This window comes from Schistocerca piceifrons, chromosome 2 (assembly GCF_021461385.2).
Source record: "Schistocerca piceifrons isolate TAMUIC-IGC-003096 chromosome 2, iqSchPice1.1, whole genome shotgun sequence".
Classification (NCBI taxonomy): domain Eukaryota; kingdom Metazoa; phylum Arthropoda; class Insecta; order Orthoptera; family Acrididae; genus Schistocerca; species Schistocerca piceifrons.
The window spans coordinates 82,234,752-82,811,467 of NC_060139.1; the positions used below are offsets into that span (position 1 = coordinate 82,234,752).

The window sequence follows — 576,716 nt, forward strand, 5'->3', positions numbered from 1 at the left end:
CAAACACTGGTTTTATGCCCAGATCCATGTTTCTCCGTTGTCCCTAGGTATGATATATTTGCTAGTAGTCATTTTCTAGGTCACATCTTATAATGACACACGAATTTTGCAGTATAAATCCATACAGGACGGTTGTCACAGTATAAAGAGTTTTTCTTTTAATCTTTCAGTCAAACATATAGCTGACGTGACTATATCGAGGGCAGTCACTGGTTATACATAAAAAGTAGTTGGTTGGCTACATTCACAAATATGACCTAGTAATAGTTTGAAATAATTTTTTCGAACCATTTAGTAGAACATGATGAATTACAGTATGGAATTCACCATTCGTTTTCTTCACGAATAACGGTAACAGCTTACGATAGTTTCACCATAAAACACATGTACAGTAAAACATACGTACAGTAGACTTTTAAAACATAATCATAATTCATAGCCCCGAGGCGTAAACGGTTAAGTGAAGAAATTCAATCGTGTGTTGATTTGTAGGCATTTTTCCGCCGCTGATCTGACGTAGTAAGGATACTTTGGTGTTTCTATATCAGATTATTGAACACAAATCGAGTAACCATCATTAAAAGTTCAGCGTATTTCGTTTGTTCTGTACGTAGTTGCACATAATGAGCCGTTCGCCTTTCATTAACCGCGTAACTGTATCTTGTTATTCAGTTTCTTTAATATTCCAGTTTCTTCCGTTGATCATGCCTATTCTGTCCCATTTGTTTTGTAATACCTCTAATTCTTTTCTGTCGACTTAATTTTTTTTTCCTGTCTTGTAATGTGTAAGATGTCACTCTTCTAAGGAATCTCAGCTAAGCACACTCAGTCCCTTCTCTCCACTGTTTAGTACGCTTCAAATAATTTTACTTTGTGACGCGTGGTTTGCGGTAACGCAGAAACACACCGTGCGAGGAGATTTAAAGGGAAGCTACTAGAACGAGGTGCCCTTTCGCCCCTGCACCCTGCGCAGCGTCGTCCACTGCTCTACGCAAAAAGGGCAACTTACTGCAGAAATAGTTTCACGGCTCTTCCAATTCCCGTCAATAGTCAGACCGCTGGTGACATCGGTTTATTCGCTACTGCACGGAACGCTAACGAATTACATATAGAGTGACAGTTATTGAACTACATGAAAAAAAACGTAAATTAATTACAAACTATGGCGTGCACACACACGTTATTCATCATGTAAACGTCACTACAGATATTTGGATTTAGGTTATGACATGTTAGATATGGCTACCATCATTGACGATGATATGGCGCAGACGAATAGCGAAATTCTGCATGACCCACTGAAGTGTCGGAACACCGCTGCTGTTGATGACCTCCTGAATGGCTGTTTTCAGCTCAGCAGTGGTTTTGGGGTTATTGCTGTACACCTTGTCTTTAATATAGCGCCACAAAAAAGGAGGGCATGCGTTCAGATCCGGAGAATATGGCCCCAATCAAGATCCATGGCAGTGGCCTCTGAGTAATCCAGAGCCGGAACGAGGTCCCCAAAGTGCTCCTCAAGACATCAAACAATCTCTTGCTTCGATGTGGTCGAGCTCCATCTTGCGTGAACCACGTCTTGTCGAAATCGGTCACTTTGGATGATGGCGATGAAATCATCTTTCAAAACCTTTCAAAACCGTGCCATCAAGGAACATCGCACCGATTATTCCCTGACTGGACATTGCACACCACACAGTCACCCTTCGAGGGTGAAGAGACTGCTCGATCGCGAAATGCCGATTCTCAGTCTCTCAAATGCGCCAATTTTGCAAATTAACGAATCCATCCAAATGAAATTGGACTTCGTCGCTAAACCAAACCGTAAAGCGCATACTAATGTCCATCAGGCCCCGCGGCCAACCGTGCCGTTTGAATGTTGTAGCTTAAACCGTTCAGAAGTTATGATGAAAGAAAAAATGTTGGAATGTGTGTGAAATCTTATGGGACTTAACTGCTAAGGTCATCAGTCCCTAAGCTTACACACTACTTAACCTAAATTATCCCAAGGACAAACACACACACCCATGCCTGAGGGAGGACTCGAATCCCCGCCGGGACCAACCGCACAGTCCATGACTGCAGCGCCTGAGATGATGATTTTATGATGATTTTATTTCATATAGTTCAATAACAGTCACACTATAAATGGAAGTAGCATTTGTAGAGAATTCACAGCACGTCCTCAGTGTGCTCTACGCTACAGTACGGATATCTAATCAAAAGTCTGAACACTTCCAGCAGTGCAAATCTGAGTTCCAGTTTCCTTGTAATGTGAAAGACCAGATGTTTCCACTATTTGCTTATTTCCTACGTATCAATGTAAATTTTTATTTTTATTTTGTGTATGAGCCCGGAATCAAGAGGGACTTTCTTATATGTAAGCTTAGCAGGGTTAGACAGCATTCTCAGAGTTAAAAAAAAAATAGACGACAAACAAACTGCTTATACAAATAAATAAGAGGGTTTATTTTAAAATAGTTTACTGACTGAAATAAAAACTGTGAATTAGGATAATGACGTCCTACTGGGATAATTTCAAGTTAATGATGTTGTTTCTACGTTCCTATTTTTTTTTTTTTTTACATTCGTATGCATATTACATTTATAAAATTTGAGTACTATCTCCTTTTTAATTTAACTGTTACAGAAAAAGCTATAATCATCTACATCTTTCATTACCGAATGGCTTGACGCTACTAACCACAACGACAGAGATTTGGGTATACTGACTGAAATCCTCGGCGGTTACAACGGATGTTGACACTTAACACAGCATGCATCTTCCTTGCTTCTTTTTTTCACATTTACGATTTCGGTTGGAAATAAAAAAAATTCCCTGTCGGAAACCACACATTATAGTAAGGTGGGAGGTACATACCAAAATCGCCAGCCGGGTAGCCGACCGGTTCTAAGCGCTACAGTCTGGAGCTGCGCGAGCGCTACGGTCGCAGGTTCGAATCCTGCCTCGGGCATGGATGTGTGTGATGTCCTTAGGTTAGTTAGGTTGAAGTAGTTCTAAGTTGTAGGGAACTGATGACCTCAGCAGTTAAGTCCCATATTGCTCAGAGCCATTTGAACCATTTGAACATACCCCTGTCGATGGCCGCTATCGACAAGGGATCTCAAGTTGATCCCGTATTTCTACATTTCCGGAAAGCCTTTGACACCGTTCCTCACAAGCGACTTCTAATCAAGCTGCGGGCCTATGGGGTATCGTCTCAGTTGTGCGATTGCATTCGTGATTTCCTGTCAGGAAGATCGCAGTTCGCAGTAATAGACGGCAAATCATCGAGTAAAACTGAAGTGATATCAGGTGTTCCCCAGGGAAGCGTCCTGGGACCTCTGCTGTTCCTGATCTATATAAATGACCTGGGTGACAATCTGAGCAGTTCTCTTAGGTTGTTCGGAGATGATGCTGTAATTTACCGTCTAGTAAGGTCATCCGAAGACCAGTATCAGTTGCAAAGCGATTTAGAAAAGATTGCTGTATGGTGTGGCAGGTGGCAGTTGACGCTAAATAACGAAATGTGTGAGGTGATCCACATGAGTTCCAAAAGAAATCCGTTGGAATTCGATTACTCGATAAACAGTACAATTCTCAAGGCTGTCAATTCAACTAAGCACCTGGGTGCAAAAATTACGAACAACTTCAGTTGGAAAGACCACATAAATAACATTGTGGGAAAGGCGAGCCAAAGGTTGCGTTTGATTGGCAGGACACTTAGAAGATGCGACAAGTCCACTAAAGAGACAGCTTACACTACACTCGTTCGTCCTCTGTTAGAATATTGCTGCGCGGTGTGGAATTCTTACCAGGTGGGATTGACGGAGGACATCGAAAGGGTGCAAAAAAGGGCAGCTCGTTTTGTATTATCACGTAATAGGTGAGAGAGTGTGGCAGATATGATACGCGAGTTGGGGTGGAAGTCATTAAAGCAAAGACGTTTTTCGTCGCGGCGAGATCTATTTACGAAATTTCAGTCACCAACTATCTCTTCCGAATGCGAAAATATTTTGTTGAGCCCAACCTACATAGGTAGGAATGACCATCAAAATAAAATAAGAGAAATCAGAGCTCGAACAGAAAGGTTTAGGTGTTCGTTTTTCCCGCGCACTGTTCGGGAGTGGAATGGTAGGGAGATAGTATGATTGTGGTTCGATGAACCCTCTGCCAAGCACTTAAATGTGAATTGCAGAGTAATCATGTAGATGTAGATGTAGATGTACACAAATATATATGGTGTTCCTGGAGGCAACAGTTACTGTCTTATTATACGGGACGTATTGTCTTAGTCAATTCATTTGAGTAGGTATTCGACAGACTACTTAAGTCCGCGGCAAACTCAGAACTAAATGCTGGTGGAAACCGACTTGCAGTGTTTACACTTTGGCTAAAGGATCTCCTTGTTGCTAGTGACTCAGATACTCGTAAGTGCATTTTATAGAGTGTTATTAAATTTGGAATAAATGCGTATTACTTCCTGAAAAATATAACAGTATTTTGTAAAACTGAATTTATATACAACTGAATTTACAAACAACTTGCCGGTCGGAGTGGCCGAGTGGTTCAAGGCGCTACAGTCTGGAACCGTGCAACCGCTACGGTCGCAGGTTCGAATCTTGCCTCGGGCATGGATGTGTGTGATGTCCTTAGCTTAGTTAGGTTTAAGTAGTTCTAAGTTCTAGGGGACTGATGACCTCAGATGTTAAGTCCCATATTGCTCAGAGCCATTTGAACCATTTTTATAAACAACTTCAACTGCAAAGGGTTCTATTTTTTTCTCAGACGGATTTCAAATGTTGTTACCCGCGAAGGCCGGCAAGGCGCGTTATCAGTGACGTAATTTGTGACAAGATGTTTGGCGTCCACTGGAGTACGGTTCAAGGTCGGTAAACAAGCCCGCCTCCGGCGCTATGGACCTTCCCCATTGAGCGGTTGTGTTGTTGAGCAGTTAACGTCTGCCCTCGCCCTGGCGCCACGACACGTAATCTCGCACTTATCACATGCGTGCGAGGACGCTGGCGCGCCGCGTACACGCACTTCGTGACGACTCGGCCGCACTGGCGGTGTCGTCCCAGCACAAGGCTGCGCCAACTTCTGCCAGTTTGCGGGACAATCGTTTTTGTACCTATTTCGTTTCCCACGAATGTCGAGCTTGATGGGCGACCGAAGAAAAAAACAATGAACACCAAATTCTACGAATCTTCGATGAAATGATCGTATAACATTTATCGGTCGGGATATCCCCTTCGGGGTTCGGCCGCCGTATTGCAAGTCTATTTAGTTGACGCCACTTCGGCGACTTGCTTATCAGTGATGATGAAGGACACACGGCACCCAGTCCTCTGCCGGGAATCGAACCCGGGCCGCCTTGCGTGGTAGGCGGTGACGCTACCGCTGCACTACGGAGGCGGACATCTTCGATGGAAGTTGCTGTTTAAGCGCTCCACAGGTACGGGGTGCTGCGCTTTCGCTAACAGTTTTGTACTTACGCTCCGTTTACGTTGGTGAGTGAGTTACTGCATCATAAAGTATCTAGCATATGAATAAGTGTAGCGTGGTTATCCATAGATTAAGTGTAAAGCTGCAACTGCTGAGGTCCGGAGTTCGTTTCCTGGCTGGCCCCAATACTTATTTTCTGACAAACTCTCTGGTGGCACTTCCTGTGGGTGAAAAAAGCGTAAAGCTGCAACCGCTGAGGTCCAGAGTTCGTTTCCTGGCTGGTCCCAATACTTATTTTCTGACAAGTCTCTGGTGGCACTTCCTGTGTGTCAAAAATTCCAATTTCTACGGTACTTTGAATTTCAATAAACTGACCTTCTCAAACTATCAGCAGAATCGACAAAACGCTGAAACGGAAGCGTGTTCTTTGGAGCTAATGTGAAGTCCTTCAGAGCAGTTCACTAAGAGAGAAAAAAAGAAACGGAGAGAGAAGTGGAAGTATAAATTCTTAAGATGAGAGTCATCTTTATCCGATTACTACAATATGTCGCCGAACACAGAAGCAGACTGCAATTTGGCATGTGGGACAAACTTTCAAATCAAATGGCTCTGAGCTCTATGGAACTTAACTTCTAAGGTCATCGGTCCCCTAGAACTTAGAACTATTTAAACCTAACTAACCTGAGGACATCACACACATCCATGCCCGAGGCAGGATTCGAACCTGCGACCGTAGCGGTCGCACGGTTCCAGACTGTAGCGCCTAGAACCGCTCGGCCACTCCGGCCGGCTGGACAAACATTACAGCAATATAATGTACATTTAGTGTAATTTTGGCGCGATGCAAATTTTAGACAGAACCAAACGGAGAAAGAGTAAACTGAAAATCGAGAAGGAACAGAAACAAACATCACGTACAGCGAATGAATGAATTACTATCTTTCTTGACAATGGAATCACGACTGTAGCTTTCTGATTTAATGGCATAAAACTTCCACAACTGACTTATTTACTATAATCACTTCATACGAACCATCAAAAATACGTAATTACATATTTCTGGAAATAAAATCTCAATAGTGTTGGCCGTATGTATCACTCAACAGTTAAGTTAAAAAGAAAAATTTTAAAAAAATCTAGTAATCACACTGTTTCATGCATTAACATACATACAGTTGCATGAAGACACAAAATTTGGAATAACGACTATTAGTAGACATCACGTGCATACGTTCACGTACCTCCCTTGTCATATGAATAAAACAAACTCGCTTTATTACTAACATTGCAAAACAATGGAGAAACGACGAAAACAGCTGCAACTACAAGGTTGTTGTATTAGTTTCAACAACAAATACAGTTTCAGAACACATTTCGAGAGCTTCCTTATTTAATTTTGCACCTAAAGATATCGTAAATAGCCCTGCACACGTTTCACCTATCAACGAGGAGAGTAAAGAATTTGTATCATCAAAATTGTTTTGTCCACTACGTTTACCATTCTGACAGAGGGTTACCAGAGGAGAACAGTCGGTTCCGTTTACTGCAAATAAAGATTTCTGCTACTACCTTCTTTTGACAGACTTACTAGCTTGGCGTTACTGCGTCTGCAGCAGCTCTGTGCTGACGCACGAGTTGCGCCTGTCAGTAGCAGACGTACAGTTCAGTGTGGACTACGGGCCTTGGTGAACCTTGGGAAGTTTTGCATTGCTTGGTACCAATGTGGACGGAAATAAATAAATCATCGGACCATTCGGGCAATCGAAATTTAACTTTGGCAGTCACAGGCTGACACTGTCTTTCATTTTTATTTTTCTATAATTCTTTTGATCTACGGAAAAGCAACCATTTTATACGATACAAAAATAAAGCAGATAGTGTCGAGCTAAACACAAATCAAAATGTAAAGTAAAGATGATTCATACAAAACACATCGAGATAAATGCTGAGAGATAGAGATCCGTTGACTCGCGTATCAGGAAGCACTCATTTCAAGTGACAGTTTCTGTCGGTTCGTAGAACATTGATCTTTCGTCCTGTACACACACAAAAGTAGTAAAAATTTTGAACTATTGCACTGCATTCCCATTTAGTTCGCATTAGAATTAGTTAAGGCATAATTAGCTGTCTAACAGTCTAGCACATCAATAGATGTGGCATGGTAACTCCATGATTAAGTATAAAACTGCAATTCCAAAGATTGTTAGTTCGATGCCCGATTGGCAGTAAAACCGTCTTTCTGGCACTTAACTTTGTCGCTAGAAGCACTTTGTGGGTGTGAAATATACGAATTCCTTAGACAGTTCTGGCAATTTTTCTTTAAACTAAAAATGCCAAATTCCACCGCCACTGGGAATTCACAGTAAATTTTTGGTGTCTGTATTGTTGGCTGAACAAGTCGGATCAGACGATTGAGGAACGCTTGCAGCAGGACCATTCCAAGTAAATCAGTTTGATGTTTGAGCCAGCTTTCGGATTAAGAACGGTTTTACATACAGATTTAACAGGCTAAATATTTTAATGTAGCCGTAGACAGTTCATCCAAATTCGTTGGAAACAGGTGTGCTGTTTAGGCATAATTAAGCTCCGGAGAAGAGCAGACCTTTCCTATGCATTTCTGTCCAATAGCACATGAAATTACCAGCATAGATTAACCGGGGTTATCATTACAAGTTAAGTTTTCTACCACACTTTTATTTCTCTTAGAGATTATAATTAAATAACTTCCCAAAGTGAAAAATGTGGCCTTCTGAAAATGCGGTTCTATACGGTTTCATTACCCTAAGGAATGCAAGTGAAATGTTGAAGTTGATGATAACAGTCTACACGCTCGCTGTATATGCGTGAAATAAGCAAAAATATGACTCCGAGATATAATATTAATTCCTTGTCTTATGAGTAATTGAAAAAGGATGTTAGGCGTTCCACTCTTATCTGTTTACCACTTAAGCTATTTTCTGTTTTCCATTAGTTGCGTTCATACTTTCCTTTGAGCGTGCTCGTATTAACGTAGTTTTACGTAATATCAAGTGCCCCCGTCCCCTCCTAGTAAAAAAAGAGTGTCAAAAAATATTAAAAATGAGGATTTCTATTGTACGTGAAATCTCCTTGTGTAACAAGGAGCTCTCTTTCTCTCTCTCTCTCGCTCTCGCTCTCTCTCGATCGCTCTACACACACACACACACACACACACACACACACACACACACAAACATACGGAAGCGCGAGATTCTCATTCATATTCTAACATCTGCCGCACACGGAAGGAGTTCTGTTTCTTAACATACTGTTATAATGGTATGTACAGCAGGCAAGTGGAAATTGCCATTAGACTTTCGACAACTGACAAAGAAAGCACGTTCAGTCACACTTCACAACATATTCGCCGTAAGACGATGACTAAGTTAGTTTCTCGTACTTAAGATAAATTTACAATTAACTACAGCAGGAAAAAAAGTAACGATTCTGACAATGTTATAGGTTTTAATGACGACGACGGTTGCAAAAATGTTTCAATATTTTTAACAGATGACCAGGCCAAGACCTTAACTGTTGTAAACTAATTAAACAAACAGTATTTAAAGTGGTGTACGGAACTAAAACACCGCAACATACCAGTTCAATTCCGGCAACAAACATTAACGCACAAAAAACAATATGTTTCTTAAAGCAAAAGTGACGAGTTTGTGTAACCTGAAGCCTCAGAAGTCACATCATATGTTAGAAAAATTCTGGTAAGCAAAATGGAGGCAACAGTCCAACCAGTAGATTTGTAATCTGGCACACGCCCGTTTTTGTTAACTTATTTTTCACCCCAAACTAAGACATTTACCTACAGCTCTTTTTCTAATTTTTTATTTTCTAAATAACTATATTTTATGAACCCTGCGCATTAGTGAAGCAGTTCTCAGAAATTATAACAGGCCTGCACGCATTTTGGGCGAACTTCAACGCAGAATATGAGGCAAATAATAAAAAAATATTGGCCACTGAAAAGTAATGGCGCGCAAATTACGTCATTTTTTGGAATAGTGGATCAGTCCAAAAATGACTGATCCTAATTTATTTCGGTCTTCTACAAATAAGTTTCTTCTACTTTTTTCTTATTTTTCATCATAAGTCGATATAAACATCGAGATGGTCATTTATACTAGTTTCCATACGGGCACTCGGCAATTTCGTAAAAGATAAACGCTTTGTTTATTTATTTATTTTACTTATCCAGTAAAATCTTTTATATAATACGTACAATGTATGGCTGACGCTGGGCGATATTTTAAAGTATACTAATATTATACAATTAGTCTAGTATGTTACCTACGTACGCAAAAACACTGTAGAAACAACACTTTAACAAAAAGGGTTTGACACCTTTGTTGGATACATTTAGTTGATTAGTGCTCTTCATAATTTATGGCAGCTCATTGTATGCTACTATGTGGTAATCACCTTTTAAACACAGTGTTCTGCTGGAACAGTTAACGTGAATATTTTTTCTTAACCTACTATGGTACTCATGAACAGCAGTGTTTTCTGATAAAGGCGTTTTCCTTCTTCGTCATACTTTTCCTTATAAACTGCTCAATTTCTAAAATATAAATGTAGGATAGAGGAAGAATATTTAAATCTCTAAAAAAGAAGGCTTTTATGAATTTCTATTGTTTGTTTCGTTTTATTATTTTAGTTATTCTCTTTTCCTTCCTGAATGTTGTTAAGTTATGAGGAGAATGACCCGAAAATTACAACGCCCTGTCTTAACAGTGATACAATTTTTACTTTTCGTGACTTGCATTGCTGCACAGCACTCTGATTACATATGTTAGAGTTGTAAGTTTAAGGAAGATATGTGAGAGTTCCATTTCAGATTTTTTTGCGTGCAAAGGCCTAGATAGAAACTTTCTCTCAGTGGTATTTTGAATAACCTGGTTATTCACGTGAATTTATGGCTTTTCTGTGTTTTTATTTTGTTCGGTCTGAAAGAGTAAAGTAACAGTATTTTGTGGGTTTGAGATGAGCCTGTTTCTGTGGAACCACTGGGGAGCTTCATCTGCAATGACACCCGCTGTCGTGGTAAGATCAGCTCAGTTTTTTTCTTCAAAAAGTAGACTGGTATCATCTGCAAATAGTATTGCGCCTGCAATGTTTACACATGAGGGCAGGTCATTAATGTTCACTAGAAAAGGAAATGGTCCTAAGACAGAGTCCTGAGGTACACTGCGTGACACTTGGGATGGCTCTGAAACGCAGTTCTGTGCTGTGCTACCTCCGTAATACGATATCGATTACTTCAGTAAGATTTCAACCACTCATTTTCACACCTCGCACAACCAAATTTTTTAGGGGAACTGAATGGTCTTTAACAACAAAAGCCGTTGTCAAATCTAATAAAATACCTGTGATTTTGGAGTGTTTGTCAACTGCATTGAAGATGTTGACAAGATTGAAAGTAGCAGTCTCGGTGGAATGTTGTGCTCCGAAATCTTGTTGGCATACTGGTAATATATTATTCTGACAGAGTAAAAGACGTAAGGTTATCAACAAAGAACGACGTCACCTTGGAGCAAAGTTTCATTAAGTTTCTTATGTATCATCTTCAACCAGCATTTAGCCTAAACATTACGAACAGAAAAACTATTGAAATTTTGCTACAAAGCAACGCTGTTGCTCCTCTGATAATAGCAGAAAATCTCATCTGCAAAGTTTGTCGCCCAAGCCTGTATTGTGATACAGCCGCGTTTCACTTCAGGTGAGGTGCAAGGCAACTTACATGACGGTGCTGTGCAACAGAGAGGGGTCCACCTTTGCATTGGACATTATTACTAGCTGGTGTATGTTCTTAAATCTACCAGTTAAGCACACAAGATGTGGTGTGCAATTGCTAAGTGATTTGAGCGTATTACTGACACAATGAACAGGGATTGTTTACAGCACAATTAATTATTATCAAGTATACTTTATTTAATGTCTAACTTGCTATTCCCAGGCCAGTCGGACAACGTAATTTAAAAGTCTGAAGTAAATATAGGTCACACCTAACAGATGTGAATGTCACGTGGCACTGATGCACCCTTCAATTACAAGAGAAATTAGAAATAAAAGAAATGACCAAGAAGGATAGAATACACAGAATCAAGAAAGCAAAGTGTCTTCGATAAATAATGAGGCCGAAGAATCTGGTACACACTCATCTCAAGGTCACTGGTAGCCCGTGGTTGACTGCTAAAATATCATTACTATCACGAGGACTGTATTTCAGTATTAGGAGAAATTTTCCACGTATTTTGGCGATAGAGGTTACTGAAGTCAGTCACTAATTTGAAGCTGATTTCTATGTTACTTCACTTCATCGGTTTATGCTTCTTCGAAAGGAGTACACGAAATTCAGTAGTACACTAAAATCTGTTCTTAATGTTTTATTCTGTCGCTTCTTTGCGGCTACGTCAGGTTTTCCCACTGATTATATTGCAAACTTATTAGTAGGATTCATTTTTAATACTTCGGAATTGTTATTACGCATGAAGTGTAGAGCTTAGAAATCCACATGTACTGGAGCTTTGAAACAGAGGTTTCGGTCAGTTTTCTACAGTTATTGACATAAAATGCGTCGTTAGGGCTAGTACAGTTACATTATTTGCATTTTAGATAGGTGAAAAAATCATGGTCAAACAGCCTGTACTCAACCGTTATTGAAAATTCACTTCGTTGAATAGACACACACCATGGGTAACGACGATGAAGCCGTGAGACAGAACTGTTCCAGAGGCAGTTCATGTGACAGACTTCTTCCTCTACGTTCATGTCAAAATCGTAGTTAACAACGTTTTAGTCATCAATCGCCTGGACGTTTTTAATAGAATCACCGCAGCTGCTAAAAGTGTGCGACAAGATCGTGGAATTCCAGAACGCGTAGGCCAGTCGGTAATGTTTTGTTAGCGGTACCGCTGGTTCTGATCATGAGGCTGTTGTTTTTTCTTACGGATACTCTGTTGTGTACCTTAATGAACAGGAACAGTTATTGCTCATTACTACAATTTGCCTGTTTTGCAGAAGTTTCGTCGTATTACTCACCCAGTTTGTTTCCACTCTTTTATTATTATCTGTTACTTTGCAACTGATACTGTAGTTTGCCAGAATGTAAAGAGTAGCTCATTGATACTAAGCTGAACTTACATGTTCTGTAGAAGCTACATATCTAACTACGTAAGGAACCGAAATCACGTGTTATAGACACGCTTAGACACTTGTTCAACGATATTTGCACTAGGTGTAATTGCTGATTTTGATAATGAAAGCATTAGAAAATTGGCTCACATTCCGTTCTACCATTCACTGAGGTCTCGAGGAATAATGTTGTATTCGTCCTCGAAATTTAAGTAGGCAACTGTTAAAAAAGTCTGGGTTACTAACACGTATCTCACAATGAGCTTTAAGTAGTGAACTGTTCAAAAACTTACGCATACTAACAACGAACTTCACAACACATTTACTCCCCTATGAGATTTGGTACGAGGAAATAAGCAAAGTTTGAAAACAATAATAAATAAGCATAAAAATAATAATAAATAAACATATCGCTAGTCGCCACTATCCTCAACTAAAATTAACTCTTGCAGAGAAAAAAGCTAAACATGCAGCCACCTCCCATCTGAATTAAAGGCTCTAGCAGATAATGGAGGTCTTAGAAGAAATTAAAATCATTTCTCCACAACATATGCCTTCTACTCCATGCATGAAGTTCTGAGTAGATAGCATATATTTGGCTCGGTTGGATTTATCAAATTTTATTCTAAATTAACAACCATATCTTACGTGAATGTCTTCTTCTTCTTCTTCTTCGGCTGCTGCTGCTGCTGAGAAGTTGGACATCAAGTGACTTGTCGAGAATTTTATGGACGGAACAAGCAATAAACGAAACTGTACTAAACTAGGAGCCATTGCAGACGTAAAACGTTTTACTAATATCCGTGCGCACACACACACACACACACTGAAAGTTTGTCAGTGGAGTTCGTGTATATCTGAAAGCAGGAATGCAAAATAAATTAAATTTTGAAGTCAAATTAGCTACTGATCGTAGTATTTCCTCTCGTATATGACGTCTAGTACTGTCATGAAATTTAAAATTTAAAAGAAATCAACCGATAGATCTATTGCAGGCGGTCCGGAAGATCACGATATCAAAAATCGTGGCTGTCGTCTCAACAGACGGCTAAATTAACGTCTTCCGCTTGAATTGCGCGTAAGAACGATAAAGAAAGGTGAACGGACGCTAGTATCTTCGTCAACAATATGACTGCGTTTTGCAGCCATAGCGCAGCTGCTGTGTGTTGTGTTGTCTTCATCGTCACAGAGGTTCTCGGCTGGCATCGTAGAATCAGACGTAGGAACCGCGCGCCTTCCGACGGCAGAGGGTGCGGGATTCGGCGCAGAACTGTACCGGCCGCGGCGGGGGGTCCGACCGGGGGTTGGAACAGCCGCGCCGCGGGCTCTGGCGCGCTGCACGGAACCTGCTTGCCGCCACCACTGCTGCACACAACACAGGCGAAACTAAACGGTTGGTACATCTACGAGAGTAAAGGACACTAACCATCTGTGCGATAAAAACTACCTCGACATTACTTCAAGTTTAAAAACCACGGAAACACGAGCTGTGCAAATCGGTCCGGAATTGAACTGACAACCCTGTACCTGTGTTCCTCATCACTGCAATATTCGCTTTGAAACAACAGAGAGACATACGAGCACTGTGTGTCACGTATAATTTGTCTGACGTTGAACTGGGAGAAGGATGGAAGATTACAATTTGAGGTCTTGTCGACAACGACGTCCTTGGAGACGGGGCACAGGCTTGGATTAGGGAGAGAAGGGAAAAGAAGTCGGCCGTGCCTTATTAAAGAAACCATTCCGGCATTTGTCTTATTTGTTTTAGGGAAATCAAATCTAAGAATGGATGGCCAGGTGTGGATCTGAACCGTCGTCCTCCGAATGTGAGTCCAATGCTCCAGCGTTCGGTACACCTGCAGTAAGGAATACTAGTGACAAACAGGCTAGACACCCCTGACCTAGCCATCCTAGAAACGTACGAATCGTAGCTCCGGCTGTCTGTATTATCCTTACTATTATTTTGAGAACCTGAGAGAAATTACCATTAGGTACCGTTCAAAGGAATATCGGAAGATTAGCAAAGTGAATGGGAGGAAACAGCCGGATACACAGCCAAGAATATATCAATAATTCACCCGTCGGTCCGCTAGTCCACGAAATTCCAAACACGTTAAATGTCTAGACACCTAGCTTCTCTAATAGCCAGACTCAAATTTAATCCAGATGTTTCCATGAAGATCATCGTCGTCTGTGTAGAGGCAACTTTCTATTCTGCACGAATGATCTTTGCTTTGGGTGCCCCAGGCTGTAAGGTAATGCTGAAATCCTTTCACATCATCTTGTGAAGCTTGTTCACCTGTTGTCAACCTGAGTGACGGCTTTGTTAGCAAAACAACATCTTTTTTTTTAACGTGACGTACAGATTCATTGTTGCGCAAATCATAAATGTGAGCAAGCAAACAAACAAATATTGTAACATTTACGATCTATTATTACCCGTGTCTTTCGCGTAAGAATAAGCTGACTATATGGTGTAAGCTAAAGGCTAATTAATAAAATTAAAAATAAAATTGTGTTAACTAAAGTGGCCGTAGCACCAGCAGATGAATCCAACAGAGAAATGTCATCTTCACCAATTAAAGGGAAAGAAACATAAAAACATACTTTCGTAAACGATAAATTGGGGCCACATTGAGACACCACAGCATGCCTGTTTATTTAAGTGTGTAACGTTCTCTAAGTTACGAGATGTCGTTTAATAAAAATAGCGCTAGTCAGTCACGAAAAAGCAATAGGAAATCCAGTCTCAGTGAAAAGAATCGGTCTAAAAGGTTTCTATTTGTGAGCACTTTGCTTATGATTGACTATCTGTTCTTGATTAGGAATGGAGGCCAAAACAACCGTAGTGTTTGCAACAGTTTTGTCTTTCACATAATGATGGGGCAGCAAAACACAGCCATCTTTGCGTTAAATCTGTACAACTTTACAAGGCAGCTGTTAGTTTTTACTTATTTTTACACAATTCAAACAGTACGCATTATTGTCTCTCTTCCTTAATTTCCGGATGTGCAATAATGCTTTCCCATGTTTTTTGCAGCTTCCGAATTTTGCAATTATGTCGTCCCTGCATCCAATAGTGCCTATAAAATGGCAATAAAAATACATCTTCCAAGAAAAATATTAGTTATCAGGTCCTTGGACGTAAATTGATGTCCTTTACTTGAAGTGAACTTTGCATTTATCTTTCATAACAATTCGGCCTATTGCTTTGGAAAATAGGAAGATAGAATGAAAGATGTTCAGTGCCTAACGTTCTCTCAACTCGATTAAAACTTGCAGTTCTGACATATGTATTGTCAATAAAAACCGAAACACAACAGTTGAAGAACGTCTATCCATAAAATTATACTAAAGCTGTGTATTTTAAGGGAGATAGCATATAAGACACTATTATAAGAGTTTTAAATTGTTCTTACGGTTTTTCTATAAAACGTGAGGCAAACTGCTGCCCACATTTGTGGCGATGAGACGGTAACAGACAACCAACAATAACAATTTTTTTTTTTATCTTCTCTGTGCTTTTCGTTAGCAAATATGGTGCTACTATCCTACATAAATCTATATCTCCGTTATACTTTGCAGGCCAGGTAATGGTGTGCGACGGATGGTACTTTGTGTATCACTGTCCCATCTTTACTGCACTGAGTTGCAGTTCTCCCTCTAACGAGCTTGACGTCGACGCGACGTTGTATTGATCCCCCCTTCCCTACTAATTACCTTAGTCTGTCTCCGAACTACCACAGCTTCAAAAAGAAAAACCAGCGATAGATACATAACGCCTATAAAAAAAGTTCTTATGTGTTGCACCTTAAGCGAATCAATTAATTAAGTTTCTTCAACAATGTATCACCCTCTTTGGCCATTCATTGACAAGATAGAACACTTAACTCGTTTTTACGTCGAGGTATATGTGTTAAGACGAAACATACAGTGTAATGCGAAGGACTGAAGCAACACCATGGGAGAAAACAAATTCGTCATGTTACTTGAAATTTAATGATTTTTCGGCGAGGAAACTTTCAGCTAACTACCGAAGAACAGGATCTTCGGGACCTGATGTTAATGGAAGCGTCACAAGAAACAGTCTTTGTTAGAGCTCATAATGAACTGGGATACTTAAGAAACTTGCGACTTTCTTTCAATCACGGAAGTTAAGGAAGCTGCGATGACGTAAGATTGTTTACAGATAAGATCAAAGACAATTTCGTCGGCGTTATAGGCAACAGGAGGAGACGCCCGCTCGGGATCAGCGGCGGCGAAGTTCCGCCGTTCGCCTTCCGTTTATCAGAGCGCATGAAAAGCGTGGGAGTGGGCCAGCGTTCCCGCGGAGGCGGGCCGCGCATGCGCACTCGCTCGCGCCGTTGTCCCGCGTCGTAAACACTTCCAACTTACCGCCGCTTTCCCTAAAACGATGTGCAGAAATAGCCCGCTTATGCCACAGTGCGAAAGAAAATATCACTACGAGTCCGCCTGGGTATCGGCCGGCTGTCAATCCATAATCCTGTTTATCGAGCTCTTCATATTTTTTTCCCTCCCGCGCCGCTGTGCGCTTATCGATGTCGCAGTTCTGCACCGGCGGTATTGTCTCAGAACTGACAGAAACTTGGTCGAATTGCCGAGCTATAACTGCCTATTTCGCCTTCTAAGATGCGCCTCCCACACCGAACTTCATACGACTTTCGAACCGTGCAGTTGGCTCTGAGCTGAGAAAATAAAGATGGAGTACCTTAACATGCGGAGTTGTCGTGAGGTTTAAAAAATACGGAATCCTAGAAAGTCGGAAAGTTTTCATATTATTCACTAGTGACTGCTCTTGGATTTATAATAGTATTCTTTTGCTACATATAATATATTCACTCCTCTCAAAAGCCGTAACCCGTGATGATAAAACGTGTCAATCTTGCCGCAATGTGCACTAACTGAAAACTGAGAAAGAACAATGAGAAACAACGCATCAAAATTAACAACTGAGTTGCCATCCATGTTGAAATTGAATTCTTGCTTGATATTTTGAAGAAACAAACGTCTACATTAAAATTTTAAAATCCTCAAAACTGTTCCCATCTCTATTTGCAAGTGCCATAAAGTTAAAATCAAAATACGTGCTGTTCACATCCATGCATGTCATACTAAACCTGAGAACAAAAACCATAGTGTTATGTAGTGCTTCACTTTTCCTACTCCTCGAACGAGATTAGCGTGTCCGACGTACGTCAAAGGAGAACCGGCATAAATTTAAAAGTAAAAATTACGACGTAGATAAAAGTGGAAATGATAAGGATTTTTAAAATATTCCGTTGATTCTGTCCTGCTTCGCTTGCATTCAAACCTGTTCCTTTTTTAATTTTCAAAGAATTTACAGTTGTTATTTAGCGAATTTCATAAAAGCAGTAAAACATATTTAAAACAAATTACAGGATTTGTTTGTGGTAAAGAAATTAATAATGTTTCATAAGTCTTTCTCGTGCTTCGCAGACGTACGTATTCAAGTCAGCAGAGAGTGACTTGTGTTACGTCAGTACTAACACTAGGCCTGTTTATATGAAATTCTTAATTTCAGAACTGCCAGTTCCTGTAATCGGGTAAAGCGAAATGTAAACTAATATTTTCAATCGGTTAGGAAAATACACGCGTTAAGCACTTGGCAGGCTTACATAATTGTTTTCACAAATGTACTATCGCCACTAAAATATAGTTTTCATCCTTTGTTCCAGGAGTCTCGTAGCATTTTTTACAAAGTCAGAGAAGTAAAACAAGTCATAAACACAACGCATCATAAAACTATGCAATTTATTTCAACAAAAAAGACAAAAATAATGTTGGTAACCTCCTAATTTCCATATATTTACAATTATCTAGAAAGTTATCTTCGACCAACATTTTACGATCTCTGGATAAACAGTTTCAATGAATCAGTGTATGTACTAGAAACACGATCGTAAACTGTTGAAGGTTAATCTCCCTATTAATACTTTTCTCGTACTATAATGGATAAAGAACAAAAAATAAATATGCTTATGAACTAATTCTCCTTAATTCTCTCTCATCGGATTCAAATACAGTAGACTGTGTACAGCAACATAAAATAAACCTAAATAAAAACTTTGCAAATAAAGACTGCGTCAGAGATCTCTGCACTACACTAATCACTAAGCGCGTGCACTAATAACATCTTTGACTGGCAAGAAACAATTACGATTCGTGGCGTGGGTGTACCGTGTACCGTGGCAGAGTTCTAGGTAAAATGTAAGTAAATTTATGAGCCGTCTGTCGTAAGCATTTTACAACGTTTCAGAATTATTTGCTTCAATTTGCTTTTCATTTACCGTAGTCTGCACTACTACTAGGAATTAGAGAGTTCGTTTTCTAATAACATAGTGTATACTAAACGAAGAAAAGATAATTTGTAATTTTAATACGAAGAAATACTTCACAACTGTGATATGGGAACAAAAGACTTAAAAAGTGGCGGATGGGCCATTAATTGTTATTTTACTGTACTGTACACACAGGTGGTCACAAAAGATATAATTATCGCGTATATCCTTTTCAGTTCTCCTCTTGTTCCCCTCGACATCATTTAGTGGAGACATACATTCATAAAAGAAACGGGGAACCAATGTAAATTTCAGTGGGTACAAAATAAGCAAGTACTTAAATCATTCAACACTTCCTGCGTTTTGGAATCCACGGTAAGAAAGTGTAGCTGGAGTGCAACGGGAGGCGATTACTTCCGGACTAAAGGCAGTAATTTTGCACAGAGACTTTTATTTCTGTATATACTCTGTCCATCTTTATTTTAAGTCAGGTTTTGATCTTGAAAGGTTATAATAATACTTTCTAAGACATAACACCTGTAACAAAGCATCTTATACCTTTACTGCTCATTTATTTGCAAGTTACTATTACAGCACTTATTTAATTATTTTTTTTAAATTTTTGACTGCGGTCATGCTTTAACAGCTGGTTCGGGTACCCTGCATCTAAGAAAAATCAGAAGCTCGAAAGCTACACAATCTGTATACATCTTTTTCAGTGGCTGTAGTAAGCGTAGATTTCAGACACTCACTTCTCTCTAGGATAAAATCTCAATCATTCTATGCATTCTGCAGCTCCTTCCTGATCTATTCCACAGATATTTCTCTGTCCTGTTATTATCTTGCTAGTATCTCTTATGGTGCTGTGTGTATATTATTCTCGCTCATACTACGTCTTCTTTTGACGCTGCTCGCGGCTTCTGTAATAATTCCTTTTTCCACCGAAGAGCTCCTCAAGCTCCTCGATAGCATTTTTTTCCCTCTCGATCAGCATTCAAATATCTAGTACCATCTCTTCCAACACGTTTCTTTTACTGCTTCGGGCAGCTCACAGTGCCCTGAGGAGACAGGAAACACAAAATTCAAACGGATATCTTTCTTCCACCAGTTCTTAGACAGGTGCGGGAGACGCGATGTCATTTCTCGGACTGCATACCAATATCTTTACAGTTCCTGTTTTTCTTTCACGTTACTCTTAATGTTGCGATGTATCTATTTTATCTCTTTAGTTGTGGATCATTTGCGAGAAGTCACAGAGTGAAATTTCTCCTTAGTACTATATGCAAGTTGGTAATTGTGTGTAGTTACCCTTGAAATCAGTTATAGAGAATATTTGACTACTTCAGGTGGTCTCTTTGTTAAAATTAATCATAGATTCTATGGAAAAATCATAACTTTCTCCTTGAATTTCGAGAACAGATCGATATTCTCAGCTCCACCCTTATTTCAGAAATCGTCATCACCTTCGTCCAGTATTGTCTCAAGCTGTATCTGAAACTTAAATGTCTATCCCATTTTGATGGTACAGCAGTATTAGGACAAAGCGAAGAAAATTTCCTTTTCACACAATCTTGAGACATTGCTCAACAAGTCTTCTTCATGGTAACTCCTGTGTACAGGTTGAACAACAGAGACGACAAATGACGATATTGCTGAGTAACCTAACTTTTCGAGTACGAGTCACTTCGTGCAGGAGCTCTTACATTTTCGTCAAGACACACGCAGCTCGCCGATTTAAGAACGAGGGATGACAGTCATTTTGTAATGAACAGAACGAGAGTACATCACTGTTGCGGTCTTCATTCCGAAGACTAGTTTGATGCCGCGCTCCAGGCTGGTCTATTCTGTTTACAGTCCGCTTTTCGCCTCCGTTCAAACCTACATTTCAGAAAAAAAAATTCGTAATGCAACTATATTCGATGTTAACAAACTTTTTTTTTCAGTAATGCTTGTGTGGCTGTTGTTAGTCTACATTTTATATCATTTCTACTTTGAACATAATCGCTTATTTTTCTGCCCAAATAGCAAAACTCATCTGCTTCTCTCAACATCTCATTTTTTAATAAAATTTCCCCAATCACCTAATTTAATTCGATTACACCTCGCTGTTTTTTATCTTTTGACCGCTTTGCAAGACACCACCCGCTCTGTTCAAATTATCTTCCAAGTCTTTTGCCGCCTTTTCCACTAATTGCCGTCGACAAAACTCAAAGTTTTAATTTCTTCCACCTGACCTCTCATTCAGTTTCTAAATTTCTCCTTACTTTCAATCATAGTTATTACGTTTGAAAATAGTGTACTGAATGCAGTGTGTTTCATGTGGATATTTATATGAAAGAGGCGGGGCAAACGCATGGCCCGATTCCACTTGTCGGCTTTGACCAGTGATGTCCTGTATGACGTCATATGTTTACGATGCAAAAGACGTAAGCGGCCTGTTACTAAATGCTATCTATGTTGTCTTGATAACAGGTGTAAAAGATGTTGTTTATCCCGGATGTGTCGTGATTTGCGAGGGTATGGCTAGGCAGGAACCTAAGAGCACAGCTTTAATTGCAGCGTACGAAACAATTGCTGATTATAGTATAATCTTGGTTCCCTTGCTGTTTTTCTGAATGTGACGTCATGGAGACGGATGTATTTGAAAGGGATTGTTTCCGTAGGCGGCTTGTTAGCATTGGCGGCTCTTGTGGTGAGTGTTTGGGTTTGTGATTTGGTTTGTAGTAATTGTTCAGTTGAATGTGACCCACTTCTTGGTAGTTATTGGTTATTTATTCGTGTTTGATTTTTGAGTTTTAGTTTTCGTTCCCGATGTGCTGGTTTTTTAGATTGAATGTTGTGTGTTTGTCGGTTGTTTGTTTGGAGTTTTGGCTTGGAGATTTGTTTGAATACTTTGTTGTTTGCAGTACGGTTTGTGTGTGTGTGTGTGTGTGTGTGTGTGTGTGTGTGTGTGCCAGCCTTGATTAATCTGGAGTTGTCTATGTGGCTGGTAAATACGTTTGTATGATCTTTCTTATGGATTGTGCGATTGTAGTTTATTTTATGGAAGGGAAATTTCTTTGAATTGATGGTTTTCAAATTTTTGTTTGATTAGTTTTATGTGGGGGAGTGGGGCGGGGGTGATTGGTATCGATGTCAGCAAAAAAATGGTTCAAATGGCTCTGAGGACTATGGGACTCAACTTCTTAGGCCATCAGTCCCCTAGAACCCAGAACTACTTAAACCTAACTAACCTACGGATATTACACACATCCAAGCCCAAGGCAGGATTCGAACCTGCGACCGTAGCGATCTCGCGGTTCCACACTGTAGCGCCTAGAACCGCTCGGCCACCTCGGCCGGCTCGATGTCTGCATCTGAGCTATATATGTCAATTAAAAATTGCTGTGTTCGTTTTTGTGGTTTTGTGAAGTGTCTGTTGTCGCTGTCTTCGTTGGAGCTATAAAGGTCAAGCGAAATACTCGATTCCAATAGTGTGATAACTTTACTTTTTTGTTCGCGTTGTTTTTGATTATGTGGTTGTCCTGAAATGATGTTAGTCTTACTATATAGTATTTTCTGCCCGTCCCCGCCCAAAAACCCCTAATAACGCTGTTGTTCTGTTAGTTTCATTACATTAGGTGACTGAAATATTCCGCGCGAATCCTATGTTTGTTTGCGGCCATATTGTCTAGCTCGTGGTCGCCATATTGAAGCACGTAAACGGCTTGTTATCACATATTACCTGTGGTTGCTGGCTGGCTCTGAGCACTATGGGACTTAACATCTGTGGTCATCAGTCCCCTAGAACTACTTAAACCTAACTAACCTAAGGACAACGCACACATCCATGCCCGAGGCAGGATTCGAACCTGCGACCGTAGCGGTCACGCGGTTCCAGACTGAAGCGCCTAGAATCGCACGGCCACACCGGCCGGTTCCTGTAGTTGGCTTCGTAACTGTTGCAAACTATTCCGTTTATTTCGAATATGATGTCAGTGTCAAAGCAGACGGGTGGAATCGCGCCGTGCGCTAATCCCAACGGGGCTACTCATTAGTTCCAGGGCGACTTGGCTAATGCTGGAGACGCGTGAAAATTCTTTCTGTCGAACTTACTCCAGTTGAATGACTCTTTCACTGCGCGGAGGAGTGTACAAGCAGAGATTAAGACCGCGCACTAGAACTAGTCGGCATAAATTGATCCCTGACAGTTGCAACGCGCTGGGCGCGGCAGCTTCGCGTACCTACCTCAACCAATAAAATATCGCGACCTTGTGAACATCTATGGAACGATTGTTGTCACAGCTCTGTAGACGACTGTTGTTTTCGCCTGCAGCCTTTGGTACTTTTTAGTTGAAAGCTGGCAACAGTGCTGCCAGCACGCTGTCTCGACCATGGATCCGGATACTTCCTTATCGGAGGGCAATGTTCTTCGCAGCTGAGCTATCCGAACAAGTTGACTGTCGCACTCTAGAGTCAAGGCACTGCTCCCAGAAGGAAAATATCTAGGTTCGTCTCCAGCGCACAGTTTTAATTTAGCAGAAATATGGCAGTGTTATGAAGACCAACGAACACAGTTTTACGAAGAGTCACTCTGCTGTGTAACTGTGTGAGTACTGCCTACATGTTTGTGTACGTAGTTCGAGGTGCCCAGGGTGAGCAAATGTCGAAACCCGACCGCTCCGTCCGCTGACTCTGTGGTGTGTGACATGAATGCAGACCTGCCTAGCACCTTGACGTGCAGGCGGTCGTGATTGAACGCTTCCACTGTGTAAATTGATTTACGAAGCGGCTGGAGTCTTCCTGGAGACAGCTGACATACAGAGTCAACAGTAAGCTCGCTGTTCGGCGTGTGCGCCTCCGCAGGCCTTCCGGAAAGCGGCGCGCGGCGAACAGCTGCCGAGCGGATAATTAGTTTCCGGGACTCTCGCGACACTTTTCGCCTCGCGGAGTGCGCTAGAGGTAAAGTGTATCGATCTCGAGGAAGGGGTTAAAGATGAACTATAAAATCGACGCAAGCTGTTTAACATGGAAGCAAGCAGGTAGCAGTAATTTACCGTGGAAGTTGCAGAAAATGGCCATTGGAAGGAACCTACAGAGAAGGATAAAGAAGGAGCTCTGAAATCCACACCGTACAATGGAGGACAATTATTCGTTCAAGTTACCCACATTTTCTGTATTCACAACTATATGATATCTCTACAAATTTCAATAAGAAGCATAATTTGATACCCGAATTCTGAACAAAACTTTTAGTCTCATTGGCGTCTGAATCACTTTTATTCGTCTCAGTGTCACAACAAAAAACAAAATGAGACAATTCTCTGTGCTGTGCGTTTTGCCAGACTGAAAATATCTTCAGAGAGAATATGAAGTAAATGTGTTGCCTTACGATCCTTCCACTGTATAAGATGAAAGATTTCATGTCACGAGCCATACTTACTCTTTTAAACATGTCAGTATGTTGATTTCGTATGGTAAGCTTTTTATTAATGGTAAAACGTGGTTAGCGGAATGGATAAGTTTAATGATCGTGCAAAACGTAAAATCTCTCTTTCCAAGCATATACCCCGACTTGCAGGGTCTGCTGGTTAATCGCATGTAGTATGTTAATTTTAAGGGGTGGCCGAATGCCCTTCCTGTCGCCACCCCTTACCCCCCAGGAAGGAATTAGTGTACCCCAACTGGAATTAGTGTACCCCAACTGTCTGTGTCTAGTGTAATCCATGGAAGAGTACGAATGTGTTCAGATGTCTGCGAGCCATGTAACTGTGGCGGAGCGTGGGGACCAGCCCGGTATTCATCTAGCGGGATGTGGAAAACCGCCTAAAAACCACATCCAGGCTGGCCGGCACACTGGCCCTCGTCGTTAGTCCGCTGGGCGTTTTCGATCCGGGGCCGGTGCGCCTACCCGCGTCCAGGAAGCAGCGCGTTAGCGCTCTCGGTTACCCTGGCGTGTGTTCGTGCAAAACGTGAACTAGCCCATTCAAAACTTTTCCAATTTGTGGTTTATCTATGGCTTCTGTCAATAACATCTGTCTATATATACAAAGTGAAAACACAAATTTAATTTTAAATTTTAATCTACTTTATATTGAGACGATATGTAAATGTATTTAGTTGTTACATATACCGTATGTAAGGTTGCTAATTTTTCGGTTAAAGACACTGAGTCTTGAATGTATCTTTATGGCAAAAAATAGGTAACTTCTTAACTATCGTGACACTGAAGCAACTAATTTCTTTCTACGGAAACGATATTCAAGAGAGATTAAAGATAACCTTAACGATGTAATGCAGATCACGTTGCTATGAAAATTTTGTCGAAAGGAAATGCTTTTAATGTGAAGGCCAAGACTACCGATTTGGCGTATCCCCTCCCCCGCTCCCCCCCCCCCCTCTCGTCTTCAGAACCAATCAGATGCCGTTGCAGGAAGTGCATTGATCCTTTAAACACAAACGTTGTTCTAACATCTCTTCATTTAGGAATGTCGTATTTTTAACCAGACATAAAAATACTCGCTTTCTCGCGTCTAGAACGCCCTTAACATTGTTTTTTCAAGTTATTTCATACCTGTAGCAGCATATTAGATGAAATTGTTACCGAGACAACTAACATTCTATGATAATATATGTGGCGCATGACTCAGAACTTCCAAACAAACTACATCCCATGTTTCTAATACTATTCTATTTATGCCAGGCTCTTGATTACCTTTGCATGTTCCGAAAAGTACTGAAAACGTACAGACTAATCTTTGTGCGTTACCAGATAAAGCAAATAAATTAATAATTCTCAGTGGCTGTGAGAATGCCATTCACTATGTCACGAACACCAGCGGAATATTCTCGAAGGGTCAATCTCTCCACTGAAAACTGGCGTTAGCAGAGCCCGTTTTTGCTCGCAAGATGTAGTACAAATTTTCAGAATTCAAACACCACCTGCTGTTATGCTTGTAGGCCGCTAAATTTTTCAGAAACAACTATCCTAAAGAGATTGTAGAGAATCTATTCAACAAGATTTATTTTCCCTAACCTTTAAGCAGAACTGAAGAACCTAAGTGTCAACGGGAAGTCTCCATATCTAAGTTGAAAGGTTTCCTTGTGGCAGAATCCATCTACAATGGACAGCACCTGCTCGGAGTAACTGATAACTTTTCTCTACAGTGTGTTATTTATTCGCGTGCTCTCGTACTACTTTTTTCATATTTTATTAATTCTTTTGTTTATAAATTTTCCAGTCAGCGTTCTGTAAAGTATGTACCGAATCGTTCCATTACCAAGTGGTTTGATACTGTTCCACGGAACTTAGTAAATAAATAAGTGTATGAATAAAAATTTTTCCGGAACACAGTAAAGGTGAACATTTCACGGACAGATGATGGCATCTAGTCGCTAGTAAAAAACGACTTTGGCAATAAAAGTGACATATTAGGAAATGAAATAAAAAGAATGGGGGAGAAATGCAATCTGTTACTTTAAAACATATCTGGATAAAATTCCTACGTCAAGACTGCAGATTTTCTTTACTGATCACCGGTTTCGGCTCATTACCGAGCCATCTTCAGATCAATCTAAATGATGTTCAGTGTGTGACACTCATTACACATCGTTGCATTTTTTAGAGGTAAGTCACATTAGTTAAGTAAAAAATGCTAAAGTGAAAATCTTAGTTGGTTATGTAAATTGACGGCGTTAATCACTACTCAGTTCTTACATTGCCCCACATGTGTACAAGCGATCGACAGCAATGGTAGTTGCATCGCCTCAGAGCAGTCATCTGACAGCTGTCGCACGGACACTTCCTCGTTAATGATATGAAATATCAGAAATGATATCTTGTTCAGCCGGCCGCGGTGGTCTAGCGGTTCTAGGCGCTCAATCCGGAACCGCGCGACTGCTACAGTCGCAGGTTCGAATCCTGCCTCGGGCATGGGTGTGTGTGATGTCCTTAGGTTAGTTAGGTTTAAGTAGTTCTGTTCTAGGGGACTGATGACCACATATGTTAAGTCCCATAGTGCTCAGAGCCATTTGAACCATATCTTGTTTACATCCATTCGTCGGCGATACAACTGAAACCTCCCCTTAGAAAAATTTTATGAATGACAGTGCTGGTAGACCCCTTAGGTTATTTGATTTTCAAACAGCTGAGCAAAACTGAACTACTCAGACATTTCTCTCTTTACTTATTCTGATCAACAGTACACTGACACACAATATTTTTAGCGCAACGCAATCTGACTTTCAACAATCCCTACAAAAGAGTGGCCCTGATTAACAATAACCTATACCTTTCATGAATCACTTACCTCACAAGAATCTTCGTTACTCGAACTACTGCAATACAGCGAGCGCCAATACTGCCAGCTTAATAAAAGATTCTAACTACTGAAGGCACTAACTACAGATAGACGTAGTTAGCAAATGAAAGATTTTGATAGAGAACAAACAACATATCATGACATCCAGTCTTACAAATTTCGTTTTTCTGACGGACACACGCCTAGATCGTCCGCTCTCAAAACTCTGCCATCTCTCTTCCCACATCCACCACTGCTGACGGTTCACCTCCAACTGCGCAACGCTACGCGCTGTTCACATCCAACTGCCCAACGCTACAATAGCAAATATTTCAACAATGCCAACCAGCCACAGACTGCACACAGCACAGTCAGTGATTTTCATACAGAGCGCTACGTGGTGTTACCAACATAAAACCTAAACAGCCCACTTACACAACTATCATTGCTGTCGATCGTTTTGTACATATGTGAGGCAAAATTGGCACTCTAACATTGCCAGTTTACATAACCAACTAAGATTCTCACGTTAGGATATTTTTTAACTAGGGCTACTTAGCTCTAAAGAATACGACAATGTATAATGAGTCTCTCATACGTTGAACAACATATTTGATTCATCTGACAATGGCTCGGTAATGAAAAGGTGTGTGAATTCCTAAGGGACCCAACTGCTGAGGTCGTAGGTCGTTAGACTTACACACTACTTACACTAACATAAACTAACTTATGCCAAGAACAACTCACACACCCATGCCCGAGGGAGGACTCGAACCTCCGGCGGGAGGGGCCGCACAATCCGTGACACTGTGCCTCAAACCGCGCGGCCGCTCCGAGCAGCGCTCGGTAATGAGCCCAGACCGGCAATAAGTAAAGGAAATGTGCGATCTTGACGTAGGATTTTTATCCACACATGTCTTAAAAACAATGAGTCGCTTTGCAAGGTCAATTTCCAATACAAACACATTATCGGCTACGGATCCGCCAGTAAAATATTCCTTAAAATGTGGTGGACAGTGTCGTAATAAGTACAATAGGCGATTCTGTTTATCTTGAAATTTTGAAGTTGCTAACACCTTTGTGTCTTATGTATTTGCAAAAGGTATTGTCAGTTTCGTTAAGTACTTGTTTAGATAGTGTTTTAATTTTCCTGAATAATAAAATGAACATGCGCATAACTTTGAAGTTAGTAAAATAGAGAAACGAAACATCGATGTAAATACAAATGGAACCCAGTCGGACTGAACATCGAAAAGCGTAAATACGGAAGTACGAAACGTTAAAAAAGAGACAGTAAACATAATCCAGAATACGATTGTAAAAAAACATGAAATTGAAGTAACTGATTATGTGGACGAAAGAGTAACAGCAGCAGCACAGAGGAAGACCTATACTACCACAGCCTCGGAGTTTCGGCGGAACTGGGGATACGGAGTGCTGGTTTAGGTGGTAAGCTCCTATGGGACCAAACTGCTGAAGTCATCTGTCCCTAGGCTTACACACTACTTAATCAAACTTTAACTTACGTTAAGCACAACGCACACACACACCTATGCCCGAGGGAGGACTCGAACCTCCGACGGGGGCGCCGCGCGAACCGTGGTAAGGCGCCTTCACCGTGCGCCTGCTCCGCGCGGTCGCCGTTTTAGGCACAGTATAACAGAAGCGATCGTGTGGCAACAGCTGCCCATGGCAGGAGTCTCGGCTCGAACTCTGGCCGTGTCGGCGACCTTGTGCGGTGGGCTCGAGGTTCCGGTTTCATATCTCGCAGAATCGATAGTGGCCACCGGGGTTCCCCGCGTCGCGGCCTTCGCCGCCCACCGCCGGCGCAAGAAGCAGCTTCCGAGGACACACTCTCCCCTGATTGCACGCGAGCTGGCCCGTGTCGCCACCGCGCCGGCCGGTCTTCTCTTGAAGCAATTAATGCACCGCCTCCGCCATCTTTTTCCTCTGGACACTTGAACTCTAGAGTACTTTCTTCGCCATTCTAAGAAATACTTTCGAAACGTGAAGTTAACCTGAATGCCACTTGGTTTTCTTGTTGGACGTGTCTCACTCTTATTTTACCCAAGCACAAACAAAGACGCCAGACAGCTGTAGGCATTAAAAACCTGTTGCATTTACAGCTGGATTGGATTTCTAGTTATAGAATGATGTTTAATTCTGATAATATTCCTCTCTATGTGCGAAAGGGCTCAGCGGAGTTGCATTCTGCGCAGCGGGAGGCCGGGTAGTACCGGACAAAGGACTCTATAGAGTGTAGTATCAGTTACTATTTTAAAAGTATATTTGCGTAAATTTTTGCTCAAGTAATTATCCGTTGACCAAGAAGTTTGTAAATATAATAAAACGTAGATGCGAATCCGTCGCCTTGCGCTTGTTTCACAATGTCAGATATTCTCTCTTTACTGCATTCCTTGCTCTTCTGGTCTGAGCTTTCGTACAAGAAGGACTCAAATTTCGGCTTCCCCCATAGTGGCAAATACTACTCGGTGATTAAAGTGCAGCTACTTACGAAGGATCAGTGTGGGCTCTCATTGTCGTACGGCAGTGAAACTTGATAAATATGCAAATGCACTAACGCGGAACCGATTTACTCTGGTAAAAAGTAGTTTCGATTTTTCCCACCAGATGGAAATCTGACGCTGCAGAGTATCTAGTCGGTCTCTCCGATGCTCATATTGAACAAACTGTGTAAGTGGCGGTTAACAATAAAATCAACATTATAACTTTCTCAATTGTCTGACCTTTTTCTGGCTAGGTCCCGTTCCTAACCCGTTACACATGGAAACATTTTTATACGTCTTTCTTGCATTCACAGCGCCAAGTTTGTGCCTGGTGGTCAAAAATGGAACTAACTGTTTTCCTGTGTAAAGCTGTTCCACATTCATGCATTAGAATATCTATCAACTTCCGCTGCCATATGTTAATTACTGTCCACAATGGACTTCTGTGAGTAGCTGCAGGCAGTCGTACACATACAGATGAAAAAGTATGTAGCGATGCTGACTCAGATAACAAGTCACTATTTCATGGTATCCTCGCGATATTTTGGTTCCAAGCAACTGCGAGATTCTAAGTAAATAGTCCTCACTGATTAACTTGACTATTATAAGGACTGTGCCTGTGAAACACGGTTTGAGTAAGTAATTATAACACTAGGAATACTTATTTTCATTACTCACTGCTTTCAATATTCGTTGGAATTACTACTGTTATTACTGTCACTACTACATTTATGTCCTGTGTTCGTGGGGCTCGATGGAGGAACAAGACCACTCACGTGATCTTGAATTTAAACTATTAGTTACGTATAACTTATGACCCCTACACAATTTAGTTCTTGTGGCACGACAAGTCTCGTTGTGACCAACTCAATTCCATCAAAAACCGCTATTTTAGAGTCTTTATAAATTTCTGCGGAAGTTCTTGGCATTAACAATGGCTACCCATAGTAATAACAATGGAAATGTCGAACTGTCACAGAGGTACGTTCTGGCGGTATCGGACAAAGCAATCTCGGGCTGTGTCGTACAAAAGAGATAGCATAAAAGCTTAAATACTTACGAATTTTTTCTTTAAAAGGCAAAGCTGGAGAAATCATGACAGAAACAGAATGAAAGTAACGTGATGGAGCTGTAAAAAAAGTCAGTGATAATGAGGGAAGCGAGTAAAAAATACTGCATTGATTTGAAAGGGTACATTGAGGGGAAAATAAAGATGTGCCCATGCAGACTGTTTTAGAAAATTGTAATCTTTTCCGAGAACGTTCCGTGATAAACAGAAAACAGTATCGTATGATCATGTTAAAAGTTTAGACAGTCAGCTCGTGCCTATGAGTTAATTCGCGTTCTTAAATCTAGTGTGCAAAAATGCAGAACAAATGAAAATGAAGTATTTGTTCAATAAGACAAAAATAAAAGCAGATAAGGACTTTTGCTATGATTTTGTGAGACGACATAAAGATTAAAGGTTGGGGACACATGAACCCACTAATTTGTAGCAAGCGGCAGTTTGAAGCAAGGAACAACCTGACAGACTCAAAGCACAAGTTCATGTTCATAATCATTTGCGATATAATTAAAACTTTTTCCTAAAAAATGTCTTATTTGCATATTACAGTTTCACGTCCGATACAACCCTCTAAAAATTTAAACGACCAAAATGCAAAAGTTGGAAAAAATAATAAATCAACAAACGTATGTTCTTATGGTTCCGAGTTTTACAATTCTGTTAAATAATGTATCATAGTATTCTTTATTATAGACATTCCGATACAGCCTTCAACAAATATTATAATCTAGAAAAAGCTTACCAGCCCGGTTCTACCACCAACATGGGCGGGGTAAAGTAAGAAATTAGTGTTACAGGATCGGCGAATAACCAAGTGGAAATAGGAATTAGTTGTGTTATTGTTGACAGAATAGAATCACCCTGTCGTGAGCCTGAAGTGATTTATATCGCGCAAAACGTGATTCGGGAGTGTTCAGATCAAGAACTATCCCCGATTCTCGCAAATATGTGTCGTATGTTTCAGCCACTGCGCAATCTTGGTGAGTGAAGTGTCTAACATCTCACTACGTCTCAGTTTCATTCCGAACTCGCACTCTTGGCTTTGGAGTAACGAGATGTTGATGACACAGTATATAAAATGTAGAAGTTGTGACAAAACAGAATGGCTATTCATCGCGCCCAAGAGATACCCGACACTATATAATTTTTGTTCTATCATAATCCTTACAATTAATACTTCACGAAATCTGTTTGAAAAACTTATAACAAAAAGCATATGAAACATAGAAGACCCTGAAATTGCTCATGAGAGAGTACGAATCGCGCTTTAGCGGGATAATATTGTATGAACATAACATGGAATAGGTGTTTGCCTTGTTAAACTGTAGGCAGATAATATCGCTTAATGCAGAAAAATAAGGAACTTTTGATCTCCTCACTTACCTTTCCACGTCCAAAGTAAATGCACCATTGGGTACTCTCTGGAAACTGAGACAATCGAAACTGTTTCTTCGGCAGATATCAGTTTCGGAGAAACAAAACTAGCATTCTCTCTCTCTCTCTCTCTCTCTCTCTCTCACACACACACACACACACACACACACACACACACACACACACGGTTGACAAACAGTTCTTTATAGTTCACACACAGATGAAATTTCTTTGCATTAATATTTCAGACGGAAAAGAATCCGAAGAGTTTTTCGTAGGTGAATTGATCATTGGTCATTGGGGCACTTGGGAGAGATACTTAAACATAAGTTAACAGAATAAAATTGAGAGCTGTAAAATAATGAGAATAACTGTCGAACTGAGATACTAACTTTTCCTATATCCATTTCAGTTTCGACCGATTTAACACCAAACTCATATCTTTCCATCTTGGACTATTTATTCTTTTCATATTACCATCACTGCCGTACATAGGTTCGTTGACAACCGGATTTTACATATTCTAATCTTTGAATGACGTTAAAATTTCTTCTGAACCTTTCATTGTCAAGCAACTATTTCTAGCTGCGTTAAGTCCATGCTCTAGTAAGCCCTTTACTCATTTTGTAAGAATTCTCCATGTACCTTCAACCTACTCTGTTAACTCTAGTAGCTCTTCACTTCATTTTTTATCTGATTACTTAATTTTTAACAATCTTCTACAGCGCCACAGTTCAGTTGCTTCGCGTTTTTCTGCTTTAGTCTTCTGATGATTCACATTTCATTTCCATACAATAGTGTGTTCGGAGCTAAGATTTTATAATTTCTGATCTTGTTTCTGTGTCAGTATTCGAGACTTCGTTTGTTGAACAAAGTTTTCTCGGTCAGCGTCAGCCTACTTTTAATATTCAACTTGCTTCAACTAATCTCCCTGCGTACGCAATGGAATTGTTTCACTCTTACGCGGTACCTGTTCATCCTTTGTTATTAGCAAATCCCAGCTCTCAATTGTGCTGTTCTACTTCGCTTTCACTTTTCTTAATTATTTCAACCAGGTCACCCCCTCTATGTTGCATATCCATTCCATCCACTTTGTTCCTCTTTGTCTCATCTATTTTTCAGTAAAAGGCCTACGTCTGTTGCAATACTCTACCAGTTTTAATAAGTATACCTCATGTATAACTTTTAGTCTTGTCTAATCTCTATTGTACTGTTTACGTCACTTGAACTTTGTGTTGTCATGTGCATTTTCCGCAGCCTTTTCAGAGACAAATTAAATAAATATTCTCCTCTAATCTTTTCTTGTTTCCCTCGTTAGTCGTTTCCCACTTGTCAGTATTTCTGTTACTTTCAGTATTGGTAGATTTTAATAAGGTAACATTTACACAGGTCGTTCTTCACATTAATTGTCGTAGTAAAAGACTCCTCCGTAAAACAAAAAAACCTTCGTCCAAAGTGTTTTCCTCATGCACTCAAACATTTTTAAGACAAACTACGTGTGGAGAAAAAGGGTGAAAATAATTACATGCTACCATTTTAGAACATCTTAAGAATTCTATACGGAACTCACAGTCTAATAAAAATTGAATAAAACTTATTATTCAGTAGTAGGTGGCACTACATTTTCGTATTTAGATGAATCACCTGAGATTTTCGTGCTGTGACAGAATGAGAGGATTTTATGGAGTTGATTTTGACGAATAATGAAACTAAATTGCATACCACATCTGATAACTAATGTCATAAATTGAAATAAAACAATATTAAATCATTGTACAAAACTTATAATTCACGCCGAAGAAGTGTGGCAACCATTATCCGAATCGGAGGAGGACCACTTCATGTAGAAATTTTACTTTCAGGGATGCCTACTAATGCTGCTAGTATATCGTGTACAGAAATAAACGGCGAAGACGCGAGAACATCTTAAGAATTCTATACGGAACTCACAGTCTAATAAAAATTGAATAAAACTTATTATTCAGTAGTAGGTGGCACTACATTTTCGTATTTAGATGAATCACCTGAGATTTTCGTGCTGTGACAGAATGAGAGGATTTTATGGAGTTGATTTTGACGAATAATGAAACTAAATTGCATACCACATCTGATAACTAATGTCATAAATTGAAATAAAACAATATTAAATCATTGTACAAAACTTATAATTCACGCCGAAGAAGTGTGGCAACCATTATCCGAATCGGAGGAGGACCACTTCATGTAGAAATTTTACTTTCAGGGAAGCCTACTAATGCTGCTAGTATATCGTGTACAGAAATAAACGGCGAAGACGCGAGAACATCTTAAGAATTCTATACGGAACTCACAGTCTAATAAAAATTGAATAAAACTTATTATTCAGTAGTAGGTGGCACTACATTTTCGTATTTAGATGAATCACCTGAGATTTTCGTGCTGTGACAGAATGAGAGGATTTTATGGAGATGATTTTGACGAATAATGAAACTAAATTGCATACCACATCTGATAACTAATGCCATAAATTGAAATAAAACAATATTAAATCATTGTACAAAACTTATAATTCACGCCGAAGAAGTGTGGCAACCATTATCCGAATCGGAGGAGGACCACTTCATGTAGAAATTTTACTTTCAGGGAAGCCTACTAATGCTGCTAGTATATCGTGTACAGAAATAAACGGCGAAGACGCGAGAACATCTTAAGAATTCTATACGGAACTCACAGTCTAATAAAAATTGAATAAAACTTATTATTCAGTAGTAGGTGGCACTACATTTTCGTATTTAGATGAATCACCTGAGATTTTCGTGCTGTGACAGAATGAGAGGATTTTATGGAGATGATTTTGACGAATAATGAAACTAAATTGCATACCACATCTGATAACTAATGCCATAAATTGAAATAAAACAATATTAAATCATTGTACAAAACTTATAATTCACGCCGAAGAAGTGTGGCAACCATTATCCGAATCGGAGGAGGACCACTTCATGTAGAAATTTTACTTTCAGGGAAGCCTACTAATGCTGCTAGTATATCGTGTACAGAAATAAACGGCGAAGACGCGAGAACGGAAACTACTGCAGCTCTTCCGATGGAATGCTTTGGCATGTTCAACCCACAATTCAGATGTCGTGATTTCGGGAAATTAGTGCGTACATGGATGGAAACAATTTTATGCACGACTATGAGATTCAAGGGTGGTTGTTAAGTGGATGGGAGAGTTGGTGGGAGACTTTTACGACGAAGGAACACAGTTACACATATCCAGACACGCAAAATGTCTAACAATCGGTGTAGGCTAGTAACTCTCAGCGTGAACTTCCGTTCTTTAATAGTAAAATGCAGTGCCATTCTGTAAAGTACAATGAAAGCTATTGATTTTTTGGACTTTCGAGAGTCTTCGTCGGGGAGACGAGCCTTCCCGATGCTCCGAAGAAGACTGTCATTAGTCGCTTTAAATGTTGGGTCTCTGTTTTTTGTTAGTGTTATCAACCGAGAAAATGTAACAACTTCAGTTCGTGCTCTTTATTATGGCTTATTAATTTTTGCAATAGTCTCTCATGCTCGCCCGATACCGTCTTTCCTCTTCTTCTGTCCATGTGATTCCTGACTTATTTTTTCGGCCCTGACAGCCTTCTAAACTTAGTATGTTATTCTTAAAAATGTTTATTTATCTTACTTCCAATTCTCTGATGTTGTTCCTTTCAAGATGGTTCAAATTGCTCTGAGTACTATGGGACTTAACATCTGAGGTCATAAGTCCCCTAGACTTAGAACTACTTAAATCTAACTAACCTAAGGACAACACTCACATCCATGCCCGAGGCAGGATTCAAACCTGCGACCGTAGCGGTCGCGCGGTTCCAGACTGAAGCGCTTAGAGCCGCTCGGCCACAATGGCCGGTGTTGCTATCAAGTTCTTTTCTTATTTCAGTAATCAATGCTGTATTTTATTTATTTCTCCAGATATACAGTCCTACTTGTTTCGTTAACCTGTTGTCATTCGTTTAGTAGAGATGTTCAAAGAAGGTTAATCCTTGTTCTTTCATGACCTAAGTTATTTTCTATCTATGTCGTGGGTCTCGTGATTACTGCTCTCAACCATCTGTACCATGTATTGCACCCATTTTTTTATTAACCCATCTTTCAAATACCTTTATTCTGCCCAGCTTATAATTCATTGTTACGCATTCACGTGCATATAAACATGCTAGTCTTACCGCTGTGATAAGGTGTTATAGCTCTGTAGTTCTATAAACGCATCTTCTGTTCTAGATATTTTTAGTTAAACAAACTGCCCTTTCCACAGTACTACCTCTTACATGATTTCTCCGATCTGTTTTACCTATTTTATCCTTTTCTGTTTCTACGTATTTTTGTGCTTTTTTGTATCCGTAATAAAATTTGTTTGGTGCTATTTTCAGCTGAAAATCTAAGACTAGTTCTGTTGGCTATTCTTTCCAGTAGATTTATTTAAATAACTGCATTTGTCAGATTTACTGAAAGTGTTGCAAAATCATCTACACCAGCAATTCCATTTGATTTCCTTCCTAGAAAAATTGGTTCAACTTCGTGTTTTTGTTGAGCCCCAAATTCCAGTTTCTTACAATTGTTTCTAAAACACAGCCAGGCAGTAAAGGTGATAAGTTGCCCCTTGTCTTGTACCAATTCTGTTTCAAATGCTTCGGATATTTCTCCCATAAATATCACTTAAGGTGTTGTATATGTTAGAGTGTTTGTCTAATTTTGAATTAACACTGATTTCTCTAACGATATTTTTTTCTTCTATTTACAGAATCAAATGCTTTCTTGAAAATAATAAATGATACTGTTTCAGGTTTACCGGCTAACATTCTATGGCGCATTATTATTTTTAAGTTAATGCGAGAACTTAGTTCTTCGCAAAAGCTTTTGTGTTTCGTTTCTTTACTTTTGTACGCCCCTCGTACCAAGCCGTGTTCTCTCTCGGTCGGCTGCGGCGCAGTAAGCAGCACCATAGACGGAGATGTGGAGGTACTGTGACGTGGGAACAGGGAGAGCGTAGTAGCTTTTAGCTTTTAATGAGACTCGATCTGCTAGCGATTAGGGCCGCGCCGTGAGGACAGAAGGAGGTCGCCTGCGCCGGAGCAAGTCGGTCGGCCCGCGTTAAAGCGACGCAGCGCCCGCCGCCGCACAAGAAAGCCGCCGGCTGCACTTGTGACCTCGATAGGCTTAGGCGCTGCTGGTCGCGATCAACAGAAAGATCAGCCCGACTCGCCTCACCCAGTCGGACCTGAATTGAGCCGTCGCTTACGCAAGCCGCTTTACAAACGCTACAGTCGGTCAACCGCTGTGGCCTCCGCGAACAGTGAATAGGCTACCGTTCGACAACTGCTGCTCCATCACGAAAACACATTGCACTGACTCGACAAAAGTCATGGGATAACGATACGCACATATACAGTTGGCGGCAGTATCGCGTAAAGGTGTAAGAGGACAGTACGCTGGAGTAAGTGTCATTTGTACTCAGGTGGCTCAAGTGAAAAGGTTTCTGACGTGATTATGGCCGCACGACGGGAAATTACAGACTTTGAACCCGGAGTGGTAGTTGGGCTAGACGCATGCGACATTCTATTTCGGATGGTAAGGAAATGCGATGATCCGAGGTCCATAGTGTCAAGAACATGCCGAAAATACCATTCCGATGTCCATAGTGTCAAGAGCGCTCCGAGAATACCAAATTTCGGGTCACCACGGACAACGTAGTGGCCGACAGCCTTCACTTAACGACCGAGAGCAGCGGCGTTTACGTAGAGCTTTCAGGGCTTTCAGACCAGCAACACTACGTGAAATAACCGCAGGAATCAGTGGGGGACGTACGACGAATTTATTCGTTACGACAGGAAATTTGGCGTTAATGAGCTATGGCAGCACACGTCCGACGCGAGTGCCTTTGCTAACTGCACGACGTCGCCTGCAGCGCCTCTCGTGGGCTCGTGAACGTATGACGATTGGCAGAACATTGGCCTGATGAGATGAGTTCCGATTTCAGTTGGTATGAGCTGATGGTAGGGTTCAAGTGCGTCGCAGACCACACCGAGCCTTGGATCCAAGTTGTGATCAAGGCACTGTGCAAGCTGGTGGTTGCTCCATAATGGTGTTGGCTGTGTTTACGTGGAATGGACTGGGTCTAGCTGAAACGATCAATGACGCCGGTCGAAAGAAGGTCCTACACAATATTAGGAGGTATCCCATGAAACTCTCATTTCTACTCCTTTTGGTATATTCCTGGAAATAGCCACATATTTCATTAATTTTCTTCTTTGTTTTCGTGTTGTGGCTTCATTCACCTTTACGGAGGTAACCTAAAGGTCAGTAAGCACTGCTGGTTTGTTTTTTTTTGTTTATTTTTGCCATCGTTATCTTTCTTATAGCCTACACTTCTCCTGTTTTTCTCAGGTTCTCCCCTACCCACCGAGTGCTTCGTATCTGGGCAATAATGTACCGCTTGGAATTCTTTTCATCTTGACATACCTTCAATGCCTCACTGATTCTTATAACCTGGTTCTCAAGGAATCTCATGCGTTATTACTATCCTTCTCTGTTCTCGAAATGGGGCAGACGGCGAGTGTATATTGCTCTTTAGGGAGGTGTCATACCGATCACTGCGTGAGCACTTACGTCTATTTCCCTTAGTTGACTAGACTGTAAACCTATATTTCAATTATGTTTTCCATTGACTAATCTACAAAATTCTTGAAATGTGGATAGGAAGGCAGTTTTCGAGATTCTGTTCATTTTGCTTGCTTTTTTACCTTAGGGGTTCATAGAATTGAATTGACAATGACGACCTCCCAAGTTTTTTCCTGTTTTGGAGATTACTAATCAGATATTAACTGGATTATGTATCTACGTTGCTGTCAAATCAGAGTGCATTATAATCAATGCAGCTAGTAGCCTCGCGATACTTCCGATAGTTGCAATTTTCTTTTGCCCATATCCAAATGTTAACTTCTCTAAAAAGTGTACGTAATACAGTACTTTAATATATTGCAGTTGTCAGCCTCTTTTATGTTTTTACTGTTGAAAAATGGTATATACACAACAACCATTTATGTCGCCTACTATTTTAGTGTCCTTGGTTATTTCCAAACAAGAAAACCTACCTTTGCGTTGAATAATATGCGGCCCATGTGTACGTAGTCCTCTATCCAAGGCGGTCTCGATATTAGAGTAAAATATCATTCAACAAGTCTGTGCTTATTCACTGTGAAGAACATGCGGCAATCTGAAGGTATCATACGAATCTCAAGAAGAACATACTCTACCACAACCGTTCAGATTATACTTGTGAGTGCAAGAACACGATTTTGTTTTATAGAACAAACACTGTAATATTGCCCATTGTGATACCATACAAAAACCTGCGAGTTCCTTGAAAGTAAACATTTCATTACCACAATAAAAACAGTATCAATCTTAAAACAATTACATTGTTTCTGTGTTGAAAAATCTGCTGTTTGTCATACATCAGCCATTGTGAGTTCTCATTTCTTAAAGGAAATGAGACACAAAATTCACAGTAGTTGCTTTAACACGTAGCTTTTTAAAAAACCTTCATCAGTTCGTTATTCTTGTAGTACCCTCCCCCCCCCCCCCCCCCCCCGACAGTAGTATTTTTTTCACGGGGTTTAATGAAAGTAGAGTTACTTCCTGTGTTTCGTGTGCAGGTTTTAGATTTGATTTTAGTAACGTGTGACATTCATTTATAGTACTTTTCATGTTACCTTTCAGACTGCTGACCTAAGGTCATACAGTGTGGAAGAGTCGTTTATCAGCATAAAAGATGTCCATCTGGACTATGTGAACGTATTAAAATAATTCCCTCCAACAAAAATGACATTATTGAGTTTGACACAGATATAAAACAACCGAACAACTGAAATTACCTTTTGTACTTTGTGTTCACAGAAATATAGCGGCCCTTGCTTCAGCAAAAATATGCCAGGAAAAAACAATTCATGGATATTTTAGACTCTTACACAAGTAATACGATCTAATACTTGCCGTCTGCATTAAAATATGGAAAAACCTAGACGCTAATTTCTGACCAACTTATGTTGGTATCTTGTAATCTTAGCTAGTATATACCACAACTGAAACGTTAAACATAAAAGAAACGTATTTATAAGATTTTGTTGGTATTTCATTTTGGACAGGTAACTCGCCTGCTGAGATTAGCCTCGCTTTTCAGAATATGTCTCATTATGCAGATAACAGTTAATTTACCAGACTTGTTTAATTACAATAACTGTTTCACTGAATTTAGTTAAAAGTTCGAGGACCGTATAATCACGAATAGGAGGAACACTATGTGCGACAGCCATTATTATTATTAGAAAAAGTTTTACTGTTAATTGCTTTTCCCGTCGCTTCATATATATAAATACTAAGGACAAAATTGTGGCTGTGTAATGTAGAACTTCTACAATCTTGTGCTTTTTATTTGTAAATTATTAGTACCATACTACTAGTCTTGTAGACTTAAGGGGTGAGCAAGTGGGAGTAACTAAAGGAGACTTTAACAGTTAAGTTATTCATTACTCCCGTTTGTCTGAGGTCCCGTCACCGAAAGTTGTGGATTGTTGCAGAATGTTTGTGTGTGTGGGTAGAATAAATTGTGTGACTCATTACAGGCCGAGAAATACAGCAAGGAATTTCCCACCGTCGCCTGAGAAATAATTTATTTGCAAACTAAGTGTGATTTTCGTTTTTACTACATATTTTCGGTACTCCATAAACCAAGTTCAAAATGGTTCAAATGGCTCTGAGCAAAATGGTTCAAATGGCTCTGAGCACTATGGGACTTAACATCTATGGTCATCAGTCCCCTAGAACTTAGAACTACTTAAACCTAACTAAACTAAGGACATCACACACATCCATGCCCGAGGCGGGATTCGAACCTGCGACCGTAACGGTCACGCGGTTCCAGACTGAAGCGCCTAGAACCGCACGGCCACACCGGCCGGCACAAACCAAGTCATTATGATGTAATACCTAGTATTTCTCCGACAGATTTGCGTTGTGGATGTATCTCGTGCATTTATACACCGTAGCAATAATTGAAAACTAATTCAGAGTGAGACATATTGGTGTTAGTCGTGCCACTAGTTGATTTAAAGTCACATGTCTCCTCGTGATCACCGGTCATTCAGTCAACTATCTTCAGTAGAAATTTTGCCAGAGTACGAATAGAAGCTAGAAACGCTACTCATCTGTGGAGAAAGTGTTTTTATTTTTATTTCAGTTTATTGGCTTGCGGTTCGTGCCCGTTCAGCTATCTCAATAATGGAAAGACGATAGGACAGTGTATTGGAGACGATTTTCTTGTCGGTTAGATGATACGGATGTAAGGACAACACAACATCTAGCCCCTGAGCGGGAATTGAAACCTGTCCCCTTCGGTTACCAATCTGCCGGGCTGAGCGCGCAAGTATCGAGGTGTGCGAGAAAATAACTTAGGAGAGCAGTAACGTCCGGTGTGCATTTCCCTTGTGCTTCCACATGTTTGCTGTCAACTCCTGTAGGTGGGACGAGTTGCGTTACCCCGGGTACCTGCACTGCGTATGGGAGAGTCGGATTTATGCTACGTTTTTAAGGACGTCGTGGTTACGTGAATGGCCCCCTGCGATACGTTTTTGAACAGGCCTCGAGGAGAAGGATTACCGAATAAAAAATACAGGACGCTATTTAAAGAAGACGTACAGGATCTTCGCCATGAGGAAACTTATAGGGAAGGCAGTAATGCTGATTAACGTCCCCATTGTAGCTAAACATTTGCGCAGTATATTTTTTTAAATTTTGTTTCTGTATAAAAAAATGTTCTGAATGGTCAATATAAACGAGACAGGGATGTAAAGCAGGTATTTTTATTGACGACTGAGGACAGTGTACTGAACAACATTTAGTTATTATGTACTTCATTTGCAGATTAACAATTATACCTTTTACAAGTGGTATGTTTCTAGGTTGGTTAGCACCCCCTAGTATATGTGCCAAGAGTAAATCATAAATGTTTATTTTCCCCTAGGTAGCAGGGCAAGTGTTGAGGTATTGTCGCATGGATGCAAAATGGCTAGTGTATACTGACAGATGTCGGCCGGGGTGGCCGAGAGGTTCTGTGCGCTACAGTCTGGAACCGCGTGACCGCTACGGTCGCAGGTTCAAATCCTGCCTCGGGCATGGATGTGTGTGATATCATTAGGTTAGTTAGGCTTAAGTACTTCTAAGTTCTAGGGAACTGATGACCTCAGTAGTGCTCCCATAGTGCTCAGAGCCATTTGAACCATTTTTATACTGATAGACGTAATCCACTTCATGGTGAAGTTACAAACATGCAGAAAACATCGGGTAGTAAAGTTAGTGACGCGTTTGTGGGAAGACTGTTCGACACAAATAAAAAAAATCAACACACTGATGTGTGTACATATTTAGGTATTATATACAAAAGTATATGCACTTATACCTGTTACCTCGCGACATGGAAACCACAGTGAAAATCCGATAAAGCTTTGCACAGATGTCTTGGTCTGCACCTCTACTACGTCCGTCGATTGCGTCACGTCGCTCTTTTCATGTCTGTTCGCACATGGAGCACGTAAAGATGCCAAGCATGAGGGCCTAGTGAGGGATTTCGCTTGATGTCATTCAGCCCACATAACGCGTCAAGATTTTCGTTCTTCGTGACAATTCTCGGCCGCACTCTGCACGGGAAAAGATGATGCTCCTGCATCGTTTTCGGTGGGAGGTGTTTTATCACACACAATACAGCCCGTAATTGGCTCCGGCTGAGTTTCATCTATGGTCACTTGAACCGTTGGCTATGAAGACAACTAGATGTAGACCAGCGCAGAGAATTGGTGGAATGTACAGACGGCTGCATTCTATGACGACGGTATTGGAAAGTTGGTACAACGCTGCGACAACGTCTAAGTCCGAGCGGCGACTATGTAGAGAAGTAGGTGGAAGGTGGAGCTAACTGTCACAAATAAAATATTTTTGATTTTCACAGTTGTTTCCACTTCGCGACCGACCGGATCTTACTTTTCGAATGTTGTTGTTGTTGTGGTATACAGTCCTGAGACTGGTTTGATGCAGCTCTCCATGCTACTGTATCCTGCGCAAGCCTCTTCATCTCCCAGTACCTACTGCAGCCTACATCCTTCTGAATGTGCTTAGTGTATTCATCTCTTGGTCTCCCTCTAAGATTTTTACCCTCTACGCTGCCCTCCAGTACTAAATTGATGATCCCTTGATGCCTCAGAACATATCCTACCAACCGATTCCTTCTTCTGGTCAAGTTGTGCCACAAACTCCTCTTCTCCGCAATTCTATTCAATACCTCCTCAGTAGTTATATAATCTACCCATCTAATCTTCAGCATTCTTCTGTACCACTACATTTCGAAAGCTTCTATTCTCTTCTTGTCTAAACTATTTATCGTCCATGTTTCACTTCCATACATGGCTACACTCCATACAAATACTTTCAGAAACGACTTCCTGACACTTAAATCAATACTCGATGTTAACAAATTTCTCTTCTTCAGAAACGCTTTCCTTGCCATTGCCAGTTTACATTTTATATCCTCTCTACTTCGACCATCATCAGTTATTTTGCTCCCCAAATAGCAAAACTCCTTTACTACTTTAAGTGTCTCATTTCCTAATCTAATTCCCTCAGCGTCACCCGACTTAATTTGACTACATTCCATTATCCTCGTTTTGCTTTTGTTGATGTTCATCATATACCTTCTTTTCAAGACACTGTCCATTCCGTTCAACTGCTCGTCCAAGTCCTTTGCTGTCTCTGACAGAATTACAATGTCATCGGCGAACCTCAAAGTTTTTATTTCTTCTCCATGGATTTTAATACCTACTCCGAACTTTTCTTTTGTTTCCTTTACTGCTTGCTCAATATACAGATTGAACAGCATCGGGGAGAGGCTACAGCCCTGTCTCACTCCCTTCCGAACCATTGCTTCCCCTTCATGTCCGTCGACTCTTATAACTGCCATCTGCTTCCTGTACAAATTGTAAATAGCCTTTCGCTCCCTGTATTTTACCCCTGCCACCTTCAGAATTTGAAAGAGAGTATTCCAGTCAACATTGTCAGAAGCTTTCTCTAAGTCTACAAATGCTAGAAACCTAGGTTTGCCTTTCCTTAATCTTTCTTCTAAGATAAGTCGTAGGGTCAGTATTGCCTCACGTGTTCCAACATTTCTACGGAATCCAGACTGATCTTCCCCGAGGTCGGCTTCTAACAGTTTTTCCATTCGTCTGTAAAGAATTCGCGTTAGTATTTTGCAGCTGTGACTTATTAAACTGATAGTTCGGTAATTTTCACATTTCTCAGCACCTGCTTTCTTTGGGATTGGAATTATTACATTCTTCTTATAGTCTGAGGGTATTTCTCCTGTCTCCTATATCTTGCTCACCAGATGTGTAGAATTTTGTCAGGACTGGCTCTCCCAAGGCTGTCAGTAGTTCTAATGGAATGTTGTCTACTCCCGGGGCCTTGTTTCGACTTTTCGAATAGTACTCGTATTTGTCGTGGCTCACGTGTACCTATTTCCTATAAGAAAGAAGGAATAATGCAGTGGGTTAAAAATCAGGACGGTCTTACTGGGGAAGGGTGGCTGACCCAGTTTCACTGACAGTTACTTAGTTGGTTGCCTCCTCCGCGGTTTCGCAGTTGGAGAGCACCAGGCTGCAACATTCCAGAGCTGCCCCGTGTGTACGGCGGCGAGGCTACGAGCGGGCGGCGTAATTTTGGGCAGCGGCTGAGGCTGAGGCAGCTGTAGAGGCGCAGCCTAACGGGACCCGCCTCTGGCCGCGCATTTCCTTCCCACATCCCAGCAGCTGTTCTCAGCCCTCCAGCGCTTCTCTCTCCCTCCTTCATGGGAAAACTGAACAGTGCGGAAAAGGTTGCGTTAATTTTTACTTCTCTGGCACGGTATTAATGGCTCTGGATTCTGGTAGAGGAATGTATATGAAGGAGTGAAGCTAAATATCAAAAAGTACTTCTTCTGTCTTATTCCCACTTTCCATATTTCCCTGCACAGCGAAAATAAAATGTGTGTGTGTGTGTGTATCTTTGTGTGTGTGTTAGCTTTCGAGTTATGGAGCATTTTTCGTATGTTCGATCCATGGAGCATCGTTCCTGTATGTGATATGCATTGTCTGGATAACCACAAACTGAAAATAAATGCAAACAAGACTGAAATAATAGAGACATATAAATCGAACAAAGATGTACGGTTAAACAGTACGAAGGGAAATCAAGTACTGATGGAAGTAAATAAATATTTCTAATTGAGAAATACAATAACAGAGGACAACAAAAGTTTAACGGATATTAAAAGAAGCATTCATAATACTAAACAAGCATTCAAAAATAGGAGTAATTTTCTAACAAGGAACCACCTGTGTATAGAAAAAGAAATTCTTCAAGACCTTAGTTTGGAAATCTTTAAGCTATGGTTGTTGTGAAGGGTGCAACTCTGGAGAAAAAGATAAAAAAAAATTGAGCAATAAAGTTGTGGAAATGGAAAAGAGCCACAAACATATCCTAATGAACAAACGCTAAAAGAAATTATAGACAAAATAACATTGATTAAATGATGCAGAAAAGGAAAATTGAATTAACTGGATAACTAATTCAACATAGTATCTTCATACCAAGGAAAAATCTTGGAAAAAATGTACACAGGCCAAGGACATCCATATTCAAAAGTGTTATCAGTGCCATGAACTGCAACGACTACAAACAAAAGTTACACATGGTGAGGAACAGAGATGGATGGTTACATCGACAAACTCTTATCTTTAGTGTCTGAAGATGATGATGATTTCCTGGTTGCAGTGTAAGAATTTTCTACCGCTAGAAGAAGGAGACCTTTATTCTAAAATCTACACATACTACATGTTTTTAACTGATGATACGTATTAAAAGTTACAATGCCTATCACAAATTACCCAGTAATTTTTTATAGTACATGAATATCAGCATAAAGATGACAGTCTGAATTATTGTGTAACACAAGCGTATGAATGAACAGAGCATCGTAAAAAAAGAGAACATTGCGAAACATATATGAACAAATTCTGTAAAAAAAGGCCTAATTGTATGATGCTTTTATATTAAATGCGTGCATTGTACTAAAAAACGCAGAAATATTTTAGAGTACGTGGTAGATACAGGCCTATACTGCGCCCTATACATATTTTATAATTGTGTCCTCATCTGACAATCTTATACCATGCTACCACATTAATCAGCATAACATTTATCAGCACATGATGGAGAATAATCCATAATATCACTACGTAGACTTACCCTATTTCTTACTGTCCTCATTGTACATCAAACAATCTTTGGACTAAAAAAGTGTCGAAAAACGTAAAAATTCACGCAATTGCATTATTGTATGTTCCAGGCCTCTATTAAACGAAAAAAAAGAAATGTTGTCAACCTGTACCTTCTCTAAACGCTTCTTAGATGAATAATAAAATGAGAAAAAACGTGATGACTGCTGATTTCCTAAGGAAACTCTCACAAACAAAGGATTTTCTTTTCGCTGGTTGTTTGTCGATCGTCTTTTCAACAGATTTATACTGCTTTCTGAGACTACAGAAGCAATGTTTTAATTGCAAATTTCGCTGTAGTGAACCTTGCTCTTCGGCGCGAACAATCTATTCATCAATCTGAAAATATGGACATTTCATGAAGTTCTTTATTTCCATTCCTCACAATCAAATAAAATCACATAGTACTTAAGAGTCTACTTAAAATAAAAAGATTTAAAATAAGATCGGGAATAGGCATTTAGCGAAATAAATCTTAATTTCCTTAATATTCAACTTTTAATAGGTCAGTCAAATTAATTTTACACGTACAGTGAAATGCCTGAACGTGTCCTCTGTTGACAAAATAGTGTTAATATATGCATCTATCGAAGGACTCTTCTACCGACTCTTCTTGCAGAAAACGCAATTTGGATCGCTTTAAATCATGTCGCGGCTCTTGCTGAGTGCTACGTTTCTTATAATATGCTGTGTTTGATATTATCCATGTTGTAATTTCACGCTGTAATTTAACATGTTTGGAGCATGACACCATCGATTAGATATTTTCCACCTAATGTCACGACTAAAGATTCTGTGTGTGTTGACAGTATCTTCGTTTCTGGTTCAAGTGGTTCAAATGGCTCTGAGCACTATGGGACTTAACTTCTGAGGTCATCAGTCCCCTACAAATTAGAGCTACTTAATCCTAACTAACCTAAGGACATCACACACATCCATGCCCGAGGCAGGATTCGAACCTGAGACCGTAGCGGTCGCGCGGTTCCAGACTGAAGCGCCTAGAACCGCTCGGCCAATTCGGCCGGCTCCTTTCTGGTATTTGGTTTCTTACACACTAATGTCTTGCGGGTGCTAGGCAGTTGTCTCCTGACGATGACCTAATAAGCCAAAAATGGGCTCGAAATAAACAAATATTAGTAGAACAAACGACATTAAATACTGTGGAAGTGCTTCTGCACTTCTGTGTCGGCCGAATAGGTCTATTTTTACCTTTACTTGCAGTGTGTAATGACTCTTGTTTCCCTGACAAAAAAGTAAGATGCAGAACTTGCTTCACTATTAGAGTCCTGACTTTCGTGTAGGGTGACTGGCAACTGGCGATTACAGTGAGTCATATTGCTTCGCGAACGCCAGTGCAGCTTTCCGCCACTCAGAAATTGATTTCACTTCACAGAATAAGGCTCGTAGCATGTCTGCCTCACAGAAAACAGAGCTTTATCTTTTTTAAATTGCTGTCTTAGGAATTCACAATAACAGATACTTCGATAAACCGAAATCTTTTATGCACATATCGTTTCTAAACGGGGTGATGTCAGTGAGGAATAAAGTGCACGCTGGAGACTTTATGTGATTCTCGCGATGAAAAGATTTTGGGCTGCACAAAGTTCACATAGCTTCAAGTTCGCCCGGTTTGTGAAGCTGTGTGTGTGTGTGTGTGTGTGTGTGTGTGTGTGTGTGTATGTGTGTGCGCGCTTGTCAGAAGGAGAGAGAGTGGGAGGCAGGGAGGGAGGGTGAGAGGGAGAATGTGAAGGAGGGAGCGTCTACTGTTTACAAGCAGCGTTTACAATTTTTTTACACCTTCAGGTCAAGACCACTCCGCAGCTGCGCCGAAGCTCAGCGACCCCGATAGCGCCGCTTTGGCGGAGGCGCGTGCGTTATTTACGAAAGCGCCGCCGCTGCCTTACGAAACGGCAGCGCAGAGACCCGTTGTCCACTTTATGCAGCAGCGGCGGCTAATTCTGGGAGCATTGTCAGGCCTTCCGGTGCATTTCCATCGCCGGTCGCTATCGGCGCCGCTGCACCGCTGCGTCTGCCGTAATGATGTGACGTCAACAGCGCATTAGGGGCCGCGACGCAACGACGCAGTGCCTCCCGGGCGGAAAGAAAAAAATACCTCCAGCCGCCGAGAGGTTTCTGTTGTTTTCTCTACAGCTAGCGTATTTACGTAGCACGCGTGACGTTTCGGAACGGAGTCAGTTTTAGAACTCGATGATTCTCACCCAACTTCCACCGGTTAATTGCTTCCACAAACAAGTATCTGACTCATTACTTCACTCCCTGTCACTTGTCATTAATTTTGCTCTACAGCAACACGTTTCGCTGATTGCTAAATGTTTTCCTCTCCCAGAACTATATTACACTGGCATTTATCGACAGAAACAGTTTTCTCAGGGCTGATTAGCAATTCTAATGATAAGAATAAGAACGTACCAGATGTTTTATTTATTTATGTAAGAAAACGTAAATTCAACTTGTCAGCTAAGCGTACGCCAACGCCTCTGGACTATTTCCGTGTGATTAAGGCAGAATCCATCAAGACTGGAATATGTCTTCTGGTGGTGCATCCGCACTGTTATCTTGTTTCTGAGCTTACGGGCGACATCTCATTTGGGTGAAAGTCGCGAGCTCTATCTTCTTTTCTCGTGTTTTCTACTGAAAATCTCGTGCTTGTACTCTTGTTAACTTTACTATTAGAGATCGCCTAAACTTTATTTTTGTTTTATTGGTCCTGTGCGCAACAAATAACTTACTTGGTCTTTCTGCTGCCACTGCTTGATTTGCTGCATTCCATTATTTAAGAAAAACATAAAAAAACCTATTATTCATGCTGAGTGCAATGCATGTTGTGTATGGCGGCTCCTGCTGTTGCTGCGGCTGCTGCTGCTTACTACAACTACATATAATTCAAGAGAAAGGGTTTGGTCAAATCTAAACTCGATAAATGATAACCCAAACAAGTAATTCCTTTTTTCAAAAACTATATTCTGAAAGCGTTTCTTTCTCATTCAATTAACAAAACGCTAGAAGCTCTTTGAACAATCGCTTCGTATGTAAATCTGCCTCCAGTGGCATTAAAGCAATATTACAAATTAATCAAACTCTTGAGACAGACTGAAACACTTCTCAATTAAATACATAGTGAAACAATTCCCTAACAATTACAAAAGAAATCAGTGACAAAAATCAATACTTAATCTATTCGCCTATCAATGGTTTCCCTTAAGAATTCAACTCCTATCATTATCAAACTTACCGTCTGCTGCTACGCACATACACAAACCCTTTCCTTTAAATTAATAAACGCGCTGCAAATTATAAAAAATATCAACTCAATACTAAATCTTGTGTCGCTGCTGGCGGACACGGCAGCTCGGCGACGACCTCTCGCCCAACACACGTGCGCACCACAGCAGGCGGGCTTCTACACCGACTTCCAAACTGCCATTAATTAATCCGTGCGCTGCGAAGCGCGACAACAATATCTTAGATTCCAGAGCTTGTGTATGCGCGCTGTAGCCAACCTTTAAATCCTAAGAGAGTATTGCCAACTCTCATGGGTTACTGTTCGGAAGAACAGCAACATTAAAACGGTAGCAGTTTACTATGCACAAGAGGCATTCTGTGATTTTTCATATCGAAATCGAATAATTGAATGCTTCATTTGAAAAAAACAATCTTCTCTTTAGCGTCGTTTTACGTTCTTGGGATAACTTTGGTGGCTTTCTTAGCTTTTCATCGCCATTCTTCGCTGCCACACCCATTTCATTATATCTGTACCAACACACATCGATCGCCTTCAGCAGTTTTTTTTCTAATTTATTTGGCCTACTTTTGAACCAGGGAATGTTCAGTACATGGCTACTTTTTATGTTCCAGATACCTTGGTCAAATGAAACAATCCGTTCGCACTGTAACTCAATTAAACCTACAAAGTCTTTTCATGTCCAACGATGTCTTTTCGTGTGCTGGAGTAGTTCCTTCTCGTCTGTCGATAATCAGAGATATGTCAGTGATTTTGTTAGAATGTAAAAAGATGGCTGAGATCCTGAGCAGAAAATTATTTCACATATGGCCTTTGTTGACTGAGGTTACCTTAGAGGGCAAAAAGGCAAAATGCTTGTCCGCACTTTTTAACCCACTCAAGATTAAAATTTATTTTGCACATATTTGAAAAATAAAAGATCAAAAACTCTCTTCTTTTGTGATAAATAATTCACGTTCTCTACCAAAACAAGTTTAAGCTGATCGATTTTGAAAATCAGTGCGTCCCATTAAACACCCGAGATCCATGTTTTCAAGTGAACGTGGAATTTTCAGAGTGAAATTTTTAATTTTAAAATGCTTTCATCAGGTTGACAATTGTAGAGAAAAGTATAACAAATCAGTACCACAACACATTTATTCTCCTCACAATGAAAAACATGAAATATCGCACACAATTTTTCAGCATAACGTTTGAAGCGAGCTTTAACGTGCCACATACCAAGGTTTTCTACATTCTACGAAGTTTTTTGGGGAATATACGTCCCACTACATAAAAAATTATGTACAAACAAGCAGAATTACTCTGTTGTGCAGTACTGTTTCGAGACAGTATCTATGATGTGTAAGAAAATACACATAGTTGTTTCATACATGACTGGAATGGAGGAAATGGTGATTTAATCTAATTTTCGTGAAACAGACGCATTATGCCACCTGTAAACACACGCTGCCCCGTTTGATCGCTCACAGCGTTGTGTGATCCATCTCGTGGTCCGTAGTATTTTTCTCCAAGTTCCGAAAGTACCTCCCTGCAAGACAGCAATAGACAGATATGGAATATAAACGTCCCGACGCTCAAAGCTGCATATTACTTTCGAGGACATATGTGTCCCATCAACCGCGAAGGGGTTAATTCTTACAGCTGTACTACACTACGCTAATGATAGCGCAAGCTCTATTTATCACTTAATTTCGAAAGGGTGCGCGAGGAGGCAGAAATGCTAAGTGTAGACCTTGCGATTTAAAGTACAACTGTTTCCCAATATCCAAGGTCATAAAAACGTTAAGCAACTAAAACTGTAAATATACTGTGGAGAGCGTAATTTCTCTCACGAACAATTATTTATAATACAGCAAGAAGCACTTGGATGATTTAACAATGTTCCATAGCAATCCGCATGGTTTTTTATCAGCAGCACGCGTGAAAACACATCATTTCCGAAAGCGTAAAAGCAGTAACTTTTTTTTTTTTTTTGTACATCACACCTCAAACAAACAATGTAATATTGCAATTACAAATACGACAGGCTGCGTATTTCGCTTCTTTGTGAGGTCCAGATTTTTAACTAAATTCGCCTTCCGTAGCCTTGGCGTGTTCATTGTTATATAGTGGAAACTGATTCGCGCAGGAAGAACTCTCCCTCATTACTGCACAGCCGCTTGCGAAATTTCTGCATTGCATTTTCGATGCTTAACTGAGGCCTAAAGGCTTAGTCGAACACATACTGCGAAAAATTGTCGAAAACGTGTTATCAAGCAAGATCTCCACGAATCCGGTTGTTAATTTTGTCGAAATAGTCGTAACGACTTCGTGTACTGCTTTGTCCATCTGCAGAACGCAACTACTTATAAAAGACAATGTTAATGGCCGAAACGACGGAAATTTTAGGTAGTAGCATGTTATGTCTTCGTTATTCACCAGAAGATGAAATATTTATGAAACTTGCTCGTATAGGAGCTTGTGGTAAGTAAATTGTTCCATTTGTCTTCTTCTCAGATAAAATTCATTGATATAGGCCGTTGTTAGTGAATATGGTTTATTTAGAGATGTGGGATAAAAGATACACACGTAAGTTGCTCCATTCTGGAAATGTAGACTTCTTGGAGGCCTTTGACTACTACGATATACAATAATAAAGTAAACACTGTTTTCTATTTTTCAACAACAGGTTGTAATTTAACCTCACAGCCAAAAAAATTCATATTCAATTACTTTTCTGTATTACTCAGAGCACAAGTGCTGAGCTTCGCGTTGCGATAACAGCAGAGCAAGTTTTTTGCATGTCCTGCTTTCTATCAGGAATTCTCTGAATTTCAGAAATAGTAAAAAATATCACATTGAGTTGCCAGTGAAGATACTGAGACAATAGTAAATGCTTCTCAACACCTTTACTGTTCTAGTATAAAAAGTATAGCAATCACTAACCGCGAATTTGCTTTGAACTTGAAGTGCATTACTAAGCATGGTCCTACTGAGGATGGCATGTCACTGCCCTTCTCTGGCCAGTAAGTTAACTTAAAATCAGTCTAGCATATCCTGAAATCAAAACCTTGACGTAATTTGGCATGTTTAACGCATACAGTGGACTGACATATCTACTGCAATTGTTCTGTCACTATATTGTTGATTATGAACAGTATAAATATTCTTAACATATTTTATATGCATTTTCACGAGTATTTGCAGTTTCACTGTTACTCATATTTTTATTCTGCCAGTTACTGTTGCCGACATGTACAGTTATACTTATTTTGTATCTCACTGTGAAACAGAATTCGAGCGAACGGGGCTAACGTTGAAGCTCAAGAGAAAAAAAGAAGGGTAAAATAATTTGGTACACAATCAATCAAAACATAAAAAGACATGTTCAACTAGTATTGGAGCTACTTATAGGACGGCACCATGAAATACACTGGCATTGATATTGGTGTCAGTGAAATTAGTCATTCCTATAGAGAATATGGCAGAAACGAAAGTTTCTAGATGGTCATTTTAGTAATAAAAAATAAAATTACGAAATACGTTACACGTTTCACATTTAAAGTTTAGAACTTGATTTTGAGGAAGTACGATCATCCCGTAGTAGAATCGCTAAATATGGTTTACGCTTTGAAGAGGAAAACTGCCTATGCAATTGTAGACAGTATAAGCTACAGACGAAATGCATGAGCAGTAATACTTTCAAAATAACGCAATATTGCGTAGAAAAAGAGAGAGACAGAGAGAGAGAATGAGAGAGATAGTCAGCCAAAGCTCACTGCGTTTTTATAGCTCTTCCGTGGATCAAATCAAGTGATTTGTACTTAGTGCGTAATGAAACAAATGGAATAAATTTCAATGAATCCTGCTCGGATAGACATCCTAGCGTTGCAACTCGCGACTAACATTGCGAAAAAAATCTGATACGTCTTTAAAACTAAATAAGAGTCTATTAAAATTACCTGTGCACGTTCTGGAAAGCTCGTTTTTGTAGCTTCGTCGGAGGCCTGTATACACAATATGACTTTAATACGTGCTCGAGAGACATGTTGTCATAAACTGTAATTTTTTGTAGTCTCTGTTTACACGTCAAAAACAACTTTAAGTGAATGCATTCCCTACTTTTCTGTTCTTATTACTTAGAATGACGGGTCTTCAGTACTGGTTGTCACATTTGTGCTGGTTCCTTGGTAAAGAGAGGGTAAGGAAAAGATGTTGATGCAAATATCTGTTGAGAACAACGTTTCTGTTTATGTAGTGCAATATTAAATTTCAATCGTTTACTTCAGATCACTGAGCATGCTTCAGAAATAAATTAAACTAAATACGTAAGCGTAAGATGGCACAATACACAAAGCTAATTCGGTACCATTAAAGAGTATAGGCGGAGTTGTTTCCCGAAAGTTATCACTGATCTATTTTCGGTATGATATGAGGATGACTTGCGACTGTTATTCCCTTGGTTACTTTAAAGTTTTATTTAGCTTTTACGTCTTACGTTACTACACCCACAATAAAATTCGCTCTTCTTGTAATTGTTTATTTCTTGCTCTCCAGTGTAGACAAACACACACAAATCTAAAATCTTTTATGTGTGGAACGATTCATAAGCAAAAGAGTTATTAATGTATAACACCGAAGAAATGCCGGTAAACGAAGGCTGAGTCACGAAAATGGTCAGAAAGGTGCAGGGCTTTCATATAGCTGGTGGTTCAGAAGCTCGTATGTTGACGTAGTACAACTTATCTGTGCGGACTCTCATACAGCGAAAATTGCACCTCCTCTGTTCGCACGAGGTATAACAGCCAGTCCGCATTACGTACATTTTCTACTAGTGAGGAATCTCAATCTGCGACCGTTATATCGCATCCAATCGATGAAAAATGTGCCTACTCAGGCAGCTTTTTTTCACTTTAGAAAAGAATTCCGTCCCTTTCTGCGCATTTCTATAAAAACCACTTCAGGCTGCTGGCCTTATTATCCAGATGATTGATTTTTAATTTTTTTTTGTTACTTCTGATCATAAAGTGCGAATTCTCGCACAAAAATGCAGGAACTTTATTTAAGTCAGCATAATAATTTCTGCACGCAATGTAATGCGTGATGCTAAACGTAACAGATACAGCCGCCGTTGCCTAAGATAACAAACGAAACAGCGCTTGTGTTTGCAGTATAAAATTTGATTAATTTGTTTTAACGCCCTTGGTTCATATTCCTTATTACTGCACTGCTGGTGCTGCTTCTTTTCACGGCTACGGCTGATTTATTTACTCTTGTGACTCAGCACGGTGCACTTATGTTTATACAACAGATCTCTGCATGTGACTGACCTGCCTCAAGAACTAAATGACTTGTCCAAATCAAAGAGTTGTCTTCAAACTGCGGTAGAATCATACGTATATCCTGAAACTGAAGCTACGGTCGCAGAAACAACATACAAAGCGAGTTTATCGCACCGTCTGAGACGCAGATAAGAAACAATAGGCTAAACAAAATCTACTAATGCTTCGGTTTTGTCATCTTTCCGAGATACTTTATTATTATTCAGTATTTACCAGATGAGGTTGAAAAATTCAATCAAGGGCAGAGAATATGCGTGTCACTCCAATCATAACCATTGTTGGAAGATACAGGTAGAGAAGAAAAACAAGTGCCAAGACCAGAGGCCAGAAGTAAATAACTTCATGCTCTGGCTATGGGTAACTGACGAATTTCTTTAAGTAGATTGCAAGCGAGTCTTTCAGTGGAATCTGTCTGGAGCTCACAGGATTTCTTCTCTTACCAAAAGCGTAAATTTTTTCTCTTCGTACCACAGGACTGAACAGCACCGAGCCCCACTGTGATCGACGTCCACCTTGCGGTGCAAGCAAAACAACAATGACAGTGCCTTCGGCCTCGCGTAACGAAGCTGCCTGAGGCGAGGTGTGCGTAGCGGTTCTCGTACAGGAAGATCCCGGGGCGTTAGTGGCCCGCTCTGCAGGTGCGGCCGTTGCGACGATGATAAATGAACTTGTTTGCTCGAGCCTCGAACGGCGGCGGCCGCTACAGGAGAAAGCTTTGCTACAGTTCAACACTTACCGTCTCTTTTGCACTGCACTAATATGTCAAGAAAGATGTCGATGCCATCTCAGCAGAATCGAAACATTCACGGGCCTTGGTGAGCGGTTGTGAATATTCCCTGTTTGCATTAATCTACTCAAATCTGACGCCAGAAGGATTAATTCTGCCGTTTAAATTGCAGCAGGCCTAGTTTCTCAACTGTCACTCACGTTTCGCCATATAACTGTGGAATGCGATGTTAAATTTGCCAGTCGTATACTGATCTCTCCTTGCTTGACGCTTCACGATCAATGTGCTGTAACTTATTTGTTAAAAATCAGAAACTGAGCACTGTGGTGTCATCCAAACAGAAGAATCTCAATGAAAAATTTTTTCTTACCGAAACATTGTTACTGTATTACCTAACGTTAATTTCCATCTGAAAATTTCTGTTTTAACTTCATATAATACGGTTTTGTACCTTATTATTGTTGTCTTTGAAAATAATTGAGCGTGTACGAGGGCGACATTCAATGTTCTGTGAACATTGTAAGTTTTAAAGTAAAGCTGTTTGTCAGTCCGTCTTCTATGATGGAGAAACAACATCCATTCCATAAATATAACTTTCCTAACGTACAATCTCAGCAGCGAAGGGCTAATATCTATAATGTTATCCATATCTATAATAAAGGCACAAAATCTATCGTTTCTGTCTTGACACGTCAGAAATATTTTTATGTATCAGTTGTAGAGCTGAAAAATCTGACGTCATTCCGTTTTTACCTGACGCCGCTAACTGCTCAACTTTTAAACGAGTTCTTCTTATGCCTCTGCACTAAGTTTACTTTTAATGTGTCACCTGCACCATATTTACATGAAATGTATGAACCTCGTTTTACTGGATTATCTTTTATTTACTGAATATGGGTTATCACTTGTTCTATAGAAATATAGAACAATGAATATGTAAATAACAACAAGACACATTCCTTACCGTTACTGAGTTCTAGAATTATTGCCGGCCGGGGTGGCCGAGCGGTTCTAGGCGCTACCGTCTGGAACCGCGCGACCGCTACGGTCGCAGGTTCGAATCCTGCCTCGGGCATGGATGTGTGTGATGTCCTTAGGTTAGTTAGGTTTAAGTAGTTCTAAGTTCTAGGGGACTGATGACCTCAGACGTTAAGTCCCATAGTGCTCAGAGTCATTTGAACCCTTTTTTCTATAATTATTGCACTGTACGTCTTCGTTACAGCCAGTATTTCAGTAGTACTACCCGAAATTCTTGCCAATGAGTTCACCGATGGGAAGTTGATAGAATAAATTTAATGCTTGTACATGTCGATATTGCTGTAATTAAGCCACTTGTCATGTTGCGTATGTTTTTAAAAGGAAATTCCAGACGTGTCCTTTGGGTTTTAATATTACGGAAGGATGTGTGACTCTGTCAAGCAAAAAATTATTTCCCTTATAATCCCCCTCTCATACTGCGTGTTGTAAATATTCAGCCTCGTCTGTCAATAAACAGTGGTCACGATCCCGTGCATTAGGACTCTGTGCAGCACTGACGTCATAAGTACTCAGCATCCTGTCACTGACGAAGGGTGGTGCTTGTAGAATGTATTAGGCAAATCACATTCCATTGTTGTTATATACATCCAAGCGAGGATCTAAAAAGGGGGAGGTAGAGGTTTACGGTATCAAGTTCCAGATTTCTTAACAATCTTTCCGAGAATGAAGCAACGTGTCTCGTCAGTGCCAGCGAATTATACATACGTATTAGAAGCTACGATTACCAGAAAATGCTTTCCAGTTGTTTGCGTGAGACGTGACCACGTGAATGGGCTTCCAGCCTGGCGGCTAACGTTCCAGTCAGGTACAGGCGCACATTCACATGCTGACTGTATCTGCTGCTTACGACATGACTCACGGGTCCGCAGGTAATACCGGCAAACCGTAGGAAGCTGGGCAAGAATTTGGCGCGTTGCCCCACTGCAGACTGGGAACGAAAGTGGGAACATACTGAGCAGATTCACAGATATGTGAGAGGCTCGAAGACTTCTTAAGTAGAAGAACCCAGTACGTTGTCCTCGACGGCGAGTGTTCATCAGAGAGTAGACTATCGTCAGGAGTGACCTAGGTAAGTGTAATAGGGCCGCTATTAGTGATCTGACGGACAGTGTGAGCAGCAATCTGTGGCTATTTGCTGATGACGCTCTGGTGTACGGGAGTGTGTCGACGTTGAGTAACTGTAGGAATGTACAAGACGACTGAGACAAAATTTATAGTTTGTGTAGTAGTTATAAATGTAGAAAAATGTAAGTCAATGCAGTTGTTGTTGTGGTCTTCAGTGCAGAGACTGTTTTGATGCAGCTCTCCGTGCTACTTTATCCTGTGCAAGCTTCTTCATTTCCAAGTAACTACTGCACTCTACATCCTTCTGAATCTGCATGGTGTATTCATCTCTTGGTCTCTCTCTACGATTTTTACCCTCCACACTGCCCTCCAATACTAAATTGGTGATCCCTTGATGCCTCAGAACATGTCCTACCAACCGATCCCTTCTTCTAGACAAGTTGAGCCACAAATCCCTCTTCTCCCCAATACTTTTCAGTACTTCCTCATTAGTTACATGGTCTACCTATCTAACCATCAACATTCTTCTGTAGCACCACATTTCGAAAGATTCTATTCTCTTCTTATCTAAACTATTTATTGCCCACGTTTCACATCCATACATGGCTACATTCCATACAAGTTCTTTGAGGAAAGACTTCCTGACACTTAAATCTGTACTCGATGTTAACAAATTTCACTTCTTCAGAAACGCTTTTCTTGCCATTGCCAGTCTACATTTTATATCCTCCATACCGTCCGCGGCTCGTGGGCTTGCGGTAGCGTTCTCGCTTCCCGCTTGGGGTCCCGGGTTCGATTCCCGACGGGGTCAGGGATTTTCTCTGCCTCGAGATGACTCGGTGTTGTGTGTCTTTCATTATCATTTCATCCTCATTCACTCGCGAGTCGCCGTAATGGCATTAAAGAACTTGTGGAGCGGCGGCCGAACCGCCCCGCGAGGGGTCTCCCGGCCACCAATGCCATGCGCTCATTATTATTATTATTGTTCGACCATCATCAGTTATTTTGCTCCCCAAATAGCAAAACTCATCTACTACTTTAAGTTCTTCATTTCGTAATCCAATTCCCTCAGCATCACCTGATTTACTTAGACTACATTCCATTGTCCTCGTTTTGCTTTTGTTGATGTTCATCTTATAGCCTCCTTTCAAGACACTGTCCATTCCGTTCAACTGCTCTCCAGGCCCTTTGCTGTCTCTGACAGAATTACAATGTCATCGGCAAACCTCAAAGCTTTTATTTCTTCTCCATGAATTTTAATTCCTACTCCAAATTTTAATGCAGATGAGTCGTAAAAACAATTTGGTAATGTTCGAATACAGTTTTAGTAATGTTCTGGTAGACATAGTCATGTCGATTAAATATCTAGGCGTAACGTTGCACACCGATAAGAAATGGAATGAGCATGTACGAACTGTAGTAGGGAAATCGAATGGTCGACTTCGGTCTACTGGGAGGATGGGGGGGGGGGGGGGGGCTGCAAAGAGACAGGAGCATACTGCGATATCCTCCAAACTCTGGATCCATGCCTGTATATACCCATACTGAGGTGATCCTTAAGCGTGCACATGTCACGAAACAAGAATACATAGTAGCCTACCTATTTCCCAAAAAAAAGAGGGAAATATGCTCATGTTACTTTCACAGATGTTCTGAAATTGTCTCATTTGTGTTAAATAAATCAAAAGATGTTAAACATATTTTCATTTAAGTGGTAATAATTAACTTGTCACAAAACATGTAAGGATGTTATGTAGAGAGACGCATATGCTACACATCATCAAAGAGAAAAACACTTTACAGCACTTATTTACATTGACTTCATTACTGCACTGAAAACGTACAGAACTAACGTATACACACCAGACAATTCTACTAAGAATTCATGAATGGAGTAGAAGGAGTTGGGTGCCGTTATATCCATTAGGCTGCTCGTGCGCCAAACATTAACAGTTGTTAAACTTCTTATGAGTGCTGCAAGTTATTGAAAATGTGTGCTCTAAATAATGGACACTCTTCTGGACGAAAGCAAGTGACTCAATCTTTATGAAGATTATTCTTATTTCTAGTATTGATTAATTGAACAGAGCTGTTGGGCTGAAACACAACTACGTTAATTATAACAAGTTTTGCTAAGGAATTAATATTTTAGGAAACAATAGTTGGCATCCCCAGTTTCTTAAGCATGCTTCTGCTGGATGTTGTTGAGTTCAGACCAGAAATTACTTACCTTTAGAATAATCACTGGTAGCTTAGTATAGGACTCTTTCCTATTTACACACCGAGCGAGGTGGCGCAGTGGTTAGCACACAGGACTCGCATTCGGGAGGACGACGGTTCAATCCCGTCTCCGGCCATCCTGATTTAGGTTTTCCGTGATTTCCCTAAATCGTTTCAGGCAAATGCCGGGATGGTTCCTTTGAAAGGGCACGGCCGATTTCCTTCCCAATCCTTCCCTAACCCGAGCTTGCGCTCCGTCTCTAATGACCTCGTTGTCGACGGGACGTTAAACACTAACCACCACCACCACCACCACCACCTATTTACACATATATTTTTTACCGTCAAAGAGGTACTATTCGAACCATTTTCAGGAATTTTCTGTTACCTCGTAGTACAATAATACTTAAAAGGTTGTGATTTTCGTAGTCAGATGCTTTTAACAGATCACAGAAAACACCAACAGAGTGTAATTTGTTGTGCAACTAATTATGTATATCTGTGCTGCACGAGGTGTGGTTGCTAAACAAAGGAACTTTGCTGTAAAACATTTTATTTCAAAAACATACATTTTTATTTATTGTCTCCCTCATTATGCTCCCCTCCTCTATCCTTACAATATTCCATGGGAATTTTGCATTGATCTTTGATGGAAACAGTGCTGGAAGTCTTCCTCTGTGAACTTCTTGATGATGCGTGCTGCTTTTTCTTTCACTACTTGGACAGAAATCTTGTTATGGAGCTATAATGAACGAATAAGGTGGATAGTTTGACACTGGGACGCTGTACTTTGCAAGAAACCTCTTAACAGCCAATGCGTTATAAGCCGTCTTGGTGCAGAACCATGACTTGGTCTTCCACAGTAAAGGTCGATTTTTTTCTTGTTTTCTCAAGGAGTTGATCAAGAACCTCATGGTAGTAATGTTGGCTAATAATTTGACCTTCAGGAACAGAGTGAAGATGCACAATTCCAAGAAAATAAAAAAAACCAATCATCATTGGTTTGAATCTTGATTTGTTCATTCGAGCTTTTTTTACTCTCGGTGAAGTTGGACCCTTCCAGTGCATGGATTGGCGCTTAGTTTCTGGATAATAAGTGAAAAACCAAGATTCTCACATCTTGTCACTCTTTCCAAGAAATTATGGTTATTTTCAGTGGTATTCAAAGTGTCAGTACAAACTTTTTCGCGAGCTCATGTTTGTTCTATCGTAAGATTTTTCAGCAGCAGTTTCGCACACAATTTTCTCACGTTATACTGATTATGTATAATTTTGCCTTACGCATTCTTTGTCAATTCTTAGTATTTCAGCAATCGATCGAATACTCACCTTACGGTCAAATCGAATCAGATTACCTGCTTTTTCGATATTTTCATCCATTTTTTATGGTGAGGGCATTTCGGGCGTGAGTCATCTTCAACGTCTTCGCGGCCATCTTGAAAACATAATATTAGATAACATTATTGGGAAAGAGTGATCTGTCAGTTAAGTGAAATAATTAAAAAAAGGCTCGATCTCACAGTCAGTTCTTAAAAATATGACCGGTTTCGGCCTCTAGCAGGTTTGCGACTGGGGTCAACACTGCTGTTCCAGGCGTCATCATCTTCAACTGGATGGTGTATTATCTGAAGGTGGCCTACTACTAGAGGCCGAAACCGATCATTGCTGTGTGATCGGGACTTTGTTTTACTAATTTTAGATTTTGGAAACGCATGAACCACTCATAAGCTCGGTTACATGGCAAATAGTCTTGCCATACATTTCTTTTAATAAAAGATAGCTTTCAGTAGCAGTTTTTGGTTCAAATGGCTCTGAGCACTATGGGACTTAACATCTTAGGTCATCAGTCCCCTAGAACTTAGAACTAGTTAAACCTAACTAACCTAAGGACATCACACACAGCCATGCCCGAGGCAGGATTCGAACCTGCGACCGTAGCAGTCGCGCGGTTCCGGACTGCGCGCCTAGAACCGCGAGACCACCGCGGCCGGCGGTAGCAGTTTTTGTTCGTTGCTCTATTATTACACTTTTCATTTTTCCAGGAAAACAAAATAACAGTTCCTACACAAGCGAAGGCCAAGGCTACACTGACCACACTGATTTGTCTACAGGCGCCAGAGATGCCACATGCGACTGAAAAGACTTCCCGATCCACAGCTATTGGTCGTTCAACTTGGGCGCATGCGTACTTACTCTGTGACAGCATCAGTCCCGTTATTTTATAGCCACACCTCGTGTATGTAAATAGCGATGTAAACGACGGTTCTTGTAAGTTTCCTTACTGCTTTACGCTGGTTGGTGCGGAGGCTTTCTTGGAAAAGCTATGGAATAACCGCGACAGGTGATAGGGATGGACCGTAGCCGGGCGTGTGGGTGTCGGGGCTTATCGGCTGCCCCGCATGCCGCTGCCGCGCCCTGCAGCCGTGTCCCGGGTCCCGCGTTTGTTTGTGCAGCTGCGGCGAGCCGTCGGGACCTGCGGCAAGTGCGTCCTCTGCAGCCGCTGGCCCGCCCACTACAGTTGCGGCCCTCCCACCCACCGAGCCACGCGTCCTGTTCCGAACACATCGTCAAGGAGCAGCAGCTTCAGGGATGCTGAGCTAGTCAGTATGTAAGGAAAGGGACGCAGCTGCACGAGGTGTAGACGTACAGGTTCAATTACCGCCTCAAAAAAATAATGTTTACCTGTCGGTTGCAAATACGTGTCTGCAGCCGTGGTGCACACTGAAATCCTAGCATCACAAGAACGGTAGGTGGCTGCTAGAGCAGCCAAAACAAAATGGTACAGTCCACTGATATACGGCAGCGGCTGTTTTGTACCACACACGCTTCAGTTGTGACCAAACAAGTGTGAAGTCGAAGAACGAAGTGGCAGACTATTTCTCTGTGAAGAGCTAGGAATCGCTTGAGAAGTGAAGGTCCCGGTTGTAAGACGTGTATATTTCTATTGTCTATTGTCAAACCACAATTTATGAAAGATGTTTATATTTTATTAATAGGATTAAGTAGGAATAATTAATATTTGTCATCCAGAATGAGATTTTCACTCTGCAGCGGAGTGTGCGCTGATATGAAACTTCCTGGCAGATTAAAACTGTGTGCCCGACCGAGACTCGAACTCGGGACCTTTGCCTTCCGCGGGCAAGTGCTCTACCATCTGAGCTACCGAAGCACGAACGCCCGGTACTCACAGCTTTACTTCTGCCAGTACCTCGCCTCCTACCTTCCAAACTTTACAGAAGCTCTCCTGCCCGCGAAAGGCAAAGGTCCCGAGTTCGAGTCTCGGTCGGGCACACAGTTTTAATCTGCCAGGAAGTTTCAATATTTGTCATGTTGGAAATAATTGTGGTAGCAGGGAATGTCTACACCAAAGTATTGTTGGCAAGAGAGACCGCAAATTGATACAATTTTAAAAAGGGTGGGAGAGACCGCGTATGGATACATTTTAAGAAAAGAGCGGGAAAGACCGCGCATTGATACATTTTGTTATAGTAGCAGGGATTGTCTGCACCAGAGAGCATTGTTGGCAGGAGAGACCGCACTTTAGCGTTCGTAGGAAGTCAGTAGTAAGCGAGATGTGAAGCGAGTTGGTAGCAGGTCTGAAGCGAGAGGTTCAGAGGAGCAGTGTGCCTGCCAGCCACCAGCTATGATTTACAAGAGATTATAAACGGATGTACAGAGACATCAACTAACTGTTATCATAAGAGGAACTAATATTATTGAATTCTTTGCGAAACTCAAGACTACTGAAGGTATGTTTGCGCAATGCTAATCGTAAGATTATTGTATGAAGTAAGTCCCATTTGAACGTTTGTAAGATCATTTCATTACCAACAGTAAATATTTGAAGCGTTTTTAGAATATAATTAATTTTTGCCAGCAATGTTGCATTACTGATTATAATCCATCCCAAAAACCATCAACGTAGAACTTTGCAAAAATTTTATTGTTGTCAAGAAAATGTGTAAGTATGAATTACTTAACTTCAGTCAAATTGATTAAAGAATAACGTCAACTTTGCTATTAAAGAATAACGTCAGCTTTGGTAATAAACACAGCCATTTATTATGACAGCCCACCTGCAGCTAATAGAGTATAGTAAAACAGAGTAAGTATATTCATGTCGCAGTTCGATGTAGCAGTCAGATGGCGATCCAGTAACAGTAAAAAAGGTAAGGAACAGTTTTGGGTTATTGCAAATAACGACTGAGAGCCAGGACGACGACACATTCTATGTTTCGTCGAAATAATCAGAAAATCACTTTTAATAAGCAGCAATTAAATTTTTATGCGAAGATTGAGAAAGAGAATAAATTTCAAAGGGAAGATTTCATTTGTTATTATTAAGCAAGAGATAGAAATCCTAAGGAAAGGTTTCACAGCTTATTGTAGAAGGGAAGGTTGTGTAGTAACAAAAAGGGATATACTGGAGACGGGAAGGTTTCACGGTGCTCGAAAATCAACGTACGACAGTCAAGGCGATACTGAAAAAACTGGCCAGGTCAGAGTAATACTCGCGCTCTGGTTGTTCCGTACGCGATTACGTACACTGCGGGGAATAAATTTAGAGCACCTGCAAAGACGACGTCGAATTTGATCCCGTGACGGCAAATGCCACTTGGGGATAATAGATGTATTGACTGTGGTTTCAACGTCGTCCGCCAACAGATAGCGTAGTGGCACAGCTGCCGGAGAGCCATTTGTATGTGCCCTTTAAGGGAAGTTTTACTATCTTTTGGTTCACAAAAACGGATTTTTTTAAAAAAAATTGCGGTTTTTGATCCATAATAGTGTTTAGAATCCACCCCTGAAACGGTTTTTCCGGCTACGGAGGGCAATGTTGGATATTGGCGATTGAACAAAGTTTTTTTTTTTTTCTTTTTTGGCGGGCGAGTTGTTGTACTGCTGCTTGGGAGGAAACACACAAAATTCAAATGAAAGTTTGAACGCGTGTATTTGGAAGTTAGCCCCCAAGCATTTGCATTCTGGTGCAAAGACTGGAGATTGCGACTTTCCTGGCAGTGAGCAGCTTTAACGAAGGCTATTCAGCAATTCTGAAGACCATGACAACGGTGGACGTCACCCTGGGACTCTATTCGACGCAGTTCGCCAAGCATTCGGACGACCACCGGATTCATGCGGCCGAAAACCGCTTGTCACCGGCCGTGCGAGCGGCTCTGGAGCAGCGCAGGATGGCCCAGATCGAGCAGAACGCTCACTATGAGGAAGACGAAGGACTAGTTTATGGACCCGGAATAGCAGATTGCACGTACGTTGCATAATATTGCATTTATATCTAGTCAAAACTTCAAACACGTTTTTGTCGAAATGACGTTTCTTTATCGCGCGGTATGGTAACTTCAAATCTACTGAACCGATTGGCATGATTTTTTGTTTCCAATGAAGCTAACTAAATTGTCTACTAGTTGTACCACTTTTATTCCGATCCAGCAATTATAAATATTTTTACTTGACCGACGAATTCGAAAAATCGATGAACAACCCCTATTTTTTTCAAATGGCCCCCATTTTGTTTCCTATGGTCCAAATAACGTACGCGAGGTTTAACTCCTAAAGAATCTTATATATGTCGCTAACGTCAACTCAATTTTGATTTCAGACTAGCCAGCTTACTTGTGACATACCGTGCGTGGAGTTCTACAGTGAAATTTTGTTTCATTCCGACGGCACTTCCGCCTTTGCTCTTCGACATTTCGGTCGAAAAAATTCCAGTTTGTAGAGGAAATATCAATAAGCTTTTTGACCAAATTTGACATTGATCTCTATAACACATTCCGAGAAAAAAAAATTCTCAAAGAACATGCTTTTTTCGGGCCAAAGATAGTAAATCTCCCCTTAATAAATGGTTCAAATGGCTCTGAGCACTATGGGACTCAACTTCTGAGGTCATTAATCCCCTAGAACTTAGAACTAGTTAAACCTAACTAACCTAAGGACATTACACACATCCATGCCCGAGTCAGGATTCGAAGCTGCGACCGTAGCGGTCTCGCGCTTCCAGACTGCAGCGCGTAGAACCGCACGGCCACTTCGGCCGGCCGCCCCTTAATAGGGAATGCTCACAGCCACAAGGCTCAGTGTGTCGCAGACGTGTGAGACGATTAACCATGCAACGGAGACGCACTCGTGCTTCCTACAGCCAAATGAGCGAGCTGGAAAGGTGCCAAGTTGTGGTCTTCAGAGGGGCGGGATGGTCTTACCGGAGACTCGCCACACAAGCTGGACGTCCCGTGTCAGTTGCGCAACGATGCTGCTGGGGTCAAGTGAACATTCACATACCCGTAGACAAGGTTCTAGACGTCCACGCAACACAGACTCTCGCCAGGATTGTCGTATTGTAACGGTAGCAGTGGCAGATCGTACAGCTACCACAGCGCAGATAAGAGAGTTTGTGAGCCCAGACATATCAACACGAACTGTCGAGAGCCGGTTATTAGCAATGAGACTACAAGCACGCACACCTGTAGTCCGTGTTCTATTCACGCCACTGCATCTACGTGCTTGACTCTACTGGTGCCGTCAGAGGATCACTTGGGAGGTGAAATGCCGCGCTCTGGTCTTCAGCGATGAAGCAGATTCTGCCTGAAACTTCCAGGCAGATTAAAACTGTGTGGCCGACCGAGACTCGAACTCAGGACCTTTGCCTTTCGCGGGCAACTGCTCTACCAACTGAGCTACCCAAGCACGACTCACGCCCCGTCCTCACACGCTTAATTCCGCCAGTACCTCGTCTCCTACCTTCCAAACTTTACAGAAGCTCTCCATACCATTTCATTCCAGATTCTGCCTGCACGCAAGTGATTGTCGTTTACATGTACGAAGTATACCTTGTGAGTGCTCTCTCGTAAGACTGCATTCGTCCAGGAAACACTGACCCTTGTGGTGTGGGGCGCTACAGCTCTTGTTCAATCTCGGTGTTCCTGGAGCGAACGCTAACCAACGCTCGGTACATGTAAAACCTTGTTAGACCCGTTCTTTTGCCGTTCTTGCAACAAGATGGTGATGTGTTGTTCCAGCAGTATACTGTTCGCCCACACACTGCCCGTGAAACTCAACGTGGTCTGCAGGCCGTATGGTAACTCCCTTGGTCAGCACGATCTCCGGACTTGTCTCCAATCGAGCACTTGTGGGATATGATGGGATGAGAAATGACTCTTGCGACTCGCCAACTAACAATTCTTACAGAACTACGTGAACAGACCGAGGAAGCATGGCATAACGTATCCCACGACAATATTCGCCAGCAGTACGATCGACTGGATGCCCGCGTGGTTTGAGGCGCAATGTCACGGATTGCGCAGGCATAGATGTGTCTGTTGTCCTTAGCGTAAATTAGTTTAAGTAATGTGTAGGTCTCGGGACCGATGACATCAGCAGTTTGGTCCATTAGGAATTCACCCACATTTCTGACTGGATGTCAGAATCAGCGCCTGCATTCCCGCCTGTTCAGGCTACACCGGAAACTAGTGTGGGTGTTTCAGCGTGGGTCGATAGGGGTAGCTCAGAACCGCTTGTGCTGTTGATCTGTAAATTTTTCCAGCAATGTGTACAGACGAGTCATCCATCCCTGGGATCGAGACTCTTGATGATTTTTGCCTGTTCTCGACATTGGTACTGGCAAGACATTCCGGGAATTTCCTAAGGCTGTCGAGTATGTTTTAATTATGAGGTCATATGGTAAATGACAAAAGAAATGTTTTTTAGTGTGATTATTACAAATGAACAATTTTCTGATTTTTTTCCTTTACATGCACTGTGAAACCTCACTTTCTTCCAAATTTCATTGTTCTATGCAACGGGAAGCACTCTATGGGTTTCGATGAGTGAGTTTGCACTGAAACATGTGACACAAATGGCAATATCTCTGGATTACTCTGACCTATAAGATTATATTTATTACACCGCCGAGGAACCACATACTTTATTATGTGACATAAATCTCAACTTGATATGTCTTCCTGTTCCTGAGAAAAGGGGTCTTAACAGACGGACAATCAGACAGATAGTCGGATAAAAAATAACAAAAATTTTTTTCGCATGATATAATTATAGATTAACAATTTTCAGATTTTTTCCTTCACTTATAGCGAGAAACATTGCTTCTTGCCAACTTTTGTAATTCTAGGTCAGTGGGAAGTACGGTATAGGTTTTGACGAGTGAGTTTGCGAGTATTGGGATGTGTGACATAAAAACCTCTTCATTGCATTGATTCAGAAGCTTACATTTCTTACACGCCACTGGACCACAGACCTTGGTGTGCGACATAAATTCCAACTTGGCACGTCTAACCATTTCTGAGGAAAAGGGGTCTCAATAGACAGTCGGTCGGACAGACAATCGGATAACGAGTGCCAAAAAAATTGTTTTTCACGTGATAGTTACAAATGAACAATTTTTCTGATTTTTTCCTTTACTTCTACTTTGAAACCTTCCTCTTCCAAATTTCATGATTCTAGGTCAGCGGGAATTACGCCTATAGGTCTTAATGAGTGAGTTTGAATCAAAATATGTGACATAAATGACGGTATCTCTTGATGGCTTCTACTTGGAAGCTTCAATTTCTTACTCTGCCGAGGGACCATAGACCTTAGTATGTGAGATAAATTTCAGATTGATACGTTACCCGTTCCTCACAGAAAGGGTTCTTGGTAGTCGGACAGGCAGACATACGGACAACAAACTAGTGCTATAACGGTTCCGTTTTTACCAGCTGAGGTACGGAACACTAAAAAGTAAAATTCAATCAAGAATGAGTTTTCTACATCTTGCACTACATTTTCACACGAAGAAGGTCGCCGTCCGCCGGATTCCACAACTGCTCTCACACATTCAGTATGTCGGTCGAACCGTGCCGGCAGCGGAAATATTGTAACTGTATGGGCCAATCCAGATGACTTCTGTAGCCGCTTAATCTCCAGGGTCAAGTGCTGTGGCCTCTAAAGAAAAAAGCAAATCAGGTTATAGAAACAGAGGGATTCAGCACCGCCTAACAAAGGCGAACATTCCAGCCATCTTAGGGCAAGGTGATGCTGAGAGTTTTTTGGGACTGCCATGGTATGTTGCTGATGGACTACGCTCGTAAAGGGCAAACCATCACAGGGGCACGTACCGGAATCTCCTGACGAAGTTAAGGGAAGCTGTCAAGACGAATCGTTGTGGGCATCCGTCAGTGAGTGTAGTTTTTGCTCCAGAACAACGCCCCAGCTCATTCTGCATCGCTCGTAGTCAGATAGGTTACTTCTTTTCAAATTTTGCTTCACCTCTCGTAGTATTTTGACATGGCACATGTTTCCTCGGATGAAGAAAACACTGCGTGGTGGGCATTTCCGGAATGTTTTCCAGGTGGATCACGTGAACACCAAAAATAGCAACTATCTCAAGATCTCCACCAACTCATCCATCGTTGGGAAAACATTTCCGCACTTATGATTGAAATTAAGTTCCATTGTCTCATCGTTTTCGATGTGATTCTTTATGACCGCCCTCGTATGCCACGTTTAAAAAAGACCTCACACCACTAAAATATTGAGCAAAATAATAATCGTGCTGAATGTATTTGTATACACTGAAAGGGTACAGTACCGCCCAACACTGAAAATAGGTACGAAATTCTTGTCAGAACAACACATTTTTTGTGTAAAAGTAACTCAATTTCAATTAATACAGCGAAGCCGGATACCAGTGTGGGAAAGAATGACAATTTATTTATTTAATTGATCACATGTGCACTCCCTCAAAATAAATCCCTACATCCAGTTTGGTGAGATCTGTGAAAGGAATGAATGTATGGTCGTCTGCTAACCACAGATAGTGAATCGGAATATATGATCATCTTTGAGTCGATCCTTTGGCTACCTTTGGTGAGACCAAAGAGATGGAAGTTACCAGAGCTTTGAGCGTCTGAAATGTGGCTGACCAATAAGGTAGCAAGGTGCTTCTCCCACTTCGAGAGAGGTGCGAGAGAATCGAGAATACGGCCATGTTTCAGCACTCTGCCGCTGAACCTTCTGCTGTAAAGACCTGTTTTTTTGTTGTGCTCCGGAATGAAAGAGTGGAGGCATGGTATGGATGTGGAATATTTAAGGGTAGTTAGAATTAATAATTTCTCTTTCACAGGACCTTTTGTGGGGAAAATTACAAAGTGAGGCAGGTAAATTTAAGGGGATTGTAGTAAACCAACGGTCACAAAGAGCCCACGTGTAGATATAAGTTGAGATACTTCCGTGAGCTTAAGCTGAAATATTTAAGAATTAATAGCGTGTGTACAATAAGCTGGAATATTTAAGAATTAATAGCGTGTGTACAATAAGCTGAAATATTTAAGAAATAGCGTGTGTATCATAAGTTGAAGTATTTAAGAAATATCATTCCGTGTGACGCTGAATTTAAACTCTGAGAGAGAATCAAGGTGAGTCGGCCGTTTTTCCAGCAACGCCACATGGCTTGCATTGCACAGGAAGACGTGCGTTTATCTCCAGAGTTCACATTAGGGAAGTAGAAATTACAAAGTGGGGCAGTGTCGTGTGAAACTGGGATAAATATTGATTGAAGTGGGAAAGCGGAAAGTGATGAAGTTGTAACCGTTCTTTATGTAATATTTCATATTGTTGTGTTGTGTATGTCTTGTAATTTGGGTATGTGTGTTTTGCATGGGAGTAGCAAGGTAGTTTCGAAAGATTTGTGGGTATGCCTGTTCCTTCTGTATCGCTCGATCTGGAGGAAAGTTTCGTGAGGATTATTGTGAGAGGCGAAGTGTGAGGTATAATAAAAGATCCACCATCCGATCCAGGGAGTGCACTGTTGCGGTAAATAGATTACGAGACCATAGTATAGAGATTCACTAACGTAAAGCCATGCCCACTGGGCGGAATTTCTCATGTGATTTTGTTGTAGGTTGTAGAATTTGTGTGTTTAGGAATAAATCAAATAGTGAAAAGAAAGAGATTGGTGGCCTTTTTCATTAAATTGTATGTTATCGTAATGTCCCGAATTTATATAAATGCCGTTAAATCAAAGACAAAAGGTAAATGTGGTATTGCCAGTGCGTAGTGTACAGTCAGAGTTCTATAAATCACTGATAGTCAGATGCGTGTTTCCGTTGCGTATTATTCATACAGGAGGATAATTTGTAACTAAATAGTAAGATACGAGAATTCATGTTGCTCGATAAATTAAGGAAGATTCCACTCGCTTGGCAAACCACACATCTTGCAGGCCTGACTGCTTGATGCCACAGTATGAGAAAGGCAAGTGGGTGCCTCTCATAATTTCGACCCTGCCAGGATAAATTTTGCAAGGATATTTTGTTGTCAGGATGATTTGGCCAGGATATATTTTGCCAGGATATTTTTTTTCCAGGATATTTTGCCAGGATATTTTGCGGTTAGGGTTTGCTGTTAAGATTATTTTTATGGAATGTATTTTGATAGCACTAAGAAGTAAAATTTTTTTGTTTTGTTTGCAATTTCCCTCTGGATTGGTGAGGATCTTTTATTTTTTTATGAAATTAATTGCTATATCGTCCAAGGCTGGAAGATCGTTGTATAATTCTTTTTGCGCAATGTCCGTAGTAACTAGATGGCAGTCGAAAAGTGTAGTCACCATGGAGAATAGCGATTCTGCGGTGAACGTAGCACTGCAGCAGGAAGTAGCTGTTGACCATGGGTTAACGAGCGAGAAAGACAAACACTCGGAAGGGGTTGAATTGTCCAGTGAACCGCAGCTGGGTGATCCTTTATGCGGCGGGCTTTGTTCACAATCGGGGGCTTTTCCCGACGACGCGGGCGAGCCGGGACTAGGTCAGGTATGCAGTGAAAGTGCAGCTACCCTTAGTGAAGCTACGGTTTCACAGGCGAACGAGGTGAGCGCGTCGAAAGTAGCAAATGACAATGTGCTACTGCAGTTTTTACAGAGGATGGATAGAGACAATAAGGAGAGAGATAGGGAGAATAAGGAAAGATTGGAAGCGATGGACAGGGATAATAGGGAAAGATTGCAAGCGATGGATAAAGATAATAAGGAAAGATTGGAGGCAATGGATAAGGGAAATAAAGAGGCAATGCGGAAGCTACTCTCAGTTATTGATGAGCGTCTGTCCGCAGTTAATAATCGGTTAGACGAGGGGGAGAAGAATCTGGGTGTTCTGAAGCAAGTATGTGACGCCGTGAAAGAAAAAGCCAGTAATTTGAAGGGACGAATAAGTGCAATAGAGAGCGATATTACAGAACGTAGGGACGTGTTTCCGGATGAGCTAATCAAAGAGATAGTGGAGGACTTACTTGCAGATAAACAAGGGGCATTAGACAGCGTGGAAGCTCAAGTCACCCGGCAGGAAGTGGCGCTAAATAAATACAGGGATGAAGTTGCGGAGGTAGTGGTCAGAATGAATACAATTACTGCAGATGTAGAAAAGGTCAGTATAAGAGGCGAGACAGGCTCTGACAGTACGCGGCGAGGGGCTTATGCCGAGCTGGAAGAGACACAATCACTATTACAGTTTAAAGAGGCGCAATTAGAAATAAATAGGAAACATAGGGAAGAACTAGCACAGTTGCAATTAGCATGCAGTAGCGGAGGTGACACACCACCAGATAGATTGCAGAGGGAGAGTGAGATAAATTCAAAAAAAGAAAACAGGCAGAAAGAGGAAGACGAACTCAGAGAGTCAGGAGAACGGTTGTGTCGGATAAAACAGGTGGCAAACCCAACTGGGTATAGCCCAAGGTCGGAAAACATAAATGCGGAAGAAGAATGTAGGAGGCACTTCGTGTCGGTACAAAAGTTCACTTGCTTTCCGGATCCTGATAACTATCAACATCCATGTCTGTGGCTGTCTCAGTTTCAAGATTCATTACCTGAATCGTGGGGACCGCTCCTCAAAATGAAGTTTGTGTGTAACCATTTGAGGGACGAGGCTAGAGAAAAAATGCAGGAAGTTATTAAAGACTGTAGCAGCTACAAGATATTTTGTGACAAGTTTTTAAATGACTTCTGGCCGAAAAGTAAGCAGGACCAGGTTAAGCAAAGCATTTTGATGATGCCAAATTGTAACGAAGGTAGTATAAGAGATCCAGTGGCGTGCTATCAGGAAATGCTGAGACGAAATAGGTATTTGGATGTGCCATACCAACCTGGGGAGCTCATTAGGATCTGTATAACGAAGTTGCCAGTGAGATTGCGCAGAGATATAGTGATAGCAGGCAGAGGCTTGAACGATTCTGCGTCATTTCAGCACTTCTTACAGGAACTGGGTAATGAGAGAAACATTGTGAACGGCGACATGACTCATAGGTCAGACAGAGTTGAGGATAGGAACGGTAGAAACTATCAGAATGACAGGAGAGCATGGGATCAGAGGAATGACGGAGATGGAAGATGGCGAGGAAATAGGGGGCAGAATTCATGGGGATATCGACCAGCAAACCGGGAAGATAGAAGATGGGACAGAGATGGAAGAAGGGAAAATGAAAATGATGGGCGAAGAGAGGATAGGCAATTATTGGGTTCACGACAGGACAATCATTGTCACAATGACGGAGGGACAAGAAGGTGACTACTTGATAGACGGGTACAAACCAGGACTATTAATGATGTAAATATTAGGTATATCGATTACGGAAAACTAAGGGAGAATCTGTTAGAGGAGGTAGGAGATGTGGGGAGTGAAGTCCACCCAATAATTAGCGTAGAAATAAATAATATAATCGTACCTTGTGTCATCGACACAGGCAGTGTAATGAGTGTTTTGAGGGAAGATGTGTTCAAGTGTTGTAGCCTTACGAAACCATGGCCAACGTTGCCATTGCAAAGGACAACAGTGAGAGGGGCAATTACAGGAAAGGGAATTGAGGTGAAGTTACAAGCGCAGGTAGACTTCGTGTGCCAGGCGAAGAGGTTTAGTACAGTGTTCATGATTGTGTCATCTCTAACTGTTGAAGGGATATTAGGGGTTAATTTTTTGAACCAATATAAAGCAGTCGTTAACATGAGAAATGGTTCGATGGAGTTGAAACGAGATTCGGAGGAAATTACATTAAGATTCGACGATTGCTTACATGGTAAAGATAACGCACACTTAGCATTATGTCTGGCGGTAAAGTCCGGTAAACAGGCACAGAATACGGGGTTCGAACAAGAGAAGAAGGAAATTCATAAATGTTTGGAGGAGGAGATCAGGGAGAAAATCTGGCATTTACGAGGGACCACGGTCTACGGGGAATTGCAGAAAATTTTATACGAGAATAGAAAGGTATTTAAACATGCTGCGGGTACAATAAGAAATTTTGTGTATAGATTCAAGGTCAAGCCACATAAACAGTTTAGGGCCCAAGTGTACCCGATACCTGTTGTGTACAAAGAAAGAGTGGAAGCTGAGATCGAAAGCATGCTACAACAAGGGATTATCGAACCAGCATCCAGTCCGTACAACAGTCCTTTAGTTTGTGTTGAAAAAAAGGATGGGTCAATTAGATTAGTTTTGGACGCAAGAAGGATTAATAAGATAATAGAGCCAGAGACAGATCGGCCGCTGACACTTGACGAATTGCTACAAAAGTTCCACGGGATCAGAGTTCTCAGCTCAGTTGATTTGAGAATGAGTTTCTGGCAGGTGGAGTTAGACAGGGGGTGTAGAAAATACACTGCTTTCTTGTGCTACGGGAAATCGTATCAGTTCCGGAAACTACCATTTGGGTTAAATGTATCATCCGCGGCATTTATCAGAGCGCTAAATACTGTCATTCCTAATGAAATAAAAGATAAGGTAACACAGTACGTGGATGATGTCCTGATAGCCGAAAGAAACTGGGAAGACCACAATAGAACGTTAGGCATATTGCTCGGTGCACTGGAGAGACATGGGGTGACCGTGAATTTGGGAAAGTCAGAATTTGGACGAAAAGAAATCGAGTTTCTAGGTCACATTGTGACACCAGAGGGAATAAGACCAAATCCAGGCAAACTCGAAGCAATCAGAGATTTTCCGGTGCCAAGAACAAAACGTCAGCTACGGGGTTATTTAGGATTAATCAATTTTTACAGGAGGTTCATTAAGATTGGGGGTGCAGCGACACCCAGACTATGTCAGCTGACTGGAAAGAAAACGGTATGGAATTGGGACCCTGTTGCGCAGGAAGAGTATGAGGCGTTAAAGAAGGCACTGCTATCGGCACCTCTTCTCGGGCATCCAGACCTAGGGAAAGAGTTTTGTATGGCCACGGACAGTTCCCGTAGTGGACTTGGGGTAACATTGTTCCAAGAGCAAGAGCAAGGAGGAGAAGTAATACAACAACCTATTGCATTTGCGAGCCGAGTGCTTAGCAAAGCTGAGAGAAATTACACGGTAACTGAGCTTGAAGCTTTGGCAATAGTATGGGGTTTTAGTAAGTTTAGATACTATTTGTATGGAAGGCATACTAAAATCTATACTGACCACAAGTCACTACAGTTTCTGATGTCGGCCAAACTTAACCATAGACGACTCGCTAGGTGGGCACTCTATTTACAGGAGTTTCAGTTTTCGGTCATGTATATTCCTGGGCCACAGAATATAGTGGCAGATGCGTTGTCAAGGAATCCAGTAGGTCACGGTCAATGCTTTGATGAGGAGGTAAACGAGAACAGATATGATATATTGTATATGCAGGGCGTGCCGTTCGAGAAATACATAGGGACGGTACTCACAAATATCGCGAAAGAGCAGGATAAAGACGCGTCATGGAGAATGGTGAAGGACAGAGTTACAGCGAACTTAGATGCCAATATAGCACGTTTTTATACAATTCAGAACGGGGTCCTTTTCTACCGTAGAAATCCGAACACACAGGACTGGGTGTTGTGTATACCAAATGAAATAGTCAACAAGCTGATCTGGTACACTCACCTAAGTTACGGGCATTACGGGGCAAGGAAATGCTGTAAGAAGTTAAGGGAATCAGTTTATTTCATTAGTATGGAGAGGAGGATCAAGAACGTGCTTGGTAGTTGCAAATTGTGCCAGAAGGCAAAATCGTTAACTATCTCATGCAAAGCACCGCTTTTTCCGATAGTGCCAGGTAGATTGAGGGAATTCGGAGCAACAGATTTGTTTGGCCCGCTACCTAAGTCAGTGCAGGGATATAGATATGTTTTAGTAGCAGTGGAATTGGTGTCAAAGTATGTGACTTTTACCGCCTTGAAACGTGCGACGGGAAGGACAGTGGCAGCAGCGATCGTTAAAAACTTTTTACGAGAAGTAGGAACTGTAGAAAAGTTCATAGCTGACAATGGACCGCAATATAGATCCAGACAATGGCTAACCACACTGAAGAGAAGAAGGATAAAACCGGTGTTCATATCCCGATACCATGCTGCAAGTAACCCCAGTGAAAGAGTGGTAAAAGAACTGGGAAAATTGTGTAAGATCTATTGCCATAGGCAACACAGAAGTTGGAGTATTTTTCTCAAAGATTTTCAGGACATCCTCAATGAGCTACCACATGGAGCAACTGGATTATCACCAATTACGGTACTAAAGAATGAACCACCACCAGATCGAGTCAGGGAGCTGGTAGATTTTCCGCGATCAGGAAAGCAGAGGCACACAGAAATTGTCAAGGTTGCGATAGAGCCTATTAAGAAAGCAGCTAAGGATAGGCAGGAGAAGCAGAAAGGAAAGATCCGTAAGATCGAATTGGCAGTAGGAGACAAGGTTCTAATTAAAACTCATCGATTATCAAAGAAGCACAGATTCCTAACTAGCAAATTCTTTACTGTGTATAGTGGACCATTCAGAGTGAGGCGGATTGTCCAGGAAAATGCTGTACTGATTGAGACGATCAAGGGAAAACAGTCTCGTGGGCTTCATCACATTTCTAACATCAAATTATGGAAAAGTTAAGGATAGATCTAAAGTAGGCAATTTATGGTAGATAGTCAGTGTATTTATTTGTGGTGTGTAACGTTGTGCAGGGTCAAATCGAACATAAGAATTTTCAGGCGGGATGTCAGGAAGTATGACGGAATAGACTGGTCAAATGAGTCACGAACAGGAGTCGACAGAGTGGTGTATGTACGTATTTTTTGTCGTATGAATAAGGATCAAGCAGAAACGACGTGATGATTTATGAGGGAATAAAGATGGTAGATAGAGAAGCGACGTGATAAATAGTAGTGGATAAAGGTGATAGGTAAGGGAAGAAGCGACGTGAAGCAGTGTGATTAATAAATAGAGATTCGACGTGATGAAACAGTGGTAAATAAAGGTGAGTAGAATTGAATAATGTGGAGATGTCTTAGATGTATGTTACAGAGAGACCTGTGTATGCTGCAATAGAGATTGATGCGAATGGCGAAGGAAGACCAGGAAATGATGGAGTAATGGACGGACGGAGAGCCGAAATACGAATGAAGAGATGAGGACAACTGCACAATGTGAAAGGACATAAAGGGAGTATGAGATCCAGATGGTGAACGTTGTGGAACACTGACGTAAGATGTAATATAAGTGTAAGATCTAATTCTTAGCATAACATTTGCGATTTGGCAAAAATAATATTTATTGTTGTTGTTGTTGAAGCCTGGTACCAGGATAACTAATCAAAACGGTACCAAGAATGTGTACAGTTATTTTGCAGGTTGAATAATTTGTGTATTTTTGTTTCTTAGATGAAATGTCGCAATTCTAAGTTGATATTTAGCATGAAGTGAATGCGGAGGTAAGCCGATGGAGAGAAGTGCCAGAGTGAAAGGACGAATTCGGAGACTGGAAAGCTATCTCCGGAACAGCTTCATGTGTTATGTGGTTGAGTATAAGGGAGCAAAGGTATGGTATGTTGTCGTGAGTGTGGTGGTGTTATAAGTATAAGGGAGCAAAGGTATGGTATGTTGTCGTGAGTGTGGTGGTGTTAAGGTTAGCCGACTTCTAGACCTATTCTGTTAGTGTATCTATGGATTGAATGAGAGGGAAAATGTGATGTCTGGTGAGTGAGAGTCGTAGGGAAGTGTGATCAATGCGCACACTCCTGTAAAGGGGATGCTACCGTTCTGTAACTACAACATTATTATGTATTGTTTGATTGGGATGAACCTCGATGGCAGGTCAGGATTTGACATCATGTAGATGGTTCATACATGTCCTAGAAATGTTGTTATATATAATAAAATGTAAAATGTATAAAGAGATACTAATTTCAGTCTGTCACAAACACAAAGGTGCATTGTATGTTGTAGATTTAGAGTCACCAGTTTCTAAAATGTTTATTGTGTTAGGATGTTAAAGTAGTTTAATATTTAATAACCTGTGGTAGGTAATTGTGAGCTGTATAGATTATTTCTTATTTTTTTTGTTAGAACACTTTCAAGTGGTATTAATTTCAATCTGTCACAAGCACAAAGGTGCATTGTATGTTGTAGATTTAGAGTCACCAGTTTCTAAAATGTTTATTGTGTTAGGATGTTAAAGTAGTTTAATATTTAATAACCTGTGGTAGGTAATTGTGAGCTGTATAGATTATTTCTTATTTTTTTTGTTAGAACACTTTCAAGGGGTATTAATTTCAGTGTGTCACAAGCACAAAAGTTCATTGTATATTGTAGTTTTAGGATAAAGTTTCTAATATTTTCACTGTGATAGGATGTTAGAGTAGCCTACTATTTGATATTGTAATTATGAGCTGTATAGATTGTTTATTATTCCTTTTGTTTTTTTTTACACTTTCATGTTTTGTATGAGGGACGACAGGTACAATGAATAGAACGAGTGTGGGCTGTCTATAGAAAAGAGATAAATGTTGATGTTGTATGTGTAGAAAACTAGGGTGTATAATTTTAATGTAAGAATTTCCTTTTGTCTGTAATGTTGCGAGATGCAAGGAAGGCTAACTGATTGGGTGTCGTAACGCCCATACCGCTAGCGGGCCGAGCTGACGATGCCATGGCGACAGGCGACAGAGCCGCGGCACTCACCACTCCACTGTCGGACGGGGTACACTCCACGCGCCCGCTACAGCAGGTCAACGGCCTGGGGCGACACGCACGTACCACTGGCCATTCATGAGTTCCGCCACCCTTACGACTGGGGAAGGTATCCCGCGGAGGCAACAGCGGGTGGTTTCTTCTGCTCAACGGCGCGCGCAGCGGCGCTACTGCAGAATGGACGAGGCGCGGCAGAGCCCGGCGAGCATTTTTTTTACCAGCAGCTAATAACTAGTACTGGACTGTGGAGCCGTGAAACAAGATGACTGCGACTTTCCATAATGTGGAAAGTGAAGGACTGGTGTTTCCACGTTGTGAGTGGTGGAAAAGATTTTGTCTTTAGCAGACAGGACGATCGTTTTGTTTTGTCTTGACCACTGAATGGTGGGATCCATAAACTTTTGGCAGTGACTTGTTAAGTGTGCTTTGTGAATTGCATGTGGGACACTTGGTATACTTAGAGGACAGTTGTCGTTTGGTGAACAATTATTGTATGAAGGCAAGAAACTAGAGTGGGACATTGACATTTGCGTCTGTAGTAGGAGACATTTCTTGAACTGGTGCGGGAATAAGTGCTGTTTGTTGAAACTTACGACTTTTAATTACACCATGAACTGAAGGGACAGAACCGTGGGTAATAGTAGTTGTAGGGCCATTTTTTTTTTGGACGAACAGATTCGTGTGGATGGTACTCTGACAGTGACTATGACATTTGTGTTTAATGTGAGATACAGTTTACTGTTCAGTGCGTGTTCAAAATGCCGATTTGAGTGACTCAAAGACTTTCGTCCGGGTAACCATGGGAGAGCTTTGACACCGAGACAGTGGTTCTAGGAAAACTATCAGCAACTTTTTGACCCCAAGAAAATCACAGAATGAAAGGTTTCCGTGTGACTCGCAAGATAGGGAATAATGTATTTGTAATTGTGTAAATGTTTTTTTTATGTGTTTCATTCCTGAAGGGACAGCAAGTGTAATTGTATTTCATCAACATTTGTGTTTAGAATAGTTAGTGTTTGTTTTTTGTCTGTTCTGGGTTATCAAGTTCACGTAGCAGGTTTATTAGAATATTTGGTACAATGATGCTCTAATTATAAGCCAGTGGCGTAATACTAACGTAGCGGTTCATGTAGCATTGATCAGTAAGATTGTCACAGGGGACAAGAGTTTGCATTGCACAACAAATATCGGAATTAACTGAGGTATTTTGATGTCGTCCATAGTAATAATCTTGTTGGTGTTTTGACTGAAGCCACTTATTTTTATTATCACAGTGGTGACATTTCACATTAAAGTGTAACGAAGGCTAGTCGAAATGCAAGTTCTTGTCGTCTATATGTGTGACAACAGAGAAAGTATTTTTTATTTGTTTTAGAATTATTGAAATTTGGATTACTCATAAAAATAACGAAGATCCCAGTAACTAAAGCAAAATTTTATCTCAAGATTATTTTTTCATTTCTATGATGTGATGTTTTATTTGTCATGTAGATTGTTGTAAATTTGTATGTGTACGTTACTCCGGATTGTGGAGAGTACAATAATGCAACAACTGCCAATTTGGTAAAGTAACAACATTTGGTCGTCAATTTGAGGTCGCCAGGGGCTAAGGTCTCCTCCTGGTTACTTTGATGATTTGCTACGTTTGTTCTAATACAGTTTTCTTAAAAAAATGTTCGGAACTACCCTCGCATTGCAAGGATAGTACCGTGCCATTTTTTTCTGCATGGGTAGCCGGTGGTGAAAGGGTACAGTACCGCCCAACACTGAAAATAGGTACGAAATTCTTGTCAGAACAACACATTTTTTGTGTAAAAGTAACTCAATTTCAATTAATACAGCGAAGCCGGATACCAGTGTGGGAAAGAATGACAATTTATTTATTTAATTGATCACATGTGCACTCCCTCAAAATAAATCCCTACATCCAGTTTGGTGAGATCTGTGAAAGGAATGAATGTATGGTCGTCTGCTAACCACAGATAGTGAATCGGAATATATGATCATCTTTGAGTCGATCCTTTGGCTACCTTTGGTGAGACCAAAGAGATGGAAGTTACCAGAGCTTTGAGCGTCTGAAATGTGGCTGACCAATAAGGTAGCAAGGTGCTTCTCCCACTTCGAGAGAGGTGCGAGAGAATCGAGAATACGGCCATGTTTCAGCACTCTGCCGCTGAACCTTCTGCTGTAAAGACCTGTTTTTTTGTTGTGCTCCGGAATGAAAGAGTGGAGGCATGGTATGGATGTGGAATATTTAAGGGTAGTTAGAATTAATAATTTCTCTTTCACAGGACCTTTTGTGGGGAAAATTACAAAGTGAGGCAGGTAAATTTAAGGGGATTGTAGTAAACCAACGGTCACAAAGAGCCCACGTGTAGATATAAGTTGAGATACTTCCGTGAGCTTAAGCTGAAATATTTAAGAATTAATAGCGTGTGTACAATAAGCTGGAATATTTAAGAATTAATAGCGTGTGTACAATAAGCTGAAATATTTAAGAAATAGCGTGTGTATCATAAGTTGAAGTATTTAAGAAATATCATTCCGTGTGACGCTGAATTTAAACTCTGAGAGAGAATCAAGGTGAGTCGGCCGTTTTTCCAGCAACGCCACATGGCTTGCATTGCACAGGAAGACGTGCGTTTATCTCCAGAGTTCACATTAGGGAAGTAGAAATTACAAAGTGGGGCAGTGTCGTGTGAAACTGGGATAAATATTGATTGAAGTGGGAAAGCGGAAAGTGATGAAGTTGTAACCGTTCTTTATGTAATATTTCATATTGTTGTGTTGTGTATGTCTTGTAATTTGGGTATGTGTGTTTTGCATGGGAGTAGCAAGGTAGTTTCGAAAGATTTGTGGGTATGCCTGTTCCTTCTGTATCGCTCGATCTGGAGGAAAGTTTCGTGAGGATTATTGTGAGAGGCGAAGTGTGAGGTATAATAAAAGATCCACCATCCGATCCAGGGAGTGCACTGTTGCGGTAAATAGATTACGAGACCATAGTATAGAGATTCACTAACGTAAAGCCATGCCCACTGGGCGGAATTTCTCATGTGATTTTGTTGTAGGTTGTAGAATTTGTGTGTTTAGGAATAAATCAAATAGTGAAAAGAAAGAGATTGGTGGCCTTTTTCATTAAATTGTATGTTATCGTAATGTCCCGAATTTATATAAATGCCGTTAAATCAAAGACAAAAGGTAAATGTGGTATTGCCAGTGCGTAGTGTACAGTCAGAGTTCTATAAATCACTGATAGTCAGATGCGTGTTTCCGTTGCGTATTATTCATACAGGAGGATAATTTGTAACTAAATAGTAAGATACGAGAATTCATGTTGCTCGATAAATTAAGGAAGATTCCACTCGCTTGGCAAACCACACATCTTGCAGGCCTGACTGCTTGATGCCACAGTATGAGAAAGGCAAGTGGGTGCCTCTCAACACAGTCAATAAATATGGACGTCCTCATTGTCAGATAATAATTAGCAGCTTTCCACACCGTTATGCTGTTAAACTGCAGTTTACCTACTGGACTACTTCAAAATTATCTATATATTTCGCGATGTAATCAGAGTTCGAAAATGGCTTGAGCACTATGGGACTTAACTTCTGAGGTATTCAGTCCCCTGGAACTTAGAACTACTTAAACCTGACTAACCTAAGGACATCACATTCATCCATGCCCGAAGCAGGATTCGAACCTGCGTTCGTAGCGGTCACGCGGTTCCAGACTGTAGCGCCTAGAACCGCTCGGCCACTCCGGCCGGCAGTAATCAGAGTATCGTCCAGTTCGAGCAGAATATTGTTTACATTTGCTTTTGACATTTTTACACTGTTTGATAGAAGATTCATTTTCAAATGCATCTTACTGATTGGAGGGGTTCGTACTACTTGGGTACTTTGCAACTGTTTGAAAAATTGTGAAATCATTCAGTAAAATATTGCAATGTTGCAAAGTTGACATTCCTGTGTTGTGGTAGCCTATTTGTGATACATTTAATCTAATTCATACAAAAATTTATATACTGTGCGATGCTGAAATTGTTGCAATATTATTCACAGAATCACGAAAGGCGAATGTCGGGATTGCTCCTTAGAAAGACACCCCTGATTTCCTTACCTGTTCTTTCTAGTCCCAGCGTGCGCTGTGTCTATAATGATCTCGTCGTCGACGGGATGTTAAACCGTTCATTTCTGCACCATTGCGGGTTGTAGTATTCAACCCTGTAAACGATTAGTTCACTGAAACGACCGTTTCCACTCGGGCTGTTCATTTGCAATAAGCACTTTATTCCTTACTGCTTATCAGTTTTCAACCCTAGGTCATTGACAATTGCATACACGTTATAGACACATCATTATAATGGAATGTATGCACGTCAGAAATAACATCATCATGACGTGTTCGTCAGTATACGCTTTAGTTAAAAATGCAGCAAGAGACTGAAGAGCAGTCCACACACGTGTGACGTGAGCGGACCGTGAGGCGTTATGACTAAAGGTTTGCTGTAGAAGGTATGACAGGGATGTGGTACAATGTACGTTACGTACAAAGTTGAAAATCAACTTTTCCGTAAATAGATATGATATGACGCAAATGAACGCAAGAGCAATTTTTTTAAAAATTAAAGTCAGAACCATTGTTATCCTATGCGTTTTTACTTTTAAAGTATCATTACGAGTGTGACATCGTCTAAAATTTTCAGTGGAAAAGCTAGGATAAATTAAATCAAAATTTCTTTTCGATATTGATGGAGGTGATATATAAACTAGCTATATATCACCCTCAGGGAAATATTTTAACATCCAGATTGCGGATTGCCAAAATAAATGTACTTAACAGAAGTGTGAAACCCCCTACTGAAGCTAATAAACTTACTGATAACAACCTCCTACATGTAACGGAGATCTAGTGACACTTCTATAACCTTACAAAAAAGCATTAAAATGTAAGTCAACGAATTACACCAGGAGTAGAAGTCTGAAACCGAAATATGCTTGCAATAATTTCACGTGTGTTGTTTGAGACCGATAAACAATATTTTATTCAAAATAATCTCCATTGCTATGTATACATTTCTCCCACCTTTCTGGTAGGCAATTAATGCCACGCCAAAAAAAAAAAAGAAGAATCTTCTTTTGCAGCGAGTCATTTTCGTATATTTTCACACGAATTGAAGCGTTGTTCAGCGAGAGCGTGTCCCAGTGATGCAAATAAATGATAATCTGGCGGAGCCAACCAAGTCTGGAGAATAAGCCGCGTGCCCTACTATTTCCCAGCTCAACGCCTTGATCGTTTCCCTGGTCCGTTTTGCTGTGTATGACGGGGCGTCATTATGGAGCAATATGACTTTGTGTTGCCTTTTTCCATATTCCGGTCGTTTTTCGACTAATGCTCAATTTAAATCGATCATTTGCTGTTGGTAGCCATCAATGTCAACGGTTTCATCATGTTTTAGCAGCTCCTAATAGATGACACCCTTCTGATCCCACCAAACACAGAGCATTGTCTTCTTTTCTAGAACGGTTTGGCCTTGCAGTGGATGTCGATGGTCTGCCTGGATTCACCCATGATTTACGACGCTTAGGATAATCAAAATACCGGGTGATCAAAAAAGTCAATAGAAATTTGAAAACTGAATAAATCACGGAATAATGTAGATAGAGAGGTACAAATTGACACACACGCTTCGAATGACATGGGGTTTTATTGGAACCAAAAAAATTGCAAAGGTTCGAAAAATGTCCGGCAGATGGCGTCTCATCTCATCAGAATAGCAATAATTAGCATAACAAAGTAAGACAAAGCAAACATCATGTTCTTTACAGGATATGCTCAATATGTCCACCATTATTCCTCAACAATAGCTGTAGTCGAGGAATAATGTTGTGAACAGCAATGTAAAGCATGTCCGGAGTTATGGTGAGGCATTGGCGTCGGATGTTGTCTTTCAGCATCCCTAGAGATGTCGGTCGATCACGATACACTTGCGACTTCAGGTAACCCCAAAGCCAATAATCGCACGGACCGAGGTCTGGGGACCTGGCAGGCCAAGCATGACGAAAGTGGCGGCTGAGAACACGATCATCACCAAACGACGCGCGCAAGAAGTCTTTCACGCGTCTAGCAATATGGGGTGGAGCGCCATCCTGCATAAACATCGTACGTTCCATCAGGTGTTTATCAGCCAGGCTAGGGATGATGCGGTTCTGTAACATATCGGCGTACCTCTCACCCATCACGGTAGCAGTTACGTTTTGCTGTCCAGCGCCATCTGCGGACATTTTGTGAACATTGTTTTTTTTCTTTGTTTTTTCGTTCTAACAAAACCCCATGTCATTCCAATCATGTGTGTCAATTTTTACCCCTCTATCTACATTATTCTTTGGTTTACTAAGTTTTCAAATTTATACTGACTTTTTGAACACCGGATATATTCATTTTTCATCACTTGTGCCTATTCGATGGAGAAACAAGTTTCTTTTGTATCTGGCGAGCAGCATTTCACAACTGGTCTTTCGATTTGCTTGTTGTCTTTCATTCAGCTCATGCGGAATCGATTTTGCCCATTTTCTAAACCTTTCCCATAGCGTTCAACCGAAGATGGTTCAAATGGCTCTGAGCACTATGGGACTTGACACCTGAGGTCATCAGCCCCCTAGAACTTAGAACTACGTAACCCTAACTAACCTAAGAACATCACACACATCCATGTCCGAGGCAGGATTCGAACCTGCGACCGTTGCGGACTGAAGCGCCTTGAACCGCTCGGCCACCACGGCCTCAACCGAAGAGAAACGGCATTCTGTGTAACATTCAACATCTTCAGCCAATAAGGCCTGCAATTTGATGTCTTCCAACTTTTTCGGTGGTTTCCCGCGCTCGTCGTTCCTCACGTCAAAATCGCCACTTTTGAATTTTTGAACCACTGGAAACACCGTATTTTCCTAAGAGCATGTTCGCCGAAAGCTTCGACAAGCATTCGATGCGATTCTGAGGCAGTTTTCTTCAAATGATAACGGAAAATCGATGCTGTCTGCAAATCGTAGTTCGTAGGCACAAAACTTGCCATGTTTACGGGTTTGAAACAGATACCGACGTATGTAACTTGGGTTACTGCGTGTTGACATTCGTCGTCAGCCGTTACAGAAAGCAGATGGCGCTGCAGACGCGGTCCCACGGGACCTACACTGACGGCTAGCACCATCTATAGGGAAATTCTACACCTGTTACAGTCGATGATGAGTGAAATAAGAGATCTATTTCGGAGGAAAAATTGACATCGCCTTTGAACAAGCTTCACATACTGCAAAGCATTTCCTACTCAAAGCTCCAAACTCTCAATTCTGTCTACTTCTTTTGATAGAAATTCATCATTATTCCGCATTTTATATTCCTTTCATATCAAATTATTAGAGTGCAGTGTCCGCGTGCTTAGCTGGATGGTAACGTGCTTGCCTCCCATGCAGCGGGCCCAGGTTCGATTCCCGGCCGGGTTGGAGATTTTCTCCACTCGTAGACTGGGTGTTGTGCTGTCCTTATCACCGGCACGCAAGTCACCCAATGTGGCGTCGACTGCGTAAGACTTGCACTCGGCGTCCGAACTTCACACCGGATGGGGCCTCCCGGCCAGCTATGCCACACGATCATTTCATTTCATTACAGTGCAGTGAACAATAAAACCGTGAATACCACGACAAATTCGTTAATTCATATAATAACCCAACAGTTAACGAGCAAGAGCACAAGTATAGGCCTCGCACGTTGCTATCCGTAAATTACCAAGTGGTCTTCCTCACATGAGGCTGGGAGCAACTATTACATTACAAGAGTAATATTTGCTTGTCTGTCCTTCACACATCGACACTGCCACCTTGCCGTACGCCTATTGTTATGCGCCGTGTAAATTGCATATGGATGAAATGCTCATTCGAGTGATGCAGTATGCTAATCTAAGCATAATGTCTTTGATTATTTACTGAATGCCTCCCACTGGCAAGTGCTTGATCTAGCATGCTCTATTGTAGGCTTCACAATGCGACCTAGCTTCTTCACAAAGCGGTACACGGAGCTGAAGGACGCGGCGCACGAGTCTAGCATCTTGTCTAGGACTAGGCTAGAACAGGTTCAGTCGAGGTCGGTTCACTCGTAACCTGCTTTAGCCTCCAGCAGAAAAATACCGAACTGCCCTAAGCGAGATCCGTGACTGGTGAGCTAAGCAGGGTCGCAGGAGGCCAGATGCCCTGAAGATAGCGAACAATACTAACATTATTCAGAACTATGGAACGTTGTGGGTAGAGCAAGCCAAAGACTGCGATTCATTGGCAGAACACCTAGAAGGTGCAACAGGTCTACTAAAGAGACTGCTTACACCATGCTTGTCCCCCCTATTATGGAGTATTGCTGTGGGGTGTGGGATCCGCATCAGGTGGGAACGACGGATGACATCGAAAAAGTACAAAGAAGGGCAGCTCGTTTTGTATTATCGCGAAATAGGGGAGATAGTGTCACAGACATGATCGTGAATTTGAGCGGCAGTCATTAAAACAAAGGCGTTTCTCTTTGCGACGGGATCTTCTCATGTAATTTCAATGATCAGTTTTCTCCTAGGATTGCAAAAACATTCTGTTGCGACCTACCTACATAGGGAGAAATGATCATCACGATAAAATAAGAGAAATCAGGGCTCGCACAGAAAAATTTAAGTGCTCGTTTTTCCCGCGTGCCGTCCGAGAGTGGAACGATAGAGAGCCAGCTTGAAGGTGGTTCATTGAACCCTCTTCCAGGCACTTTATTATGAAAAGCAGAGTAATCACGTAGATGTAGATACCAGTGTGCGTGTGTGTGTGTGTGTGTGTGTGTGTGTGTGTGTGTGTGTGTATGTGTCGGTGTCTGTGTGGGGGTGGGTGGGTGTGAAAATCTCGTCCGTTTGCCCTGTATGCAAATGACAGTCGACTTCCGTGAGGGATATGATGTGAGATTTCTCTAGGAGGATCTTTGGAGAAGATATATAAACAGACTTAGGATACCTGATGAGGTGATATTTTCATATAAGATCGCTGCTTTTAAGGATTGTCATTTCGTAATTTATTTTACAATGACACACTTAGGGTAGCTTTAAGCTTTTAAAGCCCGAACCTGGAGGCGACATACTGTATTTGGTCGTTCAGTAGATTACATTAAAAAAAAGAAATTTGTGTCTCAAAGATTTGCAAACATTTTTAAACAACTACTTTATATTGCACTTTTTGTGAAGAGCTTTGTGGGCAACACGGTCAATTTTCAAAGTGCAAGTCTTTCGAGATTTTCGTAAGTAGCAACATGAGATGCTTGGCGTTCCATATTAGTCGCTGAGAGACTGGCAGATCTCTAAAGGATTTCTGACAGAATTGTCCACCAGGTTTGTCGGAACCAGATAATTAATAACCCAGTCACAGCTCTCCAGCAGGTATAACAAGGAATCCATGGATGACCCATGAAATGCTCGATCTTACGGATAGAAGAAGAATGAAGCAGGAATACAGCTGTATAGTTTGCTTTGGAATGAAATAAGCTGGAATTGCAAACCAACTAAATTAGAATAAACGGGAGAAATATGTGAAGATATTGAAAAATTCATGACTGTAGGGAAAAGCGAGACAGTGGTACAGGAAGATTGGAAATAACATCGGAGAAGTGAACTTTAAAGTGTTAAATTACGATGTACGGATGGAAAACATGTACTAAAGGCAAAGGAAATGGCAGACAAATGGCCAGGATAAATCAAAGAAGGCCAGTACGACAGAGAGAAACTACACAAATTGTGATATAGGAGGAGGAGGAGGAGAAGAATGTTGATGTGGAAGAAATATGTGAGCCATTAATGCATTCAGAGTTTGTCAGAGATCTGAAAACTCTGAACTTAAAAAGTTAGCAGGAGCCTATGAGATGGCTTCGATCTTATTAAAATCTGTGGGAAGTGTAGGAACGAGGTTATTTGCATCAGTATGACTTTGCATCAAATTTGCAGAAATGCACTATGATCAGATTACCACAGACGGTATTTGTGGATAAATATGAAAACCGTTGGAAAATTTGTATAGTAAGTCACGCTTGTAGATTGCTGACAGAATAATACGCATAAGAAAAGAAAAGAAATTTGAACGAGCAAACAGGGCGAAAATCTCTTCTGTTTCTGGAAAGGAAGACGTACCGAAGGATCAGTGGCTTACAGTGCACTTCATTAGTGATGGAAGGCAACTCGACATTCCTTCCCCACCCTTCCTTAATCCATCTCTAATGACCTAGTTGACGACGAAACGTTAAACACTAATCTGCCTCGAAGTGTTCGTATGGAGCACGGCACTGTGTGGAAACGTTGAGTCGGAAATCTGGATGAGAATAAACTGAGAACATTTGAAGTGTGGTGCAACCGAAGTTGTTCAGTAAGGATAGATGGTGGAGCAATGAATGAAAATTTGTGTCAAGACCGAGACTTGAACTCTGGCCTCCTACTTTCTAATAAACAGTAATTCATTAGTGCATCTTCTATCCTTATCGAAGATAAGGTTGATACTCAGTATATCTCCAGGAAAATGTAATTACATCAGATCCACAGTAGTTGTTCAAAATTCTAAATGAAGTTCTAAAAAGAGTAGATTAGGCAAGAAAGTTCCCGTAGTTTCTTATTAGAGGAAGGGACGTCTCCTATAGCCACTGCATCCAGGGGTAGCTCTGAAAGATGGAGAAGTGGAGAAAAATACTAGCGACAGAAAAGATTGTAATATGCAAAACCGTACGTAGATGATGGTGTGTATAAGAGCTACACAGAGATGAGTAGAACGGCACAAGATACGTGGAAAAGAACGACTGACCAAACCACTCGAGGAAAACGACGACAGACCACCACTCGAAAATTTGACTTAAAAGTATTACATACTAGGTAAAGAAATAGATCATTCACGTGCCGTATTCTTCCGTAAATCTAAATATCATTGAACTATCAATTGCATAAGAAAATGAAAGTATGTAAGGGAATTTTTTTAAAAAGAGTGTTTCGCTACAACAGCCACTTGTTAGAATTGTTCCCACAATTAAAGAACGTTACACCAGAGAAGAAAAAAATTCTTTTGTGAAGCAACGTGGTTAATAGAAAGAGGAACATAGTCAAAGGTGAGTGCCTAAAAACCAGTCTTAGGTTTGTCGACCGACTTTCTCCTATCCTGGCAGATTTTTAAGTGAAAAGCACAACAATGAACAGTGCAAGAAGAAATGAAAGTTACCTAACTACTAGAAATGAGTAAACGATTTAGCTATTTGTTAACTCCGTTTTGGTGTTAAAACGTGTCTTCCCGTATTTCCTTTGACACTTTCCTAGTGTCCTTTTCGATTAATTAAAATTTAAGAAACCTTTGATAATAATATCGTCAGAAATTTCGACGGCGGGTAGCAAGTTCTCTGAGATGAAACCCTTCAAAAATTACTGCATTACAAAAATGAAAAATTGTGTCGGGCCTTTCTTAACACTATCGTGTCTTCTTAATAGAATTTTGGTTCATGGCATTAGTGCGCTCCTTTTTAATAACTCTATGTATTCCGAGCAGTAACTGCTCACACATAAGGATTCGAAAGAATAACCAGTGCCGCAGTATTTCTTGTTTCCTTTGCGGTGTTGTGCTAGCATATTGCAGTTCGCTGGCACTACCGTCCGAATGGAGCCACCTGACCGCATCTCTCCCGTGGCTGAGCCGACGCACGCGGAAAATGAAAAAGATTACGGGCAGACTGCTGCACGCTCACCGGCCACCGATAAAACGTCAAACGAACGACGCAGCATTCCACGGTGCGCGCGGAGCGGAGGATTCGGCAAGTCCCCGTTCTAAGACGTGGCTCGACCCCCTCCGAGTGGCCGCAGAACTAATCCGGTTTAATTTTTGCCGGCAGCGGTGGCGTCGGCGCAGGTGTTGGTTGCCCCAGACCTGCCCTCCTCTCCCGGCTATTACTTCGGAGCTGGCGGCCGCCTTCCCATTATTAATTCGTCCATCGATAAGCGGCCGAGCGCTCTGAATAACTGCGTGCCGTCGCGACTAACAGACGGATAATAAGCGTTAGGCACGATGAGGACTTGGGGGTGAGGTAATTATATGTGCGAGATAATCAATTACTAATTTCATCGTCATCACCTCGTGCGTGACCAAACTGCCCTTTAGGTTTACAGTTAATTCCGAAACATATCCAACAGGAATAGTGTCACAGTTTTTCCTGCAGTGGAAAGCAGGAGAAATGGTCTGCTTGTCCTAACCTTCCAAGTTAATTAAGTTGAATCAAATTTGCGTCGTACGTTTGTTAATGTGTTCTACCCGTCTTTTAGTCGCGAGATGGCACATTGTCAAATGCCAAGAACCACGATTTATGTTTCCACTGTTTGCGAATCATTGTAGGCAAAAGCCCACGCAATTCCTTCAAAAGTGATGCGACCTGTTTTCCTTACTACTGGTGTCCAATGACCTCGATGAAGACTTCAAGTCCATTTTTAATTTTCCTTGCTTCCTTCCTTTACTGGATATTTTCTTGTCACCAAGAATCAGAAAACAGCTTCTTTATCCATCGTTCCGTAATTCATCTGTTTGTGTGTGCCGCAACGCCAGTTTCGTAATAGATCCCACGACGTTATCAACTTATACTTTTCTCTTCCATTTATTTGTCTTCCAGTACAATGTCTTTACTTTCAGCATGATTCTTTTCACTCTTCGGTGGATGACTCTCAAATGATGAAATTCATCGAAGTGTGTGCCTAGTACGCAAATGTCCTTAACCTTTTACGATATGATGTAATGTTCGGGGAAATGCAAGTACTGCAAAACAATGATTTAAAATTTATGAATTAGCATTATGGAGGAATATCTTATAATTTGTGAGGTAATTCTCCATGTGAAAATAATCGGAAAAAGTCCTATGAATACGTGTCCGATTTACGATCATTACGGAACTGGAGGGGATTGAAGATTACACAAACCCATGAATAAAGATGAAGACAAGTGTGAATATTACGTACCGAAATGTTGTGTAGGCGCTGTGGTGGACCTAACGATGGTGGGACAGATGACTGATCCATCCTTCTAGAGGTGTTCTAAAAGTCCTCCGCCCACCTCATTGCACTTGTTAAAGCGTTGGAGAGTGTGTTGTGTTGCACATCGAACATCATCCCAGAGGGCTTTAATGCGGGCAACAGCGTCGGTGATACGAGCGAAAAGTTCCTTACGTGAATACACCTTCGTAGCATACACATCCCCCTTTAACAAGTACCATACGTCGAAGTCTAATGGGGTTTGGTTGGATGATCTGGCACACCAATTACTGGATCCGCCACGGCCAATCCACCGTTGAAGAAAGGTGTTATTCAGATACTGGGATACTTGTCTGCTACAGTGAATCGTTGACCCATCATGTTGCGGCTACATTTGCCGTCGTTACTCTAATGTCTCGTTACTCTAATGTCACGTCTTCCAAAAGTGCAGGTGGGTCGTCTATCAGGAAATGTGTGTGTGTGCTGCGGCTGTCGTGAGATTTGGCAGGAACACAGGTCCCATCACCAGGCCATCAATCATACTACACCAGACGTTCACAGTGACTCTTTTGTAAACCGGCGTCGCCGATTCTGTAAAGGCTTCGTCGCGTCTGCTGTGGAGGCCGAGCTGCCACTGTTGTTACGATAGGCCGAGCTTGTGAGTTCGTGAAATGGCTTCAGGTGCTGTACACCGCTAAGACAATTTCTCCCTGCCACTATTACACAGCTATGCCCCAGCGTCAGGTAACAGGGTAGGTGAACGAAGGTTTTCAACACTATAACAGATTAGTACCAAAGTCACACAAATGAGTTGAAAAGGTTTACTTGTGAAACTTCCTGGCAGATTAAAACTGTGCGCCGGACCGAGATACAGTTTTGATCTACCAGGAAGTTTCATATCAGCGCACACTCCGCTGCAGAGTGAAAATTTCATTCAGGTTTACTTATCTTCGTGACTTGTTGAATGATGAAGTCTGCAACGCTGCATGTGATATAACAAAAAAAAGGCTCTCAGTGGCTGAGTGCAAATAATCGTAAGTCAGCCCTGGACGAGTAGCTTTCTGTCCGTTGTCATCCGGCCATTGGCGGATTGTACTCGGCCGCAAACTGGCTGAGGATAATTCGATATCTATCCTCAAGGCTCCCCGTGGTGCTGGTGGAACTCGCGCAAGTGGCGAATCTCTATGGCACTGACACCGGCTCGCATCTGTGTCTTGTTCGGACAACACAGCAGAATCTAACTTCAACTTCAAATCTTGTTTCCCTAGTGTTACGTAGGTTCTCCATCGCACCTGTATGAGAACTGCAGTGTTCGTGATACAACTGAGTGTAAATATAACCTCATCTGTAAATAAAGTGTACTGCACGACGTTTCTGTGTACAGCCAGCCATTCCCAAAATTATACTGTATTTATTGAATCACCTGGACGCAGATGTCGCACGAGCTGCACGTGCATTGGGTACAAGCGCGCGGAGTGTAACATGCCCCACACTCACGTTTGTGGAATATCGAGCTGACGGCTAATGTGCCATATAGAGAGAAGTAAACAGATGAAAATAATGGACTCCCATAAGGCTCTGTCCTTGCGCCCCTTCTTTTCAGCCTGTACATCGCTGACATGCCTGCAACCACATCGCGCAAATTTGGTTATGCTGACGACTGGGCTCTGGCGACAGTCCACAGAAATATAGAAACTGCTGAAGATATCCTTACGAGTGACGTAGGGATTCTCAGCGAGTACTTTAGAAAGTGGAGGCTACAACCTAGTGCTACCAAGATGGAAGTATCTGCCTTCCATTTGAACAATAAAATGGCCAGCAGAGAACTACATGTACATCTAGACGGGAAAATACTAAATCACAACAAACACCCAAAGTACCCAAGATAGGACACTAACATTCAAAGAACACCTGACGAGAACTGCAGCGAAACTTAAAACACGCAACAACATATTGCAGAAGCTCTGTGGCACCACTTGGGGCTCCACAGCATCTACCTTAAGAACATCCGCACTTGGCTTGATGTATCCAGTGGCAGAATACTGTGCCCCAGTGTGGCTCAACAGCAAACACACACACATGGTAGATAGGCAACTTAATCCAACAATGCGTATTATATCAGGCACAATCAGGCCAACTCCTACAGTGTGGCTGCCCGTTCTCAGTAACATAGCCCCTCCTAACCTGCGCCGAGAACACGCTCTTGTCAGAGAATTTCAAAAAATCATGACCAACCCTCAATTACAAATCCATGAAGATACTCACGACATCCAAGGAAACCCACTCCGGTCCAGGCATCCTCCACTAAAGACCGCACAGGCGCTGCACCAAACCAACTTTAAAATAAATGGCCGATGGAAAGAGAAATGGGAGAGCAGAACAGCAGTAAACTGCCACAGTATGCCATGCATCTTTAGTAAACCAAAAGAATTTGATTGCCCTCACAAAGTTTGGTCAACTCTTAATCGCATCAGAACCAGCTGTGAGAGATGCGCCGACTCCTTACACAGATGGGGTAAACTTCCTTCGGCCGCTTGCGACTGTGGCGCAGAGAGACACGATCAAACACATCGTGCAAGAATGCCCACTAAGGGCATATGAGGGTGACCCACAGGATTTGCTAATGGCGACACAAGAGCAATCGATTATGTATTATCTAAGTTGGACGTTTGTTTTTGATTGCTCTTCTGTGAGTGTAAATTTACAATTAGTGGTGTCCTTATATACAAACTGTTATTTATTGTTCTGTTTATACATAAGTGATTTTTTTAAAAATCGTGTTGTTTCTGTAATTTTACTGTGATGTTATGAGCCATACGCTAAATAAATAAATAAATAGTAGTGTCTTCCCTTTCCTCAACTGACTTGACAGCCTCACGTTCTGATGTTACACGAACACTAGACCACTTTGAGCTGTTACCTTGGAGCGACGTCACAGTGTTGGAGAACCCTCACATCTATTGTAGGATGGATCAGCCATCTGTCCCATTATAATTCTGCCCACCACAGCGCCAACACAGCATTTCAGTTAATAGTATTCACACTTGTCTTCATACTCATTCATGGCTAAGTGTAGTCTTCAACTGGCTTGAAAATCGAACACATACTCGTAGAATTTCTTCGGTTTGTATTCACATGCAGAATTGCCTCGCAATTATGTGACATTCGTCCTGAATTACCCTGTATATTAATCAGAGCTTTTTCAACATTTTCAGCTAACAAGGAGAGGCCGCCAATTGTGAAATTCAGATTCGATTCATACTGCGCATAATAAAAGCTCATGGCCAGAGGTGTAATGTGGCAAAGGACCAAGATGCACTTCTCAGCCGTTGTCGAGAAAATCGACAGTTAAAAGAAACCGTTGCGATGAAATACTCTCTACGATTAATAATTTTCTACAGGGTTGTGGTGCAGCGGTAAGCGCTCGGGTTCATCTACATCTACATCTATACTCCGCGAGCCACCTTACGGTGTGTGGCGGAGGGTACTTATTGTACCACTATCTGATCCCCCCTTCCCTGTTCCATTCACGAATTGTGCGTGGGAAGAACGACTGCTTGTAAGTCTCCGTATTTGCTCTAATTTCTCGGATCTTTTCGTTGTGATCATTACGCGAGATATATGTGGGCGGTAGTAATATGTTGCCCATCTCTTCCCGGAATGTGCTCTCTCGTAATTTCGATAATAAACCTCTCCGTATTGCGTAACGCCTTTCTTGAAGTGTCCGCCACTGGAGCTTGTTCAGCATCTCCGTAACGCTCTCGCGCTGACTAAATGTCCCCATGACGAATCGCGCTGCTTTTCGCTGGATCATGTCTATCTCTTCTATTAATCCAACCTGGTAAGGGTCCCATACTGATGAGCAATACTCAAGAATCGGACGAACAAGCGTTTTGTAAGCTACTTCTTTCGTCGATGAGTCACATTTTCTTAGAATTCTTCCTATGAATCTCAACCTGGCGCCTGCTTTTCCCACTATTTGTTTTATGTGATCATTCCACTTCAGATCGCTCCGGATAGTAACTCCTAAGTATTTTACGGTCGTTACCGCTTCCAATGATTTACCACCTATGGCATAATCGTACTGGAATGTATTTCTGCCCCTATGTATGCGCATTATATTCGTAATGCGAAGGTCGCCGGTTCGAATCTCGCCCCATGCAAACTTTTTTTTTTAGTATTTGTTTTTTGTAATTGATATATATAATTCCCGGCAATCAGTTGCAACAATTATGCATATAATAAGTTGTTGAAAGTCGTTTGTCGTGGAAAAACTGGCGACTTCGAACATCATTATGTTTTCCGCAAACAAAGTTGTATTTCACAAATGTTATTAATTGTCTTCATAATGTTAACCACGTATAGTTAACGGAAGACGTAGAAACGATATTCCGAAACGAATACGTATAGCGTAAGTCAAACGTTCGAATTAGAATAGAAACCCCATGAACACAAATTTGCTGTGGCAGGTATGAAATATAAACTCCGTTACTCGCTCGTTACACTTGAAGGACAGATGTTGAATGGGCCGAAACGAGCCGCCGCATAACAGCGTAGTTGCCTGCTAACTTCGAAAGAAGGTAGATGCGGTCCCTAGCGCAACTTGTAACATAGTCGAAAATCAGTGCGGACGGGAGAGCTTTGGTACACCCTGTTAAACAAACGGAAAAATGGAGGCGGTACAATTGGAGAGCGATCCTTCTTCACCAACATGCATAAGCAATATATATATATATATATATATATATATATATATTTGAATTACAAAAAACTAATAATAAAAAAAGATCCGGCGACCTTCAGATTACGAACCCGAGCGCTTACCGCTGCGCCAGGACGCTCTGGAAAATTATTAATCGAAGAGAGTATTTCACCGCAACGGTTTCCTTTAACTGTCGATTTTCTCGACAACGGCTGAGAAGTGCGTCTTGGTGCTTTGCCACATTACTCCTCTGGCCATGAGCTTTTATTATGCGCAGTACGAATCGAATCTGAATTCCACAATTGGCGGCCTCCCCTTGTAAGTTTACGATCATGAACCTAGAAGTGGAAATAACTTTTATAGAGAAGCACATAGCAAACAACAGAAAAATAATCTTCACTACATTGCCTTTAAAAATAAAGAACACAAAAACATTAGGTAATTTAAGGAACAGTTGCAAAACATGCTTATAGCGAATCGTTTGTATAGTTTTTAGAAAAATTATTCAAAATGACACAGATCTGCCACTTTGTTCAAGAATAATGCAATGTGTTTTATTACGTCTTTAAGTTAAGAAGGTTTATGCTACAGCTGTTTTGATTGTTCCAGGCAGTCGAGCACCGAGAAAGGTGTTGAACTAAGCTTGGCGAAGAGCAGTAATAATTGCGTGAATGAATTTAAGTATGTGAAGTGGTATGGGTGGAGTTTTTGGAGCTACGTCAGTGTTTTGTGTATGTATGGTGGGACGGGGGGATGAGATACGAATTAAAATATAAGATTTTCATTGTACTTCCACATAATTACGAGTAAGACATAAATTTCTTTCCATGATATATTTACAACTTTCTGTATACGTATTTCTAAGTGATCTGCGCAAATCAATGTATAAAAAGATTAAAGGATCAATAAATAACATTACTATCTTAGAAGTGAACTAGTGTAGTCATTAACACACTGAATTCTTATTTAAGAAGAGTGGAATTCAAGTCTTAGTCCAAGCATCCTAATCTATGATTTCTGGTTTCCTTTGTAACTTACGGTGAATACTGGGATTAGAGTTATTCTGTAAGCTAACACTCCAACCTTGAAGACATCGATGTCGACGAGACGTAAAATCCTTGCTTCATTTCATGAAATTATACTGTCAGTTAACAGGATTCAAACTTAGAAACTTGGCATAAAGCTACACAGGAAAAATTAGGTAACATTCAACAGACTCTAATCGAGATGCATGTCCTCATGCATTCGTAGCAGGCAGGTTTGCTGCCGCGTTTATTTAATACTGCGAGTAAAACATGAATGGGATTAACTTGTGCAAGTCTCAGTTGTGTCAAATATTACTGTGGAGAGAGGCAGATATTGTATTAAGGGGGAATGTTACCCACAGGGAGTAAAAAATTCGATTTTAGAAAGATATATGTTGGGAATTGATGTAGTCCAGACTCATGTGACTTGTAATGCTAATTCCTAAGATATGAATTGTAAGATCTTTTGTTATAAAATTTACGCTCTGTGACTTGTACATAAAGAGTTGACTTAGACTGATAATATCTACCTGCTACTGTCATTCACGGCATTAAAATTTGGTGCCGAAACCAGGGAAGATTTCTACAACTTCTGTTGTGACTCCACGATTTTTGAACGCAATTCGCTCGTCCGTACCACAAGGGGTTCACTGTAGCTATTTCCCACGCCAGCCAATAAACTCTTCCGACGACGACAGTCTACATACATAGCTAACCGTAAGTTTAACTGAGCTATCAAACCACAGATTTTGTAGTGCAATTTGTAAGTGCAGCTGACTCCATTATTCTTGGTGTATACTGTAATTATAGCTGCTCGGTTGGCGCTGTAAGGTATTGTCAGATCTAACACTACGACTGTAAATTGTTTATGAGTGGTGCTGCCATCTGTTAGTTGTTGTTGAATTTGGGTCCTACCATGGTCCGCTCAGACAATTGCAATCACCTCACGATGTGACACAGAAAACACTGATAGCAACAATCAGTTACAGTGCCTGAGACGAATACCAGCGAGAGCCAAAGCTAACACTACACGTATTTTGAATGAAGTACACAACTTGAACGAGAAAAACCCCGCTGAAGATTATGATTATATTGAATATGGATTACAAGAATTATTGTGTACGTTAATAAGCCTTGATAACAAAACACACAATCTTCTCCATGATGCTGATTACGATGTTGACGCGTCCAAATGCAGGCAAGCACTCTATTTTATGCTTTTCATGGGGAATAGAAGGGAAATTGATGAATTCCGTCTCTCACATTGTCCTCAATGATGAACAGCCGGCTACGACATTTCAGCTATCACCATCTAATATTAGGCTGCTCACCATATATAAGCGAGCGAGAGCCGCGCAGAGGCTCATTCGCGCTGCTGCTGCTGCTGCACAGGCAACTGCATTGAACGCCGCCACGATGCCTTACAGGAGAATTCGTCGCCGTTCTAAACAGACAGTGTATAAAACCATCGAGAACATCGAGTTCACCACAACAGCTGGAGACAAGAAGAACCGCATACCAGTTAAGAGTGATGTTGCTGCTGCACTTGTCGACGGACCTTGTGTTTTCTGTGGTTGTAGACTTAATTTTAGTATTGACATTAACGATACATTCGGTCATGGTAATGGTTGGCTCACTGTAGCCATTGTACGTGGAGGTACAGGAGTTCCTAACGTACCTGGACTTGAAAGCTTTGTTGATAGATATATTATTGCCTATCGCACCTACCATATGGCAGAACTTGCTAATAAGGACTTTGGTAAATCTGCTTATATGTGTTTCGGGACGGTTTTCTCAACTTATCACCAATACCGTAGACTTACAGATCTGTGTCGTGTGTGTTCCCTATGTGCCTATGCTATTACCGCCAGTTTTGTGTAGTGCCACGGTGTTTGGCATCAAATTCTGCAATTATCCTTAATTTATGAGCATCAGTGTACATTTCCACTCGACCTGACACACAGTCCATTCTTGCTTTCGGTAATGCTGAAAGGGCACGCTCCTGCACATGAGTCTGCATTTTCCGTTGCCATACATATAAGAGCCAACAATGTTTTGGTGGATGACTTCACATTTGGCGTTGACTATAGCAAAGAAGCTATCGCTACGTATCGTCAGTTAACAGCTCTCATGAAGTTATTGCACTTTCAATTAGCGAATTTTGCCAGTACCTCAGATCAGTTACAAAACACACGGCGAGAGACTGCTACAGATATTCAAGTTTTAGACGTACTCGTATTTTGGAACACGGCAATGGACAGCTTCTACATTGGCACAGATGATGTCACAGAAAAATTACCTATCAGATCTAGTACCAAAAGGGAACTATTACACACTGTAGTTATATTTTACGACCAACTAGGATCTTTCTCTCCTGTGTTTATCATGCCGGAACTATTATTCCAAGAAACTTGGTGTGGGTGACTTGACGGAAATGAATTGCTGCTTAATGACCTCGCAGCACAGTGGAATACTTGGGTGTCCACTTTACCTTCATTGTCTTGAATTCGGAACGAGCGTAGAGGAGAACTCTCTGCATCCGCACAGTTTTACACAGAAACACATCAATTCACTTAACCTCTGCAAGATACTCATGCAGATACCTCGTTACTCACGCAATGCTGTGGACGGACGCTACAGTGGCCGTAGTCTCGATGCACAGTGACGCTGATCGACGGAAGACTTCCATCTGTAATAGAGTGACTGGATACATTGTTCTGGACATGAAAACCCAGTGGATCATCTAACACGGTGAGTTATTGGCTGTCAAATCCGATCTGCGCATGTCTGATGAAAGGACCATCATGGCTTGCACACCCAGAGAAATGTTGCCCATCTGGCACTCCAGATATGCGTTATAGCCTTCCGGAAGAGAGTGTAGACATTTCCAAATCAATATCTACTGGAGACTAATTCGTACAATCGGCTGGACCCTTCAGTTCACACGTAAGATACGTCACAAAGATTAATTTGATGGAGAGTTGAAAGCAGTCGACCTCGTGAACGCAAGCAGTTACTCCATTAAAAGAGTCTAGCGCCAATGTTTCATGCGGGAAATCCGCATATTCCAGAATGGTAAACCAATCTAAAATTGCACTCTTTCTTCCATTCACTGAAGATGGATTCCTTCGTCTGGGAGGTATATTCCTATTTGCAGACCTCACAAGTGAACAATGACATCCAGTACTCCTTGATGGGTCACATCATTTCACGAGACTCCCCGCTGACCACCTCAGGTATCAATCACTTCCTCGCCAAAAACGAAATCATTTGGAAGTTCGCGGCACCACGGGCGTCTTGGTGGGGAGAATAGTGGGTGAAGGAAAGCAGACAGCACGCCCTGTCACCCCCTACCCCCAGGTTGGGGACGATATTGGGAATTGATGTACTCAAGATATTTGTATTTGTGACTGGTAATGCTGAATCCTAGGATACATGTTGAATCCTAAGATATATGCTGAATCCTAAGATATGACCTGTTGTAAACACTTCTGTTATACACGTTTTGTAACTGGTAAGTAAGGAGTTGTGGTAGGCTGCAAATCACTGCCTGCTACTGTTATTCATGACAATATCGATTTAATATCTCTGTATTACGTTTGAAATGTGTGAAAAATTCGTAAAACCATAAATTTTTATAAATCTTCCTTTTTTCTAGGAAGCTGCACACGCAGTACCACCTTCCCTCCTCAGATGCCATGCGAAGGTGTTCTGCGTATGTTGTGTTTGCTGTAAATATACAGGGCTATTACAAATGACTGAAGCGATTTCATAAATTCACTGTAGCTCCATTCATTGACATATGGTCACAACACACTACAGATACGTAGAAAAACTCATAAAGTTTTGTTCGGCTGAAGCCGCACTTCAGGTTTCTGCCGCCAGAGCGCTCGAGAGCGCAGTGAGACAAAATGGCGACAGGAGCCGAGAAAGCGTATGTCGTGCTTGAAATGCACTCACAACAGTCAGTCATAACAGTGCAACGACACTTCAGGACGAAGTTCAACAAAGATCCACCAACTGCTAACTCCATTCGGCGATGGTATGCGCAGTTTAAAGCTTCTGGATGCCTCTGTAAGGGGAAATCAACGGGTCGGCCTGCAGTGGGCGAAGAAACGGTTGAACGCGTGCGGGCAAGTTTCACGCGTAGCCCGCGGAAGTCGACGAATAAAGCAAACAGGGAGCTAAACGTACCACAGCCGACGGTTTGGAAAATCTTACGGGAAAGGCTAAAGCAGAAGCCTTACCGTTTACAATTGCTACAAGCCCTGACACCCGATTACAAAGTCAAACGCTTTGAATTTTCGGCGCGGTTGCAACAGCTCATGGAAGAGGATACGTTCAGTGCGAAACTTGTTTTCAGTGATGAAGCAACATTTTTTCTTAATGGTGAAGTGAACAGACACAATGTGCGAATCTGGGCGGTAGAGAATCCTCACACATTCGTGCAGCAAATTCGCAATTCACCAAAAGTTAACGTGTTTTGTGCAATCTCACGGTTTAAAGTTTACGGCCCCTTTTTCTTCTGCGAAAAAAACGTTACAGGACATGTGTATCTGGACATGCTGGAAAATTGGCTCATGCCACAACTGGAGACCGACAGCGCCGACTTCATCTTTCAACAGGATGGTGCTCCACCGCACTTCCATCATGATGTTGGGCATTTCTTAAACAGGAGATTGGAAAACCGATGGATCGGTCGTGGTGGAGATCATGATCAGCAATTCATGTCATGGCCTACACGCTCTCCCGACTTAACCCCATGCGATTTCTTTCTGTGGGGTTATGTGAAAGATCCAGTGTTTAAACCTCCTCCACCAAGAAACGTGCCAGAACTGCGAGCTCGCCTCAACGATGCTTTCGAACTCATTGATGGGGACATGCTGCGCCGAGTGTGGGAGGAAGTTGATTATCGGCTTGATGTCTGCCGAATCACTAAAGGGGCACATATCGAACATTTGTGAATGCCTAAAAAAACTTTTTGAGTTTTTGTATGTGTGTGCAAAGCATTGTGAAAATATCTCAAATAATAAAGTTATTGTAGAGCTGTGAAATCGCTTCAATCATTTGTAATAACCCTATATAAGTTCTCTGGTACGTATCATCTGTGGAAGTCTCCTTTTTTGCCGAATGATACTCAAAAGGTCCAGTAGGAATCGTGTGTTTTTTTCTACAGTTGAAAGTCGGTCGCGGAAATATTAATCTCCTTGCGTGGTAAAACTCAACCTAATAATAAAAATTTCGGTAACATAGATTCTTTGTGTATCCAAAACGTAATTTTGTAGCATTAAACTGCTCAGTTCAGATGTACAAGTATATCATGTCGTAGTATAAAGTAACTCCACACAGCTACACTACGTGATCAAAAGTATCCGGATATCCCCAAAAACATATGTTTTCATATTAGGTGCACTGTGCTGCCACCTACTGCCAGGTACTCCATATCAGCGACTCAGTAGTCATTAGACATCGTGAGAGAGCAGGATGGGGCGTTCCGCGGAACTCACGGAGTTCGAACGTGGTCAGGTGACTGTTTGTCACTTGTGTCATACGTCTGTACGCGAGATTTCCACAGTCCTAAACATTCCTAGGTCCACTGTTTCCGATGTGATAGTGAAGTGTAAACGTGAAGGGACACGTACAGCACAAAAGCATACAGGCCGATCTCGTCTGTTGACTGACAGAGACCGCCGACAGTTGAAGAGGGTCGTAATGTGTAGTAGGCAGACATCTAACCAGGCCATTACACAGGAATTCCGGACTGCATCAGGATCCACTGCAAATACTATGACAGTTAGGCGGGAGGTGAGAAAACTTGGATTTCATGGTTTAGCGGCTGCTCATAAGCCACACATCACGCCGGTAAATGCCAAACGACGCCTCGCTTAGTGTAAGGAGCGTAAACATTGAACAATTGAACAGTGGAAAAACGTTGTGTGGGGTGACGAATCACGGTACACAATGTGGCGATCGGATGACAGTGTGTGGTGTGGCGAATGCCAGGTGAACGTCATTTGGCATCATGTGTAGTGCCAACAGTAAAATTCGAAGGCTGTGGTGTTATGGTGTGGTCGTATTTTTCACGGAGGGGGTTCGCACCCCACGTTGTTTTGCGTAGCACTATCGTAGCACAGGCCTACCTTGATGTTTTAAGCACCTTATTGCTTCCCACTGCCGGCCGCGGTGGTCTAGCGGTTCTAGCCGCTCAGTCCGGAGCCGCGCGACTGCTACGGTCGCAGGTTCGAATCCTGCCTCGGGCATGGATGTGTGTGATGTCCTTAGGTTAGTTAGGTTTAAGTAGTTCTAAGTTCTAGGGGACTGCTGACCATAGATGTTAAGTCCCATAGTGCTCAGAGCCATTTGAACCATTGCTTCCCACTGTTGAACAGCAATTCGGGGTTGGTGGTTGCATCTTTCAACACGATTGACCACCTGTTCATAACTCACGGCTTGTGGCGGAGTGGTTACACGCAATAACATCACTGTAATGCAGAGAGTCCTGACCTGAATCCTACAAAACACCTTTGGGTTGTTTTGGAACGCCGACTTCGTACCAGGCTTCAGTGCAGCACTCCGTGGAGAACGGGCTGCCATTCCTCAAGAAATCTTCCAGCGTCTGACTGAACATATGCCTGAGAGAGTGGAACCTGTCATCAAGGCTAAGGGAGGGTCAACATCCTATTGAACTCCAGCGTTACCGATGGACGGCGCCCCGAACTTGTAAGTCAATTTCAGCCAGGTGTCCGGATACTTTTGATCACATAGTGTATGTATCATGCTGATCTGTATTTCAATTAAGGCAGCATAGTTAGTTTTTGCTACTCCGACACCCAGGTCACCGATCGACGAAAGATTCAAAAGGCAGAAGTATAACTGCTGAGATGGGGAAAGGAGAGGAGGACCTAACGAAGAGTGAAGGTAGGTGAGGAAGAGGGCCTACGGATCTGGTGGTTATTAGAGGCAGTCTAGTATAAACGTGAGTGAAGTACAAACAAAACTTTTAAGTCCGGGTTTCTCAGCTTCCAGTTGTCCAGCACTTAGCTAGACTGTTCTCAGCAACTGAAAGACATAAGGAGCTCGAGATTTCTGAGGTGATTTATGCAGTTACGGAACCACTTTTATGAATAGTTATGATAGTGGTGATTCGTTTGTAGATAAAACTTAATGATAAACTTCGGTACATTTCTGCGTTCAGAATTCAAACTCCCACAAAAATAATTTGTCTCGTTGTATCTTAGCAGTTCCTCGCATCTTTTGAGATGTGTAGACTTAGTTACAACACTCAAACAAAACAACTTGAGCAGTATCTCCAGCGTTGTATTGTCTCAAGGAACTATTTTTTAAAGTTGGTGTACGAGCGTCAGCTACAAATGCCGCTTCTCTGAATTTTCTCAAAAGTGTTCTTCGAAAAGAACGTCGCCTTCCCTCCAAGGATTCCCATTTGAGTTCCCGAAGCACTCCGTAACACTTATGCATTGTCGAACCTACCTATAACGAACCTAGCAACCCACCTCTGAATTGTTTCCAGTCTTCCTTTAATCCGACCTGGTAAAGGTCCCGAACACTCGAGCAGTGCTCATCTGTAAAGGAAATGCATAGGTCGCACCAGCGTCCTCTATGCAGTCTCCTTTACAGATGAACCACACTTCCTACTCATAAACCGTACTCGACCATTCGCCTTCCCAACCAAAGTCCTCATATACTTCTTCTATTTCATATCGCTTTGCAGCGTTACGCCCAGATATTTAAACGACCTTTAACAAAACGTAAATCACTAGTTATATCGAATGGTTACAGCTAGTCGGTGTGGACTGGCGTGTAGAGAGAGAAATCTGGGTGGACAACTTAACTGCCACACCACCAACACGCAATTAGACGACTGACGAGCGTAACATAAGGGTCCCAGAGTAACGCACGGACGGTAAATGATTGATAAATGGAAGAAAAAATAGAAAATTTGAAGGATTTGAAGGACACTGACGATGGCAAGGGGAAACATTCTCGGTCTGGCAGTGTAAGTCTGTGTTTTTAGGTCAAAATGCACTTAGTATTCGACGTAGTCTTCTTTGAGAGATTCCATCCTTGAAATGCGTTTCAGTAAGCTCTCCAAACTGCCGACCAACCGCTATCATAAAAAAAATGGTTCAAATGGCTCTGAGCACTATGGGACTTCTGAGGTCATCAGTCACCTAGAACTTAGAACTACTTAAACCTAACTAAGCTAAGGACATCACACACATCCATGGCCGAGGCAGGATTCGAACCTGCGACCGTAGCGGTCGCGCAGTTCCAGAGTGTAGCGCCTAGAACCACTCCGCCACCCCGGCCGGTCCCGCTGTCATAACCTCTTCTTTGTAGTCAAAAGGTTTTCAGACCACATATTTCCTTATATATGGTAATATGTAGTTGTCTGACGCTGTAAAATTTGGTGGCATTGACAAAGGTTCGTAGTTTAAAACCATCAGTTTCTCTATGCCAAAATGTCTTTATGTGTAGTCACATGGTTCCTCATGATGCAAGAGAATTTTTTCTTTCGCAATATAGTCCGCTTCGCTTACACATTTTCTTCTATTTGGACAAGAACTATTGTATATTCACCAATCGATAAGAAGAATCCCATTTACACCGCAGAAAACACTGGTCATAACATTCCGGTAGATGAAATCGACTCCAGCTTTTTTGTGGGTGGTAAAGGGGTTCCAAGGTCGCTTTGACATATAGTTGCTGTCGTGAAAGAGTGTAGCAACATTTTATCCAAAATTACAAACTGCCGCTCAAAATAGGATAGATTAATTTTAAAACATTACTGAGAAATTCTTTTCCCATTTCTTGTTGGTCAGTATTCAGTAACTGGAACATCAACCTTCCGCAAAGCTTTTCTCATTGCTACTCATTCTTCTGATACGCATACAGCTCAGCCGATTCTTACATTTGCTATCAACGATTGTTCAATACCACGCCGCGCACTTTCTCGGCGTTTTCATCTCTGACTAAAACACAGGAACGTCGCTCATGCGGATCGTCATCAGGAAAAGTTCGACCACGTTTGTCTTCAGTGAACCATTTCTTGACTATTAGAATGGTAATAGATATCAACCAACAATGGACGAATTTTCGTTAGTGATGAACTATTCAATACAAAGAATTTCTGATGGTGCTGTACTTCCGGCTCATCTATTTGGACGAGGCCAACAAGAAAAGACTACTTTTAAAATCTCTGTAAAACGAATTACTCTGCTGCAGAAATCGTCTTCACTTACATTAATATTCGACATTCAACACAAGAAAACTACTCCATTTCTGTGACAGGCTGAGAAATTTTCACCTTTCCTGCTACATTGCTAGGAGAAGATGATTCGTAATGAACAACTACAAAGCACTCGTTACGTTATTTGCAGTTTTATATTGAACTTCAATAAAACCCGGGGGAAATTTCGGCGCAAATTATCACACATGATGAAAATACTTCTGTGACGAAATAACAACACAAAAATCGCTTTGGGTTCTAACTAAGCACATTTTCGCAAAGCAAACAGCGCTACCTGGGAAGAGAATGCCTGAGAGCGTCTGAGCAATTGATGTTGCAGGATGTGTGCTGGCAGCCGGCATTCGCAAGCGATAGCATCTACGTCTTGTCACTCCTCTCAGCGGGCATTCCATGATGCTATGCTGATTCACAGCTGCGATGCATGCGTGTCCTGCGGAGGCTGAAAGCACTGAAATGAAACAGTTACGTACTGTGTCAGCCGAGGCGTGCAGACTTCCAGCAGCCCTTGAGAGACTGTACTGTGCGTAACGAATAAGTAGCTGCGTTGTGCAACCGGTAATTCCAAGCTGCATGCACACGGCGTACTTCGTATGATCATTGACCAAAACGCTGCAAGAGCACGCCATGCATTCTCAAGTAGCTCTAAGCGACCGGCAGACGTGATTAGAATAACTTTGGAGAGGCGCAAGCCGGACGTCTTATAAAAGGCTTGCAGTTCCAGCAGGAGTCGGGCAGTCTGAAACCAATACAATCCAAGTTCTCGTGTTAGTCACAAGAAAGCAAGTAAAATAGAGAACGATGTCGAAAGTCTACGAAAAATGTTAGTGGAATACTGCGCGAAAAACAGATGAAAAGAAGAGGAAATTATCATAGACGTGAAGGGAGTGAAGGAAAATGGATATGGAGGATATGTGAACAATATACCAAGGGAAAAGAAGATAAGCAAAGCGTTCGAAATGTGCTGTTGCAGAAGGCTGGTGAAAATTAAGTTGATTGATAGAATGTTTCATTAATTTATTTAAATGAGCTGATTAGGGCCATCAGGTCCTCTCCAACATGGGACCAGGGTTTCACACATACAACACCTTTCTTACATCATAGCTTCCTAAGCAATAAAAATTTCCATGTGACAAATAGTTTTAAAATGATTTGAATGTCTGAAGCAATGTGTGTAAATAATGAGATTTTCACTCTGCAGCGGAGTGTGCGCTGATATGAAACTTCCTGGCAGATTAAAACTGTGTGCCGGACCGAGACTCGAACTCGGGACCTTTGCCTTTCGCGGGAAAGTGCTCTACCAGCTGAGCTACCCAAGCATGACTCACGCCCCGTTCTCACAGCTTTACTTCTGCCAGTATCTCGTCCCATACCTTCCAAACTTTACAGAAGCTCTCCTGCGAAAGTTGCACTCCGCTGCAGAGTGAAAATCTCCTTCTGGAAACATCCCCCAGGCTGTGGCTAAGCCATGTCTCCGCGGTATCCTTTCTTTCAGGAGTGCTAGTTCTGCAAGTGTCGCAGGAGAGCTTCTGTAAAGTCTGGAAGGTAGGAGACGAGATACTGGCAGAAGTAAAGCTGTGAGGACGGGGCGTGAGTCGTGCTTGGGTAGCTCAGCTGGTAGAGCACTTGCGCGCGAAAGGCAAAGGTCCCGAGTTCGAGTCTCGGTCCGGCACACAGTTTTAATCTGCCAGGAAGTTTCATGTGTAAATAATACTGACTATGAACTAATAAAGTAAATGCTGGCAGTAATTGTAGGACTGCATCTACTGCCGCTAGTAGTGATAATAGTAATAATAATAATAATGATAGTGTCAGATTTTTTAGGGTTTATAGGTGCACAATAAAGATGTTTTCTGATATAGAGTTCTGAGGAAAGGAAATTTAAGGAGACTGTACCATCTAACAATACTGGGAAAAGAGGAAGGTCTGGTTGGGAAGAAGGATGTACAAGAGTAATGAGTGTGTAAAGGACAATGGTTATCTTTATTGTTGGTTTAGTAGATACGTCAGTAACTGTCTTCTGACGATGGAGGTGTTATTCAGTTCTCTAATACAAGGCGGGAGTTTATTCCAGAGTCGGATTCCTGCTACTGAGGACTTCGAGAAAGTGGCTGAAAGATGGAGTGGGACAGAAAGTGTTTTGTTGTGATGAGAACCGGTGTTCCTGCCATGTCGTTCAGATGTTGGCGTTAAGGTCGAGCGGGGATATGAGAGGCAGTGTTCGATGATAAGACAGTAGAGAAGATAGAGGGTATGGAAATCTCTGCACCTGTCTGCACGAGGCTAGGACAGCTGTGTGTAAAGTGTTGAAGTATGATCGAAGAGTCGAACTCCACAGATATAACGAACACAGGCATTCATAGTAAGCTCCAGGCGCCGTGGTCTTTCCTGAGAAAGGACGTGCAGAATAACATCGCTGTAATCAATAATTCAAAGTATAAGTGTTTGTACAAGTTTCGTTTTCAGGTCAAGAGGGAACAGCTCTTTATATTTGTGCAAAGCATGAAGAGATATGATGCTTTCTTCCACACTGCAGTTATGTGCTCAGTCAAAATCAGATTTTCATCTATTATTGCTCCCAGACTCCTTGCTGAGAGAGATAAGTGCTATTTGTCCCATTTGGGGTTAAAGATGGTAGGGATTCCCAATATTTCGGGTTAATGAGGCTAGAATGACCAACCAGTACTGCTTAGGTTTCGGATGGATTGAGCTTTAAACCTATACCTTGCACCCATTTTGATAGGGTACACAGGTCGATATTTAGATTTTCGATAGCTGTCTTCAGGTTTATTGGTTTTGCACTTAGATACTCTGTGTACATATGATATTTGCAGGAGGACAAAACTCATGACACATTATTTGCGTTCAATTAAAGAGTATAGGACCAAGTAACGATCCCTGGAGGATGCCTCATACTACCTGCCTCCATTGTGCCTTTATGGTGCAGGACATGACGCATTGCAGGCGAGACGTCGGGTGTGAGCGAACCTATTGCACTGCACTTGGCGAGAAATTTAGGCTGCTAAGTTTGGCAAGTAAAATGTCGAAGGCAACATTAAACTTTTTTGCTCAAGAGCGGATACTGACATTATGGGACGGCACCTCGGACGGCATGTGAACCGATCTTATCTTGGTAAACTACATAATTAGTACGTTACGAACTGCCAATAGACTGGCTATAGTAAGGGCGAGAAAGCTGGCCGTTGGACATCGAATGCTGATCGTTAAAAATCTGCACATTTCGAGACACTTCGTGTCGACTGTTCTCTGTTTCAGACTACTGCTGCCCTCAGCGACCCCAAAGTTGTGACATTGTAATTACCTCGCCAAATGTTGTAATGTTGTCTGCGTGAGCGGATGATTTATTGATTAATAACGGTAAGTGCAAAATGGCTAAGCAGGAACGGGTAGAGGAAAAATGTAAGGATGTAGAGGCGCATATCACTAGGGGTAAGATAGATACTGCCTACAGGAAAATTAAAGAGACTTTTGGAGAAAAGAATGAACATCAAGAGCTGAGATGGAAACCCAGTTATAAGCAAAGAAGGGAAAGCAGAAAGGTGGAAGGAGTATATAGAGGGTCTATACAAGGGCGATGTTCTTGAGGACAATATTATAGATATGGTAGATAATGTAGATGAAGATGAAATGGGAGATATGATACTGCGTGAAGAGTTTGACAGAGCACTGAAAGATCTAAGCCGAAACAAGGCCCCGGGAGTAGACAACATTCCATTAGAACTACTAATAGCCTTGGGAGAGTCAGCCGTGACAAATCTCTATCATCTGGTGAGCAAGATGTATGAGACAGGCGAAATACCCTCAGACTTCAAGAAGAATATAATAATTCCAATCCCAAAGAAAGCAGGTGCTGACAGATGTGAAAATTACTATCAGTTTAATAAGTCACAGCTGCAAAATACTAACACGAATTCTTTACAGACGAATGGAAAAACTGGTAGAAGCCGACCTCGGGGAAGATCAGTTTGGATTCTGTGGAAATGTTGGAACACGTGAGGCAATACTGACCTTACGACTTATCTTAGAAAATAGATTAAGAAAAGACAAACCTATGTTTCTAGCATTTGTAGACTTAGAGAAAGATTTTCACAATCTTGACTGGAATACTCTCTTTCAAATTCTGAAGGTGGCAGGGGTAAAATACAGGGAGTGAAAGGCTATTTACAGTTTGTACACAAACCAATTGGCAGTTATAAGAGTCGCGGGGCATGAAAGGGAAGCAGTCGTTGGGAAGGGAGTGAGACAGGGTTGTAGCCTATGCCCGATGTTATTCAATCCGTATATTGAGCAAGCAGTAAAGGAAACAAAAGAAGAATTCGGAGTAGGAATTAAAATCCATGGAGAATGAATAAAAACTTTGAGGTTCACCGATGACATTGTAATTCTGTCAGGTACAGCAAAGAACTTGGAAGAGCAGTTGAACGGAATGGACAGTGTCTTAAAAGGAGGATATAAGATGAACATCAACAAAAGCAAAATGAGGATAATGGAATGTAGTCGAATTAAATCGGATGACGCTGAGGGAATTAGATTAGGAAATGAGACGCTTAAAGTAGTAAATGAGTTTTGCTATTTGGGGAGCAAAATAACGTATGATGGTCGAAGTAGAGAGGATATAAAATGTAGACTGTCAATGGCAAGGAAAGCATTTCTGAAGAAGAGAAACTTGTTAACATCGAGTATAGATTTAAGTGTCAGGAAGTCGTTTCTGAAAGTATTTGTATGGAGTGTATTCATGTATGGAAGTGAAACAAGGACGATAAATAGTTTGGACAAGATGAGAACAGAAGCGTTCGAAATGTGGTGCTACAGAAGATTGCTGAAGATTAGATGGGTAGGTCACATAACTAATGAGGAGGTATTGAATAGGATTGGGGAGACGTTTGTGGGATTACGAATTTAGTTTTTGAGGGCAGCGTGGAGGGTAAAAATCGTAGAGGGACACCAAGAGATGAATACACTAAACAGATTCAGAAGGATGTAGGCTGGAGTAGGTACTGGGAGATGAAGAAGATTGCACAGGATAGAGTAGCATGGAGAGCTGCATCAAACCAGTCTTTGGACTGAAGACCACAACAACAACAACAACAACAATTTTCTTATATTTAAATGCATTATGACACATGATCGCAACTGTTTACCAAATGTTTTGAATGTTAATTTTGTTCTACTCAGTGCACTTTATTAGAACAGCCTTAATTATAATTTCATATTTCTTGCTAGAAATATGCACTGCATTTGGAGATGTTTGTCTCTGTAATGAACTCCCATGTCAAAATTTGTATCATGACAGATGATAGGACGAGTCAGTACTAGAAGACAAATTGCAAAACACTCCCTCTCTCACATTCTCAAACCCCACAGTTGCCGCGCTACTTACCCCTCTGCTTGTGAAGTAAGCGACCAACTTTACTTAGCTCACGGCGGAATTCACCAATCTCAGTTAAAATTACCCACATCTTAAGATATTGATGTGCCTGGAAGTATTTTCGTTTGTTACTGAGAAAAAAATACGGCTGAGAACCGTGAGCCTCACCAATACTTGGTTTGGCCGCATGCCGTCCGCGGGTCGCAGTGTGGCCTACATTGTACTTAGAAAATGAGTGTGGGAGGAAAGCAGAGGACATGTCTGCAGCAAGGTAACTGACCAACTTCAGGGGAACAACTGCCTGTAAATGTTTGTGACATGTTTGTGGCATTTCGGGGGAAGGTAACAGATAACACGTTCCGCAACAGGAGATCTGTCACTTTCTCCCCTTGTACTGTTGCCCTTGTGTTCTTATAATCGTTTTTTCCTCCGTTCTTTTAGTAGTACCCACGTACACGTCTCCACAACTACATGGTCTCCTGTAAATCCTTTAGAAGGGGAGAAATTGACACATCAGCTGTTGCGGAACTTGTTCTGCAGCTAGGAGACCACCGGATTCGATTTGACAAGACTCCGCTATCGGCAGCCTCATGCGGATGCTATGAAAGTCTGTACAGAAAGGCCATAGAGATTACTAGGACCCGGAGTTTAATGACAAGTCGTATTTTTTCCTGAACTTTAGGGTTAATTTTACAACAATTTATGCACGAATCAGATATTATAGTGAAGAAAAATTTGTTTTTATTGCACATATAAAGTTATATTTACAGCGTTTTTTAGTAATAGGTCATATTTCAGCTTTTGCCAAAAAATGCATTGTCGTATCTTTTTTGTCGTATCTTTAAGGACACAAGAATAACAACATTAACGTGTTACCCACATCACAATATTTCAGATGATATTGTCACACATAAACATAAGAATTACCACAAAGCCTTACTCATCTGGACTATAGTAGATAAGCAACATAACACAGTAATCTGTTCAATGACGTGAGACATTGTTGCGTGGGCTCGGCGAAACGCTAAGCCAACAGAGGCGAGTTCCTACAAAATAAGCATTGCACACAGTGTCATGCTGTTCAGTTTGAATACAAACTCAATCTTGTTCAACTTGCTGGAAGTAAAGAGCCGCAACAGCATAAAGTATCGAGGTTTTGTTCGTGATTTTTGAGGGAAATTCTTCAGCACTGACGAGGAAATATTACTTTGTAGCCGGCCGGATTGTCCGAGCGGTTCTAGGCTCTACAGTCTGGAACCGCGCAATCGCTACGGCCGCAGGTTCGAATCCTGCCTCGGGCATGGATGTGTATGATGTACTTAGGTTAGTTTGGTTTAAGTAGTTCTAAGTTCTAGGGGACTGATGTCCTCAGCAGGTAAGTCCCATAGTGCTCAGAGGAATTTGAACCATTACTTTGTAAACAATGTGAAGTAAAAGTTGGTGCAGAAAAGCGCTTTAATGGGCGACAGCACTGTAATGGCGCCAAACAGTGTTTGTGCGAAGGGAAGTGCTGAAAATGACAGTACACAAACTCCGTTATTTGAGCAGACGGCTCCTTCTTCAACATTGCAATTATTCTTCAAGAATTTGTCTGAGAGGATGATGTCTTGCAACATCCCATTGGAGAAGCTGAAGAATCTACGCTTCATACAGTTCGTGGAGAAGTACACAACACGTCCAGTTCCAGATGAATCTACACTGAAAAAACTGTTCATTCATGTACTACGAGGAGGTGCGAATTAGAGGTGCTGAACAAAATTTCTGAGTGTCCATAGATGAAACTGCTGATGTGGGTGGGTGTTATTTTGTTGTATGGTGCTCTAAATGTTGATTGGCTTGGAGAAATGTTGCCGGTCGTCGTGGCCGAGTGGTTCTAGGCGCTTTAGTCTGGAACCGCGCGACCGCAACGGTCGCAGGTTCGAATCCTGCCTCGGGCATGGATGTGTGTGATTTCCTTAGGTTCATTAGGTTTAAGTAGTTCTAAGTTCTAGGGGCCTGATGACCTCAGATATTAAGTCCCATAGTGCTCAGAGCCATTTGAACCATTTTTGGATAAATGATACTCCTAACGAGTAAAGCTTCCCAGAAAGTACATAACTGGACAATTGCCATTTTGTTGGACAACTCTACGAAACTACTGCGGCTGGATGATGTGAACAGAGATTACATTTTGCTGTTAGTAACAGATGGTGCTTCTTACATGGCTAAAGGAGCTAAGGGGCTTCAGAATCTTCACGCCAGTATGGCGTACGTTCTTGCCTTGCACATTCGTTACACAGAGTTGCAGAAGAGGTGTGAACAAATTACCCTGCTGTGGGAAATTAATTTCCTGTGCCAAGAAAATCTACGTGAAAGCTCCGCTGCGGGTGCTGACATTCAAGGAGCAAACACCTCCACTGCCCTTCCCCCCTCAGCCTGTTCTTATACGATATGGTTCTTAGCTTAATGCTGGCTGAGTATTGCTGCACCAGCTACACGAAAATGAAGACAGTCTGTGAAAGAGGTCTTTACAGATACCTTGTCTGGAAGCTTGGCATACGTTAACGCCACTTTTCAGTGGTGTCAAAACCCATCACACGACTGGAAGCTGCTGGTACTCAACTGTGTGACGCCCTTGATATTGTGCTACGTCTTCTAAACAACGCATTTCCATCGTATAATTAAAAATATTGTCAGTGAACTGACAAAAAAAGATTTACTGACATTTCTGTCTAAGGGAAATAGATTTACTTCGTGGGACAGTGGTTGCAGATCAGTTCTGTCTACAATTTTCGTTGTGAAAGTCAATAGCAAAAAATTTATACTCATCTTAATTCTCTTGCAGTTGTTATTGCTCCTTGTCCTGAAATAAAACGATGTATGATGTCGGTGCAATAGGCCAAGTTTTGTCTCGAATAAGAACAATATTCAAAACTGTTCTTGGCATTAATGTCCTGGGGTAATCCTTTCATTAAACAATATGGTCAATAATGTTGTACTGTTGAGTTCTCAAAATAATGTAAACAGGTATACTTCGAAAATTATTCAATAAAATACTTTTTAAAGCACCATTTTTATATTTTTGACACACCTGAAAGAACACATCTCGACTGGTCATATATTGCATGCATCGATAATACTTTTTACATACAAGTCACACGTATACAAAGGAGACAGTTACAATTTCGTCTCGCCACATCCGTCCAACTTCAACACGCAAAACAGACTTCCTACCGACTCCACTGCCATATTACGACTCTACTACATTCAAACTTCAGAGACTAACATAACCAAAGATACATAAACCAAAGATACAAATGTTGTATATCGGTAGTTCACAGATCATAATTTCACTGAAACGATGTTTATGTAGAAGTTATTGTTAAAATCATAAGTACAATTTTTGTAAAATATAAATTGTTATGTAATTAATGAAAATACCTTTTTTTTAAAAAATACTCTTAACAATTTGTTTTTGCTGAAATCAAAATGAGCTGCTAATACCTCGTACAGTATGCAAGACAGTTTGCCTGTGATAATTCAAGATTTCAGATAACTGTTAAGAATATGTAAATAGAGATTTTCGAATATAAAGACATAATGTAAAATAATAATTGAAACATACATTAAAGTTCACCATGACAAGGAAGTTCACCATGCTACAGCTAATAAATACCACAAGAAAAAAAAAGTGTATTGAGTTGTACATTAGACACAGCTGTGACAGTATCACTGTAGCACAGGAATTACACTTGTCTGGGATATTTCAGTGTTCAGAGTGGTTTGAGTGGAGCTTGTGGTCATGTGGCTGACAAAATGATGGAAGAAACAGCAAAGTGCTCAGCGGAATCCAGTCTTTCTGGGAACGCCACGTTTGAAGACAATGAACCAAAGCTGGCCTGACCTTGACGCCTTCAATACTGCTCCTGTGATGTGGAGAGGATCTTTTCCAGGTTGTCTTCAGCGACTACCGTAGATGATTGGAAACGGTAAAACCTGAAAATGGACCTTATGATCCAATGCATCTCTGCAGAACTGAAGATTGGCTGGATATATTAATCAGTTTGGAATACTTTAAACAAGTGGACTGCAGTACTGAAAACATGGTTTTATTGTCTGGATAGGTGTTATTGTTTTCATTGTACTTCGTGTTTTTTTTCAGTCACATGCAGACATTTCAAAAATAAGAGCAAGTTGGTTTCAAACACAGCAAAAAGTTAAGTACTATATTCAGATTTTCTTCAGAAGTGAATTTTATGTGACATGGTACATAAAAAATTAACAAAAATGTTTTTAAATATACTTATATAAAATCATATTTTTCTTTTTAAGGTCATATTTACAGACGTTTTAGGCATAGGCTAAATGCTTGCATATTTCGCTGTTTTTTAGGTCATTAAAATCCAGGCCGTAGAGATTACTAAACACCTAATAATTTTAACACGTGGTGGCCGAGAAACTAAACGGTATCTTGATTGCGGTGCTGAAGAAGATGTACAGCACAGTTCCACCAGGGGGAGACAGCAATAACGGACAGCGGCAACCGACAACGGGCAACTCCGCTCGAGTTTCCAAAAGCATGTGATGTCACGCGTCTGCGTGGGATCACGTAGAAACGGAATTTTACTTCATTACGTAGCGAGCCACGGCGTGTTTCGGAGCTTAGAAGAAACTACAAGCCCCCTTGAAGATGTCATCCTAAGAAGGGGATGAAATCTTCGGTTTCGACGATAAAGTCGTCCGACCACGAAAGTGACATTTGCAGCCGTGAAAGTTGACAGCTTGTCACAAGTCGTGTGTATACTGAAATACAAGTGGAAACTTGCTACGAACCTCTTTGGCCAGGCAAATAAATTCAGTTGCCAGTACTACAATCGCGAATCAGGAAGGGCACCCATACCCTCATGAATCACTAAATGCCGTATCGGCAGCATATTGGCGAGGCATTCATGTTCATGGATGACAATTCGCGCCCACATCACGCACATCTTGTGAATGACTTCCTTCAGGATACTGATATCGCTGGACTAGAGTGGCCAGCATGTTCTCCAGACATGAACCCTATCGAAAACGCCTGGGATAGATTGGAAAGGGCTGTTTACGGATGATGTGACCCACCAACAACTCTGAGGGATCCACGCCGAATCGCTGTTGAGGAGTGAGACAGTCTGGACCAAAAGTGCCTTTATGAACTTGTTGACAGTATGCCACGACGAATACAGGCACGCATCAATGCAAGAGGACGTGCTGCTGGGTTTAGAGGTACCAGTGAATACAGCAATCTGGACCACCACTTCTGAAGGTCTCGCTGCATGGTGCTACAACACGCAATGTGTGGTTTTCATTAGCAATAAAAAGGGCGGAAATGATGTTTATGTTGATCTCTACTCCAATTTTCTGTACGAGTTCCGAAACTCTTGGAACTGAGGTAATGCAAAACTTTTTTTGATTTGTGTGCACTGTACTATCCACAAAGCTTAGCTTATTCTGTCATTTTACTTTAACTCAAAGCGTTATGTTAACTCTGTACAGTTAAAACAGTCACTGATCAATGTTGCCTAAAGTCAAAATAAATAAATAAAAAACTGGTCTATCAATACAATGTGTGAAATCTGCATTGTACATAACATGTAACATTCAGTAATACATGTAACTTGTTTCTGACGATGAAAAGGTATTAATTATTATTCTCTTATTGAACTCGTGGAAATGAGAGCAACCTAATGCAAGTGTTGGATTCAGTTTCATTGTGGTACGTTCGTATCTGAGATTTTAATGTTTCCTACAAATGGTGTCTTCTTCAAAGAATAATTTATTTTAGATTATTTGTACATAATCCAAGGTTTGCACTGTTTTCAAGGAAGATCTAAATTGAATTAACCATTATAAAGTAAGAAGGAACTGATAAAAATCTTTCACACTATAACGGAATAATCTTCATCCACCACGCATGCTGGTGACAGTAACTAACCAAGTTTAAACAACGAGTGCACATGTTTTAAAACAGTGACACACACACACACACATTGCTGCAAAAATGTGTTTTGAGTTCCGCACCAAAAGGAAAGCATTAACAGGTTGTACTAGTTACGTCTACCCCGGACAATGGTTCAAATGGCTCTGAGCACTATGGGACTCAACATCTGTGGTCATCAGTCCCCTAGAACTTAGAACTACTTAAACCTAACTAACCTAAGGACATCACACACATCCATGCCCGAGGCAGGATTAGAACCTGCGACCGTAGCGGTCACGCGGTTCCAGACTGACGCGCCTAGAACCGCACGGCCACACCGGCCGGCCCGGACAATGGAATCGTAGAATTAACGACTTCATAATGCATAGAAATAGGTGTGAATGTCACTGAACCGTCAGTTTAATAAGTCGTGGTTGCAGAATATTTAAATGAATTAATTCGAGAAGAATGGAAACAGTGGTAGAAGCCGATCTAAGAGGTCACTTTGGGTTTCGGAGAAATGTAATACATTAACATGTACACCCACAGTCAACAAATGACTATCACAGTGCATGATAGAGGGTATTTCTCCTTGTACCATTTATTAGGGCTAATTTTCATTCCGTTAATGTATGGAGGGCGGGAAGAATAACTGTTCAAACGTCTCTGTGCACGCTGTAATTAGACTAATCCTATTGTTGCAGTTCCTACTGTAGCGATACACAGGGTTCTACATATTGTAGAACATTTGTAGATACATCACTTAAGTTGCTTCTTAAAACTTCGTAAGTAAGCTTTCTCGGAATAATTTAAATCTATCGTCAAGCGCCTGTCAGTTTAGTTTCACAGCACTTCCGTCACATTCTCCCATGGGCCAAACAATCCAGTGACCATTCGTCCTAACATTCGTTGTACACGTTCAGTACCTCCTATTAGTCCTATTCGGTACAGGTCCCACACGCTTGAATATTCTAGAATGTGTCTTTCGCTCGGGTTTTTGTAAGCAATCCTTTGTAGAATGATTACGTTTCCCTTGTGTCCTACGGATGGAGTGAAGTCTACCACCTTATTTACCTATGATGGAGACCAAGTAATCTCTCTATTTCGTACCCCACAAATTGTTACACCCAACTTTATGTGAGAGTAGATCGATTCCAGTTGTCATTCGCTCATACTGTAGTCGCAGGATACTTTCATTTTGTGACGTGGCCATTTCTAGATTTCTGAACATTGAACGCAAGTTCCCAATACTCACCCCACTTTAAAATCGTTTCAAGATCGACTGAATATTTGTGCAGCCTTTACCAGGCAGAACTTTATTATACAAAACTGCACCGTTTACGAAAAGTATGAGGTTACTATTACAAGGGGTTGCTCGAAAATAATGTCTCCGAAATTCTTATGTGACAACTCTTGAAGCATTTTAAATCAAGCAAATACTCTTAACATTCTACATCATAATTCTCCATGCCTGCATGTTTATTTCTCAGCAAAGTCACCTCGGCGACGAACACATTTCTCCCAATGAGAGACTGGTATGTTGATACCGTCGCTGTAGAATGTTTGACTTTGCTGATGGAGCCACAACCTCACCTCCGTTTTCCCCGCTTCATCGCTATCAAAGTGAAGTCCTCGAAGGTGCTCTTTATGTTTTGGAAACAGATGAAAATCGGATGGGGCAAAGTTGGGACGATCTAAGACAGTGAAGCCAAGGCGTCGGAATGCTGCAGATGCCGTAGCGCTCGTGTGTGCTCTGACATCGTCTTGCTGAAGAGATTGTGCTCTGCATGTGGACTAACTCATCTACGGTTAGAAACTCGATTACAGTTGCAAATTACGTCAGCGAAGTGGAGTAATGTGGATGACATGTAACAACTCAACCGATATTGAGAACGGATAAAAAATTCGGAGGCATTTCTTTTCAGCACGCTCTCGTAATATTGCCTGCAAGATCATTAATAAACAGCGTGAACGTCAAGAGCCTCCATACACTTCTTTGGGGCGCATCCGAAGTTACTTTTACGTATGCCGATGACTCAGTCTCGTCCTCCCTACCAAAGAAATCCTCAAGCCCGTTCCAAATTTCGCTTGTAGTGTATGAAAATATAAGCACGAATCAATTGCAAACCGGAATTTTTGTTTCACGAATCTTTGCGTAAACGGAGAGGTTCGCGACCCCTGCTCTTCCTTGCTTTCGTTTCCTGTGAGCTCCCTCCACATCTAGAGAGCTGTCGTTCCGTTTGATAAGTCAGAATCGCAATGTCAGAACAATACGTACTGTCATCTGTTAGGAAACGAGTAACAGCAAGTTTCTCACAACATTGTACATAAAATCGTCAAGAATTCTGAAAAGGCTTGCGCCACAAATCTCTCTCCTGTGCCAATGTGCCAGCCTCTTCATCTCAGGGTTGCACTTGCAACCTACGTCCTCAGTTATTTGCTGGATGAGATCTGATATCGGTCTTCCTCTACAGTTTTTGCCCGCTACGGCTCCCTCTAATACCATGGAAATTACTCCCCGACGTCTCAACAGATGTCCTAACATCCTGTCCCTTCTTCTCATCAGTGTTTTAAATATACTCCTTTCATCGCTTACTCTCCGGAGAACCTCCTCATTCCGTATCGTATTAGTCGACGTAATTTTCAACATTCTTCTGTAGCACTACATCTCGAACGCTGCGGTTCTTTTCTTTTCCAGTTTTGCCACAGTCCATGTTTCACTATCATAGAATGCTGTTCTCCGATGGTACATTCTCAGAAATTTCTTCCTCAAATTAAGGCCTATCTTTGATACTAGTAGACTTCTCTTGGCCAGGAATGCTCTTTTTGCCAGTGGTAGTCTGCTTTTTATGTCCTCCTTGCTCCGTCCGTCATGGGTTATTTTGCTGCCTAGGTAGGAAACTTCCTTAACTTCATCTACTTCGTGATCATCAATACTGATGTTTGGTTTCTCGGCGTTCTCATTTCTGCTACTTCTGATTACTTCGTCTTTCTTCGATTTAATCTCAGTCCCATATTCTATACCCATTACATAGTTAATTCCATTTAACACATCCCGTAAACCTTCTCCACTTTCACTGGTGATAACAATGTCAACTGCGAATCTTATCATTGATCTCCTTTCACCTGCAATTTTAATTCCATCCTTGAACCTTTCTTTTATTACCGTCAACGCTTCTTCAGTGTATGGATTGAACAATAGGGGCGAAAGACTACATCCCTCTCTTACACCCTTTTTAATCCGAGAACTCCGTTCTTGGTCTTCCAGTCTTATTATTCCCTCTTGGCTCTTGTGCATTTTGTACATTACCAGTTTCTTCCTATAGCTTACTCCTATTTTTCTCAGAATTTCGAACATCTCACATCATTTCACATTGTCGAACGCTTTTTGCAGTTCGACAAATCCTATGAACAAGTCTTCATTTTTCCTTAGTCATGCTTCCATTGTCAACCACAGCGTCAGAACTGCCTCTCTGGTGCGTTTACCTCTCTACAACTTGGAATTATTGCCCTGTGATTTTTAATTTCTTTGGTCCACTAAAGGAAGCGGTCGGAGTACACACATTTGACGACGAAGACGCTGTCGAAGTGTTCGTGAGCAGCTGGCTGCTGTAACAGTCACATTCATTTTACGAAAACGGGATCAAGGAACTACCTATTCGCTGTGGAAAATGTTTTTGCTGTCCAGGAGGCTGTAGAGAAAAATAATTCGTGGGTATGATTTTTTCTGAACCTTAAACAAACTTACAAAAAAAACGGGATTGTATTTGATTCAGCAGTGTACACTACTGGCCATTAAAATTGCTACACCACGAAGATGACGTGCTACAGACGCGAAATTTAACCGACGGGAAGAAGATGCTGTGATACGCAAATGATTAGCTTCTCAGAGCATTCACACAAGGTTGGCGTCGGTGGCGACACCTACAACGTGCTGACATCACGAAAGTTTCCAACCGATTTCTCATACACAAACAGCAGTTGACCGGCGTTTCCTGGTGAAACGTCGTTGTGATGCCTCGTGTTACGACGAGAAATGCGTACCATCACGTTTCCGACTTTGATAAAGGTCGGATTGTAGCCTATCGCGATTGCGGTAAATCGTATCACGACATTGCTGCTCGCATTGGTCGAGATCCAATGACTGTTAGCAGAATACGGAATCGGAGGGTTCAGGAGGGTAATACGGAACGGCATGCTGGATCCCAACGGCCTCGTATCACTAGCAGTCGAGATGACAGGCATCTTATCCGAATGGCTGTAACGGATCGTGCAGCCACGTCTCGATCCCTGAGTCAACAGATGGGGACGTTTGCAAGACAACAACCATCTGCACGAACAGTTCGACGACGTTTGCAGCAGCATGGACTATCAGCGCGTAGTCCGTGGCTGCGGTTACAAATAAATGGTTCAAATGGCTCTGAGCACTATGGGACTCAACTGCTGAGGTCAAAAGTCCCCTAGAACCTAGAACTACTTAAACCTGACTAACCTAAGGACAACATTCACATCCATGCCCGAGGCAGGATTCGAACCTGCGACCGTAGCGGTCGCGCGGTTCCAGACTGTAGCGCCAGAACCGCTCGGCCACCAGCGGCCGGCGCTGCGGCTACCCTTGACGCTGCATCACAGACGGGAGCGCCTGCGATGGTGTACTCAACGACGAACCTAGGTGCACGAATGGCAAAACGTCATTTTTTCGGATGAATCCGTGTCTGGCGATATCGCGGTGAAAAAAAAATGGCTCTGAGCACTATGAGACTTAACATCTGAGATCATCACTCCCCTAGAACTTAGAACTACTTAAATCTAACTAACCTAAGGACATCACACACATCCATGCCCGAGGCAGGATTCGAACCTGCGACCGTAGTAGTCGTGCGGTTCCAGACTGAAGCGCCTAGAACCGCTCGGCCACAACGGCCGGCCTATCGTGGTGAACGCAGATTGGAAGCGTGTATTCGTCATCGCAATACTGGTGTATCACCCGGCGTGATGGTATGGGGTTCCGTTGGTTACACGTCTCGGTCACCTCTTGTTCGCATTGACGGCACTTTGAACAGTGGACGTTACATTTCAGATGTGTTACGACGCGTGGCTCTACCCTTCATTCGGTCCCTGCGAAACCCCATAATGCACGACCGCATGTTGCAGGTCCTGTACGGGCCTTTCTGGTTACAGAAAATGTTCGACTGCTGCCCTGGCCAGCACATTCTCCAGATCTCTCACCAATTGAAAACGTCTGGTCAATGGTGGCCGAGCAACTGGCTCGTCACAATACGCCAGTCACTGCTCTTGGTTAACTGTGGTATCGCGTTGAAGTTGCATGGGCAGCTGTACCTGTACACGCCATCAAAGCTCTGTTTGACTCAATGCCCAGGCGTATCAAGGCCGTTATTACGGCAAGAGGTGGTTGTTCTGGGTACTGATTTCGCAGGATCTGTGCACCCAAATTGCCTGAAAATGTAATCACATGTCAGTTCCAGTATAATCTATTTGTCCAATGAATACCCGTATATCACCTGCTTTTCTTCTTTGTGTAGCAATTTTAATGACCAGTAGTGAATATTCTCGCGATGTTGTGGTTTCGAGTATTACTGCTGCCCATAACTGACTGAGGGTCGCCGATAGATTGGTAGGTACACAAGGGCAGCAGGAGGTGGCGCCGTTTCCCCAGAAGCTCTGGCAGCGCAGCACAGCACAGCAGGGCCCCCAGGCCGGGCTGAGATTCCAGGCGACGCGGCGCGCGCTCGGAGCCATCCCCTTGAAGAAGAGAATTCTCTCTGCGGGAGGCGGCTGGGGTGAGCCGAGGGCCGAGGGCCGCCGGGTCGCTCCTTGGCTCGCCGCGCCGCCGTCGATAACCTCTGCACAGCCGCCGCAGCTCTCGAGGCTCCCCGACACAGGCCGGGGCCGCCCCATCTGCAAATAACAGCGCGCAACAGCTCTCTGCCCGCCAGTGTTCCCTGGCTCGTCACGCAACATCAGCTGTCATTTCACACTGTTTTACTAAGGTGAAGTTAACGCGGCAGAAGTGTTTGGATGTGTGGTATACTCCTTATGACGATTTTCTATAGCTAACTTCTCCACTATTAATATCGGAATTTAAAATGGCTTTGGAAGACTTAGGCAACGGTCTTGCCGCAGTGGATACACCCCGTACTGAAGTTAAGCGCTGTCGGGCTTGGCCGGCACTTGGATGGGTGACCATCCGGGCCGCCATGAGTTGTCGCCATTTTTCGGGGTGCACTCAGCCTCGTGGTGCCAACTGAGGAGCTACTCGACCGAATAGTAGCGGCTCCGGTCAAAGAAAACCATCGTAACGACCGGGAGAGCGGTGTGCTGACCACATGCCCCTCCTACTTGCATCCTCAGCTGAGTATGACTCGGCGGTCGGATGGTCCCGATGGGCCACTTGTGGCCTTACGACGGAGTGCTTTGGAAGATTTAAGATCTAATAAGGCAGACTGGGTAGAAAACATTGCATCAGAATTTCTAAAGTCATTGGGGAAAGTGGCAACAAAACGACTATTCACGTTGATGGACAGAATGCATGAGTCTGACGATATATCACCTGACTTTTTGAAACCTTAATCCGCATAGTTCCGAAGATTGTAAGAGCCGACAAGTGCGACACTTATCGCACTATCAGCTTAACAGCTCATGCATCCAAGATGCTTACAAGAACAGTATATGGAAGAATGGAAAACGAAACTGAGGCTGTGTCAGATGACGATCAGTTTGGCTTTAGGGAAGGTAAAGGCATCGGAGAGGCAATTATGTCGTTGCAGTTGATAATAGAGGCAGAACTAAAGGGAAGCCGAGACACGTTCTTGGCATTTCTCGAACTGGAAAAAGCGTTCGACGACATATAATGGTGCAAGATATTCAAAACTCTGAAAAGATAGGTTGAGCTAAAGGGAAGGGCGGTTAGTATACAATATGTACAAGAGCCAAGAGGGAAGGATATGAGTGGAAGACCAAAAAACGAAGTGCTCGGATTAAAAAGGGTGTAAGACGGGGATGTAATCCTTCGCCCTACTGTTCAGTCAAAAACACGATGAAGCGATGATCGAAATAAAACAAAGGTTCAAGAGCGGAATTAAAAATCAAGGTGAGAGGATCTCAGTGATAAGATTCGCAGATGGCATTGCTATCCTCAGTGAAAGTTAAGAACAATTACATGATCTGCTGAATGGAATGAACAGTCTAATGAGTATAGAATACGGATCGAGAGAAAACCGAAGAAAGACGAAAAGTAATGAGAAGTAGCAAAAATGAGAACAGCGAGAAACTAAACATCAGAACTGGCGATCACGAAGTAGATGAAGTTAAGGAATTCCGCTACCTAGGTAGCAAAATAACCCATGACGAATGGAGCAAGGAGGACGCAAAAAGCAGACTATCGCTGGCAAAAAAGGGCATCGGTGACCAAGACAAGTCTAATAGTATCAAATATAGGCCTTAATTTGAGGAACAAATTTCTGAGAATGTACATTTGGAACACAGCACTGTGTGGTAGTGAATCGGAGATTTTCTCCTCTCAGGGACTGATCGTTGTGTTGTCCAAATCATCCTCATTTCATCCCTATCGACGCGCAAGTCGCCGAAGTGGTGTCAGATCGAAAGACTAGCACCGGGCCAACGGTCTATCCGACGGGAGGCCCTAGTCACACGACATTTAATTTGTCCGCCCCCGGTAGCTGAAAACAAAAAAACAAAAAAAAATGTGGTCAGCGCGGTGAGCTTAGAGGGTAAAAACCCCACGACAGAGAGTGGGCCGGCCGCTGTGGCCGAGTGGATCTAGGCGCTTCAGTCCGGAACCGCGCTGCTGCTACGGTCGCAGATTCGAATCCTGCCTCGGGCATGGATGTGTGTGATGTCCTTAGGTTAGTTACGTTTAAGTAGTTCTAAGTAGGGGACTGATGACCTCAGACGTTAAGTCCCATAGTGCTTAGAGCCATTTGAACAGAGAGTGGAATACATTCAGCAAATAATTGAGGACGTAGGTTGTAAGTGCCACTTTGAGATGATGAGGTTGGCACAGGAGAGGAAATTGTGGTGGTCCACATCAAACCAGTCAGAAGAGTGATGACTAAAAAAAAAATGACTGCTAGATGACATGTCACACCGCTTTGAAGTTCCAGGCAGCTGCTACGAGGTGTCAGTAGAGTGCTACAAGTGCGTTTTTGCAACTTGAATTGGAAAAAGGACTTCATGAGATGATGAAGTAACAAGTCTGAGCAAGTTGGGGGTTTGTGAAACCCCAACACACCACTCTCCTTCCAAGAGAAGAAAAAGTCAAGATACCTGTTTCATTGCATTTTTGTGCATATTTTGCATAAGATATGATATTTGATCGTACAGTTAGTAGCATATATTGTTGTATATTATTTGTTATGGGCCAGAGGGGGACGGAGTGCGAGCATTGGCGTATCACATACATATGAGGGGGCCAGTTTATTCCAATGACGAAGATGAGGAGGATGCTGTTATTCTCAGTGATCATGACACACCAGCAGAGCAGGAATTACATTGAAACGATGAAGATAAGGGCAGTGGTAGTTATTACCAGCGAAAAGGTGGAACAACTAAATGGAGAAAAGACTTTTCAGGATGTAATGTCAGAACAAGGTCGCTTCATCTTTCACGTATCATAAGATCTGATTACATATATTTTTCATTCCAATTTATCAGTACTTAGGAGATCCTCTGGATGTGGAACATGTCAGAAAACAAGAATACACAATAAATATTTAAAGGATAAGAACAGATATGCTAATATACCTTCTGTACATCCCATATGAAATGGCTCTTGTGGATATGGAATCGGTGAAAAAGGAAAAAAAAGTCTAGAGAAAATTTACATTTATAATGATACAAAACTTTTCACCAAATATTAAATGACCATTGCAGTTATGAGCTTATGACAATTTTTAGACAATTGTAGCCACGATCATTAGATATAACTAAAATGAAATAAAAATCTTTTACAGCACTTATTTACAGTGATTGTATTTCTACACATAGTTTGCACAGAAGTCAGATTGTATGTAATGTTGAAGAGAAATTAGAACTTATGACATAATTTTAGTGACTGGCGTGTGACTAATTATTAATAAATAATATTCTGTTTCAATATTGTCACTCTATATTAATAATATATAATAATATGGACCCATAGTAATAACTTAAAGTTGGTTAAACCACTAATTTCAATATTAAAATATTCAGAATCTGTAAGAAAGTATATAGTGTGTACTACGACTCACACACCATTTGCATTAGAATACAAGACCATACCACTGCGAGGTTAAGGGGGGACATTCATGAGAAGCATGCACTACTTTAAAAGATGCACGAAATCCACAATTTTGGAGATACAACAATGATTTTTTGTACCGCGCTTGACATTAATTTAACAGAGTTTGCTATTGCGTCCCATGTATTGTATATATTTCATTTTTAACGGACTTAAAAAATTTCATTTTCAAAAAATAATTGTGTACCTTTTTCCACAAACAAATTTTTCTTTGTTTAATCTCTTTGCATATAGTAAGCTTCTCTCAAGGGATGTTTTAAATGTATCGAATAGGAAAATTTTAATATTTTTAAATTATAAGTCTGTAAGTATAACTTAAAGTTCATGCAATATTCCAGGCAATTATCCCTATACCTCAGCTTACACTTAGACTTGAGACAACATTTATTGGGGTTATGGAAATAAGTGAACAAAAATTCTTAATTTTATCCTTCATAGATTCTGAGAATAATGTAAATAAACTTTAAAAAACATAATCTTCGAGAAGCGCATTTTAAAGTTCAGCCTGACGTTTTTTCTTATGTCACCTCTTCAGAAGGCCCCGTGCTGAGGGTCCTCTTTTGTCTCTTCTGGGTTCTTGTTTCATGCCTTCTTTTCTTTACCAGGTCTTCAACTGATTTTCAGCTGCAGAGAAGCGCTGTAAATCTAATTTCTCAAGACGTCTTGAGTGAAATTTCTAGCCGATTCTCTCTAATATCTTCATCTCCCCTACATTTCGTCATACGTCATAAGCTGCAATTCTGTAACTGTACCAGCTGAAAATGTGGGTCTGGGGCACCGTTTCCATATGAATGAATTTAGTGACTCATAAGGATTCTGGATTTTTTTATTAACACACAGTTTTAGAAGTCCAGGATCGGTCAGAAACCTCTTAGTGGGTTTGACAACATCCAGAATACAATTTGTAAGTCTCTCCTTGTGATTGTAGGGGTTGTTATCCCTCTGAGCCTGTAGATATTGAAATGCTGCTTCAAAATATGGGCGTTACAGGAAGATCAAGTTACACATTTAATTGTTTTTCAGGCACTTCGGATGCGATTTCATCACTGAAATCTCGGGAACTTATTTTCCATGTGTTCTACTGATATATAAAAAAAGAATTGAAAATTAACATTTTCGGTGCCTGCACCTGGGGCATATCCTTTAACACTATTACATCTATTTTGGGCTGATATTCAGTGTGGTAGTGAAACATGAACTGTGGGAGAACAGGAACAGAAGAGAATCGAAGCTTTTGAGATGTGGTGCTGCAGAAGAATGTTGACAAATAGGTGGAGTGAGAACGTTCTCCGCGGAATCGACTGACAAGAAAAAGGGACAGGTTGATAGGATGACTGTTAAGACGTCAGGGGATAACTTTCATGATACTGAAGAGAGACGTGAAGGGCAAAAGCTGTATAGGAAGACGGAGACTGGAATACTGTATATCCAGCAAAAAAAGTAAAAGCAAAAGCGATTACCCTCACTTAAAAATGCGTCGATGTATCGTAGCGTGGTACCAACTTTCCAATACCCTCGCCACTTCACTACGCAGGTCTGCTGCTCGTTGTCTGTGCCAAAATGCTGTCCTCATAGCCAGCGATTCGTGTGATTGAAGAGATGAAAATCGAAGGGACCAAATCTGAGCTGCAAGCTGCAAGGAGCGTCTTCGTTGCACCTGCAATATGCGGCCGAGAATCGTCATGAAGAAGCAAATGCATGACAGTTACATTACGTCGGCTGCGAAAACAGCTCCTCAGCAGGACTTCACGCTTGGCGGGAAACACTATTTTCTAGGCATCTTCAGGTGCTCACCGTGCATTCAGAAATGAAAAGCCTGACATGCGATAGACGGACATTCTAAGACATTGCACAACACATCTGCACAGAGCTTCACTGGATTTTCATTGTGGTTTTAATTTCGTCATCAATCGGAAGCAGAAAAAAGTTAGCTTTATAATGTCAAACAAAACAAATCTGTTTTCCGCTAGAGTTATACAATTTGTTCTATTGTAATGGCACATTCTGAGCCAATGCATCCTCAAATTCAGTAGTAACTATGCACATACCCATTGTGTTCAATAGAACACTGTAGAGCATGATCTCAAAACTTGAATCAGGTGGTGTTAAAAAAACCATTCATCCGTCTCGAGTACAATACATCTTCGATATAACTGAAGATAGAAATTTGGAGTGAACTTTAGCATAGGCATACGACAACATTTTTAATTCTCTATAGAATCATACGATTTTACAAGATTATATTTTTTACATGCGCCACTACCTTGAGGCTCTTTTGACAGTTACGTTTAGGATCAAAGTTTTCATATACTTTTCAGAGAAGATGAAAGTGCCCTCCACTGAAAGCAGGACGAGCATTTAGATAATAGACAAACTCATCCCATATTTTTGCGAGCGTGTCTGAAGTTATTGCAATTAACTGCTTTTCCTATGCATATTTGCAGTTTACTCAGAGTCGTTTAGATGGGCAGGCGCACACTTGGAGTCTTTAACAAACACCACAAAAACGAGTGTCATTCCACGATATGAGGCTTCTTTAAAGGCCAGTGGTGCAATGCGAGTTCCTTACGCCAGTTAGAGCTGAACAATCGTTGAAGCAACTCACTGTTAAGAAACGCTCTTACATGCAGGCGCCACTGCGGTGTTGCTCCGTCCGGTTTAAAATGAAATTTTCGGCATATTCTGTCAAGTGTGGAAAAAATCCAGATCTCCTGCATGTGTTTTCTTCCTTATTCCCGTATCAGGTGAAAAAAAACAAACATACAACATCTCTACCAATAAGAATTCACTGAAGTGACGACAGCCCGAGTTTTAGACGCTCTCAGAGCTTACAATAAAACAGACCTGCCTGCATGTTGCTGCCAGCTGGTCCACGTCAGTGATGCTGCGACCTGTAAACGCAGCTGCCTTACCTCAACTGTCAAGTTTTGACATTGCGCTCCCAGTGCTGATGCATGTTCAGCCTTTGGACGAGATTCTGTGCCTGGGAAGAGGTTGGACGGCCAGAAAATAAGTACCCAACGGAGTTGGTAAAATAGACTACGTTACTGAGGCCGTGTGTCCTCCAGTTAAATTGACGTACATCAGTAAAAATTTCAAATTAAACGTACACGTGCACCGCACCAGAATTCAAGTAGCCATCACAGAAGGCACTAATTGAAATTAATCGTCTCCATATCGTAACTCTTAACGAACTAGGGACCACAGTGGGATATCAATAAAACATGTTACTATGTCTCAAAAATGAGATCGACAGGAAGTGCAAAATGGCTAAGCAGGGATGGCTAGAGGACAAATGTAATCTCACTAGGGGTAAGATAGATACTGCCTACAGGAAAATTAAAGAGACTTTTGGAGAAAAGAGAACCACTTGTATGAATATCAAGAGCTCAGAGGGAAACCCAGTTCTCAGCAAAGAAGAGAAAACAGAAAGGTGGAAGGAGTATATAGAGGTTCTGTACAAGGGTGATGTACTTGAGGACAATATTATGGAAGTGGAAGAGGATGTAGATGAAGATGAAATGGGAGATATGATACTGCGTGAAGAGTTTGACAGAGCACTGAAAGACCTGAGTCGAAACAAGGCCCCGGGAGTAGACAACATTCCATTAGAACTACTGATAGCCTTGGGAGAGCCAACCCTGACAAAACTCTACCATATGGTGAACAAGGTGTATGAGACAGGCGAAATACCCTCAGACTTCAAGAAGAATATAATAATTCCAATCCCAAAGAAAGCAGGTGTTGACAGATGTGAAAATTACCGAACTAACAGTTTAATAAGCCACGGCTGCAAAATACTAACACGAATTCCTTACAGACGAATGGAAAAACTGGTAGAAGCCGACCTCGGGGAGGGTCAATTTGGATCCCGTAGAAATGTTGGAACGCCTGAGGCAATACTGACCCTACGACTTACCTTAGAAAATAGATTAAGGAAAGGCAAACCTAAGTTTCCAGCATTTGTAGACTTAGAGAAAGCTTTTGACAATGTTGACTGTAATACTCTCTTTCAAATTCTGAAGGTGGCAGGGGTAAAATACAGGGAGTGAAAGGTTATTTACTGTTTGTACAGAAACCAGATGGCAGTTATAAGAGTCGAGGGGCATGAAAGAGAAGCAGTGGTTGGGAAGGGAGTGAGACAGGTTTGTAGTCTCTCCCCGATGTTATTCAATCTGTATATTGAGGAAGCAGTAAAGGAAACAAAAGAAAAATTCGGAGTAGAAATGAAAATCAATGGAGAAGATATAAAAACTTTGGGGTTCGCCGTTGACATTGTAATTATGTCAGAGACAGCAAAGGACCTGGAAGAGCAGCTGAACGGAATGGACAGTGTGTTGAAAGGAGGATATATGATGAACATCAACAAAAGCAAAACTAATATAATGGAATGTAATCGAATTAAATCGGGTGATGCTGAGGGAATTAGATTAGGAAATCAGACGCTTAAAGTAGTAAATGAGTTTTACTATTTGGGGAGAAAAATAACTGATGATGGTCGAAGTAGAGAGGATATAAAATGTAGGCTGGCAACGCAAGGAAAGCGTTTCTGAAGAAGAGAAACTTGTTAACATTGAGTATAGATGTAAGTGCCAGGAAGTCGTTTCTGAAAGTATTTGTATGGAGTGTAGCCATGTATGGAAGTGAACACATGGATGATAAATAGTTTGGACAAGAAGAGAATATAAGCTTTCGAAATGTGGTGTTACAGAAGAATGCTGGAGATTAGATGGGTAGATCACATAACTAATGTGGAGGTACTGAATAGAGTTAGGGAGAAGAGAAATTTGTGGCACACCTTGATTAGAAGAAGGGATCGGTTGGTGGGACATGTTCTGTGGCAACAAGGGATCACCAATTTAGTATTGGAGGGCAGCGTGGAGGGTAAAAATCGTAGAGAGAGACCAAGAGATGAATACATTAAGCAGATTCAGAAGAATGTAGGTTGCAGTAGGTACTGGGAGATGAAGAAGCTTGCACAGGATAGAGTAGCATGGAGAGCTGCATCAAACCAGTCTCTGGGCTAAAGACCACAACAACAGCAACTTGTGGGGCTTTATACATGAAACGCCAAGGATAGTTCCGGTTCTGCTTCACACCGTGCCACACAAGATTCTCCACGAGGATTTTGTTTCTACACTCAATCGCGACAAGAAGGCCATTTTCAGTTATCCACCACAACAATGTGCATACACACAGTAAGGTAACGAGAATACCCCTCCTTACCAGTACCAGATAGAGATATGTCGAAGTAACATGACACAAACTTTGTTAATTTAATCTAACCACATTTAAACCTGTAATTATCGTCACAGTTCAAAATATAACTTTTCAACACAAATAAAACTTTTCATGGTTATACTTTACAAACATCAGATGAACTAATGATTAAGCTCATTGGCCGCTGAAGTGGAGCTGATGACAGCTACATGGTCTGTACTTAACGATCACTCGCACACGCAGCACACACGAATAACGTTTACAAAACGTGGCCCAGCTTTTGTAAACATTATTCGTGTGTGCTGCGTGTGTAATTAAGATGATGAGGTTGAAAGTGACGTCCATTGACTGGAATAGCACTCACATAGTGTATATTGAAACGTGTATTAAGCTTGCGTTCGAAAACATAAACGCACGAATATTTCGTCAGGCAGAACTACACAGCTCGTAAGTACACTAACCTGCAAGTTTACTAATATTTATAAAAACCATCTCATGAGCAATTAGATTTTGTAAAAGAAGTAAATCTTTCGTAAAAATACCATTACCAATATGACAACAAAAATATTTCTTTTCTTTCCCAGTGCAGCAAACGAATAACATAAACAAAACTAGGTCCAACTAAGAATGCTTGTAATCTGCCATCTGAAGATGGATTTGTAAAGAAAAATCCGAAACCGGTCATGATCTGAAGATAATAAACCTTTTTAAACCATACATGTGGCTGGTAGCTGTTTTTTATATAAATTATAAACCTTAAGTACAACAGCCACGTTTCTTAACATGTCGACTTTCGACAAAATAGCGTCAAGTTATTACATTATATTGGGTTCGGAAATGAGTGGCCGGCCGAAGTGGCCGAGCGGTTCTAGGCGCTACACTCTGAAACTACGCGATCGCTACGGTCGCAGGTTCGAATCCTGCCTCGGGCATGGATGTGTGTGATGTCCTTAGGTTAGTTAGGTTTACGTAGTTCTAAGTTCTAGGGGACTGATGACCTTAGAAGTTAAGTCCCATAGTGCTTAGAGCCATTTTTTGAAATGAGTGTTGACGGGGTAACACTACTCACTGCCAGTCTCACAGTGTATGCAGAGCGTAAAAGCCGGTTGTTTACGTATAACAAAAGCACGATAATGTCTTATGGCAAAACAGTGATAGGTGTCATGTATAATTTTGGTGCCTGTATCGATTGTGATCGAGCAGTGATGTTGTAAAGCTGTATCACAGAATTTAAGTTAGTATCTCTGATGTGCACAAGGGTGCAGTGGAGCAGACTATGTTAAGCTTTAGTAGAGTGAGGAGGCTAACAATGTTAAGCTGTGTTAGAGTGAGGAAGCAATGGCATTATTATGTTTCAAATTTAATGTTTCAATTTATTCAATCAACATGATTATATCAAGATTGTAACGGAAATTGATATGTGAAGGAGCAACTCTAATGGAACGTCGAAGGTAAATATTATAATGATGTTACTTTTTTTCACTATTACTGCATCATCGGATTGACTTGGTTATTGTACTGACAGATGCTAGATTTGAGAGGTAGGAAAGTTATTGTTTGGATGTTAAGAAGTTCATTAAATTTAAAATCTGTCGTGAGCACTTTTTTACATTATACAAAAAACATAGTGTTGTCATTTATGCACGTATTTCATTTTTTTACCAACCTTTCTCTTAAAAATTTTAATGGATCATGGAACCAAGTGTGTTCGTAAAACAGATTTGCAATTAACAGAGAACTCATTGCACCTCTCGAGTGTCTCTGTGTACATACAGTAATTTGCAGAGCAGTAATGCAATGCGTTATCCAGATTTGTGCAAAATTGAGGTAAGGACAAAATATTTTGATTTTTTTAAATTTATTCAATCAGGACCAACTTATGTTATTCCCCAGTTACTCTAGGTTTCATGTCGCAGTTCATCATTCAGGCAGTTTATACTGTTCACAATTCTTGCAGTCACATTGATAACTTTTACTGTATGAAACACTTCCCTTTTTATTATGACAATTAATCATTATTACAGTGCAACTTTGCTTTCATATTACGACAGTACAAGTTTAATTGTGACAGTTCATTTATTATTACGGCTCAGAACTTACAACCAGAAACAGTACTTAAGTGATATTTTTAATTATTTAAAAGAGAAATGTCTCTATACACTATTTTTTATTATTTTAAAGAGAGCTTCAACGGTACCAAATACTTCATAGTACACAGTTTTCATTAACAGTAAAAAATAATATACCTCACTCTCCTATTTCTTCACTGTTTGTAACTGTATAACAATACTTTTGTAATAATCATCTTCTATGCAGCAACAACAACATGCAGTGTTGCACCATCCCACTGTCATAAACTGTAAATCACCATTCACGATAATTTTACAATAAAATAAATTTGTTTGATACAATATTACTTGTTTTATTATTGCACAGGAGAAAGACGTTATAATAATAACCGTAAATCACTTATCCACACATGTTTGTTTTATTGCACTGTTGTTTTCGTTCAAGATAATGGGTTTTAAATTAAGGAGAAATATTTTAAAAACTTACTCATGCTCTTTCAACTTACTCCATAATTTTCTTCCATGTAGTGCCTTACGAAAATTTCGATTTTATAACGCCGATTCATTCTATGGATGGTTTCACTCGGGATATTATCGTTAAGATGGATGTCTATATTAGATAATACGTAATGTGTTTCCTTCATACGATCAGCTGTTGCTGATTTAGCGGAATTGGCAGCGCTGATTTAGTGGAGTTGGCAGCATGGTAAGCACTGCTAAGTTTAGTCTAAACCTACTCTAATAGAACTTACACCAGGAATTTTGCATTCAACAGAAGAACTTTGTACATCCATGTGTAAATAAAATTTTACTGAAGCAGCATTTGTGTGATATATTTGAAAATTCATAATACATCACGCATTCGGATATTCACTCGTAGAAGCAACGAAACAAATCAACCTCTACGATAATATGAAGGGCTTATTTCAATAGTGGTACAAGTCCATCACCTCCACTTTTCTGCCTATAATGCTTCTGAAATTAATGATCCAAACAAGCAGAAAGAAAGGTTCATCTCTAGCAAGAAGCCGTATGCTTGAATATTTCTGGTATCTCAACTGCAGATTTTTCAGCGCTCATTTAGCTTTAGGAGTCTGTATCTCAAAATGAACAAAAATGGACTTGTACCACTATTGAAATAAGCCCTTCATATGTTACTGTGTAACCGTGTAAGTTGCGTCAGCGTGCCTACATTCCATTTCATTTTCGAAGGAGGGAATATTAAGAACGTTACTTTGGCGACCAGGTCATCAGAGATTGAAGACATGTTCTGATTGGATGGGGAAGGAAATCACCCGTGTCCTTTTCAGATGAACCATACCAGCACTTGCCTTAATAGAGCAAGGGCAATCCCAAAAGAAGACTAATCTTGATGACTCGACGTGAATTTGAATCTCGTTCCTTGGGAATACAGCGCCTTAATCAGTGCGCCATCTCTCTCGATTCAAACGGATTGCATCAAAGGTCGGTGTAAATGTACGGACTTTCCTGGCTGAGAAAGTCTAAGGTTATATCTTTATGCTTAGTCTTCGTGAAAACATGTCCTTATGAATTCGTCATACAATGCAACTAATCGTATACGACACTTAATCAAGTGAATGTGCAGCTAACTGGTTATTATGGTGAATCTTTCTCCCACTTTGCGAAAATGATACCATAAATGACTCTTTGAGAATAGGGAGAATTCAGAGACAAGAGCGTCACTTTGCGACAGCTCAAATCCAGAGAATCCATGTAGAGATGACAGTCCTCGGAAACAGTGAACTTTTCCAGTAGTGGGAAGCTTACGCAAAGAATTTCATGAGGCAACATACAAATGTAACACGAAGAGAAACAGAAATTTTTAAGTAGATGGGACTGAAAAAAGCGTAACTATAGCGTGGATTTGAATGTAACTGTGCATCGTCTCTGAACATAACCATCGCCTGAAACAGGACGTTAAAGTCATTAAGAATTTATACTCAGTTACACACTCACGACTTGAATTGTCAATTTTATTGGAATGTCAGGTGCCGAATAATGAACTTTCCACATGAAGTTAAGTTCACTAACATAAGAACGTAATGGAGTTTTCCACCATTGTCACAAAAGCTCCCGAGACTCATGATTGCTACAAGTGAAATACTGCCAGGTTACGAGATTACAGAAATCTGAATTCAATATAATAAATATAGTTGAAGAAAGGAGACAAGTCTAAGAGTCAAAGAAAAAATGTGAGCATTCACAGATAATAATGCACCTCTGAGTGGAACTAAACCTGTATTGTTTGGTAATTCCTTGTCAGACTAAAAGGCCAAATAATTGGAAGCCCTGATTCTCTAACACTAAAGATGTACAAACAGCGGAGGGGAAGGTTCTCAGGACAGAGGAAAGCTTCCAGTACCCCCATGCGAGAAGAGGAAGGAAGATAGGTTCGAAGTCCATTCGACGAAGAAGTCATCAGAGACGCTCCAGTAGGACAGAATTCGACAAGATATCCTTCACGGCCATTTCCAACAACTCGATGCCATGCTGAATAACTGTTGGCATAAGGGCCTAGGTGGATGGACGCGTTATTGAATTGATTAATTTGTGAGGCTCTGTCTCTTGAATAAATCATCCAGATTTCTGAAATTTTAATCATTTGTTTATCTGTACATGTATATCAGATCAAGCGATTTCTGTCCCATTCGGATAATTCTTTCGTGGGCCGTCATTTTTCTGACTTTCAGGAATGACACGCTGTGATCTGTTTGCTACAAACTTTTCAGTCCCACAACAAAGCTGATTTGGTATTCCGTACGTCCGTATTTTGTTCATTGGGTGACAGTGCGGAACTGTACCGACACCCTTCCGGAAGTCAAGGAACACGGCATTTACCTGGATGAAGGTATCTACTACCTTCTAGCTCTCGTGGTCGAAAGAACGAGCTGCGTTTCACACAATCGTCGTTTGTGGTATATATGTTTATTCCTACAGATCAGTATTTTCAGTCTTCAGAACCGTCAAGACATGTGGGCATAAAACATTCTCGATAATTGTACAACTGATGTCAGCGATACAGGTCTATAGCTGTATCTGCCTGTTTGACGAATCTTTTTGAAAAAGAGAATGTAGTGTCTTGCCACTGCGCGACCTCGCTCAGTATCGTGCCAAGAAAAAGACTGTCGGGTTAACACCATTTATCTATGTGTACATCAAACGCAAAATATAAAAATCCGCCAAAAAGATAATATTAAATAAACGTGTGTGTGTGTGTGTGTGTGTGTGTGTGTGTGTGAGACGAGTAAGAAAATGGTTCAAATGGCTCTGAGCACTATGGGACTCAACTGCTGAGGTCATTAGTCCCCTAGAACTTAGAACTAGTTAAACCTAACTAACCTAAGGACATCACAAACATCCATGCCCGAGGCAGGATTCGAACCTGCGACCGTAGCGGTCTTGCGGTTCCAGACTGCAGCGCCTTTAACCGCACGGCCACTTCGGCCGGCTGAGACGAGTACTACGTACTTCTGCGCTGCTGAGAAATGCTGACAAAGATGACGTCTTGCTATCGAGTCCCACGACGATAGTCCTCCCACATAATAGTCGGGGCAGCCATGTTTCTATGCAGAATACTCGCTCTAGTATACCACCCAAGGCGCCTCGCTGCTCCACGAAGTTGTTCTGGCGGCGAGCCACCGCTCTGCCCACGTGACCGTCCTGTTTCGATTACACAGCACTGTGGATGGTGTGGTTTTCTTGAATCGATAGCGGAGTGGGCACTTAGCAAAACGGAATGCCATCGCGTCTAATTACACGAAGCTGACTGCTTTCTTTGTCTGACGTCCATTCATACTGCAAGCATCTGCTTGATGTGTCCCTCATGTTCCCAGTTCTCACCTCAGATATTTCTGAGATGATGCGTTCAGGCAAGGCTGAAGTGTACTTAGTGCCCGTGACAATAATTCATCAGACATTGTTCCTTTATCGAGATGTCAAGAGATTAAAAATTGCTTCAAGTTCATAAATAATTTCAATCAGCACCTTTGAAATACATTCAATATTTTAGGAATCTTTTAATACCTTAAAAACCATTTAATAGGTTAACTGTTTACTTGTGTTATCGGATGAACGTCTTCGTTACATATAAGGGGCGATCAACAAGTTTCCGTTCGAAGACCGTTAGGTTCACATTCGGCATGCCAGTCATGCAAAATCGCAGTGAGCGTTGAAGCAATCATCCCACCGAAGCAGCAGCACCCCTTGTTGCAGTTTTCCCGGCCATTTCGGCACAATTTCAGGCCATAAATTCTCCAGCGTTGCGCAATACCGTTCTCCAGTGACGAAGATACCAGATTCCTTGGAATCAATAAGCGTTGGACGCTGGTAATCATATAACAGGGTGAGTATCACCTTTCCTGCAGATGGCTGGCTCTTGACTTTCTTAGGACGACGGGACGATGAATGACAACACTACATCGTCGAAGTTTTCGTCTCCGGTTCCCAGTAGCGGCACCAGCTTTAGTCGCCTGCAACAATGTGCTCAAGGAACTTGTTGCCGTCAACATTGAAACGCATCAGATGGTTCAGGCAAACTGCCATGCGATTTCCTTTTTGTTCCACATTCAGAGACTGGGGTATCCACGGGGTGCAGACCTTACGGTAACCTGACTCCCGCAAGATAACGTGTTGCACTCACCGAAGGTGATGTCGAGTGATGTCTGTCATACGACCACACCGCCGCCTGAGACATCGATCCGCCGGATGCGATTCTCTCGATAAACGGAACAGAAGAACGGCTGTGCTAGCCAAAGAGTACACAACCAGTCTCAGTACTTAATGCACGCCGCCTGGCGCTCCTAGGCTACTTCTTGTGCAGCAGGAGAGTAGTGCAGTTGTGCCAGTCTACAGTTCGTAGCCGCGCTCAGTGGTCAGCCAGCGCCGATGTTAGTCTTCGTCTGCAGCTCAGTCATTGCTGCCATCAAGTCTTTGTGGCTCCGTTCCAAGTTAGTCTTCAAATCCACCGGATTCGACATTCAAGATTACGAGAGATTAATTCGTCACTGCAAGATTTTTGACTTGTAAATTATGTCATTCTGCAGACGCTTAGTCTAGTCGCGTCTCCTATTATTATCAGCCAACTGATCATGGACTACAGCAAAGTTAAGTAATAAATACTTTCTTATTTTGTACCCTTGCTAATTAATTGTGTTTTCCTGTTGTAACTACCAAGCAGTCTTGGCATAGTAGAACCTACGTTTCCACCTCCTTGGCTACCTCATATTTGCCACCTCCTGTTGATGGACAACAGAGTCGCGCTACATTGCATATACGCATCGCAGCAACACCCTCAAACGGATACTCTTTGATTGTTCCTTATATTTTCGAGTCTGGTGGCTCAGTGCAGTAGTTTAGAACAACAATCTAAAGATTCGGCATCTGATCCTAGCTTATCCTAAATTTTTTGTAAAGCAACTGTCGCTTCTAATGAAGCTGTGACGGTTCATTTCCGTCCCCAGTACGCCCGGATTTGAACACCCGGTGAGCGAGACCAGCGTGACTCGCGCGTGCCAATGCAGTAATGAACACTGCGGCACGAAGTGCTGAGGTTGCGCTTCGCGGACTGGACGACCAACGCTGCACTCCCGACAACAGAAGAACTTTCCCGTGGACCGATCAACTTTGCCATAGTGATCGAAAGAGGACGTCTTTGCGGCCATACCTGACCATTCGCAGGGTTCTGACGGCGAGTTGGCCCGTATATTGAGTGCACAGAGCACTTGCTATTACGAAGCTACTACCTGTATCGAGAGAAAATTGTTCTTGCGTGACTTGGATGCTGTTTCACTGTAACATTCTAACTAATAGAAAGGCATTGCTTTCCATGTTTTGTGATTTACGAGAAAATGAAATTAGAACATTTTTGTAACGCAACTCGTGAGACCGGTGTTGGTGGCCGATCTTTAGTGATTAGTCTAACAAAGCTTTATCTGTTGTTTAAAGCGTCTCTTGGTGTTTTTAGTATATTAGCACTTGCTACGGCGCTCTGTTTTCTTAGTTCATTTCTTGTCGTCTGTGTTGATTTAATATTCTCGAGGCCCAGTCCGGCACTGTAGCAGAAACGCTTCACTGGCAGTTAGAGTACCCAGCGGCAAAATGTCGAATCGTCGGAGTACGCTAGAGTCAGGCACGGTTGTTCGGACCACTGAAGACATGCAACCGTGTGCGCCGCTGTGAACCATGGCCTTTTAAGAGTTTCACCCGAAAGCCAGTTGAGATGGACCTGGTGCACTGACAGCAGCAATACCAGTCGGATTTGAAACCGAGCCCCATTGACATGCCATGGCACACGTGCTTGGTTCCTGTCGGTTAGGATAATTTTACGAACAATATTCTTACACCGTATTACGTAACTGCGTATAGTAAAACACTCCTTTCAGACACTGAGAATACTCCGCGTTGATACAGCAACTAACTGGGCAGTTTCATTCATTGTGTGCACATGGGCACGTCCAAACACACTAACTCCTTTCTACCCTTCTATCATGTCTCCACGTTGATCCACCTCAATGCGTTGACAGCACACAATAGACTAATTCATATCCACTAGTTCACTGCCATGGCTTACGTCAGCCATGGAGAAACGCATGGTCGTATAGTACCTGCTCCTGACTATCTACAATGCTTCAAAACAACGAGTGAGATCTTTTTAGGAGGTGACAGCCTAAGACAAAACAAAGAAAAGACGCACCTCGAAGGAATAATACGAATGGTAGATGTGATGCACATGTACAGACAAACAAATGATTTCAATTACAGAAAAAGTGGATGATTTATTGAAGAGAAAGAGCTTTACAAAATGAGCAAGTCTATGCCGCGTTAGTCCACCTCTGCCCCAATACAGCCGGCCGAAGTGGCCGAGCGGTTCTAGGCGCTACAGTTTGGAACCGCGCGACCGCTGCGGTCGCAGGTTCGAATCCTGCCTCGGGCATGGATGTGTGTGATGTCCTTAGGTTAGTTAGTTTTAAGTAGATCTAAGTTCTAGGGGACTGATGACCTCAGAAGTTAAGTCCCATAGTGCTCAGAGCCATTTGAACAATTTTTGCCCTAATACAAGCAGTTTTTCGCTTTGCGATGTGCTCGTACCACACAGAGCTGATGTTTTAAGGAAGTAGTTTTCTCGTTTTACTGTTCGATAACATAGTATATCGTAGAGAAACCGGGAAGAAGGATGTATGTCACGAGCTTGAAATATTGTATTACGTTGGAATATTAACAGCACTGGATATCCTCCTAAGGGATATTGTGCCAAATTCTGTCCAACTGGCAACTTAATCGGCAAAATACGCGAAAGAACTTGCCCCCCCCCCCTTCAACAGCCGTGTACCGCAGTACCGCAAGTCTCTAGAGGAACGGAAGTTTCCAAATGATTGGAAAAGAGCACAGGTAGTTCCAGTTTTCAAGAAGGGTCGTCGAGCAGATGCGCAAAACTATAGGCCTATATCTCTGACGTCGATCTGTTGTAGAATTTCTGGATGTCATTTCTGGAAACCCAGAATCTACTCTGTAGGAATCCACATGGACTCCGGAAATAGCGATCGTATAAGACCCAACTCGCTTTATTAGTTCATGAGACCCAGAAAATATTAGATACAAGGCTCCCAGGTAGATGGCATTTTCCTTGACTTCCGGAAGGCGTTCGATACAGTTCCGCAATGTCACCTGATAAACAAAGTAAGAGCCTACGGAGTGTCAGACCAGCTGTGTGGTTGGATTGAAGAGTTTTTAGCAAACAGAACACAGCATGTTGTTCTCAATGGAGAGACGTCTACAGACGTTAAAATAACCTCTGCGTGCCGCAGGGATGTGTTATGGGACCATTGCTTTTCGCAATATATATAAATGACCTAGTAGATAGTGTCGGAAGTTCCATGCGGCTTTTCGCGGATGATGCTGTAGTATACAGAGAAGTTGCAGCATTAGAAAATTGCAGCGAAATGCAGGAAGATCTGCAGCGGATAAGCACTTGGTGCAGGGAGTGGCAACTGACCCTTAACATAGACAAATGTAATGTATTGTCAGTCCATAGAAAGAAGGATCCTTTATTGTACGATTATATGATAGCGGGATAAACAGTGGTAGCAGTTACTTCTGTAAAATATCTGGGAGTATGCGTACGGAACGATTTGAAGTGGAATGATCATATAAAATTAATTGTTGGTAAGGTGGGTTCCAGGTTAAGATTCATTGGGAGAGTCCTTAGAAAATGTTGTCCATCAACAAAGGAGGTGGCTTACAAAACACTCGTCCGACCTGTACTTGCGTATTGCTCATCAGTGTGGGATCCGAACCAGGTCGGGTTGACAGAGGAGATAGAGAAGATCCAAAGAAGACCGGCGCGTTTCGTCACAGGGTTAATTTGGGAAGCGTGATAGCGTTACGGAAATGTTTAGCAAACTGAAGTGGCAGACTCTGCAAGAGAGGCGCTCTGCATCCCGGTGTAGCTTGCTGTCCAGGTTTAGAGAGGGTGCGTTTCTGGATGAGGTATCGAATATATAGCTTCCCCCTACTTATACCTCCGGAGGAGAACACGAATGTAAAATTAGAGAGATTCGAGCGCGCACGGAGGCTTTCCGGCAGTCGTTCTTCCCGCGAACCATACGCGACTGGAGATAGTGAGAGTGGCATGTAAAGTGCCCTCCGCCACACACCGTTGGGTGGCTTGCGGAGGATAAATGTAGATGTAGAAAACCCCAAGTTGGTTGGAGGCCTCCACCCATAATGCTCGAAACGTTCGCTGTCGGTGAGGTATCCGGCGACCTTGCTGGCCAAGGTAAGATTTGGCAAGCACGAACGCAAGCAGTAGACACTCTCGCCATGTGCGAAAGGGCATCATCTTGCTGAAATGCAAGCCCAGGATGGCTTGCCGTGAAGGGCAACAAAACGGAGCCTAGAATATCGTGGACGTACCACTGTGCCGTAAAGGTGCCACGGATGACAACCAAAGGGGTCCTTCTATGAAAGGAAATGGCACCCCAGACTGTAGCTCCTGGTTGTCGGACAGTATGGCGGACAACAGATAGGTTGGTGTCCCGGTACTGTCTGGGGAGTCTCCGGACACTGGCTGCATTCAATGAGATTTCAGGCCGAAGTCTTGGAGTGTATTGTGTCCGTTCAGTTTCCAGCCAGTGGGCACCACAAACATCAGTAGGACGCAGCCATCAATAGGCATCACCCTAGTATGCCCTGGGTAATAGAGCAGTGCGAGATGCGCCAGAGAGGTTGACAGAGAAGCTCCCGGCGGCAGCGCGGCGTTGTTGAGCTTGCGTAATTGGTGGCCCCCGGCGCAGCTACAGCAGGTGCCGTTGTAACGACCGGCGCGGCGCTGCACTGGCTGCGACGGCGTTCCGTCTCGCCGCGGCCGGCGGAGCAGCCGGCGCGTCGTAATAAGGCGTCGTTTGGGGCGGTGACGCGGCGCTTTCCACGTGGGCGGGCCCGCCCCCGCCCCCGCAGGTGATTCAGCGCGCGTGGCCAGCGCCACTGTGCGTGGCCCTAGCAGGCCACGCCGGAGAGCTGCTGATGGAGCAACAGTTTTACGTCGAAGGCAGAAAACTACTGTTGTTCCGAACGTCTTCAGTCACTTAATGAAATCGGAACGATGTACACTACTGGCCATTAAAATTGCTACACCAAGAAGAAATGCAGATGATAAACAGGTATTCATTGGACAAATATATTATACTAGGGCTGACATGTGATTACATTTTCACGCAATTTGGGTGCATAGATACTGAGAAATCAGTACCCAGAACAACCACCTCTGGCCGTAATAATGGCCTTGATACGCCTGTGCATTGAGCTTGCATGGCGTGTACAGGTACAGCTGCCCATGCACCTTCAACGCGATACCACAGTTCATCAAGGGTAGTGACTGGCATATTGTGACGAGCCACTTGCTCGGCCACCATTGACCAGACGTTTTCAATTGGTGAGAGATCTGGAGAATAAGCTAGCCAGGGCAGCAGTCGAACATTTTCTGTACACAGAAAGGCCCGTACACGACCTGCAGCTTGGGGTCATGCATTATCCTGCTGAAATGTAGGGGTTCGCAGGGATCGAATGAAGGGTAGAGTCACGGGTCGTAACACATCTGAAATGTAACGTCCACTGTTCAAAGTGCCGTCAATGAGAACAAGAGGTGGCCGAGACGTGCAACCAATGGCACCCCCATACCACCACGCCGGGTGATAGGTCAGTATGGCGATGACGAATACACGCTTCCAATGTGCGTTCACCGCAATGTCGCCAAACACGGATGCGACCATCATGATGCTGTAAAAAGAACCTGGATTCATCCGAAAAAATGCCGGCTAGGGTAGCCGAGCGGTTGTAGGCGCTACAGTCTGGAACCGCGCGACCGCTACGGTCGCAGGTTCGAATCCTGCCTCGGGCATGGATGTGTGTAATGTCCTTAGGTTAGTTAGGTTTAAGTAGTTCTAAGTTCTAGGGGACTGATGACCTTAGAAGTTAAGTCCCATAGTGCTCAGAGTCATTTGAACGATCCGAAAAAAGATGTTTTGGCATTCGTGCACCCAGGTTCGTCGTCGAGTACACCATCTCAGGCCCTCCTGTCTGTGATGCAGCGTCAAGGGTAACCGCAGCCATGGTCTCCGAGCTGATACTCCATGCTGCTGCAAAACTCGTCGAACTGTTCGTGCAGATGGTTGTTGTGTTGCAAACGTCCCTATCTGTTGACTCAGCGATCGAGACGTGGCTGCACGGTCCGTTACAGCCACGCGGATAAGAAACCTGTCATCTCGACTTTTAGTGATATGAGGCCGTTGGGATCCAGCACGGCGTTCCGAATTACCCTCCTGAACCCACCGATTCCATATTCTGCTAACAGTCATTGGATCTCGACCAACGCGAGCAGCGATGTCGCGATACGATAAACCGCAATCGCGATAGGCTACAATCCGACCTTTATCAAAGTCGGAAACGTGATGGTACGCATTTCTCGTCCTTACACGAGGCATCACAACAACGTTTCACCAGGCAACGCCGGTCAACTACTGTTTGTGTATGAGAAATCGGTTGGAAACTGTCCTCATGTCAGAACGTTGTAGGTGTCGCCACCGGCGCTAACCTTGTGTGAATGCTCTGAAAAGCAAATCATTTCTATGTCACAGCATCTTCTTCCTGTCGGTTAAATTTCGCGTCTCTAGCACGTCCTATTCGTGGTGTAGCTATTTTAATGGCCAGTAGTGTAGTCACTTGAGATATTCCCTGATAGGTTGTACATCTAGATCTACATGATTATCATGCAGTTCCCAATTAAGTGCCTGGCAAAGTGATTATCGATCGATCTGCTGGCTATTTCTCTACCGTTCCACTATCGAACAGTGCTCGGGAAAAACGAGCTCTTAAATCTTTCTGTGCGAGCTCTGATTTCTCTACCATGATGATTACTGCCCCCTGTGTAGGAGGGCGCCAACAGAATATTTTCGTAGTCGGAAGAGACAGTTCGTGTGGCATCACTTATCAGCCACACGGCCCACTCGCACTTCGTTACGTGGCGCCACGCAGTCGCCACCTAGTCACTGCCCCGACGCCATCCTTCTTACTTCAGGCAACCTCGTCCTTTTTCCATTATTTGAAATGAGTCTCCGCTCGCTTGGAGAGAAACAAGTTGCTGTGTTACCTTCTTCACTAATCATTTCTGCTCTTGAATCTTCCTGGCAGATCAAAACTGTGTGCCGGACCGAGACTCGAACTCGGGACCTTTGCCTTTTCCGGGCAAGTGCTCTACCAACTGAGCTACCCAAGCACGACTCACGCCCCGTCCTCACAGCTTTTACTTCTGCCAGTATCTCGTCTTCTACGAGTTCGAGTCTGCTGGCCGCGGTGGCCGAGCGGTTCTAGGCGCTACGGTCGCAGGTTCGAATCCTGCCTCGGCCATGGATGTGTATAATGTCCTTAGGTTAGTTAGGTTTAAGTAGTTCTAAGTTCTAGGAGACTGATGACCTCAGAAGTTAAGTCCCATAGTGCTCAGAGCCATTTGAACCATTTAGTTCGAGTCTCGGTCCGGCACACAGTTTTAATCTGCCAGGAAGTTTCATATCAGCGCACACTCCGCTGCAGAGTGAAAACCTCATTCTGGAAACATCCCCTAGGCTGTGGCTAAGTCATGTCTCCGCAATATCCTTTCTTTCAGGAGTGCTAGTTCTACAAGGTTCGCAGGAGAGCTCCTGTAAAGTTTGGAAGGTAGGAGACGAGATACTGGCAGAAGTAAAAGCTGTGAGGACGGGGCGTGAGTCGTGCTTGGGTAACTCAGTTGGTAGAGCACTTGCCCGCGAAAGGCAAAGGTCCCGAGTTCAAGTCTCGGTCCGGCACACAGTTTTAATTTGCCAGGAAGTTTCATATCAGCGCACACTCCGCTGCAGAGTGAAAATCTCATTCTGGATTTCTGCTCTTGTCCAGCTTTACTACCAGAACAGTTGCCGCACCACTCTTCGCCCCCCTCTCGTCACCAGTACGAAGTCGTACACAACTGTTGGCGATGGTACTTCATGAGAAGATTCTGCCGCAACGAAAATCGTCTTTGGTTTAATGATTCACATATAATGTACGTTACACTTTCTCCTCTATTTCGCGATAATATAAAATGAGCTACCCTTGTTTGAACCTTTTCAATGTCCTCTGTCAGTCACATCCGATGCTTATCCCACACCCCACAGCAATACTCCGGAAGAGGGCGGACAAGCGTAGTGCAAGCAGTCTCTTTAATTGACGTGCTACATTTCCTAGGTGTTCTGCCAATAAATCCCAGTCTTTGGTTTGCTTTCTCTGCAACATTACCCATGTGATCGTTCCAATTTAAGTTACTCGTAACTGCAATCTCCAAGTATTTAGCTGAATTTATGGTCTTTAGATTTGCGTGATTTATGGTGTAACCGAAATTTAGCAGATTTCCTTTAGTACTCATGCGGATGACTTCAAATTTTCATGATTTAGAGTCGGCTGCCACTTTTCGAACCATACAGATATCTTGTGTAAATCATTTTGCAAATGGGTTTTAGCATCTAATGCCTTTACAAGACAGTACATGACAGCATCATCTGGGAATGATCTAAGAGGTCTCCTCAAATAGTCTTCTACGTCCTTCATTTAGAGCAGTAACATCAGAGGGCCTGTAGCACTTCATTGGGAATGGTGGAGATTACTTTTGTTTTTCTCCCTTACTTTGTGTTAATTACTACGAACTGACATTTCTGATAGGAACTCACGAATGGAGTCATACAACCGAGGCAGTACTCCATAGAAGACTGCTGTGAGAAACGGTGTCACAAGCCTTCTGGAAATCTAACAATATGAATCAAAACTTAATAGTTAGTACTGGACACTTGCGCTGGGGTAACAACTCGGCTGTTTCAGTTTGGACATGACTACGCTTCCAATCACGAAAGCCTGACCACCGCTAAATGGCGTGATTAACAAAAGAGAAGTAATTCGGATGACTCAGATGTCCAATCTCAATGGGATTAGGCAATCACTGTAAAAAAAACCAGTTTATAACAAGACCAAATCACTCTATAATATCTTCAAGACTAGTCTAGAAAATACCGGGGAATCGGAATAAAATGTCTGCGAATATCTGTCGCAATTTAGCAAGAGAGTCTTCCAAGGAGGATTAGCACTGTTAGCTGCGAACAGTTCTCGTACGTCATGCACCAAAGGAAATACCCTTAAGCAACCCCTCAGAGTTGGTCTCTGTTTTGCAAGAAGGCTTAATCTAGCACATTAATGACCGATTGAATAATGAACAACACGGAAATAGAGGATCGTGCTATTCTATGAACAATAGAGTAATCAGTAATTATATAAAGAGAGCAACAAACAAAGTAACAAATGTTTCTCGGAAATAAAATTTGTTGCTCTCTACAGCTTATTAAGTATTGTCCCTTGATGACATGCTAAAACCGCGGCCATGAGTCGCCACGAACACGGATTGCTGATTTTCAGGGTACTGTTCTTTTGTTTGAGCCATGCAAGTACGCATGACGGACAGATCAACGAAGCAATTCCAAAGCTTGAGGCCGTTCGTGAGACACGATCTGATGACTCAACTAGACGATACCTACCAATCTTAGCAAGGATCCGGTACGGGTTCCAGATCCGGTTCACGGAAACGTGCTACGATTCTAAATATTTTCTCACAATCCTTTTGACAACATTGCCATCTTCGTCAGGAAAACTTTTAAAAAATCGCCGTAAACGCTGCAGTGAATACGGTTCTAAGAGCAACAAATAGCGAAATATATGTGCAGTAGTCTGATCAGACTTCTCAGCTGGAATCGCTGACGTGTCCTTGGAGAATGCTGTAACTGGAACAAATCGGCGTACAGCCGTTCATTAGTAACACAAGGAAAGGAAGAGCCAGTTTCGCTCAACCGTAAATGTGACTACTAAGTGGAGTGCTTTACTAAAGCGCTCCTAGGATGTTAAAATGTCCTGTAACATTTCTAGCTGTTGCAGCCAGGACTCTTTTATTGCCATTCAAGCCTTTTATGTGATAGAGTAGGCCACTAGCGTCACACGGAAGTACCGATCAGTCTTTGCCACCAAAGAAAGTTGTAGGTCAGCACACGACACTACAGTTTGGTGACCTACAGCTTTTAGCTGACTTGGATCCGGCGGAAAAAATTACTCCTTGATTGGAAACCAGGGTACGGTTTGCAAGAAAAAATTATTAACTTTAATACTCAAACGAGAATTTTTAAACAGTAAAAAATCTGTAAATAGTCTTAATTGGTTTGTCGCCGGATGACGTTGTGTAAATTCCACAACACTTCCTCGGAGCAACTGTCCGACATTTTCAGGTGGCTTAACCTTGCTGGTGGCTAGGTACGACTGACGGTATCCGCATGTGGACGCCCCGTATATACACTACTGGCCATTAAAATTGCTACACCACGAAGATGACGTGCTACAGACGCGAAATTTAACCGACAGGAAGAAGATGCTATGATATGCAAATGATTAGCTTTTCAGAGCATTCACACAAGGTTGACGCCGGTGGCGACACCTACAACGTGCTGACATGACGAAAGTTTCCAACCGATTTCTCAAACACAAACAGCAAGTGACAGGCGTTGCCTGGTGAAACGTTGTTCTGATGCCTCGTGTAAGGACGAGAAATGCGTACCATCACGTTTCCGACTTTGAAAAAGGTCGGATTGTAGCCTATTGCGATGGCGGTTTATCGTATCGCGACATTGCTGCCCGAGTTGGTCGAGATCCAATGACTGTTAGCATAATACGGAATCGGTGGGTTCAGGAGGGTAATACGGAACGCCGTCCTGGATTCCAACAGCCTCGTATCACTAGCAGTGGAGATGACAGGCATCTTATCCGAATGGCTGTAACGGATCGTGCAGCCACGTCTCGATCCCTGAGTCAACAACCATCTGCAAGAACAGTTCGACGACGTTTGCAGCAGCATGGACTATCAGCTCGGAGACCATGGCTGCGGTTACCCTCGACGCTGCATCACAGACAGGAGCGCCTGCGACGGTGTACTCAACGACGAACCTGGGTGCACGAATGGCAAAACGTCATTTTTTCGGATGAATCCAGGTTCTATTTACAGCATCATGATGGTCGCATCCGTATTTGGCGACATTGCGGTGAACGCACATTGGAAGCGTGTATTCGTCATCGCTATACTGGCGTATCACCCGGCGTGATGGTATGGGGTGCCATTGGTTACACGTCTCGGTCACCTCTTGTTCGCAGTGACGGCACTTTGAACAGTGGACGTTACATCAGGTGTGTTACGACCTGTGGCTCTACCCTTCATTCGATCCCGGCGGAACCCTACATTTCAGCAGGATAATGCACGACCGCATGTTGCAGGTCCTGTATGAGCAACTGGCTCGTCACAATACGCCTGTCACTACTCTTGATGAACTGTGGTATCGTGTTGAAGCTGCATGGGCAGCTGTCACTGTACACGCCATCCAAGCTCTGTTTGACTCAATGCCCAGGCGTATCAAGGCCGTTATTACGGCCAGAGGTGGTTGTTCTGGGTATTGATTTCTCAGGATCTATGCACCCAAATTGCGTGAATGGCTCTGAGCACTATGAGACTTAACAGCTGAGGTCATCAGTCCCCAGAACTTAGAACTACTTAAACTTAACTAACCTAAGGACTTCACACACATCCATGCCCGAGGCAGGATTCGAACCTGCGACCGTAGCGGCCACGCGGTTCCACACTGAAGCGCCTAGAACCGCACGGCCACACTGGTCGGCAATTGCGTGAAAATGTAATCACATGTCAGTTCTAGTATAATATATTTGTCCAACGAACTTCTTGGTGTAGCAATTTTAATGCCCAGTAGTGTAGCACACGCGCGCGAAGAATGCGCAGGCGCGGAAATCACGCATGCGCAATGATTTGCAAATAGATGGTGCCATACTCAAACGCCCTCTGCCGAAAATTGCGGAGCGGGCCTCCTGCGCTTGCACTATGCTCTATATTTACTAACAGTGCAGCCAGACGTTACTCACTAAGAAACCGTACTAGACCAATGTTACGATGAGCCTCTTATCGAAAAGTCTTGATTTTCTCGTCGTGATATCAACTGAGCAGAGCTTGGAACCCTGCATTGGCTACTATTAAATTGAATCAGCAGCTCTTCATTTGTTATTCAGTCTACCCAACTTATCATCAGCATTCTTCTATAGCACCACATTTCAAAAGCTTCTATTCTCTTCTTGTCTGAACTGGATATCGACTACGCTTCACTTCCATAGGAGGTTGTACTCCAGACAAGTATCTTCAGAAAAGACTTTCTAACACTTAAACTGGTAGTCGACGTTAACAAATTCCTCTTTTTCAGAAATGCTTTTCTTGATATTGCTAGTCTGCATTTTGCAACCTCTCCACTTCGATCATCGGCAGTTATTTTAATACACAAATAGCAAAACTCGTCTACTTCTTTTAGTGTCTCATTTCCTAATCTAATTCCCTCAGCATAGCCTGATTCAATTCGTATACATTCCATCACCGTCGTTTTACTTTTGTTAATGTTCATCTTACAATATCTTTGCAAGCCAATATCCGTTCCATTCAACGATTCTTCCAAATCCTTTGCCTTCTGTCGGAATACGCTGATGGTAATAGCTCCATATTTCGCAACCATATACAACCTCTTGCTCGACGAAAGATCCATATCTAAAGACTGAAAGTTTCACGCTGACACGCAAGAAAGGAACTGGAAGCAATCCGCTGAATTATAGACCCATATCACTGACATAAATTAGCAGTAAGATTTTGGAACATATACTATGCTCGAACATTATGAAATACCTCGAAGAAAATCGTATATTGACACAAACTCAGCGCAGATTCAGAAACCTTATTATTCACACGAAGTAATGAGTGCTACTGACAGGACATCACAAGTGGATTCCATACTTCTAGACTTCCAGAACACTTTTGATACCGTTTCTCAAAAGCAGCATCTAATCGAACTGCGTGCCTATGGAATATCGATTCAGTTGTGCGACTGGATTCGAAATTTCCTGTCAGGAAGGTCACGGTTCGTAGTAATTGACTTTAAGCCATCGAGTGGAACAAAAGTGATATCTGAGTTTCGTCACAGAAGTGTTGTAGGCCTTCGGCTATTCTTGATCTATATAAGAGGTTTAGAAGACAATATGAGCGGCTCTCTTAGGTTGGTTGGAGATGATGCTGTCGTTGAGCATCTAATAAAGTCATGAAAAAATCAAAACTAGTTGAAAAATGATTTATGCAAGAGATCTGTAAGGTGCAAGAAGTGGCAATTAACCCTGAACAATATAAAGTATGAGATTCTGCACATAACTAGCGAAAAGAGTCTATTAAAATTTGGTTACACGATAAATCACAGAAATTTATAGGTTGTCGATTTAATTAAATACGTAGGGATTACAATTACGAATAATTAAAGTTGGAATCACCATAAATAAAATGTTATGGGAAAGGCGAACCAAAGACTGGGGTTTATTGCCGGAACACTTATTGTAAGGAGATGAAACAAGTCTATTAAAGAGAGTGCGTACACTACGCTTGTCCGTCCTCTAATGGAGTATTACTGCCCGGTGCGGGACCCCTACCAGATAGGACTGAAGGAAGGCATCGAAAATGTTCCAAGAGCGGTAGTTCGTTTCGTATTATCGCAAAACAGGTGAAAGAGTGTCACCGATACGCAATCATTAAAACAGAGGTGATTTCGTTGCGGCGAGATTTTTTCACGGAACTTCAATCACCAACTTTCTCCTCGGAATGTGAAACCATTTTGTTGACTCCCACGTACATAGGGAGAAATGACAATCGTGATATAAAAGAAATCAGAGTTCTTGGGGAAATATATAGGTGTTCGTTTTTCCCACGTGCTATTCAAGAGTGCAACAGTCTAGCAACTCTACCAAGTTATTGGGTGAAAATTGCAGAGAGGTCATGTAGATGTGAATTTATTAGGGGTCAGTAATGAGGACTGCTTCTTCTGTTGCTAAACTTCTTGACTGGTGCGTCAAAACTTTGGGTCATACGAGTTGGGTGCCAAGAAGCTTGATGATGACATAGAAAACAGCGTGCGCCATCGTACAGGTATGGCTGAAACGCTACAGCTCACTCTGTACTCTTCGCATACTCCCCACAGCCAAATATGTGCGACGGTCGTTACTAATCCAATGGCCCTACAAAACATTCTCTTCCCTTGTTAACAGTTACCGCTGTTTTGTTACAGCTGGATCATCTACGATACACAGTGACCATGACGTCACACATGTAGTACGATGCTGGAAAATACGAATATACTGTAATAGACGGAGTTCATCTCTACCAGTGTAGACTGAGGGGAAACACATCAGAACAGATGACTTTTTTGGTTGGCTTAAGCAGCATCGTGCATATGTAATCCACAGTGCAGCAGACAATGACGAAATGTAATACAGACATCAGACTCCCTGTTGCGCTATGTCACCAATGCCGCGTATTTCATGTGTATATCCTCATGGCACACTTTGGCGTCAACGAGGCACCGAGGCTTCCTCTGGAAGAGAAGAACTTAAAAAGCGTCTCTACAGCCTATTGTATACAAGGGCAGTGAAGACGATGCTACGCAGCCCAGGCATGTGCTATCGGTTTGTATTTACCACCGTTAACGCTCTACATCCTACTTTGAATGTTCTGAAAGTTTCGCGCCAATTTAGATATTATCACTCCATTTTCTACAAACATCTGAGTATTTCCTTTGGTTTTTTCATCTGATATCAGCGCGTCACAGATCAATTAGTATTATCATACATGAATATTTTGTTTTCCGGTTCAGTGGAATAAAAATGTGATATAATAGAGACAGCTTTGCAGAAGTAAATTTAGGAGTAAAGAAAATATGAAAGAGAAACGTAGAAGAAAATCGTATATCTGTGGAAGATAGTTTTGTACCCCTCAACGTAATACATAAAGAATCCTCTAACTTTGAATGTTAAGCAGCTGCAGGTGGAAAATTCAAGTGAAAATTCCCATAAACGAAATAAAAACAGACGCAAAGCTATAAGTGCAAGTTCAAGCTGCAAGTACTATGAGGGACTGTCGAAAGGACGTAAGAAATCATATTCTTCTAAATGATGGAAACCATCCTACCGTTTCTTACAACTGAGCAAGGGTTCATACAGTTAACTTCTTCACTAAAGATTTCAGCAGTTGATAAATATTATCATCAGCTGCGTTTGCAAAGGAACATAAAATGTACTCGCTGTCTATTAATATCTCTGTTTTTAACATTCTTTCTTAAAGTTTATGTTTCAGAACGGATTGTGTGTGTCGGTCTGAAGATCTACGTCGTTTGCGAAGGTATTTGCTAGGAAATCTTGCCAACAAGTCCCTTGTCTCTAACAATATTCTCTCACATAACTGAGAATGTTTGTTTAGCATTTCAATTGAAAAGACCCAATGAACTTACGTATTCATAATACAGTTCGCGCTTCCTGTAGGCTACATCGCGTTTTCAAACACAGGTAACAGGAAATAATATTTTTCAATTACACTGCCTTGTCTGAAACCAAACTTCTTTAGTCTTTAACAATCTCTGTATTTGCTGTTTCTACGAAAAGTTGAGCGTTTCAGTGTTTCCAGTTGCCCCACCAATTTTTCGACAAATGGTGCACAGGCTTGCCTTACTCCAGAGTCCTGTGTATACAGCAGTACAATAAAAATTGCATTCAGTAATGTGTGTATCGTTTCGAAAACTACCACAAAGTAAATACTAATACAAATCGCCTAAAGTTATTTTTTGTGGAAGGGCTGCATTTTCCCGAGATTCTCAGAACGTGGGAAAGTTTCGGAGTTGTGTCGTCCTCGTTTTGGAAGCAGCCTGCCCTCTGCAGCTCGGCGCCCGTGTCGGCTGTGCAGAGGCGTGGCTGCGTGGCTTATCGTCTGCGGCGGACTCTTCTGCAGGAGGAAAGCAGCGAAGGCTTAGCAGCTGCCGACCAACTCCCACTTTCTGACTTGAAAACCAATTACGGTTTATTGACCAGCTACTGCGGGCGGTAGTCTCAGTACTGACGCAGTGTGGTATCCAGAGCACGAGAGTTCTCGAGCAAGCTGTTATATCGTCGTGCCACACAAGCATTGTATTTCGACAACAGTCTGGTGGTCTTCAATCTGACGACTGTACAAGCCTCTTCATCGCTGAACACCTACTGCAACCAGCATCGACCTGAATCTGCTTACTGTATTCATCCATCTGCAATTTTTATTCTCCCTCGCCCCCACCCCGCCACTCCTCCTTCCGTTACCAAACTGTTCCTTGATGCCTCAGTGCCTCAGGAGATGTTCTATCAACCAATCCCTTCATCTAATGAAGTTGTGGCACAAAATTTCTTTTTTCCCCAGGTCGATTCAGCACCTCTTCGTTTGTTACTCGATCTACCCAACTGACCTTCAGCATTCTTCTATAGCACCACATTTCATAATCTTCTGTACTCTTCCGGTCTGAATTGGCAGTCGTCCACATTTCACTTCCGCAGAAGGCTACACTCCAGACGAATACCTTCAGAAAAGACGTCCCAGCACTTAAATTTTTGTTTGATGTTAACAGCTTCCTCTCTTTCACAAACTCCTTTCTTGCTATAGTAAGTCCGCATTTTATATTCTATCTTCTTCGTCCCTCGTCAGTTATTTTGTTGCCCAAATAGCACAGCTCATCTACCATTTTTAGTTTGTCTATCATCTTTAGTGTTTCACTTCCTAGTATAATTTTCTCAATATCGCCAGATTTAATTCAACTACGTTTCATTACCTTTGTTTATCTTTATTTGATCTTCACCTTGTACCTCTTCAAGAGAGTATCCACTCCGTTCAGTCTGCTCTTCCAGGTTCATTGCCATCTCTGACCGGATTACTATGTCGTCGGTAAATTATTTTAATTCCTTCTCCGTGAACATTAATTCCCTTCCCAAATTTCTCCTTGGTTTCCTTTACTGCTTGCTCAATCTACACATTGGGTAATATCGGGGTATAAGCTACAACTCTGTCTCACTCTCTTCTCAACAAGCTTCCCTTACATGTCATTCAACTATTACAATTGCAGTGCGTTTTCTGTACATATTGTTGACAACTCTTGTTACCTTAAGAATTTCAAAGAGTGTATTCCAGTCAGCATTGTCAAAAGCTTTCTCTAAATCTTGGAATCCTATTGAAACTTCCCCTTCAAAACTTATGAATGACTGTGCTGGTAAACTTCTACGTTATTTGATTTTCAAACAGCTGAGCAGAACTGAACATATGGCTCTGACCACTATGGGACTTAACAGCTGAGGTCATCAGTCCCCTAGAACTTAGAACTAGTGAAACCTAACTAACCTAAGGACATCACACACATCCATGCCCGAGGCAGGATTCGAACCTGCGACCGTAGCGGTCTCGCGGTTCCAGACTGAGGCGCCTAGAACCGCACGGCCACACCGGCCAGCAACTGAACATACTCAGACATTTCTCTCTTTACTTATTTTGACCATCACTAAACTGACACACAAAATTTTTAGCGCAACGCAATCTGACTTTCAATAATCCCTACAAAAGAATGGACCTGACTAACAATAACCTATACCTTTCATGAATCACTTACCTCACAAAGATCTTCGTTACTCGAACTACTGCAATACAGTGAGCGCCAATACTGCCAGCTAAATAAATGATTCTAACTACTGAAGGCACTAACTACTGATAGGCATATTTAGCAAATGAAAGATTTTGATAGAGAACAAACAATGTATTTACCTTAGTAATGTTCAAAAGTCATCATATATACCTCTTTCAATTCATGACATCCATCTTTACAGATTTCGTTTTTCTGGCGGACACACGTCCAGATCGTTCGCTTATAATAACTTCTCAAAACTTTGGCTCTCTCCACATCCACCACTGCTGGCGGCTCACCTCCAACTGCGCAACGCTACGAGCTGTTCCCATCCAACTGCCCAACACTACAATAGCTAATATTCCAACAATGACAACCAGCCACAGAATGCACACTTCACAGTCAGTGATTTTCATACAGAGCGCTACGTGGCGTTACCAACATAAAAGCCTAAACAGCCTACTTACACTATAAACGCAAGTTTTACTTTCTTTCTCGTGTTCTTACACTTTTCCGGAACCACGCTAATCTTCCCCAGGGTTCGCTTGTGACAGTTTTTCCACTCTACTGTAATTACATAATTCGTGTTAGTATTTTGCAACAATAACTTATTACAGTGATAGCTCCGTAAGTACGCACGAGAAAATTGAGGAAATGACACATTACATATAGAAGTGAGTTCTAACTGTTTTCGCGAAACATACATACTCTTCACGTAAGTTTTCTTGCACAAATATATTCACCACATCTGTGCCATCAGCAGTGGGTTCTTATTTTTAGAACTTCAATTTTTTTATAAAATGGCTGCTTAAAAAATCAAGTTACATTGCACTGATGAATGTAACAGTAAAGTCGGCCGAAGTGGCTATTCCTTTGGCGTTAGCGGACAAGTATGAACAAACAAAATGAAGATTGTACTGCGCCTACAAATCCTTGACATCTGCCTACTGTTGCCTGTTCCGTATGTTGACAACGTAACGGGAACCTGACGTTACCGCTTGCAACACGTGCATTTAGGTATAATTTTATTCTAGTTTTATCAGTACATGTAAGGAGTGTTCAAATAAAAAGGTAAGAAACGCCGTAACAACCAAACCGGCTGAAACTTACATATGCCGGTTTGGGATAACGTAGTGAGACATCCAAGGACGCGGATGTAATGTCCGGCGTGCATGTGCACCTGTGCGGGCACACGACGCAGGAGAGAAGCCGACAGTTGTGTGTTCCGTCCATTTGGCGCAAGATTGCGTGTGATGACATTATGGCCTTCACATTGCAAACTTCGTCGATTAAAGAGCAGCGAGGTGTTATCAGGTTTCTTACTACAGAAGGGGCTAAACCGGCCGTTATTCATCGTCGGTTGGAGGCCATATGTGGTGGAGACTGCATGTCCGACAAGCCAATGAGAGAGTGAAGGCTAGGAGTGTTTGAGCGATGACCTGAGATCAGGGCAGGCAAACACGGTGATCATGGCGGAACTCGTTGACAAGTTGAACGGACTGGTAAGAAGCGATCGGCGTGTCCCAATGCGAATGTTGGTAGTGATGGTGGAGGCCAGTGTTGGAACAGTGAAACTTTTGTGCCAACACCTTGGGTTACCGAAAGGCGTACGCGGAATGACTTCCGAAGAAACTCAGCAAACCGCAAAAAGAACTGCGTATGGGGCTAGCACTGAAACACCTCTTCCGGTATCATTAAGATACCGCTTTCCTGGAGCGGATCGTCACTGGTGACGAAAGCTGGTGCCACCACTTCGAACCAGAGACAAAGCGGGATAACATGCGGTGGGAGCATGCGTCGCGATCTCCACCTACAAAATTCAAAGCTGTGCCCTCAGCAGGCAAGGTAGTGCTCTCTGTCTTTTACGACGTCCGAGGGCCGATACTCGTTGAATTCCTCGAGCGCGGAAAAACCATTAACAGTGACGTGTAGTGTGAGGCACTCCGTAGCCTACACAAGTCCATCAAGAGCAAACGGCCTGTGCTGCTTACGGAGGAAGTAATTCTGCTCCACGATAACGCGCAACCACACGTCTCCGAGGTCACACAAAGTGTAACGGCTAAGCTCGTGTGACCAGCCAGAGCATCCGCCCTACGGCCAGGACATGTCGCCTTGCGACTTCCATTTGCTTCGTCCGTGAAAAAAAAAAAAAAACCTTCAAGGGAAGCGCTTCAACTCGGACGACGAACTGAAATACACAGTGGAGTGGTGGCTCCTATCACAGACGCACGAATTCTGGGAACAGGAAATGATTCGGCTTATTAGTCAGCAGCGTAGTTCTGCTCAGGTCTATGGTGATTGCTTTTGAATAAACACTTAAATTATACTCACATTGTTGTTTCATAACTTTTCTTTTGAACATCCCTTAAACATAATTATGTGGCAGGTTTTACTGATTGTATAACGATTCTTGGCCTCTCATTTTTTTTATCTATAGACACACAAATGTTGACTAGGGCTGGTTGAAAACAGTAATTACATTCTGATACGATTTGCAAAACACAATTTTTTTTTTACCTAAGTTTTCTTTACCAAACACTTTCAGGACATCTGCGCTGTCATACATATATGATCAAAAGTATCCGGACCCCCGGCCCCTCCCCCGCAAAAAACATACGTTTTTCATATTAGGTGCATTGTGCTGCCACCTACTGCCAGGCACTCCATATCAGCGGCCTCAGTAGTCACTAGACATCGTGAGAGAGAAGAATGCGGTTCTCCGCGGAACTCACGGACTTCGAACGTGGTCAGGTGATTGGGCGTCACTTACGTCACACGTCTGAACGCGAGATTTCCACACTCCTAAACATCCCTAGGTCCACTGTTTCCGATGTGATAGTAAAGTGCAAACGTGAAGGGACACGTACAGCACAAAAGCGTACAGGCCGACCTCGTCTGTTGACTGACAGAGACCGCCGACAGTTGAAGAGGGTCGTAATGTGTAATATCCAGACATCTATCCAGATCATCACACAGGAATTCTAAACTGCATCAGGATCCACTGCAGGTACTATGACAGTTAGGTGGGAGGTGAGAAATCTTGGATTTCTTGGTCGAGCGGCTGCTCATAAGCCACACACCACGCCTGTAAATGCCAAACGACGCCTCGCTTGTTGTAACGAGCGTAAGGATTGGACGATTGAACAATGAAAAAACTTTGTGTGGAATGACGTATCACGGTACACAAATTGGCGATACGATGGCAGGGTGTGGGTATGGCGAATATCCGGTGAAATTCGTCTGCCAGCATGTGTAGCGCCAATAGTAAAATTCAGAGGCGGTGATGTTATGGTGTGGTCGTGTTTTTCATGGAGGGGGCTTGCACCTCTTGTTGTTTTGCGTGGCACTATGACAGCACACGCCTACATTGATGTTTCAAGCACCTTCTTGCTTCCCACTGTTGAAGAGCAATCGGGGATGGCGATTGCGTCTTTCAACACGATCGAGCACCTGTTCATAATGCACGGCCTGTGGCGGAGTGGTTACACGACAATAACGTCCCTGTAATGGACTGGCCTGCAGAGAGTTCTGGCCTGAATCCTGCTGAACACTTTTGGGAAGTTTTGGAACGCCGACTTCGTGCCAGGCCTCACCGACCGACATCGATACCTCTTCTCAGTGCAGCATTCCGTGAAGAATGGGCTGCCATTCCCCACGAAACCTTCCAGCACCTTATTGAACATATGCCTGCGAGAGTGCAAGCTCTCATAAAGGGTAAGGGTGGCCCAACACCATATTGAATTCCAGCATTACCGATGGAGGGCGCCACGAACTTGTAAGTCATTTTGAGCCAGGTGTTCGCATACTTATGATCACATAGTGTATAAAGAGTCGTCAAGCGAATTTTCTCTAGTGTTTCGGCGGACATTTGCAATTTCCTTTTTTTACAATGTGCAGCTGGATTCTGCCCAATCAAATAATGCTCATCATGTGTCGCCGGAAGAGTCGGTTTTTTCCCATTACAAACAAATGTATTTTTATAGTGGTGTTTCAGGTGCCTCTTCGATATAGCGGTGCAAAATTAGTCTGCTGCGATGTATTTGTATTCCAACAGCGACTCCACAGGGCTGCTACATAGCGGTGGCAGTCTTCTCAGGCCAGAGCGGTGCTCTGGCTGCTGGAGTACCAGTTATTCTTCGTGTTTTACTGTCCCTATTAATACACATCGATAAAACGAATATCGCCCTAGTCTAATTTGGAAGCGCTCTATTGAATGGCCACGTAAAATTCCGCCTTAAAAACAATTTTGTTTGTAATAGGAAACGAACCGAGGCTTTCAGATGACACTGGGCGTCGTACTAAAGACGTGATGAGGTGTATTTGTCTGAGCTGAGTCCAAGTACCTACTGCAAAAACGAAACTGAAAATACCTGCCGGAACACCACAGAAAATGCGCCTGACGACTCTTATGAGGGACAATGACAATGACAGAGAGTCACAGTAACTGGAGTTTACAAAAAGACCTACCGACCGTCGTTCTGCCTGTGCACCGTTCGGGAATGGAATTGTAAAGGGGGGAAACGACGATTTCCTGCCAAATACCCACCACCACACGCTATTAAGTAGGTTTCGAAGTACAGATGTAAATTTATTGTTGCACAAAATTATCACATCGTTGTTGCAATTTGCATTGCTCGTATAAACAGCGTGCAGTCAATTTCCTGTTCAACAACAGCAGACTATGGATCTAAAAGAGAAAGTGAGTGGGTAACTGAGACAGTCAAATGTGGCGACTGACATGGAGGTATCTGTCAGCCTGCAGTCAACTTCCTGTTCGACAACAGCACGACTATGGTCCCAACAGAGAGAGTGAGTGGATAACTGAGACAGACAAATGTGGCTACTGACATCGAGGTATCTGTGAAATGAACTGTGTAAAGAGGGATGTAGAAACCTAAATTTCCTTTCTTTAGAAGAAGGTCGATAATACTGAGGTGGTTAAAAGTTTATCACACTGTTGTGTGGCAATTATTTCTAACAACTGGCTAGATATACCCGTGGCTCAATGAGAACGCCATGGGCTAAGACGCGCTCCTCTGGTTGGTATTTGCCGTTCTGCCTCAAGGGATAGCCCACACCTGCTGCAAGGTGACGTCAACCACAGGAATAAAAACGTTTGATGGACATAGTATTTACGAGGCAACCACAGCGCGATAAATAAATGCGTCTTGTCTCAGGAAGGGAGCATCTACGCATCTCTTACAACTACACCTGGGTGAACCCCAATATAACTTGCAAATCGCTAGCAGACGTAATTTTGATTGTATTAGAAGTTGAAAGCAAATATCATCTGTCAAATTCGTGAAATGAATGCATTTGATTAAGTCTGGTGTGGGAAAATGTATCTTCAGGTAGGCGAGGAGAATCAGATTTGTCCGTGAAGAACTATCTCTGGACAGGGCCACGGAGATTACGTTCTTGACGTCGATGTACGTGTCAATGCGCAAACTGATGAGCTCATCCGTCAAGATACCAGCGCTAGACCACATTGTAATCGTTTCGTATAAGAATATTTTTAACAGCAAACAGTTCAGCGTATGGAGATATCAGCTCGATTTTTCCCCCGAGATCCCAAAGAGAATATCCTAGACGGTCTCAAGAAGCATTTTACTGTTAGGAGTCTTCCTTTCAAAACTAGTGTCACTCTGAAAACTGCCTTCCTAGAAAAGTACTGTTCATTCCCTACGACTCTCATGAACACTATCATTAATAATACCGCACAGTGGGGAATATACACGATGGTTCTCTTACTGACGTTGCAAAACCTCCGAAGCGACGTAGATGACGCTGCAGCCAGACCCTACCCTGGCTCGAGAATACTTGCGACGAGGCGTAAATAAGACACAAACATAATTTCAGATAGAACACGTGTGGCAGCGTAACATAAGGAACATGACAGTAACAGAGCACTATTACTGCTACCACCAATACTATAGAGGGTGATTGTCAGTAACGTTTAAAAACACCCGAGGTGTCGTAGATGTAATACATTTTATTTTATTTACCGGTCTCACTCAAATGGCTCTGAGCACTATGGGACTCAACATCTGAGGTCATCAATCCCCTAGAACTTAGAACTACTTAAACCTAACCAACCTAAGGACGTCGCACACATTCATGCCCGAGGCAGGATTCGAACCTGCGACCGTAGTGGTCGCGCGGTTCGAGACGGAAGCGCGTAGAACCGCTCGACCTGTAATATTTCCGGCTTAGTCAGCCATCATATTAGGCTCCAAGAAGCTGTTCCCAGAGCTGTGTAAATGCAAGAAGTATGTAGATGACGAAATGTAGTGTGAAGTACGTGTGACAGATGTTAGATTCGGTACTATTCCCGTGAGAAAGACCGCCTGCATAATGATACTGCTCTGTGATTGGCTGCCGTGTTCGGAGCAAGGGCGCTAAAACGTTAAAGTATAGTTATTATTATTAGTTAAACTATTCATTGTAATGACTCCACTTTTTAATATAAATATCTATCAATCAAAAACAAAAGACTGACGAAATTGCAGACGAAGCACTTCGCAAGCGTTCGGTTCATGGTTTTTATGGTATGGCGCGCGAAGTGTTTCGGGCTGTTCGTCACTCTGGATTAGGCAGTTGAGAAGAACAGACATGTTGTCTGTCGTAGGATGTGTTTCCAATTTTTATTTAAGTTCCTGGCAGTCGAGATGTACAGTCATGCTGTCTGTGGCAGGATGTGTTTGCCAGTATCCTGTATTAAAAGATTCACTCCGGTAGTCATGAGGCACAGACACGTGCCACAAATAGTGTAAAGATACATTTTCGTAAACATTGTGTTTGATCACGTACTTTGCTGCATCAGAAGGTGTTGTACTAATATCATGTAGTCTTCTCGTGCGGCTATATTAAAATACGTAAGTGGCATCCCAAAGAAGTGATACATTATTTCAGAACAGAACCTCGCTAGAAGGCAGTTTCAACCTCAGATACAGAACCTACGAGCTGTGTGCTGTTTTCTGCGCTGGGGACGTCAACTTGAAGACAGCAGGTTAGTGAACTATAACAGAACCTTCGTATTCCACACAGTGCAGTGCAAAACAACTAGGTGCCTCACGTGTACTGCATGCACAGAACAAATGTGCTCAGTGACACGTCATCTGCAGTAATGCAGAGGAGGTAAAGGAGGATGATCATTATTAACACCAACAATCAATTCATTCTTCCTTTCTTGCCGTAGGACACAACGGCCGGCTGTCACCGCTGGTTTATTGCGGAGTACAGTATAACAAGAAACTACCGTATTGCGTCACATGTAAATGAGTGTAAACTTCCGAATTGTGTCGTTACCATTGGGTGAACTCTATTTTACTTATTAAATAATGTCTGTTAAAATGAAAGAAAGAAAGGGAACGAAAGGAAAGAAACACAACATAAGAACAGCTTTTACTTGGTTACAGCGACGACAATAATTTTGTAGCGCCTATTTTTACAACAGATCACATTTACAAAAGGTGTTCGTAATTTGCACTGTTGATTCGGAAGCAAGTATTGCATCGCCCAGTCATCCCTTCATGCCCCTAAGCCCAACCGCTGCATGTGTGGCGAGGTATGTCATCTGGTGACGTCACGTGTTCAACGTTTCTCATCCAATTTTGGGGTATTTCCCGACATTTTTGACCCCATGTGTCTTGTATTGGATGACTCGTCTCAGCGTCATCTACGACGTTTCAGGGGTTTTTAAACGTTAAGCCGTCGGCACACGAACGTTGAGCGAGCCGACTTTCTGACGTCGTAGCGTAGAATAGCACGTTCGGGAGTCTTTCCGAACGTGCAGAGCAATATCTGGTATGTCAGACATTCTGAGTGTGCGTCTGAGCGTTGACCAATGAGATGGCACAACGCCAACTACGTCACACGCACGCCGTCTCCCTTCAGTACAGAGTTGTGAGGCGCCATATTGGCATTCATTTCAAGCCTATATGTATATATGCCGTTTCTGAGCACCATCAAAGTGAGACTCGGTGGAAAACCCGTTGTTAACTGTGTGATTCGTTCCAATAAAATAATGAGAAACATCATATTCGTGGCAAAAGAATTATTCTTACTTGCGTAGTAGGCTGTTTGAAGGCAGCGACACACTGAAGACCCACACAAAACGCATTGTTCTTGGTGCAATATGTTATAATTAAATTTCAATTAATAACATAATTATCTACGATTAACGTTTTTAGCAAGGGTTAACATAATATAACTATATTTCAAACGTGAGTTGTTTGGATTAGCGTAATGAGTAGCGTCACCGTTCACTCATGAATTCATATTGGGGGCAGAGGTTCGCGTTCAAATCCTACCAAATTTTTTTTTCCTAGCATTCGCGTTTTTATTAGGTTCTGATACTTTATGATTAGTTTAATATATGCTATAATATTTGATGTTATGTAAATATAAGTTCACCTTTTTTGAGGGGTGACTTTGTTCGATTTGCTTAATTTACAGGACAGCTTGCGCTACTTGTATAAAGATATTTTGCTGCTTTTTTTTTTACGCTTCGTAATTCACATGTTGCAAAGATTCTGCTACTAGGTAGGAACAGTGATCAAGTAAGACTGGCCTTGGGGTTTTTATAAAACGTGGGAATGATGAAATGATGTTTATCTGATGCGGAGAAGTATTCCAAATTTGTACCGCACGGTTTGTAATGGAACTTTCCTTTTCGTGGACGATGGAGGAAATGTGCGTTTTAATAGAGCTAACGTGAGAATTTTACGCGCGCCCGTTGAGTAAACAGTGTGATTTACGAACTAGAAACATCCCTCAACTGCCGCTGGAGTGCGTTGCGATCGCATATACTTTTGTGTTGGCAGAAGAGCCAACACCGTGTTACTAGTGGAGGCCGAAATGCACGCGTTTTAGCTCACGCAGGCTAGTGTGAGGAGGGAAGAACTGTACTGACGTGAGGTCTGGAACATGACAAGGAACTAGAATTCAGAAAGCGGACGTAATTAGTTTGATACTTAACTTTAATCCATTAATGAACGTCGCTCTTGTCGGTACATGATTCACAATATTATCTGTTCAGAATACATTCTATGAAGAATATGTCGCCTTGCTAGGTCGAACCAAATGACGTAGCTGACTGTCGTCTCTGCAAATGAGAGCGTATGCAGGCAGTGAACCATCGCTAGCAAAGTACAACTGGGGCGAGTGCTAGGGAGTCTCTCTAGACTAGACCTGCCGTGTGGCGGCGCTCGGTCTGCAATCACTGATAGTGGCGACTCGCGGGTCCGACGTTTATTAACGGACCGCGGGCGATTTAAAGGCTACCACATAGCAAGTGTGGTGTCTGGCGATGACACCACATATACCACGTTGGGGCCCTCATACCGTATGCACAATTCGCATCGTTCCTGAGCGTTCAGCAGCACGTTGAACTTGGCACGCTCAACGTTAACGTTCGACAGCACGGACCGTGTGCCGACGGCTTTAATAAGAATCACTCTGGTAACAGTAACGTGCTCTGTTACTTGTGGTACCCAAACTGACACTTTCATTGTGTTAGCCGCCAAACGTTCGAGCTGAAATTACGTGTGTGTTTTATTTACGCGTTGTCGCGAGTGCCAGCGGCACGGCCTGGCCGCAGTCGGCAGGCTCGCTTCCCTTCCCTTCCCTTCAGCCCGCAGCAGCCGGCAACCGGTTCCGGCGCTCGCTCGCTTCCCGCTTGGCGCCGTTCCAGAACCGCTACAAAACTGTTCCCTGCGCCACTGCGCCGACTGACCCGCTTCTCGGCTTCCTCCGTCAGGTGCCTGACGTAATTAACGATGCCTCTACCGCGACCGTATTAGTCATCTATCACCTCGTGACGGGGAACTCCGCCGAGCGCACCTTCTTGGCGCTTGTCAGGCCTACAAGGGTGCGACCAGTGTGTGGCACTTTGCTCAGTTCCTGCCCGCACCAAGTGAGATGAGTGCGTTGATCTACAGGTACTGAGTTCAGCTCCCAATCCGGCCATTCTCACTTTTAGTTCCCATGTGTTTCCCATATCATCTAAATCAGGGGTCTCCAAACTACGGCCCGCGGGCCGAAACCGGCCCGCGAGGGCCGGCAAACCGGCCCGCGTTAGCTGGCCGGACATCCCCGGTATCCGGCCCGCCAAATATTCGAGGTGGTACCTATACTGCCAACAATTGAGTTTCGAGGCCTCTCGCGACCAATACACAGCGATATTGGCTCTGCTACTCGCTACAAGACTACATGATTAAACTTATTGTTGCGCCGCTTGAAATAACAATGCGTTGACATACTGTACCTCTGTTGCGTCTTGCAGTAATAGTGTTGCTAACAATGATTTTGAGATTTCGTTAACTTTGCAGGACGCTTTCGTGAAGAATGTCGGTGAAATTCGCCAGAATAAAATACGCCAGAATTTCGGTCAGGTACATCCACCAATCAAAATTATGTAATTAAATAAAAATCGTAGTTCGTTTAGTGCTAGCTATTCCCACAACCTTAGATTTTTGCCATTTCATCTTTCCTTTAGCATTACATTACGGTGATCATGGAATGCTAGGGTGCTTTAATCCCACTAGGTAGATCTTGGCCCTTATGACTTCGTGGAGCAGTCAATGTGGCCCGCAGACTAAAAAGTTTGGAGACCCCTGATCTAAATGATGGAACCATTTTAACCGCTGTAGGCTGTCAGTTTTATCCCTTTAACGCACCGTGCATATAGATTACATTACTGGCCAGTTTCTGCTAAGGTCATTATCAAATGTCTGCAATACAGTACCAAAGTACGAGGCGTGTTTTTTAAATAAGTGCCGTTTTGAAATTTAAAAAAGACTTGCTAAGATATCTCAATAATTTTATTTTTACATGAAACCCTGTACCTTAATCTACTTTCCGTCAGTATTGAGGCACTTGTCATAACGTTGTACCAGTTTTTGAATACTCTCCTCATAGAAGTCTGCCGCCTGACTTGTTAACCACTGCATCACCACTGTTTTGACTTCTACATCTACATTTATACTCCGCAAGCCACCCAACGGTGTGTGACGGAGGGCACTTTACGTGCCACTGTCGTTACCTCCCTTTCCTGTTCCAGTCGCGTATGGTTCACGGGAAAAACGACTGCCGGAAAGCCTCCGTGCGCGCTCGAATCTATCTAATTTTACATTCGTGATCTCCTCGGGAGGTACAAGTAGGGGGAAGCAATATATTCGATATTTCATCCAGAAACGCACCCTCTCGAAACCTGGACAGCCAGCTACACCGCGATGCAGAGCGCCTCTCTTGCAGAGTCTGCCACTGGAGTTTGCTAACATCTCCGTAACGCTATCACGCTTACCAAATAACCCTGTGACGAAACGCGCCGCTCTTCTTTGGATCTTCTCTATCACCTCCGTCAACCCGACCTGGAACGGATCCCACACGGATGAGCAATACTAAAGTATAGATCGAACGAGTGTTTTGTAAGCTACCTCCTTTGTTGATGGACTACATTTTCTAAGGACTCTCCCAATGGACCTTGAAGACGCTGACCCTCCAGCTGTTTCTTCAAGTGCAGGAACAGACGGTAGTCACTGGGCGCAAGATCGGGGCTGTACGGAGGATGATCTAGAGTTTCCCATCGAAAAGATGTGATGAGATCTTTGGTCTGATTCGCCACATGGGTACGGGCATTGTCTTGCAGCAAAACGATGCCCTTGCTCTACTTCCATTCTGGTGTGACGTAGGCCACCCATGTTTCATCGCCCGTAACAATTTGGCTTAAGAAATCATCAGCGTCGTCGTGGTACCGCTCAAGGAAAGTCAGTGCACTGTCTAAACGTTTGGTTTTGTGCACATCCGCACCTCAACATTTTCGGTACCCCATGTGCGCAAAATTTTCGGTAATTCAAGTGCTAGGTCACAATGCCATACAAAACACTACGAGAAACATTAGGAAAGTCATTCCGCAAGGCGGAGATCGTAAAGCGTCTGTTCTCTCACCTTATTGTCCACTTCCTGCACCAAACTTTCATTAACGACCGAAGGACGCCCACTCCGTTGTTCATCATGCACATTTGTGCGACCATGTTTAAATGCTCTCACCCACTTTCTTACCATTCCATTACTCATAATGTTTTCTCCGTAAACTGCACAGATCTCACGATGAAAATCGATCGCTTTTAGGCGTTTAGCACTAAGAAATCTTATAACAGCCCGTACTTCACAGTCGGCGGGACTCTCGATTATCGGAGGCATCTTAAACACTCAGTACACAACATAAACAAGGAAGAATCAGACTGTAATGGCGTCAGTGCGTAGATTAAGGTACTGGCTTTCATGTAAAAATAAAATTATTGAGATATCTTAGTACGTTTTTTTTAAATTTCAAAACGGTACTTACTTAAAAAACACGCCTCGTACAGCAAAAACGTACGACTTTTTGATGGATAACATTGCGCTTGCATACTACAGCTGTGATTCAAGTTACTTACATGATACTGGTGATGTGTGTGTCACATTTCAAAATATTTGTTGGGTATTATGTGGGGACAGACACGTTCCCACACATACACACGTCGAATGTTACAGGTATAGTCTTGCGCATACCTATCACCTTACAAGGACCACTTTCGCATCACGTCATGAAGGCAAATACTTACTAACAGGCAGCTTACTGTCCCTTGTACTTTCGTTTAGCAGCGTAACGTGCACTTTTACGCACACATACGCACATATAACTGTTACAAATCGCTAGAAACATGTATCACCCAAACAGCAGGCCAAGACCGGTCGTTTTGCACAGACAATGTTGTCGCCACAGGGAACTACAGTCTTATGATGAATGGGGAAAAGTACACGGTATGTGCCGAAGTGGCCGCGCGGTTCTGGCGCTGCAATCTGGAACCGCGAGACCGCTACGGTCGCAGGTTCGAATCCTGCCTCGGGCATGGATGTGTGTGATGTCCTTAGGTTAGTTAGGTTTAACTAGTTCTAAGTTCTAGGGGACTAATGACCTCAGCAGTTGAGTCCCATAGTGCTCAGAGCCATTTGAACCATTTACACGGTATGTTGCTAAACTAAAGTGCAACATAACACGCAACAAACGTTTTGAAATGGGACACACACCTCACCAATATCACGTAATTTAAACAACAACTGTAATACGCAAGTGTAACGTTATCCACTAATACGTCGTACCTATTTACTGTACTTTTGGGTATCATATTTCTGACACCTGATGATGGTCTAAGGTCGAAACTGACCAGTAATGTAATTTATATGCTCGGTGCGTTAAAGGAATAAAACCGATAGTCTATGGTGGTTAAAATGTTTCCATCATTGAGACATTACATTGAAGCTGTAGACCTGTACACGAATAAATTATTCCCCATAAGATCTTCATCTTTTATACTCTGCCGTCCTCAGTTCCATGTAATGTTACGGTATGTCGATGATTTTTACTTTTGGACCTTCTAATTACAACCCAGTTTTCATGCCATACGCGTTTCGCCTTTATGCTGTAAAAGGCATCTTCAGTGGCGTACGGCACGAAAATTGTTTCATTCAGTTGTTATTAGACGGTTCAAAAGTAAAAATTATCATCATACCGTAATATTCCCCATATACTTTCAGATTAATCAAGAGTTTCCTTAAACAAGACCAAAGCCAATTATTTTGATCATCTTGCCCAAACCCTGTTTAAACTGTGTTTCTGACGTAACCGACACTGAGGGAACGTCCTGTGTTTCGTATAAAACTTACTGATGCAACTCCTGAAATTTTAGCAGTGTGAACGTATTCTCTAGAAAAAGGCTACGCTTCCTTTGGAAACAAACAGCGCTGCATAAACGGGCACCGTAAACTTTTTGTACTGATTGTAGCTTACCTCATATCATGTGGCTAACTTATTTTGTTTTTAAATTCAATCTTCGGTTCTAGGCGCTTCAGTCCGGAACCACAAAGCTGCTACGGTGGCAGGTTCGAATCTTGCCTCGGGCATGGATGTGTGTGATGTCCTTAGGTTTAAGTAGTTCTAAGTCTAGGGGACTGTTGACCTCAGATGTTAAGTCCCATAGTGCTCAGACGCATTTGAACCATTTGAATCTTCGGTAGACATTTGGAGAGTTGCTCTTCTCCCCTGTTACTTCTACATCCAGCATTTCATGTTGGTTTCTACCATCGTAGACTGTCAGCGTCCGGAAATCACTGGCTCCATGTTGAAGCGAGCTAACAACTAGTATGTGTGCCAGAAATCAGGAAACAAAGCTCACTTGACTGTGTATGTGGTCTAGGTACCCCGTTCAGAGGGACAAGAGCCAGGGGGAACTCAGCGTTTTATACTGGCCCTCCTGATAATATCGTTCGAGGTGCTGTCTTCCACTGAAACTGAATATTAGACGGTGAGACTCACTTCACCTGTTGAGAAACTTGCTGTGTTCTGAGTTATGGAAAGGAAAACAAAAAATGGTAGGAGTCTATTAACCTTCGGCAGTTCAAACGTACGACTAATAATGGCAGCAAGAGACGAGAAGTAACACCATGTGCACTCAATGCGTATGCCTCAGGACCTCATTCAATAGGCTGAGGAAGCTATTCTGGCAATCCAGTGGGGGAGCAGGGTACAACCAACTGCAGATTGTGGCGTATATTGAAACAAACGACGCCAGTCTTCTGGCCTCCGAGGTCACACTTGATCGTTCCAGCGACTTGTAAACATGACTTGTAAACGCCGATCTTGCTCACGTAGTTTCAATACAGCTCACAGTCTGTAGCATTATCTCCAGGCAGTGATTCCCTTGATTCTGATTTAGGTGGAAGGCTTGAACCAGAGACAGCAGAGGTTCTGTGACAAACTAGGCTGCGATTTCCTGGACTTCCGCCATAGGGATGAGAACTGTACGGTACCCATAATGGATCAGGTATGTACTACAGATCAGAGACTGCTACCCACGTAGCTGTGTGTGGAGGGTACACAAGATTTTTTTCTAGAGTAAACGGCTCTCCATCCAGTCTAGATAACGATAGTCCAGACCCAGACCATCAATGTAAGATCCAGATAAATTACCCCTTCCCCCCTCCCCCCCACCTCATAGGCTACAATACCAAAATCCTACTAGTTAACTGAGACCATTCGTAACAAAATGTAAGAGTCTGAAGCGCACCTAAAAGCACTTAAGCTGGTATGATACTAGATACAGAAAGTTGGTTAAAACCCGAAAGTGACATCAGAGATATATTTGGGGAAAATTTAAGCGTATATCGAAATGATAGACTAATGGGAAATGGAGGTGGTGTATTTGTCGCACTAACAAGACACTGAGGTCAGCAAAGACAGAAATTCAAGTAGCTTATGAGATTGTTTGGGCAAGACTCAGTATCAGGGGCGCGCGTACCGGATCCTTCTTTCGACCACCAAACTTATTCCCTGATATAACCGGAAACATTACACAATACTTCAGTTCGTCAGTATGTTCGTTCCCGAACCATAATGAAATATTTGGAGGAGATTTAAATCACCCAACAATGAACTAAATGCGGTCTCTGAAAATTACCTGGAACATATAATTAGGTGTAGTAGGGCAATGGCGGTGTTCGGAAGTTGCAGACTTCAGGGGTGAAGTATATATTCTGGGTCAATGATCCTATCAAACCTTAACCTATAGTTCTGCTTCATGTCATCCCTTAACATATTGTGCATCTACAACTCTTTATATCACATGGATATCAAATTAATCATGCAAATTAGTTAAATTGATCGATTAATTACTCTCGTCCCCTGATGTTGTCATGGGTTTTTCCCAGCCGGCATGTGGCCCTCCCCTCCTCCCCCCTACCTTATTGGTTCTACGCAATTTTTGAATTTCCCACCAAATTCTGAAGTTCCATTTTTTCTTGGTGTTTTCACAGAGGAGTGGTGGGGGAAAAGGGTACGTGCTGGCTGGAGAAAACCCATTATGTCATCAGGGAGTAGGGGTAATTAATTGATCAATTTAATTAATTTGATATCAGTTTGATATACAGTGGCATAGAAGCACAAAAGATTAGTGGCTGACATGAAGCAGAACAATAGGTTAAGGCATGACGTCATCATTGCCCCTGAACATATGCTTGCATCTGATGTAGGCAACCCACAATGTGGGGTGACACTGCCATTGACCTACTACTACTGGAAACCCTACTCGTGACTGAAATAATCTGAATCTAACGGCAACAAATAAACCAGACTTCTTTGAGAATGTCCACATAAAACCTGGAATCTTAGCCGTGCACAGCTCGCGTTTACCCCATTTATTGACTGTCATCTTTTATTACGGTACTGCCTCCTCGTTTTCGTATTCCATTTACTGGCGTCACTAACTCCCTGCCTTACTTGCCCGTAGCGGCAGCAGCAGCGCGTTTCGATAAGTGCACTGTCGTACCATCTCTGGAGTAACCGATAGTATTTCCGGGTCGTCGTGTGTCTGGCAGTCAGTTGAAGAGAGACCAGCAGTGCAGTCGGGACGCAGCAGCAGTGAGTCGGGGACGGAGCGCCGGTCAGGCGCCGACAGCCAGTGCTCACCGACCGCTGGCGACACACATGAACTGTCCGACGGAGGGAGATTGGAGCAGGACGGCCGTTGGTTGGTCGTTCGGTTGGTCGTCTCATCGGCCTATGTATATTTGGTCCTTTCACCCTTTACGGGCCTGGGCAGTTGGTCAGTTGGCGAGGAGCAGCGAGGAAGTCTCCGTGGCGTGTGTCTGGCCGGGGCCTGGCGGGGTCCACGGACGGTCGAAGTGTGAGGGGCTGTTCCCATTGCTGCGAGGTGCGTGGCTCACCGATTACTTAATCTACCAGCCAGCCCCAACTGATCAAATTGTGTCGTTTAAATTAGTTATCATGTCGCTTGGTCCGTTGACGGTCGGTCGGTTGGGATGTCATCGGATCGTGAATGGTTGGTCCGACTGCCTGTCTCACCTAAGTGAGCGTTAGTGTTTGAATTCCAGGCAAAACTCGAACACCTGAGCGTCCTTGGGAGTACTGCCTTTCTTTTTTTTTTTTTTTTTGTTGTTCTTCTTGCTTGTACTTGTATGGCTTCTAGCCGATTTTTTTAAAAAATTAAGGTGTTTTGCCCATAAGGCATAAGATTCTTTAGGCCTTCAGCCTAACTTAAGGAACTCTTTCACATAAGGCCTTTGACATTTTAAATTTTTTTCATGTTGTTCAATTTTAAGTGTTGGGCCTTCAGCCAATTTTCAGTTTGAGTTGTTTTTCTCTTAAGACCTTCAGCCTAAATTAAAGAATTGTTTCACATAAGGCCTTTGGTATTTAAAAAAAATAATGTTATGGTGTTTTAAGTGTTAGGCCTTCAGCCGATTTGAATTTAACTTGTTTGCTCTTGAAGTGTCTGATTCTTTGGGCCTTCAGCCTAAGTAAAGAACTGTTGTAGACAAGGCTTGCCTTTTAAATTTCTGATTATGCTTGCATTTTAAAATATCGGCCTTCAGCCATTTTTAAATTAAAGTGGCTTTCAGTCGGTAATTAAGTCCCAAAGATTAAAGCTGTGTGTTTAAAAAAAATTTTTTTCGGGTCTCTTGTAATGTTTGATCAAATAATAAAGTTGTATGTTCGTGTGTAACTGACAGCCCCTTATGTTAGCCCCTTTCCACAATTTCAACTAACTGTTCCGTCCTGCGGGTTTAGCAGGGCGTCTCACTGGTAGCAGGGCGTGGTTTATGCTTGTGCTTGGGTCAAATGGTTCTGAGCACTATGGGACTTAACTTCTGAGGTCATCAGTGCCCTAGAACTTAGAACTACTTAAACCTAACTAACCTAAGATCATCACACACATCCATGCCCGAGGCAGGTTTCGAACCTGCGACCGTAGCGGTGGCGCGGTTCCAGACTGCAGCGCCTAGAACCGCTTGGCCACTCCGGCCGGCGCTTCTGCTTGCCATTCAGTATAAGTGACAATGAGGCAGTTTCCCTAACAATGATTGCAAAAATATAAAGAAGAACTGAAAGAAGTAGAAAGATTTACATATTAAGTAAACTAGATAAAAGGGTAATACTGCCATGTCTCAATGAAGAACTTCAAACTTTTAGCTCAGGACAGGAGCAAGTAGAGGATTGCGAATCGAGTTTAAAAGAATTGCTGATTATACACTGGATAAATATAGGGGTTGGACAAAAAGATGGAAACATGGCGAGAAATGGATACTTGAACATAACTGGACATGATAGTCAAGCCTGCAGTTACCAGTGGTGCATTTGAACACGAACGTAATCTGAGCAATGCCCTCAATACATTGCCGTTGTCAGTCGTGGTCAAGACAGCCTTCTGTGTCGTTGTGAGTGCAACATGTCGGAACTAAGTGAATTTGAACGTGGGGCTCGTATGACGGATTCTTCCGTAACCTACGTAGCCGAAGTGTGCGGTGTTTCAAGGCGCACGTTATGGACGATTTCTTATTTTTCGTGACATATGGTCATTTAAGAAGATCATCACAAAAAATAAGAGGACGACAGCTTTGAAAGTCACTGCAGAACTGAATGTCGCACTCACGAACCCAATCAGCACCAAAACAACGATTATGGAACTCCAGTAAGTAGGAACTCGCAGGGCGAGCCTAAACTTCAAAACCACTCATCTGTCATGCTCATGGCCGTGAACGTGGTGCCGAAGCAATAAAACCTGGACTGTGTATTACTAGAAAAAAGTCATTTGCTTGAATGAGTATTATTTCACATTGTTTCCAACTTCTGACCGGATTTACGTCCCAGGAGTGAAACGTGCCGAGAGTTCGGCGATGACTCGGGCAGCCACATCGTGGTATTAATGGTCTCCGTAGTTACTCTGCAAGATCGCATTAGTGATAAGGATTATGCTACCATTTTGGCCGGTATGTTCCATCCCATGGTATAATGTTTGTTTGCAAACACTGATGCTGTGTTCAAGACGACAGGGCCCCTGCTCACAGAGTTCGAATAATACGGGACTGGTTTTGTGAGCACGAGGGTGAATTATCGCAACTCCCCTCGTCACCAAAGTTATCAGATCTCTGTATCTTTGATTCTCTGTGGTACACTTTGGAGAGAAGGGTGTGTGATGCCTATCCACCTTCATTATCGTTGGTACATCCATAGTTGAAATGGTCAGTGGGACGTCAGCTGGTATAAATTTATACTAAAAATGAAGAAATTCCTCCAGCTGTATTTAAGGTGTCGATTTTATTTTGCAACTATATTCAACGTTGTAACAACGTCATCTTCAAGCCCATACACTTGTTGACGTCAACTGCGTAAGGCTGATACTAGAAGTCAGTGGTGAGATACGGACATTCTACGTGTCGAAGATGGTTAGTAACTAGCCCATACACTTGTTGTAGTCAACTGCGTGTGGCTGATACAAGAAGTCAGTGGTGAGATATGTATGTACTCTGTGGGGAAGGTGGTTAGTAACTAGCTAATACACTTCTTGATGGCAACTACATGCAGCTGATACTAGAAGTCAGTGGTGAGATACGGACGGGCTCCGTGGGGAAGGTGGTTAGCAACTAGCCCATACACTCGTTGACGTCAACTGCGTGCGGCTGATACTAGAAGTCAGTGGTGAGATACGGACATTCTCTGTGTCGACGATGGTTAGTAACTAGCCCATACACTTGTTGTAGTCAATTGCGTGTGGCTGATACTAGAGGTCAGTGGTGAGATATGTATATGCTCCGTGGGGAAGGTGGTTAGTATCTAGCTAATACACTTCTTGATGGCAACTGCATGCAGCTGATACTAGAAGTCAGTGGTGAGATACGGACGTGCTCCGTGGGGAAGGTGGTTAGCAACTAGCCCATACACTCGTTGACGTCAATTGCGTGCGGCTGATACTAGAAGTCAGTGGTGAGATACGGACATTCTCCGTGTCGAAGATGGTTAGTAACTAGCCCATACACTTGTTGTAGTCAACTGCGTGTGGCTGATACTAGAAGTCAGTGGTGAGATATGTATGTGCTCCGTGGGGAAGGTGGTTAGTAACTAGCTAATACACTTCTTGATGGCAACTGCATGCAGCTGATACTAGAAGTCAGTGGTGAGATACGGACGTGCTCCGTGGGGAAGGTGGTTAGCAACTAGCCCATACACTCATTGACGTCAACTGCGTGCGGCTGATACTAGAAGTCAGTGGTGAGATACGGACATTCTCCGTGTCGAAGATGGTTAGTAACTAGCCCATACACTTGTTGTAGTCAACTGCGTGTGGCTGATACTAGAAGTCAGTGGTGAGATATGTATGTGCTCCATGGGGAAGGTGGTTAGTCACTAGCTAATACACTTCTTGATGGCAACTGCATGCAGCTGATACTAGAAGTCAGTGGTGAGATACGGACGTGCTCCGTGGGGAAGGTGGTTAGCAAACTAGCCCATACACTCGTTGACGTCAACTGCGTGCGGCTGATACTAGAAGTCGGTGGTGAGATACGGACATTCTCCGTGTCGAAGATGGTTAGTAACTAGCCCATACACTTGTTGTAGTCAACTGCGTGTGGCTGATACTAGAAGTCAATGGTGAGATATGTATGTGCTCCGTGGGGAAGGTGGTTAGTAACTAGCTAATACACTTCTTGATGGCAACTGCACGCAGCTGATACTAGAAGTCAGTGGTGAGATACGCACGTGCTCCGTGGGGGAGGTGGTTAGCAACTAGCCCATACACTCGTTGACGTCAACTGCGTGCGGCTGATACTAGAAGTCAGTAGTGAGATACGGACGTGCTCCATGTGGAAGGTGGTTAGTAACTAGTCCATACACTTGTTGACGTCAACTGTGTGCGGCTGATACTAGAAGTCAGTGGTGAGATACGGACGTGCTCCGTGGGGAAGGTGGTTAGCAACTAGCCCATACACTCGTTGACGTCAACTGCGAGCGGCTGATACTAGAAGTCAGTAGTGAGATACGGACGTGCTCCATGTGGAAGGTGGTTAGTAACTAGTCCATACACTTGTTGTAGTCAACTGCGTGTGGCTGATACTAGAAGTCAGTGGTGAGATATGTATGTGCTCCGTGGGGAAGGTGGTTAGTAACTAGCTAATACACTTCTTGATGGCAACTGCATGCAGCTGATACTAGAAGTCAGTGGTGAGATACGGACGTGCTCCGTGGGGAAGGTGGTTAGCAACTAGCCCATACACTCGTTGACGTCAACTGCGTGCGGCTGATACTAGAAGTCAGTACTGAGATACGGACGTGCTCCATGTGGAAGGTGGTTAGTAACTAGTCCATACACTTGTTGACGTCAACTGTGTGCGGCTGATACTAGAAGTCAGTGGTGAGATACGGACGTGCTCCGTGGGGAAGGTGGTTAGCAACTAGCCCATATACACTCGTTGACGACAACTGCGTGCGGCTGATACTAGAAGTCAGTGGTGAGATACGGACATTCTCCGTGTTGAAGATGGTTAGTAACTAGCCCATACACTTGTTGTAGTCTACTGCGTGTGGCTGATACTAGAAGTCAGTGGTGAGATATGTATGTGCTCTGTGGGGAAGGTGGTTAGTAACTAGCTAATACACTTCTTGATGGCAACTGCATGCAGCTGATACTAGAAGTCAGTGGTGAGATACGGACGTGCTCCATGTGGAAGGTGGTTAGTAACAAGTCCATACACTTGTTGACGTCAACTGTGTGCGGCTGATACTAGAAGTCAGTGGTGAGATACGGACGTGCTCCGTGGGGAAGGTGGTTAGCAACTAGCCCATACACTCGTTGACGTCAACTGCGTGCGGCTGATACTAGAAGTCAGTGGTGAGATCGGACATTCTCCGTGTCGAAGATGGTTAATAACTAGCCCATACACTTGTTGTAGTCAACTGCGTGTGGCTGATACTAGAAGTCAGTGGTGAGATATGTATATGCTCCGTGGGGAAGAAGGTTAGTAACTAGCTAATACACCTCTTGATGGTAACTGCATGCAGCTGATACTACACTCCTGGAAATGAAAAAAAGAACACATTGACACCAGTGTGTCAGACCCACCATACTTGCTCCGGACACTGCGAGAGGGCTGTACAAGCAATGATCACACGCACGGCACAGCGGACACACCAGGAACCGCGGTGCTGGCCGTCGAATGGCGCTAGCTGCGCAGCATTTGTGCACCGCCGCCGTCAGTGTCAGCCAGTTTCCCGTGGCACACGGAGCTCCATCGCAGTCTTTAACACTGGTAGCATGCCGCGACAGCGTGGACGTGAACCGTATGTGCAGTTGACGGACCTTGAGCGAGGGCGTATAGTGGGCATGCGGGAGGCCGGGTGGACGTACCGCCGAATTGCTCAACACGTGGGGCGTGAGGTCTCCACAGTACATCGATGTTGTCGCCAGTGGTCGGCGGAAGGTGCACGTGCCCGTCGACCTGGGACCGGACTGCAGCGACGCACGGATGCACGCCAAGACCGTAGGATCCTACGCAGTGCCGTAGGGGACCGCACCGCCACTTCCCAGCAAATTAGGGACACTGTTGCTCCTGGGGTATCGGCGAGGACCATTCGCAACCGTCTCCATGAAGCTGGGCTACGGTCCCGCACACCGTTAGGCCGTCTTCCGCTCACGCCCCAACATCGTGCAGCCCGCCTCCAGTGGTGTCGCGACAGGCGTGAATGGAGGGACGAATGGAGACGTGTCTTCTTCAGCGATGAGAGTCGCTTCTGCCTTGGTGCCAATGATGGTCGTATGCGTGTTTGGCGCCGTGCAGGTGAGCGCCACAATCAGGACTGCATACGACCGAGGCACACAGGGCCAACACCCGGCATCATGGTGTGGGGAGCGATCTCCTACACTGGCCGTACACCACTGGTGATCGTCAAGGGGACACTGAATAGTGCACGGTACATCCAAACCGTCATCGAACCCATCGTTCTACCATTCCTAGACCGGCAAGGGAACTTGCTGTTCCAACAGGACAATGCACGTCCGCATGTATCCCGTGCCACCCAACGTGCTCTAGAAGGAGTAAGTCAACTACCCTGGCCAGCAAGATCTCCGGATCTGTCCCCCATTGAGTATGTTTGGGACTGGATGAAGCGTCGTCTCACGCGGTCTGCACGTCCAGCACGAATGCTGGTCCAACTGAGGCGCCAGGTGGAAATGGCATGGCAAGCCGTTGTACAGCACTACATCCAGCATCTCTACGATCGTCTCCATGGGAGAATAGCAGCCAGCATTGCTGCGAAAGGTGGATATACACTGTACTAGTGCCGACATTGTGCATGCTCTGTTGCCTGTGTCTATGTGCCTGTGGTTCTGTCAGTGTGATCATGTTATGTATCTGACCCCAGGAATGTGTCGATAAAGTTTCCCCTTCCTGGGACAATGAATTCACGGTGTTCTTATTTCAATTTCCAGGAGTGTAGAAGTCAGTGGTGAGATACGGACGTGCTCCGTGGGGAACGTGGTTAGCAACTAGCCCATACACTCGTTTACGTCAACTGCGTGCGGCTGATACTGGAAGTCAGTGGTGAGATACGGACATTCTCCGTGTCGAAGATGGTTAGTAACTAGCCCATACACTTGTTGTAGTCAACTGCGTGTGGCTGATACTAGAAGTCAGTGGTGAGATATGTATGTGCTCCGTGGGGAAGGTGGTTAGTAACTAGCTAATACACGTCTTGATGGCAACTGCATGCAGCTGATACTAGAAGTCAGTGGTGAGATACGGACGTGCTCCATGGGGAAGGTGGTTAGCAACTAGCCCATACACTCGTTGACGTCAACTGCGTGCGGCTGATACTAGAAGTCAGTGGTGAGATACGGACATTCTCCGTGTCGAAGATGGTTAGTAACTAGCCCATACACCTGTTGTAGTCAACTGCGTGTGGCTGATACTAGAAGTCAGTGGTGAGATATGTATGTGCTCCGTGGTGAAGGTGGTTAGTAACTAGCTAATACACTTCTTGATGGCAACTGCATGCAGCTGATACTAGAAGTCAGTGGTGAGATACGGACGTGCTCCGTGGGGAAGGTGGTTAGCAACTAGCCCATACACTCTTTGACGTCAATTGCGTGCGGCTGATACTAGAAGTCAGTGGTGAGATACGGACATTCTCCGCGTCGAAGATGGTTAGTAACTAGCCCATACACTTGTTGTAGTCAACTGCGTGTGGCTTATACTAGAAGTCAGTGGTGAGATATGTATGTGCTACGTGGGGAAGGTGGTTAGTAACTAGCTAATACACTTCTTGATGGCAACTGCATGCAGCTGATACTAGAAGTCAGTGGTAAGATACGGACGTGCTCCGTGGGGAAGGTGGTTAGCAACTAGCCCATACACTCGTTGACGTCAACTGTGTGCGGCTGATACTAGAAGTCAGTGGTGAGATACGGACATTCTCCGTGTCGAAGATGGTTAGTAACTAGCCCATACACTTGTTGTAGTCAACTGCGTGTGGCTGATACTAGAAGTCAGTGGTGAGATATGTATGTGCTCCGTGGGGAAGGTGGTTAGTAACTAGCTAATACACTTCTTGATGGCAACTGCATGCAGCTAATACTAGAAGTCAGTGGTGAGATACGGACGTGCTCCATGTGGAAGGTGGTTAGTAACTAGTCCATACACTTGTTGACGTCAACTGTGTGCGGCTGGCACTAGAAGTCAGTGGTGAGATACGGACGTGCTCCGTGGGGAAGGTGGTTAGCAACTAGCCCATACACTCGTTGACGTCAACTGCGTGCGGCTGATACTAGAAGTCAGTGGTGAGATACGGACATTCTCCGTGTCGAAGATGGTTAATAACTAGCCCATACACTTGTTGTGGTCAACTGCGTGTGGCTGATACTAGAAGTCAGTGGTGAGATATGTATATGCTCCGTGGGGAAGAAGGTTAGTAACTAGCTAATACACCTCTTGATGGTAACTGCATGCAGCTGATACTACACTCCTGGAAATGAAAAAAAGAACACATTGACACCAGTGTGTCAGACCCACCATACTTGCTCCGGACACTGCGAGAGGGCTGTACAAGCAATGATCACACGCACGGCACAGCGGACACACCAGGAACCGCGGTGCTGGCCGTCGAATGGCGCTAGCTGCGCAGCATTTGTGCACCGCCGCCGTCAGTATCAGCCAGTTTCCCGTGGCACACGGAGCTCCATCGCAGTCTTTAACACTGGTAGCATGCCGCGACAGCGTGGACGTGAACCGTATGTGCAGTTGACGGACTTTGAGCGAGGGCGTATAGTGGGCATGCGGGAGGCCGGGTGGACGTACCGCCGAATTGCTCAACACGTGGGGCGTGAGGTCTCCACAGTACATCGATGTTGTCGCCAGTGGTCGGCGGAAGGTGCACGTGCCCGTCGACCTGGGACCGGACTGCAGCGACGCACGGATGCACGCCAAGACCGTAGGATCCTACGCAGTGCCGTAGGGGACCGCACCGCCACTTCCCAGCAAATTAGGGACACTGTTGCTCCTGGGGTATCGGCGAGGACCATTCGCAACCGTCTCCATGAAGCTGGGCTACGGTCCCGCACACCGTTAGGCCGTCTTCCGCTCACGCCCCAACATCGTGCAGCCCGCCTCCAGTGGTGTCGCGACAGGCGTGAATGGAGGGACGAATGGAGACGTGTCTTCTTCAGCGATGAGAGTCGCTTCTGCCTTGGTGCCAATGATGGTCGTATGCGTGTTTGGCGCCGTGCAGGTGAGCGCCACAATCAGGACTGCATACGACCGAGGCACACAGGGCCAACACCCGGCATCATGGTGTGGGGAGCGATCTCCTACACTGGCCGTACACCACTGGTGATCGTCAAGGGGACACTGAATAGTGCACGGTACATCCAAACCGTCATCGAACCCATCGTTCTACCATTCCTAGACCGGCAAGGGAACTTGCTGTTCCAACAGGACAATGCACGTCCGCATGTATCCCGTGCCACCCAACGTGCTCTAGAAGGAGTAAGTCAACTACCCTGGCCAGCAAGATCTCCGGATCTGTCCCCCATTGAGTATGTTTGGGACTGGATGAAGCGTCGTCTCACGCGGTCTGCACGTCCAGCACGAATGCTGGTCCAACTGAGGCGCCAGGTGGAAATGGCATGGCAAGCCGTTGTACAGCACTACATCCAGCATCTCTACGATCGTCTCCATGGGAGAATAGCAGCCTGCATTGCTGCGAAAGGTGGATATACACTGTACTAGTGCCGACATTGTGCATGCTCTGTTGCCTGTGGTTCTGTCAGTGTGATCATGTTATGTATCTGACCCCAGGAATGTGTCGATAAAGTTTCCCCTTCCTGGGACAATGAATTCACGGTGTTCTTATTTCAATTTCCAGGAGTGTAGAAGTCAGTGGTGAGATACGGACGTGCTCCGTGGGGAACGTGGTTAGCAACTAGCCCATACACTCGTTTACGTCAACTGCGTGCGGCTGATACTGGAAGTCAGTGGTGAGATACGGACATTCTCCGTGTCGAAGATGGTTAGTAACTAGCCCATACACTTGTTGTAGTCAACTGCGTGTGGCTGATACTAGAAGTCAGTGGTGAGATATGTATGTGCTCCATGGGGAAGGTGGTTAGTAACTAGCTAATACACGTCCTGATGGCAACTGCATGCAGCTGATACTAGAAGTCAGTGGTGAGATACGGACGTGCTCCATGGGGAAGGTGGTTAGCAACTAGCCCATACACTCGTTGACGTCAACTGCGTGCGGCTGATACTAGAAGTCAGTGGTGAGATACGGACATTCTCCGTGTCGAAGATGGTTAGTAACTAGCCCATACACCTGTTGTAGTCAACTGCGTGTGGCTGATACTAGAAGTCAGTGGTGAGATATGTATGTGCTCCGTGGTGAAGGTGGTTAGTAACTAGCTAATACACTTCTTGATGGCAACTGCATGCAGCTGATACTAGAAGTCAGTGGTGAGATACGGACGTGCTCCGTGGGGAAGGTGGTTAGCAACTACCCCATACACTCTTTGACGTCAATTGCGTGCGGCTGATACTAGAAGTCAGTGGTGAGATACGGACATTCTCCGCGTCGAAGATGGTTAGTAACTAGCCCATACACTTGTTGTAGTCAACTGCGTGTGGCTGATACTAGAAGTCAGTGGTGAGATATGTATGTGCTCCGTGGGGAAGGTGGTTAGTAACTAGCTAATACACTTCTTGATGGCAACTGCATGCAGCTGATACTAGAAGTCAGTGGTAAGATACGGACGTGCTCCGTGGGGAAGGTGGTTAGCAACTAGCCCATACACTCGTTGACGTCAACTGCGTGCGGCTGATACTAGAAGTCAGTGGTGAGATACGGACATTCTCCGTGTAGAAGATGGTTAGTAACTAGCCCATACACTTGTTGTAGTCAACTGCGTGTGGCTGATACTAGAAGTCAGTGGTGAGATATGTATGTGCTCCGTGGGGAAGGTGGTTAGTAACTAGCTAATACACTTCTTGATGGCAACTGCATGCAGCTGATACTAGAAGTCAGTGGTGAGATACGGACGTGCTCCGTGGGGAAGGTGGTTAGCAACTAGCCCATACACTCGTTGACGTCAACTGCGTGCGGCTGATACTAGAAGTCGGTGGTGAGATACGGACATTCTCCGTGTCGAAGATGGTTAGTAACTAGCCCATACACTTGTTGTAGTCAACTGCATGTGGCTGATACTAGAAGTCAGTGGTGAGATATGTATGTGCTCCGTGGGGAAGGTGGTTAGTAACTAGCTAATACACTTCTTGATGGCAACTGCATGCAGCTGATACTAGAAGTCAGTGATGAGATACGGACGTGCTCCGTGGGGGAGGTGGTTAGCAACTAGCCCATACACTCGTTGACGACAACTGCGTGCGGCTGATACTAGAAGTCAGTAGTGAGATACGGGTGTGCTCCATGTGGAAGGTGGTTAGTAACTAGTCCATACACATGTTGACGTCAACTGTGTGCGGCTGATACTAGAAGTCAGTGGTGAGATACGGACGTGCTCCGTGGGGAAGGTGGTTAGCAACTAGTCCATACACTCGTTGACGTCAACTGCGTGCGGCTGATACTAGAAGTTAGTGGTGAGATGCGGACATTCTCCGTGTCGAAGATAGTTAATAACTAGCCCATACACTTGTTGTAGTCAACTGCGTGTGGCTGATACTAGAAGTCAGTGGTGAGATATGTATTTGCTCCGTGGGGAAGGTGGTTAGTAACTAGCTAATACACTTCTTGATGGCAACTGCATGCAGCTGATACTAGAAGTCACTGGTGAGATACGGACGTGCTCCGTGGGGAAGGTGGTTAGCAACGAGCCCATACACTCGTTGACGTCAACTGCGTGCGGCTGATACTAGAAGTCAGTAGTGAGTTACGGACGTGCTCCATGTGGAAGGTGGTTAGTAACTAGTCCATACACTTGTTGACGTTAACTGTGTGCGGCTGATACTAGAAGTCAGTGGTGAGATACGGACGTGCTCCTTGGGGAAGGTGGTTAGCAACTAGCCCATACACTCGTTGACGTCAACTGCGTGCGGCTGATACTAGAAGTCAGCGGTGAGATACGGAGATTCTCCGTGTCGAAGATGGTTAGTAACTAGCCCATACACTTGTTGTAGTCAACTGCATGTGGCTGATACTTAAGTCAGTGGTGAGATATGTATGTGCTCCGTGGGGAAGGTGGTTAGTAACTAGCTAATACACTTCTTGATGGCAACTGCATGCAGCTGATACTAGAAGTCAGTGGTGAGATACGGACGTGCTCCGTGGGGAACGTGGTTAGCAACTAGCCCATACACTCGTTGACGTCAACTGCGTGCGGCTGATACTAGAAGTCAGTGGTGAGATACGGACATTCTCCGTGTCAAAGATGGTTAGTAACTAGCCCATACACTTGTTGTAGTCAACTGCGTGTGGCTGATACTAGAAGTCAGTGGTGAGATATGTATGTGCTCCGTGGGGAAGGTGATTAGTAACTAGCTAATACACTTCTTGATGGCAACTGTATGCAGCTGATACTAGAAGTCAGTGGTGAGATAGGGACGTGCTCTGTGGGTAAGGTGGTTAGCAACTAGCCCATACACTCGTTGACGTCAACTGCGTGCGGCTGATACTAGAAGTCAGTAGTGAGATACGGACGTGCTCCATGAGGAAGGTGGTTAGCAACTAGCCCATACACTCGTTGACGTCAACTGCGTGCGGCTGATACTAGAAGTCAGTGGTGAGATACGGACATTCTCCGTGTCGAAGATGGTTAATAACTAGCCCATACACTTGTTGTAGTCAACTGCGTGTGGCTGATACTAGAAGTCAGTGGTGAGATATGTATGTGCTCCGTGGGGAAGGTGGTTAGTTACTAGCTAATACACTTCTTGATGGCAACTGCATGCGGCTGATACTAGAAGTCAGTGGTGAGATACGGACGTGCTCCGTGGGGAAGGTGGTTAGCAACGAGCCCATACACTCGTTGACGTCAACTGCGTGCGGCTGATACTAGAAGTCAGTAGTGAGTTACGGACGTGCTCCATGTGGAAGGTGGTTAGTAACTAGTCCATACACTTGTTGACGTTAACTGTGTGCGGCTGATACTAGAAGTCAGTGGTGAGATACGGACGTGCTCCGTGGGGAAGGTGGTTAGCAACTAGCCCATACACTCGTTGACGTCAACTGCGTGCGGCTGATACTAGAAGTCAGTGGTGAGATACGGACATTCTCCGTGTCGAAGATGGTTAGTAACTAGCCCATACACTTGTTGTAGTCAACTGCGTGTGGCTGATACTAGAAGTCAGTGGTGAGTTATGTATGTGCTCCGTGGGGAAGGTGGATAGTAACTAGCTAATACACTTCTTGATGGCAACTGCATGCAGCTGAACCTAGAAGTCAGTGGTGAGATACGGACGTGCTCCGTGGGAAAGGTGGTTAGCAACTAGCCCATACACTCGTTGACGTCAACTGCGTGCGGCTGATACTAGAAGTCAGTAGTGAGATACGGATGTGCTCCGTGGGGAAGGTGGTTAGCAACGAGCCCATACACTCGTTGACGACAACTGCGTGCGGCTGATACTAGAAGTCAGTAGTGAGATACGGGTGTGCTCCATGTGGAAGGTGGTTAGTAACTAGTCCATACACTTGTTGACGTCAACTGTGTGCGGCTGATACTAGAAGTCAGTGGTGAGATACGGACGTGCTCCGTGGGGAAGGTGGTTAGCAACTAGCCCATACACTCGTTGACGTCAACTGCGTGCAGCTGATACTAGAAGTTAGTGGTGAGATACGGACATTCTCCGTGTCGAAGATAGTTAATAACTAGCCCATACACTTGTTGTAGTCAACTGCGTGTGGCTGATACTAGAAGTCAGTGGTGAGATATGTATGTGCTCCGTGGGGAAGGTGGTTAGTAACTAGCTAATACACTTCTTGATGGCAACTGCATGCAGCTGATACTAGAAGTCACTGGTGAGATACGGACGTGCTCCGTGGGGAAGGTGGTTAGCAACGAGCCCATACACTCGTTGACGTCAATTGCGTGCGGCTGATACTAGAAGTCAGTAGTGAGTTACGGACGTGCTCCATGTGGAAGGTGGTTAGTAACTAGTCCATACACTTGTTGACGTTAACTGTGTGCGGCTGATACTAGAAGTTAGTGGTGAGATACGGACGTGCTCCGTGGGGAAGGTGGTTAGCAACTAGCCCATACACTCGTTGACGTCAACTGCGTGCGGCTGATACTAGAAGTCAGTGGTGAGATACGGACATTCTCCGTGTCGAAGATGGTTAGTAACTAGCCCATACACTTGTTGTAGTCAACTGCATGTGGCTGATACTTAAGTCAGTGGTGAGATATGTATGTGCTCCGTGGGGAAGGTGGTTAGTAACTAGCTAATACACTTCTTGATGGCAACTGCATGCAGCTGATACTAGAAGTCAGTGGTGAGATACGGACGTGCTCCGTGGGGAACGTGGTTAGCAACTAGCCCATACACTCGTTGACGTCAACTGCGTGCGGCTGATACTAGAAGTCAGGGGTGAGATACGGACATTCTCCGTGTCAAAGATGGTTAGTAACTAGCCCATACACTTGTTGTAGTCAACTGCGTGTGGCTGATACTAGAAGTCAGTGGTGAGATATGTATGTGCTCCGTGGGGAAGGTGATTAGTAACTAGCTAATACACTTCTTGATGGCAACTGTATGCAGCTGATACTAGAAGTCAGTGGTGAGATACGGACGTGATCTGTGGGGAAGGTGGTTAGCAACTAGCCCATACACTCGTTGACGTCAACTGCGTGCGGCTGATACTAGAAGTCAGTAGTGAGATACAGACGTGCTCCATGTGGAAGGTTGTTAGTAACTAGTCCATACACTTGTTGACGTCAACTGTGTGCGGCTGATACTAGAAGTCAGTGGTGAGATACGGACGTGCTCCGTGGGGAAGGTGGTTAGCAACTAGCCCATACACTCGTTGACGTCAACTGCGTGCGGCTGATACTAGAAGTCAGTGGTGAGATACGGACATTCTCCGTGTCGAAGATGGTTAATAACTAGCCCATACACTTGTTCTAGTCAACTGCGTGTGGCTGATACTAGAAGTCAGTGGTGAGATATGTATGTGCTCCGTGGGGAAGGTGGTTAGTAACTAGCTAATACACTTCTTGATGGCAACTGCATGCAGCTGATACTAGAAGTCAGTGGTGAGATACGGACGTGCTCCGTGGGGAAGGTGGTTAGCAACGAGCCCATACACTCGTTGACGTCAACTGCGTGCGGCTGATACTAGAAGTCAGTATTGAGTTACGGACGTGCTCCATGTGGAAGGTGGTTAGTAACTAGTCCATACACTTGTTGACGTTAACTGTGTGCGGCTGATACTAGAAGTCAGTGGTGAGATACGGACGTGCTCTGTGGGGAAGGTGGTTAGCAACTAGCCCATACACTCGTTGACGTCAACTGCGTGCGGCTGATACTAGAAGTCAGTGGTGAGATACGGACATTCTCCGTGTCGAAGATCGTTAGTAACTAGCCCATAGACTTGTTGTAGTCAACTGCGTGTGGCTGATACTAGAAGTCAGTGGTGAGATATGTATGTGCTCCGTGGGGAAGGTGGATAGTAACTAGCTAATACACTTCTTGATTGCAACTGCATGCAGCTGATACTAGAAGTCAGTGGTGAGATACGGACGTGCTCCGTGGGAAAGGTGGTTAGCAACTAGCCCATACACTCGTTGACGTCAACTGCGTGCGGCTGATACTAGAAGTCAGTAGTGAGATACGGATGTGCTCCATGTGGAAGGTTGTTAGTAACTAGTCCATACACTTGTTGACGTCAACTGTGTGTGGCTGATACTAGAAGTCAGTGGTGAGATACGGACGTGCTCCGTGGGGAAGGTGGTTAGCAACGAGCCCATACACTCGTTGACGTCAGCTGCGTGCGGCTGATACTAGAAGTCAGTGGTGAGATACGGACATTCTCCATGTCGAAGATGGTTAGTAACTAGCCCATACACTTGTTGTAGTCAACTGCGTGTGGCTGATACTAGAAGTCAGTGGTGAAATATGTATGTGCTCCGTGGGGAAGGTGATTAGTAACTAGCTAATACACTTCTTGATGGCAACTGCATGCAGCCGATACTAGAAGTCAGTGGTGAGATACGGACGTGCTCCGTGGGGAAGGTGGTTAGCAACTAGCCCATACACTCGTTGACGTCAACTGCGTGCGGCTGATACTAGAAGTCAGTAGTGCGTTACGGACATGCTCCATGTGGAAGGTGGTTAGTAACTAGTCCATACACTTGTTGACGTTAACTGTGTGCGGCTGATACAAGGTCAGTGGTGAGATACGGACCTGCTCCGTGGGGACGGTGGTTACCCTCTAGCCCATACACTTGTTGACGTCAACTGCGTGCGGCTGATACTAGAAGTCAGTGGTGAGATACGGACATTCTCCGTGTCGAAGATGGTTAGTAACTAGCCCATACACTTGTTGTAGTCAACTGCGTGTGGCTGATACTTAAGTCAGTGGTGAGATATGTATGTGCTCCGTGGGGAAGGTGGTTAGTAACTAGCTAATACACTTCTTGATGGCAACTGCATGCAGCTGATACTAGAAGTCAGTGGTGAGATACGGACGTGCTCCGTGGGGAACGTGGTTAGCAACTAGCCCATACACTCGTTGACGTCAACTGCGTGCAGCTGATACTAGAAGTCAGTGGTGAGATACGGACGTTCTCCGTGTCGAAGATTGTTAGTAACTAGCACATACACTTGTTGTAGTCAACTGCGTGTGGCTGATACTAGAAGTCAGTGGTGAGATATGTATGTGCTCCGTGGGGAAGGTGATTAGTAACTAGTTAATACACTTCTTGATGGCAACTGCATGCAGCTGATACTAGAAGTCAGTGGTGAGATACGGACGTGCTCCGTGGGGAAGGTGGTTAGCAACTAGCCCATACACTCGTTGACGTCAACTGAGTGCGGCTGATACTAGAAGTCAGTAGTGAGATACGGACGTGCTCCATGTGGAAGCTGGTTAGTAACTAGTCCATACACTTGTTGACGTCAACTGTGTGCGGCTGATACTAGAAGTCAGTGGTGAGATACGGACGTGCTCCGTGGGGAAGGTGGTTAGCAACTAGCTCATACACTCGTTGACGTCAACTGGGTGCGGCTGATACTAGAAGGCAGTGGTGATATACGGACATTCTCTGTGTGGAAGATGGTTAGTAACTAGCCCATACACTTGTTGTAGTCAACTGCGTGTTGCTGATACTTAAGTCAGTGGTGAGATATGTATGTGCTCCGTGGGGAAGGTGGTTAGTAACTAGCTAATACACTTCTTGATGGCAACTGCATGCAGCTGATACTAGAAGTCAGTGGTGAGATACGGACGTGCTCCGTGGGGAACGTGGTTAGCAACTAGCCCATACACTCGTTGACGTCAACTGCGTGCAGCTGATACTAGAAGTCAGTGGTGAGATACGGACATTCTCCGTGTCGAAGATGGTTAGTAACTAGCCCATACACTTGTTGTAGTCAACTGCGTGTGGTTGATACTAGAAGTCAGTGGTGAGATATGTATGTGCTCCGTGGGGAAGGTGATTAGTAACTAGCTAATACACTTCTTGATGGCAACTGCATGTAGCTGATACTAGAAGTCAGTGGTGAGATACGGACATGCTCCGTGGGGAAGGCGGTTAGCAACTAGCCCATACACTCGTTGACGTCAACTGCGTGCGGCTGATACTAGAAGTCAGTAGTGAGATACGGACGTGCTCCATGTGGAAGGTGGTTAGTAACTAGTCCATACACTTGTTGACATCAACTGTGTGCGGCTGATACTAGAAGTTAGTGGTGAGATACGGACGTGCTCCGTGGGGAAGGTGGTTAGCAGCTAGCTCATACACTCGTTGACGTCAACTGCGTGTGGCTGATACTAGAAGGCAGTGGTGATATACGGACATTCTCTGTGTCGAAGATGGTTAGTAACTAGCCCATACACTTGTTGTAGTCAACTGCGTGTGGCTGATACTAGAAGTCAGTGGTGAGATATGTATTTGCTCCGTGGGGAAGGTGGTTAGTAACTAGCTAATACACCTCTTGATGGCAACTGCATGCAGTTGATACTAGATGTCAGTGGTGAGATACGGACGTGCTTCGTGGAGAAGGTGGTTAGCAACTAGCCCATACACTCGTTGACGTCAACTGCATGCGGCTGATACTAGAAGTCAGTAGTGAGATACGGACGTGCTCCATGTGGAAGTTGGTTAGTAACTAGTCCATACACTTGTTGACGTCAACTGTGTGCGGCTGATACTAGAAGTCAGTGGTGAGATACGGACGTGCTCCGTGGGGAACGTGGTTAGCAACTAGCCCATACACTCGTTGACGTCAACTGCGTGCGGCTGATACTAGAAGTCAGTGGTGAGATACGGACATTCTCCGTGTCGAAGATGGTTAGTAACTAGCCCATACACTTGTTGTAGTCAACTGCGTGTGGCTGATACTAGAAGTCAGTGGTGAGATATGTATGTGCTCCGTGGGGAAGGTGGTTAGTAACTAGCTAATACACTTCTTGATGGCAACTGCATGCAGCTGATACTAGAAGTCAGTGGTGAGATACGGACGTGCTCCGTGGGGAAGGTGGTTAGCAACTAGCCCATACACTCGTTGACGTCAACTGCGTGCGGCTGATACTAGAAGTCAGTAGTGAGATACGGACGTGCTCCATGTGGAAGGTGGTTAGTTACTAGTCCATACACTTGTTGACGTCAACTGTGTGCGGCTGATACTAGAAGTCAGTGGTGAGATACGGACGTTGGGGAAGATCAATTTGGTTTCCGGAAAATGTAGGAACACACGCGGCAATACTGACCCTAGGACTTACCTTTGAAGACAGGTTAAGGAAACGCATAGTTACATTTATAGCTTTTGTAGTTTTTGAGGAAGCTTCTGACAATGTCGGCTGTGGTACACTCTTTGAAATTCTGAACAAGGGTAAATTAAAGGGAACGAAAGGTTATATCCAGCTTGTACGGAAGCCTTACGGCAATTATAAGAGCCGAGGGGAACGAAAAGGAAGCAGTGGTTGAGAAAGAAATGAGGCATCGCTGTAGCCTATCCCTGGTGTCATTCAATAAGTAAATTAAGCAAGCAAGAATAATTTAGAGAAGGAATTGAAATTCAACGAGAGTAAGAAAAAACGTTGAGTTTCGCCGACGACATTGTAATTCTGTCAGCGGGAGCAGAGGACCTGGAAGAGCAGTTGAACGGACTGGACACTGTCTTGAAATGGAGGATATAAGACGAACATCAACAAAAGCAAAGTAGGAGTATTGGAATGTAGTCGTATAAAATTTGGTGAAGGTGAGGGAATTAGTTTAGGAAATCGGATGCATAAAGAATTTTTGGGCAGTAAAATGATTGATGACAGCCGAAGCAGAGAGAATTTATTCGTAAAATGTATGTCAATGGCAAGAAAAGCGTTTATGAAGAAAAGAAATTTGTTAACATGGAATATATGAGAAGATTCAAGTGTACGGAAGTTTTTACTTGAGGTATTTGTCTGGAATGTAGCCATGTATGGAAGCGAAACATGGACGATAAAGAGTTCAAACAGCGTGCTGCAGAGGAATGCTGAAGATTAGATGGGTAGACTATGTAACCCCTGAGGACGTACAGAACAGTATTGGGATGAAAAGAAATTTGTGACGTAACTTGACTAAAAGAAGGGTTCGATTGATAGGACACATTCTGAGACATCAATGGATCACAGTTTAGTACTGAAGGGAAGCTGGGGTATAAATTGTAAAGGTAGACCAAGATGATGAATGCAGTAAGCACATTCAAAAGGATGTAGGTTGCAGTAGTGATTTGGAGTTAAGGAGGCTTGCACAGGATACAGTAGGAAAGTTGAATCAAACCAGTCTTCGGACTGAAGACCGCAATACCAACATCACCAGTCAGTTACAAAACTACCAAACGCTAGAAGCTTGCGTCAGTTTTGGGGAATGATATTCTACCAAATCGTACATACGGAAACTTGTAGCTCAGAGCAGCACATGATGATTACCCTGCAAAATGAACGATGTTGATCACGTGTTTGCTAATGGTGAGTGTCTGTTTCTCCGTCTTCCATCCCTCTTCTTTATCTCCGGCAACAGCTCTCTTCATAGTGATGTTCCGAACTGGTAAAACGCCACACATAAGCTTTCTGAGGCATTTGTCTACTATAAAGCTGCAACAAGGAAACGACTCGTACGGAAGCTGTAAGAAACGAGAGCAAAAGCATGCGGCAAACTCTTTTGATGTCGAATCTGAATTCCCTCTTCAGATTTTCTGTCCTTTATAGGGCTTGAATTTTTCTTCCTATTCAGTTTCATATTTCTTCTTTCACTCATTTACACACCGGTGTCGAATTACATTCTGGTAGTATGGCAGCTGCTGCAGTTATCTTTTCCAGAATCTGCACCTCATATTCTATTTCTAGCGTTCTCTAGGTGCCTCCTGCATACTCTTGTTCTTTCCTGTAAAACATTCCGTGTTCGTATTTGTGACCTAGCGACGAGCTATTTCGGTGGTGAAGTTTTGTAGCAGCCCGTTTAACGTACTACAGCATTTGTTCGTTAGGAATTATCTTTCAGCTTCTCTTCGGCTTTGCTAGGTCTGACCTCACACCTCTTCCTCTATTTGTTTCTCTTGTGTTGCAACTGTCAGCAGTTGGATCGTTTTTATTATTATCGGTGTCAGTGTTCCATCGCACGAGGTGTGCGCTTGTCTAGCTTCAACTTGAGAACTAGCTCACATAGTCAGTTACGGGCGAACATAGATTTTGACGTGGGATTCGAGGCACGTCACATCTTGAACTTTTCTTTTTACTTTCAGGAATAATTTCCCACAGGTTATAACATGTCGTGTGAGTTAAAAATGTTAGAAATGACCATGGACCAAAATGCAGTTTTATCGGAAGTCGAACAACTGCTGTCGAAACGAGAGTAACATGCTACTGAAGACTTAAATCGATAGTTATTACACTTCAGCACGTAACTCAGACGCAGCTTTTTAATATTCCCTCACACAATTTGACCTATCGTAACACATTTTATGTCTGTCTCCACAGAACATTATTCAAAATTTCTGTCTTAAGATTCACTACAGTGTTAAATTAACAAAAGTTACGTTCTGCGATACTCAAGAGTAGCACAAGACGTATGTTACGTTGTTGCAACGCAGCCCACGCACTTACCTCGAAGTACGCGGTAATTGTTACCTTCAGTTGTTTAAAATGCCGTCTGTGCATCTCTTCTCGCTACACTGGTAATGGCAGCTAATGTTGCAGCTTGCTTAATACTGGAACCGAGTACGATGTACACTGTGGCATTCACGCCGCTGGAGAGCTGTCTATCAAGGTAAGGTGGTTATTAAATAAGCGCCTGGGGTACGGTGTCGTTGCATAATGCCCCCACCTGCTTCGCATGGCGCGTACTCTTTGAGCTACAGTTTTCCATTCTGGTACTAATTATGACCATGGAACTGGTTCTCTCCAGCATGGACAGCAAGCTATCAACCAGCAAGCTGCTTGTATCGTGGTTCCCAGTATCAGATACGGTCGCTGATGCAATGTGACTGGTATGCCCGGTGAAGCATGGAACCTAACCGTGTGTTAACTCGAGGGGAAAAAATGGCAATAACTGTGTAGTACGCTATTTCGATTCATTCATGTAGGTAAAGCTATTAGAACAGCCGAAAGAGAAATCGGAGTTCAGTCGCGTCTCGAGCGTTTTTACTGTGACAGCGATCTCACTCTTAGATGAAAATTAACTCGAATTGTTAGTCTTACAACATTTTGGTAATATTTTAATGATTTTCTTACGACGTCTAGCCTTCCCCATATTTGCGCTGAATGTTATATTATATGAATGCAGGTTTTGCTAAAAAATTTTACTTTACACTATTTACTCTTATTCAGACTAAGTCTTTCGGTTTCTAGATTAATTTCTGGCACAACGCCCTTCTTACAGTGCCTGGCATTTAATATTTTTAAAAATTCTGCTGTTCTCTTCAACAGACATTTCATCACGGAAAAACTGAAAACACTGAAGCGGGAAACTCTTGAAGATAGACGCAAATCATCCCGTGAAAACCTACTTACCAAGTTTTAAGAACCAACTTTAAGTGAGGAATCTATCAATATACTACAACGCCATTCGTATCGCTTCCATAGGGATCACAGATACGAGATTAGAACCTGTTCAGCGGTGTTTAACCAATCCTTCTTTCCTCGTTCCGTACGTGAATGGAACGGGAACACTCCCTAACAATTACGCAATGGGAAATACACTTTGTCATCCACTTCAGAGTGATTTGCAAAGTGTAGATGCACATTAATAACTGTCGTTAAATTCATCCAATAAGAGCTCTATGTTCTTCAGCAACATTTCAGGACATAGGAGGAGCGACTGTTAAGGGGGGTAGGACGTCAAACGAGCAGAATTGGAGCATAAGAGTCACCACAAGACATTTTAATTTCTACTGTCTATACTTTTACAACTAAATTCATAAAACTTTGTCACCATGACCAGGAAGGATTGAGGACTCACACTCATCGCAGTGTAAGTTCAAAAACGCAGCAAAATACCTTTTTTTACATGTGAAATTTCATCATTTTTTTACTTATTACTGACTGCGTTTGTTGTTATAGGTACACTATTCTTCCTAAGTAATAGAGATTCTTCGATGAATTTTTCATAGCATACAAACAGTAGTTACAGGTGTATGAAATTCTAGAATTTTCCAAAGCTATTAAAATATTGTGGAAAAAATTGAGAAAATTAACTATAAAACTTGAGTTTTTATTAAACATGATGTTTAAAATGTAACAGTTCATTCGTTTTCTCATAAATTAAATAACTTCTAGAGTTTAATACACCTGTAACTATGGTTTGTACGCTGTGCAAAAGTCATCGAAGAATCTCTCTTACTTAGGAAGAAAAGTGTACCTATAGCAACAAATGCAGCCAGTAGTAAGTGAAAAGATGATGGAATTTCACATGTAAAAAAAATATGTTTTGTTACGTTTTTGAGCTTCCACTGCTATGAGTATGAATCCTGAATCCTTCCCGGTCAAGCTGTTAAAGTTTTATAAATTCATTTGTAAAAGTATAGACAGTGGAATTTAAAATGTCCTGTGGTGCCTCTCCTGCTCCAAGTCGGCCCGTTTGACGTCCTACCCCCCTTAAAACTGAGTTTTTATAAACTGCCGAAAGTCGCACTTTTATTTTTTATTTAGCGGCTTCACACTTCCACTGGACAAGTATACCATCAGAATATAGACTGTAAAAGATATAAATTGAGGTAATATAGAAAACTTACATTGATGTTACGTAAAGTACATACTCTATTTCGAGTATGTTGACTTACGTTTAAAGTTGGCTGATAACATTAAAGAGTGCGCTTAAAATCAACTTTCAGCTCTAAAGAATAAACTGCTGTACTACAGGACTTAAACTTACTTTTGAAGTACAGTAGTAAATGGAAGAATCAATACGCAAAGAAGTGGGATACGGAAGTACTAAGGAATGACGAGATACGTTTGAAGTTCTCTAACGCTATAGATACAGCAATAAGAAATAGCGCAGTAGGCAGTACGGTTGAAGAGGAATGGACATCTCTAAAAAGGGCCATCACAGAAGTTGGGAAGGAAAACATAGGTACAAAGAAGGTAGCTGCGAAGAAACCATGGGTAACAGAAGAAATACTTCAGTTGATTGATGAAAGGAGGAAGTACAAACATGTTCCGGGAAAATCAGGAATACAGAAATACAAGTCGCTGAGGAATGAAATAAATAGGAAGTGTAGCGAAGCTAAGACGAAATGGCTGCAGGAAAAATGTGAAGACATCGAAAAAGATATGATTGTCGGAAGGACAGACTCAGCATACAGGAAATTCAAAACAACCTTTGGTGACATTAAAAGCAACGGTGGTAACATTAAGAGTGCAACGGGAATTCCATTGTTAAATGCAGAGGAGAGAGCAGATAGGTGGAAAGAATACACTGAAAGCCTCTATGAGGGTGAAGATTTGTCTGATGTGATAGAAGAAGAAACAGAAGTCGATTTAGAAGAGATAGGGGATCCAGTATTAGAATCGGAATTTAAAAGAGCTTTGGAGGACTTACGGTCAAATAAGGCAGAAGGGATAGATAACATTCCATCAGAATTTCTAAAATCATTGGGGGAAGTGGCAACAAAACGACTATTCACGTTGGTGTGTAGAATATATGAGTCTGGTGATATACCATCTGACTTTCGGAAAAGCATCATCCACACAATTCCGGAGACGGCAAGAGCTGACAAGTGCGAGAATTATCGCACAATCAGCTTAACAGCTCATGCATCGAAGCTGCTTACAAGAATATTATACAGAAGAATGGAAAAGAAAATTGAGAATGCGCTAGGTGACGATCAGTTTGGCTTTAGGAAAAGTAAAGGGACGAGAGAGGTAATTCTGACGTTACGGCTAATAATGGAAGCAAGGCTAAAGAAAAATCAAGACACTTTCATAGGATTTGTCGACCTGGAAAAAGCGTTCGACAATATAAAATGGTGCAAGCTGTTCGAGATTCTGAAAAAAGTAGGGGTAAGCTATAGGGAGAGACGGGTCATATACAATATGTACAACAACCAAGGGGGAATAATAAGAGTGGACGATCTAGAACGAAGTGCTCGTATTAAGAAGGGTGTAAGACAAGGCTGTAGCCTCTCGCCTCTACTCTTCAATCTGTACATCGAGGAAGCAATGATGGAAATAAAAGAAAGGTTCAGGAGTGGAATTAAAATACAAGGTGAAAGGATATCAATGATACGATTCGCTGATGACATTGCTATCCTGAGTGAAAGTGAAGAAGAATTAAATGATCTGCTGAACGGAATGAACAGTCTAATGAGTACACAGTATGGTTTGAGAGTAAATCGGAGAAAGACGAAGGTAATGAAAAGTAGTAGAAATGAGAACAGCGAGAAACTTAACATCAGGATTGATGATCACGAAGTCAATGAAGTTAAGGAATTCTGCTACCTAGGCAGTAAAATAATCAATGACGGACGGAGCAAGGAGGACATCAAAAGCAGACTCGCTATGGCAAAAAAGGCATTTCTGGCCAAGAGAAGTCTACTAATATCAAATACCGGCCTTAATTTGAGGAAGAAATTTCTGAGGATGTACGTCTGGAGTACAGCATTGTATGGTAGTGAAACATGGACTGTGGGAAAACCGGAACAGAAGAGAATCGAAGCATTTGAAATATGGTGCTATAGACGAATGTTGAAAATTAGAATTAGGTGGACTGATAAGGTAAGGAATGAGGAGGTTCTACGCAGAATCGGAGAGGAAAGGAATATGTGGAAAACACTGATAAGTAGAAGGGACAGGATGATAGGACATCTGCTAAGACATGAGGGAATGACTTCCATGGTACTAGAGGGAGCTGTAGAGGGCAAAAACTGTAGAGGAAGACAGAGATTGGAATACGTCAAGCAAATAATTGAGGACGTAGGTTGCAAGTGCTACTCTGAGATGAAGAGGTTAGCACAGGAAAGGAATTCGTGGCGGGCCGCATCAAACCAAAAAAAAAAAAAAAAGTTCTTGTAACGTCCGTGGTATAGTGTATCCAAAGATAATTTACATCTGCGGAAAGCAAAGCAAAATTTGCATTTAGTCGATTCTTTTATGGGCATGTGTATAAACATCTCATATCCGTACATAACTGCTTATCTTTCAAAAAATGCTGGTACATTTGCAAAAATTTCTTTCAAAATGCATTATAATAAAATACGAAAAATGTCTTCACAAAAGTGCATTCAAAACTACAGTTTTTAAAAATATTTCCGATAGAACAGAAGAGAAGATTAAGCAGTTAATTTCGTTTTCTGTAGTTGCCAATTAACTTTGGATACAGTACGTCTTGGTCCTTATAAGTCGATTTCATCTTCGGCGCCGCTAATGTCATCATTTATGACCGTACTTTAAACTTGAATTTAAGTAAGACAAATTCAAACGCAAGTTACCATACTGGAAGTGGGATGAGTACTTTACGTAATGTCAATGTAAGTTTTTCGTATTATCTCAATTTGTTTCTTTTACAGTGTATATTCTTATGATGCTCTTGTTCATCTGAAGAGTGAAACCGGTAAATAAAAAGTAAAAGTGTGACTTGGGGCTGTTTTCAAAAACTTTGATATGCGATGTGAACCGCTCTCCTCCTGAATACGACTGTAGTGTCTTAACCGCTACGTCATGTCGCTCTGTGAATTTAAGAAGGATTTTGTCCTGGTCGCATAACTGTGGCAAGGACTGGATTAAGTCCGTGTGCCAAAATAAATTACATTTGGTTCTCCGGCAAAACTGTGCTGTTTCTTGCAATATGCAGGTAAAGCTAGTCACTTCAGTTTCAGTCATTCAATACGCAAGCAGTTTAGTACTAAAATGCAGATCAAAGATTACATGATCCATAAATAGAATTTGCCGCTACTCTCAAGTCTAGACATCCAGCTGACTATTTATATTGCTTTCTTCCGATCACTTTAGCATCAGATTAACAGAATAATTTACGAAAATTCTGAGATTGCAACTAATGTTATCTGCCAAGTCATTAACACAGAAGGTGCACAAGAGTGGTGACTACCTTGATTTCACCAGCCAAAACCTAACGTACCCTCCTCAATCCTCAGCAGCTACGACAAAAGAACACAGAGAGACAAGTAAAGGAAATTTGCCAGCGCTATTTAATTCTTCCCTGGTTTTTGTTCTGCGAGCAGTTGGGATCGTAACGGGACATTCGAATTTCTCTTACTTGAGTTTGGAGAAGGAAGTACTTTAAGCAATTTGCGAACTACGAAAATGAAACAAGACTGAGTGACACGGCAATCGCTGTCACATTACCATTTGTATCACTGCACAAACGCGAAAGCAAATGAAAATCTGTGGGACGTTCATCTGAGCTTCATGGGAGACACGTTCCGAGAAACGAGAGTTTTTGCTTGAGCAAAGAACAATTACTGCAGCAGGGATGCTCTAGCAGAACAATTACTGACTATAATTAGGCGTTGGTATTATACCTGAAACTCCATAAATATTTCTCCAAGCTCAAGTGTTGTGCGTAAAACTACTTCTTGCATTAGTGACGGTAATATCGTGTACACTCTAAGACAGAAAAAACGACGCAACACGAAGCAATTATCCGAATGGGAAGAAAATCCACAGATGTGATTTACATGTACAGACAGACAAATGATTACAGTTTCAGAAAAATTGGATGATATATTTAACTGCTTCCCAAACTGAGCAATCAATAGCGCGTTGGTCAACCTCTGGCCCTTAAACAAACTATTATTCGGCTTGGCATTGATTGATAGACTTGTTGGACGTTCTTCTGCGGTATATCGTGCCAAATTCTGTCCAGTTGGCGCATTGTTGTTGTTGTTGTGGTCTTCAGTCCTGCGACTGGTTTGATGCAGCTCCCCATGCTACTCTATCCTGTGCAAGCTTCTTCATCTCCCAGTACTTACTGCAACCTACTCCTTCTGAATCTGCTTAGTGTATTCATCTCTTGGTCTCCCTCTACGATTTTTACCCTCCACGTTGCCCTCCAATGCTAAATTTGTGATCCCCTGATGCCTTAGAACATGTCCTACGAACCGGTCTCTTCTTCTTGTCAAGTTGTGCCACAAACTTCTCTTCTCCCCAATTCTGTTCAATACCTCCTCATTAGTTATGTGATCTACCTACCTAATCTTCAGCATTCTTCTGTAGCACCACATTTCGAAAGCTTCTATTCTCTTCTTGTCCAAACTATTTATCGTCCATATTTCACTTCCATACATGGCTACACTCCATACAAATACTTTCAGAAGCGACTTCCTGACTCTTAAATCTATACTCGATGTTAACAAATTTCTCTTCTTCAGAAACGCTTTCCTTGTCATTGCCAGTCTACATTTTATATCCTCTCTACTTCGACCATCACCAGTTATTTTGCTCCCCAAATAGCAAAACTTCTTTACTACTTTAAGTGTCTCATTTCCTAATCTAATTCCCTCTGCATCACCCCACTTAATTCGACTACATTCCATTATCCTCGTTTTGCTTTTGTTGATGTTCATCTTATATCCTCCTTTCAAGACACTCTCCAGTCCGTTCAACTGCTCTTCCAAGTCCTTTGCTGTCTCTGACAGAATTACAATGTCATCGGTGAACCTCAAAGCTTTTATTTCTTCTCCATGGATTTTAATTCCTACTCATAATTTTTCTTTTGTTTCCTTTTTTGCTTGCTCAATATACAGATTGAATAACATCGGGAAGAGGCTATAACCGTGTCTCACTCCCTTCCCAACCACTGCTTCCCTTTCATGCCCCTCGACTCTTATAACTGCCATCTGGTTTCTGCGCAAATTGTAAATAGCCTATCGCTCCCTGTATTTTACCCCTGCCACCTCTACAATTTGAAAGAGACTATTCCAATCAACATTGTCAAAAACTTTCTCTAAGTTGGCGCATTAGTGCGTCAAAATCCCGAGATGGTTCGACTGCCCTGCCCATAGTGCATCAAACGTTCTCTGCTGGCGAGAGACAGCGGCACATCGACCATATCCTACGCCCCGTTTTGGAGTCCTTCATGGCAAGCCATCCTGGGCTTAGCTTCAGCAAAAAATTGCACGCCCTCACACGGCGTGAGTTTCGGCTGGTTGTCTTCGTACTTGCCAAAATCTAACTTAGCCAGCAAGGTCGCCGGATCTCTCCACAATCCAGAAAGTTTCGAAAAGGGCTCTCCAGGCATCTCGGGATTTTGACTACCTAACGGGCAAAATGGACAGAATTTGGCACGGTCCCTCATCCAACAACTCTATCAATCAATGCCAAGACAAATAATTGCTTGCACAAGGGCCAGAGTTGGACTGTCGTGTTACTGTCTTGCTCAATCTGTGAAGCCCTCTCTCTCTCTCTCTCTCTCTCTCTCTCTCTCTCTATATATATATATATATATATATATATATATATATATATATATATCGAAAAAGTTATACAATTTTTCTGAAATTGTAATCATGTACATCACATCGACCGATTTCCGTCCCACTGGGATAATTTCTTCGTGGTGCGTCGCTTTTTTTTCCCTTAGGGTTTATTACGCTGCAAGCAAATACTCAGTTTTAAATAAAAAACGGCATTCTGTTTTGCGAGCTATTCTACCAAGTGTCATTTGTATCTACAAATTATTACGCTACGATCATTAGTGCAGTTCGCTGCCAGCGAGGAACCATAGCATTTCTCTGATGAAATCTTTCAGAAAACAGACGTAACACACTAAGTATAGTAAATGTTGCTAAAAGCCACCACAGTTGTATTTCATCTACATCTACGTCATACTCTGCAAACTACCAAAAGATGTGCGGCGGAAGGCACTCCTAGTACCACTACCGGATCCGCCCTTAGCCTGTTCTACTCGCGAATGGGACTTGGTAAGAATGATTTCATGTGCATTTATTATGCCACAAACGGTCCTAAACTTCTTCAGGAGCACCGAATGTCACCAAACGACTTAAGTAATTTTACGAAGTGGCAGAAATGTGTTGTTATCGTGACTCAAAAGTCACATCGCGACGCATAACACTGGAAGACACATTCGAGAAGACAGTGAGCACACTGAAACACCTCACGTACCGCCTGACACAAGCACAGCCGTGAATACATGCAGGGAACATGCTGCTCTATAATGAATGCACTGTGTGCTCATAATCTTGGCAAAGCGAGTAATGGTCAGGTATGCAATGAGGTGACAAAAGTCATAGGATTCCTCCTAATACACTACTGGCCATTAAAATTGCTACACCACGAAGATGTGCTACATACGTGAAATTTAACCGACAGGAAGAAGATGCTGTGATATGCAAATGATTAGGTTTTCAGAGCATTCACACAAGGTTGGCGCCGGTGGCGACACATACAACGTGCTGTCATGAGAAACGTTTCCAACCGATTTCTCATACACAAACAGCAGTTGACCGGAGTTGCCTTGTGAAACGTTGTTGTTGTAATGCCTCGTGGAAGGAGGAGAAATGCGTACCATCACGTTTCCGACTTTGATAAAGATCGGATTGTAGCCTATCGAGATTGCGGTTTATCGTATCGCGACATTGCTGCTCGCGTTGGTCGAGATCCAATGACTCTTAGCAGAATATGGAATCGCTGGGTTCGGGAGGGTAATACGAAATGCCGTACTGGATCCCAACGGCCTTGTATCACTAGCAGTCGAGATGACAGGCATCTTATCCGCATGGCTGTAACGGATCGTGCAGCCACGTCTCGATCCCTGAGTAAACAGATGAGGACGTTTGCAAGACAACAACCATTTGCACGAACAGTTCGACGACGTTTGCAGCAGCATGGACTATCAGCTCGGAGACCATGGCTGCGGTTATCCTTGACGCTACATCATAGACAGGAGCGCCTGCGACGGTGTACTCAACGACGAACCTGGGTGCATGAATGGCAAAACGTCATTTTTTCGGATGAATCCAGGTTCTGTTTACAGCATAATGATCGTCGCATCCGTGTTTGGCGACATCGCGGGGAACGCACATTGGAAGCTTGTATTCGTCATCGCCATACTGGCGTGTCACCCGGCGTGATGGTATGACGTGCCACTGGTTACACGTGTCGGTCACCTCTTGTTCGCTTTCACGGCACTTTGAATACTGGACGTTACATTTCAGATGTGTTACGACCCGTGGCTCTACCCTTCGTTCGATTCCTGCGAAACCCTACATTTCAGCAGGATAATGTACGACCGCATGTTGCAGGTCCTGTATGGGCCTTTCTGGATACAGAAAATGTTCGACTGCTTACCTGGCCAGCACGTTCTCCAGATCTCTCACCAATTGAAAACGTCTGGTCAATCGTGGCCGAGCAACTGGCTCGTCACAATACGCCAGTCACTACTCTTGATGAACTGTGGTATCGTGTTGAAGCAATATGGGCAGCTGTACCTGTACACGCCATGCAAGCTCTATTTGACTCAGTGCCCAGGCATATGAAGGCCGTTATTACGGCCAGAGGTGGTTGTTCTGGGTACTGATTTCTCAGGAACTATTCATCCAAATTGCGTGAAAATGTAATCAGATGTCAGTTCCGGTATAAGATATTTCTCCAATGAATACTGGTTTATCATCTGCATTTCTTCTTGGTGTAGCAATTTTATTGGCCAGTAGTGTATCGTGTCGGAGCTGGTTTGCGCGGCATAGTGCAGCAACACGATATGCCATGGACTCAGTAAGTCGTTGGAAGTCCCCTGCAGAAATGCTGAGCCTTGCTGGCTCTATAGCCGTCCATAATTGCCAAAGTGTTGCCGGTGCAGGATACTGTGCAACGAACTGAGCTCCCGATTGTGTCCCATAAATGTCCGGTGGGATTCATCTCGGGCGATCTGGGTAGTCAGATTATTCGATCAACTTCTCCAGAATGCTCTTCAAAACAGTCGCGAACAGTAGACGCCCAGTGACATGGAGCAATGTCATCCACAAAAAGCCGTCGTTGTTCGGGAACATGAAGTCCATGAATGGCTGCAAATGGTCTCCAAGTAGCCGAACACGATCATTTCCAATCAATGATCGGTTCAATTGGATCACACCATTACGGAGCCACCACCAGCTTGACAGTGCCTTGTCGACACCCAGGGTCCACGGCTTCGTAGGGTCTGCGCCGCACTCGAACGTTACCATCAACTATTACTAATTCAAATTGTGACACATCTGACCAGGCCACCGTTTTCTAGTCGTCTAGGGTCCAACAGATACGCTCAACAGCTCAGGAGAGACGCTGCAGGCGAAGCCGTGTTTTAGCAAAAGCACTTGCGTCGATCGTCTGCTGCCATAGTCCATTAACACTAAATTTCGCCGCACGTTCCACACTAATTTCTCCGGCTATTTCACGCAGCGTTGCTTGTCTGTTAGCTCTGACAATTCTACGCAAACTTCTCTCTTCTCGGTCGTTAAGTGAAGACCGCTGCGTTGTCTGCCGTGAGAGGTAAATGCCTGAAATTTGGTATTCTCGACACACTCTTGGACTGTGGATCTCGGAATATTGGATTCCCCATCGTTTTCCGAAATGGAATGTCCCATGCGTCTAGCTCCAACTACCATTCCATGCTGAAAGTCTGTTAATTCCCGTCAGCGGCGGTGATAACGTTCGGAAACATTTTCATATGAATCGCCTGAGTTATTGAGTATAAATGAGAGCTCCTCCCTGTGCGATACTACCGCCATTTGTGTATGTGCATACGGCTATTTCACCACTCAAATGTTTTTTATTTCAGTCTTTGATCACAATATGAATTCTTTATACGATGACCGGCTTCAGTCCGTAATGACCATCCTCAGATCTACAATATACAAATATATACTCCTAGTGAGCAGTGTGTCTTTCAACATAATATAGCGATACGTATCACAATATACTACCATACAACCGGGGAGATGTACAGAAAATACGGTAAAACGTACCTTTTTTACACCATGTCCTAAAGTGATAAGGCCATAATGGCATCGTCAGAACATGTAAATATAATCAGCATAGCATCGTCATATAGAACTAAAATAAGGTGTACAATAGGCCGCATCGTCCACACAGTCATTATTGCAACTGGCTACTGAAGTACAGTAGCTACCAGAAATCTGTTTACCTACATCATCCCTAGACGTCGCTACTGTCAGCTTAGATGTAGTTATTTACGCAATAAACATGATCTGATAAAAACACACTATGTAAAATACACGTAGCAGACTTTTAAAATTGATAACTATCATAGAAACTAAATTGTGATACATTAAAAGACGAATACAGTTACGCATTAAAATTATTAAAAGGAAATATATGAATAGAATAGTACCGATCCTTTTTATGGTGAATTTACGGTCAACAATTAATATACGTATTATATTGTCTGTAGCAACCTATAAATTGCCTATGAAAGATAAAATGTCTATATGACAGCTGAAGAAGGGACAGATCAATGATCAGCGCCCTCTGTTGGGTCGGCCGCCGGGATGTTATTTAGGCGTGCACCGATCTTAAGAACTTAACCACTAGAGGTCTTTACATACAACGTGATATATCTCCCGCAGGAAACTTTTAAACAGCATACTAACAGTCAATAAATAAAGTTATATAGTCTAGTTATACGTTCAATGAGTAGGTAGGACATAATCAGTTACAGGATTAGTGCGGTTAATGTATGGAAGTAAGGCAAATGCCTACTGTTCTCGACATAAATCATCAAGTAAGGCTAGGTATAAATACGCGAGGCATTATTTGGTTATCGTAGTACGTTGTTAAACAAAGCAAAGTAGGCGTTGGCTGCAAAATTGCTTTGTCTGTTTAGCATCCTAGTTGGATTATGCTTTTTCGCTTTGTAAATCTCCAACAAGTCAAGAGTGCGACCCTTCTCTGCTCTGTGTAGAATACGCATACAGCTCTCGATATTGATTAGGGTATTGCCGGTTTCTGCCAAATGCATTCCCAATACAGATTTGTTACGTGCCTGCAAATGCGCTCTGAATTTAGTTTTAAAAGAACGACCAATTTTACCGATGTAAAATTTGTAACAACTACTACAAACGATCTTGTAAATCCCGGAACCGTCAAATTTATCAGAATCTTTACTCAAACTATGTTTTACACGGAGTTTCACAGTGTTGTTAACTTGAAAACTACATCTAACCTTAGATTTATTCAAACACTTTTCTATTTGTTGGGACATTTTTCCCTCACCACTGTTGTCAGCTCAATGCAGTCCTTGTTGTTGTCGTTGTGATCTTCAGTCCTGAGACTGGTTTGATGCAGCTCTCCATGCTACTCTATCCTGTGTAAGCTTCTGCATCTCCCAGTACTTACTGCAAGCTACATCCTTCTGAATCTGCTTAGTGTATTCATCTCTTGGTCTCCCTCTACGATTTTTACCCTCCACGCTGCCCTCCAATGCTAAAGTTGTGATCCCTTGATGCCTCAGAACATGCCCTACCAACCGGTCCCTTCTTCTTGTCAAGTTGTGCCACAAACTTCTCTTCTCCCCAATTCTATTCCATACCTCCTCATTAGTTATGTGATCTACCAATCCAATCTTCAGCATTATTCTGTAGCACCACATTTCGAAAGCTTCTATTCTCTTCTTGTCCAAACTAGTTATCGTCCATGTTTCAATTCCATACACGACTACACTCCTTACAAATATTTTCAGAAACGTCTTCCTGACACTTAAATCTATACTCGATGTTAACAAATTTCTCTTCTTCAGAAACGCTTTTCTTCCAATTGCCAGTCTACATTTTATATCCTCTCTACTTCGACCATCATCAGTTATTTTGCTCCCCAAATAGCAAAACTCCTTTACTACTTACTCCTTTACTATCCTCCCTTCAAGACACTGTCCATTCCGTTCAACTGCTCTTCCAGGTCCTTTGCTGTCTCTGACAGAATTACAATGTCATCGGCGAACCTCAAAGTTTTTATTCCTTCTCCATGGATTTTAATTCCTACTCCGAATTTTTCTTTAGTTTCCTTTACTGCTTGCTCAATATACAGATTGAATAACATCCCTGTCTCACTCCTTTCCCAACCACTGCTTCCCTTTCATGCCCCTCCACTCTTATAACTGCCAGCTGGTTTCTGTACAAATTGTAAATAGCCTTTCGTTTCCTGTATTCTACCCCTGCCACCTTTAGTATTTGAAAGAGAGTATTCCAGTCAACATTGTCAAAAGCTGAAACGTAGGTTTGCCTTTTCTTAATCTTTCTACTAAGATAAGGCGTATGGCCAGTATTGCCTCACGTGTCCCAATATTTCTACGGAATCCAAACTGATCTTCCCCGATGTTGACTTCTACCAGTTTTTCCATTCGTCTGTAAAGAATTCGCGTTAATGTTTTGCAGCTGTGACTTATTAAACTGATAGTTCGGTAATTTTCACCTCTGTCAACACCTGCTTTTTTGGGATTGCAATTATTATATTCTTCTTGAAGGCTGTGGGTATTTCGCCTGTCTCATACATCTTGCTCACCAGATGGTAGAGTTTTGTCAGGTATGACTCTCCCAAGGCCGTCAGTAGTTCTAATGGAATGTTGTCTACTCCCGGGGCCTTGTTTCGACTTAGGTCATTCAGTGCTCTGTCAGACTCTTCACGCAGTATCGTATGTCCCATTTCATCTTCATCTACATCCTCTTCCATTTCCATAATATTGTCCTCAAGTACATCGCCCTTACATAGACCCTCTATATACTCCGTCCACCTTTCTGCTTTCCCTTCTTTGCTTAGAACTGGGTTTCCATCTAAGCTTGATATTCATACAAGTGGTTCTCTTTTCTCCAAATGTCTCTTTAATTTTCCTGTAGGCAGTATCTATCTTACCCCTAGTGAGATAAGCCTCTACATCCTTACATTTGTCCTCTAGCCATCCCTGCTTAGCAGTTTTGCACTTCCTGTCGATCTCATTTTTGAGACGTTTGTATTCCTTTTTCCTTGCTTCATTTACTGCATTTTTATATTTTCTTCTTTCATCAATTAAGTTCAATATTTCTTTTGTTACCCACGGATTTCTACCAGCCCTCGTCTTTTTACCTACTAGATCCTCTGCTGCCTTCACTACTTCATCCCTTAGAGCTACCCATTTTCCTTCTACTGTTTTCTTTTCCCCATTCCTGTCAATTGTTCGCTTATGCCCTCCCTGAAACTCTTTACAACCTCTGGTTTAGTCAGTTTATCAAGGCCCCATCTCCTTAAATTCCCACCTTTTTGTAGTTTCTTCAGTTTTAATCTACAGGTCATAACCAATAGATTGTGGTCAGAGTCCACATCTGCCACTGGAAATGTCTTACAATTTAAAACCTGGTTCCTAAATCTCTGTCTTACCATAATATAATCTATCTGATACCTTTTAGTATCTCCAGTGTTCTTCCATGTATACAGCCTTCTTTCATGATTCTTGAACCAAGTGTTCGTTATGATTAAGTTATGCTCTGAGCAAAACTCTACCAGGCGGCTTCCTCTTACATTTCTTACCCCCAATTCGTATTCACCTACTATGTTTCCCTCTCTCCCTTTTCCTACTGACGAATTCCAGTCTCCCATGACTATTAAATTTTCGTCTCCCTTCGCTACCTGAAGAATTTTTTTTTATCTCATCATACATTCCATCAATTTCTTTATCATCTGCAGATCTTGTTTGCATATAAACTCGAACTACTGTAGTAGGCGTGGGCTTCGTGTCTATCTTGGCCACAATAATGCGTTCACTATGCTGTTTGTAGTAGCTTACACGGACTCCTATTTTTTTATTCATTATTAAACCTACTCCTGCATTACCCCTATTTGATTTTGTATTTATAACCCTGTATTCACCTGACCAAAAGTCTTGTTCCTCCTGCCACCGAACTTCACTAATTCCCACTATATCTAACTTTAACCTATCCATTTCCCTTTTTCTAACCTACCTGCCCGATTAAGGGATCTGACATTCCACGCTCCGATCCGTAGAACGCCAGTTTTCTTTCTCCTGATAACGACGTCCTCCTGAGTAGTCTCTGCCCGGAGATCCGAATGGGGGACTATTTTACCTCCAGAATATTTTACCCAAGACGACGCCATCATCATTTAACCATACAATAAAGCTGCCTGCCCTCCTTATGATGCTCAACGAACATCTGATGATAACAGAGCTGGGATGTCGAAATATTGTGACGAGAAATAACAGTGCGACAGCACGTCCGCGCGAACGTTATACACTCAGCGAGTTGTTTGCACTCTGAACTGTTGGTCCCTTCTCGACTGCAGGCTGCCGCACAGGGCACAGGTGTGGGGGCTCGCGCACCTGTTCCCGCCGCTGGTTACCTAGATTCAGTTTCGCATCACGCACCGACCCGGTAATCAAGTCGGCAGGCAGACCGGCGTATTGTCAGGCGCTGGGCGACTCAATTCCAGGCGCACTTTGAGCGCTCGACCGACAGCATCGTCACTCATCTTGCCACGCCCGTCACCAGGCGACCAGCAATCAACGGTGAGCGCCAGACAGCTGACGGCGCTCTCTGCCGACTCTTTCGACAACGTTCCGGGAACCGTTCCGTAGTCAGTAGTGACTGACACGACGCGCGGAAATAAATTATTCACTTGCTTATTCCACGTAGACGCATTACGTACACGACCTTTTTTTATTTTTTTTATAGAAGGAAACTCTACCCTCGGTGGTACTTTTGAAATCTTCGGCGCCATTATGTTCAACTATTGATCTTCAACAGGAATCTTCTTTATCCATCACTGTGTTCTTTGTGATCGAAATTTTAAATGTGTGTACAGGGTTATTCAAAATGATGTTTCCGAGTGATTGTAAGGAGGTTTGTACTGACGTAAGGTATGGAAAGAGCAACTCAAGTTTTTTATGTCATGTTCACAGGTATTCAATGCGTGAACCGTTAGCTACACGGCACACGTCCAGCCTACCAATTCTGCATATACTCGCCTTAAAGAGCCCTCATCGATGTCAGTCGCAGCTGCCCTGAAATGTCCGTCTTTGCAAAGACGTCCTGTTTCCTTAAAGTTGTTTACCCTCTCGTAACTGGACTGTCTGCTAGGCGAGGCTTGTTAAATATGGCCCTGACTTTCTGACGCACAACAGTTGTGAACTCGCTCTTCCATAACTCCATTATGGGAAATGTCTCTTCAACTGGTGTGGAAGCCATGTTGTTGTAACCAAAAACATTTCTTGAGTTACTGTAGCCATACATGTAATCATACAGTATCTCTGATGTACATCAGCGCACCCGATGTTGGCAACGTGGTCGATTGCCGAAATATTGTGTCCTATGCACACACATACCAGGCTGTTCATCCAAGATTTATTTCGTCATACAGTATCTTACCTCAATGCGAAGGCTATTCGGAAAGTGCGAAATGGAAACCACAGTGTAAAGAAGATGAAGTTTTGGGCAGATGTGTTGGGCAGTCTCTCCAGTATGCCCATTGATTGTGAGCGCACAGAGAGCACGTAAAGATGCCCACCAAGTATGAGGGACAGGTGAGAAATTTCGCCTGACGTCATGCGGTCCTCATAAAATGACTGCCACGAGTTTCTTTCTCCATGAGAATTCTCGGCCGCACACTGCGGCGGCAATTAAGATGCTCCTGCAGCGTTCTCAATGGAAAGTATTTGGTCAGCCAACATACAGTCAGTAATTGGCTCCCCCAGAGTTTCATCTCTGCTCACATGAACCCCTGGCTCTCAAGACAGCATTTTGGCACAGACAACAACCTGCAGATCAGCGTAGAGAATTGGCAAAAATAACTGGTGGTTGTCTTCTATGACGAGGGTATAGTACAGTTTGTACAATGCTACGAAAAACGTCTCTACGGGAGCGGTGACTATGCGGAGAGGTAGCTGGAAGGTGTAGTTGACTGTTTCAAATAAAACATTTTTGATTTTCACAGTGATTTCCATTTCGTGACCGATCGGACCTCAGTTTCCAAATAGCACTTGTACAAAGATTTTGTTACACTCACTTGAAATGGCCTAGATAATGTTGAATAACCCTGTATATTTTATGTCTTTTTGGTCTAACTTCATTCCCTTTCCATACATCTCTCCTGGTTTCCTTTTCTGCTTGATCAGTAAAGATATAGAATAACAGACTTCTATACGAATAAAATTTTGCTGTACATGGCGACGAGTGTCTTGTTGCACGGTAAACAGAGTGATAACTGCGAATGTAAGCTGACCTACTAGATAACTCTCTGATATAAGTATGTAGCGGGGCATCATGTGTACATATTCCGTCAATAACCTTTGTGACTGTGAGTTTGTGAGGTTTGCAGTTTCATTGTCAAAGTCGAGACTTTTCTGTACAACTCCATTACATCTGGCATTTAACGGTTACATATTTATAGCAAGATATTGCACCCCAGCAAGCTGCGAAAAAGTCCGCATTACTTATCTACATGTAGCTTCTCAGCAATATTTGAATGTTGAATAATAACGTTAAGTATTACAGATGGCGGGAGAAATAATATGGAAGCATTTCACTTAACTACTGAATTGGTGTAAATATAGTCGTAATTACTTACATGCCTTACATGTCTACTGTTACTGTTAAAGTAATATTCCCTCCGCCTAATTCTAGTGTTTTCATCCTCAGCGAAGAGACTTTCTTCGCGGCAGGGAACGAGTACAAACCTAGCTGTCACAAGCATCAAAATCTGGTCCAACAGTATTTTCGGTAGTAAAATTTTGGAATGTGTGATATTCACATGAACCCATACCGTCAGTATGAAGTTTTTCTCCCTGACTTGATATTCGCAAGGCGAGTGTATTCGAAACGCGTTAGTAAAGCAGTAACTATTACATATTTATACACCATCCGTATTATCACTGTTAAACATTTTAAATTTATTAAAAAATGGGCCATACTTCATGCATGACTAAATGACACATCTTGAAACTGGAGCTATATTGTACTATCACCAGAAAATTGCATCTGTTCGTGCACCAGAAAGTGTAATTTGTAAAAACGTTTGAATGAACAGTGTATAGTCAAAATTTCAAATAGTTGACAATAGTATTAAAAAACTAGCATTCATCTATCACTGAAAGCACCTAGAGCCGTCGTCCTTTATATTGATATTGAAATGTGTTTACCCAGCATTTGATACAGCCAGCGGAAAATCAGTGATGGCAGAAGTAACTCTACAAGATAAGGTAAGAATAAAAAAATCGACTCCACCGAATTTTGAAACGGTTCTCCAGATAACCCGCCAGCTGGTTAACGTACAGGGTGGAAAAAAAGTGTGACCTGAAAAATATTTCATGCTCCATAAGATAGGCAATCCGACTTAAATGCTCCTCACTTGACGCAGATGATGCAGGTCGGGATGCATGAAACATTTTCCAGGCGAGTCTTATTTTCCTGCAATGTGTATGCACAAAGATTGAGGCAGCAGTGCGTTTATAGAAAAGAACGAATCACTGCGATGTTAATATGGAATGAACCTGATTTAAACCCAAAGAATATCGGAATGGACAGCAAAGTACTGGAGCGTTAAGAAACGTCGTTAAATAATAGCTGATAAATCCTACATTCCCCGGGTATTCCTTTTGCCAATATTCCATTAGAAACGCATAGTTTCTGTACGGTGGACGTAGCTGCTTAGCTTATCTACAACGCGATGTTGTAAGCGTCTCTATGGCAACTCCTCCTCATAGCTCTGTAGGCGGCTTTTGTTTTCGCCTACAGCCGTTTGCACTCGCTCATCTCAATGTTTATGACGTCATTTCTCTTGAACTATGCCTCGTACAATGACGTATTTGTGTAGATACAGCGGCGTAAGTGGGCAGTGTATGCAAAATGTGTTGCGAATAGAGTTAAAGGTAAAGAAGTACTAAATTTGAAAGTCATGTACAATCCGGCGGTTTTTCACGAATCTCGGTTATTCATGGCGTCATGTCTCCCGAATTATGATAGGCAGGTGGTTCTTCCCTCCGCCCCTGCCTTCCCACCCCCAATGTGATTGTTGTCTCACAGTAAGGGATATGTGTGCCAAGTGTGTTTGAAATCGGTCCAGTGGTTTAGGAGGAGATGTTGAACACACACACAGACACACACACACACACACACACACACACACACACAGGCTCACACACATACATACATTTTTACAATATATGGATATATGTTTCACTGTCTGAGTTCACCACGTGACGCCATTATTGATTCGCTGAAAAAACAGTCTTATAATTGATTTCGGAATGTAATAAGAAAAAAAATATGCATAATTGGACGCACGGATTTAGGTTTTGCGTTGTTTTCCTAAATCGTTCCAGACCAACGCTGGGACTGGCAGGTTCTTCGACCACTCTTCTCCAGCTGATTTAAAGTCCGTTTCTGACCTTATGCGGACAAGACTTTAAATTCCCCAGCTAAATGCAACAGCCCGAAGATCACATCGTAGCATCAACATCGTGAGTGCAGAGATTGGAGCTCTTACATGTTTTAAGTAAATACTTAGACCAAAAAGGCATAAAATATACAGGGTTATTCAACATTATCTAGGCCCTTTCAAGTGAGTGTAACAAAATCTTTGTACAAGAGCTATTTGGAAACTGGGGTCCGATCGGTCACGAAATGGAAATTACTGTGAAAATCAAAAATGTTTTATTTGAAACAGTTAACTACACCTAATCTCTGAAGTTTGGCGATGACGTTAAATGTTATTTTAGTGAACTGAAACTGGAGTAAACTGACGTACTATTCTTTATACTCGTGTGTGTCCGTCTTGTAATGCTGAACAATACAAGTGGTGTAATTGTAGAAACACTATCTGCTATAAAAATTAGTGGCAAAAACTGGATCAGTATAACAGTTTTTTAGTTAAGAAAGTAATTGTTGTTGTTGCGGTCTTCAGTCCACAGACTGGTTTGATGCAGCTCTCCATGCTACTCTATCGTGTGCAAGCCTCTTCATCTCCAAGTAACTACTGCAACTTACATCCTTCTGGATCTGCTTAGCGTACTCATCTCTTGGTCTCCCTCTGCGATTTTTACCCTCCACGCTGCCCTCCAATACTAAATTCGTGATCCCTTGATGCTTCAGAACAAGTCCTACCAACCGATCCCTTCTTCTAGTCAAGTTGTTCCGCAAATTTCTCTTCTCCCCAGTTCTATTCAATACCTCCTCATCAGTTATGTGATCTACCCATCTGATCTTCAGCATTCTTCTGTAGCACCACATTTCGGAAGCTTCTATTCTCTTCTTGTCTAAAGTATTTATCGTACATATTTCACTTCCATATATGGCTACACTCCATACAAATACGTTCAGAAAAGACTTCATGACTCTTAAATCTATACTTGATGTTAACAAATTTCTCTTCGGCAGAAACGCTTTCCTTACCGTTGTGAGTCTACATTTTACGTCCTCTCTACTACGACTATCATCAGTTAATTGACTTCCCAACTAGCAAAATTCATCTACTATTTAAGTTTTTCATTTCCTAATCTAATTCCCTCAGCATCACCTGATTTAATTCGACTGCATTCCATTATCCTCGTTTTGCTTTTGCTGATGTTCATCTTATACCCTCCTTTCAAGACACTGTCCATTCCGTTCAGCTTGTCTTTTCCAGGTCCTTTCCTGTCTCTGACAGAATTACAATGTCGTTGGCAAACCAAAGATTTTATTTCTTCTCCATGGATTTTAATTCCTACTCCAAATTTTTCTTTTGTTTCCTTTACTGTTTGCTCATTATACAGATTGAATAACATCGGGGATAGGCTACAACCCTATCTCATTCCCTTCTCAACTACTGCTTTCCTTTCGTATTCCTCGACGCTTATAACTGCCATCCGGTTTCTGTACAAATTGTAAATAGCTTTTCGCTCCCTGCATTTTACAATATCAAAGAGAGTGTTTCAGTCACCATTGTCAAAAGCTTTCTGTAAGTATACAAATGCTAGAAACGTAGGTTTGCCTTTCCTTAACCAAGCTATCCCGTGAAACTGTATTGTGCGGTACAGTAAGCAGTGCAACAATGCGTGACGTCACAATGCGTGGCTTGCAATTACAATACATAAAGTTAACAGAATGAAAAAGCAACGTAAAATAAGTAATTGAATTTTGAGTGGATGGATCTCTAAAACTGCTCTGTGAATTTACATACGTAATCCGACTGAACAAAATTCCAAACCCTGAATAACACAAACGCAAATGTAGCACTGCACTGTGAGAATAACTGTCTAGATATGAAATGGAATATGATATATACTTCATGTAAACTGATCTGATGATGAATTTTGAAAAACAAGGCTAACTGAATGAGCCAACGGTACCTTACTGTAAAACTTGCCTTAACATATTTTATGTGGCTTACCTGTGGCAACGGAAAACTTGGTACTGCTTGACGTGATGAACATAAAATATGCAGGGCAGCAGCAATTGAGCTAAATAGGAAAGAAAAAGCCTTGCGCAAGTGCAGTGCAAGGACATGCAACTATTCTAAACAGATAATGCTTTGCTTTTACTTCTTGCAGTTGTGATCCGCTCCGTGGAATGCGGTGACACGATGAATCAAAAAATAAAATTATTTTGTGAGGAGACGATGTAGGAATTTGAACTTGTTCAATGACTGAATAGAAACATACCTTTGAAAACTGTATTGCAGAAACTAAAGCTGATTGTCTGAACTTTACAATATTTACCTTCTGCAACAAATTTTACTCTACAAGGTAATGAACTGAAATTGTAAAGGTGTGGTAAAATCTGTAACTTCTGAATGCAGGCCATGTTAGTAGAAAACTTTACTTATTCTCGCCTGAACAATGAAACTGACTAACCCAAACCAACAGAGAAAAATTCCACCAAAACCTTTCGTTATTCAAACACATAATTACGCAAAAACTAAAAGCTTATTGTCTAACCTTTACAAAATTTACCTTCTGTAACAAATTTTACTCCAGAAAGTAATGAACTGAATTTTGTAAGGGGGTGGTAAAATCTATAACTTCTGAATGCAGACCATGTGAGTAGAAAACTTTATTTATTCTCGTCTGAACAATGAAACTGACTAACACAAACCAACAGAGAAAAATTCGTTATTCAAACACAATATAATTACGCACAAGCTAGCAGTGCAACAGAAACTTTACCTCATAATCGTCACTTGTTACATTAATCTTCACCAAATCAAAATCACGATTCATCCTTCTCCACATCTATATGTTTGTGTTCTGCAAGCTATTTCCATCCGCTCAGCAGCATACCAATACCCGACAGTTTCACTAGGTGTAGTCAAGATTCTTACTGTCACAACAACGCTACCGGCAACCAAAGATCACATTGGTTGTACTCGGAACCTCTGTGGCCTAAGGTATCGACTACTAAAACTACAGTTTGAAAAAATCCATTATACACTTGTGAAATATAACAAATCGAATGAAAAGGGAGCTTACATCACTTTTCTTGTACACGAAAAATAAACTGGAAAACTTACAAATTCTGTGACAAACGACAAAGGTCTTGGAAGAACAGTGTAACGGAATGGAGACTTGAAAAGAGGTTATAAGATGAACGTGAACAAAAGTAAATGAAAGGTAATGGGATGTTGTTGTTGTTGTTGTGGTCTTCAGTCTAGAGACTGATGCAGCTCTCCATGCTACTCTATCTTCTGCAAGCTGCTTCATCTGCCAGTACCTACTGCAACTTACATTCTTCTGATTCTGCTTAGTGTATTCATCTCTTGGTCTCTCTCTAGGATATTTACCCTCGACACTGCCCTCCAATACTAAATTGATGATCCTTTGATGCCTCAGAACATGTCCTACCAGTCGATGGAATGTAACGGAATTTAATCGGATGATACTGAGGAAATTAGATCAGGAAACGAGAAAGTAGATGAGTTTTACTATTTTGGCGGCAAAATAACTGATTCTGGCAGGAATAGAGGTTATAAAATGCAGACTGTTCATAGCAAAAAAAGCATTTCTGGAATAAGGGGAATTTGTAAACAAATAATATAAATTTCAGTGTTAGGAATTCCATTATGAGGTATGTATCTGGAATGTAAGCCTGTACAAAGTGAAACGCGGATGATAAGCAGTTCAGATAGGAAGACAGTAGGAACTTTTGAAACGTGGTGCTAGAGAAGGGTCCTGAAAGTTAGATGGATAAATCGAGTAAATAATGATGAATCTAACTGGGAAAACAGAAAATTATGGCACAACTTGAAGGGATCGGTTGATGGATGCCTCCTAAGGCAACAAAGATTAGTCGATTTCGTAACTGAGGGAAGCGTGGAGCATAAAAATGGTAGAGAGAGACCTAGGCACGAGTGCTCATAAGCGCATTCAAATTGATTTAGGTTGCAGTAGTTATGCAGAGATGAAGAGACGTGGAGAGATGCATCAATCGAGTTTTTCGCCTGAAGGTTTTTCTGATTTTCGTTTCCAACTAAAGATTTGAGTGGCTACACATTAATTGAGTAAATTTGGTCCTACATCTGCATCTAAGACAGTGTTGGAGACCAGGAGGTTTTCTTGTCTACGCTGAGTGTCTTAACCTTATCTAACACCTCATGAAGTCGTGGCAAGGTTGCATATGCGATAGATCTTTCGTTGCTCCAGCGTGCTGAAAATATATTCTGTATGTTGATCCACAAATGGTTTAAACAGATTTCGGGGCCAGCTTTGTTTTGATCAACTGGTGTGAGTCACATGTACATTAATTTTGTCGTCATGACGCGTTTCGAATAACTGCACTGTCTGATCAAAAGTGTGTGGACACCTACTGGTCGACAGTAATACGGACTGTGTCCACGCTTCGTTTTTATGACAGTCTGAACTCTTCTGAGCATAATTTCAGTGAGGTGTCAGAGAAACAGAGAAGGTTGGACGCTGGCGCCTGGAGTGAAGTCTACGTTGTGACTCTTCCTAAAGGTGTTCTGTTGGTTTCAGTTCGGGTCGCTGGGCGGGCCGGTCCCTTCCCGGAATGTCACTGACTACAAACCGTTGCCTCACAAATGCTGTTTAGTGAGTAGCTCTTACTCTAGTGGCTAGCGCTGCTGCTTCTGTATCACGGGGTCCTGGGTTCGATTCCGGGCCGGGTTGCGGATTTTCTCTCCACGGGGCCTGTGTGTTTGAGTTTTCCTCATCATTTCATCATCATCATCATTCGTGACAGTGACTAGACTGGACTGTGAAAAAATGTGGACTGTGTAAAAATTGGGACTTTGTACGGGCGCTGACGACCGCGCAGCTGAGCGCCCCACAAACCAATCATCATCATCATCATCATCATCATCATCATCATCACTGATGCTGTTTCATGACAGGATGCTTTATTACCCTGATAGAAACTATCATCGTCTTCAGACTGTTCCTGTGTAATACACAGTGCTATAAAAAGTGTTGATATCCTTCCGAATTTGACGTTTTCTCAAGCGCAATAAAGAAACGACAATCTAGCCACGAAAACCATCAGCATACCGTAACATCATTTCCTACGTGCTTCGCTGTTGACATTACACGTGATGGAAAGTAACCTTCTCCAGGCATTCATCAAACTCAAATCCTTCCATCGGACTGCCATATCGTACAGCGTGATTCATCACCCAAATCACTCGTTTCCAGCCAGCCATTGTCCAGGGGCGTAGCCCATTACACAGCCTTAAGCGTCGCTTAGCACTAGAAATGTGTGTGTCATGAGGAGCTGTTCGACAGCTGTACCCCATTCTTTCTAATTCCTTATACACGGTCATTGTTCTAGCTGAACTACTGGTACGATTTTGGAACTCAGGAGTGATCCCTTTCGCTGATTGCATGCGATTTTTTACAACCATCTTCCGCAATGCTCGACGGTCAGTAAACGAGGAGATCTGTCTGGTCTTGGTTGAGCTGTCTGTGGCCGTTGCTTCACGTCTCCACTTTGCATCCACAACGCCATCAGCCGACTCGGGCAGCTCTAGAATGGCTGAAGTGTCGCTGATGTATTTGTTACTCTGGTTGAAACTTCAATATTTAAATGTGTGTCTCACTACTTAAAATCCTGAATGACAAAGAAGATGAAACTCCTACGTTATTTGATTCTGAAACAGCTGAGTAAAACAACGTACTGAGCCTACTTTCTCTTTACTTTTTTTAGAATAGCAATGACGCATTTAATGCAGTTTGCTGTTATGAAATCAAGGTGTTGATTTGTATATCCTTTATAGACACTATAGGGCATTACGAAACATTACAGAACTGCATATTAACAAGTAATTCTTTTCCAGAGTTGAATTATCCCATTGTGACAACGTAAGAACAACAACGACAACAATGGCCTAGCCAGTGCAATTCACAGCTGTACATTTATAGATTGTGCACGGTGGTTTCCATTAATTTGCATCCCATTTTTGTCCTGGCCCGTTGTAGAACGCTTACTCTAACTTTTTGTTATTTTGTAATCGACTGAAATTATTTCTTTTACAGGTAAGACGAATATACCATCACGAATCAAGAAGCCTGGAGTAAGAGGTGAATTCCTTGGAGTTACAGGAAATTATTTGCAGCGACTTCGACCTTCCTGCAGTTTTCAGAGGAGATAAGTGAATATTACTTGCTCTCTGTCTCGATGGGCTTTGTGTTAGTGTAAATGCCATAACAAATAATGTAAACACAATTCTGCACATTATGATATTGTGTCACCGCTTTGTCTCTGAAAATAACCCTAACAGCCATCATCACGGATTTCATGGTTTTGTAGAATAACAAATGGACTCCACCCAAGAAATACATGCCAGTTGTTTATATGTATTTTCCATTTGCGTCTCTGTGAATTTCAGCTACAAACGCAGCAAAGATAAAGAAGGACTATCCAATCGCCGCGTACAACAGTTTGTAAATAAATGGTAACTTTGTTTTCCATGTCTCTATACTCAAGAGATGAATCTAAAACACATGTACTTGCTAATCAAAATAACTGTCATCCAAAAATAGTGCAAATGAGCTGAATGAAGCCAAGTGAGGTACTGGGAAATGAAACTCGTCTGCAGATGATTGTGTTTCGGTAGAAATGATGAAATGTGGAGACTGTGTTAAAAAAAGGAGCTTGCAGAATGGAATTCCCCTAAAGTAGAACAAGTCTGAAATTTATTATTATTGCATTTCAGAAAAACGAGGAGGACACGATATAAACAGTATAGGTTGTAAGACAACTCACCGTAATTAAAGGATATTGGATTTTAAATAAGCGAAGGAAGACACTACCTTTAGAACAGGATATAGCACAATAGGCAGACTGCCAGACGGGAACGAAATTATAGAAAAGTGCAATGAGTAAGAATGACCTCTTTAGCTTGGATTCATAGATCTCGAGAAAGCTTTGGTTCAAATTCAGCAAATCTGTATAAATAGCTTCAAATTAGACCTATGAGAGTATGCTGCAAAATATATTAGGGACATGCGATTATCATCGATATTTACAAAATATCGGTGTTTGGATTTTAAATATAGATGTTACAATATCGATACTGAAGTCTTTTAAACATCCTAACATCCTAACATGGCCAAAAACTAGCATTTTCGTTACCACTACCAATATTTTTTTCGACATTTAAACTAACCTTTCTTTCTGAAGACGGTTAAAGGCTACGGTTAAAGGAGTAGAAACAGAATTTAGAAGAAAAAGTCATATACTGTAATTTGCCAAAATGCTCAATTTGGTAACAATAAATTGTATGAGAAAGACTGACAAGCTGCCTGAGTTGATTGCGGCTGTGAAAAGGATTGTCATGTCCAAGCAAAATCTAGTAGCAAGCGACGAGCTGAAAAGAGAAGCAGACCTCAAAATAATTCAAGAATTATTCACTGGATTGAATTCCACGATATATATCATCCAAAGAATTTCACAGCTGTGTCCACTGATGACCTGATGACATCGTGTTTAAATACCCTAGTTGCTAACGCGAAACCAGATTTAACACACATCAGTTAATATGATTGTTATACAATGAAGCGCCAAAGAAATTGGTATAGGCATGCGTATTCAAATACAGAATACAGCAAACAGGCAGAATACGGGGCTGCGGTCGGGAAAGCCGATATAAGACAAGTGTCTGGATCAGTTGTTAGATCGGTTACTGCTGCTACAATGGCAGGTTATCAAGATTTACGTGAGTTTCAACGTAGTGTTACTGTCGGCGCACGAGCGATGGGACATAGCATCTCCGACGTAGCGATGAAGTGGGGATTTCCCGTAAGGCTATTTCACGAGTATACTGTTAATATCAGGAATCCGGTAAAACATCAAATCTCCGAATCCCTGTGGCCGGAAAAAGATCCTGCAAGAATGGGACCAACGACGACTGAAGAGAATCGTTCAACGTGACAGAAGTGCAGCCCTTTCGCAAATTGCTGCAGATCTCAATGCTAGGCCTTCAACGAGTGTCAGCGTACGAGCCATTCAACGAAACATCATCAATTGTGGGCATTCGGAGCTCAAGGCTCTCTCGTGTATGTTTGATCCCTGCACAACACAAAGCTCTACTCCTCGGCTTGGCCCGTCAGCACCGACATTGGTCTGTTGATGACTGGAAATATGTTGCTCGGTCGGGCGAGTCTCTTTTCAAATTCTATCGAGCGGATGGAACTAAACGGGTATGGAGACAACCTCATGAATCCATGGACCCTGCCTGTCTGCAGGGCACTGTTTAAGCTGGTGCAGGTGTGGGGCGTGTGCACGTGGAGTGATATGGGACCCCTGATACGTCTAGATACGACTCTGACAAATGACACGTACATAAGCATCCTGTCTGATCACCTGCATCAATTCATGCCCATTGCACATTCCGAAGGACTCGGGCAATTCCAGCAGGACAATGCGATACCCCCATACCTCCAGAATTGCTACAGAGCGGCTCCAGAAACACTCTTCTGAGTTTAAACGTTTCAGCTGACCACCGAACTCCTCAGACATGAACATTATTGAGCATATCTGGGCTGCCTTGCAACGTGCTGTTCAGAAGAGATCTCCATTCCCTCCTACTCTTACGGATTTGTGGACAGGCCTGCAGGATTCATGGTGTCAGTTCCCTCCAGCAGTACTTCAGACATTAGTCGTGTCCATGCCACGTCGTGTTGCGGCACTTCTGCGTGCTCGCGGGGGCCCTACACGATATTAGGCAAGTGTACCAGTTTTTTTGACTCTTCAGTGTATGTATGAGATAGTATGATTGTTGAAAACGATAGACCTCAAAAATGTCTGTCAAAAGCAGAGCAATACCACACTTCTTCCACTGCTGTGCACGTTCACATATTTTTCCTCTCTGCGACTACAGCTCGTCATTTTATGCGATTGGGTTAATAATATCATTAACTGGCATGCTAGTGCACCCCCCCCGCCCCCCCGCCCCCCCGTGCTAACAGCTGCTCGTGAAATTTGCGTAGAATACGGTCACAAAAGAAACCAAAAGGCGATTGCTACCAACTGAACATATTAACATATTAGCCATATCAAAGTTGCTTGATCCTACATTCAAAAACATATAGTTTCAAGATGCCTTAGCTTGCTTGAGGGCAATCAAAATCCTCAAGAATTTGCTTGCAGCATTTGAAACAACTATCACTGAGATCGAGCAACACGTGGAAACATTCAGTGAAAATAGAGAAACTAAATCTTATTTATGGAGTCAACGTTACAAAACAGCACAATAAAAGAATAATTTGCAAAGTGGATCAGAAACAGTTCTACCATCACAGCTCAGTTATTATCTGAAAGACCGTCTTCTATGTCTTAAACAGGATGCTTTAGAAGTGTGGAATCACAACATCGGTACTAGCTATCCAAAGCTACAAACTGCACTTAAACTTTTTAGCTGTGTAGCCACATTATCAGCTGCTGAAAGACTTTCTGTGAAAAACGCAGTAGAGTGAAGGGCAAATTTCCCTCAAAAAAGGATTAATGAATACAGGATGAATTTGTACATTGCTTTGTGCGCCCGTCTATAAATTCATTATTTAAAATCGTAAAAGATGTTTTGCGGTCAATTATTGTCGGCTGTCAATGTTCAGACGTCGATGATGAAATCGAAACCAACATCGATGATTTGCCAACATGACCGATCGTTAAAATATGCACGTTAATGCTAAATTCATTAGCATATAGGGAAATTTAAAACTGAGAGTGGAGTCAGCGAAGAGAATTACATGCCACCAAAACGATTTTCAGCAGCCCTACAGAAAAAGGTCAAATTCTTAACCTGCAAATAAAACAGAAATATGGGTTAATGAAATATGTATGAACCACCTTTGTTTAGCTGATACCATTCTACTCTCTTGCTGTAGTGTAGATGAACTTACACAACTATTGGAAGTAATATTTTGTGTAGGCAGTACAGAAAGCTTTAATAAAGGTTAGGAAATGGGAAAGGCAATACACAGATACCTTTATATTTATTCTGACAATAGATTTCCTCACAATATTACCATCCTCAGACCATAGAAGACATATTTAATATTTCATTTCTCAACTACGATAATTAATGAAAATCTGGAAATGCTGCAATTTGGTATATCTTGTGATATAACTAATCATGTACTTCCGTCTTCCAGTGTAAACTATCAATAGTGTGGTTAATTGCCATAATAATAGAATATAGTGAACCATCAGAGGAAGCAGAAACACTGAATGTGCAATACTGTAGCTCTACACACACACACACACACACACACACACACACACACACACATATATATATATATATATATATATATATATATATATATATATATATATATATATGCAGCCTACTGTTACGTTAGTACTGACCATTCTGATCATATTAGTTAGTTGAATTTAAGTTTAATAATTGGCTTAGTTTACAGTAAATTACTATGTTCTTTCACCAGGCAGATGTTACGGAGTGCAAAACATTTACACGTTCGTTCCTGCGGCGCATAATCGGTTCTTCTCCGTAAATCAGTAACTTTTCAGTGTTTACTTACACGGCATCCTCTGTAGCCTGCATCTCGCACATAAAATGTTAACTTTTACGTTATATTAACACCGGATGAGTGTTGTACGATAAATACCACAAATTCAGTTACTGTGCGTTTGTGCACCTTTTTCTCTCCACAACGTAACATCTGTAAGACTGCTATTATTGGTGCTTCATTTCAAACAATCCTGCAGTGCCTACAAAAAAATGTGACAGACAATAGCCAGTACCTCAACGCCTTGTCCGCAGATTGTTGACAGGTGCACCGCCAGCGTCGACGTTGACGACGCGAACGGAACAACGACGTTTCCCCTCCCCACTCTCCCCTTGCCGTCATGGTCCGTGCGATAAGGGAGCAGCAGCGATTATCAATAAGGGCCAAGTATTACGGAGACAGCCACTCTGCGTAATGGGCCATCTGTGCCCGGTCTGCCTCAAAAGCCTGGACGTTTTGCCCTCATCTGGCATACAGCCGAGGACCGCTCCCTCGGAGCCCACAGAGACTTGAAAATAAAAGGCAGCGCTCGGGGCTCGAACCGGGAGCTTCCCCTCGCGCGGACCGGCGGAGGTGCGCGCGCAGCGCCCGCGACGCCATTGTATTCAAATGTGGCGCGCGCCCCCATGCTTGCGTCTGCTCCCACCACAGTGTGGGCGCGCGCATGCGCATTGCCGCCTGCGTCCTCTGCTGACGCCCTCGGGCGGCGCGCTTCTCAAACCTCTGACCGCGACTCGCCAGCGTCGAGAGACATACTTGGCGATAAATGTAAATATATTTATTGTACCTTGTGACCGCTCAATGTCATTCAATACGATCACGACGACACCCCTCGATCGACGTCAGCACTCGTGGTGTCACTCGCCTTCATACATGGCAGTGGACGTTTGAAAATTCGTGACGCTAGCTCAGGGGTCGTCAATTGATTTAAATGTTATTCCCGGATGACTCTTAATTCAATTACTGCCAAGGCGGTGAGGAGAAAGAGCCGGCCGCGGTGGCCGAGCGGTTCTAGGCGCTCAGTCCGGAACCGTGCGACTGCTACGGTCGCAGGTTCGAATCCTGCCTCGGGCATGGATGTTTGTGATGTCCTTAGGTTAGTTAGGTTTAAGTAGTTCTAAGTTCTAGGGGACTGATGACCACAGATGTTAAGTCCCATAGTGCTCAGAGCCATTTGAACCATTTTTGACGAGAAAGAACACATCATGGTGACACCAGCATTATGCGTATTTAGATGTTCGATTAATCTGAATGGTTTGCAGTGTTCCAGCGATTCTATTCTAACTCTATGCTGATGTAGCGACAAGGACCATTTTCGCAGATAAACATGCAAGTACGTGATGGATGTTCAGTTTCTCAATATAGTTCGTCGCACACACACATTATACATCCACTGTAAGAACAATTTCATGCAATTACACTTTTGGTGCCTCACAGTATTGGTTGGCTAAATATTATGACGATACGTTGTATACAACTTCCACAGATATTGTTTTTCATGTAGTCAGGACTACGTAATGAAGCAAAAATAGAAATGTAGTTTGTTTATTAACACTTTTCTTCTCACTAACTAAATATGAAATATGAATCGGGATTGGAGGTGATGATCCTATCCTTCTTTTCAGTATTAGAATGGTCGATATCGTGTCCTGAATAACGCGTGTCATATAATGTCCAAATATCGACACGACCCAGGCTCTCAATTCGGCACTTAAATGTCTATTCTTCGCTCTTGAAATGTTCAATGTGATTGTCTTTCACACGCAGGGTTCAATTTAATGGTGTATGCACTGTTTTTAGTATTTTAGATTCCCGTTAATGCAAATGGTTCAAATGGCTCTGAGCACTATGGGACTCAACAGCTGTGGTCATAAGTCCCCTAGAACTTAGAACTACTTAAACCTAACCAACCTAAGGACATCACACACATCCATGCCCGAGGCAGGATTCGAACCTGCGACCGTAGCAGTCACGCGGTTCCGGACTGAGCGCCTAGAACCGCACGGCCACCACGGCCGGCCCCCGTTAATTAATATCTGGTAGTTAATAAGCGAACTATTTTTATGCTGGCGCGTTGTTTGTATCAGTTACCCCCGCAACCGTCGAAGGATAAGATTCTCTTAATGTTCCGCGCACACGCGTTTCACAATTTTAAAAAATGCAGAATTGCGTAAACTATAGCTTTCCGTTGCGTACAACTTTCGTGGGTTCCACAACCATAATAGTTTCCCAAGAGTATTTTTCCCAGCTAACACAAAGTTCGAATTACGTTGTCGGAATCATTTTCACTTCACCCGACAATAAACGTCTCTGATCACTTCGTCACACATAATGTATTTTAAACGTGCTTGAAGAGTCTTTAAATAATCTCCTTAACGAATTTCGCAGTCGCGTACCACTTTTTCATCGACTAGCCCGATCGCAATAACTGAAGGTAGAGAGCTCAATAATGTGTTACATGTTCTTTTATATGTACTAAAAAACAAACGCGCCCCAATAACATCCGGACTAAAGCTTTCAGAAAGTATCTTTGTATAGGTCAGTGACGTACTTTCCCGGTTTTGCATTAAAATGAAATAGGAATACTTAATAAGAATTTTAGCTGACAAACCCGGCGTTGCTGGGTATTCATTTTACCACATTTTCTATAAGAAACGAAAACAAAAAAAGAAAAAGACGCTTCCTGTACGCTGTCAACGGCGCTGCCAAGTGTCAGGTATATCATTACATTGGCTCGACTACAGGAGTGTCTTAGTAGTAAGGAATAAATGTATTAAAACTTCATGCATGATACGGAATTTTTCACGTATCTGAGTGTTTATTACGTCTGTCTCCTGAACTATGTGTATTACCGTGATGTAATTTTGTAGATGCGGTTAGCTGGATACTGTCTGCGAATTTTATTGCGGATAAAGTTAATTGTACAGAAGTAATAAATTTAAAAGTAAAATATGATGCGGCTGTTTTTCACGCATCTCATTCTCTACGATGTCCTATCTCCTGAACTAAGATAGGTGGCCCTTATCCTCAGAGCGATTGTTGCCTGACGGTGAGGGATGTGTGTGGCAAGTTTGGTTGAAATCGATGCAGTGGTTTGGCAGGAGATGTGTAACATTCACACACATATATACGTGCATCCATTTTTATAATATGTATGGATATACCTAATTAAGGCTGTAGCTAGAGGTCTGCGCGTATGAGCACATCCGCAATAGTAATTAAAGATTCGATTACAAAAGTACCCTTCGTCGAAAATTTATATTTTTCTGGAGAGCAGTAGAACGTTGTAAACTGATTCTTTGACAGTTACATCTTAAAGACATGTGTTGGTCTTGTTTATCTGCTTTGAACTTTCTTAACAGATGTGACATAATAATGGTCTAACAACTTTTAGCATTGTACTTGATAACGGCATAAAAACCGAAGTCTAAAGAGTAGAGAAGAAAAATATGGTGACATCAGTCAAATGGCGGTTTACTCTTTTTAAACAGTATTGCATGACTGTGGCTCAATATCATCGAAAACTTTTTATGTTTTAGACTTGTTTATCTGCTTTGGACTTTCTTAACAGATATAATAATGGTCTAACAGCTTTTAGCATTGTACTTGATAACGGCATAAAAACCGATATCTAGAGACTAGAAAAGAAAAATATGGTGACATACAGTCAAATGGCGGGTTACTCTTTTTAAACAGTATTGCATGACTGTGGCTCAATATCATCAAAAACTTTTTTGTTATGAACTGTTTTCTTCTCAATCACATTTTTTATATTACTACTTAAGCACAGCTAAATAGTTTAACTTACCTTCCAGCCTAGCTGCAAATAAAGTTTTTAGAAGTATAGTCCTCGCTGACGAAGGCTGTTTTGGTCAGAAAATTTAGGTGGTTTTCTGTTTCACAATTTCAGACTGTGCACCAGAGGTCACTTCTATTGTTCAGTAAGGTATTTGAGTGACAGATGACTAGGACGAGGCTTGCCAGCGTGCTATTGTGCTTTCTCAGTTATCGTCTGTAGAACTGTTGTTAGATTTCAGAAGAATCAGTCTCGACAGATTGCATGCAAAGCGTTAATTGACCTTTACATACTGGTAGCCTCGTTACAGTAACACCAGCAGTCAGTGGAACTTCCTGATTAAAAAAATAATAATAATAATAATAAAAAAAGCTGTCGAGTGCAAAATGAGTACTAAACAATGAACTTGCTCCGTCTCCATGCACTATTTAGCATTGTTTCGCATTACCAACAGTGATAAGACCAGCCAAACAAGAGCATTGTATATTTTTGAATCAATTATATAGAACTCCGAGAAAGTTGTTCTCCTTGCTAAGATGCTGTCGACTGAAAGCATCGCTAGTAACCAATGGGAGCATGATATGTCACGGCATGTGTAGGTGGGTGTCCGCAGAAATTTATCCGGGGCTACGAGGGGGAAGACTCTAAAAATTACCATTGTTTTATAAATGCCATTGGTCAGCTTCAGTTAGTTAAATGCCATTAGAATTATATTTTATAGGTAACATTAGAAATCTTGTTATATCAGGGGAACTGATGGCTATCCTCTCAATACACCAATAAAAATTCTTGCTCCTGTTTCTAGGGATACTCCTTCCATTGGAATCTATGCTTCGTGGTCTGACTCTTGTGTACGTTACGCGTACGACGCAAATAGTTTTTCGTATAAAAGCAGTAAATACATCTTCATACCTCATTAAATACATTTGTAAGTATACAATACACACTTATTACACTGAAAAATGTATCACATTAACATGATTTATCATTATGGTGAATTACATTACATTTGATAAATAAAATATATGACTAATTCTAAACATTTTGTTATACATGACGACAGCTTGTAACTCGACTTATTTTGACTGCTCAGTATTATGGTAATGTTTCGTAGAAAATTTCACAACATTAGTTTCAGTATCTAAGACAGGAAGTTGTAACTCAAGGTACATATCGAGAATACGACAGGCAATATTATATTTACATGTGGTTAGAGTATCTACCTTCTCAGTCAACACATTATAATTTACGAAAATAGACCCAGCAGATGAAAATTTAGGCCCGGGGCAAGTCTAAAGTGAGAACGCTGATGAACCGGAGGGGCTAAAGTGGTTTACAAAAATTTGAATATCCACGAATGCGGATGCAGATAAAAAACTTACGGATGCGGATAAGGCGCCCTCATACACGCTTCTCATTCCTCGTAAAAGTGAAAAACTCTAAACTACATCCATTCCATACGTTCATATCTGGTTTAGTGAATATCTGGAGCAAGTCCTTTAAGTTTTCTTGGTGTGTTTTAGAGAGATATCAGGTTTTTGAAGAACGCAGCGATCCACATTTTGCAGTATTTCGCCGTTGCGTACGAAAAGTGTACAGGTATGAAGTTGAAAGTAACATTATCAGTAAAGTCATCAATATGTGACTTGAATGGTAGTGGTCCTGCCACCCGTGTAGGAGCAGGGACCTAACCGAAATCATTTCGTCTGTGGATAACCCTCCAGCATATCTGCTGTGTTGCGACTACTGACAAGTCTATCCAGCCGTACACCAGGCTGTATATCTGTTATGAAAATGTTTCCTGTAATAGCCGACTGAAGATGCATAAAGACTATTACTAACCTTGTACCAAATTTACGAGCTTAATATGTAAGTATTCGAAATAATGAATTGGCCAACTAGCTGGTTGCGCGACTTGTTGCTGACCTTTTTTTTTTCTGGTACAACGGCCACTTAAAGTTGCTGTTACTGCACATGCCAGAGGTGTTTCCATAGGTTAGCAAAATAGACGGAACATAAATAAGACAACGATGGCTATTCATTGTGTTTAATGCTCTACATCTGCAGATGGACTCCAAGTAAAGCAGTAGATTCGTTACAAGAAAGAGCAATCGCATTACGATAAAATCTCCCTCGTTCTAAGAGAAATGATTACAGTTGTGAGGCGTGACACTGGATTAGATTTCTATGCCTCATTACACTTCATTTTCGTTTTTTTAATCGTTTGTACGTGTGTTCAGTGTTCCAGGACTATTCAGAGAGAATGGTTTGGTAGTGACGTAACCACGTCGGTCTCTTCCCGTATTCACGCAGTATTGTTTATGTGGTCACAATTTTCGATTCAAGTGTGTAATGACGCAGCCACGGCGTAAGTCTTTCTACAGAATAGTTGCCTAGGCTTTCCCAGACACCGTTAATATTTTTAAATGACTTGCTGCAGTTTGCTGATTGAGACAAACTCTCTCCAGTTCGTTCGTCTATAATAGCGTCAAGAATTTGGGAACCGCACACCAACTTATAGGCGGGGTAGGTGACAGTACGATGAGGATTCTCGTGACCGAAGCGCATCATTTAGACCCTGTACCCCCTCCTCCATCTCACCCCTCCCTCACTCACCTTTCTTCAAACAATCTCAATCAGTTGCAGTTTTGTCCATGTTTGTTTCTTGTGCCCGGTTTTCCAACAACTCATTCAGCAATAAGTTGATTCTTTCTTGTCGTTGGTTTTGCCAAATCCTGGGTTTGTAGACAGCACCTGCAAAATGTGACGTCCTTGATACGTGAAATTGCCTTTGTAGAGACCACTCGACTTGAAATGTGTACGCACTCAGCTGCCAAAGTTATCAGCTGCCTGTAAAACGACCGATCATAACATAAACAAAGTTTAACTTTGACAGACATCTATGAAAGTTGAGTACAGTGTTAATCAATACGCCGCCGTCATCGAAACGGGGATATAGTTTACACTTCTGACGTATAGTTCTCGTAAATATGGCTGACAAATTTAGTGCTCAGAAATCTGATAATCAGCCACTCACACAGGCCGTCGTATGCACTTGTATCTGCTTGAAAAATGACGTTATGAATGTACTCTAACCTGCAGCTGACTGGTAACTACAGCGAGCGTGCGAAATGCAATTGCTGCACTTTAGCACAGCGCTTCCCAACCTTTCTCAGTCCACTATTCCACAAGGGACATCAGATACTAACTACTAATCCCTAGCCACACCCCGCGCCATCTACCGTTATCATCATTAGCACCTAACTGTAGTTTAGAAGTAAAAATAATCTTGTTTGAACACTTTTATTTTTAAAGAGTTGAAAGATTATATTTAATTTTTGTAAGTGTTTATTAAATCACGATCTAATTAATAAATGAGAGAGTTGGTACTGCTTTTTCCTAATAACCTTCTTCATAGAGTGATGAAGCAATTCTTAGTCAATCGAGAGTACTACCTACAACTCGTAAGAAAATAAAGTAGACACTTGTTTCATGGTTCCTCTGCATCACCCCTCTTCCTAGTGACATTTGCTTCACTCACAGCCTGCATCCCTGTTTAAAAAGTGTGCGCTATACTTACTTTATGTAAATCACTTGAGTGCTGGACTGCTTGTTTCTGAAATGGCAGATTTTGGAAGACTTCAAACCGCCAATGCTTTGTGTCTGACCACTGCCAATAATAATAGTAACAATAATAGGAGCTGCAGCAGTGTGGTATCGATCACGTAGTTACTGTTATGCTGTTATTTTGTTTACTGTTACGAAGGGAATAATTGAAATGAAATGTCGTGTGGCTAGGGCCTCCCGTCGGGTAGACCGTTCACCTGGTGCAGGTCTTTCGATTTGACGCGACTTCGGCGACCTGCGCGTCGATGGGGATGAAATGATGATGATTAGGACAACACAACACCCAGTCCCTGAGCGGAGAAAATCTCCGACCCAGCCGGGAATCGAACCCGGGCCCTTAGGATTGACAGTCTGTCACGCTGACCACTCAGCTACCGGGGCGGACCACGAAGGGAATAATGAAGCAGTTTCTGGTCTAGTGTGGAAACTACCTACTACGCACAGAAGACATGTTCATGAGATATTTAATTATGTATGATATGCAGGGTGGTCAGAAACAGTCGATATTTAGAGTGGTCAGGAACAGTCTGAAAAGCTTGTAAGGGTGTTGGGGATTGGTTGAGCTGAGAAATACCTGTTACAAAATCGTTACGTTGCACCGTTTGCGATTTAATTAGCATTGAAGTTAACCAGTGAGTTCACTGCGCGCGCAAATTCAAGCGGGCTGCTAGCGTAGATGACTGGGCGCGAGACTGCTGAGCCTTTCGCAGTAGTTCGATGCTTACTGACGTCCCGTGTCCAACTTTTGTATTGTTCTCGTGTTCGGTTTTAGGAAACCAAACAAAGAATACGTTTGGCAATGCAATCTCTAGCATGCTGCTTGAATTAGCACGCGCATCTATCTGATTGCCTAACTTCAGTGCTAATTAAATCGGAAATGGGATAACGTATGTGATTTTTTTCTTGGCGGTTATTTCTTAGCGCAACCTAGCCTGCAACTTCCTTACAAGCTTTTCAGACTGTATATATCTCACTTCTCCTATCATAGACGCGTGATACAAGTATGTATGTAGTGGGAGAAGTATGTGACGAAGATGCTCATACATTCGTTTCACAACCTGTAACTTCTACTATATTGTCTCGCCTATTGATAATAGTATTTGAAATAAAAAATGCAGTTATTCGTAACTTTTGTAATCTGTGTTGTGGGTTAGGAAATATTGATCTTTTAAAAACAACGTAGTTTTGTGGCAGAAAAACAATTCAATCCTTTTGCTTTTATCCCTCAGAAAATTTCATTTCATCCCTAATGAGCTATAGCCTTGCAACAGTCTTGAAGGAGCAAATTGTTATGCTGTATACGCTAATATAAAGATAACTGTATTTAGAGCTTCCCGCTCAAGGAACGATAATTTTAATTCTTCTGACGTTGGTTGTAATTTCACATATTGTAACTCTTCTCCTGAAAAGAGGTTATTCTCCGTTCCAAATGAAAAGCAACGCGAGCTAAATGGAAAGCTTGAGTCACGGAACTGTAGAGAAATACAGCTAATCGAAAGCAATGGACTCCTGCAAAACAGTTTCGCGTTCGTAGTTCCCATTTCAACAATGGTCTGTCCACAAGAGAACGTGAGAACCCAGAATATGTAGCAAGACTGCACGTGGCACCAAAATTATCTTGGCTGGTGCTTGCAGCATACTACTGCGAGATAAAAAAGAAGAAAAAGGAGACAGAGCGGGAATGAAGAATCTGCAGGAACTACAACGATATACTTCTTTGTGATCTAGAACGTCCTAATCAAGTACCCCGGGGGAGCGTAGTAATTTAAATCCTTCTACTAGCATAAACAGACTCTTCTGTAGTTTAAAATGTAGCTGTGAAGGCATAAGTTGAAACAAATTTACAATTGCAGTGGGTGGATAAATACTGTATGACGGAGTGTTGTGTAAAGACTGGTTATGGTGTTCAAACTGTGTTAATAAGTCCGACACATATAAAGGTTACACGTCTATAAAAAGACAACGAAGCAAAACTCACCACCACAAATGATACAAAATTAAAAGTGTTTCATTTTTACCATCATTGTTATCTTGTGTTCACTCAAACTGCAAATTGAGCAAATTGTATTTAATGAAAATCGAACCAGGAATTAGTCTTGCCGCTCTTGCGGTATTTTTAACTGTCGCAGGATAACAGTGTCGACTAGTTTCAAATTTATTCTGTGCCTGTTGTATGAAAAAATTAAGGAGTGGATATTTTGGCCTCAAAAATCTACGGTACACAGCACTACGCTAAATTCGTTTAAAAGTACGACGCGTTCCATTTTACATTCTGGAAGCGCACATAAATTAGCCTTGTACTATCGGTCGTGCAAGACATGCACTGGAATACAGATGACCCATTACTCTCATTCATAAAGTTTTCCGCTCGTGTTGCTAGAGGCGCTTGCAGTTACAAATGCTGCCTCCGCACGCTCTCAATAAATTGTAGCCAATCGTCACAGTATGAGAAACAACAGAATTTCACTGACTTCGTTCTAGTGACAGCTGTCGACCGGAAGTTTATCATTATTTTTTGACATCTAAAGGTTTATCGTTCGCAGCGGTAACAGTCTCTTGCAGAGTTCTGAGTCCGTTTTATTACTATATTACGAAATCGACAGTGTTACGTGGTCTTTGTACGACTTTCTTGAACACCGACCCGCACACTCGGCCGCGTCAGTCAAGCTTGCTGTTAGTAGGCTACGAAAAATGGTTCAAATGGCTCTGAGCACTATGGGACTCAACTGCTGTGGTTATCAGTCCCCTAGAACTTAGAACTACTTAAACCTAACTAACCTAAGGACATCACACACATCCATGCCCGAGGCAGGATTCGAACCTGCGACCGTAGCAGACGCACGGTTCCGGACTGCGCGCCTAGAACCGCGCGACCACCGCGGCCGGCTAGGCTACGAAAAGACTAGTGCAGTTCCCCAGCTGTTTTCTCTACGAAAATCAGCAGTCAGTTTCGTTCATCTCAATTCAGTAGTAGGCGTGATGTTTCGTTGTTCTTTGGTTGCTCTCAAAACGTAATTTTTTGTCTCCCACCTGGGGAGTTTAGTCTTCACGATCACTTCGCAGACCAACGCGATAAATGATGTGGCGATACTTCCACGTTTTAATAGCCTAGAGAGTTCTTTAATAATATTTGCTTTCTCATTGTAAAAATTTCATCTATTGCAATGATTTTTCTCATTCCACTTTTTATCTGCTCTTGCTATGTTTACCGTCACTAGGCAACAGCAGATGTGAGAACATACTAGTTTCACAATTATCGTGAAATAGAAGTTTGCCTGCACTCACTTTTGTCCGATTTAAATCTGCTTTCTCTCGCTAAACACGACTTTTTTCCCAGCGCGCGTGCCATAAAAATCGGCAGCTGGCACATTGATGACCGGCGCACCGCTACACTACGCTACGTATGACGCAGGTTACACGTGTAACGATGCATCTGGGCACTCGCGACGTGCCGTAGTAAATAGTCAGAGCTATCAGCCGTGACGAAATTTCTGTCAGCGTGACATGCCGTCAAAAAACCATAAAATTGTTTACGTTACGTTCATACAGTCAACTACCAGCACCCAGATGCATTTAGAGTGTTTCGTGGCCTGACTTATGGGTGAACAGCAAATGAGAATTTATTTTTGTCTGTTCTGATATACGACAGGTCGAGAAAGATTCCGAAACATATTTTGACCGTAACTGAATTTTTTATTAGAATTTTTCTTCTCCTTTGCCCATACTCATTGTTTTGTTATTTTTCATCTGGCATTTTCTTCCGCGAACGAATGCATAAGGCTTTAACAGCATTGATAGAGAGACTGCCTATGACTCCTTTTGGTTCTTGACCACTTTTTGAGACACAATTTGTTTGGTGCCCGACTGAGTCTCTCTCCTAAAATGTATTACAGAAGTCGAGTGACGACTAATATTACAGTTGTATTGCCTAATTACCGCCTTTCGCAGCTGTAGTGAAAGTCTTATTAAGACCAAACTTGTTTCACTTTAATCTACTGCACCATCAGTGGTCACTGCAACAAAATGTTCTTTTTCTCTTACAACTGTGTTTGCTAAGATCCATATTGTCGCACTGAATACTGAAAATAGTTTAGAATAAAGCGAAACGCGTTCAGTCTTGATAAGACTTTCATTACATTTACAAAAGACGGTAATTAGCTTATACAACTTGTCTACCTGCAACTGCAGAAAAAAGAGGCCTAAAAGTAAAGAAGAGAACATGTAATATTACAATCGTTAATATGAAGTCCATTTCTATAGTACTCGTATATAGCAAATTGTGGCTAGTAAATGAACAGTTTCTGACATTATGCTTTTCTTGTACTGCAGAGTCCTCATACTTGTTGTTGTTGTGGTCTTCGGTCCTGAGACAGGTTTGATGTTGCTATCCATGCTACTCTATCCTGTGCAAGCTGCTTCATCACCCAGTACCTACTGAAACCTACATCCTTCTGAATCTGCTGAGTGTATTCATCTCGTGGTCTCCCTCTACGATTTTTACCCTCCACGCTGCCCTCCAGTACTAAATTGGTGATCCCTTAATGCCTCAGAATATGTTCTACCAAGCTACCCCTTCTTCTAGTCAAGTTGTGGCACAAATTTCTCTTCTCCCCAATTCTATTCAATTCCTCGTCATTAGTTATGTGATCTCCCATCTAATCTTCAGCATTCTTCTGTACCACCACATTTCGAGAGCTTCTATTCTCTTCTTGTCCAAACTATTTATCATCCATGTTTCACTTCCATACATGGCCTCACTTCATACAAATACCTTCAGAAATGACTTCCTGGCACTTAAATCTATACTCGATGTCAACAAACTTCTCTTCTTCAGAAACGCTTTCCTTACCATTGTCAGTCTGCATTTTATATCCTCTCTGCTTCGACCATCAGCAGTTATTTTGCTCCCCAAACAGCAAAACTCATTTGCTATTTTAAGCGTCTCATTTCCTAATCTAATACCCTCAGCATCACCCGATTTAATTCGACTACATTCCATTATCCTCGTTTTGCTTTTGTTGATGTTCATCTTATATCCTCCTTTCTAGTCACTGTCCATTCCGCTCAGCTGCTCTTCCAGGTCCTTTGCTGTCTCTGACAGAATTGCAATGTCATCGGCGAACTCAAAGTTTTTATTTCTTCTCCATGGATTTCAATTCCTACTCCGAAATTTACTTTTGTTTCCTTTACTGCTTGCTCAATATACAGATTGAATAACATCGGGGAGAGGCTACAACCCTGTCTCACTCCCTTCCCAACCACTGCTTCCCTTTGATGGCCCTCGACTCTTAAAAATGCCAACTAGTTTCTGTACAAATTGTAAATAGCCTATCGCTCCCTATACTTTACCCCTGCCACCTTCAGAGTTTGAAAGAGAGCATTCCAGTCAACATTGTCAAAAGCTTTCTCAAGTCTAAAAATGGTAGACAGCACTGCATGCATCGCAGATTTATCGCTTCACGGCAGTAACACGAATGCAATGAGAATATTCGTCGAAATGTGTTTATCGCGGGTCAGCCCTCATGTCCGCAGTTCTCGTCAGTGTTGATGACCCATAGTTATGGTATATCAACGGATATTTCCAATCGGCGCAGAAGTGTTTACTCATCATATCGATACCAATCGTACCCAGTGGTATGTAGACCCTAACGGCGAAAGGAACTTTCTCATGATGTGTCACAGCCAAGTAACATAGCTCGATGAAATTTGGACTGCTACCGTGTAATACAGAACCTAACTGAAATAAACACTCAATTACATGAACAGAAATGCCACTTTCGCTCAAAGGAAATAATTACACTGACGTCAGCGCAGTTTATGATGGTCCCCTAGACATAACAAAAGACGAGACATGGGTGTTAAACAGGATGTGTGGTCAACACGGATGGTAGTCAATGCACAAGACTGGCTATGAGTTCTTGTGGCAGGGCATTCCATTTATCCACCAGCGCGACTGACCGTCCATTCGCCCAATACCCTCTCGTTCCGAGATCTCATCCACCTGCACTGTTCGACGCGGTCGCACACAGCCGTTCTTGGTGATCACACACCGTATTGAGAACCATGTGCTGCCTTTGGTAATGTTCTGGGAACCATCAAATCGCAGTGACTTCAGAGTAATTATTGCCTTTGAATAAGTGGCATCCTTGTTCGACTCATTGTATATTTCTTTCAGTTACCTCCTTTACTGTGCTGTAGCAGTTCTTTTAGTGAATGGTACAAGCATTACTGAGCTATGTTAGTTGACAGCGGCACATCATTAGAAAGTCACTTTCGTCGTTAAGTTTCGTACACCAGTCTACATAAGGCTATCACTATTTCTTTGCACTATATTATACCTGACTTGAAAAAAAGTGATTTTTGACAAACACTATGGTTGTCCTTTTTCTTATTATTTACCCGTACATGTTTCGAACATACGTGTCATTTTCTGAGAGTCTCCTTTTCGCTTCTGACGTTATCTTAGTTTAAAGGCTAGGTTCTGCAGGGTGGCCTGTTGTTATGCATTTTAGGACTTAACGGAGTATCATATTTTCATCATTTTGTGCACCCTTCGTGTAAAGTTATTATTCACATTATAAATTCTTGAGTTTTCTGTGACGAATTTGTTTAACTATAATTTTTCTGTGACGAATTTGATTAATTATTTATTGTTAAATGATGCTAGTGTACTTGTTGAATCAGTTACCTACGAACATCCACATCCGAACTTTCGACAGCATCCGTCACAACTACGTCACTTAGACCTGTGTGGCTCAGTTGCTTCTCCGAAAATCAGTTGATTTTCTGACGATCGCCACGGTGGATATCGTCGAAAGCTGGGATTTTTATAGAAACGCGAAAAGCAGATACAAAACATTCGCTACTAGAAATGGTACACAATTTTTCCACCTTTCACCACTTCACTGTAACTCGATACCCCAAGTTTTCACTAATAAAAGACGCTTAGAAAGCCTTTCGCGCCACACTCATCGAGAAATGTTGAGACAGCGGCATTAATAACGTAATTTCTGGCATGTAGTTAGATTTGTTGTAAAACAATAGTGTCAACTAATTAGTCCCTGTTGCTAGTGATCTTCGTCTGGGTATTTAATACGAAATGTTGGTATATTGTTTTACAGTATGACGCGGTCCCGAACTCAGATGAAACTGATGGAGCGTTGTCTTTTCTATCCTGTCTTCACAGTTGTATGCTGTAATACAGAAAGCCTTCAGTGAACAGCATCACTTTGTCCGGTGTTTCTGGTCCCTTACAGCTTTTGTCAGTTCCTGTTGTATCCCTCCCCAATGAGGTGTCCTGGCAGTACCTCATTCCAAACTGTTTCGTCTCTCGTCTCCTCCCTTCCGCCTAATACCGCAGAATGGTAGATGACGAGTTTCAGAAATTTCTTTCTTAGTTGTAGGCCGAAGATATTGCTGAATTTTTTCGACTAGGCTAAAGTGTGTTTATGACTTCCTTTTCAAGCACTTCATGAGTTTTGTCACCCACATAGGAGAATTTACTTCCTTCTCCTCTCGTCTCTTCCACAGTTTTCGATTTGACAACATAATCTCTTTTCTGTTTCTCTTCTTAATTTTAGTCTTTCTTTCATTCAATCATTAATGCTGTCTTCTTAGATTAATAATAAAAGTAATCTCGTTCCATTCGTTAAAATTTCGTTCTCAATTGCTTAGGTAGTTACTTCATTGCTACTTCAAAACGGAACTTAACCAGTAAAGGTAACAGAGAGAACCGTCACACTTTACTCGTTATTTTTGAGATATTATGAATACAAAATATTTGATCAGATGAACATCCGCGGCTGAGGACCGTATTGACAGAATGAAGTTCAGTTTCTGTTGCTAGTAACTATTTGTTACACGTCTGGTTTCGAAGCTTGAATATGAAGCTTTGAAGCAGGTCTTGCAATAAATAAGAAATTACTGGCAACTGAAGCGGATTTTTATTGTCAGTTTGCTGTGAATGGTATGAGTCTGTTGGTTTAATTTTAGTTTTTTTTCCGTGCTCCGTATATCAGAAACGCTATAACTTGCTACTGCGTGGAAAGTGCAACGTATCACTAGGTTTATAAACATGATACATTTTGTCTGAGAAAACGTGGCTACAAACTGATCATTTATATAACTGGAGTTTTTCTTTATTTTTTTCAGATTTTAATCTACAATAAAATTTGATACGTGTCACGAAACGGCACATATACTACTACTCATAAATTTTATGGAGTGCGAGAAATTGTACATTTAAAATGAATTCAATTTGTTTTTAACAATGGCAGTTCATTCTCCTGGTCAGAAGAATCTCTTTGCTTTTGACAATATCGAGAAAAACGTAATGAGGTAAAAGCGTCGTCACGCCAAACACTGCCGCTCTTTGCTTCTCTTGTTGGAGCTGGTAACCTCCTGCCTTCCTCCGACTTGACACCAGGCTGATCGGCCAGTTAAAAGTATTTCTCATACATTCTGGTGATGGCCACGAGTTAATCACGTTAAACAGGGGGAATGTCCTACGGCCAGCCGTGAAAAGCTCTTACACCCGCCGAATCGCCAAGACAAAGAGATGTAATAAACATTAAAACTGGCACGTTGAGTGTCTTCAAGATCGAAGATCGACGCCATACTCGTTGCTGAACTTAGCTGGTGGAGCGGCAATTTGCAATGGTTTCGTGAAGACATATTAGTACAAATGATTCGCTGGTGGCTCCTACAGTCGCGTCAATGAAAGTTCAAGTTAACACTTATTTAGAATCGACGGCGGTGACGAGTGTGAATCCAGCACAGTACAGCGTTTACGCTATTATGGACGCGTATGAAATGAATGCCAGGTCATAGCCTACTCCTCTTAAACAGCAAGGGAACTGCCAAGTATTGTCCCCATCCGACGAACATTACAAGAAAAAGGGTAAAAACTAAACTAATTAATGAATTAGGATGCCATGAAGAGATTTGGAATCCAGCGGGAAACAATGACGTGGAATTTGGCGTTCGTAAACTGTGTGCCATGTTATTTGTCCTTACGTTATAGGTCAGAGTCTAGCAATGAAAGTGCCTTGCCCCACCCGCATCCGAATCGAATACCACGGCAACTAAACTGTGTTAGGGGCTTCAGCTGCTGAGGTTGTCCAAACGGTAAGGATCAAGAGTGTTATTTACTTATTCATACTTTATATTACGTTCCGTACAGTGTGGTAGTGCGAGTTACAGTATTTTAGATTCGGCCCACAGAAATTAAATTCTCAGTTGTTTTTTTTTTTTTCAGTTAAATCTCAGAGATCTGTGAGATCGGAACTCAGAATACTTGGGAATTGTTGTTTTATTTTTATTTATTTATCGCGTTCTGTGAGACCACGTAAGTCAAAGGTACTTTTCCATGGAACGAGTCAGTTCATACACAGAATGCTGCTTAGAACATTTATAAAAAAATAAATAAAGAGTAAATAAAATGTCAGGGAAAGAAAGAGTATACAAATAAAAAAAACGCATTATAGAGGAAATTTATGAACTATCCGAGTGGCTCCTGTAAAAAATAAAAGGAGCGTGTCACAAGGGAGCCATTGAACTTAGATTTGAATACTTGAGGTTTATTACTCAATTTTTTTCAGCTGATCTGGAGGCCTATTGAAAAAGAAGCCTGTCGAATGCGTACAACTTTCTGTTCAGTGCGTAAGGAAATGTTATCCAAGTGCAAACCGTTACCCCATCCAGTGCTCACTGAATGAGTCAGCATTCTGATCAAATTCTTGCTACTGGTACGCGCATTGTCGGAAAAGTGAATGTACGCAACAGCTGGTCAGCTGGTTCGGTATCACCAAAACCAGTCCGTCGTCGCAGGGGCCGGGCTCCACAATTAGTTTTTTCCCTGGGGAAGGACGGCAGGGCGGCAATCTGGCGCGAGGATCTGGAGCTGCCCAGCTCCAGGCTGGGGGTTTGCCTGCCGCAGTGCCGGTAATTACTCCAGATCCGTCTGGACGCTGGAGGAGGCGCGGCTGGGCCGATAGCCGCGCTGGAAGGCCCGCCGGGCCGCAGCAGCTCGGCCGCCACGAGGGCCCGTTTCCATAAACTGGCGCGGCAATGGCTTCCTATACACGGTGCTGCGCGGCAATCTCTCATCGTTTCCTTAACAAAGTACTTACGGCGCCGAAATCGTTGCTGCGAGGCGCAGCCGGTCAGAGCATAACTGCGTCTACGACCGATATCTGGAGCACAAGACAATGCAGCGCGCGCGCTCCTAACAGAATGCCGGGCAGCTAATCGCTGCCACACTCGTATCTCCAATTGAAAATCTCGTGTACTTCGAAATTTCCCTCTGGGTCCTGTATTAACGGATGCTTATTGCGAGTCTGGTGTCTCATCACAGCAAAATAGGGTAGTCCGCATCAGTGTACATAGCTCACGAAATAAAACGAATAATAATGCGGCAGAATTATTTACCACATTTCCGGCCACATCCTGTATTGGAAGCTTCCACTCCCATATCCCGATCCGAAGGTAGGTTTGAGCACCACAGTACTAGCCACGATATTCCTGCAGGTGTGTACCCCTCGCTTCACTCGACCCGTGAAACCGGTTCTCGCACCCAGTTAAGGAGGACTTACATTATTACAACGAATCTGAAACATCGCAAAACAATGGTGACCGCCCTCCCCCCATCCCCCTCCCCACCCACACAGCGGTTTTACATTTTGTCTGGGCCAGTGGAGAACATTGTCCCAAAAATAAAATATTTCCACCCTAATCGGGTATCCCTCTGCACTACTAGCATCTCCCCTCGTATCTGGCTGACAAGAAACGAAGCTCTATAGTAGACTTTATATGGAACACCACACGCTGCTTCTTGGAATGGAAAGTGAATTGGGGAAAATTATATTTTCAGAAACAGCCGTGCACAGTCTACATCGTAGATTTGGACTCAGAACGACGAATTTTATGTGATTGATGAGATGTGTGAAAAATCTGCCCGTATAGCGTAACGCTCAGCGCCCTAGACAGGGAAGTGAGTCAGACTCATTTCGAATGGACGCTGGATTAACGAAAGTGGCTGCTGCAGCACACAGCCTTAGTTTGGTTTTTAGGCGATTTCCCTCACTCGTTTAGTCAAATGATGGCAGTTTCCACCTCAGAAAATACGTTAGACAAACAGTTAAAATACTATCACACGAACAAAGTTTACACAGTTCGCAGATAGTTGGCGCACACGACCCTCCTGCCTTAGGTACATGGCGACTGTGGCGACAAAGAAGAACATCTGGCCGTAGAGTAAAATAAAAAAAAATTGCAAAAACTTGTGTGCCGTGGACTCCATATTAGACGGGACAAATAAAAGAAAAAGAAAGACACGATGAGAGTTATGACGTGTGCACTGATACTAGGAGCATGTGCTTCTCGTTGACATTAATGAGTTGTTTGGTGCTAACGTGTTATACATGTCATGGCTTTTGGACGGTGACAGACGAGATTTGATATTAAAGATAAGCTACTTACTTGCTTTAAAACTGCAATAAATTACGTACAACACTGAATCAAAACTTACTACGAGACGCGTCCAAAAAGTACTGCAACATATGACTCTTCTCGGCCAATTTCGGTTGAAGAAACGCGTAATTTGTTGTGGGACACCGTGCAATACTCCCGCTTCAGCCTCCTATAGTTTCACGAAGTTCCGATAGGTCGCAGCGCTATATGTAACCTTAAAAATGGTACCTGTGACGGAAGTGCTGTAACGTCCCCTTAGAAAAATTATGAATGACTGTGCTAGTAAACTTCTACGTTATCTGATACAAAGACAGCTGAGTAAAACTGAACGTCCTCAGACAGTTCTCTCTTTCCTTATTCTGATCATCACTAAACTGACACACAATATTTTTTTAGCGCAACGCAATCTTTCAATAATGCCTACAAAAGAATCGCCCTAACAATAACCTATACCTTTCACGAATCACTTACCTCACAAAATCTTCATTACTCGAACTACTGCAAGACAGCGAGCGCCAATACTGCCAGCTAAATAAAAGATTCTGACTACCGAAGGCACTAACTACTGATAGGCATAGTTAGCAAATGAAAGATTTTGATAGAGAACAAATAATGTATTTACCTTAATAGTGTTCAAAAGTCATCATATACATATCTATCAATTCATGACATCCATCTTTACAAATTTCCTTTTTCTGGCGGACAGACGTCCTGATCGTACGCTGATAGCAACCTCTCAAAACTCTGCCATCTCTCTCAACATCCTCCACTGTTGACGGCTCACCTCCAACTGTCCAACGCTACGTGTTGTTCACATCCAACTGCCCAACACTACAATAGCGAATATTCCAACACTGAGTCCAACCAGCTACACAGCTGTCAGTGATTTTCATGCACGTTACCAACATAAAAACCTAAACAACCTACTTACAGTGCGTTCCGAGCAGAACACTGTCACTGAGTTTCATTTGGCGTGAAACCAGAGCATCACAGATATTCGTAGGCGCTTGCAGAGTGGTTACGGAGACCTGGCAGTGAACAAAAGCACTGTGAGTTGTTGGTCGAGTCGTCATATACAATCGGAAAATGTCGCCAATGCTGTCTGAAGTCACGCCTGCCGGCCGGTCGCAATGGTGGAACGTGCGGACACTCTCATTCGAAGTGATCGATGAATCAGAGTCAACCATCTCGCTGCTCAACTGGACGTCTCTTGTTAGTGCTGAGGCTCTCGTCCATCGTTTGAGTACTCGACGGTGTGTGCCTTCTTGTGGTTCCTCGCCGCCAAACAGAAGACCGTAAACAGCAACGAAAGACCATCTGCGCGGAATTAATTGCGCGTTACGAGGCTTCTTAAAAGACATCATAGTCGCCGTTATTAAGAAATATTGTATGACTGTGAATCCCAACCTGCAACGGTCTTGCCGCAGTGGCTACACCGGTTCCCGTGAGACCACCGAAATTTAAGCGCTGTCGGGCGTGGTCGGTGCTTGGATGGGTGACCATCCAGGCCGCCACGCGCTGTTGCCATTTTTCGGTGTGCACTCAGCCTCGTGATGCCAATTGAGGAGCTACTCGACCGAATAGTAGCTGCAGCGGTCAAGAATACCACCATAACGACCGGGAGTGCGGTGTGCTGCCCCACGCCCCTCCTATCCGCATCCTCCACTGAGGATGACACGACGGTCGGATGGTCCCGATGGGCCACTTGTGGCCTGTAGATGGGGTGAACACCAACCATGAGAAGTTAATCGTTTCAAGGCTGGTCGTGACAGTCTTTTGTCGAACATCGTCACAGGTCCTGAAACATGGATTCATCACTTCCATCCAGAAACAAAATGGCAATCCATGGGATGACGCCACATCACCTCTCCTTCAAAGGAAAAGTTCAGAGTCGCACCCTCAGGAGGTAAAGTCATGGTGACTGTCTCCTGTGACTCTGTTTAATATCCCCCCTTGCGGTGGGACGATCAACTCTGGAGTGAATTATGCTACCCTCGGAAAATTGAACAAACGTCTTCACAAAAATGCAAATGAACTTCTGCGTGGCAAGACAAGGCCTCACACTACCTGCATATCCGAGTGGAGCACACAAAACATCATTGGACTGTTCTTCCTCATCCACCATACAACCCAGATCTCGCACCTTTCCACTTCCATCTGTTTGCCCCAATGAAGGATGTACACCACGGGAAACAGTGCGTGGGTGATGAAGTGGTTACTGATGCAGCAAGGCGTTGGCTCCGACGTCGACCATTAGAGTAGTACCGTGCAGGCATACAGGCCCTCCCAGTAGAGTGGAGCAAGGACATCGTATTGAAGGGAGATTATGTTGAAAAACAGCATTTTGTAGCCAGACAGTGGGGAATAATACACTACTGGCCATTAAAATTGTTACACCGAGAACAAATGCAGATGGTAAACGGGTATTCATTGGGCAAATATATTATACTAGAACTGACATGTGATAACATTTTAACGCAATTTGGGTGCATAGATCCTGAGAAATCAGTACCCAGAACAACCACCTCTGGCCGTAATAACGGCCTTGATACGCCTCGGCATTGAGTCAAACAGAGCTTGGATGGCGTGTACAGGTACAGCTGCCCATGCAGCTTCAACACGATAACAAAGTTCATCCAGAGTAGTGTCTGGTATATTGTGACGAGCCAGCTGCTCGGCCACCATTGACCAGACGTTTTCAATTGGTGAGAGATCTGGAGAATGTGCTGGCCAGGGCAGCAGTCGAACATTTTCTGTATCCAGAAAGTCCCGTACAGGACCTGCAACAACCGGTCGTGAATTATCCTGCTAAAATGTAGAGTTTCGCAAGGATCGAATGATGGGTAGAGCCACGGGTCGTAACACATCTGAAATGTAACGTCCACTGTTCAAAGTTCCGTCAATGCGAACAAGAGGTGGCCGAGACGTGTAACCAATGGCACCCCATACCATCACGCCGGATGATACACCAGTATGGCGATGACGAATACACGCTTCCAATATCGCCAAACACGGATACGACCATCATGATGCTGTAAACAGTACCTGGATTCAGTCGAAAAAAATGACGTTTCGCCACTCGTGCACCCAGCTTAGTTGTTGAGTACACCATCGCAGGCGCTCCTGTGATGCAGCGTCAAGGGTAACCGCAGCCATGGTCTTTGAGCTGATAGTCCATGCTGCTGTAAACGTCGTCGAACTGTTCGTGCAGATGGTTGTTGTCTTGCAAACGTCCCCATCTGTTGACTCAGGGATCGAGACGTCACTGCACGATCCATTACAGCCATGCGGATAAGATGCCTGTCATCTGGACTGCTAGTGATACGAGACCGTTGGGACCCAGCGCGGCGTTCCGTATTGCCCTCCTGAATCCACCGATTCCATACTCTGCTAACAGTCATTGGGTCTCGACCGACGCGAGCAGCACTGTCGCGATACGATAAACCGCAATCGCGATGGGCTACAATCCGACCTTTATCAAAGTTGGAAACGTGATGGTACTCATTTCTCCTCCTTACACGAGGCATCACAACAACGTTTCACCAGGCAACGCCGGTAAACTGCTGTTTGCGTATGAGAAATGGGTTGGAAACTTTCGTCATGACAGTACGTTGTAGGTGTCGCCACCGGCGCCAACCTTGTGTGAATGCTCTGAAAAGCTAATCATTTGCATATCACAGCATCTTCTTTCTATCGGTTAAATTTCGCGTCTGTAGCACGTCATCTTCGTGGTGTAGCAATTTTAATGGCCAGTAGTGTATGATGCATTGGGATCCTGAATAAAACCAACCTGCTTTCAGAAAAATAATGTGTTCGTTACTTATTGAGCGGCCCTCTTACAGTAGCCTAAATTAATTCTCCAACAACCCTTAGGCAAAGACACAAATTTTTGTTACGTCTGTCGGGTTCTCTTCTGCTACGGTACCCAACTATTTGCCAAAGGCAGGCACGACCACGATAGACTGGGTATCCACACGTCAAAGACAGACGCACAGTCGCGGATCCAGGGGTTGAGGACATTTTACTAAAGGCATTTGCAGAATTAAGCTAGATGAAAACTTCCAGTTTCTAAAATAATTCTAGAAAATTATAAACTTTGTTTAATACAGGACACTTTCCAGTCGCTTGCCTGGAGGCTTGGCCGCATGGATGGCCATGCAGTGTGACCAGCTCCAGATGCAAGAGAAGTCAAGAAACTGCAGCCATTCGCAGGCTTAGCGTAGCGGCCGCCAGCAAGTCACACGCGGTTAGTGAGTTCATAAGCTGTACTGGAAAATCACAGTAAGCTGATTAAGGCATGACAGAAAGGGAAAAAAAACAAAGGGTCTGACTTTCCTGAATTTCGAAGGAAACAACTGAAAGAAACAGCATTCTCTTCTTTCTACAGGCTCACACTTGTATAGTCCGCAGACGTGTGTTCACATCACCGAGCGAGGTGGCGCAGTGCTAAGCACTCTGGAGTCGCATTCGGGAGGACGACGGTTCAAATCCCCATCCGGCCAACCAGATTTAGGTTTCCCGTGATTTCACTAAATCGCTACGTGCAAAATGCCGGGATGGTTCCTTTGAAAGGCTCGGCCGATTTCGTTCCCCTTCCCCAAATCATTCTGAGCATGTGCTCCAGCCGGCCGGAGTGGTCGTGCGGTTCTAGGCGCTACAGTCTGGAATTGAGTGACCGCTATGGTCGCAGGTTCGAATCCTGCCTCTGGCATGGATGTGTGTGCTGTCCTTAGGTTAGTTAGGTTTAATTAGTTCTAAGTTCTAGGCGACTGATGACCTCAGAAGTTAAGTCGCATAGTACTCAGAGCCATTTGAACCATTTTTGAACCTTGTGCTCCATCTCTAATGACCTCGATGTCGACGGCACGTTGAACTCTAACCTTCCTTCTTTCCTGTGTCCACAACTGTTGTGCAAGTGAATTACTGATAATGTGAGTGCAAATATCGTGTAAATTATTACATTGTCAAAGTTGCGAGACTTAGCTGCCATTGTAGTTCTTACATCAATCGTGTCACATATTTGAATCTTAAATTTTCAATAACTTTTTCAAATCATGTGTTTCTCTGAATTACAGTTTCTTAGAAGTAATGTTATAGGGATGAACGAAGAACTGATGTACATACATTATTATTGCATTAAATATGTTCCATAATCCGCGATACGAATGAGGAAGGGGGTTGGGGGGGGGGGGGGAGGGTACCTCCAAACCCAAAGAACCCTAAAAAAAGTTAAAAAAACTTATTCGTTAATTGTAGTTGACTTCTACACAACATAATTTTTAAAATGGTACTGATATCTCAGTAGGGTCCAAAACCTGAACATAAGATAGCAACATCAACGCATTTTCAGTAACCTGTGCTATCAGCCTTGGACGTTTTCTCATAAAATACCTTCTGAAGAGATTTTGATGTGTAAGTAAGGTCCTGATCCTGGAAATATTGAGTACGACATTCATAATGTAAAGTGACATCTACTACGAAGACTTAAATTTTTGCGTTAAGTTTAACTGAAAAATTTAAAACATTTCTGGTATTTGGTAGCAAAATTCATTATAAACACGGAATACTCTTTTCAAAATATTAAAATATAAAGTACTGACTAGATTACTGTGTTTTCAAAAGGTGGGCCTACAGTACCTCTCCCCCCTCCCTCGGTACCGCGACGGTTAAATGCGCGGTCATGGCAGAGAGGGGAGAGGGAAGTTACAAACTGCAACCCCTGGCAAAACTGAAACCTGGATCTGCGCTTGCCTTCGCACACTTTCAGTACTTCTTAAGATTGATATGCAACTTGAGAGAGTTCGGAAATCCTAGCACATAGGCCAACGCGTCTGTCGTTGGGAATCTTGTGAACTGCCCTCTGACCCCGGGGCAAGGAAACCATCGGCGTCATTTGTGGAGCACTGGAATAGAGGTACAACAGTCAATGTCACTGATGATTATAAACTCCTTTTTTCTAACAGGGGCCCTACTTGATTTCTTTCTGTCAGGTTTCAAATAAATGTAACATAATACTCCCATTCTACACTGCCCACCCAAAAACTTCCGACATTTATTTTATTCCTGGCATGAAGAGTTAGCACTTTGACGACATAACTGACATTCATGACAATGTTACATCCCAAAGAAGGCCTTCTCTAACAGTTTCACACGGCTATATGAATGTTCTGTGCGTTCTGCTCTAGCGTGTGGGAAGCTTGTCAGTACTTTATATTTTAATATTTTGAAAAGAGCATTCCGTGTTTATAATGAATTTTGCTACCAAATACCAGAAATGTTTTAAATTTTTCAGTTAAACTTAACGCAAAAATTTAAGTCTTCGTAGTAGATGTCACTTTACATTATGACCTAGTAGATAGTGTCGGAAGTCCCATGCGGCTTTTCGCGGATGATGCTGTAGTATACAGAGAAGTTGCAGCATTAGAAAATTGCAGCGAAAAGCAGAAAGATCTGCAGCGGATAGGCACTTGGTGCAGGGAGTGGCAACTGACCCTTAACATAGACAAATGTAATGTATTGCGAATACATAGAAAGAAGGATCCTTTATTGTATGATTATATGATAGCGGAACAAACACTGGTAGCAGTTACTTCTGTAAAGTATCTGGGAGTATGCGTGCGGAACGATTTGAAGTGGAATGATCATATAAAATTAATTGTTGGTAAGGCGAGTACCAGGTTGAGATTCATTGGGAGAGTCCTTAGAAAATGTAGTCCATCAACAAAGGAGGTGGCTTACAAAACACTCGTTCGACCTATACTTGAGTATTGCTCATCAGTGTGGGATCCGTACCAGATCGGGTTGACGGAGGAGATAGAGAAGATCCAAAGAAGAGCGGCGCGTTTCGTCACAGGGTTATTTGGTAACCGTGATAGCGTTACGGAGATGTTTAACAAACTCAAGTGGCAGACTCTGCAAGAGAGGCGCTCTGCATCGCGGTGTAGCTTGCTTCGCCAGGTTTCGAGAGGGTGCGTTTCTGGATGAGGTATCCCCCTACTTATACCTCCCGAGGAGATCACGAATGTAAAATTAGAGAGATTAGAGCGCGCACGAGGCTTTCAGACAGTCGTTCTTCCCGCGAACCATACGCGACTGGAACAGGAAAGGGGGGTAATGACAGTGGCACGTAAAGTGCCCTCCGCCACACACCGTTGGGTGGCTTGCGGAGTATAAATGTAGATGTAGATGTAGATGAAGCTGCTATGTAGGACACCTGAAGCATTGAAAACACCATCTTAACTTTTCTCTATTTTTTGTTATGGCGGGACTGAGATTGAAGCAGGGACTAGAGACTAGACCAATAATTTGCATCAAATACTACAGTTTTTATAGCATTAAGTTCCACATCTGCTGAGATAGAGCGAACAATGGCTGAAGAGTACTTCGCTACAAATTGTCTGAGAATTTTTTAACTAGAGATCCTAACAATAGTCATAGAAATTTCGCCATTCCATATTTGACAACACATTAATTACTTCTTTGAGCCCACAATGTTTAACTATGCAATGAACATCAAAAGTTTTGTCGGGTTCATGATGAATATAACATATTTTAATAATTTATCTATTGTTATCCCTAATTCTAATGTTATTAAGCTGTAGCAAAAGTTATGTTTTCCATTACTGTTTTTCAGGTATTAGGTCTTGCGATTTTGTTTCCAGTATATAAGAACGCATGTTTTTCAGACGCCATACCGACATATAAATAGACTCTGGGAGAGAAATGGTAATAATCGTTCATCATGCAAGAAAGTAAAGAAGACAAATGGAAACCCGTGTGCATGAAGTATCTGAACATAACTTTCTTTTAATGAACACAAACGTATTGTTCTGTGAGGCATGTTTATTACACGTCACTACTGTGCGTCGGGAAATTTTGTCCCCATTTTCTTGAGATTTCTCACTTATGTCGATAAATATGTTGCGTACAATTGCATGAATGTTTTTCATTTCATTCTGTGTGCCTATTAATAGGTAATGAAAAAGAGGAAATAGTAATATTTTAAAGATTGTCACACATGTGAAATGGTAAATTTCGCAGGTGACTTCGTCTTTTTTTTTTTTTTAATAAACATGTAAATGAAGATGTCATCTACAAATAGCTACACACAAGAGAGAAATTAACTGATACATTGATTCTTCGAATTCAACAAAAATTATTCATGAAAATGTACCTATAACTAGAGAATAAAATGTGAATGCCAGTACTGTAGGGCTTTAAAGAAATATTTGTTACATACTTGTATAACACTTTTTACGTTTTTGTCTCCATCAGTTCCAATGTATTGTATTTAAATCAATGAAAATTGAGTTGTTTATCTATTTAGTTGTACCAATGATACAATAATTTGCAACAAGAAAAGTAAATGTAGCCACATCGGAGGACTTCTTATGGTGGGGAGGTTGCGCCACAGGATGACAAAACAGAAAAGCCGACAAACGAAAATGTCCAAATTCCAATCTACACAACCGTAATAAATGATTTATACGGATAATTATTTGGATATCTAAAGAGTTGAATTCCCTTTATGGAGCAAGGCTTAGTGGAGTAGTTTCTTCGCCGCTGACGTGACGAAATGTATTATATGTGCAGATAGTCAATCTAGCTAGGCACCTAGTGTTTACATCTACATGTACATGACTGTCCTCTGACTCACACTTCGGCGTAAGTGCTTATTTCCCGAGTATTTGTCGGCCGTTTCACTCTTGAATTGCGCGTGAAAAAATGAACTCCCAAGTCGTTCCGTACTAACTACGATTTCTCTTATTTCATTATGAAGGTCCTCAGTCATTATGTAGGCGGAAATGACATTCGTAGGAGAAAGATGTGACGGAATTTTTGTGGAAAGGTCTCACCGCAACGAAAAACGGCTTTGTTTCAATGGTTGTCACCCCAACTCGTCTACCATATCTGTGATACTCTCTCTTCCATTTCGCGGTAATACAAAACAAGCTGCCCTTCCGTGAATTTTTTGATGTCATCCGTCAGTTCCGCATGGTAAGAGTCCCATACCTCGCAGCAGTACTCCAGAAGAGGACGGAGAAGCGAGTCCCTTCAGTAGATTTATTGCATCTTCTCAAAGTTCTGCCTTTATAGGTAGTCTTTAGTCCATCTTTTTCACAACATTTTCTCCGTGATGGGTCCAATTTAGGTTGTTTTTAGGTATGTAGGTTGTAATGGTACTTGAATTACGTAACCATTGCGGCACCTCACCTCAACCTCTCGATACCAGCAATATTCTACTGTGTTTCTGTAAAATAGTTAACATATTTCTGTGACGACATTCAGATTTGATTTAATTAATGTAGAGGTACTTCGATACATCGATATGTATATATTGCAATGATATTATTCTTATGTGTATTCTTTCTTTTGTCACTCTGATCTTTGATGTACTTGTGACTCTGATTTTTGGGCACGTAAGCGGTTACTGGAGAGTCAAGCTTTGGTCGTCATGTTAAAAAAACGCAAATTGTAGTCAGTTTATGAAATGTGAACTTTAACAGTGAGGAAGGTATTTTCAAGTATGTTTTATATTGTGAAGTGATGATTTGGAACGAGTTACGTGATATTGCAACAAAAGTAATTGTTGTGTGCATAGTTCCGCGTAGTCAGCGCGTACACAACTTTCCCAATAGAGCGCGCCCCGCTAAGCACAAAAGCGCAGGTGCAGCGCTCGTCCGTCTCCGCACTACGAGATGGCGCTGTCTTAGAGACGGACCAAATTCTGCTTCCGCCGATCCGCGTATTAATATGTAACGCAGCCAATGAGATTGCTGCTAACGTAGAACCTTTTCTCCTCGCGGATCACACTCGCGCAATGATACCTGAACGCTCGAGGTATTATAACGAGTGTACAGACCTCCGATTACTCAGTCTGCATCAGTCTGCATTAGTCTGCATTAGTTTGCATTTGTCTGTAGTCAAGTTTCAGTCTGCGCCTAATAAGATTATCATATTTCCGTACATAGCCATGAAGAGAAATGTATAGACACTTTGTCAGGTATCAGAGATGTGTGAGAATAAGATTAACGTACCAAGACCAAAGGAACTTCAGCTTGTCAATTGTAAATAGCATCCGGAACCAAGTTAAGTAGTTTTTAAGCTTGTTATTATTTTAATAAATGTGTGAGAAAATTAATCAAGTTCTGTTTAAAGCTGGGCACCGTCAATCTGCTACTCTAAGCGTGCAAGTGGCATTTCTATCGTCTGACCTAACGGCAGAAGATAAACACGCCACGATAAGACCACGAGACATATTGCTGACACTCGCCTACTTCGTTAGAGCGACAAGTCAAATAATCTGATGGTGTGTGTACCGAAGGTCTTACAGTACGCACCCCACAGTAATAAAAAAGAAGTGTAACTTAAATTCGGAGTACTGATTACTTTTTTACATCACCATTGCCCTAACTTGCAAAAGTTTAATCTTCAAGAGTGGTTTATGAAACACATCTATAAAACTTTTCAATATCGCAGAATAACACCTAGGCCTCTTTGCATCCGAGCTTGGAATCATCACGACCTAGATTTTCGACGATTGAGCCATGAGTTCACAACGAGACCAGCGTGGGAAACACGAAAAGATGAGTGCCTAGTTTATCCATTATTTCAACAAATGACTTTATTAACTGTACTCTAATGACACCTGCCACATAATATAACTTTGTTGTTGCCCGAAAATGCAATGTATAGCAGCGTGAGCAACACTACAATCATAATTAATTTTGACCTTTGTTGTGGTAGGGTTGTTAGAAGGTGAACCGATAACCTCTGAGTATGTGCGAAGAACGGCGTCAAAAATCTGCCTTTAACTAACGCTTGCAGGGAGATTGTACACCCGTTCTGTGGGTTCGCACGAGAAACTTGAAGCTATAGCAGGAGTGCCCTAAGGACCGGGACACTGGAAACGCCGTCCCTCAGCAAATAATCTCACCAGCATCTAAGACGCCAGAGTCCCGATACAGGTGTCCCGAGCACACAAAGCGCGCTAGTAGGGGAGCGGATGGGGGGGGGGGGGGGTACTTTTAGACTGCTGTAATGAGCAGGATAATAAATAGGTTTTCGTTTCCTTTGTGCGGGCGGCAGTTAATTAGGAGGAATCCGCGTGGCGCCATCGGCGGCGCCCGGCCGACTCGTCTGCGAACGAGGCAGAGGTGTCCGGAGGCGGAGGCCCACGGCTCGGCGTGTCCCAGGCAGAGGCGGCGGCGGCTGGCGGCCCGCCCACGCGGGCGAGCAGGAAATGAGGCGCCGAATGGAAGCCCGACGTGAGCGTGATTCAACTAGCCGCACTGCGGGGGCCGAGAAAGGGGAAGCAAGGTCAGAGCCTTGCGTCCCATCGCTGACTGGGTCATCGTTTTTCTTCTCCTCTTTCGTTTCATCCGGTTTTGGGCTACATTACATTGCTAACTTTTTACCTTGCTGTGCTTTCATGTTACCCAGTATTTGTTCATTATTTCTTATCTTCCTTTCCTTTCTTCCTCAGAGGTTTCGATAGTTCTTTTGGTTTTGATTTTGACTTGGTACCTCTCTTTTAGTCCTCAAATACAATTTTTTTTCTGTTTTGCATTTTTATCTGTGAGCATATTTTCTGTAGTTTGTTGTTCATGTACGTCCTTTTCCGTTTCCTTACACCAATTTTTTTGTGCGAAAGTGAAGTTATAAGACTACATTAGACCACTGTCGACTATCGCAAGTAAGCGGGGACTACGACAGTTTTCCTAGTAGCTTTAGTCAGCTATGGTCGTACCCACGTTACCTGTGTGTTACGTGTGTTGCATACCTATCTGGTGTTACCTCTTAACGACTGCTTTCTCTGCGTATGCGATCAGTGTCTTACTATATTCCCTTAAAAGCTGAAAGCAGTGAACTGTCTAGAAACTGAGTGAGGATTTATAAAGTCCCAGGTAACATATGGAACATTTTTGTTCTACATAGATACCCTCTTGTCTGTTACTTAACAGTAAACATCATTCATAGTAATTTACGTTAGTAAAACTTTTTCATAGTAAAACAAAGTTACCAAAAAGTAACGTACACGGGCAGTTTAGCCTCTGTCAGACAGTAAAGCAAACGCTCCGATCTTCTCCTATACCCGCATCAGAGTCGCGCTACGTTGCCTACACGCTACAGGGACGCTCTGAAACGGAAACTCTTTTGGTTACCCCTTATATGTAGAATGCTTGGTTAAATGCAAGATTGGGCGTAGTGGTGCTAACGTTATCAGGTTAATTAAACAGAGAAATAAATAAATAAAATCATCAACTATGGCTCACTTGAAAAGCTGGAAATTAACAACAAACTAATCCACATTAGAAACAAAACCCTTCACCAAACAACCGAAAAACTCGCAGAGACAACGAGGAAAAGGAAGAAATGCTTTGTGTAGACTCGTCCTCAGACTAATTCATCTAAGACGCCGGTGTTCCGATACAGGTGTCCCGGGCACATAAAGCGCGCTATAAGGGGGGGGGGGGGGGGGGTCACATCTAGCCTGTAATGAGCGCAGCTCTGTGCGGGATTACTCTGTCTGGGTTCAGTCTGAGGACGCGTCTACAAAAAGCATTTCTTCTTTTCCTCATTGTCTCTGCGAGTTTTTCGGTTGTTTGATGAAGAGTTTTGTTTCTAAAGTGGATTAGTTAGTTGTTAATCTCCAGTTTTTCAAGTGAGCCATAGTTGATGATTTTATTTATTTATTTCTCTATTTACTATGAATGTTTTACTATGGCCTATAAAGGCAGAACTTTGAGAAGATGCAATAAATCTACTGAAGGGACTGCAAACACTACGCTTCTTGTTGACTTGTAACGTGAAACAGAGCGATGTTGTAGCACATATGAAGAAAATAATACAGACTTAGTACGAGGCTTATTCAGAAAGTAAGGTCCAATTTGGAGCGAAATGGTAAGCAATGTGGAACTTCAATGAAGCTCTGCACAGACATGTTGGGCAGTGTCTCTAGTATGCCCGTCGATTGCGTCAAGTCCCTCTTTTCAGGTCAGTTGCATAGAGATGACTACAACAACGGTGTCTCCTACCAAGTACAGGAGCGTAGTGACAGATTTCGCTTGAAGGTATGCAGCCCACATAACGTAAATGTCATGCGTTTCTTCCATCAAGAGAATTCTCAGTCACATTATGTAGGGGCAATGAAGACGCTCCTGCAGCATTTCTGATGGGAAGTGTTTGGTCACCCACAATACAGCCCTTAATTATCTCCTTACAGTGTTTATCTCTAAAATGGCTCTGAGCACCATGGGACTTAACAGCTGAGGTCATCAGTCCCCTAGAACTTTACTCAAAACCTAACTAACCTAATGACATCACACACATCTATGCCCGGGGCAGGATTCGAACCTGCGAGCGTAGCGGTCACGCGGTTCCAGACTGAAGCGCCTAGAACCGCTCGGCCATTCTGGCCGGCAGTGTTTATCTCTACTCACATGAACTGTTGGCTGCAAAAACATTTTGGCACAAACAATGAAAGGCAGACCAGTGTAGAGAATTGGCGGAAAGCACAGGCGGCTGCTATCTATGACGAGGGTGCTGGAAAGTTTGTACGACGCTACAACAAATGTCTAAGTCGGAGTGCCAACTATTTAAAGAGGTAGCTGGAAGGTGTGACTAAGTGTTGCGTATAAAGTATTTTTGATTGTGACTTTGGTTTCCATTTCTCGACCGATCGGACCTTACTTTCGAACAGCCCTCGTATATAGCGCTAGAAAACGCAGTTTCTCGAACAAAAAGTTAAAATTAGGAAAAAACCTCAGAACAAAAGTATATCAGACAGCGCTTCAAAACTTCGTCGAGTTTATATGAAATATGTGTCTGTTATTCACAATCAACTTTCGCATTTATCAGTAGTAATAGGAAACTCTTGCCTGTGATCACGACGAACAGCGTTCCATTGAGTAAAAAGTAACAACAATAATTATACATCTTTTTGGTGTTTGTGCATGTACTCTGTACCTACATAAAAATATTTGCTTTGGTTACATAAAGACGTAGAAGTTTTGTCACTAATAAAATGCAATTTATATTCTGTAAGGATATAAAATACACAATGGACTAACACTGAATGACGTGCGATTCTAATTATTTGCAAAACAAAAAACCAATGAGAAGTTAACATCTCCCAGTTTCTCTGTTACACATTCATTTATGTTTCTTTCCCAACCAATACCACCAAAACGACCGGTAATCCTACCATTTACTACGTCATTTATGTACTGTACCAGATGTACCGAAACGTAGTATTGGTAGAGCGCAGCTCTGTGCGGCAGTAGTCAAAAATTTTTTTGATTACTCTGTCTGGGTTCAGTCTGAGGAGGAGTCTACAAAAAGCATTTCTTCTTTTCCTCATTGTGAGTTTTTCGGTTGTTTGGTGAAGGGTTTTGATTCTAATGTAGATTAGTTTGTAGTTAATTTCCAGCTTTTCAAGTGAGCCTTAGTTGATGATTTTATTTATTTATTTCTCTATTTAATTAACCTGGTAACGTTAGCACCATTAGGCCCAATCTTGCATTTAACCAAGCATTCTACGTATAAGGGGTAACCAAAAGATTTTCCGTTTCAGAGCGTTCCTGTAGCGTATAGGAAACGTAGCGCGACTCTGATGCGAGCATGGGAGAAGATCGGAGCATTTGCTTTACTGTCTGACAGAGGCTAAACTGCCCATGTACGTTACTTTTTGTGGAAACGTTACGGAGGTCATAGCAGAATGTGTTTCTGTTTTTCCTTAAAAGCAACAGGACAATGAATTCTGCGCAGAATGGAGTATGATATGTATTCAAACTTTGCTGCAAGGTACTTGGGTACTTACGCACTGAGGAGCCGATGAAGTAGTTATAGCGTACCTAAATTGTCTGGCCACAACGAACCAAACTGGGCTTATGATTAACCGCCACGGTCATATAGATGAATTTTGCGTATGTAACACGCACAAGCATTCATGGATAGTTGTAGCCGCCCAGTTTTCTTACTATTCGTACCGTAATGGATTGCATCGCAAAGGTTCGGTAAAATTAGTGATCGCAGAAGATTATGTAGCAAATTCCTTGAAAACATGTACCGAAACTTTTTAACGCCTTGGAGTTAAGCGAAAGTGTTCCTACAAGTGTTGAGATGCTGAACCTCGAAGGGGATATCCCGGTCAATAAATGCCATACGAACATTTAATTTCATTTTGCTCATCTAAAGTGACGAAGTGCAAGCGTGGCAGACAATATTGATAGTAATCCCAGACTTCTCGCATACGATGCATTTATCTACGGCGTCAGAAGATTTAATTTGTCACAACGAAAAAATAAAATTACATAATCAATGTTTTTCTTTGTTCCTCGGTACACGTCTGCAGTACTAGTACACGCTGAAGTCCCTGCGCTGTGGTACTCTAGCACACCATTAAAGGGAGCAAAAGCAAAATGACTCAGCCGTTTGATATGGTTGGTGTGATAATTGGTTTTCTCCATTTGAAGGGAAGAACGCTGCAACAATCCGTGCTGAATTGGTGGATGTGTAAGACAACAATTCACCATCACAATACACAAGTGTTACGTCGTACAGATGCCTCGAGTGTAGTCACAGACGTCTGGACAACGAAGAAACGGAGACTCTGAAGAGAACCGGGAATCACAGGAGAAATTGAGGCTTTGCTGCTCAAAGATCGACGTGTAATAACCGAGGCGATAATGGAAAATGTGAAAACTCGATCGTGGATCATTCGTCAACAACCAGCACGACATTCTGAACATGACACCCTGCGCTGGGTTCCGTGACTGCTCTGGATTAGCCATACATGCACTCAAATTTTGCCTCCCCCTCCTCACCTCCCCCCCCCCCCCCCCCCCCCGTATTCTGCTGACATGACACCCAGTGACTCCTTCTCCCCTCGCACGAAGAAACCATTGCTTGGCAGCATTTCCAGAATCAGGAGCTGATTTTCCAAGTATAACGTCCTCATGAACAGCTATTGAGGTGGTACATAGGTTTATAGCGTTTTTGCGTAGGCTGAGGTAACTTTTTGATTCCGCAACTGCTTTGAGGCGAGGAACACGTCAAACCTTGCTCGACGGAAAGAAGAAAAGGTCAATATCTGAGGACTCAAGAAAAAGATGAATGCGAAATAACTTCCCAACCAAACTCCTGTGTTATCGTGAAGTATCGTTACTTCATGCAGTCTTCCAGGTCGTTGTCCTTGGACTGCGTCTGCAACACCTCTCAGTTGTTGACAATAAATGTCAGCAGTGATGTTTACACCTCGGGGAAGTAATTCGTAGTACACCACACCGTCGTTGTTCTACCAGATGCATTACATTATCTTTTATGGAAACGCGAAGGTCTTTGTATTGAGGGTTGCTGCTTTGTTTGGGCAAAACCGTTCCTTTCTTTTCTTTATGCTAACATAAATTCACCATTTTTCGTCACCAGTAACGATACAGTTTAGAATGGTCGACGTTGCTCATAAGCCGTTTGACGACGGGCAAGCAGAGGTTCACATATGGTCACCCGCTGATTTCTATAATTTTGACTTAGAGCATGCAGTACCGATTCACCCGATTTTTGAACCTTCTCCATTGCATGCAAATGTCGCACTATGGTGTAATGATCACAGTTCATGGCATTTACCAGTTCTCGAGTACAGTGGCGTGGATCGCTGTGGATTAATGCGTTTAAACACTCCTTATCAAACCCCGAAGGTCTTCCTGCGCGTGGAGAGTCACCAATGTCAAAACGATCCTCCTTAAAACGAAAAAACCATTTTCTTGCTGCGCTCTCTCCGTTTTCATTATTGCCATACAAGGATCAAATGTTTCTGGCCGCCTCCGCTGCTGCCATCTTCTACTGAAGTAGAAGAATATGTCGGAAATGATCCTTGGCACTCCATTTCACAGCTACGCTCACTGTCTCCAAATTACAAAATGACAATGCGTTAACTCAAATAGCAACAGTAAACTACAAATAAAAATGACAGTCGACAGATAAACCCAGCAACCGGAATACCAACATGCAAAAGAAAAACGGTACGAACTTATGTACCAACCTAGTAAAATGCAGGTTTCTAGAACCATGCTCGCTGCCAAGTGATGCGGCCTTGAGAAAAATTTGTAGCGTTGAATAATAAAGGTGGACTGACAACACCATCCAGTTCTTTTCTTCATTGCGACACATAAAGTTTTACGACAACCTCTCGTATAATGAAGCACTGATTGCAAAGCTACAAACATGTTAATCAAATCGTGATGAAATTTCAAAGTGGCGAAAAGCCTGGTAACTTGCTTCAAATGTTCAGAAATGTAAGACTGTCTCTTCATAAAACAGCAATACGATCACAATATCAACGAGCTACCACTGCAGTCCGCAAACGCAAACAAGCACGTGTCTGTAACAACTTGTAGAAATGTGAAACGAAATCACAAATTGGCTCGGTCGGTGCTGAAGAAATGTGAAATGAAATCACAAATTGGCTCGGTCGGTGCTGAAGAAAATCGCAGTCTTATAAAACACTCGTGCGACTGATTCTAGAATACTGTTAATGAATAAGCGACCTATACCTAATAGGTCTAACCGGGGTTATCGAATGTCTACAAAGAAGGGCAACAAGACTACAGTTTGTTTGACCCTTGGGAGGGCGATACAGAGATCCTAAAACCCGACCTGGCAGTCCTTGAAGACAGGCGCCAAGTATTTCGCGAAGACCTACTTACACAAATTTTCACGATCTAGCATCAAGTGAGGAACCCAAGAATATGATACAATCCCTTACGTGTCGATCCCGTATGGAACGGGAATACAAGGTTAGACTACTTAAAGCGTACAGAGGGGCTTACAGGGAATAATTTTTTTTATATTCCTTCCGCGAATGGAAAATCAAAAATCAGTAATAAATGGTGTAACACCTCTGCCATGCACTTCACGGTAATTTACAGGTTATAGATGTGGATGTAGAAGAATGGAGGAGGAACTGGGTGTGTCCTTTTCAATGTGAACATCCTACAATTTGCTTTAGGCTGTTTACGGCAGAAAATCTATACCTTGATAACCGAAGCGGGATTTGAACCAGCGTTCTTCGGAATCGGAGTCCAGCGCCTTAACCACTGCGCCACCTCGCGTCTGTCTGTAGTGACTGAAGGGTAGCAAGCAGCGAAATATATAGCTCACACGGAGGGAAACCTTGGGCTCTGATCTTCAAAGAAGAATCTGTAAGTATGGAGCACAATGGTGTACAGATACGCAACGCGTGTAATGGTAAACGCATGTAAGAAGAACCTTGAAAAAATTTCGGTGTATTGCTGCGGCGGAATGCTAAAAAATTTAAAGGGCAGCTAATAGACGAAACGAAATCTAAATTTCTCATAACAGAGAAGGGAAGGAATTTTGTGGATAGCGTCTTTCGAAAACAATGTGATATGCCACCTGTTGAGCATCCTGAAATAGTGCATTTGGCAGTTAATAGCTAAAAGGACGACAGAGACGGAGGTAGGTGGAGTCCAAGAGAGTAGAATAGGACAGAAATCAGTCGAGAACAGCACCAAATCAAATGATAAAGTGCCAAATGTAAGGGTCTGGAACGGGATACACCCAGCCTCATGAGTCAGATGAGGATTTGCTTGAATAAATAAGCACCGGTACCATCAGGAGTCATCTACTGGCCATAACGCCAGGAGGGACTGGCGATGGGATGATCACATGCCCCGCGGTCATGGATTACTACTCTTACTACAGTGTAGGCAGCAGTCGGCCAGTCGGAGCAGCTAAAATCAAGAAACATAGACGAGAAGACGACAATTCAACTCGGTGTCTCAAAAACCTCGAAATGCGGACCGGATCGTCGGGCTTGCAAAAAATCATCAGCCGCGCACAGACGAAGAGAGCACTAGAAAAATGTTACCTTCATCGCGCGTCACAGTTAACATCTAACACTTTGAAATTGTTTATTTGTAATACTTTGAAATTGTTTGTTTGCAGTATATAAAGTACTCAATAGTGGTGTGTTTTCGTACACATAATCTGACGCTCGGTGACTAGAGAATAATGAGGAAAATTTGAGCTGTTCGAATGGCATTGTTAATATCTCGAATCATTTTTCTTCAGTTGCTTCATAACCTATTTTTATCATGGAGATAAGAATAACTAATTCTTGTCTTTCGCAAATGAAACTAGTTGTAAAACCTGAAGAGCAGCTATTCTTATCTACAAGATAAACGGCATGCCAGAAGGCTGTTTGTAAACTTCTGTCTATGCAAAGTAGAAAAAAAGTGTTCGTAATCATTGCTATACCAGAAATGAGGCATGGAAACAACAGAAGTACTTACACTGTTTACTGAACCAAGAAAGATTATTACATATACAGGATCAAGATAAACACTCACACTTTAATAAGGGTATAAGGTAAGCAAAGCGTTTATCGTCTCCATTGTGGAGTGAAAATACAGTATAGAATCAGGAAGAAAAAAACGCAAGAAAAAAAGACAAATGTTAAAATTCATAGACGCTATAACTCGTCTATCTGAAGGATGTACAAGATTGAAAATGTGAAGAAAACAACCAATTCACGGAGTTTAGCTTATCAAAAGAGAGTAAAACGAAGTTATGAATATAATCACAAGAATAGGGAACTGACTTTTCTAAATAAAAAAAAATTATTACTTGGGAAGTACAATTACAATTACACAGGAGATCTAAACACAAAAAGACTGGAAAGGTGAAGGCAAAGAATTTGCTACCAAAATTTAGGAATTTCCGGAAGGTGCATGTCTGTTGCCGAACACAGCTTTATGTGCACGGCTGGTGGACAGTGGAGCAGTATAAATAATAATAATATTATAATAATAAAATTATGATAAAATAGCAAAACACGAAGCACGTAGCAGGACTGCGGTACTCAGAAATTCCGAAGTAGAGCACATACAGAAACGTTAAAGTGTAACCAGTCAAAAGAGTACTGTCTAACATGTTGAGAGAAGCGCTCTTCTCGTTCATGGCTTCCGCTACACTGGGACCAAAAGACCAAATGGATTGCTTTTTTGGTTGGGAGAGCACTGAATGATTTTGTTGGTCGCTGTCAACCCTTTGTTCATCCATCTTCGCTCCTTTCTGCGTTCTGCTCAGCATCTGTCATGTGTTAGGGCTCCAGAGTTCATAATTGCAGAAACTTATTTATCCACTGCCACATGAAACTACCATCAGATTTCACATACTTATTTGGAGAATTGTCTTCGCTTGATCGAGCGTGATAGTATATTTTGCATGATAGGCCGAAATCTTGAGCTTTCTTTTCTCCACAGCTGGTGTGTGGAATAAACAAAGCCATTTCATTTCGACCGTTTGTCACCAAAAATGGTGGCTCAAGCTGCAACTAAATGATATCTAAAAAATAGGTATTACTGAAGTTCTGCAGAGGACACTAAACTTCGTGTAGGCGCTCATTCTGAGATCAACTGGTGTCAAGCCATAGGCATAGTCTTTCAAGTAAACAATTTTAGCACAGTAATATTAATGGCATTAGTTGGATAAGTATGTGCTGTGCAATTACTAGTCACAATGCTGCATGCAACGATATTGGTCCCAATGTCAGATGCCGACGATAATCTTTGACTGCGAACTGTTGGCCTATTGGCTCACAATTTGAGACGCAGTTTGCTGTGATTAGATCGTTTCTCTACGCTCTCTTTAAAAAGACCGTACCTGTGTAAAAATGTAGATACTTTTTTTAATTTTTAATTTTTTTAATTTTGTTGTTGTTGAAATTAAGGTACTAACCAGCTGCCGATACTTCTTCAGTCTCACTTTACAAAAAAAAGAGACCTTACTCACATGAAATCATTTGTTTCTTTAAAACAGTGACAAGCCAATATACACTCCTGGAAATGGAAAAAAGAACACATTGACACCGGTGTGTCAGACCCACCATACTTGCTCCGGACACTGCGAGAGGGCTGTACAAGCAATGATCACACGCACGGCACAGCGGACACACCAGGAACCGCGGTGTTGGCCGTCGAATGGCGCTAGCTGCGCAGCATTTGTGCACCGCCGCCGTCAGTGTCAGCCAGTTTGCCGTGGCATACGGAGCTCCATTGCAGTCTTTAACACTGGTAGCATGCCGCGACAGCGTGGACGTGAACCGTATGTGCAGTTGACGGACTTTGAGCGAGGGCGTATAGTGGGCATGCGGGAGGCCGGGTGGACGTACCGCCGAATTGCTCAACACGTGGGGCGTGAGGTCTCCACAGTACATCGATGTTGTCGCCAGTGGTCGGCGGAAGGTGCACGTGCCCGTCGACCTGGGACCGGACCGCAGCGACGCACGGATGCACGCCAAGACCGTAGGATCCTACGCAGTGCCGTAGGGGACCGCACCGCCACTTCCCAGCAAATTAGGGACACTGTTGCTCCTGGGGTATCGGCGAGGACCATTCGCAACCGTCTCCATGAAGCTGGGCTACGGTCCCGCACACCGTTAGGCCGTCTTCCGCTCACGCCCCAACATCGTGCAGCCCGCCTCCAGTGGTGTCGCGACAGGCGTGAATGGAGGGACGAATGGAGACGTGTCGTCTTCAGCGATGAGAGTCGCTTCTGCCTTGGTGCCAATGATGGTCGTATGCGTGTTTGGCGCCGTGCAGGTGAGCGCCACAATCAGGACTGCATACGACCGAGGCACACAGGGCCAACACCCGGCATCGTGGTGTGGGGAGCGATCTCCTACACTGGCCGTACACCACTGGTGATCGTCGAGGGGACACTGAATAGTGCACGGTACATCCAAACCGTCGTCGAACCCATCGTTCTACCATTCCTAGACTGGCAAGGGCTCTTGCTGTTCCAACAGGACAATGCACGTCCGCATGTATCCCGTGCCACCCAACGTGCTCTAGAAGGTGTAAGTCAACTACCCTGGCCAGCAAGATCTCCGGATCTGTCCCCCATTGAGCATGTTTGGGACTGGATGAAGCGTCGTCTCACGCGGTCTGCACGTCCAGCACGAACGCTGGTCCAACTGAGGCGCCAGGTGGAAATGACATGGCAAGCCGTTCCACAGGACTACATCCAGCATCTCTACGATCGTCTCCATGGGAGAATAGCAGCCTGCATTGCTGCGAAAGGTGGATATACACTGTACTAGTGCCGACATTGTGCATGCTCTGTTGCCTGTGTCTATGTGCCTGTGGTTCTGTCAGTGTGATCATGTGATGTATCTGACCCCAGGAATGTGTCAATAAAGTTTCCCCTTCCTGGGACAATGAATTCACGGTGTTCTTATTTCAATTTCCAGGAGTGTAGACGGTTACTAGATGTGGTATAAACTCTATTGTCTTTTCTTGTTACGTTATCACACAGGAGCATAAAGCTGTTGATACGGACGCACATCAGACTGTCAGATATTTTATAAAACAGGGACGTCTGCAAATGCACCTTCCAGGAACAAAATAAGCAGTAATCTATAGTGCATGGGCGCTGTCTTAATTACATCAAGACGCTTTTTGATAATTAATTTTCTAAACTACAGTAACGTTTTACGATGGTACCAAACAGACACGTAAGTTATGGAACATCACGTTTTTTGGAGTGTGGCTACTGGACCACCCCGTGATGTTATGTTAAAAGAGTGTTTACATACACATAGATTGGTTATAAATTGGAAAATGTACTCTTTTGGTTCTTTAAATCCGATAGGGAATGACGATCTGCCTAAAGCAAAATTACGATTTGTTTCTGTATCTCTGACTACACTGACCTGTGTCGGCATGGATTAGGCACCCAGTCATAGCGAAGGGAATCCATATTCTCAGTTAGCACACTGGACTCGCAGTCGGGAGGACGACGGTTCAATCCCGTCTCCGGCCATCCTGATTTAGGTTTTCCGTGATTTCCCTAAATCGTTTCAGGCAAATGCCGGGATGGTTCCTCTGAAAGGGCACGGCCGATTTCCTTCCCCATCCTTCCCTAACCCGAGCTTGTGCTCCGTCTCTAACGACCTCGTTGTCGACGGGACGTTAAAGAAACACTAACCTAACTAACCATATTCTCATCTGAACACAACGCCATTCTTTATGAACTGACGAACGTGTATGGAAACAATTCGACTAAGAACACACAAGTAGAGTGCCTTACATATAACACTAACGTGTGGTCGACTGCCACTAAGCTCATACTTCCTGTATTGACTGCTTACAGCAGAGCAAATGGCCCACGTTCATCGTCCAACAGCTGTTTTTTGTTGCGACCGAGAGAAAAAATTGATAGCCCTATTGAGTTCCTGACCTGAAAAACAGTAATTTGGTCGAGTCTGCAGGGGCAAAAAGCACCGGATGTGTGTGCGTGGGCTATGGGGAGGGTAGGAGAAGAGGGTGAGGCGCGGAGGGGTGGTGTAGAAGGGGGGGGGAGGATCCGGGACTAGGGGTGTGAGCCCATTGTGCGCACCAGCTGATCCACGCAGAGTGGCACAAAAAATGAAGAGGCCATCCTGGTATGCGAGAAAGCCGAAGGTTTCCCCAGCGCGCCTTCTGCCTTCTGCAGAACTTCTCCAGCGTTAGCGGCCACGTTTATAAATATCTCAGCGATTGCCGTGTTCTTAGCAGCCCTCCAAAAATCTAAGCTTTTTGTGACAAATAACTCAGTCACAACCATGGAGTTATCACTGATGATGTTACAGATTCCGCGAATTTGACTACGCAATCGACTGAGGACAGATAAATCTTAATTCACAAAATTTTATTTATAAAATTTGAAGAAGTCACGTTCCACAATCAGTATGAGATACCTTGTATTATGCCCCTTATTTAGGAATCGCGAAGCTCAAATTAACATAATAAGCATTAGGAGTGAGTCCCACACAAGCGTTTAACATTATTATGTTTGTTCTGGAACTAAAGCAGAACAAATGTAGATGCTCTTTACAACAATGCATTGCTTGGGCAGAGGGGTTGGATTTGGTTTCACTTTTACCTACGTTGGTATCATGTTTTCTAGATTAGGACGTCCACATTGCGACGCTGTCAGCCTGTGTGTGTTGCACGGGTATATATCTTTGTTAGATTACATGTACTGATGTTTGATAATTTTCATAAACGTACTTCAGTGGTTGTTTTGAAACGTCTGGTAGTGTCCTTAGTGTTCATCTTATGTCCGCCCCGGTAGCTGAGTGGTCAGCGTGACAGACTGTCAATCCTAAGGGCCTGGGTTCGATTCCCGGCTGGGTCGGAAATTTTCTCCGCTCAGGGACTGGGTGTTGTGTTGTCCTAATCATCATCATTTCATCCCCATCGACGCGCAGGTCGCCGAAGTGGCGTCAAATCGAAAGACCTGCACCAGGCGAACGGTCTACCCGACGGGAGGCCCTAGCCACACGACATTTCCATTTTATTATCTGAAAGATACGAATTTCAGTGTAGAAGCTCTAATATTTCATTCCAATTTTTTTGGGCTTATTTATTCGTAATTTCTGGTGGCATCCGACCTCAGGGAAGTTCAGTTTGGATTTCGAAGAAATGTAGGAACGCGCGAGGCCAATATCGATCCACTACTAATCTTAGAAGGTAGGTTAAGGGAAGGCAAAACTATGTTTATAGCATATGTAGGCTTAGAGAAAGGTTTTTACAATGCTGACTGGAATACTCTCCTTGAAATTCTGAAGGTAGCAGAGGTAAAATACAGGGAGCGAAAGGTTATTTACAAGATGTACAGGATCCAGACGGCACTTACATCAGAGCCAAGGGGCATGAAAGGGAAGCAGTAGTTGAGGAGGGAGCAAGAGCAGTTTGTAACCTATCCCAGTGCTATTCGATCTGTGTATTGAGCAAGCAGTAAAGGAAAGCAAAGTAAAATTTAGAGTGAGAATTATAGTTCAGTGAGAATAAAAAGTCATTGAGGTTCGTTGGTGACATTGTAATTCCATCAGAGACAGCAAAGCATTTGGAAGAGCAGTTGAACGCAATGGGCAGTGCCTCGAAAGGAGGTTATAAGATGAACATCAGCAAAACTAAGACAAATACAATGGAATGTAATCTAATGAAATCAGGTGATACTGGAGGAATTAGGGTAGGAAACGAAACACTTAAAGCAATAGATGATTTTTTACTGATTGGGCAGCAAAATAAATAAAAAAATGGAAATGTCGTGTGGCTAGGGCCTCCCGTCGGGTAGACCGTTCAAATGATGATGGTCGAAGTAGAGAGGGTATAAAATGTAGACTTCCGAACAAGAGAAATTTGTTAACATCGAATATAGACTTCAGCGATAGCAAATCTTTCCTGAAGGTATTTGTTTGGAGTGTATCCATATGCAGAAGTCAAACATGGACTGTAAACAGAAAAGAAGCTTTTGAAACGTGGTGCTACAGAAGAATGCTGAAGCTTGGGTGGCTAGATCGTGTAACTAATGAGGAGGTACTGAATAGACTTGGGGAGACAAGATATTTGTGGCATAACGTGACTAGAAGAAGGGATCAGTTAATAGTACACATTCTGAGACCCTGACAATTTGCTTAAGAGGGAAATGTGAGGAGTAAAAATCAATGGGGGGAAAACCAAGAGATGAGCGCAGTACGGAGATTCAGAAGGATGGAGATTGCAGTAGTTACTCGGAGATTAAGAGGCTTGCACAGCACAGAGTAACATGGAGAGCTGCTTCAAACCAGTCTCAGGACTGAAGACGACAACAACAACAACAACAGCAACAATTTCTACGACCTTACATGGTCAACTCATTCGGCGAAAAAACAGATCATTACTTCGATTTCCTCTAAATCATGAAGGAAATTCCTGCTCAAATGGTTCAAATGGCTCTGAGCACTATGGGACTCAACTGCTGAGGTCATTAGTCCCCTAGAACTTAGAACTAGTTAAACCTAACTAACCTAAGGACATCACAAACATCCATGCCCAAGGCAGGACTCGAACCTGCAACCGTAGCGGTCTTGCCGTTCCAGACTGCAGCGCCTTTAAACGCACGGCCACTTCGGCCGGCGAAATTCCTGCTGGCAAAAATCATGCAGGTTAACATTGCATAACGCATTTTTTTTCCTGGTACATTTTCACAGAAATTGCTAGTTTCTCAACATTTTCGTTTAGCTAACATGGGCAACGAAGCACAAATGACAATCAAAAAAATGGTTCAAATGGCTCTGAGCACTATGGGACTTAACTTCTGAGGTCATCAGTTCCCTAGAACTTAGAAGTACGTAAACCTAACTAACCTAAGGACATCACATGCATCCATGCCCGAGGCAGGATTCGAACCTGCGACCGTAGCGGTCGCGCGGTTCCAGACTATAGTGCCTAGAACCGCTCGGCCACCACAGCAGGCCAAATGACAGTCATTATACAGTAGAATGACTCATCTGCACTGACAACGGGTTGTCGAAAAATGACTACTAAGCTTATTTTCATTTCAAAGTCAGATTTTTTGGTATCTTTGTTTTTTGTATCTTTTTTGTTTTGTTATGTCTCAATTTTGCTTCTTTCGAGCGACTAGTCGCTGTGGTTGACCCTGCTCTCATTTTTCGAAAAAGCTGAGTGCTATCTCATTTCAGCCATCATTAGGATTTTCTGTGGTTTGTCTAAACCATTTGCGAGGAATGTTGGCATAGTTGCTTAAGGAAGGCCACAGGTGTTTTTCTTCTCTTATAACCTCACCGGCGCTAGCATGTTGGAATCTAATCTCCTCTAAGTTATCCTGTGTTGATCCTAATGTCACTTGACGCATTAACCACTAACCACAAGCGAAAGGGAAAGCAAAATCCTATTTGGAAGCGCTAACTGAGAATGTAGTTTCTGAAAGTTCAACGGTGACAACAAAATATCACGAACCCTGAAATACAGCAACAAACTGTGTGATTCGATCGAACCTGCTTCTTTTCTTTCTGGTAAGCAGAAGGTTGAATGCAAATGATCCTTGTTCGCGTGTCTCCGAAAATGTGACGTAAACACTCTTGTGTTAGGGTTGGGTTGTTCTTAGGGAGGAGACCAGACAGCGAGGTCATCGGTCTACTCTTGTGTTAAAAGTTTTCTTCACAGAGCAGTTGCCGGTTTCGACCGCTTCATCAGACGGTAATACAGGCCACTGATCAAAACAGGCTTCGTGTTTTACAATATTTGTAATGTCCTACAGTCATACACTTGCTCACTATCACAATTTTTGTTTACATTTAAGGGGTTTTTCGGGCACTTCAGCGTGTTTCGCGCGTTGTTCTTGACACAGGGCGAAAGCGATACCAACAAAACCATGCAAGTGAGTGTTTAATAAGTTGTGTATGGCAGATATATAATAAATATATAACGTATTTAACGATCGACATGTTCTGGTTAAGTGATACTACGGCTGAAATTATATATTTGCTTCCTAGCGTTATACATCTATAAGAATCCTCTCTTCGTTCTTCATTGAATGACACGAACCCAATTACAGAAGAGACCAAATCGACTTTGCACACGAAAGACCAAAGTCTGCGTTCCCTTACCTGTAGAAAGTCTCAAACGATTCTAGTCTACCGGACTGTGCTAGAGCCGCCAATGTAGGTTTTTCCCTGACGCTATATTTTGTCACAGATATATTTAAATTATTACGTAGCGGCCATTCCGACAAGGAATATCAAGGAGCTCCCAATGCGCAGCCACGCCATACTTCTCTAAGGCTTATTTTATTCATCTGCTGACCGAATGCTGACTGTGTATGGAAAAAAGCAAACCGCAAGGGACTTCGTGCAACGTTTTTTTGCCAAGAGCTTACCTTGCGGCTTATATAAGAGTAAAAGAGTGAAGTATGACTCAACGAGTATGTTTTGTTTACGATAAATATTTAAGATGTCCACTGTTTTTGTTCTACTGATCAATAGAACAAAAACAATGCATTTGTTATTCAAACTTAAATATGGAATTGTTCTATCCTGATGTAACGGAAGAGCCCATAAATAAGATTTTAAAATGCTATCTGCCTCATCTACAAGTTTAACGTGGGAACGAAACTAACGTGTAAAATATCTGTGAAGAGACGGATGGCGGAATTAAATTATATATTAACCTTCAGCAATACTTATCATAAGAGGAAACGATTTCACTGATTCTCATGCAGTGTATTAGACGAAAATATAATACGGTGTTCCTTTTCTCTCGTTGGATCCTGGAAAGAAACAAAGATCTCATCACCAGAAACTGAAGATTGTATGTAAATATTTGACTTCAAAGATCACTTCACCTCTGGTATAAGAGCCCTCCTCGTACATTATTAAGTTTCTACAATGCTGAAAGGCTCGAGGCACCATTGCAGTTGTAACCTACATCAAACTCAGTGACGATGCAGAAGTTGACAATTTTCTGTGTACTACAGCAGCTGGAGGGCAATGATAGTTTATCGGCTCTAGTAATCTGTGTGCAGAAAGCAGGCAACTGTTACAAGAGTCGTAGGACATGCAAGAGGAGCAGTAGCTGAGTAGATGGTGAGATAGAGTTGTAACATACCCCTCGTGTTATTTTATCTATAGACTGAGCACGCAGTAAAGCAAACCACGGAGAAATTAGGAAAAGGAATTAAAGTTCAAGGAGAATAAATAAAAAACTGAGGTTTACTGACGACACTGGGTCTTGAAAGGAGGCTGTAGGATGAACATCAACAAAAATAAGACTGCGGTAATGGTGATGCTTAAGGTCTTATATTAATAAATGAGACACATTAAAGGTAGAAGATGAAATCTGCTACTTCAACATGAAAATAATTGATGACGGCCGAAGTAGAGAAGATATGAGACGCTGGCGGTAACAAGAAATTATTTCTGAAAACGCGGCATTCGTTAACACCAATTATAAATTTAACTGTTTTCAAGTCCTTTGTCTGGACTATAAAATTCTACGGAAGTGAAACGTGAACGGTAAACGGTTCAGGCAATAAGGGATTAAATGTTTTTGAAATGTGGCGCCACAGAAGAATAGGTGGGTAAATCGAATAAAGAAATATTGTATCAAACTGAGGAAAAAAGAAATTTAGGACATAAATTGGCTAAAAGAAGTGTTCAGTTGATAGGGCACATTCATCAGCTGTGTCATATAACGTCAGCCTATAAAATAAGCGACTTACGAGATCTTTTTCGGAAAAACTAATGAAGCAATCAAGGTAAAACTTTTTGCACATTATTTATTGATACTCACTTTACTAAGGTTTGAAGCTTACACAGTTATTGTGTTTGCATAAGGCTGATTTTCAAAACAATCCCATTTTTATTTATTGATTCTTGGACTTTCTAAAAAAAACGTATTAAACCCCACATTCGAGGAGTTAAAGTTGATCTGTACAAATTAGGTCTGTCCATGACGGAAGTCTTGCAGTCTGTAAATTTCATCTGAAATCAAAAGGCAAACCACTTTCTTAATTTGTAGGATATTATGCACGGAGTAATAGCACAGTTTTTAAAATTTGACAGTGTTTTTGAAGTTGACGGAATGGATTACGAGTACACTTTCTAAAATACGGATGATTTACTCCTCGGGCATGTCCACAAGTACTAATAGGCTATTATTTATTTTAATTTATTCATTGCTTGTTGCAAAAAAACATGACCAAAACCAAAAGACAAAAAAATGTTCAAATGTGTGTGAAATCTTATGGGACTTAACTGCTAAGATCATCAGTCCCTATGCTTACACACTACTCAACCTAAATTATCCTAAGGACAAACACACACACCCATGCCCGAGGGAGGACACGAACCTCCGCCGGGACCAGCCTCACAGTCCATGACTGCAGCGCCTCAGACCGCTCGGCTAATCCCGCGCGGCAAACGACAAAACAACGTCTTTGTTTCAAAAGTCCGCAATTTTATTATTTTGTCGAATTTCAAAAAACTGTGCTGTCACTCCGTGCGTAATTTTCGACAGATTAAGAAAATGGTTTGTTTTTTTGATTTCAGATGAGATTTGCAGACTGCAGGACTTCCGTCATGGATACTCCTCATTTCGGACACAGTAGCTTTAACTGAGGGGCTTAATTCTCAAAATACTTCAGAAGATGTTGCCCAAGAATCAATATATAATATGCAAAAATTTTCACCTTGACTGCTTCGTTAGTTTTTCCTAAACAAAAAAAAAAAAAAAAAACGCAAAAGTCGCTTATATTATAGGCTGACTCAGAAGAATGGACCCTTACTGAAACCGCGGAAGGATGTGTGCGTAAAAGGACCTAATGCAAAAATGAAGAAGCGTTTACAGGATTGACTAGCATGGAGAGCTACATCAACAACAGAAAACAATGTCCAGTCTAATTTACTCTATACCAAAAGAGTAATTCTTGAAACCTATTGTTATCCTATCAATATCGTCGATACAAATATCATGAATCAGTAATGATTCCTCCATAAGAAAATGAGACGTTAAGTGTAGCCGAAACGAGATAGGTAAAAAGCCTGTCACGTTTTATGGAACTAAGTATTCTGTACGGGTTTATAGTAAGCATATGGCGAGCTTCTCGGCAATTGATATGCGTTTTAGTCCGTATTGTGCGAAGACGTATAACATTCAAGATTAAGTGGTTTCAGGACAACATGAAAAGAGGCATTTCCTGAATGGTACCATTACGACGTCCGGCAACGAGGCAATAACTTTTGCCTTTGTTGTTCCGCAGATCCTTATCAGGTCCTTAAAAAAAAGCTATCAGGGAGGGTGCCTAATGGCGGCATTGTTTCCTGACAACTCTCTGTGGCTGAGTTGCGTATCGGAAACGGGGCCGGTTTCTGTTACACTGCCGCTAAACGTCGTAATTGTTCTTTATAGGTGCGGCGTACCAGCATACTTGACCCGGATATCCAATTAGCACCGCTGTACGAAGCTGTTTCTCAGGGCAACAGCTGGGCTGTCTCGGAAGTAGTTGGCTAGCGTTCGACGCAAAGTAAGTGATCCACGGGTCGTGTTGCGGAAGTGAGTCCTCGTCTGTGCGGCTCGTTACTGGTTCCCGTGCTGGCTTCGAAATATACGCTCTCATGTAGTGGTGCAGCGAACGGATGCCCCGTCAGTACTCAGAGTAGATGAAACTGCACTTCCAGAAGGCCGTGTAGTGACAGCGGATTTCCTCTGGTTTGCTAATAGCGCTGCTTGGTTGCACAGATGTGCACAGCGCCGCAGTACGAGGGGAAACGCTCCCTTCGTGTCGTTCATGTGTATTACTCTGCAGCATAAAAAGATACGGAGGTAGCTCTTAAACCTGACACAGATATGATATTGATAGATGAGAAATTTTAGATTTGTCTGCTTTTAGGCTTTCCTGACCAAAGTGAGTTTCCATAAAATTCGTGTAGGTTGTAGACGCCGCCGAATTGTAAAGTGATGAACCAATGATTCGAGCAGTAGTGCAAGTTTCGTTCATCAGGGTGTATGAAGCAAGTAGGCTATGCTGGATTTTGAACTCCGTGGTCGTTGTTCAATTAAATATTTTTGAGCAAGACCTCAGGCAGTTTGAAATACCTTTAAAAAATCTTTATTTCATGGTCACCACCGGGTCGGGCCATTGTAACGATATTCAGATGGCTATAGTTTGTTAGTGTCATCATCAATATGTCATCTACTCCTGCACTGCATTTACGCAGTTAACGCCACTTTGTATGCCGTATGATAACATACTCATACAAAAATGCATTTCGTTATACATTGTGCAGGTCGTCCATATAACATATTGCTGACTACGCTAACAATGTAATTAATTAACTGTAGCCTTGTGAAGGTGGATATAGTGACCCGAAACCGGTAATGCCAGCGAAATAAAGCTTCATTAAAAATATTTCACGGTAGTTGTGGTCTTCTTCAGCAATCTGATTACGGCCACTTACATTAATGCCCCACGCATGCACGAGAATTTTAAAGTTTTGTTTTCATTGTGTTGATTCATGTTGCGCTATAACAGAAGTTATGTCTCAACTGTACATGCGGAATAGTTGTGTTTATAAAGAATCTAAGGCGGCCGTGTTGAATGAATTCCGTTCCAGTTCATGAATTGGAATATTTCTTCTATATAATGATGAACTGGAATATTTCTCCTACATCATCGTTAAGTTTATGTTTTTTACGGTTCATTGTCGAACGAAATTCATCCACAGCTGGTCAGGGTTTATCAGAAATCACTTATTACACTTGCATCAGTTCAGAAGGGGACGACTGAACTCAATCGTGAGCACACTTGTCTTGATCATCCACATTATCGAGATAGTGTTCCGTAGGACGATACGTGATTAAAGGTGTATTCTTCACAAGAAAGATTTTGGTACGTTTTGCATGAAAATTTAGCTATGAGAAACCTTAGAACAAGATGAATGCCGTACGCGTTTAATTCTGATCAAAAGCAAATGATAAAATCAAGAGGATTGAAGTCGGTGGCCCTGAACAATATAAGATTATGTCGATTTCATTGGCTGGAAAGGCTATGGCCAATTATCAATTGCAACTGGAAGTTTTTTTCTTTTCATTACCTTGAAAAGGGGGAAAAACAACTGACATATTTTTTAAGTCTTGTGGACCAACTTGTTACGAAAATTGATAAAACGCTTGAAATACATAAGAAGAAATTAATTTTTGTCAGGACACTGCACCAACCCATGAAGTCGCTTTGGACTAGGACAACTGATTCAAATGATTGAATTTTGTGGCTCCAAGCAGATCGTCTACAATCGTACTTCAGTGAGGGATTTGTCTGCTGGGAAAAATGGGACAAAATGCATTGGCCTCGAAGGGACGACGTTAAATATATTTCTCATCGAAACGCTGGTATGCGCCGAAAATGTCTCTTTGCCCTAGAAATATACAAACCTTCCAGGGTTTCTGATGTCTTTAAACTTTTCTTTGAGAAGACTAACCTAGGTATATAAACCAGATATATATATTATAATATTTTTTTCTGTGCTGGAATAGTTGCCGACTCCGCGGTCCAATCTGCCAATTTTAACTTAAAAAGTCGTAAAGAGTAAAGACTGACTTTACTAGCTGACCTGTCTCGGAAACGTTTGAACCGCTGATGAGAAGCCTTTAAGCTTGAAAACGCAACATCTTGAGAGTGTGTATACCCGAAATAATCCCAAAAAAACTCTTAAATAGCCGTGAGTGATAGCGCGTTATCTTTTTGGGGCAACGTTTGTAGGCTTCTCAGTAGTTTTCTCCAATGTTATTTTCAAGCTGTATGAGTTGTGGCCTATAAATGTCAGCTGTTACGGATAGAGTCCTGGGAAGCAGTTTGTAGTGCACGACCTCTTCTTTATCCCAGCAGATGCATGACGTCATCGTCTGCCACGGCGCGGAAACTTTTGTACTCCCTGTCGGTCTTTTGTTAAGGGTCAAAAATAGTGTTTCTCATGTTGACGTGGATGCGTCATTTTTCTGTAACATATTTATTTAGAAATGGTCAGTGCTATTTACGAAATACATGAACGAATAAGCAGGGATATTTAATTGGCTACCCACTGATTGTTGTGTGTTCCATTTCCAGTAAAGGCATTCGAACACCAAAAATATGAAAACTGGCTATGGAGTGCAAAACGTCTTTCACTGTTGGGATGACAATATTCATTCGTCTCTTAGTTCTCTGTTTGACTGACTTGGCTCATCACAGATTCAAGTGTTCGGAAGATCTTCGTCAAGGCTCAAAATTCTACCTCTGTACACATGGCCAAACTTACAAGACAGAGTGTCTTAGTAAAGTATATACTTTTATAGACTTTCAAACCTCCCTCTTCACGGTATGCACATAAGCAGAAGAAGAGGGTGCCGCACCAGTCCCTGTTGTAATTATGACAGCACATAACAACACCTTCGTCGGACCACAACAGCCGTTGCGAGAAACTGGTACATACGAAACTATGAGGGTTGGCGGTAGGGCCCCACGGACGCGCTGCACTGCCGATTTTGAAGAGGACGTCCTCCGTCATGCAGAAGAGAACCCGACGCCTACCACTGGAAACATCACAGGTCATAGATCACTGTCTCTGCTATGTGCGTAACATGAAGCGTGGGCTTCGAAAGTGATCCGATTCTCAAACAAATTTTACATCGGAACGTGAAATTTCCAAACATGGATTGCTGAACAAAACTTTATCTATTAAGTCCTCTCTACAACCCCTAGAAGCCTGTCATAGGAATTTTGTATCAGACTGTATATCTGAATCTACACCTCGTTAGATTATACAGTACACTACGGTAGGTGCCTTGTTGTGGTCATCAGTCCTGAGACTGGTTTGATGCAGCTCTCCATGCTACTCTATCCTGTGCAAGCTTCTTCATCTCCCAGTACCTACTGCAGCCTACATCCTTCAGAATCTACTTAGTGTATTCATCCCTTGGTCTCCCTCTGCGATTTTTACCCTCCACGCTGCCCTCCAATACTAACTTGGTGATCCCTCGATGTCTCAAAACATGTCCTACCAATCGATCCCTTCTTCTAGTCAAGTTGTGCCACAAGCTCCTCTTCTCCCCAATTCTATTCGATACCTCCTCATTAGTTATGTGATCTAACCACCTAATCTTTAGCATTCTTCTGTAGCACCACATGTCGAAAGCTTCTATTCTCTTCTTGTCTAAGTTATTTATTGTCCACGTTTCACTTCCATAAATGGCTACACTCCATACAATTACTTTCAGAAACGATTTCCTGACATTTAAATCTATACTCGATGTTAACAAATTTTTCTTCTTCAGAAACGCTTTCCTTGTCATTGCCAGTCTACATTTTATATCCTCTCTACTTCAACCATCATCAGTTATTTTGCTCCCCAAATAGCAAAACTCCTTTACTACTTTAGGCATCTCATTTCCTAATCTAATACCCTCAGCATCACACAGACTTAATTCGACTACATTCCATTATCCTCGTTTTGCTTTTGTTGATGTCCATCTTATACCCTCCTTTCCAGACACTGTCCATTCCGTTCAACTGCTCTTCCAAGTCCTTTGCTGTCTCTGACAGAATTACAATGTCATCGGCGAACCTCAAAGTTTTTATTTCTTCTCCATGGATTTTAATACCTACTCCGAACTTTTCTTTTGTTTCCTTTATTGCTTGCTCAATATACAGATTGAATAACATTGGGGATAGGCTACAACCCTGTCTCACTCCCTTCCCAATCACTGCTTCCCTTTCGTGCCCCTCGACTCTTATAACTGCCATCTCGTTTTGTACAAATTGTAAATAGCCTTTCTTTCCCTGTATTTTACCCCTGCCACCTTCAGAATTTGAAAGAAAGTATTCCAATCAACATTGTCAAAAGCTTTATCTAAGTCTACAAATGCTAGAAACGTAGGTTTGCCTTTCCTTAATCTTTCTTCTAAGATAAGTCGTAGGGTCAGTATTGCCTCACGTGTTCCAACATTTCTACGGAATCCAAACTGATCTTCCCCGAGGTCGGCTTCTATCAGTTTTTCCTTACGCCACTGCTAATATTACCGTTTCCTGCTCCACCTGCAAATGGAGCGAGGGAAAACGAATGCCTGTATACTTCCATATTTCTCTTACGGTGCTTACGCGAGTTGTACGTTGATGGCAGTAGACTCTTCCTGCAGTCTGTAGCAAATGCCAGGTATCTAAACTTCCTCAATAGTGTTTCACAAAAAGAATGTCTTCTACCCTCTAGTGATTCCCATTTGAGTTCACGAAAGATTTCCGTATTGCTCACGTCTTGACCGAACCTACCGGTACCAAATTTAGCCTCTGGGCTGCTTTTCTTTAATTCTATCTGCTGGGGATACCAAAAACTCCATAATTGTAGGACAAGTCCTCCATACGCGGACACCGTGATAGACACAGATGAAATGCATTTCCTAGAATTGTGCCTCCAAACATTTTTGCTGTCAATGAGCAAATATCAGGTTACAATTACTTGTAGGTGATTTCAGCAATTAACTATATGTTTATTTGTGCATGTTGACAAAATAATGATGGTAAGCATTTGTTTCGAAAAACTCGCGGATAACTTCGTCTGTTATGTAACTCAAGCTGTAAAATATGTAAGTTTTTACCAGCTACGACAGTAAAATATTGCACGGAAAGTGAAGTATGTACAATAATGCCTTGAAGGTGACAAGTTTTATGCTGGAAATCAGACAGAGCCGTAACAGTTTTATTATCTGCACGTGATCATTACTGGATGTTGCAGTAGTCTCACTCCGTATTCGCTAAGTATGTACTGAGTGAATGTCACGGCTACCAGACAATACGGCTACCAGACACAGGGTCTTATTCTTCACTTAACAAACAAATGGGGTTATCTGAGTGTGCTGGAAGCGTTTAAGATCAAGAAACATTTTGGAAACAACCCGTACCTGATTGTGAATGATCAGATTCGTCATATTACTTTCCCTCTTTTGAATTTCACCTAATCCTCGCATTTCTCTACCATTCCCATCCTACGTATCTATTTTGTTTTGTATGTATTTTATTATGATTCTTGACATATCTTAGATGACTTAGTATTTTGCTTCTTTGCCAGACGCACATCTTCTCTGAAGCATAATTACAATGTTAAAATAAATCAAGCTGTAGGGCCGGGACTCTGCAAGTGCAGCTTTGCTGCTCCTCCGAATCTTTAATCTCAAGTACTTCCCGCTTGTATCTGTTGAAGTGAAGGGCAGTTATCTGGAGGTAAATCCCGAAAAAATCTCTTACAGAATTGAAGTCTTACAGGTCCATAGGAAGCTCCAAATAAGATGTAGCGTTCATCGAAGGTTTGCTTAAGCTCCTCAGTGTGTTCGTGACCAGCTCCTCGGGAGTTGGGGTCCGGAGGTCCGGTCGCTTTGTATAGTTTTTCGAGTGGCGTAGGTTTCATGCAATCAAATATTAGCCAGCGTGGTTCATTTAAGTCTACCTCCGAGGCTGTGTGGTCCGAGTAGGTGCCAGCCAAGCAGAAGAACAGTGTTCGATTCCCAGTACTGCGAGGGATTTTTCTTTGATGGAAACGGGTGCACTCAGCCTCGTGATACCAAAAGAAGAGCTATTTGAATGCGAATAGCTGCTGCAAGATCTGCAAAGACGATAGCGGATGGGAGAGCAGTGTGGTGAGCCCACGCCGCTCCATACCGCATCCAAATGGCGCCATTGGCTGAGAATGACACAGCAGTTGGTCACTTCTGACTGACTCGACTAGCCAGAATGGTGGAGCCTGGTTGTCTCAGCGCCAGTGGTGTGCGTCAGTTACGAGGCCAACCCAGGTACGTCAGTTTACCTGTGTATTCCAAGGTGATGCCAGTCAAACATACGTACAGCTTCCGATCTGCTTGTTTTGAGCGATGATGAAACGTGACTTGTGCTTTTGAGGGATTTGGTTTAAGGGAATTTTCCTGGTAGTATACTGACGTGTTGCTTAGAGCATGTCATAGGTTTTGTTCTTGCACATTAAAACTCTTTCCTTGCGCTGTGATGGGCAGATCGTTGGCGTACAGGAAGTAGGTCCTATAATTGGTGTTGACTGGTCACTGGTTCAAATGGCTATGAGACTTAACATCTGAGGTCATCAATCCCCAAGAACTTAGAACTACACTCCTGGAAATGGAAAAAAGAACACAGTGACACCGGTGTGTCAGACCCACCATACTTGCTCCGGACACTGCGAGAGGGCTGTACAAGCAATGATCACATGCACGGCACAGCGGACACACCAGGAACCGCGGTGTTGGCCGTCGAATGGCGCTAGCTGCGCAGCATTTGTGCACCGCCGCCGTCAGTGTCAGCCAGTTTGCCGTGGCATACGGAGCTCCATCGCAGTCTTTAACACTGGTAGCATGCCGCGACAGCGTGGACGTGAACCGTATGTGCAGTTGACGGACTTTGAGCGAGGGCGCATAGTGGGCATGCGGGAGGCCGGGTGGACGTACCGCCGAATTGCTCAACACGTGGGGCGTGAGGTCTCCACGTACATCGATGTTGTCGCCAGTGGTCGGCGGAAGGTGCACGTGCCCGTCGACCTGGGACCGGACCGCAGCGACGCACGGATGCACGCCAAGACCGTAGGATCCTACGCAGTGCCGTAGGGGACCGCACCGCCACTTCCCAGCAAATTAGGGACACTGTTGCTCCTGGGGTATCGGCGAGGACCATTCGCAACCGTCTCCATGAAGCTGGGCTACGGTCCCGCACACCGTTAGGCCGTCTTCCGCTCACGCCCCAACATCGTGCAGCCCGCCTCCAGTGGTGTCGCGACAGGCGTGAATGGAGGGACGAATGGAGACGTGTCGTCTTCAGCGATGAGAGTCGCTTCTGCCTTGGTGCCAATGATGGTCGTATGCGTGTTTGGCGCCGTGCAGGTGAGCGCCACAATCAGGACTGCATACGACCGAGGCACACAGGGCCAACACCCGGCATCATGGTGTGGGGAGCGATCTCCTACACTGGCCGTACACCACTGGTGATCGTCGAGGGGACACTGAATAGTGCACGGTACATCCAAACCGTCATCGAACCCATCGTTCTACCATTCCTAGACCGGCAAGGGAACTTGCTGTTCCAACAGGACAATGCACGTCCGCATGTATCCCGTGCCACCCAACGTGCTCTAGAAGGTGTAAGTCAACTACCCTGGCCAGCAAGATCTCCGGATCTGTCCCCCATTGAGCATGTTTGGGACTGGATGAAGCGTCGTCTCACGCGGTCTGCACGTCCAGCACGAACGCTGGTCCAACTGAGGCGCCAGGTGGAAATGGCATGGCAAGCCGTTCCACAGGACTACATCCAGCATCTCTACGATCGTCTCCATGGGAGAATAGCAGCCTGCATTGCTGCGAAAGGTGGATATACACTGTACTAGTGCCGACATTGTGCATGCTCTGTTGCCTGTGTCTATGTGCCTGTGGTTCTGTCAGTGTGATCATGTGATGTATCTGACCCCAGGAATGTGTCAATAAAGTTTCCCTTTCCTGGGGCAATGAATTCACGGTGTTCTTATTTCAATTTCCAGTAGTGTACTTAAACCTAACTAACCTAAGGACATCACACACATCGATACCCGAGGCAGGATTTGAACCTGCGACCGCAGCAGTCGCGCGGTTCCGGACTGAAGCGCCCAGAACGTCTCGGCCACAGCGGCCGGCTGGTCACGGTATACAGGCTGAATAGAAGAGCGTCCTGAACACTAACTTCGGCGAGCTCCGACTTCTGCCGTTGCCATTGGCTCTTTCTCCCTTCGAGCGTGGCATAGACCATTCTGTATTGCAGCTGCGATTTCTGCTAGCTGATTACGTCATACCGTTTTGAATGGTTGACTATATCGTATGCAGCAGCCAACGCTACACCTGTTATTTGTTTGTTTTCATGGCGTTTCTGTATCAGTTGTTCATACAGTTTGTTTAGGTCGCAGTAGCGATATCGTTCGATAGCCGTTTGGGATTCTGGGTCTTTCTGTGGCTTTAGCTGTGCTACGACCTTTGCTTTTCTCCACGTCTTTGGGATCTCGCATGTCTCGAGACAGTGGTTGACAAAATCCAGGATTCACTGTCTGGCTCAATGGCTAAAGTGTTGTATCTGTTCCACACAAACGTCGTCAACCCTGGTTTCTTTTCCATTATTCACAGAGCTTAGTTCTAGGTTGAGCTCTTTTAAGGTAAACGGCACAACGAAGTTATTTGCTTCTTGCTGTGGCCTTCTAATCATTTTGGGGCTCCGACAACTTTTTTTTAGTTTTTCATTCAGGAGGAGATGATGGGCAATTTGGTTGACTGTTACTTTTGATTAGCACAAGATCACAGTTCATCTACATGTACACTCCGTAAGCCACATTACGATGCGTGGCGTAGGGTACTTTGTGAACCACTGTCACTTGCCCCTTTTCCAGTCGCGAACAGTTGATGGGAAGAAAGACTGCTTGTAAGCGCTCAGATCTCTCCAGTTTTATCTTGCAGTCTTTTCACGAGATATACGTAAGAGGAAGAAATATACTGGCTGGCTTTTCTAGGAACGAACGCTCTCGAAACTTTAACAGTGACCCACACCTTGATGCAGAACGCCCCTCTTGCAGTGTGTGCCACGGGATTTGGCTGAGCGTTTCGGTGACGGTTCTCGCTTACTCAGTGAACCTCTAAAGAAACATGCTGCTCTTCTTTGGATCCTCTCTGTTTCTTCTCTTAGTCCTGTTCGGTACAGACTCTAGACTGACGCGCAATATTCAAGCACTGGTCGAAAGTCTGTTTTGCAGTCTACCTCCTTTGTTGAGGGACAATATTTCCTATGCAGTTGTTAGTCATACAAAATAGGTCTTTCTGTCAGTGTATAAGCAATACGTTAAATTTGCTTACGTTGAGGGTCAATTGCTGCTCTATACACAATTTTCTAGCTTTGCGACTTCTCTATGTACAACCGTAACATCCACGAAAAGCTTCGTGGAACTTACGACATTATCTACTAACAAGGGAACCTCCCCATCGCACCCCCCTCAGATTTAGTTATAAGTTGGCACAGTGGATAGGCCTTGAAAAACTGAACACAGATCAGTCGAGAAAACAGGAAGAAGTTGTGTGGAACTATGAAAAAACAAGCAAAATATACAAACTGAGTAGTCTATGGGCAACATATGTAACATCGTGGCAGCTCTGGCCACGTGAGCGCCATGGTCCCTTGGTTAGCGTGAGCAGCTGCGGAGTGAAAGGTCCTTGGTTCAAGTCTACCCTTGAGCGAAAAGTTCACTTACTTTGTTTTTGCAAGTTATGATCTGTCCGTTCGTTCATTGACGTCTCTATTCACTGTAATAAGTTTAGGGCCTGTGTTTTGCGACCGCGCCGCAAAACCGTGCGATTAGTAGACGAAAGGACGTGCCTCTCCAATGGGAACCGAAAACATTTGATCCAGGAAAACACGTCTGATATATTCTATACAACACTGGCGACGGCATGTGAGCCACATGACAGGAATATGTTGTCGACCCACCTAACTTGCACACTTGGCGAATGGGTAAAAAGATTCTTCCACCTTGCCCGATTTAGGTTTTCTTGTGGATGTGATAATCACCCCCAAAAAAGTGATGAAAACATTAGAGTGTGTCACATAAACTGCAACAAATGAATGCAACAGTTTCACAGTCGCACAGTTTTCTCTGTGCTCTGTCAAAACAAATGTTTTTAACGTTTTCCAATTTTTCCCTGTGTAGACCGTCAAATCCTGCATATGTCCAAGCAAATCTGAACACGTCCTGGAATTTTGGAGAGCGAAATTGATTATATGTGAGTGCCTGAACTGTGATAATAGTCTGAAAATAAAAATTAAAACTTTTTACTGGAGGGAAGACTTGAACCAAGGACCTTAACTTCCGTAACTGCCCACGCTAACCACGGGACCACGGCGCTACTGAGCCCACTTTCTCCTTGATGTTGCATATGTTGCCCACGGACTACTCAGTTTGTATATTTTGCTTATTTTTTCATAGTTCCACACAACTTCTTCCTGTTTTCTCGATTGATCTGTGTTCAGTTTTTCAAGGCCTATGCACTGTGCCAACTTATAACTAAATCTGAGGGGGGTGCGATGGGGAGGTTCCCTTGTAAGTCACTTATAAAAATTGTGAAAATTAATGGACCTATAATACTCCCCTGCCGGAAGCCGGAAGTTACTTTTACGTCTGATGACTGCTCTCCGCTGAGAATGACGTGCTGTGTTCTGTTCACTATAAACTCTTCAGTCCAATCACATGGTTGGTCTGATTTTCCGCTAGCTCGTATTTTGTTCTGTAGGTAGCAGTGGGGAAACTCTATCGAATGCCTACCGGAAGTCAAGGAACATGGCTTCTACCTGGGCGCTTGGTCGCTTGTATCTATTGCTTTCAGAGTCTCGTGGACAAGCAGAACGAACTGGGTTTTAACATGATCATTGTTTTCGGAACCCATTCTGTTTCCTACAGATGGAATTTTCGATATCCGGAAATGTCATATTACGCGTCCTCAAAACATGTTACAAAATTCTACAACAGAACGACATCAGAGATATAGTCCGATAGCTGTGTGCGTCTGTTCGAGGATCCTTTTCGGAAACGGGAATGACCCGTGCTTTTTTCCAATAGATAGGAACGCTTCTCTCCTGCAAGGACCTACGGTACACTTCTGCGTGAAGAGGGGCAAGTTCTTTCACATACTCTGTGTACAGGCCAACTGGTGTCTCATCATGTCCAGTGACCTTACCTCTGTTGCGCGGTTTCAGTTATTTTTCTATCCTATGGCCACTTGTTCCGACATCTGTCGTTTTTCGGTCACTGACGATTTAGTGAATAACTACAACGCGATCTTTCTCTGTGAAACTGTCTTCGAAAAAGGCGTTTAGTACTCCGGATTTTAATATGTCATCCTCATATTCAAAAGCATTATGCCCTCATATTGCCTGGACAGATGGTTTCGATCTGTTTACTGGTTTCTTAGGATTTTTTGTCAAGTCGGTACGTAGAACTCTGCCATCACGCTTCACCCAAGAAATTTGAGTTTATTGGCTAAGTTCCTGAACATTTTGTTGGTGTGGGTTGTATCTATTCCTTCCAGGGTTTCAATCTGTTTCCTCTGGCAAGATATCTTTTATTGAGAGCGAGAGAAATGGTGTGTGAAACAAACGCTGTGAAGCCAGTGCGTATTTTCTCACAAAACGTTTATCAAATGGTTCAAATGGCTCTGAGCACTATGAGACTTAACATCTGAGGTCATCAGTCCCCTAGAACTTAGAACTACTTAAACCAAACTAACCTAAGGACATCACACACATCCAAACCCGAGGCAGGATTCGAACCTGCGACTGTAGCGGTCGCGCGGTTCCAGACTGAAGCGCCTAGAACCGCTCGGCCACATCGGCCGGCAAAAACGTTAATCAGTTTGCTCTAACTTTGTAAATCCTGAGGTGACAGTGTAGTTTGTCAAATGGGCACTCATTGAGCTAACTAATCATAACAGTTGGCCCAGTATCTTTTTGCACGTTATCCACCCAAATGTCGAAATATTCTTCTATAACCTATCAAAAAGACAACGCCATGACTGCGGTTACTCGCCGTTTTCTGCTACTTAAATGTGTCGACACGTTTGACATAAAATTCGTACCACCAGATTCCCCTAAGTTAACGAACACCGCATGTTATGGTCTCACTGGTGAGAATCTACAAAAGTAAATAACTGTCGCCGAAGAAAAGCACAGTGTTTTGTTTGAACTGAAATACTGTAAATGTAGTGATACGAATGAGCGTCCAGCCTGAAAACTAAGTAGATGACATTTCAGACAGATAAAGCTTCGCAAGAGACCCCGAAAGGAGACAACGCGTTTCCTTCACTTAACGTTACATACATGTATGTAAAGACAGAATATGTCACGTCACTTTTTTGTTTGAACAAAGGAAAAACGCGGGGATAGGGAGGAAGCAGGGCATCCTCAATCTGGTGCATTATATCTCACCTGCCCATCAAGACTCCTTCAGAGCCGTATAAGCAGCAGAAATGAAGATGGTAAAGGAAATGCAGTGTCCAGCTCATTGACTAGGTGTTTGTAGACATCTTTTAGGGCGCAATTAAGGACATTAACGTTCTAAGTAGTACATTAAATTACGTACTGAACGCTACAAAATAAATAAAGATGTAAAAGTTAATATTTAAGTTGTTATCTTTCTACCGAAACAGAAAAGTTATTTAAACGTTTGTTTTTTCTTAAATTAATGAGAGTTATTGTAAAAGGTATTTGTAGTTCAGGGATATAAATTGTCTTTTAGCAATAAAGCACTCCTTTCATGACCTTTAATAACCAGTTTCCGGTCTGTAATTATTGTTTCAAGTTTATCCAGTTTTCCACTGAAGCAGTCATACAGGTTGTATCCCACAGGACAGGTGCCTTCTTTGGTGAACAGCGTTATATTTCTAGGATCTATGCAAGAGAAAATCAGCTGATCGCAGGCTGTACGACAAAAGTGAAACTTTTCTACCATGGGTACTCCGCGCTATTGAGAAAAGCTTCAGTTATTGTAACCAGTGACGATCCTATGCACACGAACTGAGCAGCGTGGTTCAACTGTTGAGACCCCGGGCACGCACTAAGACTGGGGTTCAAAATCCGTTTGGGAAGGGATAAGGAAGTAAATCAGCCGTGTGTTTCCAGAGGAATCATTCATTTGCTTTAAGAAAGTTTGGAAAACCACGGAAAACATTAAGTCACCTTGATCGGTTCGGTTTATGCTTCGTCTCGAATGACACAGCTGTTAACAAGACGTTAAAAGCACAGCCACAGAGGAAAGAAGTAAAGATAAACAAATATCACAGAGAGAAATAAGCAAACCAACAAATGATCAATGTCTCTGTACAGAGTCTAACATAATTTACAGAGAAATGCGGAACTTGCGTAACTGTAAAAATAATAGCGGTGCAAATCAGGATTTTACCTTTGTAGCACTGATTACTTATCTTGGCTGCAAAAAGAGTGTAACAAGCTACATCTTTGCATTATAATGTTCCCAATGACTGATACCATAACAAGTTGCGAGTGAAATGTTACTGAGATTATCTTAAACATTTCTGAAAAGATTGTATTCTCTGAACATACAGCGAAAAATTGAGTTACTTTCCGAAAAGAAATGGAGGAACATGTGACACAACGTGGATTCTACGACATATCTTAGAAGACAGAGCGAAGATAGGCAAGCCTCCATTTATGGCATTTGTAGATTTACAGAAGTTGTGATGCATCAGATACTGATACCGAAACTTCTTACACAAAAGTCAAGACAGCCCTGTCTTTCACCAAAGCAACTGAAATTACTACAGAGATGGATGATTTTGGAACCAAGGTAGACCATGGTTGGGACACTGACATAGTAGTACCGTACTTAAAGAACTGTAAGACGTACGTTTTCTTCGAAAAATTGCTTTCAAACTTCAGGTGCGTCTTATACAAAATTAATAGAAAAAATGTTAAGTGTTTGATTTAAAATCCCCGCCTGTCTTAAAAAATTATCATAAGTTCTGTGCCGCGCGAAACCTATCTTTGCCGGCCGGTGTGGCCGAGCGGTTCTAGGCGCTTCAGTGTGGAACCACGCGACCGCTACGGTCGCAGGTTCGAATCCTGCCTCGGGCATGGATGTGTGTGATGTCCTTAGGTTAGTTAGGTTTAAGTAGTTCCAAGTTCTAGGGGACTCATGACCTCAACTGTTAAGTCTCATAGTGCTCAGAGCCATTTGAACCATTTGAAATCTATCTAGGATCCAACTGGCAGCAGCAGTCCACTGATGAGCCGAACATTAGTTGCGGGGATTCACAAGCTTACTAACAATGTCTAACTCTCGCCCCGCCATCGCAGACAAAGAACACTATCTAGTCTACGGTGCGTCATTGCAGTCTACGGTGCCAGCGAACTTGAATTGAAAGTTGATTTGTGCTATCGATAACAGTACAATATTTTTGATAGTAGCTAATTTCGTAATGAAAAAAAGGGTATTCATATAACGCGAGCTATAAATTGAAAGTTATAGTATATGCTGAAGAACATGGAAACAGAGCAGCTGAGCGGTATGTCGGCTCTCAATCAACAGGAAAAAAATTCGCGATTGGTGGACTAGCAAAGGAGAACTGAAAAGATGTGGAAGACTAAATGTGGAGATAGAGGATACAATGCAAAATGGCCAAAACTAGGAGACGACATACTGAAACGGATTCAAGGATATCGTCAAAATGGCACTGGAATTAATACAAAAATGATTCAAATACACGCTCGTAAGCTAGCGCTACAGTGAAACTTAACAAAATTTAAAGTTGGCGTTGCTGGATGCTACAGGTTTCTGAAGCGTCATGGACTTAGTGTGTAAACCAAAACCAAAATATCTCAGAAAATGCCACAAGAGTATGAAGGGAAATTATTATCTTTCCATCACTTTATTATTCAATATCGAAGAACGAAAACCGGTGTGGAACTAAGAAGCACTAAACTGTTGTCCTTTCATGTTGTGCTGGCAGTACTAAACTTAATGCAATGATCAGTTTCAAGCTCAAATCAATGCCAAAATCTTCTGAAATATCGCCAGGTGCTGTTGTTCACTTACATGACAGGGGATATATGGACGAGGCTGGTATGAAATTATGGGTTAATAGTTTGTGGGAGAGAAGGAAAGGTGCTGTATTGAGGAAGAGTTCTCTTGTTGTGCTAGATCAGTTTAGCAGTCATTTGAAAAATTCTGGGCAAGAGAAATCGAGACAGGGAAACACAGAGCTTGCCGTTGTTCCGAGAGGACTTACATCACAATTGCAACCTCTTGATGTCTCGATAAATAAACCGTTTAAAGTGTATATGAGAGAGGAGTTGAAAAAAGGATGATGGATGAAACCTAACATGAATTCACTACGAAGGGAGCTTTAGTACGACCTACAATCAAACAAGTGTGTCAGTGGATAAGAGAGAAGACGTCATTGATAAATCTTTCAAGAAGTGCGGCATAAGTAACGCTGTCGATGACAGTGAAGACCATCTTATACAGAGGACGACGGTGATGACAAAGAGGAAGAAGAAGAAGAAGAAGAAGAAAGTTCAGATGTCGATTTTCAGAGATTTTAAATGTCAGGTCGGTTTTATAAAGTAAGATTTTTTTAGTCTGGCTTTGCAATATAATAATAAAAATGGCAAAAACGTTAATTTTTTAATAAAGTCGCTTAAAAATTAAGGTGCGCCTTATAGTCCGTAGCGTCTTAATAGTCCTTAGAACACGGTAATTAATTTCGATTTAGGGGCTGGAAATGATCGAGGTGATCGGCTCGTCCACCTCTGTCAGAAGGAGGTCTGTACACCTGGACTTCACACGTCGAGAAAAATGTCAAACTGACTACATCATCGTCAACAACCGAGTCAGAAAATACTTAAGATGTGTGCAGACATATCCTGGTGCCGATATTAACTCCCACTACAACTTTTTGCTCGGCACAATGAATACGAAAAATAGTCAACCATTGCAGCGAACCAGTCGAATTGCGATCCATAAACGCCAAGATTCGGTACTGACTTAGGACGGCACTGCGTGCAAAACTAGATTACATCCAGTCAGACATAGATATAAACAATGTTGAAGACATATGAAACCAATTCTACTACATGGTGAATGAAGTGCGACAATAAAAACTAAAGGAGACAGAGATTAAGAAACGCAAGCCTTGGATGAAAGATGAAATCCTAAAAATGTTCGACTTCAGAAGACCGTACGAAAGTAAAGATCTGGTAATGTATAGAGAATAGAGGAAGATAATACAAAACAAGTAAAGCAAAAGAACATCTTGCAAAGGCATGTAGCATAATAGAAGAACTGGCCGTAAAGCATGAGTCATTCACCTTGTTCAAGAAAGTAACGCAAGCAGCGGGGATTTGTAACAGCAGAGGTAGTAGGCTTCTCATAAACAAATATGGAAACGTATTCCCTTGTGCTGAAGAGAAACTGGGTGAGTGGAAGGAATACATTGAAAATCACTTCACGGACAACATAAATGTTTATCATGGCGTCTGGGAGAGCGATGGTATGGACATCACAAGATGCAGAAGTAGAGCATGTCATAAGAATAGCAAAGAGTGGGAAGGACCCATGTCCTGATGAAGTGCACATTGAAGTACTAAAGCTACTCAAGAACGAATGATCTCTTTCGTTACTGAAAGAACCGCTAAACACTGTTACTAAAGACAGTAATACCATGGGGTCATGTTTCAACGTAAAGAAGACAAAATCGATGTCAACATGAAAGCCAGGGCACTCTTCCACTCGATAATGATAAGATCTAAAGGGGTCCATCGTCTCTATATTTGGAGTGTCAAATAACAATAACTGCGACTTCTCTCAATAAATTCGATGCAGAATTGATCAGGGCAGAAGTTCTTTGCAGAAAATTCTAATTAGGCATGATATAGGTATTCCATTTCTCAGTCGACTAATTCGATTCTCGTGCTCAGTATCCTACTCTATGAAATTGAGTCATGGATACTTATCACAGTATTAGGTAAGAAATTGGAAGCATCTGAAATGTGGGCGTAGCGAAGGATGTTAAGGATACCACGGACAGATAAAGCCACAAATGTGGTGGTGCTGCGGCGTATTAACAAAGATTTGGAAAATTTCAGTATCATCAGGAAAAGAACTCAATTACTTTTGCCATATAATGCGCAGTGACAAATACAATCGGTTGCAACTCATACGACAAAGAAATATTTTTGGCTTATGCGCTCTAGGATGTAGACGATTATCCTCACTGAACAACTTAAGCTATTGGTTCGGAGTGAACGCAGAACTACCGTTCAGAAAAGCCATACACAAATAACTGATCATGTTACAGATAGCTTACAGGGTTATTACAAATGATTGAAGCGATTTCACAGCTCTACAATAACTTTATTATTTGAGATATTTTCACAATGCTTTGCACACACATACAATAACTCAAAAAGTTTTTTTAGGCATTCACAAATGTGCGATATGTGCCCCTTTAGTGATTCGGCAGACATCAAACCGATAATCAAGTTCCTCCCACACTCGGCGCAGCATGTCCCCATCAATGAGTTCGAAAGCATCGTTAATGCGAGCTCGCAGTTCTGGCACGTTTCTTGGTAGAGAAGGTTTAAACACTGAATCTTTCACATAACCCCACAGAAAGAAATCGCATGGGGTTAAGTCGGGAGAGCGTGGAGGCCATGACATGAATTGCTGATCATGATCTTCACCACGACCAATCCATCGGTTTTCCAGTCTCCTGTTTAAGAAATGCCGAACATCATGATGGAAGTGCGGTGGAGCACCATCCTGTTGATAGATGAAGTCGGCGCTGTAGGTCTCCAGTTGTGGCATGAGCCAATTTTCCAGCATTTCCAGATACACGTGTCCTGTAACGTTTTTTTCGCAGAAGAAAAAGGGGCCGTAAACTTTAAACCGTGAGATTGCACAAAACACGTTAAGTTTTGGTGAATTGCGAATTTGCTGCATGAATGTGTGAGGATTCTCTACCGCCCAGATTCGCACATTGTGTCTGTTCACTTCACCATTAAGTAAAAATGTTGCTTCATCACTGAAAACAAGTTTCGCACTGAACGTATCCTCTTCCATGAGCTGTTGCAACCGCGCCGAAAATTCAAAGCGTTTGACTTTATCATCGGGTGTCAGGGCTTGTAGCAATTGTAAACGGTAAGGCTTCTGCTTTAGCCTTTCCCGTAAGATTTTCCAAACCGTCGGCTGTGGTACGTTTAGCTCCCTGCTTGCTTTATTCGTCGACTTCCGCGGGCTACGCGTGAAACTTGCCCGCACGCATTCAACCGTTTCTTCGCTCACCGCAGGCCGACCCGTTGATTTCCCCTTACAGAGGCATCCAGAAGCTTTAAACTGCGCATACCATCGCCGAATGGAGTTAGCAGTTGGTGGATCTTTGTTGAACTTCGTCCTGAAGTGTCGTTGCACTGTTATGACTGACTGATGTGAGTGCATTTCAAGCACGACATACGCTTTCTCGGCTCCTGTCGCCATTTTGTCTCACTGCGATCTCGAGCGCTCTGGCAGCAGAAACCTGAAGTGCGGCTTCAGCCGAACAAAATTTTATGAGTTTTTCTACGTATCTGTAGTGTGTCGTGACCATATGTCAATGAATGGAGCTACAGTGAATTTATGAAATCGCTTCAATCATTTGTAATAGCCCTGTATATTCTTCGAGAACGAGGTACTTAAAAAAAAAAAAGGAGCACACTCTTTGGAATTCAGAAGTTGTCCGGGATAAAATACAGGGCACGAAAGGTTATGTACAACTTGTACAGGAATCATATTGCAGTCTAAGGACATGAAAGGGAGACAATAATTTGGAACCGAGTGAGATAGGGTTGTAGCACATCCCTCTTGTGTTTCAATCTAAGGATAAGTGAGAGAAGCTCAAGGAATTAAAAATTCATTGTTTTTCATGACACTGCGATTCTTGCAGAGACGATAAAGAAACTGTAAGATCGGTTGAATGGAATGGGTGTGGCCTTGAAAACAGATTATGAAATAAATATCGATAAAAGTAATATAAGGGTTCTGGAATGTAGCCGGCTTAAATCAATACGATGTTGAGGGTATTAGATTAGGAAATGAGACACCATAAGGGTGGGTTTTTGCTCGCCCTCCAGGGGAGCAACTGTTTGACACCTGTACTGCCCTACAGAGACAACCTGGCAGCAGTTCCATTAAAGAACATTCACGTGGGCATCGATGGGTCCAGAGGACCTCATGTACGGCACCACGACGGCCAAGAAGTACCGTACACTGGTTGCAGACCACGTACACCCCCTCATGACGATGACTTTTCCCGACGGAAGAGGCATTTTTCAGCCAGATAATGCGCCATGTCTCAAGACCAGGAGTATGATGGAGTTGTTCGGGGAACACAGTGGCGAGTTGCAGTCGATGTGCTAGCTCCCCAACTGGCCAGATCTGAGCCCGATCGAACACATCTGGGATGTGTTTGAACGTGGTATCAGAGGTCGTCGCCCCCCTCCCAGCACTTTACGGGAATTAGGTAACTTGTGTGTGCAGATGCGGTGCCAACTCTCTCCAGCGACCTACCAAGACCTAATTGCTTTCATGCTATAACGCGTTGCCGACTTATCCTTGCCAAATGTGGACATACCACCTATTAGGTAGGTGGTAATAATGTTCTGGTTGATCAGTGTATTTCAGTGCTACAACACGCACGGGCAGTGAAAAGTCGAAATTAAAGGATAGTTCAGCAGTTCTAAGAGAAAATTTCTAAGTCGTAGAGCTGGAAATCGAAGAAATAATACGGATAATGTAACACATCTCAACCACTTCCGTTTTACTAGCGACATCGTATTGATTGCCTTTAGTGCAGTTAAGCTTCAACAACGAACAGAAGAACTTAAATGAATATGTTGTAAGATAAGCTACGATAAACTAAATAAAATACAAAGAACACACCAAAATGAAAACAGTACAAATTAACTATGAAGTTATGGAAGCGAATTATCAGTTTTCGTATTGTAGGAACTAAAGAAAACGACCGGGTGGACAGTAAAAGAAATAAACAGGAAAGTACTGTTGGTTAACTGAATAAGGTTTTCAAAACTATACTTCTTATGTGTATGAAAAGTAAAGTTTAGAATTAGTGTGTATTTTCGGTTTTGGATTATAGCAGTGGGACACGAAGGAAAGAAGAAGGCAGGTTAGGGTTTTACGTCCCGTCGACAACGATATCAGCAGAGACGCGTGGGTCATGGACTTTTAACACGAAAACTAAAGATGACTTACTGAGCAATGGAAAGATGCATTTTGAGAGTTAAATGGAGTGTCAGATACGCATTTGTATGGACCAGGAAACAGATTAGCGTGGAAGATTTAATTATGACCGTCATGAAAATGGAAATGCGACTTCCTTGCAGGTAGAATTCAACACGTCGCTCTTAACAGAACAACGTCGGCCGATGTGAAAGTAATTTCAGGAATACCCCAAGAAAGTGTGATACGACTATTCGGAAAGTAAGGTCCGATCGGTCGCGGAGCGGAATCCACAATGAAAATCCGAGAAGCTTTCCATGGTTGCGTTGGACAGTGTCTCTATTATGACTGTCGATTGCGTCACGTCGCTCTTTTCATTTCAGAGCGCCCAATGAGCACATAAAGATGCCCAGGAAATAGTGGCTCCCGACAAGCATGAGTGCCTGTGAGAGATTTCGCCTGACTTCATGCAGCCCACACAACGTAACTGTCATTCATTTCCTTCTTCATGGCACTTCTCGGCAGGAGCCGTAAGGATGCCCCTGCATTGTTTTCGATGGGAAGTGTTTCATCACCCACCATTCAGCCCGTACTTGGCTCCCTCTGATTTTCATCTTTGCTCACATGAATCGCAGGCTACGAAGACACCATTTTGCCACAAATTGCAGATCAGTGTAGAGAATTGGCAGAAAGCACTGCCGGTTGCCTTAGGCGATGAATGCATTGGAAAGTTGGTACAACGCTGCGACAGAACGGTGACTATGTAGAGAAGTAACTGGAAGGTGTAGCTAACTGTCACAAATGAAACATTTTTGATTTTCCATTTCGCGACAGATCGGACCTTACTTTCCCAATAGGTCCCGTATATAAATGATCTAGAGGGTAACGTCAGAAACTCCGTCCCACTGTTCGCAGATGATGCGATTGTCTGTAAGGAGGTAGCACGGCCAGAATGCTGTAACAAATTACAGCGAATCGGTAATTGTTGCTGGGATTGGAAGTTAAACCCGAACGTAGAAAAATGTAACGTACTGAACACAAATAACTTCAGAAACCCATCACTGTCCGATTACACTAATGGCGATAAAGCACTAGAAACAGTAACTTCTGCGAAAATAAAAAATAAATAAAAACCTAGGAATAATCATTCGGAGCGATCTGAAATGGGATGACCACATAAATCAAATTGCAGGAATAGGAGATGTCAGCCTGACATTCGTAGGAAGAATCTTAAGAAAATGTAATTATCCGCGAAGGAAGTGGCTTACAAATACTTCTTCTACCGATTCTTGAGTGTTTTTCATCAGTCTTGGACCGTTACCAGATTGGATTAATAGAGCAAACCAGTGGTCGACAAACCCATTAGTCAAAAGAGCCATGTTAACAGACCAACGATGGAAATTTCTTTTGAGAGCCAATTTTTTTTAAAACTATATAGGAACACACATGGCTGTAAATTTAATTGGAACAGTCCCAAGCTGGATTTTACAAAACTGTCTCAGTGATTTACATTCGCTGAGGTCGACCATTTCCAACATTCCCATCCACACTTCACACTCGTCTCGTATACTTGTTTCGTCTACATCCTTTTGTTCATCCTCCCTATATGTCCAAACAGTCTCACCACACCTGTCTCAATATGCGGCGCTATATCTTCTTTCACTGCAGAACACTCCCTATCATCAACTTACGAAACTTTACTTAAAGTTTTAAGTCTTATTTAAACTCTGTGTGCATTGAATGAAACTTGTTCTCATACTTATCCACGACATTACTTACTGAAACAATTACATAGTAAGGTATCTACAGAATTAAATCCTGACAATGACTGACAAAAACTAATGCGAAGAATGACCTCGCATCTCCTTGGAAAGTTTGGCAAATTTTATGTAAGGTTCCAGGTTCTCAGCAAGAAGACCATTTCTCAGTTTACTCTTCACAAGGTTTGTGCTTGAAAATGATAGTTCGCGTGAATACGTAGATTCGAAGGGGGAAAGAGCAGAAAACGCTAGTGTTTTCATTTGACTTGCACAGGAATACTATTCCAGGTGTTAAAAATCAACATATTTTCACTTCAGAGCACTCACCTAAAGATAAATACACGAACACCAAGCAAAACGGAATCGCGGAAAGCAGTCATATCTACGAGTAATTTTATTTATTATTGTGCAAGCTTATGTTCATTTGTCCCTACCGTCGTCTGTTGCACTTATTGCCGGTTCGTAACCATGATTAAATCGTTTCCAAATGATTCATTAGTAATATAACTATCTTCTTTCGCTCCATCGCGCCTACTTTTCCACACTTCACGAGAAACAGTTCCGCAATTTTTATCGGAATAGGTATTCCTTACACTACTTTACAAAGTTCGGCACGTTAAAAATTATCTCACGCACCGGACTTACATTATTCACCCCCCACTTTCGAAGACAGTGTCTTAAGCAGAAAAAGCGATACAGGTGGCAGCGAGTGGTAGTGGTCTGTGTCACGTACACCACCGCCTAACGCCAGTTCTTGAAAATAGTCTCGCCCAAGCCGAAACCCTACCTCTGTGCGTAGGCCACAAAGTTTCATTCACACTGTATGTGAGCGTCCACACGTGCTATTTTGTAGAAGGGTCACACTCAAGGCGCCAAAGAGCCACATGTGGCTCGCAAGCCGCGGTTTGCCGACCAGTGGAATAGACGAGCAACATCGAAACAAGACCGGAACATTCTGTCACGGGATCTTAATCGTTACGAGAATATTACGGAAATGCTCAACGAACTCCAGTGGTGGACGCTAAAACAGAAGCGTTGTGCAACACAGGGAGGTTTACTGTTGACATTCCGAGAGAGTAAGATCCGGAAAGAGTCGGGCACCATGTAACTTCTATGACCAGGTCTTCTGAAGTTATCAGCCGAGTCAAGAGGTATTTCTGCGGCAACGTTTCAACGAGTTTACTACTTTTCAGCTTCAGTAAAAGACTTCGACTGAAGATGAAAAGTAGGAAACTTGTTCAAACGTTGCCACAGAACGACGCCTTAAAGCTGAAAAGTAGGAAACTTACTGAAACGTTGCGGCGGAATGACGCCATGACTTGGCTGATAACCCAAGAAGACTTCAGCGAAATTCGCTGAGAGAGTCTAAATTCGCATTTAACTGCTTCATACGTACGTCTCGCGAAATGACAACATCAAGAAAACCCGAGAAATAAGAGCCAATACGGAGGTTTACCGACAATCGTTCTTCCTAAATGTCATTAGCGACTGGAACAGGGAGGAGAGTAAAGGTTGCTCAAAAAATGGTTCAAATGACACTAAGCACTATGAGACTCAACATCTGAGGTCATCAGTCCCCTAGAACTTAGAACTACTTAAACCTAACTAACCTAAGGACATCACACACAGCCATGCCCGAGGCAGGATTCGAACCTGCGACCGTAGCGGTCGCGCGGTTCCAGACTGAAGCGCCTAGAACTGCTCGGCCACACCGGCAGTGTAAAGGTTGCGCTACATATAGTAAGATGAGATGACTTGCGGACTATAGATGTAGATGAAATGGAAGTAGCTGGAACGTTCAACCAGGCAAATGGGTCGTACATTGACCTAGGAAGTTCTTTGATGGACTGCAAGAAACAAGTAAACTCGGCTACTAGAAGGTACTCAGGTTACATTAAGGAATACGTAGGAGCAACATGGATGCACGTAGCTGGAGACCGTAATCAACAGAGAAGCCGAGACGAGTGTCTTGTTCGCCAGTGGATGTCAAATTATTGCTGATGATGACATCACTGTACACTGTTGTATTGGTTCGTGGTGTAGTCACACTCATTACTAAACGTTACTTGGACTACGACAAAGTAAAACACCATATTGCACACCTCATGACGTGAACACACAGTAGTTCCGACTTTAAACGACAGTTTTCGGTAAAATATCTGCAGCTAGGGACAGAAGAACAATAGTGCTCCAAAGCAACTAGCACAGACAACACAAAAATTGTGAATAAAAAAGTTCGAAACGTGAAAATGTGTTTCTGTTTTGTAAGAGAAGTTATGGTGCGACCTCTAGCACGTGACTAGATGACAGGGAACGCAGATGGCTGCCAAGAACTCGAGTAAATGTAAGTTATCACTTATTTATGTAAAAAAAGAGAACTGTTTTATAATCAACAAACGTCGTATATCAAAACGCAACTCTCTTATTCTAGATTCCACTGCAGATGCCTTAAAGTAAACGACGAAAGGCGCCTGGAACAAATAAAATACATTGCAACAAGAAAAACGCATTTTTTTATTTACAAAACGAATATTTCTGTGTTTGCTGTGGATGGTGGCTACGCAAACAGACTTGTTGGTGATCTGTCCTTCATGTGAAGCCACAGTCATATAAACATTACGGAAAGAGATAACCCCCATTTGACTGTATGACATGGTTTATTACATAAGCTAGATTTTAGCCTTAGGGCATTTTCAAGTGTTACAAATGTTAAAAGTCATCTGACTTGTGTATACCTCCGGTTATGTAAACCCGGCGTTTCGAAAGTAAAAGTGACAACATTTGTGTGATATGTTAACTGGTTAGCGATTTGTATGACTTATTTGCAGGATAAGGCAAGAGATGCCAATTAACATATCACAAAAATGTTCCTACTTTTACTTACGAACATTAGGTTTATGTAACGGAAGATATATATTTAAGGATGACTTGTGTTCCACACAAGTCTGATTATTCTTGACATTTGTAACACTTGAAAATGGCCTATGGGCTGAAATCTAGATCGGGTAATAAAGCATGTCATACAGACAAAAGACAGTTATATCTTTCAGTAAACTTGTTGTTCATATTCTAAATTCGATTACAAATTCTTTCTATAGCATCATACAAAGGATATTTCAAAGTCTTTGAATCAAACGTTTAGGGGTGACATATAACGTCACAGGCAACAACTTTTATAAGAGACAGAATGTTCCACAACGCATCCAAGTGATTCGAGTTGTCCTTTTGTATTTTTGTGTCCCTGAGAGACGGAATGGCGTAGGCACTCTGGGATGTGTGAATGCCTTGTATGTTTCCTAAATCCAGTCGTCTGCTCCATATGAAATGGGGAAGGCCCACCTGCGTTAATGTTCCTGATTAGTTTCTAAAATATCTTTCTCCGCTTACAGACACTCATTCTTAATGTTTTATTTCTGAAAATCACTGTATCAGCTTACTGCGTTAGGTAGTACAAACACACCCGGTTAGCAGACCCTTATAGTTGGTTGAAATCTCGTCGCACCAGGGTACAAATGCTAAAGGACTTGTAGCTTCGCCAGGAGGCATCAGCGAACATTTTGTCTCTAAGAATAGTTGTTCCCCATGACATTATGTTTCATCCCTAGGCGTTTCAGTCAAAGACTTTGAAATACTCTGTGTAACTGACAAGCCGCCGTAAAATACAGGGCCAAAGGTACATGGTATCAATATATCGATTTTCTTCCCTACTGTATTCGCTTATGGAGCGAGCAAAATGCCGGATATTTCAAAATGAATATCAGGGTTTCAAGGGTTTGTAGTTTTTTTTTACATTCAACTTACAATTATAAATAACACGTTAAAAGAAAGAGTACGGGACGGCAAGAGTGACCAAAGAACGCATTGAACGAGTGAGGAGTGACTAAAGAACGTATTGAACGAGTGACAGCGTCTCTCACGAATAGCGCCATGTTCGGAAGGCTAGTCGTGGATTACCAGTCCCAGTGACGTCTGTGTGCAGACTTTCAAGGAGACGCTTACAACTATGTACTTTCGTTTCCAGCTCTAAAGCCTACAGACTACGGTTTACGTGACTACTTTAAAAATGAAAAGTTGTTGCATGACGACGAATATTTTCTCGGTCGCGTCGTTATCAGTGGTGAATCGGCATTTCACCTAAGTGGAAATATGAAACACATTATGCGTGCATCTGGGGGTCAGAAAATCCCCACGAGATGTTACAGTTGCAACGAGATTCCTCTAAATCGAATATTTTTGTGTGCTACATTCCGGGTGAAAGTTTCGGTGAAGTAATTACAACTGGTGTTTCTCACCTTGACGTGCTCGAACTTTGGCCCTTAACTGGAAGAAGCTGAACCACAGAACTTTATTTAGCAACACTACCGTGCACCACCTCACTGGCATAATTCAGTATGCCACTGGTTAAAAGACGCTGTTCATGACCTCTTAATTGGCCGCAAGGGGAATTATTACTTTTGGGGCTACATAAAGGGTCATGTCTACATGTTTCCGCTACCAGCTAATATATCCGATTTAAGATGGAGGATTAAAGCAGTTGTTGTAACGGTTACTCCAGACACATCGATCAAGGTTTGGGAAGAAGCGCCTGTCAACTAGACGTGTGCCGTGTTACAAATGGTGCTCACATTGAACGCTTGTAAGAAAAACTGAGTTGTTCTTTAATTTGATGTATTATTTATAAGTGAAAGCAGAATGTAATAAACGGTACAAAGCCTTAACACCCCGATTTTCGTTTCGAAACTCCCGGTATTACTCTCTGCGGGCCCTAATCTCTTTTGCGTTATTCTCGTCATCCCTACGGGAGGTTCAATCAAATGGCTCTAAGCACTAGGGGACTTAACTTCTGAGGTCACCAGTCCCCTAGACTTAGAACTACTTAAACCTAACTAACCTAAGGACATCACACACATCCGTGCCCGAGGCAGGATTCGAACCTGTGATCGTAGCAGCAGCGCGGTTCCGGACTGAAGCGCCTAGAACCGCTCGGCCACAGCGGCCGGCGTACGCAAGGTATGCGATGATGGCAACATAATAGCTTCACAGTCTTCTTCAGGAAAAGGTTACATAAATTAATGCAAGAGTACTTCGTGAACGCTATGTTGTTTTTCTTCCAGGGATTTCCATTTACGGTCCCAAAGCATATGCACTACATTTTCGTGTAGGTTTTACCGACCTATAACGATTCTAGCAGCGCGTCTGTAAATTCTACATCTACATCGACATCTACCTCCATACTGCGCAAGCCACCTGACGGTGTGTGGCGGAGGATACCTAGAGTACCTCTCTCGGTTCTCCCTTCTATTCCAGTCTCGTGGAAAGAAGGATTGTCGGGATGCCTCTGTGTGGGCTCTAGTCTATCTGATTTTATCCTCATGGTCTCTTCGCGAGATATACGTAGGAGGGAGCAATATACTGCTTGACTCTTCGGTGAAGGTATGTTCTTGAAACTTTAACAAAAGCCCGTATCGAGCTACTGAGCATCTCTCCTGGAGAGTCTTCCACTGGAGTTTATCTATCATCTCCGTAACGCTTTCGCTATTACTAAATAATCCTGTAACGAAGCGCGCTGCTCTCCGTTGGATCTTCTCTACCTCTTCTATCAAACCTATCTGGTACGGATCCCACACTGCTGAGCAGTATTCAAGCAGTGGGCGAACAAGCGTACTGTAACCTACTTCCTTTGTTTTCGGATTGCATTTCCTTAGGATTCTTCCAATGAATCTCAGTCTGGCATCTGCTTCACCGACGATCAACTTTATATGATTATTCCATTTTAAATCACCCCTAATGCGTACTCCAAGATAATTTATGGAATTAACTGCTTCCAATTACTGACCTGCTATTTTGTAGCTAAATGATAAGGGATCTATCTTTCTATGTATTCGCAGCACATTACACTTGTCTACATTGAGATTCAATTGCCATTCCCTGCACCATGCGTCAATTCACTGCAGATCCTCCTGCATTTCAGTACAATTTTCCATTGTTACAACCTCTCTATACACCACAGCATCATCTGCAAAAAGGCTCAGTGAACTTCCGATGTCATCCACAAGGTCATTTATGTATATAGTGAATAACAACGGTCCTACGACACTCCCCTGCGGCACACCTGAAATCACTCTTACTTCGGAAGACTTCTCTCCATTGAGAATGTCATGCTGCGTTCTGTTATCTAGGAACTCTTCAATCCAATCACACAATTGGTCTGATAGCCCATATGCTCTTACTTTGTTCATTAAATGACTGTGGGGAACTGTATCGAACGCCTTGCGGAAGTCGAGAAACACTGCATCTACCTGGGAACCCGTGTCTATGGCCCTCTGAGTCTCGTGGACTAATAGCGCGAGCTGGGTTTCACACGACCGTCTTTTTCGAAACCCATGCTGATTCCTACAGAGTAGATTTCTAGTCTCCAGAAAAGTCATTATACTCGAACATAATACGTGTTCCAAAATTCTACAACTGACCGACGTTAGAGATATAGGTCTATAGTTCTGCACATCTGTTCGGCATCCCTTCTTGAAAACGGGTATGACCTGTGCCCTTTTCCAATCCCTTGGAACGCTACGCTCTTCTAGAGACCTACGGTACACCGCTGCAAGAAGGGGGGCAAGTTCCTTCGCGTACTCTGTGTAAAATCGAACTGGTATCCGTTCAGGTCCAGAGGCCTTTTCTCTTTTGAGCGATTTTAATTGTTTCTCTATCCCTCTGTCGTCTATTTCGATATCTACCATTTTGTCATCTGTGCGACAATCTAGAGAAGGAACTACAGTGCAGTCTTCCTGTGTGAAACAGCTTTGGAAAAAGACATTTAGTATTTCGGCCTTTAGCCTGTCATCCTCTCTTTCAGTACCATTTTGGTCACAGAGTGTCTGGACATTTTGTTTTGATTCACCTACCACCTTGACATAAGACCAAAATTTCTTAGGATTTTCTACCAAGTCAGTACATAGAACTTTACTTTCGAATTCATTGAACGCCTCTCGCATAGCCCTCCTCACACTATATTTCGCTTCGCGTATTTTTTGTTTGTCTGCAAGGCTTTGGCTATGTTTATATTTGCTGTGAAGTTCCCTTTGCTTCCACAGTAGTTTTCTAACTCGGTTGTTGTACCACGGTGGCTCTTTTCCATGTCTTACGAACTTGCTTGGCACATACTCATCTAACGCATATTGTACGATGGTTTTGAACTTTGTCCACTGATACTCAACACTATCTGTACTTGCGACAAAATTTTTGTGTTGAGTGGTCAGGTACTCTGTAATCCGCTTTTTGTCACTTTTGCTAAACAGAAAAATCTTCCTACCTTTTTTAATATTTCTATTTACGGCTGAAATTATCGATGCAGTAACCGCTTTATGATCGCTGATTTCCTGTTCTGCGTTAACTGTTTCAGATAGTTCGGGTCTGTTTGTCACCAGAAGGTATAATATGTTATTGCCACGAGTCGGTTCTCTGTTTAGCTGCTCAAGGTAGTTTTCAGATAAAGTACTTAAAAAAATTTCACTGGATTCTTTGTCCCTGCCACCCGTTATGAACGTTTGAGTCTCCCAGTCTATATCCGGCAAATTAAAATCTCGGCCGGCCGAAGTGGCCGTGCGGTTAAAGGCGCTGCAATCTGGAACCGCAAGACCGCTACGGTCGCAGGTTCGAATCCTGCCTTGGGCATGGATGTTTGTGCTGTCCTTAGGTTAGTTAGGTTTAACTAGTTCTAAGTTCTAGGGGACTAATGACCTCAGCAGTTGAGTCCCATAGTGCTCAGAGCCATTTGAACCATTTGACCCATTAAAATCTCCACCCAGAACTATAACAGGGTGGGGAAATCTACACGTCACAAACGTTAGGTGAGGAAATGCACTTGGTCCAGGGAGTGGCAACTGACCCTTAACATAGACAAATGTAATGTATTGCGAATAGATAGAAAGAAGGACGTCACGACTATATGATAAGGACTAAAAGCACTGTAATGGTACTCTAAAACTGGTCATAGTAGCTTCTTTTGATTCCACTTATACATTGCATTTCCCCAGATACTTGACGACAAACATTAGATTCCCTTGGAGCGCACCCGATGTTGCCTTCGTTTATGTGGTACATTCACCGACCAGTATAAGGAACTGGGTTCTCTTAATCAAATGTTTCTCAAGTCACTCACATTCCTGGAACTCAGAACACTTATCCATGCCCCGCGTCACGTCTTGTACAGTTTCATCACACCGTGAAGCTGCTGTTTGCGGGTGTCCCTAGATCTATGGACCCAGTGTCGTACTGTAGCGCTCTAGTCCTGGTAGCGCTCATAGCGCTAGCATGTGGCAGGCAGGCGCCGGGATCGATCGCGGCCCGTGGCTCGACGGCGTCCGAACCGCGGTCTGCTGCTACGGCGGCGGCGGCGCAGCGCGAACCTGTTATTACGGAGATGGCGCCAGGCAGCGCAGCACGCAACGCCGGGCCCACGCGCCGGGTTCGCATCTCGCGGGGACACGCCCAACTGCGCCCGCCTGTCGCACTATCTGCTGCTCTCACGGACCTCGCTGACGACACTATTCTCAAACTGCCGGTCGTTAAAATTGCAACAGCACGGAGACGGGCGTGCAGTTAACGTCAAACTGGCACGATGTGTGTTACATGCTTGGGTATGCAATTGATTAGCATTCCAGAACTGCCACACAAAGGAAGGAGGAGTAGCACCATCTACCTTCTGTGCGCAAGGAAAGATTGTCGGGTTCCATTCTCAGAACGCACAATTGAATATTTTTCGTTTGTGAGGAGATTGTGTTGTGCTTCCTGTAAGAAAGAAAAAAGCATGTAAATACGGAAGTGTTGAATGAAATATACCAAGCGCAATACACAGGGAACAATTCTGAGAAAAAGAAACGGCAAATAGCATACAGTGTTTGCATGTTTCAGAAGTTTGTGACGACATCGCCTCGAGTTCATAAAACGAATCAGCTGCTTCCAAATACGAATTTTTTACGACATTCTGTGAGTATGACGTACCAGTTTACTTTTGGTCTTGGCAATAAGAAAGTTTTCTGGGGTGTATTAAATGCATGCAGCAACGAGGACATTCACGTTACGCATAAAATTTTTATCTTAAAATGGGAAATAACTCCTTAAAAACATTATGGTATATAGAAAGGCTATAAAAGTGATTTCCCCTTTCCTCCTATTCCATATGTGGTTAGTATGCGGAAAGAAAGACTGTCGGTACATTGCCGTAGAAGCTGCAATTTCTTTGATTTTCTATCTTCATCAGATGAGATATATTTGTATTGGAGTATAATAAACTGTCGTATTGCGCACTTTAATTTTAGTGGACATAAAAACTGCTTAACCCTCAAAGCAGAGAAACTAAACTTCTTTCCAACATAACATTGGCTTCTTCATTCCTGTTAAACAACAGCAGCTCCTGACGTAACATCTGAGGTCACCGGTCCCCTAGAACGTAGAACTACTTAAACCTAACTAACCTAAGGACATCACACACATCCATGCCCGAGGCAGGATTCGAACCTGCGATCGTAGCGGTCGTGCGGTTCCTGAATGAAGCGCCTAGAACCGCTCGGCCACACCGGCCGGCTATCGAAATTGCGGTGTGTCGCAACGCGAAATTGAGTCTGACATTGGTCGTGAATAGGGGGAATCGGTACGTTCAAGAGGGCCACACTCAATGCAATACAGGGCCTCACCAGCGCAAGAAACTAACGCCCAAGACGACTGACAGTCTTTGCTTCATCGAGTAGGTTCGTACAACCACGTCACAAACGTTAAGTGAGGAAATGGGATCTTTGTCACAAGACAAGAATCCACGTGGACAGTGCGGCAACGTCTGAAGCACTACAGAATGTTAGCAAGGCGAACATTGTTGCTAGCTATAAAGGTCAATCATATATATATATATGACCTAGTAGATAGTGTCGGAACTTCCATGCGGCTTTTCGCGGATGATGCTGTAGTATACAGAGAAATTGTAGCATTAGAAAACTGCAGCGAAATGCAGGAAGATCTGCAGCGGATAGGCACTTGGTGCAGGGAGTGGCAACTGACCCTTAACATAGACAAATGTAATGTATTGAGAATACATAGAAAGAAGGATCCTTTATTGTATGATTATATGATAGAGGAACAACCGCTGGTAGCCGTTACTTCTGTAAAATATCTGGGAGTATGCATACGTAACGATTTGAAGTGGAATGATCATATAAAATTAATTGTTGGTAAGGCGGGTGCCAGGTTGAGATTCATTGGGAGAGTCCATAGAAAATGTAGTCCATCAACAAAGGAGGTGGCTTACAAAACACTCGTCTGACCTATACTTGAGTATTGTTCATCAGTGTGGGATCCGTACCAGGTCGGGTTGACAGAGGAGATAGAGAAGATCCAAAGAAGAGCGGCGCGTTTCGTCACCGGTTTATTTGGTAAGCGTGATAGCGTTACGGAGATGTTTAGCAAACTCAAGTGGCAGACTCTGCAAGAGAGGCGCTCTGCATCGCGGGGTAGCTTGCTGTCCATGTTTCGAGAGGGTGCGTTTCTGGATGAGGTATCGAATATATTGCTTCCCCCTACTTACACCTCCCGAGGAGATCACGAATGTAAAATCAGAGAGATTCGAGCGCGCACGGAGGCTTTCCGGCAGTCGTTCTTCCCGCGAACTATACGTGACTGGAACAGGAAACGGAGGCACGTAAAGTGCCCTCCACCACACACCGTTGGGTGGCTTGCGGAGTACAAATGTAGATGTAGATGTAATACGAGACAAATTAAAGAAGTTAACTCTTTATTATTTCCAAAGTAATCGCCGTAACTGTCAATACATGTGTCCCTTCATGGAAAAATGTTTGCGGTTGCCTACGGAACGATAACTGAACCCAGGCGTGCTGAAGCAAATCGACGACCACGAACGTTTTCACTTGGAGCACGAAAAATCTGCGAATTACGTGGAGAGAGATCGACACTGTAAGAAGAATGTGTAAGGCTTTTCTAGCGAAAGTTCTGCAAGATAATTTAAACTATCTTGGCACCAAGTGGACCAAGACAGTCAATGTTGCCAAGGTTGTTTCGACTACGCTGCTGAAATTTGTATGGAAAGCCCTTACACATTCTACATCCAGTCCCAATGAGTCCCCCGTGATTTCCATAATTCTGATGACCAGAAGCAAGACATTTGTGATCGTTGATCTGCTTCGGACAAAGAAGTGCACGCCTGGGGTACAGTTGCGGTTACGTAGACAACCTCAAATAATTTCACACGAAAGCATTGACCGTTTTGTCACAGAGTGGGGTAAATGTATTAACAGTTACGGAGATCACTTTTGAAATAATAAACACTTTGTTCCCATCTGCCTTGTTTTTCATGAGACTGCGCCTCATACCTTGACGCGACAGCAGAATGAGGCGCCCCAACAGTGATGAGCCCCAGAACAACGGACGCAGGAGAGGCATCACGCCCTCTGTTTAGACCCTTCCTGCTTCTCTTAAGCCTTTCGTTTTAATACGGAACCGTTATCGTAGCTGAATGGTCAGCGTGGCGACCTGCCGTCCAAAGGGGCCCGGGTTCGATTCCCGGCTGCGTCGGGGATTTTCTCCAATCAGGGACTGGGTGTTGTGCTGTCTTCATCATCATTTCATCCCCATCCGGCGCGCAGGTCGCCCGATGTGGCGTCGAATGTAATAAGACATGCCCCAAGGCTGCCGGGCCTGCGCCTTAAGGGGCCTCCCGGCCAATGACGCCAAACGCTCATTTCCATCGTAGATAAAGACCAGTAATACTTACAAGTGTCCTCAGGACTTCGAAATACTTCCACTGAACTGCTCTTTTCCTGCATTAGGAAGCCTCCTTTGCGGTCGTTTATGCGTTCCAGCCTGAGCCTGACGTGCGTCAGTTCATTTTTCGGTGTAATTACGTCATTATCGTTGCAAGAAACGGTAATCAGAAGCTCGAGTCAATTTACTACTTGCCTGTACTTGCGACATTGTTTTTAGGAACACCTCCTGCTTTGCACTGCCCCGCGAGCAAAGGTAAACAATGGCAACTTCCTTTCCACTAATGTGAGTCCTTTAGAACTCTGATATCTGCACTGCAACCGCCTACTGTGATCTCAAACAACGACCTTGGATGACAGCAAAATTTCTGGAAAACACTTAACTTGTATGGGAGTCCAGCCGTCTTTTCAAGCGAAACACATTGGTTTCCGAATCCTAGAGTTTGTTTGGCTAATAATATTGTACATAGAGATCTAGAACAAATGAGAGGATCAAACCGTACAATAAGCTGATCTTGTAATAGTCTGGCTTGGACAGGTTCTTAGAATGTCTGCTCGAAGAACAAAAAAAAAGGTTTATGAAGGGAGACCAAGTAAAAGAAGACAGAGAAGAAGATCCCAAAAAAGCGATGGACAGACAATGTGGAAGAGGATATAAAAACTCTTAGTGTATGGTGAAGATCCGCATTGGAGAAGGCAGAATCGAGGAAAATTCCTGACTTCGCAACAGTAAAAAATTAGTAGAAATTCATGCGGTTGTAAAATGCTCGATGCGTGAAGCATACAACAACTTTCAGAGTCATACCTTAGCGAAAGATCTCGCCGAGAATCCGAGGAAATTACGGTCCCACGTACAATCGCTATGCAGGCCGAAGGCTTCTATTCGAAAAAAAAAAAAAAAATGGTTCAAATGGCTCTGATCACTATGGGACTTAACTGCTGAGGTAATCAGTCCCCTAGAACTTAGAATTACTTAAACCTAACTAACCTAAGGACATCACACACATCCATGCTCGAGGCAGGATTCGAACCTGCGACCGTAGCGGTCGCGCGGCTCCAGACTGTAGCGCCGAGAACCGTTCGGCCACTCTGGCCGGCTCTATTCGAACACTCACAGACCAATCAAAATAAACTGGGTCCCGGGTCCGAACCCAGGCGCTGCCTCAATCTTGAATGAAAATCATCAGCATTGCCGGCCCAAAAATTCCAACAGAAGAAGTCACTCTAGTTCTTCCAGTGGATGAGCGGAATGACATTCGGGGCACTGCCTTCCCCTTGAGGTGGGAAACTACCACATAGAGTAGGAAGAAAGAGCAGAGATAAAAGGCAAGAGAACGTGTATCCACAGGTTACGTGGCCTGTAATTGAAAAAGTTTCACATGCTCTCTTCATTTGCAAATTATTCTCGATTAGTCCCCCACTGGGATCTCTGGAAGTGGACTTCCAAGGAGGACGTGGCCACGAGAAACATATGGAATATCCAACGACTGGATAACTTTCAAGGAGTCGGAGCATGGAATGTCAGAAGTTTGAATGCAGTAGGAAAGCTAGAAAGTCTGAAAAGGAAAATGCAAAGGCTCAATCTAGAAATAGTGGGGGTCAGAAATGTGAGACGAGAAGAAGATAAAGATTTCTGGCCAGATCAATATAGAGTAATATCATCTGCAGCAAAAAAATGGTATAACGGGAGTACATTCGTTACGAATAGGAAAGCAAGGCAAAGGGTGACTTACTGTGAACAGTTCATTGACAGGGTTGTACTCATCTGACTCTACAGAAAACCAAGGCCGACAAACAAAGTTAAAACATAGTACATGCCAACGTCGTAAGCAGAAAACGAGGAGCGAGAGTATATGAGGATACTGAACAGATAATCCAGACGGTAAAGGGAGATGAAAATCTAATAGTCATGGGAGATTGGAACGCGGGTGTAGGCGAAGGATTAGGAAGAAAGAGTTACGGGAGTACATGGAATTGGTAGTAGGAATGGAAAAGGAGAAAGACTAGTCGAGTTCTGCAATCAATTTCAGGTGGTAATAGCGAATACTCTGTTCAAAACTCACAAGACTGAAATAAATAGAAAGTGCAGGGCAGCCAAGACGAAATGGCTGTAGGAAAGATGTGAAGAAAGCAAGAAAGAAAGTATCGTCGGGATGACCGATTCAGCATATACAAAAGTCAAAACAACCTTCGATGAAATTATAAGCAAAGATCGAAACATTATAAGTGGAATGGGAATTCCACTTTTAAACGCAGAGGACAGAGCGGATAGGTGAAGAGACTACATTTAAGGTCTACGTGAGAGGCAGGACTTGTCGATGATGCTACAAAAGAAGAAATTCGAGTCGATAAGGAAGACATAGGGGATCCAGTATTAGTGACAGAAATTAAAAGCGCTCTGCAGGACTTGAGCCTACATAAGGCAGAAGTGGTAGGTAACATTCCATCGAAATTCCAAAAATCATTGGGGAAAGTGGCAACCAAGCAACCATTCAAGTTCGTCTGTAGAATCTATAAGATTGACGACATACCATCAGACTTTCAGAAAATACCGTTAACACAGGGCAGATGATAAATGTGAAAACCATCACACAATCAGCTTAACAGAATAATATACAGAAGAATGGAAAAGAAAATTGACGATCTGTTAGATGACGATCAGTTTGGCCTTAGGAACAGGAAGGGCACTAGAGAGGCAATTCTGACGTCGTCCTTAATCATGGATGCAAGAACGAAGAAAAATCAAGGTATCTCATTGAATTTTTTGGCCTTGAAAAAGCGTTCCACAATTTAAAATAGGTAAAACATGTCTACATTACGCTATAGTGTTAGACAGGTAGTGTTAGACAGGTAGTATACAACATGTACAAGAACCCTGGAAGACCAAGAGTGAAGTGCTCGCATTAAAAAAGAGTGTAAAACAAGGATGTAATATTTCGACCCTACTATTCAATTTATGCATTGAAGAGGCAATGATGGAAATAACAGGTAGGTTCAAGAGTGAAATTAAAATTCAAGATGAAAGGATATCAACGATAAAAGTCACTGATGACATTGGTATCCTGAGTGAAAGTGAATAAGATTTACATAAGCTGTTGAATGGAATGAACAGGCTAATGAATACAGAATGTGGATTGAGAGCAAGCCGGAAAAAATCAAAAGTAATGAGAAATAGTAGAAATGATAATAGCGAGAAACTTAGCATCCAAGTTAGTGATCACGAAACGTATGAATTCAAGGAATTCTGCTATCTTGGACGCAAAATGAATCATGACGGGCGAAGCATGGAAGACTTAAAAAGCAAACTTGCGTAAGCAAAGTGGGCAATCTTGGGGAAGAGAAATTTACTAGTATCAGACAAAGGCCTTTAATTGAGGAAGAAATTTCTATGAAGTACGTTTCTAACACTGCATTCTTCGGTAGTGAATCATATGGTATGGGAAAACTGGAATGGAATAGAATCGAAGCATCTGGGATGTGATATTACAGAAGGTTACTGAAAAATCAGTGGACTGATAATGTAAAAAATGCGGAAGTACTCCGCAATACCGGCGAAGAACGGTACATATGGAAGAAGGGACGGGATGATTAGGCACGTCTTAAGACATCAGAAAATAAACTCCATGGCACTAGACAGTGCTGTAGAGGGTCAAAACTGTGCGTAAGACAAAGACTGGTGTACGTCCAACATACAATTGAGGTCGTAGCGTGCAAGTGCTACTCTGACATGAAGAGGGTGCACAGGACAGGAATTCGTGATGGGACGTATCAAATCAGCCAGAGACCTATAAAAAAATGCAATTTGGTGTTTCAATAGAAGGAAGCTAAGATAGCAACAGGAAAACTGAAATTTTAAATTTTACGTTTAAAAAACCGTTTACGCAGGAGGATTGTAGAGACATATCATCGTTCTAACGTCGCATAGATTCCTGTATGGAAAACACAGAAATAGGCATATCTGGCACTGAGAAGCAACTGAAAGGGTTAAAAGCAAATTAGCACCAGGTCCAGATGGAATCCCATTTGGGTTTAACAGATGGCACTCTTCGGCAATGGCCCATTACCTTGCACGCATTAATCTCGAATCTTGCTCCAAGCACAAAGTCTCAAGTGACTGGAAAAAGCGCAAAGGACTCCTGTATATAAGAAGGGCAAAACAACGAATCTGCAGAATTACAGATTAATATCCTTACTGTGGGTTTGCTACAGAATTCGTGAGAATATTCTATGTTCGAATATAATAAATTTTGTTGCGCCAAAAAAGGTTTCTCTCCACGAATCACCACGGATTTAGAAAGCAATCATTGTGCGAATCTCACCCTGACTTTTTAGTCATACGATACTCAGCGAACTATGGATAAAGGACAACAGACAGATTTAGTATTCCTAGATTTGCGGAAAGCCTTTACACAGTGTCCCACGGCAAACTATTAACGAAGATGCGAACGTACAGAACAAGTTCTCCAATATGTGAGTGGCTCGAGCACTTTTAAGTAATAGAATCCAGTACGTTGTGCTGGGCGGCGACTGTTCATCAGAGATAAGGTTATCGTCAGGAATGTCCCAGGGAAGTATGATACGACCGCTCTTGCGCTTTCTATACATAAACGATCTGAGTGATAAGGTGAGCGTCAGTCTGCGTCTGTTTGCTGATGACGCTGTAGGGTTCGGGAAAATGTAGTCATTGAATGACCGTAGGAGAATACAGGACAACGTAAAAAGATTTTTTATTTAGGGTGATGAAAGTCGCATTGCTATATATAAAGAAAAATGTAAAAAAATGCAAAAGAGTACGAAAAACAATCCTGTAATGTGTGAATACAGTATCAGTGGTATGCTGCTCGAGACTGTCACGCCGAGTAGATATCCAGGCATGACATTGAAAAGCGATATAAAACTGAACGAGGACGTAAATGTCGGCTGTAGGGAAGGCGAATGACCGACTTAAGTTTGTTGGGAGAATTCGAGCGAAGTGTAGCTCGTCTATAAAAGAGGTATCCTATAGAAAATTAGTGCGATCTATTCTGGCGTACTGTTCAAGTGCTTGGTGTCTCCACCTGGTCAGAGCAAAGCAAGGCACCGAAACAATTCAGAGGCGCACTACTAGATTCGTTTCCGGTAGGTTCACCAAACACGTGATTATTAAGAAAATGCCCGATGAGCTCAAATCTGAATCGCTGGAAAGAAGAAGACGGTCTTTCTGTAAAACACAAAAGTCCGCCACTGCAGCTGAGTCGTCAGTGTGACTGCTAAGCAGAGATCCTCGGTTCGATTCGCGGTACTGCCAGAGAATTTTCCTTGGTAGGAGGACTGCAGGCAGCCTCGTGTTGTCACCTTCGCAGCGTAGAGCAGTGATTCCCAATCTTTCTGAGAGGTCAGAAATTATTCAATATCCTACTCAATGTTTCGGACCTAATACACACTGAAGTCATGGGATAGTGATATGCACTTTATAGATGGCGGTAGTATCGCGTACACAAGGTATAAGCCGGCTGGGGTGGCCGATCGGTTCTAGGCGCTGCAGTCTGGAATTGCGCGACCGCTACGGTCTCAGGTTCGAATCCTGCCTCGGGCATGGCTGTGTGTGATGTCCTTAGGTTAGTTAAGTTTAAGTAGTTCTAAGGTCTAGGGGACTGATGACCTCAGACGTTAAGTCCCATAGTGCTCCGAGCCATTTGAACCATTTGAACAAGGTATAAAAGGGCAGTGCATTGGTGGAGCTGTCATTTGTACTCAGGTGATTCATGTGAGGACGTTTCTGACGTGGTTATATCCACACGACGGAAATTAATAGAATTTGAACGCGGAATGACAATGGAACTAGATGCATGGGACATTCCATTTCGGACATCGTTAATTATAAGGGAATTCAATATTCCGAGATCCGCAGTGTCAAGAGTGTTCCGAAAATACCAAATTTCAGGCATCACGTCTCACCACGGTCAACGCAGTAGCCGACGGTTTTCACTTAAGGACCGAGAGCAGCGGCGTTTGCGGAGAGTTGTCGGTGGTAACACACAAGGAACTCTGCGTGAAATAAAGCAGAAATCCGTGTGAGTCGTATGACGAAAGTATCCGTCAGGATAATGGTCCACGGTAACAGCCGACCAACGTTAGTACCTTCGCTAACAACACGACATCGCCCGCAGCGCCTCCCCTGGGCAAGTGACCATAACGGTTGGACCCTAGACGACTGGAAAACCGTGACCTGGTGAGGTGAGTCACGATTTCAGCTGATAAGAGCTGATGGTACGGTTCGAATGTGGCGCAGACCCCACGAAGCCATGGGCCCCAGTGTCGACACGGCACTGTGCAGGCTGGTGGTGGCTCCATAATGATGTGGGCTGTGTTTACATGTAATGGACTAGGTACTCTGGTCCAGCTGAACTGATCATAGACTGTCAATGGTCATGTTTGGCTACTTGTAAGCCATTTGCAACCATTATGGCCTTCACGTTCCCAAACGGCGATGGAATCTTCATGGTTGACAATGCGCCTTGTCATCGTGCCACAGTTGTTCAAGACTGGTTTGAAGATCATTCTGGTCAATTCGAGCTAATGATTTTGCCACCAGATGGTCCGACATGAAGCCATCGGACATTTGTGGGATGTAATCCATAAGGCAGCTCGTGAACGAAATCTTACGCCGGCAACGCATTCGCAATTATGGACTCCTACAGAGGCAGAAAGACCAGTATTTCTGCAGGGGACTTCTATAGACTTGTTGAGTCCATGCCGCGTCGAGTTGCTGCACTACTCCGGGCAAAAGGGAGGCCCCGCCATTAAATTGCTACACCACGAAGGTGACGTGCTACAGACGCGAAATTTAACCGACAGGAAGAAGATGCTGTGATATGCAAATGATTCGCTTTTCAGAGCATTCACTCAAAGTTGGCGCCGGTGGCGACACCTACAACGTGCTGACATGAGGAAAGTTTCCAACCCATTTCTCATACACAAACTGCAGTTGACCGGCGCTGCCTGGTGAAACGTTGTTGTGTAAGGAGGTGAAATGTGTACCATCACGTTTCTGACTTTGATAAAGGTCGGATTCTAGCCTATCGCGATTGCGGTTTATCGTATTGCGACATTGTTGCTCGCGTTGGTCGAGAGCCAATGACTGTTAGCAGAATATGGAATCGGTGGGTTCAGGAGGGTCATACTGAACGCCGTGCTGGATCCCAACGGCCTCGTATCACTAGCAGTCGAGATGACAGGCATCTTACCCGCATGGCTGTAACGGATCGTGTAGCCACGTCTCGATCCCTGAGTCAACAGATGGGGACGTTTGCAAGCAACAACCATCTGCACGAACAGTTCAAAAATGGTCAAATGTGTGTGAAATCTTGTGGGACTTAACTGCTAAGGTCATCAGTCCCTACGCTTACACACTACTTAACCTAAATTATTCTAAGGACAAACACATACACCCATGCCCGAGGGACAACTCGAACCTCCGCCGGGACCAGCCGCATGAACAGTTCGACGACGTTTGCAGCAGCATGGACTATCAGCTCGGAGACCATGGCTGCGGTTACGCTTGACGCTGCATCACAGACAGGAGCGCCTGCGATGGTGTACTCAACGACGAACCTGGGTGCATGAATGGCAAAACGTCATTTTTTCGGATGAATCCAGGTTCTGTTTACAGCATCATGATGGTCGCATCCGTGTTTGGCGACATCGCGGTGAACGCACATTGGAAGCGTGTATTCGTCATTGCCGTACTGGCGTATCACCCGACGTGATGGTATGGGGTGCCAATGCTTACACGTCTTGGTCACCTCTTTTTCGCATTGACGGCACTTTGAACAGTGGATGTTACATTTCAGATGTGTTACGACCCGTGGCTCTACCTTTCATTCGATCCCTGCAAACCACTACATTTCAGCAGGATAATGCACGACCGCATGTTGCAGGTCCTGTACGGGCCTTTCTGGATACAGAAAATGTTCGCTTGTTGCCCTGGCCACCACATTCTCCGGATCTCTCACCAATCGAAAACGTCTGGTCAATGGTGACCGAGCAACTGGCTCGTCACAATATGCGTCACTGCTCTTGATGAACTGTGATATCGTGTTGAAGCTGCATGGACAGCTGTACCTGTACACGTCATCGAAGCTCTGTTTGACTCAATGCCGAGGCGTATCAAGGCCGTTATTTCGGCCAGAGGTGGTTGTTCTGGGTACTGATTTCTCAGGATCTATGCACCCAAATTGCGTGAAAATGTAATCTCATGTCAGTACTAGTATATTTGTCCAATGAATACCCGTTTATCATCCGCATTTCTTCTTGGTGTAGCAATTTTAATGGCCACATTATTTAGAACACGTAGCTGATGTTCACACAACTCGACCTTACGTATTTCTACTTTTTTCACTAAATCAAAAAAATAATGATTTAAGGGGGTGTTTGCTCCTGTTGATTTCTAACAATCCTTTTTATATTTGGTTTAATGTCTGCCATTGCACATCGGAAATCATGTATCAAGTTCATTCCCTTCTTCATCTTAGTTTACATTGCTACCGTAGTCGAAAGTCTTCTTTCAGACCTGCAATATATGGCGAATGGAGTTGATATAGCTACTAAAGACAGACCGTTCTTATATACAATGCCAGTTCTGTTGCATGAAAATCTTTTTACAGTATGATACATTTTGCAAGGTCCCAGAAATTGTACTTTGACTCTAATATCTTTGCCTGAACATCTTCCTTCGTCCGCTAAAACTAGTGTTAGAAGCCAGGTAAATTATCCAAATCCGAAAAAAGTTAATTCCACTAGAATTTATTACTCTGGCTTTCACCTGATTGGCAGCAAAAGCAATAAATAGAGGAATGAAACTAACCTTGAGTGCTGTAGGTACACAAACAAACAAATTCAGAATGACGCTTTTATTGAGTATGATTCGATTTTACACAGAGTACGCCAAGTCACTTGCACCCGTTCTTGCAGCGGTGTACCGTAGGTCTCTAGAAGAGCATAGCGTTCCAAAGGATTGGAAAAGGGCACAGGTCATACCCGTTTTCAAGAAGGGACGTCGAACAGATGTGCAGAACCATAGACCTATATCTGTAACGTCGATCACTTGTAGAATTTTGGAACACGTATTATGTTCTAGTATAATGACTTTTCTGGAGACTAGAAATCTACTCTGTAGGAATCAGCATGGGTTTCGAAAAAGACGATCGTGTGAAACCCAGCTCGCGCTATTCGTCCACGAGACTCAGAGGGCCATAGACACGGGTTCCCAGGTAGATGCAGTGTTTCTTGACTTCCGCAAGGCGTTCGATACAGTTCCCCACAGTCGTTTAATGAACAAAGTAAGAGAATATGGACTATTAGGCCAATTGTGTGATTGGATTGAAGAGTTCCTAGATAACAGAACGCAGCATGTCATTCTCAATGAAGAGAAGTCTTCCGAAGTAAGAGTGATTTCAGGTGTGTCGCAGGGGAGTGTCGTAGGACCGTTGCTGTTCACAATATACATAAATGACCTTGTGGATGACATCGGAAGTTCACTGAGGCTTTTTGCAGATGATGCGGTGGTATATCGAGAGGTTGTAACAATGGAAAATTGTACTGAAATGCAGGAGGATATGCAGCGAATTGACGCATGGTGCAGGGAATGGCAATTGAATCTCAATGTAGACAAGTGTAATGTGCTGCGAATACATAGAAAGAAAGATCCCTTATCATTTAGCTACAATATAGCAGGCCAGCAACTGCAAGCAGGTAATTCCGTAAGTTATCTTGGAGTACGCATTAGGAGTGATTTAAAATGGAATAATCATATAAAGTTGATCGTCGGTAAAGCGGATGGTAGACTGAGATTCATTGGAAGAATCCTAAGGAAATGCAATCCGAAAACAAAAGAAGTAGGTTACATTACGCTTGTTCGCCCACTGCTTGAATACTGCTCAGCAGTGTGGGATCCGTACCAGATAGGGTTGATAGAAGAGATAGAGAAGATCCAACGGAGAGCAGCGCGCTTCGTTACAGGATAATTTAGTAATCGCGAAAGCGTTACGAAGATGATAGATAAACTCCAACGGAAGACTCCGCAGGAGAGACGCTCAGTAGCTCGGTACGGGCTTTTGTTGAAGTTTCGAGAACATACCTTCACCGAGGAGTCAAGCAGTATATTGCTCCCTCCTACACATATCTCGCGAAGAGACCATGAGGATAAAATCAGAGAGACTAGAGCCCACACAGAGGCATCCCGACAATCCTTCTTTCCACGAACAATACGAGACTGGAATAGAAGGGAGAACCGATTGAGGTACTCAAGATACCCTCCGCCACACACCGGCAGGTGGCTTGCGGAGTATGGATGTAGATGTCGATTTAGATGTAGAATCTGCACGTTCACAAACAGTCCGTATTATCAATTATGACTCATGACTGTAAGACGTAATCTTGTAACGTTATAACGATTCAGAATTTGAGGATGGATCATCTGATGATGGACAGATGCATTTTCCAAAATACCGGGAGAGATGAGAAAGTGTATGAATAGATCAGGGGACAGTTTGGAATGGAAGAGGTACGAGAGTAGGACAACAATATGGAAACTGCGCAAGAAATGCACGCTTGAACATAAATGCAGCTGCCAGCCGCGCCTGCAGGTTTCACTGTTGTATTTGATCACGATTGAGAACACCTGTTGTGTGTTCTCAATACGTTGCAAGTGTCAGTGGTTGTCAGACCAGTGTTCTGTGTAGTTCCGAGTGCATTATGTTGGAGAGGCACTCGAACATGGGCAAGCTGTCGATGCTCTTATGGCGTGTACTTCAGTAAATAAGGTAGACGAAGTGTTTGGTGTTTCAAGAAGATTTATACTGCACAAAATGAAAGCGGGAAAATATCATCATCTAAGTCACAATGTGGACGAAAGTGTGTATTGAATGATCATGGCAGTCATACAAGAGGAGTGTAACGAAAAATAAGAGGATGACAGCTGCAGAAGTCTCTGTAGAATCGAATGACGCAGTTGCGAACAATGTCAGCATCAAAACAGCACGAAAGGAGTTCCACAGGCAGAAAATTGCAGGGCAGATGGAATTCCAAAACCATTCATCAGTGATACATAAGCCGGTAACAGGAAAACGTGCTGCGGAAGGCCATAAAAGCTGGACTATGGCGTAATACAAAGTCATTTGGTCAGATGAGTCTTTCAAGTTTACGTATCAAGAATGAAACATGGGCGGTTCGGTGATGATTGGTCAGGTATATCGTGGTATTCCATGACCCTTATGGGTACTCTGCAAGATCTCTTTAATGTCAAGCATTGTGTGACCCTTTAGGCTGATCAGGTTCATGCCATGTTTTTTCCCCTATGTTGATGCTGAGTTCCAAGACGACAGGATCCGTGTTCACACAGCTCACATCGTCCAGGACTCGTTTTGTGAGCACAAGGATGAATTGCGACGTATCATCTGCCCTCCACAGTCATCAAATCTCAATATTATCGAGCGCTTGTGATCTACTGTAGAGGGAATGCTGCTTGATCACAATCCACCATCTCCTTTACTTTGTACTTGCCACTATTTTTCAGGAAGAAGGGGATAATATCCCTTTGAAAGGCATACAGGACTTGCATATATCCATTCCGAGACGACTGGAAGCTGTTTTGAATGCCAAAGGGTTTCCTACATCCTATTAAGCATGGTAATATGGCGTATTTTTAGTGTCTCCATATTTTTGTCCACCCTCTGGAACTGTGATATAGGTGGGAAAAAAAGTGGATGTGGCCTCTACAGTAGCTTCGAAGATAGATGGTAAATGGCCAAAGGAAGTTCTTCTCTGGGTTTCAAGAAGTAAGAAAGGACGATGGAGACAACCAATTGACGGCTGGTAGCTGACGTTAGAAGATATTCAATAGGAACAACTGATTCGTATTGCTGAAGATCGCAGTGCATGAAAATTTCTGTCCTACAGTGGGTATCAAATGGCTGCCAATGATATGTATCAGAGCCTATTTAAATTTTGATAATAGAGATTATTTTTAACAAATTAATTTAGAAGTGTCACTAAATCGCCATCAAGCCTATTTTTATTTTACCCCTCAGTAACTTTCATTTTACCTCTTTGGGAGTAATTACCCCCAGGTTGGGAACCACTGGTAGAAGATGACATGGCGGTCGGTCTCTAATAAATGCCCAGTAGACAGACCTATCGCTACCTAGAGCACCGGCATTGACTGCAGAGCGATTCCACTGCCACCGACATACATCTCGTCTAAAGACCACGAAGACAAGAGAAATTAGGGCTCATACGGACGCATATAGATAGTCGCTTTTCCCTCGCTCCATCTGTGAGTGAAACATGAAGTCGATTAGCAGTGGTACGTGGCACCCACCAGTATGGTTGCTTAGATAGTACATACGTAGACGTAGATGAAGAGGCCTGCACTGGACTACAATGCCATGAGAAGAAGAGGAAGAAGGCGAACGAGAAGAAGAAGAGTGTCTCACTGATTGAATGTTTCGACGAAGTACATCTTCATCATTGTCATTGGCCCCTGAGAACATCAGGAATCCCTGGTAAGAACAAGAGGCATGTTGCCGTAATGTTTTGCCAACCAGACACTAACAACAAACTGAACCCCATGTAGACTATAGTCGACAACTAAGCCCACGAAAGGAGGAGAAGTTACATTGATTTCTACACAGACCACTTTAATCCACTCTCCGTTATTCACGGTCATAGAATCTTACAGTTGGTTATCAAGATATTCCTCTTTGATTGGCTTGTAAGAAATTTCTTTCGTACAGAGAAGTCTACACTATTCCTCGCAACAAGCAGACCGGTGTCTTCCTTTTGAAATGCACAGCCGTCAGACAACTGAAGGGAGAATAGTCCTTCGATCTATCCTTTAGATGCTTCTTTTTTCCATTATAATTCTGATCTTGGGGAATTTCTAAATTTTCTCAATTTTCTATCATCGGTTACAGTGGCTCTAATTAGCCTACATATGAGTCATTAAAGAGTGATGTCTGATGCAGAGGTACATTAACTATGTGTTTCAGATCTGCAGTTTGGAAAACGTAGCGGCAAGTACAAAGTTGGCATGTGTGTTCGGTTTGCATAAGCTGCAGGCGACAGATGGGTTTTTTCTGAACTGGACGCAGAATAAACTTGAACAAGACAAATCTAAGGCCTTGAGGGACTGTCGATGAGGGGTTGTACCAAATCTTTCTCCTCTTTCATTTCTTCGGATCTAGCTCTCATGGTATAAAAATATCATTAGAGAGAGAATATCACAACATAATTAATAATGACGCCGAAAACATTCACGTGCGACTTACATTCGGGAATAACATCAGACCATTTAACAAAAATGGAACTGGTCTATTTACGTACCATGTTTGTTGGAAGGTAAAGTTAAACAGAAACACTTTCCTTTCCTTTACTGCAGTTATGTGAACTGCTCAGAGACGCTCAAAACAGTTTACTGTAGCTCTTATGTCCGTTCTGTAAAGAACGGACTTCAGAAGAAAAGAAATGAGATTGGTGCCTCTTTATACTTACCGAAGTAATAACTCTCGATGAAAAGTTCTCAAGGGTGCATGTATTGTGCGAGTTTGCATCCAGCAGTGATATACTCGCACGTGAATTGGCCTGAAGTATCAGTAACATATTTTGTAAATTCAGATAGCCCTATGTCATCTTTGCTTCATATCCATTGTTAGTTCCACATGGCTCAGATACCACTACATCAATGTATGTTCTGTCACCTTGAAAATGGTTTAAGGCAATGCCTTTCGCAAATAAATTGTTATCTTTTTGTACGCTAAGCATGCGAACTGGCTTGTCTACTTCTAAAACCACTTGAACATTTCATTTAACATTCTCAGCATTACTACGTCTTAGTTTGTTAATTTTATTGACTGAACTGTGTTCAAATGATCTTCTGTCAGAGATGGATATTACAAAAATCAGGAAATTCACCAAATGAATTATATACCTGTAATTATAAACGTGTTTTTACCCCTAAACATTAAAGAGTTGAATGAGACTTGCTATCGTCCCTCATTCTGATTAAGGCAAGGGTGAAACTTTTCACATGCTTCATCTGGCATTCCCTCCTTTTAAAACCAGCCACAGCTTGTTAATTATGATAAAAACACATCGAAGACCACATTACAGTTTATGACAACAGCAGTTTTTGGTGTCTATACAATGTTGTTGAAAAGTCGCACTCGACATTTATCAAGAAATCTGCCTGAATGTCGTCAGAATGCTCCAAGTATTTATTCTAGCCACATCATTTGTCCTCAGTAAAAAGTGATCAGTGTTTAAGTATATGTCAGCACTACAAAACACATAGCTTGAAAACCAGCTGGGGCAATCATGGAGAAAAACAAACGAAAGAACAGGAAAGCCATTAGCCATTAGACACCTGTAGATCAGAATACGTCTGCAGTGACTGAATGTGGTGCACAGTGTAGATTCGCTGTATACCATTTTAATCAGATGATAAATGTATGACTTGTTTGTTGTACCATGCATGAAAATTGGTTTTGCAAAATATAAGTAACAACGAAAGACTCCGGGTTCACGTGGTGGAGGTTTCTTTTATATTGATAGAGTTTCAGAGTAGGAGATCCCGTCTGCGGAAAAAAGTGGAATAAACGATTATCCTCACACTTATTGGTTGGGACATAGCTACGAAGTAGAAAGTCTCATCAGAACTTATATGATGGCTGCTTATTTGCGCAACAATATGATAACAAGACTCTCCGTTGTGCTTTCTTAGTATGGGGGGTGGGAATACCTTCGAAATTTTAAATACTTAAGTCATGGACGCAGTTCCATGATTTTGATCTCTTCGACTTTCCATTCAATAAACTAACAATCTATCTTCACAATGCCAGTTTCGTAGCAAACTGGTGATTGCTCCACTGATGGGAGTAAAGTTGTTAAAAAAAAGTGTCGTTTTGCAACCGCGAAGAGATTCGGGCTGCTTCCAAGAAAGAGATGCATGAAGCAGTTGTTTGGCAGGCCTCTTCCCGCTGTATTGCAACCGAGAACGTTGCCGTGGACCAATGCCAAGTGCGTATTGCTAGTACTGCAATAAAGACGTGCAAGGTCTTTGCTTTTCGCTAAGTCATTTCAGTCTGGCAGCCGGAACATATGAATGCTCTCAAAGCAGGAGGGCGAAGCGAATAGGATCTCAACAAAAGAGTAATGATACGACACAAGTGTTGCACGATCCCCTATTCGTCAAATTGTAGGGAAGCAGATGATACATATATTTTCTTGCAGTAATGGAGTTTCTTCCAGTGGTTATCGGATGAGAATGATTCAGCTTCTCATGCCGAGAAAATATTTTGAACCGTTGTTTTGCGAAGTGTTCTCATACAGAATTCTCATGTTATCAGCTGCTGGTGGCACATTTTCTAGAACAGACATGGATGTATGTTGATCTGAGTTACCAATGAAGAGTCATTAGTACGTCGATTTTATTCTTGTTCCAATAAATTCCCAGCGACATGCTCATCATCAGCTGTAATTTTTAATACATTTTTAGTGATGTGTCTTTAATTTTTTCTTCCTTTAGCATTCACATCATTTGCTTCATTTGCCAAGTTGCTGAAGACAGGCAATAGCTATTACCTCAGATAGTTGCCCAGGAACATAAAAGGAATAAATATGTATATTCCCAACATTTAAATTTGATGAAACAACATTCGAAATCAGACCATATTTCCCTTCATCATTCAAGAAGACCTTATAGTTGGGTCCAAATCTTCAGTCAGCCAGTATTTGTCTCCTTTCCAAACTCCACGGAAGTATGTAAAAGTGTAAGAGGTGTACAGGCCAAATGAAACTTGGAATCAGGCTATAAGGAGTCCTCGGATGGATCAGAATTTTTGAAGAGTGCTCGAGGAATGTAGCTTTTACTGGCTACGTAAAAATTTATGTCTTTCTAGAGCTTTCTGGAGTCCTAGATCGACTCTCTGTATGCGGTAAATCATTTTCAGCTAGAATTCACTGAATATTATCCTTTAGAGAAATAAACATTGTATGGCTCCTAGCCTGGTGACACACTTTCCGCAGACGCGCTTTCAGCTACCCAACTAAAATTTGGTCTCGCAAGGCCCCCTCCTTCGTCGTCGTTATTTTGAAAAGTTTCCAGCCCCAGGATGGGTCTGTTTGGAACATAAGCCTCGCCACTCTCATACAGTCCTCGTCTCTTCAACACACTCCTCCACACCTTTCAGCCATCTATGCTGCGGTCTTTCTCTTGGCTGGTTCCTTCGCATCTCCATTTCATACACCTTCTTTGGCGTCCTCTTTAAACACCCGTACCCTCTTTGTCCCCGTCCGCTAAAAAGAGAACCACCTCGTAGCGGGGCACCGAAAATCGAACCTGTCGTCTCTACGCCAGTAGCCAAGGACATGAATCTCTGTAAAGTGGGGAATTAATTTCCATCAGCCAATTTAGTCACAATACTTGAAAATTAATTGAGGACGCTATTCACGTATTTTTCGTGATGAATCGTCATGAAATGATTTATTCAAATGTACATTCACTTCCATATAGTAAATACAGTCTATATTATTCAACGCACTGGTAGCACAGAGCAGTAATTTCGAAGATGATGAACGAATTCTTACGGAGGATCTGGAGGTGGCGAACGAATTCTTACGGAGGATCTGGAGAAGAGTCTTTAAGACCTAGAGATTGATCCCAGGCACATCAAAAACTGAAGTCTCTTGTCTCCATCTAGCGAATCGTGCTGCGAACTACAAACCAAGAGTTCTGGTCAATGGACAAACGTTGAGGTACAATCCTTTCCCAAAATATCTCGGAATCACTCTAGATATAACCCTGAGCTACAAAGAGCACATCACCGAGCTTTCTCATAAAGTTGCTGCAAGGAACAACATACTACATAAGCTCAGTGGTACAACCTGAGGAAGCTCTGCTGACTGTCTGCGTTTAACTGGCATCAGTCTTGTGTACTCTGCTGCTGAGTACTGTGCACCTGTCTGGTTGGAAAGTGTACATGTGAAGAAGGTAGACACAAACCTTAACGACACAATGCACTGTATTACGGTTCCATCAAATCAACCCCATGCCACTGGTTACCTGTACTGAGTCACATCCCTGCACCTCACTTAAGGCGGAAAGAAGTTCTACTGAGGGAGGCCAAGAAAATCTCTGCGTCACCCTCTCTACCACTGCACCAGGAATTCTGTCATCCGCCACAGCAACGATTGTGATCAAGGAGACCAGCATGTGTTACTGCAGGACAACACATCGCGGATGGTTTTGATCTAAATGAAAGCTGGAAGCATGAATGGACAATAAAAACATTGGGAACAAGAGCCCATCACCTTGATCCCACAAAGAAGCCAAAAGGTTTTGACCTACCGAGGAACCTCTGGTGCCGCCTCAACAGGTTAAGGACTGGACATGGTTGTTGTAGCTACTTCAGGTACAAATGGGGCTGGATCAGTTCACCAATGTGTGAATGTAATCAAGAAGAGCAGACAACTGAACATTTAGTCCAACGCTGTCCACTTCATTCATACCCTGGAATTCCCGACGACGTGTTCACTCTCTCACCCAGCTTAATTAATTGGTTGAAAAACACGGACTTCAAGGTTTAATATTGTCTTATATGTATATTGTATAATATCACTTGCCTTGTATCAACTGTATATTGTATAAAATCACCATACGATTTAATAAGTAAACGCAGATACGACTTCAAAAAATGGTTCAAATGGCTCTGAGTACTTAACATCTTAGGTCATCAGTCCCCTAGAACTTAGAACTACTTAAACCTAACTAACCTAAGGATATCAGACACATCCATGCCCGAGGCAGGATTCGAACCTGCGACCGTAGCAGTCCCGCGGTTCCGGACTGCAGCGCCTAGAACCGCACGACCACCGCGACCGGCGGGACTTAACATCTGAGGTCATCAGTCCCCTAGACTTAGAACTACTTAAACCTAACTAACCTAAGGACATCACACACATCCTTGCCCGAGGCAGGATTCGAACCGGCGACCGTAGCGGTCGCGCGGTTCCAGATTGAAGGGCCGGCGATACGGCTTCACTGCGATGCGTTTTTAAAGCAATGATCACTTCATCACGATTTCTTATTATATACCTCACCGCGAATGTACCAAAAAAATTGTCATCATTATTATAATTGCTTTCTGAAGAAATATGATTGGATGCAGCGGTAGCAGTGTTTGTTGCAAGATTAGGGAAAAAAGAAAGGAAACTGATGTGACTGGAGTACGCCGTACGTGTAGACCTGTAGTCAGCCGCCTTAGCCGGTTGCGCTAACGCCGCGCCCTCGTACGGTTTTGAACCTCGATTTTTCGAAAACTTTTAAGAAGAATCGTGGTAGAGAAGCATTTACTCCCTCTGAGTGTGTGCTATACCCATGAGAAAGGTAAACGCATTCGGTAACCGGGTGGGAGTATCTCTGTTCAATTTGTAGGTGGGAGGACATTTTGTACGTGTCGTAAAGGTTGAGGTCCCAACACAGCGGCGGTCAGCGGGAGCTGTCGGTGCAGGAGAAGTGGTGCCGTCAGCGGGCTTCCCCGGAGCTGCGGCTGACGTAACGGGACCTTGGGCTGTTCTCTGGGTCACACAGGACGGCCGTGGCCGGCACTTGTGCATCGATCCGCCGCGGCCGGCAGCCGGCAGCCGGAAACCTGTTGCCGCGCCGCGCCGCGCAGCGCGGTACGGTCGCGAGGTGACTACTCGCGCAAGTTGGTCGTTCAGCAGCCGCGGATTTTCGCTAATGCCGACAGCAAGTAATTTGGGGGAACACCGAGCACGAGTTGCTCAGCGGTGACGCATTCCTAACCTAAACTGGGTCGCGTACTCAAATGTAAACCTTCCAACGCAGCGAGTACGTATAAAGCGCGGACCTGAGGTTGAGTTCTAGGGGGACCGCAGTTGTCATCTGTCCCTCCCACTCCCCCTCAACCTCCAACCGACCCCCCTCCCACCCCCCGCAGCCCCAAATCCCTAAATAAAACTTGCCGTCACCAGCACTACTTTTAACGTGCCATAAATCTACATCAACATCTACATGGATACTCTGCAAATCACATTTAAGTGCCTGGCAGAGGGTTCATCGAACCACCTTCACAATTCTCTATTACACTCCTGGAAATTGAAATAAGAACACCGTGAATTCATTGTCCCAGGAAGGGGAAACTTTATTGACACATTCCTGGGGTCAGATACATCACATGATCACACTGACAGAACCACAGGCACATAGACACAGGCAACAGAGCATGCACAATGTCGGCACTAGTACAGTGTATATCCACCTTTCGCAGCAATGCAGGCTGCTATTCTCCCATGGAGACGATCGTAGAGATGCTGGATGTAGTCCTGTGGAACGGCTTGCCATGCCATTTCCACCTGGCGCCTCAGTTGGACCAGCGTTCGTGCTGGACGTGCAGACCGCGTCAGACGACGCTTCATCCAGTCCCAAACATGCTCAATGGGGGACAGATCCGGAGATCTTGCTGGCCAGGGTAGTTGACTTACACCTTCTAGAGCACGTTGGGTGGCACGGGATACATGCGGACGTGCATTGTCCTGTTGGAACAGCAAGTTCCCTTGCCGGCCTAGGAATGGTAGAACGATGGGTTCGATGACGGTTTGGATGTACCGTGCACTATTCAGTGTCCCCTCGACGATCACCAGTGGTGTACGGCCAGTGTAGGAGATCGCTCCCCACACCATGATGCCGGGTGTTGGCCCTGTGTGCCTCGGTCGTATGCAGTCCTGATTGTGGCGCTCACCTGCACGGCGCCAAACACGCATACGACCATCGTTTGCACCAAGGCAGAAGCGACTCTCATCGCTGAAGACGACACGTCTCCATTCGTCCCTCCATTCACGCCTGTCGCGACACCACTGGAGGCGGGCTGCACGATGTTGGGGCGTGAGCGGAAGACGGCCTAACGGTGTGCGGGACCGTAGCCCAGCTTCATGGAGACGGTTGCGAATGGTCCTCGCCGATACCCCAGGAGCAACAGTGTCCCTAATTTGCTGGGAAGTGGCGGTGCGGTCCTCTACGGCACTGCGTAGGATCCTATGGTCTTGGCGTGCATCCGTGCGTCGCTGCGGTCCGGTCCCAGGTCGACGGGCACGTGCACCTTCCGCCGACCACTGGCGACAACATCGATGTACTGTGGAAACCTCACGCCCCACGTGTTGAGCAATTCGGCGGTACGTCCACCCTGCCTCCCGCATGCCCACTATACGCTCTCGCTCAAAGTCCGTCAACTGCACATACGGTTCACGTCCACGCTGTCGCGGCATGCTACCAGTGTTAAAGACTGCGATGGAGCTCCGTATGCCACGGCAAACTGGCTGACACTGACGGCGGCGGTGCACAAATGCTGCGCAGCTAGCGCCATTCGACGGCCAACACCGCGGTTCCTGGTGTGTCCGCTGTGCCGTGCGTGTGATCATTGCTTGTACAGCCCTCTCGCAGTGTCCGGAGCAAGTATGGTGGGTCTGACACACCGGTGTCAATGTGTTCTTTTTTCCATTTCCAGGAGTGTATTCCAATCTCGTATAGGGCGCGGAAAGAATGAACACCTATATCTCTTCGTACGAGCTCTGATTTCCCTTAATTTATCTTGGTGATAGTTCCTCCCTATGTAAGTCGGTGTCAACAAAATATTTTCGCATTCGAAGGAGAAAGTTGGAGACTGGAATTTCGTGAGAAGATTCCGTCGCAATGAAAAACGCCTTTCTGTTAATGATGTCCATCCCAAATCCTGTATCATTTCTGTGACACTCTCTCCCATATTTCGCGATAATACAAAACGTGCCGCCTTTCTTTGAACTTTTCCGATGTACTCAGTCAGTCCTATCTGGTAAGGATCCCACACCGCGCAACAGTATTCTAAAAGCGAACGGACAAGCGTAGTGTAGGCAGTCTCCTTAGTAGGGCTTGGTATTTTACTGTATGTGTGTCTGAATGTGAACGAATGAGTATTTTGATGTATATTTCGGGGTTCGCTGGGTAATAGTAATTGCATGCAGCGTCGTCTGCTCGTAGCAGAAGACAAGTTGCTTTTCTTCTGCTTTGAATACGGAACGACGAACCTAGAGTCCCTCTTACCTGAACAGAGAGGTCTACCCTTTACGCATGGGTGCTGCTTATTGGTAGGTTGGTGGCGGAAACGCCCCCTCTTTTCAGTTCAGTCTGTAATCTGGGGTAGCTGGGAGCTTTGTTCGGCACGCCACTCTTCGTCTGGTCGCCGGTGAGTATGGTCATAGGATGAACTGAAGTAAGCCTTCTGCTGAGTTAGAATATGGTGTTAAGCATGTTTTGCAGTCACTACAGAAATCGTTGAAGACATTTAAGATCCTTCAGATTAGCTGAAGCGAAGTATTTATTTTTCAGTTCGCTTTTAGATTCTGGAGTGGAATATTTTTGTTTCGAAGTTTTATCATTGAGCGAAACTCCCCGTGTTTCTTTAGAACAATAGGGTGGAATAATCAATAGTGGATGAGATATCTGTATGCTTTTCTTTTTATGATTTTCCGTATTTTTCTGTATGATTTCTGTGTCTGGCCAATACTTGAACTTGATGTACGTTAGGCGACGAGCCATGGGTGCTGCTTCTACTTTGTAGTTATGTTTATTGATTTTTGAGATTTGAGTGTTCCATGCGAATGTGTGAGAGCTGCCTTTTTCAGTGGAGATCCACGTGTACTGTGGAACTGTCCTCAGTACTCATTTTTGCAAGGTTAGTTCTCTCACATGTTGCCCAAGATCATTTAATCTTGTCGTGGTTTTAGTCAACAATCCGGTATTCTTTGTGTGTCTGCTTCCTTGGAAACGTTTCAATTCGTTTAAACGTGTATGGTAACTTGCCACATAGAGAGGTCAGCTATCAGTTGTCCGGTGCGATTCATTATGCTTTCATGTTACTTTTGTAAACAGTTCTAATCGGGTTAGACCTCTTTGCAGGTTCATGCATGCATTTAGAGGTGGTAAATTGTGTCTTTATCTGTTCTGGCTTGTGAGTGTATGAGTGAATGTTTCCTTGCACTTTATCCTCTTGCTCCCTCACCCGAATTACAACATGAAGTGCCTTATCTTACTGTATTATATTAGTGCTTTGGTGTTCAGGTGGCAGGTTAGAATGTTAACTCAATATCCCCCCCCCCTCCATTTTAATGTGTTCTTACCATGAATAAATATGATTGGTGAAAGTTAACCTCGTGTATACTGTTCACTAATTTACAGTTGTTTAAGTGCCTTTCTCATTTTCAAACACTATGATTTTATGCTTCTTTTATATGTCCCATGAGAAGTACTGTAACCAGATAAATTCATGAGACCAGTACGTTCAGCTAAAGAGGAATGAGTAATACATCAAGCCACTGACACATCAATTACATTCATCAGTTGTCCCAATTAATTTAAATGAAACTGATGTTTCCTATTGAATTAATTATTCTATTGATGGTCCAGTTACGGCATTCTTAATACTTAGGGAGAACTAGGGCTGGTGGCGACCCTGTTTTATTATCAAAGTTTTGTCTCTAATAGTGGCTTAACAAGGCAAAAGTATGGATGTGTATGAAGCTCGCGTTTGGTAACAAAAAGGCAGCAAACTTACACAGGGCGACACCATTAGGAAGTGCATCTTACAATGCGAAGTGCTAAAGAGGGTATAGCTGCTGGCTTAGAGAGTCGAATAAATAAAACATTTTGGTCCAAAACCACATGAGTGGCTCCTTTATTTGTTCAACAATTGTTTCAGTAACTGTTGGATCCCAGAGTTATGGTGGAATCCTCTTGTGTCACCATACTGAAACCAGGCAAAGAAGCTGACGATACAAGGAGCTACAGACCAACTTTACATCTCTACAAGATCTTTAAAAAAATAATTCATAACAGACTCTTAGAAGCAGTTGAACCTCTTCCAGTTCCACAGTAAGCTAGATTTAGACTGAGTAAGGTCTGTACAACACAGGTATTAAATCTAACCCAGAATCATAACAGGTTGTGATACAAGAAAGGTCACTAGGTTAGCATTTATTGATCTAAGAGCAGCTTGCGACACAATCAACTATCAAGTGCTCCTGCGCAAAATGTTTGGAATAACTGAAGATTACCATGTCACAAGAAAACTTTCATATCTCATTCGGAGCAGGTTTTATGCTTTACGTGAATTTCAAGGTAACTGCTGCCAGTGCAGGGTTCAAAAGAAAGGGTTATCATAGGCAGTGATTTGTCACCTCTGTTATTTGATACAGATACCAATAATCCACCCCTGCCTAATAACACATGGAGTTTCACCTATGCTGATGAACTCGCCCTCTGTTGCCAGATTGAGACCTTTGAACAGACCTAACTAAACCTTGACGATGCATTACAGGAATAAGACAAATATTACGATAAGGACAAATTAAAATCAAACGCCAAAAAAACGCAAGTGTGCGCATTCCATCTGATGAACGGACAGGCCCTCAGGAAACTTCGAATGACTTCGAGAGGAGTGCAGCTGGAACGCTGTTCCCCGCCCAAATGTCCTGGGGTCACTCCTGGCCGAACACTGACTTTCAAGCACCACTGTCTGAATGTAAATCAAAAAGTATCTGCAACAAACAACTTATTGCGCAAAATTCCGGGAACTTCCTGGGGCGCAGCCTCAAAAAAGTTAAAATTACAGCTTTATTTTCCTTTTACGTTGAAGGTGAATATGCTAATTCTGCCCATGCTCCATGAGTGGATACTGCTCTTAATGAGTCGTGTAGACTCATTGCGGGATGTCTAAAACCTACAACGTGGGAATACACTCTGCTATTTAGCTGGAGTTGCCACACCAGACAACAGACAAGCTACATGCAGAGAAATGAATAAGATAACTACCTCCGAGAAACACCCATTATGTGATCAGCATCCTTATCCTTCACCACTGATATACAAGAAACGTTTCATGAAGACAACAGATAAGACCAGAGACACACGTGTCCCTGATTTTCCGTGTGGAAGATCAGGTCTGAACACCACTAGATAACAACATCGGAAAATCTAGCTGCTGGTTTCACTGAAGAATGTCCCATTCGAAAAACTCTGAACAGGCTCAGAACTGGGGTCGCAAGGTCAAAAGACAATTTACAGAAGTGGAGATACCGCACATCATCAACACTTTGTGATAGTGCAGCACAGCAAACTAAATGGAGTGCACAGTCCGTAGATGACGTGACGTGAACAAGTTGAGAAGCCGTTCTGACTTATGATTGCCAAAAACTGGGCTAAAGTTGCTTCAGTTATCATCTTTGTGATATTTCTTTTGTTTATCATTCTTTTAATGTACATAAATGTAGATTATGATCCGTAAGGTATAACGTTTTTCTCATATTTTTAAAAATACCAATTAGTTTATAAACATGATTATGTATTTATACGAATTATCTTGTATTCTGAAGTCTAATACTTTGACACGAATAAATAAATAAAACCAATAGTTAGCCTGGTTCAGTACTTTATCCATTTCAGCAACTGTAGGTGTATATATCGAAATAATCAGCAACCAGTTGCGTAGGAGAAATTTAATTCCTTAACCGGTTTCAGGCATTTGTTGTAAGTTATACCTATCGCATTAATTGCGAGTGTTAACAATAAAATGCCTACAGCAAAATGCCGCGGTCATGTGGTTCATAGAGCCTGTATACCACCAGCTCGCACGTACCTTGTTGACAACTCGGGTTCCTGGCTTGGACGGATCTGCGCCATACTCGAACGCCGCCATCAGCAATTATCAAATGAAATGAGGATTCATATAACCAGGCCACGATTATGCCTCGTCTAGGCTCCAACCGACATGGTCACGAACCCACGAGAGGCACTGCAGGCGGCGTCGTGCTGTTAGTAAAGGCACTCGCGTCGGTCGTTTCCTGCACATAGCCCATTAACGCCAAATTTTGCTATACTGTTCTAACGAATACGTTCGCCGTTCTTCCCACATTGATTTCTGCGGTTATTTCACGCAGTGTTGCTTATCTGTTAACACCGACAACTCTACGCAAACTCCGCTGCTCTTGGTCGTTAAGTGAATGTCGAGAGCCACTGCATTGCCCTTTTATACCTTCCGCACGCGGTACTACAGCCATCTGTGTAAGTGCATATTGCTATCCCATCGCTTGCCACCTCAGTGTAACATATAAAGGGTAGTAAAATAAAAATCGAGATAGATGGAAAAAAGGCAAGCAGACTGGTCATTATTAAATAAGTAAACGCCAAAACTGTTGGCAAATTTATCCCACTGTGAGAGAAGACGGTCAAAAAGTTCTTGGAAATTTTTTTAAGACTGCCTGCAAAAGAATAATTGCACTCTGGCATGCACCTCTTCGTCTGAAGGAAACCGACGGTCACGCATGTCTTTTATCAGGGCTCCAAATATAAGAAAATCGCATGGGGAGGGATGGGGACTGTCTGGAGGATGTGTAGGGGCGTCCCAGCGAAACTTGGCAGCATTGCTCTTTTATACCTTCCTACTTTATTCCCTGAGCGTTAGGTGCGAAGTTTCAAAATTTGTTTCTTTGGCGTGTAGTAATTCCATTGTTGGTTTGTAATTCATATAAATCTACAGTTTTATTCTGATCTTGATGGAAACTCGTACAGTCCCAATCCCTCCCCATGCGACTTCCGTAATTTTACTACCCTGAAGTAAAACTTTCTTGGTCGTCGATTTGCTTCGTACGAAGAGATGCATGCCTGGGTACAGTCATGGTTCTGTAGGCAACCGCAAGCACTTTTCCAAGAAGGTAATGGCGTCTTGTTTCACAGTGGGATAAATTCATTAACACATACGGCGATCACTTTGGATATAATAAACCGTTTACTTACTTTTATCATGTGCCTCGTTTTCATTTGACTGCTCCTACACCAACAAACTCTTACAACTTTTACAGCGACATAATTTACTCAGTATTAAAAAATTTAAGGGTGCTCTCACCATTATCAGTGTTTTATTAGTACCACGACTGTGACTACAGCTATGGGAGCCTGGAAACGAGACGAATGCTGTTTCTTTCATTGGTTTCAGCCTACTTCCGACAAGTCAGTCTTCATGTGAATTTACTTTCTTAGTGGAGGGTCTTTTCCTTTCTGTCTTCCCTTACTCAATTTCCTATGGACAGCTGGTCTATCTGTGGATTCACAAACCGAATCGGATTTGTTGTTTACAGCATGGATGACAAGCCTCTGAAAGTGTACCTTTACCTGACTGGAACGTTGCAAGCCCAAAAGTCCGCCTACGTGGTCAGGACCTTAGCACGAGAAATATCCTATCTTAAACGCAGCTCGTAATGTCTACAATTTCTTGCCATTTTCGAGACTGTTAATTTTTTCCTACTTTATTCCCTGAGCGTTAGCTGCGAAGTTTCAAAATTTGTTTCTTTGGCGTGTAGTAATTCCATTGTTGGTTTGTAATTCATATAAATCTACAGTTTTATTCTGATCTTGATGGAATTTTGCATACTTTACCTTCAAAACAAGAGGAAGATCACTGTCAGTATAGGATTCCGTAGTTTGATGATGATGTTTGGTTTGTGGGGCGCTCACCTGCGCTGTTATCAGAGCCCGTACAAAGCCCGAATTTTTACACAGTCCAATGTAGCGACTGTCAGGAAGGATGATGACGATTAAATGGTGAGGAAAATACAAACACCCAGTCCCTGGGCAGAGAAAATCTCCAACCCCGATGGGAATCGAACCCGGACCCCATGATCCAGCGGCAGCAACGCTAGCCATTAGACCACGAGCATTTCGTAATTCGATTTGAAACACACATGTTGTGATACACGAAGGGGAAAGTCCGTTACCAAAAATCTCAAATCTCTAAAAGTTCTTGGATCATTTACTTCACATTAATATATATATATATATATATATATATATATATATATATATATATATATATATATATATTACCGTTGCTAACGAACATATCAACAAGTACTTCGTCGATTTCCTTCAAAGTTTTTGGCCGATTTACTTCAGATTTTTACTTAAAGATGAAACAATGAACAAAATTAATTAAAAATTAAATGCTTGACAAACGAAACATAACGTGGTAAAATTACTTTAACTCCTACCGCGAGAATAAATTACAGCGGCAATACCCTTCTTAGAGATGGAACTATCAGAAGCCACTAGATCGCGGGACGAGCGAAAGCTCGAGAATTTGGCAAAGACGTGATTGTAAACTTTTATTTATTGATTAGTAATAGTTGTTACATATGCAACCGAACGTAATAGAGGCCACAATCATTATCGATTACGCCGCGGGTGGAGACGTATTCATTCCTCGCATTCCGTTGATACCCACTGCTTTAAATATGCCTTCCGATTTAAAGCGACTGCAGCTTCCCATGCGGCTTACACTCGCCACATCAACAAGGCATAACATGGATAATCACTTTGTTGGGCTGATATTAAACGTCCCCGGCAGTACCGGGCATCGCAGCTATTTATTGTCCATGTAAAAGTATAAATGCTTCTACTGAAACATTTTTGTGCGGGGACCATGACCCCCATGATCTTCCCCCTGCTCCCCCCCCCCCCCCCATACCTCCCAGCCCACGACACACACTCTTCGATCAACATCTCAATGTATCGCAAAACTACGAGACGGAAACCTACAATGATAACAAGGTGATATTAGTGAATTCTGCCGGCCGCGGTGGCCGTGCGGTTCTAGGCGCTCCAGTCGGGAGCCGCGCTGCTGCTACGGTCGCAGGTTCGAATCCTGCCTCGGGCATGGATGTGTGTGATGTCCTTAGGTTAGTTAGGTTTAAGTAGTTCTAAGTTCTAGGGGACTGATGACCACAGCAGTTGAATCCCATAGTGCTCAGAGCCATTTGAACCATTTAGTGAATTCTGCACTGTGTTTGTACACTGGTCATAAATCTCTTGGAAAAGATAGGGTAAAATCTCACTTACTAAGGAAACGAGAAGAAGAGGAGAACAGACTGGAGAGAAAAGATAGATTTGCTTGAAGAACTTTTGGCAGTTCGCCTTAACAATTGATAGCCAATTAACAATTACAGCCTATACAAATGAACAGTGGATTTATCAGGGGCAACCAAATGAGAACCGAACACCCGGCACAACGGGATCATGGAATGGTTCCATTCAAAAGTAATCACCACAGGCGTTAAGACATTTATTCCACTGAGAGACTAGACGTCCAATTCTTGTTTCGTAGAACGCGGTCGGCCGCACCCACCCTTACACTTCCTCGTCCGACTGCAATCGATGTCCCCAACTGTCTTTCTGGAGGTCGCCAAAGATGTGAAAATTACACGGTGAAAGATCCTGGATGTACAAAGGATGGTGTAGTGTTTCCCAGTCACATCGCTGAAGCGTTGCCTTTGATGGATTCGCAGTGTGGGTGCGGACGTTACCGCGCAACAACATGATTCCGTCACGTGGCACACGGCAAGGCAAGCGTTGAAAAATCCCACCTCTCCCCAGCCAAAGAAATTCAAAGCTGTTAGCACAAATTCCGGTAAGATCGTGATTGCCTTCTTCTTCAACTGCAGAGACCCTCTGCTCGTCGAGTTCCTCGAGCGTGAATCCACATTCAATGCCCATCGCTGTGAAGACATTTTGAAGAAAATGTGTTGCGCCTAACGCCCGCCCCCACACTGCCAAGAGAGCGAAAGGAACGGTTCAGCGGTTTGGTTGGGAAACACTGTAACATCCTCCGTACAGCCAGGACCTTTCACTGTGTGATTTACACATCTTTGGCGGCCCGAAGACATACGTGGACGCTACTTTCAATCTGGCGAGCAAGTGCAGGGGTGGGGTGCGATTGTGGATCCGCCAACGGCTAACTGGGTTCTGCAGAACAGGAATTGATCGTGTCGACTTCCAGCGGGATAAATGTCTTATCGCGTGTGGTTAATACTTTCGAACGGAACCAGTCCATGGTCACGTTGTGGCGGGTTTTCGGACTTCATTTGACTGCCCCTTACAGTTTGAAACACGTGGTGAAATCCAAACCAAAAATAAATTTCTAGTACTCCAGTCAGCTTGCAGGTTGGACAGCTACTCGTTCACTACTTGAACTTTCAACCACGTTCTCTGATATGCCTCTTCGTTGCAATTATCTATCGCTCGTCAGACCCTTCACACCATACATCTTAAATATTTTTCCTTCTAAATACGTTACAGTCAACAAAAGCAATAATTAGAATCTCTTCTGAAGCGACAGCCAATGACGACATCACTACAATCATGATAAGGAATGTTGCAGAGACTTTAAACCAGCTTCGAACAATATGCTTACATTTTCCTTCGCGAATATGATATTTCCCAGTCAAGGAAACGAAGCTCCTACGCAGAAGAAGAAATATCCACTGTCACCTTGTGATTCCCAGCCAATCAGTATTTCACCAAATGGTTCAAATGGCTCTGAGCACTATGGGACTCAACTGCTGAGGTCATTAGTCCACTAGAACTTAGAACTAGTTAAACCTAACTAACCGAAGGACATCACAAACATCCTTGCCCGAGGCAGGATTCGAACCTGCTACCGTAGCGGTCTTGCGATTCCAGACTGCAGCGCTTTTAACCGCACGGCCACTTGGGCCGGCTGTATTTCACCAGCTCCAGGGAAATCCCTGAAATATTTTGTACATGACCAACAGCCTGAATATTTAGGTACACACAACTTTTTTGACAAATATCAGCACTAACACGACACTAATTACGGTAATTAATTACTTAATATATATATATCATAAATAGCAGCGGCACCAAAATATTGGCATTGCCAAAGATATGATAGTGTCACCTTAGACACACAGTTCACAAAAGTCAGACAACTGAAATATTTAGATAGTGGGCTAAGGTAATTGGATGGCTAATTTAGAAATAGTCAGCGGCATGTGGCAGTTAAGTCGTCTTGCAAGCATCTTCTCTCAGGAGTGCCACAAAATGGTTCAAATGGCTCTGAGCACTATGGGACTCAACTGCTGAGGTCATTAGTCCCCTAGAACTTAGAACTAGTTAAACCTAACTAACCTAAGGACATCACAAACATCCATGCCTGAGGCAGGATTCGAACCTGCGACCGTAGCGGTCTTGCGGTTCCAGACTGCAGCGCCTTTAACCGCACGGCCACTTCGGCTGGCAGGAGTGCCATAGCATCAGTTCTCGGCTAGCTATTATTCTCCTTGTGTTTCACTAACATCCCGTCATAGCTATCCTCCGTTATCACCTTTTCTACACTTGTCCTTAAAATATCAGTTCTATTATACTCAAAATAAATTACGACCTCTCTTCAGTGATCAGACGCGCAGGAAGCCTGGGAGTTAAACTAGTGAATGGAAGTCCCAAGTAATTTCAGTTTCTCGTGCAAAGTCAGTTTGCGTGAATTCCGCCAGCAGTGCTCCTACGTTACTGAAGTACCCCAATAATGTAACAGAAAACGGTGTACGACCCGTATGTAACTTTGGATGAATGTCTCATCTAGTGAGAAAATACTGTCACCACAAGTAGGAAGACTTCCAATTATCTCTACGTCCTCTAGAAATTTCGGAACATACATCCACAGATTTCTGGGCGGGGATTACTCAGGAAGATGTTATTACTCAGGAAGATGTAGCCACCAGCAAAAACAAAATTGGCATTCTGCAGATCGGAGCGTGGAATGTTAGACCCCTTAACCGGATACTTAGGCGAGAAACTCTGAGAAGGGAAATAGATAAGTTGAAATTAGATATAGTGGAGATTATTGATGATCGGTGGCAGTATGAACAGGATTTCTTGCTAGGCAAGTACAGGGTTATAAATACAAAATCAAATAGAGTTAATGAAAGGAGTAGGCCTAATAACGAATAAGAAAATAGGAATGTGGTAAGGTACTGAGAGGAGCACAGTGAACGCATTGTCGTAGCCAAGATAGACACAAAGCCAACACCCACCACAGTAGTACAATTTTATATACCAACTAGCTCTGCAGTTAGTGAAGAGGTTGAAAGAATGTGTGATGGGATAAAATAAATTATTCAGATAGTCAAGAGAGAGAAAAACTTAATTGTGATTCGTGACTGGAATTCGGTAGTAGAAGAGGAAGAGAAGAAAAAATAGTAAGAGAATATAGACTGGGGGAAGCAATGCTAGAGGAAACCATGTGGTAGAAATCTGCAAGGAGCATGATGTAATTATCGCTAACAATTGGTTTAAGAATCACGAAAGAAGGCTGTGTGCATGGAAGAGACATGGAGACAATGGAGGATTTCACACTGCTTATATAACAGTAAGACAGATTTCGTAAACAGTTTTTAAACTGTAAAACGTTTCCAGGGCAGATGTGTACTCTGACATTAATTTATTTGTTATGCGCAGCAGGTTAATACTGAATAATTTGCAAAAATGTAGGAAATTAAGGCGGTAGCACTTGGATAAGTTGAAAGAGCCAGATGCTATCGAGAGTTTTGGAGGGAACATTAGGCAGCGATTGGATGAAACAGTGGAAAGGAATGCAGTAGAATCCGAATGGGTAGCTCCGAAATAGGAATATTAAAGTCAGAAGAGGATGAAACAGATAAAATGACAATGTCTAGTAGAAATCTTTGGTTGTCACAGGAGAGACTGGATTTATTTGCTGAAGCGTAAAAACATTAAAATGCTGCACATGCAGCTGGCAAAAGCGAATAGAGATGCCTAAAAAATAAGATTGGCAGAAAACGCAAAATGACTAAATAGGAATGGCCAGAGGACAAATTCAAGGCTACAGAAGCATGTATAACTGCGGAAAAGACAGACACCGCCCATAGGAAAATTATAGAGACCTTTTGGAAAGCGGCTGTAAGAATATCAAGACCTCAGTTGGAAAACCAGTCCTCGGCAAGGAAGGAAAAGCAGAGAGCTGAAAGAAATATCGAGGGGCTATGCAAAGGAAATGAACTTGACGACACTATTACAGAAGTGAAGAAGAAGTACTCATAGATGGAGATAAGATGGAAGATACGATAATGGCAGCATAATTTGACAGGACATTGAAAGACCTACGGTAAGTCGAAACAAGGCCCAGGGAGTAGACAACATTCCCTATTGATATCCTTGGGAGAGTCTTGACAAAACTATTCCACCTGGCTTACAAGATAAATGAGACAGGTGAGACCCCCCCAGACTTCTGGAAGAATTTAATCATTTCAGTTCGAAAGAAAGCAGTCGATGACATTTATCATAACTATCAAATTAATAAGTCATGATTGCAAAATAATGACACGAATTACTGACAGAAGAATGTAAAACCTGGTAAAAGCCGACCTTGGGGTAGCTCAGTTTTGGTTTCGGAAAAATGCTGGAACGCACGAGGCAGAACTGATCCTAAGACTTAGAAGATAGACTGAGGAAAGACACACCCACGTATGTCGCTTTTACAGAGTCGGAGAATGCTTTGGATAATGTTGATTGGAACACTCTCTTGAAATTTCTGAAGACAGCAGGGTTAAAATACATGGAGCGAAAGGTTATTTACAAGTTATACAGAAGCTAGACGGCAGTGATAAGAGTCGAAGGTCATGAAAGGGAAGCAGTGGTTGAGAAGGGAGTGAGACAGGGCTTTAGCTAATCCCCACTCTATTCAGCATTTACATTGAGGGAGCTGTGAAGGAAAGCAAGAAGAAATTTGAGAAGGGGATTAAAGTTCAGAGGGAAGAAATAAAAACTTTACATTTTGCCAATGACTTTGTAATTCTGTCAGGGACAGAAAAGTACTTAGAAGAACATTTGAAATAATTGGGAGTATCTTGAAATGAGAATATAGGATGAAGAGTAAGGACATTAACAAAAGCAAAACAAAGATAATGGATTTAGTCGAATTAATCAGGCGATGCTGAGTGAATTAGATTAGGAAATAAGACGTTAAAAGTAGGGCAGTAAAATAACTTTTGAAGGCTGAAGTAGAAACGATATAAAATGTGTAATGGCAAATGGCAAGAAAAGAAATTCTGAAGAAGCGAAATTTATTAACATCGAATACTATTTAAGTGTTAGGAAGTCTTTTCTGAAGGCACTGGTATGGTGCGTAGCATTGTATGCATTTATATTTCATATTGTGTTACAAAACGTGAACGAATACTGCTAGCGTCAGATTCTCATTTCCACGAAGCAAGGAAGCTCCTTCGTCGTTAATTTGCTGTCTTTATTTCACAGGAACTGATCGGTAGATTCTCGCAGTATGAATGCCGGGAAAAGTCTCGAGTAATACTTCATCACATAACCCCTGTCACCGAACACCCGGAAGATTACCTACTTACTAAACATTCAGCAGTCACCAATGGCATTAAGCCGCTTGACAATGTGACAGTCAGTTTCTTGGAAGATCGACTACTAGAATTGTTTGTTAGTCACAGCCATTGTGACGGTACACTCGATTTCTGCCGGGCTTCCAGAGCCAGTTCAAGGGTACTGAGTTAGCTAGATGTGGAATTATAGTGTTTGTCCAGTGGAAGTAATTCACTGGATTTAAAAGCAAGTGATACAAGTGCCGCCATTCCCACGGATAAGCGACTGATTCGCAGTGGTAACACGAGGTCCCATGAAAGTGATCCACCTAGTGTCCCTTCCCCTACGAAAGCATGCAGTTCTAAAAAGGAAATAACTTCGAATTTAATAAAAATACGTTCTTCTTTCACATCTTTCTTTGTACCGATCAGAACGTTAGCAGTAAACGCAAAGCCGAAGTGCGTAAATATAAAGTTGATTGTCTGACTTACACTTTATCAGCATTCTTTTGAATCATGAGGAACGGAAGCAATGTGTTCTTTGCTTGGAGGTTTTAGCCAATGATAACCCGAATCCTATAAAACACTAGAGACAAAACATCGAACCATGTAGGTAAACCCGTCGAATTTGCTAAGCGTCATAAGCAACAACGAAAGGGAAACGGCAGATTCCTCAAAAAACGGATGTCAGTTATTGAGAAAGCCCTGAGCATCTCTAGAGGTACACTACTTAACTGCCAAATCCAAATGACCACACATTATTGGTAAGGAGTTAATTCTTCCCACAGACATCAAAACGTGCCAAATCCTTCGTGGAGAAAGGTTTGGCGAGGATCTGAAGTCGATTCCACTCTCAGACGAAGAAAAATCAGTTGCTTCCTTGTCTTCACGATAGCCCAAAATTCGTCCTGCAACCTGATGACAATACTGATGTCGGAAATATTTTCCAACTTAATGGTTCTGCATGCTCCTGTTGTGAAAATGAAGTGCACGAGGACTGTCTATTTTGTAAATCTCTGAAAGGAGGACGTTAGGCGAAGATCCATTCTTTCTTGTGAATTTTTTTAATAACAATAATCTGTAATGAACAAATTGTGTTGGTAGATGAGGCGGCAGCGTTTACTGGAACTGAAAGGGAGTTCAATGGCAAGAGCGTGTGCCGTTCATCCTTCTCTAAAATTCACACGTTGCATGATACTCAGGGAGACATTGGCTTCTAAAGTACTGCAACAGGAAGTCGATAAAGTGCTGAACGATGCAGTCAGTGTTGTAAATTTTGTGAGAACACCAGCTCTAAACAGACGCTGGTTCCATTTTTTTGCGAGGAGATAGGTTCTGCTCACGATTCGCTTCTATTGCGCACGGAGGTGCCTTCATCGCATTGTGAAGCTGAAGGATGAACTTCGTATTTCCCTGTTGAACGGAAGTCCTAAACTCGCGGCTCTGTTTCTGGAAGAGAAATGGCTGCTAATATTATGCTACTTTGACGACGTTTTTGAGAAACTGAATGAGCTTTTTGTACCACTCACTCTCTGAATGAGAAAGTACTAGAGTTTAAAAGAAAACTTGAACTTAAACCCAGATGGAGAACGGTAATTGCGAAGTGTTTTCTTGTGTGAGTGATTTCGTAAATGAAAATGAAATAGATGTAGGTAGAACTGGCGTAGTACATATTGAAAACCTTCGTCAACAATTCGAAGGTAAATTTACAGTACCCTCATCTGAGTATGACTGGATTCACAGGCCGTTCGATAAGACCATAACAAACCATTTGTCAACAGTAGAACAGGAGAAGATGACAGAACTCTCAACTGATAGAACACTTCAGAATGAATTTAAATCGAAGTTTCCCGAAAATATTTGGGAACACACTCGAAATAAACACCCCAACTTAGCAAGAAGTATGGTGGACATGTTACTATCCTTGCATCAACGTCTTTCTGTTAGTCAACATTTTCCGCAATGGAATAAATCAAGACGAAACATCTGTCGCGACTGCAACTGGATGGGGATCTGCGATTTGCTTTTTCAGAGATCCAACGAAGACTGGACCTGTTTTCTTCACAAATTCAAGCACACACACCACACCACATGTGCAAACATCAGAAAACGTCCGAATTTTGAAAGTGTGCATTTTTACTCCTGTTAATTTCCTATTTTGATGATCAGTTTGGATGCAACAGTTTTTAAATCGGCATTTAAATGTCGTCTATTGTTCTATCGTCATTTGTAAGTTGTGATCTTTCAAATATTAAAATACTCTAAATGAATTAAAAGTAATATAGATGGAAACAGTTAAACTTTAACTAATTTGTGAACTAGTTTCTAAATGAACATGTACTTAGTGAAGTAAACATACTTGCTCAGTTCCATTGCACACATAACCGTGGATATTTATAAACTAGTTGTAGTTGTTGACTTACATAAACTCTGAATAACACAAATTTAAGATAATTCTTAAAAATTCTTAACTCTCGTGTGTTTCAATATTATGATGGACATTGTTGTAACTGAGGATTACAACAATTAGGCAGAAGTAAATAGATGCTGTAGGCCATTTTTGTGCCAAAAACTGAGGAAACAAAGAAAAACATGGCCTAAAGGGGGGGAGGAGACAATATATATATATATATATATATATGTGTGTGTGTGTGTGTGTTTCAGGAGGGTAGCGCGAAGAAAAAGTTTGAGAACCCCTGCCGTAGACGACCAGTTATACGCTGGCTGCTCGGGCTGTATCAGAATTTGTTTCCAGACAAAAGACAACAGAAACATGCAAACTACGCTGTCTTTTATCGTCCCGTTACCGAAACAGCAGGTAGCATCACAAACATTGGATTGATGCTGTTGTTGTTGTTGCGGTCTTCAGTCCATGCAGTTCTCCATGCTACTCTATCCTGTGCAAGCCCCTTCATCTCCGAGTAACTACTGCAACCTACATGCTTCTGAATCTGCTTAGTGTATTCATCTCTTGGTCTCCCTCTACGATTTTTACCCTCCACGCTTCCCTCCAGTCCTACATTGGTAACCTCTTTATGCCTCAGAACGTATTCTACCAACCAATCCCTTTTTCCAATCTAGTTGTGCTACAAATTCCTCTTCTCCCCAATTCCATTCAGTACCTCCTCATTAGTTACGTGATCTACCCATCAAATTTTCAGCATTCTTCTGAAGCACCACATTTCAAAAGTTCCTATTCCCTTCTTGTATAAACTGTTTATTGCTAAGTTTCACATCCATACATGACTACTCTCTATACAAATTCTTTCAGAAAAGACTTCATGGCAAATCTATACTCTATGGTAACAAATTTCTCTTTTTCAGAAACGCTTTCACTGCCATCGCCAGTGTACATATTATATCTTCTCTACTTCGACCATCATCAGTTATTTTGCTGCCCAAAGAGCAAAACTCATCCACTACTTGGGGTCTCATTTCGTAATATAATTTCCTCAGCATTGCCTGATTTAATTCGACCACATTCCATTATCCTTGTTTTGCTTTTGTTGATGTTCATCTTATATCCTCCTTTCAAGACACTGTCCTTTCCGTTCAACTGTTCTTCCGAGTCCTTTTCTGTCTCTGACAGAATTACAATGACATCGGTAAACCTCAAGGTTCTTTTTCTTCTCCCGGGACTTTAATTCCTACACCAAATTTTTCTTTTGCTTCCATTACTGCTTCTTCAATGCATAGATCGAATAACATCAGGATAGGCTACAACCTTGTCTCACTCCCTTCTCAACCACCACTTCCCTTTCATACCCCTCGACTCTTATGACTGCCTTCCGGTTTCTGTAAAAATTGTAAATTGTCCTTCGCTCCCTGTATTTCACCTCTGCCACCTTCAGAATTTGAAAGAGAGTATGCCAGTCAACATTGTCAAAAGCTTTCTCTAAGTCTACAAATGCTAGAAACGTAGGTTTGCCTTTCCTTACTCTATTTTATAAGATAAGTCGTAGGGTCAGTATTGTCTCGCATGTTCCAACAGTTCTACGGAATCCAAACTGATCTTCCCCAAAGTCGGCTTCTACCAGTTTCTCCATTCGTCTGTAAGGATTTCGTGTCAGTATTTTGCAATCGTGACTTATCAAACTTATAGTTCGGTAATTTTCACACGTGTCAACACCTGATTTCTTTGGAATTGGAATTATTATGTTCTTCTTGAAGTCTGAGGGTATTTCGCCTGTCTTATACATCTTGCCCACCAGATGGAAGGGTTTGGTCATGGCTTGCTCTCCTAACGCTGTTTTCTAACGGAATATCGTCTGCTCCCGGGGCCTTGTTTATACTAAAGGTCTTTCAGTGCTCTGTCAAATTCTTCACGCAGTATCATATCTCCCATCTTCATCTACGTCCTCTTCCATTTCCATAACATTACTCTCAAGTACATCGCCCTTGTATAGACACTCTATATACTCCTTCCTTTCGGTTTTCCCTTCATTACCTACGATTGGTTTACCATCTGAGCTCTTAAAATTCATACAGATGGTTCTCTTTTCTCCAAAAGTCTCTTTAATTTTTCTGTAGGCAGCACTATCTTACCCCAAGTGATATATGCTTCTACATCCTTACATTTGTCCTCTAACCATTCCCGCTTTGCCGTTTTGCACTTCCTGTCCGTCTCATTTTTGAGACATTTGTACTCCTTTTCGCTTGCTTCATTTACTGCATTTTTATATTTTCTCCTTCCGTCCATTAAATTCAATATCTCTTGTGTTCCCCAAGGATTTCTACTATCCCTCGTCTTTTTGCGCACTTGATCCTCTGCTGCGTTCACTATTTCATCTCGCAAAGCTACCCATTCTTCTTCTACTCTATTCCTTTCCCCTGTTCTTGTCAATAATTCCCTAATGTCCCCTCTGAAACTCTCTACAACCTCTGGTTCTGTCAGTTTATCCAGGTCCCATCTGCTTAAATCCCAACTTTTTGCAGTTTCTTCAGTTTTAATCTACAGTTCATAACCGACAGATTGTGGTCAGAGTCCTCATCTGCCCCCGGAAATATCCCACAATTTAAAACCTGGTTCCTAAATCTCTGGTTTACCATTATATAATCACTCTTAAACCTTCCGGTGACTCCAGGTCTCTCCCACGTATACAACTTACTTTCGTGATTCTTAAACCAAATGTTAGCGGTGATTAAGTTATGCTCAGTGCAAAATTCTACCAGGTGGTTTCCTCTTTCATTCCTTACCCACAGTCCATGTTCATCTACTACTTTTCTTTCTCTTGCTTTTCCTACTATCGAATTCCACTCCCCCATGACTATTAAATTTTCGTCTTCCTTACTTTCTGAACATAGGCGACGTGACTTTCGTACGCACTGTTTTCTTAATTGGTTTGTTAGTCACTGGCGTCTTGGATACCTCTCCTCATATATAGGATACATATCATCATTCCACAACTGCAAAACCAGATCCGATGCGTCCAAAATCTTAGTCGTACCTATCCATAACATTAGATTTTTCTCTATCTTCTTCCGATTTCAGTTGTAAGACTTTGGAACAAACAGTCCTTTACCCTGTATCTTAGCTAAACCACTCTGCATTGAAAAGGATATCTAAGCCTTTTGTGTTTTCATCGGTATAGCTTCCCTCTTGGTATATCCTAATTGTTTTCCTTCTGTCCAACAGAAAAGCAATATCTGTGTCACACTCTCAACTATATCCATGCTTTTCTCATCCCTATCTATTTCCGTTCCATCTCATCTACTAACCTTACCCTACTGTTTCTCTCACTTCTTCTGACCAGTCCCGCTTATTTCCCAAATTTTATTTCTTGTATTCTGCAACCATAGATTTCTGTTAGATGACTGAAATTTCTTAAGTAGCTTACATTCACTATAATATCTACTATTATTATTATTACTATTATTTTTACTAAGCGCTGCTTACGTAATATGCACATCGTAATATTGACTCATTAGAAATATCTGGTTAAATATAGGAGAGATTGTGAAAATCCTAAATTTGATGGGAAAAATAAATACATAAATAAAGAAATGGACCTTCACTGATTGTTAGAGCGTATCCGTAGTTTGTATCCACAGTCTCGTTTACAGATAAGACAACAAACAGGACAGATGCAACAGATCAGTTTCACAACTAAGACTTGCGATTGCTTGAACACCCTGTAACACCTCCGATTTATTATCCCGACCTGATCTGATCGAATAGCAGTCCAATATTTATTATTAACATGACCGTGAACCTAATGGGGCTGGTAATCGGAATTGACTGCTACGGAAGTTGCTACTTTCCAGTTCGTTCTGCTCAATACTATAATACTGACTGTCTGGTAATGAGGAACACCAACACAGTTTTACTAATTACGAACTTATATTCTTCCCAAAACACAAAAAAGGAGATAGCCACTGCCTTCGTCATACATATCTAATTACGGCTAATTTCAGCACAGGCTTTCTTCATTTTCCATTATCGCCACACGCTAATCCATCACTGCATTCAACACTGCAATCCAAGGTTAGGCCGGCGCGGTAGACGCGAAACCAAATATCGGCACTAGTAACTTCACTGATCACTTTCGTACTGATACTTCTTCACTTTCCCGGTATTAATCTATTACATAGGGGTCTAACCACGGCGATGGCGACACCCTTCTCCGTTAAAGCCCTGTATTTCAACAAAGGCCTTCACTCACATATACCCGCCAACCAACTGGCGCATCTCGACACTCGCTCTCTCAACACGTCACAATCGATTGTTCGTCCTATCGACCTGTGCCAAGTGCAAAGTTATAGTAAGGGCCTAGGGACCCCTTACAATCCTCATGGTACTCATATATTTCAGGCAACACACCAGAAGCGGTTTAAGGTTAACGTGTCGGTGACTGTAGATGACTGATAGCCATTCTCCTAGCATTTGTTGCACATCCTGTCTACGCGAAATCTATTCTTCCACTTTTACCACAGAATGTTTCGCTCCAAATAGAAGAGGCATGAATTTTGTACACAGCTGTGCTTCAGAACATTTCAGTCACATCGTTCTTAATGCACAGGACGGTATCTACAGTGACATAATGATAGACTCAAGAGGATTACTTCTATGGCAAGTACTTTCTGTTGGTTACAATCTTTACCGGTGACAATCCTTACTAGCTGTGGGAGCAGCTAAAACAGTATTTTCATGTGCAGAAATTCGTAATTCAGAGAGTCTTCTTCCACGTGTGATAGGACGTGTCAGATCCCTTGACACCAAGCGGTGGATTGTGAGCGCCTCCAACAGCCGTTACCTGACGACAGTAGCAACAGGCGGAAGACAATTTGAAAATCTTTATGAATCTCTGACTTCATAAATGTGGAAAATATTTTTCCATTAATAACTTAAAAACGAAAGACAGAGGTGCATTTTTTGTAACAGTTTTTTTCGTGTCTCTAGTTGAGAAATCTGCCCCCAAATGTAAAAGTGTGTGTGATACGTTCCACAGTAGATCTACGTTTCCAAATTGTGGTAGAAATCTGATATTTTGTAAGAGAATTGAAATTATCCTGCGGCATCAGCACAGACGTGAACTACAGCGTCTACGCAACCGATCTTGAATGTAGTTGATCTAAATCACCAAGAAGTGTACAGTAAATGTAGTACAATGCTATATCTATAAAAATTATAAAACTGTAAAATCGTAGTACCTTTCTGTTTCTTTGAACATGCTAACCTCCAAACCTACTGGACGAGTTTTCACGCGGTTTTCACGGGTAACTTGAGCGTAGCTTGGAAAGACATACAAGTTTTATTTCATCAATATCGGGACACGAAAAAATCAGACATAGTAATTTAAAGTTTTACCCAAAACCGTCTACTCAGGTTAGTAGTTCGGACGCTTCATCATCAAGGTCTAGTACACCAAAGAACAAATATATGGCGCTGTATTTTCGAAATTTTACGTCAGTGACAGAATAAGCGCACAGACTTATCTTTGGGGATGCAAACCAACAGAGAATTTACTTGGCTAGTACGTACGCGTTTATCGATCTCGCTTTATGTATTAAAAATTTTAACGACATTGCATTGCTTCTTTAGATTGCTTTTATTTCCAGTCTTTGCTAGGAAAAACGAATGTATTTAGTCTCCTTTGTGATTCGGGTGCCTACTCAGTATATTTTGATTTAGTTTTATATACGAATAAGAATCCCTAGAAAACGGTCGAGTCTTCCTGAATACAACAGATGGGCTAAGATACTGAGGACTATGCGATCTCAAGAATCCAATGAAGATCGTGAAGCGAGACTTGGTGTATCTCGACAACATCAGGCTTTAACTCACTCTTTGGAAACCCCATTCGAAAGCGAGGCGCGATGTAACTCTGATCGCGAGCGTTATACATTATCTCACTCCTCACAATCCTTCACTCATAGAAGCTTAAAGTTGCTTCTCATCAACTACACAGAAGCGGAAATTTTGACGGGAAGTGGTGTAGGTGAGCTAGTTTTTATACTCCGAATCTCGCTTATTCCTAAAAATTTACCATTTCGCTATAAACGTGTGCAGTTCCCGGTAAGCTTATGTTACGCCACGGTAGTACACGAATAACAAAGCCATATGCTGTGTGTTGTAAACATGGATCTTAGTGTGCTTGCCGCAGCTCTATATGGCTCTCTCCCGTGTTATCTGAGCAAGCAAGCCCTTCATTCATGTGGCCAATTGTACTATTTCAAACGTTGTAGACAAAGAAACTTTATAAGTCACAGCTATAAACAAACACATAGGCAACGCCGGATTTCTCAGTTAATGATAGAGAAATGGAAGCTTATCTGCCCCTGTGTCAAAGGATGCAACACACTGAGACACTGAGTGAAACCAGTGAACTATACCCGAATTGAATCCAAACTCCAGGCTAACAATAATGGTCGAGTGCACCTCTAGCGTACTGCAGTTTTTAGGCATTTTCCTACATTGGTTCAGACGAATTCCGGGCTGGTTTCCAATCAGCACCTCAAAAATAGAACGCATTGAACTAGCAACACAAAAATGCACGGAACTAAATTTACCCAAACTGCAGCCAAATACAACATTTTACGGCAAATATCAATTTGGTAGCAGTAAATAGTAACTTCTGACTACAAGACCGACAAATAATAGCGCCTGAGTGAGAAAGGAAAAAATGTCGGATTAGTTTAAATAACTGCACTGCAAGATCATTCCTTCTATTCATCTGGTGGGTGACAACTATTTTAAATAAAAACACAGATGGCAGAAAATATGGTGGCGTGCTGTAACGTCATTCTGAGATATAAAAAGCATCTGGAAATATTTTACTTTAAGCATGTCTGTAGCTGCTGAAAACTGCCATTCAGTTTGTTGAAGTGGGTGAAGGTACTCGTCTTAACGTAAGCAATGCGTGAAGGTACCAGTCAATAAACTACATTTGTATGTATCTATTGAACAACAGAGAGAGTAAATCTATACCTATGATTCCTTTAATATAAAGTGTGAATTAGCTTTTTTAATGAACAGATTTCTTTCTCCGTTCGAAAATAGTACGCTAGCTACACTACCTTGGAAGCACCTTGCAGCGTGACGAATCGTGCTACACGAAGAGGCTGTTCCTTGCGCATGTGTGGAGCTGGCACAAGCTAGGTGAACGCTTTCTGCCACTAGCCACTGCTCCTACTATTACGATAAGGTCTCGTGATTTAGTCTCGGTCTGTTGTTTTTATTCTCTGTGAGCTACGCTGCGGTGAGACTGAAGTGGCCCTTTTCGTTGCAAACCTGATAATTTCCCTGAATATCTAGCAAACGACATAACTGGGGAGTAAGGACAAATGATTGGAAAACCAGTAGTCTGCCAGAAACGCGGCCATCAATCGATTTCATCCATCTCTGCAATGAATTACGTTACCAACTAATTGCCTCAAAACTGTCTGTTTCGAAAAGTTGCCGGAAGCATGGAGGAAATCATCGTCAAACATTTACCACAATGTAATGGTAATTCTACAGTGAATATCAGAGGTTGCAAAGCACTAACAGGTTGATCTAAATCATAATGATGCAAAGACCACTTCATGCAAGCCATTTAGTACGGGGCTTCTGCGATAAATGGTACAACCGGCAAATGTTGTCACAATTACGCCCTCTCTGTCGTCAATACATAAAGGGAAGATACTTCAAGAATGAGGACTTTATTCTCCAAATCTCAGAAACCTAGAGAGGGGTGGAGCATTTCTTACTCTTTGTGTCGTCTAATAATAACCTGTAATGCAAAGTATACGCATGACAGGTCAATTCTGACATAACCAACTGTAAACCGTATGTCAACATTGTCGTGGACTCTCAAACAAATGAGGAAACTATTTCGTGTAGTGCTCCGGAAGGAATGGTTAATATTCATGGATATGACAGACAAGGTCATTCGAAGCAAATAAAGTCTAGTAAACATGCGCGCTAAAATTCACGGCTTAAGAGCTATGAGCAGTTCTTTATCTTCGATAGCACGAAACAAACCTCTTCTACGGCGAGCAGTTTGCTTTCCGTACTGTGGGAGTAATGTGGACCAAAGTAAGAAAAAAAATCTGGTAAAGTTAGGCTTTAAATGCATACCTTAAGAGATATGAGCACTTGCTCAATACATGAGATGTGTTTCACACTAGGGAAGATGAACGAGTGCTGATAGTCTTAACTTGTCCACTTTAGAGCCCATGGTTATTGGACAATATTTCCCTGTTTTGGTCCACAGTAACACTTCTCACAATATAGAAAGCGAAGAGCTTTCAGTAGAAGAGATTTGTTTCGCAGTATCGAAGTTCAAGAAGTGCTCATAGTTCTTAAGGTACGCATTTTACAGCCCATGTTTACTGGAATTTTTTGCTCCGAATGATCGTTCCTGTCATATCCCTGAATACTAACCATCCCTCAAAAGCTTTGCATCACGTTTTTATTCCGAAATTTATGGCAAAGAAAATTAAGATTTGTTCTTGGGCATGTGTATATCTTCATTTCCAATGTGTCTACGTCATCTAACCAAGAAAATAAACATTATTGTAACGACAAAACCGTCTATTTCCCATCAGGGCTTCGAGGGTTTTTTTCACAGGATTCCTGAGCGACGTCAGTACGTGGTGGAATGTCCATTTGCTCGGATATATGCTTAAATCCATCGTGGCATACCATAGATGAGACATCAAGACAACCCTGGTCCAAATTGTCTAGCTCTTCAATGGCGATACTGAGTAAGTCGCTCAGAGTTCACGGTCGATGTCGACGTCCATAATCAGTTCGTTTCAATCGATTCCGCACATGTTCGATTGGGTCCAGGCCGCTACACTCTGGTGATCTTAGCACGCTGAAGGAACATATTCACGATAACAACATGATGAGCACGCGACTCGTCACCCATGAAGATGGAATTGGCACCAAAATATTGGCTATACGGTCCCGCTATTCGTGCAGAATTTGGTCCCTGTATCGGTAGAGCAATAGGGTGCCCTCAAAAACCACTAGAGGTGTATGTTGGTCCCATGTAATATCATCCCAGAACAACACTCCACCACGTTGTACATGTGAGACAGTGTTGGAGGCGTTAGATATTACCGGGTTGTTTCCAAACACGTTGTTAGCGATTGTCAGGGTACAAACAAATGGGTGTTTCGTCCATAAACAACAACCGACGTCAACCCTGCGGCGTTCGTTCTGCATGATTTCTTGCTCATCTGTAACGGAATTCATGGTGTTGTGGTGTACCGACGGGATGCTCACATTGGTTGTTGAAAATATAGATTCGCGTCATGGAATCGCCTCCTCAGAGTCTGATGCGATACATGGCGTCCTGAAGCCTTTTCGAACGCCGAATCGAGTTTTGGAGCGCGAAACCAATGATTCCTCTGACTCAAACGTGGTAAATGTCGATCATTCTGTGCACCTGTCGAACATGGACGGCCTGTGCGCTGTGTGTTCTGAACACGGCCTGTCAATTGAAATCGATTCCATGTCCGCACCACATCACTTTGATCCAGTGAACTCGTCGAACAACTTCCCTGGTTGACAGGTCTTCCGCGCGTAACGTATTAGCCACGATTCTCCTTCGTGGGATGATTGACGTTCATTCTACTGCTCCACAGACGTCTCTCATGTGTCTCTACTGGTGCTTTTCTTTCATCTGAAATGCTACCCGTAGCTAGCGCTCACAGTAAGTGTGTGTATGTTCGTAAACAACATCAGGGCTGACATTCTGATCGATACAGGGACATTCAAAATAACACCTACACGACTTATCGGGGTCACGCAGAACTTTGTTGGTGTGTGTATGTATTCGTAGCTGCCTGATGTTTTTAAACATACTTTAGGACACTATAACTCCCCAAAGAACACAATTCTTAAGCCTTTGTTAAACAAACACAAATTCTTTTCTCGAACAGCATGCCACTTATAGAGAAAGCTGTTTCAATTAAGACTATGCACTGAGGTCACAAAAGTCATGGGACAACGATATGAGCATAGGCAGATGGCGGTAGTAGCGTGTACACAAGGTATAAAAGGGCAGTGCATTGGCGGAGCTATCTTTTGCACTCACGTGATTCATATGAAGAGGTTTCCGAAGTGATGCTCGCACAACGGGAACAGACTTTGAACGTGGAGTGGTAATTTGAGCTAGACGCATGGGACATTCCATTTCAGAAATCGTTGGATAATTCAGCATTCCGAGATCTACAGCATCAAGAGCTTGACGAGAATACCAAATTTCAGGCATTATCTCCCACCGTCGACAACGCAGTGGCCGAAGGCCTTCACTTAACGACCGAGAGCAGTGGCGTTTGGGTAGAGTTGTCAGTGCTAACAGACAAGCAACACTGCGTGAAATAGCCGAAGAAATCAGTGTGGGACGTACGATGAACGTATCTGTTAAAACAGTGCGGCGAAATATGGCGTTAATGAGCTATGACATCAGAGTACCGAAGCCAACGACTTTGCTGACAACACGAATCTCCTCCAGCGCCTCTCCTAGGCTCGTGACCATACTGGTTGGATCCTAGACGATTGTAAAACCATGGCCTCATCATATGAGTCCCGATTTCAGTTGATAAGAGCTGATGATAGGGATCGGGTGTGCCGCAGACCCCACGAAACCATGGAACCAAGTTGTCAACAAGGCACTGTGCAAGCTGGTGGTGGCTCAGTAATGGTGTGGGCTGTGTTTATTATGGAAAGGATTGGGTCCCCTGGCCCAGCTGACAAGATCATTGACTGGAAATGGCTATGTTCCTCTACTTGGAGACCATTTACAGCCATTCATGGAGTTTACGTTTCCCAACCAAGATGAAATTTTTATCGACGACAATGCCCCGCATCACTGGGCCACAATTGTCTGCGATTGGTTAGAAGAACATTCTGGACAATTCAGGCTAATGATTTGGCGACCTCGATCGCCCGATATGAATCCCATTCAACATTTATTGGACGTAACCAAGAGGTCAGTTGGTGCACAAAATCCTGCAACGGTGACAGTTTCACTATTATGGACTGCTATGGCTCGAGATTTCTGCGTGGGACTTCCAACGACTCGTTGAGTCCATGACACGTCGAGTTTCTGCCGTACGCCAGGCAAAAGGATTTTAGTGATATTAGGAGGTATCCCACGATCATTTCCTGTTGCTTTCCAAATATTTTGAAATATTTAAACCCCTATTGCAACAGTTCATGTCTAAATCTCTTCTTCCTCGAAATGAAAAGATAGATCTCTGCGACCACCTTACATAATTTCCCTAGTAACTCCTGACAACAAACGGTGAACTCCCGCCACATTTACTATACCGTTTAATTACCTCATTATTGTAGTATCACCAGCAGATCAGAGAACACAAAGTCATCAAAAGTGACGCCGGCCACACTACATCTTTACATATTAAGTACAAAGTCTACTCTTGTATCTCACGTAAATGCGCAGAAAATTATATCTGGAGAAATAACTATCCGGAATGAAATGGCAATATCGATTTGATACGGTAGGTTTATTCATCACTGTTTCTAAGTTTTTGCTGCATTTAGGTGTTACTTGATACATTAAAACGGTTGTAATATCTTCTCTCAGTATAAGCTTCTTACTACACATTATGCAATGATTGACGTTGAAGATTAGATGGGTAGAGCGAATAACTAACGAGGAGGAAGAAAAGAAATTCATGGTACAACTTCACTGAAAGAAGAGATCGGTTGTAGACCTCATTCTGAGGCATCTAAGAATCATCTATTTGGTAATGCACGAGCTGTAGAGCGTAAAAATTGTACACAAAGACGAAGACATGAATGATTATAGTAAGCAAGCTGGAATGGATGTAGGTTACAGTAGTTATTGAGATAAAGAGATTTGCACAGGATAGACTGGTGTGGAGAGCTATATCAAACCAGTGTTCGGATAACAACAACAACAACAACATGAAAACATGTTGCTAGCACTGTAAATGTTGATGTTCCTTTCGCTGTAATTATATGTTCAGGTAAGTTTGTTCAGAGCATCAACAAATACAATTAAAACCTCAGAACGGTGAATTAGTGGCAAAACTGCTACATCTGAATGTGTGTGTAGTATGTCATTGATTTTGTATACCTGCCTGGTAAGAAAACCACTAAAGTTACCAATTTCCACGCCAAGGTCCTATTATTTGGCAGTGAGACACGTCTAAACTTGGCGTTTCAAAGGAATCAAGATGAGAAAATCGTGCCTTTGTAGCTGTTGCAACTGTTACTGAACGGCCAATTTGCTAGATGTACAGTCAAAAGACAGAAAAATGGAACTTACTAAGACTTACTAGGTCTTAATAACAAGGAAAGTGATTTTCAGCCACGTACCGTCAATAACAGGGGGCGTGGAAGGAACTACATTAACAAAGCATTTGCACGCGAGTCAAAATAACTGTATAGTTTGATGTGCCAGTTAAATATTAAGAGAAACAAAGGTTGAAGTAAATCAGACACCGAATCACCGACCAGTGGGATGCTGTGATCTTGTCTGATGAGTCGTGTTTGGTATGAATTCTAAAATGTCAAGTTTACGTATTGTAGAGATCATCGACACCAACTTATTATTCGGGCTATTTCATCAAAACAGTGAACCAGAAGGGACATCATGATCCGAGTAGCTGCTTCGTACTCTTTTGCTGGCTCCATGTACACAATTGAAACGGCGAGTCTCTGCAGAGGGTAATAACCACAATAGACACTGCTGGGACAAAACATTACGATCACCTGCGTAATAGCTTGTTCGTCCGTCTTTGGAACGAAATACATCACTGATTCTGCGTAACAGGGTTCCGACAGTTGGTATCTTTTTGGATGTTCAAAATGGCTCTGAGCACTATGGGACTTAACTTATGAGGTCATCAGTCCCCTAGAACTTAGAACTACTTAAACCTAACCAACCTAAGGACATCACACACACCCATGCCCGAGGCAGGATTCGAACCTGCGACCGTAGCGGTCGCGCGGTTCCAGACTGTAGCGTCTAGAACCGCTTTGTGGAGGTATGTGGCATTAGATCTCTATGCACAGGTCATGTAATTCGCTTAAATAATGGGCCGCTGATTAGCGTACGCGGTGATGGCGCCCAATAGCGACCGAGATGAGTTCCACAGGATTTATATCAGGCGAATTTGGTCGCCGAGACTTCGACGAGAGTTCATTATAATCTTCCTCAAACCACTGTAGCACGCTTCTGGCTCCGAGACATGGACATACTGCTGAAAAATGGCGTTGCCGTCGGGGAAGTATGAAGGGATGCAGGTGGTTCGTATCTCAACATGTCGTCGATTACTATTAAGGATCCCATGTAAGCGCAGGAGAAAGTCTCCCACACCATAGTACTGCTCCCATCGGCGAGCGTCCCTGGCGCGCTGCACGTTTCGAGCCGCCGTTCACCTCAATGACGATGTTTGTAGAGACGACCATCGTCGTAGCGTAGCAAAATGTGAATCACCCGAAGAGCCGACACGTTTCCTTTGACCGACGGTCAAATTCCGGTGGTCCCCTGGCCACTGAAATCGTAACTGACGATGTCATTGGGTCAACACGGGAACACGTGGGGGTGGTCTGTTGCGGAGCTCCATGTTCAACAATTTGCGATGAACGGTGTGCTCTGAAACACTTGTGCGTGCGTCAGCACTGTACTCTTGCGGCAGAGATGCCACAGATCACCATCTATCCTACTTTACAGAACAGATAAGCCTCCGGATACCAATTTCTGTGAAGAGTCGTGGACGTACAGCCATTTAGTGCCTAGTGGTAGTTTCACTGTCCTGCTACCTCTTTCCGTAGATGCTCACGACAGCAGCACGTGAACATTCGACCAGCTTCGCCGTTTTCGTGTTATCCGTTCGCAGGCTCTGCGTAATTATAATCTGCCCTAAGTCGCTTATTTATTTATTTATTTATTTATTTATTGTTCCGTGGGACCAAATTAAGGAGAAGTCTCCATGGTCATGGAACAAGTCAATACATGAAATTATAACACGATAGTAGAAACAGATAAAATGAAATATAAGAAACGTATTCAGGCGACAGTTCGTAAGTTCAAATAAAGAAAATCAACAATGTAACACTGGAATTTGCTTAATTTTTCAGCTCTTCCAGGAGCTCCTCGACAGAATAGAAGGAATGAGCCATGAGGAAACTCTTCAGTTTAGACTTAAAAGAGTTTGGGCTACTGCTAAGATTTTTGAGTTCTTGTGGTAGTTTACTGAAAATGGATGCAGCAGAATACTGCACTCCTTTCTGCACAAGAGTCAAGGATGTGCATTCCACATGCAGATTTGATTTCTGCCTATTATTAACTGAGTAAAAGCTGCTAACTCTTGGGAATAAGCTAATATTGCTAACAACAAGCGACATTAAAGAAAATATATACTGTGAGGGCAATGTCAGAATTCCCAGACTATTGAATAGGGGTCGACAACAAGTTCTCGAACCTACACCAAATATAGCTCGAACCGCCCGTTTTGGAGCCAAAAATACCCTTTTTGGACCAGAAGAATTACCCCAAAAAATAATACCATATGACATAAGCGTACGAAAATATGCGAAGTAGACTACTTTTCGTGTTGAACTGTCACTTATTTCAGATACTGTTCTAATGGTAAATAAAGCAGCATTTAGTTTCTGAACAAGATCCTGAACATGGGCTTTCCACAACAGCTTACTATCTATCCGAACGCCAAGGAACTTGAACTGTTCCGTCTCGCTTATAATATGTCCATTCTGTCTGATCAAAATATCGGTTCTTGTTGAATTGTGAGTTAGAAATCCCAATGGATTTCGCTGTTTGCAGCCCATATCTTCTCTAGGGCGCTCCCCCGTCCGTGTCTGCTCTGCTCTTGTATACTTTTGTTACCGCGTCAAGTGTCTACAACGCCACCAGGCGGCATCCAACGTCGTGGTGGGCAGTGTCATAATGTTCTGACAGATCAGTGTACATGGCCATGGCGCAGATGATTTAGTTCAGATGGCGTCCACTAGCGGTGAATGGTCCCTGACAACGCAGGTGATTCACAGTATTTGATCTCCACAGTAGCCGCATCTCAGCTTCCATGATCTGTTCTGAATAACATTATTCACTTTCTTTGCTCGGGTCCCGCAGACGATCCAGAATTTGGCCAATGTATGTAAGCACTTATGCATATCCTTATCGATGCCTAGGTGAATATATGTCTTCCTGACTGTAAGAGTTAGTTCTCTACAATGCTACAAGACATTTTCCCAACTGATCAGTGTTTTCAATCCTTTGTTTAGTAAATTAAGCATATAGTCCAAATCATGCTGAAATTTACCATTCGCATACACTCAAAGCTATGAAAAGCAGAGCTGTGCGTCTCGTCGGTTAATAGAAAACACGTTTAGATCTAACTAGGAATCGATTCATTCTGATTATTATCTACCACTTGTTTAGCTGATAAACATAGCTGAAGGACTTTGCTGTATTGTCTTAAGTATATTGCTCGAGCTATACACGTCTCAGTAATAAATAAAATGCTTTTTTTTTCTTTTTTCAGGTGAGTGATCGACCAAATGCGACGGGTAAACGTATTGAGCCGCTGCTGAGTTTAGAGCTCAGCCGCTGAACATGGAACCTGACACGTAACAGAACAGTGGTACCTTGAAAATTATTGAAAGAGGGATCGGCGCTGGATTGATCTCCTTGCAGAAGTCTGTACAATGTTTTCACGAAGTGGAGAGGTAATTACACAGAGAAGGAATAAATTCTTTTGAAACAATCTCTTTCTTCCGTTCTGCATTTCTAATATCACCAACTTCACCTTAAAAAAAATCACACACACACACACAGACATTGAACAGAATGAGTACCAGTAGTGACATGTGCGTAAATAAAGCGCATGGCCAAACTTTTTTTGAGAACTGAAGGAAAAACAAGAAAAAAAGCAGGTGACACGCCCCTATCAAATTACCGAAAATTGGTTTCTCTGACATCAATCCTTTATCGGTAAGGATGTTTAGAGTGCAAGTGTTAATATTTACCATAAACTCTGCCACTACTAAACTTGCAAGTCATATTTAGTCTTTTAATGCCATCTCCATAAATCGGAGCAGAACAATAGTCGTTCGTCAGTCGAAATGATTTTCGAGAGTCTCATTGTATTATTAGGTCTTGTCTTACTCTTTATGTAACGCTATACAGATGGTGTCAGAAAGGTAACGTAAATCACTAACGATACAAAGAAATGTAACAAAAAAACTTGGCGCAGTTTGTCTAATAATTTTCTGGGAAAAAAGGTATTACAGTTTATTTTAGCGTGGAAATAAAAACAAAGTACAATTTCAAAGAATTGCACTTCCCCGACGATGGAGAAGAAGTTGGCGCACGTAAGTACCAGAATCTTTCAGTCTTTTAAAGGTAATAGATGCGAGTAATATAACAGACAGTTGAATATTAAAGGAGATAGCTTCCTTTAGATCCATCTAAAAAAGATACTCATTAATGGTCTGTAATAAGAAGTCGTAATGAGACCTGCACCAACTTTTGGCCGGTTGAAAGAATAATTCAACAGCGAATTGGAGGCACATTGCTTCCCAAGTCACGGAAACGTCGGAGAGTAGAAATTACAGCGGGGTGCCTGGCGCTGAGCGGTCACGCAAAGACAGATGACCTTGCGAGCGGTGAAAAACTGGCCGGGTAATTAATTGGGCTGTGATTTTTATTTCGAAATAGATCTTGCGGGTAGGACTTAATGCCTGACAGGTAGACGGAAAAGGAGAAACCGGGCACAGTATGGGGGACCGATCTCTGTCCCCAACGGACTTGCAACGTGATCAGAATGCATCCGCAGCGCAAAGGCAGAGGTCGACAGAAAATACGTTCTCTCCTAGTCATTAATGTCTGTCGCCTCTACGGTGTCCCGTTTCTCTTCTGGAGAGAAGAGGAACAAAAATCACTGCAAAACGTAATACAAACGCTGTGGAATACGTGTTCCTGAGCAGACACTGTCTGAAATCGCACACATTTTGGCTGTTCCCGGCCGGGTGAGTTATATTTCAATAGACAAGCCGCACTTTTAGCATTTCCACCAGAATCAAGCAGTTGACAAGTTCATCTTAGCCACCTACATAATGAAGGAAAAATAATGAATGTACTGGAAGATAATATGGTGTATTTTGATGAGAACAGATGGCAGCAAATTGGGAGGCGAGCGTCAAACATAAAATTTATCCAGTGCCTGGTTGGGAGCGTTATTATGATCATTCCCTTTCCTCTTTGGACGTGATATCTGTCTTACTGTGCATTTTAATCTTCACCGTACAGCAGTGTCAGCTACCTTTTGTCAGATGGGCCTAACTGAATGGGTATACTCACACTTGAACAACAAGAAGGATATGTGCAGTTGAAATGACATTAAAATCAGATATTTAAAGTTAATAACTACACGGTGCACCTACATCAAAACAACTTATCATTTTCACCAACGGCATTTATACTTGCCTCGTAGATGAATATTATGTCGATTTTTTGTATCTTGTGGAATTTTCTATATGCTTCATTTTCAAATAACATACCCGCCTATACGACGCGGCAAACTGGATATTGGTCCTAGCGTAAGGCAAAATAAAGTAGCGGGATGAAAGTTTTTAATACTGCTCGCAAATTTTGTCTATACGGCCAGAGCTACAGGTAAACAACGAAAAGACCTCAGTAATGAATAAATGCAACATCTGAGACAGTACAAAGGAAACATAAGTAAGAGATCGCGCGCCAAGATAACTTTCTATACAAAGATAACAGATGAAAAGAGTGACTCTGGAAGAAACCACTTTGCTGTAAATAGTTTAACACATTAACCAGCGAAAGATAACAATCTGCAAGTAATATATACAGTACTTCTCCTTGTTTCCTGGGCACAGCATACAACCAGTTGTGTAACATATGTTACATTTATTGTCACAGAAATGTAGCAGCTGTCGACTCGTGACCTCAAAATTTACTTTGTTCAAGTTAAATAAAATTTGTGTAACACGTTCTTGAACAAATAAGACCGATACTACGTGTGGATGACATGATAAGGCAGAAAACCCTATAAAACTAACTGCTTAAGCTCATAGATTAGATGGTAAATATATACCCTACTCTGCAGTTTATTAACAGTGCATGATATAATAAGAAGTCTGATACTTAAGAAGGATTATTTGTTTGCGATAAATGTGAATGTGATCACTGCAGAGATCATTCACAGACTGGACAAAGAAGCATTTCAGCGAAGAATACGAAGGCTCAAAGTTTACTAAATATGTCAATACTAAACTGTTATCAAACCACCCAGAAACCTTGTTTTTGAGCGTCAGCAATAAGTTATTCGAAGAACTAGAGAAAATATCAGAATTTTGGAACCCACTTACAATAACACCATCCACGAAAAAAGCCAGCAAATAATGATAACTGAAGAAAACTTCATGAGCCAAGATCAGTAAGAAAGCATTTTATTGGTTGACCGGTTTCGACAGAGCTATGCTGTCATCAAAGGATAAGATCCGATGGCCACAGCATAGCACTGTCGAAACCGATCATCCAATAAAATGTTTTTTAGCAATCTTGGCTTATTAATTTTTCTTCAGTGATCATACACTGCAGATCCCCCACCCCGGGACTGTCTATGTCAGGAATATGCAACAAATAATATTCTATATAAAGAAAGAGAGCTCACAAAAACGAATGGAAGAAGGTAACAACTTCATGGCGACGTTACACGAAAGAACAGAACGGTCTGATTAAAAAGTTTTAGAAGTGCTAGCACGAAAAAGAAAAAAAACACCAACCTCTGTGAGTTATACCTGAGAGGACATTCGACATAGGTTAACTCTGAAAACAGTGACCAAAAGTAGAAGAACAAGTAAGAGCAGGAGAATTGCATAGGTCATAGGAGTGCTAGCGAAGACACACTCATAGAACGAGAGAATTCTGGCCACAAAAGAAAGCAGAATTCATCCCCTCATGGAATTAGCGTTAACCATGTCTTAGGTACCGCCAATGAATAACAATAACAATTCACATGAATGGTTGTAGATTAAATGCATTTCCCCCGACATCACTGTAATAATGGAAGTTATTTGCCGAAAGTAAGTTAACGATACCCTGATTTGTTATTAGTATGGTCCAGACTTCACATTTACGCCATGAAACGTTTCGACTTTCACAGTGTTCTAACCAAAGATCTTTGTATAAGCGTTAAGAAGCATCTGCTTAGTTGAGATCAATGTGTCAACATATCTGAACACAGTAACGCTTTTCTTGACTTTCTGCAGACGGATACGGCATTCCGTTTCCTTCTTTAGACATAGGAACAAGCCCATACATCCAGTAAAATATGTAATTACAGTTTAAAGCTGAATCTGTACCGCTTGGCAGCTTTCTCACGCACCAGTAACGGACTCCCATTAATTGTCAGAAATAAATTCTACCAATAAAAGGGAAATAAATCCTGGAGTTCTATGCACTACTCTGACAATTAGTCAGCTGAGCTCTTAGAGTGCGTAAAAATATATTCTTCTTCGCTCTCAGTTAATTTTTTTGGAAACCTTGTATCATAACGGTATTTGTACAATATAACACCGGTGGTATCAGCGCCAACTTAAATTCACTCTTACTTCATAAAAGTGTGGGGAGAACTACGGAAAGGTTTTCCAGGCTTACTTTTTGTCGTCTTACTTCGTTTATTTAATAAAAATATGTGTTTCGAAGTACAAATGTCGTATTCAGGCTACAGTGGCAAGACAAAAAACAATTAACACAAGTAGACAGAGATATTAAAGTTGTTATTAATAGTCTTGGCATATACTGTGGCCATCATGCATAGCGAGAAAAATATAACCTAATACAACGAAAAATTCACTTCGTTTGTTGCTTTGCTGTTCACATAAAAATAATTTAGACAGTCACTCATTTTGTCCTTCTTGTGGTGTGTTCTGTTACCTACACTGCTATAGCTCCTTGGATTTTGTTAACCACAATATCAAGTAAAAAAAGTGAGTGGTCTTGCGAACGGCAAACCAGCATCTTAGATCATCCTTCTCTTTTTCTTCCCTGGGTGGTAACACCACATGCCAAGACTTCGAAGTAAAACAGTAATGTTAAATGTTTTTTGTAATTCTATTGCAGCCTGATAATGAGGTTTGTAACTCGAAACATATTGTTATCCACAATGAATGTGTGTGTGTGTGTGTGTGTGTGTGTGACTGTGTGAGTGTGTGTACGTGTGCATGTTTGTGTGTGTGCGATTGTTCCACGCCTCTTCTAAAGTCATTGGGCAGAGTTCAACCAAACTTGGTGCACATATCGGTTACTGTCAGGCAACAATCGCTGTGGGGATAAGAAACGCCTACCTATCACAATTCAAGAGATATACCGTCAAAATCACTTAAATGCGTGAAAATTGCCGCACCATGCATGAAGTTTTGATACGTTTATTTTTTACTGCTAAGACACACATACAATCGAGTCAACTTAAGGAAATCCCTGACACTTGACAGCGCTTTTTACAGCTTTCAACTGCAAAGCGCAAACGGCTGTTCGCGAAAACAATCACAGTCTATAGAGCTATGGAGAGGCGTTGCCTTAGGGACGTTTACAGAATCGAAGCATCTGCGCCCAGCGTACAGACACTGTCCTGGATAGTACACTGTGGACATAGCTCATTTGTTGTTTTCGTTTCTAATATAAAATTGGCAAAATGAATACCCGGGCAATGCCGGACTTGTCAGCTAATATTAAATAATGTAAGTAAGCCAACAACATTTGTGACTGAAAGCGGTCTCGGAAAAATCTTTTCAAATATTTGAAACAGTCACGGTCTATTAACTCTCAAATTGGATTTCAATCGGAGAGAACTATGTTCTCCTCCTCTAAAGGTTCACAGAAAAAGCGATATTATTTTTCAAGTATCATAACTGTCAAAAACATGTCTTGTTTAAGCGATCGTTTACATCGTCCATTCCATAACTAAACGACATAGTAATCGATTAGGATTATCTCTCCCACTACTTTACAATTTGGATACGACAAAGAGAGAAGACGTTTCATGGTGCATTCTTGAGCCATCACGTCTCCGAGATTCAGCATATGGAAATATCTCATTTATAAATATATTTATTTGTAGCGAATCATTAACCGCTAGTTGGTACATTTCGTAGGCCGCTATATATTTAGAACGCGCATGAATACATTTAATATTAGAGTTCTGAAATTATTATTGTATTTGTAATGCTAAAGGAAACGAATTAAGACCACAACCATTCAAAGTCTGTTTTGTTTTTATTTTTGCCCCTTTGTAAGTAGGCTGTTTATGTTTTCTCTATGTAAGTAGGCTGTTTATGTTTTCTTATTGGCAACGTTACGTAGCGCTCAATATGAAAATCACTGGCTGTGCTGTGTGCAGTCTGTGGCTAGTTTGCATTGTTGTCTGCCATTGTAGTGTTGGGCAGCGGCAACTGGATGTGAACAGCGCGTAGCGTTGCGCAGTTGGAGGTGAGCCGCCAGCAGTGGTGGATGTGGGGAGAGAGATGGCGGAGTTTTGAAATTTGTCATGAACTGCTATATTTATATATGATGATATCAAGGTAAATACATTGTTTGTTCTCTATTAATATCTTTCATTTGCTAACTATCCCTATCAGTAGTTAGTGCCTTCCATAGTTTGAATCTTTTATTTAGCTGGCAGTAGTGGCACTCGCTGTATTGCAGTAGCTTGAGCAGCGAAGATTTTTGTGAGGTAAGTGATTTGTGAAAGGTATAGTTTAATGTTAGTCAGGGCCATTCTTTTGTAGGGAATTTTGAAAGTCAGATTGCGTTGCGCTAACAAAATATTGTGTGTCAGTTTAAGCACAGTCATGTATAATTGTTCAAAAGGGGACGTTTCACCTTCAATGATTTCGAACCTACCAGACTCCTCATGAAACAGAACCCACATCTCCTGGAAGCTGATAATACGTTATTAATTGTAGCCCAACATAAGGTAAGTGGATGCTCCTTTGCTTTATCCAATATTGTCTTTCTTTCTACCTTTTTTTCGCCCCAATGACACATATTATGTTAGTAATGTAAACTCATTGAACAGGTAGACTCTTAAGTAATTGTAGTACTGGAATAATGTTACAACATAATTTATTATCTGTTGATCCGTTGTTCTCAATTTGGTAGAAGGGAGACAGGTCACACGATTTGCTCAAGTTGAAGATCCTTCGATTTTCTTCAATGTTGGAAAAAATCTGTTGATAACACAAACACAATAATTCATTTGAAGGCCACTGGAATTTTTTATACACGACATGGGCAATTATAAACGAATACTAATCACCGAAGACAAATACTGGGAGAGGACGCAACGATAACAACATTTCTCTAAATCTGGCGTGGCTCAGAAAAACTTCAGTACACCGTGAGAATTTTTATATAGTTTCCTGACGTCAAACATCATTTTCCAACAGACTAAAGTTTCATTTTCAAAATAGTTTTTCCTTTTTTTTCGTATTCTGAACTGTATTTTTTAATGAAGAAACAGTAGCGTACGCTGTTAAATCCATTACTGCAGTTGTTTATTCGTGTTGTAACTTTGCAGTTTCCTGACTGATATATGATTCGTGCATGTAAGTAGCTGAATTCTGGCGATTTTGATCTACATGCAACTGTACAGTCTGTGTTTTACAGTGATTTGATTATTCCAGCGATCACATAGTCTCAACAGAAGGTAAAAAAATACTGTAGCCTTCGTTTCTTTGGTGGAGCACTAGTGAACTGCCGTTTACGTATCAGGAAGAATGTTTACAGAAAGTTAATTTTAATTCTAATAACCAACAGCCTCAGTTTGCAATGTTTACCTAGATTTACGTAGGTTTCAGTCGGGATAACCCAACCTTCTTCAGAATAAAAGTAACTACCGTTTGTCCATAGTGGACATCGTCAAGCTAAAACTACAAATCTATAAATTATCGTCAGACTGTAAAAACTTATCTGCAACTGCCTCGGCCCCACTTCGCGACCGCTATGCGGCAGCCGCGAGTGCTGCACTGGAACTGCAACTGAGGCTGCCGGTTATTAAAATTAAAACTAATATTTATACAGTTGCTGACAGGGCCGCGCAATGTTGAAATATTTACAGAAAGTGGAGCTACTCGGCTATATGAGATCCAATGAGGGAATAATCAGCCCTGAATAAAGAAGGTAGCACGAACGGACACAAGCTTCTTCGATCATCGGGAGGGTAGAACAGAACTACTGCGGAATCTAAACTGTCGTATGTTTAGTTCAAATCTTATGAAAATACCAGGAATCGATTTCAGAGCGAAACTGAATGTCATCCAACACGATTATTTTGTCCCACCAGCATTGTATTTTTCTATCAATTTAACACTTACAGCACGGTGCCCGTACGCCATACGGGCGCGGCCGCCCTGACGTTGGCGACGGCGCCCGTATACCGTCCGGGCGAGCCTTTATTTGGCTCCGTAAGCGCGTTTAGCTCCTCTCCGAAGCAGTATCGTCAACTAATGTGGAGGTATTTCATTCTTCTTCCGCAAGAGGCAAGCACTTATTGGCTATCTCATCCTGGGAGCGGCTGTGAGCACTGCAGTTCATTCACAGGTGTTTACGATCGTGAAAACATTGCGCAGCGAGTTGACGGAGGCAGAGATCTTAGATATTCTTTATGGAGATGAAGGATCTGAAGTTGATGATTCTGACAAAGAGGATTCGTACTCTCCAGACGAAAGTACAAGTGATGATTCAGGTATGTATATGTCTCAATTGTTCATAAAGCGAAGAGTTCATTACCGCATTTTGTATTGTGAGTAACGTTCATTACTTCACTTGCATTTAGTACCTTGTAGTACCAATCTTATCATTTTCTTTTCTATGCAGGCAATGGTACAAACCATCGGTCACACCATCTGTGGTACCTGGTCGTCTGTGCCTCACTGAGCACAAACAGCAAGATTGGTCGGAACTAGACGATCAGCGAGCACTGCTGGATTTCCAGGAAGTAGTCGGCGTAGCACCGCATTTTTCAGGTGCCACTGAGGAGCTTCGATATTTTAGTTATTTCTTTGATGAAGACCTTATTCGGCTTATCAAAAGTGAAACGAATCGGTACGCTGGTAACGTTATTACGGCAATGAAACGCAAAGGTAGCCTGAAAATAAACTCTGTTTGGCATAAGTGATCTGCAGTAAAATTGCAAGAGATTTACTGGTCTGTCAGTATTATTTTGCGTATGTGCGTCGTCAAATTGCCGAAAATCAGTGATTATTGGTCAACAGACCCGTTTCCGCAGACAGGATTTGCGAGTAAATTGTTGAGTCACGATTTTGCCCTACATTGTCGATGTTACACTTGAATGACAATGCTACGTTCATTAGCACGGGCGAAGAAAAGCACGACCCACTTCATAAAGTGAGGCCTTTGTTTGGTTTCTTTGTGAATAAAAGCAAAATCAGTTTTCGTCCAGGCACGAACCTGACGATAGATGAGGCAATGTGTCCCTTTCGTGGTAGAACAAGCTTCAGAGTATACATGAAAAACAAACCCAATAAATATGGAATAAAATTCTATGCTCTCTGCGATTCATCAACTGGTTATGTGCTAAACTGTGATGTATATACAGGTCCTGCATGCAGTATTGACAGTAGTATCCAGGGCCTTGTAAAAAGGTTGTGTTCACAGTACTTTGGCAAAGGACATTGCATTTATGTGGATAGGTACTACACCAGTCCATCTCTTTTGGACATGTTGTGGGAAAATAAAGTTCTTGGAGTGGGAACTGTAATGAAAAACAGGAAAGGTTTGCGAAGAATATTCAGAACACTAAAACTAAAGAAAAAAGATAGTTTTTCAAAGGAAACACCATCTCCTGGCCGTGAAGTGGAAGTCAAAACGAGATGTTTTTTGTCTTTCCACAAAGCATAAGTCTACCAGCTCTAGTATTCGAGTGATGGCCAAAGGTGGAATAGCAGAAATTGGAAAGCCAGACGTTATTATTGATTACAATAAGAATAAAGCTGGGGTTGACAGAGGAGATCAGTTCTCCAGCTGTTATCCGTTTGCCCGAAAAACTTTGAAGCGATGGTAAAAGCTGTTTTTCCACTTGTTTATCGTGTCAACTGTCAACAGTTTCATTTTATATAGAGAGAAGACTAAGAAGAATGTATCCCTAGTAGAATTTATTCACAGAGTGAGGAAGAAATTGGCTGAGAAGGGCGGATATATTTTTCAGCAACAAGCCGCTTCATCCTCACAAATTGAGAGGACATTTGCAAGGCACTTTCCAGAGAAGGTCCCACCCACTGCAAACAAGGTGAATACTACTAGGTACTGCAAAGTATGTTCAGACAGGGGGAAGAAAGAGACGGGTAAGCGCATCAGGAAGGAAGTAGATGGTGGTGCAAGGACTGTGGCGTTGGCCCTTGCGTCCCACAGTGTTTCCAGGATTTTCACACAAAGGCTAACTACATCTAAACTATTAAAATACTCTAGTTTACAGGTACCTGCACTTAGACAGTCCAGTGATATTTTGTTTTAAATTTAGATACAGTAATAATGGCATTACTCAAGAGAGAGATCATGTAAAACTTTTTTATCCACGACATTTTTGTGTGTTTTTTTTAAATTAGAACACCCATTTGTATTTTATATTGTAAAATAAACTCACATTCATGTAAAGCTCTTACTTTTTCCTTTTAAGTGATGCAAGAACCATATTCCTATCATTTTTCTGTTCTTTGCAATCTAATTTCAAACATCCATTAAATATGCCAGTGCACAGCCAAGTGCCGGGTGTAAAGAGGGCAGTGTTGAAAGTGTTAATAAACACAAAACAGAGACTTCAGTCACCAATAATAAATTCTCCTTCACTCTCTACAACAGTCTGCCAACGCTGGGGAAACTTTTGGAATCCGCGACTGTAGAAATCACGTGGTTTTGAGGCAAAGAACTCGTCGAACCATGTTCGCAGCGCATTTACATCCGAAAAGGAATTTCGTTGAAGGTTGTTCGATAGAGAGCGGAAAGGTCAAAATCTGAGGGTGCAAGTCAGGTGAATAAGGAGGGTGTGGAACGACTTCCCATCCCAACTCCTGTATATAGTTTCTTGTCTGTCTTGCAGAATGCGGTTGGGCGTTATCGGGGAATAGCGTCACTTTATGCAATCTTTCTGGGCGCTGTTTTTGGACTGCGTCTATGAGACGTCTCAGTTGTTGACAATAAATGTCAGCAGCGAAGCAATTCGTAGAACACCACACCGCTGCTGATCCACCAAATGTATACCATTATCTTTTGTGGACACGCTCAGGTCTTTGTACGAGGAGTTTCTGCTTTGTTTGGCCTCAACCATTCCTGTCTTTCCCTTACGCTAGTATACACACGCCATATCTCATCCCCAGTAACGATAGAGAATAGAAATGGTCGGTGCTGTTCACAAGCCAATTTATAACGAGCAAAAAGAGATGCAAATAAGGCCACATGCTGATTTTTGTGATTTTCACTTCGACCATACACCCGATTTTAGAACTTCCCTATTGGACGCTAATGCTGCACGATCGCGAAATGATCACAGTTCATCACATTTGCCAGTTCTAGAGTACACTGACCTGGCTCGTTGTGGGTTAATGCTTTTCATCAATCTGCGGCCGCGAAGATCTTCCTGAATGTGGAGAGTCACCTCAAGACGATACTCCTTAAAACGAGGAAACCATTTTCTTGTCTTCCTTTATCCAACGGCTTTATCCGCATGGACCGTGCAAATGTTTCTGGCTGCCCCCACTGCTGTCATCCCTCTATTGAACACAGAATATGTCGGAAACGTTCCGATTTCTCTACTCGACACTCCATTTTCTAGCGTCCACATGTTCACTTACCATCTCCGAATCGCAAACTGGCAATATGTAAACTCAGACAGCAACGATGAGCTACAAATAAAAAATGACAACCGATAAATAAACCCAACGCAGCCGGAATACCAAGATGCAAAATATTTTAAAAAAATAGCTCTGAGCACTATGCGACTTAACTTCTGAGGTCATCAGTCGCCTAGAACTTAGAACTAATTAAACCTAACTAACCTAACGACATCACACACATCCATGCCCGAGGCAGGATTCGAACCTGCGACCGTAGCGGGCTCTCGGCTCCAGACTGTAGCGCCTAGAACCGCACGGCCACTCCGGCCGGCGCAACATATTAAGGCTACGAACTAATGCACCAACCTAAACCTAATAATCCCCTAAATAAGCTCTCTTACAGGCCGTGAGACAAAATTTTTGGAAACACAGCTCGCATAGTAGCACATAAAACAGTTATTATTGCTACACTCTACCCTTTATTGGACTGGGAAGGAATCATAAAATACAAAGAAAGTAGCTGCCTCTACGAGCAGCTTAGATACAGAGCATGTATTTAAATGTCTCTGTAGCTACAGCCATCATTTGCGGTTTATAATTCATATGGCTGCATACATTTATTAAGGCAGTGGGTAAGATACGAGGAAACACGAATAGCAGCTATGGAAAGAATCTGTTGAGCCTGCAAAGCGAACGCTCGTTTCCGGCTCCATCCCTTAAGAACTGGCAGCGTGCTCCAAGGCGCCAGGGCCGCGCAGGTCCAGAGGGTATAAATATGCATCTGCCGTAAATTATGGCGGCCTCTAGTTAGTGAGGACTTCAGTTTCAGCAGTTACGTCATGTCACTCCGAAGCAAGAGCCGCTTTAAATTGGTCCTAGGAGGGAGGCGTGGGGAAAAAAGTGTAAGAGGAAAGGAATGAAGAGCCAGGCGAGGCTCAGAGAGCTGGGAAAGGAAGTGCGTCGCAAGACTACGGGTCTACGGTTACAGCGGCTGCGCGCTTCTGATGGCGTCGCCGAGGAATGAGCGCTGCAGGCCAGTCGTCGTATACGTCCACAGATTCGCCAACTACGACATAATCGCTTGTACAAACAGTGATCCAATTCTGTAAAATGCTTTTTTATTCCAGTCTCTGATCACAAATGAATTCTTTAGACGATTACCGGTTTCAGTCTGTAATGACCATCTTCAGATCTTTTTTACACCATGTCCTAAAGTGATACGGCCATAATGGCATCGTCAAAACATATAAATATAATCAGCATAGCATCGTCACACAAATTTAAAATATGGTGTAGAATAGAATGTCGACCATGTCGCCTGTTCTACACCATATTTTAAATCTGTGTGACGACGCTGTGCTGATTATATTTATATATTTTGACGACGCCATTATGGCCGTATCACTTTATGACATGGTGTAAAAAAGATCTGAAGATGGTCATTACAGACTGAAACCGGTAATCGTCTAAAAAATTCTTTTGTGATCAGAGACTGAAACAAAAAAGCATTTTATTTCCACAGATGCTGTACAGAGAAGCTGTCGCCGCTGTACTATCAGTTGCCTACTGTCCCTCTATGGCACTGTTTCCCAACCAGAAGTGGTCCGCAAGAGCAAAAATTTGGTCTGTGAAACATATAAAATTTATTCGTTACACGAACTCAGACGGGAGGTTTACTGTTTTCTGGATGAGAAAAAAAAAGCGAATTACTTACTAGAGCATGTTTCTGATCTGACATTTCAGATGCATTTGGCCTATCTTGTGGATATTTTCACACACTTGACTAAATTTAACTTGTGGTTGCACGGTGCCGGAAACAAACATACGGCTGGCGTTGCAAATATGTGTATCTTTGAAGATAAACTTCGTACCTTTATTCGCAAACGTCAATTATGGATAGGTAAAATTGGAGAAAATAATTACTCTGTGTCCGTGACATTAAAAGCACTCGATGAAAAAATGGTTCAAATGGCTCTGAGCACTATGGGACTTAACATCGGAGGTCATCAGTCCCCTAGAACTTAGAACTACTTAAACCTAACTATACTAAGGACATCACACACATCCATGCCCGAGGCACGATTCGAACCTGCGACCGTAGCGGTCGCGCGGTTCCAGACTGAAGCGCCTAGAAGGCGACTGATGACCTCAGTTAAGTCGCAGAGTGCTCAGAGCCATTTGAACCATTTGAAGCGCCTAGAACCGTTCGGCCACACCGGCCGGCGCACTCGATGATAAAAAGTATGACACAGTTAAGGCAAACATACAAGAACACATCATCTGCAAATGTTGGGTGATGAATTTAATAATTACTACCCAGAATATAACAAAACAGAAGCTAAAGTTGACATAAAACAGATACAGTCCTTTTAGCACTAATGCTGGAGAAATTGAACAATACATCCAGGAAGAGCTCACTGTGTTCCACAATGATATAAACCGTAAGGTCGCATTTGACTCTGATTCTACTCAACAGTTTCATACACCAAAATTCGAGAAATGGCCTTGCACTATCTTATGCTTCTCTCCAAAACTTATCTAAGCGAATAAGGCTTTTCTGTTTTGCTGGTGATTGATGATAAGCGTGTAGCTCTGGACAATAATATTGGCCCCAGGATTAGCAAACTTATATAGAAGATGCTAGCTCAAATACCACATTGATGAAAACCTCATTTTAATTTTCTAGTATAATTCTATGTTTCTATTATAATACCGTTAATGCATGTTACTTTTGAGATTAATGAATATGTTGAAACTTTTGACAAAAGATTATTTTTATACTGATAGAGTTCATTTTTCTTGAACCTTGTGGTCCTTGCTAACAATTAAAAAAAATGTAGTCCCTTGTCAAAAAGAGGTTGGGAACCACTGGTCTATGGACGTAAGAAGAGGTCCATAAGCAAGCTCCGACTGTGTTCCGCTTTGGAAATTGCACATCCCTGAAAACTAGCAATCAATAGTCGATTGACTGTCATGTCACAAGTTGAAACTCTATGCCGGACGGGACTTGAATCCGAATCTACACCTTTCTCAGCCCATGCGTTTCCATTAAGTCCGCCCGACCGCACCTCGCAGACCGAATTAAAAATTTTGCTTTCCACAGGCTTTTACTTTTCACCTCTTATGGGAGGACACTGCCCCAGAAAAATAGAGGAACCAAAGTCGACCCCCGCTCGGGAACGCATTTATGACTTTTCGAAAAGAGACGCAGCGGGCACTCCGCGTAATTAAAGAGAGTTCACTGTCAGTAGTCTGATATTGGGTTGTCGCACTCGTCTGCATACAGTTCCACTGATCGACACATTCTGCTGGAACTAGATGGTAAACATCAATTTTCAGCAGAGATTATGCAGCCTGTTTTCTCTCTCATAAGATGTAAATATGACATAACAACTGAAGCCCCTAAAATGAAACTGTACTTCGAAATGTAGACTGATGAATTAAAATCGTTACTGAGAAGACAGTAGACGGATTTTATTATTAGGTTTTCCGTAAATATTTTTCATTCGTTCATAAGTGCCTAATCACGGGATAAAAATTAAATTCAAAGAAGTAAATGTACGTAGTGTCTGATCTACATCCATATACTCACAGATCACAGAAGTGTTTCTTGAAATGACAGGGAAAATAGCTTTTGAAAAATAGTCCTTTTGTAAATATAGTTCCCCATAGGCCCTTTACGAATTCGATGGCTCGAAGTATTAAACTCATAAGTTCATAAATGGCCAAACTGGGTTACAATGTTCGCTAGAACCGTTACTTCACTATTTTTCACCTGGTTAAAGATCGTATCTCTAGCGCCGCAATTTAAGCAATAATAACAATCTTCAGAATAACGTAATAATTCAGCGAAGAAACTCAGCCACTGATGAAAAGAATGGCAAGCTATGTTACGGCGTTTTTCCGGGGAGGGTGGTAGCACGATTAAAACCGTAACTGTAGTTACGATGTTTGTACAGGGAAAGTTTACATTTTAGGACTGCGCAATGTTTATCGTCCTCGCAGTTAATTTGGCTACAGTGTCATCTAAGGTACCTTCTAACCAATAGTAGCTATTCCCCTTTGTACACGTGGTCACCAATATGAATGTATCCAATGATTTCGCCTAGAATAATAATTGATACACATCCGCGTGGGTGGGTTCAGAGTTCGCTAATTTCATAATTGTTATTAGTACTTAAGTTCTTGGCTAATTATGTAATCTAGTGAAACATTAAAAATGCGGAACCTAATGCCACCCGTTCCTCACCACACATGTTTAGAACACGGCGATGCTCAAGTAATGAAAGGAAGACCCGTAAGCAGTAGGAATTCATTCTCATGTATAGTAAAAAGAACAAAGAAATCCTTCAACAGAGGTTTGACACAGACAGCCCAAAAGAGTGCTGAAATCGAAAATGGTTCAAATGGCTCTGAGCACTATGGGACTTAACTGCTGAGGTCATCAGTCCCCTAGAACTTAGAACTACTTAAACCTAACTAACCTAAGGACATCACACACATCCATGCCCGAGGCAGGATTCGAACCTGCGACCCTAGCGGTCACGCGGTTCCAGACTGTAGCGCCTAGAACCGCTCGGCCACTCTGGCCGGCGCTGAAATCGAAACTAGATTAATGAAGCCTGGGTGCTATCCGGACTTATGCCGATTGAAATGTCATTATAAGTAACCCAAGGAAAGTGGCAGGATATTTCTTAACAATTTTGGAAGATGGGAGATCATAGCAGACAGCGAGAATTCATCTGTCGAGATGCGAAAACTTTCAGCAGAAAACAGATCTGAAAAGTGACTGAATCGTGAAGAAAATTCAGTCACTTCCAGTACGGATTTAAGAAATTTACGTGGATTCAAAGAATATGTTAAAGCTGTGTCCAGTATATCTGGAAACAACATGCGCCCAGAGAATCGTCGTCTATCCCAGTTGACAGCTTGAACACCCACCCTTGGTACGACTCCAACTTGCGCATTGTTCAGTTCGTGCCTCTCGTGTGTTTCCGCTCATGCAGGTTCGATATGGAAGAGCCAAAGGTCATGCGGGGTAAGCCACGAGGTCACTCGTATATCGTAAAGAGAACCAAAAGTAGATGTGACAGTGGTTTGGCGCTGTCCAAAAGAAAAATCAACGCACTGCCGATGTGTGATTAAGACTAAAGATTGTAAGATGCATAGCTCAAATGAGCGTCAATGTGGAGATCCTGATGGTACTCTCTTACAAGTTTTTAAGACACAGAATCAATCAAAGAAGAGGGCACGAGAAGAAGAGAGTTCGATTTCTAAAGTATATTCCGATGAGTTAGATGACCTGCACAATCGAGGGTTTTATTTACTGAAATACCAGAACAGCAACATTATGCAACCACCAGGCCAAATCAAACAGTAGTCACAAAAATTTTGTGATTGCGGCAGACAGAAAATTAAATAAATTATGATCACTTCCGACTGTACAAAATTTGGGAATTTAAGTCTTGTTCGCCAGTCTCCATCCTCTCCACAACGTGTTATTATAAAGTAAAGCACCACATAAGAGCCCTCGGCTCTTCTTCCTACCGAAGAAGTTACGGAATTCGGACAAAAGTATCATTAAACGTTGCCTCGACCTTATCTGAGCGCAAATTTCACTGAGAGTGGTATCTCCCAGTACTACTTCCATCAATAAAGTTATAATTGACTTTAAAAAAAATGGCTCTGAGCACTATGGGACTTAACTTCTGTGGTCATCAGTCCCCTAGAACTTAGAACTACTTAAACTTAACTAACCTAAGGACATCACACACATCCATGCCCGAGGCAGGATTCGAACCTGCGACCGTAGCAGTCCCGCGGTTCCGGACTGCGCGCCCAGAACCACTAGACCACCGCGGCCGATTATAATTGACTTCTTAGTCGCTGTTGTTAATAATCTGTATCAATATATCAGTTAAATAATACAATAGATTCCATTCGTCGCATAATATCTCTGATTTCTCTGTACCTTCGCCACTGCTTCCAAGAGACATGTATTTTCTTTGCATTCCTCTAAGTAACCATTTTTTAATTTGGTCCTTCCACAAAGCCCTTACCATCTCGTTGTTACAATTCTTAAAATTCTGTCTGTACTTCCCGCGCTAGTCTTTCACTCGTTCGAGCTCCGACACATTAATATTGTTTCGTCACTGAGCCATGATGCAGGAACCTCGTTTCATTTCGTCTAGCACCGCTCCTCACTAAATTGGTACTTAATAAGAAAATTGGAAGTCCTCTGACGTTTAGCTTCTCCCTATTATCTTATTGCAGTATTTTGCTCGACCAATTGATGCGCATGGAGCTGGGATTGAGACACTGCATTCGTAGTTCGGATGAGAGGGGTCCAAACTCCGACTGGCCAACTTCATTCACTTGTCCTGTGGTTTTCCTAAATGACTGCAGCCGAGTGTCGGGAAGGTTTCTTAAAGCATTCGTGGTTCCACATGCATATGTAGCCTACCACGCCTACAAGATAGAAACATTATTTTTTCCACGAATTCGAAACATTAATTTTTGATAGAACTAAAGAAAAGGCCCACTGAAATTGGTCTGAGAGTATCGGAACATGCTTGTATATCAAAAAGCGAACAAAGAAATATAATGTTAGTATAAAATTACATAAAATGAACATCATGCAAGGAACTTAACCTCCCTTGATTATACATTTATGATTTTGCAGGCCAAAGAAAACACCACCTCGATCCAATGATGTTCGCCATTTGCTGGGAATGTCAGACTTGCACACCTCATAACAAGTTCCGTCATGCGACGTGCCCTTGAAAAATGTAGAAAACATGTGGTGTCAGAGACGTAGTTTGTTGCATTACATTGTTAAAGGGTGAAGTAAGATTCTTCTGATTTCAGAATCCAAAGTGTGAAGAAGTATACCCAGCACAACGTAGAATAAGTATGTCAGTTGAATGTTCACACACTGCATCAACAGAACAAGAATCGTTTTAACATCCCACTAATACTTTACAGGGCCCGTATCTTATTTTCTCGAACAAGTGCTCTTTTTTCCGTATCACAGCATACGGTCAAATGGCTTTGCACACGAGCTGGGTCTCGAAAGTAGGAAAGTGAGTTTCACTTCTACTGTGGGGATAGCGTATGTCATACATACTTGCCAAGTTTCCTCTAACGCGTAACTAACTACTCATTATACTTCTGTTTACGCTTAGGCCGACCAATAATTTGCCTGTGAAGTTATAGGAAATTCAAGGGGACACACTCTCTCTCTCTCTCTCTCTCTCTCTCTCTCTCTCTCTCTCTCTCTCTCTCACACACACACACTCGAAAAGAAGGAAGATTTCGGTTTAACGTTCCGATGTTGCAGACATCGGGGTTGCTTAGAGACGGAGCATGACCTTGGATAGGACAAGAATGAAAGGAAGAGTTGGAGAGTAGCCTTGGTGAAGAAATTATCCCAGCATGCGCCCGAGTGATTGAGAGAGACAGGGATCTGTAACACCGTTCTCCTTGCCTTGTACTCTAAAGCCATTCCGCTTGATTTCCCTCTCCCCCTCCTTCTCTCTCTCCCTCTCCCTCCCTCTCTCGCTCTCCCTCACTCTCTCTCTCTCTCTCTCTCTCTCACACACACACACACACACAATTGTGCTTACCAACTTCAGCATTCCCTAACACACACCATTGACTATTTCACAATTGCCCACAAGAGAAGGTTTTCCGTGCACTTCTACGCCAGAGAACTTCATAATAATGACACACAGTTATTTTGCTTGCCAAAACTTCCATCCGCTACGTAACAGGTCATCGGACACTAAGGTTTTGTTTCTGTTGCGGAATATATGGTTAGTACGTTTCTTCCGGCTTAAAGCGATGGACACACACACCGACTGCAAGGCTCAGATGCTAGAAGCTCACAGTGGCACTTGGTCGCGGAGACGTAGCAGGTTGGCCGCTGCATCGGCCAGCACGAGCAACGCAGATCGAAAATACCTTTCGATCGCCACCGGCGGCGTTCCGCAAGAAAGAGTGTCGCCCGTCCTGTGGCGGTTTTATCCGCTCGCGAACTGCAAGAGGGACAAAAATTGCCGTGATCAACGCTGTTAAGTGGGGCCGGCCGAGTGTTGCAAAGGGGGAAGTGCCCCCACTCTGGCGCAGGGGAGGGTCGAAGCCGCGCCCCCGGCGCGCGGTGCAACTGCAGCCAATGAGTGCAGCGGCCGGATCCCCCCTCGCGGTGCACCAGCCCCTGGCCACGTGCCTCTGCCCGGCGCTTACCCTCCTTATTGTTCTGCTGGCCCCTTTTTTCCGCCTTTTTGTCCGCCTTTCCTACAGCCGTCAGCTGTTTCGCTGCGGGCCTCGCCTTGAGCCCTGCAGCGTTCTTTACCCCAGCTCGGTTTACAGTCCTGAAAAAAAAAGAAGGAAGAAAAAGAGAAGCCGTTTTTGGTTTATACGCCCCTACGGTCAACGACATTTCAGCCGTTGAAAACTGAGAAACGCTAGCAAGCAGGGTCCGCAAATATACTGTACCGTCAAGAGGATTAGCTATTACCTAAACGAATAAGTAACTCCACGCACCTTAGTGGGTATTATGGCCATCATTGCCTTCTTCTTCCGTCATACGTCACGAAGCAGTCCATCCTGGTGGCCGACATTCCCTGGGTTTATGCGGGTACATACTAGACCAGTGAGGGCCAGTGAACAATTGACCGCTTCGTTGGTCGAAATTTGCATAGTGTGTACGGATGGCAAATAGGAGCCAACGAAACGTTTGGTCTTTGTGGTTCGGACTGCCGGCGGTAACATGTTGAAATGTGTATGGATTTCTAAGGCACCAAGGTGCTGAGTCCATCGCTCCCTACACTTATGCACTACTTAAACTAACTTATGCTAAGAACACATACACTCATGCCCGAGGGAGGACTCGAACCTCCGGTGGGAGGGGCCACGCAATCCGTGACATCGCGCCTCAAACCGGGCGGCCAGTCCGCGCGGCTAGGCGGTAACAGTCAAAGCGTTGGAGGTGAGTTGGGCTTGGGACGTACCTTCTAGTGTGGACGCCAGGTCGAATGTTCGTTTGTTTAGTAGTGATTTACTGTGTCAGTTGAAGGGATATATAATTACTGTGCCTAAAAATGTTGGAGTATTGAGTGGAATACGGAGACAGCATTAAAGCTGCGAATGGTGGAACCCTACGATCTAGGATTGTAAAAAGAAACTGAGCAGATTAGATGCTTAGAGAGAAATAAGTGTGCTGTTATAAAATAATGTGCAACAGATGTGAAGAAGAAAATTGGACCTTTGCAGATATCTTTTTACTGTCGGTACTGTTCTCCTGAGAGAACAATGGAATAACAATTCGAATATTGCAGCTTCCACTCGCAAAACAATTATGAAACAGCACATATTCCAATTCAGCTTTAAGATAGACGATAATTTTGTCCCACCACATTGCTCCCTACATTTTAAATAGAGGTCGTCCACCACTGTCGTTTCTTGTTCTACTTCTTTTCCTGACGATCAGCCCCTTAAAGTAAAATAAATTCCTGCACATGCGACGATTGACAAATCCTCTTCTTCCCTCATAATGTTAGCCGGTGAAGCTGTTATTAAAGCGCTACTTTATAACAATAACAAGAGCTAACCGCGATTCAACATGGCCGAATCCCTTGGTCCCAACTCCTTAGTTTGATGCGACCAACATTCAACCGAATCCATTGGCTGTCGTCCGTTTGCGTTGGGCTAGTGCTTACGCACCTTTTCCAGACCTCTACTGTAGGTGGTTGCTATATCGTAGCTAGCACGGGGAGTCGGCTCCACTCCGCTCCATCGCACTCTCTACCCACTTGCGTTATTCGACGGTGGGTCAAAAAGGAATCCCTCCTGTGTTGTAAAAAAAATTAATAATGAACATATATCAGGGGAATTAGAACAAATCATGACCTGAACTGCCCTCTACAGGGCACTACCGTTCAACATGGTCATCATTACTGTTGCAAAACTACCGTAGGCTACCGTAGACTATAATCAGTAAGAGTACATTACGGTAATTTTCCTAGAAGCTGTGGTTAGTTAAGATCGTACCCACGTTATCTGTCATTAGGTGTGTTGTGTACCTATTGGGCGTTACTTCCTAACGATCGCTGTCTTTACGTATGCGATCAGTTTCTTGCTAGATTTCTCTAAAAACCGCAAGTGGCTAACCGTCTAGAAACAGTGAGGATATACGTATATGGGCCAGGTAACCTACACAACATTCTGGTTCCACATATTTACCGTCCTGTCTATTTGCCAAAAGTAAACAGTATCCATAGCAAAATCGAAATTGTGAAAGTTTAATTCAGGTTTTATTCGAAAACTGTTGATTTGTAACGTGAAGTACTGGAATGTTGTAGGGGAAAAAGGCAATACAGGTTTATCAAATAACTCTAGAAAACGCAGTTTCCTAAACAAAAAGTAAAATAAAAAAATCGCAAACAAAAATACATCAGACATCGCTTTATGACTCTGTTATTCATAAACAACTTTCAAGTTTATTTATAACAACAGGAAATTCTTGCCTTTAATCACGATAAAGAGCGTTCTATAGAATACACAATAACAACATTTATTATATTGTGTGTGTATTTGTGCATATAAACTGAACTTGCAACAAAAGTAGCTGCTCATATATATATATATTGTGTGTGTATTTGTGCATATAAACTGTACTTGCAACAAAAGTAGCTGCTCTGATTACTATTATATAAAATTCAATGTGTATTCTATAAGGATGTAAAGCACACAATGGACTAACTCTGAATAATGCGTAGTGCTAATTATGAGCAAAACAAACAATCAAACAAATAAAGGAACAAGGAGAAGTCGTCGGCTCCCAGTTTCTCTCTTACAAATTCGTTTAAGTTTCTTTGCTTTGCAGCTACCAACAATACTGGTAAGCCTACCATTTACTATGTCATTTATGCAGTGTAGCAAAACTACCGCACCACAGTTATAATAGAGCGCAACTCTTGTCACCAAGCATTTGTACACATTTGCGTCGTCATTGAACGAAGCTATCAAAACCAGTTTGGAAACATTCAGGGTTTTGCTTCTTGATGCAGTTTTCTCAGAATGATTGCAAACTCTCAATGTGTCTCTTTCCGCGAATCACTCCCTCAACATGTCCTCGACTGACGTCCGTGACATATGTTGTCAGCGGTCCGCTGGTCGGTTTATCTGCTAAGTCCATTTCTCCGTTACCAAACTTCTTCACCAAGTGCCGAATATTGCTGATGTCCATTATAACGTCTCCATACATTTTCTTCATGGATGGGCATTAAAATCACGGGCCAAAAAACAATACCGTGCATTTCTCCAAACTGGTTTTAATACCTGTGTTCAACGATGGTACAGAAGTGTACAGATGCATGCTATATACTATGTTGAACGGTGGTGTTTTGTAGAGGACAGTTCAGCCTACGATCTGCATTCTTTCTGCTGTTATATTTTCGTTATTAAATTTTGTATGACACAGGAGGTATTAGTTTTTGATCCACCTTCATACACAACACTGCATATACTTAATCATTATATGCCTTCGCCTGTTGTATTATCTTTTATAGATATTATTTCATCAGTCTTTTGACGGGTTTGATGCGGTCCACAACAAATTACTTCCTGTACCAAACTTTTCACCACGAGTAGCCTCTGGATCCTACGTGAAATAATTAAAATCTATGTCTTCCCCTACAATTTTGACTATCTAAATATCCTCCTAATACCACGGACGTCTTAAAACGTGTCCAATCAATTTCTCCCTTCCTTTTTTTCCCAATGTTTTGTAAGTGTTTCTCTCCTTACGATTCTACAGAGTACTTCCTTATTTCTTACCTTATAATTCCATCGAATTTTCAAAATCCTGCTACAATACGACGCTTCGAGTCTATTCTTTTCCAGTTTTCCCATAGTCTACGATTTACTTACAGACAATGTGCTCGAAACGCACATCGTAGACATTTCTTCCCAAAATTAAGATCGGTGATACCAGTAGCCTTTTTTTGGCCAAGAATGCTTTCTTTGCTGTGCTACTCCGTTTATTATGCCCTCTTTGCATCATCCGTCTCGTGTTATTTTGCTTCCAAAGAAGAAGAATTCTTTCACTTCGTGCTCCCCATTAGTGATATTAAGTTTATCGCTTCTACACCTCATTACTTTCGTCTTTCTTCGGTTTATTCTCAACCCATATTTTGTGCTCAGTAGACGATTCCATTCAACATGTCCTATAATTTTCACTGAGGACAGAAATGTCATCAGTGACTCCTATAAGCCGCGCGGTCTAAGGCGCTTGGCATGGTCCGTGCGGTTCACCCCCCCCCCCCCCGCCCCCCCAATCGGCCATCGCACCATCGCAGGTTCGAGTCCTCCCTCGGGCATGGGTGTGTGTGTTGTCTTAGCGTAAGTTAAAGTTAGCTTAAGTAGTGCGTAAGCTTAGGGACCGATGACCTCAGCAGTTTGGTCCCATAAACCTTACCACAAATTTCCAAATTTCCGAATCCTATAATTTATACCCTTTCATTCTGAATTTTAATCCCACTCCGGAACCTTGTTTTATTTCCGTCATTTCTTCTTTGTACAACTCGCATTACCAGACACTTGAAAACAGACTGGACAGGAATGGGGAATGGAATCAGGTTGCCCTTTTTGGAGGAATCATCCTGGCACTTCTCTTAGGAAATTTAGGGAAACCACAGAAAATTTAAATCTGGAAAGCAGGTCGGAGACTGAAACCGTCATCCTACCAGAAGCGACTCCAGTTTCTTTATCCCTGAGTCAGCTTGCTCTCTCGCATTTCCGTAAGTCAGAAGCTTATAGTTTCGGTGTAGCAAAGTTATGTAGCAATCATGCAAGTGTGTTTCCTTGTTTTGGTGTTCAGAAATTTGTGTTGTTCAGCATATGTGACGATAGTTATTTATTCACATTATGCCATTGGTCACTTTAACTCCACGTGCGTTGTCTATAGTTGAAGGTTGAGCTTCGTTCGAGCCTTATTTCGAAATGTATTACAGGTTTATCCTGGAAGTTATTACTTCTTTAGTACTTTTATACGAAGGGTCTTCAAATAGGGAGTTACACATTATTATAGAGGAGAAAGTAACTTTTACTGAATGCTACACTACTCTTCAAAGAGACACAGATACATGACGCTATTTTTCTACTTAGTCGTCAATTCTCTGTAAACGACGGCTGGAACGTTACGATATAAATCTGGTCCTTGGTCCTGGCCACATAAGAGAACCACTGTGTCAACTTCTTCATCATTTGAAATCTGTCTTCTCCCCCCCCCCCCCCCCCCCCCGCACTCCACCCCCCTCACTCTCCTCATTCAGCTTGCCCAAAAGGTGGAAAATCGCGTAGTACAAGATCTGCATTTCCCGATCGGCATCACCCACGTCTGTACGCTCCTGAAGAATTGTTGACACCTTTTCAGTAGGCTATACGCGACGTTGCATTTGATCCATATACTGCCAGAATTTAACGGTGAATCCGTGTGCGACTTCCACGTTTTGCCCACAAGAATCGTACTGTCCCGCGTACTTCAACTCTGGAGTACATTTACAGTAGCCGCGCCACTACTGTAGCACAATGTGATGCACCTGTGATCCATACAGCAGCAGAACTGTATGCGCAAAACACCATCAGCATGTATTCTTTTCTGACAATGAGCCAATTTTGTCGCGCAACGCTCTTAGCTTGGATGACAGGTGTAGTTTCCTGTCTGAAGTCACTACGTATATTGTCCATGGATATTCGTGACATGTTAGATGTTTCCGGCCGCGGTGGTCTCGCGGTTCTAGGCGCGCAGTCCGGAACCGTGCGACTGCTACGGTCGCAGGTTCGAATCCTGCCTCGGGCATGGATGTGTGTGATGTCCTTAGGTTAGTTAGGTTTAAGTAGTTCTAAGTTCTAGGGGACTGATGACCACAGCAGTTGAGTCCCATAGTGCTCAGAGCCATTTTGTTAGATGTTTTTGGATATTGTTCTTCGTAATAATTTTCAATTCTTTGTTGAACAACTATTTCCCAATATAGAATCCATGCATATAAACAAATTGTGTGTATATGTGTGTTTTTGTATGTTCCATGTCTCCTCCTAAACCACTAGTCCGACTTCAACCAAACTTTCCTTTACTATCAGCAACAGTCACTAGTCTAAGGACTATCTACCTAATGTACTTCAGAAGACATGACATCGGAAACAATGAAGTGCATAAAAAACTCCCTCATCATTCATGACTATAAATGCATTTTGCAGACCGTATCTACAGAAGCGATGAATGCACCTGTTATCGTTCTTGTGATCTTCAGTCTCAATGCCAGGTTTGCTGCAACTCTCCATGCTAATCTATCCTGTGCGAACCTCTTCATCTCTGAATAACAATTGCAACCTACATCCGGCCGAGGAGGCCGAGCGGTTTTAGGCGCTACAGTCTGGAACCGCGCGACCGCTACGGTCGAAGGTTCGAATCCTGCCTCGGGCATGGGTGTGTATGATGTTCTTAGGTTAGTTAGGTTTAAGGAGTTCTAAGTTCTAGGGGACTGATGACCTCAGAAGTTAAGTCCCATAGTGCTCAGAGCCATTTTGCAACCTACACCCTTCTGAATCTGCTTAGTGTATTCATCTCTTGGCTTCCCTCTACGGTTTTTACCCTCCACACTTCCTTAAAATACTAAATTGGTGACCCCTCAGAACGTGTCCCACCAACCGATTCCTTCTTGTAAGATTGTGACACAAATTTATTTTCTTCTCAGTTCTATTCAGTACCTCCTCATTAGTTACCTGATCTACCCATCTAATCTTGAGTATTCTTCTGTAGCACCACATTTCAAAGACGTATAATTCACCTACAAAATTAATTCATTGTATGACACAGACCGGGAGATATGACGTCACAAACACTGAGATGCGTGAGACACTGCTGCATCATGCTTGACATTTAAATTTATTTCTCCTTTCTACTGACTGTATTCGAATGTACCCACACAAATACATCGTTGTACGGTACATAGTTCAAGAGGTATGACTCATCACCACGGAGATGAGTGAAACGTTGCCGAACCATAAGTGAAGTTTCAATACATTTATTCCTTATTACTAAGACATTCCTGCATGCAGTCTAGTCGAATTACGGAAATCCCTGACACCTGGCAACGTCTTTGACAGCTTTCAGCTGCGACGCACAAACGGCTGAAGGCGAAAACAATGGCAGTCTATAGAGCTATGAAGAGGAGTTGCCTTAGAGACAGTTACAAAATCGCGTTGTAGACACGCGAAGCAGCTGCGTCCAGCATATAGAAACTGTCCAGGATCGTGTTTCTTAATCTGGACGCTGTACTTATACATTCGAACATTATGCGTATTTAATTTCAAAAGTGTTTTCACGAATACATGGATATGAAATTTTTTCGATACATCATTAGAAACACAGTCCTTTCTTTGTTTTTCTAATAGAAAAGTGGAAAAATGAATATCTCTGAAATGTTGGGTTTGACAGGTAGCGTACCAATAAAACTGTACAATTCAGACACTACTGTCCACAGCTACATCACAATATATGAAATGTCACGTGTGAAACGATGTAAATTTTTGTGATTATATTCCGTTGCCGTAACTCATGTTTCCATAACAGGGTCCGAGAGTTAAATTATCTTTTACTTCTCCTTTTTTTAGTAATAGAAAGGGCAAGCACCAAGAGATACGCAATATCTAGGGAAATGAACTGTAATAACAAGTTAAGCAGCTCCACCTGAAGAAGAACCGCTCTGGTTTGAAGTCATTCATGGAACTATAAAGTAATGTACAGTTGAAAAAGAGACCTGTGCGATTTTACTCAAGTGTTTCACATCGAAAAATAACGTTTCTGGAGTCTCGGTGAAATAATGTTCCAGTACAACCCCTTTTCACTGCTAAGGTTTTTCCAGTAATTCAGGAAGTTGTCCGTGTAAATACCACCAAGGGTGGAGAACACGCAGCAACTTTTTGTTACTCTATCGGCAGTAGTGCGTTGGTGGTAGTCGCACGTTGGTAGTTCTACGTGGGTGCGTGATCAACTAACAACGCAACCCCTATTTCCTTAATAAACCAGCGATCCTCTCACTTACTCGAAAAATAAGTTTTCGTTGCCCCAGGGACTTGTTTTACACTCTCCAACGGGGAAAGTGGGCGTATGATTTTCTGGCAAAGTGGCATTTATTACAACTTCGATATCCCAGGTCTTCTGACTCGTGTTAGGGCCCGTGAAAACGGTACCAGCTTTTATTATGTCTGCAATTAAATATTAAAACAACGTGGGTTCTGTTCCCATTTGGTCCAACGCTGTTTTCTAGCATATGATGGGACGTACACTGCAGCCAAATATACCACTTTTACACGTTATATTTTAGGGCCTAGTAAAGCTTCCTAATATGCATCGTGTCAAACAGAAGTCTAATGACTTAATTAACATCTAAACTGGGTCGACACATTAGTGGCGGAAGCGACAGAATTCTCGCATCTGTCCAGCAAGACGAGCGGCAGATAAGCAGGATAAACAATTCTGTAATGTCGAAAGATATTTTTACTGATATTTTGCTTGACAGAGTCACACCGATTAATTAATATGAAGGCACGACTTAAATCACTTAAGTCTTCTGGTCCAGACTGAATACCAATTAGGTTCCTTTCGGAGTGTGCTGATGCATTAGCTCCATACTTAACATTCATATACTACCGTTCGCTACACGAAAGATCCGTACCTAAAGACTGCAAAGTTGCACAGGTCACACCAATAATCAAGAAAGGTAGTAGGAGTAATCCACTAAATTACAGGCCCATATGGTTACCGTCGATATGAAGCAGGATTTTAACATATATTGTGTTCGAACGTAATGAATTACCTCGATGAAAACGGTCTATTGACACACAGTCAACATGGGTTTAGAAAACATCGTTCCTGTCAAACACAACTAGCACTTTATTCACATGAAGTTCTGAGTGCTATTGACAAGAGATTTCAGATCGATTCCGTATTTATGAATTTCCGGAAGGCTTTTGACACTGTACCACACAAGCGGCTCGTAGTGAAATTGCGTGCTTATGGAATATCGTCTCAGTTATGTGACTGGATCTGTGATTTCCTGCCAGAGAGGTCACAGTTCATTGTAATTGACGGAAAGTCATCGAGTAGAACAGAAGTGATTTCTGGCGTTCCCCAAGGCAGTGTTATAGGCCCTTTGCTGTTTCTTATCTGTATTGGGAGACAATTTGAGCAGCCGTCTTCGGTTGTTTGCAGCCGACGCTGTCGTTTATCGACTAATAAAGTCATCAGAAGATCAAAACAAACTGCAAAACGATTTCGAAGAAATATAGGGATGGTGCGAAAAGTGGCAGTTGACCTTAAATAACGAAAAGTGTGAGGTCATCCACATGAGTGCTAAAAGCAATGCTTTAAACTTCGGTTACACGATAAATCAGTCTAATCTAAAAGCCGTAAATTCAACTAAATACCTAGGTATTACAATTACGAACAATTTAAGTTGGAAGGAACACATAGAAAATGTTGTGGGGAAGGCTAACCAAAGACTGCGTTTCATTGGCAGGACACTTAGAAAATGTAACAAACCTACTAAGGAGACTGCCTACACTACGCTTGTCCGTCCTCTTTTAGAATATTGTTGCGCGATGTGGGATCCTTACCAGATAGGACTGACGGAGTACATCGAAAAAGTTCAAAGAAAGGCAGCACGTTTTGTATTATCGCGTAATGTGGGAGAGGTGTCACAGAAATGATACAGGATTTGGGATGGACAACATTAAAAGAAAGGCGTTTTTCGTTGCGACGGAATCTTCTCACGAAATTCCAATCACCAACTTCCTCCTCCGAATGCGAAAATATTTTGTTGACACGGACTTACATAAGGAGAAACGATCACAAAAATAAAATAAGGGAAATCAGAGCTCGTACGGAAAGATATGTGTGTTCATTCTTCCCGCGCTCTATACGAGATTTGAATAATAGAGAATTGTGAAGGTGGTTCGATGAACCCTCTGTTAGGCAACTAAATGTGATTTGCAGAGTATCCATGTAGATGTAGATGTAGACATTGCAGAGCGACGCGATAGACAACGAGCATGTAATGTCGGTTGTAGAGAAGGCGAATAGTCGACTTCAGTTTATTGGTTAAAATCTACGAAAACACACAGAGGATCATATCAGCTTTATGACTGGATCGAAGTGTTTCTAGCAAACAGAACACAGCATGTCATGCTCGACAGAGAGAAATCCTCACACTAAAATTAACTTCAATCGTGTCCCAGTGGCGTATTATGAGTCCATTACTTTCCACAACATACATAAATGACTCAGTGCCTAACGTCGGAAGTTCCATGAGGGTTTTCGCAGATGATGCTGTTGTATACAGACAACTCGCAACAGTAGAAAAATGTAACAGAATGCAGGAAGACCTGCAGAGAATCGAACCTTGTTACAGGCATTGGCAACTGACCCTCAATGTAAACAGATTTAACAGATAAGGAGACAGGAAGACCCAGTCTGTACGATTACACGATTTCATAACAATCATTGTAAATACAGCCATAAAATGTCCAGGAGTATATGTACGGAGCGATTTAATGTGGAACGATCACTTGAAACTAATCGTAAGTAGGACAGATGCCAGACTGAGATTCGCTGGAAGAATCCTTAGGATATCTAGTCCAGCACAAAGGAGGAAGCCTGCAAAACACTCGTTCGACCAATATTTGAATATTGCTATCAGCCTGGCATTTGTACCAGACAGGGTTGATAGAGAAGATAGAAAAGATCTAAAGAAAATCAGGGCGTTTCGTTACAGGCATGGTTAGTAATCGTGAAATCATAACGGAGATGCTCAGCCAGCTCCAGTAAGAGATACTGCAAGAGAGGCTGTCTGCGTTTCTATTCATTTCAGAGAGCTGGAAGAGTCAACCAATATACTGCTTCCTCCTAACTATATCTCACGAAAAGTCCACGAAGGAAAAATGAGAGAGTTTCTAACTCACACTGAGGCTTACCAGCAACCTTTCTTCTCACGAACAGTTGGCGACTGAAAGAGGGAAAGGGGAAAGTAACTGTGTTACACATCTTAGTCTCCACCACACACCATAAGGCGACTTGCGGAGTGTTAACGTAGGTGCATATCTCTAATGGAGAGAGCGTAAAGAACACTTACTCTCAACTGTTTCTGATCCCTACCATGCCGGCCGCTGTGGCCGAGCGATTCTAGGCGCTTTAGTCTGGAACCGAGCGACCGCTACGGTCACAGGTTCGAATCCTGCCTCGGGCATGGATGTGTGTGATGTCCTTAGGTTAGTTACGTTTAAGTAGTTCTAAGTTCTAGGGGACTGATGACCTCAGAGGTTAAGTCCCATAGTGCTCAGAGCCATTAGAACCATTTTGATACCTACCACGTCGGAATATGGGAAGACATCGAAGCAATTCGGAGGCGTACAGCAACATTTGTTACCGGTGGGTTCGATCGTAACGATGAAAACGTGAATATTTTAGAAATGCTCCGTGAACTCGAATGGCAATCCATACAAAGAAGAAGATGTTATTCTGGCGGAACGTTATTGATAAAGTTTAGAGCAGCGTATTTGCAATACACTGCAGAACAACATCATTCTCTACCACCAATATCATTCTCGCATAACGACAGTAAAGACAAGACAAATCAGGGCTCATATGAATGCATAGAGACAGTTTTTCTTTCGCTGCTTTTGCGAGTGAAACAAGAAGGGAATAATTAGTAGTGGTACGAGATACCCTCCGTCATACACCGTATAGGGTTTGTAGAATATGTATGTAGAGATAGATTCAGAAGATTTCACAGGATGGTCTAAGCAAGTATTAATTCGACTGGCAAACGTGATGAAAATTTTCTTCGATAAAAGAGTGCGATATGTATCAAATGTTCATATGGAAATGAGAAAGAAGTGCTCTATAGTGTTCATCTGCAGTAAAGCATTTTTTTAAGTGAAATGTGAACAGCCGAAAATCCGGAGAAGGAGAAAGCGGAAGCATTTGATAGTGGCACTGTCAAAGGACGTTAAGAATTAAATGGACAGAAGGTAAGAAATGAAGTTGTATAAAAGAAAGATGTGGAAGGAAGTGTGTGAAAGATCCTTACCAGAAGATTAACATGACATCCATACGGCATCCTGGGGTAGTTCACTTGACGTTGAAGTAGTAGGAGAAAGGAAAAATAGAGGGGGAAGAGAAAAACTAGACTGTACAAAACAGATTATATAGAACGATGAAAAAGTAGTTCCGTATACCCTGTAACTCCATCGTTATACAGATGGTTGTGGGACCTTGGCTGTTTAGTATAAAATGTCGGAACGAAACACTTCCAGCCGTCTAAATTTCCAGTAGTTATTTTATTGAGCAACCTCTTTCAGTGCTACATTACGTTATCGTCACGCCTGCTGACCGACGTATAGAAAGAGTCCTAACTCTGGTCCAATCAATATATGGGCCAACATTCAGTGATTGGTAACCGTAGGTCGATGTGTCAAAAATCTACAGATACCAGTCACTGAATACTGGCGCCTATTTTGACTGGACCAGAGTTGGGATTCTTCGTACATGTCGGTCAAGGGTCATGAAGATGGCGTGATGTAGCGCTGAAAGTGGTTGCTCAATAAAACCACGGGAAATTTCGACGGCTGAGGGTGTTTCGTTTCGACATTTTTATTTACGTAGAGATGAAAAGAGATGCTCAAGATAGGAAATGACGGAGGACAGCGTCAGACAAATAGAAAAGCTGATGAATTAAATAGTAAAATAAAATAACGCACTTTGAGGTTCGTAATTATTTTTTACTCTAACCTATACATATTTCTGTACTGTAGTGCCATCATGAGTCAACTGCCTACAAATTACACCTTTGGCAGCGTATATGAGCGTCGCGTCACCCTGGTATGCTAAAGATGTTTGTTCTATCTTTTTGCACAATATGTCATTTGGATAGCCTGTTCGGCCAACTTGTTATCATAAACGCTCCCTGTCTGATACGTGACCATCTGTGTATAACTTTTCGTTGCTATTTACGATGTTTCTAACGTGTACTATACCACCGAACATAAAGCGGTTGTGCTACTGGAACGACAATCTGTACGATTACCAGCTAAAAGGGCCCTTCTATAGCCAATTTTCCGTGGTGAAAACTTATATGTAGTTTCCCACATTGCAGACGATGATTTTATAACATACTGACAGAAGAAACTGTAGGAAAAAAGGTTAGAAACTGACTTTCCGACGGCGTCGAAGTTCTTAGAGACTGAGAGTGGTTGGGCCACAAACTCGACCTCTGCCTTCTTGAAGGGACCATCTCCGTAATAATTTGAAGTGATACCTAAATACGGATGACTGAACAGGGAATCGAACCCTATTTCTCCTGAATAACCCAGTTTCTTAAATAATGTACCACTTGGCACTGTAGCAAACTGTGGAGAGAGGAAGTATGGAACAGTTGAGGTAAATAACAATGTAGGCAACCAGTTTAGAACATAGAACTAAAATAAGCCACCGAAGATGAACCCAGTAATTGGGGGGGGGGGGAGAGGGAGGGGAATGTAAAAGAAAAACCTGCGTCTTGTTTGAGTCATTCGCCTCGAAGAATTTTACATTAGGTCTGCGTTCATAATAGTAAGCTTCAAAACTGGCAAGATAATTTGCTTAAGATTTCTTTTCAATAGTATCGAAAACTGGATAGGACGCAATAATCTGCAGCGTAGTCTAAACAACAGGCGCGTCAGTTCCGCGAAAGTCATGCTAACTTTTATCTTTGGTAGTAAGGGCCCGCAGCTCATCGACTTTCTGAAACACGGTGCCACAATTTACGTACAGTGGTAAGTGGACACTTTGCAAAAATTGAAACTCGCCATCAAGTCCAAATGCCCAGGATTGTCGACGGACGGCATCATTCTGTTGGAGGACAATGCCCGCCAACATGTTGCCAAGGTTGTTTCGACTATGCTTCAAAAGTTTCGCTGGGATGCCCTTACGTATACTCGATAATATCCCGATTTCTCCCCATGCGATTTCCATATTTATGGAGCCCTGAAGAAAGATATTCATGGCCGTCAATTTGCTTCGGACGAAGAGGTACACCCCTGCGTACAATCACGGTTCCGCAGGCCACCTCAAACATTTTTCCATGAAGGTACTGTCTCACAGTGGGATAAATATATTAGCAGTTGTGGCGATTACTTTTGAAAAACTAAAAAGTGTTCATTTGCCTGCCCATTATACATCAATGTTAAATATACTGCGTAAGCGCCCTAATAAAGAGGTGCTGAAACACGAAGCTACAATGGTAGTGATCAGATGCTGCAACTGCTCGGTTCGAACGTCGCTGCGGAAACGAAACTTCAGTCGCATCTCGTGTTAATACGAAGGAGTACCGCTTACATCAGATGAAGTTCCAGTGCTGCCGGAAGACAGCATCCGCGATATATTCTCAGATAGACAAATTCGATGTGTAGTCTGCAGGCTCTCGTGGCCGTTGTCACTGAAACTAAAATCTTCTGGGTTATTAGGCACCGTCATATTTCTTCTAAAATGATAGACGTTTAGACCCCTCTGCTGGGATCTTCCTCAGGATCTTGTGATGTCCACTACTGCTAGAACACTGTTCTAGTCGAAATGTCGATCATTTTAGAAGAAATATGACGCGGCCTAATAACCCAGAAGATTTTAACTTCAAATCCGATGTGATCTAAAAAAGTTCTAACTTTACTGTCAGTTTCACGTTTGTATTGGCTATGAAGTTAAAATAAATCAGGCTATTCGTTAATCAGCTGTGAAATAATGCAAATGTACATTTTAACAACAGTACTGATGAAAAATAGACGTAAGATAGGCAACCCAACTTACTCCATCTGCCCCTGATGCAAATGACGTAAGCTGGGTTGCCTTTTTTAAGATGCACGAAATATTTTCTGGGCCAGTTTTATTTTACGTATCGTGCATACCTCCTAAAAATCAGGTTGCCAACGGAAATAGAGCTACGAAATAAATTTCAGAAAGTCAAGTTACATTTACTTTCAGACAAATTACAAGAATTATCTAAAAACACTCGATCCGTCCTTTAGTAAATATCTTCTTCCGTCTTACAGAATCCCATTTATAATCAGGTTCCCATAACACTCCGCAGATTTATATTCCGCTCTTATACGTCTCTTTGTCGAAAATCGAGTGGTAACAGTTTCCGGTTTCACGGGTGGATATCAGTGAGGTGAGAAACTGGTAGCAACTGGAGAAGTGTAGCTCAATGTAGTTCGTCCAGTTCGGCAGGAAATGGATTCCAGGCGCGTGTTTATCGTACACACATGTCAGTCAGGTCGACAGGTTTATTAAGAACCGTGCTCTAAAATATGAGATCCTAACCGGTTTTCAAAGTTATTTCCATAAATTTAAGTGTGATGTTAAACTTGAAATCCTTGAAATCTTCCAGAGAATAGAAGAAGATACACGCGAGCACGAATAGTTTCTGGAAGCGTAATATGAAGTGAAGCGCCACAGTATTCTGCTCTGCAGGAATGAAAGAAACTACATAGGTGATTTACAAAACTATTATTTATATTTCGTGTACCCGCCTGTTACAGAAGCGGAAGAAATGAAACTACTCCACGCGAAATGTTACCCGGGGGAAGGAGTGGCGCCTCCTGAATAAGGCAGTGAAATATGAAACAAGATGACAGCCTCACGCCAGAGAAGAAGAAAGGGGCCAGAAAATAATGTGGGAGAAGAAACGGTCTCCAAAAGTTTCCATACTGAGTTTCACTTTCCTCTTTCGAAAGCAACTGTAGGTGCTTGGTAGAGGGTGCTTCCTACCGTTTTTACCGAGCAGGATAGTGGGACATTTAAGACGCAGAATTCTTAATCGGAATGAAATTTTGTCATCTAGCGAGCAAAATGTTGCAGTGGATAAGGAACTGAACTCGTTTTCGAAAGCAGGACTCAAATCCGGGCACCACCATCCAGGTAATGCTGCGGATTCATTGTACCGCTTCAGACATGTGACGAGGTTGTTCTTTTGGAAACGGCGCAGTTGATTTCTTACTCTACCACATCCATCCGAAATTTCTCCTCTGTCTCAGTTTTCCACGCTTTGTGTGAGGCGCTGAACTCGAACCTTCCTCCCTGCAAGCGACAGGCTCGGCACACTTCTTATCCTACATGCAACACGAGTCTTTTAGGCAGTTCCAAGTGGCGAATTTTTAAGAAGTGTACTAGAGCAGATGCACCTAATTACAAACTAATGCTATTAACGATTATCTTCTATTGCATCGGAGAACATAACTGACGATCGCTTGAAAAACATATTCAGAGCTCCATTGTTAGAGAGAGACAACTTCACGCCAGACATCACCGATATGGGATGGTTGACTCACGTACAAAGCAGCTTGCAGTTGCGCCAACGATGTCCCGCATATCAAAGTCGCAATTTAAGAATCAGGTTCTGTATTTGTAGGTTTCGAGAAGCCATGCGCCACTCTTGACTGATCTGAAAGGGTGTATGAATAATAAAGCACAGTAGACTATTGACTGGCATATTAGGCTGTTGACTGATGAGAAAGGATATTTGTATGACAAAACACATTAGACCGTTCTGGACAATGAATTTCAAGTCCAAACAAAGCTAACGCCCAGAAAACTGCGAGGGAGGCACTTATTCTCAAAAGAAACAAACCAGCCAAAGGGAGAGCAGCTAATCAAATTACCTGCTCAGTACGCTTCGGTGTTTCGCCCTCTGATAACTGTAGGGAAAGTCATAACAACATAGACAAAATATCTACTATGTATATAACCTACAGATAATGTGCATTCCTAGGAGGAAAAATCCAGTAATTCTGAATCGTTACAGTGCGGAAGCGCTGCAACAAATATGTCTGAGATCCCTGCACGCAGGATAGCGGTTTGGTAGGGTCTCGGCACTCCGTTCCCTTACGAGCTAGGAACATAAAGTAAAACGTTTATGGTTTGGCCGGACCAGCGGCCATTTGCTTAGTCATTCGAAATGGTTCAAATGGCTCTGAGCACTATGGGACTTAACATCTGTGGTCATCAGTCCCCTAGAACTTAGAACTACCTAAACCTAACTAACCTAAGGACATCACACACATCCATGCCCGAGGCAGGATTCGAACTTGCGACCGTAGCAGTTGCGCGGTTCCGGACTGCGCGCCTAGAACCGCTAGACCACCGCGGCCGGCGTCATTCGAACATCTTGTCTTACAGTAGCTATATTACAGAATATTAAGCAAGGTTTGAATGACGAACCAGAGCTGGCGGCCAGGCAAATTACGCAAATCGATCAAATAAAGTGAATCAAATAAATAAGAAATGCAGTCTTACGATAAATTTGAAAACCGGCTTTAAAAAATTTAGTTTTATTCGGATTTTACGTGCAAAAACACACGTTTTTATGAGCTTTTTTTAAACGTTCGCTAGTTATATGTGTCAGATTTGGACGAATCAGTTCAAATTTTTTAAGACGTTAGAAACTACAAGTAATTAATGGTCGTCCTGTTGCATGTGAAAGCTTTATCAGTTGCCACGATATAAGTAACATGGATCGAAAGACACTAAAAAAAAAAAAAAAAACCTATACCGGATCAGTCGTCACGTAAGTCAACACAAATCTACATCGGTTGCCAAGCTATCGAGGTCTAATGTCAAAATTATGGGAACCAGAATGAAAAATGCTCCTATCATTCTATGCGAAAAAGGCGAATATGTCCTCGGTAGTGTTAGCGATATAAAAGAAGGGAACCAGCTTTTCGACTTATCTGGCAGACTCACAGATATTTGAATGAAAACATCTTGACATACACTACATGATCAAAAGTATCCGGACACCTGGCTGACAATAACTTACAAGTTCGTGGCGCCGTCTATCGTTAATGCTGGAATTCAATATGGCCTTGGCCCACCCTTTGCCTTGATGACAGCATACGTTGAATCAGGTTGCTGGCAGGTTTCTTGGGGAATGGCAGCCCATTCTTCACAGAGTGCTGCACTGAGGAGAGGTATCGATGTCGGTCGGCGAGGCCTGGCACGAAATCGGCGTTCCAAAACATCCCAGAGGTGTTCTATAGGATTCAGGTCAGGACTCTGTGCAGGCCAGTCCATTACAGGGATGTTATTGTCGTGTAACCACTCCGCCACGGGCAGTGCATTATGAACAGGTGCTCGATCGTGTTGAAAGATGCAGTCGCCATCTCCGAATTGCTATTCAACAGTGGGAAGCAAGAAGGTGATTGAAACATCAGTGTAGTCCTGTGCTGTGATAGTGCCACGCAAAACAACAAGAGGTGCAAGCTCCCTCCATGAAAAACAAGACCACACCATAACACCACCGCCTCTGAATTTTACTGTTGGCACTACACACGCTGGCAGATGAATTTCACCGGACATTCACCATACCCACACCCTGCCATCGGATCGCCACATTGTGTACCGTGATTCGTCACTGCACACAACGTGTTTCCACTGTTCAATCGTTCAATGTTGACGCTCCTTACACCAAGCAGCCGCTCGACCATGAAATCCAAGTTTTCTCACCTCCAGCCTAACTGTAATAGTACTTCCTGTGGATCCTGATGCAGTTAGGATTTTTTGAGTGATTACACATTACAACCAACTATCGGCGATCTCTGTCACTCAACAGACTAGGTCAGCCTGTACGCTTTTGTGCTGCATGTGTCCCTTCAGATTTCCACTTCACTATCACATCGGAAACAGTGGACATAGGGATGTTTAGGAGTGTGGTAATATCGCGTACAGACGTATGATACAAGTGACACCCAATCACCTCACCACGTTCGAAGTCCGTGAGTTCCGCGGAGCGCCCCATTCTACTTTCTCACGATGTCTAATGACTACTGAGGTCGCTGATATGGAGTACCGGGCAGTAGGTGGGAGCACAATGCACCTAATATGAAAAACATATCTTTTTGGGGGGTGACCGGATACTTTTGATTACATAGTGTATTCACGCCTTTTGTTTTTTCTTTCGAATAACCCATTTGGAGGGTACGATGAATCAACTTTGGCTACTCTTCATTGTATTAGATTTCTTCAGTTTCCAAATTTCCTTCATCCTTTTAGAGTGTTGTTCCCTTTCTTCTTGAGTCCACTTTCGTCTAGTTATTTTCTTTCTCTCCTGAAATTCTGCCTTTTGAACTGCCTTTCTGAAATGTGTTCTGTTTTCTATTGTGTCTATTGTAACTCCAGCATTTTCAATGTCCTTTTCAATCTCTATGAACCATGCTGGCTTGGATGTGTAGCTATTGAGTAATGTGAATATCCGCTTGGTTAGTCTGTTGTTATCCATTCTGAATATATGTCCAAAAAACTGTAGTCTCCTCTTCCTCATTACATCACTTAGTTTCTCCGTTTTCAGATATAGCTCTCAGTTTGGTCTTAACCTGTATTCAGCATTATCGTTTCTTTTAGCTCCCAGTATTTTCCTTAAAATTCTTCTTTCGACCTACTCTAGTTTCTCAAGATCTCCATTTCTTGTTAGTTTAAGTGTTTCTGCCGCATAGAGAGCTTCAGGTCTGGCCACTGTTTGGTAGTGTCTTAATTTCGTATTCCAGGACAAGGATTTTTTATTATAAACGTTTTTGGTCATATGAAACACTCTTTCCATTTTGTGCACTCTAGTTTCTATAGCTATCTTTTCTTTGGCATTGTATGTAATCCACTCCCCTAGGTATTTAAAGGAATCTGTTTTGTGTATTGTGTTGTTGTCAACTGCAATATTTTGAGGAGCATCACAGATGTTTGTCATAAACTTTGTTTTTTCACAGGATATTTGTAGTCCTACTTTGGCTGCTTGTTTTTGTAGTTCTCTTATTTGTTCTTGGGCATTGTCTAGTGAATCTGTAATCAATGCCATGTCATCTGCGAAGGCTAAACAGTCGACAGTGATCTTGTTTGGATTTCTCCCTAGTTGAATCCCTTTAGTATTGATGGCCTTCCTCCATTCTCGAACTACCTTCTCCAAGACACAATTGAAAAGCAGAGGTGACAGACCATCTCCCTGTCGAACACCTGACTTTATTTCAAACGATTTTGAGAGCTCTCCCCTAAATTTTACTTTCGATTTTGTATTTGTCAAAATACCTTTAATTATTGCAGTTGTTTTTGCATCGAGTCCCAATTCTTTTAAGATATCAAGGAGTGTATTTCTGTCAATTGAATCATAGGCTTTTTTAAAATCCACAAAAGTAATTACATATTTTAAGTTCCTGATTTTCCTCATTTCATTATGTTCTTTAAATTTAGTATTTGTTCTGCACATGACCTTCCCTTCCTAAATCCAGCCTGATACTCTCCTAGCTGTTTCTCAAGTATCTCTTCTGCTCTTTTTAAAAGCGCCTTAGACAAGATCTTATAGGTCACTGGTAAGAGGGAGATTCCCCTATAATTGCTAGGATCTGTTTTCTTCCCTTTTTTATGTAGTGGATGTATTAATGCAGATGTCCAGTCTGGTGGTAATCTGTGTGTTGTCCAGATTTCTTTTAGTATTTCTGATAGACACTGTATCATGTTGTCACTAGAGTACTTCCATAGTTCAGCAACTATATTATCCTTCTTTTAGGGAGTTCCTATTTTTATCATTTTTGTTGGCATTCCAAATGTTCCAAGCTCGTTGTCTTGTTATGATTAGTTTGTCACACTCATCATTCCACCAGGCATGTTTCCATTTTTTGGTAAGGAGAATGGTTTCTTCTGCTGTCTGTGCTATATCTTTTTGAAGTTGTTCCCATGTTTTAGGTGTTTTCTTTTCCAAAAGTGTCCTGAAATTGTGTTCCTTGGTTGATTTCTGAGTGTCAAACTTTTTAGGTTGATATTCGCTCTTTCTTTTATATATTGGTCTAATTTTGAATTTAACGACAGATAGATAGTGATCTGAATCTAAACTTTCACTCTTAGCAACTTTTACATTGAGTATCTCTGATGCAGACAGTCTGCTTATAGCAACATGGTCAAGTTGTTTCTCCCCACAGACTGGATTCGGGGATACCCATGTAGTTTGTTTTCTAGGGAGTTTTTTGAAATATGTAGACTTTAGAACTATGTCATGTTCTCTGCATAAACTAATAAGTCTTTCTCCATTTGCATTGGTTCTTTTATGTGCAGGGAATTTGCCTACTATAGATTGGTGATGACGTTCTTTGCCGATTTGAGCATTAAAGTCTCCCAACAATATTATTGTGTTGTTGGATGAAATCTGGTCTAAGGTGTTTGACAGTTCCTGCCAAAAAATTTCTGTTTGTTCTTTTTGTGTTCTGTTTTTCTCATTTGTTGGTGCATGTGAGTTTACAATGGTATACAGTTTGTTTACTGATTTGAAGGTTAATGTTGAAAGCCTTTCATTGACAGATTTAAATTCTACTATGGAGTTTAATATATTTTGGTTTACAATGAATCCTGTTCCAAATTGGGGTACATTCTTCATAACTCTTTTTCCTGGCTTCCCTTTGAAGATTCTGAATCCCTCTGAATCAAATGAATGTTCATCAGTATTCCTTGTTTCTTGGAGTGCAGTTATCATTATATTTTTCTGTTTTATAAAATTTATTAACGTTTTAAGTTTTCCTGTTTTTAGAAGTGAGTTTACGTTGAACGTTGCCAAGTAGTTTACATTTTTATGTTTAATTTTATTTGTTGCTTGCTCAAGGCAGGTTTCAGGATGCTCCGACTCATCCTTCACACATTGCTGTAGGCCCCCAGAATCCGAATGCCTACTTTTAATTTCCTTAGAAATTGGAGATTGGTTACTCCCTGGGGTAAAATCTCTTACAAGGTGCGTATCCATTGTTGATTGTTTGTTGGGTTAGGGGAGCAAGTCCCCTAAGGATTCTACTCGAGGTTATTAGCTCCGAGTAATGGTTTCCAGCCGCACCACTGGCGGACAGACGCTGACCACTCAGCCGCTTGTTTCAAGACAGACGCCAAGTGGATTTTTTTCTTTGGTTGCCTCGTCCGCTAGTTCCGCCGTACCGAGAACTATCCCCTCCCCCTTCACTACCGTTGAGGTCTTCACTGTAGTCCTAGCAAGGAGCCCTTACAAGGTGCTTGGGACCGGCGTAGCGGAGTTATTCACGCCTTTTTATGAGCTAACCTTACTTTTTCAGCGCTGTGAGCTCTCTTAGCGGCAGAGTGTTGGCATACCTGTATGTTTCATTTTATGGGCTGAAGTCCCTGATCCTGGACTCCAAATCCAGAAGATTCGTCAGCTGTAGTAAACAATATACACTCCTGGAAATGGAAAAAAGAACACATTGACACCGGTGTGTCAGACCCACCATACTTGCTCCGGACACTGCGAGAGGGCTGTACAAGCAATGATCACACGCACGGCACAGCGGACACACCAGGAACCACGGTGTTGGCCGTCGAATGGCGCTAGCTGCGCAGCATTTGTGCACCGCCGCCGTCAGTGTCAGCCAGTTTGCCGTGGCATACGGAGCTCCATCGCAGTCTTTAACACTGGTAGCATGTCGCGACAGCGTGGACGTGAACCGTATGTGCAGTTGACGGACTTTGAGCGAGGGCGTATAGTGGGCATGCGGGAGGCCGGGTGGACGTACCGCCGAATTGCTTAACACGTGGGGCGTCAGGTCTCCACAGTACATCGATGTTGTCGCCAGTGGTCGGCGGAAGGTGCACGTGCCCGTCGACCTGGGACCGGACCGCAGCGACGCACGGATGCACGCCAAGACCGTAGGATCCTACGCAGTGCCGTAGGGGACCGCACCGCAACTTCCCAGCAAATTAGGGACACTGTTGCTCCTGGGGTATCGGCGAGGACCATTCGCAACCGTCTCCATGAAGCTGGGCTACGGTCCCGCACACCGTTAGGCCGTCTTCCGCTCACGCCCCAACATCGTGCAGCCCGCCTCCAGTGGTGTCGCGACAGGCGTGAATGGAGGGACGAATGGAGACGCGTCGTCTTCAGCGATGAGAGTCGCTTCTGCCTTGGTGCCAATGATGGTCGTATGCGTGTTTGGCGCCGTGCAGGTGAGCGCCACAATCAGGACTGCATACGACCGAGGCACACAGGGCCAACACCCGGCATCGTGGTGTGGGGAGCGATCTCCTACACTGGCCGTACACCACTGGTGATCGTCGAGGGGACACTGAATAGTGCACGGTACATCCAAACCGTCATCGAACCCATCGTTCGACCATTCCTAGACCGGCAAGGGAACTTGCTGTTCCAACAGGACAATGTCCGTCCGCATGTATCCCGTGCCACTCAACGTGCTCTAGAAGGTGTAAGTCAACTACCCTGGCCAGCAAGATCTCCGGATCTGTCCCCCATTGAGCATGTTTGGGACTGGATGAAGCGTCGTCTCACGCGGTCTGCACGTCCAGCACGAACGCTGGTCCAACTGAGGCGCCAGGTGGAAATGGCATGGCAAGCCGTTCCACAGGACTACATCCAGCATCTTTACGATCGTCTCCATGGGAGAATAGCAGCCTGCATTGCTGCGAAAGGTGGATATACACTGTACTAGTGCCGACATTGTGCATGCTCTGTTGCCTGTGTCTATGTGCCTGTGGTTCTGTCAGTGTGATCATGTGATGTATCTGACCCCAGGAATTTGTCAATAAAGTTTCCCCTTCCTGGGACAATGAATTCACGGTGTTCTTATTTCAATTTCCAGGAGTGTATATGATATCTCTCAAGAGCATACTTTTAGTAGTGAGAAAAGGTTTTCTGGAGGTGGATTGTTCCTGGAGGGATGACATCACGTATTATGTTACTTTGATTGACACGATGCATCATATTACGTGAAATCGGTACTAATACTAACAAGTAAAAAAAGGGCGAATGTCTTAAGATGTTCTGATTTAAATGTCTTTGAAGCTGCCAGATAAGTCGAAAAGCTATTTCCCTTTTCTTACATGTTTGCTCTGCTTAGAAGATGGTCGTCCTTTTTGTGCTATGACAGGACTATTTGCCACTTCGGTACAGCAATATTTGGGACACTGATGGATTCAGTGTGTAGCACGTGAGTGTAAAACAAGTTAAATTATTTTTGTGATCATAATACTCATATTAATAGCGATGCTGTCTGTGCAGCTATTAAAGGGGAAGCATTATACTCGTTTTGTTTCATTCCCTCTTCCACGCCTGTTCACAGGATTCCTCTGAAACACAGCACGACCAGAAGTAAGCAAAAACAGAAGAGGAAACAGCCTCAATGACGATGTTTTAAATTAATGAAACGAATTTAGTGGCAGTATGTTTAGAAATCATCGACATTAACATGAGATCAAATCAGTTGTAAGGCGTGAAAGTGGACGTTATAGACTTCTTACAAAATTACAGTAATGTGAAATTTAGCTGTAATACGACTCTCGTATGCGGGCTGTTAATTGAGTACATTTTGAGGTTCGAATGTTTGGTGTTCTCCGAAGGAAGAGATCGATGGAATTTAAACCAATGTTGCTACTTTTACAGTCTCGTTCATAAATATGTCAACAAATTTACTTTATGAACGACAGTTCCAGCTTCACGGTTTAAACCATCTATAAAGGCACCGTCATAGCGGTACCAAAGCGACAGAAATGCGTGTCTGTGAATGTTGGCCAGCCGGAGTGGCCGAGCGGTTCTAGGCGCTACAGTCCGGAACCGCGCGACCACTACGGTCGCAGGTTCTTATCTGCCTCGGGCATGGATATGTGTGATGTCCTTAGGTTAGTTAGGTTTAAGTAGTTCTAAGTTCTAGGAGACTGATGACCTTAGAAGTTAAGTCCCATAGTGCTCAGAGCCATTTGAACCATTTTTTTGTGAATCTTGTTACTTTCTTGCATATGACGTCGCAATGAAGCTTGCTGCTCATGTTATTTACCCTTCAGCAATACCGTTTTACACCACTCTTTTCAAAGATGACATAAGCTGTACCGGATGGTCGAAATAAAGCTGACATGAGAAATGCTCATAAGTCTTGTTTATACTGGGTTATTAAGAGATGCCGAATACACTTTTCGAACCAATCCTTTTTTCCAAAGGCGTTTCTGCTGCGTTGGCGTTAGCAGTGATGGTCCTTCCGTAGTTAGGACTGAAAGAAAATTGTGCTCCGAAATGTATGTTGGTTAATAAAATAAATCGTGAAGGAAGCCTAAAGCGTCAGTATTTGAGACAGAGGGGGTGTATTAATCTGCTTACTCCGTCACTCAGCCCACAGAAAAACGGAACAAGTGAATGCAGATTAGGACGCCTACGAAGGCATACAGACTTTACACTGGACAGTGGGCGAGTGGAACACTAAAAGGAATAACTCAACGAAGTTCACTACACAGCAGATTCTGGATTGTGTATGAAGATATACAGGGTGTTACAAAAAGGTACGGCAAAACTCTCAGGAAACATTCCTCACACACAAAGAAAGAAAATATGTTATGTGGACATGTGTCCGGAAACGCTTACTTTCCGTGTTAGAACTCATTTTATTACTTCTCTTCAAATCACATTAATCATGGAATGGAAATACACAGCAACAGGAAATGTTCAAAATGTCCTCCGTTAGCGAGGATACATGCATCCACCCTCCGTCGCATGGAATCCCTGATGCGCTGATGCAGTCCTGGAGAATGGCGTATTGTATCACAGCCGTCCACAATACGAGCACGAAAAGTCTCTACATTTGGTACCGGGGTTGCGTAGACAAGAGCTTTCAAATGCCCCCATAAATGAAAGTCAAGAGGGTTGAGGTCACGAGAGCGTGGAGGCCATGGAATTGGTCCGTCTCTACCAATCCATCGGTTACTGAATCTGTTGTTGAGAAGCGTACCACCACTTCGACTGAAATGTGCAGGAACTCCATCGTGCATGAACCACATGTTGTGTCGTACTCGTAAAGGCACATGTTCTAGCAGCACAGGTAGAGTATCCCGTATGAAATCATGATAACGTGCTCCATTGAGCGTAGGTGGACGAACCTAAAATGAGCTCTAACATGGAAATTAAGCGTTTCCGGACACATGTCCACATAACATCTTTTCTTTATTTGTGTGTGAGGAATGTTTCCTGAAAGTTTGGCCGTAGCTTTTTGTAACACCCTGTATACACATTGGACACGATTCAGCTTTTTCGCAATATCTTTTAATAATTCAAATGTGGTTCCCTGGAAAGAAGGAAGTAGCTTTTGTGTCCCATCTTCATGCAGCTCTGAATATTTTGTACCATTATTTGCGAAGAAGGAATTGTATGACTCTACAGGTGTGGAGATATAAAGACGGGAATGTTTTCTGAAGATTGGAACAGTACTCCAGAACGGGTCCCATGAGAGTTTTGCATGCGACTTCTCTTGCAGATGACCTATATCTCCCAAAAATTCTCCCAAGAACTCTAAGTCTTCTACCGCTCTCCTTGTAATTTTTGTTTCACTTCATTTCGATACATAATTATAGTGACTAGAATTAAGAGATGTGTCGCTTACTTTGGGATCAGGTTCTAAGTTTTTTGTTTCACGTTTATGTGCACTACTTTACGCTTATTAGTTTTTAAGACAGGCATAATTCGTCTAATTAGTCAACAAGATCCTCTGTTGTCTGACTGTATTGTCGGTGATCACTCATCTAGGGGGAATCAATTCGAAACGACCGAAATGCCAAAGAAGCCTAGATGCAACCTATTCACACAGGAAGTAGATGGTTCACACAACTCCCATCCGAGCTATGCAAGAATATTGTTCGCCGCAATGGTCTTCTTATTTTGCAGTATTAAAAAATTATAAAGAAAACCGTCAGTCCCACAGAAGTGCCCCACAAACTCCCATAGATGCACTGCAAAAAAGCATCGTGGTTAGGTTTAGTCTTAAAGTTATTATTTTGATCCTAACTGTTACGTGTTAAGAGTTAAACAAGTGGACAACAGCTCCTCTATTTGTTCCATTTTTTGGATTACCTTTGGCGATTCTGTTGTTTAAAAGGAATGAAGAAGCCAATGTTATGTTGTAAAGAAGTTTAGTTTCTCTGCTTTGATGGTGTACGCCGTTTTTATTTCCACAAAAATTAAAGTGTGCCATTGGACAGTTTGTTATGCCCCAAGACAAACATATCTCATCTGATGAAGATAGAAAATCAAAGAAATTGCCGCTTGTACGGCAATGTACCGACAGTCTTTCTTTCCGCGCACTAACCACATATGCAATAGGAGGAAAAGGGAAATCACTTTTATAGCCTTTCTATACACCATAATGTTTTTAAGGCGTTTTTTCCCATTTTAAGATAAAAAATTTCTACGTAACGTGAATGTCCTCATTGCTGCGTGCATTTAATACACTCCAGAAAATTTTCTTATAGCGAAGACCAAAAGTAAACTGGTGCGCCATACTCACAGAATCCCGTAAAAAATTCGTATTTGGAAGCAGCTGATTCGTTTTATGAACTCGAAGCGATGTCGTCACAAACTTCTGAAACATGCAAACACAGTATGCTATTTACAGTTTCTTTTTCTCAGAATTGTTCCCTGTGTATCGCGCTCGGTATATTTCATTCAACACTTCCGTGTTTACATGCTGTATCTAAATAAATAAGCTGTAGTCAACACGTCACAGTATTTCACTACGCACTGTCTTCTCTTTAAACATAGTACGCCCCCAACTCCCTTCGCCCTGAGAACTGGAAGCACCAGCAAGTTGCACGCATTTACGTAACAATTTCAGGATGAATACTAAATTGGCGGTTCATACGCGCACGAAATATTGACACAAGTACAATTCAAATTTGAAACGAGAATAAAAGTCATTTAATATAGCCCCAAGCAATAGCCACAAGCATGAAGATAGGTTTCCATTACTCTGAGTGTAGTAAAAGCTATCTTTGTTGTAGGAACAAAATTAAAACAGTGTCACGAATTGCGACACGGACCAGTACATAGCTACATTCACACTCCACAAGGCACCTGTGTGGGGCGGAGGGTATTTTGATACCTTCCACAGGCGTTTCGCTGCCAACTGCATTACCGCTCTCTCTGTTCCATTCGCGAATGGCGCATAGGAAGAATGATTGTCGGTAAGCTCGGTAAGCCTCTATATTAGATGTAATAATTCTGGAATTATCTCGTCGTGGTCATTTCGAGGGATGTATGTGGGAGGAAGCAATATGTTGTCCGACACTTTCTGCAAACTATTCTTTCGAAATTTCAGTAGTGCTCCTCCCCTGTGACGCACAACGCCACTCTTGTAGCGAACGTCACTGGACTTTGTTGGGTGCCAAGTAAACGATCCCGTGACGAAACGCGCTGCTCTTCGTTGAATCTTCTCTATCTCTTCCATCGGCCCTACCTGATAAGGGTCTCAGGTTCATGAACAATACACAAGAATCGGTCGAACAAGCGCTTTGTAAGCCTCTTATTTCATGGATGAGTTACATTTCCTTAAGACTTTTTCTATGGATCTCAATCGGTTATCTGCTTTTCCTACTATTTATTTATGTGTTCATTCCTCTTAAGGTAACTCTTGATAGTTACTCCTAAATATTCTACGGCAGATACTGTTTTCAGCAGTTTGTCATCAATAGCCTAGTTGTACAGTAGAGGATTTCTTTTCCTTTGTGTGCACAGTACGTTACAGTTATTTGCGTCCAGAGTCAACGGCCAGAGCCTGAACCATTCATCTGTCTGCTCTGCAGGTCGTTCCGGTAATCAATACCATCTTCGAAACTCCCTGGCAGATTAAAACTGTGTGCCGGACCGAGATTCGAACTCGGGACCATTGCCTTACGCGGGCAAGTGCTCTACCACAGTTTAAATCTGCCAGGAAGTTTCATATCAGCGCACACTCCACTGCAGAGTGAAAATCTCATTCTGAATACCGTCTTCGGCTTGCTGCTTTCTTATACGCAATTGCATCATCTGAAAACAGTCCTAAAGAGCTTCCGGCGCTTTCTATTAGGTCATTTACAAACACAGTAAACAGTAACGGTCCTATCACACTTCCTTGGGGTACTCCCGAAATTACCATTACATCTGTCGATTCTGTCCCGCTGACAGCGACGTGTTGAGTGCTATCTGCAAGGAAGTCTTGAATCCTGTTGCAAATCTGGTCCGATACTCGGTAAGCTCGAATTTTTTTCACGTAACAGGAGGGTGGGACGGTGTCAAATGCCTTCGTGTAGTCAAGGAGCACGGCGTAAACCTGATCGCCGTTGTCTACAAGCGCTATGGATCTCATGGAGGAACGGACCGAGCTCTGTTTGCAGAATCCACGTTGACTTTTATAGAGGAGATTTTCGTTCAAAATCGTCATAATTCTTCAGCATAAAACATGTTCCATAATTCTACAACAGTTTGACGTCAACGATATAGGACTATAATTACGTGCATCTGTCTGATTTCGAGTCTTGATCTCCCATAATGTTTCAGCTTGTTACATGAAAGTCAGGTACGGTCAAGTGATTCTTCTTCACCGTTGCAGTTGTCAATAGAGGTTTTCGGTCTTGAACACCATCTTTTTCTTTGAGAGTGGAAGGGGGTGGCAATAAAAATCAGCTTTTGTGTCATTCGTCAGAACGCAGGGCACAGATATATTTATTCAAAACTGCTACTACTCAGTTAAACAGCGGCTAGAAGTTGATTTCCAACCAAAAATGTCATCATCAATTACATACCTTTTGCCAGAAAGCAACTCAGCCTTGCAGAGTGAGGTACACGTGATCAACGGGTGTTTGCTGTTTGCTTCATCTGATGCTGCCTATAAGTAGTTCTTTGTTCTGAAGGCACCACTGTTGGATACGACAGTTCGTTCCAATACTGTACATGTTTTAGTTTCCGAGAAAGGGGCATGAACGGTTGGTTGGAACGCAGTAGATTACACTACTAACTGGAAATTCTGTATAACTTCGATACCTCATGTAACATACACATTGTTCCTGGACGCTGCGTCCTTATTTATTAAAGTAAATATGTTGAAAAAGAGTGTACAAGGAATTTAGAGTCAGGCTGCTAGTTTCGGGCTGCTATGTTCGATCAATACACAAGCGTAACGGAGATGCTTCGGAAACTCAAGTGAGGATCCCTGGAGGGAATGCGATTTTATTTTCGACGAACACTATCGAGAAAATTTTAATAATCTGCGTTTGATGCTGACTGTAGAACAATTCTATTGTCGCCAACGTACATTTCGCGTAAGGACGCGAAGATAAGAGAAATTAGAATTCATACGGTGGCATAGAGACAGCCATTTTCCTCTTGCCCTACCTGCGAGTCGAAAAGGAAACGAAAGGACTGTTAGTGGTAGAGGGTATCCTTCGCCACGGTGGCTTGCGGAGCCTGTACGTAGATATAGATGTAGATACAAATGTAGCTGTAGAACTTCGACGAAACGAACGATGCTCAGAAGGGGAAAATACTCTCGCACAGGAATTTCCCAATAATTGAACTTTCCGATAAGAATAGGTAAATAATACTCCTTCTTTGTAAATTTGTTAACGAAGCTTATTCCTCAACAAGTCAAGTGTCACTAGCATTTTAAAGATACCATTAGAAAACCGCCTTAGTTATTTGAAATTATGATTGAACTTCTTAAATCCTGCTTTTCATCTTCTTGTTTCTTTCTACGTTACGCCCAGTTGAAGAGCGCGTTTGACTTTCTTAGTTTTCTCTTAAGACTTCCTTTTCATCTTCTCTTCACAAGATCTCTTTATGAATGCGTGTTCTCTTTCTTGTGGTCATCAGTCCAATGTTTTCGAGCTTTCTCTACGAATGTGTGATTTGCAACTAGAATTCCAGTGACTTTGATTGTAGCTTCTGTGGCGTTCATTTGTCGTAAGACCTGTTTAATTCCTTCTAACCACGTGAATTTTACGTTTTTCAAATTTATTATGGAAGGCAGTTTTTTATTTAACCCAGTATAGTGCATTCTACTTTTATTAATCTGTTTGTGAAGGATACTTGTTCAGTGAAATGAAGAGATTGTCGCCTGTACGAACTAGTTTTCCATGCGATTCCAAAACTTTTGAGGAGATACAACGCTTTCCAGATATCACAGTTCGTTCATACTTAGCCCTAGCTACTCACCCGCAACACCTAAACAACAAACTGGAGGCGAGGCGTAGCGCTACGGAAGAGAAAATCCCATCAGTGACGCACTTTACCCATGGGGACCACGTAGTTAGCTAATGGACCGGCTTAAACTTTCCCTAAACAGCTTTAGTCTTACTTTTCCCGTCGCTGGAAGCATTGCTCCACAGCCTGTGTTTTTTGCACTCACAACGTTCCACAAGCCAGTAGCTGCTGATTTAGGACTTAGTCGAGCACTTAGCACCTATCTTGTTGCAGACTCGAGGAGATTTGCACGGTAAGGATTTCATTACTTTGACTCATTCGGATTGAAAATAACGCTCTGTCATATAAACTAATTATCGGTGTAGTGCCATGCAGCATCATGAATGATATCAATGTTCACTAGTTTATTTATGTGTTACTTTTGCCAGAGAAACCTTTCTTTCTGTGTGTGCATTCCTGGAGACAATACACTGGGCAATTGAGTATCGTCATCTGCAAGTTATTTCTAAGAGACCTAAGTTTAAACGGACGTTCAGTGCATTTGATGCTTGTGATTCGTACAAGGAATTGTCTTTCTTAGGAGTTCCAACCCTCAGGTGGCAATGTAGTGGTCAGAGTTGGAACTCGAATTCAATCATAACTGGTCGGGGCCTTCCGCAAGGAAGCCCCTTCTCAAGTGGCTCACGAATGTCGCATTGTAATCCACACATCGATCACGTCTAAGACCGTAAAAAACTATTTCTCATACTCCGTGAGGAAGACGCATAAGTTATGCTGTTGTAGTTGCTGTTATGCTGTTGTAGTTGCTGTCTTCATTCCGAAGACTGCTAGCGCTAGAGAATGAAACGGTCAATTGGATTGTAAACACTGATACTGACTGGGGAACCAACTGCTTCCCGCGTATTTATTTATTCCAATTCTCTATTAATCCATCTCTGCTCCTCTTTCTTTCTGTTTCCTCCTTCCCTCCCTCTCTGTCCATCTCCCCCTCCTACCTTTGTCTGTCCATCTCCTCATACCGCTCTTTCTGTCCCTCTCCTACCTCCCCCCCTTCTCACCCCATCACCCTGTTATCACACCACCTTCACACCAGTGGGAGTCTGTGGTTTATTCCCCACAGTATTTCTTTCTAGATGGTAAGGAATATGTGTACAAAGTTTCGTTAAATGTTGAACTTGCGCGTATATGACAGATAAGACGCACCTATTATGCGATTCTTTGCTGTTTTACACTATACGACTCCAGGTATGATGTATAATTTATCTGTGGTTCTCAACCTGTGGTTTGACCTATGTTATCGCGCATCGCAGTGTTTTTGACATCATATCGGCTGAACTATGAATCTTAGGAAGAGACACGCATTTAGTGGGGAAATGGAGTAGAGTGGCTGTACACTGAAAGTCGAACACTCTTATCACAAAAGTTTATTAATTTTCAGTAGCGCAACAATCTTTTTTATACATTGGCTGAACAGACAAAACCGTGCCCTACCATTTCATTTGTTTTGCTATGGGCAAGTGTTAGTCTCTTCCTTTATTTAAGGTCCAACAATCATTAGTTAATCATTTCCTTCTTACACCGAATCCTTTTGTTTTGTTTTCTAACATTCACTTACAAGACCTTATGCAAAGAAAATACCCCCAAAAAATTTAAACAACAATATTAGAAACAATGTTTTAAACAATTTCCATTGAACAAAATTACATTTCAATCCCTTAAGTTGAAATTAAAAAATACTCAGGCAAAACTATAAGGTAGTTCTTTTACAAAAATCTATAAACCAACAATTCCAGAAGACACTTGCCGGGGACCCTACATTTTAGCAAGATAATATCCGCCCGCACACAGCGAGAGTTTGGTTCAAAAATGGTTCAAATGGCTTTGAGCACTGTGGGACCTAACTGCTGTGGTCATCAGTCCCCTAGAACTTAGAACTACTTAAACCTAACTAACCTAAGGACATCACACACATCCATGCCCGAGGCAGGATTCGAACCTGCGACCGTAGCGGTCCCGCGGTTCCAGACTGTAGCGCCTAGAACCGCTCGGCCACTCCGGCCGGCAGCGAGAGTTTCTCCTGCTTGTCTTTGTGCTTGGCAAACCCTACCTTAGCTAGCAACGTCGCCACATCTCTTCCCAACTGAAAACGTATACGCAGGGTCTCCCACCATCTCGGAATTTTGACTGTCTAATGCGCCAGAATATGGGCTTGGGACAAGGAATCAAAGAGGAGAAAGACTAATTGAGTTCTGTAACAAGTTTCAGCTAGTAATAGCGAATACCCTGTTCAAGAATCACAAGAGGAGGAGGTATACTTGGAAAAGGCCGGGAGATACGGGAAGATTTCAATTAGATTACATCATGGTCAGACAGAGATTCCGAAATCAGATACTGGATTGTAAGGCGTACCCAGGAGCAGATATAGACTCAGATCACAATATAGTAGTGATGAACAGTAGGCTGAAGTTCAAGACATTAGTCAGGAAGAATCAATACGCAAAGAAGTGGGATACGGAAGTACTAAGGAATGACGAGATACGTTTGAAGTTCTCTAACGCTATAGATACAGCAATAAGGAATAGCGCAGTAGGCAGTACAGTTGAAGAAGAATGGACATCTCTAAAAAGGGCCATCACAGAAGTTGGAAAAGAAAACATAAGTACAAAGAAGGTAGCTGCGAAGAAACCATGGGTAACAGAAGAAATACTTCAGTTGATTGATGAAACATGTTCCGGGAAAATCAGGAATACAGAAATACAAGTCGCTGTGGAATGAAATAAATAGTAAGTGCAGGGAAGCTAAGACGAAATGGCTGCAGGAAAAATGTGAAGACCTCGAAAAAGAAATGATTGTCGGGAGTACAGTCTCACCATACAGGAAAGTCAAAACAACCTTTGGTGACATTAAAGGCAACGGTGGTAACATTAAGAGTGCAACGGGAATTCCACTGTTAAATACAGAGGAGAGAGCAGACAGGTGGAAAGAATACATTGAAAGCCTCTTTGAGGGTGAAGATTTGTCTGATGTGATAGAAGAAGAAACAGGAGTCGATTTAGAAGAGATAGGGGATCCAGTATTAAAATCGGAATTTAAAAGAGCTTTGGAGGACTTACGGTCAAATAAGGCAGAAGGGACAGATAACATTCCATCAGAATTTCTAAAATCATTGGGGAAAGTGGCAACAAAACGACTATTCACGTTGGTGTGTAGAATATATGAGTCTGGCGATATACCATCTGACTTTCGGAAAAGCATCATCCACACAATTCCGAAAACGGCAAGAGCTGACAAGTGCGAGAATTATCGCACAATCAGCTTAACAACTCATGCATCGAAGCTGCTTACAAGAATAATATACAGAAGAATGGAAAAGAAAATTGAGAATGCGCTAGGTGACGATCAGTTTGGCTTTAGGAAAAGTAAAGGGACGAGAGAGGCAATTCTGGCGTTACGGCTAATAATGGAAGCAAGGCTAAAGAAAAATCAAGACACTTTCATAGGATCTGTCGACCTGGAAAAAGCGTTCGACAATATAAAATGGTGCAAGCTGTTCGAGATTCTGAAAAAAGTAGGGGTAAGCTATAGGGAGAGACGGGTCATATACAATATGTACAACAACCAAGGGGGAATAATAAGAGTGGACGATCAAGAACGAAGTGCTCGTATTAAGAAGGGTGTAAGACAAGGCTGTAGCCTCTCGCCCCTGCTCTTCAATCTGTACATCGAGGAAGCAATGATGGAAATAAAAGAAAGGTTCAGGAGTGGAATTAAAATACAAGGTGAAAGGATATCAATGATACGATTCGCTGATGACATTGCTATCCTGAGTGAAAGTGAAGAAGAATTAAATGATCTGCTGAACGGAATGAACAGTCTAATGAGTACACAGTATGGTTTGAGAGTAAATCGGAGAAAGACGAAGGTAATGAGAAGTAGTAGAAATGAGAACAGCGAGAAACTTAACATCAGGATTTATGGTCACGAAGTCAATGAAGTTAAGGAATTCTGCTACCTAGGCAGTAAAATAATCAATGACGGACGGAGCAAGGAGGACATCAAAAGCAGACTCGCTATGGCAAAAAAGGCATTTCTGGCCAAGAGAAGTCTACTAATATCAAATACCGGCCTTAATTTGAGGAAGAAATTTCTGAGGATGTACGTCTGGAGTACAGCATTGTATGGTAGTGAAACGTGGACTGTGGGAAAACCGGAAGAGAAGAGAATCGAAGCATTTGAGACGTGGTGCTATAGACGAATGTTGAAAATTAGGTGGACTGATAAGGTAAGGAATGAGGAGGTTCTACGCAGAATCGGAGAGGAAAGGAATATGTGGAAAACACTGATAAGGAGAAGGGACAGGATGATAGGACATCTGCTAAGACATGAGGGAATGACTTCCATGATGCTAGAGGGAGCTGTAGAGGGCAAAAACTGTAGAGGAAGACAGAGATTGGAATACGTCAAGCAAATAATTGAGGAAGTAGGTTGCAAGTGCTACTCTGAGATGAAGAGGTTAGCACAGGAAAGGAATTCGTGGCGGGCCGCGTCAAACCAGTCAGTAGACTGATGACCAAAAAAAAAAAATGCGCCAGTTTGACAAAGAATTGGCACGAATCCCTCTGAAGGACATCCAACAGAAGTGCAAGTTAATGCCAAGCCCAATAATAACTGCTTACGTAACGGCCAGAGGTGGTCCAACGCGTTATGAAATTGTAATCATTTGTTTAACTGTACTTGTACATCACATCTACCAATTACCGTTCCATTCGGATAAGTTCTTCAAGGTGCGCCCTTTTTCCTTTAGTGTACTTCGTATCAGGCGAATTCAGCTTATATGATTGTCCTACGTCATACGTTCACGCGTTCTTAATCACAGATATGTCTCATTAATTGTGCTGTTACCGTATACTACATTTTTACGTGTCGTGAAGTGCAAAATCTTATATTTCTTTGAAGTCTCTCCGACATTACTACAAGTTTTAAAGCACTACACTTACTCATGGGAAGTGGTATCATCTACAAAAAATCTGATATTTCAGCTAAAATCATCCGCTACGTCTACTGACCATACAAAGTAAGTTTTCGATGTGTACAGAAAATCAAATGGTATCCAGATAATGCTGAAAAGAATCGAAAAGTCATTTATCATTTTCAACCAAACCAATATTTGTAGGGGTATCGCTGATTTCTCAGCTCACAAACGATGATTAAGAAGAACACAAAACTAACTAATTCGCAGGTAAGATGATCACACTATAAACTTTTCATGGAGATGTTCCGTCTAAGAGGAGTGCATTCGTTGCGAAATGTATGTAAATTTGCAGTAGTGTACCAAACGAAAGAGGGTCGTAACTTTAGACATGCTCTTTTTTTTTAATTCATCGGCTTTCAGTACGTATCCATAGGGGAAAGACGACACGACTCTGTGCTTGCACGATTCAGAATATCATTATGGTCAAACCGCAACTTGGTACGAGGTTATATAAGCTTAGACTTACGACCAAAGGAAGAAAAGGTCAACGCAACACCCAGTCCCCTTGAGGAGGAAAGGTCCGACCTGGTCGGGAATCGAACACGGGTCCATTCGGTCAACAATTTGCTGCGCTGACCGCGCAGCTAGAGAGGCGGACAACGGATATATTTTCCTTATCCCAGATAGCCACTTGGAGAACGTCGTGGAGGGAATGTGCAAAACTTTTTCTTTTACATGTCAGCCGCGTATTGTCCATGCGAATCAGCAAGCCTTCGGCGCAGGTCCCCGTTTCGACCACAGGTGGTTTCTAAAGGTCTTTGCTGTAAACAAAAAAGAACTAGCTTTACTATTTACTAAACCGTAGGCAAAAAGTAACAGGAATTTTGATCTGCAAAGTATCTTTGCTTTCTGCGGGCGACTATCCACTTGTATCGAAAAGTCACCCTATACAACGTGAATAGCTGTGGTCCGTTCATTCTCCCACGGGCCCACAGAATTTCTTGATTGTCTATATATTAATCTCCATCGATAAAATGCTACGTTAAATCTGTTAAGATGTCATCAGTCTAACTTCCTGGCAGATTAAAACTGTGCCGGACCGAGACTCGAACACGGGACCTTGTGAGGACGGGGCGTGAGTTGTGCTTGAGTAGCTCAGCTGGTGCCGGCACGGTAGCTCAGCGTGTTCAGCCAGAGGGTTAGCAGCCCTCTGTAATAAAAAAACTGAGTTAATCGATCAACAACGAACTTCCATGGACGTCTTACGACGTCCGCCCCGAGCAGATGCAACGAACAAAAGCGAGCAAAATGAGATTTTTTTTAAAAAAAGGATGGTAGAGCACTTGCCCGTGAAAGGTAAGGGTCCCGAGTTCGAGTCTCGGTCCGGCACACTGTTTTAATCTGCCGGGAAGTTTCACATCAGCACACACTCCGCTGCAGAGTGAAAATCTCATTCTGGAAACATCCCCCAGGCTGTCGTTAAGCTATGTCTCCGCAATATCCTTTCTTTCAGGAGTGCTAGTTCTGCTAGGTTAGCAGTTTAAGTTTGGAAGGTCGGAGACGAGGTACTGGCAGATGTAAAGCTGTGAGGAGGTGGCGTGAGTCGTGCTTGGGTAGCTCAGATGGTAGAGCACTTGCCCGCGAAAGGCAAAGGTCCCGTGTTCGAGTCTCGGTCCGGTACACAGTTTTAATCTGCCAGGAAGTTTCATATCAACGCACACTCCGCTGCAGGGTGAAAATCTCATTCTGGTCATCAGTCTAGTCACAATTTTGGCTACATACTTCGAAAGTAACTACACGGCAACAAAAAAAATAGGAATGTTTGAAATGAGTAGTGGCAGCCATGGGCAGGTGGCAGCACTGCGGGCTCGTGACAGTTAGCGAGTAAACAGGCCGCCATTCCAGTCATCATGGATCAGTGGAAAGGACAACAGCGTGCGTTAGCCATCAAAACGTTTGATAAAAACAATGAGAGTTTGGCAGCGGTGCAGAGGGACTTTCGACATTTTTATAATTTAGGACATTATGGTGCCGTTCCGTCGAAACACGCGATAAAATGTTGGGTTAATAAGAAGATATTGGATGTGCTCTCAAGAAGAAACCAACAGGACGACCAAGAAGCGTGCGTTCTCCAGTGAACATTGATGTTGTACGCGAGTCTGTCTTACGGGGCACGGCGTTCAATTCGTAAGCAAGCAGCAGTGGTTGGAATGTTCCGGGAGAGTGGTTGCAGAATTCTTCATCTTGATTTAAAATTTCGTCCGAACAAACTACAGATGGTGCAGCAACTGAAGGACAATGATTAGCGGCTACGATTAGGATTCTGTCAACAAATGATAACAAAAATAAACAATGACGAAGAATTTCTAAACAAGTTGTGGGTGTTAGATGAACCGTTACTGGGCAAACACAAATCCTAATGACGTTCATGAGCGCCCTTGACACGCTATTAAAGTGTGGTGTTTCATCACATGGGATTATCGGACCGTATTTTTTGCAAATGAACAGGGAAACACAATAACTGTCAATGCCGATCGTTACATGGAGATGTTACGAACTTTCGTTTGACCTGCATTGAACAACTTTCCAAACGTTCAAGAAGCCTGGTTTCAACAGGGCAGAGCTGCATCACACAATGCACGGCAATCAATGGCATAAGTGCGAGAATTGTTTGGCAACCATGCCATCTCACGATTCGGTAACATTCCCTGGCCCCGTAGATCACCAGATTTATCCGTTTATGATTTTTTGTAGTGGGGCTACCTCAAGAGCAAAGTCTACACGACTCGACCAAGAACCCTGGATGAGTTAAAACAGAGAATTCGGGATGCAATCCACAGTATCAAAGCTGAGATGTTGCAGCGGCCAATGAGGGAAAAAATGGTTCAAATGGCTCTGAGCACTATGGGACTCAACTGCTGAGGTCATTAGTCCCCTAGAACTTAGAACTAGTTAAACCTAACTAACCTAAGGACATCACAAACATCCATGCCCGAGGCAGGATTCGAACCTGCGACCGTAGCGGTCTTGCGGTTCCAGACTGCAGCGCCTTTAACCGCACGGCCACTTCGGCCGGCCCAATGAGGGATCTCAACAGCAGATTTCACGAATGTATTCGTACAGGAGCACGTAATTAAAAAAAAAAATCATAAATGCCATCGATGTTTCATAAACGACAAAGTCGTAAGGTTTCAGTTACTATGAATGCAATTTATTTCTTTCATCACTTCTAGTTTTATTGGACTTTGGAAATGTTCCCGTTTTTCTGTGTCACCCTGTATTTGTATCAACAGGCGTCTATTCCGTACTGAATCTACAGCTTTTAGAAAATTAATGTACAACATCTTCCTGGGAGCACCCACGGCTTTTAGCACATCGGATGTGAAGAAAACAAGCAGGGTTTCAGTTGATTTGTGTTTTTGGAACACATACTGGTTTGTGTGGAGGAGTAGATTGTTTTGGTTCAAAAATGGCTCTGAGCACTATGGGACTTAACTACTGAGGTCATCAGTCCCCTAGAACTTAGAACTACTTAAACCTAACTAACCTAATGACATCACACTCATTCATGCCCGAGGTAGGATTCGAACCTGCCACCGTAGCGGTCACGCGGTTCCAAACTGACGCGTTTAGAACCGCACGGCCACACCGGCCGGCAGATTGTTTTGGTCATTATGTTTGAGGTGAGGATGTGTTCTAGATTTCCACTACTAGAACGCTCAGTGTTATAACAGTTTTGTGATACTTTCGGGAGATCGGACGGGTACAGATCTTTTTAACGTGTTTAGGCTTATAAACTCTTCTCTCGTTCCAGTTCATTATTGTGTTAAATAATGAGAGAATTTCTAGCACTGGAACGTGTTCCTTTACAGTGGCGTCAATGCACGTTGCAGAACCTCTTTTCCTGTGGTTCATTCCATGGGGTTCCCAGAAGGGTGCAGGCAACAATTTATATCAGTACCCAGAAGTTAGCCTTCCTGGAAACTCACAAGGCCAGCAGTGGCTCAGTGCCAACCACAAGAGGCTCGCTTTTCCGCCTGATGACCGAGAGAAGACACAACCCTCCAGCTCTTTGCTCATACCGCTTTGCGGTCAACAAGACAGAGACCTTCACTTTCACTTGCATTCGAGAGGTTCCCCGCTCCAGGACCCACTACGTAATCAAAGAATCGAACGAAACATTAGTCAGAGATTAGTTTGAGCGCAGGCTGGTATGAAACGGCTGTTGTAAGCCCGAGTTTTTGATATTACTGCATGGTCAGTGGCATGAGTGCTGTCGGCGGAAGTCAAACCTCTAGACAGGGGTCCGGATCCGGCACTGTTTATATCTGTCACTAGCTGCGGTGTCACCTGTGGTTAAACAGTTATTTACAAAGTAATGTTAATGCCGAAACTCACTGCCCACGCGTATGCGCCATCAGAAACGTTATCTCTTGGAGACGTTGAGGCACGAGTCACTTTCGGCTCAGTGACATGGCAAAAAACATCAGATTTTGAGACGATGGAAGAAGCAGATGGAATACATGTCGCTCAGTACATGTCACTCACAACTCATTCGTTTACTTCAGGAAATTTTTTTACGTGACCGAGTGGCGGATTACAAAATTTCCCAGGAAAGAGAGTAAATAGTTTCACTGCTGTTTACGACTTGCCTAGCACGGAAAAGATCGTAATTGTCTCAGTGTGCATGGAGAGCCAGAAATATACTGTAATACGTCTTTGCAAACAACGTTCCGAGACGTCTCGGTATTTGCGTATATGTAGAGATTTCTGGCTGTAGATACACGCGAGCAGACAATGTAGAGCTGTCCGTGCGAAAAACGTAGTATGCCCAGAAATTACCTACCACTTTGAACGTTTATCCTTGCCTCTTATTTTTAGTGATTGAAAAGGCCACTGTCAAACGCAACTGCAAGCGTTTGAACTGGAAAGGTAAGTTTGTTGGGCTGATAGAAATTCGTGACGTCAGTGCCGTCTCTCCTTTGGCTCCGTCGGTGATGACGGCGGCCTGCACAATATGCGTTCTCAGCTCCGCAGTGCGTAACCTGGCGCCAATGCACGATCTTGGTGCGTACAAGTTACGGATCAGTTACGTTGTTATGCAGTTTAGTGATGATTTTATCTCACAGAAATATTTCTGCTTCTCCACGCTAAACTTAATGCAGCCATTTGATTGTTAACTTCTATCGCTGACTTTTAGTCACGTTACCAATCCGACGGGACCAAGAGTCACGTTGACCATTCCACCGGAATAGCGATTTTTTCGGAATAAAAGGTAGTCTATGCACTTACTCAGATACAGGCTACCTGCATTCCAAATTTCATCCAAATCCGTCCACCTGACTCACAGTGAAGGAGTAGCAAAAGTACTAACTTGCCGATGAATGAAAATATGCAATTTCTAGTTCGATGCTGAACAAATTTTACAATATCTGTACGTGCAACGACGCCATCTTCACTTACGTGTGTTCCTGTTAGCAGCGGTTACGCTCGCACACCATAATCAAATCGAGCCTCAATGAAAGCCTACCAGGTTCTACATGTTGAGGCACGACGTCCCTCTCGTACAGCGTTTAAATGATGCCGCCGTTGTGAGTCTTCAGGCACCTCAGAAGTTATAAGATACGGCTGACGCTCAGAGGCTAAAATGCAAAGAGCTTGTATGGAAGAATCGATTAAACACTTCGAGGTTTGTACAAGCATTGCATTCATTATGTTGAATCGTATAACGTTGTACGCATCAAACAACAAAAGCATTTTCACAAATACGGTATAGTTCTAAAGTCAAAGAGAAATAGCTTCTTCTAAGGGTAATTATTGTTCCACATTTCGCGTTACATTCTTGAAATCAGTAAATACCTTCCACTAAATAATTTTAAAAGTAGCCTGTGAGTTAATTCAGGGCAAAAGCTAATTCCATTCCAAATTTCTTTTCAGCATGAAGAAGTAGCAAACCTACTCACACACAAACTTTCGCGTTTATAATATATATGGAATGATATTTCACAAGAGCATGCACTCCTGAGTAGAATAAAAGGTTCAGACTGAAACCAGCTATATGGCTGAAGCTAAACATAAAGCTATTTTGCGCCATCGCTGACATGAGTGTTGAAAAAAGAAAGAGTAAAGTTTAAAGTCTCGTCGAGGACTAAACAATTGGAGATGAAGCATAAGCTCTGATTGAACAAAGATAGGGCAGAATATGGACCTCATTCTATTTTCGGAGAATATTCTTGACTATCGCTATAAACGATATAGGAAACCATAGGAAATTATATCTGGATGGACTGACTGCAATCTGAACTCGGCTCCTTCTGAACTATGCTACCACACTCACTGCAAAACTGCTAGCCCAGTAAGGTAAACAGGCCAGCTTCGGCAGACTTTCAGAGACGCTCTGCTAGACTGAATCTCGGTAGTGGCTCTAGAAACTATCTTCGATTACTCAGTTGAGAAGAGCGTCGAATTCGCAAATTGTAAAGGCACGATTTAATTTTATAGCCGTGCAGATATTGCTGCAAGAGGAGAGTTTCTTTCTGGCACCAATAATAATATTTATTTTAGGATAACAGCAACACAAATTACCACTCCCAGTTCCCGGCATGCATTATGTCCCTCAATTGACGTCTTCACTATGCACCCTCTGTTGCGAATTGTTAAGCCCCTTCGGTTCGGAGAGATTTGTAGATGCAAAAGACTCCGCCTTTCGCACTCAACGTGCTGCATAAGCAATCTCGTTGCTGAGGCTGATCTTTCAGTCCTGCTCACTTTATCGTTGCCTTTATTAGATCTCGCGTGCTTACTACTACTCACCATAGTTGTCTTCAAGCGGTAGAGTTTCACAATTCTTTCAGGTTATGCAACCACCGCTGACTGTGTTACACACATAGTCCATTTCTGTTGTACTTAAAACTTTGAGGCTTTTGAAGAGGCTTGGTGTCCTCAAAACTATGTTTTAGCCCTCAATATTTGCCTACAAAATTTTTTCTTCAAAACTCTTTTCTTTAGTACTTATATTATCGGAAGCTATTTCCTTTGTTTCATCAGTTGTATGCGTACGCTACGTTCACCATTTTAAGTTGACCCTTGGCAATAGGGGCACGGTTCCTTCCACATACAGAGAGTAAATGGGTAAAAGTGCAGATATTTCTGTTAGTGACCGAATATGGTGTACTAAAAAATATTATATCAGTAGTTACTTCATTTGCAGATTATTAATTATAACTATTAGGAGTAGTATGTTTTTAGGGTGGTTAGCACCTCCAAGTACATGTGGCAAGAGCAAGCGATTAATGCCTATTTTCCCCTGGGCACCAGGTCAGGTGTTGAAGTGGTGGCACACGTAAGCAAAACGTTTAGTCTATACTGACAGGATGTTCGACTCACAAGGGGAAGGCCTCAGACACGGCCAACCGATTCAGCTCAAATTTGGCAGATCGCTTGTGTACAACCTAAAACGAAGGACTCTAACTTATTTTGTATCAACACCCCCGCAATTTTGAGAAAATCACCCCTAAAGGTTATGACGAGCAGTCGACTCAAAATTGGCGGGATCGATAGATAATTGTAAATAGAGCATTTTTTATCATCAGGTATGGGGTCCGCAAACACAAAATTTTCCAGAAATCGAGGAAAGAAACTTTTACAACTGCCGCTTCTGTACCCACACGGTAAACGCCTTTCGCCGGCAGCGCCGACAGCGCAATAGCCAAGGTAATTGGCTGGGAATCGGAAAACCTGTGTTCGAATCTCGAAGAAGCGTAGCGGATGTTATTCTTTTCGTTTGCATTTTTTCCATATCTCAGTTGATAGGGATAAGAGGGTTAATAAGGTAAGTAAATCAATAAGGAATGATAATAATACTTACCTTATTAACCCTACTATTCCTATTAATTGAGATATGGAAAAATACAAACGAAAAGAACAACATCCGCTATGTTTCTTCGAGATTTGAATCCGGATTCTCCAAGTCCCAGGCAGTTACCTTGGCCATTGCGCTATCGGTGCTGTCGGCGAAAAGCGTTTACCATGTGGGTACAGAAGCGGCAGTTGTAAAAGTTTCTTAACTCGATTTCTGGAAAAGTATGCATCTTCGGACCCTATACCTGATGGTGAAAAATGCTCTATTTACAATTATCTATCGATCCCACAAATTTTGAGTCGATTGCTCGTCATAACTTTTAGGGGCGATTTTCTCAAAATTACGGGGGTGTTGACCCAAAATATCTTAGATTCCTTTGTTTTAGGTTGTACATAAGTGACCTGCCAAATTTGAGCTGAAGCGTTTGGCCGTGTCTAAGGCCTTCCCCTTGTCAGAAGAAGTAACCAACACAGTGATGCGTGTACGTGTTATGGTACCACTATAAAAATATATAAGCTTTTACCTGTTACACCCTGATTTCTGTTTCATGTAAGATTTTGAATACTTACGATTCGCACTCCATGACCCTATGCCCATATTGCTTCAGTGATGATGTGAGTTATTCACCCAATGATACAACCGTAAACACGATGGATCTCAACTGCACCGACCACATTTCGTAGATTGTTCAGCAATATTTTCTACGTATTTTGTTGCAAGCTCAGCATCACGTCCTTGTGCCGCTGTTCCACTGCATTAAGTGGACCCACACTCCAGATGCATATCGGTCAACTGTTCACCAGTGAACCTGTCCATACCGCTGTGTATCACAGGTAACGTGCAACTAACACTGATGCAAAAACAAATCCGAAACAGAAACGAGCAGTACTACATCCAGGCTGGAGGGCGAAGAGCAAAGTAAACATTACTATTATCAACAGAGTGCATAGAACAAGTTTGCGTTCAAGGAAGAAACACAACGCACAGTGTTTACTGCGCAGTGCTGCAGATATTTTCAGTTCAATCTAGATACAAAGTTACGGGAGGTAAGAAATCAGGAGATATGCAGTTACTACGTAATGAGTCACCAGTGACCAGGTTCCTTACACAAAAGTTTTGAAAAAATGTCCATATGTTGAGGTTCACCAAGCCATCCTGATACGTGACCGCTCAACCAATGCCCACGGCCCAAGCAAACTGACGAGAGATGCATCGAAGGAGCTCACGGATCGCTTGAAGATGGACTGCGCTCAATCATAAAAGCGCCTGTACGCACGTGGAGAGTTCCTCGAACCATTTTCAAACCACTGGGGAGCGATACTGTGATGTATTGTCATCTTGTAGGTAAAAATAATCTAGGGGATACCGTAGACCAAACGGATCCACACGATCGTCAGCTTTCGTGAGACTCCCACGTAAACGTGCCCACTGTAGCGTCGCAAGTTGTTTCGAGTGAACGTTCGTTTTAGGATAGCTTGCTGCATGTAACTTCGGGGGCTGACATCCACCAGCCTACCCGGGAGACACACGTGCCCCTGGCACTGCCTGCCGTGGGAAAGCCATTCAATGTCTATTACTGCACGTGTGCAATCACCACCAATAAGAAACTAAATAAACGATATTAAATATTATTCAATCATTTTCAAAATCGGCACACTACTTTTGGTTATTCAGGAGAAGATTGCACAAAAATTTCAACATTGTAACTATCATAGTTTCGGACATAGAAAAAAATTACTTAAAAAGCAAAAAAACGAAACTTAGGGAATTAAATTCAGTTTGGAGCTATAATATTTTATCTTTTGGTATCATTTAAAAAACATACACAGAACTGTCAGTAAAATCTGTGTCTAAAGAATATTTTCAGAATTATTGTCTTTTCGTTTTCGTTTATTAAACATTACTTTAATATCTGTATGTCAGATTGACAGAAATGCGTGTGTGTGTAAGGATTGGTGCAGGCCAGTTGTAGCGCGAGTATTATCATGAGCAAGCATTCCAATTGGCCAATCAGAATTGAGAAGGTTCCCGCTCGTTACCTGATAGTTATACTGGGAGCGAGGCTGGAAGAAGAGAGTCGCTCGCTAGCTTTGAACGTGGAAGGTCATGTTACTGGTGCCAGTCAAATATGTAAGATGAAGAATTACTTAGTGTTTGAGTTATTGGCGAGTTACGTCGATAGCAGTTGTTGAGGACTGCTTGGTAAAATTTCAGAGATTTTGACTTAATCTGTCGGAGAGATATTCGCGTGTGAAATATTGGCCTTCATAGTATCCGTGTGGCATGTTTCAGTATTCAACCACTGAGCATTTTGTGGCGAGTAGTTTCTTTTTTAGAAATCCACAAGAAGGACCGAATGTAATAACTCATATTAGTGGTGAGATTAATGAATGTGAAAACGTTGTTTAATTCGGGTCGGATTTGGACAGATTTCTGACTGCTGTGTGTGTGAAATGTGTGTATGGATTGTGAACTGGAAGGAAATAGCCAATAGTTTAAATGGCTATCAAGGACAAGATAAACATTTTTGTCGGGAAATTTCTGAAATTATTTTCCAGAAGTCAATTCATTTTCCTACCGCCCGATAGCATTTTTAATACTGTATTTCTACAGAAATTTCTTTCATAACTAGCGTTGCGCGGCCTCATTAATTGTAGATATTGGGTGGTGTTTCTCATCAACGCTGCTTTCACATTATCTTGTAAGTATCTACGTTGTCGAGTGAAGGGACATTGAGCAGACACCTCTCTGAGGTAGGTGAATTTTAATTCGCAGCTTGCTTCACTAAGTGCTAGCGAACATTTAAAACCCCGCTCCACCGCACCACCTTGTTGGACGATGTAATGTTGGGAAGCAGGATGCACCAACTCATACTGGTTTCGACACGTAATTTTACCCAGCCACTAGCGTGTACCGATTTGTTTTACGACTCGTGAGTCTAGGAGACATATTTCCATTCTTGCCAGACCTCAGTAGGTGGATGGAATGAAATGGCAATGTCTTGCCGACGTTCTAGACTGTGTCAGGTGACGTGCGGTATTGTGGACGGCGATCTTGTCATCAGCATGCTGTGGCTCACAGCAACTCTCTCTCTCTCTCTCTGTTGTAGGCGCTCTTAATACTTTCTTGGGCAGTGGCAAGTGAAAATCGCAGTATCTACACGATGTTGGGGGTGGAATGTCCAACGTGCCGGAGACGCTGCGATGTGCAACTTTCCCAGAGACTGGAAAAATACGCACGTTTTCCCTGCTTTCAAGAAGGCTCGCCGTACAGACGCGTACGGCTATAGGCCTACATCGCTGATGTAATTCTGCTGTTGAATTCTGAAACACGTTTCTATCTGGCATCTTATGATCTTACAGGAAACCCAATTCCTCTTATGAACCAGCATGGAGTCCGCAAACGATCTTGTGGAATTCAACTCATCTGTTCGTCTGCTGGATTCAGAAGGCTCTAGACACCAGCGTTCGGGTTGACGCTCATACGGAAGTTTACAGACAGTCGTTCTTACCAAGCGCGAATGGAACAGAGAAGGAAGCAAGTGGTTGTGCTACCAGAAGTACCTTCCGCCACACTTTGTAAGGTGTCTTGTGGCTTGTCTTTGTAGACTGACATGACCTTGACTTACAGAAGTTCGGCGCTATCGCTTAATGAACGAAATACTGGCGGACGGAATATCAGACACGATATCATACACTCATCATCAGCACTATGAATCTACATCTACATCCATACTCCGCAAGCCACCTGACGGTGTGTGGCGGAGGCAGGATTCGAACCTGCGACCGTAGCAGTCGCGCGGTTCCGGACTGAAGCGCCTAGAACCGTTCGGCCACAAGGGCCGGCCTACGCAAGGTATGCGATGATGGCAACATAATAGCTTCACACTCTTCTTCAAGTCAAGGTTACATAAATTAATGCAAGAGTACTGCGTGAATGCTATGTTGTTTTTCTTCCAGGGTCCCAAAGCATATGCGCTACATTTTCGTCTAGGTTTTACCGACCTATGACGATTCTAGCAGCGCGTATCTAAATTCTACATCTACATCTACATCCATACTCCGCAAGCCACCTGATGGTGTGTGGCGGAGGGTACCTTGAGTACCTCTATCGCTTCTCCCTTCTATTCCAGTCTCGTATTGTTCGTGGAAAGAAGGCTTGTCGGTATGCCTCTGTGTGGGCTCTAATCTCTCTGATTTTCTCCTCATGGTCTCTTCGCGAGATATACGTAGGAGGGAGCAATATACTGCTTGACTCCTCGGTGAAGGTATGTTCTCGAAACGTCAACAAAAGCCCGTACCGAGCTACTGAGCGTCTGCCCTGCAGAGTCTTCCATTGGAGTTTATCCATCATCTCCGTAACGCTTTCGCAATTACTAAATGATCCTGTAACAAAGCGCGCTGCTCTCCGTTGGATCTTCTCTATCTCTTCTATCATCCCTATCTGGTACGGATCCCACACTGCTGAGGAGTATTCAAGCAGTGGGCGAACAAGTGTACTGTAATCTACTTCCTCTGTTTTCGGACTGCATTTCCTTAGGATTCTTCCAATGTATCTGTCTTGCATTTGCTTTACCGACGATTAATTTTATATGGTCATTCCATTTTAAATCACCCCTAATGTCTACTCCCAGATAATTTATGGAATTAACTGCTTCCACTGACCTGCTATATTATAGCTAAATGATAAAGGATCTTTCTTTCTATGTATTCGCAGCACATTACACTTGTCTACATTGAGATTCAATTGCCATTCCCTGTACCATGCGTCAATTCGTTGCAGATCCTCCTACATTTCAGTACAATTTTCCATTGTTACAGCCTCTCGATATATTACAGCATCATCCGCAAAAAGCCTCAGTGAACTTTCGATGTTATCCACAAGGTCATTTATGTATATTGTGAATAGCAACGGTCCTATGACACTCCCCTGCGGCACACCTGAAATCACTCTTACTTCGGAAGACTTCTCTCCATTGAGAATGAAATGCTGCGTTCTGTTATCTAGGAACTCTTCAATCTAATCACACAATTGGTCTGATAGTCCACATGCTCTTACTTTGTTCATTAAATGACTGTGGGGAACTGTATCAAACACCTTGCGGAAGCCAAGAAACACGGCATCCACCTGGTAACCCGTGTCTATGGCCCTCTGAGTGTCGTGGACGAATAGCGCGAGGTGGGTTTCACATGATCGTCTTTTTCGGAACCCATGCTGATTCCTACAGAGTAGATTTCTAGTCTCGAGAAAAGTCATTATACTCGAACATAATACGTGTTCCAAAATTCTACAACTGATCGACGTTAGAGATATAGCTCTATAGTTATGAACTTCTGTTCGACGTCACTTCTTGAAAACGGGCATTACCTGTGCCCCTTTTCCAATCTTTTGGAACCCTACGCTCTTCTACGGTACACCGCTGCAAGGAGGGGGGCAAGTTGCTTCGCGTACTCTGTGTAAAATCGAACTAGTGTCCCTTCAGGTGCAGCGGCGTTTCCTCTTTTGAGCGATTTTAAGTGTTTTTGAATCATCGAAACCGTTGATTCGTTTCGTGCCTCAGACGAAACAACAGGTCGCTATTTATTGAATCGATAGCTTCAACAATTCGATTTCTCAGTTCTTGAAGAGTAGCTGCCGTACGTGTGAATCAGACATAAATCTGCTTGTGTAGAGGCGGCTTCTTGCTGAATTGACGGTGGAATGCACGTTGCATTTCAACAATGGATTGACTTCTCTCAAATTCCAACACACAAAATGATTTCTCTTGTGGTGTTATAAACAATAGAGCAGCTTTGTCAAAACTTTGACTCTTCCTCTATCCAGAGACAAGCGCACTGTGTTTCTATCTTTTATTGTTCGTCTATTACAAACAACTGTAATCTGTTCTTTCTTTTTGAATCGCCCGGTATATAGAGAAGTGGCAGTGCTAGAAAAGTGTAGTGAAATGCAAGAAGACCTGCAGAGAATCGACTCTCTGTGCAGGGATTGGCTGCGGGCCCTTAACAACTGTAAAGTATTGCGTATAAATGCAACTGCGTGAAAAACGTGAGGGCGAAAATAGCCTTCGCATGATGTGTCACTGCCAAGTGACGTAGCTCAGCGAAACTTAGATGTTCCCCTCCTCCACTAGCGCGGTTGACAGTTGATGAAGGTGGAAGTGCTGCAGTGCGTCCCCTCAACGCTTTCCATACGTGCTCGATGGGATTAAGTCGGGGCAACGGTCAGGCCAATCCATTCACAGACTAGCCTTTCGTTTCACCTGCGCAGCTCCGTACGGTCGCGCTTGTCATCCATAAAAATGAAGTCAGGACTTAATGCATCCCTGTAAAGACACACGTAAGAAAGGAGGTCAGTGTCACAAAAATACTGACCAGTGAGCGTACCGTGTTCGAAGATTTGAAGGTCAGTGCGTCCAAGCCACTTTATTCCTATCCACACCATAACACCTGGACCACCAAATCCATCACGCTCGACAGTGATCCTGGGTGCACTGCGTACCCTCATACGGTCAGAGGCGGGAACACATTGTCGAAATTCAGGAAGTGCTATAAGCAGTTAGCATCTCATTTAGACAGTCAACTGACATTCCGTAGTTCCAGTAAGACCGACGTAGAGGAATTACGTGCAAAGTTGAAACGGATTGTAAATTGTGCTCTGGAAAATTATGTATCTAGCAAGTAGACTAAGAACGGAAAAGCCCCGCCGCGGTTTAACAACGAAATTCGGAAAATGCTAAGGAAGCAAAGGCTGTTGCACTCTCGGTTCAAAAGAGAACCCACAAATGACGACAGGCAAAGATTAGTAGAGATTCGTGCGTCTTTGAAAAGATCCATGCGCGAAGCATACAACTACCACCGTCATACCTCAACAAAAGATCTGCCAGAGAATCCGGGAAAATTCTGGTCCTACGTAAAAGCGCTAAGCGGATCAAAAGCTTCCATACAGTCATTCGCTGAGCAGTGTGGTGTGGCAGTGAAAGATAAAAAAACAAAAGACGAAGTTTTAAATTTTGCGTTAGAAAATCGATCAAGCAGGAGGATCACACAAACATACCGTCATTTGACCATCGAACAGATTCCCGTACGGTTGACATAGTAATAAGCGTCCCTCGCGCAGGGAAACAACTGACAGTGTTGAAAACAAATAAGTCAGCAAGTCCGGATGGCATTCCATTTCGGTTTTACAAAGAGTATTCTGCGGCATTGGTCCCTTACTTAGCTTGCATTTAACGCTAATCTTTCACCATCGCAAAGTCCCAAGCGACTGGAAAAAGCGATGCTGAACTTGCATCAAAATACACAGAAAATATTTCTGAACGACCTAAGAAATGTGGTCTGTGTAGCTTGTATTCATCATGTTTTCGGTTATATCATTGCGTGAACAACTCACATCATCACGATGTAAGAAGGATAAAACAACGGGCTTCTAAAATTACAGACCAATATTTATATCATAGATAGATACGAAGCCCACGCCTACTACAGTAGTACAAGTTTATATGCCAACTAGCTCTGCAGATGACGACGAAATTGAAAAAATGTATGATGAAATAAAAGAAATTATTCAAATTGTGAAGGAAGACGAAAATTTAATAGTCATGGGTGACTGGAATTCGGCAATAGGAAAAGGGAGAGAAGGAAACGTAGTAGGTGAATATGGATTGGGGGGAAAAATGAAAGAGGAAGCCGCCTGGTAGAATTTTGCACAGAGCACAACTTAATCATAGCTAACACTTGGTTCAAGAATCATGAAAGAAGGTTGTATACATGGAAGAAGCCTGGAGATACTAACAGGTTTCAGATAGATTATATAATGGTAAGACAGAGATTCAGGAACCAGGTTTTAAATTGTAAGACATTTCCAAGGGCAGAAGTGGATTCTGACCACAATCTATTGGTTATGACCTGTAGATTAAAACTGAAGAAACTGCAAAAAGGTGGGAACTTAAGGAGATGGGACCTGGATAAACTGACTAAACCAGAGGTTGTGCAGAGTTTCAGGGAGAGCATAAGGGAACAATTGACAGGAATGGGGGAAAGAAATACACTAGAAGAATGGGTAGCTTTGAGGGATGAAGTAGTGAAGGCAGCAGAGGATCAGGTAGGTAAAAATACGAGGGCTAGTAGAAATCCTTGGGTGACAGAAGAAATACTGAATTTGATTCATGAAAGGAGAAAATATAAAAATGCAGTAAATGAAGCAGGCAAAAAGGAATACAAACGTCTCAAAAATGAGATCGACAGGAAGAGCAAAATGGCTAAGCAGGGATGTCTAGAGAACAAATGTGAGGATGTAGAGGCTAATCTCACTAGGGGTAAGATAGATACAGCCTACAGGAAAATTAAAGAGACCTTCAGAGAAAAGAGAACCACTTGTATGAATATCAAAAGCTCAGATGGAAACCCGGTTCTAAGCAAAGGAGGGAAAGCAGAAAGGATGGAAGGAGTGCATAGAGGATCTATACAAGGGCGATGTACTTGAGGACAATATTATGGAAATGGAAGAGGATGTAGATGAAGATGAAATGGGAGATATAATACTGCGTGAAGAGTTTGACAGAGCACTGAAAGACCTGAGTCGAAACAAGGCCCTGGGAGTAGACAACATTCCATCAGAACTACTGACGGCCTTGGGAGAGCCAGTCCTGACAAAACTCTACCATCTGGTAAGCACGATGTACGAGACAGGCGAAATACTCTCAGACTTCAAGAAGAATATAATGATTCCAATCCCAAAGAAAGCAGGTGTTGACAAATGTGAAAATTACCGAACTATCAGTTTAATAAATCACGGCTGCAAAATACAAACGCGGATTCTTTACAGACGATTGGAAAAACGAGTAGAAGCTGACCTCGGGGAAGATCTGTTTGGATTCCGTAGAAATGTTGGGACACGTGAGGCAATACTGACCCTACGACTTATCTTAGAAGCTAGATTAAGGAAAGGCAAACCTACGTTTCTAGCATTTGTAGACTTAGAGAAAGCTGTTGACAATGTTGACTGGAATACGCTCTTTCAAATTCTGAAAGTGGCAGGGGTAAAATACAGGGAGCGAAAGGCTATTTACAATTGTACAGAAACCAGATGGCAGTTATAAGAGGGGAGGGACATGAAAGGGAAGCAGTGGTTGGGAAGGGAGTGACACAGGGTTGTAGTCTCTCCCCGATGTTATTCAATCTGTATATTGGGCAAGCAGTGACGGAAACAAAAGAAAAATTCGGAGTAGGTATTAAAATCCATGGAGAAGAAATAAAAACTTTGAGGTTCGCCGATGACATTGTAATTCTGTCAGAGAGAGCAAAGGACTTGGAAAAGCAGTTGAATGGAATGGATAGTGTCTTGAAAGGAGGGTATAAGATGAACATCAACAAAACGAGGATAATGGAATGTAGTCGAATTAAGTCGGGTGCTGCTGAGGGAATTAGATTAGGAAATGAGACACTTAAAGTAGTAAAGGAATTTTGCTATTTGGGGAGCAAAATAACTGATGATGGTCGAAGTAGAGAGGATATAAAATGCAGACTGGCAATGGCAAGGAAAACGTTTCTGAAGAAGAGAAATTTGTTAACATCGAGTACAGATTTAAGTGTGAGGAAGTCATTTCTGAAAGTATTTGTATGGAGTGTAGCCATGTATGGAAGTGAAACATGGACGATAAATAGTTTGGACAAGAAGAGAATAGAAGCTTTTGAAACGTGGTGCTACAGAAGAATGCTGGAGATTAGATGGGTAGATCACATAACTAATGAGGAAGTATTGAATAGGATCGGGTAGAAGAGAAGTTTGTGGCACAACTTGACTAGAAGAAGGGATCGGTTGGTAGAACATTTGTTGAGGCATCAAGGGATCACCAATTTAGTATTGGAGGGCAGCGTGGAGCGCAAAAATCGTAGAGGGAGACCAAGAGATGAATACTCTAAGCTGATTCAGAAGGATGTAGGTTGCAGTAAGTACTGGGAAATGAAGAAGCTTGCACAGGATAGAGTAGCATGGAGAGCTACATCAAACCAGTCTCAAGACTGAAGACCACAACAACAACATCCATATCATCGGTTTGCTGCAGAATCCTTGAACATATTCTCAATTCCAATATAATAAGTTTTCTTTGGACTTATGCCCACGAATCAGGATGGCTTTAGAAAGCATCGCTAGTGTGAAACTCAGCTTGCCGTTTTCTCAAATGATATACTGCGAACTACGGATATAGGGCAACAGGCAGGTTCCATATTTATAGACTTCCGGAAAGTATTTGACTCGGTATTCAACTGCAGACTATTAACGAAGGTTCGACAGTACAGAACAGGTTTCCATATACGTGAGTGGCTAAAGGCTTCTTAAATAATAGAACCCAGTATGTTGTCCTCAACGGCGAGTATTCATCAGAGGCAAGGGTATCGTCAGGAGTGCCCCACAGAAGTGTGATAGGACCACTGTTGCTCTCTATACACATAAATGGTTTGGCGGACAGGGTGGGCAGCAATCTATGGTTGTTTTCTGATGATACGGTAAGGTGTCGAAGTTGAATGACTGTAGGAGGAAACGAGTTAGACAAAATTACTTGTTGGTGTGATACATGGCAGCTAGAAAAAGGAAATTTGTAAAGATGGATGTCATATATATATATATATATATATATATATATATATATATATATATATATATATATATATATATGATGACTTTTGAACATTATTAAGGTAAATACACTGTTCTCTATCAAAATCTAAATCTTTCATTTGCTAACTATGCCTATCAGTAGTTAGTGCCTTTTAATTACTTTTATTTAGCTGGCAGTATTGGCGCTCGCTGTATTGCAGTAGTTCGAGTAACAAAGATTTTTGTGGGGTGAGTGATTCATGAAAGATATTGGTTATTGTTACTCAGGGATTATTGAGAGTCAGATTGCTTTGCGCTAAAAATATTGTGTCAGTTTACTGATGATCAGAATAAAAAAAGAGAAAACTGTTTGATTACGTTGAGTATTTGCTCAGCTGTTTGTAAATCAAATAACGTAAGAGGTTTACCGGGACAGTAATTCAGAATTTTTCGAAGGGGACGTTTCACTTACACACAACACTTCTTCCCGCGCTCTATTAGCGACAGGAACAGCAAGGTGGGTGGGAGGTGTTTGGGTATTTGAACGTGGCATACAAAGTACCTTCTCCCATAAAGTTTTCTGCGGGCTATAGATGTATATGTCAAGCTTCCTGCCCACACTGATCTCGACTGTTACGCGGACGGCTAAATGGCTCTGAGCACTATGGGACTTAACTTCTGAGGTCATCAGTCCCCTAGAACTTAGAACTACTTAAAAGTAACTAACCTAAGGACATCACACACATCCATGCCCGAGACAGGATTCGAACCTGCGACCGTAGCGTGTAGTGCTACAACGATGAAAATTAATATTACGACAATGTCAAACCTTATTTTCATGATTTAAAGAAGTATTCATGATATTAAAAATGTAATTATAATTTTATTATTTTCATTTTTGTGCTCAGTGTATCAAAGACTTTCTTGTGCACGGAATAAATTAGCATTGTTTGTACTACGAAACTATATATGATTGTTAAGGGTTAAGCATGTAATAATTCGATGTAAGACATTTTGTTGAGTCTGAATTTTGTTCTCGTACTGGTCGGTAGAGAAGGAAAAGTTCCTTAATCGATGTGAAGGTATAAAGGCTGTAAAAAGGAGAGAGAGAGAAGGTAAATACAATTTATTCAAAACAAATATCTCCCAAGTGTAACGGCTTGTCATTTCCTATAACTAAAATTTGCAATGTCTAATCTGAGCCTGTCCTGAATAACAGCGAAGAACATTTATGTTATCATATATTTTCTTCGTTTGACCACGGTTGTGATTCGCATGTTTCTTTTTGTTACGCGACGTGTTATGAATATTTTCATTATACGCGCAAAAGTGCACACAGCTTTAATCGAACCTGGGTCTTTCGGAAACGATAACTTTTAATCCGTACAATTACGCGAATACTGTCTAAATCGCAACCGTGATCGTAAAAGAGTTTCCTGGACCAAATAATTCTTATAAAATGTGTATTCTCCAAAGTGAGCAGCATTGCACTATCGCTGACTCGCAACAATCGAAAGAGCAAAAACGGTGCTTAAATAGAATTGCCACATTTTAATAATTATTATTATTATCCCATTAAATAAATAAATAGCAATTCAAGCGGTCGCCCGGTTCCAGACTGTAGCGCCTAGAACCTCTCGGCCACCCCGGCCGGTGCGGACGGCTAGTTCCAGATCTGACGACATCGCATTGACGCATAACTCTATTGCTCGTGAGTGTATGTTCACCCGTCCGCCACGTTAGTGAACATGGAAGGACGAGCACAATTTCCTCCGCGTCGTCGTTTTTGCCGGTAGCGTGTTTCTCGTTGGTGCTAATTTCCCCGTAGCTATTTCTGCGTTCAGAGGATGGAGGCGGAACCCTGGTGCCGCCTCCTCATTTCGGTGCAGTCGTTCGGAACTTCTGTCGTAACAGCCACCTGAAATACGGCTCTTCTTTCCACCGTTTGTTATTAACATTTCCGGAGCAAACCCACCGTGCCGACAGGCCATCTTTCGACTATACGAGTAACTTTTAGTGCCTTTCCTTCTCAACTTTTTCCCTCCCCTGTTTTCAAGGAAACCGGCACCCCACTCTCAATGTGACCTTCACCGCCAATTTCGTTGTTCGATTACCTGAAACGGAGTCTGTGACCTTTACAGGTGATATTTAGGCAACACTACAGGCTGATGCTGAATGGATTATCAGTAAGCTAATTCCTCTTTACGACCTGGTCTCGTCGAACAAGTCCTGCCGATTACTTCTCAGTTTCATCTTGGACTACTTTTGGATGTGGCGTAGTTACCTTAGTTTGGATCTGTAGGAACACAAAAGAAATCACTTTGGGGAAAATTCACCTAGAGGATTTTCTAACAACATTACGTGTAGGGCTCTGGATCCATCCATCGACATTCTCGCATTACACTTCAACGGCGAATAAATGAGTAACTCCAGACTCAACATGGATCAGGAATCGTTGTCGAACCAATATCGATTTAACAAATGGCTCTGAGCACTATGGGACTCAACTTCTGAGGTCATTAGTCCCCTAGAACTTAGAACTAGTTAAACCTAACCAACCTAAGGACATCACACACATCCATGCCCGAGGCAGGATTCGAACCTGCGACCATAGCGGTCGCGCGGTTCCAGACTGTAGCGTCTAGAACCGCTCGGCCACTTCGGTCGGCTATCGATTTAACACCTGTGGATTATATAAACGCAGTAAACTACTATATACAGCTCGACCAAAGCTGCTTGGTCTACAAGATTGCTCTCAATCGCCATCTGCCATTTGTTATGGCTCGGTTGTTTCTTTAAGACTTTTTAGGTATCGTACCAACGAAGATACGTTGGAAATTCGGACTGAAGCGTATATTCTCGTGTTCTTTGTCACGCGAAAAGCTAAGGAACTTTTAAGTCAGTAGGCTATAGGCGAGAATTTCATTCCCGTACTTTTTCAATACTGTTGCTGAGCACGACAAAAATCGTAAGAAATACTTCAGAAAAATGGTTCACTCGTCATCCAAATTGTAACGTCCAAATCTCAAACTGTTCTAAATATTCAGACTCCGTGCGAATGCATAACACAGATTAAGCTTCTTAGCGTAACCCTACGCATACCATAGTGAAATGACGCTGAACAACATAAAATATATTTCGTTTATTGTAAGACCATATTCAGACTTTCGCGAGACAGATGAATCCATTTTTTAGAACAGAGTTACGCAAAACTGTTGTGAGATGTAGAAATTTCCATCCTTCGCTCATTCGCTAATTTCAACCTTAAACGATTTCATAGCAGCAAAAGAAGGAATCTTGTCTCGCACAATTACGTTTTTGCTAAGTAAATTGTAGCCTTCAACGCCTTTTGGCCTAAAGCAAAGATTTTTTGCCGGTACATACCTATCAGTAATTCTATCAGAAATATTCCGTTGCACGTACTGTCTAATGAGATGCCACTAGTTAGAACTATCAGGCTCTGAAACATTTTCGAATGGATATGAAAACCATTTCATCAGAATTTCGATAGTTGTTTTCAGAAAGAATTTTAGCATTACTAGCTGATCCTGATCGGGAGTGAGTGGTCGGATGGCTGCGCGCGTTAGCACGCCGTTGCTGGCTTTCGGGGAAACTCGTCGCCGGCCCCGGATCGAATCACCGGCGGTTGAACAACGAGTGCCGATGCGCTGGCCGTCCTCGAAGTGGTTTTTAGGCGGTTTCCTACTACATCCGACTAGGTAAATAACCCCACGTCCCAGCCACGGTTACACTATAGTCAAACATTTACAAGACGTGTGCCCAATTTGACTTAGGATAACACTTGACGCGCACACAGTTGGGATACACAAATTCCGTCAGGGCGGGGGGAGGGTATGGGGGGGGGGGGGGGGGGAACGACTGGAAGAGCATTAGGCGATCCTCTACCATTAACATTGCCAAATCTGAAAATTAACATAATGACCACATGAAGTTATGCGATAAAGGTCAGGAGAAAAGAAGAGATAGACTAGCTGATCAAGAGAGAAGATTTTGCAGGTTGATGACAGATATGAAATGCCAGTGTCATATACCACTAAAACGAGAAAATGAATTATGTCTCAGATAACACCTTACATACTGTTTTTTCAAGAAATCTGTTTTTTATGAATATATTCACTTGTCGTCCTAAGGAGGCTCACTTCCTTCATTATCTTGGTGGAAGTATTGAGGCCACTTAGATTTTCAAATACCGTTAGATGGATCATGTTCACTAAACAGTCAATAGTCTTGGTTTATTTTACTGTAGAGTGGTGTTTCCCATCTAGCACGGAGGACATCTGACGTTAAGTGATCTGTGATATTTAACGTCTTGAAAATTATCTAGCGTAAGTGTGTTTTGTTCACCAATTATTTCAAGACTTTCAACTCCAAAGGTTTTGATGCGATCTTACTTTATTCGTGAATGGATTCACCGATATCTTTCGTTACCAAGGCGTTTTATCGGATTATACAGTGCGTTCACACTACTTTTTTAACGACAGCATTGGCCAATTTCCCACACATAATGTTATTATCTGGAAAACGAACATAAGCTATCTGATGATAATCTTTATGAATATATATTGTCTTAAGCATCTGAAGGTCGAGGCAACTGATGTACAACTTCTCAATTAGTCGTCGACATAAATCTTCCGAGTGTATTGAAATTCTTGTAGAAGACGTTTGATTACAGAGTGGGATCAATAGATGTAGGTAAGATGTTCTCCGTCGGTTTTCCTGATTTTAGCAGTTAAGCAAAAAATCGTGGTACGACGATAAGTGGGGATTTAGATGCTACATTTGTTGCTTTGGTGACGGTTTTCTTTTCCGTCTTCAAACTGACAAGTTTTCTGATAAAACTTGTTTTCGCATATTTGTTGATTCTGGATGTTTTGTTTTCAAATGCTTCTTTAATCTGGTGGGTTTCATATTGTATGTAGCCTAATAACATCACATTAATGATCTTCATTGAACCTTCTCGTCTTTCCAGTCGGTGAAGTCTCATTCCAGCCACTAAGTGAAGAGTTTCTGTTGCAGACTACATGTGCATCTACACTCCGCAAGACATGTAACCGTGTGTGACAGGAGATACTACCAGTGCCAACATTATTTCCACCCCCCTCCCCCCACCCTCCCACCTACCCACCCAAAAAAAAAAAAAAGAAACCTCTCTGAACAATATGTGAATAGAGTTCTGGAAATGAGGAAAACGACTGTCAATAAACCTCTCTCTCAGCATGGTCATTTCGCGAGATATGTATGCGAAAGAGTAATATGTTGCCCGACTCTTCTTGGATGTACTCTCTCCGAATTTCAAAAGTAAACTTCTCTGTGATGTATAACGCCCCTCTTGTACTGTTTGCTGCTGAAGCTGAATGAGAATCTCGGCGATGTTTTCCGGCCTACTAAACGAACCCGAGATGAAATGCGCTGCTCTTCTTGGAATATTCTCTATTTCCCCTTGCGAATCTGCCTCGTAAGAGTATCATGCTGAGAAGCAATACTAATGTATTGGTCTAACAGATTTTTGTAAGGCGCTTCCTTTGGATTCTTCCAGTGAATCCCAGTCTGGCATCTGCTATACCCACTACTAGACATATTCACTTTCGGTCGCACCGAAAGGTTTCTTCTCCCAGATTGTCTTAATTTGTTACTCTTTCCAGTGATTTATCACTAATAGTGCAATAGGAACAGCAAATGGGTTTTCCACCTATTCACTCAAAATACGTTACATTTATTTACTGATGGTCAAGTGTCAGTCCCTGCACCAAGCGTCACCTCTAAAGTAAATACGTTTAGCTATAATTTCCTAACGTTGCGATTTCTGTATGAGCAACATCATCATATGCGAAAACCTAATCGATATTTCTATATTATCAACTAGACGTTACATTACATTAATAGTGAACTATATATTTGGATGTTTCCAAGGCTTTTGATACAGTCGACCATAAGATTCTATTAAATAAATTAGAAGCATTAGGGATAAGAGGGGTAGCTAATGACTGGTTTCGATCATACGTAACAGATAGTGTACAAAGAGTAGGGATAACACATACTTCAAATAGATCCTAACATTTAGTGAAACACTTATCAGAGCCAAAATACATGAATATAGTGGCTCCGCAAAGTAGCATATTAGGACCTATGCTATTCCTAATATACATCAACGACTTTCCCAGTAGTGTTACTTATGCTGATGACACTAGGAAAAAGAAGAGAACTTGCAGAGAAAGCAAGTGAAACTCTAAAGGAAGTTTACGATTGGTCAGTAAGCAATAAAGTGACATTGAACATAAAGAAAGCTAATGCCATGAATTTCAGTTTGAAGAGGGAAAATGACAATGTTAAATTAAATGTAGATGGCACCTCTGTAGACTCTGTAACAAAAGCAAAATTTCTAGGAATAAATATTGATTCTCAGTTGAAGTGGTGTGAAAACACAAAAGTACTTGCAAACAGAATGTCATCAGCATGTTATGCCCTTAGAATCTTATCATCAGTGTGTAACATGCAGTGTCTTTTAGCTACGTCTATTCATATGTACACTCAATTCTTCGATATGGCATTCTTTTTTGGGGAACAAATGCACAAAATATGAACACAATTTTCAAACTCCAGAAAAGAGCCATAAGAATAATAACCAAAAATATTTGTCGAGCTCATTGTAAAGATCTGTTCAAAACACGGGGGATTTTAACTGCTCCGTATGAATACACTTACCAGTCAGTTGTACATATCAAAAATAACATTGGTAATTACTGCACAAACAGCTCTGTTCATGACCATGGAGCAAGAGATAGACTCAACTTACATTTACAAAGAAAAAATAAACATAAAACTCAAAACAGCATTTTCTACCAAGGAATAAAACTGTATAATAAATCACCAAAAGAGATTAAAGAAATGGCAAAAATACGCTTATTTAAAAAGGCAGCTAAAAAGTACCTGTTATTCAATACATGTCATACATTGAAGAATTACTTAGATGAAACAGAGTAGGGGTTTGGTAAAAAAATTTTATACAAATAAATAATAATAATGATTATAAAACACCGAACACTCCACGTAACACCTGCACACTACGTTTATATCTTTCTTATTTCCTTTTCTAAAAAAACTTACCCCCAAGCTATGCATAGGACAGTACTAACACCTCTTCCTCTTTCTGAGTTCAACATCTCACTCATTATAGAGGGATGCTGACTCAGTTTTTCAGGGTATCAAATGGGAAGCTGCAGTACAGAAAATGTCCCAGAGATCACCAGTGTGTGTGTGTTTGTGGGTGTAGTGTGTAAAGTGTTATGAAACAATGTGTGTATAGCGTGTGCAGTGTCTGACAGTGAGATATAAGTGAACCGTGTGCCATTACTTTATTTAATAAGTTATTTGTAAAAAAGGTATTGTATACCCGGAATAAATCTAATGATTGTCTCTAACTAGAAGTCTGTAAATGTATGTGTATACGAATTAGCTTATTTTAAATTGGTCTAAACTTGTAAATACTTTGATATGTCCTATATCCTTGTAAAAAGAGATCTACGGATGAATAAAGCTACTATTACTACTACTACTACTACAATAGGAATCCTATAACCCCCCTTGGGGGACGACCGAAGCTATTTTTACATCTGAATATTTCTCTCCGCCAAAACCGACGTGCTGTGTTCATTTTTCTCTTCAGTGACGAAGCTAGTTTGATACTCCATTTTCTCTTATTTTCTTCATTAGGCGACAGTGTGGAAATACATCGAACGCCTTTGGGACGTCGAAGAACACGGCGTCAACATGAGGGCCAGTATCTAATGATTTTTTGGCCTTTTGGACGAACGAGCTGCGTTTCACAAGACTGTTTTTGTGTAACCCATTTTTAGCCTCACTGAGTCGATTTTCGGTGTCAGGGAGATCATGATATCCAAATGTACAACGTGGCTTTTTTCAGGCGAACTTCCGTGAAAACGGAATGTGCTGCGCATTTTTTCAATTACTTATAGCGCATTGTTCCTTCAACGACATACGATAGACTGCTTCTACGGTAGAGGAAAATTCTTGCGTTACTCTGTGTAGAATCTTATTGATGTCCCAGCAGGTCCAGTTGTATTTCATCTGTTGACCAATCAGAGTTGATTATCAGTCCCGTAGTCACTCATCTCGTGTCTGTTGTTATAATGTTCGTGGGACGGTTGAAAGGAGGGCACTTAGTACGATCTACCTCAGTGAAACATTTTCATTGAACGGTATGTAGTATTTCGGGTTCTCTCCTTCATTCTCCGTTTCGATACCAGTATGATCACGAAGTGATTGTGCAGACGGCTTTTTATTCTTTTGCATACCTCCAAAATGTCTTACAATTTTTTTTCACATTGTTAGAGGCAATTTCACTTTTAAGTTCGTTGAATGCTACACGCCTGGAGCTCTTTACATTCGTTTTGGCTTGATTCAGGTTTTTTTTTTCCTGAACAATGCTTCGCTTATTAAACCCATTATCGAGCTCTGTTTGCTTTCGGATCAGTTTTCCTACACGGCTGTAGAATCACGGCGCGTCTTTCTCATCCCTTCCAACTTTGCTCGATACATATCTTCCCCAGGGGTGTTGTGTTTCATTTATACTCACGGCTTTTTTGTCTCAGAGATGAATATGTGCTGTTGACTGTTCAAGTAGTCCGAAATCTCTTTCTTCTCGCACTTGCTAAGCAGAAATTTCTTTCTATTTTTCTTAACATTCCTAGTGACATCCATAGTCAATGATGGTATAACGACCTCACGAACACTAAATTCCTGCTCTGCGTTAGCTGAACCGAATATTTCGGAGTTGTTGTAAGCTAGAGATCTAAGACATTACTCTCATGAGTCGGTTCTCTGACTCCACTCAGGGTAACATTTAAGAGCAATACCATATGAATCCCTGTCCTTACACCCCGGTACAATCACTTGAGTCTCTAAGACTAATGTTCCTAAACTTAAGTCTCCCCCTTATACTTTTACTTCGTGATGAAATAAAAGAGCGATCTTATCCAAATTTTCCCTGAAATGTCCTATCATCATAAAGTACCTGGTTACCATGCTTTATCACATATCTTCAGTCAGTGTTTCTCGCATTCGAAATATGTTCTGATTACCTTAGACGTGATGGTTTTTTTAATGACGTAAACACATCTCCATCACCGATTTCCAGACAATGTTTGGATACAGAGGGTGAGCGTAAAGTTCTTTCCCGCTTGTTGTTGTTGTTGTTGTTGTTGTGGTCTTCAGTCCTGAGACTGGTTTGATGCAGCTCTCCATGCTACTCTATCTTGTGTAAGCTTCTTCATCTCCCAGTACCTACTGAAGCCTACATCCTTCTGAATCTGCTTACTGTATTCATCTCTTGGTCTCCCTCTACGATTTTTACGCTCCACGCTGCCCTCCAATAATAAATTGGTGATCCCTTGATGCCTCAGAACATGTCCTACCAACCGATCCCTTCTTCTGGTCAAGTTGTGCCACCAACTCCTCTTCTCCCCAATTCTATTCAATACCTCCTCATTAGTTATGTGATCTACCCATCTAATCTTCAGCATTCTTCTGTAGCACCACATTTCGAAAGCTTCTATTCTCTTCTTGTCTAAACTATTTATCGTCCATGTTTCACTTCCATACATGGCTACACTCCATACAAATACTTTCAGAAACGACTTCCTGACACTTAAATCAATACTCGATGTTAACAAATTTCTCTTCTTCAGAAACGCTTTCCTTGCCATTGGCAGTCTACATTTTATATCCTCTCTACTTCGACCATCATCGGTTATTTTGCTCCCCAAATAGCAAAACTCCTTTACTACTTTAAGTGTCTCATTTCCTAATCTAGTTCCCTCAGCATCACCTGATTTAATTCGACTACATTCCATTATCCTCGTTTTGCTTTTGTTGATGTTCATCTTATACCCTCATTTCAAGACACTGTCCATTCCGTTCAACTGCTCTTCCAAGTCCTTTCCTGTCTTTGACAGAATTACAATGTCATCGGCAAATCTCAAAGTTTTTATTTCTTCTCCATGGATTTTAATACCTACTCCGAACTTTTCTTTTGTTTCCTTTACTGCTCGCTCAATATACAGATTGAATAGCGTCGGGGAGATGCTACAACCCTGTCTCACTCCCTTCCCAACCACTGCTTCCCTTTCATGCCTCTCGACTCTTATAACTGCCATCTGGTTTCTGTACAAATTGTAAATAGCCTTTCGCTCCCTGTATTTTACCCCTGCCACCTTCAGAATTTGAAAGAGAGTATTCCAATCAACTTTCCTGCTCAGAAAAATTTATTTCAGAATATTCTATACGGTTTGTTTAAATGATAGCTTAACATATAATTTTGTTTTGTGATTACACTTCCACATGTAGTCCTGTATGCTGTTTTTTGCAAAAGGTAGCTTAACACGTGAAATTTTTATGGATACCCTACTACGTCTGCTCTGACAGCATCTGATTTGATTTCTCTCTCTAATGTCATAGGTAGCGTAATTTCGGATGCTGCTGTCACAATGGCCTCTATGCGAAGAAGCGATTTTTCACTCTTCTAGAAATTAAACAGGCATAATGAACCTGGAGGTCGGAGAACCCATATATCGTTGTGGAATAGATAAGAGACAGGCCGAAAGCGGATGTGTGGTATGGCTGAAAGCACAACACACAATTATTGTACTATACTTTTTCACGAGCCTACGATTATGGAACTAAGTTAAAGGAATCTAAGTTAACGGAATTTTAAGAATGGGTATTGTTTCAACGAGACAGTGCACCGCCACACTGGAAGTTATTTGTTCACCATTTCTTGAATGAAACCTTTCAGAACATATGGATCAGCAGAGGCAGTTCACCAACATAGCCTACCACGTTCACCAAACATAACGACTCTCGACTTTTTTTGTGAGGTTACGTTAAGGATAAAGCGTTCAGTTCACCGGTTCCCGATTTGAGCGCCCTTAGGGCACGATACGAGATGCTGCAGAGGCGATGACGTGAAAGGTGCCAGTTCCTGGTTTGTACACCCTTAGCGTACGAGTCACTGTGAAATCGGTGATGGAAGACATGTTGGCAAGTACTTGGACGGAAATTGAGTAAAGAGGTAACAAACGGACCAAATGTGGAACTGTATCTTTAAAAAGACTTTATGAATTAGGCGATCGTTCGCAGCGAACTGCGTAACTGTATGTAGCGTAGTTCCGTAGAAACAAATTTTTATAATCATGGAAGTGTTGACACTCATCCTGTCCATTGCAATCAGAATTTAAAATTTCGTTACTATTTCCTTCTGGATTTTGACACCCTGGTGTTCCTAGTTCCATGTGGACATTCTAAGCGTTTATAAGCGAAACTAGCTCTAGGACCTTTCCATACAATCCTATGCAGTTAACAAGCAATGTATTAACAATTTATACGTCCCATTTTCCATGGTGAATACTATTCCCTATAATTAATGGTGATGGTATTTGTAATCACCCGTCTTCATAATCAGTACATAATTATTAGAGACCCTTTGGATGGTTTCTCCACCTGCTAAAACTCAGAAGCTACTCATACTCAGGTACCCTAGTAACTGCTTTCTGTGTGTATTGCACACCTAACCTAGACTGTTAGAGAGATGCTGCATCTTTCCACCCAACAGAAAGAAATCCAACCTTTGCTTTACAGCTTCCATCCGGTGACAATCCGGGGGATCTTGATTGGTCCTGCGAAGCTGCAGCAAAATGCCAGCTCAACATCTATTCCGCATTGAGGCTGACTGACTTCATTATTTTAGCCAGCCTCCCATAGGAACTGAGGATGGCCGCTGAACCCAGGTGTCAATTGCCATTTGTCCGACCCCGGTAGCTGAGTGGTCAGAGCGACAGAATGTACATCCTAAGGGTCCGGATTCGATTCCCGGCTGGGTCGGAGATTTTCTCCGCTCAGGGACTGGGTGTTGTGTTGTCCTAATCATAATCATTTCATCCCCATCGACGCGCAAGTTTCCGAAGTGGCGTCATATCGAAAGACTTGCACCTGGCGAACGGTCTACCCGATGGGAGGTCCTAGTCACACGACATTTATTTATTTAATTGCCATTTGAACCTACATGCAGCCAACAGCTGTCTATACCACCTGCTCTACAGCTCGGAATTTCGGATGTGGCTCCTAGAAAGCATACCAATTGGACACTTGGATCTAGTTACAGTTTCCCTGATGTGGCCAATCGCCCATCTAACAATGTGTGTGTCAAATCTTATGGGACTTAACTGCTAAGGTCATCAGTCCCTAAGCTTACACACTGCTTAACCAAAGTTATCCTAAGGACAAACACACACAGCGATGCCCGAGGGAGGATTCGAACCTCCGCCGGGATCAGCCGCACAGTCCATGAGTGCAGCGCCTTAGACTGGCCCATCTAACGTTGGAGCCCCCAATGATAACCAAACCCACCCTCACAGTTTACCCAGAGCATTCTGGGAGTTTGCCCCACTCCCAACAGATTGGCTCAGCTGTACCTCAGCAGTTGGCAATATCCATTGGCCAATATCCATTTGCACCTTCCTTCCTGTGATTCGCGATCCCATCACTGTTAGGTGGTTGTCAGGTCTGCGATATCGGGGATCGTATGCGCAACTTGTGACAACAAATGTGCCACATGTAGCGTAACGACCACGTATGGGCATATTAGTGTGACCCTGAGCAGGCTAATGGGGCAGCGTTGACGGCAGGCGAATGCAGGTTGTTGTCAGTGTATTAATAAGGCCAGTGGAATGTTGCAAGGCCGGTTAGCTTGCTGAAACAGCAAACTCGGCAGTACACCATTGACTAGTGCAGCAAGGGGCTAGGCAGATTTCCACACTGAGAGTGGAAACAGTGTTTTGAGATATGTGACAGGTAGTGGCGAATAGGCACAACAAGCGTGCTGCTGCCGAGTGTAAGTACTGGTCATTTTCATAGTAGAATTATTCTGAGTCTCGCAACCCAATAAAATGAGGACGAGGATGCCACATGGACCTGCTAGCAGAGGTCACGGGTTTCAGGACTTGGGAAGACAACAGATCTGCTCGCAAAGTCCCTCCCTGGACTTAGCTGGCTGGCCACACCAGATCATCTACGGCAGCATGGTCTACTCCTACCGAGGGGGCAGCAGATCGCTTCCCGTGCACGGTAGCAGCCCTCCGCCCTCCCCCCCCCCCCCGCCCCTCCCCCGGACGGGCATGTGAGAGCGGTGGCTTCCCACGCCGAAACGCCACAGGACGGGGCCGCAGCAGTCACAGCCCCGTCGAGTTCGCACACCGCGGCCCAGGGTACGGGCAGCCTGTTCACGTAAGGATGCCGCCGAAGCGGTGTAGCAGCATGTCAGCAACGTGCGGGCAGCCGGCCCAGCAGAGTACAGCATCGAGCAGCGTAATAACACAACTCGTTACACTTTCAGCTGCCTTCCTCTAGGGCCACCTGAGCTGCCACCTAGCCTCCGCCACCATCTCGCACCAGCCTGGCTCATAGCTGCACCAGGAGGCGCTAGGCACTGTATCCGCCGGAGACGCCTCAGCGGCACGACGGCCGAGAGCAGCGGCTTCAGATCTTCAGACCGTGGTCAACGTACTCCGTTTTACTAGCTGCTTCATCAGTGACGCATCGATTATTCCATTGTATGTTACAGGCAAAAGACTGTCGAATATCGATATTAATTACAGGAACGCATTCACAGGAACCCAAGTGAAGGAATTGTGTAACCTCTCCGGAGAATTTTTAAAAAGATATTATTTTAAATGCTAATGCACATTGAGCTAAGTGTAAGCTCCCCAGAGAAATTTTGAAAGACAGAAATAATAAATGGGAGCCAAACGTAACCTCCCTACATGAAATGTACTGACTATGACAATTAAATGTTTGAATCTCAATCTGACTTAAGGTGTAAGCTGTCACGAAAATAATGAAAAACAATTCAGTGCTAATGAAACTTCAGTGACAATGAAAATTCAATTAAACCGAAATATCGGTCTTTGGCCCTGTGCAAAAATCAGAATTAATTTCTTACCTCAGTATAACTGCATGTCAGGTTTCTGCTCTCATTGTTGGCCACGGCTTGGAGGAAATGCATTGCAAATAATATTTTTTTTTTTTTTTGAAATTTAACTGAAAATTTTCTTTAAAGGAAATGGAAGGAGATCGTTGGTTCAATTAAAAGGTTCTTTTGTTGAAAATTGCTTTGAAATCAAAATTATTATTGGGACGATTATTGCACAAATTAGTTACAGTTAATTTACATTATTAGCTGAGCGCATTTAAAAATAATATACCTCGTCCTGAATCTTGACGAGAATGCCATGTCGACGCCCGCCGACTCCTCACACACACAACCGCACTCGACTGCTACTACCGACATACTGCACTGCTCACAGACTGCCCACTGACAGACTGCTCGCAACTGTACTGCACGACTACTACCGACCGACTACTGGACGCAACTGAACTGAGCTACTGCTACCGACGGGGTGCACTGCACGACGACTACTAGCGTACTGCTCGTAACACTCGCGCGGTCAAGCGCAGACTAACCACGATAAAGGGCTCTCTGGTCAAAGATTTTATCATGCCTCACCATCGCTGCTACGTTACATACGTGTTTCAATTGTTACATGATATTGCACAACATTTTCGAAGAAAACAAGCTATTTTTCAATTTTATTCTGTAAACTGAGAAGTACGACGTTGTTTCACTACACATTAAGTCATTCCTTCATTTTTTTCCTCCTTTGCCGATGTCAGTGTGACTCTCCCACGAGTTGGAATAACGTCATTATCTCATCACCTATCGCCGTTAATGTAAGTGAAATTATATTTTCAGCGCGTATGGTGGTAAACAAGTATTAAAGAAGCTTTTGATGTACAAAAACAGTAACCGAATTAATGAATCAAATAAAGCAACAGGACCGACAGAAAGAGAGAGCCATTTTTGGATTATCGAACACGAGCAAAGGTTGATGCTATTTTGAATCCCTAAATTGAAGTTACTTCTTAAGAACGTACCGTCGTATATAATTCTGTGCTCAGACAGATCACAGGAAGACCATGCGCGTCTGTACATTCATCTAAACTCTGCAAGCCACCTTACAATGTGTGGCAGAGGGTATTCCTGGTACCACTATCATTCCCGAACTCGTCGCAGTATGTGGAAAGAGTCCACAGCGTTCTCGCTTCCCGAGCACGGGGTTCCGGGTTCGATTCCCGGCGGGGTCAAGGATTTTCACCTGCTTCGAGATACTGGGTGTTGTTGTGTCGTCCTCATCATCATCATCATCATCATCATTCATCCCCATTACGGTCGGAGGAAGGCAATAGCAAACCACTTCCGCTAGGACCTAGCCTAGTACAACGGTGCGGGTCTCCAGCATCGTCCCCTACGCTCTGTCAAGGAGTATGGGACACCATCACCATCTTGTGGAAAGAACGTCTGTTGGTAAGATTAGGCCTCAATTTTTTTTAATTTCGTCGTTCGGGTCGTCTTGTGAGATACACTATTGTGCTCAATACTATTTGAGGTATGTATTTCGTGGTTACTTAACAGGGACAGTGGTTGTTTGACAGGCGTCCCAGGTTGCAGTCCAGCATAAAGGCTTTCATCATATAATTTCAAGTTGAAACTTTCTTTTTGAAACGTCATTTATTGTAATAAATTTGAGTTTACAAGCATTGAAGACTGTGTCATCTCTGTTTGCCGATATTTGCGTTATCGTGCATCTGGGTTCATAGCCAATTCTCTAGTGATCTCTTGTAGTAACCATTATGTTTGGTCAAACGACTATACCGAGAAGATAGATGACATGCAAATCAGTTACATTACGTGGGTTACATACAAACGAGGCTTACCGCAATTCAGGTCGTTCGTATACTTTATAGCAGCTTAGTACGTGCAAGGAAATTATACGTCGACTGACTGTTCTTGGAATTCCAACATTAAACTTTCCTGTGATGCGCAGTGCCACCAGCAGATTCTGTCAGTACAGTTTGATGAATATTTGCGAAAGGCTTTCGCACATACCTATTGAAATTGCGACGAAACGTACTGCCTTTCTTTAGATCTTCATTATGACTGGTATTAAATCTATCTGGAAAGGGTCCCAAAGTGATGAGGAATACTCAACAATCGGTCTAACGAGTACCTCGTAAACCAGCTCGTACTCGGACGCACTAACCTTCCTTAGTACTATTTTTTCGCATCACTACATATCCTGCACCTGGTGCTTCCGTTTTGACGTAGGGGTAAATCGTACTTCTACGTGATTCCTTTCATCTACTGTTGATGTAACAATTCTGCACAGGGTCTCTTTCGAACCTTTATCTACAGATGTTTATTCTGTAAAAAAGACGTGAGATTGAGGTTTACTGTCCGGTCGCCGACAAGGACATTAGAGGAATAGCAAAAGTTCGGAATAAGGAAGAACTGGAAGGAAATCGTGCATGTCCAGTCCTTGGGAACCATCCTGACATTTATCTTAATCTGCTTAATATGCAGCCGCTGGCAATTTTAATTTGATACGGTTTGTAGTATCATTAATTACTTTTCGAGTCACTGCAGGCACATCACCAGATGAAGATGTATCAGGAACATTGTATCTTGGACCAAGTACAGCGAGACTCTAGGTTTGTAGTGACTACGTTGTCCCCTGGTCTACAATGCAGATTCATTCTGATAATGAACATTTTGAAACTTCCTGGCAGATTTTGCCGGTTTATACACATCCACACCGTATGTAGATAAAGTTGGCTTAAAAATAAACAAACTCTAAACGTATGTTCCCAACGAGTGTCATAATGTTCCCGTAACACCTCCATCTGATGACGAGCCTGCAGTGACATGAAAATTAGTTTACAATATAATAAATCGTAACAAATTTAAATACGTAAATAAACCACCAATTTTCTAGCTGGTCATCCACAGTGGTATAATGGAGTTAGGGAAACGCTGTTTTTCCAGGTGTCGGTTTATCGTTAGAGTGTTTAAAGGAAAAATTACGGTTTGGTGTTGTTTATACAACAATGTGATAGACACACTAATAGGGAGCGCTGAGTAAGCAGCTAGTAGGATACGAACATAATGTCAGCAGATGAAATGAAGTCTTCTCAGGCAAAGGATTATACGCTGTCCACTAACAATAACATGACCACCCGTCAAAAGCCAGAATAATCACCTTTTGCAGCGCTAACCTCTGCAAGAAATTCTGGAAGGTACCGACAGGTATGTGAGGCATTCCAGTGTCGTGGTCAGCTCGGTTGAGGATCATGGCGCGAACAGTCCGATCGAGATAGTCCCACAGATTCTCGCTTGGGCTTAAATCCGGGAAGGACAGCAAAATCGTCCTGGTGCCCGTCGAACCACGCACGTTTATTGCGATTTGTGTGACACGTTAGCCGCGCGGGATTAGCCGAGCGGTCTGATGCGCTGCAGTCATGGACTGTGCGACTGTTCCCGGCGGACGTTCGAGTCCTCCCTCGGGCATGGGTGTGAGTGTTTGTCCTGTGTGTGATGTCCTTAGGTTAGTTAGGTTTAAGTAGTTCTAAGTTCTAGGGGACTGATGAACTCAGATGTTAAATCCCATAGTACTCAGAGCCATTTGAACCATTTGATAATTTAGGTTAAGTAGTGTGTAAGCTTAGCCACTGATGATCTTAGCAGTTAAGTCCCATAAGATTTCACACACATTTGAACTTTTTTTTTTTTTGTGACACGTTATATTGTCCTGCTGGCAGATACCGTCGTGCCGAGGGAAAAGAAGTAGCATATAGGGGTGGGTGTGATCCTTAAAGATAGATGCATATGCCTTCCAAGATAGTGGGAACACCCAGGGTACGCCGCGAAAACATTCCCAGGACTATAACGCTTCCTCCTCCGCTCCTGGATTGTTGTAGGCTGGTTGCTTTCAGACGTTTCCCGCCGCAGACTGGAACGGTCAGCTGTCCGATGAAGAACGAGACGTGATTCATCCGAACAGGCCAGCTGTCACCTCTTAATGGACGTGCTGTTGCGGTATTGGCTTGCAAATGCCAGCCTTCGTCGCCGACGAGCAGCAGTCAGCAAAGGTGCGTGAACCAGGCGCATGCTGCAGAGTCCCACACGCAGCAGCATTCGCTGGACGGTCGTTGAGAGGACGCACGGTATACTTTGACAAAGGTAGCACGTAAACGTTCTAAAAACTTAGCTGTTTCGGAAATGGTTCCGTCGTTTGCCAGAAAGCCAATGATCATGCCATTCTGGACGTCAGATAAATCTCTCCTTTTCCCCATTACGGTAACAATTGCACTGTTTTCCGCGTCCCCCTCACACTTCTTATATATATTCTCAACTGTCAGTGCTGCCATCTGTCATCTGAGAGTGGTTACTGCATGTTGAAGTCGAACATAGGCGGTGGTTACATTAATGTGACTGTACGGTGTACATCCACGAGTATTTGGCCGAGTACTCCTTAGCCATTGTAAACTGTCGAATGTGTGTGCGTTTCTTGTACAGTTTTCATTCTGTGGACTGTCGAGTAATGACCTATGTGGGATCAGGGGCATTTCAGTCCAACACCTGCCGAGCCGTTGGGGGGCAGAAGCAGTCACATTTGGGAATATTTGGGAGAGGGTTTCCAGCTCAGGCATTTGCCTTATAGCCAAACGAAACCTGAAAACATTCGTCAGAACCGAGGGATGGGAACTAATTTTAATTTAACTCCAGGACAATATACCCCAGACGTAAAACGAAAGCCTAGTGTTCGTGAAAGTGTAACTGTTTATGAGTCGATGAATTGCTAGACATCGGCAATGTACCTATACCGTGTACTCGGCTTTAAACATCTGTGGTACTAGCTATGACGTCACTGATGCTCAGCCATCGCCGATTAAGGCAATGTCTCCGTCCAGCGTCTGCAGCGTCCTCTTTAACCTTACTGTGCCCGGGCTTCACGCTGTGCTATATAGGGACGAGGGCAGCAACAACACGGCTGTCGTTTACCACTTGACAGTGGCCGAAGACTATTCAAAACCTCATGGATGTATAACCCACTCTGTACGATTGGAAGGTGGAGAATATTACACTACTGGCCACGAAGATGACGTGCTACATACGCGAAATTTAACCGACAGGATGAAGATGCTGTGATGTACAAATGATTAGCTTTTCAGAGCATTCACACAAGGTTGGCGCCGGTGGCGACACCTACAACGTGCTGACATCAGGAAAGTTTCCAACCGATTACTCATACACAAAACAGCAGTTGACCGGCGTTCCCTGCTGAAACGTTGTTGCGATGCCTCGTGTAAGGACGAGAAATGCGTACCATCACGTTTCCGACTTTGATAAAGGACGGATTGTAGCCTATCGCGATTGCGGTTTATCGTATCGCGACATTGCTGCCCGAGTTGGTCGAGATCCAATGACTGTTAGCAGAGTATGGAATCGGTGGGTTCAAGAGGGTAATACGGAACGCCGTGCTGGATCCCAGCGGCCAAGTATAACTAGCACTCGAGATGACAGGCATCTCATCCGCATGGCTGTAACGGATCGAGCAGCCAGTCTCTGTCCCTGTGTCAACAGATGGGGACGTTTGCAAGACAACAACCATCTGCACGAACAGTTTGACGACGTTTGCAGCAGCATGGACTATCAGCTCGGAGACCATGGCTGCGGTTATCCTTGGCGCTGCATCACAGACAGGAGCGCCTGCGATGGTGTACTCAACGACGAACCTGGGTGCACGAATGGTAAAACGTTATTTTTTCGGATGAATCCAGGTTCTGTTTACAGCATCATGATGGTCGCATCCGTGTTTGGCTACATCGCGGTGAACGCACATTGGATGCGTGTATTCGTCATCGCCATACTGGTGTATCATCCGGCGTGATGGTATGGGGTGCCATCGGTTACACTGAAAGGTGGCTACACTGAGCCACAGCGCCAGAGATTGCGCCAAAGAGTTTTATTCCGCCGCCTCCACTGGTAGTGCCTGTTGAGATGTGGTAGTGGAGAGTTCTTGTCGAGAAGTCGTAGTAGGCAGTGCTTATCGAGAAGTCGTGGTGGAGAGTGCTTATTGAGAAGTAGCAGTAGGCAGTGCTTGTTGAGATGTTGCAGAGGTGAGTCGTAGTTGAGAAGTTGCGGTAGTGAGTGCTTGTTCAGAACTTGTAGTATTGTTTTGATGGGCTAGACACCAGATGTTGTTGGATTGGGGATGCTGTAATGATCAGAGTGTGCTTTTCGTCAATATATATGAAGGTAAAAAAAATTCCTTTTTTTCATTATTTCAATGTCTTAAACAATAATGCCTCTTGGTAACAGGTTCAGTCAACAAAGCATCTGGCTCGTGTTCTTGTATTAGACATTATTTCTGGTTTCTATGTGCAATTATAGTATTTCTGTTTTTTTTTAATTACTTCAGTATAAATGGTGTTTAAAATATCTGGTCTTATTGAGGAAGAACCGTGCCAGATGTGTACGTTGAAGCACACTTCCACACACAGAACAGCTACACTTGTGTTTTGTTGTTTTCTTGGTTTTATAGTTGCTGGGGACTTAATTAATTAATTAATTGTGTTAACGGAAATTTCGTTTCATTCTTTGTCGTTGTTCTATGCAGTCAGATTGCCTACTATTACTAGTCAGGGCCAACCGGTTACGAGACTGCGTAACCGAACTGACAGCTACTAAATCAAAAAATTAAAAAGTATTTGTATTTATTAAATTAATTAAGCCCCCATGCAACACGTCTCGGTCACCTCTTTTCGCATTGACGGCACTTTGAACAGCGGAGGGTACATTTCAGATGTGTTACGACCCGTGGCTCTATCCTTCATTCGATCCCTGCGAAAGCCTACATTTCAGCAGGATAATGCACGACCGCATCTTGCAGGCCCTGTACGGGCCTTTCTGGATACAGAAAATGTTCGACTGCTGACCTTGCCAGCACATTCTACAGCTCTCTCACTAATTGAAACATCTAGTCAATAGTGGCCGAGCAACTGGCTTGTCACAATACGCCAGCCACTACTCTCCATGAACTGTGGTATCGTGTTGAAGCTGCATGGGCAACTGTACCTGTACACGCCATCCAAGCTCTGTCTGACTCAATGACCAGGCATATCAAGGCCGTTATTACGGCCAGAGGTGGTTGTTCTGGGTACTGATTTCTCAGGATCCATGCACCCAAAATTGCGTGAAAATGTACTTACATGTCAGTTCTAGCATAATATATTTGTCCAATGAATACCCGTTTATCAACTGCATTTCTTCTTGTTGTAGCAATTTTAATGGCCAGTAGTGTATATTCAGTCATACAGCCACGAGACCATTCATTAATACATAACGTCAACAGATGTTCTCGGGAGCATTGTAGCTTTCTTTTCATTTATTACATAACCGGGCTGCAAAAAATGGTTCAAATGGCTCTGAGCACTGTGGGACTTAACTTCTGAGGTCATCAGTCCCCTACAACTTAGAACTACTTAAACCTAACTAACCTAAGGACATCACACACATCTATGCCCGAGGCAGGATTCGAACCTGCGACCGTAGCGGTCGCGCGGTTCCAGACTGTAGCGCCTAGAACCGCTCAGCCACTATGGCCGGCTACCGGCCTGCAGTTTAGAGGATAGTGCAGGCAGTTTATATAGCGATGAGTGTATCTAGAAGCAATGTCGTGGCGACATAATAACGGACACAGTACCCAGCAGTATTGCCTGGCGCGTTGTCAGAGGCAGTCGGGCAGTACAGGTACTTGGCGGACCCTCCTTAGCGTGTTTCGCACGCGTCTGCGACACGGAGCGCTTCCGCAGCCAGAGCCGCTCGTTTCCTGTGAAGTGAAGTGGCGGACCCGGAGCCGCGGCCGTTTGTCCCGCTGTCAGAGCTTCCGGCGACGTGCCAGGCCTCAGCCGCCTCGCCTCGCCTCACTCCACAAAGAACGCTCTGTCCGCCTCATCCAACGGTCACTTTATACCTTCAGCCGCTAACCAGCACCGGCTGGCTACGGGGGAGGCTTCGAGTACTTCCTCAGCGTTTTGACCTAAATGCTGCATTCCTATCACAGCGGCAACTTAAAACACTAAATCTGTAATCACTCTGAATGTTGGTTCGGGCACCACACTACTATACGAAGCACGGTCGAATTCAATGAGGTATGTCCTTGCCTTCCTCCGAACTTCAAATTTACAGCCATTTACAAGGTGTACAACTTTACTACCGCCGTTTGCCGATTGGGGGCGATAACGGTAAGTAGCGGTCGAAAGAAGTCATCATCAGAATGGGAAGAAATTACATGTGGTGTCCCACAAGGATCCATCTTAGGGCCATTGCTTTTTCTTGTGTACATTAATGATCTCTCATCAGTTACACTGCCAAGAAGCAGAGTTCGTTTTGTTTGCAGATGACACAAGCACTGCAATATATAGTACGTCGAGTGTAGTTCTAGAAAGATCTGCTAATGCTATTTTCATGGATATTAATAAATGGTTTTAAGCCAACTCACTGACATTAAATTTCGAAAAGACTCACTATATGCACTTCACAACCTGTAAGAGGTTTCCACCCAGCATATGCATAAAGTATGAAGAAGAGCAGACAGAAGAGGTTGACAGTCTTAAATTCCTGGGATTAAAACTTGATAATAAATTCAGTTGGGAGAAGCACACCACAGAACTGCAGAAACGCCTTAACAAATCTGTATTTGCAATTCGAGTGTTAGCTGACATAGGGGACATAAAAATGAAAAAGCTTTCATACTTCGCCTACTTTCATTCCATAATGTCATATGGTATAATATTTTCTGGTAACTCTTCAAGTCAAACAAAAGTTTTCAGAGTCCAAAAGTGTGTAATACGTATTATTTGTGGAGTAAATTCACGGACGTCCTGTAGAAACCTCTTCAAAGAACTGGGTATACTAACTACTGCCTCTCAGTGTTTTTACTCCTTAATGAAATTTGTCCTAAATAATATATCTATTTTTCCAACAAACAGCTCAGTTCACACATACAATACCAGGAACAAAAATGATCTGCACAAGGACTTAAAAGCACTTACTTTAGTTCAAAAAGGGGTCCACTACTCAGGAACACTCATCTTCAATAATTTGCCAGAAAATATAAAAAATTTAGTTTCAAATAAAGATCAGTTTAAAAGGAGCCTGAAAGACTTGCTAGTGGCCAACTCCTTCTACTCCATTGACGACCGAACGAGGTGGCGCAGTGGTTAGCACACTGGACTCGCATTCGGGAGGACGACGGTTCAATCCCGCGTCCGGCCATCCTGATTTAGGTTTTCCGTGATTTCCCTAGATCACACCAGGGAAATGCCGGGATGGTTCCTTTGAAGGGGCACGGCCGACTTCCTTTCCCATCCTTCCCTAATCCGAGCTTGTGGTCCGTCTCTAATGACCTCGTTGTCGACGGGACGTTAAACACCAATATCCTCCATTGACGAATTTTTTAACAGAAACAAATGATGTATTGTAAATACTCATACTATTAGTATTGTTATTTCAGCTTAAAAAAGATGTATTGTGTATATTCATACTATAAGCATTGTTATTTCAGCTTAAAAAAAATTGACATGTTCCACATCCACGAGGATCTCCTCAGCACCGATCTATGGAACGAAAAATAATCTAATCTAATCTAAAAAGATCGCAGACGTCAGGACCTGGGTCAACGTAACCTCATTCAAACATTAGTCGATTTGTGTCTGCATCATAAAGTTGTTCTTGATTGAAAATGCCAGTTTACGAACCTAATTGTCATTTGCGGGAGGTCTTACGACGCTTTTGGTGAAAGAATGTGTCGTGAGTGGTTTCAACGCTTCAAGAACGGTGATTTTAACGTCGTAGACCGGCTTAGTGGTGGAGGAGAGAATGTTTTCGAAGATGCAGAATTGGAGACATTGCTGAGTGAAGACTTGCGTCAAACTCATGAAATGGCACGATTAGTGGGAGTGACACAGCAAGCCATCTAAAAACGTCTCAAGGCTATGGGCATGCATCAGAAAGAAGGAACTTGGGTCCCGTGTGAGCTGAAACCAAGACACGTTGAACGGCGTTTGTGTGTTTGTGAAGAGTTGCTTCAGAGGCAAAAATGGAAGGGATTTCTGCATCGTACTGTGGCTGGGGACGAAAAATGGTTTCATTACGATAACCCTTAACGTAAAAAATCATTGGGATATTCCGGCCATGCTTCTACGTCGACAGCCAAACCGAATATTCACGGTTCCAAGATCATGCTCTGCATTTGGCGGGACCAGCTCGGCGTCGAGTACTGTGAGGTGTTAAAACCAAGTGAAGCAATCACAGGTGCTCGTTATCGAACGCAATTAAGGCGTTTGAGCAGAGCATTAAAAAACAAACGGCAGCAATACAGCGAGAGGCACGATAACGTAATTTTGCAGCACTACAACGCTAGACCCCACGTTGCAAAAGAGGTACTTGTAAACGTTAAAATGGGAAATCCTGCCCCACCCTACCTATTCTCCAGACATTGCTCCCTCTGACCAACACCTGTTTAGATCAATGGTGCGTGGCCCGGCTGACCAACACTCCGATCTCATGAAGAAGTCACAAATTGGATCGATTCGTGGATCGCTTCGAAAGATGAACAATTTTTTCGACGCGGGATTCGTACACTGCCCGAAAGATAGCAGAAAGTAGAGGCCAGCGATGGAAAACACTTTGAATGATACATGTGTAACCAATTTGTTTCATTAAAGCCTCAAATGTTGGGGAAAAATACGGCGGAAGCAATGTTGTACACCTTGTATAACGGGATGCACATTTTAATGTAGATTTACAACCACGTTGTAACCCGGCATTTTTCATGTTAACATACAGCCGGTGGACAAAAATACGAAAACAGTAAAAACACAGCATTGTCATGCCTAATATGGTGCATAAAACCTTTGGCATTCAAAACAGCTTCCAGTCGTCTCTGGATGGATAAAAACAGGTCTTACATAGTTCTCAGGGGAATCTTACACCATTCCTCCTTCAAAACGTGGCAAGTTTAGGTGACGAAGATGGGGATGGATAGCGATCATGTATCCTTCTCTACAAAGTAGAACACAAAGGCTCAATAATATTGATATCTGGTGACTGTGGTAGCGTCAATTCATTCTCGTGCTCACAAATTCAGTGCCGGACGATACGAGCTGTGTGAAAAGGTGCCCTGTCGTCTTGGGCCACAGCATAAGCATTAGGGAACAATCATTGTACCAGGGGATGGTCATGATCAGTCAATATGGTCACATAATACTTGGCAGTAATGCGGCCTTGCAGAGTAACCGTGGGGCCCACATCATAGGATGGCTGTCCAAATCATCACTGAACCCCGTCATGTTTCACTTTTGGAATACCAACTCGGCCAGAAGTTGGAAACAGGCTCATCCGACCAAATTACTTTGTTCCATTTTTCCATAATCCAGCTTTTATTGCTTCGACACTGCTTTTTCCTGTTACGGACATTTGCATCAGTAATAAGCTCGGTTCCATATTCCAAGATTTCCAGAAGGCTTTTAATACCGTTCCTCACAAGCGACTATTAAACAAATTGCGTGCATATGGAGTATCGTCTCAGTTGTGTGACTGGATTCGTGATTTCCTTTCAGAGAGGTCATAGTTCGTAGTGATACACGGTTAAGTCATCGAGTAGAGCAGAGGTGATATCTGGCGTTACACAAGGCAGTGTCATAGGCCCACTGCTGTTCCTGATTTATATAAATGATCTAGGTGATAATTTGAGCAGCCCCCTTCGATTGTTTGCAGATGACGCTGTAATTTTCCGTCTAGTAGAATCATCAGACGATCAGTTCCAATTACAAATTGATCTAGAGAGAATTTCTGTATAGTGCGAAAAGTGGCAATTGGCACTAAACAAAGAAAAGTGCGACGTCATCCACATAGGTACTAAAAGAAATCCGATAAATTTTGGGTATACGATAAACCGCACAAATGTAAGGGCTGTCAATTCGACTAAATACTTAGGAATTACAATTGCGAGCAACTTAAATTGGAAAGACCACATAGATAATATTATGGGGAAGGCGAAACAAAGACTGCGTTTTGTTGGCAGATCACTTAGAAGATGCGAAAAGCCCACTAAATAGACAGCCTGCATTACACTTGTTCGACCTCTGCTGGAATATTGCTGCACGGTATGGGACCCTTACCAGGTAGCATTGACGGAGGACATCGAAAAAGTTCAAAGAAGGGCAGCTCGTTTCGTGTTATCGCGCAATAGGGCTGAGAGTGTCACTGATATGATACGCGAGTTGGGATGGCGGTCACTGAAACAAAGGTGGTTTTCTTTGCGGCGAGATCTATTTACGAAATTTCAATAACCAACTTTCTCTTCCGAATGCGAAAATATTTTGTTGACACCCACCTACGTAGGGAGAAATGATAATCATAATAAATTAAGAGAAATCAGAGCTCGAACGGAAAGATTTTGGTGTTCCTTTTTCCCACACGCCATCCGAGAGTGGAATGGCAGAGAGGTAGTGTGAAAATGGTTCGATGAACCATCTGCCAGGCACTTAAGTGCGAATTGCAGAGTAACCATGTAGATGTAGATGTGGAAGTGGTTTTAGAATTCCACCTCGCCCTGCAAGTCCTTGACTCTTGGGCTCCCTTCGTGTTGTTTTGGTGCTGATAGGATTCAGTTCTTCAGTGGCTTTTGCAGCTTTCATCATATTATTTTTCGTCACAATACTCTTCAATGACCCTCTGTCACCATCACTTAATACACATTTTTGTCTGCGTTGTGACTTCGTGGACGATGTTTTTTATATATTTTCAATATATTGCCTCATGGAACACCAAACATTTCGGCTCCATTTGTTACGGAAGCACCAAGAATTTGTACACGTTCAGATTCACTCATCTCCGACATAGCTCATTCGCAGCTACGTAGAACGTTGCTCCGAACACGACTGACACTCGCCACGTATTGAGGACGTTGCACAAGTTCCGTTCGCGGTCAAATACAACATCGCAACGTGCAGGCTTGTCTAGCGTCAGAATTTATGTTCAGGCATACATTTCTCGCAGTGTTTCCTCATTTTTGTCCAGCGGCTGTACATTGCCAGTGGTGAAAAAATTGATAAGACGCAGATAAAATCCTAGGACTGGCCAGGAATCGAACCCCAGGCCTTATGATCCATAATTTGGCGCTTAACATTTCTTTTTATCGGAGCAAGTCACGCATACGTTGTCTGATCAACCTAAACATTTTGCTTTGTTTAAGCTTATCCATTACGGACGTTTTAGCGCCCGTGACTGTTAATTGAATACAACTACATAAAACTGCAATCTGTCACTTTTTGTAATAGTTATTTATTTTTGTTGTTGTGGTCTTCAGTCCTGAGACTGGTTTGATGCAGCTCTCCATGCTACTCTATCCTGTGCAAGCTGCTTCATCTCCCAGTACGTACTGCAGCCTACGTCCTTCTGAATCTGCTTAGTGTATTCATCTCTAGGTCTCCCTCTACGACTTTTACCCTCCACGCTGCCCTCCAATAATAAACTGGTGATCCCTTGATGCCTCAGAACATGTCCTACCAACCGATCCCTTCTTCTAGTCAAATTGTGCCACGAACTCCTCTTCTCCCCATTTCTATTCAATACCTCCTCATTAGTTATGTGATCTACCCATCTAATCTTCAGCATTCTTCTGTAGCACCACATTTCGAAAGCTTCTATTCTCTTCTTGTCCAAACTATTTATCCTCCACGTTTCACTTCCATACGTGGCTACCCTTCATACAAATACTTTCAGAAACGACTTCCTGACATTTAAATCTATACTCGATGTTAACAAATTCCTCTTCTTGAGAAACGCTTTCCTTGCCATTGCCAGTATACATTTTATATCCTCTCTACTTCGACCATCATCAGTTATTTTGCTCCCCAAATAGCAAAACTCCTTTACTACATTAAGTGTCTCATTTCCTAATCTAATTCTCTCAGCATCACCCGATTTAATTCGACTACATTCCATTATCCGTGTTTTGCCTTTGTTAATGTTCATCTTATACCCTCCTTTCAAGACACTGTCCATTCCATTGATTGGCGACTCCATGGAGTGTCCTGTGCACCACGACCAGATAATGGATATAATTAGAAGGAGAGACAGCATTGGTCGTATTTTTTTGTTTTATTAACCGCAGTTTATGTGATCGCTCTAAGCTTGTTGACACCAGTGCCAACCAATTTAAATTATATATTACAGCACTGAGGATGGTCACTAAGTGACCGAAAATCGATTTTGCGGTTAATAAAACAAAAAAATACGACCAATGCTGTCTCTCCTTCTAACTGTCCATTCCGTTCAACTGCTCTTCCAAGTCCTTTGCTGTCTCTGACAGAATTTCAATATCATCGGAGAACCTCAAAGTTTTTATTCCTTCTCCACGAATTTTAATACCTACTCCAAATTTTTCTTTTGTTTCCTTTACTGCTTGCTCAATATACAGATTGAATAACATTGGGGAGACGCTACAGCCTTGTCTCACTCCCTTCACAACCAGTGCTTCCCTTTCGTGCCCCTCGACTCCTATAACTGGCGTCTGGTTTCTGTACAAATCGTAAATAGCCTTTCGCTCCCTGTATTTTACCCCTGCCACCTTCAGAATTTGAAAGAGAGTTATTTATTATATATTTATCAATAACTATTCAACAAAGTGACTGGTTGCAGTTTTATGTATTTACATTTTGTTACTTATACTTTGCAACCACTGAGCCACCGACGAGAGAAATGTGGCTCTTTCTCCCAGTCCAGCCATCGTGAATTAGCCCTTTCCTTCACGTGCTCAAAGAAGATCACCCGTTGACGCCTACAAGTGGTACCGATGTATGCGGCTCTGCTACATAGCCTAATTAGCCAAATGTTAACAATCTCTGCGTAATTCTTCAGGCTATCCCGACGATCTGTTGACATCTTAATGTGTTGTGTATTCTGCCCGATATAAGCGTGCACAGGAAATCTGTAACACAACATGATATACATACTACAACAGCTACTTTACAACTAGGGCGCGAACTGATATTCAGTAAAAATAACCATGCACTCATTTATGCACTAAAAATTCCAGAAACATACGCTACAATTGCGGAGCTATGCATTTCTATGTAAACAATGTGGACTGAAAAACATCAACCATACACTTAAAATGAATAAACCAATACTGAAAAGAAACTCTTTGTAAAATTCCCGTATGTTACAGTATATTAAATTGTTACTTTTCTAGATTCTGTGTAGTAATTGCAATTTTTTTCTGCTTGTGAACACATTTTTCAAGTTTTATATGGTTCACAATACTTCGCATAGAGCTACAGGACAGAAGTTCAGAGCAACGATGTCCCTAGGAGAACTTTGCTTTGAACATATCTCTGATTTCTTCGCTGTTTCCGAGCTGGCGTCGTGAATAAAACGTAACGCCACATTGCATTTCTCTGGCTTATTTGTTTTAACAGAAACTGAGTCACTAATATGACCAAGTGACGGGTCGCTGATGCAATATTCCCAGAGAATATAGACAGTCGTCCGATTGTTGATGCAGTAGTGGAAATCAGTATTAAGGCATGGTTGTTTGTAGGAAAATTAACATCGTCTGTTGGATAGTATTGTATATGCAGTAGTATGAGATCCAGTATACCGACAAATGCAGTCAAATAATATCGCATTTGATGTCAGCAGTACAGTATATAACAAGACATCAACGATTCATGTGGTAAACAGTGGAACTCGGCATAAAGGCAGTCGACTCTGTGCGGTATTAGTATGTGCGTACGTGCCTTTACTCGAAATAGGAAACAGAAACCATTAGTGGCAGTGCGTGTTGTGCAAACAGACCACGATTGTGGCAATGACACGCAGAACGATTATCATGTAATGAAAAAGCAAAAATCGGTGCGTACAAGGAAATAGAACTCTTTAATCGTCAAATTGCCAAGAAGTTGAACCGTTCAAGTCCAATGATTGATAATTTCGTTAGATTGGGCGGACGATATGGACAGAACGGAAAATATTGACAAAGAATAAAATTATCTGAGGCAACTCAACAGTCACTTTTGCGCAAAGCAAGGGCCACAAACCGTAATTCTTTTCAACTTGTTGCTGATTTACAGTTGCCAGTAACTGCCTGACGTGCACGACAAATGTTCTCAAATGATAAACATCTTACATTCGAGAAATGACAGCAGAAACCAGCTTTAACATCCAAATATAAACGGCTAAATGAGAGGTTGCTAAGAAACATATGTCATGGACTTCAGAAGGTGAAAGTGATGTTCAGTGGTGAAAAGAACTTTAAATTTAAATGGGCCGGATGGATTTCATTTTTACTGGCACGATCTGAGAACAGAGCAGCAGGTAACAATGAGCAGAAATTTTGGTCGTGAAAGAGTTACGATATGGGCTGCTTCTGCGCTAAAGGTAAATCACCTATTACTTGAATGAACACTAGAATGAACTCTAACACGTACATTGAGATGCTAGGGACAGAGCTGATTAGAATGTGTGAGGATCTAGGGGACGAAAGCTTAACGTTTCAGCGAGATAATGCATATGCGCATGTTTCTACGGCAACAAAAAAGTGATTAGAAAATAAAAATATCGATGTATTGCCCTGGCCTGCACGTAGCCCAGATTTGAACGCAGTTGAAGATCTTTGGGGAATCCTTGTAAGGCGTGCTTATCGCAACGGAAGGCAATTTGAGGCCGTATGTGAACTGAAAAGAGCGATGCGAGTAGAATGGGTGACAGTTTCACTGCAGGAACGACAAACTCTAATAAAATCAATTCCGAAGTGAATTTTTTAAAGGGCTATTTCGAAGAACGGGGTTTGGACAATGCACTAACAATGCAATAGCAAGGGCAGTGAGTACCTTTATACCAATTTCCATCCAGGTAGCCGCGTTGTGGAAGAAACTACGTAATTCCCTCATGACTATTTATGTCTTATATCTATCTACTTCGCTTCCCACGCCCGGGTTCCTGGGTCCGATTCCCGGCGGGGTCAGGGATTTTCTCTGCCTCGTGATGACTGGGTGTTGTGTGATGTCCTTAGGTTAGTTAGGTTTAAGTAATTCTTAGTTCTAGGGGACTGATGACCATAAATGTGAAGTCCCATTGTGCTCAGAGCCATTTGAACCATCTATCTACTACCTTCATGGTAAATTCGATTCATGCATGTTTCAGACAGTGTACTTTTGTAGAACCCTGCCTTTATACTGATTTCCACTCCTGTATGTTCTTATTAAAGTGTTATTTATGGACTGAATCCTTGCTGCCTCACATGCTTTGATGTTTATCTGACGTCGAAACGTTCACTGGGTTAGGGGCAAGCAATTTTTTACAAAAATTGTACATCAGATAATAGATAGCGACAGTTTCATTAACTCTTAACTCTTCGCAGTCTGCCTCTTTCATTGTTCTGGTCAATAGCATTAAAGGATTTTTCAATAGAAACCATCAAAGCGCAGTAAAAATGCGATTTTTACGGAATTTTTAGGACGTAAGGTATTAACCAAGTGCACTGAATTGGTCTTTTAAATCAAATGCTAGGGACAGCCTTTCATTTGTATGAAATACAGCCAATCTCCCACCTTCCTTGATAAACTATTAGCCTTTTGTGGTTTTTTCCATTATAATGGCATCGTAGTCGCTAACCCCAGTCTCTTTGGTGTCAAAAATTAGGTCTGTTGCCAACAGGGTTGCTAATATAGAGTATGGGCAGAGTAAAATTGTACCGGAAAATGTTTATACGACTGACGCGGAACTGACCTTCCTTAATGTTCAGGAGAACTGCGCACCATAGAAAATTCTGAAAATCATGGTTTGGCTGCACCAACTGATTCTACCGATGGTTTCTAACTGAAGTAGAGCCACGACTTTTGGATCCTCAGTTTTTCATTTCTTCAGACGGGTCCCGGTACAGCCTGTCAAGAGTATGTGAATTCAAAGAGCACGTATTTTTATGCATCAGAAAATTCCCAACGATGTTTTGAAGAGGCGTTTCAAAATCTCAAGGTAGGTGATTAGTGCGTAATATCTGATGTCTCCCTGATCTGTTTAATCGATATGTGGATCATCTCACAGAAGATGAACGATTCTATGGATATTTTCAGCAAAATGGAGTGACAGCACACACCAGTGGTATATCCAGAAACTGTTCAATCTATGTGTGGATCAATTCACAGAGATGAAGAACTATACAGACATTTCCAGCAGGACGGTGCTAAAGCACATACAGCCACAACAATCTTGCCACTAGTGCGTGAGGTGTTCGGTAAGGAGAGGACAACCAGCAGAGACAATGTAATCTCCTGGCCACCTCGATTGCCACATCTCTCTCCTTGCGATTTTTCTGTCGATTCAATCCTCACACACTGAGAGAGCTACATCAGAGCATTGAAAACCTATTGTTGCCATCCGTTAGGCAGAGCTGCTAAATGTGTTTCACAGTTTGACAAATCGAGCACAGCGCCGCATCGATGTCACCGGGCCATTCTCATGACCTTCTGTGAAGTTCATTAACGACGTTCAATCACACGTCAGGATTTATGTAAATCTTTTCCAGGCAAGTTGTATTTTGCCTTTGTATTCATCTTGCGTGCGACATACCATGCTACTTCGAGGTAACTGACAAGACGTAGAGTATTAGTTCGCAAGACTATTTGTCTTTGTCGTTGTCACATCACATTTGTTTTTATAAACAGTGCTATTCAAATTAAAATCACCGCCTACTACGGCGTGAGCAGGGTAATGATACGCCCTCGAATTTACGCTTTCTTTGAATGACTCTAGTGCTGATGTGTCTAAGTCTATGGACTTGTATAAACATTCGATAGTTAATCTAAGTCCACCACTGCTGCTTCCTTTTGCTCATATGAAGTCGTAGTCGTATTCACTTCGACTCTCACTAGATCCAGTTTTCATACTTGTTTTTACAAAACTCCACTTCTTGTCGAAAATTTTCATATTTTCTACTGAGGTTGAACCAACTTTTAGGTTCCAGTAACATGTGAGGACGACTGCTTTCTTAGAAACTGCAATGAACACTTCGGTCCGCATCATCCCTCTCCACACTTCTTACAAGATCAGTTTTAGCAATTGATTTCTCAGTTCGTGAATTTTCATTTGTAAATCCGGAGTTTCGCCTAGTTTAAAACTTCAGATATGCACCACAATATACCCTTGGCGATTGTAGAAAGGCAGCTAAAAACAATGGATATCCAAATTCTCAAGTAAGTGAAGCAGAAAATTCCGAAAAGAGCAAAACATTACTGCTTCTTACACGGAACAGTTAGATACACTGCCTAAGCAAATTGAAAGTGATACTTTTTAATTCATGGCCACTTTCTATAACTGACTGTTCCCTGCTCGCACTTCCATGAACTTGTAAGTAATGTAGCGATCTGGAAAACTTTACTATACATAAAAACGTCGTAGTGCATACATTGCTCTTGGAGGTACAGGTCTTGTTTTCTTCTAAAATATTAACAAAAGGTGAAAATACAACCGAATTACAAATGATGGAATCATGGTTTCGTCATCGTCATTCCTTAACACATTTTGGTTCCAGAGGAAAAAACTTCGAACTTTTTATGAATTAAATCCCACAGCAGAGTAGACCATAAGATACTTTTGCTCTGTTTATCAGCGTATTAGCAAGTATTAGTACTATCAAGAGATCAAAGACACTGTTCGTATTGACACTGAAGTAGTAATAAACAATTGACACAGAAATTAAACAAGGACATTAGCTATCCGACAAAGGGAGCTCGGATATTAGCATTATAGTGACAACGGACAGATGACACGCACATCAAATACCTTCGTTAACCCACCGATCGCAGCCTCTAATAACATTTTCATCAACTATCGAATTTGTACCAAACTACATAAATATTGGCAAACAACGAATCTATTTGCTGTGCTTTGCCAAATAGGTTTAACTTCTTTGAATTTCGGAATCAGTGGGTGTGTCATTTCAGCTACGCAATTAGTTTTTTTTTTTTTTTTTTTTTTTTTTTTTTTTTTTTTTTTGCTACACCGGTATCATAAATAGCCCAGAAAAGGAGATAATAGCAGGTTTTGAAACGTGGTAATACAGAAGAGCCTCGCGGAGTGGCCACACGGTTTGAGGCGCCATGTCACGGACTACACGGGCCTCACGCCGGAGGTTCGAGTCCTTCCTCGGGCATGGGTGTGTGCGTTGTTCTTAGCACAAGTTAGTTTAAGTAGCGTGTAAGTCTAGCGACCGATGACCTCAGCAGTTTGGTCCCTTAGAAAGTCACACACATTTGAACATTGTGTTACAGAAGAATGCTGCAGTTTAGATAGGTAGATCGGATAAGCACTGAAGAGTTACTGAATTGGTTCTGACGGCTCAAATCCTCATTCATCCATCCAGATTTACATTTTGTGCTTTTATCTCGCTCCCTCAACGAAAATGCTGGAAAGGTTCCTTTCAAAGGAAACGGGTAGTATCTTTCCCCAATCCGAGACCGTGTTCCGTCTCTAATGACCTCATCGTCGACGACATGTTAGATCTTAATCTTCCTACTTGCCTCTCTTCCTTCGAATGGGGAAAAAAGAACTTCATGGCACTTTTTGACAAGAAGAAAATAGGTGAATTGCAATCGTCCTGACGCATCCAAGAATCCTTATGGTAGTTAATTTTCTAATGGGGATAAGGGTTAGGTGTAAAAATTGTACGGGGTAACGAAGATTTGAATAATGTAATCAGGTTAAAACAAACGTAGGTTGCAGAAGCCGAGCAGGGGTAAAGAGACTTACAGAGGGTAAACTAGCGCAGAGAGTTACCACAAACCAGTATTCGGACAGAAGACTTCAACGAGACACTGCGCTGATTACCCATTCTTCGTCACTATCGTTACTCCCAAACTCAGTGTATAACAGATCCTTCGACAGAATATCGTGTTTTCACTTTACACACTTTCATTGGAAACAATATTCAAGGGACTAACCGTAGGTTTATGTGTCAATCTGAAAGTCTTACATCTGTCCTTATAGATACTATACAATTATGTTTTCTCGTTTGTCGTTCTTTGATTCCATGCTCTTTTGTCTTTCTTTCACTTAGTTTCTATTTTCTTCTTCTTCATCTCTTTACACTCGATTCTAAAACAATGCCGTTCTTTTCTTATATTACACTTGCTCTATTTTTTATTCTGATAGTCTGTGTTAACAACTTTCCCAGCGGCGATGTCTGTTGGGAGTGAAGCTTTAGGGCATTCCTGCAATGCGCGTTTCTCTTACTGTATATTTGCTTGTTCCAGCACCGACGTTTATCCTGAACATATTTCTAGTTTCACTAACTACAAAAACAGAAACTGGTCATATATAAGTTGTTGTGGTGGTGAAACTTATCACGTACTTCGCAGATTGGGACCTTCTTGCGTAAGTAAAGGGCAATGGGCGTAACATGTTTTCTGCACTTTCACGTGAGTTCTGAAATAGACCGTCTTCCACTGGATTGCACAGCCTCACTATATTTCACACACAGACACCGCATAAAAAACTTCTAACCAACCACCCTCTATATTGGTAATGACTGAAGAGCTGAAATACTTTCCAGTCTGAATTCTCGAATGGTACGAGGTGGATGAATCGAGACTTCGGAAGTGGATACCGATCACAGAATCTCCAAGACACTTGCAATCAGCAGAAGTACTCCGTAAGTAAATTTTGTCCTCAAGTATACTAAGAAAGGCCATTCTAAAAACAGACTCTTAATAACGACCAAGAAATCACCCATTTCAGTACAGGAAAACCAGTGCATGGAAAATCGCAGAACAGCCCTACATGACAGTGATGTGTTATTTTTGTAACGACAAAATTTGAGACGGCAGAATGGCACTGTTGTGTAGTAACGGTAGGGTCTTGTTATAGACATTAACGTTCATTTGACGCGTCAGCTACCATCACCAAAAACGCAACAGTCAGGCAACAAGAAATAAAACTAAATTCATACCTCTGGACAAAATGAACATTCTAAACAGCTCACTCCACACTCAAGAATATTAAGCTTCCTTCCTAGAGTGTGCTTGTAAAAATGCAGCTCTTTCCTTGAAGCACTTTGACTCAGATCTCCTCTTAGGACGGTGCTATTTTTTCTGCCTCTTTCGAAACAGGCTATGGAGATTGTTATATTCATCCTGTCCTGTTCGCTACAGAAAGTTCTGTATACTGTTTGGAAGAAGCTCGTTATAATTATCATCGTCAGTCATTTGACATAAACTGATGGCTAAAGACCTTCTTTGACTATTTCGAGTAACACGGCCTCCACGTTGCTTTTGCATGTTTTCTAATACCACCTACCCAACTTCTATTAGGCCATCATCCGGGCCTTTTCTTACCTACAACTACGCTGGCCCATCTTCGAGCCATTCAGCTCATGACATTTTCCGGCAATGTACGTTTCATTTCCAGTTCAGCTGTAATTCTTCCATCCCACCTTGTTCCCTGATGCATTTGCTAGTTCCCTATGCCTCTGAGTAATTTCCAAGCATTCACTGCTCGCTGTGCAATGCTCAGTTTCTGAAAGTAACAGTCTGCTTCTTGCTGCCATCATTCAAAACTGATAAGACACGATGTTTCCAACCATGCCGTTTCACACACCCTGGAAGCATCAGTTCGGAACCATAATTAACTTTACCAAAAGCACTGTATGCCATTTTCACTCTCCCATGGTTTTTAGCTGCCGTAAAAACCAGAACTCATCAAATATTTCCATGATATCATCATTAGTTTGTATGAGTTTCCTCTCTCTCTTATCATAACTGATTCTAAGGTCTATTTTTGTACTTAATCTACGCAGTTCTCCCAAGCGGTATTAAAGTTATATGTACAAGAGGCAGACAGAACAAAGGCATCCGCTGTACAAAGGTGGTTCTCATATGCATCATTAACACGTATTCCTTCTACCTTCTTTCTCATTCACAGGATCTGCAAAATTCCTATACGAATATGGTGATGTGGAATGTCCTTGCCTGGTTCTTCTTTCAATCCTGAATTCGCTCCTGTTGTGACGAATTCTAATGGTAGTTCAAGTAATGGCGTACATATTTTGCAATATATTAACGTGGATTGAGTTAGTCCGTTGTTTATCAATATCTGTTAGTAGAGACAAAAAGTGTGTTGCTTTCAACAAAGTGATAATTCTTACCCATTACTCCATTCTATGACGTCGTTTGGAAATGATTTGCTGTCCTGCTTGTTACTTTACTTGCTTGACCTCTAATGCTCTTTTCTTTTCGGTTGCTAATAATGTCAGTGACAATATTGTACATAACGGATGGGAGGTTAATGTATTTATACTTTTAAGTCTTACTTTTCTCCTTTTTGGTTCAAATGGCTCTGAGCACTATGGGACTTAACATCTGAGGTCATCAGTCCCCTAGAACTTAGAACTACTTAAACCTAACTAACCTAAGGACATCACACACATCCATGCCCGAGGCATGATTCGAACCTGCGACCGTAGCGGTCGCGCGGTTCCAGACTGAAGCGCCTAGAACCGCTCGACCACAACGACCGGCTTTCTCCTTTTCTCGAAGAAGAATAATCACAGCATTGTTCGAGTTTCGGGGATTTTATTCTTCTGCAGACATTCTGCAAGCAATTTTGCAAGTTTATTTTGTATTACTTTGCCTCCAGCTTTAACCATTTCTACTGAAACACCGTCATCTCCTTTTTTCATACATGGTTTGGCTTTACGCACTCCATCTGTCATTACTTACTGAATGTCGGCGTTTTCATCAGTAAACAGGTAGTTCTAGAGCAGCTCATCTCTTTAATTACATAATAATTTAAAAGTAAAAGGATGATTGGAGTTTAACGTCCCGTCGATGACGTGGTCATTACGGTCGAAGTACATGTTAGGACTCAGGAACGATGGGGAAAAATATCAGCTGTTTGTGATAAGATATTTTAAGGAACCACAGATATCCTGAAAATCGATAAGTGGACGGGGATAAGAAACACCGTCTTCCCGAGGGCGGATCCAGAATCTTAGCACTATCTCACCTCGTTTGGCATTAGCATTTAAGCGAGTCTTGGTAATACTACGTCGCCTGTCATCTTCAATGGTGAATTTTTCTTGTAGCCATATTGTTTCAATTTGTCTCTTCTATTATATTTTCATTTTTATCTCCTCACTGTTTCTTGAAGCCATTTATTTTATTAGGCCTATTCTATCACACACTTACCATTGTTTTCTTCGCTCTCCCGATTTCTTCTCAATAGATACCTCGCTCCATTTGAGATTTTCTTTATTTTTGCCCTATTAGTACTTGAAAAACTTCACAGCTGGTATTTTTTTGTCTTCCTATACAGTTTTTACACTCTACAGTTCCCTCAGGTGCCATGGAGGGTATTCGCTGATGCCTTAAAACATTTCCTGTTATCTTGTCCCTTCTTCTTGGCATTGTTTTCCATATGATCGTTTCTTCGCCGATTCCGGACGACCCCCTCATTCCTTACCTTATCAGTCCACCTGATCTTCAACATTCTTCTGTAGCAACACATCGATTCTCTTTTGTTACAGTTTTCCTACAACCCATGTTTCACTGCCATACGATGCTGTGCTCCAAATGTACATTCACAGAAATTTCTTCCTCAAATTGAGGCCTATGTTTGATTGTAGTAGACTTCTCGTGGCCAGGCACGGCCCTTTTTCCGGTACTAGACTGCTTTTGATGTCCTCCTTGCTCCATCCGCCGTGAGTTATTTTGCTGCCTGGACAGCAGAATTCCTTAACTTCATCTACTTCGTGACCGTCAGTTCTGATACTAAGTTCCTCGTTGTTCTCATTTCTGCTACATCTCATTAGTTTCGTCTCTCTTCGACTAACTCTCAGTGCATATTTTGTACTTATTAGACGTTTCATTTCATTCAGCAGATCCTGTAAGTCTTCTTCACTTTCATTGAAGATAGCAATTTCATCAGTGAATCGTACTACTGATATCCTTTCACCTCGAATTTTAATTCCACTCTTGAACCTTTCTTCTTCGATGTATACATTAAACATCAGGAGTGAAAGACTGCATCCTTGTCTTACTTTTTAATCCGACCACTTCGTTCTTGTTCGTCCGCTCTTAATATTCCCTCTTGGCTCTTGTACATACTGTACATTAGCCGTCTTTCCCGATAGCATATTCCTATTATTCTCAGAATTTCAAACATCTCACATCATTTTACACTGTCAAAACATTTTCTGGGTCGACAAATCCTATGAGAGTGTGTTGATTTGCTTATAGTCTTGCACCCATTATCAACCGCAATGTCGGAACTGCCTCTCTGGTGTCTTTGCCTTTTCTAAAGCCAAACTCATCGTCATCTAACAAATCCTCAGTTTTCTGTTCCATTCTGCTGTATATTATTCTTGTCTGCACCGTTTGTACATGAGCTGTTGAGCTGACTGTGCGACAGCTTTCACACTTACCTGCAATTACCTTTATTACATAACTACTTCTTGCTTATATATACATGTATTTCATATTCTAAGATGCTGACGTTGCAAAATGTAATCTGGTATATCTTCCTATAGCTGATAAATTCACATGAGCTATGTTTTAGACATTTTATACATTTTACCTGATGAGTCTGTTTCTTTTTACGTTTGTTACTGTGTTATTCTTCATTTGCGAGTCTACGACCACTAGAAAATTTAAAGTGGTTTACGACTGTCGCATCCTGTATAGTTTCTTCATTTTTTATTACAAAAAGTCTGTTTTTTTTATCCGTTCATTCGTGCTTTGCAAAGCCCATTTTGCATTTTCTTCTGGAATACCGTGTTACCAACAAGCGTGATGTTTTTCCCGGCTTGGCCTACTAACGTATGACCTCATCTATAAATTCTGTGAAAAATAAGTTAATATAAGAGTTTGGTTGCATACTGGTTTTCACAAATCTGTATTACTTTTAACGAAAAGACAGATGGTACTGGCGAATTTACAGAGGAATTGCAGCCTGATTTATATTCACATAGATTTTAAACGCGAGTGTTAAAACAATTTTATTACTGTATTGCAGATATCGAGATACGATAATACTATTTTAGTGCTGTTATTTCTACACTGTAACAAGTAATTTTGCAACGTTAGACAACCGCTTCATATATGAAACACTTTAAACCATCACTACACAGGGTTTAACTAAATTATCTTTACAGACTTTGAGGACAGGTTCCTTACAGTAAGACAAGAAAAACGTATCTGTTAAACGTGGGCTCTAAAATACCTACCCTAAAAACTATGAGCACTTGTTCATCTTCGTTACTGTGAAACGCAACTCGTCAGCACTAATTAAGTCTCCGCCGATATCTATAGGACAACGACTTCCCATTCACTGAATACAGCATCGTAGTTCACATTGTAACACGCAGTGATAGCGTAGAACTGCTGTTCTCTTGAAAATAGCCATTGTTCCCACGTTTTGTAACGTCGTTCACATAATAATAACAAATGCATTTACACTAGTTATTTCTAATCGTCTAAAATTGCAAACTATTACGACGTACAGATTTTACGCTCCCTACCGATGACTGAAACCTTAAATTCATGGGTTTGTTGTGGGATCAACATGTGATATGGTATTAACTCATCGGCCGGCCGTTGTGACCGATCGGTTCTAGGCGCTTCAGTCCGGAACCGCGCTGCTGCTGCGGACGCAGATTCGAATCTTGCCTCGGGCATGGATGTGTGTGATGTCCTTAGGTTAGCTAGGTTTAAGTGGTTCTAAGTCTAGGGGACTGATTACCTCAGATGTTAAGTCCCATAGGGCTTAGAGCCATTTGGACAATTTTTATTAACTCATCTTCTTACGAAATACAGATTGTAATCAAACTTCCTGTTCAGACTATGAGGACAATTTTAGACGATTACAAATGTCCAGTATTAATGCGTTTGTTGCTATTACGCGAACAGCGCTACAAAACGCGGGAAAAATGGTATTTTCAAGAGAACAGCAGTTCTTCGCTATCACTGTATGTTACAATGTGAACTATGATGCTGTAGTCATTGAATGGGAAGTCGTTGTTCTGTAGATATCGGCGGAGACTTGTCATTAATGCTGAGAAATGTGGAAAGAAAAGCAATGTACAGTGTGAACGCAAAGAGAAATGTTGAATATTCACTCGTGCGTAAAACTGACATCTAATGATAGATCTAAAATGGTTCAAATGGCTCTGAGCACTATGGGACTTAACATCTGTGGTCATCAGTCCCCTATAACTTAGATCTACTTAAACCTAACTAACCTAAGGACATCACACACGTCCATGCCCGAGGCAGGATTCGAACCTGCGACCGTAGCAGTCTCGCGGTTCCGGACTGAGCGATAGATCTACAAGTGAAAAATAGGGTACTGCTAGATTTGTGGACAGGATATGAAAAAATGTATTAGTTCTGTTCTGTCCCACTAAATGGTTCAGACTAAGGTGTCGAAGTACGGGCTGAGATTCTTAATTCCGACAAAAGTCAAATACACTCTAGGGAAAAAAAGAAAAAAAAGACACACCACGAAGGAATCATCCGAAGGCGACGGAAATCGGTGTATGTGATGTAGAGGCACACACAAAACAATAATTACAATTTCAGTAAAACTGGATGATTTATTCAAGAGAAAGAGCTTCACAAATTGAGCAAGTCAGTAATGCTTTGGTCCATCTATGGCTTTTACGGAAGCATTTATTCGGCTTGGTACTGAATGGTATAGTTATTGGACGTTCTCCTGAGGGATATCGTGCCAAATTCTGGCCGATTAGTGCGTTATAACCTCAGAACCCCGAGCTGGTTGAAGAGCCCTCCCAGCACTGTGCAGGACATCTCCAGAATCGTCTTCGCTGTTTATCGGGACTTGTCAGTTCGAAGCGCAACTCATCAGTGAAGACAGTTCTACTCCAGTGAATGAGATTCCAGGCTGAAGGCCTGTCTGGAGACGCCCCGGACAGCGGTGGAATGTCATCCTGACGGTCGCCCGCTATACGGCACGACAACCTCAAGTGATGAGCCGCGGTGCCATTTCTTTTCATGGTAGGACGGGACTCCTTTGGTTGTCATCCGTCGCGCCCTTAGTGCAGTGCAGTATGTCGACGATATTCTACCCCCCATTTTGTCGCCCTCCACAATAGTAAGCCATCCTGGGCTTACAGTTCAGCAAGATACTGCTCGCCAGCGCACGGTGAGAGTTTCTGCTGCTTGCCTTCGTGCTTGCCAACCCCTACCTTGGCCAGCGAGATCGCCAGTTGTCTCTCCCAACTGAGAACGTTTGAAGCATTATGGATAGGGCCCTCCAACCAGCTCGGAATTTGACGCTATTTGGCACGATATCCCTCAACAGGACATACAATAACTCTGTCAATCAATGGCAAGCCGATTAACTCCTTGTATAAGAGCCAGACGTGGACTAACACGTTGGTGACTTGTTCTATTTGAGAAGCTTTTTCTCTTGATAAATTATCCAATTTTTCTGAAATCGTAATCATTTCCAGAATGAGATTTTCACTCTGCAGCGGAGTGTGCACTGATATGAAACTTCCTGGCAGATTAAAACTGTGTGCCCGACCGAGACTCGAACTCGGGACCTTTGCCTTTCGCGGGCAAGTGCTGCGAAAGGCAAAGGTCCCGAGTTCGAGACTCGGTCGGGCACACAGTTTTAATCTGCCAGGAAGTTTCGTAATCATTTGTTTGTCTTTGCATGTACATCACATCTACCGATTTCCGTCCCGTTCGGATAATTCCTTCGTGAGGGCTTTCTTTTTTCTTTTTTTTTTTTTTTTTAAGGATTTACATACTTTAATGTTGCTATAATCACTACGAAAGATAGAAAGATTCTGCAAGAGTTAGACAATCTTTAACAGCATTACTGTTCGTGGCTTTTCATCGGGAGTGGTATTCTCACATATATCCATTTCCACACTTCTGTATGGAAACCTTCTTTCCACATTGTCATGCGCATGGCAGAAAACGGTTTCTATCGTACCATACAATACGGTTTCTTCCCATTCCATTATCGAGCACAAAAGGTAAGACTAGTTGACGATTTATATTCGAATTGTTACTAGTTTAATTTTACGTTTTATGTGTCTATAGCCGCTGATCAAAGTTCTGTAGAGCTTTGTTTTTTCTACAGCACACAAATTTACGTTTCTCTGGATTAAGAGTTAGTTAGTCCAAGGTGGTGGTCTTTGCTGAAGTTGCTCTGCCAAAATTTTGCTGTAAATTACAGTTATCTTCAAAAAATAGCTTCTGGATAGATGATTGCGATGCATTCAATAACGCAACATTAATTGATCTTAGATAATAAACATGTAACACCACCATTTGAGGGTTGCAACAAATTTCATTGAGGGACATCACAAGCTATTTTTATCCAGCGCAACGAGCTAAAGTCTGTATGTCCTAAGGCTTTGAATAGTGACAAAGCAACGGAACTGTTGGAAGAAAATATACGTCAGAAAGCGGTGAAAATGTAAGAGCTATGAAACCAGTTCAACGAAATTTTTTGTTGGTACGGCAACGATTATAAAGTTTTCATTGCCTTACTGAAAGCAGCACTGAAGTGAAGCAAGGATGATTCATTGGGTATTAAACTTGGACCTTTCACGACTTCGGGAAGGATTTTTTTTATCTGCTCTCAGTGACGAGATCATTAAAGGTTTACTCACAACGCAGTTTCAAGGATGACGAAAGGATTCACTAATATTCCTGTTAAATAAACTATGCCAGCATATATTCGTCTGAAAAGACCCAGGGGAGTTTCATCAGGGTTGTCGATGCCAAGTGGGCTCCTAACAAAAATGACTCGATTGTTATACCTTATTGTAAAGTAGAAACAAATAATTAATTCTCTGAGCGGAAAAGTTATAATAATCTGATGACTCGTCCTGTTCAGGCTTACGAATAAGGTGGCAGATATTCTGATGTGCCTTAAACTCTTCGTGATTTGTTTTTTGCGTTATATATGGAAATGCATATTGTCAGTTTAGTCAGAAACCTAAATTTTTATTTATAAGATTATTAACTTCAAAGGATAAATCGTTGGCAATGGTTATGTGGTCGTCAAAGATGACGGTGTCCCCCTACAACTGTCACATGCAAACAGTAGTAACGAAATCAGTGAATATTCACCAGCATGTAAACATTTTAGTTTACGGACTTAATTTGAGAACCTCAGTTAGCAGCTCAGTGTCGTATTTTGAATGAATAGTATTGATTTATATGGGGGACAATCGAAGGACTACATAAATCTATTCGGACAGGAATTAAACTCTTAATAAAGGCAGGCATATTAGTAACATAATTTTTTGGTGGGCTGAATTATTGCAGTCCAATTTTAAGAGTGAGTTTGTAGTACAGAAAAGAAAAACAAGCATAAAAAAGAATAACATATGCTCTTGCATTAATTAATAGATTTTTGGGGTCTGAGAATGGTTGCCTTTCGCTTATTGTCGACAAAGCTGAAAGTCATAGACTTTCAGGATACACATTGTACCACATCTGGTAAGAGACAGGCGAATAAAACAGCGTCTTGTCTCCATTATAAGTCGTTTCTGTATCCCACCTGCATCTGCTTGTACTCTCCTCTCTTGTGGCTCTCTGATCAATTGAATACCTTGTCATTCATTCACTGTTTACGCGTGTTCTCTGAAAGGCTGAGCGTACTGCGAGGTATCTTTTTGTTCCAGTCTTGTTCCAAGTAATATTGTGGGTAGTACAAAAAAATTTGTGTGTCATATTTTCGAGAGAGAGAGAGAGAGAGAGAGAGAGAGAGTGTGTGTGAGAGAGGCAGACAACGAGGGAGAGAGAAAATGGAGAGGGAGCCAGATGAAGCAAAGATGGAAGGGGAGCGAATATAGGTGAGTACGGAAACGTAAATTTCTTCGACTAAGCAAACGATCACTATGGTTGACCTATCAGCTATTGCATCTCGACAAGCACATTTCTGCACTCACTGCGAAACACAGACACGCCAGTGATGTAAAATTACAATCACGTGACGCTTATCAGTGATAAATGGCGAAGAAGATACGTTATAGTACGTCATAAGGCACGCAAAAGTGTCTAATGCATGTAAGCGTCCGTCTTTTCGGCAAAAAAGAGCCGAAGAAGCAACTCACAAGATGGCGGCAGCTTGATTGCCCATTGTAAGCATCGGCAGTGAACGACGCATCACGAAAAGAACGCTATTAGGCTTCATGATTGTTAGGCGGCATTTCGAATGCTGTCGCCGTACTGCGAAAGGTCTAGACGATACATGCAGAATTGTGAGCAATTCGCTTCAAATGACAGCATAAAGCATAGGAAGGCAATAATAGTACACGAACAACGCGCCGAAGTATCTCATTTTTCGCACTGACTAAGAAATGAGTATTGTAGTTACCTGCTTGCAGTCTCCATTAGCCAACCAAGCTGCAATGTTCAACGAAGACAATCGAAACAGATTTTCAATACATCCGTTCAAAATATAGTATGTAGAATCTAAATTGTATCTTTCGGGCGACGGAATCTCGACTGAATTTGTTTCTTACATTTAACACGCCTGGCACCGGTGCTGATAACCAAGGCGTTCGGAACCTTAAAACCACCATCACCATCATCACCATCGTCATTGTGTCTGACACCATCGCTGTGAAAGATGATGTTGCGCAACATTTACAATGAAACAGGCACTGTAACTGTGGGCGGCATGCTGTTTGAACTACGTACGTTTGCATCAGTCACGAATAGTCTAGTGGTGTAATACTATTTGAAGTGGTGACACTACGACATCGCTTGGGTTCTCGAATGTAGATAAAGGAAGAGGCACTAGTAGGAACAGAGCGAAAGCATTGTCTCTTGTTTGGGTGTTTTCCTTTTTCGCAGTATTAGTTAATTCATTTAATTTTTTATTTACTGATCTATTTAACATGACAAGATTAGGGCATTCTACATACTTTACGTTACGTTTATTACGATACGCATGTTAATTGTTAAATTGGAAATTAAAGTGACGTAAATTGTGCAAAAAAAATTATGGTTTGTATTCGTCCATGATAAATATAGCAATAAGGACAAATAACAGGCGGGTGGAATAGGGGGAGACAGAGGATGGCTATCTTACTGTAACTTATTGTTCCAAACAGGAAGGGGGAAATGTAGTTTGCGTTCATGTCATGTTTTCGCGGAGTTCTGTGCCCGTTGCTGTAAGTTAAATCATTATGAGAAAGACTTCAAAGACAGAATACAAGTTCGGGTGGGCAACGAGAAGGAAAGAAAACTGCCACCGGCTTCTTGAACGAATCACTCCCCCATTAGCGTATGTTATTTAAGGAAATCACCGGAAAATCGTATCCAGGATGGCGAGACAGCTGTTCGATTCCAGTTCTTCTCGAAAACGAGTGAAGTGTCCTATCTCGTTCATCTGAAGACATTCAGATTAGTTTAGAAGTCTACCACTAATGCTCTTAATCAATCATATGCGAAATTTTGTGTTCCAGAAATTTTGCGCTTAAAGGTCATTATTATGTATATTTCCGACAACTGAAACTGTTGATGTACATATTTTCGAGACCGGCTCCGTAGCCAAATGATTAGCGTCGGTATGGAAGGACCTGGGTTCGACGCTTGGTAACTCTTCCAATTTTTTTCTAAGGTAGAGGTCTACTCCGCCTCGTGAGGCCAAACTGCTTGAATGAAGAAGCAGCGGCAGCATCAGGATTCATGCACTGGAAATAACGGCAAGAGGGAGTGGCGATATACTGATCACATGCGCCACGATCAAAGCTCGCCCCTTCTACTGTCATGTAGAAAGCATTCGGCCAGTCGGAACGAGCGTAAGGCATAATCCTAGAGCGGTCTTTACCTTTACATATTGTGGACTGTAAGACCAGCCACACATGTACGATATTGGTTAATGTAATTCCTTACTTGGATGCCAAACTGACTTCATCAAAGGTAATGATGATGACGATGTTTGGTTTGCAGGGCGCTCAACTGCGCTGTTATCAGCGCCCGTACAAATTCCCAACCTTTGCTCAGTCCAATCTCGCCACTTTCATGAATGGTGAAACGATGAGGACAGCACAAACACCCAGTCATCTCGAGGCAGGTGAAAATACCTGACCCCCGCCGGGAATCGAGCCCGGGACCCCGTGCTCGGGAAGCGAGAACGCGACCGCGAGACCACGAGCTGCGGACTCAAAGGTAATGAAAATATATACCACTGAATCGTTTTTATTTTCCGTCAGAACATCAACTGTAATACCAGCATACATGAAATAGAAATGTTTCTCCGTCAAAGTTGGCTCTGAGTTGAAATCTCTAAGACAGATACTATACGCGGCATTTCTTTTATCCGGCACTCGTCATCTCTTAGGAATATTATAACTGTAAAAGGTATGAAACGTTACTTACTACACTAATTACACTGTAATATCAAACTCGTCGCTTCTGAGCTGTCTAACCCTATTCGTATGCAAAAGAAGTTTCTTACCAATCCTTCTGGGTTAGCAGCTGTTCTTCAAAGTAAACTTAGTGGATAATCTTTGTCAAAACTCAATGTTATATTGTAATAAATAAAAACAGAGCTATATAAACACAGGAATTTACTTGAAATGACGCAGCGGACATTACCACTACTATACGAAAAAAATCAATATTACTTCAAAATTTTATTTTAAAATTCAGCATCTTCGCAGACTTAATTCTCTTTCAATTACTGTCACGGGAAATACCAGTACAATGGTAGCCTTACCTTCTTACTCTTTCCAGTACATGTGGTGGACTTTCCGACCGATGAAGCGCCATTTCCTTCTTTGCTGAACGTCTTGTTTCACCAGTTCCATCTCCTTCATGTCGTTTTGTGTAGTTTTAGCGAAGGGCAGAGGCTTGTCTCTTCCTCTCACCTGTACTTACGGAAATATTTGTCTTCAGAATGTAGTCATCTGGTCTGAATTTTATCTGTAGTTGGCGCTATTTTCATATCAATCCCTGTATAGTACGGAATTTTGTTAGGACTTGACGGAACATGACAACAATATTAAACAGAAATCACTTTCCTGATGGTCTTCAAAATTTGGCAGAACGTAGAGCTAGTGTTTCCTACAGTACTTAATATTAAATCCTATGTATTTATTTAGTACCTTATCCGAATGGGTGACATTACGTAACTACTGTAACTTGCACACGTCTGCTGAATGCATTTTTTATACTCATGTATAATCTTCACAGTCCATACCTGATTCTCATACATCATTTCTCATTTAATGATTGTTCTGTTTACGTTAATAGTATCAAATGCATTACCAGCCATATTCTACGTCGCTTTTAAAATAATAGATAGTATGTCAAATCAACATTTTTCAAGAAAAGAGCGTCGAAAACGAAAACTTGGATCTCACCTAATCCATTACTAGATGAATATCAGTTGGATCATGTAATGATCTCCCGCGTAAATACAATAGAAATCATGAAACTTCAAGTCCTTAATGGACTAGACCTAGAGTCCGACCATTACCCAACATAATTCTCCCTAGATGTCATTCCAGAAAAAAGAAAATTCTCTAAGAAATCTCTACACCGTAAATATGATGTACAAAAGATAAATGGTAATGAACAATTTACAAAAGAAACACAAAATTTAAAACCACAAAATTGGTAACTACTGCAAGTAGGACTTTTAAAAGCAGCTGAAACTGTAGCACCGCAAACAAGAACACGTAAACACCCACGTTGGACAGATGAGTGTGTTCAACTGATAAATCTCAGACAACAGGCGTGGCAAAATTGGTTGTGCAACAAAAATCAAAAGACCCTGGAAGATCTCAAAGATACCAGGAAAACAGTCACAAAAGCAATACGAACAGTCCGTAAACAACATGAAGACAAAAAATTGCAAGACATAGAAAATGATTTCAAGAAAAACAGTTCCCGAAATTTTTACAGAGTATTCAAACAAAAATTAACAAAGTACTCTCCTCCATCACTCCAGTTCAAAAATGAACATGGGGAAATTGCCCATATCAACACCGAAAACTGTGAAATTCTTGCAAAATACTTTTCTAAATTACTGAATTGTGAAAAGCCTGCAGAAAAATTTGAGTTCCATTACACACAACAAAACCCAGACTCAAAGTCACCAAGTTTACAGGAGATTAAAGAGATAATTCAGTCGCTGAAAAATAACAAAGCATCAGGAGAAGACCAAATCATCGCAGAATTATGGAAAAATGCAGGAGAAAATCTTACTGCAAAACTCAAAGAAATTATACACGAAATCTGGAAAACTGAAAAAAATCCCCACGGATTGGAAGACAGCAATCATACATCATCTGTACAAAAAAGGAAGTAAAACAGACACCAACAACTATCGTGGAATTTCTTTATTGTCAATAACATATAAAATTCTGTCTAAAGTCCTACTAAACCGAGCAGAAGCTCAGCTGGTTTCAAAACTAGGCGGATACCAAGGTGAATTCAGAAAAGGTCGATCACGTGTAGCACAAATCCTTAAATTGAAAAACTCAATGAAATATTTTCATAGTACTTCAAACAAAAGTTATGTCATCACGTTTGTCGACTTTAAAAAAGCATATGACAGTATAGACTGATAATCCCATTTTGAAGTATTAGCAGAATATGTACTAGATCAAAAGACAACAAACATCATAAAAGAAACACTCACGGAGACCAAATCCAAAGTAAAATTTATGGGAGAATTGAGCACAGAATTTGAAATAGACACAGGAGTACGACAAGGGGATGTACTATCCCCAGTGCTCTTCAATTGTGCTCTTGAAAAAGTTATTAGAGAATGGAGAAACGCAGGTGCACCAGCACACAGACTGGGACCAAGACGTAAGGGCATAGAATTTGACTGTTTAGCATTTGCTGATGACATGGCATTGATCGCACAAGACATTACCGATGCACAGAAGCAGCTAGAATTATTACGAGAGCAGGCAGCAAAAATAGGATTACAAATTTCATTTGAAAAACAAAATTTATGACTCACATCAAAGATGCACCTTCTGATCTCAAAATTGGTAATAACTACATCTCTCGAGTAAAAGAATTTAAATATTTAGGTGAATGGATTGCAGGAAATTGTAATGAAAAGAAATCTGTTAGATCAAGAGTCCAGAAAATGGAGACGGCGTTTCAATTAAAAAAAAACATTTACAACAAATAGAGTCTCTCGTGGACCTGCAAAATACGACACTACACAACAGTAATTAAACCCGAAGCTCTCTACGCATATGAGACACTAAACCTTCAACACAGAACACTAAACGAGAAATTTGAAGTGAAAGAACGTAAAATAATGAGGAAAATCCTAGGACCAAGAACTAAAGATGGTGTGCATTATCCAGAGCCCAATACAGAAATATATAAAAATATCTCCAAAATAACAGACACAATGCGCATGAGAAGAACCTCCAATTCATGGGGCATTTAGAGAGAATGGACTCAAACAGGTTAACACACAAAATCCATACATTTTTAAAGAACAAAACTACAAGACCGAACTGGTACAAACAGACAAAAAAGGCCTGAGAGAGTTAGGGTCTCCAAATCTACACGATAGAAATGAAATCAGAAAAATCACAAACACACGGGGTTTTGAGGAAGAAGAGAGAAAAACTAACCGACATACATGGTCTACGCAACGAAAGCTAGCCCATTCGTTGTTTATGAATGAATACTGGGCGAAAAGGAAGGCCAACAAACGTTGAACACGCGTGGTCCTAAGTGATCCATCCGCGAAGAAGAAGAAGAAGAAGATAGTGTGTGATATGTGACATGAAAACTGGTTCAAAGAGACCGTTCTCTTAGTAGTCTCTACTCATATCTGGAAAACACTGAAATTTGTGAAATGATTAACGGCAGTAATATTAGCTAGCAGTATAAATCCTATCGTTTCCACTCCAACCACATGGTCTCATTTTTTTTTCATTTTTATAGATTCTCAAGCTACCTCACTACGCGTGAAATTATCAGCATTCGATTTTATATCTATATCTTCCGAAGAACACGAATACATATGCATCAAAACGCTCGAAATAGATGTTGTAATATTTTTCTTGTTCTAAATTACGGTAATCACGAAGGCACACTGTATCCACATAAACTTGTGTAGGTGTTCTATAAATTACATATGTTTAGGTTTTTAATCATCTGCTTACACTTAACGGACTGAACATTTCACATGTTGCGACTTCTACATCAATTCCAATGTAGACGACTACGTTATTTGTAAAGCTAGAATTCTAGTGGCAACTGTCACATATAGCCACTGAACTTAGTACAGGTGATCATTTCAATACGGAAAACTAGAACTCTTTTGATCGGCATTAGGACGCCCTCCCTGCATTAACACTGCTGCATACCACTACACCTGGTGTTTCAAAATTATTCCGAAGAGCTTCGAGATATTGTAGCGAGTGCCTAGAGGATACCATACCGAACGAAGTTAGAACTGTGCACCAGTTATCGCCATCTTCGTCAACGGATAATGCATCACTTAGTCAAGATGAATGAAAAATAAAATAACGTTGAGGATTCGGCAATTTTCTTCAGCGTAAAGGAAGAAAAATATAAATTCAAACAGAAATGGAACTTAATTTGTAAATTTCGTTTGGAAGAACAAATAAAACAAATCTGAAGAAGGAATTGTCATTCAAGTTAATGATAAAAGGAAACAAAATTACAGGAAGTGTCTAAACTACATATGAACAACTTTGCTGAACATACTACAACTGCATGACTACGTTGACTGAAACATTCGGTCATAGATGGCTGTCGTAGTGCGAATATCTCCATACGCTCTATGTATTCTGCCAACTAAGACATCGCCTGTCTCCACCGAGCTCCAAATACCAACTTTTCAAATTACTATGGAGGAATGAGTTCAGTAAAAGATCTCATCACGCGATCGGTCACTGGGATTTAATTTCCAATTTTGTACAACGTCGCTGAGTAACATTGCCAGACAACGGCCCCTATCATCATTTTTTTCCTTCAGTCACTCACACTTTGTCAAGGCGTATTTCAGTTCCGTTTCAAAACAACCCTGAATATAATCTATAGGACAGTTACTGCTATAGTATATTAACCAAAATTCATAATATTTACTTCTAGCATACAGTGTCAGAAAATTTCTTGAATTCCTCCACAACTGTATTCTGTAACCTCTCTGGTAATTATTAAAAAATTATCCTCCTTTGTCATTGGTTAGTATGACCGAATAAACATTCTGCTGTCACTTTCCCAATTCATTCTTTTTTTCATACACATCATTTCATCACAATAAAACATTGTTTTACTTATGGGGTTGAAAATAGGACTACATTTATAACGTTTCACATGTCTGCAAGTTAGTGTTCACGATCTGTCGGTGATTCGTATCATTACGGATGAGTCGCTTCCATTCATTAATCTTTTTGTTCTCCAGACAGAACCAAAGTATTTCATTGGCTTCCAAAATTGAATGCGCTTTGTTCCAGCTTCGGTTTCCCATCAATAGCTAAATATTATTTTCCTCAAAACGTCTCTCAAACTCACGTTCCACCTGAAAAGCTCTTACTTACCTTCAGTTATTTGTTCTACATTTTACCTTTCCCAGGTATTAAGCTGCCACTACGTATCTAATCATAAGCGTTTCTTTTGTATTTTCCTAAATAAAATTTTTGATTTATTAATTTTTTTCTTTTTCTTGCTTCTCATTGGCTTATTTTAATCTCCTAAAATATCAGGCATCCGTCTACCTCAGATCCTCATGACCATGTAGTCTACTGCGTGCAATCGACTTACAGACTTACTTTGTTACACGTAAAAACGTTTCGCTACGGTACCCACCGCCATGTACTCTTAATTTTTCCTCTCCAGTTCACAATACATGTATCAACGTTACTGATTGCTGATTTTAGATTCTGATTGTGTTGGTGTAGAAGCCTTTCTTTGCCTTCCACATTTTGAGCATTCATTTGTTTCTTCAAAATTCATCTTCTATCAAATTTATTTCTTTTTCCTTCAATGATTTTCATACAGTAGCAACTTATGTTTTATTTGCCTATCCTTTCTGTTTGAAAACAACTTCTGTTCTCTTTAAACGGTGTGGCTACCTTTTTGTATGCAGCTCAAGTCATTTCTTTGAGGCATAGTTCTTAATCTCGTCATATGCATAAGAAGGATGATTTGTCAAACTTTGCTTCTGAATACGAAAGTTAAATGTGTCTATAATCGCTTTGGCCGGCCGGGGTGGCCAAGCGGTTCTAGGCGCAACAGTCTGGAACCGTTCGACTGCTACGGTCGCAGGTTCGAATCCTGCCTCGGGCATGGATGTGTGTGATGTCCTTAGGTTAGTTAGAATTAAGTAGTTCTAAGTTCTAGGGGACTGATGACCTCAGAAGTTAAGTCCCATAGTGCTCAGAGCACGAAAGGTAGCAGAACGACGTTAAATACATACAAAAACAGAAGCGTCAAAATAGACATTAATGGAGAGAAAACTAAAGCCAAAATCAGAAAAGGGGAAGGCAGGGATGCTCATTACCTCCTTACCTGCTTAATCTTTTCATAGAAAACGCTACAATGATCTGCGAAGGAAAAATCATTAACAGTTAAAGTGAATTTCCATTAACTGTCTAATATTTGCAGATGATGCTTCCCTGACAGCTGATGGTGAAACACATACGTAAAATATACTTCTGTAATTTTCAACTATTATGAAAAAGTCTGGATTTAAAATTAATTGTCAAAAAATCAAACTTATGATAGTAAGCAAATAAAAATCGAAGATTACATGTGACATCAAAACTGCAAGAAATAACACTGAAAAAGTTGATAAATTTTAGGCACCTTCATTACAGAAGACAATAGATACATCGCGGGAATTGAGAAAAGAACTACAACAGCTAACGTGTTTTCAATGACTGAAAGTAAATATTACTGAACTGATCATTTAGCGCATAAACTTAAAAGAAATCGTCAGCACATTCATCGAGAATGTGCTGCTGCGTGGCTGTAACAGCTCAACACCATTAAAAACAGACAGAAAGCGCGCAAAAGCGATGGATAAAGCTAACGAGAACTAGTTGCATAGAGAGGAAAACCAATTAACATGTTCTGAAAGTGGCCAATAAGCAGAGAAACCTCATAGCCACGGTGCAAGAAAAGGAAAACAAGTCTCTTTGAAGAATAACTGAGACAATTCAGACCGCAGACGATGTAGACTGCACATAACGTCATTATGTTGAAATTATCTCGATCAGTTTACTAGTGGTGGCATCCATTTGCAAGCTGTTTAGACTTCTTAACTGTACTGTTTCATTAAAAACCCGCCTGGACAGCTGTGACCGTTAAAAGGCCGCTTCGGGGACAGAGAGGTGCTCCGGCCATGAATCGAATCTACCCGGCGTATTAAAGAGAATGGTTGCTGTTCCGGTCAGCCTGGATGCGGTTTTTAGGCGGTTTCCCACGTTCCACTAGGTGAATACTGGGCTGATACCCTCACTTATGCGATTCGCTAACATTTAGAAAACTTTCGCTCACTTCCACACGTATGACGTTACACGGAGACAGTTTGCGCACACGTATTCCCGATGGCTGATGGTGTGGCAACAGAATGGCATCTGGCCACCCCATAAATTAACCATGCCAAATCCGAAAATAACCAAGCCGACCCTGAGCAAATGCAGGATAAAGGCAAAGAAAGAAGAAGAAGTAATATTTTCATAACGATTTCTTTATTACAATGGGTAAGTCTTCTGCAGCGATTCGTTGCGGAGGAAGATATGTGAAAGGAAGTAATATATCGCTCCACAGATAAACTTGTTTTACGAACACAAAAAACATTTGCGAACACATTTTTCCAGATTAACTCAGCGAGTTTATAGGCTGAAATTAGGGAGTGATTTGAATGGTTTTCTGTTTAAGAGTATTTATTTGCGTCTAAATATTACGAATTGAATAATATGGGTAGTTACATGTCAATCTCAAAACAAAAAAAAATGGGGTCCTCAAACCTAAAACTACTCTGAGGCGCCTTGTCAGGGTTCGAGCGGCTCCCTCCGTTGGAGGTTCGAGTCCTCCCTCGGACCTGAGTATGTGTATTGTCCTTAGAGTAAGTTAGTTTAAATTAGATTAAGTAGTGTGTAAGCGATGGCCTCAGCGGTTTGGTCCCATAGGATCTCACCACGAATTTCCCAATTCCCAAAAGTTTTCTCTATAATCAACGATATTTGATGTGTTGTGCTTTTTATCGGATACTGCTTCGGTAACTGTAACGGATTGGGCGAAACGGATGCTATTTCTTACAAAAGTATAATAAAATATTTCACAGAAATTCGTCAGAAAACTAAATGCTTCCTGCAATACAAATATTTTGTCTTCTACTTTTCCACAGCTGTGGAAGCGATTCGCACTGTAAGAGACACAGAAATTAACTAGAACTCTGTAATTTCTTTTCTTTTTTTTTTTTTAAAAAAAAAAAATAAAGAAAGAAAGGCCAATGAAATTTTTCTAACAGTTAGGGCTTACTCTTTCACCTGACCAAATGTGTCGCATTAAATTGGGAATTTCGAACGAATCAGGTTGACTTTACCACTATATGTGTAATACTAATTCAGCAATTCGATCAGTACTTAAAATCAGGTCTTGATTTCAGCTGTAAATGAGAAGAACTGTAAACGTCGGGTCCGTTTCTCATAGTGCGTAAAGACAGAAACTCGGCTGTTTGCCGTCCGCAACGTGACTTAGATGTTGATTTTAAACCTTAACAAGGCAGAGATTGTGGCATGCGTGGTCTGTACGCATTTATAGTCTGAGAGACGCAATACGCTTTTAACAGATATGTTGGACAGAAAAATTTTGAAATAGCAATCTACGGAGCGGGGCAAGGAGGAGGAGAGGTGGGTGTGGCAAGAAAGGAAATAGTTAAAGATCTGTTGGAAGTAACAAAGTGAAGAGGATACCACAAAATAGGGGAGCATGGTTACGGGAGCTAGGTAAAGACATTATGAGGTAATGATGAAAAACAAAATCATTTTCCATCACTTGCTGGTTGCAGTAGTAACAGTAATACCTAAAATGTATCCCAGAGCCATAGAAGTGAATGTAAACGTATAATGGATACAATAGAAAACACGCATATCATAATTTTCTGTACTATCACCCATCCAATAACGGGCTGTTTGCCGGCCATGGTGACCAAGCGGTTCTAGGCGCTGCAGTCTGGAAACGCGCGACCGCTACGGTCCCAGGTTCGAATCTTGCCTCGGGCATGGATGTGTGTGATGTCCTTAGCTTAGTTAGGTTTAAGTAGTTCTAAGTCTAGGGGACTGATGACCTCAGAAGTTAAGTCCCATAGTGCTCAGTGCCATTTGAACCATTATGAACGGGCTGTTTCTAGGAGCAGTTCAGAATGCATGTCTCTACGGTTTTTATATTTTAATCATTCCTTATAAATATTCTCATTATTTTAAAAATAAAGGAGTTAGGGAAGGTTGCTGTCCCTTCTATATGCATTTATAGTTTTTTTACTTTTTAACATCTATGGGGAAGAGGTCATAATAAGAAAGAAACAAATTTTCAGTTGTGGTATAGTGCTTTCACCACACTATAGATTAAGTAGCATTTTGTATGCAGACAATGTTTTTTACTGACCAACAAGAGAAGATAATTTACAAAGCAGGCTATACATGTTAATAAAAGTATCAGAAGAATATCAACTGATATCTCCACATAATTCAAAAGTAATATTTCCGGGTAAACATCCGATAAGACCCAAAATTGAGTAAATGGCAAAATATTGGAGAAAAAAATCCATCTTTCACTATCTTGGACGTGAAGTATCCCCAACAATAAATTGCTCCATACAAATAAAATGTTGCAAATTTAAACCAATATGTGGGACGATTCACAGAACTCTAAAATATAAAATCAGAAAGGAAACCAAACTAAAGTTTTATAAAACATCGGTAGTGTTATATAAAGGGCTTATTTCAATAGTGGTACAAGTCCATTTTTGTTAATTCTGAGATACAGAGCCTTAAAACTAAATGAGCGCTGAAAAATCTGCATTTGAGATACCAGAAATACTCAAGTCTGTATACCTCAACTGCAGATTTTTCAGCGCTCATTTAACTTTAGGACTCTGTATCTCAAAATGAACAAAAATGGGCTTGTACCACTATTGCAATAAGCCCTTCATATGGGAGCTAGAAATGAATCCTCTCGAAGAAAGACAGAAGGAATATTAAAGCACCTGAAACGACATTTCTCAATACAGTAAAAGGCTGCACTGCGGTGAAAAAATACGAAACACAGAAATAAGGCAAAAGCTACAGATATTCGGGTTGAAAATCAAAATTAAGAAATGTAGCGTATCAAATATAGGCCTTAATCTGAGGAATAAATTTTTGAGAATGTGCGTTTTGAACACAGCGCTGTATGGTAGCGAAACGTGGACTGTGGGATAATCGGAACAGAAGGGAATCGGGGCACTGGAGATGATGTGCTACAGAAGAATGTTGAAACTTAGATGGAGTGATAAGGTAAGGGGGTTCTCCGCAGAATAGGCGAGGAAATGAATATCTACATCTACATCTACATCCATACTCCGCAAACCACCAGACGGTGTGTGGCGGAGGGTACCCTGAGTACCTCTATCGGTTCTCCCTTCTATTTCAGTCTCGTATTGTTCGTGGAAAGAAGGATTGTCGGTATGCTTCTGTGTGGGCTCTAATCTCTCTGATTTTATTCTCATGGCCTCTTCGCGAGATATACGTAGGAGGGAGCAATATACTGCTTGACTCTTCGGTGAAGGTATGTTCTCGAAACTTTAACAAAAGCCAGTACCGAGCTACTGAGTGTCTCTCCTGCAGAGTCTTCCACTGGAGTTTATCTATCATCTCCGTAACGCTTTCGCAATTACTGAATGATCCTGTAACGAAGCGCGCTGCTCTCCGTTGGATCTTCTCTATCTCTTCTATCAACCCTGTCTGGTACGGATCCCACACTACTTAGCAGTATTCAAGCAGTGGGCGAACAAACGTACTGTAACCTACTTCCTTTGTTTTAGGATTGCATTTCCTTAGGATTCTTCCAATGTATCTCAGTCTGGCATCTGCTTTACCGACGATCAACTTTATATGATCATTCCATTTTAAATCACTCCTAATGCGTACTCCCAGATAATTTATGGAATTAACTGCTTCCAGTTGCTGACCTGCTATTTTGTAGCTAAATGATAAGGGATCTATCTTTCTATGTATTCGCAGCACATTACACTTGTCTACATTGAGATTCAATTGCCATTCCCTGCACCATGCGTCAATTCGCTGCAGATCCTCCTGCATTTCAGTACAATTTTCCATTGTTACAACCTCTCGGTACACCACAGCATCATCTGCAAAAAGCCTCAGTGAACTTCCGATATCATCCACCAGGTCATTTATGTATATTGTGAATAGCAACGGTCCTATGACACTCCCCTGCGGCACACCTGAAATCACTCTTACTTCGGAAGACTTCTCTCCATTGAGAATGACATGCTGCGTTCTGTTATCTAAGAACTCCTCAATCCAATCACACAATTGGTCTGATAGTCCATATGCTCTTACTTTGTTCATTAAACGACTGTGGGGAACTGTATCGAACGCCTTGTATCTACCTGTGAACTCGTGTCTATGGCCCTCTGAGTCTCGTGGACGAATAGCGCGAGCTGGGTTTCACACGACCGTCTTTTTCGAAGCCCATGCTTTGGAAAATACTGACAAGAACAAGGAACAGGATGATAAGACATCTGTTAACACATCAGGGAGTAACTTCCATGGTACCAGAGACAGCTTTAGAAAGGAAAAACTGTAGAGGAAGACCGAGATTGGAATACATCCAACAAATAATTGAGAACGTAGGTTGCGATTGCTATTTTGGGATGAAAATGTTGGCACAGGAGAGGAATTAATGGCAAGTCGCATCACACCAGTCAGAAGACTGATGAATAAAAAAAGGTCAACATTTACACTACTGGCCATTAAATTTGCTACACCACGAAGATGACGTGCTACAGGCGCGAAATTTAACCGACAGGAAGAAGATGCTGTGATATGCAAATGATTAGTTTTTCAGAGCATTCACACAAGGTTAGCGCCTGTGGCGACACCTGCAACGTGCTGACGTGAGGAAAGTTTCCAACCAATTTCTCATCCACAAACAGCAGTCGACCGGCGTTGCCTGGTAAAACGTTGTTGTGATGCCTCGTGTAAGGAGCACAAATGCGTACCATCACGTTTCCGACTTTGATAAAGGTCGGATTGTAGAATATCGCGATTGCGGTGTATCGTATAGCGACATTGCTGCTCGAGTTGGTCGAGATCCAACGACTGTTAGCAGAATATGGAATCGGTGGGTTCAGGAGGGTAATACGTAACGCCGTGCTGGATTCCAACGGCCTCGTATCACTAGCAGGCGAGATGACAGGCATCTTATCCACATGGCTGTAACGGATCGTGCAGCCACGTCTCGATCAAAAAATGGTTCAAATGGCTCTGAGCTCTATGGGACTTAACATTTGAGGTCATCAGTCCCCTAGAACGTAGAACTACTTAAACCTAAAGAACCTAAGGACATGACACACATCCATGCCCGAGGCAGGATTCGAACCTGCGACGGTAGCGGTCGCGCGGTTCCAGACTGTAGCGCCTAGAACCGCTCGGCCACCCCGGCCGGCCACGTCTCGATCCCTGAGTGAACAGATGGGGACGTTTACAGGACAACAACCATCTGCACGACTAGTTCGACGACGTTTGCAGCAGCTTGGACTATCAGCTCGGAGACCATGGCTACGGTTACCGTTGACGCTGCATCACAGACAGGAGCGCCTGCGATGGTGTACTCAACGACGAACCTGGGTGCACGAATGGCAGAACGTCATTTTTTCGGATGAATCGAGGTTCTGTTTACAGCAACATGATGGTCACATCCGTGTTTGGCGACATCGCACATTGGAAGCGTGTATCCGTCATCGCCATACTGGCGTATCACCCAGCATCATGGTGTGTGGTGCCATTGGTTACGCGTCTCGGTCACCTATTGTTCGCACTGACGGAACTTTGAACAGTGGACGTTACATCTCAGATGTGTTACGACCCGTGGCTCTACCCTTCATTCGATCCCTGCGAAACCCTACATTTCAGCAGGATAATGCACGACCGCATGTTGCAGGTCCTGTACGGGCCTTTCTGGATACAGAAAATGTTCGACTGCTGCACTGGCCAGCACATTCTCCAGATCTCTGCCCAATCGAAAACATCTGGTCAATGGTGGCCGAGCAACTGGCTCGTCACAATACGCCAGTCACTACTCTTGATGAACTGTTGAAGCTGCATGGGCAGTTGTACCTATACACCCCATCCAAGCTCTTTTTGACTCAATGCCCAGGCGTTTCAACGCCGTTATTACGGCCAGAGGTGGTTGTTCTCGGTACTGATTTTTCAGGATCTATGCACCCAAATTGCGTGAAAATGTAATCACATGTCAGTTCTAGTACAATATATTTGTCCAATGAATACCCGCTTCTCATCTGCATTTCTTCTTGCTGTAGCAATTTTAATGGCCAGTAGTGTAGAAAGAAAGCGGCCTAGAATGCCACGAAATCCACTGTACAAGGAAGTGTAGGACGTCTGAGGTCGAGATGGTTTGCGGAACAGGCTTCGCAGCCTACTCTAAGGAGTGAAGATAATGACGCCCATCTTAAAATTTTAACGGACGTTGGACAGTAGAGTGATAGTGAGACTACTGAGAGCCCACCATGGTACTTGCCAGTATCATAATTAACAAAAAAAAATGCTTTTGTTGCCGTGCCCGCCGCGCCATACAGGTGTTGCAACGGAGCATTGAGAGAGCTGCGCTGGCGGTCCGACGTGGCGGCGAAGGTGCCGAGGCAGCGAGGTGTCGGGCTTCCGCCTTTAAAGCGTGGGTGCGCGGGGCTCAGACGTCGCCTTTAAAGGCCGCGAGGCGGCGGCGGCGGCGGCGGCAGCACTCGTTGTGACCCATATCGGCCGTGGGAGTAGACGGACGGTGGGGGTGGCGGTGGGGGGCGGGGGCGGTCGCCGGCGCGTTTAAAGTGTCCGGCCGACACCTGTTGGAGCACCGCCGCTTTAAAACACATCCCTCACCTCACCCAGGCGCGCACTGCGCCTTTATAAATAGCGCGCCCGTTACCGCCTGCCGCTACAAATCGCGTCTCACAGCAAGGACAACAAGTTTAATTGCCCAGTTATTAGCTGCTCTAATATTCTGAGACAAGAAAACCGTCACCCGTCCAGGCAGCGTTGAAGATGTTATATGCGGCACTGCAGATACCTACGCACCGAAAAAGTTGTAAAATTTAATCTATGTCGGGACCAAATGCCTGCGCAAATACACAGAAAGGTCGTTAAGAAACAACATAAAATTTAAAGAATGAAAATATGATACGTAAACAGCGAAATCCAGCTGCTGTTTAACTGTATTGCAGGTTACATTGTTTGTAGCAGCATATTTCAACTCAGAAAGTGGTATCAGTCCTCACAGACACATCCTATATTATTTTTCTACATGTTTATACATACTTCAGAAATACGAAAACTTTATTCGAAACAACTGCTGCAGACCGTGTTTCCCCGTATGAAAAGCACATGAACGTCATTACACAGGGCAGATAAATAATAACGAGACACACGGAAAAAATAAACTATTTATTATTTCCAAAGTAATCCCCATACTTGTTAATACAGTTATTCCACGGTGGGACAAGACGATTAGTGCCTTCATGGAAAAATGTTTGCGGTTACTTACAGAACCGTAATTGTACCCGGGAGTGAACCTCTTCATCTGAAGCAAATTGACGGTCATGAATGTCTTTCTTCTGGGCTGCGAAAATGAGGAAATCGCTTGGGGAGAGATCGGGACTGTAAGGTGGGTGCTTAAGGGCTTTCTTTCGAAACTTCTGCAGCGTTGTAGAAATAACCTTGGCAACATGTGTTACGATGACAGATTGAAAGTGCTATTAAAAACTGATAGTCCACTTAGTGCATTATTATTAATTAGAAAAGGAAATCGTGATTTTAGGAAGAGGTTTTTGGAGACAGAATGCAAAGTTGGAACCGGTCCGCCGGCCGCGGTGGTCTAGCGGTTCAGGCGCTCAGTCCGGAACCGCACGACTACTACGGTCGCAGGTTCGAATCCTACCTCGGGCATGGATGTATGTGATGTCCTTAGGTTAGTTAGGTTTAAGTAGTTCTAAGTTCTAGGGGACTGATGACCACAGATGTTAAGTCCCATAGTGCTCAGAGCCATTTGAATTTGGAACCGGTCCAGGGCAGGGTAATCGTCTAATAATTTACGGCGTCGGATTTAGGGAGACCATGAAAAACCGACATCTGTGTGCTTCCGATATGTGATGATCTGATTCGATCTTCACCACAAGACCCGAATGTTGGATTTTCAGTTCCGAACTGCATGTAAACATGTAGTTGATTAATAATATTTTTCCATCGCTGTGCTTGATGACGAGCTTGTTATTAGAAACATGTCTCCACAAGTGATACATATGAAGAGTACGATTAAGCAGCAACTCGATGCATTACATAATGTAGTGGATATCTTAGCTTCAGCACAAGGTAGCGAGGCACTAGAGCCTGGAATAAAAGCAATGCACGTCGAACTGGATGTACATTAACCAAAAGGATCATTGTGAAACATCTGTGTCTTGTTTCTGTACCAATAAAGGATCATTTTATGTTCTAGCACAAATTTTACAGAAGCGTAATGCATGTGCCTCGATTCGACTCTTGTACTGCGTTCATGTTGTATTGAGTATTATCATATCGACTGCTGTACGCAGGTCGTGGTCGTGCGGTAGCGTTCTCGCTTCCCGCGCCTGGGTTCCCGGGTTCGATTCCTGGCGGGGTCAGGGATTTTCTCTGCCTCGTGATGACTGGGTGTTGTGTGATGTCCTTTGGCTAGTTAGGTTTAAGTAGTTCTAAGTCCTAGGGGACTGATGACCATAGGTGTTAAGTCCCATAGTGCTCAGAACCATTTGAACCATATCGACTGCAAGGGATAGAATGAAGTCTGGCACCAATAAATATATTACTCTTCCGGGAAAACGCAGCACATGACGGTCGGGTGTGATGACTGTACCGGATGCTAGTTCATAATATGGTCACGTTATATAACAGTGACCAAATACAGAAAACAGAAATTTTTCTTCTTCGAAAGGCCGGCCGGAGTGGCCGTGCGGTTCTAGGCTCTACAGTATGGAGCCGAGCGATCGCTACGGTCACAGGTTCGAATCCTGCCTCGGGCATGGATGTGTGTGATGTCCTTAGGTTAGTTAGGTTTAAGTAGTTCTAAGTTCTAGGCGACTGATGACCTCAGAAGTTAAGTCGCATAGTGCTCAGAGCCATTTGAACCATTTCATCTGAAAGTTGTGATGACCGACTTTGCTTCTGCGCATTTTATCAATAAAATGCTTCTGGATATGTGAGTAAATACGAAGTGTTGAAACTACAGAAGTATCGGCTACTATTGCACGTATCTTTTGCCGTAATGCAGGCTTCCTGTTGTAGCGGTCAAAACGTCGCTAGTTTTATCACATCTGATGACGCGTTCACACTCTCAGCAAAACTGTACAGAAATCCGCTCGCGAAAGCCAACGATCGTACATACACATCTTTGCTCCCTTTGACTTCCTGTCGGAAGTGCGGTTGATGTAGCACTCCCTCAAATATCTGACGCGAACCACTCGAGAACCATATACATAGATTGATCGGAATACCAGAAAACGTCGACAGCGCCAAGTGTTCACCGTTGTACACTGTCGCAGTGGATCATGGGACTTTCTTTGTGGAAAACAAAGAAAAAATAATTTAGCAGAAATAAAAACTGAACTTGAAATAAAATTTTCTCCCCCGACAAAAACCTGTTTTACAAAAAGGCCAATTCACATCATTAACCCACGAGGAAACAATGTGACGTCACCTACTGGCTTGGTAAATTTCCATCTCCAGGAGGGACATCTGCGGAAGAAAGCAAAAAGCGTTTGTGACATTGTTTGACGACGAGGCTGTTATTTGCAGAGAAACTCAACAGAGTTATAAAAATTGTTACATGACGCGCAGCATTAAACTCATTAAACATCAATTTGAAGTCGTTATTTCTGTGTCAAACTTTCATTAACGGCAACTGAAATGGGAGACCATCTGTTAATCTTCGAACTCTACAGATTCCTCCTACAGCTTTCCTTGGTCGTGAACGTTACAGAGGAGTTTTAAAAAAGTGAAAATTATGCCATTTGATCTCTTCAGGATTAAGTAGTCGCAACAGATTTCAAAACTTCCCTTCTGCAGACTTCTATTTCTAAAGTTTAATCTACTCACATTACTAAATTAGAGTGAAATATTTCGTAAGCTTTCTGTAGGCCATACACTGTGCGTTATTTTACCCGTCCGGATAGCCGTGTGTGTTAAAGCGCTACTTCCGAGACTTACCGAATCCGCCCGGCGGAGGTATGACGAGGGTCGGTGTTCCGGCCATCCTGGATGCCGATTTTAGGGGGTTTTCCACATTTCACCAAACGAATACCAGGCTGGTAACCAAGTACTGTTTCACACGATTCGTTAACATTTCGAAAACTTCCGCTCGCTTTCATATGTGTAACACTAAACGCAGACAGTTAGGATCCACGTATTCCGTCCCAAGAGGTAATGTCATTGAGACAGGAAGGACATCCGGCCCCTCCCCTTACATTAACCATGCCAGATCCACGCTGAAGCGGGACAAAGGCTGAAGAAAAAGGGAAAAAAGAAGATATGCCACGCGTCATTTTAACGAAAGAGATGTTGCTGATATTTTTAGTTCACTTATTTCATACGCTTCGCTGCTTGTAGACTTTAAAAAATAGTGACTCGCATTTTCTAAAACTAAGAGATTTCTTGGTTAGAACAGTATCCAACTAATTTGGTATAACTGATGGTAGATTTCTCAACTAAGATCACAGATTTCATTTTTAAACGATTTCGTTAAGCCTTTTGGCTAATAACAATGAAAGAATTAGCGTGTTAATTCCTCACTGATTCACCATGTGCCGATTTTCAAAATAAACGGCAGTTACCGTTTCAAATTGCGTACCAAGCAACTGCTGCCTGTGTAACTAATTTGTCTGGCAGTCCAATTGTATGTAATTTCAAATACCTTTGTGAAATACGTCTTACAAACAAAAACTTCAGCATGTATGCACGTAAATATGAACGACTGTGTGGATAATGTGACTTCATTGTTTTGTGTGGATCACCGTGGCTCACAAGGGGACCAAATGGTAATCAGATTTTTTCTATTTTTTTCTATTTATGGTACGTAAAGTTCAGAGATCAAGTATCACTCACAAAAGCAGTTCGATGCAGCTCTCAAAAATTTTCGAGAAAATCGGTTTTGGAGTTATCGGACCTTTCTACGGCAGGGTCGGTTTTTCTCAACAGGCCGCGTGGCTCTGGCGCCGGTTCAGTTCCAAACCGTGGCAAAATTTTAAACAAAGGTGCATAGTTCGTGAACATTTTCCTGAAGTGTAAAATACGTAAGTATGAAAAAGAAGTTCAATTTTAATGTTTTTTCTTTAATTCAAACCATCTTTTATAAAAGATCAGTAATTAAGAAATTATATTTGCAACGACAACTGGATTTTTGTTTGTGATGTCATTAGAAATAAGAAGATGTGCATTTTTCGTATAAATAGTAATTAGATATCTGTTAATCAGCATATATTTGATGAACTGTGAATTTGAATGACGTAGGTATTCGAAGTGAATGAAAAAAAAAAACGAAAAAAATGAGCGCAACGCGTCTCGACGCAGCGATTACCAGTATCGAGCGCTACAGATTTTTTTCTCATCTGGATCTACTTTAAAATTTTACGGAATTGATAGCAAGAACATGCGCCTCTCTTTAAAAACTTGCACCAGCTGGAAATCGAACTTAAACCCCCATTTGGCACGCGAGCATTCTGCCACGCCGCCTGACGAGAAAAATCGATCTTGCCTTAGCATATCAAACTTCAAAGTCAATTTTCTCGAGAACTCTTGAAAGTTGCATCGAACTATTTTGGGACATTAATATTCGAGTTCTGAACTTCAGTACTATAATTACAAAAGTCCGATTGCCACAGGGTAAATGTCGGCACGGCAGCTCATTGTGTGCGGTCAGAGGCTAGTCACCTTCTGTAATAATAAAAAAATAAAATAAAAATAAAACTGAGTAAAATTTTTAGCAGTCAACTAGAAGAGGTCTCATACGATCTAATGACGAAAAATGAAGAAACAGAAAGAATGAACGAAAAAAAGTGGCAAAGAGCCAGACTAAAAGTCTATAGGTCACAAGTTCGATTCTCTGTCAGCCCTAGGATTTTAATCCATCACCAACCACTTTTTTTACCTCTGGCAACCGTTGTTGATGTGAAAAATGCCGAATTACACCGTGATTCGGAATCAACGTTAATTTGTAGATCCTTTAATAAATGAGTTTGTCAGTCGATTCAAAGATTGGAGGAAGGCAACGGCATGCCACTTGCAACAGGAACGCGTTGTATTGTTAAAATCAACCTTCGGGTTGATGATACCTTTACTAAGACGTAGTAACGAACTGGCTGTACGTCACAGTAAATTAATCATGTAAATGCGGATCCATCCTTAATGATAAGGACTGTTTTTTAACGTTCTGAAATGTTTTTTCTGCAGTCCATCATTTTCCTCAGTACTGAAATGTGACTTCTCGAACATTCTCTGTGCTCCTTATTTCGAGTAATCGCTCTCTTAATTATATATTGCCTATTCCATAAACATCAAGTTTACAGATATTTAGGTTTTCAACTTAGATGATCGTACTTATAGTCTCCCAAACGTATACCATATTCGTTGTTAAAATTAATCATGCGTCCCTTAAGCGTCCATTATGTTATTAGTCTGGATATGCACTAGGAAGTCTGACATTTGGGTATATTTCATCTGTGTTCTTCACTACGACAAACGATTTCTTCTGTTACATAACCCAGTTGCTGATTTCCCTTAGAATCGGAACCTTAACCTTAGAACACTAAAGAAATGAAAATGTTACTTTGCATACTAAATCATCGTAAGGTTTACTACTCCCCATTTTATTCAAAATAAGTTATAATTTATAGGTTATTATTAGTTGATTGCAATTATCAGCTCTCCAATAATATTTTACTTACCTACTTAAGAATGTCCTCACTGAAGTCACAAATTTTACGAGAGTGTAGTAAGCTAGTGTTAATTAAAGGACTGGATTTCCTCGTGAAGTTTCTTGATATATTTATCAATGACACAGCGATATTTTAGGTTTCGCTCAGCAAACAGTCAGAAGTTTTACTTAGTGTGTTGAGAATAGAAATTCATTGAAGTTTATCTTTATTGATTTAATAAAAGTCTAAACGGAGCTAAAGGGAAATCGTAACAACAGAAGAATCATAAGCTTGAAAAAAAAAAAAAAAAAACTGACTGCGAGGATGTGGGTAATGTGGCAAACACCAACAGCGTGGCGCTATGTCGTTAGTATTCTGTTAAGTTACGCAATAATTGTAACAACTTGACGCCTTTTATTAATGAACATAAAATATACACTTCATACAGTAAGGACCCCTGCAGAACATTGCTTATCTAAGATTCGTTAAACTGCTTCATTCTTGTAGGTTCCGTGTAGTTCCGTAAATGGCTTATAGTTTCTTTCATATCTTATTTATCATTAACAAAACAAAATAAATTTGTACGGATGTCTCCAGGTTTTTCTAAATATCTTCCAAGTTTTTCTGAGCATCAGAAAAACTGCAGAATATGAAAGACAGATTCAACATCTGACGAGCATCTGCTAGTTAGAAATGAACCATATGATGACAGTGTGTCATTATTCATGAACTGAAGAAAAGTGGAAAACTGACACTACTGGATATTCTAGAAACCAATAACCATATGACACAGAACGTTTGCTCATTTTTAAATGAACAACAACATCTCCCTTTCTTATGTAATTGAAAAAGAAAAACTAGTTTTAATTTTAAAAGGCAATTATTTAATTTTTAATAATGTTCACAAATTAAAATACCGTATTTCTGTATCACATAATATCTCTGTGTCCCTGAGTTATTTTATCTGTGGTTGTCACAGTCAATAGTGATGTTAAGGGGCTCCGTAACGCCCTATACTTGCAATGTTAAAATAACGCTTATACATTACATCTTTCCTCACAAAGTATTTGAGGTAGGAAGTTGAACTTTTTACAGATTATTTATTGGAATATGGGTTACAACTTAACACAGCGATTTTACAAAATTTTAGTTCAGTTATTAAAGATGATTTCTTTTCAATTGTAATGAAAATTCACAACATTTTTTTGCAATTTTTTATTTATATATTCAAAAATGTACAGTTTTTTGGAAAATGGCTGTGTTAAATTATGCAAAAGGTACTGTGTAACATTTACTGAAAGTTTGAAACAAATATGTTTGGAAGATCCTTAGAAAACATGTAATTAGTACGAGAAAATAAAAATTTTGCGAATCGAGCGACAAAGATTGGATTAACTTTTTAGAGCATTCCAGGTCCATAGGATGGATTATCTTCATCCTCTGCAAACTCCTCCTCCAGCTTCCTCTTGTTCCTCCTCCTGTTTACTCTTGCTTGTATTTCTAGACTCTTTACAGCCCTGTCTGCAGCCCGAAGGTGTTCTGCGTCGTTACATATGGGCGATACTTTCTTAGTTATCGTCTTTATTGTTTACAGTAATAACACATACCTTTGGCTTTCCAACATTTCTCCTTTTCTTAAAAGCCTTCAGAGGATTTCTAATAACTTTACTTTTACTCATTATTATACTTCAACAAAACAGAGACTGAAGAAACAGAATTAATTACGAATATTTTCGAGATAACGACAGAGTAAATAAACATGAAACAATCGACAATCACACCAGCGATATATATTGAACCATCACAGGTTAGCCACAACACATACTTTATCTCACATCACTAAAATGTACCTGATGAACACGGAGGTTAATAATAACACCATTTGACAGCAGTTTAACAGCGCCACAGTGGGTCACGCCCATGTAGAACACATTTCAAAAAAAATTTAAAAATAGTTGTAGTCTTCGGAATTGAATAAATCATATATCTATTAAAAGGTAATAGTCTGCAGATTCAGAAAACGCAAAAAAGTAAAAACTGAACTTTTCATGATTTTGAGCCTTTCCGGAGCCCCTTAAGATGTACTAAAAAACCGAAAACCTTTCAGCGAATCAAGACAGAACGTAAGTTCGCATTTGTTTATTTTTAAAACAATATTTGTCGGATGTTACTACGTCATTGCCTTTGGTTTCCAGCGTTAAACAATCTAACTAAATGACTACATTCATTTCATTTCTTAAATGCTGTGTCTTTTATGAAATTAATGATTCGTTATCATTTGAAAAGTCGCCGTAACCGGTCAAATTTATTAAATAATATTTTCCACTACGCTTTATCAGATGGATTACGTCAGTTAATGAAGCCTGGACGCATTGCACGTACGACATATGAACAACGTGTGGCGTTGTCTTCCCGTGGTCACTGGCTCCTTATCAGTCATAAGGAAGAGGTGACTGTAAGCATTGAAAATAGTGCCACAGGTTACCGAAAAGGTAGTACATGCTAGTTATACATGTCTCATTTATTGTCATGTGACATTGCACACCGATTTTTCATTACAACTATTTGTGGCAAAATTTAATATAAAAGAGACTTGTCACTATCATAGGCGAAAGGACATCATGGACGCCCAGCTTCATATCTATATTTTACGAAGCCCGCTTTACCAGTCACGAATAAGAGACGCCATTTTCATGTTATCTTATTACAAATACCATTTTATTTATTTTAAAGGACTAAGTAACTGGATAATTTGTATATATCGTTGTCGTAGATAATAACCGTGACTACTGGGGCAGTCCATTATCTCTGCCCGTCGTGCACGATGACTTTTCTAAGTTAAATGTACTTTCCGAAACGACAAATGTGTTTCTCACTGTCACCTTCAATTGTGATTTACCCATCGATACTACAGGGTAACGTGTTCACATATAGGACAAGGTCCAATTACAATCTCATAATAGAGTCAGAAGTTGTTGTGACCTTAGTGATATACCAGGCAGGGAACGACAACTACGCTCCAACCTACACATTTCGCATTCACAGTTCTTCAACAACAGGTAAATGAAAATATTATGGTCCAGAGCTAGAAATTACAAACAATACTATTATGTCATTAAAGCTATAGAAGTGCGAAGTTTTGCATGGGTCCCCTGGTGATTCACTAAAGAAGCACGCAATTGATCCGAACGAGCGGCCCGGCAGGTAATTGGGAACATGGAAACTCGTCAGCAGGGAAGTTCCGGTGAAAGCGGCGCTTGCTGCATGAGGTACAGAGGCGCGGTGTGCGTGGGCGGTGCACGCAAGCTGCGTGCTGCGTGCTGCGTGCGGGTGCGTGCGCTGGCGCCACACGCGACGGTGACGGAAGCAAGCGTGATGCCACGTCCGCCGCCCGCCAAGAGGCGCACATCTCCAAAACAAAGAACCGCGCCACGCATTCCAGCACATTGCTACTGCGTTTATATTTCACGACCAGGCACTGACGCCCATTTGCAAACAGGTAGCTGCACGTCAGATGTGTGAAGCTACCAAATATCAGCACAGGATACATTTGGCGCTCGGATTAAATTTACGGAATGTTGAGGTTTCGAATGTTTCTCTCTTCCTCGAAATTAAATACGAGAATGCTCACCACTCTTAGCATATTCCTTAATTTAATTCAATATCAGATAATTAGAGAGAGTACGTACACTGGACATACTAGACGCATAATTAAGATCGCGTAGCTAGTCTCCATTAATGATCTGGCAGTCATTACTGGGATTATGTGGGAGCAGAATATGATAGAACTGCGAAAGCCTACACACAAATCTATTTACAGTGCTAATGTTGCAGCACACAAATGATATAATTTTTTTAAAAAAGCTAACGTACCTAGCTTGCATTCACTGCGTAATGTCAAATAGGTTAATTTTTTGGGATACCCTTCAAGCTAAGCCGAAGTGTTACAAACACAAAAGCATGAAATCAGAATTATTTGTAGTGCGAGCTCAAGAACGTCATGCAGAGACCTGTTCAATGTACTGAAGATACTATTTACTGCTTTCCAGTATATTTTTCCTTAACGAAATTTGTCATAAATATATATCGTCTTCAAACCAACAGCTGAATTCATGGAATCAACTGTAGTACTAAGAATAACCTTCATAGTGATTTAAAATTACTAACTTTGGTCCAGAAATTTGTATGTTATTCAGGAACACACATTTCCAAAACTTGCCCTGCAGCTTTGAAAAGTTTAAGTACCAATAAAGCTCAATTAAAAAGCAACCTAAAAGCTGTATTGGTGGCTACTTTCTTGCACTTCATTGGCGAATTTTCTTACTAGAATCAGTAGGTGTATATATTATTAACCAAATAATGTAAAAGAACGTGAGTGTTACGAAAATCTGACTTACGTATATCTTCAGTGAAATAATGTGATTAGTGTAAGAAAGGATTGAAAATAAATTCCTGTTTGATGATAGCCAAATATGTCATGTGCCTCTTGGTGTATTGTACATTTGTATGGTTTGTGATACGTTTGTTATCAATTCTTAAATGGAAAGATGATCAAGATTTTTTTTTTTACTTATTCCACATCTACGAGGACCATACCACCTAGATCAGTGGTAGGGACATCAACATACCTCTTTTTTAAAAATATTTATTATGTATTCTTATTTTATCACATGTTCTACTTTTTTGAGGCTGTCCTTCTACGGAACAATAAGCATATCTATAACGTAAAAAGAACAAACTAGTAATTCTGCAGCGACACTACCCAACATAACGTCGATGACAGCCCTCCAAATACCGTACAAGAAGCTCCATTACACGAAAAATGGGCATTAATACAAGCAAGAAAGCTCCGTTAGAGATAGGACAACACAACCCTTTTCGGGGGTCAAAAATGTTTATTTTCCATTACATCTGTCATATTGTTCAAAGTATATTGCTCTTGGGCAATTTAAAAGTGTGTGTATTAACTAAGGAGTAATTCTCTTAGTGGAATGTCATTGTCTTTTGTCATAAAATGTGCCATTTTACGAAAATTATACGTATGTTGAACGGTGTAAATGCCAACAAACCATCAAAGACGATGCTCAGTGAATTAACGTCCAATAATAAACTGAAACACGTTCACATGCTGCTATTCGTATCCATTTTGAGACGATTACTGCGTTCAAGTATTATGAGAAGTTCATGTCGAAATTGACCAACTGAAATATATTTTAAACAATGAGTCAATCAGACCTTCAACCATTTCAAAATTATTTATCGAAACTGTGGGTCCGTACTGAAAGAAAATCGTAAAAACTTTCTCAGGCGTTCTTCTTCAATTGACTGAAACCGAGCGTACTGGCATAATTATGGTGTAGAGTGGTTAGCTTAGAATGAGCTGGCAAACTTGAAACGGCACAAAACTTAGAATCACTGCAAGAAGTAACATCCTGCAACACGAGTTTGCGATGCTGTTTGTCGCACCAGCAACGCATCAGCCGTAGGTCACTCTAAGGATGCGAAGCGAAAAAACAGGAACGAAAAATTCTTAGGAAGATATTTCGTCCCACAAGAGGAAATAGAATTTGTTGAAGAATTTATTCTACAACCTATAGACAGGTTTATTGATACCGTACACAAAAGAGATTAGAGCTACCATGGATCTATTTACAGGAAAAATACTTGGCGAAAGATAATGTACTATAAATAACCCAGTGGAGGTCAAGATTAACTAGCGTGAAGATGTCAAGGAAGATTTACGGGAAACGGAAGTCAAACAAGTTATAATAAAACACTGGGTCGCTTTTGGAATACTAGTAAACTTTCTATAAGACACAAAAGAAAATGTACAACAGATTAAAATTACAGAAAGTATTACAGCAAATTATATTGCCGTTAGATAACTACTAACAAAAATTCATGGATAAATGTACTGAGGAAATTTGTGAGAAACGGTCAGATAATAGGAAAAAACTACACTGAATTCATAAAGATGTGGAAAAATCATAAGAAGTAAACGTGCTAGGCGGATGAGCAAAATATGGCACTACAACGGACGATATGTCAACCAATAACCTTTGTAAAGTGTTTGTCGACATGAGTTGATATACAATTCAAAACTATAAACGATAACGCATAGTGCAGAGATTGTACGACTAATTTAAATATAATATTCTCAGCGTAAGTACCCGTCTCGTAACCTACATTCCACACGTAACTTACACGCTATAAAGGGCCAGTGGTTTCAACAATTTTTCTGTCTTCCAGACCAGTTTTCACTAAAACGTATTTTTGTAAAGAAGTTTAAAGAATACTATTGCAGATAAACCACAGCCATACAGTGTACATGAGAATCACAGTGAAAAATATTTATAAGTCGAATGATTGTTTGCCTTTAACACGTGTAGGCATAAGGACAATATTAATAATTTCTTCCATTCGTAAGTTGCTGTCATCTTCTATGTCTCCACAACATCTTTGGTTGGGTTGTAGATCGATTCTTATGCAACTGTTCAACGAAACCGATAATTTTATTTTGAACAGGATCTAAACTATGAATGCCGCAAAAAAATGTTTAAATTTTTATGGCTTTTCTAACTAGTAGAAACTGTGAGACATAAAAATGACCATTGTGGTTTACAGAGACGATGTCTAAATAACAAAATAAAATGTAAACGTTACTTAAAAAAGATATGGATAAGGCTTCAACGAGTATAAAATTGTGTTGAATGTCTTGCCTGACAGAGACACTATTTAGAATAAAAGGACCAAAAACTGAAAACGATAACAAGTTCCAATTTGAAAACAACCAGATAAAGTTAGGCCCTCCGCAACTACGTAACATAATGGCGAAAGAGACATTATTGTATATATCTGCTCATCTAGGAACGTAAAACTGTATGGCCTGTCAAAATGCCATAATGAAAACGTCCAGAAAGCCACCAGTCAATTTTTCTTTATTTTTAATGTGATGTACCACAACATAAGGAATTATACCTTTGTCACTTCCTATAAAAAGAAGCTGAAAAGCCTTGAAATAAATAGTTACATTTCTTCAGTGTAAACCGCTGGCCTTACGTACCTGAAGAAAGAGGTCAGATTACGGTACCGAACATACCAGGAAATAAATAGCTCGTGGCAAGTCTATGAGAAAATTACATAAATATTTACAATATAAAGTTTTTTGTTAATGTATGAGGGGTCTTATTTTCGGAGTTAACCCATAATACATCAATGAATAACTACGAGCCTGTCTAAAAAAAGAGGCTAAGCAAAAAACTTTAACTTAAAGAAGATATTGTCAAAGGACCAGAAGGTTATAACGATGTCTGCAGCTGTGCAAAATTTAGAGGTGTGTGTGTGTATGTGTGTGTGTGTGTGTGTGTGTGTGTGTGCGTGTGTGTGTGTAGAAAATTGGAGGGGGTATGCAATTGAAAGACTTCTAACGGAACTGCATTAATGGGACACAGAAGAATGCACAGAACAGCAGCAGAAGAGAAAAAAAGATGCTCTTTACGAGAAATTATTATTCATTTAACTCCAAACGTGGTGTAATCAGTTGTGAAACTGGTTTTCATAAAACATCTCACAAAGCTTTTCTATCAACGCAAAACGTATAATTTTAATATGAAGTTAGCAATTTTGCAGTGCCAGTTTTACGAAAAAGTATTTAACACTTGATTCCACTAAATGCTCTCCAAAATACTCACCATAATAACAGGTATAATATTCCCGAAGTTATTCTCACTTTGGAAACAGTTCTTGGACATTTATTTTGGAATTCGACAGCAGTTTCTTATCTTAGAAGAAAGATTAAGAAAAGGCAAACCTACGTTTCTAGCATTTGTAGACTTAAAGAAAGCTTTTGACAATGTTGACTGGAATACTCTCTTTCACATTCTGAAGGTGGCAGGGGTAAAATACAGGGAGCGAAAGGCTATATACAATTTGTATAGAAACCAGATGGCAGTTATAAGAGTCGAGGGGCATGAAAGGGAAGCAGTGGTTGGGAAAGGAGTGAGACAGGGTTGTAGCCTCTCCCCGATGTTATTCAATCTGTATATTGAGCAAGCAGTAAAGGAAACAAAAGAAAAATTCGGAGTAGGTATTAAAATTCATGGAGAAGAAGTAAAAACTTTGAGGTTCGCCGATGACATTGTAATTCTGTCAGAAACAGGAAAAGACTTGGAAGAGCAGTTGATCGGAATGGACAGTGTTTTGAAAGGAGGATATAAGATGAACATCATCAAAAGCAAAACGAGGATAATGGAATGTAGTCAAATTAAATAGGGTGATGCTGAGGGAATTAGATTAGGAAATGAGACACTTAAAGTAGTAAAGGAGTTTTGCTATTTAGGGAGTAAAATAACTGATGATGGTCGAAGTAGAGAGGATATAAAATGTAGACTGGCAATGGCAAGGAAATCGTTTCTGAAGAAGAGAAATGTGTTAACATCGAGTATAGATTTAAGTGTCAGGAAGTCGTTTCTGAAAGTATTTGTATGGAGTGTAGCCATGTATGGAAGTGAAACATGGACGATAACTAGTATGGACAAGAAGAGAATAGAAGCTTTCGAAATGTGGTGCTACAGAAGAATGCTGAAGATAAGGTGGGTAGATCACATAACTAATGAGGAGGTATTGAATCGGATTGGGGAGAAGAGAAGTTTGTGGCACAACTTGACTAGAAGAAGGGATCGGTTGGTAGGACATGTTTTGAGTCATCAAGGGATCACAAATTTAGCATTGGAGGGCAGCGTGGAGGGTAGAAACCGTAGAGGGAGACCAAGAGATGAGTACACTAAGCAGATTCGGAATTATGTAGGTTGCAGTAGGTACTGGGAGATGAAGAAGCTTGCACAGGATAGAGTAGCATGGAGAGCTGCATCAAACCAGTCTCAGGACTGAAGACCACAACAACAACAACAACAGCAGTTTCTGACTAAAATTGTGCTTCAAATATTAAATGATGTTGAATCGATCCGTTGTACATCACAACTCATACTGCAAGGGGAAATCACTGAAGGTTAAGCCGAGAAATAGCTGAGGGGTGAAAAAATGCGAGACTCGTACACGACTTGACGGAGCATCTACCGCTACTCCATCCAATGTTCGAGATGCTTAATCCTGATTTTCTCACGGAGTCATCTTTTCATTTCGAGAAAGCAATTACGTCGAACAGTTCGTCCGCGTGACAGACACTTCAACGAGAGGGGGGGGGGGGGGGGGGGGAAGAGAGGCAAACGGCTATTAGCATGACTTCGACTTTCAAGCGAAATTCGCAGCGAGAAAATGGCGCGGACTCGTTTTGAGAAAAATTGAGGTTGAAGTCCAGATCCGGCCATCCAGATGAATGTTTTTCATGATTTCTCAGAGTAGTTTTAATTAAGTGTTTGAAACGATCATCGAATATGGCGCGGTCTCTTCTTCAGTTATCTCTACCGATCGATAAATAAAAAGCAATGACTGCTCTTCTTCATTAATTTCTAAACATTTCTTCTTTACTTTGTTTTGTGCTTTGTCTCTGGTTGACACGACAGTGCTTCAGTTGCTATGTTTTATCTACAGTTATCTTTAATCAATTAATATTGACATCTCCATTTTCTGTTCAAGGATATTATGACACATCACGACGGCGTTATTCTTGTGCTGATAAAAGACGGGCAACTGTATAAGAACTTCATCATAAAGCGACACATTTCCAACTTTACTACCAGAATATCGTGGTACAGATCATGAAGTAAAACAATTACCATGGTCCGTCAATTTTTGTGCGACAGCCACAGTTAATTGTTTTAATTTATCTTTTATATTGTGAACAATCCAGTTTCCAAATCACATTTCAACGTGGACGACATAAGGTTATAGCATCGTAGTGTGAACTACTGCCAACATTTCACCCATCTGACAATTTGGAAATAGAGAATTGGCAGACAGTTTGCGAATATACTTTTGATTGATCATTGGGATCCTCATATGTCGATGTCGACATTATATCAAATGAAGTGTCTACTGAAATGTAAATATAAGTGACGTCGGCTTCCACATTTCTCGATATGTTGCCATGCTGGTATCAACATCCCGTACGTGTCTTCTGCTGTGTGACCACAATGCAACTTTTTTTCTTTCGTTGAGAGCTATACCGAAAGAATAAATAAGTTAATGACTTGTTTGCCTCGATACGATATTTGCAAAAGGCTTACTGTCCTGCAGCTTTAACTGGAATCCAAACGCTTAACTTGGCTCCAATATTAAAGTACGGATCAGGGTTCACTTTTACTTCTCTATAGGCGCAAATAGTTCACGTGAGACTTCAGTAAACTGCCTTGTAAAAGAATGTCTTGCTTTGACGTGAGACGCCAGTACATTGACTTGAGAGACAGTGTCATGCTTTGACGGGAAGTGCTATATGACTACGTAGACCCACAACTGTTGTGTGACAATCGTCACCAAGCTGCAACATACTTTTTTTTTTTTTAATTTGCTCTTAGGTCTCTACACATGAAGCCATCTACATACAATTTTCAGTCTTTTGTGCGTAATCCTTACAATTTTCTAATATGTTTTCAAGTGGTTTACGAAGGTGTAATGGATAATATTTGCTGCAGTATGTGAAGACATATAACAGTAAGGGGCGATCAAAAGATTTACGTCTGAGAGCGTTACTGCAACGTATAAGTTACACAGCGCGACTCCGATGCGAATACGTAAACACCGCCACGTACGCAAGGGGGTTAGTGTGCATTTCGAACGGAAACTTTTTGATCGCCCCTTAGAGTGAGAACGAAGGATCGAAATTAGATAGAATGTTGTATTGCTCTAGGTCATTTAAAACGAAATAGAGAGTAAAATAGTGAGAAATAAAAGCATAACAGAAAGTAGGCGCTACATAACTAGATAATTAATAGATTTATATTACTGGTAAAAATACTACCAGCTTGTGCATAGGTTCTAAATGAGTGAGTTATATTTAAGTGTAATAACTTATGTAAATAACAAGCAAATTCAAATTTACAAATTTCTTCAATCTCAATTTAATAGCCACTTATCTGATTCCATATATCTGTATTACAATTTCATTTATCAGCACACCGGAAGAGAAAGAGTTTCTTGTGTACCTTACAATCTCTTGTCACTCGAACTGACAGTAAAGATGTTGGGAAAGAACATTTTATCAACACCAGACGCCGAATCAGTGTTGCGGATTGTCTTCAATTGCCGCATTTAAAGAACAAGTGGTTCTCATCCTCCGTGATACCACTTTCACAAAGCGGTGACTCAACAGCATGTATGATTGAAGCTCAGTCGTGCTATAGTCGATACAAACTTCCTGTCAAACAGCTCTTCGTGTACCAAGGTCTGCTTGGTATCACTGGTGATGTATTGGCGTAATGTTTGCCTCTTGATTTCGAGGACTGTGCTCATTCTTTATTCCAGTCGTTTGTTGTTAGCCACCTACAATTTTGTAGAAAGTCATTTGTTGGTACTTGCCTTTTCGGCCAGACAGTCTTCAATTTCATTTTCTTTTATCCCACAGTAATCTTTGAACCAATACTTTTTTACTTGCCGTTTATTGTTTTGGATTTCTCTCAATATGTCTACTAATTTTTGTGGTAGGAGGTGACTCGTTTTTCCGGCGTCGTTGTTCTTTACTAATTTGGAATCTGATAGAACAATGTTATTTCTTTCGGTAGTATAATGAATAGAAAGAAAAAGTTACAGAACTGTGACTAGTTATTTGATAAACAGGGCAAATGTTTGGATCAGTAGTGATACAGTCTTCATCAGAGAAAACAGTGCACTAAAACACTCAATGGTCTCCAGGTACGTTCTGTAAGTCACGATGCTTTAGTCGGCTGTTTACGAAATCAGTCAACATGCACGTCCATGTCAGCCACCCAGCCAACGCACAATCCCCCGCTATGCTCTATAGGGTATTTCCGACGCGAACTGTGTTCTTGCATACGTGAAAGTCGCAAAAGAATAAAATATGAAAGGTAAGAACAGAATTTTAGTCAAGCTGGAGACTAGGGAATGAGAGTAACTTTATTACAGTAATTTCTGATTGTCCCTTTAGAGAATTTTGCTTGTCCAAATACCTTGTCTTTCGCTTTTCCCCACTCGCTAAGTGATTTATGACAGCATTTCGCACCCAAATGGTCTATGTTCTGCTTTTAACCAATGTCGTTAAATAACGATCTTCTGTAACGCGTTCGATGACTTTTATAATGGCCTGAGCCTCATCAACTTATTTATTCAAAGGCTTCAAAGTCGAGATCCAGATTAAAATGCGCAGTGTTATTGATCAGCGATATTTGATTCTATCTGTGAAGGAAAAGGTTGGTTTCCTACGGAATTGATGTTCTTTTTGGCCACTAGTGTTCATTTTATAAGGTTTTGAAGCCATTTACATGATTTTACATTGGGGCTTGTTTCACTCAGGATGACGTTTTCAGTCCCGGCATTCTCCTACAATTTACTGTATATCATTCTTAAGATCTCCGACCAAGTTGGCTATCTTAGAAAGTTTGCGTCTTCTTGGGGTCGTACGAAGTTGAGTTTTCTGGCAAGTATCTCCTCTTTATCGAGATGTTTGGCAAGTAGGAGCACTTGGCTTGTGGTTCATTTGGCAGCGTAGTTGGTTGTGTTTCAAGCTGATAGAATATTTTCTGTGATACCAGTCAGACGTGTTTGTTAGTTGCTGAATGCTTATTTGTTCGCATGTGACTCATCTACTGACGCAGTTATCAACACCTTGTTCAGATGCTTTACGAAGAGGGTCAGCACAAACCATTGTCGGTCTTCGTCCTTAAATATAACTGATTTAATTAATAACTATTGAACTCTATGGAATAGAATTTTGGACAGCTGAAATTTCATCCATTAAGAAGCTGCAGCTGTTTGAAACGCGGATGCACCGCCGTATGCTAAGAGGGTCATAGATCTGATTGCCTTGTTCCATGGTTATCAGGATGTCATGTGAGAAAATAACGAGTTGGTTTTCGCATGACAGGTTGTTTTCAGAATCCGTGCTGCTTGACATCGAGGTTTGCGGTTACCCTTAAAATAAGTTCTAAAATTTAGAACAAGCGGCTGTCAATTTTCTTACGCAATAGTTTTGTGGATTACTTACGGTCTGTTATCTTTAAAATGGGAGCTAACTCGGTCACAAATTCTGTATAGAACGTGATAGGAAGTAGATCAGTCCATGGAACTTTATTCAATTTAAGCCATTTCAGATGTTCCTCAATGCCACTGACACTAATATTTGTACGAATCATCATGCAATAACGGGAGAATGAAGCTTGGACAACACTCCTGTTTGATTTTTTATTTGTACGCGAACATCTGAAAATGGACTTCAGTACTCCTGATTTTCATCTCCTCTGTCATCACTGAGTGTCTGTGCACTAACTTCGGTGCCTCTGGCATAATTTACTTATGACCTTTAACTTTTGTGAGAGGTGTTTCGATTAAGATTCTGCACTGCCGCACGATGGGGCTCCCATGGGTTGGTCATGTGACCAATGACGAGGCATTTCTCCATGGTAGGCGTAATCCTGAGGTCATCAACACCATCAAACGCAGGGGATCAGCGCAGGGGATCAGCGTATTTTGGGCACACCTTGCAGGATGAGAATTATAGATTAACGCAAGTAATCGTTGAAGGAAAGAAAGAAGAAAATGTGACCCAGTAGGAGAGAAGTTTATGTCCACAGGATCTGCGAGTGTGGCTCAGCGTCCTAGAAATTATACTTAAAATAATTTTGTGATTGACGTTTCATCTATTCGAATGGTGGGGCTGAGCCGTCAGCCAATCGTAGTTTATTTGTCGAGTGCCAGTTAGTTAGTTAGGTAGTTAGTTACATGTCCCATAGATCATTTGCACGATTGTTTTATCGCCGTGATGTGGAACGAGTAAGTTTACAGTATATGTACAGATGATCAGTGTCAATATTAAAGAACACATTATCATTTTTAGTCCTACTTAACTTACTTTTGTTTTTAAGTTTTCACTGGCTATCTGTTTTTAAGTAGAATAGAAGGAGTCGTGCAGAAGAAATAATTTCAAATTAGACTTAAAACCCGCTTCGCTACCTGTCACACATTTTATCTTATTGGGCAACTGATCAAAAAGTTTTGTTGCTACACCTTGAACTCCTCTCTGTGGCTCTGATAGCTTTAACAGTGAGTAATGAAGGACATTTTTCCCTCGAGGGTTGTAGGTTTGCACATCACTGTTCTTCCGTAACTGTGGTGGATTTTTTATGATGAAATTCATTAGCGAATATATGCATTGTGATGGTGCAGTTAAAATGCCCACTTCCCTGAAGAAGTACCTACATGACGTCCATGGATCAGCACAACATATTATTGTTACTGCTCGCTTTTGTGCCATCAATTTCTTTCTAAGCTATGAGTTACCCTAGAAAATTATTCCGTACAACATTATTGAGTGGAAATATAAAAATATATCAGGAAGTTAATACGTTGTTTCCAAGATTAGCAATTACACAAAGGGCAAAAGCAGCAGAACTTAATTGTCTGAGAAGTTCAGCAATATGCTTATTCCATTTTTAGTTCTCAAGTTGACTGGAACGGCTGAGACCATATAAGAATACTCAATGCTGGTCATAGCTCTACCACAAAACTAAAAAATGAATGGAGGAATTTCTGTTCCTTTACGTAAAAAAGAGCAATACAGCGACAATGAAGATGAGTTAGGAGACCAACACCTTGTAAGATCACACGAGGAAGGAGAGAAGGTTGAATGTGTGAAAAGCTTCAGTTATCTCAGCAATGTCACATCAAGTGACGGAAGTGCCAAACTAGAAATTTTAAACAGAGTAGCAAAAGAAACTTCCTGACAGATTAAAACTGCGTGCCGGACCGAGACTCGAATTCGGGACCTTTGCCTTTCGCGGGTAAGTGCTCTACCAACTGAGCTACCCAAGCACGACTAACGCCCCGTCCTCACAGCTTCACTTCCGCCAGTACCTCGTCTCCTACCTTGCAAACTTTACAGAAGCTCTTCTGCGAACCTTGCAGAACTAGCACTCCTGGAAGAAAGGATATTGCGGAGACATGGCTTTGCCACAGCCTGGGGCAAAAGGACCCAATTTCTTTCCCCAAGTACAAAAGCTCATCTGGGCTAAATAGACGATGTACAAAACGTATCACATACCAATCACGACGTATAATCTGGAGACCTGGAGAGAGAAGAATCTCAGATACAGGCATATGATATGAAGTTCCATAAGTCACTTCTACATAAAAACAGGAGAGACAGAGCCAGGAACGAATATGTAAGGAGAGACCTGCAGGTGTCCTTGATCATGGAGGAAAGAATGAGCGCTGCAAGATTGAGCTGGTTAGGTGACATGAAACCAATGCACCCAACTCGAATCCCATGTCAATATTTGGAGATGGGGTTACCAGGAAAAAGATCAGGTGGACGTCATAGGAAGTGGCGGACATACCAGATTAATGAAGATCTCAAGAGGAAAAGAGTAACGTGGGCTGCAGCGGAGAGAAAAACGCTATATCGGGACAGAAATCATTGGAGCATATCGTTCACAATGTTCCTACCCGGCTCGCTGGAAGGAAATCGTGATGATGCGCAAAAAAGGTTACCCGACAAGAGGTGGTCAAGTGAGGTATAGGTTTGGTAGGCGCGTCTGGGAGGGAGCGCTGCATCTGGCAACCCCGGCAGGCTGCAACCCGAGCCGCGGCGTGGCCGTCGTCGGCTGTCCCCGTCCCTAGCTTCGCCTCGCCTTCGCCTCCCACGGGACGCACGCCATTAGAGCAGACCGCGCCGGGCTGGCGGTGCCGGCGCTACTGATTTTAGCGGCGCGGCCTCAACATGTGGGCCAGGCGCAGGTGGTGGGAGACCGCGCGGTGGGGGGAGGCGAGAAAGAGAGGGACAGCAGAGAGACAGAGAAAGAGAGCGAGACGGAAGGGGAGAATGCGCGCGCTAAGTGAATGAGTAAGCGTCGGCCGGCAGGCCGGCCGGAGTAATTTAGCATCCGTCGCGGGGGCGGGAGGGGGGGGGGGCGGAGGCGGCGAGGCGAGTGTCGGGAGGGGCACTGGGTCATCCGCAGCTGCGGCTGCTGGCCTTGGAAGACGCACACAGCTGTGACGTCAGCCGTCGATTACGCCGCCGGGTGGTCAGTGCCGGCTCTCGTTCCTGCGTTCACGGTGTGAGACCCATTCGAGGCCGTCCGGTATTTGAACAGTGTAGACGTCGAGTGCCAAATCTCACATTTCTCGGGAGATGAAAAAAAAAAAAAAGAAAGTACTCCTTTTTGTACATAACTTATCATTCTGCATTCAGGAAATTGACAAGTTATTATGACACAACAGAATTAAGCTGCTCAGCTCATCGATGCAAAAACTAATGAGACAAATTAGAATATAAATAATTTATTAACAACATTCTTGGTGACGTACCTTGGAACTGAACAGTTCTAATCTATATAAATAAAAATGTAAATGCTCGTTTGTTCAAGACCGTTAAGCACCGAAAGTTCTTAACTGATTGCTTATAAATGTAGCTTTTTGAGATTTTTTCTATAACTTTTATCTGTTATTGAATTTATAAACAATAATGTATTACGTGTATTGAAAATAGGTAAATAAAAACAGATAACTATTCCAATCCAACATTGTGTCAAAGATTCAAACCATTCGTCAAAAACTTGCGGACATTTGGAATTAAAAACACAGTTTCTGTACAAGAAAAAATGTAGTTGTTCGTTTCTTCACAATCTGAAATCTCTAAAAGTTATTCACTGATTGCTCTGAAATTGTGCCACAATATAGCATTCGAAAACTCACGTGTTTTTATATACCTAATGGAACGCCATCTGGTATATATGTAATACACATGCAACGAAAGGGGAAACGTTATAAAAATGTAAATGTAAGTTTGTTCATAATCGATAGTCTCCGAAGTTTCTTCACCAATTGTCTTGAAATTTTGACACAACGTTGGATTCTAATACGGGCGTGTTTTTAGGTACCTAATTCTTAAATATATTTAGATTTTAATGTACATATAAAGGGTACGCACTGTTACCAAAGATCTACAAATTTATCTTTCCCTTTTGCTTCCGATTTTTACACGTTACTGTAATAAACGTTTAGACACATACAGACGATATACTTTTTAATATATAAATATGAATACAAAATATACAATAATGAAACGTTGTTAGCAAGCAAGAAAGTTGAATTTATGACGTATTGGTGCATGATTAGAACACTACTACAGAATCTTAATTGCAAGAACAGTAAACAACCCTTAGGTGAGAAAGAGGGGGAAGAGGAGATAGAAGGGTGAGAGGAAATGAATGTAGAAAACGGGAAGGAGGAGATGCACAGAGAGAGGGTGTAGGAGGAGATGGACAAAGAGGGGAAGGAGAAGATCGACAGAGAAATGGGGAAGGAGGTGATGGACTGAAAGAGGGGGACAGAGAGGGGGTGGGAGAAGATGGGCAGATAGGGGAAGGGGCAGAAGAAGAAGGTGTGCTTTCTCCTTCCTTTTCTTTCGTTTAAACAGACTGAGCCATAGCAAGGCGTGACCGAGTACAGCTAGTTATCAATAAAACAGTGTTTGTTTCAAGTGATGCTGATACCGAGGCACTAGTATTTATAAGTAATAATGTAGACGTAAACTCCGACCATAGGCCCTGGCGGGACCGTCCGACCCCCATGTCACTCTTTACCAATGGCGCCATTGGCTATGGTATGGAGGGGCGTGTGGTCAACACGCGGCTCTCACAGTCATTGTCTGTTTTTGTGACCTGGAGTCACCAATACTGTCACGTAGCTCCTCATCTGGCATACGAGACTGAGTGCACCCCGCCCCAGTCACCAAGGGAAACCCTCTGGCAGTACAGGGAATCGAACCCGAGTCCTCCACACGGCACTCAGCCGCGCTGGCCACTCACCTATTGAATCGGACGACTTGTCATAATACGTACAGCAGTATTATCTTAACCAGTAGAACTGTATTCGAGAAAAACCACTTCTCATATCTTTTAATTTTTTAACGAGAAAATAACAAAAATACTTCAAGGAAAAAAGTCTTTCAGTGCTGATTTCACTTTCTGAAGCAACTCCATTCTTGTGATCAGATGCTGCAGTTTTTATTGTAGAACTCCCTGCGCTGTTGAGAAAGAAATGGCTTTTAATAACATTTTCCAGACACTCGATGTTTTCTCTGTTCACTTCTCCAACGTTTATAACTATTTTTTAAACCCACAGTACCTCATTCCTTTACAAAGATGTGTTATTGATACAAACAGAAGCTTACATGCACTCTGGTTACCACACAAACTGTGGATCAATTAAATGAAGGAGACTTAAATGTAGGGGCATACAACAAAGCATCGAATAGAGAATAGCATTTAAAACACGTTTTGTGAAAAAGTGGGACTCAGAACGTTTCACATTTCCATTCTTCATTTCAACACGTAAAACGCCGAGCCGTATAAACGAGTAAGAGATGTGGCAACTACTAGCGCAGGCATCGTAGATAACGGATTACGGCAACTACTTTCGATGTCACGGAAATGTGCAAATTTCGAACCAGGAACTCTTACTCAACAGTTCCAAAATAAGTTTCAGAGTATTATACCGTTATCCTCACGACAATCCGAAACGCTACTTGAAATTGCGTAATGTGTTATAAGTTGAAGATATTTCCAAATTTCGTTTAAGAAATGTTAAATTCATCGTGTGGAGTGCTCCCAGTGAAGTAATTATTATTCCTTGAAGAAACACAGCAAACAGACGTTGTTATACGGTTCATTTATCCAAGACGCATTTTAGGTTTTCACCCCACTTCAGATGGCATAATCCATTTATTTTTTCATCAGTACTATACTTTTGACGTCTGCAAATTGTAACTACCCTACGCCACAAAACAATTTACTTTAGCTGCAACATTTCCCGACTAGTTTATTTACGTTTAATAAAATAAACGTGTACGAGTCATTGCAGTACATCAATGTAGTTAAGCAAGAAATGTGACACCATTGATTTTTTTCGTCAGACAGAGGCATGTGTTACGTTTTGAGGTTGGAAACATTAAGTCTATAAACCCAAGCGACTTCAGAAATAGTGTCTGAATGTACAAGAAGATTGTAACATCACTTTAGGTGTATTTTCCGATACAACCAAACACATGAGAAGGTTACATGCCTATTGCTCCGGCGTATCAGTGCATCATTGAAGCTAAATGTATGTGTTAATGCTTATAAATGGAAAAAAGATGATACGAGTTGCGGGGAAAAAGTAAGTGCTTCCAACTGTTAATTAAACAAAAATAAGCAACTAGGGAGGTACAATATCTAAACACATTACTGTTTTATTCAGATCAGTTACAGCTTTCAAAATGTAGTCGACAAACATCTAGTGCTGATGAAGACGTAAATGCATTATACCAATTAAAGATGGATGAAAATCTGAAATGCTCCTTCGCGTAAATAAAGCTATATGAAAAGTGGTTGGTTGCTGGATTTCTTCAAGTAATTTAATCTACAGTCATAGAGCTCAACCATAATTCTCATGGATAAATTAACATTATTACTATTGTTTAAGACACACGTATCCGTAACCAGTCAAAATGCTATGAAAGTTATTCAAAAGTATTAAAAAGGACAGTGATTATATGTACGAGTTTCACTGTCTTAATCCTCATCTTGAGGTGAAATAAATCAGGATTTGATTTGCAGCTTGGCTCACGTCATTAGGATGTTACGGCAGTACCAATTGCAGAAGTGAAACTCTCACAGTGTGAACGTCGGAATTCAGAAACTTGTACCCCATTTGCTGCATGAACTTAGACAGCCACAATTTCACTCTCGCAATACTTCTGAGATAACAGTAACCGATATCATTGTTAGGACAAAGTGTTTGAGCAAATGCAAGTGCCACCAGTAACAGTTACATTTTAACATATTAATCAGAATATTAAATTTAAATTTAACTATGTGAAAAAAATTTCAACAATTGACAAGTCACAGCGACACGCACGGGGGCGCCCACACACACACACACACACACACACACACACACACACACACACAAAGGAACACATACACACACACAGTTCATGTGTGTGTGTGTGTGTGTGTGTGTGTGTATGTTCCTTTATGATCTTACAACTGTGTCTAACAGTACGAGTTAAGTTATAGGCCAACATAAAATTATCTGTTCGAAGCTCCTATGTGAAAATATTTATAGTAATTTATATAAGTGTGCACGAACGAGTCAGAACAAACAAGAAGAATTACTGATTGCTATAGTTCTTTGTTATTAAAACTGCATGTGAATCTGCAAGATTTATTGCTTCAGTACCTTCGTTTTACGTAGGCACGTTACCCCTAATCTTCATCCAACATAAAGGTTGTTTTTCGAAAGCCTGTATCTCTGTCAATAATGATTTAAGTAATAAAGTACTGCACCAGTTCAGATTGTTTCACAGTTTTGTGTTGAAACTTAAAAAGGATACAAATCTCTCATGATTTAAAGGTGTTGTGATTTAACTTAGGGTACCTAGTGTGAATGATGGTTTGTGTGAGTGTGTGTGTGTGTGTGTGTGTGTGGTACTTTCACATGAGTAACACTACATGCGAACAATTTGGGTATATATATTTTCTCCTGGGGGCAACGGAGTGGTGGCGGGAAGCACATCCGGCCATCCCTTAGATCCTTAATAACCTTGCCGACCCTGCACCGATGCGGTACAAAGGCACAGGAAAAAAGAAGAAAATGGTATGTTCAGCTTCTTCTGTTTGGTTTTTGTCTGAATGACTTGCGCTTTTATTAGAAGCTCTAGAATTACGGGAGGTGATTGCAGTCCCTGTGGACCTGTTGACACATCGATTACGAGACACCTGTCACGCATATCTACCAAGTGTCGTCAACTAGAAAGGCAGTCTGTGAGCTAAGCGAGGAAAATATTCGAAATACATTTTTTTTTACTGGTACACTAACATTCATGTACGGAATATTAAACACTCTCATAGAACATTTTTCGGCAATGACCATTTATTTCGTTATTTTAGAATTTATTATCCAGATTACTTCGCCAAATACTGTATTAGACGAACTAGAAGATACCTACACACTGCGAGCCACTTCGCCTAAAGGATATAGTGTGAAGACAGTTTATTAAATTATAACGGGAAAGTTGTACTAAATTCGGTCTTTATACCACTTCCTTAAGCAGTTGCCGGCCGAAGTGGCCGTGCGGTTAAAGGCGCTGCAGTCTGGAACCGCAAGACCGCTACGGTCGCAGGTTCGAATCCTGCCTCGGGCATGGATGTTTGTGATGTCCTTAGGTTAGTTAGGTTTAACTAATTCTAAGTTCTAGGGGACTAATGACCTCAGCAGTTGAGTCCCATAGTGCTCAGAGCCATTTGAACCTTAAGCAGTTACGATCAACCTAAATACAAAATATCCGCTTTCGAAGTACCTGATGCATGGGGCTACTGTCGATAACTTTTGTTTGCACTCAGGCAAGGCTCCGAAGTTAATCAATATAATATCATCAGTATTGTGCCCAGGACAGGCCTTCACATGTAACTCTCCATGCAGTCCTGTCCTTTGCTACTCTCTTCGTTTTCTCGTCATTGTTTCCTATCCTCGTACTATTCATCATCTGGTTTCTTCTTCTTCTTCTTCTTCTTCTTCTCTTCAGCGTTCCTTTCATAGCATCCATCAGTAAACAATCCCTTCTCATCTAGTGTCCAAGCCAGTTGTGTTTGTTCTTTCCGATTACCTTTAAACTTTCTCTCTTTTCCCCACTCTTCTCAACACCTCCTCATTTCCCACTTTGTATACCTATTTTATCTTCCCTATCCTCGTTCTAATCCACATGTCAAAAGACCGCTCAAAAAGGAAAAGCACTATATTAACCAGTGAAGTAAACAAAATATTATGAGTATACTAAAACCTTCTATATACCTTACTTTTATTATTACTAAAATCATAGGCATCCGTTGCGCGTTAAATGGGGGCGTGCTGTTAAGTTGTATATTGGGGGAGGGGGGAGGGGAGGAGGTAGAGATAGCGAAAGACTTTAAATCCTAGACCCACTCGTGCAAGCGTTTGTGTGATCAAGTACTGAGTTGTGTAAGTGTGGTGGTGCATACTGAGTGCATCTCCAAAATCGGGAAAGTATTTGTTTTAACTCACTGATTAGAGCCATATGAATGCTTCCAATACAGGGGACATAAATCCCACAAAAACAAGATTTTCGAATGCTCCACTGCCCCAATAAATTTTCGCCACGGGTAGAAAAAAAACAGACATAAATAGTCTGCGAATAGGCCCGCCAGTTAAAACAAACAGTAATCCTACTAATTTTTAAGCAAAGACTTTTCAACAGTAGTTTATCGCTGTATCTACTTTCAGTCTGAATTCACTTGTGTTAAAATCATATGCTGCTGTGGGATCATTATTATTTACAAAATATTGCACCAAATAACATTAATTTCGCAGCAAGTATTCAACAGCTTTTTATGCGCAACCGCCAATGCTTTTAGAGTTACAGACATTTTATAAGAATTTTTAGGAGTCTAAGGACATACTTCAAGTTATACAAACAAACGTTTTATAATGTTGTGGATTTCCCACTGGCGTTATGTAAGTATACATTCACAAACCATGTAATTCAGCGTCATAGCGTTTTTCTAAACAAACTCTCATGAGATGGACTAAATTGTAGGGATGCCCTTTTCACATTAATACCCATGATGACAACACTTAAATATTCGTTTAGGGCAAAGCAAACGCGTAGTTTGAGGCACAGATAGATGGGACAAAGTAGGATCGAAACTGAAGGTCGGATAAACCGATACAGCGCCGAGCCTACGTGTCGTTTTTAGTGAGTTTTCCATACGCGTTTAGGAAATTGCTGGGTTGGTTTGCTGTTTCTGCTTCCTCAAAAGTTCTACCATGAAAAAAATTACGTAATAAAACATTTACGATTCGCTGATAAATGTGAACATGACTTTCTCTCCCATCTTAGATAATCCTCTTTTCGCCGAGCCACAGAATAAGACAGTCGAAAACTAGACTAACAAACAGACCCTGTGCAATTGTGGGACTAGCGCTATGAGATAATAATTATCTATCAGACCTCTCGATTCCTGACTCATGATGTCGAACAGTTTTGCAATCTTCTGTTATGTAATAGTTCTCGCACTAATGTGCTTTGCCCTAGCTTTGAACTGACACACAGCCAGTGAGAGGGGACATAATGTTTAATGTGAGTATAACTTCGCATTATTCAATATTCAAGTCAGTGCCAGATAAGGAAGAACCGGTAGGTTACAGAAAAAGTTGTAAAACACGTCCAGCTTTTAAAAATTAGCTAAGCTTAACTTTTCACCTTCTTAAGCAGCAAGCTTAAACTGTCCAGTCTCTTAAATTGGTGTTCCACGTGGTAGTTATGAACGGGAAGGGCATAACAACGCTGTAATGTTCTTCTTTGAGATGCTTCTAGCACAATTCATAAAATAGGTTCATAAATCAAATTGTGGCAGTTTAACGTGTTAGCCTTTTTAAGAGCTCTAGCTGCTTGTTTTAACTGCTATCGGTCTGCTAACTACTCTAGTTTGCTACACCATGTTTCTGAGCAAAACGCAATGGTCCCCACTGCTAACTCTTAACAGACTGGTACACGCTCCGATGATCTTTCGCATCGAGTCTTCACACATGCACATGCCTTGTACCTTACACCCAAACCTCCAGACGTCAGACACTCAGATCGGTACCAAACGTTGTGAGTCGATAGAGTATAAACCAAAACACCGATTTAGTTCGTAATGTGTGCTGTCGTCAGATAAAACATGCGTAAACGGTAATTAAAAGCATTACCAGACCCACGGAACACAGGCAAAGCGTATCTGTGAGTGACAGTATTGAAGATCTCGCTTGGGTGAGAAGGCAGAGAGTTCAAACCCCAATAATGACAATTTTTTAACTGTTTACACGTGGCAATGTTATGTGGCAGAAGATTTTATTGACATGTGAAAGTATTTTCGGAGTTTGTAGCAATGTTCTTTTGGCAGTCTGCTTTTGCTTCGTTAGCTGAGCGTTATGTACTCGTTATTAATCTGATTACTTTGTTTACTATTAATTTTCCGCACGTGCGATGTTTCATTTTTCTGCTCTGATTATGTATTCTATAAAACTACAAAGGAACTCTACAGGTTTACTACATTCAAAGAAACGAAGCGAAAGCAGACTGCCAAGAGAACATTGCTGTAAACTCCAAACAGCCGTTTTACGTGTCATAAACACGTTGTCCCATATAATACGTTCATGCATAATTCAGTAAAAAAAAAAAAAAAAGTTGTCGTCGTTGTTGTTGTTGTTTGAACCCGTGACGCTTGGTACGAGGATCTAAGCTCTACAAGGAAGCAACATCGGTTACCTATTCAGTTACGCTTTTGATGTGCTACGTAGTTCTGGTATTTCTTTTGTTTGTTTTTGTTTTTTTAAAGTAACGTTTACACCCTTTCCACTGGACGACAGCACACGCAGTACGAACTAAATCAGAATTTTCGTTAATACTCTATCGACATACACCGTTTGGTATCGATATGAGTGTCTGACATCTGGAGGTTTGGGTGTTAGCGATCCAGACACATGTGTCACCTTCGATACAGCTTGAATCTTAAGCTCCGCAATACACAAAGACGAGCATCTCCTGACTATTTGCCACTCTTATGAAAATTTAGGTTACATTTAACTTACATGGTTTCCAAAATACGACTGCCTCACACAATTTTTACGAGTTGACTGGATGCAACGCCTATATAACCCAGTCAGTAACAGGACTGATTCCTTGCGGAATACTTTCAATTCGGCGCTTATCTTCATTTGCTAGTGATATCGTTGTATAGTTTAATGTATCTGCTCCTAATGTCAAAAATATGTTGAGTTTCAGTTACTTTGTACGTTATGGTGTAATTCTGCGCAAAAAATGGAAAGGAATAAGCAAAACGAAGGCCGTGAACTTCAGTATGTGCAACGGAACGCTTGAAATGGAAGAAATGTATTGTTGCGATACTCAAACAACAAAGTTCATAAACTTTTGCACTTATTGCCAACGTTGGAAACTAATCTAGTGCTTGTAGTTCATCAGCTAAAATGAAAATATTCATTGCTCATAATCTAACAGATGGAATTACAGCCACTAATACTATAGACACCTCTTCAAGGAGACCAACATTTTAGCTACAAATTTACAGCAAGTTTCTTTCGTCAATTAAATGTTTCACCACTTTTTTGAGAGGAAAAGTAGTCTGTTGCTCCGAAAAGGCATAAACTCACTTCTATTTTTACTAACCTGTAAGTGACCAGCGTGTAGTGATATGCGTAGAATATACAAAACAGGTACGCATCTATGGAAGATACAAAATTTATCTCGTGGTCTATACTGCATCAGCGTGCGGGTCCGAAACGAAAGAAACTAATTGCTTAATTTACAGTTTCCTTTAGTAACAAAAGTGTACAGTTGTTACTTTTAATGGAAACTAATGGCAGAAACATTTTTCAGCAAATAATAATACGTTAAAATTTCAATGCTGTATCTAAGTTCCACGAAAATGATGCTCTTTGTGATTTACTAAAAGTAATACTAGGAAAAGCTATTGCACTCACAAACTGCTTTTTATATCATCTTCGTTCTATAGTCGATTCTATAAGCAAGAGATAATTCAGAATTTAAAAAACAATAAAGGTCTAAGTAATTACAACGCGTTTAATAACCACATAAATAAAAGTTTAGTGTTTGGTCACAAGTGAGTCTGTTAAGAGAATTATAATTTTCACTCCTTTAAATAATTATACAGGCAAAAAGTTGTCAAAATATTGGTTAACTGTTCTGTATTTAAATACCTTTGTAGTTCATCACCGCTATTTCTGCTATATAGTAACGGCACTGTAGTGTCCAAGTTTACAAAACGTGGAATGAAAATATGATAAATAAAAATAATTAGGACTGGACACCAAGAAATAAATTTTACATACGGTAAGGCCTGTCATTTTACAGCACTATTGCGCTGCTTTAATATTTACGCAAGTAGCTTGATAAAAGAATAAATCTAAAGGAATACGTTGGAAATTTTAAAGCAAAGTTCACAGTAATTGTCATATGTATTGCCAATATTTCCAAACATCGGGAACTTTGTCACTTACTTACATAAGTCTGACGACGGAAGCCCACCAGGTACCATAAATACACGCTTCAAGTGGAAAGATGTATTAGAATCTGTCATATATCTGGAGAAGCTAACAAGAACGCATAATTCTTCAAATAATAGGGCCAGTAGACGGCGCTTTAGTTTTTTTACGTAACATGTGAATATTCATAAGAGGTATTATCTGAGAAGTCGACAAGAGACGGTCGGTAGTGAAGAATATCTCTGATTGTAAATGTACATGCTGCAAAATATTAATTAACGCGGGAAAATGATTTGTTCGCTGTGCGGAGAATAGTCTACATTGCCGATAAATACGTAGACAATATCAGAAGTTTGGGCAATGTTAAGTATCTGCGACAAGATCAAATCCCCACCATACTGTCTTCACACTCCGTAAATTCTAAGTGTGAAGGTACGTAATTCATAATCTTTGTGATGAACTCTCTTACGCCTGTGGAACAGTACAGTTCTTAATGTGAACTGTTAATTAATTCTAATTAGTTAGATGGAAGGAATATCAGATCTTCACTATAGGGTGACAGGAAGTGAAAACAGCCTCATTCGTTTCCATATCATTTGCGTAATTAACTGTTTCTGTGAATAATATTAAACATCTCGCGAACATATGTATGATGTGAAAAAAAAGCAGAGGACGACGTATAGCCGCTCGTTCGGAAAGAAATGTATTTTCTTTCAGCATCACCGCTTCACAGTGGAAACTTTTAGTAAATCATCCTGTACATATATAAGTGGCGACAGTTAACTCGTCAACTATGTTTATTCACGCTTAGAATGGCCATACAAATATTTCGGTACGTTTGAAATAACTATTTATCATATTCCGTCTTGTCCGTGTAAAACATAATGAGTTATTCTGTTGCATTACAAATGAAACAAAATCAATATTCAATACTGATGTAGAGAAAATACTTAGTATCGAAGATGCAAGTTGACGAATAGGATTATACTGACAGTATATATCAGTTATATATCTTTTATTGTTGTTTCTGTTCCTGCCTTTGTAGGTTCACTGAATCTCAGAAACTAAAGTGGCTGTAGTTTAGAGCTTAACGTCTCCTCGACAGCGAGATCGTTGTTGACTAAACATTAGCCAAGTAGGACGAGCGAAGAGAGGAGAATATTGTCCTTGTAGGCAACAGTGTATTGGTATTCGCACTGAAAACCTGAATCAGAATGGTAGGAGATGGCGGAATTTGAATGTTCTAGCCCTTGTATTAGAACATCAGAGCTTCATTAAACGTTCATAGCGCTTGGAATAATAGTAATAATAATAAAGATTTTAAAATGCATTAAAAACAGTCTTGGCCACAATAAAATATTTATTTGTAACCGGTTTCGGTCAGAATGTGATCGTCTTCACACCATTTATCTCAAGATTTCACACCATTTATCTGAAGACGGTCACACTCTGACCGAAACTGGTTACTATTAGAAAGAAATATTTTATTACGGTCAAGACTGTTTTAATCGATTTTAAAACATTTTAGCTAGACCACTGATCGTCTGCAAGAGAAGTGTTCTCGGCAATTAAAAACAAAGAGATCAGATTTTAATAAACGTCAATCAAAAATTAATGAAATAAAATTCGGCTTTTAAGAAGAGCGAAACTGGCCTGGAAACTTGTAACAGAACGATAGTAACTGAAAACAAAATCGTTGCTAGTTTATATTGAAAAGTATAAGGTGTGATTAGAGGCAAATATAAATTGTGATTAACTCTGTTTCGTTACCTTACCCAGGTGGATGTCATCCGTGTGTTCTGCTTATAAGAATTACTGGAGGTATCTTTTGAATATCTCTGTCAAGTTTATTTCCATTTCAACAATATTTCTATCCCCTATAAAACATATTTCTGTCTGTGTCGTAAAAATTCACGCATGGCAGTTTTAACCGCGTAGTGATGTGAGCTATTTGTTCTTAACATTTAAGAAAGAATTCTGTAATGCATATTCTCACTTGGCAAGTAACATCCTGTTTCCAGACTTGTTGAAGGGTCATGCTATAATCCTCTCAAAAAAAGATCACAGTTCGGTCCATAACTGATGAGATGGAGAGATTAGGAATCACCACGTAGTGTTCAAATATCTCCGATTAGTCGAGTGTCAGGCCAACAATTTCTTAAACTGACGACGACGACGACAGGAATATAGTGAGGTACCATCCGAGTTATTTATCGCGCCACAATACGCCAGAAATTAATCTCTATTTAGTCATTCCAAAATAAACACCGAAACGACCATACCTTTTTTCCTCAATGAAGTTTTCTGCATTTGTGTTAATGGTTTCTTTAAATTGTTGAAAGTGCTTTTGTTTGATTGCAACGAGACGCTGATAAAGAAGTACTGGAAGAGGATGCACACGATCAGGAGATAGAAGCTCGCTTGGGAAGTTTCGTGGCAGCATCGCATCGTATCACATCGCATTGCATCGTATCTTTTCGCTGCGGCGCAACTTTCCCATAGAAAGCGCAGCAGTGAAATCACACAGTACAGACAGTAGCGAGAACTGCACGCTCTGTACCCCTGCTTTCTCTGGTGTGATGGGAGCAGTTTATGTCCACCGCGAACGGCAAGGTAACAAGTACCATCCAAGCGTAATGACAACTTTATATCCAAAGTAGGTCATTCCATACTGCGAAACACCGCAGCGAAGCACCCCGGTGGCGACGGCTACCCCATCCAACCATTTTTGTTTAATTTTTCCGTAGCTTTACCAGATATCGTAAGGGGAATAGCAGGATTATTATCTTTGATAAGAGCATATAGTCAGTTTATTTAATCAGCTTGAATCACCTGAGGTGAAGAACCGTCTCTAATGATCAAGACACCGACGAGATGTTAAACGGTAATTTTCCTTTTACTGTTTTTCACCTCAGGAATTTGAACGGTCAGACATTTTTTTTTCTCTTCACCGTGCAAGTGGCCCTTGAAATCTTAAGACCGCAGACTGGTTTGACGCCGCTCCCCATGCTAGCTTAGCCTGTGTTAGCCTCTTCTTCTTAGCATGACTCCTGCAACTTACATCCACTTGTACCTGCTTACTGTATTCGAGTATTGGTCTCGTTCTACACTTCTTTTTTCTCCCACGCTTTCCTGCACAATCAAGATGATTCAAAATGGTTCAAATGGCTCTGAGCACTATGGGACTTAACATCTATGGTCATCAGTTCCCTAGAACTTAGAACTACTTAAATCTAACTAACCTAAGGACAATCAAGGTGAATTCCTAGATGCTTCAAAATGTGCCTTATCAACAGATCCCTTATTATTGCCAAGATGTGTTATAACGCTCTTTCCTTTCCTATAAGACTCAGTGCCTTTTCATTAATTATTTGATCTGTCATCAAAAACTCCTGTTCTCTTCCTCTCTCTTCTACTCATCATCCACGTTTCATTTCCATATATGGCTGCACTCCAAACAGATACCTTCAGAAAATACTCCCAAACACTTCATTTTGCGTAAGACCAATTTCTTTTCTCAGAAACGCTTTTCTCGCTGTTGCCAGTTCGCACCCAGTATCCTCTTTACTTCGATCACCGTCATTCATGTTGTTTCACAAGTAACAAAATTCATACAGAACATTTAGCGTCTCATTTAATAACATAATTCCCTCACTCTTAACTTGCTAAATTTTACTATATAATACCCCACTCCACCTGTTTTCCTAATCTTAAAGTTCATCCATTAATCTCTTCTCTTCAGCTGATCTTCCAGGTTCTTTGCCGTCTCTGCCAGAATCATAATGCCAACGGCAAACCTTTTTTTATTTTTTTCCTCTAAAGACTTAACTCTCTTTTCAACCTTCTCTTTGCTTTTCTAAAATGCTCGCTCAATGTAGAGGCTGAAGAAGACTGGGCATAGGCTACAACTCTGAATCACTTTCTCAACTACAGTTTACTTTTCACGCTGGTTAATTCTTATAGCAGCAGTCTGGCTTCTATATAAGTCGTGAATAACGTTTCGGTTACAGCCACATCTACACCGCCACCGTACGGTGCGTGGCGGATGGTACCCTGTACTACTACAAGTCATTTCCCTTCCTATTCCAATCGCAAATAGGACGATGAAAAAACGACTATCTATATGCCTCCGTATGAGCCCCAATTTTTCGAATATTTATGGTTCTTCGCGCAATGTATGTCGGCGGCAGTAGAATCGTTCGGCAGCAACTTCAAATGCCGGTTTTCTCAACAGTGTTTCTCGAAAAGAACGTCACTTCCCCTCTACGATTCCCATTTGAGTTCCTGAAGCATCTTACTGTACTTTAGGCCAGATATATTCAGAATTTCAAAGAGTATCTTACAGACAGTGTCGTCAGAAGTTTTCTCTAAATTTAAAAATGCTATACACGTAGGATTTCCTTTCTTTAACCTGTCATTTGCGATATGTCGTAGAGTTAGTGTGCCTCGTGTTCCTACATTTCTCCGGAACCAATACGAACTTTCCAACATCGGTTTCTATCAGCTTTTCCATGACAAGTATATATATTCTTTCTATCACAAGATATAAAAGGCATCAATCCGCTAGCCTGTTTGTGACTACATACGGTGTCCACGTATCCTGAGTCACGTATACAGGATATTTTTGTTGTTGTTTTGAACGACAGTAGTTAAACGTTACGCGAAAGACAGAAGATATATGATCTGCCCGGATAGCAGCGCGTGTTGGCACGCCGGTTCCGCAATTCGGGAGACGCGATGGCCCCGAATCGAACCCGTCCGGCGGTTTAATGACGAGTGCCAGTTAGCTGGCTAGCCTGGGATGTGGTTGTGAGGCGTTTTCCACATCTAAGTAGGTGAACACTGGGGCGGTATCCGTGTCACGCCTCAGTTACACGATACACAAATATTTAGATAATGTTTCGCGCTCTTTCACAACATTAGACGCAGATAGATAGGGTACACAGATTCAGTCCCGGGAGGAGGGGAGGGGTAGGGACACAGGAAGGGCTTCTGGCCACCTTCTGCCACTAGCACTGGAAAATGCACTAATTTAGCGATACGGAATAACGGTCAGGAAAAAAAAAGAAAATATAAGGCCATTAAAACTGTAACGCCATGAACGTGGCATGCAACGAAAATTAAACTGGCATGCTAAGATATGCAAATGATTAGCATCTAACAAGGGAACCTCCCCATCGCACCCCCTTCAGATTTAGTTATAAGTTGGCACAGTGGATAGGCCTTCAAAAACTGAACACAGATAAATCGGGAAAACAGGAAGAAGTTGTGTGGATCTATGAAAAAAATAAGCAAAATATACAAACTGAGTAGTCCATGCGAAAGATATGCAACATCAAGGATAATGTGGGCTCAGTAGCGCCGTGGTCCCGTGGTTAGTGTGAGCAGCTGCGAAACGAAAGGTCCATGGTTCAAATCTTCCCTCTCGTGAAAAGTTTAATTTTTTATTTTCAGACAATTATCAAAGTTCAGGTACTCACACGTAATCAACTTCGCTCTCCAAAATTCCAGGACATGTTCAGATTTGCTTGGACATATGCAGGATTTGACAGTCTACACACGGAAAAATTTGAAAACGTTAAAAACATATGTTTTGACAGAGCACAGGGAGAACTGTGCGACTGTGAAACTGTTGCATTCATTTGTTGCAGTTTATGTGACAAACTCTTATGTTTTCATCACTTTTTTGGGAGTTATTATCACATCCACAAGAAAACCTAAATCGGGCAAGGTAGAAGAATCTTTTCACCCATTCGCCAAGTGTACAAGTTAGGTGGGTCGACAACATATTCCTGTCATGTGACGCACATGCCGTCACCAGTGTCGTATAGAATATATCAGACGTGTTTTCCTGTGGAGGAATCGGTTGACCTATGACCTTGCGATCAAATGTTTTCGGTTCCCATTGGAGAGGCACGTCCTTTCGTCAACTAATCACACGGTTTTCCGGTGCGGTCGCAGAAGACAGACACTAGACTTGTTACAGTGAACAGAGACGTCAATGAACGAACGGACAGATCATAACTTTGCGAAAATGAAGAAAGTAAAAATTTTCACTCGAGGGAAGACTTGAACCAAAGACCTTTCACTCCGCAGTTACTCACGCTAACCACGGGACCACGGCGCTCCTGAGCCCAGACTCTCCATGATGTTGCCTATCTTGCACGTGGACTACTCAGTTTGTATATTTTGCTTAGTTTTTTCATAGTTCCACACAACTTCTTTCTTTTTTCTCGACTGATCTGTATTCAGTTTTTCAAGGCCTATCCACTGTGTCAACTTATAACTAAATCTGAGGGGGGTGCGATGGGGAGGTTCCCTTGCAAGCACAGCCAGACGAAGTAGGTAAGAGTACACTAGAGTGCGGCATACAGGAATAGCATCTTGTGGTGTCACCGCCAGACACGACACTTGCTAGGTGGTAGTTTTAAATCGGCCGCGGTCCATTAGTACATGTCGGACCCGCGTGTCGCCACTGTGTGATCGCAGACCGAGCGCCACCACAAGGCAGGTCTCGAGAGACTGACTAGCACTCGCCCCAGTTGTACGGACGACGTAGCTAGCGACTATACTGACGAAGCCTCGCTCCTTTGCCGAGCAGATAGTTAGAATAGCCTTCAGCTAAGTCAATGGCTACGACCTAGCAAGGCGCCATTAGTTCAAAATGGTTCAAATGGCTCTGAGCACTGTGGGACTTAACTGCTACGGTCATCAGTCCCCTAGAACTTAGAACTACTTAAACCTAACTAACCTAAGGATAGCACACAACACCCAGCCATCACGAGGCAGAGAAAATCCCTGACCCCGCCGGGAATCGAACCCGGGAACCCGGGAACCCGGGCGTGGGAAGCGAGAACGCTACCGCACGACCACGAGATGCGGGCGGCGCCATTAGTAACATTGCATGTATCTAAAGAGCCTCACTTGTATCGCCACAATCTCCAGATGTACCAAAAGGATGGATTAAAGTTAAGTATTCCAGAAGCTACGTACTTTTCTTTATAGCATTCATTACGTATCCTGTTTCAGACCTCACGCCCATCTGCGTGAGCGTAGCGCGTGCCTTTCGGCTTCCTCTCATTGTGTCTAGGCTGTCTTGTCTAGACACAACACATCTGAATGTTGGTTTTTGTGAGAAGATGGTAAAGTGTCTCGAGTAAGAAGGACAAAAGCACCTATCGGAATTCGACAGCGGTAGAATCGTAGTTTGTCGCGCCGCGATGTTGTCGCTAGCACGGATCGGGAACCTGCGACTGCCTTGCTAATTCGGAATACGTGTGTTCAAAAGGTTCACACTCAAGGAATCGCAGAATCTCAATGAGACGACACGGCCAGCGCCCGAGAGGTCAGACATATTGCCTACTCGGCCGTCACGGTCAGTGTGATGACGTCTAGAGCAGCGTGTCGCACTGTCAGCAAGGCGACCACATTGCTGCTTCCGTTGACGAGGCAGCAGGGAGGCGTGGCGACAGCGGCGCTCTCAGGGACGACACCGGTCGCAGTTGGGCGCCACGTCATCTCTTAAGACGCGCCCCGTTTCCGCCTACAGTGTCACGAAGGACATTTCCGGGTGTGGAAGCTCCGAGGAGGACGAAACTTGCTAGATTGCATTTGTCGTCGTATGGGCACAGCACCTGGTTTGACGATACGCTGTCTGTGACATTAAGTACAAATCGCGATCGCTTCTGGTTCACATAGCCGATACTTGGATAGCAGACTTTATATTTCTGATGTGTTAAAGACGGTGATTGAGCCTTGCTTCGACATCTCCGTGACTGTGTCTTTCGATAAGATAATGCAAGACCGAACAAGTAATTTACTCAAAAGTAGTCGCACACTCAGGTGGAGACAATTTACACTCCTGGAAATTGAAATAAGAACATCGTGAATTCATTGTCCCAGGAAGGGGAAACTTTATTGACACATTCCTGGGGTCAGATACATCACATGATCACACTGACAGAACTACAGGCACATAGACACAGGCAACAGAGCATGCACAATGTCGGCACTAGTACAGTGTATATCCACCTTTCGCAGCAATGCAGGCTGCTATTCTCCCATGGAGACGATCATAGAGACGCTGGATGTAGTCCTGTGGAACGGCTTGCCATGCCATTTCCACCTGGCGCCTCAGTTGGACCAGCGTTCGTGCTGGACGTGCAGACCGCGTGAGACGACGCTTCATCCAGTCCCAAACATGCTCAATGGGGCACAGATCCGGAGATCTTGCTGGCCAGGGTAGTTGACTTACACCTCCTAGAGCACGTTGGGTGGCACAGGATACATGCGGACGTGCATTGTCCTGTTGGAACAGCAAGTTTCCTTGCCGGTCTAGGATTGGTAGAACGATGGGTTCGATGACGGTTTGGATGTACCGTGCACTATTCAGTGTCCCCTCGACGATCACCAGTGGTGTACGGCCAGTGTAGGAGATCGCTCCCCACACCATGATGCCGGGTGTTGGCCCTGTGTGCCTCGGTCGTATGCAGTCCTGATTGTGGCGCTCACCTGCACGGCGCCAAACACGCATACGACCATCATTGGCACCAAGGCAGAAGCGACTCTCATCGCTGAAGACGACACGTCTCCATTCGTCCCTCCATTCACGCCTGTCGCGACACCACTGGAGGCGGGCTGCACCATGTTGGGGCGTGAGCGGAAGACGGCCTAACGGTGTGCGGGACCGTAGCCCAGCTTCATGGAGACGGTTGCGAATGGTCCTCGCCGATACCCCAGGAGCAACAGTGTCCCTAATTTGCTGGGAAGTGGGAAGTGGCGGTGCGGTCCCCTACGGCACTGCGTAGGATCCTACGGTCTTGGCGTGCATCCGTGCGTCGCTGCGGTCCGGTCCCAGGTCGACGGGCACGTGCACCTTCCGCCGACCACTGGCGACAACATCGATGTACTGTGGAGACCTCACGCCCCACGTGTTGAGCAATTCGGCGGTACGTCCACCCGGCCTCCCGCATGCCCACTATACGCCCTCGCTCAATGTCCGTCAACTGCACATACGGTTCACGTCCACGCTGTCGCGGCATGCTACCAGTGTTAAAGACTGCGATGGAGCTCCGTATGCCACGGCAAACTGGCTGACACTGACGGCGGCGGTGCACAAATGCTGCGCAGCTAGCGCCATTCGACGGCCAACACCGCGGTTCCTGGTGTGTCCGCTGTGCCGTGCGTGTGATCATTGCTTGTACAGCCCTCTCGCAGTGTCCGGAGCAAGTATGGTGGGTCTGACACACCGGTGTCAATGTGTTCTTTTTTCCATTTCCAGGAGTGTACTTAGCATATCAGAGTCTGGATTCCATAAAGGTTGCTCTACTGAGAATGCTGTTTACATGTTCACAGATCGAATAGTACAAGCCTTAAATAATAATATACTGGCACCTGGTATTTTTTGTTATCTCTGCCAGGCCTCAGATTGTGTAGAACGTGATACTCTCTTAGAAAAACTCAAGTTTTAAGGAACTGATGCTTTACACCCAGCTGGTTTGGATCACACTCGAATACAGACTGCAAAATTTTATACTATATAATTCAGATAATGCCGGAATGGTAGAAAATTTTTGCAACTGGGCTAAAAAAAAAATATCACACTCGGAGCCCCACAGGGTTCAATTTCTGGTCCACTCCTATTCCTTAGATATGTGATTCGCCTTTCACTTAACATTCAGCAAGCAGAATTGGTACTTTTTGCAGATTATTCTAGTGTTATTATAGAGAGAAAGCAACGGAAGAGTTGGTACATGATATTTACCACAGAATTATTAAGCGGTTCTCTGAAAATTGACACTGCTTAAATTTTGAAAAAACACACAACATTCAGATCTGTACAACAAATAGAGTCATACAAACAGAGCAGAGGTCAGTGAGTAGGGACGAAATCTGGAAATTTTTGGGTTTGTTGGATGGATGATTCGGGGGAGTGGGACAAACAGCGAGGTTATCGGTCCTCCAAATTTCTGAGTGTACACATTGATGAGAACCTGGACTGGAAGATGAATAGTATTGAGTTTCTCAAACAGTTCCATTCTGCTATTTTTGCTCTTCGTATAATTGCTAAACTTGGAAACAAACGTATCAGCCTCCTGACATATTTTGCATATTTCCACTCAATAACGTCTTACAGAATAGTCTTCTGTGGGATCTCATCACTTAGAAAGACATTACTGATTGCACAAAAGCGCGCAGTAACAACAGCATGTGGTGTTGAGCCACGTACATTACGTAGGTACCTCTTCAAGGAGCTAGAGATCCTAACTCCACCGTCGCAATATATTTTTCACTAATGACATTCGTCATAAATAATACATCACAATTTGAGAAGAACACTGATGTACATACCTACAACACTTGGGGGATAGTGGCCTTTATTAACCATTGTTAAAGCTGCCAGTGGCTCGGAGAGGAATTCAGTATGAACCAATAAAAATTTTTGATCATTTGTCCAATAACATAAAATGTCTGACAGGTAGCAAGCAAGTTTTAAATCTAATTTAAAATCACTTCTGCTGGACAACTATTCCTATGCCAATGACAAATTTGTACTTAAAAGAGGTAGATAGTAAAAAAAATGTAGTTGTATGAGTGGGAATAAAATGATAATGTGTCTGTTAATGTTAACATTAGTCACGTATACATATCCTGTAAACACCCTCATTGAAAATTATTTCAGAAAAAGATCCTTTCAAATGATCTATGGAACATGTAACTAACTGCCCGTGCTAATCTGTTCTACCTCAATACAGAGGGTGCTCGTCTTTACCTTCGCCAGCAAGTTCTCCATTTTTCGCACCCAAAGAAAATATGTTGTCATCGCTTGCCGTGACGCTGCCACTCCAGCTCTCGCCAGCCAACACGCCCTATTAATCGTGGTATAAAATTGAAGCAGCGTGGAATGTAGGGCCCTTCTATCATTAAAGAACAGTTCGACTCGATGGCCAAGCATGGTTAGACCTGCTCATACGAATAGCGCCGAGGCATGTTGCCCACCCCATTCCCTAACCACCTCACAAATTTAATCATGTATTCTTCTTACTACACTGTGCACACGCAATAAGTAAAATTTCGTTAATTGGTATCCTCCTCTGTGTTGCAGTTTTAACGACTGGTGGTGTATGTACACTTCTGGGCATTAAAATTGCTACACCACGAAGATGACGTGCTACAGTCGCGAAATTTAACCGACAGGAAGAAGATGCTGTGATGTGCAAATGATTAGCTTTTCAGAGCATTCACACAAGGTTGGCGCCGGTGGCGACACCTACAACGTGCTGACATGAGGAAAGTTTCCAACCGATTTCTCATACGCAAACATCAGATGACCGGCGTTGCCTGGTGAGACGTTGTTGTGATGCCTCGTGTAAGGACGAGAAATGCGTACCATCACGTTTCCGACTTTGATAAAGGTTGGATTGTAGCCTATCGCGATTGCCGTTTATCATATCGCGACATTGCTGCTCGCGTTGGTCGAGATCCAATGACTGTTAGCAGAATATGGAATCGGTGGGTTAGGAGGGTAATACGGAACACAATGCTAGATCTCAACGGCCTCGTATCACTAGCAGTCGAGATGACAGGCATCTGTTCCGCATGGCTGTAACGGATCGTGCAGCCACGTCTCAATCCCTGAGTCAACAGATGGGGACCTTTGCAAGACAACAACCAACTGCATGAACAGTTCGACGACGTTTGCAGCAGCATGGACTATCAGCTCGGAGACCGTGGCTGCGGTTACCCTTGACGCTGCATCACAGACAGGAGCGCCTGCGATGGTGTACTCAACGACGAACCTGGGTGCACGAATGGCAAAACGTCATTTTTTCGGATGAATTCAGGTTCTGTTTACAACATCATGATGGTCGCATCGTGTTTGGCGACATCGCGGTGAACGCACATTGGAAGCGTGTATTCGTCATCGCCATACTGGCGTAACACCCGGCGTGATGGTATGGGGTGCCATTGGTCACACGTCTCGATCACCTATTGTTCGCATTGACCGCACTTTGAACAGTGTACGTTACATTTCAGATATGTTACGACCGGTGGCTCTACCCTTCATTCGATCCCTGCGAAACCCTACATTTCAGCAGGATAATGCACGACCGCATGTTGCAGGTCCTGTACGGGCCTTTCTGGATACAGAAAATGTTCGACTGCTGCACTGGCCAGCACATTCTCCCGATCTCTCACCAACTGAAAACGTCTGGTCAATGGTGGCAGAGCAACTGGCTCGTCACAATACGCCAGTCACTATGATGAACTGTGGTATCGTGTTGAAGCTGCATGGGCAGCTGTAGCTCTACACGCCATCCAAGCTCTGTTTGACTGAATTCCCAGGCGTATCAAGGCCGTTATTACGGCCAGTGGTGGTTGTTCTGGGTAGTGATTTCTCAGGATCTATGCACCCAAATTGAAAATGTAATCACATATCAGTTCTAGTGTAATATATTTGTCCAATGAATACCCGTTTATCAAATGCATTTCATCTTGGTGTAGCAATTTTAATGGGCAGTAGTGTACGTGCATTCCGGGTAACACACCCGAATCGATCGGACACAGTATATAATATATATAGAGCGTTCGGTGGATCCGGCTTTGTTAGGGGGAAGCCGAAAGTCTGTGCGGCAGCCCGGCCAGCGGTGCGTGTCCCGGCCCGCGCACAGTAGTGTGAGTGAGGCGAAGCTCTCGGCACGAGCCTCTGCGTGCGCTCAATGTTTGATGCAGCGGGAGAGGCTCGCGTGATGAGCCGCTGCTCTCCTCTCCCTCTCCTTCCGGGAAGCCAAGCCCGCGCGGCCACGCGACGGCGGGCCGGCGCCGCACTTGCGAGGTCGCCCGCCACTGGGGCACCGAGCGCCTCCTACGCCCGCACGGCGGTCCCTCCGTGGGTGCAGGCTGCTCTACAAGCAACTCTACAGCGGCTCCGCCTGTTGTAAAACAACATTCGCTGCCGTCAGTCACGATTTTCCTTTATGTAATTTCTGCACGACGCGTTCCGGTAAACAGTTCCCATCATCAGGTGCGTTATTCGTGTATCGTGACATATCCCGAAATGTCGTTGAGCGGAAAATAAACTAGTCACTGGCAGCAGCAAATGCTTTCGGTGAAATTAAAAACAAATGCATCAGTATTGAAAGCGCAAAAGGAATTCCTCGGTTAAATGACGAGGAAAGAGTACATTGATGGCCTGTGCGGGGATGGTGGTGGGGGGACAGGGGGAAATTGTCGGTTGACGTGATAGAAGAAGAAATGGACGTTGATTCAGAACAGAGACTGACACAGCTTTGCAAGTCTTGTGAAAATAACAAGGCGGAAGAGATAGATAACATTCCTTCTGAATATATATAAAATGATTTGGAGAAGTGGCTTCCAAATGATTATGGCAGTTAGTGTGTAGAATTATAAGACGTTCGGATGAATATCATCCACAACTTCGCGGAGGTATTAAAGACATATAAATGCGAGAACTACCCTCGACTCAGTTAACACCTCATGCACCCACATTGCTGAGAACAATGATTTATAGAAGAATGCAAAAAGAACTTGTGTTATCAGGTTACCATATGGACGCTTTAGCCAAAGTAAAGGCACGAGAGAAGTCGTTCTGATATCGCGCTCTATAGCTCAGGGAAGACTTATGGAAAGTTCAGACACTTTCAAAAATGGTTCAAATGGCTCTGAGCACTATGGGACTTAACTTCTGAGGTCATCAGTCCCCTAGAATTAGAACTACTTAAACCTAACTAAAGTAAGGACATCACACACATCCATGCCCGAAGCAGGATTCGAACCTGCGACCGTAGCGGTCTCGGGGTTCCAGACTGACGCGCCTAGAACCGCTCGGCTATCAGACACTTTCGTACGATTTGTCGACCGCGAAAAAGCGTTCGTCAAGGCAAAATGGCGCTAGATTTATGAAATCCTCGCAGAACAGGTGTACGTTATAGGGAATGATGGTTAACATAAAAATGTACAAGACTCATGAGGGAATAATACGAATTTAAGAAGAAGAGGGAAGTGTTTGGATAAAATAGGTTATAGCCTTTTTCGGCTGCTGTTCGACCTGTACATCGAAGAAACGCTAACGGAAATAAAAGATAGGTTCAGTAGCGCGATTAAAATTGAGAGTGAACGGATATCCAGTGAGAAGATTCGCTGCTGACATTGCTGTCCTCAATAAATGTAGGGAACAATTATAGATCGTTTTGAAAGAGCTTAGAATTTCGACTGAGAGTAAACCAAATAAAGCGAAAGCAATTAGGAGTGGCGGAAATGAGATTAGCGACAAAGCGACAAACGTAACATCAAAACTGGCGACAACGTAGAACCCAAAGTGAGGGAATTCTGCTACCTTGGAAGCAAAATAACGGAAGGAGCAAAGAGTATATAAAACGGAAACTAGCATATACAAACAGGGTGTCAGACATACTTCTTAATCTGACAAATAAATTTCTGAGAATGTACGTTTGGAGTACACGTTGTACGGAAGTGAATCATGCATTGTTAGTAAAAAGAAAAAGAAGTGAATTGAATTACTTTGTTTTTCGTGCTCCCAGGTGGGCTCAATTTCAGTATCGTAGCGAGCATGAAAGATACCTTAAACTGCTGCCTGTCGTCTGCATTTGTGCGAGTGTGCCTCGACACACATTATTGTGTACACCTATTAGACGTGCGCCCGTAGTGCGTGACACAGATTACGATATATGCTCTAGCATACTGTAAGTGGTGCCACTGTGAATAAGCGCTATGAAAATTGCGAAGCTCCACGAAATACTGATGACTGAAGTAAACGACAGCTATGATGGTGTGTAAAGATGAAGCTGCATGTAACAAATGGACAATTGTCCGCTGAGATAAACCACTAGAATACAAGAGTCGTGATTACTACAATAGCGCGCCGTATCGGACCCCAACGCTGACAGATAGTATGTACGATATGAATCTACGTAAATGATTTCTGTTCGATATCATGGATATCTGGGAGGACCGTCAGGTCCTGAACACTTAGCTACCGCCCTTTATAAACTACAGCGTAAACATACTTTTACCGTTTTTATAGCATTGTCTACAACCATTAATCTTGATAGATATCCTCACGGATACATTATCAATGCTCAAGTTCGTTTTTACGTAATTGTTACTTCTCATTAATGTGCCTCGCCAGAGGTTTAGAAATGTCCGAAATTGGCTGGATGAACTCGAGAAACCACAAAATATTACTCTGGTCCCCAAATACCCCGATTTTAACACAACTGAAAATATAAGGAACCATCTGACTAGCGATATTGACTGAGTCCCCTCCGCAGAGCGACCTTCAATAGGCGTAGGGAGAAAGTTGTACATAGTATAGCTTGATGCATGTATGAAGTCGAAGAAGTGTCTTACGGCGTCGCTGTGTGTGCCGAGAAACGTAGCTCCTCTCCATTCTACTACCTGCTGCTTCCTCTGTTCGAAATGCAGTGCAATGTATCACCGCTGGGAAACGATCTGGTGCTAGCCTAATTGCGATGGTTAGAGTGTAGGCAAGTGTGTTCTTGCATTATACTTTTTAGCAGTACCACATAAAGTGCTCGTGTGATTTATTCTTTCAGAAATGTTTTAAATCAAGGTTTCTTGATTTAACTCTATCACTGATAAACTTATTGTGTGTTTTGTATTTTTGTGAAGTGTTATGTAATTTGTCAATGTATTTTGACTTTTTCAGTAGGGTTTATATTTACAATATTTCTTGTTCATTGGCTTACTTTCTGTGCAAGTTGCGCACACAATGTAGACGATATATTTTGTAATTCACCATCCAACCATCTACCGAGCGAGTTGTCTACTCCAGTCTTATGTACTACACTCGCATTCGGGAGCACCGGGGATATTCACCGTCTGGCCATCCTGAGTTTTCCATAGTTTCCATTTGTCGCTAAAGTGAAGGCTGGGGTGATTCCTTTGATCACGTCATGGCCAGTTTCTTGCCCTGTCCCTTATCCTACCTTATTTTGTTAATGTGTAATACACATGTATTATTTCTGTAATGTTTCTGACATATCTGATAATATTGTACCAAAAGACCGGTGGACGAATATATATGTAAATAAATGATACTTTGTCTCAATAACATGACGTGACACAGTGTGCTATTGTTTCATGATCGATCTTAAACATCCAACTTTACCAATAAGCGCTGAAAGAGAACAACGTCTTCTTTCCTGCAAACTTTCCACAATAAAACATTTTGCAGATAACGCAGTCATCTACAGCGAAGCAATGTCTGAAAAAATCTGCACGGAAAACCAGTCAGATCCTGGTAAACTTTCAAAGTGAGGCAAATACTGTCAAAATTGCTTTAGATGTACAGAAATTTAAATTGCGCACTTAAAAATACCTAAAGATGTCAACTGATACAAATATCTGCTTGTAACAATTTATAGGAACATGAAATGGAACGATCACATATGCTCAATCGTAGATAAAGAAAGTTCATTGATAAAATACTGGAAAAACACAGTCTACAAAAGAGATTGCTCACAAAACAATCGTGAGACGCATACCAAATAGGTATTGAACATACACAAAATAGAGTATCATGAATGATCACAGGTTTGATTGAGCCGCGGGAGAGATTCACTGAAATACTTAAAAGTGTGAACTCTCTAGAGTCTCTAAGATACTTAAATTCGTTCGTCACACCCGACGATAGCGTACTATCAAAGTTCCAAGGACCTGTATCAAGTAATAAATCTAGGAATTCTCAACACCCCTCTACGTAGATCGTGAAGAAATGAATAGATGAATTACATCAGGCACAAAGGCATTTCAGTAGTCTTCCTTCGAGGGCTCTTGCTGCGAATGGAACGGGAAGAAACACTAATGGGAAGCACTTTCTGCCATGTATTTCACGGTGGTTTGCTTACAATTCTAGCAGTGTCTCTTCGATATGACCGTATAAAAAAAAAAAAAGAAAAAAAAAGAAAAAAAAACAGCTGAGGCTGTACAGAGAGAATTCGAAGAAGGGGTTCTTTCTTCAGAATGAGGCGGGAGCATGAGCAGGCATAGACATCTGCTAACAACCTTACCAATTTCTTTCACGCACTCGTCTTTCAGATATGAAGTATTGGTGGACACTTAAGTCGTAGTAAAGCGCCTTAGTACGGAATTCCAGCGGAAACAAAGAGGCGGCAACCGGAAAACGGTCTAGGAAGTACAAGGGAACATATCAGTTACCGTTACGGAATTTTCAAAGCGCTTCCTAGTCTATCGAAAAACCCGAAGCCTTCTTGTTTGGCAGTGTAACAAGGAGCAGCCTATAAGCCTCTAGCGCTGCTGTGAACCACGGCGGGCTTGTCACGGTGGCTGCGGGAAGAAGGATTCCGCTCCTGGCGGCCTCTTAGAATCGCGTGTCGCCCCGCTGTGCAGGTTTGCCACTGAGTGAAGCACCCCACTGCTGTAAACCTGTGAACAAAGCCGGCAATCAGCTGCTTCTGTGACGGCTGTGTGGGACCTCGCTTTTGTACGCGGCTGAGCGCTTCACAGGTCGGCCTACCTTCCCGCCTCCTGAGGTAGCAGATTCTTGGAACCCTACGTCCTGCATACGCTTACAACTCACAGAGAGTAGCAGATTTTCTAGGCCAGTCAGTGGTAGAGAATGATCAACTTGGGAGGTTGTACTTTATATGGCTGTGGATCCGCCGCAGAAACCAGCACAAGCATCATCACGCGGTACTCCAGAGAAACTTCGCCTTCCCCGAGAAGTGAGGGGGCAGAGCACTTCAACGGCCTGAGAGTATTCAGGTTGCGACGGTTAACGAATCATGCGCCGCCTAAGAAGTAGATCAACATAGTGATAAACAGCTATTACAAAAAAAGCAATAAATGATTAGTAATCCCAAAATCTACTTTAAAAGTACTCCGATGTCTTCGGATTAAGCAATATTACCTAACCTATTTGGTGTTTTCTTAAAAGTTCTGCAATCTACGCGAGAAGTCAAGGAGGCCTTCTCTCAACTATGTGAACCTCCAACTGATAGAAACTAGGACTAGGATATGTAAACCACGACTAGGGTACTAAAATTTTGGAAGCAATTTATAACGCGCATCACGGAAAGGAATAAATCTGCCAACTAGAAGGCTTCGGTTTCATCACGTGGCATTTAATGTTTTTAAATATGTTTTAATAAGTTTTTTATGTTCCTGTGTTATTACGATATTTTCCGATTCTCTCTTTCTTCATCAGCTGCTATGCTGGACGCTTTGATACTCTTTCAAATTCACTTCCGAGGAATTTGGTGCGAAGCGCTGGCTATCCTGAGATGTTAAAAATTTAGGGCGTACACGTAAGAGAAATACATCTGCAACATTTTAATCACCCAGGATTTTCGTGAGAACATGCTGCCTGAAATATTAAGAAACGTATGTATTTTCCATGACAGTTTCAATAAATCATTCGGCAATAAACATTGTAAATGTAAGAAAAAAAGCACAATTATGAGGCAATTAAGGACAGTTTGCAAAATCTGTTGAAATACGTGCGATCGAAATGGTATAGTGAGGCAGGTGGCTTCCGACGGAGGCCGTTTCCAGCTGAATTTCTGGGCTCTAATACACCTGTTGCAGTTTGTGGTGTCCACAACTTGTTGGTTATGAACTTCGTAAAACCACTGCATTAAAGACACATAGTGTGTAAAAAGCGTTTCTGAAGAAGAAAAATTTGTTAACATCGAGTATAGATTTAAATGTCAGGAAGTCGTTTCTGAAAGTATTTGTATGGAGTGTAGCCATGTATGGAAGTGAAACATGGATGATAAATAGTTTGGACAAGAAGAAAATAGAAGCTTTCGAGATGTGGTGCTACAGAAGAATGCTGAAGATTAGATGGGTAGATCACATAACTAATGAGGAGGTATTGAACAGAATTGGGGAGAAGAGGAATTTGTGGCACAACTTGACCATAAGAAGGGATCGGTTGGTAGGACATGTTTTGAGGCATCAATGGACCACCAATTTAGTATTAGAGGGCAGCGTGGAGGGTAAAAATCGTAGAGGGAGACCAAGAGATGAATACAGATGAATACACTAAGCAGATTCAGAAGGATGTAGGCTGCAGTAGGTACAGGGAGATGAAGAAGCTTGCACAGGATAGAGTAGCATGGAGAGCTGCATCAAACCAGTCTCAGGACTGAAGACCACAACAACAACAGTGTGTGTGTGTAAAAAAAAAAAAAGAGTTGGCCTAAATGATTCTCGGAACAACGGCGCTTCATGCTAGTAAAACTTTATCCACGGTCCGTCTCTATTGCGGCTTTCTTCTAGAACACATCACAGATCTGAAAAGATGTTTGTAATATCAGCACACTACGAACAACTAGCGTCAGTAGCTCGAGAAGTTAGTATTGTTTTGTTTATTAATGCTTTATTTCGGCAAGACGGTGCGGGATCACAATAAAAATGTTTAGCCTTGTGACACACCAGTAGTAAGTAAATTTTGGACCGCGTGTTTTTGAGTTTATATAATTAGTAACTGCAATACACTTTTCTAATTAACATTAGCTACTCAAAACACTCCGTTGTTTTCTATCCACTGGAAATGAATACCAGTTGCTGTTACTCCCTAGACAGCCAGCATTACTCTCGGAGAAGTATTTCGCGCACGACACACACACACACACAGTCTGAGCTGGAGACGTGAAAGGCGAATGGCCTGTGGTAAGGTGTACTGATTAAGGGTTGCGAAAGTCGCAGACACAGGAGTTCGGTGGTATGGTTGCTGTTGCTGCGGGAACAGTTCAAGATAGCGTCGTTTACCGGTCTCCCACGTCGTTCAGTGTACCCATACACGAGTTGCAAATCGGCTAACTGTTGAAACCTATCCTTTCTGGCGAGCATCACTGTGGCTGTACGACTAATATATTGGAGAACAAGCTCCAGACAGGACGTAGCACTACTGAATGCGAGGAGGCGAAGAGTAAAGTGAACACTGCTTTTGTCAACAGCGAATATAGCGAGTGGATGCGACGCCTTTGTTTCCAGACAAGACACACAACGCGTACCGTTGACATTTGCACCGCTGTGCAGATGTTTTCAGAGCAACACAGATACATCTACACCTGCAAAGGTAAATGGGAATAAGCAATCTTTGCAACGCAATTATTCTATAACAAGCCACCGAAGGCTACGGGTCCCCTACAAAAAAATACTGAGAAATTATCCCTGAAGAGTCTTCGAAATTTTATCGGTGGAGTTCAATTTCGCAATAATATCTTTCGTGTTAGTGTGGTACGTAAGAGCTGTTGAATCTGCATCCGCATTCTGAAAACTTCTGCAATAAGCGAAACAGCTGATACTTCTACTTGTGCCGTATGTTAGTGTTTTCTCCCGTTTTGTTTCATGGATTATCATTATTATAGTACGGCGTAACAGATCATAGACAAATACATACGTAATGAATTTACAGGTTAAAGTTTAAATTTGACAACCAGATCACAGTACTAGGTGTCACTTCAAGCAAGTCTTTCAGAAAACTTTTAAAAGGGTGGAAAGGAAAGTTGGCAGTAGGTGCTGTTGTCTGTTCGTCCATCACAGCTGCACGCAGCACTTTCACAGTAACCCCTCTTCTTCAAGGTGTGCCCTCACTTCCCCTTTCCCGTTCGCACGCGGTTGAGTCTCGACCATTCGCAACAGAAAAGATAAAACACTGCGTCCTTCCTCGTTTAATTTTGGATTAGACGGGAGTTTTGGGGTCGGTGTACATTCCAGCGTTTTTTCCACTTCTCGTTGACTTCGAAAACGCCTCTGACTCGAAGATCGACCAAGGTGACTTGCGTGACTTCAGGCGCGTAGCTGGAGGATTCTGGAAAGCGCTGCTTAGAAGTGAATTCTGCGACTCTGCCTTCACCTTTTCTTCTGAGATCCGGAGGGACAATAATGGATTCGACAGGCAAACATTTAAAGGGAGTGGATCTGACAGTGCTAGTAACGACCATTGTTGCTCATTTCAGCCGTACATCTACCATAGCTGTAGGTGCGCTGTTTTCCCATAGAGAGGCATAACATTCAACAGCTTAGTTAGTACCCACTGAAATTGCAACACTGAGTAGCGTATCTGCAGTTGCTTCCCTGTTGCTTCCGGCTGTTTTGAAGTAGATTCAGTCTTGAATCAAATTTCCCTGACAAGTTCGTCGACCTTCCTTGACAGGATCGTGTAGTGCTACTTAAATGACAGGGTCCGATCGAGGACGACAGCCGGCTGGTGTGGCCGAGCGGTTCTACGCGCTTCAGTCTGGAACCGCGACAACATATGGTCGCAGGTTCGAATCCTGCTTCGGGCATTTATGTGTGTGATGTCCTTAGGTTAAAAAAATGGTTCAAATGGCTCTGAGCACTATGGGACTTAACTTCTGAGGTCATTAGTTCCCTAGAACTTAGAACTACTTAAATCTAACTAACCTACAACATCACACACATCCATGCCCGAGGCAGGATTCGAACCTGCGTCCGTAGCGGTCGCGCGGCTCCAGACTGAAGCGCCTAGAACCGCTCGGCCACTACAGCCGGCTCCTTAGGTTAGTTAGGTTTAAGTAGTTCTAAGTTCTAGGGGACTGATGACCTCAGATGTTATGTCCCATAGTTCTCAGAGCCATCTGAGCCATTTGACGACGACAGCTGGATATTTAGGGATATAGTCATGGGGAACTTCGATCCCGTTAAAAAACACGTATAGCTCCCTGTGTGACTCTTTACTATGGAGATGGAACACAATTACCTCCATTTTATTAGGATGTTGTTAGAGTTATCTTCGCAAAAGTACTCGTTCAGTATGGCGAGTCATTTGTGAGTCTGTTTTCCAAATGCCTGATATCTTTATTTTTACTTGTTACTGCAGGTTACCAGCATATTGCTTTTTCTTGGAGCTGGTAGTGGGAATGCCGTGGACGGACAAATTAAACAGAACGGGAACAAGAACTGATCCTTGACGCAGACTATTGTTCACTTTTATCCATCTACTAGTTTTTCCATTGAGAAAAGCTGGAAACACAGAAGCCCCGCCAAGGATTGTGGAAAGTACAATCGGACGTCTCTAAGGCAGCAATACAATACTGGAAAATCCTTTGAAATAGGTGCTGCTACACAGCAACGGAGAATATGCAACGAAACACAGGTTGCGTGATAGGAACGTTGCATTAACGACCGCTCGCCTGTATCTTAGCGAACTATCTAAGTTTATTGAAACCATCTTCCCGTGAGGGTTATGCGAGACAAAAATATTCTTAGATTCTGTCCAAAAAGCTGGTTCTCGAGTCTTGCTTCCTACTCAATGCCAGTAACCAGTGACAGTAGTCTTTGCGGTTGTAGGTCGCTCCACATGGAAGTAGAGGCGCCCATTGCGAACACAACCTGTGAATGGAATCATTCGCACGTACATATCGAGGAAGAGGCATGCAACTACACGTGTACTTCTACTTGTGTATAGGACAACCTGCTGCCGCACGGCGACTAGCCGCAATGAGCACAGGTGTAAACGCACCTTTACACTTCCGTCAGCCTCGCCAGCTTCCGTCGCACTGTTGAATTAGTGCCTGGTGTAACTTTGCCAACCACGCAATGGCAACGCTCAAGAAGGCGACCACTGGTGCAGCCCTCTCTTCCTATTCCCACAACAGTATAGCTCCATCAGGGACGCCATCTCTCAGAGCATTTTTGCAGCGCGTTGGTTCCTTCTGCCGGAGGGTGGGGCTTGGGGGGGTGGGAGGGGGGGAGGGAGTCTCTAATTCAGTGTCGCGTCCAGCGGCGCCGCTGTTTACTTATTTGTGTAAGTTATCACGGAAAACGTCTTTGGGTTGTTTCCAGAACAACATGTCGTAAATCGCCAAGGCCTTTTTCCCGCCATTTTTCGGCTTTCGCGTCCCGACCCTGGGACAGAAACAGCCCATTAAAGCGGACGGCTGAGATCGCTACCTATTTTCTTTTACGAGTCTTCCTAGGAACGCAGAGCGGGAAAGAATTGGAGGAATGAATCTTGATTACATGCGTGACAGTTCAAACTCCGCGACATCCGCTCAGACATTTACACAGATATATCGGCAGGGCACTGATAATGAGTATGAAGGCTCTCCAGGCTTTCGACATAATTAAGTTCTTTCATTTGTCCTTAGCGAATGTTCATTCCCACTCAGGAAGAGTTCAGCAAGTAAGAAAATACAGCAACCGGTCACTAATGTTGATGCTGTTATCGGTCATTCTTAGTTTTGGAGGACAATCCACCTCCCATTCGCTCATATGTTTCACTTTCTGCCATCTCCTTTTGGTATAAATTCTACAGAACGTGTGTAGTACTATTACACAATCAGTATTATGGTGCTTGTACATTCTACACAACTTTTTCTGGATGGTTGCTCGTGTAAGCATCGGACTACAAATTCTTGGATTTATTCTGACAGTTAACGTTGTTTTCTCCTTTAATAATGCTTACTGTAAGAACAAAAATCAACACCTGCCCTGGTTCATAGTTCTTGTTAAACTGCAGTCGCTATGAGCCGCTTCAAAAACTGATGGATGCCAAGGACATACCACTTGAGCCACGCGTAAAAACTGCGGTGGTTTTCGAACAATCCAGAGTTTAAAACTTCTCTACTTTTGTGTAGAACAGAAAACTTTTTCTTACATTAATAGCTACCTGTAGCTTTTGTCATATACCATTGTGTGACGGACCTGTTCATTGTATAAACCTGTCAAAAATGTTTATTGCTAAATATTCCTCGCTGAAGTATAAAAATATGCCGTCACATTTTTTTCTTAGTTTCTCATGAAATTTTTATCAAGTATGAATAACCTACAGCTTAAAAATTAAAATACTATCCTATCATGAATACAAAGTATCTGAAGTGAACCACCGTTCTAAAATAAAATATTCCAAACATTAACTGTCATATGGAAGACGCCTCTTTACATTATTCGAAACAAAAGCCACACCAGGGTTTTCCTGAAATCTTTTGTCATCCTCTTGAAGTTCATTACAAGCGTTCATTTCGACCTGGAGTCCTAAGACCAGTTCACATCTCACTGATTGAAAGACTGAATGGCTTTCTGTTCACTTAACTTCAAAATATTTCGTGAAACAGGACTACAATGACAGTAAACAGTTTGTTTTTAAAAAATATCACTCGTCAAATCCCACGAAATCTCCTCAACTTCTCTTTTTTGAAAATATCCGACAGCGTACCATAAATCCAAATTCATTTCTTTTACGTCAAAAGCCGGCCGATGAGGCCGAGCGGTTCTAGGCGCTTCAGTCTCGAACGGCGCGACTGCTACGGTCGTAGGTTAAAATCCTACCTCGGGCATGGATGTGTGTGATGTCCGTAGGTTAGTTAGGTTTAAGTAGCTCTAAGTTCTAGGGGACTGATGACCTCAGATGTTAAGTCCCTTAGTGCTCAGAGCCATTTGAACCATTTTTTTTTTTTTTTTTACGTCAAAATACCTCACAGTCCATTCGCCTACAACAGCAGTGCAACGATTCTATGATATATTACGCAGTTCATATTAATTTGATGGTCTAGGAAGCCATGTCACGGGCATGGGTGTGTATGTTGTTCTTAGCATAAGTTCGTTTAAGTTAGGTTAAGTAGTGTGTAAATCTAGGGACCGATGACCTCAGTAGTTTGGTCCCATAAGAATTCACACACATTTGAATTTTTTTTTTTTTGGTCTAAACTAATTTAAAAAAGGAAAGGGAAAAATGTGCTGGGAAAGACTGAATATAGAAAAATATATGATGAATAGAGTGGAAAACCTAGAACTGCCAGAGGAAACATGCAAAGAAGGAACGAAGGCGGTCAGAAATCGCTGTATATTATATAGCCGCCCGTTGCGTTTCTCTGTCTGTATCTGAAGGCTAATCTCGGGAACAATTATAAGGATTTTCATACGGTTTTCAGTAATAGACAGACTGATTAACGAAAAAATTTGTATCTAGAATTTATTACAGTTACTCCAGACAAATAGTGCTAGACGCAGAGTTTAGGTAAAGTAGATAAGTTAGATATAATGTCTTCTCGATGTTGAGGTCATTAGAAAGAAAGCTCAAGCTCGTAATGCACTAGAAAGAGGGAAGAAATCGTCCGTGGTATTGTTTAAAGGACCATCTCGGAATTCACTTAACGTCCTTTAAGGCAAACACAGAAAACGTACGTCGCGCCTCTCGAAAACGAAACGTTGTGTTAAATTATTGATTCACATTGTTCGAAGGCAGATGTGAAGAAAGTGGGATACAATAAAAACCAATGGAAAGACACGATAAACAAGTTTAAAGATACTGACAGACAAAGTATCCATAATATTGTCCGCGTACAGAATCAAACAAACATAAAAGAAGTTTGTGGAAACCGATAACATTTACCACCTGTCATAGTTCGATTCTGTTACGATTGATGTGATTTGCTTCATGACCAATGATTTTTTTTTTTGTAATTTGGACAACTATTCTCCTATAGTCTGCTTTTCCGTACTGATACGATTTTGCAAATGAAAGGCATCACAAACAAAGGTCGACTTCTGTAGCGCGACCTTCGAATGCCTGAAAAACAGTCCTCTATCTTTCGAAATGAAAGGCGCTCCCAAGAGAAAACCAAAGTATATATCTATAGCGCAGCCTTTCCGTATTTCAAAGGTGCAATTCTCCTTGGACGTCAATATATTTGTGGCTCTGCTTTCCTTCTAAGAACATAGTGGGGATGCAGACCGCGGCAAAAATGTACCTCTCCATAACTTTCTGATAACGTGATATTCAGACATACATTGATTACAGCTCTCCGGCTATAAGATTAAATCTCTTTTTCGAACAGTTTCAGAAAACGTTTTCTTTTTTTTAGTTTCTTTATAAAACGTCTGGGGCAATTCGCGGGGCAGAAACAACTGACAGCGGTTTGCGATTGAGAGAAAATTATTTCCAATTAACCTTATAGGTGTGGCAGCCTGGGCTGCCCGTCTTATAAATGGATAACATTTTCTGGTTATATAAGTACAATCGATTGTACTTGATATGACTATGGGTGTTTCGAATGCCTACATAGTGGTAAAGTTCTTAATTCTAACCAAGCAAAAGCACGTACTTTTTAACGGATTAGCAGCTTTTCCCTTCCAGTGACCTACCACAAAAAAACGCATCATTCTTGTCGGGGCTCGGGAATGCTGCGCTCATCGCAGTAACGGTAAAAGATGTTCTGAACACAAAGAACTCGTTATCTGATTTTCTTTGCGATGTCACTCGCATGCGGCTTGGAATATACGCTAAGACGTAGCAGATTCTGTTTGTTGCCGAGCAGAGATTAGGATTTAGCAGCTTCGCCGCATGCTGCGTGATCTATAAAATGTTGCAGTGACTGTTTTATTTGAAAATTTTAAAACCCGAACGATCCGCACAAAAAAAAACACCGAACGGAGTCGTTAAGAATCTGTACTCGATTTTGTCCACTCAATAGTTTCGGAAAAGAAATACCAGAACCGTTGGCCAGCGGCTGCTCAATAAGATCGAGTTTTCGCTGTGGGCTCATGAATATTTGAGCCCCACTCGACTCTGATAACCACAAGCCTTATTGTTCACTAGAAACCAGAGTAACAGCGAGCACACTCTGTGCAACCATTTGCTATCATATCGTCTCCGCTCTCTTCAGTCTGTTCTGGTAATATTGGCACGCATTTGATTTGCACGAATAAACAAACGGTGATGCTTCGTTCTCGGTTTCAAACAGGTAAGAACAACAAAGCGTTTAGTACTTTGTACTACAGAAACCCTAAGCAGTGTTGCAAAATAGTATACTGTAGGGTACCAGAATACTGCAGGAGATCGTCTAGTACATTCCGCTACCATAATCGGCAATCCCCCAACGCAAAAGTCAATAGAAACAGAACAATATGTTATCTTGCGAACGAAATGTCACTTACACAATGAAATGTGGCGCATTTAATGAAGCAGTTGTGTGAAATTAGGTGGTCAGTTAATACAGTTCTTTTTTGACAAAGTTAATCAATTTATTATTTCAAGTTACTCCCTACCCATATCTCAACTGGGTTTATTTCTTATTTTCATGTTTGCTCTCACTTGCAAGGCAAATTTATCTATCATCTTCGCTTTACATTTATTTGTTGGCTACGGCTTCATAAAATCTTTTAAGATGTAATCTCTATTATTTGCTGAATCTGCTAAAATCACAATATTATTTGCAAACCTAATGCAGTTTTTTACCATTACTTTTTGTCCGGTTTATAACATTTTTCATTACCTCTCTTGCACTTCCTATGTACAAATTAAATAAATAACGAGAGACTGGACTACACCTCTTATTCTAGTACCTTGCTTCGTGCAACAATATTTGTTTCCTAAGGTTGGTTTTTGTACAAATTTAGAATCAATCTTTTCTTCGCAGTCTCTTTTAGTTCTACTCAGGTCTGCAAGAGAGTGTCTCTTCTTCTTCAAGTACTGAATTCCCATGCAGTGTAGTAAGGATGGGATGACGTAGAACTTCCAGAGCCTTTGAGAGCGATTCCATCAAGTTGAAAATGAAAATCCCGAGTAACTACAAATGAGATGGGTTTGCCAGATCAGGTATTTGTCTTAAAACACTCAAAACCTGTCAAATATTTTAATTAGTTCGTGTAAGATTTAAAGTTTACTTTAAGTAAAGCAAGAAGAATACAAGCGCACTCATTAAAGTGGGTCAGCATTTAAAAACATGAAATGCGTAACAAAATAAAAATAATTTAAAAGTAGCTAGTGTAAATGATAAGCTACTTTCTTTTAATATGTGTATAGTTATTATACATTTCAATTATCCTTTTTTAATGCTCGCTGTATTTTCTAAAATTCACTTGCATAGGAAAAACGTATTTAAAAGTAGGAGTAAGTAGCTTACTGCACCAGTAAATAGGTTAGATACATAAATCATCTGAGGTATGATCAGTGATCTGATTTTTCACGTACTAACAATATTTAACACGTCTACGCATCAATGAAACAAAATTCTCTGAAATGCAAATATAAATGATGCATTTAAAATATTTTCATGACATAGTTATACAGGAACAGGAACTGAATTTCCATGGTTACAGTATGAAAAGAGCCTACCTTTTAGCAATTTATCCACTGAATGATTCAATTACAAAAAAATTCCTCAGGACGTGGAACTAAACCAATTACAGGAAGATACTGCATATTCACTTAAGATAGTAAGTGTTAATTTGTCTATTAATATTTGTTTAGTTACATAATTTTGTTACAACCATGGCCGTAATAAAGTATGTTCAGAGCGTTTCTTATTAACAACTTACAAATACTCCCTGGTACAGAATTCAGTCTAGTGATTTGGCTTTCAATGAGTTTAGCAAAATCACAAAAAGCAGCAACTTGGAGATCCGAAATGTGGCTTCAGTCTGTAAATCAAATATATTCACGACAATACTACAAGTTTCTAAATGTCTGGCATGGTGTTGCACTGCATGCAAGAATGTGCTCCAGTGCGTTATAGTTGTATCTGGGGAAAGAAGATTTTCTTATTGTACTTGCCGCAGACAATGCAATCCATGAGTAAGGTAATTTACATGTATCATTTTTGGAAGTATTACTTCAGAGCTATACCGGCTTCGAGCGTGTAATTTGCGACATCAGGCGTTACAATCAGTATGAGTTCCACTGAATTCCATTCGACCATAAAAGATAACGGAATCAGTTAAAAACTGAAGACGCTGCGTATCTATTGCCCTCTGAAACAGACCAGTTGCCAAGAGATGCAAGAAAAATATTTGTTCTTCTTAGACTTAGAGTAACAATAAATTTATAAATCACCATCGCAGTTTTGCGTGTAGTCGATTGACATCCAAACAAAATTATTTGAATATTATGTCTCATATATTTAATAAGACGTTTGTAGCACTTCTTCCAGAAATTTTTGTTTGTCGTCATTATAAAATGGAAGGAAGGAAGATCAGGACTTAACGTCTCGTCGATGGCGATGTCATTGGGGACGGGAGACAAGCTTTGCAATGGGGAAGAATGGGGAGTGAAATCGGCAGCGCCTTTTCGAAGGGACCATCGCGGCATTTCGCTTAAATAAATTAAAGAAAACCTAAGCTTCCATTGGCAGACGGGGAGTAAACCTATTGTCTTTCTGGCAAACCTATTGCGCTAAGAACTTCCTAAGAGTGGCACTATCTAATTTACACAGCGTGACCTCTGCAGATAAAACCACAGTCAGAAACGAACTACGAAGAATTACTGTTACAAAACGCACCTAAATGTTTTAGAGCTAAAGCACATAGCGTGAATGTTATACTAATGTCCTTTTGTGCATACTGAAGTTTCAATTTTGATATATATGGAAGTATTTCTGGCTATTAATTGCTTTTGTAATATAGCCATGAACACAAAATTTTACAATATTTCAGTATTATATCTCATGAAACCCCCTTAGATGTTTCATGTCCGGCTCCGTATAACTAATAAAAAGAAAACACCTTGACTATTCAGCATCGATAAGACTAGCCCTATTTCATACGAAGAAGTGTGCTTGAGGAAGCCTTCTGGAAAGAATAACTGATTAAGAATATTTAAGTTCAAGTGTTATTTTAAAAATTAGGTAGTTTAGATATTAAAAATCACGTTTATTACACAGTTAAAAATTATTCTAAGCAATATTAAATTATGATGGTAAAACGAAAGTATAGTGTTATTTGCGAAACAGCATCGCAAAAACATTGTTTCGGCTTTGAAGTGCGTCACTGGAATGTGTGAATGGAACTGAAGATGTTTCGTCACATAACGGCATTTCAGTTGCCTGAAGTTGCTGTTCCCTGCAAAAATATGGAAAACTAGAAATTCAATGTCCAGAGCAGAAAGATGAAAGGAACATATGTGAAAAGAATGAAAACAGTTTTTGAGCAACCACTGGCAGAGGTAACATACAGTTTAAAAAAGACGTAAGAATCAATATTTTTGTATAAATTAAGCGACATCAGTAGAGATTTACGAAAATATTATTGTCATTCACATAAATGGTACAATAAGCGCTATCGTATCAAAACAAAATATGTGAATTTATGTAAAAATTTTATTATCTCGTAAAAATACGGGAGAGATATGCGAAAGTTTCCATCCAGATGGGAAGGTGGATAGCGTCTGTCTGTCAGGTTGGTTTTCCAGAAAGATGGAAAGGGCTGTTCTTGCAGCAGTGTCCGTTCAGCAACCATGAAGAGTGCACACGTGTGACACAATCTATCAGATTACGTAGCCCACACGCTTTTGCTACTCGTGATTACTGCGATGTCAGTAATAACAAGGTTTTTCATCTTGTCGTTGAAATTCACTTTTTGTTCGTGTTTGCTTTTAAATTTAAGATTATCGAAGTATAGTACTACCTTGAGCAAACACAAATTCTTCCTGTTTAACACCCAAACATTTCTGCGCTGCCATCATCGCATCTGAAAGTTACAAAAACAAACGCCAGAAGTGAAGGTGGCACAAACATATGCGATTTCATATAACCATTTTGCGCACTGCTGCAACATTAGAACGTACCATGTAACAGTATTAGATGCATATGCTTTTTACAACACTGAAAGTCACAAAGTGGTGTGGCGTCAAATTGTAATAAAAAAATGTCGGGGAACATCAGTATGTCGCAAATAAAATACCACACAATTAAAACATACATGTTGTGCTGATGCCCCAGCATGCACCAATCACTTGACACCACAGTGGCGAATCAGCTAGTATAAGTATACGATTGCTTACGTAGTGGTGTTCTATAATCGATAAACTTCGATAAACTTCGATGCGTGTGCCAATCTGCAATTATCTCTTCTCTCCAACCTCATTAAAAATTATTTTGAAGGCAGTTACGTGACATTTTGAAAAAAAAATCGATACGTGGGCCCCATTGCTATTATGTCCTCTCTCCAATCTCTTTAAAATTATTTTTAAGACAATTTGCGTAACATTTCAAATAGCAGATTTAAAGAAAAACGTTATGCTATGAAAATATACCGTGTCATTTTTTGTCAGGACTTTTGATATGCTTCTGTGTCGATGAATAATCTGAACTATGTTTGTCGTAAACTTATTTTTTTAAATGACAGTTTGTAATAAGTTTACAGTTAACGGATGACTACATTTTAAAAAAAATTACACTTTATTTTCAAAACATAATGTTACTTTAAATCTGCGATTTAAAATGTCACGTAAATTATCTTAAAAACAATTTAAATGAGATTGGAAAGAAGACATAATTGCAGTGTGGCACATGTATCGAAAATTTTTAAAATGTTACACAAATTGTTTTAAAAATAGTTTTAATCAGACTGAAGTAAAGACATAATTGCAGGATGGCGCAGGTATAGAAATTTATCGCCTCACGTACACGACTGTGTAAACAATTGTGTACTAAATTATCTGTGAAAATATTATACTAAGTCGCCATTTTGTCGTCAAGTGATTACCTAGGCTCGGACATCGGCACAACATGCTGTAAATTTTCATTTTGTGGTATTTTATTTGTGACATGCTAATGTTCCCACTTTTTATCACAATTTGATGCACCATTACTACGTGTCTTTCAAAGCTGTAAAAAGCATGTAAGTCTAACAATGTTACAAGATACGTCCTAATGTAGCAGTGGTTATACGGGCGATCTTGCCAAACTCGATTCTTAAAGAATAATATAACTTTCCGACAGCCCCCAACGATCGAGACAATGTCAAACATATACAAGCAATGGCAAACTCGAGTAAAACATCAGATGTACTGGGAACGTCAGACGGCCGCATAAACGTAAGCATATGACACAAAGAAAAAATATATACTCACTGACGATGGTGAAACTTCGCCGAAACTTGCTTGAGTGTTATACAAGAAAAATTTGTGATTGTTTAAGCCAGAAGAGCACTTTCATCATCGAATAACGAGTTTGACACATTCTCGGCTCATTTTGGTGGTAGATCTCCTATAGCGAGCACTCTGGTGCAAGACAGTTGTAAGACACCCGTAAACATCAAATGTTGGAGAAATAGGAAGCGGTGATAACCATCTACAGGCGAGAAACACATTGTCGTTTTTAATTACAAGGCAAACGATGGCAGATGCTTATCTCGGCAGAGGCGAGAGCGCCGTGCGCCAAGAACCGATGAAGCGATCGCGCAGCACCACGTCAGCTGGTGGTTGTCACTTGGTTAGCGGCGGACAGCTGTTCCGCTGTAGCGTGCCGGGTCCGGGCGTGCAGGCCGCGTCCTGCCGGGGAGAGGCGCCGCGCCAGCCGGCATCCAGCGCTGGGGACGCCCGGGCTCCGCTACTCACGCCCAGGCGGTCCGCGAATCGAAATACGCCTCTGCTGGCGTCTGCTACAGTCTTATTAAAATTACGTGGTAGCTGACGTCCGTCAGTTACCGCTACCGTGTTGCCAATTATGCTGCCGGCTACCATAAGCAACACAAAAAACATGGCGGATCATTTCACAAATGCTGTTAATGTGTAACGCGGAACAATGTTGGGATCGGCCGCCGCGAGGTATGGCGGAAATGCGAATTGCTCCGTCGACAACTGATCGTATGTCACCAATCGCTAAACTGCGGCAGGCGACGCGTTTTGCAGCCCTGAATTTAAACTCATGTCCTAAGCTACCACAACCTGGTGATGAGCAATGTCTCTGAGAAAAAGCGGCGGTCGGCAATCTGGGGCTGGTCTAAAATAACCATCGCGTTGTTCCCGGCGATTAAAGCTAACCTGTACGAGCAAATTGTTGTTGTTGTAGTCTTCAGTCCTGAGACTGGTTTGATGCAGCTCTCCATGCTACTCTATCCTGTGCAAGCTTCTTCATCTCCCAGTACCTACTGCAACCTACATCCTTCTGAATCTGCTTAGTTTATTCATCTCTTGGTCTCCCTCTACGATTTTTACCCTCCACGCTGCCCTCCAATGCTATATTTGTGATCCCTTGATGCCTCAGAACATGTCCTACCAACCGATCCCTTCTTCTAGTCATGTTGTGCCACAAACTCCTCTTCTCCCCAATTCTATTCAATACCTCCTCATAAGTTATGTGATCTACCCACCTTATTTTCAGCATTCTTCTGTAGCACCACATTTCTAAAGCTTCCATTCTCTTCTTGTCCAAACTATTTATCGCCCACGTTTCACTTCCATACACGGCTACACTCCATACAAATACTTTCAGAAACGACTTCCTGACACTTAAATCTATACTCGATGTTAACAAATTTCTCTTCTTCAGAAACGCTTTCCTTGCCATTGCCAGTCTACATTTTATATCCTCTCTTCTTCGACCATCATCAGTTATTTTGCTCCACAAATAGCAAAACTCCTTTACTACTTTAAGTGTCTCATTTCCTAATCTAATTCCCTCAGCATCACCCGACTTAATTCGACTACATTCCATTATCCTCGTTTTGATTTTGTTGATGATCATCTTATATTTTCCTTTCAAGACACTGTCCATTCCGTTCAACTGCTCTTCCAAGTCCTTTGCTGTTTCTGACAGAATTACAATGTCATCGGCGAACCTCAAAGTTTTTATTTCTTCTCCATGGATTGTAATACCTACTCCGAACTTTTCTTTTGTTTCCTTTACTACTTGCTCAATATACAGATTGAATAACATCGGGGATACGCTACAACCCTCTCTCACTCCATTACCAACCGCTGCTTTCCTTTCATACCCCTCGACTCTTATAACTGCCACTTGGTGTCTGTACAAATTGTAGATAGCCTTTCGCTCCCTGTATTTAGCCCTGCCACCTTTAGAATCTGAAAGAGAGTATTCCAGTCAACATTGTCAAAAGCTTTCTCTAAGTCTACAAATCCTAGAAACGTAGGTTTGCCTTTCCTTAATCGACCAAAAATTCTGTTGTAGCACTAAAAGCAAACTGTAATTTCTCGCTATCATCGGTTACCTGTAAGTATCCTCACACTGGCTACAGGAACTGCCGCTTTACTAGCCGATGACCAGTCCTCATTCGCATTTGTTTGCAGATTACAGGCGACACATGAAGATTCCAAACGAAAAAAGTATGATAGGGAAACAGTAAGTGCATGATATCAATACGGTGGTGAAACTGATGCGGCAAATTATTAGAAATAAAAAAAATTACATTTAAACCAATTAACGACATAAAAATAATAACAAATTGTTTTGATTAGATCTAGAAATAAAAAGAATTTGAAGCATTTGACGAAGTTCGAACTTACGACGTTCAACACGTCTGGCTTGTACGCTAATCTTTGCACTGTATCACAACGCTGGGCAAAGTACAGGGTGGCGCACGAATTGTGTTACCATTTTGTTTTTGAATATAAACTTTATTGTCAATACAATCTGGAAGGAACTTATACTACAATGAAGAGCCGTCCATGGAGATTTGTTCTAACTCAGCACATGCTCAATATGTCCACCATTTCGTTTCCTAACTTCCTTCAAACGAACACTGAAGTTTGTGATTACCCTAAGGCACATGTCTTCCGTAATTTCACTGCAAGCTTGAAGAATAAGTCTTCTGTGCTCCATTAAATTCCACAGCTTCTTGCTACTGCCTTGCCCTTCAACACGCAGTGGTTCATGGAAGATGGAGCAAGGCCACATACTGCAAACACTGGGTTGGAGTTTTTACACGAGCATTTCGACATGCGGATCATTTCACTCAGGTTTCCAGGCCGCTTCAATGACGGACAAAATTGACCCCCCAATAGTCCAGACCTCAATCCAAGTGACTTTTTTCTTTGGGGGTACCTAAAAGAAAAAAATTTCCAGAAACGTCCACGTGATTTAATGGAGCTCAGAAGACTTATTCTTCAAGCTTGTAGTGAAATTACGGAAGACGTGTGCCGTAGGGTAATCACTAACTTCAGTGTTCGTTTGAAGGAAGTTATGAAACGACATGGTGGACATATAGAGCATGTGCTGAGTTATAACAAATCTCCATGGACGGCTCTTCATTGTAGTATATGTTCCTTTCAGATTGTATTGACAACAAAGTTTATATTCAAAAACAAAATGGTAACACATTTCGTGCGCCACCCTGTAGTTATAACTGTGGTGACCCAGTCGCAGTGATGAATTGCAGCCTTCCAAAATGCCGCTTCACGTGATCTTCTACGAAGCTTATTTAATGTAAGCCTACCTCTCTGACTATGATAAATGTACATGTGATGCTGAATCGCGTCTTGTGCAAAAGGATCCCGTAGCGTTTGGTTAGTGCTGCGTGTGGGACGTGTGTATTCATTAGCATCCCTGTGTCTCTATGCGTGTGTGTGTGTGTGTGTGTGTGTGTGTGTGTGTGTGTGTGTGTGAGCATCAAGAAAGAAATGCGAACAAGGAACTGGAAGTAAAGTCAGCAACTATTGCAGCTGTTTGGCAACGGCGAACTGTTCGAGCGTGACGTTGAACGCCGTGGATGGAGGAAACCAGCTCCAAAGCGTGAAGTGTCAACTATCAAGTAATTTTAATCGGACTATGGTTCCAGCCTCCCACTACTGGAAATCGTGTCATTAATATCAGAGTCACTTCAGTGCTGCTCCTACACTAAACACGCAGCCGTACTTTGAGTGCACCTGTCCGGGCGTGGATGCTGTGGATGGGGGTGGGAGTGGGGTGGTGGTTCTGGTAGTGGTGAGCCGGGTGTCGTCGGCTTCGTGATCTCCCATCCTCAGACAAAGTTTATTCTAGCGTTTTTATTTTTACATACATCAGATTCCTAATATTTCAGTAAACTTTCAGAGAATAATAAGATCTTACGCAAATTGTGGGCTTTCGAAAATGACGAGGAATTCAAGAGATGATAAGCAGGGCATAGAATAAGACAAGACCGGAAAGGGAAGGCCCTCCACTAAGAAAAACTAACATAGTCTGACTTCCCAAACATCGGCGGAAACAACTGGAGCAAACAACATTCCCCACATCTCACAGAGCCCTAGTCTGCACACGTGTGTTCACAATCGTTCTGGTAAGTCCAATATTGACAACGCTGTACGCACACTTCCTATTTACATCGTGTCAGTTACGACGTGACCTCAAACATGGATAAAAATCCTATTAAAATCGCAAAGTTTCTTTGTTCGTAACCGATTTCGCCTTATTGACGAGCCATCTTCAGATCAGTCTAAAATGTTGTCCAGTTAAGCATCTTCGTGTTCTTATACACCCAAATACTATTCTTAATTTTAGAACGACATACTTCTCAGAATACGACGTTGTGTAATGATTGTAACATACCGATCAACATTTTATATTGATCTGAAGATGGCTCCTCAGGGAACCGAAACCGATAATGAGCAATAGAACAAAGAAAATTCGCGATCTTGATGTAGGATTTTTATCCACGCATGTTTCAGATCAACAGATCGCGTATCCACCCATTGACAATATCAAGTAAAGACGTTATCTCAGTTGTGAGAGTTTGTTGCTATTACAGTTGTTAAATCAGTTGCATTGTATTTCTGAATTTCAATTTTTCGGACGAATGCTTGTCAAACTATGTACTTTCCTGCATTACGGTTTCTTGGAAGCTACGTTAAGGCGATGTATTAAGCACTGATCCAAAAAAATTATTATTAATATTATATTTAAACATTTATATATTATATTGTATTACTATTAAACTCGTAGGTATCGCGATCTTGATGTAGGATTTTTATCCACGCATGTTTCAGATCAACAGATCGCGTATCCACCCATTGACAATATCAAGTAAAGACGTTATCTCAGTTGTGAGAGTTTGTTGCTATTACAGTTGTTAAATCAGTTGCATTGTATTTCTGAATTTCAATTTTTCGGACGAATGCTTGTCAAACTATGTACTTTCCTGCATTACGGTTTCTTGGAAGCTACGTTAAGGCGATGTATTAAGCACTGATCCAAAAAAATTATTATTAATATTATATTTAAACATTTTATATATTATATTGTATTACTATTAAACTCGTAGGTATCAGTTTAATGTTAGAACGCGAAAAGTGAGGGTGACAGCAAGTTATAGTGTAGGGCTAGGGGTGGAGAGGGCAGAGGGGGAGTTTAGAGCCAGTAACAAATTGCAAATACTTCTCTCCAAAACTGAATCCTCGATCCGTGCCTGGCCTTGTCTCCGTAAACGATCTTTTAATGTGTACAGAATACTACAATATTTTTGTGCACCAGTACAGAACCTATGGATGTTAACCATAAAAGTCCGTCGACTGTCTGCTCTCGGTTTTTTACGTTTCTTATACCCATAATGTATTTCAGTGGGAAAGCTTCATCATCACGATTTCCAAGATTCAGTTGAGGCTTTTCGTCACGGCGTGGTGAAGCACTCGCACATGAGGAGGAATTTGTTGATATGTATACGGAAAAAGCGTGAGAGGGCTAAGAAAAAACAAAAAAACTAATAAATAGCGCTATAAAATAGTTGTGTATTGTAACAATCTGCTTCACTGTTGGCCCATGTAGAAATTCCTGTAAGTTGCATTGTTTTCACTGTACGTATGTCGTCAAAAAGCTGAAACGTGGAACAATGGGAAAAATAACTTTTTACGCCTCTAAGAATTTATGCAAATCATAATGAAAAGAGGTACAAAATGTTTTCACAAAACCTTTTGTTCAGAGTTGTGTTTTGAAGAAAACGAAGAATTTAAAGTGAAATAAGAGGTTACAATTGGTAGTATACCTTTAAGCTAAAGTTTCATGTCGTTTGGTTGTGTAATTTTGTACCTGAAATTTTCATAATGTTGTAGGAGGCCCAGGTTTAGAGTTTTTATTTTTATGTTTAGGATCGTTACGTTGTTTTCCGTATTGTCAAACAGTGTGTCCAGTTTCAAGTTATTTGATCGTTGGAGGAGAAGAGCCATAAGATGGCATTAAACCTCACTGTAAAATTTCTTGCATTTTCACCTACGCAGAAAAAATAGAATGTAAATTAATTCTGTCTGTTACCGTTTATTTTGTGTAACCAAAACTGCGGGGTGTATTTTCACATGTTTGACCTCTTGTTTCGGAAGACATCTTGAGTGCCCTGAAGCTATACTTTAACTGCAAAAAGAGTTGTCTTAGTTGTTCCTTGTGAAAAGATACATACAAATTAAGGTCATAATTAATTGTATCAAACATAAATGTATTCAGTAGGTAACGTACAACAAAGAAAACTCTACGATCACTACTTCTCCGTATATACTTGCAAGAAAACAAAAGGTTTTTGCTGCTGTCCATATCCGTTTCTTTTCTTTTAATTTTGCAGCATAAATATGTATTTTGCTTCCTAACGCATCTATGTACTGGATACGTGATAAACCAGTTTTAAATATGTATCTATATTGCAATTTGTTGGAATTAATCTCCTACTGTTAGCTATCAAACAACTATCTGCCGAACCGGTCATTCAAGTTTTTCACATTTTCTAGTTCCACTTAACAGTTTTGTATTGTGATTTCTTGTGTTTAATTATCCTATACAGCCTATAGCGTCGTATTGTGCACATTTTCGTGCAGATCCGCTATGCTCGCTTTAAGTCTTTGGTAGAATTTTTTTTAAAGTCTTTTGACTGAGTGTTTTTACTGGCTGCAGTCTCGCCAGGTGCCGTTGTACTACTAGACCATGATATCATTGCTCGTGAGAGTGACGGCGCTTCGTCGGCCTGTCGTGAGGTTCTATAGTGATATTTCACGAGCACAGGCTGAACCACTTAAAAGTATATGCGCAACTGTCCTGAAAGCATTCACAGTGCGATATGTTTTCCTTAGTGACCACCACCCTTGTTTACTGCAATCTCACCGCATGTTTCCAATTACGGCCACAGGAGGCCAAGTGTAACAATATCGTGGTCGGCCAGTACGTCCGTCTGTCGTCATTTGTTTATGCTGTGATGGCTGTATGCTGCACTTCACAGCTCCTACACTATATAGTTGTGCTTCGCCGTTGCCTTGTATCTCTTCTTTACACAGCATTCCACTTTTCGATAGAAGGAAGTAATAAAAACTATTAAATTTTTTTTGGACAGATGAGGGATACAGTTAAAGTGGAAGCTTTTCTACCAGTTGCGATTGTCTTCTTCTCGTTATTCTCAACATCAAAGCTAAATTCTTGAACTATGACAGCGAATCGAAACGGATAGAAAAATAACGAGGAAAGTACATTTTACAGCGTTCTTTTTGTTTATGCTTCATAGTTTACGTTCATTGAAAATGTTCATATTTCTAGCACTTTGGTAGCGACCCTGAAGTTAAAAACTTCCGAAAAAAGATTTTTTAAACGCTCTCTCATAGAATTCTGGACTCATACGCTGCAAAAAGTAAACTATAAGCAAAAAACACCGTAACTGTAATATTCATTAATGAAAGTGCCATTTTTGTCTTAAAGTGAGAATGAATAATTGAGTGTACGTGTACAACAGAATTTCCGTAAAGAATAAACAAGAAAGCAGAGAGAAATTATGGATAAATAGAAAAAAATATCGACCTTCTGTAGGTAGAACATTTTAAAACAAGAGGAGCAGGTTATTGAAGTGTTTTTCTTGGTAAGCTTTTACGTCTCAGGTACATTAGAGTGAGACAACGATATATCACTATGTTTTTAGAAATGAGGATTTCGATAGCAAAATTCTTAGAGATGTATCGAAAAATGCTGTAGAAAATGTGGTGAGCCTATAACAGACTGTCTAGGTTATGTAACGGTACATTATCTCCAAAAGCTACAACTACGTCACTGGACTATGAAACATATAAGGGTGTAAAACAAAGAGCAAAAATCTTAAATCATGTCACGGCGTAACGATACGAACATCCCGAAATAAAGAAGAGCTTTACGCGAAGCAGGGAAAAAATAAAATGCATGTAATCGGTATTTAAATAACGCTGAAGCTGGGTGACCACGAAGTACGCAAGCGGCATTGGCAAATGACAGACATAATCAGTCACGTCTTACACGGGGGACAGCTCGTAAATACGTTGTCATCCCTTTAAAACTCGTGCCAGCAAGATGATTTTATAGCACAAACATTTTAAGAATAGCGGCTGTAACATAAAAGCAAACTGGCAGGAATTTAGAGACATTATGTTAGAAAGAGTAAAAGCTGCAGATCCGAATCTTTCTGACAGAGAATGCTATAAAGAACTCATTGCATTTAACGACGCTACAGAAAGAAGACGTGGAATAATCTGCTGGAACGCTGAATGGGCAAAGACGAAACAGATACGAAAGATTAGCATTGAAATAGTATAGACAATTTACTGTTATACAAGATAGAAAATTTTGGACGAATATAAGAAGCATAAGAAAGGTTGATGGATTACACTGTAACCCCATAAATAAAGACACTAATGTTTAAGAGGCGTTGAAAAAGGTGTGAACGTCAATAAGATGATGGCAAGAAGGTAAACCTGACTCAGATACAGAGTGGCTGGAAAAATTCTTAGACAGAATAGCTTCTTCTTCTTCTGTTTATTCTTCTTCTTCTTCAGAAATCGCACCCACTGAACATCTGTCATGAGAAGAAGAACATCGGACTCTCTTCCAGTTTATGCGAAAAGTGGAGGAACCCAAAAAACTAAACAAAATAAAACACCCTCTTTGGTTTGATGAAATCCGCTACACCATGATAACACATCTATCCTGTACTAACCTACATACATTGCTTAAAGTTTTCAACAAAATGTGAAAAAAATGGACAAATAATCGACTATTCTAAAACAAAACTTTATTGCCAACCGGAAACCTAGAAAGCATCGAAGAAATGCTCCCTCATATAGAATCACTACTTCATCGTCACTTGTTGGCAACACTCTACAGACAATGTTGAGATAACTATTAGATTGATGCATAAAATCAGGTAGATTATTCCGCAAAACGCAGTTCGGGTTTGGTAGAGGGGAGGTACATTAGGAAGTTTAACATATATTAACATAATAACCACACAGAGGGAAAAACTGACTGCACTGTTCTTAGATATCAGTGCACGTTCCAGTATTACGACACAAGCTCAAGGCATTAGCTCACCAGATACTTTCCTTCGTGGAATATGTTCATTCTTCATAAATCTGGTAGGACTGTATTTGTTAAATGCAAGTGTTGCTCATGTTGAATAAGCCATTGGACCTTGGCCTCATACTGATACCATTACTACAGATCAGTTACATAACAGACTTTTTGTTTATCACCGTGATGAACAGCAAACGGAAGACGCCTGCATTTATGGTGTTTCAAACAAATACATTATGGTCTTTTATCATGGCCACTGTTAAATGACTATTCTATGAAATTGGTTTGGACGTATCCTAAATAAAATCCACAGAAGGTATAGTTCACAAAATCATATGATGATTACAGACGATAAATGTTGAGTAAAATCACATTCTCGCTTTCTGTGTATGATATTTGACTCACGATTTGGCTCGCTACCAAACATTTTGAACTAATAATCTCATCAGTCTATTGTGATCGATGCAATAAATTTGATGGGCTGGACAGCCCCAGATTATGTTAGTGATATACAGATCGCTAATGAGACCCAGAATTGAATATGGATGTACCTTACGATCACAATGCAAACCGATATATTTTGGAGAAATTGGGTACATCACAGTTCACTAGTATCCAAACTTAGAGCTATAAGATCGATCTGAAACAACGTTCTACTAATGGAAGCAGGATAAATGCTACTGCGCCTGAAGAGATAAATGATAGCTGATAAATTTTACTTAAGCAATTTTGTAACCAGGACAGCTTATATACTGAAAACTGCAGCAACTCGATGATATTTACAGCAGAATTAGTCGTATATACAAGGTATAAATACTCCGCCATCGTCAATAGTTACGTGGCGCTAAAACATTTCTCTGAAAATATTTTTTTCCTCCAGTAAACTATCATCGTTTAGTCTCTGAGTATAACACCTCTCTTCTTGTATCAATGAACACAATATCCAGTAGCCTTATCTCAGCTTAAACAGTTCTTTACAGAATTATAAAGAGGAAAATGGTCCAGTTTCGATATCTATTACGATGGTTCTAAAATCATAGGAGAAAACTTAGTGGAGTGTGATATATTCCACCCTAAAACTCTTATAAAACAGCGCAAAACACAAAAATACCTATGCATCACTGATTCTTACTTAATCCGACCCACAAAGCGTACTTAGAGCACTTCAGAACAATAAATGGATCAACTCTGCAAGCCGACACACTATAAAATACTGCTTAAGATGTGAAAGAATCTTACAGGAAAAGTAAAAGAGTAAACTATATGTAGATAAAATCTGAGTATAATGTAGAATTCAATTAGAAGGTCGGTAAGTTTGTCAAACAAGCTGCTACTGATGATGATATTATTCGGATTCTACTGCCGTGCACCTGTTTCATGACAATAATAAGAGAAAGAGCATAATTACGCAAAATAGCAGGACGAGTGGCCAAGAGCAATAAAGACAATGGTCAGTTCTTTGTATACACTGAACCTAATATTACAGTTATCTGATGACTCTGTAACTGTAGATGCAGCAGAAACGTTATACACGAATAGGTAACATCCAGTTCAATCGTGGAAATTTTTCGGTACATCTTAATAAGCTGAAAATAAGGGACACCTGTTTCTGTGACTGAGACAGTAGTTAATTGAAAAATTTGAGTCATCTGTTATTCTTTTGTTTTAACAATAAATCTCGCATAGGAAAATTACTTGTTAACTTTAAAAAGTTAAAAATATGTTTCCCCATCAATGTAAAATGTATCCTATAAGAATTTGCGGTGTATAACTCTCTTTACGTATTCTTACTAGAAGACAACACACTCGTCTGAGAAAAAGCTAATATTTATAGTGTTTTGTTCTGTAAAAGATTTTCATTTAATCTGTGTTGCATTACAACTGTCATATTATTATTGTTGTACAGTAAATTTTTATGTCTTTTAAATATTGTTAAACTGAAATTTGTACATGTACATGTCGCAGGTCTCTGCGTAGTTATGACTTTTAGTAATCATTTACAATAGTTGCCAGTACTACAAACGATATTCTCTTTTTGTATTTGCAACCTTTTTGTACAAACAGTAGTTTTCTATTCAGTGCAAACATTAGGTTTTATGGCCTTCAGGATAAAGGACAAAAAAGTCTAATAATGTACGTCTGTGGTCAAGATGCTGACAGCCAAAATAAAGCAATTTAAAAAACTGTCATGTGTCGCCACTAACAGTAGTTTTTGAGCTGTTGCTCACTCTCATCGCAGTATGGTTTGGTTATGTTCACCTCTTCCGTACTCAACACACGTATCTGGATAACACAATTAACGAAGGTGGGCCGTGGGCCGTGACCTGAAACCGATAATTTTCTCCTTGTATTAAAAAACTCTCGATTCGTCGTATCCGCATTAGGTACGGGACGCTAACAATTGACAGATATCTACCTTACAATTTATGACACATTTAGCAATTTGTAAAATAGTTATGTTTCTTCCGTACTGAGAACCAATGTTCAGAAGGCCTAGTTTGGTACACGAACAGGAAGAATAATCTACCATCAACAATTACGCTCTTCACCGCGTCATTCCATTCGCTGACCTGTATACTGGATAGCGTGTATAGTCACATATGCGGAAATAGCTGACATTACTGACGAACAGAGTAGTCTGTACTCTTTCTGCAACGATTCCAACAAGAAAGGTGGACCATTACCACATCTTCCGGTCGATACTGAGTCGACTGAATGGGACGCCGTATTTTTTTTTTTTTTTAATACTGTTAAACATGTGACCTTCGAGTTCGCTGTGACTGAATTGGAGTATATGAGCGGAAAATTTCCACTTGTACAATTCTTGGAAAACTATTGATCCAACAAAGTCGGAAACTTTAAGTGTCCTAAGCTTGAGCGCTGTTTGCGCATCAATATTAGCATATGAAAACTCGTTTTCCAGTGTGAGATTTTTTTTTTCGACTGATATAATTGATTTTTACTTAAGATTTTCTGGTATATTTGTTTTTTTTTTTTCTTTATTGATTTCGCGGGTCACTAATGTTCCGTGAAGTACGTTTTCAGAATATTATGTTAAGGTTTCGACAGTTTGGTCGGAATTATTTCTGTGTTATATCTGTTCAGTATGTCGCTGCACTGAAGTGGAATAAACCGAAAGAAAGTTTTGTGCTTAGCCAGATATGAGAAGACGTATATGACAACGAGTTATCATTCGTAAGGCATTTTAAGAGTATTAGTAAACCTAATAATTGCGTAAATGACTGGTTCGAGTGTTTACGTCAGTTCCCTCATATATCGATAGCGACATAGCCGATAAGAAATCAGCTAGCCTACGTATGAATGCACGCAGCGCCCTTCTGGCTTACTCTGCACAGTGCCTTGCGCGGTATACATATAGATGCTCGACGTAAGTGCGTGTTTCCGGATCGGAGTGGCTGCGGTGAAGTATCGCAGCACGAATGTTTCTAGTGCGTACTGAAGCTGCGTGCAAGGAAGCCTATTTGCAGCGGAGCTGAAAGCGAGGAGAGTGCATCACGGCGCGTGAGGCTGGAGTGGAAGAGATGTGCGTGGCGTCCCCCCGGCCGCGGCGTGCAGCGCCTATTGTCCCGGCGTTAACAAAGCACAAGGGCAGCCGTTGCTACCTGCAGCCCTAGCGCGGCCAGGCCCTTCCAGAAGAAACCGTGCGTCCCTCTGCAGCGTCTCGCGTGCAGCTGACTTGCTCGACACACGGCCGATCGCAGCGCGCTTTTCTGCCCCCGCAGTGCAGACTTTACGCCTAGCCGGATCACACGACACTACACAATGCAACAATATCGCTGCACTTCACTATGCCTGATTTAAACCAAATGACAGGAGGCCAGTGGCTAGTTTTATATCTACATCTCTACTCCGCCATCACCAAAAGCAAAACGAGGATAATGGAATGTAGTCGAATAAAGTCAGGTGATGTTGAAGGTATTAGATTAGGAAATGAGACACTTAAAGTAGTAAAGGAGTTTTGCTATTTGGGGAGCAAAATAATTGGTGATGGTCGAAGTAGAGAGGATATAAAATGTAGACTGGCAATGGCAAGGAAAGCGTTTCTGAAGAAGAGAAATTAGTTAACACCCAGTATAGATTTAAGTGTCAGGAAGTCGTTTCTGAAAGTATTTGTATGGAGTGTAGCCATGTATGGAAGTGAAACATGGACGATAAATAGTTTAGACAAGAAGAGAATAGAAGCTTTCGAAATTGGTGCTACGGAAGAATTCTGAAGATGAGATGGGTAGATCACATAACTAATGAGGAGGTGTTGAACAGGATTGGGGGGAAGAGAAGTTTGTGGCACAACTTGACTAGATGAAGGGATCGGTTGGTAGGACATGTTCTGAGGCATCAAGGGATCACCAACTTAGTATTGGAGGGCAGCGTGGAGGGTAAAAATCGTAGAGGGAGACCAAGAGATGAATACACCAAGCAGATTCAGAAGGATGTAGGTTGCAGTAGGTACTGGGAGATGAAGCAGCTTGCACAGGATAGAGTAGCATGGAGAGCTGCATCAAACCAGTCTCAGGACTGAAGACCACAACAACTCTACTCCGCAAGCCAATACTTCTGATTCCACTACCACCTTCTGCTGAACGGTAACCTAGCAAGAAACCCTAAAATAACATTAAACGATGCAACTTGCTACAAAAAGTGCGCGCTTACGGTCTATCCAATGACGTATGCCGTTAGATAGAAAGTTTTCTAACAGACAGGGAGCAGTATGTCGTCCTGAACGGGGTAACTTCAACAGAAACAAGAGTAACTTCAGGTGTGCCCCAGGGCATCGTAACAGGTCCTCTGCTTTTTACGATTTACATAAACGATCTGGTTGATGGTATTGACAGCGGCCTTAGACTGTTTGCCGATTATGCTGTGGTCTACAGGAAAGTTGTGAACAAATCAATGAGGGTTTGCAGAAAATAAATGCGTGGTGTAATGACAGGCAGTTATCTCTCAATAATAGTAAGTGCAACCTACTGCGTATAACAAGGCGAAAATCCCCATTAATGTACGAGTACAAAATAAATGATCAGTCTTTGGCAGCGGTAACATCAGTGAAGTATCTGGGTGTGACTATTCGAAATGATCTCAAATGGAATGATCAGGTTACACAAGTAACGGGTAAGGCAAACTCTAGATTGCGCTTTATTGGTAGAATCCTGCACTCCTTTAACAAAGGAAATAGTTTACAATACGTTTGTTCGTCCAGTCTTAGTGTATTGTTCGTCTGTATGGGACCCTTACCAGTTGGGTCTGATTCAAGAGATTGAGAAGGTCCAAAGAAGAGTGGCAAGATTCGTGACTGGTACATTTAGCCATCGCGAGAGCGTTACAAACCTCATAGAAAGTTTTAAGTGGGACACACTTGCAGATAGACGATGCGCTAAACAGAAGAGGCTGCTCACTAAATTCCGAAATCCAGTCTTCGTCGAGGATGTAGAGCATATATTATTACCACCAACTTTCAAATCGCGTAATGATCATCATTCAAAGATAAGGGAAATAAGAGCTCGTACTGAGGCGTTCAGACCGTCGTTTTTCCCTCGGGCGATCCGCGAGTGGAACAGAGGAGGGGGGGGGGGGGGGGGGGGGGGAATATGACTTTGTGACTTTGGCGCGAATTGTGCCCTCCGCCACACACCGCTTGGTGGCTAGCGGAGTATATATGTAGGTGTACAAAAAGTGTAATAACGGGATTTCTGCAGCTATTCCTGGACAAACTTCGTAATTTTGCACATCGTATAGAGAAGGAAGGCAGGAAAAGTACAAAATTATAACCATCGCAGTTTCGACGCCACTTAAAAACCAGTCCCATCATGCCACCAATCTGTATTAACAACAGTCGTAGGACATGGTGCGAAAGTTTGGTCTCAATGAAGAGTGCTACCAAGATTAACGATCCCCTACTGCGCCACTCCCAATAATGGAGTTGTTTACGATTCTGGGAATATGCCCATCGGACTTGGAAATCACGGAAAATGAAACCCTTTATTGGTTAAGGAAAAACAATACAACAAAAGTACGAAGGATACTTGGAACTGAGACCAATACGAAACAGCTCATACAAGATCGCGTATTACAACTACGGAAAAATGATTGGGAAACTTCGGGCACATATAAGATAATTTCTCCCTAAAACACCAAGGAGAGAATAAAAATTAATTTTTTCACGAGCCGAGCGGACGGTACATGACCTGACCGGTCGTGGCTTTTAGCTACCTATCTGCAGAAAATCATAAGACAGATGAACGACAGCAGCGCCCGTGGTAGCGAGGGGCACTCCAGAGCACGCCTTGTGGAATTGTGCGCTCTACCAAGACGAGGCGGATAATGGTCGCCAGGCATTGAGGTTGCTGTTTCGTAAAGCAGCACTGACGAACGAGTCAGTCTGGCCCATTTTGGACGGCACTTCAGCCAAAGTATCCAGGAACGCCAAGGAAGAGTACACGAGGCATCAATCGCTTTAGCATGCTGCCATATTGGCTAAACAATATACCGTACCGGCGGCGAGAGGGCAATTGAGATCGGTGACTACTGACTGTAATTGTTTCTCAAGACTTCACGTCATTCTGGCGCAAATTGATCACGCAAGTGTGGATTTTAAGACATTACAGTGAAATAGCTTAGTGCAAAGGGAACACTGTTGACGTGCTACGCTAAACCCAAGCAATCCAACAGGTACAACAATATAGGAACTGTGCGTCGGCCTTGATGCAAAACGCTTTTGTTATTTATTTATTTATTCCCTCAAACTAATTTCATTGATAAATATCGTCATCATCAATGGGTTCTTTAATTCTAAAACATGGAGAATTAAAGAACCCACTGATGATGACGATATTTGTCGCCAAAACTAGTTTGGCGAGTAAATAAGTAAACAACAGAAGTGTCTTGCATCAAGCCGTTCACACAATTCCCATATTGTTGTTTTTGTATGCAAACACAGGCCAATGGAAGAGATCCAAAATAAAATTATTGAATCCAGCAGATAATGACTCTTGACCGGGGTAGTACGAAGGCGGATCCAGTAGCGAAAACAACCACCTACAGTTTACAATCTCATAAATGAACATAATTTTTAAGTATTTTAAGTACGAGGAATAGATAATTACTATAAACATTTATTATTATCCACAAAAAAGTGATTTGTATGACCTATTTTACCTCCCCAGATAACAAGTTGAAATTGAGAAGAGTAAATAATTATCATTTTTACCCTTCCCTGTTCCTTTCGAAAATGATTCCTGTGCCTGTTCATTTCGCAAATGATATCTTCGGTAATGAGAATTTGAGAACTACGTTTGTCCTGAACTTGATAGAAAGCTATAATAACAGCAAAATCTTGTGACTTTGATGCCGTCGTAATTGCCCCAGTATGAAAGCGTAGTCTGCATTCATCGTTGTGTGTGTAATCTCTGCAAATGTCCCTTAGCGGCTTGGTCCGTGCTGCGCATCCGTAATCTATGACTGAACTCTTTTAGGTGCGGAGGATGAGGTACTTCTAGAGGAATAGTAAATTTAGTACAGACTAATTCGAATAAAACTTTTCTAAATACATGTGTCCAGTTTTTATTGATAGAGATATGTAAGTGTCGACTTAAGTTCAAATTTGATTTTGATAAATTCCACCTCTTCACTTCAATGCTCTTTCGGATTTTTTAAAATTCAAATGGCCCTGAGCACTATGGGACTCAACATCTGAGGTCATCAGTCCCCTAGAACTTAGAGCTACTTAGACCTAACTAACCTAAGGACATCACACACATCCATGCCCGAGGCAGGATTCGAACCTGCGACCGTAGCGGTCGCGCGTTTCCAGACTGAAGCGCATAGAACCACTTGGCCACACCGGCCGGCGAATTTTCTTAACAACACCCTATGTAGCTCTTCTGAAGTCGCCTTGGGGTTCATTTGCGAGAGCAGCACTATCCAGAATCCGAAAAACCAATTCGCCTCCTGTGATTACTTCTTCTTTGTAGCCTTAGCTTTTCAACCATCCCTACAGGCAGACGTCTAAAATGGTAAGATCCTGGGACCTTGTTGGTCAAAAAATCTGACCATTCTGTCTATCCATTTTGCGGGGAATATTAGGTATTAATGCTGTTTCGCCGCACGACTAGAACGGGCAGGAGCTTCGACATGCTGGAAGCACATACTCATCTTTGTAGCCAAAGGAACCTCTTCCAATAATAATGAAAGCTCGTTTTCGAGAAAGTATCGACGATGGAGTCTCTTAAAACGTTGTAGTAGAAATGGCCAACAAATCACAGTTGAAAAATTCAGGTACGCAAACTGAAACACAGCTTCCAGTAACGCTCTGTATTCTGAGACCGCAACTGATCATAATGCAGACCTTACTTTATCCTTTCTAGCGTGTCAGTTACTTTGTCTTGACGAAAGCCAAAGTTTGCGC

The 576,716-nt window shown here is 42.1% G+C and overlaps 1 non-coding gene across 1 annotated transcript; it reads right to left on the reverse strand.

The window, feature by feature from the left end:
- Positions 1 to 146,841: 146,841 nt before the first annotated feature.
- Positions 146,842 to 146,916, reverse strand: Trnaf-gaa. The gene has a single exon. It is a non-coding gene; the product is annotated as a tRNA-Phe (tRNA).
- Positions 146,917 to 576,716: the final 429,800 nt, after the last annotated feature.